Source organism: Coturnix japonica, chromosome 2 (assembly GCF_054131305.1).
Source record: "Coturnix japonica strain WE chromosome 2, WE-NBRP24, whole genome shotgun sequence".
Lineage (NCBI taxonomy): Eukaryota > Metazoa > Chordata > Aves > Galliformes > Phasianidae > Coturnix > Coturnix japonica.
In genome coordinates this window covers 92382636-92959351 of record NC_140664.1, presented here as the reverse complement: position 1 = coordinate 92959351, position 576716 = coordinate 92382636, and the positions used below count along the sequence as shown (strand labels likewise).

The following is a 576716-nucleotide window of genomic DNA, read 5'->3' as shown; positions in this document are numbered from 1 at the left end:
ATATGAGCCAGCAGTGTGCCCAGGTGACCAAGAAAGCCATCCTGGCTTGTATCAGGAATGGTGTGGTGAGCAGGGCTAGGGAAGTCATCCTGCCCCTTTATTTGGCAATGGTGAGACCTTGGCTTTAGTACTGTGTTTAGTTTGGGGCACTTCAGTACAGAAAGGACATTGAGATGCTGGAGCAGATCCAAAGATGGGCAACAGGGCTTGGAGAATCAGCCCTGTGAGGACTGAATGAAGGAACTGGGGCTGTTTAGTCTGGGGAAAAGAAGGCTGAGGGGAGGCCTTATTGCTCTCTTCCAGTATCTGAAAGGTGTTTACAGAAAGAGCGGAATTGGTCTCTTCTCACTGGTGACAGGATGCAGGGAAGTGGCCTCAAGTTGTGCCAGGGAAGGTTTAGGTTGGATATCTTGAAACACTTCTTTACAGAAAGGGTTATTACACACTGGAATAGGCTTCCCAAGTAGGTTGTTGAGTCACCATCCCATTTGGATGTGGTGTTCCAGGACATGATTTAGCAGAGGGTTGTTGGAGTTAGGGTAGTATGGTTAGGTTGTGATTGGACTTGACGGTCTTTAATGTCTTTTCCAACCTGAGCAATTCTACAGTTCTGTGATTTGGCTAATTTTAGTGCCTGTGTCTGGTTTTAAGTATGTTGTATGACCAGAGTCATAGAAAACCCTTCTTTGGTTTCCAGAATAAGTAACCAGCAAGAATGTGTCCTTTTAGGAAGAGGTAGATCTATTCATGAAAGAAGCCCTTAAACAACTAAACCTCTGATGTCTGTCTGATTTGGTGGTTAAACTTAATAAGAAAAAATCAGACACAATTTGAAGATAAGGATGTCTTTACATGCTGAAATAATTAGAAATACCATGCTCAAATTTGTGTTTATATTGTCTGTGTCTAAATAAAAATAATTTCTCCTTTTCCAGGTTGTCATGCCCCATTAATTCTGCTGTTGTTCTGGCATCGTACGCAGTACAATGTAAGTGATAACCAATTTTTCTTATATTTGTAAGTATATTTTTGGTTGTTCTGCAAGGAAAAGATTTTCTTATGTATGTGAAATGTTCAAATGCTACGAGTGATTCTTTGGAAGGTGGGGGAAAGTTACAGCCTCCAGATGTTTTACATAGAAAAAAAACCCTACTTTTTGAGTCTGTCAAAAATAATAATAATAATAATAATATTTTTTTAAAAATGATACAGTGATTAATGGTGCTCTTATTTGTGTGTGTTTGTAGAACATGTGCTGTTCACAGTGTTGTCTTTTTTTTCCTTCTTTAAAATCATAAAGCTCAGTGCTTGTTACAGTAACTACAAGACTGCCTTCCAGGGAAATAAGAAATCACCTAGAGAACAGTTAAAGGAGGAGTAAATAAGCTATTATGATTAAGAAACACATATGTTTTTACGTAATGTTTTTTTCAGGAAATACTGATTTGTTAGATATGGGAAAACTCTCAGCAGTGATTCTGCCTGCAGTAATTCCCATTCTTCTCATTTGTCTGCTTCCCATGGACAGAAGTTCTAAGGGTGACAGCAGAAAAATGTCTTCTGTAGGAGAAACAAATGCAGCTGAATCCTGTGCCTTAAAGGGATCCTAGATGGATGGCTGGTTTAAGAACAGCTGAAGAGAGACCTTTGCTTAGTTTAGCAAGAAAAAAAAAAATAGTCATCAAAATACAGCTTGAAGAATCAGTGAAGCTGCATTACAGTTTTGAGAGTAGAAAGTACAGAGTGTCAAGCTCTTAGTATCTATGAAAATCCCAAGTAGCTGCGAAAAATTCAGTTTTATGTTTATCATATTCTGTACCTTTTTTATTAAATGAGCCTTTAAGCATATTTGTTTTTAGTGAGTTTGAAACCAGAACATGTTTTCTATTGCATATAGGTTAGCATCCTAGTTTTGAAAATGCATACCCACTTCTGCATCTTTGGGACATGGTAGGAATGCTAAAGTTCTCAAAACCATTAAGATGTTTAGTGAAGTATTGGCGACGCAATTGTGCTAAGGCCAGAAAATGAAAAGGTGTGCTGAAGAATGTGAATATTTATGACAAGCTCAGGGTTAACAAGGTTTTCAAAATGTGTTATGGATAGTGTACCTGAAATGCCAAAGTAATTTTAGTTTCCCTTCAGTTTTATAAGAGCTCCCCTTTCAGTGCTTTGGATACTTTTAAATGCAGTTAGTTTTATTAAAGCAGTATGAAGGTCAGTGAACATTGTGAAAGGGTGCTGCAGTGTGTTTAAATCTTTCCCAGTAGACTCTGGAATTTCCCATTCAGCTACTTGCCTCATATTCCTATTGGTATATTTACCAGTTTAAAGAATAAAATCCTTTCTTTTCTTCTAGCTGTTGCTAAAAGTAGGTATGTTACCTACATTTATTGTTTCATTCTTAGCTGAAGCAAACATTCAATAAAGAAATACTCCCTTGAAAGAAAGCTGTCTCTGTTTTGCTACCAGGTTATTGCGATTCACACGGTGATTGAATAAAAAGTACCTTCTGAAATCTGGGCATGTATTTCTCCTTATCTCAACACGTTTGCTGGGATTCTTGTCAAGTAAAAGTGTTCTAGTTTTCTTTTGATATTTTAATCTCTGCTTGTGCTTTTAAAGTAGAGTTTAAGTTAATATATAAGTAAGTTTCCATTTCCTCAATGGCATTTAAATGCGACTGACTGTAGGTATATAAGATCTACTGAATTGCTGTTTTTTATTTCTCCATATTTAATTTTGAGTTATGAGCAGCTGATGTATTTATTCCAAAATGAAAAATACAGTAGGATGTTTGACTCCTTTTTCTTTCTGGCGTCATAATGGATAACTATGAAACCACTGTTGTGTATGCATAGTCATTTTTCTACAAATTTTCCTTTACTTTTGTTGTCTGTTTTCTCATTCCTTCTCATCACAAAGTGATGAGCTTCTTTATTCAGCACCTATTTACAGTCATCATCAAAATCAATTGTTTTTATTCATGCAATAGCTAGTTCTACTCTAATCTCTACATCTACATGGATTTTACTTATTTCAGTGCTTCATTTAGTGTCATTTTAGTCTCTTTTTAATAAGAGTCTACATTTGTATGTTTCTTCTTCAAAACTGTACTCTGCTGTAGTGGATTTTTTTTTTCCTGATTCCAGAAATATTTTCATGATGGAATATCTAGCATTCACTATTGGAATTACTTTATGAGGAATTACTGTTACTATTTAATTTCTATCCTGAACTTGTCCCATCATTTGGTAATTTTCCATTCCACTGGCAACATGAGCTGCTCATGTTATTGTCCTAAGAGCAGGCAATTCAGTTCACTTATTGTTTTATTAATGTCAAGTAGAATATTCAGCACTGAAAGAAGTTACAAATTCATTGTGAAACTAATTGATCTTTTTTAGGTATACCTACTTCTCAGGTCTTCAGAAAGTTGATACTAAGCCTACTTTCAGGCCCTAACTTCTCTGAGAAGTCTTTTGAACCAAATTCTCTGTAATATCTGACTGATTCCACATCATACTTATTAAATGAAGCATTCATGCACTAGCCTTTTGATGTTTCTATTTGTTTGTATTTATTTGGAGCCTATATGCACAAACTGGTTCTGGTGCTATTGCTTTGTACACAGGCATTAAAAGAAAACTTCTGCAATTCAGAACTTTTCTTCTGTACCTCTATGAGGCTTTTCACATAAACAGTGATGATTTTCTATTCCCCTTTTGAGTTACATGAAGCTAACAGCTGCTCTTTTTAGTATTACACTTTGTAGAGCTTCCAGACATCTTTGTGCAAATAATGAACCAGACATGATTGAACTGATAATATTTTGTTGCTGTTAGCATTCAACAGCAGTTTCTAAAAATGGAGACAAGCAAGTTGTTACCTTGGTCACATATCAGGAGTCAAAAATAACATCATTTAAGTGTAACCACAGAAAAGTTCAGCTTGGAAGAAACTTCCTCAAAGTCAGATCAAGTTGCTCAGGGCCTTTGCACTTCAGTTTTGAGTTGCCAGTGTTCAAATTTGTCTGTTGCCTGTCGTCTTTACCAGTTTTCTGATCTTCTCATCTTCTGCATCAGAATTCCATCAAAATGTCTAATTTTTTTTATTTTTTTTATTTTTTACCCTCACTTGAACTGGGCCTTTCATTGTTTTGATGCCTTCCTGTACAGAAGTTTTTCTGCTGTCAGGAAAGAGAGACAAAAATATACAGCCTCCCACATCGTTCTAACTGTGCAAATTCTTTGTAAGAAATCTGAAGAAAACATTATTTATTTAGGCTACAGTAGGGCATAGACAGTTCATATCCTGTGTAAATGTGTGTGAGCTCAAGATCTTTGAGTTGTTTTTTCAAACATTCTTAAATTCATACAGGACTGAATTGGGACTTCACCCAAGGAAAATTATTATATAGTTCCTTGGCTATTGCAATGTCCATTTACTGAGAGAAATGCCATTGAAATTGCCTTCTGTGTGAATGGTTCCATCATGTTCCCTTCTTTAAAGCTTGTCATATTAAATATAAAACTGTAAAATACAGGAAACTGGTACGAAAACAACTGTGGTTTTGTTTTTGTTTTTTTTTATTCCTTCTTGTTTTAATTTTCTTGCTTCTACCAGTTATAATGATATAAAGAGCAACAGTTATCTAGAATGGGGATATGTGTTTTAAAAAGTGAATGAAGCACACCCCATTTTAAAAATTAATTTATTTTTTTACTGCAGCTTTGTATCCATTAAATCTATATTTGCTGCTGACCTAAGTGGTCTGATCAGAAGCTATGTCAGGAGAAACTTTGAAAATATCTTAATATACTCTTGCAACCCAGTCCTTGCTGCAAAAATCCAGTTAAGAGGTAGAAGCCTTATGGATTTTACTGTTTTGATGCACCCTACTATTTTTTCTTCTTGGATAAATAAAATCATGCACAAGATCATTACTCTTTTAAAATACCTGCTGATAAGCACTTACAGTTTCTCTTTAACTGTGACAGTTCAAGTGTTGTCTGGGGAGCCAAAGAAGAAGTGAGTAGTACTCTGAGCTGCTCCCTATATTGGTATGACTTCATGTAACTAAGAGAAGTGAGAAAGTGGTCAGAGGAAACTCCATATATAGATGAGGAGGAAGAACCTATCTCATAATGAATGAAAAAAGAAAAAAATTACCTAATACAAATGAATTCAACTGGACGATCAGATTGTCTTATTCTCAGTAATCTGGTCTCTTCCTGTTGACAGAAGCATGATTCAGACTTTGTGCAACAGCGCTCTTTCACCAGAATTATATGAAAAAATATATGCTATGTTTCATAGAACAGATCTCTCGAAAAAAATTTCAATTAACTACTCTCATGTGCAGTTTTGTTTTGTTTTCTACTTTTACCAAATGTCTACTCTGTACAAATTATTAATTTGTTCCATAGTTATAGCCTTGTTCTTGATGGAAACCTTGTGTTCTGTTATATCCTGATATTCCTATAAATAAGTAAATAATCTGTTTCCTGTTATGCTTCTGAATCTTCTTTTTTTTGTGTGTTTTTTTTTGTTGTTGTTGTTCTTAGATGCACTACTTGATGAGTTTCAGTTTTAATATTACATATTCAAATATTAAAATTTAATCTGAAATAATATTTACTCTTTTGACACCTGTTTTATTACTAATTTAAAATTCAGCCTACCCTATAAAAGAAGAAAAAAAATCAAAGCGCTGCAGGAACTTCAGTATGCGAAATTAAAGTTACTCACTATTCATCATTCCATTCTCAATTTAAATACTTCTCCTGATGCTGACACTTACCTGTGTGACTGTTTTAGCTTCTGACTGCATTTGTTAAGAAACTGTTTTGTGTTGTGGAGATTCACTTTACTAGGCTGTACGTGACATAATTTTGGGATATACAAGTGGCAAATACCAGTTATAGCCTGCATTACAAATTCACTATAATTATTGTACCTGTAAGCTATTTCCAAAGTACACCTTTTTATGTTTTTTACTTTTCCCCTTGCCCAAATCTTTTGAATCTCTTTTCTATTAAATAACGGTAACAGAATTGTTCTTAAAGGTTTGTTCTTTAGTTTCATGATTTAGTTGCAGTTTTCCGTGCTGCAGAATAGATTGCAAATACAAATACTTACCCTGTGCTAATTTACACACCATACAGAGGCATTTTGGGAATCTTTAATGGTTTATTGCATATAAAAAGAAAACTTCATGCTCTCAAGCAAAATAGGAGAACCAAACAAGTTCTAATGATTTGCTTAAATATCCCATAGTTTTAGGCTTTAATGTCTTTAATTATTTCATAAAAGTACCGAAGTTAACATGAAATAAAGGTTTTAATTTGTTTGGTAAACTGAAGCTGTGGTAGATCTGCCAGGCTGACTCAAGCAGCTTCCTGCTACAAACCTTGCATCTATATAACAAGAGTAAATGTACATCTATCTCTTCTAGGATATAAGTTTATGCTGACATGTTCTTCAATAATGCGTGGGCTGGGGCTGAGATTTGTGATCATTTGTACTTTTGTGTTTTCATATATCCCAACTATATGACTAATTAAAAATATATACCATTTTGTATCATTGATTAAGGGATAAAGTTTTAAAAAATGTTTTTTTTTTTAGTTTATGTATTTATATGTTTAATTTTGGGAGCTTGTTACTGTTGTGTGTAAATCAGGAGTTATTTCTTATGCTACAATAATTACCTCATGTTCAGCAGGGATGAGATTAACAGTTGGATTCTTAGGGCAGTTCTAGTGATTCTACTCTCTAGTTGCTCTTTAAGTGACAGATCTAATTAAAGTCTTCTAATCTGTTGTGGTCAAGTAAGGATGTATCAAATGGATTTCATTTGTCTTTTGGGCCATTTTGCTTCTCTTTAATGTTTCATTACTACTCACTCGTCTGTGCCAATATGGCACGTACTGTGTGGTGGTGTTACAGATTGGGGGTGAAAAAGTGTGTCTGTACGAGGAAGTGAAGTACTGATTTATTTCAGTACCTGAGACTATAGGTAGACTAAGTATATTTTGAAAGGTTTTTCTTTGTGGATATAATACTGTTAACTGTGTTCAACACTGCTTGCCCATAAAAAATATTAATAATTCATCATTCTTGCTTTTCTCCTTACATGTGAATGGTTTATTTTACTTAGGAGAAGGAATTTCTTCTAAGTGATAACTAACTGTGAAAGTGTTGTGTTTCTTGTTTACCAACAGCACAACTTGGAGACTATGATGCTTCAATACATCATTCAGGATATCTGTCCAATTATAACTTCATACCAGAACAGAACAAAGATTTTCTTACCAAAGTAGAAGCACTACATGAACAGCACAGGTAACGTTAATTTTTAGTTTTCTCTTGCCTCATGAGCTTAAAAAATCTTCTTTTTGCACTTTTCTTCAAGTTACTTCTGTTTCATATAATATGTATTAAATGAAATACTTGCTTTCAGCACGTAGGTGTGTTGAAACTTTATAAAATGCATTTCTAACTGTCACAAGGAGTAGAACAGTTAGCATAGTACATTGTTAATGGCAACTATCTAGAGTACTGTATTATGTATGTGTGAATTTTTTGGATCAAGGGTCATTGAATGCTTCTGAAATCCTAAACCTTTTTTTTGACTGTCTATGGAAGGAGTGGTGCATTAGGGAGCCAAGCCTCAATAACAGCACTTTCTTTTCTCTCCTGAATGGGATATTAAGATTGTAATTGGTTATTCCAGTTGAAGTCTACTGCTGATTGCTCTTGCTCACCTTGCTAATTTGTGTCTTGTAAGACTGCAAATTTAGAATTAGCGGTATTACTCAGATATTCATATGCTGCATGCAAATATGTTAGCCTAATAAATTGTTTGTGTTTAAGCAACTGAAATTTGAATCTCAAGAGACTCATTCTGCCCTTATCTTTGTTGTAGCAGAGCTAGTTCACTACTCTCCTAGTTCCTTTGATTTCTGCCTTGAAATATTTCAATTTTCTTCACCCCTTAATATTCCCTTTTTTTCTTTTCTTTTTCAGTTATTTATTTATTTATTTTCTGTATTCCAGTACCCTGACCTTTCCCTCTTCTTTCTTTACTGCTGATGGATGTAGAGAGTAGCCAGAGCTTCATGTGTGGCTGCGTGGCACAATCCAGAACATGCATGGTGTTTTCTCAGTTATGGGGACAAAACAGAGATGACTACTGAACTCACACAGCAACTCTTCCTTTAGCATAGGTAGTAACCTTGTCTGCTCTTCTTTTCTAAACATTCAAGTTCAGAAACACAGCACCCGAGGCCTCTACTCTTTCATGATTAATCTGATTCCAGAAGTTTCCAGAAGGCTCAGGTGGCTTTAGAAGGGAACTTGTAGACAGGCATGAATAAATTCAGTCATCTTTAGGAAGAACTTGTCCTGGAGACCACTTAGGGAAGAATCTGGAGGGTCTTGGAGTGGGTATGCTGAGGTTGTGGCTTTACTACTATCGTAGTCAAAGATATGACTGTGTCCTGCAGAAGACAGACTAGAAGTCTGCACAGAACTGTGGTGAAGTCTATTGGAAAGACTGGATTCTTTCAGTGAAACTGATGCTTTCATTGAATATTTTTTACCAGATTAAAGCCACTGGCAGCTGTTTTGAAGTTTAAGTGCTGTATTGCGAGCCCTCTGTTCACACAGGTCATATAATAAAAGTTATTAATAACAGTATTTGAATAGACTGGGCTAGACACATAATTCTTTATTCGTTTAAAGCGTTTTTTGATGCTTAAATTTTCAGGCATATTTATTTTGGAGCTGAGGGAGAGGGAGACAGGTTATTGTGTATTCTGGCAGTATTCCTTGCATCCCTCTTGGCTAGTGAATACTGCTGTCTGAGACATTGTTTTGATGAGCTCAGTGCCAGCAACATATTTGACAGGACTGATTGTGGTATTCACTGAACCTTCTAAGAAAGAAATGTGAAAGGGTGAGTTAATAATCTTATTGTTGGAGGAAAGCAATGTTTTGAAATGAGATCGGAGGAGTTGGTAGTATTTACCATAGGTTCTGTGTAATATCTGAATGTTATTACAACTTTTTAAACCATTCTTAGGATTTCAAACCCAGCCCTGTGAAAATCTGTTCTTCTTCATTGTTCAACATCAAGGGGAAAAATAAATGATCATAATTGCTGAAATAGAATATGGATTTGAGAAACTGTATTGCATCATATTTGCTCTAGCTCTGATGAAGTATTTTTAACTTGATTTCATATTCTTTTGCCAATCTGTGAACATACTGAAGATACCTTTCAGTGGACTGTAGGAGCTGAGAAAGCAACTGCTATCATTTCAAACTAGTAAAGCTTCAGATATTTTCCTTCTGTGTTCAACTCTACGTCTATAGAGGGATTCTTTTCTTTTGCCTGTTTATTTCACTGATTAACTACCCACCAGTGGGGACCTGTAGCATTACGTTCCCCAGTATCAGAGGAGTAGGAGGTGAGGCAAACCAAAAAATCTTCAGTCTGTGCTGAGGCACTTCTTACTGGCCTTTCAAGACACCAGGGCATGTTTAATCTGATGTAGATGATATAAGCAAATTGAAAAGTAAAACTCATAGGCATACCTTCTTGTTAATTATTAGGATTTCCTTAGCTTCCTGAGCAAAATTCTTGATCAAAATTTAACAAAATGTGAAAACATACAGTTTGGAGAACATTAGGTTTTCTGTATTCAGCATTCCGTTGCATAATCAAATTGTCATTTTGTTCATTTGTTTGTCCATCCTCAATCTTTCTGACTTAGTGAAAGACACAAGGTCAACTTTTTTTTTAAAGCAAGGCAATGGTAGACACCACAGATGTAGATCTGAGTAAGTTTATCTGCAGACAGCTTTCTGTTTCCCCTTCAGTCCTTATTCCAATAATGTGACATTCTCAAGTCACACTGCTGACAATGGCTTTATTACTAAAGATAACTTGGTCTTTCTAATTCGTTTCATGAAGAATAATATTTGTTAGAATGGCATTTTTGGGGAAGATTTGTATGGTTTGGAATTTAGAAGGATGGATACTATCTTGAAGTAATAGATGGCGTCTTTCAAGGAAAAGACTCCATTTAAAGTCACAATTATTGTTTTATATGAAATGCCTTTCTATCTAGAATCCTAACATAATGTTGTTACATGTGTTTCTTACAGGTTGTTAGTTTGTCACATTTAATTAACATGATTTATTGAGTATAATTCCTTATTTTTACCTGCACTTAGTAGTAGCCATGAGACGATAGTATCTGCAGGCTTTTCTTCTTAAATGTGGATAGTAATGGTTTGATCTCTGTTCTGACAGTTTCTCTAATGCTGTAGTGCCTGATTCATTGGTCTGTGCTGCAAGACCAGGATCATTGCTGGCACAACATGTCAGTAGCCTACAGCAGATTTTGTATTAGAGTGGGCTCTTGTCTAAGCAATTTTCAGCTGATAACCTCTTGGCCGTAAAATTAGTTGGAAGCAGCTACCATTTTATCATCTTATGGGAATATTGTTCAGGCTGTATTACAGTCCTTTCAGGTGAATAATTAGTAGGCTGCATGAGAGAGTGAACTATGTAGGGGTTACTTTTGGGTTCTTTGTGTTTTAAAGCTCTTGGTAGATTCTACGTAGAAGTCCTACAAAGTTCTAAAGTTAGTTTATTCGATGGGTGAGGATTTTTGAGTTCTTTTAGAAAGCAGATGTCTGTCTCAAAAGTTTTTTAAAAAGTAGAAGATAGAACCCTTGCTAGTCTGGCACCACATTTCACACTTAACAGCAGGGGAAAAAATCAGATTTTGTTTATTGATTGTAAATATAGTTTGTTGGGTTTTATAACATTAACTAATTTAATATTCTTACCTCCTTTTCCTTTACTTCTGAGTAGTTTCCTGCTTGTAATGTTTCTTCTTAACAGCTTCCTTCCGAGATACTAAACAATATAAAATATCTTTGGATACAGCTTCTTGTTATAAAAGAAGCCCTTATAGAGGCCTTGTTCCACCAAAGACTACAAAAGGGAACTCTCCCATCCCCCAGACTGTCTTTGCTTGAAAATGCAGAAGCTCGTCAATGACCTTAGCCATTGACATAGGAGTTATTGACACTGGAATAGTATTTGTAAAGTTCCTTTTTTTATTTATACAGAAAGTATTTTAGTACTCCCACAATTATGCTCTTAAAGTGCTACTGATCAAAGAAAAAAATAGCTTAAATTAGGGAAAAAAAAACCAACAAACATCAAAGCTGCGCAGTCTGGCTTGTGTCTGTTGGACAGCATTACCCTCAGGTGACCAGCAGCATTGCTTTCCTTCATACCCTCAGTACCGACAGTCATGCCAGTATACAAAGATACCTTTTGCACTGTACATGACACTAATTGAGTTGAAACTGACATCATTTGATTGCACTAAGCCAAAACAAAAAGGTGTGTCTGTGTAATCTTTCTTCTAATTTTTGAGCACTAATGGACAAACAAAACAGCTAAGAATGATTTTTCTGAAAAGTGCTGAAAAATTGAGGCAATGACAATGTTTTATGACTTGGTCAATTTTGAGAGTCACTTAGGAGGTCCATAACAAGTAAAGTACTTTGTGGAACTCTTTAATGAAGTTTTTTACAGGTGTTGGATAGTAGGATATTTTTATATGTATATATTTTTTCCCCCTGCATTTGGAATACATTTAATGTCATGTATTTTATTTTTGTCTATGGTCTTAATCTTTTTTTTTTTTTTTTGCCCTCTTTCAGTGGCCTCAAGCAATCTGAAGCGGAGTCCTGCTACATAAATATAGCACGGACGCTTGATTTCTATGGAGTGGAATTGCACAGTGGTAGAGTATGTTTACATTGCAATATTTCACTTGGAAAATGCTATATATACATTTTTGTAGATGTGTACAACAATGAAAACAGTAACATTTGATTCTTGACTTCATCGTGTGTCACTTTGGGATATGATATTTTTTCAATAGTTTCTGAGTAACTGGAATTACAATAAATAAATAAAAAACTAGATTAATCTCAAAAGAGTACAATGCATTTTAAAATCATATTGTTTAATACTGGAGTATATTTTCTTAAGAAATTTACTAAAGTTTATGGATATCTTAATATAAGCAGCATTCATCTTCTTTCAGTGCTTACACAACATTAAAAATGTCAACCCATTTTTAATTCCTGTATCCCATGACCATAGGCTAAATTTAAGTGGTAGATGACCACTAGGGATGTATTTGAAACCCTTGAGACACAGGGTATTCATTGATAAGAAATATATCCTAGCACTTCATTGTTTGATTACAGTGTCTATAAGAGGAGTCACTGACACAGTTTTTTTCTTACATCCTTTTGCAAAATTGGTAATATGTGTTCTAATGGATTAGTGTACTATTTTGGCATAAAGCTTGTAATGTAAAAACCTAGTGAAGTGCAGTGCAGAAGATTGAGCTCCTTAATGAAGATGACTGCTGTTTTTACTAACATTCACCTGACATTTGTTAATTATCCTGATATTTGCACCAGGGGATGTTCAGGTTGGATGCTAGGAAGAATCTCTTCTCATAAAGGGTGGTGAGGCAGTGGCACAGGCTGTGCAGGGAGGTGGTGGATTCATTATCACTGGAGGTGTTCAAAAACTTTTAGATGCAGTACTATGAGATGTGGTGCAGTGGAGAAATATTGGTTGGAGATGAACAGTTGGACTAAATGGTCTTTGAGATATTTTGAAACCTTGGAGGTTCAATAATCAATTTTATAACAATGCAGTGGATAGAAAGGACCATTTTCTTTCCTCAGTAAAATTCTTTCTTTTTTTTTTTTTCTTTTTTCTTTTATTTTGGTGGTGTTTTTTTATGTATGCTATCACAGATGAGTACATTGAATTTGTAAAGATCTGTAAACTACTGACGTATAAAGATACTGTAATTGCATTCATACTTGTGGAACAGTTATATTAAAAAACAGTAGTGGCTGAGGTTTGTTTTGTTTTGTTTTAAGGGAATGTAATGAATAGAAAGGGAAGGAAAAGTCTGAAGGGATCAGAACGTATAAACTGTGCTCCTAACATCTGATAGGGGAATTAGGAGAGGCCTCTTTTACATGGCAACTGTTAAGATGCATTGTTTCAAATGCAAGGGTTGTGGATGAGCAATGTTGTGTGTTTTGTCAGTGTAAAAATTTACCCTTACATGTTAAACGAGTGTCTCATATCTGAGTTTGTCTGGTTTCATTGTCCTTTCTGTCATCTCTGTGAAATTTCTGCTTTATTGAAGAGCCCCGTACTGTCACACCTCAGATTTCCCTGCATGTGTCATTAATTCATGAGTTTGTGCCTTTTAACTATTTTTATTGCTTACTGTTTTGATAAGACCTTAAATTCCAGACTTTCACAATGAGACAAACATTCTATTCTCTTAAGATTCATGGGATGCAGTTTCTGAAATTATTTAAATTTCCTGTAGACTTTCTGAATTGTAGGTTATTGAAATAATGGGGTGTTAGTTGAGGTCAGACAGCATCAAGTACGAAGGACAGTTTAGAGCAGACTGAGACATTTTTAGCCAAACAAGATTTCAGTTCAGAGTATAACATTCTCTGGAAATACTGCCAAAACAGTCTATTTCTTATTTTCAGTGCATTCTTTTGTATCTAATGGCACAGGATGTCTGACTACTAGTCATGATCACCTACCCTACCTGACACCAAACAGTATTTTTTGTATTATCTGAATCGAATAGAGTACACATTTAGTCAAAGCTTCTCTATTCCAGACTGATAAGATGCAGATTGTTTTGCTACTGTTTCAATCTGAATTAATGCCTTTGTTGCAATTCATTTAGTTTTCAAAGCCTATGAGAAAAGTAATAGCACTGGATTTCATTGGAGTGGACATTCAGGGTGTTCTGTCCTGGTAGATACTTTGTCATTTCCTGAGTGTTGTACCTGTGCTACTGCAGCAGTCCTACAGAAAAATATTCATCATTTGGTCTCATCTGGTAGTTCATGTTGGCTGTAAACAACACTTTTCTGAAGTTTGAAAGAGTCTGCTAAAATGGTCTCTGGTTCTGAAGTCTGCAGTGAAGGTTAGAGATCTCCCCTCACCACATCTTTACTGAGACTACTACATGAAACCCCAGCTTTGGCAGGGATATTTGGCATAGCTCTTCATAGGCTTCCCTGCTTAATACTGTTCTTAAATCATCCTTCCTGTTTTGCCAAATCCCAGTGCTTTGAACAGATGTTAGCAGAGGCTAGTTACAAAACTGACACTTTGGAAGGTTTTACCTCTGTGAATCCTTGTAGTTCAGCTCTTTCTTCATGGGTAAAATAATCTTAGTCTTCATAGTTATTCAGTGTTGCAGAGAAAGCAGGTAACAGCTGGTCTGTATGCTAATAGACAGAAGAAACTGGTGCTCTTCTACTGGTGGTCCAGGGAGGAATGCTTTTGGGTAATGTTTCTTACACATTCGATGAATGTCTAGTTTCCTTAATCATAATGTTCTATTACATGAAGTCAAACATCCTGCGGAACTCAAGTGTGAACTTCCTTCTAACAGCCAAACAGAACACTTTGAGTAGTGAATTAATCAGAGTTCAGTTTTCATCAGCAGTCTTTTCTGCATTTCTCTGAGGATCAATCTGAACCTTCAGAATTGTTATATTCAAAAATGAAATGATACCAAGAAACTCAAGAGTGAATTTAATGCATCAAAACTATGTCAGGATTTCTTGTATTCTGTACAATATTTTCTTTTTACTTTAGGACACTATCTGATCTAATGAAAAATTGTTCTAGTATTAACCCATTTCTGCTCTGGAGGGGAACTTAAAGAAATTGGAGGGATGCCTGCAGAATCAATGCTATTTCTATGTGTACAAAAATTTTGTTGGCAATTGCATTTGAAATTAAAAATCAAGGAGTATTTAACAGGGTCCCTGGCATAATAATTTTTCACTTTGAGTTTATTTGCTTTTTGGGTGCTTAACTCTATAAAGAAAGAAGAAGTGCATATGTGACAGTTCTTAGTTGTGCAGTTTAATAGCACAGATGCTTTGAGAGGGAAGTAACTGCCCATCTACCTCATCTTTCTTTTGTGAGACCCTGATTCTTCACACTGGTCCAAGATCTTGTTTTCAGATTACTCTTTTAATACAGAATAACTCCCTAAATGAATAGGCAAGGAAGATTAGGTGTTTGGACTGAGGTAGAGTCAGAATATGAAGTTTGTTCTGGCACAGCTTCTAGAAAAAATAGAGTGCTTTGGCCTACCTAATTCCCATCAAGTGTTTAGCTAATTCTCAGGTTGGACATTAGGAAAAGAGTCTTCATCAGGGGGTGGTCAGGCACTGGAGCAGGCTACCCAGTGCAGTGGGCATGGCCCCAGGCTGGTGTAGTTCAAGGAGCGTTTGGACAACGCTCTCAGACATAGGGTTTGAATTTTGGGTGGTCCAGTGTGGAGCCAGGAGTTGGACTCAGTGATCCTTATGGACTCCTTCCAACTTGGAATTTTCTATGACTCTGTGATTCTTTTTCTGGTAAATAATTCAGGCTTTCAGTTTCTTTTTTTTTCTCCTAAGCTGTTTTTCCTTCAGAATATTGATCGATTTTTTTATTTTATTTTAATATTATCTTTTCTTTAAAGCAGGAACTTGGAGTAAGCTTCAAGTTCCAGTAATACAGGCATTTGCTCTGTGTTAGGTTGGTGGTATCAGGACAAAAGCAGCTAAATTAGATGTATTCCCTTGCCAAAAATCTTCAGTTTTTAACCCAGCACATTAAAATAAAGAGGTGAAATTTCTGGATTGCTGTATTATGCTGCCATAAACTGTGGCAAGCCAGAGACATCTTCAGATGGAGGCTTAACCACCTCCTGTAGCAGCAGCCTTTGGAAAAGTGGGGCAGCAGGTAGCTGGGAAGTGTTCATCATTTCAATGAATTCTACACTATTCTGAGATTTAGCTTGTTTGTACAGCTACCTACATAATAATTTTCATTTATTAAACTCTTAGAAATAGAAATGGTGTCTCTCTTGTCAGTTTTCAGTGCTGATGTACTATTTATTAAACATTCAGGTTATGCACATTCTTTGTGAACTGCTGTAGTATTTCATGGCATTGTAAACTGTATTACAAATTTGATTCAGCATAATATAGTCTTATACCTGTATCACAGTTTTATTCAACCATTTTTAAAGGATTTACTGTAGACTTTTCACTGTATTTAGATCATATGGTATGTGATCTATTCCTTTTATCTTACTAATTTGGAGAAATAGGGATTGGATATACAAGAATTACGTCTATTACAGTGAGCACAGAGTACCATCTAGAGGAGCAGCTAAGCTACTGAAGGTTTTAAGAGTACCTTTGGCCATCCTCTGCAAAATAATCCGAAGCTACATTTGAGTCAAATCTGGTGTTTTAACTAGTGAGTTCTGTACTTGTGTGGATACATATATGTTCTGCTCTGTTTAGAAACTTGTCTGTGATCTACTATAATAGGTCCATCACAGAGAAAATGTATGCCAGAATTTGTAGTTTTTGTAATGTCAGTTTGAGTTACACCCCGAACTGAACATTCAGCTCTATCCTGTTTTTTTTTAACCTCACATTTTTGCTTTATTTTTAAACTTTTGTTGTTTTTTTTTTTTTCCTTGACTATCTCAGTAATCATAAAGCTATTGTAAGTTTATGGATGCATCTTTCCAGTTGAGCATGTTAAGCTAATATGCAAGTTTCTTTCTTAATTAACAATGAATTCAGTTTTGTGTATCATATATTCATGTACGTGTGCATATTCCTTTAGCATACTGCCATATGCAGAATTGTGGCTGCCTCTTGCCCAGCCTTTGATAAAACCTCTTTGGAGATCAGCTCAAAATAAGACAAATTTTGGCCCATTTCAAAAATTTTGACCGAATTTCGATTTCAGCTTATTTACCAGTACTGAATTAGTGTAAGGCTAGGCTGGAAACTTTTGTGCCATATTGTCTTAAAGAGTATTTAATGTAGTTAAGTGAGCACTACAGCTTGTCTTAGTGACTGCAATACCTAGTAAATAGGACCAAAGAAAAGACAATTAAAATATAAAAAATAAAATAATAATAATAAAAAAAAAAAAGATGTGGTTGAATTTTAGCCACAGGAGTTATACTTTAAGGATAGAAAACTTGATAGTGAATGTATAAGTAAATTAATAGGAATCACACAAACTTATGCTTCTGCTCTTACTGTACTTTTCTGTTGCAGGATCTCCATAATTTAGATCTCATGATTGGAATTGCATCCAGTGGAATTGCTGTGTATAGAAAACTCATCTGCACAAGCTTCTATCCCTGGTAAATTCATTTATTGTTAAAGAATTATATCTGGTCTTTTAAATTATATTTCCATCTGCTTTAACATTTGTTTCAAATAAATTTGTATTTTATAATTGTGTTCTTTATGGAATATCAAATTTCCTTATGAAGTATCATAACATGAAACTTGTTAATTCTTAAGAACTTTCGAACTTCGTGAACTATGTGAAATCTTGTTCAAGTCCGTTCACATGGAAGTGTCAATGTATAAATAGGAGAACCTTGTGGTTTTAGAGATTTACTGCTGTTCTATGCAAAGATGAGTGGTGGCTTTTTTTTGCTTTTGTTTAAATCAGCCTAACTAGGAAGCTCAACAGCTAATGGTCTGATATTCGCTTCATGAAAACATAAGGTGAATGACTGGGGATACTGGACATATTGAAACTAGAATAATCTCACACATAAATTTTTAGATGTCATCAAACAAGGCTGTCTAATAGCAAGATTTAGAGTCTATGGGGGGAAGAGACTATTTCATTGTACTACACTTCTGACAACACCTGACAGTGTTTTCTATAGGAAGAAGCAGAGCACATAAGATGCCTAATGTGAATGACATCAGAGATTAGGAAAGGTCTAACTATGTGTAGTATGTATGTAGTTTATTTATATTATAGTAAGACCTGTTAAGTAAGTGACAAATGATTCAGTGGTTTGACTTTTCCTTAGGATTTTTTTATTGGATTAGAAAGAAAAGAATGTTTCCCTCTTTTTCTTCTTTAAAATAAGTGTAATTTGATTAGAAAGTTCAGTTTTATCCTGTTATACATAACTTCCTCGCATAACTTGTAACAGTTTTTCTGGAGAAAGTTTTCAGTAAAATTATGAAATTCTTGTAATTATGGCAGGATAATGTATTTCAGTGAGTTCTACTGGCTTTTTGCACCTTGATTACACAAGAAAAGTGCCTATAAGCAATCTTCCTTAAATGCACAAGTTGTTCCCTCAGATTTCTAGGAACATAACCTAACAGGTATTTCCTAGGATAAAATAATAAAATAGGTTTCTGTTTAAATTTTAGTGGTAAATGTACTGTATAGTCTCTGGATTTTGTTCTCATTGCAGTGAGTTGTCTTTCAACTCTAATATACTGTAGCTATCCCAAATGCATGTCAGTAATGCTTTCATATATCACAGTGGGGTCTTGGTTTTTTGTTTCCTCCTCTAATGCACACTACAGCATAGAAGACTTTTATCTCTCATCTGCTGCACATTTTAAAAACTTGCAACTGCAAACATGTTTTCTATCTTTTGCAAAACTTCCTGTGCCAACTTTTCTGACCTTTGGCATGAATGGGTATTAGAGTATTAGAAACAATAGTGACTACATCTTAAAATCCAGTACTATGAATTTTTTATGGAAGGGAAACAACTCTTTACTGCATATAGGGCAAGAGGAATACACAACATCCTATAGTTCAATAACTGCCTCAAACGTAACGATTCCTATTTTATTGTCTTGGCCTATAGCATCAGATGTGGATGCTGGTAGAATGGCAGTAGAGGTTGACCTTTCTTGATGATATCCTGTTACGTTTTGTTGCCCTGTGAGAGATGGCAGAAGAGGGGCAGTCTGACAAGGTGTCGACTGACATGAAAGTGTGTATGAAACAAAGGTGTGGTATTGAATTCCTCCATATGGAATTAATGGCACTCATTGACATTCATTGACACTTGCTGAATGTTTCTGGAGACCAAACAATGGATGAAAGCACAGTGAAGTGATAGATTATACATTTCAGCGGGGGTGACAGCAGTCACCTCCACTAGTACAGTTTACAAATCAGGCATTCAGACTCTTGTTCATTGCTGGCAAAAATGCATAGCTGATAGTGGTGGCTACATTGGAAAATAGTACTTTGCAGCTGTGAATTTTCTCTATCAAATAGTGTCATTGGATAAGTTAAGAGCTGTTACTTTTGAAGCAATCTACATATTTTTACTCCTGAAGAGCAAGAAGGAATAAAACACAGCTGCTGAAACATTCTGCACAAAAAACTGCTGTAACTGATATATATATTTTTTCTTTTTTAAAAAGAAAGGGAAAAAAAAAAAAAAAGAGAATTGGGGTGGGAACAAAAACATTTTTTCAGCTTAAATAACTTTCTTTCCTGAAATAGCAGTTATGGGCGCTAGTAGTTTCAATTGGCTGCTATTGCAATTGTTTCAAGCTTTCCTACTCTTTCTTTAAAATTGTATTCTCAGGTTGCAATGAATGGAAGGGCATAAGTTCACTTCATAGGGGATGACTTTAGATATCTTATTTCTGAGTAGGTTGTAGTTATTCAATCAGAAATTGTGTTCATTTCTTCCATCCTAACCTTCCCCATTTAAAAAATAAATAAATTATCAGGTGTCAGGTAAATATGTTAGATAGTATTGTGTACACTTGTAATGTATACTTTCTTTTTAGACATCAAAGTGGGGTACATTTTGGCAGTATCTGGAATTTTAATGTATGTAGGTTGTGTTGAAAGTGTGAAGGAAGCTCCTTGTGGAGCATTGTATGTCTGAGAATGCAAAAACCTGCTCAGACAACTGTAATTGTTATTTGGTCTTTTTATGTAACTGCTTGCTGTAAGTCATCTTCCTGTGAGCTGAGGAGGCTTCAGCATAAATATGATAGAACTCAAGGTGGCAGCAAACACCATCAAAGCACTCTTTCCAACACCAAAATGCTCTGCAGTATTAATAGATATCAATACAACTGTGTTGTATGGTAGTCAAAGGGAACAGAAAGTGTGTGGAAACAGAGGCAGTGATGAGAGTGCCTGCATTGGTAAAGGGAGAATTTTCAATTAAAGCAAACTTTGTAAGGAGCTGAGCACTCAGGCAGAGGCAACAGAAGTCAAGGCAGATTTTTAAAATAACTTTGGATTTAACCCAGAAATTCATGTTCTCTAGAAAATAATAATAATTATTATTATTATTGTTATTATTATTATTGTGTAATAATTTCCAGGTTCGTTTGGCAAGTAAAATATCTTAAAGGCAAAAATATACAGCGTCTTTGTTTTACATCAGCAGCAAAGGTAGTGTATTACATGCTGTTCACTGGATGTGGATTTTTTGCTTTGATATCTTGGGAGAAAATGCTAATAGAATATATGCTTCATTGCTAGCTAAAATCAAGAAACTACTGAACTGAGTCTTACATGGGCAGCATTTGACAGGAGCTTTCCTACTGAATCTTCCTAGGGCAAACCATAAGTTAAGTAATATTTTTGTTTTGAGTCAAAAAAATAGCAGCTCTTAGCAGCAGGACCTCCATGGTGCCCAGAAATGAGTGATTATTGTTCAGTGAGTAACAAGTCTGCTTTAAGCCTTGTGAATGATAGAAAGACAGGAGCCAAAAATGTGTCACTGCCACTGAGTTTCAGCTATTGAGCATTTTAAAAGTAAATGTTGAATTTTGATATTTCATGAATGCTGCATGTTCACTGGACAGATGATTGGTGAGTGGTAGGGGCAGCTGAGCCACCAGTTAAAATAACTGTACTCCATTTGCTCATATTTTCAATGTGACATCTTCAAACTCTTGTTAAATCTAAATCCTTTAGTGCCTTGATCTCTTGTTTTAGTCTGCGGCTTGTGCTGTACGTGAATATTGCCTTGACTAATAAGCGTAGTGCTGCAAATGATTTTGTGTTAATGTTATATAAAGCTGTCACATTAGCAAGTGTTGTTTGTCACTGAATTAAATAGGCTTAGTTGTGCTTTAAGAAGGAGTGGAATTGAGAATTATGCTGTATGTACAGCGAAAAGAGACTTATTGCCCTGACTTGACATGAAGTGGTTATGTGGTCATGCAGCAAATTGTTTTAAAAGAAGTGGGGAGAGGTGGAGAGAGTTTTGGTGTGTTTAGGTGCTGGCTACTTTTTGTTGTTAGCTGGAGGATGTTGTGCTTAGTCTGCAAGGTCACTCATTTGTATTTTGTATTTCTGCTGGCACCACATTAGTGTAAGAGCAGCAACTGCAGCTGTGTAAAGCGTGAACAACTCCAAACGCTGAAGTGTAAGCAAAAATAAAGAAATGTGAAAGGAAAGAAACTGGAACAGTGCTACTTCAGTCAGTAATATTAAGATAGATAGAAATAGATAGTAATAAGTTCCACCTCAGTAAGTACTACTACAAATTGATATGACTTGTGAGATAGGAATGCAAAACTTTTAGATATACAGTACAGTTCATTACCACTTGAGGCAGCAAGTCAAGTGGAGCAGATATTTCTAGAATTGACCTTACAAGAAAGGTGGCTATTATTTAAACTTTCCAGTACCTTGAACAACAGTTTGGCTGCCTAGGAATGCTGTGAAAGAAATTCTTGTTCATTGGTGATTCTGTAATTGATAGAGGAGAATATTTTGTTTTGGAAATGAGCACAGATTTGGTTTTCTGCCCCTTCTATACAACAGTAGGAATTGCTTGTTCAATTCACTTGTTTGTAACTTACATATACTATCTCCTGTTTGAACAAGCAGAGGTGCTCTGTGACAGTGCACCCTGCAAAGGAATGGATGATATGCAATTGTTCTACTTGCTTAGTGATGTAAAAATTGTGTTAAGAACTGAGGTGATCTTTGATATGCTTTGTATTTGGTGAAATCTTAAGATGCTGTGAAATGTTAGCAGAGTATTTCAAGACCTTAAGTAGCAACCTTCTAAAAGTCTTTTGTCGGGTTATAGGTGGCTTTTTCCACAAACACTGAGCAGAACTGAAATAGCTTTCCCCAGCAATCTATGTGGTACCACCCAATTAAAGGACATGAATTTTTTTTCTTCCGAATGTGTAGATTTCACTTATTGAAAAGAAGTATTGTACAAAAGAATTGAGAATTCAGACAAATCTTGTTTAGCTGTAGGAATACGTGTGGGAACCTAGAAGTTTATTTAATTTTGGAGAACTGATAAACACTTTTCATTTTAATAATATGCTTAAGCACCAATTCCAGTGTAATCCTAACCATAGAAAAAATCATTATTCATACCACATATGTATGGAAAAATATTCATTTCAGCTACATAGTTTGTTGGGTTTTTTTGTTTTTTTTTTTTTTTTTACAGTGTTAATAATATGTGGAGAAAAAAGATTAACACCCATTCTTACAGTTTTCATCCATCAAGTTTGACTGATTACAATGCTTTTGCTGTTAAGAGAAGTACATTATCTTTCAGTGTTCTAAGTCAGTTCTGTGAAATTTCTGGGCAATTTTAGATACTGTACGACCAACCTTGTCATGTCATTAAGGTCTTAAATTTTGTTCCTTCAGTCACAGTTGTCATATGATTCTTGAGTTATACAAACTTGACATGTTTAACATTTGTGCAGCTAGTAAAGGATGTCATCAAGTTTTTCCTGCAAGAATAGATTTGGTGGGAGAGAATTGCTATGTGAGCTATTTAAAGAGTAAATGAGGAAGAACCATAATCTTCAAAAGACCTTTCCTTCTTAGCTAAAATTTTTTTTAGTTTCTTGACATCTATTTGCCATTCAACATACAGGAGATGACTGCATATTATTCACTGAATGTTTAACAACTATAATCTTTTAGGTTCACTGCACAGTGTTATTTTTTTATTATTTTTTTTTCCCCTTCAAAAATTGAGTGTTTCATGGTCTGCCTTTCTCTTTTAGGGTGAACATATTAAAAATTTCCTTTAAAAGGAAAAAGTTTTTTATACAACAACGGCAAAAACATGTAAGTAGTCATTTCACTTTTTTCTTAAGTGATAGTATTCAAATTTTTGCCTTTAAAACATAAGATAACAGAGGGCTGGACCTGTAGGTGCTCTGTTATGTTAACTTCCTTTTGAAATTGTCTTTTGTTAACTTGCCTTTGCTATTGTGGTTCTTTTATGCTCACTCATTTCCCATTTTTGTTTCCTTTCCAACTTGGAGCCCTTCCACCTTCAGTCTGTTGGACTACGTCTTTCTAACTCTATCCTTTCCTCTTTATACTTGAGGGAAACACAGCTGTTCATCCTTTCTTCAGTGTTTAGTAACCTAGCTTTTTTCTTGTGAGTAGCTGCTGCTCTTTTTCTTGATGCTCCCTGTGCCCCGTGGAGTGCCTTATAGCAATGAGTCCACTAAATCTACTCAGCTTTATAGAATTTAGAGAAAAGAAGCATCAGTGTGTGATGGTCTTTAAGACTTTACTGCTGTCAAATTGAAGTTCACTTTCTGGAGACCAGTGTCACCTTTGAAAAGAGCAGCATTTTTGAAGCTTGATCATTTGAACCTTTGTTAAATGATGACATTTTGAAGTCCTTAATTTGTTTTACCTATCTCTTACATAGTTGTAGGCATGTATGAGATAACATTAATGTGTGCTGTGTTATGCTTAGATCTACAGAACTGTAGGGAAAGTGAGTCTGGTTACATGACCTTTTTCTTAGTAGATATGAAAAGCAGACCAGGTAAGCTGTTAAACCTTTAAATACAGTCATCCTTGCCCTTTCTCTCCCCTTTGCTTGAAATGTAGGGCAGCAGTCTGCATACCTGCAGTACTCTATTGATGCTGCTTTGAAAAGTCTGCTGTGGGAGTGAGGAGCATGTCGACTGCTGGTGCATTTCTCTTGAACACTGTGTTGCTTGAATGGTTTGTGACTACAGGTGGCTGATGTTGTTTTAATCTTTTGCTTGGAAGCACAGAGGAAGATAAGTGAATAAGGCTGTAAGTAAGGAAGATGGAAGTTTGTGAAGAAAGCAGAGTGGATTCTGTGTGTTAGTCGGCAAATTTTTATTAAAGATGGTAACAGAAACACTTTGCAGTCACCTAGTGTATAGTCTGTTCCCTTGATTTATTCTTCTGCTATTTTTCTTTCCTTATGTCACTGTTTTGAAGAACTACTTACTTTCTGTCTTACTCTTTCTGTTATTCATCTCCACTTCTACCATCCCACCACATCAGTCTATGAACTGCTTTTTGAAAGAAGATGGCAGTATTTCTGTTTTTACTAACAAGCTACAGAAGGACTGGAAAGCAAGACTAACGAACCACTGGATGTCTGATGTTTTAAAAGCCCATGATACTTAGACTTAATGAAGGGTATAAGATTTATAATAGGAATAGAAGCTATGCTAATTTACAGGCAAGTTTTTTATGCTTCCCAAATAGAACTTGTGTGCTTATGTAATGCTTGAAAACAGTTGTTCCTTTTCTGCATTTTAGTATGTTTTACCTCCTGCACTGTAGACATGCCCAAATTCTCTGTGATGGAATAGGCATACATCTTATGAGAGTTCTTCCTTTATGTTAAAATAATAAGATGCTCATTTTAGCTGTTGAGAATTCTTTCCTTTACCTTCATGGTGACACACTTCTCCAATCCTCACTTCTTGAAATATGACTAGAATACTATTAGAATACTGTTCTTTTGGAACTTGCCTTAAGAACGATGGTAAGTACTAAATCTTTGGATCCTACTAGAATAATTTTCAGCTCTTAAAATGGTACATAGATTTTTGTGGTATGACTTAAAAGATGGCGTGTCAGTGAGCCAGAAGACTTAGTTAACAAAAGATTTTATTAATTTAAAAGTTGAACAGATTTTTTCTAAAATTTCTTTAAGGTACTTACGCGTGTCCATATTTAAATTCTCAACCTATTTAAAAGTACTTAAGAAGACTGTGTCAGCAGGTGGCATAAATTTAATTGTCAGCAAGTTTCATTGTTTTTTTCAAATTTAAATTTTAAAAATGGAGTATCAGGTGTACTTAAGTCCTTATCTTTACACCTTTCAGTGTAATTGAGATGTTCAGATAAACAGATTTTTATGCCTATTAAAAGACCAATGCTCCAGGCCAACAGAAATATCTGAAATTTCCTTTAAATTGTTCTCTGGAGTAGTATAAAACACTTGAAGTGGTATTCAGCCAGCAGAGAGTAGGTCAGAAGTGTTGGTATTCATTAAAAGTTTAAGTGCTGTCTGCTTGTTATGTCACAAGAAATTCTGAGTTAAAATTTCACAGGACTTGAACGTATTATTTTATGTAAGCTAATTAGAAGTATCTGTGGTGAGCTGACAAAGATGAATTGGTTCCAGTACGTTGAGTGTGTGCTTCAATGAAAGGGAATGGTAGTGCCTTCTACTAGGATAGGAGCATGCTTGTAAAAGGTATTCATTAAGATTTAGTTCAAAAAGTGATAAGAGAAAACTTGCTTATCCTTTCTAAAAAGCTAGTGGTCTCAAGAAGGGCACAATCTCTGACTAGAGATACTGCTTACTTGGCTGCTAACCCTTAGATGAAGCTGAGGAGGGTCCATCCCTCTTGGTCACTCAGGGGTGCATTCCTTGCAACTGAACTCCCTGGGTTAGCCACATCTTCTCACCTAGTGGTCAACCAGTGGATCAGGCTGTGACCTAGGAATTCCCATACAGGGTGAACAAACTAACCCTACAAAAACTTGTTTGTTTGCTTGTTTTTCCATTTTTTAATAGATACAGGAAGAATATAGATTACGATCGTTTAAATGCTTAGCAATGCCAAAGGGGCAGGTCCTTTTTAGCTTCCCCTAGACATTCTCCTTGTCTTTTCCGCTATAGAGAATCTGTAAATGAAGTCATTGCACTAGCTCAAGTGCTTTGCAGAATGTGGCCATTTTTAAAATGTTGCATAGAAAGAAAAAGAACACAAGAAAACTAGCTTGATTATTCTGTCCAAAGTGGCCTGTAGTTACTTCCAAACTGATCTGTCACTGTGGACAAACAAAAGAACCCTGCAAGTAGAAGTCCAGGTGTCATCCATGTGATTTGTTGCTGGACTGTGATATGAAGTTTTGTTAGGTCTTTGAGTAATTTAATAGGTAAGCTTTGCTACTTGAATCCTTACTTTCTCAGAAGTATGAACTAGAAAGAAGGCTTTGACATAGCTGCTTGCCTAATTATATGCTGCAATGGCAAAATTCAGAAAAAAAAATAGCTGAAAAAGATGAGTGATCAAATTGTGTACTTGCTTTTTTTTTCTTTTTCTACAGAGATGCTGAGTTCTGATAGCCATTAAGCTTGCTTATCACACATACCTTTCTCCTTCTCGCTTTATACTTTGTTCTGCTTTGCTATTTGTGTTAATAACCTCAGAAACTAACCAAAGCTGTATCTTCTGCAAAACTTTCTTGAGGACAGGGACCTGAAATGGCTCTACAAGTGCTACAGTTCTTCGGGACACAAATTTGATTGGTGCAATTGCATTATGCCTATATTCCACTGAGCACTGAAGTTGCAAGTGAGAATTTCCACACACAAGCTTCAGATTCTGCTTCCTTCTGATCTCCTTATTTTTGGCTTTATGTTATAATCCAGAAAGCGGGATTGTATCTGAACAGCAGCAGCACCAGTCCACCATGGTTTCTTTCATTTTCCCTAAATGGGAAACTTAACATCTACTATCTTCTAGCTATCTAAGAGAATATCAAGCAGATGATTTTTGTATGCTGTATCTCTTGAAGGAACAAATGTATATGTATGGAGTCTTATATGAAGAGTCTGAATTCAAAGATAGATTCTTCCCTTCTACATGACAGCCTTAATACAATGTTAAAGAGTTTTGTTTGTCACAGGAGGATCAAGATCTGACAGGAAATTCAAAAATCTGTTTAGCTGTTTTGTATTATACTTGTATTTAAAATATCTTTAAAACTATAGACTTAAGCATTGCATTAAATGATCAGATAGTAATGATTAGAAATTGGTAAGTTTATTAATAATTGTTAACATTGCTTACACTTTTAAAAGGTTTGTTTTGGCATTAGAATTTCATCCACTCATCATACCATTTCATCTATCTCCAGATCAAAATCTACTATGTGATGAATTTTTATTTTCCTGAATTTGATTTGCATATTTAGGCAAAAGTAATTTCATTGTTATTAATGTCATAGCTTTAAAATCTTGTTTGCTCTGCTTGATCAGCTTGTATATGTTGAAACATACGTTTTCTTACTGTTACAGAATGAATCCAGAGAGCATATTGTTGCCTTCAACATGTTAAATTACAGAGCATGCAAAAATCTGTGGAAGTCTTGTGTAGAGCATCACACATTTTTTCAGGCAAAGAAGTCACTACCTCATGAAAAAAAAGTATTGTCGCATTATTGGACCCTAGGTTCTAGAAATCCAGCAAAGTAAGTATTGTGTGAAAGCATGTTCCCCATTGTATATGACAGAAGGAGGATTTGTGTCAGTAGCAGCTGAATTTGACGCTGTGGAGCTCAGTTCTGCTTGTGATTGTGTCATGTCAGTCTTTTTGAACCACTGACTAACTTTATTTTCCTTTTTTTTTCCCCCCCTTTTTTTTTGCACAACGATGTCGTTACAATATAATACTCATAAAAAGTTATTTGAGTCTAAGTATGTTTTACTGTTATCGTTCTAACTTGCTTTTTCAGCATAAGGTATAACAGCAATGCAAAGTTAAAATGTTACATGGTTAATGATCCAATAAGACAATTTGCTGAACAGATTTGTTTTGAACTGTTTACTCCTTATTGTTATATAAACACCGTTTAATATGTTAGGGCAATTTCTGAAGTGCGTAAAGATGTCAGTTAGTTATGTGGGGATAAAAAAAATTCCCCATCCAACCATTCAAGATTCCACTGTCGTGACACTTCTCATCTTTTATTTGCTTTGTTGGCTTCTGCTGTCATTGAGCTGGTAGTTTCACAGTGATATCTAAAATGTAGTTCAGAGCCTGTCATTTTGCTACATGAAGTTGGGATGTACCCTTTCCATATGCACCATCTGGATTGTAAGTCTTATGTCATTATCCTCTCGGAATGTGAGTCTTCAGGGAGTTCTTTAGTCGTTTGATTATCTGTGGTCTCCGTGGACTTACCAGAAAACTGCTTTTTCTGATGGCTTTTGGGAGAATATTGTATTCTTTACTTTCTCTTTTCTTTATTTTTGCATTGTTTCTTCTTCACTGTTGAATTGTTTCTTGTTTATCTTTTTCCTACTTTGACCCAGATTCAACTTCTGAATGATGTCAGGAGTTGGACTAATCCTTGTAGGTCCCTTCTTACTCATTATATACTATAATTCTATGTTATTATAATCTACATATAGCAATATATATATATAGAATATATTACTATATTCTGTAATTCTATGCCAGATTTTGGCAATTGGCTCTTCATATTCTGATGTCTCTTTCAGTACAGCAGAAATTCATACCTAAAGGTATGAATGCCTATAAATTGCTTATAAATGATGCCAGTAAGAATTGTCCAGGTACAAGAACACTGATAAAATGTTACATTTTCCATATACGTGTTTTTTTATAGTACTAGATCATAGCTGAAATGAATAAAAGCAAGTAGCTGAATGATATATGTGTTTAGAGGTGTGTATTTTGGGGATTAGATCCTTTACAGATCAATACAAACTTGTATTGAGGAAGTGACTTTCTTAACACTTCTTAGAATGCTATGTCTGGAGACCTTTCTCTCTGAAAATTGGCAAGTGGATTAAAAAATCCTATGTTTGTATACACAGTGCACGTACAGACATTGCAACACCCATATAATTTTAAGGAATAAGTTTCAAAGGATACCAGTTTAGTGTTATTCCAGTTTTGGTACCCACTGTGGGACTTGTCACGGGGATTGGAGTGACCACAGGGAAGTCTGGTAATTGCTAGTCACTATGCTAGTTTCTTTCACTATTTATGGAGAGTCTTCTCATGGCACTATATTGTGTAGCATCTTTCTTGCTGTTTATTTTGCCTGCCATGTTGTTTATCATCGTCAGGAGTTGTATTAAGGTTTTTAATTTGCTCTAGTATGTGGCCTTGGCTTATATAATAATGAAATTGACAATGGATAAACTGATGTGGTGTATGAATTCAGCATTGCAAAATGACTGTTGTGCTTTGATCTGACAGGTGGCTTAGCACTATGTGGTTGTTCCTTTACTTTCCTCCTGCTTTCCAGAGGGATGGGGGAGAGAATAAAAATAATAATAATTAAAAGAAACAAAGTAGAATTCATGGGTTGAGATAAAGCTATTTAGTAAGACAGAAATAAGGAAAAGGATAGTAGTTAAGACTATGTAATAGTTATGTATGATAGTTATATGTGAATGTATGTAACAAGTGATTCCTCACCACCTGCTGAGAAATGCTTAGTTATTCCCCCAAGAAGCAGAAGAGAGTGAGGTAAACACCCTCTTCAAAACTCCTGCATAATGTCATATAGTATGAAATATCCCTATGTCCGGTTCAAGTCAGCTGTCCTAATTCTGTTCCCTCCCAGCTCCTTGGGCCCTTCATTGAGAAAGTCTTTGGCTCTGTACAACATGGCTTAGCACCAGCTATGAGTGTGCTATTGATATCATTTTTCTCCTAGAACCAAAACAAAGCATCATGCCAAATGATCTGAAGAAAACAGTTCCGTCCCAGCTGAAATTAGGACAAGTTCCTGCTGAGGCATCAGATAGATAGTTAAAGTGGTTGTGTGCTCAGTTAAGCCATAGTGAGTTGTTACCAATTCATAAGTTTTAACAGAAAATGTCTAGAATCTAATGCCTCTATTTGAATTATGTTTTGTCAGGCACTTGGTTTGGTGCCAACAGAACATACCAAATTTCCTGTTTTCCTTTCTGTCTTTTTGAACACAATGAAGTTAAAAATAACTCTCAGAAAAAGTTATTTTTAACCAGTTTTTTTACTAGTATTGAAGTAGGGATGAACGAAACAGTTTTATTGCAACAAGTGAGAGACAGCAAATGGCTCTTTTATAGTGAGGGGGTAAACACAAGTGACTCTATAAAACGTGAATTATATAATGTACTTTAAATAGTATATTTAGCTGATTTTTTCTGTGCAATATAATTAACAAATAGATTTTTATATTTAATTCTTTTCAGGTCTGCAAACAGCCAGTACTGCAGAAAAGTCATAGGTGGGATGGTTTGGAACCCATCTATGAGGAGATCTTTATCTGTTGAGCATCTAGAGACCAAAAGCCTTCCATCTCGATCACCTCCTGTTACCCCTAATTGGTAAAACAAGTTTCATCCTGTTCTCTACCTTCCAGCCTCCTACCTTTTCTATCTTGTGTGTCTTCTAGCAGACTAGATATGCAGTATTTACATATATGCTGTTATTTTGAGAGTATATGTAGTGACATATTTAAACCATGTATCTGTTGTTTAAAGTGAGACCTGTAAACCTGACAAGAAGACTTCAGGCCATAGATTGCAGTAGAAGAAAAATCATCTGCAGAATGCTCTGCAAATGATTACGACCTACTAAATTGTCTTCATGTTCCCTTTTTTAAGGCGGAGTCCTAGACTACGTCATGAAATTCGTAAAGCACGACATTCATCTGTAGATAACCTTACAAATGAGATTTCTTATATTACCGAGACCGAAGATGTTTTTTATACGTATAAGGGCTCTCCAACATCCAAAGACAGCGATTCAGAGTTCTCTCAGAACCACAGTCCACAGAGGAGGTAAGGGCTTCTGTAAACAATTCATTGCTCATTTGTCTTTAAAAACAAAATAGCCTTAGTATAAAACAGTCATCATAATTTACATCATTGAGTTCAAACAGTTTTTTGTTTGCATAAGATTTATTTTGACAAATTGTTAAAAGTGCAAATGCTGTGATACAAAATGACAAGTTTAAAAACCAACCCTTAACCCCTAAACAAAAATTTTCAATAAAATCAGAGGTGGCAAACCTGTTCTTATCTGTAATATCCCCTTTCCCAGTAAGTTTTGCAACCCTTTCCCACCTATTATAACCTTTCTTTTCTCTTGGGGAATCTTCATTGGGCTCTTAAAAGAGTTCATTTGTTTTCTACATTATCAGTTCCAGCTGGTTTGAAAGAATTACTGTGTTAGATTAAACATGGAAACATGATGATACTAGTGGTCATCTATCTTTTTCTTACTTTGAGGAATTGTAGATTGCCACTCTTTGGGCAGTCTGTACTTGTTGCCTTCAGGTGTTTTGCTCTATTCCTTAAGGACCAACTGTCTAACCAGGGCTATTATGTTTGCTTCCATGACCTGAAGCTCTTGTCTTTGTGCACTAATTATTTCTTTGCTTATACATTATATTTATTGTGTGGCTTTCCTCTTACTTAAAGAGTTATTTCTTAATGAGTAACTTCATATTAGCATAATACTAACTTCAGAAATAATAAGGGTACCAGGTCCCTGATCAGTCAAATTTTACAAAGAAAACAGAGTACTTTGAAACTTTCATCTAGGGAGGATACTTTGTATTAAAATGCAGGTTTCTTTATATTATTACAAAAGAAAAATAGCTTTGGGTGACCTCTTCCTTGTAACTCAAAGGCATGATGTATTTTGAGAAGCAGATTGATAGGAATTGCCTGTCTCTTTGGTAGCATTCAGCTTCATTGCAGTAGCTTTAAACCCAAGGCGAAGAGTTGTCTTAAAATATGAAGAAAACAGTTTTTTTTACTATATTATAGCATTGAGGTTTTAGGGGGGCAGGGAAAAGGGGCTGAGCAAGGGGGGGTAATGAAAATTTAACGTGCTGTATGCATATTTGGAGTTTGTCACTGGGGTTATTGAAAGTATTTTTCTATTCCTGCAAGTCAGATGTGCCGTTGTGCTAGTAGTGTCACTAATGGCTGTAATAATGTGTGTTGCCTCAAGATGTTGAGTAGCCACAGATATGAAGTTGTGTCTTTCATGTGTTTTAACATTTACAGACAAATTATGCCCTTGCAGAAGTAGTTAACCAAATAAAATTAATAAGAAGTAGACCATATGAGGAGATGGTGAATGTAGAAGCTGTTGGCAGAAAAACAAGTTGTTACCCTGTGTACTGTGACTGGTAGATTGTGTCCTGACTTCATCATTCTTGTTTTTATCTTTTCTTCTGCAATTTTTCTCCTTCCTGTTTTACCTTTCCTATTCCTCCTGAGGGTGGAGTGGGAAGGTCTGTTTTTTATGGACAGTGGAAATAGGGTGTTCTGAATGTGAAAACAGCTTATTTATTTCCTGAGCACTGATTTGTTCTACTGTATCTGAGTTACATCACTCACTGTAGATATTATGGTTACACCTCAGATAAACCTAATTTTCTGTGAGTTATTCCCAAAGCATTCCTTGTCTCTTTGGTATATTTATAGTATTGGATTTCATGCATGTAATTGAAAAAATACTTACATAAATGTGCTTAATTTAAATTCACAGTATGTTTAGGATGGAGAATATCGTGTATAGAATGAATGATCATTTATTACATTAACTGGTAGATGTAAAGTGGTACTTTTAGAAGTAAAATGGTCATTAATACTTCAACAAATGAGGTAAAACATTATGGTACTGTACAAATAAAAGAATGTTTAAACTCTACACTGATGTTTTCAATAGTTAGTCTGCATTCCACTTGTTATTCTTTATGTTCTTACATTTGTCATTATTTGCCTTGCTTCTTTTGTGGGAAGATGTAAGGTAAAATTAATTTTAGGTGTAGACAAATATTTTTCTCTGAATGCTTTATTGAAATAGAATCTGGTCTACCAGCTATATCTGCTTTGTAAGAAAAGCATTTAACTTGCCTATCTTTGGTATTATGTATGGACAAACATTTGTCCTGGACTTCTGCCATACTTCAGAATAGTTTAGTTATTAACTAGCAAACAGCTTGCAGTGTACTGATTAAACTTTTAAAGCTAACTTGCCTATTCTTGTCAGACTGTTCTTTAGTAGACTTGAACTGACACAATCAAGACGTGCTTTGGAAAAATATTGAAATTGCAAATCTGTTCTCATAGAAGGGGGCCCAAACTAGATTCTCCTAGCTTTTGTATTGCCTTTAGAGGACTCTTTTTTTTTTTTTTGTTTTTCTGCCTAGCCTGCAATCTCAGGCGAAAGTGGTTGTAGTTAATACTGAGTATAAATGATGAGTGTCTTTGGTGGGAGGAAAAATCTGAAAGAACTGTGGAAAGTTACTAGCAAGCAACTGGGAGATGCTTTTAAATCCCTTTATTATTGCTTGAACTGGACCTTGAATCTTCATTATAATCATACAGCTCCTTAACCTTAATCTGTGGCTATCATGAGCATTTCAGGGACTGCGGTAATGGGAGATGGTTTCTACTTGTTTCAGTTCAGACTCTGAATAACGTCTTAGGTTTTTTTCATCAAAGCAACATCTACCCCAAGACAGAATTGCCTTCAGAATCATCTGTTTGCTTATTGGTACAAATGTATAGATGAAACTTGTCTGACGAGATTTGTTGTGTACTTAATCAATTAAGTCATGTTTGGAATCTTGGGGGATCTTGGATTTATAGAAGAATGCATAGGTTTGCTTATCTAAGCCAACCATCTCAAATCACAGCTGCATGTAAAGCCTGTCATTGAAGATGGTGCTGAAGAGGACTTCAAGAAGACTTTTGTTTAGTCCAGGGTAATCCAGCCTCCGTGAAGAATCCTTCCCTGTTGTTTCTCCTCTTGCTTGCTGTGCTGCTGTCTGTCTTATCTGACTACTGCTGCCTCTGAAAAATTACACAGCTGGAGTACACGCTGAAGACTTACCTCTAATAGGTTGCTTTGAGTGTTAAACCACTTTTATTATTTCTGTGCCTCACCAGCACCAGAGCAGGTAATCTAGTCTATCCTCTGACTCTGTTTTGCACTATTTTACAATATACTTAACTTATCCTTTTGGATGTATACACATATTGCTACTACTGTTTTGTTTCAAGACAAGTAGTGAGATAAAACGTATTATTTATTAGGGACTCTTGGTATCTGTTTTTCACTTACAGTTGGCTTTCCCCATTCTTGCCCTGGAGGTATTTTGCTTTTGTTGAAAGATCTTAATTTTCTTCATTGAAGCAGTGCTGCAACTGACTTACTAAGCATCTCATTTTAATCAGTATGTAAAATTTATTTTTGCTTTTCTAGATTACATTTCCTACCTTCAGAATTTCTTACATAGGAATATGAAAGGTTAGGACTTGCCTTTAATATAGAAAATATGTTGTTATATGGAATTAGTATTTCTAAAATCATGTCTGCTAAAAAGCTACTTTAGTTTGTAGCTTTTTCAAAGCTGTTTGTGTTATACCACAGGCCGCCTGGCATCAAATCATCCTGACCATCTGCTATCCTGATAGGCACTGTTGTGAATTGGAGAAGCTTACCTTTGAGAAAAATGTTTCAATATAATGTATTTAAATCATGGCATGTTCTAAAGGAAGGCCGATGGAGTTGTGCAGATAATTATTTTCAGATACAATTTTTCCTTTTTTTTTTTTTTTATTTTAACCTACTGTGGTACCTGAAGGTGATCACTGTTGCAGTCTTTGTTCATAAGAGTATATTCTACAGTTTCCAAATTTTGAAATATGCACACATGCACCAAATTTGGCATAAAAGAACAAATTGTTACCGATTTGTATTTCCATGACATTAACTCAGTATGTACGCTGCAGAGTGCCTCTTCTATCAGGTAATAGTAATTGGACAAGGGGTAATGGTCTTAAGTTTATTCTCAGAAGTGATGAGGCAGTGGCACAGGCTGCCTGGGGAGGGGGTAGATTCAGCATCCCTGAAGGTACGTTCAGGAAATGTGTGGATGTGGCACTGAGGGGCATGGTGGAGGTGGGTTGGCAGTTGGACTAGATGGATCTTAGTGTTTTTATCCAACCATAACGATTCTATGAGGTCAAAAGGCTACAGTAAAAATTAAGTAGCTCTATTGAAGTGTGTGACACTGTTCAAGACCAGATTAGGATATTAGTAACCTCGAAACGTAAGTTTAACTCAACTAGATTGGTAAGCTGATTACATTTTGCAATCATATGATCTAACACGCCTGATGTTGTAGCAGGTATTTGTCTTGACATAGTGCTGTCCATCCCCAGTACAAGATCCATTTCTCAGAACTGACATCTATTTTAAAAAGTAGCTGGTGTGAGGAATGTCAGCTGAGTGCGTCACATGCCCAGTAGTTCATGTGTAAGATCCTACACAGCTGGTTTGAAAACCCTTTAACATCTATTAAGAAAATTAAAATAACTAAAATAAGTTTGCTCGTGCTTTGTAAATTTACATGTTTCAATAATTCACGCTTTTAGCACTGGGTGAACGTAAAATCTCAATATTCAAGAGTTACTGTAAAAACCATAAAGAAATATAACTGAGTAGTAGTATTTTAAGGAGCTTTAAGTTTCATTTTTTTCACGTATATGGCTTTTCTTTCTCTCTCTCCTCTCCCCCCTGCCTGTAACAGCATTTTATTGGAAATTTTGGTGCTTTAGTTGTGACAGCAGTGTTGGCATTTCACTGAAATGAAAAATGAATGTAAATAGATGAATGAAAAAGAGGGGAGGAGAATACAGCTGTCAATGGCATTTATTTTATTTAATGTTTTTAACCTCAGAGAATTTCAGGCAGTGACTATGGAATAAGAAGAGTATCTTCCACTATTTCCCTCATAGCATATTTAAGTTTCTAATCCAGTTTTGTGGGCAGTCCATGTTGTTGCAAACAGCCACAGTTCCCCTTTACTTGAATGTTGCAGCTAAAGCAATCTAGTGTTTCTTTCAGAGATGGCAAGGCTCTAGAAGTAAAAGGTTACTGAAACAAATGAGTTTTCTCATAGCTGAAGATAATGTTACCTGCTTATTTGTGTTACTTGTATGAGACTAATTTTTCCCCCTGGTGAGGATCAGAGTATCTTTGACAATGTAAGTTCAGGTTGAATAGCATATGGTTTTTTAATACACCTATACACTTGCTATAGCTGAAATAGTTTGTATTGTAAATGTAGTTGCATGCTCTTCTAAAAGATTTTTTTAAATGTTTTTGGATATATCTCTCTAAGTGCTTGTTAATAAGCATGTATAAATTCAGCCACATATATGAAGTGCTAGCTTAAGGGAAAGGAACACTGAATTATTGACTTGGAAAACTGTTCCTGTATAGCTTTGTAGAGGGTCTTGTGAGTTAAACTGTTCAGTTTCTCTAGTTTACTGCATGTTTGGTTTGGAACAGCAGACTGCATAGGACCAAGTGTTTGATGAGTTCTTTAGGGTAGACTCTACATCCTAAAAGAAAAGATCAGCTGCAACTTTCTATTTAATCAGTGTTTCAGAAAGATTGTTGTAAAATATGTTTCTAAGAGATGAATTATAGTATCAGTCAGTAAGAAAAATTGACAGATGAGTCTGTCTAGGTCTTGCATTTATATTTAAAGACTTAGTGTTGATTAATCAGCAAGATAAATCTGGCTAATTATTCACAGATGATAGCATGTGATGTATGAGAGGAGTCAGAAGGCTGGAGCAGGGGGAGTCAGTCATGTTTTTGCCTTAGGCTGCCAAAAGAAGGTTATCAAGAATCAGACTCTTCTTGGAGGTGCGCAGCAAAAACATGTGAAGTGGTAAACTCAATTTACAGCAAGGGAAATGCTAAAAAGTCACAAGGAAGTTGAAATTCATGCTGAGTTTGATGAAGCTCTCAAACAGATTGACAGAAAGGTTGAGATTTTTCTCTATCCCTGGAGAAATTAAAAACTCATCAGGAAAAGGTCCTGATCATCCTTATGAATCTTTAAAGTTGGCCAGTCTTTGAACGTCCTCCCATGCTCCCTTCCAACTTAAATTACTTCAATTCTTTAATTTTGTTATAAATGCATTGTGTTCCTGCATAAACTTCTTCCTTTGTTAAACATGTTTGTCAAATCTATAAACATCTTTAATTTACGTTCTAAAACTATCTTTTGCTGGTGATATAGATGGCATAATGTGTGCAGTTCCAGAGTTAGAGGGGAAGGAAATAAATGGGTGAACTAGTATACAAAAGGAAATTCACTGTCATTATGGTATGAATTTCTGGAAGTGCATATACGTTCCTAATGTAAGTGTGATGTATCATCTGACGAAGGCATTGCATTGAAAATAGATTTCCTGAGCTTAGCCTGCATTTGTTCAATTCTTTCAGCTTACTGTTTTGATAGACAATAAGCTATAGCTCCATGGTGAGAGCTGGTAAACTTCCTATAGAAATGCATTTTTATTCTAACAAAGATATTTTTGTATACAACATTTGCAAAGCATTTCTCTTGATGGAAGTACTCTTTGGATATATCAGATTCCATTAACTACCATCTTGATATAAAATTGGAAATACTTTTAGAGAACTCAATTTATAATGCTTTTTACTTCAGTCCTTAATCACATACATTCATGCTTAATTCCTTGTTCTTAGAAAATCTCCTGCATTTCTTCAGTCTATTGTCTTTGTTGGTGTATTTCAGTCTTTCTCAAGGAAGATGTTCTTCCAATATTAGGCAGTAGATCTCAGGACATTTCAATTCTATCACTTACCATTCCCATCCTTCTCATCAGCTGCATTGAACTTAAATGTTGTTGGTTTGTTGGGGTTCTTTGGGGGGGGGGCTGTGGGTTTGTTTGGTTTGTTTGTTTGTTTTTTGTGGTTTTCTTTTTGTTGTTGTTGTTTTGAGACTTTTCTAGTCTTTTTTATTTTTATTTTTTATTTAGTTCATACTCAGACAAACCTAGAATTAAAATATTCTTCCTGGACCTTCACTTGGGATTTTACCGTATGTTATGTTATACCATATGTTTCTTAGTTTGCTCATTAATATAAACATCACTTCTCTATCCTCCCTCTGTTCCACTTCTACATTTTTATTGATGGAAGCTTGCAAAAACTACTTGTCATCAACCAGACAAGATAAAACGTGTGAAATCTGGATCCTAAGTGACTGCGAAATAAAGACCAAATATTTTGTAAAGAAACTTTGGAATGCTACAACTTTAGGAGTCATGACCTCAAGTTATTATTTTTACCTTTCGGAACCACCAGTAAGTGATTTTTGGGTTGAACACCCTGTGAGTTTCAAATTAGGGTTTTAAGACTGTTACTAATAAACTACTATGGATTTTACAGTGCTCTTCCACTCAAAAATGCAAAGAAAGAGAACGTGTTTGTCTTGCTTATGCACAAATCTCTTTTTTAAATGTCTTTATTGAAATGTACTACACTTGTAAAAAAAAAAAATAAAAATCTATGATAAAGCAAATTTTGCAGCAAACTGAGCTTTTGAAAATTACCAGAATACATGAAGCTATGTGAAGTATGGTCAGTAAAGGAACTGTAGAGGAACAGAAGGAATCTTTTTCATGGCTAATGTCAGCAGCTTATCAATATGGATGTTCAGAACTTACAGAAAATCACTGCAAAACTTGAGCATACTGTGGAAGCCACAGGTTTTTCTGTAATGGTACTCAGGTATAAAACAGAATCCATGTAGCTGCCTTAAACAGTCTTTCTGCACGCACGTTCACAGAATTTCTGAATCTTAACCATGCAACTCATGCTGTATATAAATTTGTCTAAAAGACAGCAAAAAGATGATGCTATAAATATCTTCCATTTAATTTGTTTGTGAATAATAATCCCAGTTTAAATGGGTAGTTCTCAGAAACGAGATGATAGTGGAAATTTTGCCGCATTTAGTCTCCCCACCCCTGCAGGTGTTAGAGAAAAGAAGCTTCAATAACTTGAAGAACACTACAAGGGCAAAACCTACAGATGTTTCCTTCTGTTGTTTGTAGAGAGGGAGTTTTGCTACAGTTCTATTGTTTCAGTTGTCCCTTTTCTCTTGGGATTTTACTTTAACTTATCATCAGTTCTCAGAATAGTAAATTCTCTGGTAAGGCACACATCAGAGAAGGAGGGGTCTTTCCTTGAAACTTGACAGAAGAGAGGTAGATTTTCACAGTAGAGGGTTTCATTGTAGAGATAATCACTGACAGAGCGAGCAATCTGTAGTGAATGGAAGATTGAAATGGCATCTTTTTAGATACACAGTGGAGTAAAGAAGAGAAATTACTTGCAGTTTTGAAGTGTTTGCATGCTGAGCCAATGGAAAGTTTAATTTCCTTGCAAGGAATGTCTCTTTTTCTTGATGAAAAAGTCGATTGGTTGGTCTGGTGAGTGTTCTCATTTATTGGCTTAAAATACAGTGCTTGTTGTTTGTTGTGAAATGTCGAAGATATAGTAGTAAAATGTGGAATGCAGTGTAGCCAGAAAATATGATCTTGGTACTCCTGTTCGAAGTACTTTATCACATTGGCAAATAATTATGTGTCAGGAGTAATATTTCATTGAGTTGTGACAATTAAAATTCTTCAGGCATAGCATGCTGTGCTTCTGGGGACTTTATGAAGACACAGCTCCCTTGTCACTGATGAATTCTGTAGGGGTTGAATTTGGTCATTTTCTAGATAACCTTTTTAAACTCGAAAAGGTTACAGAATGATTCAATGACTCCTTCAGACTGATACATCTGAATTAAAGTGCAGTAATTCAACAGATGAACCTTCAGCAAATATTACTGAGAATTTATATCCCACATTTAAGTCTCTGGATATATTATTGAGGTGACTGAGAATTTGCTGTTTGTTTATACACAGTATATGAATGAAAAGTGGAAATATTTTTTTCTGTCTCAAAAGGCCTCTCTCTCTTGAGGTGAGGAGGAAGAGGATTGTATTAAAATAGAGATATTATGTATAATTGCATCAGAATTTTGTGGTGTGTAGTTCTTGGTGGAAGCTTTCAAGAAGGTTAACTTACAACAACTTGAATTCTGCATAGTGATAGAGCTGTACCCCTTCTCTTGTGGCAGAACACACAAAAATGTACGGCTTCAGTGTTCTTTCCATCAGATGGAAATCAATTTGCTTAAACCAAAATAAATAAAAGCTCGTGTCATTGCACTGCCCGTCTTCCCACTTCATAAAGTCTGGATGGCTGCGGTCAAATCTTATGTAGGTGTGGAGCTTTCAAAGATTGAAATGATTTTTAACAAGCTTGGTGAAAATCATTGACTAGGCAGAAAAAACGTCAACCTTCTCTCACTGAGTAACTTCAGTATGAGCTCAGCAGTTGTCTGCACTGCCTAGATTGGCTGCTCAGACAGCATGTGTATGTGTGCATGGTGCCAAAGCATCTTTTCTATTGCTGTCAGGAGTAGAGGAACTATGATTGTTACAAAACAGGAGAGCTGGAGGTACTTGTGGGAGAATGGGAGTGAATGTCAGTGGGATCACATGTTGGGACATGGTTGTAGTAAAGATGAACTGTGGCATTCATGAAAAAATTATGTACAAATTCACAAATTCTTATGGAATTCACCATCTCTGCCTCTCAAGGAGGAATTTGTTCATGTTATAGAATCCTTATGAGGAAACAGAACTAGAATAATATTCACCTTTTTACTGTAGCTTTGGTGGAACACAGTACACGAATCAGAAACAGTAATAACAGCTGTGTGAACTCATTTTATATTCCTACATTTAATTTATGTCTTCATTGCTGGGTAATTATTGTGATTAAATGTTTAAAGGGAAAACTGTAATGGACAGTATTTAAGTCCTGTCCTTTAAGTTAAAAAATGCTTTTAAGTTTGTTGACTAACTGAGAAGAGTAAGGAAAGGAGCACAGTGGTTTTGACAGACCAAAAAAACATGCCGTAGTGGGCATAGCGAGGCTACAAAACTCAGGATAAATAATTGGAAAAGAAATACAAACTTCAGGCACGTCATTGCTTTCCTTTGCAGGAGATGCATCAGTATGTTTGTATACAGTTTTCATGAAGTAAATATACAGTATCATGACACAGCTTACTGTAAGGCAAATACTGTGCCACCTGGACAGTTCTGACCTCCAGCTGTGACCTCTTTCTGGAAAGGAGGCATCTGACAAGGGTAGTTTTGGTGAAGGGTGGCTGTGTTGGGAGTGTACCTGCAGCTCAGGACTTGTTCTGAGCAGCAAAATCCTCTTGTTTGCTGAGGTCTTTACAATAATCAGGCAGGGACAGACATGGGAGCATAGTAATTGGTTCTAAAGGGACTAGGCAGTCAATAGTAAGTCAGTAATAAGTAGAGAAGCCTCTGACTTGTGTTGATTTCTCTCTTTTGCCTGCACAATCTTGAAGGAAATTCTGTGCATATTCTAGAAGACTAGAACTAGTTCATGAGAGGATTATCAGTCATTTCTGTTTCCAGCTGCTTTTCTGTTTATCAGTTTTTCATTTAAGTCTGGTTGAACAAACCACAACAGAATTCCCAAAACTGCCAACTGTTGGTGACCATGTCTTATCAAAAAGCATCACTAAATGTCTGATATATAGAATCAGAATGGCCTGGATTGAAAAGGACCACAATGGTCATCTATTTTCAACTCCCCTGCCATTTGCAGGGTCTCCAGCCTCTCGACCAGGCAGCCCAGAGCCACATCCAGCCTGGCCTTGAATGTTTGTTTGCCACTTCTGAGAACAGAGTACTGGGCTAGGTAACCAGTCTAACACTTCTTGCACTTTATGCTATTGTTTAAGCTGTCATTTATTCTAGGACAGTAAGTTTTACAATTACCTAGGTTCCTTCATTCCTAGATGATAATGAGCAGAGAGGAGAGGAGTGTGAGATAATACTCACACTCTATAATAATGAGACATAAAGAATGTGTGTGGACATTCTTTTGATTATGCTGTTACAGTCAGCCAAGCTGATTTGTGAAAAGGCCCTGATTAACCACCGTTCTTTTCTGCATAAGTTTGTCCTGGTCTGTGTAGTCTCTGCTTTAGTTACGTTTTATGTTAAAATTCTCTGTCAGCAGCTGTTCTACTCTTGCATTGTAACTAACACTTCAAAAGCAGCCTATGCTAATTTCTCATTACCTGCGTGTAAAGAAATACGATCGATGACATCTTTGGTCATTGTGAACCACATCTAAAACTTCTTCAAATGATGTAGTGTATCTTGTTAATTAATTGCCTCTGTTAGCTCCAGAACAGTTTAAGCTGCAGTAGCAGATATGTACTATTGGTAGTTGGGTGTGTGCCAAATGTGGAAGTGACTAATTAGAGCTGCCCAGTGATTTTTTGTTGTTTCACAGGTTCCCTAATTGACTGATTTAGACTCTCTGTACAGGAATATGTATTTTTTTAATTTACTGTCAGCACTTTTTTTGGCTTTTACACAGATTTATTTTTTTTTTTCTAATTAGAATTGAGTTCCTGTTTTCTTTACGATTTAACTTCTGTTCCCTTACTGAGTTTTATTTATTTATTTTTTTTAACAGGCCATCTGAACAAGAATCACCAAAGTGAGTTGTCTTTTAACTCTCTACTATAGAATCTTTATCTTTAATATCTTAATAAAATACATAACTTGATTTGATTTTTCTAACTACTGGTCCTGTATGAGTGAAGTTACATTCCTTTATGTTATAGCTTTATTTCTTCATGCTGGAATTTACTTCTACTACTACCATCCTGTGAGAGTTTCATATTGCTTTTAGGAATGGTGAAATAGATAATTAATTGAGTATACTCTGTAGCAAGCAACTAGCAGCATGCATACTTGCAAGGACCAAATATAATTCATTGTAGTGCTGGTTGTCAGTAGCATTACAGAGCATGCTTGCAGAGTGTACTGGCCCTGATCATGATGATCTATGATGCACATGAAAGATCTCTCTACAGTGAGGTAATACAAGTGAATAGAATTGGTAGTTGAAGTACTTTCCCCTGGGGTTAGTTCTCATTTCCTCCTTTGTTGCTGTGATTTCATATACCACTTCAGCAATGCCTTTCACTGTTGACCTTGAAGTATTTTGCTAAAAGTGTTTCTCTTGCTCTAGTTTTATTCTGCCCATTCTTCTAGGCCTCCACTGAACAAATGACATGTGTAGATCATTCTCCAGTCCCATTACTATGCAAATCAAGAAGTGCTGTTTAACCTCCTGTATAAAAACGACTTGTTCTTTTATCTGAGCTACACATTTGCACATTTTACTCAGTTTAATGTAAAAAATCTGGATAACAATACCTTTCTAATATTTATTTATTATTTTAAATGAAGGAATGTATTGGGAAATAGTCCAGCGCGGAATTCTCTGACCCATACCTCACCTAAAGCGTTGACTCAGTCTCCCAATGGAGTTGGTAACATTTCTGACTCTTACCCCCTGGAAGGGGTGGATAAACACTTCCTGGAAACATATGACAGTGTTACAAAAAGTAGCTCAACAGATGATTCCAGTCTGTACTACTGTGATAAGGTATGTTCAGTTGCATTCTCTTCAAGTCAAAACTGGTACCATATGTGGTTTTGAACTGTAGATTAAGAACCCGCAAAAACTGTGGTTTTATTCTGGGGTGAGCATGTTTCATGTTTTATGCACTAACAGGAATAAAGCTTCTTGTCTTATTCATATTTCTTTAAGGCTGTGTGTATAGTACAGTAGTTAAGCCTACCATATACATTCATTTCTCATAGCCACCAGGTTTCCAGCAGCATCTGCAGGAAGTTCTTAATCAAATGGGATTCCTTGCATGTCTGTGTCTCATTTGCACTAAGATAAGGTCACTCAAGCCACTGTATGTCTTGATAGTGAGCACAGCTTCTGTCTGGGATGGAGAAAAATTGTATTTTGAATTCTGAACTGACTAGAGATCAGCTGCTCCCTGCTAGCTTTACAACGGCAGATCCTCTATCACCTTTTCTACAGCTTCTTCCAGAGCTGTGCTAAGCAGCTTCCTTACCTGGCTTCCCACTAGTTGTAGCCAAGTTTTAATCTTCCTTCCCTGGAGATTTCCTAGAGAAGATATCAGTTCACCCTTTTAGAGGAGGAACTATGGAATCTACAACCAGTAGCAAGAGGACAGTAACACTATTTGATAGAGAAAATTATCAGCTACAAAAAACTATTTTTCAACATGGCCACCGCCATTAGCTCTGCAGTTTTTGCCAGTGATGGGCAAGAGCCCACATGCTCCATTCACCGCCTCACTGTGCTCTCATTCACTGTTTTGTCTCTACAAACGTTCAGCAAGCATTGATGAATGTCAATTGCTGCCATGTTTTCCACATAGGGGAATTCAGTGACACTCCTTTGCTTCAATTGCACTCCATGTCAGATGCCATTGTGTCAGACTGCTCCTTAGCTGCCATCTGTCACACAGCAACAACATGTAATGAAATACTGGTGGGAAGGTTCAACCCATACTGCCCTACCACCATCATCCACCTTTGAAGTTGTGGGCCAACATCATAAAGCAGGAGGCATTACTTCCAGAGCGGCTCTTTTTTGCAATTTTTACAGTTTTTAAAGGATGCATTTGGGTGTATTTTTTAACCCTGGCTTTTCCCTTTTTTAAACATGAATTTGCACAGAGAATTATTGTTGAGTATGTCTAAATGTCTACACTGTATTCAAATTTTCTGCTGATTGGTTTTAGAAAAATTTGGTTTGAGTTTTTTTTTTTTGTATGTTGCAGAATGAAGTAATTGATGGAGATTTACTTTTGGTGCGTATCACACCAGATGAAGATGGGAAGTTTGGATTTAATCTAAAGGTAAGTCAGCAATCTTTTTATTATTTTAAAATGATTTATATAGATCATTTTTCATTTGTAATGTAATACTTTAGAAAATTGTATTCCACAGGAATGTCTTAGGGACTCAAAAAATTTTAGATGTGGCAGCTTAATCCTTGAATGTTAAAATCATATTTATGAAAACAGGCCTTTGCTACTTCTCTGTTTTTTAGTTGCATATACTACAGACATGACATGTTTCCAAAGCAAACTGCCTATGCTGTGTAAATATGAACTTGAAAATGTAATTTAAGATACTAATTTCTAGAAAGAGTTTCTTTATTATAAAACAAGTTAAATAGCTTGTGCTATCTCATCAAATATGTCGATGAAAACATCAAATTGGAGAAACAAAAATGGAAACAAGTATTGATTCCCCCGTAAATTTTCTAATTGCATCACCAAAACCTTCCATTTGAACAGATAAAATAGTGATATTATCAAAATCAGGGTAACGTTTGTTCATTTTGCCTTGCTATTTATTGGTGAAGCATCAATAGAGCTTTATGCAGAGGGAATAAGGGAGTGTATTTTTTTTTTTGGAACTTCAATCCTATCTGATCTCTTGCATACTCACCATAATACCATCCACCTTGTGAGTTCAAATGTTGAGTTAGGCTTGCTTGAAGGATAGGGTTTGACTAATATTTCATATGATCTGTTTGCTGCCTGTTAAAATGTATGGACAAGCAAAGCCACTGGTTTAAGTCTACTGGAAAAAACATACACCCATCCTGAAATTTGCTCATGAAAATTCATTCTTACTGGCCTTCAGTGACAGAACAAATTTTATATGAAAACAAAAGAAGGTGGTTGTTTGTTTAAAATGCTTATGGTCATTATGTATTGATGATATTTATTTACTTGACATTCTTGTAGGGTGGTATAGATCAAAAAATGCCCTTAGTGGTATCAAGAATAACTCCAGGATCACCTGTAAGTAATATCTTACTATTCTTTCCTTTACTGTTTCTTCTACCATTTTCATAAGTCTTCACTCACAGGAATTTGAAAATGCATAACCAGTGTGAAACAGTAACTGAGCTGTTCTAACAATTGATCTGATCAATGTTTCTTTTATTATTATTATTATTTTATTTTTTTTTTAAGCCATGGTTGAAAAGATTGGGAATTGTTAGCCAAAGAAGAGACAGTTGGAAAGAACATTTGTTTTCCTTCATTGTCTAAAATAGTGTGCTAGAACATGGGAAAAACAAACAGGATGATTGAAGATGCAGTACATAAGTGAGTGATATGGGTCTATGCAGCCTATGAAAAAGAAAAAATTTAAGGGACTTACAACAGAGTTTTGCAAGATTTGGGGCACTGTGAAATGGGTAGCAGAGGATTCCATTTAAAGAAGTGGGGGGTTATCAAATTAGTTAGTGAAAGGCTGAAAATGAATGAAAAGTATCAGCTCTATATGCCTGAGACAGACCTGTGAAATTCCACAACAAAGGATACACTGGTCCCTGGTCCTATTTTCCCATGCATTTTTGCATATGAAAAGATTTCTGGACTAGATGGGACATTCGTTGGAACCAGCACAGTCACTGTATTTTGATGCTGAATTGTGAACTAATAATAGCTCACAATACCTTAGTAATTTTTTCTACAAAAATTTGTGAGGACATGCTTATCTCACGTGCTTTTCTCAGTTTTTTTTCACTCTCCTTTTGACTTTATTTACTAACTCTAACTAAGCATGGAATATTATAGACTCTTGAAATTCTGTAAGTGCTTACAGACCTAGTATCTGAATGTCATTGTGTAAGTTAAGCTAAAACTGATTGTTTGAGATCTTGCACTTTGTCCTTTTTAAAATCTATGGCTTGACTTACGCAGTGTGCTGAACTCAGTCATGAACTACAATAATCACATAAATAGAAGTGTATTAGAAAATTATCAATACAACTTCAAGCCACAAAATAAAAATAAAACAGACCTAGCCAAAAGCTAGCAAAAAATAGAGGTGATTTGAGATACTGAAGTGATGCTAGAAGCAGGCTTATTCTACAGTTTGGAAACAGAAGATGCTTTTCCAGAGGCAGTGCTTTCCTTTGGCAGATTCAGATTATCTTCTGGGAGGTACAGAAGTTCTGATCTGTTTTTATCTTTTCGGATTGGAAAGGGGCTGGATGTCCAACTTACTTCATTTAGGTGTCTCCAGCTAGCAAGTATTGGCATAGATACGAGTGACTTATTAGCTCCCTAGATGAGAAAACACCAAGTGAAGAAGTTATCAAGAGTCAGGGGGATATATTGGAAACCATTATGCAATGCAGTATACTCGAGAGCAGTGCAAGAGAAATCACATCAGAAATCATGTTGCAGCAAGAAGAAAAGATATAAGTACTTATTTTTAGAGCACAACAACATTAACACTGATAATATTGCATTCTGTAAATTAAATTTCACCTGTTCTTGACTACCTAATGCCACACAGCTGATACCTGTAAGTGTAAGTAGTTGTATGGATTGTGTTTTTGATTTATTTTAGCACCACAGAACCTCAGTGATGCCTAAAAATCCATCTTTAGTGGAGAAAGGGAAATAAATGTACGTGCAAGGCAGTATATCATTTTTGGCATCCTAAAGTTTTTTTGTTTCATTCTGTTTTATTAAATTCCCTTCTACTGTAGCAGAAATCTGGATTTCTGGGGAGATTTGAAGACAGAATAGCAAAAAAAAAAAAAAAAAAAAAAAAAAAAATCCCAACCATTTATTGCATCTGGTATTTTTTTAGATAAGATTCCTATACTGTTGATTTTATTTTAATTTTTATTTTTTCCCCCCCAGAAACAGTATTGATGTCCTAAGGTGATACAGAAGTTGTTGTAGTTGTATTTAGTAGAACTTTTGATTGAAAAAATAGTATGCATGCTTCTTGGAACAATAATAAAGAGATTAGCATGAAGTGAAACACTGGGTGAGTCAATAGGAGAGAAAACCTCTGACATAATTAATTGTCTGAAAACGCTCAGTATCTGAAAAATCTACAAATTATGCTAACATGCAAAGAATTAATTCCCATTTGAGATACATCTGACTGTATAAAATGTATTAAGTAAGAAAGCTGAGGCATTAACATGTCACATGATCAACACAGCCTCCTTGAACATCGATATTAGTCTTCTCCTGTAATAAAGAATATTAGACAGCAACCAGCCAAGAAATCTAAATTATAGATAAATGTAGGAGCTCAGACACCGTTCCTTCTGTGTTCTTGTTGACTGCTTGACACTGCTAGACTGACCTAATGTGACCGGTATGACTGATACGAACTTTGTATCATTTATCCTTTCAACCACTGCTAACCATTGTATTTTAGAGTGATTAAATCAGTTGTTCATAGTTGCATTCTTCAATCTTGCCTCCATAAATCATACAAAGAATGACAGCATCTCTTTTGGGAAACTGTGAACACTAAGTTAAATCAGTGTTGAGGAGCACCATGGTTGTTTCTAATTCCCATTCTTCCTCTGTTTGCATATCTTTTTCATGCAGCATTGTCAATCTTCCTTATCCTTCATCAGTTTCTTCTTTCTTTAGAAAATGTTCAGGTTATTTTTTGTTTGTTTGGTCTTGTAGGGGGAAGTATTTATTTCATTTGTTGTTTTGTTGGTTTCTTTTTTCCCCTATTGATTTTGTCATTATTGCCTCTCTTTTCTGTCAGTTTCTGTTTTTAATTTGGTAATGATAGACTTAGTTCAGGCAAGTTATCCAGGCTTCCAGCAAGGCATAACCAGGATGAAAAGGAAACAGCTAATTAGGACATCTTTTTCAGGTTTGCTTTTTGATAGAGCTAATAACATTAGATGAATAAAGATCAGGGTACCTGTGTTAACATTAAGAAAATACTGGGAACAGCTGTAAGTGGAGAATAGCATATTGCTTTGGACTAGATCTGATTTATAAAAGATTTAAAATACAGTGTGTATTTAACTAAATTTCTTCTGTGCAGCTGAGTACTTCCTAAATAAAATAAAAATTGGAATAGCTTCCAGCTTTTGAAGCAACATAACAGCTTTAGCTCTGAAACCTTTGACTGTAGTTCTGATACAGAAGGTGAAACTTTGTCAAGAGAACTCCGAAGAATTTGCTTGCATGATGAACTTAATATTCTGATTTGTTCCTGCTTATGTGGCTGGGTGCAATGACATTAATATCTACTTTTGGTCTCGAAACAGGCTGATAAATGCATTCCAAAACTGAATGAAGGCGATCAGATAGTATTAATTAATGGCAGAGATATCTCAGAGCACACGCATGACCAGGTGGTCATGTTTATAAAAGCCAGCAGAGAATCTCACACAAGAGAGCTTGCCCTTTTGGTCAGGAGGAAAGGTAACTGAGCTTTTACTATTCATTTTCAATGTTTTTGAGATTGTTGCTCTTCTGCTTGGTGGTACATCTATTCAAGTAAACACGGATTTAGTTCACTTGGAAATAAATCTGTGCTAGAAAGCAGTTCCTCTTGCATTTAAACTAATAGCATAAATATTTTTAACTGTAGGCTCTTTTGAGTATGAATATGTCTATCAAGTTAGAGCTTGGATTTTAACTTGAAACTCAATAAAACAACAAGTGTTTCTTTTCAAAGCTTCATTTTGGAAATAGAAGGTAATTTCACAAGTCTTTAGTTGTGAGTTTTCAAATACCTATGAGCTGCTGTTCCCCAGCACAATGATTCTACAAAACAAACTTCCCACTATAGATATTTTATAATGATGATGAGCCTGACCCGTGTCGGCTACTCACTAAATTCCTGTTGACAATAAGACAGTTTCTGAAATACGTAGGTTAACAGACATTTATTTGTTAAATACAAGGAATCAGTCCTGCTCCATTTTACTTGCTCCATTTCTAAACACATGCAGATTGCAGAAGCTTTAAGGTGAAGTGAAATTATTATTTACTTTATTATTTACTTTCTCTAGGAGCAATGGTAAGACCTTAACACAAATGATTATAGAAAGGCTTGGCAAAGAGTCTCGGATTGCATTATGACATAAAAATCTGGAAAGATCATGCGCTACTAAGAAACAGGAGGCAAGAAAACTGCAAAATGTTTTATGCTTCTGTAGCATTTACTTTATTTTAAATTTCTTATGTTTCTAGGAAGATAGATGAGCTCTTTGTGTTGTTTTCCCTGAGCACAGTCCTGCTTCTGTTAGTGCAGGTCTCTCCACTGGTTCCGAGCAGTATTTAGTCTTTCCTTAACTTTTTTAATCCTCTTTCTGCTTGCAGATAAGTCTTTGCTTTGAGCTAAAGGCTTATCCTGTGGCCTCATGCCAGTCATATGTATAGACACGAGTAAGAACTCCTCATCTTTTATAGTTTGGCAGGAATGGTGCATACTGATCACTACAGGGAATTGCCACAAGAGTGGGTACCTTCAGCAGTGCAACAGCTTTCATAGACAAAACCATGGTGAAGTTTTTCAATAACACTTTTCATGTTCTTCAACATCTTAGCAAGAAACGCCATAGACAACTGTGAAAAAGTATATTGTAATTCATGTTCAAATGAAAGATCTGATTGAATAAGAAATTAGAAAATGGAATTTATTTGCTCCTCTAATGGAAAGGGATTATGTAAATGTATTTGTTTGCTTTGCTGCAAAGGGCTCCAAACTTTTTGAGCTACTCCATTAATTATCTTTCGAATTTTTTAATGTAGAACTTAATTGATTTCTACCAAGATAATGTTGTGAGTCATTACCCTATTCAGCAAACGACAGCAGCAAAAATACTTCTATGCTTGGAAACCATCAGTTTTAGTTAGCTCCTTAGGAATTTCTTTTTCCTAAAGGAAATTGTCTACAAGGACAATTTACTCTAGTCCTTTGTATAGTAATATAATATATAACTAAATGAAGTAAATCTGTTGCTAATATTTGCTTCCTTGAAGCTTTATCTTTGCGAACTTCATTGTTCTCACAAGCTGGTAAATTTTATTATGTATCGCAAGCACATTAACGCTTTATGCAACAAATTTTAATTTTTAGTACATTTTTCAGTAGTTAAACAGTTTGTGGAGCCTAGATCAGAAGATGAAGTTGATTCCCAGAATATCCCAGAAGCTCTTCTTTGTACTGAATACGCTGATACTCTGGAAGAGTCTATGGAACAGCTAAGGAAAGGGCTGGAAACCGGGACAGTAATTCATCAGTTCGAGGTGGGTAATACTCAAATCTCAAATGCTATTAGTATAGACCAATAGCTGTGACCAGCTAGTAACATCAGGGCTAAACTGATTAGAAAACTTATTCTCTCTTTCAATCTCATCTTGAGAGCAGGAATATGAGTTGCCCCTCAGTTTTGATTAACATTTTTCCAGCTCAAGTACCCAAAGCTCACTAAATTTTCTTAAATTGTTTTATTGAGTAAAATAGTAGGAGGTGGACAGAAGATAGTTTTGTGTTTTTTCCTTTTCCATGCTAGTAAGTGACATATGAAACATCACTTTTATCCTTAGATTTTTCTCATTCTCATGTTTTGCTGCTTTTCATGCAATAACATCAGCAACTTGGCTGTTCCTGCTTTTCTTCTCTAGGAGGTTAATATGGAAGTGTTGTGTTGTTAATTTCCATGTGTGGTCTTTAGTATCCAGTCTGTGATGTTTTTTTCCTGGCAATTTAAAACATGAATGGTTACTTCTTGGGCATAGTACTTTGTAAGTGAGATTCCCCTATATGCAAGATGAGACTTGACAAACTGCTGCATGGAATAATTCGTTAATGTTTGATACGTTCTTCACTATTTGCAAGGCATACTCTATAAAGCTGACCATTAAAATATTTGCAGTTTATTAAAACAGCTCTGCAGTGTTAGCATAGAATTTAGAAGCAAGAAATTAGAAAAGGTAATTCTTCTTTTTTTTTTCTAATGGGAATGTATCACCCAGCATGTTTGTGTTCATTTTTCTGTTGGAGATACAAACATTAATTTTGTGGGCTTTCTAACTTTGGAGAAATTCTGGTTATTATAACTTAATAATTTCACATTGTCAGAGTCTGGCATCGTTCTTTCAGACTCTGTAAACATATTGAACAGCAGTGGGAATTTACTCATTTTTGTTGTTTTTTTTAATGCTGCAAAATGTTATGCTGGTGGCTGAAGAGTTTTTATGTTATTTATTATGTAACACTCCTTATCTGAGTTCTCCTTTGTTTCCAAAATTTCTAAAGAGTTAAGTCTTCCCTGTCTTTTAGGAATTCTTGACTCCATGGTTTATATCAGCTTTCCAAAATCCACTAACATGTTGGAATCTTGTAATTGCGAGTCTACCAGCTACTAAAATAGGAACTCAAAGGATACAGACAAGTGCTTCAGTGTGTTAACTGTACATGAATTTAGCCAACAACTTTATCAATATTTCTTTAATAATCTCCATTGGATATTTGATTCTTTGACATTTTAATTTCCTGACAGCAGTTTTAGCAGGATGTTATTGTTGTTACAAAGTAGTGCCAGAACCCTTTTGAAGTCTAATAAATGTAGTTAGCTTAGTGATAGCTTAGTGGTCTTCCTACTTCAAATTCAGAGTCAGTTGCAGTGTCTTATCACCTTTGGTAATTATCATGCCCTCCATTCATTTTAGTAAAATAGGGAATAATTAATAAGCTATCATGTACACTTTTTTTTTTTTTCCCTTTAATATCTTTCTCTATTTTATTTCCACTTAAACAGAATTCAGGAGTTCTCTCTATAAAATAGTGTTTTAGCCAGGCAGCAACAAGAGAGCTCCAGTATTGTTGCTTTACATAAAATTGTTCTTCCTTGTTTCACACACACACACAAACACACACACACACAAAAAAAACAAAAAAAAAAAGTAGAAATCTTAACTTGTCTCTGTTAAAAAATGGAACTTAAGTCACAACTGGTGGAAGCTCTTTGGTTGCTATGTAAATTATCAAGCACTCTTCCCATACATCCTCTTTCCTTTTTTGTGCTTTGGAGTCTGAAAAATGAAATGAGCTATGGTACATACTGAGTCCTATGATTCAGTAAGTCTTTTAATAGAATAAGTTTTGTGTGCTCATCCCTTTCTCTTAACTGAAGTAGAGATGTTAACATCCTATTGGTTTCACTTAATTTTATGTACAAAACCATATTCTAAATCTTACTTAAATATGAAAGCTGTAATTACCTCTTTGACAAGTGTTCAGTGAAGCACATAAAACTCCGGCACAGCCAGGTTAATAACTCAGTTGTAAATTGCTTTCATGTATATTTAATACAGGGAAACTATAATTGTATGGTTGCATTTCTTCAGTTTTGTTTGTGGTAGTATTTCTGATATCTTTCCTCACCCCCCCCCTGTACATTTTTCTGACTTGTACCATATATTCAATACATTTGACCATAAAATTAATTTTTTGATGTATGCACATTTGCCCACATTTGCTGAAGATAAAGTCTGCAAGGTGTTAGGCCTTGGCAAAATAGAAGGGAATTATATATTAAAACACTGCGGTGTGCTGAAGATTTGCTTTTTCGTAGAATCACAGAATCACCAAGGTTGGAAAAGACCTAAAAGATCATCTAGTCCAACCGTTCACCTATTACCAATAGCTCCCACTAAACCATGCCCTCAACACAACATCCAATTGTTCCTTGAACACCCCCAGGGTCTTTCAGGTATTAACAGAGATGAATGTGGTAGTTTTAGTCTAGAGAACATTTAATTTTTGTGTTATAGTGTATTCCAAGTAATTACAGATATCAGTCTGTAATTTTTTTGTTGTTGTCTTTTATTGCTCATTTCTTCTACTTTCTTGATTATCCTTCTATGCGGTAAGAAAAAGAAAACTTCACAGGGAAGCAGCCAGTTCAAATCACGGACTCTCACATTTTCTATTTCCTTCTAGAAATTCTTCTAGAGGTGATGATGAACAAGCAATAATAGAGGCTATTTTCATGCAAAAATATAAGTAATGCTCTTAGGGGAAATTTGCAGTTAGCTAGGAAAAATTGAAGTAGCTTCTGATGTTTTTTTCCTTTGTTGTCTTCATGTGGGTCTACTTAGCATGATCGTCTTACTCCTTTGAAAAATTCTGTTTTCCAGCAACTTTATAGAAAGAAACCAGGATTGGCTGTTACATGTGCAAAAGTACCTCAGAATATGGACAAGAATCGATACAAAGATGTTCTGCCTTGTGAGTATTAAGTACATATTTTCTGTGTCTTTCATTTTATTTTCTCAATGATAGTATATATGCTTAAAACTGCTTTATTTAACTTCTTGGTAAAGCTTAATTTTTCATTCAATAACATTACATAATCATTCACTTTATTTTCTAAAGGGTGATCTATTTTGTTTTGTCTGTTGTTAGTTTGTCTGTCTGCAGTTCAACTTTTTTTTTTTCTCATTAAAAGGGAAACTTGCCTCTTAATTTCTAATTTGATTCCCTCTTCTTTTTTGTGTGTATGCAGATGATGCCACAAGGATAATATTGCAGGGCGATGAAGATTACATTAATGCAAATTATGTGAATGTAAGTCATAGGATGACCTGCACTTACTCGCTTTTTGTATTGTAATAGCAGACTAAACTTAGCCATTTTAAGGAGTAAGTTATATTTGTTTTAATTTTGGGGGATTCCTGAATGTGAAAGTTATGTAGGTACATGCCATAAAACATCAAGTGTCTCTTGTGAAACAAGTGACTGCCTTGATACACAGAAGATAGAAACATCATTATTTTCATATACTGCAAAACAAAACTGTATGGAATTTAATATTTATTTCCTTATGTGCACCTCAGAATACATGTAACATTCATTAGTACTTTTTTAATGTTTTTTTAATGAAAATTTTCCAATATTTATCTCCTGACTTTTCTGGGCTACATCAATAGAGAGCTGACAGCAGGGAAAGGGAGGTTCCGCTGCACTCAGCCCCATCTGGAGTACTGCATCTCCAGACCTGATGCCACCAGCACGAGAAAAGTGCTTTTGGAGCAGGTCCAGAGGAGGCCACACAGGACAAGGGGGAATGGCTTTAAATTAAAAGGAGAAATTTATGTTAGCTGTTAGAAAGAAATTCTTCATTCAGTGGGTGGAAAGACCCTGGCACAGCTGCCCAGATAAGCTGTGGATGCCCCATATCTGAAGACGTTCAAGGCCAGGTTGGATGGAATTCTGAGCAGTCTGGTCTGGGGGGTGGAAGCCCTTCTCATACCAGGTAATTGGAAGTAGATGGTCATTAAGGTTCCTTCCAACCTTAGTCGTTCTGTGATTCTCAATTAGGCATTAAACTAATGAAGCATGGCAGTTAAGACTCTTGTAGGTTTTTCCTAGTTGCTGAAACTGTTTTACTGTCTGAACACAGTCATGGAGATTAAAGGTATTTTAGAAACACTTAAGTTGGGTATTTTGTCAACTTTGATTTCTCAATGAATACCTCAGTAGCCTTGGAAGCATTTGAGCTATTCTTCTCAGTCTGTTGCCTTTCCAAGTCTGTTGGGTTTTTTGATAGTTTTCAATGGTATGTTTTAAAATAAACCTTTCTAAATTAGCTTGCTATCTTTAGGTATTTAGGGTATATATCTTATAAAATGTGGTATTGGTGATTTTGGTTCAGATAAAATCATAGAATCATAGAATCACAAGGTTGGAAAGGACCTACAAGATGATCTAGTCCAACCATCCTCCCATTACTGTTGCTACCACAAGCCACTAAACCATCTCTCATAGCTCCTCATCCAGATGCCTCTTGAACACCACCAGAGATATTGACTCCACCACTTCCCTGGGCAGCCATTTCAGTGCCTGACCACTCTCTGAGAGAAAAAGCTTTTCCTTATGTCTAATCTCAACCTCCTCTGGCACAACTTGTAGCCATTTCCTCAGGTCCTGTTTGTTGCCTGAGAGAAGAGGCCAAACCCCTCCTCATCACAACCTCCCTTCAGGAAGTTGTAGAGTGCAATGAGGTCTCCCCTGAGCCTCCTCTTGTCTAGACTACACAATCCCAGCTCCCTCAGCTGCTCCTCATAAGACTTGTGCTCCAGACCCCTCACCAGTCTTATTGCCCTTCTCCAGAAATGTTCCAGGGCCTCAAATTTTTGTCTTCAAATCATTTTTCTCCATTTTGAAAATGCCGAGGGTTGTCTTCTATGGCTTTAAATTATGCCTTTTTCTTCTGGAACAACTTACGGCCTACTAACTGTGCTGCAAAGGCTCCAGAAGAGAAACAGAGCTCTCCCTATCCTAGTTGTGCATAGGCTTAGGAGACAGGGAAGAGGGGAAAAAAATGTGTTTGTGTGTCAAATGTTTGTGAAAGACCTAAATCACAAACTACTGACTCCTTGTATCCAGTATCAGCCGTTACACAGCTAATGTACCTTTGGTATATTTTGCCATTATTCCTTACTAAATATTAAAGAAAACTTGGGAGGGTTTGTAGCTTCACATTTTGTAATATATTTGAAAACAGAGATATGTTTTACTTAGCTAGTTCAGGTGAAGGGATTTAATATCTATAATATAGATCTGCTTTAAAATACACATTTAAAGGTTATCACATAACAAATCCTGATTTTGATTGTCTTATTGCTCAACTTGGGTTTTTAATCTTCCTTCAAAATGTTCTTTGTTTGAATGAAATGCTGAATATTAAAAATAATAATATTGCATAGTAAGAACTAATTTTACTTAAGAAATATCTTTTTATTTATAGATGGAAATTCCTTCTGTGGGCATTGTGAATAGGTACATTGCTACTCAAGGGCCTCTTCCTCACACATGTGCACACTTCTGGCAAGTTGTCTGGGATCACAAGTTGTCGCTGATCATTATGTTAACAACACTCACTGAACGTGGGCGGGTAAGTGTGTTCAGGTTTTTTGTATTCTGAAGAAATGTTTTTCCTGTAGTTGTGGTTAAAGAACCCTAAAATAGGCCATCTTATTCTGTTGAAAAATTTCTCTGAAGACTTTCTGAATTAACTGGGGGTAGACAAAATGTGTGACTTCATTATTTTTTCTTTCATTGAAAGCAAACCAACTGTCTGATGAACAGAGTTGACTTCAATTTTACTGATCAGCCATGTACTGCATTCTGAGAATTGGATTCTATGTCGCAAACGCTTTCTCAGTTATTCAGGAAATGTCTGGAAGTTCTGAGCAAAATTTGTGGTCCAGCTTGAAAATGGAATCTATCATTTCAGTACTTACTAGTTTTAGCTAGTAAGTACTAGCTAATGCTAGCTGTCAGAATTCAACCTGCTGACATTTAGTTATGTCAAAGTTTGTGTAGGTGAGACTAGAAATGAATAGATCTGTCATGTCCTTTTATTGAAAAGGAAAGCATTGGATTCAGTTATTCAGGTCTGCTGAGGCAAGCATTATGCAATTCCAGCAGATGATATTCCATCAATTCTTCAGACCTAAAAAGTGCTAACATTGAATTGTTCTCACCTGTATTCCAAAGTTTAATTTTCTTAACAATGAAGAATCTTTTATCCTGGAGTAATTTTCCCTGAAGCAACCTCTGTCTATTGCTTATTGCTTTGCCACTACACATCCTTGTGAAAACAGCACACTGAAACTTGACTTACATACATGTGAAGAGCAAGGTCTGTTGAAGTTTTTATCACTGAGTGATTTACAACTTAGTCTACTACTTCCTTTTTTTTAAAGGAGCTTTTAAATTTTTAACACATTTTTGCATTTAGATCTTTGAACTTTGGAAATGTAGTTTTAGATGCTCTTTTGCAGAAGTAATATTTTCTTCTTTGAGACATCATAGACTGGAACATAATAAAAATTATAAGTGATAGTTTTGCTTTTATGAGGAATTGCTTCTTTAAAATGTGTGTTCTTATTTAATAAGCTTGTCATAAACCTTTTCAATTTTTAGAAGAGCTGGACTTTACAGTTCACGACCTTTTGTGTAGCCAAGAAAATTGGTAGTGTTCCATTTCATTGAGTTCAGCATGTCTTCCTTTTTTTTTTTCTACCTGTATGAGCCAGACTGCCTATCTCTCACCCTCCCTCTCAGTCATCATTGATAAAAACAAGTAAGGATTATTGGCTTTAGTTTAGAGTCCAAGACATTTCCACTGGTAAAACTGAATTAACAAGGCTGTTTGGTAGTGGCTGACTTGCCATAGATAGATGTGTTTGCCCTATTAGTGCCTAGCTTCTAATGTATTTGAGACATGCTTTATAACTTGTGAACCTTTGTGGTGAAATAGAATAGAATTTTAAAGCTATATAGTACCTTTCAGGGAATTTTAATCCAGTTACTTTATGGAACTGAAAAGCAATGAGCCTGCTTTGGCAGGGGTGTTGGACTTGATGATCTCTAGAGGTCCCTTCCAACCCCTACAATTCTGTGATTCTGTGAACTGACTGGGGGGGAAGGAGGGAAGAAAAAAAAGAAAAAAAAAAAAAGAAAAAAAAAAAAGAGGAAAGTAAGAATTTTAACTGAACTGGAAACTAGATTGACAGCATGCCCACCTGCTTGTACAGAATTGTGTCTTGAGGCTCAGTGGAGTTCTATGAAGCTTCTTGGAAAAAGATTCCTTTCTGAGCAGGACACTGGTGATATCTGTTGTCAAGCTCTTTACAAAATAGTGTAAGCAGTTTACTACTTTCAGGGCTATCCTAGTAGGTTATTCTGCAATATGCAGATCTGATACTTATTCAATATTTGTGATTGAATGTGAATTAGAAGTGTACTCATCAAACTTTGAAAGAACCTCATGCTTTGAAAAATAGTTTTCAGAAATGAAAGTGCCAGGCAGAAAGCTTTTAGCTTGCATCCAATTTGTATGAATTTTTAATTATAAATGTCTATCACATAACTTTACAGAGGATTTATCCTGTTCTGTTATGTTTGAAATTGAACATTATCACCAGCAAAGGATTACAGTTGTTCCCTGAATTTCTGAACCATAGGAGAGGACTCTGGAAACAGAAGTACTTGTTTGAGGTGTTGATGTGTGCTTAAATTTCCTTTGTCTTTACAGACAAAATGTCATCAGTATTGGCCTGATCCACCAGATGTAATGGAATATGGTGGCTTTCGTGTCAGATGCCACTCAGAAGATTGTACAATTGCATACGTTGTTAGAGAAATGGTGATTACAAATGTTGAGGTAAATGCTTTTTGTCTTAAATTATGTCCAAGCAAGTTGAATAAATATATGTGCAGATAGGTGAATGCATGCAGCGTGAATATATACATTTTTATAAAAGATGTATATATATAATATGAATCAGCGCAGTTTAATTATTTCTTTAGGGTTCTCTCCAAAACATACGTTTTGAGGAGTTGCATTGTCTTGTAATATATTAATCCATTATACTCTCCGGATACCATAATGAGTTTCATGAAGAAGCTGATGCTTTACTGCAAGCATTGTTGCAGTCACTGACTTTCATACATAGATTTTCAGAAAGATTTTTTTTCTATGTCCTTCCAAGGATGAAATGTGGGTGACTTGGTTAATGGCACACATGCCTAGAATAGCTAGCAGTGAAACAGTTTACAACAGTGTCAATTTCATAGAGTATCCAGAATCTTACCAACTCTTTTTTATCATCTCTAGAGTTTAAAAAGAAAAAATTGCTTTGCATCTCGAACCCAATGTACTCAATTAATGTATGGTACTTATTTACTTTAGCTGTTAATATTCTATGCTTATAGGAGGGTTACAAGCTAAAAGGGAAGTGAGTTACATGGAATATGAGCTTGTGTAGTGAAATTAATGTTCAGATCACATTTCTGTCTCCTACAGCATGAATATAGGGAACAAAGTTTGGATTTTGTTCAAAGGTTGTCCAGCATTTCTTATACATTTCCTTCTTTAGCTCTTTTTCAAAATTTTATGGACACAAATATTTTCTAAAAGGAGGGATGGTTTATGCTGGTTATAAGAAACCATCTGTTCAGGGAGCACTATGACTTTTCGTTCTGTTTTTCAGCCAACTGCTTTGTAAGTGATAAACTTGAATGTCAGAGCACAAGAAACTTAACCTCACTAAAGCAGAAAATATATAGGCAAACTTCTATTCACTATCATTCAAACTAGTTTTTGCCACTTAAATATGGTTATCTAACATCTAACCCTTTTTGTTAATTTTAGCTGAAGCCCCCTCAAATTCTTTTTCCCAGTTAGTAATTATAACTGTTTCATAATTTTGAGTAAATTAAACAGTGACTGTATTCAGCGTGCATCACTTCTAGCATCTAGTTACTATTGTCTGGTAGGTAAAAATGTTAGTGAGAATGGGGCAGGTGTTTTTTTTCTTACAGGTATTTTGAGATAAAGATTGTGCTTTTGTAGTCATGCTAATAAATGTGGAAGTGTTGTACAAGAAGTTGTCTCATGGTAGCTATCAGTTGAGAACATCTTTTCTACTGCAGAGGCTTATGCTTGTTGGAGAGCTTACTGCCACGAGACAAAATGGCATGATTTTTAAAATCATCTTGAAGCTAGACCTCAGTAGAAGTGTTACTGTGGGAAGAGGTTGTTTTGATTGGTTCTGGTTTTGGTTTTGTGTTTTTGTGGTTGTTTGTTTGTTTGTTTTTGCTGGTTTTTTTAAAATCTTTGTCACTAATGATAAGCTTCCATACACATTTAAAAGGAGTGGTCACATGGTCACACTCAAAGAAACATCCACCTGCCCTATGCAGTTAAAAATATGATCCTAATAACGTGAAAACCCTGTGTGAGTTTTGTGTTTCAAATTAATAAGATACAAAGGCTTTTGTTTCAAAATGTAGTTGGGGAGGGGGGGAGGAGGAAGTGAAGTATCTCCTAGTTTTACACATCATTTGAGCTGCCTTTTTAGATCTGAGTAAATCTATTCCTCTGGGGGCATCTTCTGCTTAAGAGTATACTTCGCCTTATATGTGCTCTCACTCACAAATATTGTTGCTGGATTCTGTGAAAGAATACATAAAAAGTTGTGTGAATTCAAATCAGGTTTTTATCATACCCTGATCTAACGCAAGCATCATTGCATTGGTCTTTCTGAAGACAAGTAGCTTTTCATAATAAGATGGATAAAGCTTCAAAACTCTCAGGAGATTTGATGTTGATTGGAAAAGCGTGTTTGTGAAAAATCTTTGTGTGTATGAAGTTGCATAGATTTCAAATCTGCCTTAAGGGCAAAATGGCTCGGAAGTGAAATATATGAAATCATGCCCCTGGCCTTTTGTTCACATATATTCAGAAGACTTGAACTAAAAAATGCTGAGGATTTTTCTGACCCAGTTTATCTTGGTGCGTCTTTACCTGAAATTGAAACAAATGTCTGCCAGTGTATGAATTACATAGGTAGCCCCATTTTCTTCAAGTCTGAAATCTATCCTGTTCAAGCAAAGCACAGAAAACAGTAAATTTGTGGGGTTTTTTGAGAGGGAAGGGCTTTGGGGAACCAAAACAAACATACTCAAAGAAAAAAAAAAATGTATACTGTAACTGACAAATTCATCACACAGTGCGCTATTTCATAAAACAAGATAAGCGTCTGCTTTAATCATTGAAAATAATAGGATGAAAAGCCTGAAAAAACCTTTCATTCAGTTATCTTTGGGGATAATTGCCCTGGAACATGCTGACCTCTCCAATTTCAGCCAGTTCTGAACATTTATTTTTCTAGTTTCCTCTGTCTTTAAGCAATTTCAGTTAAATTTAACTAGAACCCTGCTGTGGTACTTAGGAAGGCTATGGAGATAATTTTTGCTGGAGCATAGTATTCAAAAAGCTTGAAATAAGAAATTTTGTGAGATAGGTTTTTTTCGTTCCATCACATTTTACTTTACTTGTAGTCATTTCCAAAGTGCATTATCATTCTCCCTCATGATTTGTTTATTAACTAAAAAATAATCTTCCAACCAAAAAGAAAAGAACTAAAGATACTAAAATATTGATTTAGTTTCATCCTTTAAAGACCAGTTAAACCATTGCCATAATAACAATTGAGCACAAGAGAGAGCACTGACACCTTATCACATTGACTTATGTTGTTTATTAAGACAATTCCTTGTATCAGAAACTGTAGTGTTTGCACAAATAATGACAATGCAAATAAGATTTTAAGGGGAAAGCTGATTTTTAATTTATAAGCTATCACTTTCCATTGACATCACAGTGATGGGTGGGATGGTTTGAACAAAAAATAAATAGACTGGAGTATCAATTCAAAGAAACTGAAAGCTAGGCGTAAGTTCATTTTGCTAAGGAGGGATACTGCTGTTTCTTGCAAGTAGGTAAAATTGCAAGACATGTAATGACACATCTTTCTACTTCTGGATGACCAGCTTGCAGGCCTTCTAGTGATGGTGTTAAATTGATCTGAGATTAATTGTAGGCAGTAAATGAGCAGCATCTTCTCCTGTCAGCAGCTGAAAATATGATCTTTCTAATTTTTTTTTACAGATCTCTATTCTTAAGGGTTAGGTTTCCATGCAATTTGTCTTCTTTGCAAGTTGTGTGATGTGTGGCAGTTTAAGGGAAATGTTCAGCTTGTTCACATTAAGGACTCTTAGGCTGTTCTGCTGAAACTTCTATTTCGATACATTATAAGTAAGACCTTTTATTTTCTTTCCAATGACATTTATATAAATTTGACCATGTCATAAATGTCTGGAACCTACCACACTGCAGAAGTGCTTTAAAGACTTCTCTGGGAAGTGTCTGGACTGAATGTTTTCAGTTCTGTCAAACTGTAGGAAAAAAATAATGAATTTGTTCTGAATAGTAAAGAGCTGAAGAACAAAATGTAGATTAAAAGTTTTATGGCAGAGCTGTTCAAAATCATAATGAGATTGGAGTAGTGGTACAAATAAGTAACCACACTACCCTTCAGAAACCGAGCCTTAAGCCTCATCACATAGTTTCAGATTTCAATACATTTTTAAAGCTTACTAGCTAGAAGTATACTGTTTTCCTTCAAAGAAGGTAAGACTGTTTCAAGGTGAATGTAGTTCTACACAGTAGAACCTTTGTTAGAAGATTAAATGAAAACCTAAGCAGGAAAAAAAAAAAAAAAAAAAAAAAAGAAGAAATAAAATAGATCTAAAATGTTTACAATCTGAGATACGTTGAGTTTGGTCATTAATGTCGGCTTATATTGTCCACTTGGAATTTGCTCTAGACCTTTTAATTCTGACTGCTCAGACTTTGCCTTCAAGAAGCAAACTATGAGATGTGTGTGTCTTGATATTCCTGGATACAAACAATTTTTTGTAATTATGTTACCTGGAATAAAATAATTTCCTAAAGCTCTGCTCAGTACATAAGCAGTAGGCATTCTGTCTTCTTACTTCACTGTCTTACTAACTTGCTCCTTGGGAGTGGAACCACTTCCTCTAATGGAAGTGGAAAGCAGAAGTCAAAGGCATTTAAAACAGGTCATGTATTCCAGTAATTGTATACTTAGAAAAATAAATAAAACTCCAAGTCACTAGCATCAATAAAGTGTCATTGCACAGACCATTAGGGAGATGTCAGCTTTTATAGACTGGTGCAGTGATAAAGGGCAGTTTTATTTCAGTAAGTGTCAAATGTTAACTTTGGCTATGGACATCAGTCAAGCAGAACTAACAGTGTATCTGCTGCTAAACGTGGAAGAAATAAAGGAAAGATATGAAGGCTTAGTTTATGAAGATTAATATATCCTCATTGCAAAATGTAGCAATGCTCAGAGTCTTTAGCTTCTTGTTTGTTTTATTTTTCCCACTCTAATCATTGGCAACACCTGTAATGTAACAGTTGGGCCCAGTCTAAATGCAAAGGCAATTATGTGGTTTCATAATCAATGTTTGCAAAGAGCTAAAATGCAAGAAATTCTCTAAAACTGCTTCTAAGTATGATTGAATGGAAAAAATATATGTATATTCGTATAGCAGAATTTTCAACTAGTTGAGTTGCATTCATAAAGAAAAAATGTCCTGTGGCAGTACAGAAATCATTCATATGTTTACAATTAACATATGTAGTTTTTTAACAGAAACTACAGCAAGCAAATGTTAGAGGCAACGTTATTTTTTAACAGTCTGTAAATATACACAGAGGCGTATTTAGATATGCAGCTATACTTCAGGAGATTGAATTGGATTCCAGAATGAGAGCAAAATGGCATTCATCTGCTTTTTATGGCAGGACCTAATGCTCTGCAGGTAGTGAACAAGTGAAACACACCTTTCAGCACTGAACCAGTATGCCACCATATCATTCCTAGATGTCCTAGTTCGTATGCAGCCTCATTTCTTTGAAATGTAAAATCAAAACAATGCTTTTGAGCTGTGATTGGGAAGCCCCAATGCCAGTTATTTTGGTGTTATTCTGAATGTTTCTTCATTGGCTTTCAGCTATTTCTTGCAGCCTCTCCTAAAGTGTTGTGTAAATTCCGTAGCATTTTACCTCAGGTGAATCATTGAGATCAAGGTATTACAGGTCAAGAGTCAATAAATTTAAAAACTGAAAACCTCACAGAATTGTGAGGTTTTTATTTTGTTTGTTTTGTTTTGTTTTGACAACCTGTTTAGATCACAAGTAAAACATGATACCTCATTTATGGAGGAAGTGTTAGTCTATTGCATGCTAAGAATTACATGTTTATACGTTACTCTGAATGACAAATGTTTTCTATGTCGTAGACATCTTACGGCATCTGCAGATTGTATGAAAAGTGAGACTTGTACCTAATAAACATCAACGCAGAAATTGTAACGCCAAACACTTTTTACAAATCTTCTTACTGTATTTTAGACAGAACAGCAACACACCGTCACCCATCTTCAGTATGTTGCTTGGCCTGATCATGGTGTTCCTGATGACTCCATGGACTTCTTGGAGTTTGTGACCTGCATGAGGCCAAAGAGAATAGCGAATGAGCCAGTTCTCGTTCACTGCAGGTACTTGTGTTTTAAAATTCTACCCATACATTTGCTTTAGCCTTACAATAAACATTTGCTTTGAGAACTGTCTGCAAGGCATCCGATTCCTTGAATTAAATGGAAACACTAAGACTACAATACTTTCTCCCTGCATCCTTTTGGTGAAATTGCTTAGCTACATAATTATCATAAAGCTGATCATCTGTAATGTAAGTTGTTCTCCATTTTTATCCTCCACCGCCTCTGTAAATTCATTGTGAATGGCACTGCAAAGTTTTACTGTGGTTAAAGTACCTGTCAAAAAACAGTCAGTTACCTCTTATCTTTTTAGTCAAAAAATAAGCATGTAGATTTTCAAGTAGCTATAACTGTTAAAAAGCATTTGCTTTGGGATTTTTTTTTACCTTGTTTGTATAATTTTTTTTGTTGTTATCATTGGCAAGAAATGTCATTGAAAGCGCTTTAAATATAAGCTTTGTGCTCTATTCTAATTGTATAAAGGTCATCCTGTAATTCACAAAGCTAGTTAACGTCATAATATTATGATAAGAGTCTGGTGAACTGCAAAATCCTGATTTTATAGACTGTTTTTCTGTTGCATTTCACAGTGCTGGAATCGGTCGCACTGGTGTATTGGTCACTATGGAAACAGCCATGTGCTTAATTGAAAGAAACCAACCTGTTTATCCACTGGATATTGTAAGAAAAATGCGAGACCAGCGAGCTATGATGGTTCAAACATCAGTAAGTGATGGAGCAGGAACCCTCATTATCTGTATATATTTTGCTCATGTTCAGTTTTAAAACAGATGGGAAGTATTATGTGATCTCTAGTTGTATCTGTCTTCAGTTGCCCTTATACTTCATGCTTCCTATGTTTAGCATGACATAGTGCAGTGAAACATAATATTTTGCAAGAGGCTTTTTTACTGGAAAGGTGTGTATTTAACTGTAAATATTTCTTGCCTTGTCATTAGAAGGTGATTGATTTCTATTCCTTGCACTTAGTTAGAATGCAGAAAGTCATTTAGTCAAATCATCTGTTTATACTCCATCTAAATTCTGTGCAAGAAGATAAAACAACTTTTTGTTTTTAATTCTTTGTACAGAGCCTCATAGGTAGTTCTCAAACGGGAGGTAAAATAAAAGTGTTTGTGCTGTGGTTTGTGGAGGAAGCGTCATTTGAAAAGGAGCAGAAATTCGATAGGATTAATATGTTTCTTAAATTGTGCTGCTGCTCCAGTTTAGAGAACCAAGGGGTAAGAATAAAATTCAGGAAAAGCTGAATGATACCAATAATCTAAATATGAAAATAAGGGTTGATTTTTTTTAACAAGGAGGTGGTTTGAAAATTGGAGATCAGAGGGCATTTTTTTGTGTTAAATGTGAAAATTAACAACTTGATGTTGGAGATGAGGGATAGGAGTTTCCACTGCCTTCAGTAGAAGTCAAGTAACAGAATATCATGTGCATTATCTAAAAGAGCTAATTGCCCTATGGTAAATCAAAGTGAAGGAGTTTAGACTCATGTAGTCAACAGTAAAACCTGGCATTTCTCTTTCATCTTAAAAAGCAAAACAAAAACAAGCAAACAAAAAAAGTCACACACAAGACTTTGGTTTCCTCTTGAGCAGAGGAATCACAGCATGATTAGGGTTGGAAGGGACCTGCTGGGATACGACTGACCAGATGTGAGAAGGTCTTGTGTTAACTAAGGGTATGAAAGCATTGAAAAGCATCAGGAATTATGGTTGCTAGAGTGCTCTGTGAACAGAGATTTCTCATGCATGTTCATGGCATATTGTGGTATAAATGAGGCACATGAGCAAGCACTCATCCTCAGTTACGAGAGAGCAGAAGACCGAAAAGCTCTGTGTTAATCTAAATTTATCTATCATGAATACTCTTTCATTCCTTTGCATCCATTTCACCTAGCTCCACTGCTTATATCAAGTGTAGGGTTTCCAGACGAAGTTGTTAGGAGTTGTTCAGCTGTAGCAGCCTGACCTGAAGCATATTCAGCAGCTCTGTGGTATCTGTACATGTGCTTCAGCTATGAGAAGATAAAATACATAGCCAGATGTGTGTCATGAATTAAGATCAGATGGGACGTGCCTGGTAAGGATGGACTTAGCAGAGCTATTAACATGTCAATTTAGTGTCTTCTATTTATTGTGTTGAAGACCTATAATCTGGTCATCAGGAACAGCAAAACAAAAACTAACCTAACAAGAAAATATAATAAAGCTACAACAAAATTTGTGCAATGCTACGGCATTATTATTATTATTTTAAAGTTACTATATTCCTTTAAAGACTAATTGGAAATACTAAACAGTGCAGAAAGTGATGCTTTAGGACATGTGTAACAGAGCTAGTTATGAGCAAAGTGAACAGTAGGAATAGAGGAAATAGATGACAGCAAAGAAAACAAGTAGTCAAAGTCTGAGTCAGAGGAAGCAATAGTGAAGTGCTCATTCTTTCTTGTTCAATAACTTCATCACACAAAGGAGTTAACAGAAGTGGTGAACAGAGAGCTAAATATCACAGTTGGGTTGTTCTGGCAGCAGAAATATGCAAATGAAAATAACAAGAGAAAAGTCAAGGTAATTAAGAAATAAAGACAAAGGAACAGAGTGATACTAGAGGTGGGAGTAATTGACTGAAGGTTTGAAAGAAAAGGCAGGAAATTGAGATACAGAAAATGAATTTCTATCCCGAACTTCTCCCTTATTTCTTCTGTACTGAAGAGAAAATATTTTGAACACGTATGGACAAGAATAAGGTCTGAACTACCAATACTGAAATGCAACATAAGGTTCTTCACAGTCCATGCATCATCTTTTATTTCTGTCCTTTGAGAGATTTCAGGGGAATGCTTCCAAATCCTCCTGAAGTGTTGATGAGAGTTGACGTGGAAGGGCAGCTGGGAGAATATTTCAAAGATATGAAAAGGGATTCAGAAAACACGAAGCTGTGCTTCTCCTAATACAGTGTTGAGGCACAGCTGTTTGTTTGGAGGTTTCGCTGAATTAGTGGTCAGAAGTACTTTTGGGAGATCTCTGCTTCGATCCTCACGAGTTCTTTTTGTGTTCTCAATATTAAGCCAATTGTAAATATTTTACTGGCTATGTGGAATTTTCATTGTGCATTTTGATGTTGTCTCGTATCACTTTTCAGAAAGAGATTATCAGGCTATTTGCTTTTAACAAGTAAGAACTTTGAACCATTGCGGAAGAACCATCTTTGTAATAGTGTAATTTAGAAAACAAATACCAATCTCATTTGTTAAGACCTTGTAAAAACTAAATGAGCTCAAAATGTTGGGGACAGAAGAATTAACATGACTGCTGCTCTTCAAAAGTATTCATTCCAAGGGTTTTGATCACATCCTTCTATAAAAGGAAAAATAATGCTTGATATTAATACCCATTTGAAATAAAGCAACTCCATCTTCTGTGACAGTGCAGCAAAGGTTTATAAAAGTTTTTGTAGCAAGGCAGTATGGACTTTCACCAATATATTTTATCTGGTAACTTTTCAGTTGCATAACTTAAATGTGTCTGGTAGTGTGCAACAGTGAGATCTAGAATACTTGTAATTACCAGGTAACAGTATGAAAAAAAACAAAACAAAAACAAAACAAAAAAAAAACCTGTGGTGAGGTGTGTAAAAGTTATGAAGGACTACTTTATCAAAGTTAGAAGAAACTTTAAAGATTCATAGTTTTAAAAACAAGTAATGTTCCCTACGGTGTAAGGATATGTTCTTTCAAACTTGCAGACCTTTTTTCTCATTGTAAGATTTTTAATGATTCTTGTTTAGAGAAGAATAAGTGTTCCATTTGTGTCATATTAATACAGTCAGAAGAGCTGGATTTTCACTTTCAATTTTGTACCTATTCTCCTGTTATTGTCCAGAAGAAAATGAAGCTGTGAGACTGTTAGTCCTATTAAATACTACTGTATAATCAGGAGTTTGACTAATCCACCATAAATGTTTTTTGTTTCTTTCTTTTTCTTATACAGAGTCAATACAAATTTGTTTGTGAAGCTATTCTTCGTGTTTACAAAGAAGGATTGATTCGACCACTGGATTCTAGTTAGCACAGCAGTGAAGTATGCATTTTTTTTGCCCTAAAAAGACTGCTTTTTAAGTAAAGCAGAGGCTTATTTCTCAAAGCAACTAGAACGGACTAGAAACCCGTGAGAAGATAGATGAGCACATTTGAACTGTGGCACTTTAAATTTCTCAAGAAGATTGCTGAATCATGTACAGTATAGAGAAATCATGTAGATAAATATGAGAGCAATGGTGTGTAAATGCTTTACTTAGGCACCATAAGCAATCATGGAAACCTCAATGCATATCTTTCACTGCCTTAAACACCCTTCACTTTGGAAGTTACAATGATCCTTGTGTTTCTTTTGAAAATATAAAAGGAAAACTAACAGGACTGAAATGACTCGGTTTAAGAAGGCATTTGATATCTTTGTATTGTATGAAAGTTCATGGAAAGTGAATATTTGTAACTTTCTTACTGGGACACTAAATATTTGTAGGAATGTAACCTTGACTTCTCAATGGCTAATGAAAAGCTTCAAAGCCTAATGCATAACTACTGTACATTAACAATAGGAGAATTTAAGTATTCACTTTCCATAAGTCTAATAGTATGCCAGCTGTTGTAATACTGTATCACTGTATGTGATGTGCAAAATGATAGTGCATTTATACATTTAAACAGATGGTACAGTCTACATCTTCTGTTGATCAGTTTTACTTCTAGTTTGCCCTTTCAGCAGTGACCTACTTCTTAGTGTTAGCTGTTGTATTTCTTTTCTTCTGTTTCGGCTGTCCTCCAAGGCAGTTATTTTTCACTGCTATTTCTGTATGTGGACTGAAAACATTCTAATCTAAGGTGAGGTCTAATTCTCTTTCATCTTTGTTTCCATGTGTATTATGAGTTCTCAGATGTAAATGTGGATTAACATTGCACACAAGTACTAGATGTTTGACTTGTTGTATATGCAAAGTAGTCTAATCCAATACTGGAAGAAAAAATTACTACTGAACCCAAAAAATATGTTGCTGCTAATTCAAGGTGTGAAGCTTACAAGGACACAGGTGTTCCTAGTGTTCAGATGGTGATAAAATGTTGACTTGCTGCCCTTCAGCAAATGTTGTGTGTTTATCCAGTGGAACACAACTCTGTTGCAAGAGTTCTGTGGATTTATTGTGTTTCTTGCTTTATGGAAATGCAGCAAAATTCACATGAAGATTGACGTAGAAAGAGAGAATTAATTTGTATATTGTTAAATGATTCACCCTTAAGGTACACTGGTCTCCATTTCATTTCAAATGGGAGAATTGGACGTTCTGAACAATATAACCACATTTGTATGATGTTAATTTATTTTGCGTGTGCTTTGTGATTACCCTGCGGTAGTTCTTCATTTTTGAATATTATCTAAAAAAAAAAAAGAAAAGAAAAAAGGAAAAAAAAATTATTCTAAGGGACTGTTTGAAACTGTTATTTAAAAATTAGTCCTATGTAAGGAAAAACATTTAAGACATTAACCAAATGTTTATATGTATATAAAAGGAAAAAGATAATTTTCTTTTTGAATATATATATATAAATATATATATAATACACACATATACATCCAGATATATTTTAGAACTATGGTTTGTATTATGGATATTGTCATTTATTTTTGAAGTTTCATTATAGAAACTGACATAACTATATAATATGCATCTCTCATGTTACGGGAAGGTTGGATTGGTTTGATTTTATTTTATTATCCCCAGGAGATGACTGAAAAATGAATGTAGTACATGCTGAACTGCTAATCCTTGTCTCCTACAGACTTAGTCCTTTCTTCGAGATTACGTTATTAGTTACAAGTAGAAGAAAGAAGATTCCTAATTACCTGGTTAAGAGTTTTTTGGTTGGAAAACACAAGGTCATTGGCAACACAAAAATGTTCATGGCTTTGTAGCTTGAAGGGTGAATAGATTTGTGTTCGTTTTTATGTATTGCATTCCTGATTTTATCATTACTTAAAAGTTTTTATAGTGCATGGGGTTTTTATCCTTTTGCTAAATTGGGCATAGATTGGAAACCAAAAGATGGTAAATCTGATTAGCTCTTTCCTCACTAAACTGCATCAGGTCACTCAGACTGTGACTTCAATTGTAAAATACTTGTGGACACACATTTTGCTTGGGAAGCTTTTTCAAAAAGTACATGTGGAAAAGTGTTGTATGGGTACAAACTGTCAGCTGCTGTTTGGTACCACGCTGAGTAAGAACGCCTAGTGACATGTCTCCACTTGAGCAGTGGTCACTGAAGGGACTGTACCTACTATTTGACAGAAGCTCTCTTTTGCTGTTATGTGTGTGCCTTTCTGTTAAATTATCTTGCTTTGAAGTTATGCTGTGCCTTGATCTCAAAGTCATTGCTTGCAGTTTGTGTGACTTTGTCAAGAAGTAAAAAAGGCACAAAGGAGAAGAAAAACAAAATAAAAGCAAGAGAATAAATGGAAAATGTTTAGAGCATCTCTGCGACGTTTGTTTCTTCAATAGCAGTCCTTGATTACCATTTGTCTTCAAGGTTAGTGACCTATCTTATCACTACTTATGTTTCTTCATGTTGAATATATATTTACCAAAACATGGTAAATTTCTTCAGTATATAACTCCAGTCTCAAGATGTGTGGTATGGGTTTGACTTGCATTAGTATGTGTGTTTTTACGTGAACATCGTCATATTGTGACAAATGCTGCTCTTGTTCTGATAAAGTCAGATGGCTCCAGTAATAGCATTCTTATGCTGTTATTTGGATTTTAATAACTTGTGTAAAATTGCTGGCCACTGCTGCTCCTCTTAAAGCTATAAAAATATAATCTGTGTAATACTTGATTTTTATTTTTTTTTTTTTGTAAAACCATAGAGAAAATATTAACTAGACAGTTGTCTTGTACGTTGTGTCCATCTTTATTTCAGTCTTGTTGGGTTTTGCACATGCACCTGTTGGGTCTTTATGGGGACTATGAAGAGGTTTTTGTCTTTTCTCTGTACCATGTCGATGACTTGGCACTGAATGATTTATGCCTTAGACAAAAGCAGGATCATTGAAACGTCTTACTGCTGGCTGTTGTTTCCACAAGAATTAGGAAATTAAAAAGGAACAGAGTTGCTTGATTTTTCTTGCAGGATATAAAACTCTTAACGCCACACAATGGACAAATAACAGGAAGTGCCATGTAGTCAGGATTCTGACCCCCCTAAACGGTTTAACCTTGTATTTCGCCTCTGCTTGTGTGAGCGTGAAAATAAGCATTCCAAGTTTCTAACATTGTGGAGGATGAAGAAGGAAAACCCTGGAGGTTTTCGCCAATATGAAATACAGTGACATTATCTCCTCAGAAGTAAGCAGATTTTTACTAACTGGCTTTATGTTTGATACAGAAGTAACTAAGATGCCTAATTTAGAGCATCTTCCAGAATATTACAAGAGAACACTTCTGAGACTGAAGTGGAAGAGACAGATCTTACTGTTTATTGAAAATGAGAAAAATGGTGCCGTAAACTATGTATGGTTTTTGTGTATTGGGATGAAAGAAATATGAATCATTAAAATGCAACCAAACTTTACATAGCTGTGGTGTTCTGTGAGGAAAAAAAAGAAAAAAGGAAAAAAAAAAAATCTTTCAAAATCCAGGGTTTTTGTCTTTAAGTGTTGGTACTAAGTTATAAGCACTCACAATATACCCAGGAGATCAGCAATATCTTTTAATACATGCTTTTATTTTAAAGAGTTGGTTTTCTTTTTTCCCTTCCTTTTCTACTATGCAATACTTGGTGAAATAAAAAATGTAAAGCACAATAGCTCTAAAACGTGTACAGAACTGTGCATTTACTTTATTATGAGCATGATACTGTTTTACAATACAAGTTCTTCCTTCTAGATTGTGTTCTTCTTTTCAGACTCAATGCACAAATGGTCTACTGATTGAACATGAGGAAAATAGGCATATGTGGTTCATTTTTGGTAATTAAAATTTTAAACATAGTTATTTCACTGATAACAGCTTTATTATCATATCCTTAAATGTAGCATTTAGGAGCAAATAAACATATCTTATCCAGTCACATAAACCCTTTCTAGAGCTCACACTGGGAAGTATTTGTGTTTCAGTTGGTAAGGTGCAATTAGTCTACTTGGTTAAAAGCATTTATGAATTGAAACTGTATAGGACGTAAAGTTGTGTCACGAAACACTTTGTTCAAAGGCGGTTGAAAGCCAAGTGAATGATTAATTCATTATATAAAACATAATGTTTTGATTAAATGGATTCTCTTGCATTTAATTTCTGACACTGATAGTGTTGAGCCATCTCCGATGACTGTCTGTTTTAACAATAGCGTTATATTAACAGTTTAAATATAGCAATTTAAAGCAATGTGGCTTAGTTTTTGCTTGCTTTAACATACTTAATGTTTCCATTGTTCAGTAGCTGTACAAGCTTCAAACAATAGTATCCACAGTCACCGCAACTTAAGGCAAAAGGAAATTTCTCCTACTGCAAAGAAATAACTAATACATGGTTTTGACAGATTTATCCATTTTCCAACTCACCGAATCAGTGGAGCTCTGATTCGGTCATTGGTAAAGGGCAGCAACTGAGGACTAAGAATATCATGGAAAAAGCAAAATCTGTGGCTACCGATGCTGTTTGGTTTGGGCTACAGTTAAGATAGATACCTCTTGCTGTTGACTTCAAAATAAATAAAGAAATAAAAAATGTCACGTTCATCTGGAGAGGTGACCCTGGGAATGGGGATCAGGATGAGTGTTTTTAGACCTTTGTGATTTTGTTGCAAAATACTTAGATAAGAGTCTTTGACACTGTGCTCTTTTGAGCTTAACTGCAGTTTTTTGAGTCTTCAGTGAATTTATTTGAAATATTCAAACATTTATTTTCGTGAAACACTTCAGTTTAGTGTTAGTTGCTCACTTTCCTTCTTCTTGGCTTTTGTAATGTAATGTCATGAGTTGTCATTGCCCTACCTTATCAGATACTTTCAGATTTCCCACAGCTGTAAAGCAGGCTCTGTCATAGACAGCACCAAGGACACCGCTGTTGCTTACGAAGCAACATTATCTGTGCCTGCTGAAGGTGCTGTGTGGCACTGGGACCCACCTCGGCTCAGGTCCTCTCAGATGAATTGAACAGTGCTGTGTAACACTGATGGATATGGTAAGTGTAGTTTGAAAGACCATGTAGGAAATGTTTTCTGCTACACGTACTCTGTGTTTTTAAATAACATTAAAGGAAACTAAAATCTTTTTCTCCCAAAAATGATTTTGGCTGCTTTCGTTTAGTGTCTTTTTCTGTCCTGTACATGGATCTCGAATGGGAGTGGGTCACTAGTGAGGTTTTGCCACATGTGCTAACAGAAACACGCTTTGCTAGATCAGATAGAGCCGTTGCCTAACATCAGTTACCAACTGAAATCAGTCTGTCGTCATCTTCCTATTGGCTTTCCACTGAATGACTGTTTCCTAATAGGAAGTCTTTGTAGCTTGCTATTCAAGTATCAGGGCATCCTCTTGTATTAAAATGAATTTGATAAAAGTCCAGGCTTTTTTTCATTATAAAGGTAAGCCTATTTACTAAGATCTGCAGAAAACAATCTTATAGTAAAAAGAAAAAAAAAAAAAAAAAGCTGGAAGGGAGCATCTTTATTTCTTGTGACTTAGTTTTAGGTAGACATAAACCAGACTAGTTTTCAACTAGCAAGCAGTGTTGCTACTAAAGCATGGAAAAATCAGCACTGACCCAACTGACTGATTAATTTCTCAACTTCCTGTAGAGGGTTGGTTGCTACTCTGGTTCCTAAATCTTTGTTGTGGGATGGAAGGGGGAAGGACTTCTTTACTCCTTTCTGGGGACACATGATGAAATCTTCACTCAGCAACCTGTGCTGACCTTTGTTGTGCTGCATTATCTAACCCAAGCGGTCTTATTACATGTGATTTTACTGTAAACTTTGCAGTATCAGTCAGGTCTTTGCTCCCTCCAAGGAGGAGAGGAATTATAGAATCGCAAGGTGGGAAAGGACCTACAAGATCATCTAGTCCAATCATTCAAGTCAACCCAGTGGTGTCAGTTCTTTATGGGTTTCATTTGCCTTACTTAGGCTGTAGGTTGAGTTACTCTTTATCAGTGTCCTTTTAATTCAGAGCTTAGAATACATGAAAGAAAATCTGGAATAACTGTTGCTCCCCTAATTCTTAGTGAAAGTTACTGTATGTAGAATTTAGGTGGGGAATTAGTGCATGTGTTCAAGTATGTTTTAAATCAGGATTTTGCAAACTAAATGGCAAGTATCTCTGCTTATATTTCAGAAACCTTTGCAGTGAGTACTAAACGTAATTTATGAATGTTTTCACACTTCATTGTGTAACCTTAATATAGAGAGATGCTAGATAAATAAAGGGACAGTCCTATCAACACTACAAATCGTTGGACATTCATAATAACAAATGAGGTAATGTTTAAAAGTGACCTTCATTGCAGCTGAGAGGGAAACACATTTAATAGTACTGGAGTAAATTGTATAACATTTGAGAAAGCCAAAGCAGTTTTGGGGAATTTTTGCAAAAGATTCCACTGTTATCGTTGCAAAGTTTGTCTTTCTGTATATGTTCAGTTACTGCTTTTGTCAGAGATGTAGAAAAACCTCGGGAGATAATATCCGTTCAGTGATATGTCTGTTTTATGTATCTTTTTGGTTGGTGATGGTTTTATACCACTCTATAGTATCTTCGGAGACCTTAGGTGCCAGTGCACTACAGGAGTAAGAGGATGTATTTGATACATTGGGAGAGCAAGGAAAGAGTTTATTTTGTGTCCCAAGATGTGCTTTTCTTTTAAATCGTTTGGAATGTAAATTTATGTTGACGTTAAGAAGGTTAATTTATTGTTAAAGATATAGACACCTGCTGAGATGAATGTATCATTCTTTTATTATTATTATTTCTAGAGGAATAAAGTATTGATTAATGATTTAAGTAGTTTCCTTGGGATTTGGAATTGTTTTGGACAACAACATTACAGCCACCATTTCGTGCTCCTTGGTTAAATAAAGCATTGTGATGCTGAAATAAAGCGTTTTGGGCTGTATGGTTTTACTGTGATTTTCTTCAGGGAATCATTAAGAGCTGCATGAAAAAGTTTGTGACCTTTCTAATTCCTTTAACAAAAATCACGCATGTCTGCAGCTTGAATTTTATCTCGGCAAGCAAGCCTGTGTGGGCATTGTCTGCTCCATATAGATAGCGTGTGATTTTTCATAAAGAGCTTGCTGGGGAAGTAATACCACCAAATAAGCCTAACGTTCAGAGGGACACTCTACTTTCAGCACTTCTAATGAAGGAGAATTGCCTTGACTAATTAGAGATCACTGGGAGTCTGTACTCGTGGCATGTGAGGCAGCATGGCAATTGTTTGTAGATTTTAACTTTTGCTGCTGTGTATGAAATGTGCAGACTGCCCTTCCCTTTGGGATTTCCAGTCCCTTGCCTACTCCCAGAGCCATGTGAGTCCCTGTATGTTCTACACGTGCTGGTGCTCCAGAGTTATCGCCATGTTTTCACAACAAAGCAGAGCCCTGTGGTACTGTTTGCTTTTGAACTGTTCCCTTTTGTGTGTGTCTGTGAAACAGGAGTTTTTAGATTTCAAACTGGGAAATGCATTGAAAATTGAATCCAACACTAGCAGATGGATGGAGCGCTGACCTTAAAATTTGTTTGGGGTTCGGTTAGGAACCGGGATAGCTGTTAGGAAGCACTTCTTGCAATTAACAAGAGATGGCTCTGCCTACTAATTAGTCTTTTTATGCTTGAGGACAGTAATCTTTGAGAATGATCCTGATGAAGCTATGAATTCAATGAAATCTTGGTGAAAGAAAGCTCAAGGCCAAAAGCACCCATCTGGGCACTGAGGACATAGGATATTGACACAGGCTTGAATCTCTCATAGGTGCAGAACTTTGCTGAAAATCTATATGAAACAGCTTACAGAAAGACATAGCAATATCATCACAACTTTTAGCAGAGTAATATGGGGAAGAGTCTTTTGGTGGATATTTAAGGCAAAAGGAGTGCACTTCACCTTCACACTTCTATACAGTTCCAGAGCTGGAACCGAGGGAGAAAACAAATTGACGGGTTGGTTCTGAACAGAGCCTAGTTCTTACATGCAAAGCCTACAAGACCAGAGCATGGCTGGACCTTCTGTGGGTGCGGCTGTATGATGATTTGCAGGGAGCTTCCTGCTCTTCTTTCAGTTCCTCTCGGATATTTACTCAGAGGAAAACAAGCAATTGAGTTATAGTCCCTGTGAGAGGGGTGCCACAGCAGGTCTGAGCTCCCTTTAGGGTGGAAAGGTTTCTTCTCTCCTGTAATACCAGCGGTTCTTTTGAATCCTGGTACAAGCCAGGTTGTTTTCCTATTACTCAGCCTAATGGAATCAGCAGTGAGTACTCAAACCTGGTCAAAGCGATGGGAAAACAGCTCCTGAGCTGTGTAACCAAGAAACCTGCCTTAGCAACTCCTATTACAGAGAAGTCTTCATGACTTGCTTAAATTGCATTGCTTCCACATGCCGACTCCTTCTCTATTAAGAGGGTAGGAAGCAGATGTGTAAACATATGTGTGTGTATGCATGTATATGTATAAAAATAATAGCATATATCATTGGGTATGTAAGTGAGTAGGGAAAGTAACTCCAGATAAAGCAGAGCAGACATACATTCATTTCAACTTGAACTCCAGAAGAGATCCATAACCAAGGTAGCAATAGAAGTAATATAAGTAATGTATAAATGATGAGTGCTTTCTTCATCCATGCCACTGTAATATCTGTACTCAATTAAAAACTTGATCCAAGATACTGAACAAATCCATATATCACTTGATTTTGTTATTTATATGCATAGTGTTTGCTTTTGCAGATTCCTGTAATATATGCAGAGATTTATTGGTCCAATTAACCCTGAGCATTATTTACTTCCTTGTTTTCTGTGATGTTTGGGTTTTGTGAGGTTTTTTCCCATTACAACATGGTTATTTAGCCTAAGGTCTCTGCTAAGGCTCATCACTTAAATAAGAGAATTTCCTGGAATTTGAGGGAGTTTCGATGGCAAGAAACAGGGAAAATAAAATGCTTTTTGTAGCCATCATTGCATTCAGAATACATTTAAATAGACTGATGTATCACGTCTTGCTCCCTTAAACCACTTATTGCTTAAGTATATCTGATACAGTTACGGTGTTGGATGCAGTGCAAATAGCTACTAAACGCAACCCCACTTCCAGAGGATTTTCAAGCTGGCACAGAGCAGAAACAAAACATTGTGTTTGTGCACAATCAATCAGACAGTGGGAAATAGTGAAGCAGGTATATGATATGCTTCTCTTGATCATGCTAAGTAAGAAAATGAGAAGTTTTATTCCTTCATAAGGTCCTATCCAAAGCAATCCCCCGAACTGTTAGGAGACATGTTAGGAGCAAAAGCTGAGCCATGTGAACTGGGAGGGTTTCTGAAGTGTCCAGGTGCCAACAGAGGGAACAGTATTGTTTTGAGCCTGGCTTATCCATGCACAACAAGGAAGAAGTCTTTGTGGAAAGAGTTTTGTAACCCTGTGCAAAAATTTGTTTCTGCTGTGTTCTTCTCGCTTCATGGAAACAGGGCATTGGTGGAACTGTGCTGATGATCTATGTTTGTACCTAAAAGAAATATTTTTGCAATACAACATTCTTGTTAGCTTTCTTTTTCAGTATATGTTTATTCCCCCCTCAAAAAAGGTAGTAATAGCTGAAAATATACTAAAGTGAACACATTTTTCTATAACCCCCAGTGAATACAGTATTGTGAATATCTTCTTGCCAAGGAAAGTTTGATTTACCATAGAGTGAGATGCAGTTATTTAAATCCATTCTCCGAGGGGGTAAGGTGAGGTACAGAGTAGTTATTCTCAGCAGAGCTGGCAGATGGGGGATCTGGACTTAAAAGCTAAGTTCTGGTTCTTCACATGTAAACAGGGGTGAGGCCAGGGCTGATAATGAGCAAGAAGTAGGTTTGGGGGGACTGCGTCAGGACAGAGCAATTCACAAGACAGGGAAATTCATTCTCCCGGAATGAATGCTTTTTAGGCAAGGCTCACTCAGCATCCTCCCAACACTAGCAGTGGCCATCCCTTCTTTATCCTGGTTGTTCTCCTCCATCACTTGCAACACATGTGCCTCCCCTGCACTCGCAGCATGCAGTGCTAAATTCTGGTCCCGGTGAGTGGGCAGAAGTGGGTGAGTTGCTGTTGTGCTGGAACAGATGGTGTCTGCACTGCAGCCACCAGCTCTGTAAATGTGTTGTAGGTGGTTGCTAAAGGAAAAGGGAATAATTCAGAGTTTGGTTGAAAAGGTTGGTTGGTTTTCTTTTACGTACTGGGGTTGGGGCAATTGGAAACCTGAGGCCAGTTTGGGTTTTACAGGGACTGATGGTTGTCCACTGTAAAGCTTGGTTCTGCCGAGATGTGAGGAACTTGATGCACTGGACCAAGGAAATTAGATGGGGATGGTTAAGAGAAGAGGAACCTAACCAATGGGTTTCTGCCTTTTGATAATTTACAAGTAACTGGATTTCTGAACCACAGCTTCCACGTGTCCCCATTTTCCTCTGATATGTATATCCCTTATTGTAACCAAGGCCACCTGCTACTTGCACTGTGCCTCCTGGTACTCAGTACAACCCAGGGGGCCTTTGGGGTATGTCAACACATCTGTCCTAGTAGAGGAAAGTCACTGAAGGGTGGCTGGTTAGGTGGAGCTTTCCGTGAAGGTTTTTCTGAAGCAATCAGAAATATCACAATAATGCCTTTTGTTGCAGTATTTCATTTGTGGCAGCTGTAGTAGATTTTTTAGCTTAAGAGACTTTAATCTACGTGAGGGAAAAGCTGGCAAAACTCAGAGGAGGAGGTATTCATTTCCAACAGCTCATGAGCGTATTTGTTTTAGTACAAATATTTTATTACACAAGGTTGCAGCAGTCCCTTGAAGACCTGTGGCACCAAAAGCAGGAGCTGGATTCCTCTGCTTAACTAAACAGCGCTGGAGCTGCTGCATAAGCTTTGCTGACCTGCCAGTAACAACATACCACAGGCAACCGCCTAATGAAATCAGAAGATAATTCACATATGTTGTATAGCTCACAGTTTCATGTTTCACGCTGACTGATGTAAGGTATTTATCAGCTGATTTAATAGATCAGCTCTCTGCCTGCACCTCCCCACGCTCGGCTGCATGTGGATTGAGGCTGACAGCTCTGCCTCCATGAAAATATTCTTCGCTCAGCCCCATGACTAATGCAGATAATTATTTTTAAAGCAACTCTGGATGCCACTGCAGTACGCTTTCATGTGCACGCAGAGTGTGCATGTTCATCTGGTGTTTGTGAACAGCAGACACTGTATAAATCTTACTCTAAGCGTCCAGTTTAAAGAAATACCTTGTGGGGCCGGTGCCGCAGCAGGGAGACAGTTCGCTGCTTTATTCCTCTGGTTATCCCCAACTATGAAAGTGTAAAATAAATAAAGATGAACATCAAAGAGACTTCATTTCACAACACATTATTAAACCATCACAGTCCAGAAGACCCTTGAGGTTGGGCTGTTTGTTTCCCACAGTAACCGATTATTTCCCCTTTCTGAACCGCGCAGAGTTTGGAGAAAGTTACAATCATCTTCTAAAGAGAGTGAAGGGTCATGATGGGATGGAGAAGGGATGAAAAGTCGGAAGGCAGAGCCCCTCCCATGAGCCTCACCTGGCTTCCAAGCAGCGTGCCATAACAACAAGGAAGAAGAAGAAGGGCTTTGTCGGGATCCTGTGGCTAGAGCGACAGCTGTCCTGACTTGCACATTGGAAATAGTAGTGGCATCTGGGTAAAATTAAGAAGAAATGAAAATAAAATCCACTCTTAGATTGTTACATCCCAGAAAGGTAATGCATTGAAAGCTACATTTATTTGATGTGATTTTCAGTGAGTTGGTGGTGCTGATTGCTTGTATCCTGGCTCCTTGCTGCATTTTTACATAGAATTAGTAATTTGTTCCAGTGCTTTTCTAGGTATTGAAATCAAAACTACTTAGTCTATTGTCCTTGAACATTTTGACTATTTTTATTATTTATTTTTTAGGATGAATGTCTTGCTTGTCTCTTTCCTATTGTCCTGTGCTTTCTCCCAAGTGCTCAATCAGAGTACTAGTGGTTCTGAAGAGCAGCCTGCATGTATTTCTTTGGGCATAGCCAATTAGATAAACTTAGGCGTTTTCTGCCTTCCCAGAGTAGTCTTTATCTCACTTCTTTTCTGGAGTCATCTCAGCTCCTACAGCCATCCCTGAGCATTATTTTCCTACCCATCCATGCTCTAGCTGGATCCTTCTTGGTGAAGACTGAAGCAGAGAGACATGAGAAATGATCATTATAATCTTTCTTAACATACTGATTTATGTACTTTCCTGTTAAGATTACTGTTCTCTGGGTCTTCTTTTGTGGTTTGTGGGTTTTTTTCTGCCTTTTATTTACCTTTATATATGCATGTTTTTCATTGTGTTTATCTTGAAAAACTTAATCTATTTCCCAGTGTTCATATTTGTAAGTTTCAAGCTTTTGCAGAGCCTCTTACAGAGCCAAGTTGTGCTTCCTCCTCACTGGCGTAGCTCATGCACGTGCTGTCAATATCATTAACATAGGGAGCTACCCAGCCTTCCCAACTCCCTTTTCCCTTTAATTTTATACAATATTGTTACTATTCCAACATGATATTGAGCTTCATGTTTATAATATAACATTCTGCTGGGAATATAAAAGGCTACCAAAGTCTCCAGCTAATAGCTTAGGGGGAAAGAAAACAAAAAGAAAGGAATTGAAGCTGTCTGCCTAATGTTGTCTACCCACTGCTGGATGATCATGACCTGCAGCGCACCTCCAGTGTGCCCCCATGTTTTTTTGCTCATTTTCTGTACTAAATGGAGGTTTCTAATATGTTTATCCTTGAGTCCTGCCAGAGTAAAAGCAGAGCGTACAATACTTCATTGATGCTCCGAAGGACATAATTCTTTTTTCCTTGTTACCTCTTCCTACACAGCTATAAATTTTTCTCATAATAATTATCACGTGAGTCACATAACAAGCTCTTGGAATGGTAATTACATTGTAGTCAATGTCTTCGGTTCTTTTTCAGCTGATATGTTTATTTTCCTAGGAAAATTTTCTTCCAAGTGTTAAATTATATTTGGGAAAATGAAAATATTTGGCTAATAACTCTCTTGTTCAATGGAGATTCTTTTTTATGGTCAAATTATAGTAGGAAAGAAGTTGTTAGCTTGCTTTCCACTATCTGTGTTCAGGACCAAATTCTCTGGAGGTCAGGAAAAGCATCCGTGTGTGCCAGTGCGGCAGGGAAACTATGTGTTGGTGGTAGTTTAGGGAAGGGGGAAGTGGGACAGAACTTCCTCCCTAAGTACCCTCAAGCTCTATAGCTACTGTATAATAATAATAATTTTATATATATATATTTATATATATAAAGTTAGGGAATGAAGGACTTCCTTCAGCCAATCCTCTGAATAAGCACTGAGCGGATGGCTGGACATGTCCTTCTCATCATGTGAGACTACCAGCCAATTAACTGGCACATGGGACTTGATTTTGCAAGAGTACAGCATTAGCGTAATGGTGACTCCCAATGAATCTCCCTTAGCACCTCTGCTCCTGTTTGCTGCAGACAAAACGCTGTTGCTGGTGAGCATAGCACTAGCAATGCAGCAGGCAGAGAAACAGCAGGCAGCTGCTGCATTTGGTCCTCACTACTGCACAGCACTGAGAGTGCAATTGTGTGAAGTATCGAGGCCTCCCAGCAAAAAGAAGAAGTGCAGCTAGTGGTTCTTCATATTTTCATTATTTAACCTATTTCTCTTCACGGCATCTTGACATAAGAACTAAGAAGTCTCTGAAGAAGGTTAATGTGAATTCATGGAGCACTTTTCCTTTATCTTGTAGCCTGCAGCATACATTATTTCATCATACATATTTCACTGTGGTGTGTTATCCCCTTCCTGAAAAAGAATTAAGATAATAGCACTTGAAGAACCTAGTTACCTTGACGGAAGGATGCATCACCAGGCTCTTCTGAACAGTCTCTTAGCAGTTGGGGCCTGGTTTGCTTTCATACCGAATTTTCTTGTTTTACTGATTGTCTTACATACCAGCTTGCTTATCCTAATGAATCCGAAGAGCATAAAGATAGATTTCTACAGTGACCATCCCTCTCTTTTAAGAAGGGAGTCTGGTAGGGCATGCAGTGACTTTGGCACTCCAACACATCTTCTCTCGTCTCACTGGTAAATCAGCAAGCAGAGCAGATCTGTGCAACACCAACAAATTGAGCTCCAACTCGAGGTGCACCTGGGTAAGTCAGGAAGATTATTTTGTTTCATTGTTCAGGAAGTGCAAGTTGGCGTCATGAAAGTTGGTTACGTTTATTTCCCTTGACAGTGTTGTTGGCAAAATGAGTTTTAGCAGTTCTCATGGGAAGCTGTTCTAGCCACAAGGAGCAAGGGATTTTTATGGAAGGGAGACACATCCAACACAAATAATGCTCTTTAGTCAATCCAGATGTGACAACACTTCCTGATGTGTATTCTAGGCTTCACCAGACATCTATGACCAATGCTTAAGCAAGCAGTTTAGTCAGTAACCAGGCAGGCTAATGAGTCTTAAATTTACCTGGCAATACACTGCCTCACAAAATTCTTGTTTTTATCTCCTTGCTACAATGGGTTAGATCTGAAAGCACTGAAAAGCTTAAAAACTACAAAAACTCTTTCCTTTGAAGTAGAGATATGTTTTTAGATGCCATAGAAGGAAAATTTATGTATATTTTAACATTAGTAAGTGCACTGGACCTCAAGCTTTTTTGTCACTTACGCAAACAACAGTTTGAGAGAGAAATGCAGTGAACAAATCTAGTCTGAAACAGCAATTACAGCAAAAATGGCACTGCAGTTTCCTGAATTAACTGCCCAGCAGTGCATGGGCTGGGACACATGCTCCTGGTTTTGTATGAGTGTTGAAGTCCCCTGGGAGAAAGAGATGGCCTCTGCATTCTCCCTCCTACCCTTTTGCCTTTTCTCTCCCAGTTGGACTCCCACAAGAATGTTTCACCTAAGGCAGGTTCCAGACCTTCACCTACTGATTTGCCACCCTCTTCATCCTTCCCTTTTTCTCCCCCCACCACCCAGGAGGCAGCCCAGGTGCCAGCACAACCAGTTCCTATGAGCAGAGCAGAACAAAGCTGGGCTGGAGCAAGTTGGCTGCTCTGATCTGTTTCTGCTGCGCGTATCACATTGATACTTAAGAGGGGACATATGTTCAACCTTAAAAAGCAACTGAAATGTGACAGGTTTCCCTGCAGTTTGGATAGCAGCCAGCCCTATCTGCTGACTTCAGGAGCTGCTCATGCTCCCTTGGTGCCTGGGAGGGACCCCTGTCACCTGGACTGTCACCAGGACAGGAGCTGCACTCCCTGCTTGGTACCCTGAGGCTGTGAGGTTATTGCCAAATGGTAAGTCTCCCTTGTTGTGCCAAACTGCCTTGTCTCTTAGTTGCAGAACCTTCCTTAAAGCTGTAATCAGAAGGATGGCTGTGAGGTCATCTCTGTGTTCTTCCCAGGCTAAAAGCTAAGTTTCCAGGGAAGGAGGAGAGCCTAGAAACTTCCTGATTTAACATCTCACTTGCTTTGTTATACCCGTGGTTTATCAGTGGGTCTGGGACTCAACCCAAGAATCTCCTCCACTTGTCAGTTTGAAAGCACTGTGCTGCCTGAGCTTGCACAGCAGTGTTTCAGCAAGAGCCCAGGGAGATTCCAGCCCTGTGGCCATAAAACAGCTTGAAAAAGAGTGAAGGTTTTTACCTCAAGTCTTGAGAAGACACTTTTTTCTTTCTTTTTTTTTATTTCTTTTTTTTTGTTAGTCAAGACAATAAAAACTGAAATGTTTTGCTTTGAGAAGCTCAGCTTTTTTCTCTTACCAGAACTGACGCTACTGTACTATCCGAAGAGCAACCATCAGCATTTCTGCAGTCCCAAGGGTGCATTCCCTTTAGTCTTTACAGGTGTCACTGATAGGATTGTCGGATTGGATGCGCACAGAGGAAACCCACCCCTTCCTTGGTCATCCATGTCAAAGAACTGGTTCCACATCAGACCTCTGTCAGTTTTCAGAAGCAGTATTATAGGCTGCCTTATTTAACTAACTTGTCTGGATGAATCCTGCCAGCTGTACCAGCACAGTCTCAACTCCCTTCCCTTCCATTCAGCACATTACTGGGGGCCAATGTTTGCTCTTACCACTTCTGTGAATAAGGCAGGGAGGCATGAGCTAGTGCTGTTTCTGTGATCATTTGTTTTTCTCATCTTGACTTATGCTGTGGTAGCTGGCCTTCTGGAGCACACACAGCCTCTCATTACAGCAGCTATCAAGCATTTAGATGACTGTGAGGTCACCGCTGCTGCAGAACCCAGGTAGCCTTTGGGTTTTCTTTAACCGATGCAAGGTCCATCACTCTTTGAAATCAGTGGTGGGCAATTCGGGAGGTAACTCATCAGTATCTTTTGAGTTTTTGCATCACCTACTGCTCAGCAGCTCTTTTGCTCCTATTGCCCCTCTCATGGAACTACTGATTTTTCCCCATCTGACTTCTTAGGTCTTTCTTCTACCAGCAGATCCAAAAGCACTTCAGCACAATATATTGCTGCTCTGTGCTCTTCTGCAGATTTACAGAGAGGAATATTCAAGCAGGAGGTGTGTGATTGTGTGGGTTTTCCTGGTTACAAACTTATTCTCTCAAGCTGCCTTCATGCTGCAGCTATATGAGAGCTTTGCTATATGAAAACTGTTGCCTTTTTTAAACTAGAAATTATTATGATGAAAAGCTGAATGTTACAACAATATCATCCAGTATTTCTTGAACAGAAGCACAAATAGCCTCTTAGATGGAACGAGGATAGATACCATGTGGAAGACTTGCAAGGCTGCTGCATTGTCTTCCTGTATGTCCAGTTAAATATAGTGGAATCTATGTAAATCTTCCAGTCTTTCTTCTTAAAACAAACAAACAAATAAACAAATTGCTCTTTCCAGCTACCTAAAAGGAGGTGGTGGCCAGATGGGGGTGGGCCTCTTCTCCCAGGTAACAGCAATAGGAGGTGATGGTGATGGCCTTAAGTTGCTCCAGGGAGATTCAGGTTGGATATTAGGAACCATTACTTCTCAGAAATAAAGAGAAGTGAGGCATTGGCACAGGCTGCCCAGGGAGGTGGTGGAATCACCATCCCTGGAGGTGCTCAAGAACCATGAGGATGTGGCACTGAGGGACATGGTCAGTGGGCATGGTGGGAGTGGGCTGGCAGTTGGACTGTATGACCTTATCTTAGTGTTCTTTTCCAACCCTAATGATTCTGTAATGCTACTTTTACTCCTAGCACTGATCCAAATGACATCAAACCTCTGGATCAGCTTTTTACTAAAGCAGAGTGGGTCATTTTCTAATCAAAGCCCATCATCTTTCATGTATATGCACTTCCTGTATTTATAGCAAAGGTCACCTCAAACAGTGTATAAACAAACTCCTCCTCAAAGAAAGCTCATCCTTATGAGCCCAGAGTTACGGTTTCACAGGTTTTCTTTCTAAAGACATGGAGTAAAACTGAGAGCAGATTCCAATTTTCATACCATAATTTCTCTCAAAATAAAACTTTTTATTAAAAAACATACACTGAAAAAGCATGTTCAGTCCCATACAGTACAGTATTTTTTGAAGACTAAAAGGTTGCTCAGAAGAATTACCTACCAGGGCCATCTAGAAAGGCCACCAGTGACAACACAGAGCATAACTGTGCAACTTTTTGGCTTTCCTGGGCCACCTATGTGCAATTGCCTTGTGCAAAATATCACTAAAAGCCACATAAAAATGTTTAAAGTTCATGATCTTGTGGGGCTGCATTACTAATTGTCCAGGGATTCATGAAGCCCATGGGCTGGATGTGCCTGATGTAGAGTAAGGACTAGAGCAGATCTCAGCCTAACCACTAGTCTGCAGCATGCAGTCATAGAGGAATGGAGACAGATAGACAACTGGGAGTTTATGTTACCATGCACTGTGGGGTCCACATGTAGTACTCAGCTCTTAGGTCTGTTACATCATCTAGCACAGCTGGGGCTCCTGATCTGGGTGTATTAATGCTGTTTCTATGGAGATTATTATAATCACATTTGCTGTGAAATCTTGCAAAGAACCTGCACCAGATCACACCTATTCCAGAGCCCAATTCCTGCTCTGCAAGGAGGAGTTACCATGTTGTTTTCAATAATAAATTATGACTAAACCCAGCTTTTTTTAATGCAGCCTGGCAAGCTAAACAACTTCTTTACTTCTTTTTTTTCCTATGTGCCTTAAAGAGCTGTGTAGTTAGCATATTGCAGGTTGTGCTTTTGTATAAACAGCCTGGCATTTAGCTAAGCTTGAAGGAGAGTCCTTTATTTCTCCTATCAATTTCACTACAGCCAGATGTAGCTCATCTCCTGACTCATAAAGAAAGTAAGTGCAATAGTGTTCATGCCTGACGAAGCAAGCAGAAACCTGGAGACAGCCACAGCAGAATTAAAATACTGAGCAGCTTCTCTGGTTTATTGTGGACACTAATTCACATGCTGGACACTGTGACGACCTTTGTAGGAATACCTGCAAGTGAGATGAGCTTGCCTGCTCATTCTACAAGCAATCATGACATCGTCCAATGCTTTAGAAAAGAAATACACAAGAGGTGTTAACCTATGCAGAAGCCAGCAATCTGCCTTAATAGAGCTTTAATATATATATATATTTATCATTACTATTATTATTATTTTCTGCCAGGAAAGATTTGGGCCTCAGCAATCTGTTCTGTAAACCTGCTGCCTCCTGGGACCTCAAGAATGCAGACATTTTGTCCCACGGGTAACTTTGTCTTCAGTGACCTCCTGATGAAACATATACACTTCCTGTGCAACCTGTCTTCTCCTGATGTGAGCAAGGGACTTGCAACATTGAGCCTAACACCAGGTGGGCCCACAGGAGAGGATCCTGCTCTGAAAGGTCTTGGGGACTCCTCAGCAGAAGGAAGACTTAGCATGCTAAAGCTTGTCCTTTTGCTGCTATCATAGAGTCATAGAATTATAGAATTACTCAGGTTGGAAAAGACCTCAAAGATCATCAAGTCCAACGGCAGCCTAACCATGGTACCCTAACTCTAACAACCCTCTGCTAAATCATATCCCTGAGCACCACATCCAAATGGCTCTTAAACACATGCAGGGATGGCAACTCAACCACCTCCCTGGGGAGCCTATTCCAGTGTTTAACAATAAAAAACTATGGATAGATGCCAACTGATTGGCCCCAGACCAAGCCAGCAGCAGTCCCAGGTGAATTATTCTGATCCTGGGCCTGCAGCCTGCTCTAAAGGCTCTGGCAAGATTCTGGGTTATCTCAAGTCCTCCTGAAGAGAAACCTTTTCTCACACTCTTCTGGAGAATTGTTCACATTGACAGCATGCTATGGAAGCCCCAGGGGGAAGCCAACATTATCTGGTTTGGGCTGTACTCAGCTTGATAGATGCTTTTGTTTTCCAACTCTCAATTGTGTGAATCACTGAATGTGGGCTCCTGGATCGCAGAGTTACCCAGAGAAACGTGTCCAGATCCACTTCAGTCGATGTTTTGCATCAGAACAGCTTAGGTTTATACCTTTTTCCTCAATCCATCCATGTCTATTTGTTTTATCGAGATTGACCCTCAAGTGTTGGGTTCAAAGTTCATTTGACCAAGTTCCACACATCCTGAGGGGCACTGCATGGATGGTGAGCATGGAAGGAGGAAGTACCACTCCTCAGTGTCAATTTACCCTTACCTTACCCATACAAAGACATTTGCTCTTGAGGCTGCACCACAGAGATTCAGCTCCTGGCATTCAGGATCTGGCTGTCACTGGAGTGCAGATCATGCAGTGCATCAGGGATTGCAGGTAGAGGAAAGTAGAGCACAAAGCCCCATGAGGCACCTTGGCATCATATCAGAAATGAGCTAGCGTACTCAGAACACTTGGAAATTTATTCACTCTTTCCCCTCACTGGCACTTGGAAGGGCAAGCCCTTCATATACATGCATGCAGAAGTTTCCTGCAATCATACGCGTTGCCAGAACAAAGGTTTAGGCTTTTGTCTGCCACAGTGTGACACTATTAGAGAGACATGGATGCTATCAGAGGTTTCTTTGCTAATGGGTGGTGCTTTGCATTTTTTTCTGCACACTCACGGATACCAGGAGTTTCTAAATTGGCCCCAGTGGGACTGAATGATTCACTTACTCCACTTAAACTGGGTGCTGACTTGTCACAGGGAAGTTGTCACCCAAAAGTTTGGCCCCAGCCAAGCCTGCAAGATGCCTTCACGTCACAAGGGCTTCTTGGGTGCAGCACATCTGCATGTGCAATGTGGGGCAGCAAGTTCACAGCTTAAGTCAGTGCTCCTGATATAGTCCCTGCTGCCTGGAAGTGACTCCACTGTCCCCTTGTCCCCACGTGTGCGCAGCATGGGAGACCATGCAGCAGTCCAGCTGTGCAGAGACCCAAAGCAAGGCCAAGTTCAGCAGCTGTGAGGGTGAGATGTGCAGCCAGTGATTAGCTGGGCAGGCAGCTCTCTCAGCTCCCTCATACTCAGCATGTGGATTGCCCTTTGGTTTCCACCTCTTGTTCTCCTGCTGAGATATCTAACCTCCATGAGTGCTGCTGTACCCTTAGGGCACCTTGTGCTCCCCTTTATGTGCCCCCTGACAGCACCACTAAAGCACCTCTGTGGTAGGCAAGAGAGTGGTCCTGCTGTAGGCATCCTGGGGGCGGGGGGGCTGAGCCCTGTGCATGAGTCAAGAAGAGATTAAACAAACAGTGTGCAAAGGGAGGATAAGTGCTTTTTCAAAGAAAAGTTCAATGGTGTAGTATAATGGAAAGCAAGCAGCAATTCAGTGGTTATCACCGCACTGACCATGAGCAACTCTGGCTGCTGGTGTTCAGAAGTGAAAGATGAAAAGGTTTTTTTTCATAGGTCACAGAGTAATTGGCAAAGAAAATAGCCTTCCTGCTGTCTGCAAAGAAGTGGGAAGGTGTTAATGCCTCAGCTGCTGCTCTCCTGCCATCGAGTCCAACTGGGAGCCCCAGAGGGAAGCCAGGCAGAGAGAAAGCGGGACTTGAAAGCGTTGAGTGTGTTTGCATGGGAAAGAGAGCCAGCTCCCTGATAACTTCCTCAAGTGCTGTTCCACGCACCCTTTCCTTCCATCCTCTCACACAACATTTCCAGGATGCACCTCAAGCTGAAGTTTTGTTCTCTCACGTACAGAACTCACATGCTCCCTGAGCTAACAGGTGTTTTTAAATTATGCTTTTCTATTTGAAATTTACCTGTACTCCTTTCACAAAACATAGACGTGCAAATGCTGGAACAGAAGATAAAAGGAATCAAATGTATCAGGAATCTGCTCTGCAATTACCTTTGCTGACATAGATGAAGAGACAGATCAGCAACGTTGCAATGAGAGATGGCTGCTTTTGGTGGAAAAGTATTTTCATTCATCTGTTCAACAGAGTGGGTTCACAAAACACTAATAACAGCCATGCAGAAAATCCCTTCCTTTACTGTGTTTGTAAGTAGGTGTGTTTGTTGACCACATGTGTATGCTTCACTATTACTTTATCATCATACTGTCTTTAACCTGCGTATTAGCTCCTTGCCTCACTGTCTAATTAATGACCATCTCTAAATGTCATAAGCAAGTTAACCCTATTTTCTAGATCATTCACAAGGATGTTAAACAGGACTCACACAAGACAGGATTCATACCCATAAGCCTTTGCCACATCTCCCTTGACCTAATGATTACAACCACCAACAAACTGAACCGGCAGATGACTGAGCCTTTTCCACATCCATTACTTTCACAAGTGAAGTATGACAAAGTCAGTGACTCTCTGAGTATCTTTCCCACATCTCTGCTGCCACCATACCTGAACCCTCTCGAGGCACACAGGCCATAACAGAAAAGGAATTTCACAGCAGCGTTGTTCCTTTACAGTTCACTGAAGACAAAGCAATGACTGAACTTAAGTGCTTTGCTGGATGAGGACATAAAGTATGCTGCAGCTATTCATGTGATTTTTTTTCTTATGGTGAGCTAGATATTAGTACAATGCCATTCTATCTTTTTCTGTAATATTTTCTTTACTTTTAGAGTTTTTGTTTGTTTTTGCTTACAGATGATTGTCCAGAGATTGTCACTAAATTGTCTATTACAATGCACTGATGCCTACTCTGAACTGACATACTCGATTCAGTACCTAACAGCATTTGGAAACTGCTCAAATCACATATATTTAATCTGACAATGTGTTGTCTCGTTTTCCACCTTTCTTCAGTTCCCTCTGGAGTACACCCAGAATAGATCATTTGTCATTGCAAGTCTTGGAAAGAAAACTGGATTTCAGTTAATGGAGAATTGTACATGAACATTTGTGTATTCTGTATTTGAAAGAAAAAAATATATAATATTAGTGTAATAGTTAATTGAGAACAACACAGCTTCAGTTTTAAACCAGTATTTAAGTTCTGATGACAAACCATGGCTGCATGCCCTGCATAGATCTGTTCTCCACACCCATGAACTCTTGTCCCACCAAGAGACTTGAATATGCATATGGGAGGCTGCTGGGCCTCCCTTGTTCCTGGCTTCCTGGTTGCACAAAACACTTAAAGATTTCAGAAACACCTTAAGAAATATATATATATTTTCAACTCCTAACCCAACAGCATAGGACTTTGCCTAGATTACAAATATAAAAGAGCTGGTTAAAAAACTATGGACCTTCCTGACCCTGCATGGAAGATTTTGTAATTCTCTTGTCATATCAGTATTCCATCCTTCCTTCCTCTAGAATTCTGAAATATTTTCACAGCATCACAGAATGGTCTGGGTTGGAAGGGACCTCAAGGATCATGGATATCCAACCCCCCTGCCAGGCAGGGCCACCAACCTCCCCCTTTACTAGACCAGACTGCCCCATCCAACCTGGCCTTGAGCACCTCCAGGGAAGGTGCATCCACAACCTCTTTGGGCAGCCTGTGCCAGCACCTCACCACTCTCATAGTAAAGAACTTCCCCCTGACACTCAACCTAAATCTTCCCTCCTCCAACTTAAAACCATTTCCTCTTGTCCTGCTGTTATCCACCCTTTCACAGAGCTTACTCCCCTCCTGTTTATAGTCTTCCTTCAGGTACTGAAAGGCTACAATGAGGTCACCTCGAAGCCTTCTTTTCTCCAGGCTGAACAAGCCCAGCTCCCTCAGCCTGTCTTCATAGGGGAGGTGCTTCAGCCCCCAGTCATCTTCATGGCCCTCCTCTCTCTGTCTTTATTGTACTGAGGGCTCCATACCTGGACACAGTACTCCAGATGGCGCCTCAGAAGAGCAGACTAGAGAGGGACAATCACCTCTCCTGCTCTCCAATCACCTGCTGACCACCCCTCTCCTGATGGAGCCCAGGATCCCATTTGCTTTCTGAGCTGCAAGAGCACACTGCTGGCTTATGTTGAGTTTCTCATCCATCAGGACCCCCAGGTACTGCTCTGCAGGGCTGCTCTCAAGGACTGCTCCTTCCAGTCTGTACACATGCCTGGGATTCCTCTAGAACCAAGTGCAAAACGTTGCACTTTGCCATGTTGAACCTCATTAGGTTCACCCAGGCTCACCTTTCAAGTCTGTTGAGATCCCTCTGAATGACATCCCTTCCTTCCACTGTGTCAACAGCACCACTCAGCTTGTTGTCATCAGCAAATCTGCTAAGAGTGCAATCGATTCTGTTGTTGATGTCATTGATAAAGATGTTAAAGAGCACCGGTCCCAGAACAGACCCCTGGGGGACACCACTCGTTTTGACTAAAACTGTTTTGTTTTGTTTTGTTTTTTCCCCCAGCCCTTTGGGCCTTATATGCATTAGGGATGACTTTGTCACTACCAGCTTGATGTTGGTGCTATGCGTCATTGGCTGCAATGGGTCCTGGTGTTGAACATGCTCCTAGTACAAAGTTGTGACTATGTGGTTTGTGAAGGTGTCTTGAGAGGGCTGGGTTTCCTAAATGCACACTGATGATGTGTGGGTGGTGCAGCCCTCAGAACTGGTGTTTATGTACAGGTAAGTCCCTGTTTGCTCCTAGCCAGGAATATGAACATGTGAAACATCACAACAGTGGCAGCCCCCCCTCATACTCAGATTCTCAGAAGCAGACTGGAGGACTGCTTGTGGTTGCCCTTTGCCTATAACAAACAGATGAACAACAACAAAAATCCCCAGCAGCCCAGAGCTATGTGAAAATGTCAAGTAAATGAAGACCTCTTCTCCGAGGCAAAACAGTCTTGACTCAGGGAATTTCACTTAACTTCATTCACTGCCAGTTACCATAAACATTTAATTACTGATTTGAATACAGAGGGAGAAAAAAAAAAAAAGAAAACAAACAATAAAACAAACACTGAGGGAAATGTCTTTTCTCTCTCTTTCCCAGGCTGAAATTCAGCCCCATGCCTCTCCTCCCCTTTTCCTGGTTCCCCACTTCCCTTATGTCCACCACATGCTGCAGAATTCCTTGGGTGCAGTGACAGATGACAGGAGGCTGAGTTCAGCACATAGCAATTTATCTCTGCCAACACACTCTTACTGTTACCCAGTGTGGGTCCTCCTTGGCATGGAAATACACCTCCCAGGTGAGAGACTCCAGCCCTGTCCCCCACAATGTCCCTTTTTTGTCATCTCTTGGAAATCACAGTAATAAGCATTGCTGCCCCACCAGGCAGAACAGCTGTACCAGTGGCAGGGAGACAGTAGAGCTCGCAGCCTGTGCAAGGCCAGTGCCTGCCCAGATGGCCAAAGGAAAGCACGCTGATGTCTTCTTGAATTGAACTGTCTGTCCAAACTTGTTTTCTTCCTGTCATATCGAGAATTTTCCTCTAATAAGTTTACACCTCTTTTCCTTAAGCTACTTCAGGGTATGTACACAGCCTCGTTTGTTTTTGTCATGTTGTTGGCTGTTTTCTAATTTCTTTCAGTGTTTCTTTATCCAGGTGGAAGTGCTAGATTACTAAGACCAAGGCTCTTATTTTTATGCCTGGCTGGATATTCTTTATTCTGACAGATGCAGAAACCTCTATTTTTAAAGTATTCAAGGCCAAGCACTTCAGGTGTATGACTCCCAGCATCCTCTCTGAAGCTTACATTGAAAACTCGAGGAGCGTTTGTTATTCAACTGGAAGAGTATCTTTCTAGGGCTTAGCTTTGAAAAGAAAAGGTGTGAATGCACTCTGGTAAAAAGAAATAACTCTGCATATAGAGAAATACGTCTGAGCCACTGTGTTGCAAAAATAACTGCTACTCACCTTTTCTATTTCTCTGAAGAAACTCAAGATGGAGTAATTTGTGTAAGTTATTACAGTTTTCAAACTGAGAAGTTGCTTTGGATGCTCAAAGATGGCAAAAGATTATAACAGAAGTGACCATAATATAATAATTCAGTGACCTGTTTTGTTTGAAACAAGGAACAATTTTGTTATTAAGTAGCTAACCGATAGAACCACATTTTCTGTTGACATGTAGAAACTGATGAAGTTTTCTCATCTGTTTTCTAACATATGCACAATACTACCAACAAATCTGTGGCATTAAGTGTCTCCCAACTCTGTTGCCTGTGTTTAGATTAGTTAAAATGTTCCTCTTCAGTGACGCAGAGAAGTCTCTGCAGACTGAAAACTCTCCAGTCTAAGATCTCGACTCCCATGATCCAGAAAAATACTTCAGTAACTCCTCAGGCATTCATACTCCGCTAAAATATCCCAGCTGATTCACACAGTGCTGGAGGTCTGTTCAGCTGGTCTTGGGTGCTGTGCTCAGCACACACAGCAGTACTGGGGTTCAGCCTTTTTGTCTCACGTGCTCAGCCTTCAGCCTCTGAATGTTTCACCTTTAGCTATCAAGAGCTGGGCTTTCACTTACCTAATCTTGAGATTGTTTTCTGAAACTTACCTCCGTTGAAAAATGGCTCTTTTGTTAGGCTCTTGTTTGATCTGGTTTGTACTGCCTTGGGAGGTCCTGGGTCAGTCCCATGTTTCTACACATCGCTTTAGTGTAGGGCTTGTTGCTGAACACTAATTGCTATAGATGAATTGTTCTGGGGGAGCAGGTGGTGCCAGGGCTTGCCAAATGTAAATCTTGCATCTTACTTGGCTTGCAGTCCTTAGGATTAAATCACAGGGGAGAGTTACAGTAAAGTAATTTGGAACAGAAGTCCAGTCTGTGCCACGTGTCTGCTGTGGTACACTCCTGAGTCCCATTTCAGATGGAAAATATGTATAAAATGAAGGGGGGTCATGGGAGAAAGCAAACAATTTCTCAGCTATATATTAACCTCTGAACAGTTTACTTACACATGTAATAGCCTGGGACTTGACTGTGATGCAGTCATTGAACTCCATCTCAGGGATGAAATGAAAGCTGTTTTTTGAAAAATCCCTCTGACCCATCTGCAGGCACAGTCACTGCTGGCTTTTTTATCTTGTCTTCACATCCTGCTGAGATAGCAATGCTGAAGCCAGGATCTGTTGGAATGAAAGGATTTGCTATCTGTTTTGTCACTGTAAATGGGTTGTGCAGAGGAAACGTTTGAGGATGGTGACTCCAGAAAGTCATCCCAGCATTAGTTTCTGATGCTGGACTGCCAGACATCTCTTAAAATCAGCTCTTGCAGCCTTTGGAGATGTCACAAAGCAAGCAGACAGCAAACTCCAAACTTCCGGGAGCTTTGTTAACAACACATCCTTAGAAAATAAGGAAACTACTGTCTAAATTCTAAGGATTTTGCAGGTAGCAAATAACTCAGCAACTGTTTAGTATTATATAATAAGATGAGCTGCATGTATCTGCTGCCAGTTCTGCTCTCAGCTACACAGACCTTGGGAATAAATTAAATTTCTTTTGAAGAACATACACTCCTAAACCTTATGTGTACAGAAAAGGTTTTTAAATACAAAGTATGTATTAAGCATTAGTAGAAAGCATAGGAGGCAAAGAAGTAGCACAGCACTCACAGCATTTGAGATTTCCCTCTCCTTACAACCAATGGATGCACACGAACGAGTGTTCTTTAGCATTAGAATTAACTAATGCTGACAGCTGAAGCTAAAATAAAATTATCACCTACCACTGGAATATCTGAGATCTTAAAACATGATGTGTCTTGTCTTCTTGGGAGTCATCTCTATCTGTCAAGGGTTCTAAAGATCTGAAGTTTTTCACATAGACTTGGGCTCATCTATTGCTCCTCCTCAGCAGCTGGAATATATCATTATTTACTTGGAGATAGCCAGTTTTGCAGCCTGTACAAACTAAATGCTAACTGCTTTATTATTGGTGAATACTGGACCTTAACTTTCAAAGACTCAGCTAGTGTTGCTGGAGGGGTAGCCTAGACTGAGCAGCAGGCTCTGCTCTTATGACCTCCACATCTCTATGCATCACTGTTGCACTATGCCATGGAAATAACCTCAACAGCAGAAATACCATGCTCTTTGTCCAGACACCAGTGACTTACCAGGTGATAAATACAAGCCTGCTGTGATTCCATGTAATAATAATAATGGCATAATAATAATGGCAGCCAGCTGTATTATTCTCAGCTGTTCTAGGAGAGTGAACCAAACCAGCTGTGTAGGTGAGTGTGCAGAGCCAGCATAGGGAATTGGTTCTAGTGAATACAAGATTGATCAAACTCCCTCCAAAAACCAACTCTTTTGATGATGTGAAGCATGGATCTCCTAAAATATGAAAGAAATGATTTGTTCTACCACTGTTAATGGCTGAAGGCAAATACTCAGGAGAGTGAATTAACAAAACTACTACTACCTTCATACTGCTGCGGCTGAAGGCTCTCCTGGGAGCGCACTGAGTCATAAAAATGTTGCTCATCCTTTTCAGCCCATCCAGGAGAACAACATGTGCAGAGGTATGACACACTGCATTTCAATTGCAAGTAAGTGGGGGAGGTACAATTGTTTCAAATATTAACCTCGGTGTCAGGAACAAATTGATATGCTGATCGATGCCAGTATTTTGAATGTGAATGTTCACATAGTCAAACAGGCAGCTTAATTTTTCGATGAATTTTCATTTTCTCATTTTATTTCTCAGCTTTTAAAAATAAAATGTCATCAGTTGAGCTGAGCGAGGCACCTGGGGTGATGGAATTGGTAGCTGAGCCAAAAATTTAAAGCGGAAATCAGTTCTGTTGCACGCTCTCTCCCTCTTTTTTAAATTTAAAATGAGGATGGATGGTGATAGAACAAGGGGGAATGGTTTTAAACTGTCACAGGAGAGATTTAGGATAGATATTACAAGGAAGTTTTTCACTCAGAGGGTGGTGATGCACCGGAACAGGTTGCCCAAGGAGGTTGTAGATGCCCCATCCCTGGAGGCATTCAAGTCCAGGCTGGATGTGGCTCTGGGCAGCCTGGTCTGGTAGTTGGCAACCCTGCACGCAGTAGCAGGGTTGAAACTAGATGATCATTGTGGTCCTTTTCAACCCAGGCCATTCTATGATTCTATGAAGAGAAAGAAAGACAGCAAGAACAAGCAGTGCCATCTAGTTGAAACAGTCTGTAAACTTTGGGCAATGTTACGCTATATTGTGGCTCAAGTTAAAATTACATTTTAAATATTATTTAGAAGTGAAAATAGGAAAGGACTCAAGTTGCTTTATTGAAAAATCCGAGATATAAGTTTTTAACTCTTCTGGATTCTTTCCCTCCCTTCTCATTTTTGACAAAGGGTCTTCAGTTGATTTGCTCTTTATTCTTGGTTTGGTTTAGTGTAGATTTCTGTTTCTGGTTGATTTTATTTTATGACATCAGTGCTGCCAGTACCTAGTGACAAAGAAGGATCTATTTTCATAACTCTCAGATGAATTTTCTAGCAACTCACCTTTCTGCTGTCTAGTTAATTGAAATTTCCTCCCCTTGATTCACTGTTTTCAAGGGCAAAAGCAGAGAGCATCTTCTGGGTTTGGTTCCCAGAAAAAGGCACGGTAGTCCCAGCCTGTGAGTGTATTTCCTGAAGATGTCTCCTGATCTTTTTTCAAAGCATGGCTATGATTTTCTGTTTGGCCTAATCAGCTGTTTTCTCACTGGTTTGATTAATGCAATTTAAACTCAAATGGCAGTGTATAAGCTATAAATACGGAACTTTGACACAGTAAAATTTCCCCTCTTATCTCCATTCTTTTTGCTTCTCCTAAAGCAAAAAGAAAGAAAAAAGAAACTAAAAAAATGACTCATCAACCTCTACAAAAAAATATATATATATATATTATATAGTATCTTGTAATGCACATTAGAAAATCGAAGATCTTCCTATTTTCTTTCCATCTGAATGACCACGGCTTTTAGTCCCTTTTGTCCTTTTTGTGACAGTATCTTTCACAAAGATATATAATTCCTCAGGCAGCCAGGTCAAGCAGGGGACTTCCTTGCATAAGACCTACTTACCACCGTTGCTTGGAAATATGCTGAAATTGCAGTTATGCATCCTTTGAAATATTTTCAAGCAGTTGTGCTGTTGTTTCTCACTGTATACCTCCGCAGATTCTTGATATGCAGAAATAGATGAAATCATAGATAAAGAAATTTGAACTTTTTGCAGTCTGGTAATAGATGGCTTGGAAAAAGATGAGGCTTTTATTAATGTCTATGTGCATGGGAAATATTTATCAGCAGGGGTTTTTTAGTTACCGACACATGTAGAATTTTTTAAGCAGTTTTTTTGCCAGAGGGCATGTACAAATAGGCCCAGTACCAGGGTATTTGCATGGTATTTTCCCAACTCATCTTCTGCAAGATGGAACAAGGACTGATTCCATTGGCCTTAGACAAAATCTAGAAAACGTGCTCCAGACACACTTCACAGAATCACGGAAGATCTCAGGCATAGGCAAAAGATCAGAAGAAGACAAAACAGCTCAGAAGGTGTTTCAAAATGTCATAATGCCATAGCATTGACTCTGAGATAGAGTCAAGGCAGACATGAAAACCTCTGGAGTCCTAGCTCAGGGTTCTTCCACATCAGTCATTCTTAGTCAGCTGCTTAAATGTGCTAAAATATTCTTCTTATATTCCTAAATATCCATGTTCTGGACTGAATATATTTGTACATCTAAGCTGAAATGTATCACCTTCCAAATACCACTGGTAGATTCAAAGGAGATCTTCCTTTGAGCTTGATTCTGGAAAAAGTTCCCTAGTTTATTCAATTCTACTATAAATCAGAACTTTGAGGGTTTTTTGTTTTTGTTTGTTTTGTTTTTAATAAAAACCCTCTTATTTGGAGGGAGAATTTAGGATGTAACATAAAATTTGTGAATATGATGGATCTGACATCACCTGTTATCTCCCTCAAATTTTCAGCTGATCCTTCCCAGTGATGAGATCTATACTGTGATGTACATCATCCATAAGCATTCTCAGTTTCTAAGTGTCAGTTTTGGGCCAAGTGCTCCTTTGGTAATCCATGTTTATCTGTATTTTTGTAATTAACCCAATGTCAGGAGAGTGTTAACTTCTGCCCACAAAAAGAACTGAAAACAGCACAATACAATTACATTGTCTTTGCTATTTGACTACGTGTGTCATAAGCCACGAGGGTTACTTTGAATCTCATCCTGAAATTATAAATACTTATATAGCCAGGATAATTTATAATTTTTACCCCTGTGTACTTATCCCTATAGTGCAATGAGATGCTGTCTACTGCAACTCTAAAAGCAAGGTCATCATCAGGCCCTGAAGGTCATACTTGTTTGACTTGGGCCAACAGGGACAGCAAACCTCATAGCAAAAACACACACAACTCCTGCACTGATACAAAAACATCCCTCTGGTGACCTGAAAGGAAACTGTAGTGCTGAATTTCATCCAACATGCTCTGGTTAACAGGGGTCCGGGCAGTTCAGGAGCAATGACATCCATGTGCTTTAGAGTCACTTCTATCCCAGCAGATCTTTTAACAGCCAGTAAAACACCATGTTGCATGGCACTGCTGCAGCCTGGGAAATATTTCTGGATCTGACTTACTTCTGTACTGCCTTCACTAGATGCCCAGAAACACCTTCCCAATCCACGTGACCTGCTTTTGACCACTATGCCTTGGAAGATGCCATGCTGCTGGGAAGGCCAACGTAGTTTCCAGCTGCAGGTAAGTAGCCCTGAGCTGTGCAGGACACACTGATGCCCACCACAACTCTGAGCTGCCATTAAGTGCCGCTGATGGAGGCTCTGCAGTCCCTTGCTTTAAGCAGCTTTCACACTCACACGTCTTATTGATGGGGGGTTGTGTTTAACACCTTGTCCCAGGCAGCTGCGTGCACTTTTCTTTTTTTAACAAGTAGTAGGAAAAAAAAAAAAAAAAAAAAAAAAAGAGGAAATATTTCATAGATGTTTCACTCTATGACAGCACTTGTTATGTTGAGAAGACACTGCAAATGAGTATTGCTTTAATGTGAACTCTTAACGTTTACCCTGGGGGCAATAATTCTTGTTTTGAAGATATTTTGTGGTCTATTTTTTTTCCTTCAATATTTTTGTCTAATGAAATCTAATATATCCAGTCTTTATTTTCTTGATTGCCACTTCTCCTTCATTGCTGTCCTCCTAGGAGAGAATAAAGAGGGAACAGACTGAGATAGAGGAAAAGAGAAATAAGAAAAGTCTCTCCCAGGGATAAGTTTCACATTTTGAAATTGGTACACTTGGAAACCTTCAAAAAGAAAATGTTAAAGTATGTGATTTCCCACATCCCTTCTTCTGGCAGTCTCTAATGATGTGTTTTCAATAGCATTTTAAATTCAACCTATAGTATATAGCAAAAAGCTAATTATCATTCTGCGGTTTTAAATTGCTTCCCAGAAAGATCCAGGGGGGAATTTGAGGCATATCACGCTTGTCTTTTTAGGGTTGAGTGGAGGACAGCAACTGGATTTTGAAGCAACTCTTGCTGTTTTCAGCTGGTTTTTCATGGGGATGTTTCTAAAAAATCTGAACTATAGTAGGGGGGGGTGGGAAGTTATTCATCTTTGGTGTGTTCTGAGTCAGATGCAGATTTTTGACCCTGAATCACTCTGAGTAAGATGGTTCAGATACCTGAGTCCAGATACTTCCTTCATCCTCTCCTTTAGGAACACGGCAACCTGATGGCAGACTAAATGTCAGCAGTTTTGGCCAGTGACTTATGCTAAAGGGGACTAGTTTTTATAACTTCAGTGTTGGTTTTTTGAGTGCGCTTATTGAACAGCTGTAATAAGCTTGCATTCATAAAGACTGTAGGTGAATGCAGAGAATGCCTTCTCTTCTCATAAATAGTATTAGCTTCTGTACCACTTGTGCATGTGTGTGTGTATAAAACAAGCCAAGAAATACTGGCAATTCTTTGTATTCACTCATAGATGGCACTAGAAATTCTTGGAATTCTTTTCTTTAGAAAGTAGGCAAAATCATTTTTACTTTTCCACCAATAGGTGGAACTATCAATGTCTGTGTTTTTTACAGCCTGACAAAAGGAGTAATGCTTTCCTTGACCTAGCTCCATTTGATTTAAAAGCAAATGCAAACAAATTATCCCCTGAATTCCAGCTTCCCCACCAATACCTCACTAAGTGCAGTCCTCTCCGTTAAAACAACAGTACTGAGTTCATTTCAACTATGCAAGCTAGCAGAGGGAGAAGAAAGAATCCATATGGTCTAGAAGGCAGGAGGTTGGTATCCTCCCCTTCCCACTTGAATAAGCTGGAGGCCTGAACAATTTATCCTTAACTTCGATTTTTGTAAATTTACCCTTCCATTTGAAAGTAAACAATGAAAATGGTGCAGCACAGTGACCGTGCTGCCTGCCAGCTGCTCTCAAGTGTTCATTCCATCCTTATCAGTATTCTTGAGATAAAGCTTGAAAATTAGGGCAAATAGTCTAATTTCATCACATTTAAATTAGGTTACATTCACCTCTGATAGCTAATCTTAGCTATTGGCCTCTTTAGCCTTTCCGCATTTTTACTTCCTATACAATGAAGATGCTGCTGTTTTAATTGAAAATGATCAAGTATGCAGGGCTGATGGCCTCCTAGATTGATATTACTGGAATGATGCACTTCAGAAGCAGGTGAATGAGGCAGTGTCCAAAATGAAAGGAGGTACTGATAGCCCCTGAAAGGGTGAATGCATCTCTTATTAACGTACAGCAAGGACATCAGGATGAATGGGGCTGAGTGTGCATCCCCTTTCCTTTTGATGGGTTGAATGAATTAGGCAGGCTCAAAGGTTTATCAGTTCCCTCTCTTGGCTGAGGGAGTTTTTCCTTTGACATTGTGAAGGAAGAGACTCAAAAGTCATGAGCTGTATTTTTCTCACCTCACTTTCCTCAGTTGCCTATTAACGATGGAATGTACATCTGGGCATCCAAGAGGGAAAAAAAGGAAAACAACAGAGACTGAAATTTGAACAAGTGGGAAAACAGTCCCAATTTGTAAGTATGAGGAGAGCGGCTCAGCAAGCCAGCACACTTTCAGACTCCACAGCACTGAAAACAAACTAGTATCCAGCTATGTTCCCACCACGTAGCTTAGTGGTGCTTTAACACAGAACACAGGGGCTTTATACACAAGACAATTTATAGATTGCCTGCTGCTCTCTGCTGCATATTCTCTTCTGTCTCCCAGAGGTCGTGAATAGTACCAATGACAAGGCGTTTTTTTCCCTTGACTGCCTCACTGTGCATGCAGGGCACGCAGGGATTTCCCAAGTTGCTCTCCACTGAGGAAAGCATTGCAAACACTTACATCTGCCTTGCACAAGCCTTCTGTAGGTGATACCCAGGGGAAAGGTCTTCTAGCAGTGGGAATTTTTTGCACTTCACAGCAGACCAGTCCAGTCTGGATGACTCTTTTTGTGACTTTTCCATTTCATTTTTCATTTTTTGGTTTTAGTGTATTCTGGGGGAGAGAAGAAAATGGCCAATATATATATGTATAATAAGGCTTTTTTTTTTTTTTTTTTTTTCCCCAATATAACTTTGGCATACATAAATATCTCAGTTTTATTTTTAAATACCCCCCTTTCCAATCAATAATTTATTTATTTATTTTCCTGACAGCTTCTTTAAAACTACATTCTCTCTACCTTGGCTTTTAGCACTGTCCTTCCATCTGATAACTGTAATACTGCTCATTTTCATTGCCTTTAGCAAAAGAGATGAAAAAGAATGAAAAGACAGTGAATATCAAAGAGAAATAACTATGAGTTTGCTTGTTTCTAAGGACAGTGAGGATGTTACATAAGAAAGAATCAAAGCATCCAACAGATGACCAATTCAGTGGTATTCCGGGCTGTGACCTGCTAATTTTATTAAGTTCAGGAACCCAATATTAACTTGTTTGATGGAGTGGGGTTTTCTTTTGCTTCATTTTTCTCCAGTCTTCACTTCTCTACAGAGCTGCTCCAGATATTCACTCTTTAAAGAGTTAGAAACCTTTCATTTCCATGATGTCCACTTATGGCTATGTTATTTTCATATTAACAATACTTTTAGCTGGCTTTCTCCTCTTGTGGTCTGTTTACTTTTCAGTGTGGAATACTGAACAGATGAGTATGAATATAAAGTGGTGTCTACCCTATTATCTTAAATTAAAAACAAAACAAAACAAAAAAATTATTGTCAGATAGGAGGAAGAAAGCCCTGTTCAGAGAATGGCTATGAGTTAGATGAAGAGAAGAATATCCTGAAGCAGCAAATTGGTGTATCACAGCATGAGTTTATCCAGCTTGCTGGACTCCCTCGTGTTTGTGCTACTTAGACAGCTAATGCACCACTTGTGTGTTATCTTAATCACAGTTAAATTAACACTGTAATTTCCTTCAAAAGATCACCTGAGAAGCAGATGTGCAATGGATGCACATGGACTATGCTCACCCTGTAGAAAAATAATGTATTAATTTCAAAACTATCCCTTTTCTACTCATCCAGAAACTGCAAACTGAGCTCTGAACCCATAACAGCCAGCTACCTACTGGTCAGCAAACTCATCTGAAGGGAAAATACCCAAGCTTAGGCCTGTTACTCAGCCAACCCACTGGGCCACTCAGGCAAGGACCCAACTGCTCATCTTGCTTGTGCTCATAGACCTCACCCTGAGCACAAGTGACTTTGCGTTGCTATCCAGAAGAATGGATGGCTTTGTTGTCAAAACAGTCTCTGCTGGTGTGTCAGGCAAACAAGACTAAGTGTGTACCAGGTGGGGCCTTCAAGTGTCAGGTGCTGATAAACAGCTTCTCTTGTAAGTCAGGAGGGAAGCTGATTAAATGCCATGACCTACTGTGCATGGAGTACCCTCAGCTTCCTCCAAAGCAGAGCAGAAGTGAGAGCTGTCTCATGCTTCCTTAAGGGAATCAGCCTGCAACAGTGTGCTGGCGCTTTTTGTACATGCAAAGGAGCTGTGTGACAGCTGGGCAGCCTGGTCTAGTGGTTGGCAACCCTACCCAAAGCAGGGCTGTTGAAACTAGCTTATCTTTGAGGTCCTTTTCAACCCAGGCCGTTCAATGCTTCTATGACAACAGGTGAAGGGAAACTGCACAACAGAGGGTGTCTATGGTGATGCAGGCCTTGGGCCAAGTCCACGTTCATTCATGAGAATCAAATCCACCCAGAATCTGCAGGTTCTTCAACGGTAAAGCCAGAGAACATGTTCATGTCCCAGTTATTCAATCCTACCATCTTCACATGGAGAAGTAACTTTTTTTTTCCCGTTATACTACACAGAAAAGAGTAATGTCAAGGAAACAGCACTTTCTATCTTTTAATTTTCATTCTTTGAGCATAAATTCCAAAGCTAAATGATTCTGGGATGATGTTTGTGTTGTAAGCTATTCTGTAATGTATGTTTTGCAATTGATTCTCTAATACTTACAGAAAAGCATAGCTTTCTGCATGCAGTGTTATAGAGAAATTCAGCTTAAACTCACAGCTCCCTTAGACTTACTGCATCTAACAATTACCTGAAAGACACTGAAGGGAAAAATCTCACACTGAAAGTTCCTCAAATTAACTATTTTGTTATATTTTTTAGAATGGTTGCAGTAGTGTTTCAAAGTCTATTTTGAAGAACAGCAGTGCCTGACACGTGCTGCAACTAACAGAGGCTTCCCTAAAATTGTTCCTCAGATTTCAATTTTATATTAACTGTATCCTTTAGAGAAACAGAAGTTAATTTGCTGCTGTACTAACACTGCTTGAAGAGCTGTAGTGCAGCTGGAACAGATATGTAACCTGACCTGTGATTTTGAGTTCATAAAAGAAACTCTGAAGTTTCATAGTCCAAAGTCAAGATGAAACATTGCCCTGAGTGTATGTATTCCTGTCCTAGTAAACAGAAACTGGGACTTCTGATAGCCAAAAATATTGCTAAGGTAACAAACATTTGTGGAAGCTGCAACAAGAGAGAGTTTCAGTACAGAATAGTTAACCATGAAATTGTGATCTCAGCTGGTAAAGAAATGCTGAGATTCATTCAGCTAATTTCAAAGGCTTTTTCATGGCCATTAAAATGACAGCAAAAAGCGATCTTATCTGTATTTCCTCCTCCCCCTGAGCATGAGAGTGAGTGCTGTTACTTTCAGAGCTGATTTGTCTGTAATTACATTCATCGGTTAAAAGATAAGATAGTTTAGGGTACAAAACTGAAATAAGGAGCCAAGTCCTTTGGTGTCAGCTGCTCACAGTGATATTGCAGGGAATTTATTTGCAAAGATCAAAGCCTGGAAAACCCCGGCAGTCGATGCCAGGGAGGTGTGGTACAAGGTCTTGGCAGCAGTTCTTCTCTCACAGCTCCGTGGCCCAGCTTCTGCAGAACCACCTGGAAACATGCACGAGTCTTAATCAACTGTGCTGAGTTCTACTTTTTTTATTATTATTATTATTTCATCCTGGCTGATCTGAAAATCACAGGACTCTGTGATTAGACCTGGGGAAGCTGAATGTGTGTGTGGGTGCTCTGAACTATTCACAGTGGCCGTGGGCTGCAACACAGGAGTGGGTGAAGTTTTTGCAGCAGAGGAAAAAGCATTTCAAAAATGGCAAATAGCTTAAATAGAGACTATGCCATCTTTGAACTTCTTTTTTTTTTTTTTTGTTCCCCGAGAAATGCACTTCAGCTTTTTATTTTGTGAAATGTCTGTCTTCCAGGCTATTCTGTAAAGTGCTTTTTCATACTTGAATCACAGGATGTTAAAATTAAATATGCCGCTGCAGAAATTAAAAAGGTAAGCAAGATGGGAGAGCTGAGGAGGCACAAAAGAGCTGTGTGGTGGACAAGAGTTATCACAGAAAAGCCTCATCATCAACATGTCAAAGTGCAGCAGCAGAGGCAAGGTATGGGCTGGGGCTGACCTACATCTGCTCTGTGGAGGGGCTGTGGACAGACTGGAACTGGATGCTAGAACAGTATTAGAAGTATTTAAGACTGACAGCAATGTAAAGGTGTTTCTTGTCGTGGGTAGAAGTTGTGAGTATGGACAGCCTATTTATTTTTTTGCTGGAATATGCTGATTTAGAACCTGCTTTTCTCACTGGAGCATGAAAATTATGTTTAGTAAACACTGAATCATAGAATCATTAAGGATTAATTAATTAAAGACCACTAAGATCAGCTAGTCCAGCCATCAACCCATATGTCTGAGACTGCCCTAGACCATGCTAGTCAGTGCAACATCTGCCCTTTTCCTTGTCCTATTCACGGTTAAATTCTGCCTTCAGTGTCAGAGAAAAGCCAGGAGCTCTCCAGCTGGCAGCAAATTTCTAAACACAGGAGAGGAAGAGCACTGCTTGCAGCTTCTGAGTATATTGTGCACTGATGATGTTCTGCGACTGGTCTGTTTTAATAAATGACAACTGGAGCACAAGTAATAAAATACCTACAAAGCATGGCTTCTCTGCGATCAGAGCACTTTCCAGGTGCTCTGATAATTCAGGAGAAAAAGAAAAGCAAATCTGAAAAACAAAATGAAATACCGTGCAGAATTAGTAACATATTAGACACAAATCATCTTGGTTTGTTTCACTCTCTGTATGACGCCCTGGCAATCTCTGGAGGCCTGGTGCTTGGAAGAGCTCTTCCAATGCGCAGCTTGTGTTGGACAATATGTGAGCTTGGTGCTCAGTGGGCAGAAAGCCCTGTGTGATGATGGGAAGTGCTGGCTGAGCTCCTTTGGATACAAAACTCCTCCAGACTCATTAAGTCATGCATGCTTGTGTGAGATGCCTATTGGTTGGAAACCAGCAAGTTCTGCATGTTCCCCAGAGAGTCCCAGCTGGCTGTGGGCAAAAGGATGTCAGGATGGACCTACCCTGTGGTCTCATACTGTCTGTGAGTGGTATCCTGCATGAGCCCCATCACAGGGTTACAAAATGTCCACAAGACTCTCTGCAGCTCAGGCAGGGCCTGCAAGGAGTCAGCTGCTGTGTGTGGCACTCAGTCCTGGCTGCTGCCAGGGGCAAAGGGCTACAGGGAACAATAGGGAATGAAATATTAATTTAAATTGTCTTTGATAAATCTTTAATATGCCAAGACTGATGCACTGAAGGCTGAAGTTAGTTTCATTAGGAGACAGAATTGTAGTATTTCACAAAACGAAGCCAAAGATGAGATTTTGAAGAGCACGGCTCTGTGCTCTACTCCAGTGGCAGTGCTGTGAGTCACTATTTTCAGTGAATAATAGCCCCATGTTCCACTCTTGGGTGATTTCACAAAATTTACATTAATGTGTGAACACATCCCTGTTGTACTGGATAAGTTGCTTATCAAGGTGACATACAGCCATTGTAGCTTTGCACAAAATCTGTGACACTTGGAAGATTTTCTAATTTACCTATTTTCATTCCAAGAAAGTTAAATGTGGCAAATCAAGATGAAATACTGACCTCTCTGTGAAAATAAACATAAGTCTGTTTGAAGAATAGGGTGTTCTTCGCACATGAAGAACATGACATCCTTTCCTTAAACTACCATTTCTGCTGGCTTAAGGTTAATGTGCAGTCCAAATTAGTTCCTGCTGGCAAGAATCTTACCAATTTAAGGCATTTTCTTTTTTCATTTGGAGCCAGTAGCAAGTCATATATTTTCCTTCACACTGTAAGCTGTGTGAAAATAAGTGGCTGTACCTTTCCTGCTCTATTTCAAGAAGAGTGAAAACAGTAAGATGGAAGGATTGGTGTTCTGGTTGCAATCTTTTATTATCATTAGTGGTGCTTATTTTCTACTTGATTAGCTAGAACTGTGCAAGTTGGGAAAGCAGTTCTTGTCATAATATGTAATTTCATGAAAACTTCTTGGTTGGATTACACGTGTATTCAACATGCAAGTGAAAGCTTTGATTTTTATTTTTATTTTTTTAATATTTTATAGTCCATAAAGAAAACATTAAGGCAGACATAACAATTAACAATTAAGCTCAAATTACTTTGATAACAAGAGGACTGCACTCAGATTGCAGTCTGAAATTTCCACCATACAATAGTGTTGCTTTTCCCTGACCCGAGGGTAGAGTATTTGGCATTTTCTGTTATTAAGAAAACCCATAGGACCCTCATACTCTAAATATTCCTCAGTTTTCTTAAAAACAGAGATTAAACACGGTATCCTGTAATTTGCTTGTCTCTGAGTTGCATGCAGCTGCACATGGGCACAACTCCCTCAAGGAACTTGGAACTCCAGATGAAGTTTCCACCAACCTGTGGCTGCCAGGCATGATTGTTCGTTCCTTGTCCTGTTCTGAACTGATGCACTTCCCACTTAATTTCATCTTTTAATTTTAATATAATACCTGTTTATACATTTGCTATCTCAGAAGCTCTCAAGCAAGTTGCAGCTTTTCATAGAATCATAGAATGGCTTGGGTTGGAAGAGACCTCAAGGATCTTCAAGTTCCTTGTGAACTGCAGGCTCTTGGGAGCTGCTGCCTCCTTTATCCCATTGCTGAGACCAGAAAACTAATTCTGGCTCTTGTGATTCCACCAAGGCATTGTAATTCTGTGCAGCACTAACTGTGGCACTTGACATTCAAAACAAACATGATTTTTCTACTGGTAGTCTTTTGTTCCACAATCATTCAGGCTAAATAGTGTACACTAGTTAAAATGCACAGCACATCCAAGAGACATCAAGATCTTTGAAAATGGAAAAAAATACCTACTTTTCTTCTTAGACTGCTGATTACTTTCCATTACAATTGGGACTTCAGCTATGAAGCACAGCTAATATCAATTTGATTCCTTTTCCTATGAAGTCAGAGCTCTGTTGCAACTGGCAGCAGGGGCAGACTTAAACCTGGGGCAGTTCCTGACCATCGTTGCAGACTGTAGGGCTACTGGCTGTCAAAGCTACTAAGACACTGCTAGCAAATATGAACCGGTCACTTTATAAGGGAAGATGAAAGTCTTCAGGATCTATCTCCCTCAGCAGGCCTCAGCTAATGCTCATCATCCCTTCTCTATTCCCCCCCTGTCTGCCAGGCAGATCCTAGGAACTGCTTAATGCAAGGCTCAGCCTCCCTCCAGGACACTGTCTGTGTCACGCTGGTACCCTGGGTGCCAGGCACCTTCTTTCTCTTATGGGGACCCTGGCTACCAGCAAGCCACAGTACATGAAGTGCCCTGTATGTGTCTGTATGCCAAAACACCCTGTCAAGACCTCCTTCCACCATGGCTGTCCATGTGGTTGCCTACCATGCTACACATGATCTCTGCTTAAATGTGTCAGAAATGTGTGAGTAAATCTTCCATATTTGTTCCCTGCCTCAACCCCTTTTTGCTTTCAGGCAGCCACTGTGGGTTCTGGCTTTTTTATCCCAGCTCACCAGGATTTTGTTCGATGTTGCTATTAATTCTACTGGATTGAAAAGCGCTTCTGTGAAGGACGCTGTCTGAATGCACAATGTTGTTATTTATTAGTGCGCACGCATTTGTGCACTGATCATGAAGGACGAGGTGATTTCTGTTGAAGTTGGGAAAAGATAGCATGGTGTCATTTGTTCAGGCAGGGAGTAACCTTGAAAGCACTGTGAGAGAATGAAGTTGCCTCTCGTGATGGGGGAGGGTGCAGAGCTTTGCTGTATTGAGCAAGAGTAAGCAGCATTTGGAGAATATAACCAGAGAGAAGGCTGAATCTCTGATTTAAGGCTGTTCTGTAGTTGTACAGTGTCTTTGCTTTCAAGACATTTTCCACTGCAGTAGTTAGCATACATATACCGTTTCTATGTAAATACACTCAATATGATCGATGAAAGAGATTTGTATTTAAGTATTTATCTATTATAAATATATGTGCCCAGTATTCTGAGTATTCCATGTTTTTATACATATGTTTGTAGGTACATATAGACTATGTCACTAGTAGTTTGCAATGTATTTGTACTACATACCTGTAATAGAACAAATCTTCAGTATTTGACACAGTAACATATAAATTCTCACTATTAGGAATAGAATGAATCTCCTACCCACTTGAAGATATGGAAGTACTTAGACTCCATCTGCTTCTCTTCATAGTTTATCAAAACTTCTCTAAAGGCATATTTTTTTTCTCAAAAGGTCCTGATTTAGCTGAGCTAAGAAGTCTTGAACTGAACTAAAACAATTTCTTTTTGTGCAGTTTAATTTTTTAATTTATTATTTATTTAGTTTTTTACCTGGCCAAAACATGTGAGGTTTGTGTGGGTTTTGAATCAAGTGCAGCAAGTGCTGAATCCCTTCTGATGTCCTTTGACACAACATTTTTGTGTTTTTTGATGAAAAATTAGTAGAGAAAGTGTCTGACTTGTGAGGGGTGCAGGGAGAAGTGAAGAGGTATGTCCAGAGTCACAAATGAAATGATGGTTTTGAACAGGATTGAAATATGGGAGTTTCTGCTTCCTTCTCTCTTCTCAGCCCCAAGAGGTATTTCTGGCAGCCATCCACCCAGGCAGGAGAGAGAAGAGCAATTGCTGGTATCTGGCTGCAGAGGGGTCACTTGTAAGACAAAAATATACAAGAGTTTGCCTGGATTTTTTTCCTTCCTAATTAGGTGATTTGTGACTATATTCTTATCAGTGACCTTGTTAATGCATCTGTAACCATTCTCATTAGCTTCTGAGTTATCCTTGGGATTTGCTTAATGAGAGTATGTACTATCAGGACATCAGATGCACTGCATACTAGCCCTCTCTGGAAATATACTTTCTGTGGATACTGGCTGGGAGAAGAGAATTGGGTTATGTGAAATAAATGGATTCACTGGTCCCTGTAGGTAGTTTCTAGTTCTCCAATTCATGAATAAGTCCAAATGGAGATATGTCAGAATCTTTCTGGAGAGGCTCCATGATAGAAAAAGAAGACACTGGGCAAAGGAACAGTGAAAGAGAGAAGGATTGAGCAAAATCCGGGAGGTGTTTGCCACACACAGCGAATACTTAGCTGGTATCACCTCATGAAAGAGAGGTTATCATTTTGCTCCATGGTACAGAAGATACATGAAGCATAGAGCTGAAGATAGAGCCCAGCCACATGTATCTGGCATAACCAGATACAACACAGTGAGGCAAGGGACTAAATGGACCAGAGGATGAAAAGGAAGTTCACTGGCTGGACTATGGATGTTCACATTGTCTGTGCATTTTTAATGCCAAATATTGTATAGATATGTCTGATGTTTTGGGACAACAACATGAAAATCAAAGAAGAGTAATTCTGATGGAGCAGAGGCACCACACGCCAATTAAAGCCAGCTAAATTCAGTGCTACTTCAGCAATGTGTTCATTATTATGGCAGTAAATATTTTAAGAATTATGTTTTAGTCTATCCATTATTTAGAAATAACAACTTTCAACAACTGCCATATATATATATATATATCCCACAAAAAATGTTGCAGCAAGTAGTTGGAAAAATGAGCCATGGTGTATGATGAGCCATGGAGTATTTACTTTGATTCCTTAAAGTGGAACAGAAATTAGAATTCTAGAGGCTATTTGATGAGAACGAGAAAAACCTGAGGGAAATTGAATCACATGAAAGAGACAGTGATCCTTCTTTCACTTGATCTCTGCAGTAGTCCTCAACACTCATGTAAATAATGGGCAAAATGCTGCCAGATCAGAAAGCGTCCATTTTGTATAAATGCAAAAGATGCATAGACATGTGAAGAGCCTCTCTGCACTTCCCATGTGCTGTGCTTGTGGCCCACACTGGGACTGAAAGTTCTGGTGAACCAGTCTTGTAGCTCTAAATGGAATCTTGTGGGCACAGGACTTTCTTATGTCCCACAAAGGCTTTCAGCTTGGGTTTGCGTTGTCTTTTGTACAGTATCACTGTATTTGGGTGAGGTCTTGCTCTTGTGTTTACAGAATTCCACAGCAATATGCCCTCAGATACACAACGTACCACATTTGGCTGCTGAGATCACTATGGATGCAGTTTTTTGGCAGTGTCATCCTGCTACTCCACTGCCTTCTCCAAGACCTTCTTGTGGCCTTGCCCTAGAAACAGCGATGACAGTTTCATGGTGGGCAGCCTGGAAGCAGTGACAATGTCCCTGGATGCTAAACATATTGGCTTCTCCTGGGGAATGATTCTCAAAATGCTAAACTGCTTGACTTGTCACATCACTCACTATGCAGACAGCGTGATGACCTTTCCAGTACTGATGGCTATGCTGCTTGCTTCAAAGTTGATAAAACTCCTATCCTCCATTAGCCCCAGACTGGCAGCATTACTAATATACTTCAGCCATTGCCACTCCATTGTGTTGATCAAACACAGCCCCTAATTGTAGGAATCCTTCCTGGTGCCAAGCAGCAGGCCCTCATGCTGTGGGGTCACATGGGGAGAAGAGGGAGCTTTTCTGTGTTGGAGGACAAGGTCAAACGTGATGGGAAGGCAACTTAGTCACGAATTAATGAAAATGTGCTTGTTTGCTTGATCTGATGCCAAGTTACTCCCAGCCTGGAGCAGGAGCAAGGCCTGGAACAGGCACATGTAGCTAAAGAAAGCTCATTTGCAAGCTGAGAACTGCAGAGGAGAAAGAAAAACATTTTATCCTGAATGTCTTTCATTGTACGCCTCTTGCTGTCTTTTCTTCCACAAGGGCTTGAAAATGGCAGCCACCAGTGGAAGTAGCACACCACAGCCCTGTCCAGAGCCCTGAGAGTGGGTGAAAAAGCACTGTACTTGTATGCTGAGATCTTTCCATTCATACAGTAAAAACTGGCTTCTTCTTCTTGCTCAGTTTTTCCCAGGAGAGAGTTGAATCTTGCGTTATGAATATATTAGCTACATCCATCTCCCTCTTTGTAAGCGTCAGTTTTGTTTCTTTGTCATCAGATTTCCCCACCCTTTCCAGAACTGAGCTCTATTCTCATTTAGTAGTTAAAAAGCCTCATTCTGAAAACACTGAGGCTCTTCTTTTTTTTTTTTTTGTGCTCTCAGGAACACAACTTTTTTCAAGAGATTCATCCACATCCTGGGACTGAAGGCTGCAGGAAGAACACTCTTGCCCTGCTTTGAGGAGATGATGTTCCTAGGCCTTGAATTCAGGTGCTTGAGGGTAAGAAGACAAACTTTGCTAGCTGCTTTTCCCTCAGACTGGAGCAGGAGGAAAAGCAAATATCAAGAGCAGGACAACCTCAGAGGAACAGCTGGTTCCTCATGCCCATGGCTTGCTCAGGGTTAACGGCAAACCACAGCACAGACAGTAGGCTGGGTGTCAGCAGTTTTGCATGTTGCCTCCAGAAGGAAACATGGGAATCTGAAGATATCTCTGGAATGTACCAAATGCTATTTGTTTGTGTGCTAACAATGCGAACACCATCCATTCAACTTCTCTGTTGTTTTGAACAGGCAGCTTACAAGCTAAGATTCCACTGATGCTGATGGGGACAAGTTGCTTGTTGAGTCTTTAGACACAAAGAAAGCAGGTTCCAAAATGCTCTAGGGCCTGTATTCTGTATTGTCCTTAAATTGGATTTTAGTTGCTGCGTGTCTTTTACAGTCTGCATTAGATCCTTTTAAGGCTGTATGTCCCTGCCACTGCAGTCTGCACGTTCTCATCTTTTGTGTGCTGTAGGGAGAGGAGGAGGAGCAGCGAAGCTGCAGAAGCGATGAGAAGCACAGCAGTGTCAGTGCCAGCAGGCAGAGGGGCTGGCACACAGAGCAATTTAACTTTGCTAAGCCAAGGGCTCACTTTAGCTGCACAGAGCCAGCTATAAACTTTGCTTCCCAAAAAGTGCCTTTGCATTATGTTTTCATGCCAGCTAAATAAGGGCGTGCTGGCAGAATCATCAAAGCTAGGGAGGTTTACGCCTTTCAGCAGTATCATGCTCAGCTTTGACTGAAAATATGTGCTTTGGCTATGATCTTAAAACCATATGAATACGTGAAAAGATATTTATGTATGCGTATCTTAATATGCATTGTAGAATTACTATACAGAGACACTCAGACAGCTTTGGGGCTAAATCCCATAATAAGATATGGAACGTGGCACTCAGATAAATGGCTTAAACAAAAAACTGTGGTAATCTTGCCTACAAGGTGTTAATAAGGTTTTCCCACATCATTTCAACCTCTAAAGCCTGTGTAGGAATGGTATAACTTTATGGCATCAGTACAATACTGAGTTCAGCCAAAAGAAGACCTGGAAATGACATTGATTTAAAATGAGCTAATACTGTGGCTAGGCTTGCTTTTTAAAATAGGGCTGTACTTACTGTAGCAGGTGCAGCAGTAGTGAAGCCAAGGGGTTCAGCTTGTTTGATTTGTTCTGCTCATTTTATCTGCTGTGCAGGAGCTTATAAGGGAACTGACGCCTAAAAGATTGCAGTGATTTTTTAACATTATTGCTATTTGAAAGATTAGCTCCAATACAGTTCTGCTCACGTCCTCCTCTGTTCTTTGGGAACGGCTGCATATGCCAGCTCACTGGGGTTCTAACAGATCTGTGCATTCCTGTCTGTTTATTTCCTCTGCTCTCATTAAGTCAGCTATGTTTGACCAACAGGAAGAAAATTCATCACAATATAGCAAAACAAAACTATATTCCCAGAAAAGCAATATGTCCATGATCAGATGTGAGGGTCTTTCTCCCAAATACATAAAACTGGCATGTAATTTGCAAAGATTATTGAATCTTTACCATAATACAGAATTTATGCTTGTAAGCTTTCAAAATACTTACAAATCCTATTAGGAATGATAAGACTATAACATGCCGTATAACCACAACACTAATATTATCACTCAGAAATTCCTCTAAAGCAACAGACACATGGGGTGCTTAATTTTTTATCTTCTTTACTTGATTCCCCGTGATTTAGATAATTTTCAGTCTGACAGTGCCTTGGACTTTTTACAGCATTCCTCATTGTTGGATCCCACAGCTTTTTACTAGCAAGTCTAAATACAACTTCATGTTACATAAGAAAAGGGAAGTAAGGGAAATCATACAAGATCATGGTCATAAAGCCAAAGGGCTCATTCATTTTTGTTTTTTGGATTTCAGCTATTCTAGTCTGCACACAGTGACTCTCATGAGTGCTCTCTCCTTTTATGGTTCCCATTAATGGTATTTTTGAACCTACTCTGTCCATCTTTTGCACATTGAGATAAAGCATGTTCTGGAGAGCTTCTAGCAGATTTCTGTCTCTGCAGTCTGATTAATCAGACTTAGGGGCCTGAGATGAGAAGTTATGCAATCCAAGTTTCTGTATGGAGCTGCTGATTGGACTGTTCCACCTCCTGTGATATACGTTACAGAATGGAGTCACAGTAGTTGGGGTTTTTCTTTGCAGACTTTACCTATTTGGTAAACTGGCTAGATATGGAGTGTGGTAAACCTGAAGTTCCTGAGCACTGTGCTATTTGTGCATCTTGAAGCAGAGGCTCTGAGCCTCCATGCTCATTGTATATTGGACTTCTGACCAGCACAGATCTGTAAATATCCCCTAGGGAGTACAAGTTACAAGCTGGGGAAGTGTCTCTCTTCTGACGTTCACTGACCTGTAGGCTACCAGCAATTCCATATGGGCATGCCAAACAATGAGGCTGGTCCTCTAGTGCAAAGTAAAAGAGATGTTTAGCAGTGCCAGCTCACTGCAGCGTGGTTGTGACAGTAGTTCTTCTCACATTTTCATTGATAAAGTATTTATAAATGAAATTGGAGTCCTAGGCAGTGGAAGAACCTGCCATAAACTGCAACTGGCTTTTAAGGTGGAGATCACTGCACTGGCATGCAACAAGACACAGAACTGAGCCAAATCCAATATCAGAAACTGCTGATGGCCTAATCCAGGGCCCAAAGTAGCTGGAAGCTTTCCCTGGCCTTGCTGCCTCCAGGTCAAATGATTGCTAGAAAGAGTAGAATTAGAGTATATAGTGATTCAGGAGTCCATATTAATTGGAGCAAAACAGAAATAATCCAGAGGATGTTAAACAATATGTAGCAAGACACCACACGTGGGATGGTCAAGGCAGGTAGTCATTTCAGCTCACTATCAAAAAACAATGGATGCTGATTCATTTGCCAGGTAACAGAAACCTCTGCTGGATATGGGAGTGTAATCTCTGCCTAGTTTCATAGCTGTACCCTCTTTAATTAGCAGTGTGTGGTGGATTAACATTTTACGAATTCACACAGGAATAATTAATATGCTAATGTTGTTGGTAATAATCTTCATAAAAGCTTTTTAATAAATTTGGTGGTTTAGGCTGGCCAGAACAATTTAAAAGCTTCAAATAAACACTTGCCTCTCTTCAGGAACAGATATCTCTAATATCATTGCCACAACAAGTGGTCCTTTATTAGCACCATCTATAAAATGGGGGAAAAGATCAAATTAGTAAAGTCTCAGTAGAACAGCAGCTGTGCCTTGTTTTATAGCTGTCTTCTTGGGAGAGCTGTGCAAGGAGAAGAGAAGCAAGACCATATGAAAGATGACAGACTGGAAGTACGAGGCAGTCATCTGCAGATTCTGCAAAGTCCGAAGGCATGATGGGCAGGGGGCACTTATCTGCAGGCAGTTGATGCTTTCTGGGAATCGCTCTCACTTGAGGAGCTTGGCCTACATCAGGCAGAGTGTCCCTGGAAGGGAGATCATCTCTCCCATGCTGCACTGTCTGATTGCAACTCAAAGCCATAGCAAGGTATAAAACATCTGAAGCCTCTCATTCCTTTATTAGCCATTGTATTAGATGTTTCAGTGGGAATGAAACCTTTCTGTAATTCTCCAGTTATTAGAAGCTCAGATAAAGACACTACTCGAGGTTAAACTACAGGATCTATCAGTGTCCAAGGGAGCCAGAAGATGCAGCTGTTTGAGAAGGACAGAAAAACTCAAAGGACATATAGTTCCACTTCTACTGTAGACTCTGGAAGTCTGCAATGAGAAAAATAGATGCACCTATGAACGTGGGCTAGAGAGAAAAGGACACAAGTGAAGGAGAAAAGAAATCCATCAATATATTCCACCAGGATTAAGTTCCCAGAGCTCACCCAATAGCAAAAGGTATACATGCTAGAAAGAAACAAAATGTTTATCCTCACTATAAGCACTCACCTTGCAACATCTAATGTAATGTATTTACCCTCTGTGCAGGAAGGGGAATGATAAAAGCAATTGTGAGCTGCTGTTGAACTGTTGCTGTTCACTCCTCCAGAGGCAGAGGAGTATCTCTAGCCTAGTTTTGTAAATCAAAATCAGTCAGGCATAGCCTTGAATACATTTGCCCATGTGTCTTCGCTATTCCAGCGAAACCTCTGACCTCCATCAGGGTTGTAGAGAGAAGAGGTCTCAAGGGACAAACTGTAGTGACTACAAATGAGATGCACTTGAAATCCATAAAGGCAGAGCTTTGCACCCAGGCAAACCAGTTTGCAATTATAGGTTTTGATTCCCTACTTGATCCGGGCTTATGTGAAAAATTTACATAGCCAGGTGTTGTAAATATAAATGGGTACATGAATGCTCATTTAAGACTAAATAAACTATTGCAGATATTCCACTGGGAAAGTTAAAGTATATTTTTCAAGATCTCTAAAGCCAAGAATTCTCATCTTCTTCATTTAAGAGGTAACAGATACTTGGTTTTCCTCTGGGAGGTAGAGATATTAAATCAGAAGGGAGTTAAGGAAGAGTCCGTTTTGCAAGACTCAAGGGGATTCTGTGTATGATGCATGAAATAAACTCAATTTCAGTAATTTGTAGTGGTTTTTTTGTTGTTTGCTGGCTGCACCCCACCTTGATTGAGATACAACTGCCTTTGCAAATGGCACTTTGGGTTCTGTGCCAGTGAACAGTAAGGACAGGTCTTATTGCAGATGCAGTACAGTTTATCAAAAAGCAGAAGAGGATGTCCTAAGCCCTTTTTAAGTTGAGTTGTATAAGTAGTTGTATAAGACTGAGTGGTCTAAGGCTTCTAAATGGTTGTTTTGTGTTGTGGCTGTTAATGACATTGAAGGTCAGCAAGGAAGAACAGGCTGATGTTCTCCTTACAGCATGTCCTAAAGTCTACTTCTGTGTTAGAACAGCTAAATACAGTACCCTACCTATTTACACTTATGAGTTAGTTTCTTAAACTGAGCTCCAGTTGTCAGAACTACTATGTAAAACCAGTTGTGGTATGTATTGGGTATACTGGGGCTGCCCCATGCCAAACACATTTCCAGCCAGCTTCAGAGGACTGACACCAGAGCACATCTGAGACCATAAGCCATGTCTGTGGCTATGGGAAAGCACACTTAAGAAAAGGGACCAGTAGAGGATGAGAGGAAAAAAAGGGAGAAAGAGCAGTATGAGCATCAAAGTGAGAGAAAAAAAGGAAGGGAAAAGGTGATCAAGTTGGTGGAGCAGAGATTCTCCTACAGCCCATGGAGAGGACTACGGGGGAGCAGGTGGATATTTCCTGAAGGAATCATGGCTTGTGGGTAACTCATGCTGGAACAGCCTTATCCTGAAGGACTGTAGCATATGGAAGGACCCACACTGCAGCAGGGGAAAAGTGTGAGGATGAGAGTGGTCAAGAGGTCTCACAGATGGGCTACAGCCCCCAGTCTCTGTTGCCCTGGGCCACTAGAGGATGAGGGAAGGAAAAGGAGCTGAGAGTGAAGGAGTGAAGCTGGACCTGGGAAAAAAAAGGTGAGGTAAGGACAAAGTGTTGTATCATTATTAGTCTTAGTTTCTCATTACCCAAATCTATTTTAATAGGCAGTAAGTCCAGCTAATTTTCCCCAGGTTGAGTCTGTTTCGCCCACAATGGTAATAGATAAGTGATTTGTGTTTTTTTCTCAAACCAGGAGCTCTTTCTTCCTATTTTGTGTCCTGTTCCCATCCACTTGAGGAGTGAGAAAGCAGCTGGGTCAGCTGAGGTCAACTCACCCCAACTGTACAATTCAGAAATCAATTTCCTTTCTCTGCCACATGTCTAGTATCTTGTACTGTTTGTCTGCTTGTAGTCTATACTTTTTCTATACTGTATTTCATGTCTTTTTTTCTTATCCTTTTGCTAGTTTTTCAGTCTCTAAGCTAGAAGGAGTTAGAATTGTTCAGGACCGAGTGAGAAGACATAATCTAGGCTTCCTGAGACTAAGGAAGAATTCATGATCATGGAACACCTAAACATGGAACGCCGCCTTGCAACACTGGGGCCCGGAGTTCGAATCCCCCCTGTGGCGCAAGTGGTAGAAGTGCCGCTCTGCTACACAGAGGCTCGAATCCCGGGGGCTGGACTCGATGATCTCTAAGGTCCCTTCCAACCCGCACGAGACTATGATGATGATGATAATGAGCAGAGGCACAGATAAGGTAAGTGTATATCAGCTAGGGAAGAGGATATGTGTGTGGCTGGCACTAGAGCAAGTGCCTGCTACCAGGTGGCTTCAGAACCATGAGTCTGCTTTACAGGAGGCATAGTGGAAGCACTACCCACTATTCAAGGCTTATTGACACAGTGTCCTATTTTGTGTCTAAATGCTTGTTGTAGTGGGAAAATCTTCATGTGTTTAAAAAGAGGAAGAAGATTAATTTTGATTCAGCTCATAAGTTTATCTGCTTAGTATTACTATCAAAAACAGAGTCACCAAAAACTATTTCTAACAACAACACAGTATTAAACATTTAATACAGTAAATATTTAAAACAGTATTCACCACACTGTTTCTACTTAGAAACCTGCTCAGTTTTCGTGCAGGTTTTCCTGGGTTTATTTGTTCCACATGAGAACAATTTTGCATGTGCTACAGCTATTCCACGTTTTCCTAAAAGGTTTTCATTATTAGTAATGTTTTCCTGTAAACTATCATGTTTTTGTCTGCTAGTTTTTCCAAGTTGCTTGCCAATACAGCATTTATCAATGCAGCAAATCAAGGCCCTCCTAAGATAATTATATTAAATATACGTCAGCCCCGCTTTCCTGAGAGAACCTTTTTGAAAACAGCCTATTGCTGGAAATGTAGAAACAGGTTTTTGTGTCTAAACTGCTTGCTACTTTAACATCTCCTCCTGTTTATTTGCTTTGACAAACACTGCTGAGTGAAAGCTGGGAACCATCTCCTATGACTGAGTAGTTTATTGTGGAAGGTTGTATTAGAGTGGATAGTTGCTCTTTGATTGGCAATCGCTTGCCAGAATCAATGACTCATTATCAGTATTTATGTTTATGGTATATTTTTAAGAAGGCTTTCATCAAGTAATAGAACATCTGAATGGATTACAGTATCAGGTAAATTTTGACATGCTGAGGACAATGTCAGGATGTGTTCATCCAGGAAGCAAACAGGGAGTGGGACAAAGTTTGGATCAGTGTTTACCTCAAGGGATGATTAAATTTGTTATGGGATAAAGAGAGTTTGTATATTGAATCTTTTTCTATCTACCTAATAAATGCTCAAGGGAGTGGGGCACATCTGCCAGTGTGCAAGCAACAAATGTGATTTCCCCTCTTCCTTTGTTTCCTAGCACAAACACATTATAATTAAAAGTAAGTGGCATATAAATTGCAGAGCTGACCAGATGGCAAGGCTAGCCAGGTAACTAAGTGAATTGAACCATGCTCAGCATTGTATCCTTCCAAATTCACTTGGCAGATACTGTAAAATACCCTCTCTTATGAATAATCTGGCATTGTGAAATACTTCCACCTCTGAACTGTAAATGTGACTTTTTCTTTCAACCTATAGCTGTGGGGCTACAAAACCTGCACCAAAGTGGATGACGATGTGTCACCCAGCACAATTTTTCCCATTTTTGTTTGGGGATCTTCTGTTTAACATTAGACTTCTGTGCCACATAGCTAATGAGCTTTGCTATGGAGCTAGGATCTACAGAAGTGTAGTATAAATTGTGTGTTGGCTTTTTTCACAGGCTGGTAAATGCTTCTTGTTGCACATGTTGCCTTTCATCTTAACATCTACCTCAAATGTAAGCATCTGGATCTCTTAAACTGAAACTCAGATGAGTTGCATGCAGTAGAAGTGTAATAGATAATAAACTGAAATGTACTTGGTGACGTGACACAAAACCATAGAATTATAGTCATAGAATGGCTTGAGTTGGGAGAGACCTCAGGGATCATCAAGCTCCAACCCCAAAGTCTTGATGAAACTGATGGAACAAAGCCACTTGATGTAGGTAATCCTGATATGTACTGTTTAGCTGTGAATTCTAGCCATTGCACAAAATAGAAAATATTTGGCAAAACATTTTTATTGTTAATTATTGAAATTGATGTATTATTAATGACAAGATCATTTTGGGACACTTCTATTTACTGCCTTTTCCAGGGAGTCATCTAGCAGACAGATATCTATTAGTGGTTCTCACGTAACCCTTCCTCAGACCTTAAAGATGGGTTAAAAGGTGTTCTGAAGCTCCTGTAAACAATACTGTGTTGTGAAATGCTAAAGGCGGGAATAATTTCAGGCTGGACAGGGCTCTGAGCAATCTGACTGAGCTGTGGATGTCCCTGTTCATTGCAGAGGAGCTGGACTAGATGCCCTTCAGAAGTTCCTCCCAACTTAAAAGATTCTATGATAATGTTGTGACATAAGTGTTCCTTTTGTGCCAGTTTGGTTCACAAGCATAAAGTGTGAATCCTCATTCAATTAAAATACCTAAATAATCAATAGTAGAACTTGATGTCTCACCACACTTTAAATGCTGACAAAGAATCCAGCTGGTCTGCACAGCTCCTTATGATCCAAGGATGCTGACATTTCACATGCCTACAGATGGGAAGTGGATCAGCCAATGGATGATAATTTATTAGATCATTATTAGCTAACTGTGAATATGAGCCTTTTATCTCTCTTATCTATCTTTAACCCTTATGGGTTCACGTGTTGTTCGGGAGCTACTCCCTGTGCTGGTAAATAACTCTTCATGTATCTCATGTCACTTCCTAATAGTCTGGAAAACCTTTAAAATCACAAGAAGTGTGCCAGAATGACCACTTTAAATAAACAGCCATTTAGCTTGCTCACTAGAAGTAATTTGCATCTCAAGAAATAGAAAGTAGGTGCTCGCTTCATAGATGAGTTTTTTAAATTAAGCTCTTTATATCATTCCAGGAGTCTAAGAACCAATTTTCTCTTCCTCATTCAAAGTGTAATCAACACCTGCAGAGACACCATTGTGTTATTTGTGTTAGCAGAGATCCAAATGCACCTCCTTTAACTAATGGTCTGGAAGGTTTTATACTGGTATATCAGAATTTGCTATTAGTGGTTATAATGAAGTTAGCAAGGTAATTGATAAAAGAGTCACAGATTTTCCCAAAGCGTAGCAATCAGAAGCAGAGGACTTTCATTGCCCTTGAAGATGGGGACTTCTGTTGCGACTTGTATAAACGGTAGTACTTGATATTTAAATAGAGCACAGAAGGACTTGAAGTGTGAGATAGAAGTAATTTCAGTTTAAACTTCTGGAAATCAGAGTCCAGTCTTAGCAGATTATCTGAACTACTCCTGCAGTTAGTGAAGAATAACAGGTAGCTTCAGATAAAGGTATCTTGGCTGTATTGACCAGGGGCTGCCAAAGGCACAGGGCAGCTTATTACTCTGGAGAGGTGGCCAGAACACAGTCTATCAGCAAAACCACCCCCTTTTAAGTAGTCTTAGCTCTGTGGGTCCTTTAAGACACAGGAGATGAGAAGATGTGCTGACAGTCTTTGAAGCACAGATCCAGATGAGGCTTACTTGCCTTGGCTGGGAATGGAGTATTTTGAAAGCTCCTATTATTCTGGCTCTTGAAATAAACTGCAGAACCATTTCCCCATCCCCACCCCCACCCTGAGATTCTCTTTCCTGTGTCAACAGAAGACTTCTTTATAATAGTGCTTGAAATCCCAGGTATATCTAAAATTTGTATTCACACCTATGAAGTGGTTTAGGCTGCAAAGTGGAACTGAGCTTCAGAGTGTTTCTCATCATTCTGTTAGGAAAATTAAAAAGCTACGTTACAGTACAATGCTGAAAAAAAATGGGATACACTGAAACAAAGAATATGGGGAACAAAAAATATCTTATCTCCTTGGCTGTCTTAACACACTAGCCTCCTCTTCATGCAATGAAATGCAATCCTCAGATGTTTCCCATACCTGTAAAAGCAGAAGAGAATAACAGGTAATGCCATCGTTTAAAGAAAGTGTGAAAAAAAAGTCCCTGTTTTCCTCTCCCACATTCAAAAAGAGAAAAGAAAAAAGTGGCATTTTCCTTATTTCAGGTTATGCCTTTTCTAGCTTATCTTTTCTCAGACCAAACCACCTTAGATGATTTCTGAAAAAAAAATCTCATAGGGTCACCATGGGAACTGACAGAAGGATAAAAGAAAATACATAAAAATCAGAGAGCTGAATGAAGGAGAAAGAAATGGCTTTTCAAGATCACCCTGTGCTTGAAGGTATTTTGGTTATATCCATGCATGCACACACAGGTACACACTCAGTCCTGACTACTGAGCGTAAAGGAAACTGTTGATCACAGCCTGAACCTCTGATTAACCATCTGAGGCAAGTGATGAGTCAGCTGCAGGAGCACAGGTGAAGGTACAGAATCACAGAATCACAGAATTATCAAGGCTGGAAAAGACCCAGGAGATCATCCAGTCCAACCATTACCAATACTTCCCAGCTAAGTCATATTCATCAACACAACATCCAAACGTTTCTTAAACACTCCCATGGTCGGTGACTCCACCACCTCCCTGGGCAGTGCATTCCAATGCCTGACCACCCTTTCCGAGAAGTAATACTTCCTAATGTCCAGCCTGAATCTCCCCTGGTGCAGCTTAAAACCATTCCCTCTAGTTCTATCACTGATTACACGAGAGAAGAGGCCAACCCCCAGCTCACTACAACCTCCCTTCAGGAAGTTATAGAGAGCAATAAGGTAATTCAGATGTGCTCCCAGAAGGGGTGGAGCTTGGCTCCGCCTGTCCTACATCCCATTTAAGGGCTGACCACCATTAAGGTAGCATCTCTTTTTAGAGGTTGCTTCTTTGTGGAGTTTTTGTGATGAGCCTCAACACTGGTGAGCATCCATCTGGACTGAAGACCTCAGCTTTGGTGAGTCTTTTTTTGGATACCCTCTAGCTAGTCATTTACTTTATAATTACAGCTATACTTGTATTATTTCAACTATACAACTGAGATGTGATGTTGGTGGCAAAAGCAAACAGGAAACTTCAGAAAGTTTTGTTGTCGAGGGTACCAACATCAATGCAAATGTCAGTGGGACACTCATGGAAAGAATCAAAACAGACCTAGATCCCACTACTTGACCTCTATGACAAAGAGCAAGGCTGAGCAGGCTTATCCTAGTACACTCTCCCAGAATTAGTTGTACTTTGAAACATGGACTATGTGCTAGGTTTGCCCATGGCCTGTGCTGGTAGGGACTGCATGGCTTTTCTTTGCCCACAGGCTTTGCGAAGACTATTTCTCTGGAATGTCCTCTTTCCTTTATCCCACACATCCTCTACAGCTACCAGTGATGGAGACAGAGATGATGCTGCAGGGATTTCTGTGTCCTCCTGATGAGCAACCTCATGGTAACTAGTATCAACAGAATTGGCAAGTGCCACAGCTGCCTGTTTAGCAAACTGTAATTCTTCTGTCCTGCAACTGAGAAATCCATCAGGTGTAACCAGCAAATCATTGTAGTCCATGGCACAAATCAAGTTCTTTCTCTGTTAGCTGTGTTGCAGCTGGTTTCCTTGTCTGTTAGCTGGATACTTTGTGCATGGCAAGAATCCTGAATGCTGTACTTCTGCACCAAGAAAATCAAACTGTAGATCTGCTTGTCACAGATTTGTGGTGGACCAGGGGTCCAGACCCAGACTGGTGCTTAAAGACTTATCAGTTTCTAACCACTTGTTGTCTTTGCATTGTTTGTTTTCCTTTTGTTTTAGTTTATCTGCATGTCAAAGAAATGAAGTGGCTTGTTGCTCTGCTGCCGTTGCCAGCTGCTGAAGTGGGAGGAGGGAAGAAAAGAAAGTAGCTTAGGTGCTTGGATAGGAAAATATTGTTGGCTGTATTGGATACTGGCAGATGGTAATTTCCTTCTTTCTGTCATCATGTAACACGTTTCCAGTGAGGTGTCTTAGCCAAAAAATGAAAACAGATCATGTGCATTAAGTAACCTGAGCTTCTTTTGACCAGGCTTGAGCCTCTTTCCTTGTCTTCTATAACTATCATCATGCCTTTGTAGTCCCATAGGGACTGGGCAAGGTTTTAACCCATAGCAAGCACACATTTTCTGTGGACAGTACTGACAACTGCCTGGCAGGATTGTAGCCACATGTAGGTACCATCTGAATTTTCACAATTCCTCTGTACTTGTTCCTGTTTCTCTCTTGCTTTGGTGAAAAATGTTTTCTTGCAATATTTATGCCTCCAAGGAGGAGCATTTTTTCTGTGCCCTGTGCTGAGTCTGAAAAACAGATTCCTTAAGATTGGAAAAGATCTTCTAGATCATTTTGTCCAGCCATCAACCTGACCTACCAAGCTTTGTCACTAATCAGTCCATGACACTTAATGCCACATCTGTATGTCTCAAATATCTCCAGAGATGGGACTCCACCTTCCTGTGCAGCCTGGTCCAATGCCTGACCACCTTCTCTGTGCAGAAATTCTTCTTAATGCCCAGTCAAAATCTCCCCTGGTGTAAATGGATGCCATTTCCTCACGCCCTATTACTGGTCACCTGAGAGAAGAGACCAAAAATTACAGTGATCATAAAGTGATTGTATACAGTAGGTGGTGTTAAAACAATGTTGTATTTGCCATGTGAAGAACCATAGCAGTAAAAAGCAGGGAGTTGTCTTCTCTTGTTGATGATGATGTCATTTGTTATATGACCAGACGATACTAGTCCTGCAAAGCTTTGGCCAGAATGTACAATGGATGGCACTCTGTTTATGAGCAATTTTTGTTGTTCTTTCATTATTTAATGGGCTATTTACCAAATTCTGTACAAGCTTTGCTGTGAAAAATGAGCTATCTTTGTATTGTGGGTCTTCATGTGACATTTACGACTACAGTTCTCAGCACTTGACAGATACTATTTTCTCAGTGCTCCTTTGAGTCCAAGAGGAACTATCATCATTTCTATCAAAAGGAACATAGCAGAGGAAAATTGCAGCTGAGTACTTCATGAATGTCGGTATCCTGCTGCCAGTGCCAGCACTTTTGCCTATGCAGAGTCTCAGTGCAGCAGGAGCAATGCTTACTTCCAGCCTCCTGTGAAAACACCAGGGGTTCAAACTCAATACCTTACCAGTACCAAGCCAGCAGTTAATTGCCATCACAGAAAAGTCTGGCTTGCTTGCTTCTTCAAAACAGGCATGGAGAAAAACTGGCCCTTGAAGTGTTCCATTTGGCTATGACAGCCATGAGATGGACCAGGGAAGAGGGGCTATGTTCCCCTTTCATTGGCTGGCTTGGCTGGTTTCCCACAAGCCTTTATTTAATCAGACAATAACCAGCATTTTAAAAGCCCCAGCCCCATAGGTGGGAAATAAAACCAGAGTTTTCAGAAAGCATCAGAAACATGATGGTGACAATTAGCAAGCCGGTTAATTCCCATGAGGTAGGAAAGCATAGCAACTTTAAATTTCACCAGTAACTTTAATGTTAGTGTAGTTAAGATTTAGCACTCTACTTTGAAAACTTTAATGTGCTAGCTGCACTTTTGATTAGAAAACTAGATAGTTATATTCTTTTTTTTATTATTATTATTATTATCTAGTTCTAGGTGATGTATTGTCTTAAGTTTTTCCTATATGAATAGGAAAATGCAAGACCCTTCCTCTTCCCTTTCACCACTGTTAAGGGGCAAAACAAAGTTTTGCCTGCGTGCCTCACTCAGTTCCCTGTATTATTGCATCAGGCCTCAACACAATGCCTTCGCGCTCATGTAGGACCTGAAGCTAAGGAAATGCCTTTCTAGGAAGCTGGAGGGTCACTGCAGCTTTTAGCATGAATCACTTTGGGTTAGCTCAGCCATAGGGCAAGATGCACAGAGCAGGGATAGTGGTGTGGTAGCACCTGATCTGCAGCTGTGTTCTTGTGAAACTTGCTACACAGGATCAGCCCTTGGTGGTCACTGTGCAAACCAGGAACTATGAGAACTGAAGAGAAACCCAGCTCATAAAACACTTCACAGTAGCACTATTTGTTATTTTCCCCCTTTCCCTCAGTTCAGAGCATCTCCTTTATTCCTCATCTACAGCTGACTGGAATAAAGAAATTAATTTTGTAAACGCTTAGCCATGTCATACTTCAGCTTTGCCCTAAGTTTTCTATTTTTTTCATGGCCAGACAAAATCAAACACTTTCAATTAGCTCCAGCATTTTTTGTCATGATTGGTATGACTTCAAAACAATATTTAGTTTATTTAAAACTGTTTTGTTGGGTTTTTTTTTCCATTAAAAATGTTTTAATTTCTTTCTCTGTTTTGTCCCACTCTATTCACAGTTCTTTTCCAGTCACCCTGACAACGACAAGGCTAAATGGTGAGAATCAAAAGGCTGCTGCTCTCATACCAGGCTGTGACAGTCCCCTCAGCTACCTGGAGTGATTGCTGGCATCCTGATTAGTGCCTGATGACCAGATTGTTCTGCATCTGGAGATGGGATGAGTGTTCTTCTATAGGCGTTCTCCTTAACAAATGTAATTGTCGCTGATGATATGTTATTGCTGAAGTGATTTGACTTGTCAAGCTTTCAACTTTGAAATATTTGGATTTTTCTAGGTGAATATTGTTTGCTTTCCACTATGTGTTCCCTAACTATCTCTTTAAGCTTTCTTTATTCCACATGCAGTGGATGTATATGCCAACTTAATGCAAGAAAAAATTGTTGGCAATTTATGTTATATTTCTATATGTAGTATGGATTAATTCTCAGAGAACTGCTCTCAGCTACCTGAGATATGGTGAGTTTCTTTAACCTGTATTAGAATCATAGACTCAATTAAGATTGGAAAAGACTTCTAAGGTTAAGTCCAACCACCAACCCACCCCCACCATGCCCACTAAACCACATCCTGCAGTGCCATCTCTCCACATTTCTTGAACACTTACAGGGATGGTGACTCTACCTCCTCCCTGGGCAGCCTGTGCCTCTGCCTCACTGCTCTTTCTGAGAAGTCATTTTTCCTAATAACTAAATTCAGCCTCAACTTAAGGCTATTACCTCTCACCTTATCTATCTCTGTTACTTGGGGGGAAGAAGCCCCTAACCTTCTCTTCTCCAGTCTAAACAGTCCCAATATCTAGCTACAAGTATACACAACCTTGAATAAATGTGAAGCAGTTGTAGTTCTGCAAAACAAACCAGCTACAGAAATAGTAAATATTCATTAGCACTATATTGTTATTTTGTTTGTATCTGCTTAAAATAACAAAGCACTAAACAAGGCTCTCAGAATTGTAAACACAGCGCAGTATCAGGAAGATATACAGGATTCTCAACAAACTCCTAGATGTATGTGATAAGAAATAAGAGGCAAAGCAAACTGCAGAGAAATCATTTGGTATTTAATTTCATGTGTCTGTTTTACCCAGCTGTTTATTGTTATGAACAATAGATGCTATCAGTGTGAAAGAATGCAGCCAAACAAGCATTCAATGGCCAAACAGAAAAGATTGTCTGTTTCTAATCAGGAAACATTATAAATGTTTCTATGCTATCAAATCTTTAAGCGTCTGTTTTACACTGTATGTGTGCAAACACACATCCTGCTGTATTGCATTTCACAGCCTTTCTAAAGGGAAGCTGTATTATTCAGAACAATACTGTAGGTATGTTCAGAGATGCCATTTCTATAGGAAGATGAATTGTGTGGGATTTGCAGAGGTGTGAGTCTCTGGGTGCTCTTCTTGAGTCCCAGCCTCTTGGTGCTGGGCCTGCAAGACTGCGAGCTGTGAAGGAGGTGGCTTTGAGACAGACAGGACTGTGTGACTGTGGGCCATTCTCTAAGCAGGTCACAGGAGATCTTACCTAGAGCCTTCTGAGAGCATGGCCACCCTTCTGCAGCAGTGCTGTGGGGTGTCTGGGGACACACTCTATTTAATGACAGAATGTGGGGAGGGATGACCTCCTCTCTCCATTTCTTTCTGACTGACCCTGGGTGGCTGACATCACATTGGCAGCCCAGCATGGTGATGACTCACCGTGGCACCATGCCCATCAAGGAAAATGTGCCAGGGACACCTCAGTGGAATGTACTTGGGTCTCCTCCTTGCACATCTCATGGCTAAACTCAGCAGCACATCCTGGTTGGGCAGAGTGTTTTTATTACTGATACATTTATTTTTAGAGTTGGATCTATGTTGAAACACGAACAAACTCCAACAGCACATGATTAATATCCCAAACAGAGCAGTCTGCTATAAAATTACAGATTTTTTTTTTATTATTATTTTTTTTAAGACCCTGACTTTGTGAGCCAATGCTCCTTCAGACTGTGGAGACCCTTGCCATCCCCAGCCTCACTGAGACAAGGAAGGAGCAGAGAGCAATGAGCTCTTGAGGGAGGAAATGAATGATAAAGGACCTTAAGTAGAATTCAATGACAAAACAGAAAGGAGGGGAAGAAGGTGTTTGTGCTGTCATACTTTTGCACACAGACTTTTTCCACTGTTCTCCCAAGGGTCCTGGTAGAGCTGCCATCATAACTACTCAATTGAGTGAGGGCACGTTTTTGCACGTATACTGGAACAGCGGTCTGATATAGCGTTAGGTTTCTGTTCTATTTGAAATGTAGAACATTTTGCTAGCCTTCTCCTTGGTAATTCATTAACAAATCAGCTTGCGCTGCATTATTTGTAAAACCTCTTCCTGTTTTTTTTTGCTTCTGTTGGTACAAGTGTATGTGTTATAGCAGAACTTGGCAGCAGCCATCCCTGCTGTGCTGGGAAAGGTCCTTGGGTGCCTTCCCCCAGGGAACATCTCAGAGGAGACCCGCTCAGGTTTGTTTATTGTGTTCTTTACAACCAAATTAAAAAAAAAAAAAAAAAAAAAAGAAGAAGAACTGTGGCTATTCATACTTACAGCCCCTCATGTTGAGTTGGGTGTTAAGAAACATTTTTTTTTCTCAGGTGGTGGAGTCACCATCCCTGGAGGTGTTTGAGAAACGTGGATGCGGCACTGAAGGACACAGTTAGAGGGCATGGTGCGGATGGGTCAGTGATTGGACTTCATGATCTTAAAGATCTTTTCCAGTCTTAATGATACTGTGATTCTGCATGTTCCCAGAATACAGTTACTTTAACCCAAACTCTTTGTTGGAAAACAGCCTATAGGTGAGATGTTTGGCTTGAATTTCTAATTCCACAAAGAACATGTAAAATTCTTTGTGTTGCACATTCACCAAAGAAGCAAAATTTGAGGGCTTGACAGCTTTCTATTAGGATTTTATTTCAGTTCTCCTGCTTTGCCTCACAACTGTGAGAGTATCTTTGTTTATTTATATACTCACTTAAATATGTGCAAAACAAACAAGTATATAATTTCTGACATATCAGTTCTCTCTTTTTTTCTGTGAAAACTCTAAACACAAGCTGACACAGCATTAATAAGCTACCTCCAGTGTAATTAATATGAAGAACAGGCATGTTTCCCTAAGGAGTACCAAAGCCATTCAATTTCTCTTTATTACAGCAGGTTACCAGTAAACAAATCTCTGTGTGTTTTGCTCTATGTGACCAGCGCACTGTTATTGCAGAAGCAGGATTCGGTCTCACAAAGAATTGCTGCCATAGCTACCAGGCTACGGGTTCTCCCAGTTAGGACCATGGTCTCTCTTTTGCCTATTCAGGGGGGAGATAATGTATGAGGGCGTAAAGGAACAAAGTCTCAATATCTCTAATTAATGTGACTAAAATATTTGACATCATGTTAGTATGATAAATCATTTTAAGAAATAAGGGCAATATTAAGATGCTTTACTCTATGCTTGGCAATAGCATATAGGTTTGGCACCCATGAGTACCTAAGCTAACCTTGCTATTCAGCAAGGCCATAGAATCATAGAATGACTTGATTTGGAAGGTACCTTAAAGATCACCCAGTTCCTATCACCCTGCCACAGGCAGGGTTGCCACCCACTAGATCAGGCTGCCCAGGGCTCTATCCAAGCTGGTCTTGAGTGTCTCCAAAGTTGGGGCATCCACAAAAGAGATGAGGAGATCTACCTGCACCTTGCTGTCCTGATGTAGACCTCTGTTAGCAGCCTGAGGAGCTGCTCTGCCTGCCTAAGGAGTTAAGAGAAAATTTAATGGAAAAGGAGTGGTGCTTATCTGGACACAGAATGATGGTGCTGCTTATAAACCCTGAAGCAGACAGAGAAAGTTCAACAGTAATATGTTAAAGGAAAAATTAAATGCAGGCTGCCTAGACAGATATATTTTTTTAATATCGAAACATCACTTTTATCAAAAATATTGATCTGTCTGCCAGGCACCCTAGAGATATTCAAAATGCAATTGTAAATATATTATACTGAGATAGTGTCTGGTATTTCCAAAACGCCATGCAGAATGTAGAGCGAGTGTCTTACTGGGTTTCTGAGAGTGTGGTGTCTGTGGCTAAAAGATGCTCAGAACTCTGAAGTGCTGTTCTACACTAAGGACAACTACTCTTGGCTTGACTGGGCAGGTAACTGGTTTAGCAAAAGTAATTTCATACTAGAAAATCATCAAGGTGATCTGCTCTAACACTCTAGCAGTTGGTGATCTTCATCCAGGTATTTGATTCAGGCTCTGCTGTGTTGGTATTGCTGACATTAGTAATTAATGAGTATAATTTTAATCCTGCACTATGCTTCTTTTCAGAAGTCTCAAAGTGGCTATGAGTTGCTGGTTACTCATAGGCTTAATTCTGTATTTGCTGAAACCATTTGTAATCGGGAAATATCTCCCCTAGCAGTATTCGTGTCTCACAAATGAAGCAGAGCTGTGACACCATGAGCAAGCACCATGTTTCTGCTTGTTGCTGCATGCTGCAATCCCTGCTAGCTTACCTCATGTCTAACAATCTACCAGGAAAACAGTCACAAGCTGGAAGGCTGCAAAACAGCTTGTAGCAGATGGCTAAATTTCTATCTTACCAACCTGTCACACACTTGCAGGTGTATTTCTGTTATGTATTCCATCCACTGTCTCAGACATGATTCATTAAGGTTAACGATTCTTCTGTCTGCATGCATCAGTCATTTGAAGCTGCATACTTCAGCCGCAGTGTATTTAAGGACTTGTCATTAATTAAATGCAGTTTGTACAGAGATTTGTAAATGTGAAGTGCTATCTGAGGACTAAGTATTAATAATTGTCATATCCTCAAGAAAATTACAGAAGTACATCCACATTTTCCTCCGTCTGCCGGCCTGGGAGGAATGCAATTTCTCTATCAAATGTTGTCTGCAGGGAGATGGGTGCAAATCCTCCAGAGCAATTTGTTTCAGACACCCGTGTTTAGTATTAGAAGCATGCTGCACAACAGAAGTCTGAGTGTTATGTAATCCTCTTCTCCTTCTGATGAGTCCTTATGTGTGTATGTGTGTGCATATGCTCAACAACAACATGCATGACCATAGGAGGTGGGGCTTTCCTCTCAACTTTTTGGAAATATCAAGTACACGTCTTCATGGGCTTTGTGCTTTCTGTGCTGTCTTTGGGATATGGATGCAGTGTTGCTATATGTTGTGCATTAAGGGCCAAGATGGCGCAATCCTGCTGCTCCTGCTATCCACCTACAAATAAGCAACCAGTCCAAATGTTACAGCTCACTCTTACTGGATGTTGCATCCACTTCCACTTGCCCACTAGAGAAACAAAAACTTCAAGAAGTGTGAAACAGAGAACTTCTTCCTCAAGGATGAAGTAGCATTGGAGAGGAGAGCACATCAAGTGCTTATTGTTAGACAATTTACGTGCCTAAGATCCCAACGCATGCTGGTGAGGATTTGCTGACATATAGAGTCCATTGTCTTTAATGTCATTTGAGGAGAAGCATCACACTGCATTCCAAACTGATTTCTGCCCAGATCTTGTCTCACCAGACATGACTGCAAGGTTGGACAAGTCAGAGCTCCATAGATGACTGACTTCTGCAGAAGGTAAGTAGAGAACATATTTTCCTTTCTAACAGTGCAACAATTACATACTTTCAACAGCTAAACTTTTTTTGAAGAATAGTACTTAAACTAGGGGGGCTCTTAAATTTGGCATGGGCTGGCAGAATAGGCTAATTTCTGCTCGTGTTTCTGACCGTAGCGTCCATCAGCTAATTTCTGCTCATGTTTCTGGCCAGTGTACACCAGAGCAGGAACGCTCTCAGCAGACTTAGTCAAGGGAAGCCTTTAACACATAGAAGCCCTTGATGTAAGATAATTTTGCAAAAGAATAACCAGCAGCAAAAGTGAAGAAAATGAGGTGTTCTCACCAGGTGTTGTAGTGATGCTTTTTTATTTTCTCTTTTTTCTCCCCTACCATCCTCATTGTTCCTCATCACATGAGGATATGATCTGATGGGATGAATGGAGTGAAGTTTCCTCTCAGCTTCAAGACAACTTGAGGGAGCTTTGCCTCTATTTCCATGACCAGAATCACCCCTGTACCACACTGCTGATCAATACCAGCCATCAAAGTCTTGCTTGAACAAACATACACAGTAGACTGGTAAATCATCATCCATTAGTAAGCACAAGGTGATTAGCTGATTTAAATAAATAAATAAATATGACATGACAAATTAATACAATTTACAGCATGTATAAAAACATTTTGATCATAAGATTATTAAATATTAAACTGTGGCATTTGCTGTGTCTGCACACATCAGTTATGTGCCTATGTTGCAGCTAGGAAATAGCAGATTCCACTTTTAGGCATGGAAAATTTTGCCTTCCTTTCATGAGTGTGCCATGAAGTATAGAATTTCTTTGATTACATTTCCTGCACTACTAGGACTTCAACAAGGACTTTTATCATTCAACTTCAATATCGGTATCTTCTTTGTTTACAGAAATATCACTCCCTAGTTAATTCGGTCAAAGCCATAGTCCTGAAAATCTGATTATCCTCACACCATTAAAATAAAAAAGCAAATTGTTATTTTGGGTAGCCCATTAGAAACCCGTTCTTAATGAGTAAAATATTGCTAGTGGGTTTTCTGCTGATTTTTGTACGTGAATTTCATTCTTGCACTGTTGAAGCAGTACATCAGCAGAATATACAAACTTTTAATGAAAACGTAAGGATCCCATACATCTTGCAAAACAATCTTCATGTACATTTGGCTCTACATTGTTGCAGGTAAAGCCTACACCTGAGAGGGAACAGATGAGGAAACAGCACAGAATTACAATCGCTACCACGGAGAAAGTACTTAAGCTAGAGACTGAGTGAAAGAGGTTTGACAGAAAGGAAAAATGAAATGTAGATCTCACATCAGGAAAGAAGAAATACACAGTAAACAACTTCTTGAGGATGCCAAAATGAAATAAGCAATTTTTAATATGGTTTGTTTGTACATTTTTCATCTTTTTATTACAATTTCAGCTATGATTTAGCTTCCAGGCCATTCCCTCCATAAAATCCAGACAAACTGCTTCATGCTGCTATTTATAATAAATGACTGGAAGGGGGAGGGGAAAAAAAAGGACTTCAGAAAGTGAACAAGTTAGTATAGTTAAAAAATATTTTTGTGAGGATGAGATTTGTTTCGCTTGTCACTACTCACCATTTCTTAAGACCCAAGGATTTAACACTTATTCACATGGAACTTTTTACCTTTCAGCAGTACATTTATTTTCACAATAGATATGACTGTTTGCAGGAGCAGGCATAGAACGGATACTATAAACCAAAATTCTTCAGAAACAGAAAATAAATTAATCTAAGTGCTCAAACGGAAATGGAAAGGTAACCCCAACTTTTGTAAATACGTGCTACGATACCAAAATGAATTTGCATTTGGGGATAAGACTTTTTTTTGCTTCCATTCCCCTGCACCTTATAACGCATATTTTTTTGGTGAAATATTTTCAGACCTTGTCATTTGCCTTTGGTTTGTGTACTGACTGAATTGGCACTGACCATGAATTGGTGATGAATCCCATCCAGCCTTCACCTGACTCCCATACGCTGCCCTGTTCTTGTCTGTCACCCAGGGCTGTTTGTTCTCAGCTGCCATCCACCTCCTGATGCTCCTCTAAAGCATTGGCATTTTTCTTATCTCTGTGACATTGTTCCTGTCCTGGGCTTTTGTTCCTCCAGCTCATTTCCCCCAGCACCTCTTCTACTTGTCAAAATCTTTCCTCCATCTTCCACCCAGTGACTCCTGATCTTCCTGTCCTGCCAGTCTCAGCTTCTCCTCCCACCCTTGTGCCTAGTCCGGCAAGGCTGTCCCATAGTTTTTGTCTTGATCAAATTCTGTAAGTCCAGCCCTTGTCCCACCCCTGCTTAAAGCAAAGCTTTGGACAAGGTCATGTGGAATGTATGGAAAACTTGGAGTTCATCTGGAGCCATAGAGGAAATAATGAAAAGTGGGCTTTCATAATGGCACTTGCGGAAAAGCTATTTTTTAAACCAGAGATGAACTAATATTCATACATTTGTAAATTATTTTCTGTAAATATTTTACCATTTTTTTTTCTAACTGTATGTTTGTCCACTGATTACACACAAGTGAATGTTTTTGAAAGAATTTGATGTACAAGCTGAGGTCATGTGTGAATATATGCATGCACTTATGTTAGTCCTCATATACTCTTTTAAAGAATGATTCTGTGATTTAGATGTAAATTTTTATGATTCATAAACTGGCTCTTTCATTTATCCATGTAGTTCCATTCTGCACCCTTAAGCTATCACAGATATTGTATATATGATGGCATGTAATTGCTTTCAGCCACCAGAACTGCTGATTGAAAATTAAAATGCTCCCATCCATTTCTTTCAAGAGATATGCACAACGAAGATTAATATATTCATTCTTATTACTTACGTGAGAAAAAAAGACCTCAGTAGTGTGATATAATAATTAAATTAATAGAAATCCTACCTGAAGCTAGTTGGGGTGTTAATGGATATTCCACTTTAGCCTTGAAAGTCTTAGTATTTGAACTTAATCTTCATTATTTGGTTAATGAACTAAAGGAAAAAAAAGATCAAGATCAACACAGCCTGTGTACAAAGGTGTACAGAAGTCCATTGAGGGAAGGTAAATCCATTAAGCAAGAGGGAAAGTACCTTGCAAGGCCACCATGTTGGTGAAACCCTTTCCTCCATTTTCCTGGGAAAGGAATAGCAGAGACAGACTGAGGAATCCCACAACATACTGCATTAGAAGAAGAGTTGAAGGGTGTTTTCTTGTTAGCACATCTCACTGCCATATGTTAATGCGTGTTGAGTTGAGCAGATATTAAGGCTGGTTACACAATACTTAAACCTGTCTCCTGTCTTCAAATCTGGCCATGGAATGGCAGGAAAATCTGGCTGAGCTCCATGCTCTTTCATGGCACTCCATCTTCACAGTCCTGAAGGGCAGAATTTGTTCCGTTTTCTTTCTCTGCTGAGCCACATGGGAGAAGCTGATTGGAGGCCTGTAAAATAAATGCATCAGGGAAATTCTCTTTGCAGCTATGACCTGCTGAAAATCTGGGGACTTCCTCAGTATCTAGATGTGGTGTTGTCACTTTGGGCTTATCAGATTGAGTTAAGAAAGGAAAGAAACTTGGTCTGTAGCCACATATTTAACCCTGGGTACAGTATGCCTTTGACCTCTAACGATAGTCAACAGAAGATGGGTTGATTTTGATTTTAATAGGCCTGGGGAAATTGAATGTTGCATCTTAAGCTGCTAATGAATTCATTTACACCTGAATTGAAATAAAGCAAAGATAACATGGCAGGTTCTCCCTGGCAGATGGCAAAACAAGAGCTGGGTTTGATGTGTTGTGTATGTAAAAATTGTATATGCAACCCATACTGTGGAATGAAATTCATTTCCAAATGTTGCATGCTCCAGGTATTTCACCACTTGAATACCTTACATTCTACAAGACAATGATGTCCTGTCTCCATGTGCCCATCAGGAATATTGGTGCACAAATAGGAATGATGGAAGAGCACCCAGTTACATCAGATTAGTTACTACAGTCTTATACAAGCTGAGTTCATACCAGAAATGCAATTCTCATAATTGAAATCAATTAACATGCATGATTAACATGCTTTCTTTGGTGCACTAGTTTTGCCTGCTGGCCACAGAGAAAGAAAATCAGGAAAGGAAACCCCCTCAGAGTTACAAAATCAGAACAGAGAACAATGCAAAAAAATAATGTTTCCAGATCTTTATAGTATGCTGCTAGCTCTGGCATTGGTACCCAGTCATGCAGAAGCAAAGGCAGGTAAGATAACTTGAGTAAAAGATAGAAGTGGTTTTAGTAGCTTTGTCTGTGTAAGGTGTAATGATACAAAGATGGTGACAGATATTCAAAAGGTTATTTATGAGGAAAAACTCACCATTATGGATGCCTTCACTAAGAAATGCTGAGGCAATCTCCACTAGGGAGCAGTCTCCAAGAGATACAGCCTTAGTGCTGGTCAGCCCTTAAATGAGTCAAGCTCCACCCCTTCAGTCTGCTGGGAAACACTGAGGCAACCTCCACCAAGGAGCAATCTCTAAGAGAAGCTGCCTTAGTGGTGGTCAGCCCTTAAATGATGTCTAGAGGAGATGGAGTCAATCTCCACCCCTTCCGGGAGCACAGCTAAATTACTCTCACCTGTGCTCCCACAGCTGACCAGACACTTGCCTCAGCTGATTAATCAGAGGTTCAGGCTGTGATTACCGATTTCCCATACAGTCTGGAATTGCAACAAGCCTTGCAAAGAGAGCACATTTGTATTTGCAAATGTTAAATATTTTAGAATTCAGCGCGTCTCTCTTCTCTATACATGCATGCATCACAGCTGTGAAAAAGTGATGTTAGTCATAAGTTCAAACCTCATGCCCAGTATTTCCCAACTGGCAAGTTTTTAATTACATTAACATTCACATTTACTTGCTTCCTTATTCCCCAAATGAAGATTAATTTTCTCTATGACAGAGTTCTGAATGTCACAGGATTTCTGCAGTCATCATTCACGGTTTACCAGGGAGTAAATAGTGAGAGCTATTCCAGCTGTTTTGAGGAAGTTTGAAGGTTGATGACAAACAATTGCATGATCTTTCAGGATCTATTGAGATTAAATATGCAATTCTCAGCCACTGTCTTTATATGGATAACCCTTTGCTTACATTTTGAAGTAACAATGTGATTTCCAGAATCTGAAAGGTTTGTTTTTGTTCCTGTGTAGTGTCTTCAGTGAGTAGAATGGCTCGTTTCATACTGGAAGATAGAGAAGGTAAATTTCTGTAAAGTGAAAAAAGAACAGCAGGATAAGTTCTGAGTAAGAGTTATGCTCTGTGGTATAATTTGGACAGAGGGGATTCATAATTTACATTAGCAATAAGATAAAGGACTTTAAATGCTGTAGCTACTTTATTAATGCAGCTATTAATTAATTTTTTATTATGCGTATGTTGAAAGATGGATTATATCACAAATATCCTTTCCTAAAGACTGTGCAGTAATTGGATGATGAACGAGGCAGTGGTTGCAACAGCAGGTAGGAATAAGAAAAATGTTGTTGTGCAGAAGGAAATAATGAATGCCTTGGATTGAGAAACAGCATCAGAGGCTGTGTATCGCTGCTGCGGTTTTCAAGCTTTCCATGCAACTGCAGCTGCTCTCCTGTTTCTCCTTGTTTGTTGTAGAAAATACATTGCAAGCCAACTCAGGGAGCTCATGAAGTCTTAATGGCAGCAGAGCAGCGAGGTAATAGAAACTTTGGTTAATACAATGTGCACTGATGCACAATGAGAGTATGAACTGATGTTTCAGCCACTGATGGTGGCATCCCAAATACCAAATCTTTTCATCACAAGAGCCAAAGGGGCTGTCTTCTCCTGAAGTCTGGGATGTGCTGCCAGTGATGAGTCCAAACTTAGTGTCTGTGGCTCTGGGGTCTCTTATCTGTTCCTATGGGACTATCTTGCCTTGTGAGGCAGTGACTCATGGCTGTGTGATTATTCTGTGTGACCCTTTGCCAAAATTAAACTCCCACTGGTGCTTTGTCCTCTGGTGTAGATGCAAGGCAGGGACACAAAGCAGGGAAGATAGAAAACACAGCACTGAGGACATGGAGAGATATGGCCCAGGTCTGTTTTGCAGGAGAAGGTCAGAAACTAGACATGTATTTGGGAAGGAGACAGCTTAATTTATTTCTTATAATAATTTAGCATCACACTTCCCTTCCTGTACTTGAAGGGAGCTTATGAACAGGAGGGAGACCAACTTCTTACATGGTCTGATTGTGACAGAACATGGGGCAATGACTTTAAACTAAAAGAGGGGAGATTTATGTCAGATGCTAGATGGATGTTCTTTCCTTGGAGAGTGGTGAGGTGCTGGCACAGCTGCCCAGAGAAGCTGTGGTGCCCCATCCCTGGAGGTGCTCAAGGCCCAGTTGGATGGGGCACTGGGCAGCTGAGCTGGTGGGAGGCAGCCCTGACCATGGCAAGGGGTTGAACTGGATAGGCTTTAAGATCCCTTCTAAAATAAGCTACTCTGTGATATTTTCCCCCAAAAAAACTATGATTTTATATTTTTATGATTCTATGTTGATTCTAAGTGTAGCCTGAATTTTAGCTCTTGTTCTTCCTGTGGTGAAACTTTAACAGGCAAGATCACAAGATGGCTGAGTTTCAGATAACCAGCCAGTCAACTCTCATTTATTTATAGCAGTCAGGTTCAGCGCATACCTGCTACTGTTGCATCTCTGCTATTTCACTAAAACCACTTCTGCCCTTTCAGAGCCCTCTACAAAGTGCAGAAGCTCTCGCCGCTCGAAGGAGATTTGTGCTGCTCCTGCAGCGTCCCCCACTCCGCGTTATCAGTTTGAGAGCTTTCAGGAAGATGTGATTCTCTTTGGAGCACTGTCCTTCAGCTGCCCCTCAGCAAGCAGCCTGGCTGCTGCTCTGCACCCATCAGCAGTTGCGCCAGTCTGTGCTTTGCTGCCTTCTGACCTGCAGTGAGGCAGGCACAGGGACCTGAAACCACAGAACAGGAAATACCGCATCTAATTCAGCAGCAACACAATATTCAGTCAGCTTAAACTGACATAGGAATGGCACCCTCCATGTCAACACGAGGCTGCTGTGACTCCAAAGGCACTTGGCTTAAGCAGGCCATTTAAGCTGTGACCTTGTTTGCAGAGTGTCACATCCTAACAGTATAAACTTCATTTTTTCACTTGCCCATTCCTGGTAGTGTGCTGGTTTATGACTATTTCCCCAATTATCTTCCACCAAGTACATTCTGTTTCATACCTAACCAAAATATCAGTACTCTTTTTGCTGTCACAGCGCTGCTGTCCCTGTTGCTGCTGAGCACATTGATACTAATGGGGCTCACCACAGACCTGTCTGAAATGCAGCAATTCCCATGCACAGAGAGGCTGCTAGGAGTGCCTTGATCAGAGCTGGTGATCAAAGCCTGCTGCTGTACCAAGATTGCTCTGTGCTGGAGGCAATCTCAGCTGCTGGCAGAAGATCACTTTGTGCTGCTTGCAGGGGTGGGAAGAAAGGGATTTCTAGGGAAGATGTGTATTTTGAATGGCTGGACAGAACCAAGAGAGACTGTAGAAGGTCTGTAAAAATAACATATTTATCAAGAAATTCAGAAGTAATAGGTGATTTACAAGAACAATGAAGCAGTTTTAGGAGCCTCTGTTTTCAGTTCAACTGTATCTGTAATAAATCTGTTGAGGTGCTGTCTCGCTCCAATTTGTAGGAGGGAGGCAAGGTTCTTTGATATGTGTATACCCGGCGTGAGATTAAGAAGCAACGGTTCAAATGTTGGTCCAACCAGTTTATTAAAGTCCTGGGCGTTTTTAGGGAGACGGGGAAGGGAAGGTAGGCGATAGGGAAAGTAGGAAATATAAGCAAGGAGTCTTTGCAGATAGCAAAAGAGATATAGTCACCACCGTGGGTCCAGCGAGGTACACAATAGGTCCGTTGATCTCAGGAACTCGTCTGATCACCGCGGGGGATGGGAGACAGCCAGGGAGCTCCGCAGCAAGCCGGTCCCGGGGTTCTTCCGACAAAGTTTTCCCCTCAGGGAATTCTCCGTCAAAGGTGTCTTCGGGAGTTTGTCTCCCAAAGTCCCCAGTTTAGCGAGGGCCTTTTATCCCCCATTTCGGTGAGGTTGTTTTTCTCCTTCTTTGAAGTTTGACTCAGCATTTTTGGGAACGTATCTCGGGCAAACACTGAACTTCCAAACAAGCAGGTAAACACACTTTGTAGTAGGGATTTAAACCAGCTTTTGTGACATTCCTGGCCCACAGATAAGCCAGCAAGGAGGGGGGGGGGGGCTCTGTTGCCAGACACAAGCATTATCGCCTTCTGCAGTGGTCAGCTCCTTCGAGCAGCACCCCTGAAGAAGACTGCTTGTCTTGCTTCTGCTTATCTTTGCAATCATAAGCAGAGTTGCTGTGGCACAACAACACCCACCATTCACCCTCCTAGATAGTTAGCAGTCGCCAGTCAGAGTCTTATCATCAGGAAGGCCTCATGAAGCAAACTTTGAGACAACAAAAGAAAACCAGTTCTGTCTTTCACACCACCCCGTGGCTCAAAGGTTGCTTAAAATTGATGTGCAAATGACCATTCACGGTGGTGAGGAAAGAAAAAAAAAGTAAGCATAAGGGAAAAGAGGGATAGGTGATATGGGGGAATTAAATGTTAACAATCATCATCATTCAATCAAAACCTTGATTGATAACCATAATTATTTTCCATCAATATATATTCACTCATAACAAACCACTATATTAGATCTCTCTACAATACAAACTACTCAGAAAAGTTATTTAGAGCTACAGTTACTTATTTCTATTGTTTGTTACAAAAATCATCTAAGGGTAGTAATTCTTGATGCAGTACAGAGTGAGATGCACCCGTATCTACCAGAAAACAAACATCTTTACACTGCTATGTGCATGTTGCATTCAGTCCACTGGGGCAAAACTCATCCTGGGATCTTCAGATCATGCTCTAGTACAGCTGCCACCGTTCCTCCCAATTCCACCACCACAATTCCCCCTCCACACAATTTCCAAGCTCCATCAACAAATTTGTCCAAGTCCCTTACTTCTGTTCCCAAACTTTCTCACTTTCCAAACTCTCATCATTACATCCACTATTTGTACCCTCAGTTACACTTCCACATACCATCATTAACAGTTACACTTTCTTATACCATCAAAGCAGTTTGTCCCATTCCCTTCAGAACCCACAGATCAAACAACACAGCTCTTCAGTTTCCACAACACCCTTAGTACCACATAACTTTCCTTTAGCAATCCATACTTATATATATACCATAAACATTTAAAAATCGCAAAGACAGTGACAATAACTAATAGTATCAAATAAACAAGTAAAACAAATAAATAGGGGTATTTGTGTCAGGAGAACTTTCCACTTGATTATTTCCAAAGCAGTTCAATTGCTGAGAGATATAAATACTAGTTTGGCAAGTTAGAGTACTGTTATAGTCTACCGAACTTTTCACAGGACAGTGTGTGGGATACCCCACAGTATAAACCATAAGAGGGATAATCCCAGAAACATACACATCTCTTATCAAAACTTAGACATTTTCCAACAACCATGTTTTGTATGGAACTCCTGGTCTGATGTGACACTGAAAAACATCAGTGCAAAGGGTTTTAAAATAGATTTCATTTTTGACCACATCTAACAGATATTAGATAGGTCCCTTGGCTCATTTCCCAATTTGTTAGGAACTTGGAAACACTATGGAGGAGTTACATGCAAATCATAATCAGTTTGACAAAAAAGGGGTAAAAGAAGAGATCAGAAGGAATGGTTATCACTGTGCAGAAAGTACCAGAAAGTCAGAATGACCTGGAAAAACTCTGAACCAAATTGTGAAGTTTTAACAGATCCAAGGACTGATAGCAATCACAATCCACAACAACAAACAAAAGCATAATACTATTGCAACCAAAATATGTAATAAGAGAGGTAAATTCAGAATTCTAGCACAATCACATCTTCAACTTTTCTGTCACAAAACACAAATGGTTAAAGTCAGCTATGAGCCATTCTGTTCAGTGAAGGTCCCACGGGGATCTTCTGTAAAATAAAACAAGACAACAACTTGCCCTTTTGGGGCTTTGTTAATACAATTAAAAAAAATTAGAGAACAATCCATCGAGGAGTATATTTTACATTCCTTTTTCGGGGTGTCCTTAGCCTTCTAAGGATATTTGTTAAGGGATTTCATTAAGGTTAGGGAAACACCTCGTTAGCTGAGTCAGTGGACACAGGCTGGCCAGAGAGATAAGTGTTTCCCTAGCTTATCAGCAACTGGATCGTGACTCACAGGGGCAATTGGCAGGAGTGGGGAGGCCTTGGGACAGAAGGTGTTAAATCGAGGATCTCCTTTTGTTGTGAGCTTTCTAATAAACATCCACCCTTCACTGCCTTCCCCCCCCCCCACTTCCCACTCATCTGGGGGAGGGGGTGAAAGCATCAGCTTTCCTTGAGCTTTTGTTCTGGCCACAAGTTAACTAATTTCTCTAACCTGACTGTGGGTAATCCATTCATCAGGTCTCGTGGAACACCCTTTTGCCAGCCCAGTGTCCAGAGACGATTACGTTTATGATCAATATTTCGCCTACCCGTTCTTACTGGCAGTGAGACCCTTCCAGTTCCACTGAGCTTTGGACTAGGTGGCCTAGGAGCAAGGGTAGTTGCTGCGAACCTTACTTCCTCTGGTTCAGATATACTGGAAGAAGCCACAGGCCCATATTTCCTTTCATAATTAATCAACTCTTGGGCAACCTCCCCCCATGTCCATACTTTATATCCCGACTGCAAATGGCCTGAGGTGCCAGTTCCTTCTAATGCTGCAAGGGTTCTTTGTCCCTGAGGCATAGCTTGTATTTTTCCTTGTAGCTGTATACCTATAGGTTTCAGTGATTCTGGAAGCCCCCTGATTAAAGGAGTCATTCGTTCAGGATCAACAGGCATCATCATAGGTGATTCATGATGTGTCTGCAGCTTTCTATCATACATCATTTGCAGACAAGCAGCTTTTTGAACACTTTCCACTAATTGATCAGCTGTCCCATTAATAGCAAGAGGGTCTCCCCTTTCTAAAGGGTTAAGACCACCTGCCCAATAGGCAGCCCTTTGTGTTAGGGACCAGGGAGCACGGTTATTACCAGTAGTTAAAAATACTCCAGGCCCCCAATAACCTTCAGCTTCCTTTTCAGTTAACAGTATTTGGTCTCCACCAGTTAAGCTGACTCTCCATACATATTCTGTTTCCGATTCCTTTGGAGAGCGGCTAAAATCCTTTTTCAGTTTTGCTAATTCAGTGGCAGAAAAGGGAATTTCTTTAACATTCATTTGAGGGTCCAGATCCTCACTGTTATCAAACGTATATTCAGTTTTTATCAAAGGACGCAATTGGGTTGGCGAGTCCTCTAATTTGCCAAGCCCTTCCTTTATTCCTTGTAGTTCCTTCTGAGGAAAAGTTTTTTCTTGAGGCAAATTATGGACAACAGTATTGCTAGTATTCTTATATGTTAATAGTTCCTTAAAAGCCATTTGCAACAAAACTGTATTATGTTGCTCTCTTTGTAATTGTTCCTCAAGGTTCACTATTTGATTCTGCAGAGTTTTTACCAATTCTTGCATTACTTTAACTGATTCTTGTAATGCTTGTATGGTTTGGGTTTCTGCCGAATGCTTTTCATCTCGGAACTCCACGGCAGCTTTTAAAGCAGCACCGAGTACCGCACAAATAAACGATTTTCCTTTGCCGGCTCGAGTATGAGCCTCATATTGTAAAACACGAATGCGGTCGGAAACACTCTGCAAGTTATGCCAGTTTTGTCGTGCCCAATCCACCCCTGATAAAGAGGGCCGAGCACCATGCTTTTCTAAAAGGTCAAATAGCACATTTTCACTATTCACAGTGGCAATACTTCCACTCATTTCTCAATACCCTAAAAGATCTACACTAAGGGAAGAGAAGGCACACTTAACTCCTTACCCCTCCCAAGGGAGACACGCACCTATCAAACAAATGCAAATGCTACAATCATTCCTCCTTTTCACAACAGACCAAGAAGCCCAATCAACACTTACAAAGAAAGTGTAAACACCTAAATCGCTCCTGGCTACCCTGTCAGGCCAGGAAAACTTCAAGCTTAAAGCCACACAAGTTACAAAACACTTCTAGGTTTCTCAGAGAGGAATAAACTTCTTGGAGAGGCACAAACGTCAAAAAATTACTTCCTCACTTCCCCAAGAGGCGCACACACAAAACTTTCAAATTCCAAAATACGTTACAAGTTACTTAAACCATAAAAATGCGAAATAGTCTTCCCGAGGAGGCACACACGTATAAAACAAGAGCAAATAGTCAAAATTAATTCATACGTCCCCGAGAGGTAAACGCATAAGCAGTAAAATTTCAGAATATGGAGCGGTCTTCCTGGAGAGGTGCTCACATCTAAGTTACCAAAATTGTCGCTCCTTGCAACTCCAGGAGGTACATACAGAAAAATTTTGGAGTTTTTGGAAGGACAACACTCTCACGGCGGGCATCCTGCCGACTACGCCAATAAAAATGTCTCGCTCCAATTTGTAGGAGGGAGGCAAGGTTCTTTGATATGTGTATACCCGGCGTGAGATTAAGAAGCAACGGTTCAAATGTTGGTCCAACCAGTTTATTAAAGTCCTGGGCGTTTTTAGGGAGACGGGGAAGGGAAGGTAGGCGATAGGGAAAGTAGGAAATATAAGCAAGGAGTCTTTGCAGATAGCAAAAGAGATATAGTCACCACCGTGGGTCCAGCGAGGTACACAATAGGTCCGTTGATCTCAGGAACTCGTCTGATCACCGCGGGGGATGGGAGACAGCCAGGGAGCTCCGCAGCAAGCCGGTCCCGGGGTTCTTCCGACAAAGTTTTCCCCTCAGGGAATTCTCCGTCAAAGGTGTCTTCGGGAGTTTGTCTCCCAAAGTCCCCAGTTTAGCGAGGGCCTTTTATCCCCCATTTCGGTGAGGTTGTTTTTCTCCTTCTTTGAAGTTTGACTCAGCATTTTTGGGAACGTATCTCGGGCAAACACTGAACTTCCAAACAAGCAGGTAAACACACTTTGTAGTAGGGATTTAAACCAGCTTTTGTGACATTCCTGGCCCACAGATAAGCCAGCAAGGAGGGGGGGGGGGGCTCTGTTGCCAGACACAAGCATTATCGCCTTCTGCAGTGGTCAGCTCCTTCGAGCAGCACCCCTGAAGAAGACTGCTTGTCTTGCTTCTGCTTATCTTTGCAATCATAAGCAGAGTTGCTGTGGCACAACAACACCCACCATTCACCCTCCTAGATAGTTAGCAGTCGCCAGTCAGAGTCTTATCATCAGGAAGGCCTCATGAAGCAAACTTTGAGACAACAAAAGAAAACCAGTTCTGTCTTTCACAGGTGCTGACTGACAGGCTGACCTGCAGTATGACTTACTGGCATGGCATGAATGTTTGATCTGGACCTACCTCACCTGTTCTTCAAAATGATCACACACATGCTGACTTGCTGGAAGCATGTGGCAGGCAGTGCATAGTGGTGGGACACAGCATCCTTATATCTCAGGATACTCCTTCAGCCTGAACCACCAACCTGGCACCATTTGTCCTTGTGTAGCAGCAACCAGAACAGTCTGTTTGAGACAGATCTGTCCTGGATCTATTACAGTTTCTCACAAATGTGCTCATCTCATCCCCCAAGCCTGCTTAGAGGAAATAAATTTACCTAAAGTGTATAATAAGGATTTCCAAAATGAAGATAGATTCTAAAATGCTCAGTGTCACAAATTGGGAAAGATGGATGGAGTCTCTTTTTCAGGACATTTGAGATTCAAATGGATGCCTGTTGAGGCCTGCAGAAGTAGCAAAGTAAGCTGAAACCCGCGGAAATAGATTAGAAGCTATTTAGGTACTCCTTGATGTATGATCAGTTTCTTTAAACTCCCAGTACTTCCAAAAAATCTTGCCCACTCCTAATATCTACAAATGCTTCTATAAAAGAAAATATAGCTCTGAGGCAAAGGAGGGTATTTTTTTTCTGTAAACAGATTCCTTCTGTTATGGATTCCTTCTGTTAAAGCTCAGCGAGTTTTAAAATCAGACCCATTGCTGGTAAATAGTTGAGCTCCAGCCCTCAGAATAGTGAAATATTTCTGATATCTTCCCAACCAACTCTGTTTACAAGTGCAATCATATTATTTATTGTTTTACTGTCTACTTTTTAAACAAAAAGAATAGAACAGTTTTTCCTTTGCAGAAGGCCCACTGCAGTGTTGCAAGTGATAATTACACAAAGGGGACCTTGATAACAAATGCAAGTATAAAGCCACTTAAAGTGATTTTTGTTCCACTTGGCTGTATCGGCTTGTTTGATTTTCTTTATTGGTTTACAACATGAAGTTTCATTTCTCTCTCCTTCTTCGGTAAGTGCAGCATCAAAGGTTCTCCTCCCTTTCCATTACCTTATTAGCATCCTACAAGCTCTGCCCCTAAAGTAATGTCTGGTAACAGATAGTAGCAGTGAGCAGTTACTAATCATTCTAATTGTGATCTCGAAAACTGACTGCTGAGCCAAGCCACGCGGCCTGAAGCTACAGACAGGCAGATTTTTTTACCTCCAACATTTGGAGAGCATTGAGGAGCACAAGTGCTGCAATGGTGCTGCAGGGAGCAGTAGTAGTGAGCCGGTTCTGGTGAAGCCCTTTCTTCTCAGACACCAGTCAAAGCCAGACTATTGAAATTGCTATATGTTGAATCTTACTTTTAGTTACGTGTTCATAGCAAGGTCAGAGGTTTGTTTCTCTTCTTTTAGTGTGTATTTCTAAGTTCAGTACACATGTGTTGCTGTAAAGTCTAACTTCTTTCAAAAGGGGATTGGTGCTTCTTCCCACCGTCAGGGTTATATCTGCATTTTGTGGTGCTGAGGCTTTGTGCCACCGAAGTGCATAATCTGACTGCTAAGGATTGCAGCCTGCTGGAAAAGGCAGCCTGCAGTGTAGGTGGAAAGGGACATGGGGAGGAGAGTTTGGAAACAGACACAGTGAGAAGTTTCATTCCAAGATCTCACTTACCTCAGAAAGCGATGCCATACTCCACAGCTCAAGAAGAATCTATGCAGAACAGAGGAGACACAAAATCCATTGTCAGTAAAGAGTTACCCTTAGAGCTGTATTTTAAATTGATTTCTGAGATAATTGCAAAACGAGGAGTGTCTATTTTTAATATTCTTCCTCCCACCAAAGAAATCCCTTAAGAATGGGAAGTAGCACCTGTTTATAGGCAAAATTAGTGTTGATTGCAGTGATGCTGCATGCCAAACTGCTACACGATGCCTACTCAGGTCTCACGAATTGACAGCTACTTGTAGCTCAGAGACCTCTGAAGATCTCTGATGTGCCACCCAGCATTACAGCAGGAGTACCTAAGGGCCCTTACATTTCTTGCTGCAAGGGAGATAAAGCAGTCAATTATTCTCTACTATCTAGGACTTATGTCAGACAAAATTATGGGATTTTTATTTTGAAGACTTTTTTCTGGGTCAATCAAACTCTGTTATGCTGTATTGGAAGCCAGCATGTGTAAGTGCAAACAAGATTTGGGTAAAGCAGTGCAAATGGGCATGTACAAGCAAAACTGAAAGGTCAGTGGGGCACACAGAAGCAAGATGAAATACATTCAGCTGTCATTTCTAGGAATCCACTGGTTTTCCAGAACTCAGAAAAGAGAATGTCCTGCCATCCACCTCTGTGTGTCACATCATATTGAGGACTAAAATCCAGCACTGGATCCTTCTGATTTCTACATGACACACGTTGCTTTGTCAGACTTTAACAAGACAACTTCCATGACTTACTTCACTGTGCTTCTAATGCTATCACAGACTCACATGTCCTCCATGTAGGCTGTGTAGGTTTGCTGGTGCTACTAGTGAGCTCTGGCCAGCAAACCTATGTCTGGGGAAAGCAACACGGGATAGGACAGGCCATCTGGCCAAGCAGCAGCACTGTGCTGCTCTGGGAAGGACCCTACAGCCCTGCAGCAATGTATGCTCATCCTCAAGTTACACTGCTCATTTATTCTGTGTTCAGCTATGAAGTTATCCACCATTATCCACAACTAGCTGAGAATTACCAGATAACCTCTGACTGCAGCTTGCATAGCAACAGAGTGGGAGGCAGGATGCTGCTGCAGGAAGGGAGAGGCTCTTGGAGCATCCAAGTGCAGGTGGTGAATCTGACAACACATTCATCATGCCCCTTGACCTCAGCACATTACGATTCCCCCAGGCCAGGCTGCACAGGTCTTGGTTGCCCTGGTCACATTCTGCTGGTGAGTAGGGTCTGTGGGGTTTCAGATCAATCTGCTTCTCGCCAGCGGGGAGGCCACAAATGTTCTCAGCATGAAGCTGCTTCTCTGGTAGCTCTGTTTTCTGTCTCTTAGTCAGCAGCACTGAAAATGCTGCAGCTTTTCTCACAGAGGCTTGAAAGGAAGGCTGGCAATCTGAGATTCATGGCTGCAAGCTGCTGTAGCACAAACTCCTCTTTGCTACCTTCTGTAGAAGAGAGCTGATGGGATCTGGGTTTTGGCCTGATTGCTGCACCGGGGACAGGCAGATATTGGCAACATCTCCTTTTCTTCTGCAATACATTCGTCAGCATCAAAGAGCCTACTGTGACCTCTGCATGAAGCAGGTCAGATCTCTTCCTCCAAGCTGCAAGCCCTGGAGACACTCATTTGATGGTTCTGGGTAAATCTCAAAATGCTGAAAGCATTAGAGGGAAAATGCAGCCCGTAGTTCTTGTCATGTAAGTCAATCTGTAGCTGAATTACTTTCTCCTCTATTGAACAACACAATTTCTTACAGCATGATATCTTCACCTGGTGTGTGGGCAGAGGGCAGCTTAGATGAACTGTTCTCTTGTTCCTGGAAGCAGGTGGGCAGTGGCTGCTCATCTCCAGCTGCTATGGTGCAGAGGAAGAGTCCTTCCACCACCTGCCAAGCATTTGCGAGTACAACTCCCTTGAAGGAAAGACCAGTGGCCTCTCACTGCAAGAAAGGCATTGAGGCCTTGGAGCATATTCAGAGAAGGGCAACAAAGCTGTGAGGGATCAGGAGCACAAATCTTACAGAAAGTGTCTGGGAGAACTGTGGTTGTTCAGTCTTGAGTAGAGGACACTCGGACCTTATAGCCCCCTGAAATGAGGTAGGGGTCATCCTCTTCTTTCAGGTTAGAGATAGTATGAGAGGTAATGGCTTTCAGTTGTGCCAGAAGAAGTTCAGGTCAGGTATTAAGAAGCATTTTTTCTCGGAAAATGTGGTGATGCAGAGGCACGGGCTGCTCAGGGAGGTTGTAAAGACACTGTTCCTAAAGGTGTTTAAGGAAAGTGTTGATGTGGCACTGAGGGACACGGTTAGTGGACGTGCTGGGCATGGGTTGGTGGTTGGACTAGATGATCTTAGTAGTCTTTTCCAGCCGTAATATTTCTATGACTCTATAATATATGTAATGGTCCTGCAAGCCCAGATCTCCTCTGGAACAACTGGCCCCTTCCCAGCTGCTGGATGTCACCAGGCTTCTGTGCACAGCCTGGCTGAGAGGAGCCCCTGGTGGCATGAAGTAATGCTCAGTGCACGAGCAGTTCCTCATGCCAAACAGGGTGGAAGTAAGCACTTTCAGGAGGCGAACTGCACTTTCAGTAGTGTGGGTTTGGGTGCAGCTGCAGTCTAAGTGCTGAAGCCTACGTCTGCTGTCATGTGTTGAAGAGAAAGAAAAACCATTCCTTGATCCTTTTCGGATAAGTGTGCATCAAAGCGGACTTTTGAGTGAAATGTATCAACAAATGTAAGCAGCAACCTGTGTGCCCAGGAACTAAAATGTGTCATTTGTGCCTACCTTAAAACAAGCAAATACTCTCCCCAGTACTTGCTATATGCACATAATCAGATATTCCTCATTTTCTGTTGTGAGATTTCCCTGGATTAATTTTCTCTTTGCTGCTGAAACCTATTAAAAGCAAATGATGGTGCAAGCAACTAGAACTTATAGGTGTAATGTTCGGTTGTTTTCATAATCAAAAGAAAATAAAGTCCGATGGATCCCTTAATAGAAAAATGAAAATCTGAGCACTATCTCCAGCAATATTTGCTTAATGAATTTAAGATGGCATTGGTGGCAACATTTCTCACTGCTGATACTTTATAATATAATGGGAACCGTATTATGCACACAGTAATTCTGGCTTGTGGTTTTTAATACATTTTTACCATAGAAATGTAAATGTGATGGCTTTAAATGCGTGCACTTTTCATTTATGTGTAGAAAAGTGGAAAGAAGAAATAGGAAAAGGCTTGGAAAAAGGAAAAAGAAAAGTAACATTGTTAGAAATAAAAAGGAGACTGAAGAAGCCCTTTATGACGTGAAACATTTTGGTTGTCCTTCATTTTCACCCACCACACATAGCTCTGTGTAAGCAACAGAGATTCTGAAATCTCATTACAAATACACGTCAGTGAGAACATGTTCAGCTTTTTGGAAGGTTTCTACAGATTTTTCCACAGCAATATTGTCCACTGTTCGTATTCCTGCAGAGCTGGGGTCCTTGTGTGAGTGTACACACTCATGGACATTTACATGCATGAGGTAGCTGCTGTTAATTTATTCCTTTGGCCTGATGGAAAAAGGAAACATAAGAAAAAATGGCTGCTGGAATTTCTTAATAAGGTTCAAAGGGATTTTAGTTATAAGCGATACTTCGTATTTCAAAAAAAAGCTATAGCAAAAGTTGCTGAGTTTCAGTAGCTCCTTTGTCATTATTAAGAAATTTGCCACAGGGGGTATATATGCAGAAGTGGAAAATTCATAGTACATTGCCCTCTCTGCTGGAACTGTTGTCTTTCATTATATAAACAATAGAAATGAACTGCTGAAAGATTGCACGGGTAGGGGAAGCCATCTTTTTCTTTCAGTGTAATCCATTCTTCTTTAGCTCCTGTTATATATGAGAAAGATCTAGGTTAAAATCCTTCCTGAATCTTTTCCCAGAAATGCCAGAGACACAGACAGTGAGAAGTTGCTTTTCTCATGTCTTGGTCACTCCGGCATGGAACAAAGCACAGGTCTGCTGCAATTTATACTCTGTAGCACTCCTTGCTAATTAATCCTGACCCCAAACAAAGCTAAGGAGAGAGAGAGAGAGAAGCGATGAGTTAAAATAATAAAACTAGCGTTATGCAAATAGAAAAGAACATTCCCCAGTGATTGCCAGGAACGGTGTACATCTCTTCTTTTTCTCCTCCTTGTGTCCTCTTTTGTTTCTCTGTTTTATTCATTTTCTTTTAATTCATTTCTTTAAAATTTATCTCCAGAAACCCCGGCATGAGCAGCAGAGCACAGATGCGACTGTTGAAGCACACTGGTTGCATGCATGAGGTACAGCTGCCCATATGGGAATGTTTCATCATGCAGTGCTATATGATGGCACATGCCCATCTCCAGACAGGAAACTCCTCGCCAGCAGGGTGTTGTGACACAAATACAAGTGCTGTTACAACCAACCTCGACTATATGCCTGGAGGAGTTGGTCTCAATGATCTTTATGAGTCCCTTCCAACTTGGACTGTTCTGTGATATCTGTGAGTCATCACTGGGACGTGGAAATGAAAGGCCTGCTTTATTACTTTTATTACCTTTATTAATTATTACTATCATTTTTCTCCATTTCAGACCCAAGCAGCAATGCAGGTCAAATCACAGAGGATCATGCAGAAGCCCAGGAAAATGAATCGGCATCGTCAGGCCCCAAGGAGACTCCTCAGAACTCCGTGCTTGGGATAATCTGACCACCCCTCTATACTCCACGCTTAGGAATTTAAGGGAATTGAGGTAGGTGATGAACACATAAGCAATAAAATAGAAATGAAAAAGCTTTCTACACTAAGATTGATGGGATTTTGGCATCATTCCATTTCCCCTTACAAACCTACCCCTACTATCACATCTATAACTCTGCAATATATCTCACCTGGACAAAAAAGCAGTGATACTCTGTGTGAATGAGGCACCACCATTTTAAAGATGAAAGAAGTACAGATACCAGAGTTTTAAGCATAGGTGCCTTGTGATTTGATTTCTGCTCATTATCAAAGCACATGATCAAGAAAAAGCCCCAGTCAGTCTTCACACAGCTCACCCAGGCTACATACAAACAGGAAACTCCTTCTCACAGAGGACTGAATTCAGAAGGCATGTCCTTGGCACGTGTGCATACAGCATGTACTGCATGGGGTCCTGAACACAGTTGCTGACACTGCAGCATAGTAATTAACAAGGAATTTGAACAGGTCTCTGTTGCATAGCCTGCTCAGTCTTGATGTGTTACATCCATAAGAGCTGATGGAAAAGCAGGCTAACAGCAAAGTAAAGATGCATGTGGGCCGAACATCCTTGCCTTGAAGTTTCTGAGATCTCAGCATATGCAGTTTTCTCTTGTCTTGCAGAGAATAGGCAAAAGTCTCCAGAATCAGAATCATAGAATCATTCAGGTTGAAAAAGACCACTAAGACCATCCAGTCCAACTATGTTAAGATGCCAGGTGCACTCAAGAGTGAGAATGAATGCAAAGTAACTGTTTTGTGCAAATCTTGGTGCAATCTAAATACCTAAGACAAATTACACCTTTCTTCTCACTGCAGTTTTGCCATGTGAAAACAAAACAGCACAAAACTCTGTGGTGAGCAGGTGATCTAGAATCACAGAATCGTAGAACCATTAAGGTTGGAAAGGCCACTGAGATCACCTAGTAAAACCACCAACCCAACCCCACCATGACAGCTACCCTACATCCCTCAGTGCCACATCCGCACATTCTCTGAATGCCTCCAAGGCTGGTGATCCCACCCCCTCCCTGGGCAGCCTGTTCCAATGCCTTGTCACTCTTTCAGAGAATAAATATCCAATCTGAAACTCCTTTGGCACAACTTGAGGCCATTCCTTCTTGTCTTATATTTCCACTGTAGTCGTTGCACAGGTGAAGAAGGGGTGTCATTGGATTCTGAACATGGACAGGTGGTCCCCCTGCTTCACAGAAGGAGGCTGCTGGAGACACAGGCTGCCCATATCTTTGTGTTTTAGCTGTTCCCTAGCACCTGCTATGCGCCACCACGCTGCTCAATCTGCGTAATGGAGACTGGCTTCTTCCCTGCTATCACACTGAAATGGCTAATACTTACTTTTGCTTTAGAAAGATAGTCTCTCACAAAACCAGAGAGAGAGATTCTAAATTATTTAACAACTCTATGCAAATAGTAACTAATTTTTTGTGAGGCCCTGGCAAGGTGGGTAATTATATGTTATCCTTTCTGGCAGGCAGAGACATCAGGTTTGAATCACTGGCTCCAGACCAGGAGAGAACTTTGAAATAAATTTTTGAGGGTTCAGGTGAAATGCTGGATAAAGTCCTAGTTTGATCAGAATGCAGCTTTTCATTTTCCATTTTTGTCTCATCAAGAAACCTGGCTTGGAGGAACATCCCTTGGCTGAGCTGCTACAATATGTTCATAAATTATTCACTTGAACCTTTCACAGTCAAAAATGACACTGAGAGTACCATGGAAATACGTTTTTGAAGGTAGATGAGTCACCTGGTTTTCACTGCAAGTAATGATAAAAGATGATCTTGTTACTCACCTAAATTTTATCCTGGATGTCTAAAATGCCGTTACTGCATCCTCTGCGTGCAACCTGGCTGGAATTATCCAGCCAGAGCTAGGTGTGGGGTCATGTCCTAGATGAGGCAGCCACTGCTATGGCATATCAGAGCTGCATAGAGCTGGAACAACTGCACCCATGTTAGGTGCAGCCCCTTAGCAATCTGGAACTGGCTTGTGGTCTGAAACAGGTTTTGTATCTCTTCCAAAATCTGCCACCTACAACAACTCTATTATCTTGCAGATGACTCACTGAACTCTTGTGGCAGTGAGCTCCACATCCTAATTAGAACAACAACCTGAGCTATTTCTTTGCATAGGTTTCCTGCTCTATCTGAACCTTCTCTCTGTTTTTCATTCTCTTACTTCCCTCTGACCTGTCCCTCCCTGCTTGTGCCCTTGCTGACCTTCCCTGCTTCTTGAGTTTTCTCTTCACTCTGGACTCTGCCACATGTGCAAAGATAAGGTGACCAGAACAGCACACCGTGGCCCAGCAGCAGTGACACAGGAGATACACAGTAGTATGTTGACAAAAATCACTGTTTCTTTTCCATCATGGTACCTTGCTAAACTGCTGACCTTTAGATCATAGGTGGGCTCTCACTGGAGGTGTCAAACTGTACTCACTGATGATGGCAATTAGCCTTGCCCCTCGAGTTCCCTGGGATAGCTACATTCATTCCTGACTAAATCCTACTTACATACTTAATTGCCACTACAGGCGCAATCTTTACCGTCAAAAATAGACCAAAAGTCTATATAAAAAAATAAGTATCCTGTAACTTGTCCTGCACTGCACAAAGCCTTGGTCCTGGAAACATCTGCAGCCTGATCCTTGCAAGAACTCCAGCACTGTAAGAGTCCTAAATGTTTCTAAAAACACTTTTTCTACTTCTAGTCAGGAACTATTTTTATGTTATTTATATGTTTGTCTTTGGAAGGGAAAAAAAGTCTTTTAAAACAACTTAAGCAATGTACAATCAAACTTACAGCAGATCTTTGCCTCATTCTATGACATGGTGTTTAAAGATCTCTTTATTCTGACTTATAGAGATGATGGTAGGAGGAATGGGAAAGTGGAACAATTTGAGAAAAGTCTCTCAGGAGTCTACTATGACAAACAAAAATCATGCTGAGAATTGGAATATTCTACTTCTTTTCTGTTACGCTGTTTGCTAAACAGCCCCACAGTTATGCTATAGTTCCGCTTGTTTATTTTAAATAGGGTTTTTAGAATTCAATTCGTGTAGTGATATTCACAAGTGTGTACAAGCAGGTATGGCATGTATTTCTTTAAACTTTTCTTCCATGTTAAAATACATAGAAAACTGCCATCTGCTCACTGCTCAGAGGCAGAACCATGGTTTTTGGTACTGACAAGGGTATGGTTAATACATGCAGAAAGTGCCCAGTGGGATGTCCTCTTCCTTTAAAATCATAGAATCATTAAGGTTGGAAAGACCACCAAAATCACCTAGTCCAACTACCGACTCATCCCCACCATGTCCACTACCCTACATCCCTTAGTACCACATCCGTACATGCCCTGAATGCCTCCAGAGACAGCAACTCAACCACCTCCCTTGGCAGCCTCTTCCAATGAGGAATTTGGAGATTCTTCATTCTAGATCTCTGAAATGGGGGATGGAATCTTCAACTCCAGTATGGCAAGGCCATAAGGATGCAAATACAAATGATGTTGAAGATGATGGCTTTATCAAGCAAATCAGAGCCATTCTTTATTTGTTTTCATTTCCCACTGTCAAAACAGCACCTAGGGTCTGTCTGTGAAATAACTGTCAACCAGTCCATACAGTAAAATATTAATTTTCAGATTCAACAGATCATGTAGGTTCATTATAGTAAGCTTTAGAAGCATGTATGTTCCATCAAAGGCAGAACATCAGTAGAGGGCTCACATAGGATAACTAAAACACATTTATCTGGTTTTGCTGAAACCACGTCAGCAGACTTGCTGATTAAATAAGCTCTTTGCTCCTGCTGGCTGGATTCAGGGCTTACCACAGGTTCTATTTACCTCTGAATTGCTTGACAACCACAAATCAGACTCAGGGAGAGGCACATTTTTGGATGACAGGTCAGTGTCTGAATGTCAGAAGCTCAGTTTATCTCACTCCATTCTTAATGCTAAAACTGAAAATAAAAGTCCAGCTGATAGATTTGCAACAGCATGAGGACTTAGCTAAGATGAGTAAGAGAACATTAACCAATGAATCAAGGCCAAAGACTGATAGCTCTCAGAATGTTTGTCCCTAATACTGCAAGATGGTTTTCGTTGTTGTTCTTTTTCAGTAATGGGTTTACCACGGCTTGTTTTCCATAAAGACTGTTTCATTTATGCTTTCAATGTCTAGGCAGGCACAGGATCTCTCTCTCTGGATATGCATCCCAGGGCTACATGTGTAGTTAGGAGCATCAGCAGTGAGAACAGATTGTTTGGTCCTTATTATCAGCAACTTTCAGCCTGGCCACTGAGCAAATGGAAAGCAGCGTATAGCCATGCTGTGAATAGTGAGGAGCAGCAATGAGTAAAAAATGCTAAGCATTGTTAAAAAGATAGAAATTCCTTTTTAAAGCACATGTGTGAAAAGATTGGTATATTCTTCAGGTTTGATAGGCTTAGTTTTGTGCAGTGGTACACCAGCAAATTGCAGCGCTCTTGTAGTTTTAGCCATTTACACAGACACAGCTTTGATCAGGAGAGAAAACTAAGGAGATTTATTTTGTTTTAAAAATTAGGAGTTTGAAATTTTCCATTCTGAACCAAGGGAAAAGAAAAGCAGCTTGCTTAGAAAAAAAGAGAACATAGATAACAGTAAGAATGTCTCCAGCTGAGAACAATATCCTGAAAATTACTCTGTGGAGAAAAATCAGCTGAGTGTAATAGAAACACAAATAAGTCAGCCTGCGCTTCTCGTGGCTCAGGCAGCTCCCTGGACAACCCAATTTCTAAGTATCTTTCTCTCAACAGTGGTGATCCTGTTTTATGTATTTAGCTAAGTATTCATCAGTCTGAAAACAGAGTTAAAGACCTACATCTCAGAGGAATGCTTTAATCATTGAGCACTTCTTGGTATGAATCTCAGTCTCCTTCACATCCCAGAATCAATTTTGGGATTGGTAAAACTTCTGGATTAATGTATTGAGTTAAATGAACCTGTTTCACCGACCTAAAGCTTTTATCTTCAGATAGACTTACAGTGTGTACAATGACAATAACGTAAAGATGGTAGTAAATGTCCAAAACGTTAATTACAGGAAAACCTCACACATATGGAAGCCTTCAATCTGCTGGGAAACACTGAGCCAAACTCCACCAAGAAGCAGTCTCTAAGAGAAGCTGCCTTAATGGTGGTCAGCCCTTAAATGAGGTCTAGAGGAGGTGGAGTCAAGCTCCACCCCTTCCGGGAGCACAGCTGAATTACTCTCACCTGTGCTCCCACAGCTGACCCAACACTTGCCTCAGCTGATTAATCAGAGGTTCAGGCTGTGATTACCAATTTCCCATACACAGAGTAATTCCATACCACCACTGTTTTTTATATGCTGCACGAGAATGCCATCTATTTTGGTGATCTATTTTGGTAGACGTATTTGGGTTAGACCAAAAAAGACCAAGAAAGGTTTTTCTCACTGCTTTTTCTGGTTTTGTTTAGATGCTGCACTCAGGAGTTGTTGAGAATTTTCTTTTTCTATGTTTCCCCTCCAGAGAGATTTGTTTTTCCCAACTCTGAGCTTCTGCTGAAAGGAGATGAGTAACAAAGCCTGGAAAATACTGAAATGGTGTCCCTAAAAAAGAATGGATCTAAATATCCGCAGAGCTCTTATAAGAACTATCAAGTGCCCTAGTGAGTCTACCTGCCTCGAGACTGAGTAGCTAAAGGACTGCTAGAAATAGTAAGCTCAGTCACTAATGGCTCTACAGTCTCATGAGATCTGATTTAGAGTGGTTTTGTAACGTCTTCCACAGATGATTTCCAGCTTTTTCAAAAATATGTAGTTTTATCTCCTGTTTATACTCCTAATGTGTTCCAAAGAAGGCTCCAAGACTGGCAGGATAGGCTAGCATGGCAAGTAGCTCATGGTAGAGAGAATAGGATACATGAGAAGGAAGGGAGGAAAATAACTGGAAAAGAGTAGAATTATTTGAGAAATAGAAGTGTGAGTAGCCTGTGAAGAATAGAAAAAGCAATGAAGATCCCTAGAAACATAGATGTGAAAGCTTCAGAGTAAGGGCAAAAAATCCCTTTTGTTTAAAGTGGATAACATGTTTGATGAGGGCATTTCATGATATCTCTGCAAATTCTCTGGATCAGGAACAGAAGGAAGATCAAGTTGCTCATATCTAACACAAATGTAGATCTGAAGTGAAGAAAGAACAGCCACTTGGCCGTGCAGACAGATTGCTGGTTAGGCACCAGCGTAAGTGAAAATGAATTGTTTACCATCTAGGGAAGAGTAGAAAGTAAGATTGTTTCATATGTAAAAGTCAGAGCTCAGTTCATCACAACTGCAGCTGTGGCAAGTGATGCAGAAATAGAATATGCTTGTAAAAAAATATAAAATCTATTAACGATTATCAACGGTTTCAAAGCTTTCTCTCTCCTTCTCTTTCATGAATGCTTCTTAATTAGGTTACTTTCAAATCTGGTTACTAGTTAATGAGAGCCTTCAAAAGAAAGCAGTGCTAAATTGACAAAGATTGTAAAATAATGCCTAATTCTTCTTCTTTTTAATTCTTTGCGACAAACAAACTGGCATTTTCCCTACTTCTATAACTTGTTTTAGAGAAGCATGTTGCCTCAGAATTAGTATGTACAGACATGCAAGAAGACAGAGTTTGGTATAAGTGCACCCGCACTCAGTTCAATTTTCATTCTCAGTCAGTCAGCACAGATACAATAGTGCAGAAAAATAAGCAAATCCTCCTTTAGCCAGAGCTCATTATAGAGCAGTAAGTATTTATCACTCATCTCTCTAAGCTCACTTTCCCAATAATGCAAATGCAGAGCTACCTACAAACCTGCTGCGCATTTCTGTGAAAAATGATGTGTACAGTGCTCTTGTTGCCTGTGTAAGTATTACTTAAGCTTCTTTAAGCAGGTACACATTGGATCTTCATTGACTAAAGTGCACAGAGCAGGGAATGGAAGATTTTTCCCATGAGCTCAGAGGGTTGTCATCGGTGGTGCTGAGTCCAGTTGGAGACCTGGTGTTCCCCAGGGGTGGGTGCTGGATCTAGTCTTGTTCAACATCTTCATCAATGACCTGGATGAAGGGATAGAGTTCACCTTCAGCAAAGTTGCAGGTAATACAAAGCTGGGGGGAATGGCTGATAAACCAGAAGGCTGTGCTACCATACAGCAAGACCTGGATTGGCTGGAGGATTGGGCGGGGAGGAATCTGATGAGATCCAAAAAGGATGAGTGTAGAATCCTACAACTGGGGAGGAATATCCACATATATCAGTACATGTTAGGGGCTGACCTGCTGAAGAGGAGCTCTATGGAGAAGGACCTGGGTGTCTGGGCCACAAGCAGGCAGTGTGCCCTTGTCACAAAAAAAGGCCAATGGTACCCTGAGGTGCATTAAAAAGAGCAAGGTCAGAAGGTCAAGGGAAGTGATCCTCTCCTCTGCCTAGGAGAGGGCACATCTGGAGTACTGTGTCCAATTCAAAAAAGACAGGGATCTCGTAGAAAGAGTTCAGTGGAGGGTAACAAAGATAATAAAGGGCCCGGAGCATCTCTTGTATGAGAAAAGGCTGAGAGACCTGGGGCTCTTCAGGCTGGAGAGGAGAAGGCTGAGAGGCGATCTCATTGTTATATAAAAATATCTGAAGTGCAGGAGTCAAGCTGATGAGGGCAGATTCTTTTCAGAGGTGAGAAACAGTAGAACATGGAGCAACAAGCAGACCCTGGAACACAAGAAATTCCATGTAACTTTTTCACAGTCAGAGTGTCAGAGCACTGGAACAGGCTACTCAGAGAGGTGGTGGAGTCTTCTTCTGTGGAGATTTTCAGGACCCATCTGGACACCTACCTATGCAACCTGCTGCAAAGTACCTGTTTCAGCACTGGTGTTGGTCTCAATGATCTCTAGAGGATCTTCCAGACCCTACCATTCTGTGATTCTGTGAAGACATTTTGATTGAAGGAATTCCATGAGGTATAACACCAAAGAGTACAGAAGAAGCTGTTGCTGTTACAGGGAAAATATCTTAAAGCATGTGACTTTGCCAGAACTGGAGGGAAGACAAGGTTTAAAAGAAAAAAAAAAAAAGTAAGGTGCATGGAGGCAGGTAATTATCAGGCAGGCAGTGACAATATATAGAGCAGCAGGGAAGAGAGGAGGCATCTGAAAGAGTTAGAAAAGCACTGAACAAACTTGATCTAGATGTTGAGGAGAAGGTAGGGACAAAGCCTAATTGAATGCTTTGAAGATACACTGAGAGTCAGAAAAGAGGAAACTGATTCACAGACCCAAAATGACATAAGTAATGAGATGGAGGAGTCCAAACAAAATAACCAGAGAAAGAAATAAATCCTTGATGCAGCTCATTTGTCTGATGGATGAAGGGGAAGAAAAGGAAAATAGGGGAAATACAGATTACAAAAACTGCATGTTTTCTCGTGTTTCTCTGGGTGTTTCTCTTTTCTTTCTTCTTCCTGAAAAATCTCACTAGCCTTGCATGGCAGTTGCAGCTCTGACCAGAGAGGTGATGGATGGCCCGTCCCTGGAGATATTCAAGGTCAGGCTAGACAGGGCTTTGAGCACCCTGGTCTGTTGTATATGTCTCTCCCTGTTCATTGCAGGAGAACTGGACTAGATGTCCATTATGTGCCCCTTCCAACACAAATGATTCTATGATTCTCAAGGGTTCAGTGTTCTCATGCTGAACTTAAGTTGGCAAAGCCCCAAGGATCCTGACCCTGCAGAAAGCCCAGCTCCCTGGCACCATGTGGGAATCTGGTGCTGCCCTGTGATAATGTTTCTACTACATGTGAGTTGTGTGGGCTTCTTTAGATAGGTCCTAAGTGCAGTCAGTGTAGAAATCTGGGATAGTTTTGATCAGAAGTTAAGCACACAAAAAGGGACGAGCAAATACCTCATCTGTACTTTTATGACTTTGACATTACTGCCATTGAAATAATTTGGATAAAACTGAAAAGTGCCATGGAGTGCAAATGTCTTCCCTGACTGGTGGGATGCAGTGATTTGGATTCTTTGTGGAACTCCAGAGTTTGGCTCATTAGCTTGGCTTGCAGGAGCAGGGCACAGAGGATGAGAGAAGGTATGACAGCAAAACGCAGTAAGAAAAGACAACACAGCATGCTGTTTCATAGTGGGATTGCTAGTTGTAAGGCAAGTCAGACATCACCTGTCAGCTTCAAGCTTCTCTATGCTTTTCAACATATATATGTACACAGAGGCATATAGGAATTCTTCAAATGCTTAGTTATAACTCAATAATTTATGAGAAAGTTTCTTCACTGATACTTTGCGTGTTTCATTCCCAAGACAAGAGAAAAGAGGTGGAAACAACTGTTCTCAATACAAATCAGATCAGCCCCTTCAGTTTCTTTGTCATGGTAATTAGTAATTACAGGAAAAAAAAAATCTTAATTTAAAATGAAGATTTCTCTGAGTACCTTCTCTACACATGATCTGTCAGCAGCCCACCTCTGGGTGACATGTACATTGGAGGTTAGAACAGGTCACAAAGACTCCTAGAAGCCACTTTTACCCAGAGTGTGAGAAACAAGCGCTGGGGCTGGAGAAGCACTGAGACCTGGGACAGTGAACATGGAGACCAAGCAGTAGGCAGCAATTGGATGAAGGGTCTCCTCCAGGTCCTTCTTGGGAAGAGCAAGTTTACAAGGTTCACCACGGTCTTCAGTGGTTCCTGCACTGCCCCAGCCCACAGTAAGTTTTATGGGCTGCCATGGGAAGTTGGATCCCAGCAGTATGAGTGAGCTGCTCTGACAGGTGTCTGGGCTACAGTGGCAGGCACAGAACCATGGAATGATGGGATGGACAGATTAGGTTTGAATAAAGTCTATATGAGCTCAGGATCTTATAATTTTCAGAGCAGAACCAACAAGGTTTAAAATGGTCCTGGGAAAAGGGGAAAGTATTTATTTTTAGGAAAATCTTCTGCTTACACTGATGAAAGCAGTCGTAATTTAATTCAAGGACAGCCATGTGTCTTTGTTTTCTTTTGACAGATATAGGAGCTTGCTCCCTGGTCTTGACAAGATATGTGTATTTACTTATGCCCAGCTTATGCTGTTGTGCTCCTGTTTCTACTAGGCTGTTGTAGAAAAGGAAACAGAAAATAAGCAGTGACATGAAAGATAATCCCAGCTGGCTCTGGGTGCCTGACTGTATAAGGGTGTACTAAAATAAAGACACAGACTCTTGGAAAATGTGAAATGGGAAATCCTATACACACTGTGTGCAGCAGGAAGAAATCTTCTAAGAGGTAATAAATGAATAAGATTTGTAGTCACCAACCTAAAACAAACAAGCTTCACTGCTAACTAGAGGACACATGAACTCAAATGCAGTCACAGTTTCAATTATACAGTCTTATAGAACATTGTGTTTGTCCGTAAAGCTTCTAAATGTAAAGATAGAAAGCACCAACTGTGTATATTCAGTCAGAAGTACCCTGCAAACATGCCATACCAACGGGAGTCATTATTGTCTGGATCAGACCAGTCACATATTACTTCTCCTGAGAGCCAGGGTAGTACTCTACACAGATAATGTGAGACAAGCTAAAAGTGGTCTGACATTATGCAGACTTTCTAAATGTCCAGCAAACAATTAGTTGTTGTTTACTGTGTTGTTTTTTTTTCCCTCAGCCCTAATGGAGTTGAGTTAAACTAGAGCTGCATTGGTATTACCACTAACCCTTCTCAATCTGGTTTTACTTTATGAGATTTTTGAGGAGTTGCTTTGGCACTCCGAGTCATTCTTTACCATAGAGAATAAAACCTGTTAGAGGATTGCACGCTTACTACACAGTGAATGTGCTATGTTTGTCCAGTATCTTATATCAGACCTAAAACACCGATTTGTGGTGAGTGAGCTCATACAGGAACATCTGAGTGTGCCCCAGACATGAAAAAAGGCTACCACATTAAAAAAATAGCTGTGATGTTGGTTTTGGTTTTGGTCATTTGAGCCCCAGGTGAGAGCCTCACTTCGTGTGGGCTTTGACCATGTATCTGTATGAGGGTTTATAATATTCCTAAGGTGTAAGTAATTGCACACAATATGTTATTGCTTTTATAGACTCTAACACTGTGCAAAATCACATTCACACTTCATTTACCATATCCCTTAGCTCCAGAGAAATCAGGGCCATTTGTTCCGAACCACATGAACATAAGTAAGAAGACATGGAGGGCAGGAGCCGACTAGTATTTTAAAAGAAGTTTACAGATCAATAAATACAGGTATATCTGCTACAGCTGTATCCGGAGGCTGCATAGAAAGAGGTAAGTGTACATTTGCGCATCATAAAGCCTCCTGAAGTTCTTCAGGAAACGTGATTTAAATTGTTTCTTGTGCCTTCACTAAGACTGGGGGTAATGAATGACAAAGGAAAGCCATTGCCTTTCCTTTCTCAGAGACAACTTACACTCACCAACAGTTGACTCTGCTGATGCCAGGGAGTGGCATCTAAATAAATATCTTTATTTATCAATAAAGATAATTGTGTTTAACTCAGGAGACAAGAAGTATAGGTAAGGAGTATAGTAAGAGAGCTTTCTTCGAAACCTGGCACTTTAGCATGAGAAATCATTCTAAATTGCAACTGAAAGACAAAAATTTGAATTCTTTACTCTATTTAAAATTTCTGGGAATTGTTGACTCAGTAATCCTCTCACTTGAGTCATATTTGATTGTTTCATTTTAATGAAGAAAAATCTATGTTTTTCTTTAGCTTTTTCATTAACTGATATATCACACTAAATGCAGCATTATTCCAGTGGAACATTTAGTGAAAACCTATTCTGTCTAAACTTTCTGACCTGTTGCAAATAGGACTTCATTAAGAGCTCACCATGTTTCTGAAGGCTCATCTCTTCTTATGTACATAATAGAGTTAAGTTTACGTCTTTGTAGATGGTCTGCAGTCAGACATGATTCCTGTATTTGTTACATCGAAGTTTGGAGTGGCAAATTATTTCTCTCCTGGAGCACAGCCCAGGAGAGATAAAACAGGCTTATTGCTATGCTCTCCGCCCTCTTAAACTTCCATCAGTATTAATTTGCATCTCCTTTGGTCCCTCTTGCTTCCATTTTTTGCTTTAATGAGCACGGGGAAAACTGCTGCATTATGAAATAAAAGCAAGATTCAGGTAAGAGATGTCAGCTGAGAGTAGCTATATGAACATGTGTAGAACAAGTTCTTAAGCTCTAATGAACTTTGCAGCACTGTTGGTGGGTCTACAAGGTAGCTTTGGGACTGTCATACCATAATGCATGAATAAATGCTCAGAAACACCCACAGATGCATTCCTGGTACATAGCTTGCCAAGGTTGGTTGTCTCCTGGAAGGATGGCACTAACTAGATGCATCCAACAACATCTCAGTGAAGGTGTTTGAGTAATTGGCTGTATTTCACATTTAAAAAGCACCTGATTGACTTAAGATGCAATTTCTCACAAGGTTTCAAAATAGCTTATTTTGCTTTAAAAAGTGTAGTATATATATTTCTTTTTTTTCCTTCTACAAATATATTTTTACAAATATATTTGCATGTGCATATACATAAAAGCTAAACTTAGAGCAGCAGAACCTAACGCTTGTGAGGCCCCATCTGGAGTACTGTGCCCAGCCCTGGGGTCCCCAGTGCAGGTGGGATGCAGAGCTGATGAGGCATGCCCAGAGAAGGGCCATGAAGATGTTCAGAGAGCTAGAATACCTCTTCATGGAGAAACACTGAGGGAGTTGGGCTTGTGTAGCTTGGATGAGAGAAGGCTCCAAGGGTATTAAATTGCTGCCTTCCAGTACTTGAGGTGAGCTTATAAACAGGAATGGGAACAACTTTTTACTCAGTCTGACAGTTATAGGACAAGGGAGAACAGCTTTAAGCTAAAAGAGGGGAAATTTATGTTAGATGTTTAGAAGAAAATTTTAACTCTGAGAGTGATAAAGCACTGGCACAGGATGCCTAGAAGAGGCTGTGAATGTCCCAGATTTGGAGGCATTCAGGTTGGATGAGGCCCTGGGCAGCCTGATCTAGTTGGAACTGGATGATCTTTAAGGCCCTCTTCAACCTAAGCCATTCTATGATTCTGTGATTCTACCTTTCATTCATTTTATTCAAGATTTGTGCATCACTTGGGATTTCTTTGAGCTTACTCCAGGGCACACAGTTCCCAGACTTCTTTACAAGGGCTTCTCAAAGGCAGCAGTCCCTCCATTTATTGGATTGAATGAGGCCTCAGTGACTCAATACCAGCTGCATAGGAGGCAGTTACCTGGTGTGCGGGTGTGACACCTTTTGTGATGTTCCTGCTGGCCTACCTGCCTTCCAGTCACAGCTCCAAGGAGGAGAGCAGCAGGGAATCTGCTTGTGCTACACAATTTAAGGGCACCCAAAATGTCAGTAGGCACTGCAAATGACTGAATCCCAGTGTACCTCTTGTCTCTGAAGGAAATGATGGGAGGAGAGAATCATGCGATACTAACATGGAAATCCAGGCTTCTAACTGCTACTGTCCACAGTGCTGCTTCTGTAGCTTTGCAGTTGCTCTATAATCGCTGCTGCTCAGTGGCTTTGCTTTTTCTTTGGATTACTCTGCTTTTAGAGCTGCTTGTTGGGAGCTGTAGCCTCACTGTTTCCTGACTGAAGAGAGCTTATGTGAGGCTGGACTGAGTGAGGCTGCCCGTGGGAATCACTGCCTGGTGTCCTTGGTTGCCTTCCAACCTGGTTCCTCTCTGTGCTGCAGACACCAAGACCCAGGTGCAGGGGGTGGGATGATGTGCAGTGCATCCCTGCCATGCACACAGAGTAGCATTTAGTATATTAACAGAGACAAGAAGCTCTGTTTCTACAGCTCACTGGCTGCAGACTGATTTTAACCAGTGCTCCCATCCTGATGGTGCAACCCCGTGCTGTCAGTGCTCCTTTCCAAACAGGAAAATGCTTCCCAGCCTCCCCAGATGGGGATTTTTCTGTTCTCTAAAACACAAGGCTTAAATTCCTCCCCAGACTACATTTCACTTGTGTGAGAATTTCTGAGAGACCTCTCCTACGTTTCATGAACAGGGGGGCAGGGGGGGAAGGATAATTATTAGAAGTAAAATACGTTATTAAATGGGAGATGGCATGTGTCAGGCTTATTGATGAGAACTCTCATAAAATGTAATATTACTTCATTCCTACCTTAATTGAAGATATTTTCAGCCTAAGCGATGTGTAACTGCTCGATGATTTAGCTCTCTTTTATGAATAATTATATTACATGTATTCTCTCTGTATATTTCCATTGATACATAGCATTAGCCTCCCTCATAATAGCCTGCAAAGGGCCAGGGAGATCTTACTTTATCAGATCCCTTTGAAAACAGTTTATTTGGCTTTCTTAAAGTCAATAGTTAAATTAATAAACATAATGAAAAACCTTTCAAATGAGGGGAACACTCCCTCTGCTTATGATCATATTCCCTGGACACCCACTTGCTAAAGATTTGACAGGAATAACATGAAGCTACAGCATTCACTATGCAGTTCATTTTTTATCAAACAAGACAGAAAGAATGAAGCCTTGTCTCTGTTCGAAAGCTATATCGTGTTTCTGCCATTTCCTTAGGCATTCTTACAGAAACCTTTCCGTTCTCCTTTTCTCATCTTCCACAGGCTAATGCAGTAGAAATAGCTGTTCTGTGATTAACAAAATGATGGTGATTTTTTGCATGAAACATAGATAAAGTGTCTTCTTTACCCACGTTCTCATGTAATAACCAGTTCTGAACCGTGATGAAAACAGAAATAATCACAAACAATTCAGCAAAAAAAAAAAAAAAAAGAAAGAAATCTTCACAAGCCATATTTAATATTAAACGCTACAAGGAAAACTTCCCAGGCAACAGGCCAAGCTGAGATTAACAGGATCTTTTTAAAGAGGCATTTATAATGTGATTTTTTAAACACCAAACAGTAAAAAACACTTTGACCAATCTTTCCTTTATGGCCGCAATCTGCATCTAGACCCAATGAAATAAAAGTCAGGAAGGCTGCCAGGAGCCAGGCCAGGGGTATGCTAATGTCCTGTTCTGCAGTACACTGATAGCAGCCAGAGAGCTGAGTTTAAAAGCACCACTTCAAGGCTTTTCTAGGAAATAATTGAACACTTAATGATTTTAAAGTTCCATGACAGCTCTAATGCCAATTTGTTGTTTAATTCAATATATTTAGCTAATGATCAACATATACGTCTGGAAGGTGCTTCTCTGTATATGTGTATTTGTGGCGCTGCTGCAGAGATGGCTGGAATAAGAGATGTGGTGGGACAGAGGGCTTGCCCCAGGATGGTGGGGTGGGCTGGATAGGTGGGCTTCTCTAATAAGGTGAGAAGTGCCCCTTTAGGTAGCAAAGTTAGTTTGACCTGTATTATTTGGTATAAGTGGTTTTGCTTCCAAGTGAACCAAGTACACATCATTAAAGCACAGCAGCAGACCCAGATTTGCCTACGACCAAGGAGCAGCTTCTACTAAGGCATTGTACAGTGACTTTGGTGCCTTTGCATAATGTAAGCTGGCTGTTGCCTCTCAGTGGAGTGTTCTCCAACAGATAAATTGAGATCCATAGTGACATACACAGACTGCTCTTGCAAATTGTCTTCCACACAGCCCTGAGGTCACTTCCCCTCTCCCACCCACTGCATCTGCTTACCAAGATGAATGGATCTGCAGGAACAGTGTCTCTGTGGGTGAACACAGCAGGTGTAATGCAGCTTGGCTCTGAAGCCAAGTGAGAAATAGTAATTTGAGGAAGGAGATAAACTGGATAAGAGGAAGCAACCAATCCCAATCTCAGAGTGCTGAATATCCCCGTCAAAATTGCATTTCTCAGTGTACAGATGTTATTGGTGAGGAGGTACAAAAGTTAGGAGGATTCTCAAGGGAGAAGTGAGGAAAATGTGACTGGAGCCTTCATGGTCAGCAAAGATGTGAGACAGAGTCTAGGAAATGGTAATTCCCAGTTTTTCACAGAGTACTAGATCAAAATAAGTAGTTCTGTTCCTTACCATCTGTGATTCAAGGGTGGCTTTCATTGCTGTGGGGCAAACAGGCATGTGTACCTCCATTACACAAGGTGAAGGTCACTATGTGCTCCTCTTACTTCTGTTCACTTCTCATGCCCTGAGAGAGCTCTATTTGCACCAGTTCTGTATAGCCACACTACGTTTGTCATGACCTTGTACCTTTGTTCATCATCTCTTCTGGTTTCAGGGCTGTCTCTGGCTTCTCCTGCACTCCTTGAGATAGGCTGAATGGTTACCACCTAAATGTTTATAAAGTCAATGGGGAACCAATCCTTGCCTTGTGGATAAATAGGAACTTTCAGCCTCTGGGTCTCTGAAATAAAGCACATAGCCTCAAAAGGCTGTCAGTCCTGTTGGAGGAAAAAATCTCCACAGAACCTCAATGAAGAAAAATGTTTGATAGCCTTGCAGCATGAAGAGGGGAAAGAGAAATTTCAGCCAGCCTGGTCTTGTAGAGGGATTAATTCTTCTTTATAAATTAGCCCCTTTGTACCTATGAAATATGTTTGATAACATTCCAAACTATGGCAGTTATTTGTGCCAACTGGGAAGTCAAAGAGCAGAGGAATGTCTGATATTTAAATATTTTACCAGCCTTTCTTCTAAGTTAATGTTTTATTAGCAGCAAATATACCTCTCTGTAAGAGTCTGAATCTGTTTCTTACTGTGGCAAAAGCCAGACCACAGGTAGCCCTACATAGAAGTTGTACAGCCAGTAGGTCTGTAGAATGGATGGTTTTGCAGCACTGTATTTAAAAGTCATTCAATCCTACTTCTCACAATATGGCTATTGGAGGAACAAGTATGCCCATGATGTGTCCTCTGCTATTCACTAGCAAATGTTTTATCACTAGGGGTTACTGGCCTCTCATTCTGCAAAGAGCATAAGAGCGGAGTTAAGGCAAGAGGAACATCACTGGGTCTCTGATGAAATCAGCCATTGAAAAGGTGGAGTGAGCAGGAAGTTCCTTGATCACAGCACACGTGGGTGAGTGCCATCATTTTTCTTTTTTGGTTCAGAACTCTGAGGCTGGAACAAAATTTCCAGTTAGTGTATTGGGTGGACTTTTTTGTATCCAGAGAGGTGAAACATGGTAGTGTCACCTCCCTCATTGTCTATATACCAACAAAGCTGTAGTACATGCAACTTCAGGAGTCTTTGCTTTGTACAGTCTAGAGCATCTCCACAGCTGGAAAAGCAGAACGTGCTTGGTAAACCAGGCACTCTTAATATGTTTTCACCTTGGGATCTCTCAATCTCTTTGTTCTCTCTCTCTCTTTTTTTTTTTTTTCCCTTTTTTTTCCCTTCCATTTAATGGAAAGTGAGACCCTGAGTGAATAACAGGATCTTGCAAGGTGATTTGCTGGGCGTATAGAGCACAACAGCCAAAATAAGACACAATGAGTAGGCTCTGGTCTGTGCTGCAGACTGACCTGGCAGTAAGCAACCATCTTCAGTGTTGAAATGTACATAGATAATTAATATAAAATTATTATTATGTCGCTATATTCAAGTTAAAATATGGTCCCCATCAAAGCATGCTTTCAAACACCCTGCCCCATTGGGCATTGCTTGAAGATGCTCAGGGAAGACACACACATACACTACTCCAGAACTGTCTGAAAGAAGATGGAGTGTTAACTTCAGTGAATGATTTACTAAAGTAAAACTTGTGGGGGATCGTGTATTTATCTTTGTATCTAATAAGCCTGCTATACTCAGTCTTGCTAGCTGGTCAGCATATAGTGGAAGTCTTGCTCTACCAAAAATATTAACTCTGGTAGTGACTCAAACAACCCTGACTAGTTCCTTCTTCCATTCTTTCCTACTGCCTGTCCTACTAAATTAATTAAAAAATTGGGGAGCCCTCCAGTGGCTAAAATTATAGTGCCTAAATTCACCAGTGTCTTAAAGAGGAACCTAAATATTCCATGGTACCTTAAGACTTTGCCAAAGTTCTTAAAATTTTAGGACAGAATTTTACAAAATGTTACCTTTTTACAGAAGAGACAATTTTTAAAAGGTGGGTCTGAAAACACCCCTAAATCAACATTAAAAATTACACATTAAAAATCAACTTCTAGTTCTTAGATATCTACTTAGATATGAAATCTCTGGGAATTCTGGCAAGTTCTGCATTTGGTAATAGAATTGTTCTTCCACTCTACAGACTGACAGTATTTTGCTACAAAAAGGCAGGGGGAGGGGCAAAATCATACTTTCCATTCTCTGACAAACTGTATATTGATTCCTTTGCAAACTATACTGTAGTTTTATCAAGAAATGATAATAATAAATGCATCTGTTCAAAGGAGGGGGAAAAATATACAAACCTAAACAGAAACTTAATTTTGAGTCCCAGAGCTGTAGCTTGTTAATTAAAGTAATTAAAAAGTGTAGAGAGACTGCTCTGGATTCTCCTGATCTCACTTCTAAAACACTCATTGATTTCCATGAGAGAAGATTTGGACTACAATTCTGCAGGGAGGTGTTTAAAAGAAAAATACAGTTTTTTGTCCTTACAATGTTGATCACATCCTACTACATGCTTCATTTTTCTGTATAATTGGTCATGGAATGAAACATGGAGGGAAAATAAATATTATTTCTATAAATTAGGGCTTTCAGGGCCATTTTATCTGCGCATAATTCCAGCAGTCCAGGAAGCTAATGCAAAGCTTGTTTAAGACACTAGCCTTTGGCTTGTACTCTTGGAGAAAGATAAGTGGATCAAACTTAGAAAAACGCTAAATCCGCCTTTGAGCCATGAGCATCCTTGCATAGGAAGTGACTGCAGGGCTGCTGGCATTGGCGGAGTAACCCAGGCCAGCACCTATGGCTCATCGCCATGATGCAGAGCCAGTTGAGTCAACAGCCCAGGAAGCACCTCCTGCCCTCTAATTAGCCATGAAATGGTGTTGCTACCTCGAAAGACCTGACAGCATTATTCTTTTTCTCCTCTAATACATTGCAATGAGTTACTGCTGCCTCTGTGTGATGCTCCTACCAATGGTCACATCACTATATAGGCAGCTGGATACAACGTCCTGTCTCCCAGAACCTGAGTGGTGAGATGTGTGTCATAGTCCTGCCAATACAACTAATTCAGAGGCTGCTTACCTCAGGGCATCCGTCACCCAGCCTGGCAGTGCTGGGCTGCAGGGACAGATAGCAGCTCAAAGAGAGTCTGGATAACAGCTTAAACTTGCTCCTGAGCATGATGGCCGACATCCCCATTGCTGCACCCCCCCTGGCTGCCATTACTGCAGAGGTCCAGTAGCTCATCCCTGAAGAAAAGGAGGTGCTCAGCACAGCCATTGATCAGCTGCAAAAGCACAGAAATAGCTCGGGGTGCCTACAGGTTGCAAGTGATCTGTGTCAAGAGCTGTCAAAAGCTATGGTTGCCACAGGGATAATTGGTTTGTGCCAGCTGTAGTTGATGGATACCAAGCTGATGAAAGGAGACAGGATAACATGCCTTCTGTTGTTTAATTAAGGATCTTCTAAATCTGCATAAACTGAAAGCTCTGGATGCTGAAAACCACCCACATGTACCCCAATATTTGTAGCAATGAGTCGTCAATGATGGGGAAAGAGGGTTCTTCTAAAAGGATATGTGCCTAAGTGAAGCCCTCTGTGGAGGAAAGGGGCATGTGGCAATGCTCTCACCCTTTTCTTCCTGCCCAGCAGCTGCCTGCAGATTAATGTTTGCGAGAACCCTTTCTTATAACAGGGGCTACAATCTTTACTTAATACCCTGAGGGAGGGACACCGGGTGTTATTCTGCACAGCACAAGTGATTGAAATACGACGGAAAACTGTTAACGCGATCCCAAAAGTACTGGCTCACAGCCAAGTATCTTCTCTACAGTCGTTTCAAAGACAGTGATTAATAGCATGTCAGGGAGTTGCTTTGTATACTGAACACTACTTGGAGGACTGTAAATAGATAAAACCAAACGATCAACAACCTTATATTGAAATAAGAACAGGTACCCAAAGGGTGCTGGGAATCTCAGTTGTTGAATTCTACTTTTATTGCTGCTAATGGTTGGTATCAAGAGGGGATGAATAGCTGCCAAATTAAATTTGAAGCTAATCTCATAGTAGGAAGCAAAGACTCTATCATGCAGGCAGAAACCTTATTTGGAGGATATAGTAATAAAATTCAACCTGGGCCATACAAGCTAATACAATGAGAATAAATGAACAAACATGTAGCTGTTTAATGGAGGTGTGTGAATAACATCAGTGTTTAAAAACTGCTGGGGAATGAGGTGGGGCAAGGGAAGAAAATTGGTTGTCAGCTTGTAGCATGACCTGGCAATGGAGCTGAGCAGTTTGTGAGAGAAGGCTCATGGCTGTGTGTCTGTGCAATGTGAAAGGGGTGACATTCATGTCACAGGATGGATGCACTTGTGAAAGAAAAAAAAAAATACAAAAACCTTTCTATGCCAGCAGATTTGAAACTTGTGAAGAAGAGGATGGTGATCTCAGGTGAAGTGTTTATTCAAAGTTGATGGCTTCCACACCAGGAATCACCATAAAAATCAGGAGTCTCCAGCCTGGAAATGGATCTGTCCAAGAAGAACCAGCAGCATCAAGCAGTGTGGGAAGGAAGGTGGGGAGTGACTGCTGGTTGTCTCATGAAAGCCTTTTTTCCTATGCAATGGCACCAGGTCAGAGTTAATCAAAGGAAATGATTCCTTGCAGAGATGGGGAAAAACAATCAATCACACTAGTTTGAAAGCAACTAAGTAAATTTACAAACATCTACTCAGGCTTTTAAGTGCCAGAATAACCCTTCTGGATCAAGAAACTTTCAAAGGCTAGAAGAATATTCTGGGAAAATATGCCTAATCTATTCTCTACTCTTGTTCCTTGTGGCTGCTATGACCAGAGACCAGAGACTTGCTACTGGCCCAAACTGACCCACAGCCTGACTCAGAATGGCTACTCCGATGTTCCTGTCACAGGTTTTCCTGACCATTTCTTCTTGCACAGGTTGTACCAGGCTGCTCTTGGTACCTCACTTCTCCCTTCTTTTATTGAGACAGCTCATCTCAATCAAACTACGTGCTCTTGTGCTTCCAATGATTATCTCTTTCAGTAGTCGTTGTTTTCCAGTCTGGCTGGTGTTACACTTGCTGTGGTTCACAAAACTGCACCGGGACAAAGCCTTGGCTGGGGCAAAAACTGCCACATACAGACTATTTTCCAAGTTTCTCCATACAGCTGAGATGTGATGTGATGAGTTTCCCAAACACTCCACCAGTTTAAGTTAATGGTTCTTGCAGAAACATTTGTTGTACCACGCAAAAAGCCCAACCCCAAAGCAAACATGTTCTGTTTGACTACCCATTACATAAGAATGGGGTACAGTGCAATGCTTTCTATCCTCTTCCAGGTTTGCTCAGTTTGGGTCAGCATACTTAGCAGACAGAAATACACTGGCAGCTCCCCAGCGTAAGTACTACATGCTCAGCTTCTCCTTTTCTGCCCTGAGACAAACTTCAGATGCTTTTGAAGATTGTAAAAATAATCAATAATAGATTAAACTGCACGTTTTCTTCTGGCACCGTGACTGCTTACATGTAATAAGTGTTTACGAAATACGGCATCCTAAAATTACAGAAATGCTTTGATAAACCTGAACCTGGACTCTTTTGCATCTACAAGACCTTTGATACTGATTTATTATGCTAAGGAGATAAATTTAAATCATTGGCATACTTTTTGCTTTTAGCAGTTGGCAAGCCTGCATTGTGCTTGGAATCAGGGGGCTAGTCCCCTGGACACTACTTTTTTCTTAATGATGTGCTTTTTTTGATGCAGATGAGTTGGTAAGGCATGAGGATTACATTTAAATTCAGCTGTATTTATAGTTTAAACATGTGGGAAATTAGATGAGGGGAGGGAGAGGAGAGAGCTTATGTTAATCCAAACAAATGTGAGAGCTCATAACATTTTCAAATACTGTATTTGAAATCACATTACATTCTGTTGGCAACCTGATGCATCTGTGAAATAGGCTGCTAAAATATGATCACCTGTTATTCAACCACTCCTGGGCTTTTAATGACAGCACAGGACACAGCCACAGGAATGCCTAAATCATGTGTTGCATATGCAAAGCACAACAGAATTTATTAAACGACTAATCATCAAAGTGTGACTTTTAGCTCTCCCAGGTAGACAAATGAAGACAAAAAGGCAGAAACAAGAAGCCTGTGGCCTCACAGCAAGCCTGCTAGAACCAGAATGGAAATGCAGGAATCTGGCATAACTTCTGGTCTGACTGCCCTGCTGGGGATGCACTCAGACTCTACCTGGAGACAGAGTACCAGAATATCCCCAGTTGGAAAGGGATGCCCCAGCTGCCCCTCCCCTGGCACAGCTCCATGCCGTTCCCTTGGGCCCTGTTGCTGGCACACAGAGCAGAGCTCAGCGCTGCCCTCGGCTCCTTGTGAGGAGATGCAGCCGCCATCAGGCCTCCCCTCAGCTCCTCTGCTCTGTGCTGAGCAAACCAGGGAACCTCAGCTGCTCATCATACATGTCCCCTTCTAGTCTTTGGGGTTGCTTTGCTTTGCAATCATCCTCTCCATCAATGCATGTTAAACTGATTGTCTTTATCCACTCCTTTCGATCCCCCACTACTTAACTCCTCTAGAACAGGCCCGCTGGCCTATGTTTGCAGTGCTGGAAAAGGTGTAATAACAATATTTCCAATATTCAATATTTTTGTTCAGACCATCTTGAGAAAACATTTTTTTAATGAAACACATTTACTACTCCTCGTTTCTGTGTGATCTGTCTGATTTCCTAACTCTTCAAAATGACAAAAAACATTTGTCTGCTCAGAGATGCTGGCCCTAAGCCCATCACGCCCACGGGCTGTGGTTGTATGATAAGAAATGTTTGCCTAATTCTCCATACTCTGGAATTATAACCTTAGTATAATGAAGAGAAAAAGCCCGTTACATAAGCAATTCCAACAGAACATGGAATTAAAGGACGAATCCAATCTAGGCAACTCAGGGGAGCAGCATACATGTATTTACTTTCAGAGATTACCTCTTGGAGAGTGCAAAGATACTACAGTGAGAGTCGCTGTTCTAAAATCAAAATACAGATGGTTGTAGTCACAGTGAGTCTGCTCCCAAGTTTACCAGAAATGCTTCTGCCTCTGCTTTCTGCAGCTTGTTCTCATGCAAGACTGGCAGGTAACCAGTACAGCATGGGTTAAAATAATAATAATTAATAACAATAATAATAATAATAGACCACAGAATCCAACTTTGCAAGCTGTCAGTCTGTTCAGGTGGATGTTAACTGGCCTCAGCTCTTGATTTCAGTGCTTTGCTAGGCTGCTGGGCTAGTCAGAAGAAGGCATGCAATGCACTCAGTGCTTTCAACAAGACTCTGCTTATGCCAGTTTTCTTCTGCTGTGGATGGGATGAGACACAGATGGTATTTCTTGGTGAGTTGTGGGTATTTCTGCAAATCACTTAAATGACCTTGCAGCAATTCCGACAGATAACATTATATATTCTCCCCCTTCCTTTATAAATCACATCTTTATGTCTTTTAGGCTTAGGAATACAATTGTCCCATTACATGGCTCAGTACAACAAAATGTTTCTTTCTTACTGCGGTGACTTAACACCGTGCAAATATTTCTTTGTACTTCCTGATACCATAAGCTACTCACAAACAGTAGATGAACTGTTTATGTTTATGTAGCTTTCGCTTTCCCCAGAATTGACACAACAGTTTCATTTGCAATACACCAGCATCTGTTGAGTCTGTACTCTACAGGGTCTTCACATCCTACTTCTAAGCAGAGACCTATATGTGAAACAAGTTCATGAGAAGTCTGACGCTGGTCATATGGACTGCTCTTGGCCTACCCACACACACTATTTTCTATCCCATGGTTAGCATGCCTGTGCTGGAAGCATGAACAAAGCAAGTTAGGCAAATTCAGACAACCTGCAGAGCTGTAGGATGTACACTGTACAAGAGAGAGTTAGATTTCACTGCAGGACAGTCAAGTCACCAAGCTACTGGACCACCAAGATGGTGGCCAAGTGCTGCCTCAGGGGAAGAGGAACCCCATGCAGCATATCATGGCATCCCATCTCAGCGTAGAGGTGAGCCCTTGAGGAGGAAAGGCAAGCTAATGAGGTAAGCAGATTCAGTTTAGCCATTCTTGTGTGTGCCACCAAGCATTCAAGCAGTGCAAGTGTAGGCGCTTGTGCTCTTCAGTGCTCACCTCCCACAGCAGCCGGTCTGAAAGCTCCTTTCCCTGGCACTTCTCTTTACTTGTGAAAGGCTTCTTCCACAAATACCTAACAAGAATATGCACAGAACAAACCTCAGGTTACAGGCAAGAAATGATAGCATTTTTTTTCCCTCTGTTTCTTTCATCTCTTAAACTAGCTGAAATGAATTAGCTATGCTGCTGCCTTGAACCACTGATCACCTTCAGCAACGTTCCCACTTTTTCACACCAAGTTTGCAGGTCAAAGTCCTATTCTTTGTCAGATCAGCTGACGTAGTTTGAAAAACAGCCAAGATTTGGGACATAATGGTTTCTTTTTTATATTTGGAATAGAAGAAAGAAATGTAAAAGAAAAAAAAAAGCATCACTTTTGAAATACAGGTGAATATGCTTTCAAGGCCTGTTCCTTCAAGGCCAGGTTGGATGGGGCCCTGGGCAACCTGATCTAGTGAATGTGTATGTTTGGTGGCCCTGCCAGGCAGGGGGGTTGGAATTTCATGATCCTTGAGGTCCCTTCCAACCCGGGTCATTCTGTGATTCTGTGATTTTGTGAATCAAAGCAATTTTTTATGTCTTTCTGGCAACATGTAATTACTTACATAGATTTGACTTTCATATCACATAAATATTGGGGAAAAAGAATGATGCCTTAAGTTTTCATTAGTAATGGAAGAAAAGTATTCAGAAGGAGCATTTGCATCCAGAAGTCACTTTGCCATGAGAATTATGTAACTGCTACCGAGAAAACCCCCACCAACCATAGAACATATTTTGAAGACTGGAATTGGCTAAGAGAAACTCCTTACTCAATGAACATATATTCGCAGCAATATTCGAAACCTTTTAAAATCAATGGGTATGTCTTGATAAAAATTAAGAAAGGGTTGCTTTTAAAACTAAACCAACCAACCAAACAAATTAAAACTACAGGGCTGTTACTGGGAAATCTTCCTCTCCATTATAAAAAATAATAATTGCAGCTTTTTTGTAGATTCTTCTTCATCCACTTTTGTAATGACCATAGGTGCTTAGTTCACCCCTTGAAAGTCCAGACAAAATTTGTTAGCAGGTGCTCCATTTCTACGGTAAGAACTATAGCAGCTCTGGAGCAGGGAACAGAAAAGTAATTGATTCTCACCCACTGCTGTAAATTCATTGTTTCTCTCTTGTCAGTCACTGTCAGGGGTAGAGTAGGAGAATGACTGAGAAGCAGATGGCTACATCTAATAAATTTTGCAGGCTCATTTTGAAACCAGCAAGGCAGTCAGCAGAAACTCTTCTGCCTGTACTCCTGTCACCGGCAGCACTGAAATTATGCTCTGTGTGCTGCTGGTTGGTAGGCTGGTCAGGTAGTATCAGCCTCTGCCAAAATGCCCAAAATACCAGAGCAAGTTTCTTCCTCCTTAGTACATGTCCCTTGGGGTTGGGAGCAGAGGAGAAACCTGGTGAACAAGAAGAAATAAATTGAATGATACATGCCTCCTTGAGGCCACTTTGATGCTTTCTAGCACAACTGTGTGCAGGATAACCAAGGACTCTTTAATATTCATCATTAGCAAGAACCAATTGCTGGATCACTCCCTCAGCAGGACTCACTCTTCTTCTTGCTTTCTGACAGCTCAGGAAGCTACTCTCAGTGCAGGGTTGGGTAGGCCCCAGTAATACGTTGCATATGCCTTCAACAGTTCTTTAAAACAATGGTACTTCACTGTATGTATATATGCAGGTACACATGCCGTTATGGGTTGTTACGTGTACATTGTTATTAGGCAGGCACATTTGCAACCATGCCAAATACTTGCTCTCCGAAGAGAGTGCAGGGAGTCAGTTTCTGTTGTCAGTAGAATCCAGGAAAGAAAAGAAAATTTGTCTTCAAGGATTCCTGTAAGTGAAATATTTAATATTTTCTGGAGGTAAGTTAGTTTTCTCACATTGCTTCCATTTTACCAAGAAAGTAGTTGTGTATGCCTATTCTGAGTATATAAAAATGATGGAGAATAATTATGTAGTTATTAGAAGCAAGGAAAAATTGTTACATTTTACTTACTTTTAGCCTGAGAATAACTTTGGAAATAGTCCTTCAAATATTAAGAAAATAATTGTTCACTGAGTTTTGATAGAAGATCCTTACAGGTACCGTGTGTCAGAGCATGTCGGAACAGCCTCCCTTTTCAGTCTGCAGGCAGAGGACTCAAATGCTGCTGGATTTTTGTTTGTTTGTTTTTAAATATAATTCGCAGTTGAGCAGGTGAAAGAGTATTATGCTTGGTTTTTGTCAGGAGTGCTCTGTGTTGCAGGCCAGTGCCCATGGAGTTCTGCAGTGCATTTATCAGCATAGTGAGGCAGCTGCCTGACAGACCTTCGTAGTAATCCAGGGAAAGAAGGAAAAAACAGAAGATATACAAATTTTCATAACAAAATCACATCAAGATGGCTTCTTTTCCAGATATGTAAAAACTCTGAATGATTTTAAATCAATAACTTCCCAACTAAACCTGAACATTTGTTGGCTTGCTTCTCTAGGATAAAAGCAAAGCATTTGGTTGAACTTTCTTGAAAAGCTATTTTTGGAATGTACAACTAACCATAGCTTGCTAATTCTACATTTCAAAACGCAACTAAACGTTTTGTATGTTGTTCTAATATCTTCAAATCATTTCCAGGTTGCAGAATGCTGAATAGGTAGATAAATAAATAAATAATAGAGAAGCCTCTGCTGTAAAATCAGTCTTTGAAGAGAACATATATTGCATACCTGATAAAAGAGCACTCTGCTCAAACGCAGAAGTCCCAGTGCACAGAGACACACAAACATTTGATACAACTGTGGATCTCCCACTTGTTTAAAGAAGCCAAGCCATAGTGCTAGACATAATGGCCATAAACATAATTAGTGCAAACGATGCGTTGTTGCAGGAGGTTAGGTCTTCTAGGAGCATTTCTTCAGTGCTGATCTCTGCTTTTCCAGGCTGCTTCCAGCTGGGAAGGCATTCAGTTTCTATGAAACGTGTCCTTCACACCTTCTCATTTACTTGTGTGTATTCCTGTTAAACACCACAGGCAGCTGGTACTTTCCACTTTTTAAATGGTACAAAATAGGTGATGATTTTAAAAAAGAAAAGAAGATCACTTTGTTTTTGCAGCTACAATTACGTTAGTATTAGAGGTGTTATTTTGTGATATTGAACAGCTGATAGCTGTCTCTCCACATATGCTTTCCTCAGACTGAGGAAAATAATCTGTAACTTTTAAGACCAAGTGTCTGATACATTCTATTGTGTTCCAGGTGTGAGCACTTCCTTCCATAACTCCCCTTTTCTCACCAACAGCTTTTCGCCATTGATGTGAAAATAATGTAGGATACAAATAGTAATGTCCATGAAATAGTGGTAGGTTTCAGTCTCTGCTGTGTTTGTTGTGTTTGCTTACTGCAATAAATTACTTTCCTTTCTTTTTGTGGGGAGTCAAACAATATGTGCTACTATACAATTTGCTTTTCTTCAGTATCTGTCTTGCAGATTGAGAGTGCACATAACATTGGTTGTGGAACAAACCTTTGGAGACTGCATCATTTCTAGCACTACACAAAATAGAAGGTATGGGGTTTTGCCACTTCTTTTGAGTGTTTCTCCTTCACCATGTGTTCTGCCAATGAAAACAGAGTATGGCAAGAAAACACACTTGAAATCCTTCTTCCAGTTTCAATAGTTTGTGTCCACTATTATAATTTAAGACCAGGCAGAATGTGCAATTACTTCTGAAGGCAATCCTTACCCTAAGAAAATTGTGATGATCCTACTTGTGCATGTGGGTAATTCTACCCATGCAGGTGATGCTATTGAAACCTGGGAAGCTCCGAGCCTGATGCAGTTCTTAGCAGCTGGAAATGTGGTTTTTGGACTTGGGCCCTTTAATATTATTTGAAACATGCTGTGGTTCATTTGCACATGGTGTGTAACATATTACTCTGAACAGACTCCTACTGGCCTTGGGGAGTCTGTTCACAGTGCAAGGACCCATTCAGCAGTCAAAATCTGGCCTTGGGCACTGTGTGTGCTATTACAGCAGAAATTCATTTTGAGCTGTGCTTGGGGAAAGGCTGCACACCTCTCCTGGTGACAGCCATCAGTGTGCATGATGCTGCTACCCAGATCATCTCCATGCAGCAGCTCTTCCATATGAGCTATTCAAGCTGCCAGAAGCACATGCAGCATGTTTCTCACAAGCTGCAGTGCAAACCTCTCCCATCACTAGAGGCTTCAGGCTCCTGGGTCCTGCTGGCTGTGCTGCCCTGTCCCATTTGTGAGCCTTGATGAAGTTGCTCCTGAGCTTTGCATGCATTTAGGGCCCTGGAGTGAGATATCAGGGAGAGAAGCTGAGGGCTTTGGTACAAATAAGATCTTCCAAACTAAATTTAGGGGAAACTCCACAAAACTCTATTGATTTTTTTTCTTCTCCGTACTTAACTCAATATCTCTTTGCTCTAGAAGGATAGCAAATTGATAGGACTGTGTATCCCCCTTACCGCAATGTCATTTCAAGAGAGCAACTGTCTCCTTTTAGAAGGATGTGGACTGACCTCAACTGTTTTGTCTGCTAGAGGAATTTTCAGTGAAATGTTAAGTGCAGAGTGGAAAGAGTGTTCATATGGCTGACTAGCTGCGAAACCCAGAACACGTAGCACCCACATCACTCTGTTGGTCTGATCAGGCTTCTCTGCTTCGCTTCTCCCCTCCAGCAAGGCAGAGCTGGCTGCCATAAACATCCCCTCCTGCTGCTAGGAGGAGCAGGTGAAAGATGAGGGAGAGCATGACAATGAGGGCAGCAGGGACTCAGGAGGGAGAAGCAAGCAGAGTGAATCTTGAATGACTCACACTGGCACTTCAATGATTGCCCTTTATCATGGCCACTGGTTTCTGCTCTACATTTACAGTGTTTGAGGTGTAGGAGGACACGGTCCTCAAGATAAGTAAACAAACATCAGCTTTAGGGCAACACCCCTTCATATTTCATTCCATGGAAAGTGTCCTTCTATTAACGCTCCTAGAAAAGACCAATTGTAGAATAGTCTGTCCTCACTTCCACATCTTCCATCTGTTAGGCCCAACTCCTCACACACGCTCATGCTATCCCATTGATTTCTGGTGCTAACTTTCTCTTGCTCACCATGTGAGTCCCATGGCAGGTGTCTGGGACCAAGCCTCAGCTCTGCCTTGTGATGCGCAGGTGCACAGACGCTTGTACGCAGGACAAAGCAGGCAAAGCAGAATATTTCACAGCTGCCCCACATACAGTTATGGGCATAACCAGCCTGATGCTTAGTATTACTCTAACACAGAGTCATGGCACAGATTCTTATGGCAAGAGCCAAATGAGACCTACATTCCTCTTGCATGTGCCTGAGACCACAGTGTGTGAAGATCATGGCTTTAGTGTAGATATAACCATGAAGAGGAGATTCATACCTTGGCCATTGGTTCCACTGTTACTTTAGAGTCTGCACATTTGCAGAAGGAAGCAGCAAAATGGTGTCATTATAATTCATTGTGAGGATTGGAATCTGTGTTTTTTCCTCTTTTTCCTTTTTTTTTTTTCCCTTTCTTTCCCTCAAGTCAAGAAAGTAAATATAGAAAGAACTCTAGAAGAAATGTAGAGAATTATGTTTCTATAAAAGAATTTCCAGAAAGTAACAAGTGTCTAATATTACTGATGCAACATGAATATAATAGGTGAATCTCAGCAGTATATCACAATCATGATACTTATGCCTTAGGGGATTAAGACGTGATGTAAACTTGAGCACTTTAGAGACCTCTGATCTGTATTCTGTTACAGAGGTCTGAAAGCAGGATCTCATTAAAATGAGGGGGAAAAAAATGAAACAACACCTGAGTCTTTGAAAAGCTGCTGCTTTCTGGGGGAAAAAAGAAAAAAGAAAAGAAAAAAGGTATGCTCTTGTCAAATTTCAGATGTAATCATGAGCCTGCAGCGTGAGATCTTGACAGTGTGCTATTGTGATAAAATTTATAGGAAAACTGTCTGGACTCTTTACATTTTTAGCAGAGGTTCAAGCGAAGGAAAATATTAATCGGAATGGTTACAACCAGATGAAATGGCACATTTCTTTTTAGGACAATTATCCAACTGCTTCCAACAGAACATAGAGGGAGGAAATCACTGTGAGGGAAACCAGGTAGTGGAGCAGTTTGCTCTGGGCTGTTGAACTGTCTCCACCCTTGCAGTTTTTCAAGACCTAGCTGGATAAAACATGAGTGCCCTGATCAGATAGACCTCAGAGCCAACCCTGCTTACAGCAGAAGGTGAGACTGTCAACCTCCTGAGGAGCCTTCCAACCCAAATGTTCTATGTCCACTTTTGGAACTGCATCTTAGCAGTGGCTGATAGTCCTGCTTTGTTGTGATATACACATTCTATTTATATACATACATATTACGCATAGAAAGGGGGTTACCTTTTATATGGCAAAAATGAAATCTGAACATTTACATGAAAATAGAAGGTACAGGAGTGTCAGCTGCACTCTTCTAAGCCTTCTGGCTAGGGCGGTGGCTCTAAGGGTGGGACACCCAACCCCAGGTCCTTGGTGCATGACTCAGAGTAGAAGTTTGCACCCTATACTGCTCCAAATGGGTTTCAAATGGCAAGCTGTCTGGACCAGGGTTTGAATCAGCTTTCTAATTACCCTTGATATGCATGTGGTCACTATCACGTCTGTGTCTCAGCAAGGCATTGTGGATTGAGGACCAAGTTCCAAGTATTGAATTCAGCAGCAGTCACAGGTGGTACAGGGACAACTGCAGCTTAGCCCAGCACCAGAGGCTGCTGAGTCTGTTTTGGTCCCTTTCTGCTTACAGGATATCTTTGAGATTCTGTAATGGCCAGAGAAAGGTCACATTGCAACTTTACTCCTTCCTATTACAAACCTGGCATGGTGCAGCTGGGGTAGATAAGAAGCATAGGAGTAAGAGGAGATATTAGTGGCCAAATTGGCTCCTTAGCCACCTCAAAGTCAGCACAGAGGGCTGAAGAGAACCCCTAAGCAGGCCAGGGTTTCTGGTGCTGCTCTGAGCTCCCCCATCACGCCATCAGAGGTTGGCTGAGACGCACAGAGCCAAAAACTCCCGACTGTTAATCCTGCCTCTGAATCAGTCTCCAGAGGCCTCAAGCAAAGCATTTCACCTCTCTGTTGCAACTTCTCCATCTGTAAAATTGGGATAATGACATTTTACTAACTTGTAGGAGTACTGTGAACTTTAATTAAGGCAGGGTTTGTAAAATGCTTTAATAAGGGAAAGCACTAAGAACAAGTAGATTATTTGGTTAAGCTGGCTATTGTGGTGCTCCCAGACCTGCCCAAATAACTCAGGATACGTGTGTACAAACTGCAGATTGTTATCCTGCAAGCCTTCAAAGATAAGCATTTCAGGTCTTGAGACTTGGGCAGATAGGATTCGGTTTGGGAGCTCCCATTCCCAAGCACAGAAGTGTGCGGCACCTCCACTTGATACCAACCTGTTTTCCTTAATTTTGCAGATAGCAAACAACAATGATTTACCAAGAGATGTCTTTAAAAAAGTTACAATTCTAAATGGTGGAACAGCCTGCAATACCAAGGACTGAATGCAGGGCAGCCTTTCTCATGCCTTTTTTTCCTGAGCGTAGTTGAAACTGCACACATAAGGTAGATACATATCTGTGACGTGTCCTGCCAGCCCATCCTGGTGGGATGAGGGGCTGGATGGGACCAGTACTTCAGCTCTTACAGCCAAAGGTGAATCAGGACTGACTACATTGTATCTTTGGTCCTTCAGAACACCAAAGGCAGACAGCCACAGGGATGCGGTGGGGAAGATGTGCCCCCCTGCAAGGACCCTTCCCAGTACCCCTTCTTTTCAGGGTGGACAAAGGTGTAAATGCCACTGCATCCTTATCTGGGGACCACAGCTCTTCCCCGCTCCCTCTTGGCACCCCAAGAGTATTAGGAAGGAGCAGCTCCTCCAGTTAAGTCAGCTAGAACAGCAGTTAGGCCTATAACTCCATATTTCAATCTAAGGAAGATTTAATCAGTCTGGCTTTTAATGCCAGCCTGTTGCTCTCTGATCAAGGATTATTTAAGCTATTATTGAAATACTGTGCTTAGATTTCTATTATGGTGAGTATTTACAGGAACAATGCTCCTCTTGAGCTGAGCAAATAATGTGGAGCTGCTTGTTTTAGACAGAATTCCACATATTCACTTTGTGTTACTTTCACACTGCTGGTCAGGAACAATGATATTTGTCCTGTGCTAGAAATAATTACTGGGAGTCATATTTTGGTGACATTTCAAGCAAGCTTCTGTGATGGAAATTGGCTTGCAGCACTTCCAATTTCTTCAGGAAACCAACATCTGTCTGGTTTAGGGGTTTTGCGCTATAACTAGCGCCAAGCTTCCTAACTGAATTTCCATTCTTTAAATTTTAACCATGTTTTCAAATTTCAGACATCTAAATCAGTTTTTCTTTCATCAGATATAAAAGATTATTGTCTGGAAAGATGAAAAGCCACTGAGCTAGCTACATCCACGCTGCTTGTTTGTTGCTTATGCTACAGACACCTTAGCTTCCAGGTATTCTCAAGATTAAGCAACATTTTCTTTTAGATTTCAAGAAAGACAATTCAGAACAGCTGATATGGAGTCAGAACTAAACTATGACCGCAGACCAAGAGTAAGGAATTTAAATGTTTGCTTCTACTGCTCAGTTCGGATGCCTGATGTGGTTTACACTGGCATGCAGGTAAAGAAAAATTGAGCTTCTGAAATGGGCTACTATTCAGGAACAGCAAATCAGTCAGTGTTACAGATAATATTGATTTTAGAGCAAATACTCTTTTTTTTTGAAGAACTCCTGACAAACACCCTGCTCCCTTTTTTCACTTATTGTTCTTAATGAGGGTTTCAGAAAGATACTTTCAAGATACATGAAGTACGAGAGAACTCCAATTACTGCCCCACTTAACAGAATATTTTTAATTGCTGGGTTTGTGATGCATTTGAAAACCACTGTGTGGTAAATCCAATAATCCAAATTATTATTTCTTAATCCAATTAGGCATTTAATTAAACTGTACGAAGTCCAGCAGCTCTGTGAGATTTTATATCTGCTTTTGGGCTTGTTTTATTTTAGAGTTTTTGTTTGCCATCAGAGGACAGAGCTGTAACACAGCAAAACAAAGGCACCCACCGTGCTGCCATACTGAGCAGGGGGCTCTCAAACGTTCCTATCACATTTCCCTCAACAGCCAAATCTGACAGAATTGTATATTCTATCATGAGCAATGGAATTCTGTCCATTCCTTCACCACCATCATGCTCACTGCTGCGTATTTACTTCAGTTTCCCTGCGACCTTCAGCTTACCTCCAAATTTGTCCAGAACGCTGCCATGAATTTTGGGTCCAAACTGGTACGAAAGTTTGGTTATATAAAGTAGCAAAGCCCAGGAAAAAGACTGAGAGTAGGGGATGCATGTGAAGTCAGTGAATTCCACCAAAATAACCATGTAACCATAGAATAACCCCAGTTGGAAGGGACCCACAAGGATCTTTGAGTCCAGCTCCTTGTTCCACACAGCAGCACCCAGTGTTCAAGCCCTATGCCTGAGAGTGTTGTCCAAATGCTCCTTGAACTCCATCAGCTTGGGGTCATGCCTGCTGCCCTGGGGAGCCTACTCCATGCCCATTACCCTCTGGTGAAGAACTTTTTCCTGACACCTGGACCTGATCATCCCCTGTCACAGCTCCATGCCATTCCCTCAAGCCCTGTCACTATCACCTGAGAGAAGAGATCAGCACAGCCACTCCGCCCCCTGTGAGGAGCTGCAGCCTCCATGAGGCCTCTGATCTGCACTGAGTAAACCAAGAGACTTCAGCTGCTCGTTACACATTTTGCCCTCCCGACCATCTTTGTAATCCTCTTTTGGATTTTCTCTGACAGTATTGTGACCTTCTTATATTGTGCCCAAACCTGCACACAGTGCTTCAGGTGAGGTTACACAGCACAAAGCAGAGCAGGACAACTCCTTCCCTCACTCAGCTGGCAGTGCTGGGTCAGTGTGCCAGGGTGCACTGCTGACTCAGATTCAGCCTGCCATCAATCATAACCCCCCAACACAAGCAAACTGAAGTATGCATGAGCTGTAGTTGCTTTGCTCTTGATGGAAGACCCCAGCTATCCAGACATACCCTTTACTCTCCAATATGTCTTGCTACATCTTCTCTAGTTCTTGTGGGAGAGAAGAAAGGATGATAATGACAGCTCCCTTGCGCCTACACTTGGAAACTCTTCCACCCTTCCTCCTTGTGCTGCAGGTGAGTGACCCACACAATGCTTCCTCTTCCTATGCAAAGCCAGAGACAGGCAGAGGATCAACCTGCCCAAGCAGAGCTCTGATGAATTTGCACATCCTGAAGTGTCACTTTCTACATTAGCACAAGCTTCAAGCCAGCAAACAACTTCACTAACAGCTCTGAAAGTGCATCCTTTCCTTTTACCTGCGCATAAAAAATGCTCTTTCTGAAGCAACTAAAATTGCCTGCTTATTCTGCTAGGCAAGCAATATGACTGCAACTGTGATTTCTCCTCCTGAAGATGGGACATTAGACCTTGCCCATCTCTGGGCAGAAGGTGGACATGAGAGTGAATAGTAAAGCAGTCCTGTATTTCTCAAGCTTTATTCTTTATTCTTCAGAGGTTTACTCTTTTGTCAGGTTCACTTTATTATTTCTTTCATTTTCACTCATCTCCAAATGTCTCCATCAAATCTCTGCCATTCAGGAAGACAAGAATAGGCCCTTTCAAGCTGTGACACTGCTTATCAGACAGCCCTGCTGCCTGATGAATGGAGGTCCAAGTTTCACACTGGCCATGGAGTTCTCATCAGATGCTGACTGCGATTTGCGAAATTACACATTAGCTGATATCTGAGACATACAATCACACTATTAATTATACCTACCTAGAGGATGCAGTTAAAAGATTCAAGCCAAAATGCCAAATATAGACCATTGTCCTTGTTAGCATGAGCAGTAACTCTGCCCTGCACCAGCCTTTGCAATGTGCTTTAGCTGGGACTAGACTCCAAGTCCACTCACAGACACCAGCAGCCTAGCAACTCATCTGTAAGGACATAGCCCCTCTGTATAGAACTCAGTGCTTGTGTCACACAGATGGCAAACAGCAACTATACTCTGCAGCAAGGTTACTTGTGATCTGGACTGCAGCTGCCTCCCTGCTTGCCCTTTCCCCAATGCCAGCAGCAGAACCAGTCCATAAGCTGTGCATATCAGAGTGGGAGTTGTCTGTGGGTAGCCCTCAGCTCTCCCAGTTGGCTGGGCAGAGCTCCAATATGGGATGACTGCCAAGCTTTTTGCTTGAGGACAGGCCTGGAGGGTTTTAGGTTATGTGTGAGATTTTTTTGGTCTGACTTTACCAGAGCAGGCCATATGACTCTAGGTTCCCTTTCTTAGTTTTGCATAAGCAATTCTGTAGGCTGCAAATATGTGCCTCCAGGCACTTTGGGAACAGCATAACACCTCAGATGAACATTTTATCTTGGATAGCAGGGAGTCACTGCAAGATGGAGATGGTCCTTGCTATGTAGCTAGATAAGAAAGTTTTCAAGAGAGTCTCATGTCAGTTCTAGATTGTACCTGGCTATGTTCCCAACTGAGTTTTCTGAAGCCTCTAAGGTAAGATTTTTCTATTTAACATGTTTGAAAAATTCAGAATTTCCATGTGAATGAAGAACTTAATTCTTTACGAGTTGTCCAAAGAAAGAGCAAAGTGCATGTTTAGTTCCAGGGTTCAAGGGACAGGCGGTGTGTGAGAAAGGCCACATCATGACATCCAATGCACACGGGATCTGGCACTACAAAACAGAATGCACAGTCCCATTTTTTTCTATCAACACTGGAAATTGAAATACAACCTTTTTATCCTGCAGGTCTTTCACAGAAAGCATATGATTGGAAAAGAGGACTTGGCACATTCATCCATCTAAAGAGCTTGTGCATGGACAAGCAAACACTCATCTCTTTCCCACCTCCATTTATTTTTGCTTTTAATCTAAGATTCAACTCTTCCCCCACAGCAAAGGAGCTCTTGGTAACATCCTGTCTGGGAGCCCAGTAGCTCAAAACATTAGCTTGCATCATTATGCAAATACATGCCTGCTGTTCCCACACTCTGGGCAGGTAGCAATCTCAGCTTCCCAGCCCATCCCACAGCTGTTTCCAGCCACTGCCATCAGTTAAAACTGGACTGCCACAATCACATTTGTCCCGACTTCAGTTCTAGCTTCTTTTTCTGTAGTTTCTGTGGCTAAGTATTCTTGAGGATCTCATGCTCTCTGTTCCTGAGTCTCTCTACTCCATCTTCCAAATGCAATATATGTAATATTGCATTTATATTTGCAATATTAATTGTTGAAAATATACAACATCAGCTGCAAACATTTAAAACAGCTGATGAATGCGATGTTGTTGTCATAATGCTTTTATCTCAATGTCTACATGGAAACCTAATACAGTAACATTCTGTTTACCTTTTCTGGATAACTATAGGCCAGCTCAGCAGTTTCAAAAGACTGAAAAAAAATAAACAGAAAATGATGTTTTTTGAGGTTTTTTTCTTCGTTATTTTTTTTTTCACTTATTATTTCACTTCTGAGCAAAGTCTAAGAAAACTTTAGAACTCCTGACAAAAAGCAAGCAGTCCTTTTGTCTTTGGTCAAGAAGCACCAGAGGCACACTGAAATCCCTTGTCCACTCAGGTCAAATAAACTACTCTGGCCCCAGTTCTTTATGAAACAAGATCCCAGCCTGAACACACTGAAGGCTGGGCTACACAGAGTTTTAGGCTGCCACCCCTAATTGGTGGCTTGATTGTCCTGGGCTGTTTTGCACACTGAGTGCCCAAAGAGTAGCATGGTCCCATACACCTGCAGGGGACATATCTAATGGAGTTGAGATGCCCCTTTTCTCTCTACCTTTCCTCCAAAGACCCCCTCACCTCCTCAGATGGCAGAATGGAGCAGGCAGCAATCCCACTCCAGCTCCTTTTCCAGTGAGGGATCCAGAAAACTCTCCTGCCTATCACCAAACCTCTGCATTGCTCCATGCAGAGCAACCCTCATGGAAAAATGTGTACAGCCCAGTGGATTTTCCAGTTTCATTTTGCTCATCTGTGATGGCAAGAATACTTAAATGCCTAAACAGAGAATACTTACGGTTGCCTGCCTGTTAACACAATTTTTTATGCCTGTCTCCAAAGATGTAAACATGGGAATCAAACATCTGCTGTGCTTTCGGCAGGAGAAGGGATTACAAGGTGGTACAACATTTTTTTTTTTACTGTCTTGTTTTTTTTCCCTTAATTGCTAAGAGGTTTAGCACAGTAATACAATATAAAAGAACTTACGTTTAAATAGGCTTACCATTATTTTCACTATATATTAATAATTTGTATGACACATCTTACTCTTTCAGAGTTGCCAGGGTAAAAAATCCTGTCTAGCCCAGCAAGCTTCACCCTGCATGGCTTCACACCAGGGAACAAGAAAGGAATTCTCTTTGAGCCTCCAAAGGCTTCACCTAAAGCCACTTAATGACCTTCCCTAGCCTGCCACTGGTCCCACCCATCAGGGTTTAAGACAGATGTTTTCTGCACTGCAGCTGTGAGGTGAGTTCATGTGCTCAAGTCTGCAAAGGAGTGAGGCCACTGTGTCTGAAGTACATCTGTTCCCAGTCAACTGTGTTCAGCTGTGGCTGAGGGCACGCAGAGCACTGTGGAGAAGGTGCCCATTAGGGCTAATGGTCTAATAAAAAACAAAGGCGTGTAAGTGGATTTGTTCATTTCAGGCAGAATTCTCCTTAGTAGTCACATTTGTTTTTAAAGTGCCTTAATTTTAAGACAGATTTCTTGTGCGCTCTAATTTAGACTGTATTTAAGGGAAATTAAGTAAACAAACTAGTTGCTTCTGTCTCCTCAGCAATGTTTTATAATACTGTCAAAGCTATCAAGCTTTCTTACAAAAATACCATTAAAACATTTTAGTACAATTAAGTACTGGGATTAATCCTTCTTTATTTTATTCTTTATTTTATTTTATTTTATTTTATTTTATTATTTTATTTATTTATTTATTTTTAACTTGTCCTGATGAAGACACGGTACCCAGCACTTTGCTCTTACCTTATTATGCAACCCTGCCCTCTGAGCAGAGCCAGTCTTTAATCAAATGCCTTTCCATGTTTTTTAGAGAAAATATGTCTTTCTGTATCACTGACTTTTAAAAGATGAGAAAAATAACTTAATTTTGCTGTGTGTTTGGGACTCGCTGCCGTTGTTTAATATTCATAGGATATAAATTTCCTTCCAGTGATGTAAAGGAGGATTTTGTGATCCTCCTTCTCTGTGCTGCAGCCAGTCTCTATTGCTGTAATTCTGAGTTTTGGCAAGGGCTTCTGCAAACCTGACAGAAGTTTTGCCCCATGATTCCTGCCACAGAAGAACATGAGAGCAACAAGGCACAGGACAATACATGTAGCACAATGTGGGGCAGTAAGAACAGGAAGATGTTGAGCACAAAGCAATGTCTTTTTGCATGACATGTACAAATTAATTTGCGATGGGGGAGGAGAAGAATTTAGGAAAGATTTCTTTCAGCAAGAGCTGTACTTTTAATTAAATCTTTATATATATCGTGGTAGGAAAAGAGCACGTCAGAAAGCCAAACTGATCAAGTACCTCTTAAGCCATTTAACATCATGAAAATATTTTCCCCCTCTAAGTCATAGAATCATAGAATGGCTTGGTTTGGAAGGGACCTCAAGGATCATCAAATACCAGCCTCCCCACCACAGGCAGGGTTGCTAGCCCCAAGACCAAGTACCAGATCAGATTGCCCAGGTCCCCATCCAACCTGGCCTTAAACACTTCCAGATTGCATCCTTTCTGGTACCAGCTAAATGGAGCCAAGGAGAAAAACAACTCTTCAGTTTCTGACTTAAATGCCTTTTAATTATATAAACCTAATGGGGTGTACACTTATTAAAACTTGCCCCCTTGTTTCATTTCTAGGATGATGTTTAGTGCACGTTAAAGGTTTCCAGCAACTGATTCATTACCCCATCATACCAGAGTAGCATGCAGCACTGCTGTGTCAGCCCAGGGACCCTTGTTTCAAGGAAAGGTTTTTTTGCTCTTGCATCTTTACAAACATCCCTGGATATACTACAAGTGGCCCTATATATGTAGACACACTTATCCTGGAATTGGTTGCTTTTTTATTCACTGAGGTAATACCTGCTGAAATCCATGTCTACTCTAACACCATGTATTGTATGCATACTGCAACATTTTTCTGTTTCAAATGGAGACATACTAAATTTAATTCCACATGTGGCTCTCCTGTATCACTTGGTGTTGATGTATTACTAAGGAAAGCCCTGACTACCCGCGACTGCATTGCACATCCTGCACGAATACATCTACTAGCCCCAATAACATGGCCACGTGATTTGCATAATAACTTTCTGCCTATCTAAATTCACATTTCTATTTCAATTGTGCATGAGATTCCTAGTGTTTTTCTCTGCTGTTAAACAGATGCTGCATTTCAGACTCGGTGAAATAGTTCTTTCTATTTGTTGTGGTATTTTTTTCCTTCACAGAACTGCTTTGGGATCTCTTTAGCTGAAAGATAGCATATAAATGCAAATCACCCTTGGCCACATAGCTCAGAATTACTTTTGCATTTTATTCTTGATCTGCTTCTGTATAGAGAGTGCTCCTGAAAGACGGTGAAATTACATTTACTCATACGGCTGACCTGCTTTGGGGAAAACAAACACACGATAGCCTTGTGCTACATGAATGTTGCCATCTAATGAATGATCCTGCTGAAAAGTATCTCCTTTAAGCAATTACTATTTCATTTCATTTCTAGCTTTAGAAAGCAAACAAAACATAAAAATCCATGTATGTATATGTATGCCACACCTTCTCAAGCTTCTTTTTTCCCCGAGTGTTATTCACATAGATACGTATATTTGCAGCAATAATTGCTCTTTGTTTGAATCCTTTTGAGCAAGTCTCCTTTAGTAATGGCCATCACGAAACATATTCTGGCAGAATATGCAAAATTCTGCAAAAGATAAGTCTGTTGATGCTACTCAGGAAAGACATAACGTTTACTCAAGAACAGAAACTCTACCTGCATGTAAATTAAATGTAGAGCACTACTTTGCAGATAGTTAAAGTCAATCAGGCCAGGAGCAATCCACCAATGTGACTGTAGCAATGAAAGGTAAAGCGAGTAAGAGGACTCTGGTATACAGACAGCTCACATGTACCCAGTGAAGGAAAATTCCCTCTGTGGGACTGTCAGTGGTTTGTTCACCATCCACGAGAACTGGCTGCTTCCATTATGAAACTATGGAAAAGCAGACGGAGTTCAGAAGAAGTGTAGATGTGAGGGACATGGGTAGTGGGCACGGTGGCGATGGGTCAATGGCTGGACTAGATAGATGATCTTAGTGGTATTTTCCAACCTTAGCTATTCTATGACTTCCATGGGAGACTGGAGTATTCACTGGGAGGCAGATGTTGCAGTGAAGAGCTATTTCAGTGAAGATCTAAAAGCAGTGCATGTAACTATGGCATAGCTAAGGACCACAGAAGGAACTGTAGTTTCTTCATGTGCCTCTGATGGGGAAGAAAGCAAGCAGCAGTTGTGCTGAGAAGCACCACAGGACAGATTTACCACCAAAACCAGATCACTTCAGGGCTTGTCCAGCTGAAAATGAGGAGATAATGTAAAGAGGTAAAGTGCAAACCAGCATGTAAATATCCATTTTATCACCTCTCATCTTGTGATAAATGTGTCATGGCTTCCTCCATACCCACAGCTGCTCAGGGCCCTTGTTTCATAGCTAAAGAAAACTCTCCTGGCAGCATGATACAAAACAGTGGTGGACTGTTTGACTCCAGAAACTTTATTTCCTCCCAACAACTCTTCAGGTGGTTCAGGACTGGACCTCCTGTACTGCAGGAACACAGGGAGGGATCAGGTGGTGATTTGTTGGCACCATTTGGAGTTGACACAAAGAGATGAGCTGAAGCACTTTAGAAGGCTTCACAGCCAGCCAACAGAAGGATGCTAGTGACAGCCAGCCTGGGAGCAAGGCAAAGGGGAACAAACCCAGATCTGGACTCTTTAGCAGGGTCTGTTGTGGCAGGGAAAGGGTAAATGGTTTCAAACTGAAAGAAGGGAGACTTGGTGTTCAAGACCAGGTTGGACAGGGCCCTGGGCAACCTGATCTAGTAAATGTGTATGTTTGGTGGCCCTGCTAGGCAGGGGGGTTGGATCTACATGATCCTTGAGGTCCCTTCCAACCCAGGTCATTCTGTGATTCTGTGGACTGGATATAAGGAAGCAGTTATTCACAATTAAGGATAGTGAAGCGCTAGAACAGGTTGCCCAGAGAAGTGGTGGATGCTCATCCCTGGAGATGTGCAAGGTCAGGCTGGATGTGGCTCTGAACACCCTGAGTGTCCCTGTTCATCAGAGTGGATTTGCACTACATCTAGTAGGGTCCCTTCCAAATCAAGTGATTTTATGATTCTATGGAAAAGATCTCCAGAACTTCAGAAGCATCCAATACCTTCTGTCCACACTCCCTAGATGGCGTAGCTGGCCATGGGTGACACTGATTGTCACAGAATCACACAGAATCACAGAATGACCCGGGTTGGAAGGGACATCAAGGATCATGTAGTTCCAACCCCCTGCCTAGCAGGGCCACCAAACATACACCTTTACTAGATCAGGTTGCCCAGAGCCCCGTCCAACCTGGTCTTGAACACCATTGTCCCAGCAATGCCACTGCGTCATGCATGGCGCCTCGGCAGATGCGCTCCCCCCAGAGCCAACCTATGTAAATACTGATCTTATTGACTCTGATACCAATGGACGCGACGTGACGCTGGAATAAACCCACAAGTGTGCCTCGCAGAAACAAGAGGGAACAAAACACCTGCAAGCTCTGGACACAACGCTTCCTCCGCGGGACCTCATCCTGCTGGTTGTCTCCTTAACAACGGCGATCTCAGAGAGACGCCTCTCCCCTCCCCACCTGAGGATGCTCGCACACAAACCCCACACGGCGGTGGCCGGGCTGCCTCGTTCCGGCCTCCACGCCCCGCGTTGCCCTGCCACAGGTGTTGCCTCTGCGCTCGCCCGCCTCAGCGGCTCCCCCTGCCCGCGGCCCGCGGCACAAGAGGCGGCGGCGCGTCCCGCCCCCCGTTCCGCTGTGGGGCGGCGCTGCGGAGGGCGGAGCGGGCGGCGGGGGCGGGCCGGCCGGCGCCCGGCGCGGGCTGGCTCCCGGCGGGCGGCGCTGCTGCGTTGCTCCGGGAGGCGCCCGGGGCCGGGCGCGGAGCTGCGGGCTCGGGGGTGTGAGCGGCCGGGCAGGGCGCCCCCAGGATGCTGCGGTTCTTGCGCAGGACCTTTGGCCGGCGGTCGATGCAGCGCTACGGGCGAGGAGCGGGGCGCGGGGCCGGGCGAGGCGGGCTCGGAGGCGAGGGCGACGAGCGGGACGGTGGGCTGCGAGGAGCCGCCGCGGCCGCCGTCGTCTCCGGGGGTTTCCCCTCTTCGCCGCACCCCGGCGGGGTCGCGCACGGCGCCGGAGCTCCCGTCCACATCCCCGCCGCCGGCGGCAGCAAACCGGTGCTGCAGTGCCGCGTCCTCCTCCTGGACGGCACCGAAGTCAGCGTGGAGCTGCCGGTGAGTAACGCGGTTCGCTCCGACCCCTCCGCATCTCTCCTGTACCCGCTGGCGTCGCTTCCTCGCTCCCCTCTCTCCGCCCGCATACACCTGCCGCCAGGTGCGCCTCCCGCCATGGCCGCGGCTCCTTCCTTCCCCGGAGCGAGCGCGGAGAGCGGCACCTGCGCCTCCGCCCCCCGGAGCCACTCGGGGGGAGCTCGCTGCTGTAGCTACTCGGCGGGCTCGTCGCTCCCAACCTGTGGAGCCGGTGCCGGGGCTGCCGTCGGGCCGTCGGTGCGGGGCCGCCTCCGAACTTTCCGCTCTCCCGCCTCTGCCGCGTTCCCGTGTGTTGCTTCTGGGGGCGTTTCGGCGTCGCCGGAGCCCGGTGGGCGCCCTCCCTGCACGCCGCGGTGAAGCTGTTCGGGTAGTCGTTGCCGGGGCCGCTGAGTGCCCGGCGCCCGTCTTTTCCTGCTGCCCCTCCCCCGTGAGAACCGAGGTTTCCTGCGAAGCGGTGTTACAGTTTCTCGTATCGGGAAAACATTGAAACTTGTTTCGAAACTAAAGAATCGGCGGCCATTAAGCCTGACCTACAAAAAGCAGGTGGGAGAACTTGGTTGCGGCGTTAACAACCTGATCTATCTCACGCTGCTTTTAGAATCATACAATGTCCCGAATTGGAAGGGACCCATAAGGATCGTTTTACTCTCTGTTGGTGTGAAAGATGTGATGGTTTGTTTTTCTTTCTTTTTTAGGATACTTCTTGAATTTTGTTGGGTGCCCTCCATGCTAATAATCACCTGTGTATGTTGGCATGATTTAACTAGAATACGGAAATTGGGGGTCCAACTGTTTTCTGCTTAAAAGAAACTGAAGTGATGGGCTATTGCTCCAATAGGGGAGTGTGGAATGGGGCCACCTAGAGATGCTGCCTCACACTCAGCCCCTTCCCTCGCAGAGCAGTTCACACACCTCTAGGCACTGGCAATGCTAATGGCTTTCCTCTCTTCACATCTCCTTCTCAACTTGCTGCAGTCCTCCTAACATCTCAGCACGAGGCTTGTCTTAAAAGAACTCAAATGTTATCTGCATGCTGAGGATATGCTTATAGACGTCTATGTAGATAAGCTCAATAAATATTTCATGTAAGGTTATACTCCTTGCAACTTATCAGAGTCCAGCTATTGCTATAGAACCTGTTTAAGATAGTCTGCAGGTTTGAAACAGCAGGTAATGGTAAACCTTGAATAGTCCTTGAGTATTTGGAGCATGTGGAAGTGTACCAGCTTGGTCCAGTAAAGAAGCTGTAGAGTATACTTGCTTGTGCTGTGATGTCCAAGCCAAGCTTGGATATCAGTGGTGATACAAGATGCACGCTTGGTGGTTGTAGTTCCTTTATCCAGTGAGAGGATGAGAAGTCAGAGCGTTCTTTGGTACCATTTCTAGGCTGCTGGAGGATGTTGGGGTGCGAAACAGCTATCAGTGCCTTGGGGATTAAAAAGGGTGCTGTCGAATTGCATCTCTGCTCCTCATGCTGCTTCCCTTTCTTTCACAGAAAGTAACACCCACACAGAGAGGCAGAAAAACTGAAAGAGGCGTTGCACCATTTATAGAATTTGATCAGGAATGTTTCCCTGAGCTTTGGAACACCGGTTTTGATGGGATTAGGGCCTGAGACAGAACGCACTTTAATACTCAGAAGCTGTTGTACTGTACTTGTTAAGCAGAATGAACTGGGCAGTATTTTCTCTATAGCATTAGAAGCGAGGAAATCAGCGTATGGTTGATTCTCAACATTTCAGCTTAGTTTTTCTTTGGCAAAGGAATGAGTGTGGTCCCTGCTCTAGCAGCGAGACAGCTTACCCTGGAAGTCTAGTATGTGGGTAATTGCTGAGGACTTTGTGCTGCTGATCACGCTCGCAAGCACTTATTTCAGGAGATACTGGCATCTGGAAAATGTGCTCCTTCTACTGCCTGTGAACATTAAAACCCAGCTGTCTTTCCAGGGGTAAAAGGAACACGTTGGCATTAGGGCACAATAATTTCATAACTAATGCTTCTCAAACTGCTACCTGAAACTTAATTGGAATTGATTTCAAGGCTTGTTAGATATTAATTAAAAAGACTGCAGGGTCTGTGTGTTTGTGTGGAGGAATGGCAGAGAGGCATGGCTGCTTGAAAACTTCAGCTGCGTGTGCAGGAAGAAAAAGTTCAGTTGTTTTGCTTGGTTGGTTTGTTTAATATACATTAAAGCTAAAACCCCGACTCCTTTGTGTAGGTGAAGTGTATCAGGTTCTGCCCCGGTGTTTTCTCTTATGTGGGGGCTGGTGGTATTGCTGGAAAAACAAATGGCACGTCAGTAGGCCGATACCATCTTTGAGGTTAATATCAGCATTTATGCAATAGTACCTATGTTAGAAATGGTAGAGTTGGTAAGTTTTAGTAATGTTCCCACCTGAATTCTTCATCAGCTTGTTCTTCTGGAGGCTGTGTGGAAGTATTGTGACCAGAGTCACCTTTCTTGTTTATCTGCATTTCCCCTACCGCTTCCTCAAGGAATATTTGCACTTTACTCTTCCTTACAGAACGTGCACAGGGCCTCCCCTGCCCTCAAGTTCCCCATCTGCCTTTCACTTGTAGGTGCTCCCTGGCTTTCCTGTACTTGTTTCCTCCTCATACGGTGTCAACATAAAATTATTCTGAGCTGTGGAGAACCCTGGGTAATGATTTCTGTACTCAGCTTCTTGCACGGAGTTTCAAGGATTGCTTAATAGTGGTGGCTTTTTGGTTGCTCTTAAGGCAAGACTTAAAGTACTTTAAAAGTATTCTTTCTGAACAGAATGATGCACTGGATGGATTTTTAAATCCACAAGCTCCTCAGGGCCCTGTGCTGAATCTGAGATTGGCTCTGGGAGTGGCTGTTTGCCACCTCCCATGTTAAGGGTGTTAAGGAGGTATCATCGCTTCTAGTTGACCCAATGCCACGCTTGTGCACACCTAAATCTGGTTGTAAGGATTGATGCAAGAAAAAAGGAGTATACTTAGAAGTAAACGTGCAGGGAAAAACACAATAGGAAGCTGTTGTGTGTTTGGATCTTGCATCTCAGCTGTGGGTAGATGGAAGGCCACTTGCTCACTGCTGTCAACACAGTCCTCCCTTCGTTTTCTAGAGAACTCATGAGTTTAATGAAAGAAACTAGTTATAGGTGATGCTGTGTTCTTACATAAAGAATACAGGCAAGGAGCACTGACTTTTACACAGCAATGATGATGCCTGCTAGTTAATACATAAATGCGAAGGTTTGTAGATAGCTTTAAGGTGAGGCCCAAAAAATCCCAAATTTTTGTTGATGTGGATGTAGACATTTCTAAAAACAGAGTATCCAATTTTTAATTCAGTGCATCTTATGAAAGCTTAAAGAAAGACTCAGGAGAAGATGTCTTCTCCGTGAGAAGGTACGGAGCAGCAGCCATTGATGTTCCTTTTTTAGTGCCACTGAAAATGGTGTTTTGTGATAAGGTTTGGGGAAAATGGGGGCTGTACGAAACAAATGTTTGTTTGTTTATTTGTTTAACGTAAGTGGGATGAGAGAGGAAACAAATAGTAAGCTTACTCTACTGTGGAAATCCCCATCTTGCAAAGCAGACATAGGAAACCATATGTTTTCAGTGCCACGGAGACACAGCAGTCGAAGCACTGTCTGTCACAATACTCATTGCTGTGGCAAATTTCTGTGCTGCCATGGACATCATTACGAAGACCGATGTGATATACTAGGTAGAAGGTGACATTTAATCATTAAGTTAGTGAACAAGTTTTACATATAACTCTTGTTATCTATGGGTTGTTTTCAGGTGGAGAGCTTTCATATTGTTTCTTTGCCTTCCTTTTGGTGTATCTGTTTTAATAATTGTTTCGGCTGCTATGGAAACACTTCAGGACAGGGATAGTAAATGTTCTTCTGTAGCCCTTTTTAATCTGCGTAATCTTCTGTCTGTTGTATCCTCCCCTTGTTTGACTCGCATGAGCATAACAAAACCTATTTGCTGGCCTCTGTGCTTAAATAGAATGTAAATGTTAAATTAACTCTTGAGTAGTCATCTCAAATTCTTAAAGTTAGAAGTATGTTAGACTAAAATAAAGTGATAAATATTTGTAGAGGGGTACCACTCAACCTTTTGCTTACACAGGAGGTGATTTCCTAATGACATTTCAGGAGTAAAAGCTGCAGACACTGAATTTAAGGCTTTCTCAGGTGTCTCCTAACTGAAGGTTTATTCTCCCCTCAAATATGTATTTTATATTGGGTGTGGAACAGATATTTGAGAATTAATTCTTTAAAGCTTTTCTAACGCACAAAACTGGTAATATAGTTCTTTATTTAGAAAGTACCTTTTAAGAATCTAAAATCAGAGTGCTTCAAATGCTGAAAGCGTATTTTCAGGCTTGCAAGGGGCCGCCTTGTGCTTGTGAGCATGAACTACTGTGGCTACCACCTCCTGTAATCCCCTTCATAAACTGAAACTCTCTTTGTAGAAGTGCTTGGGCATCTTCCTTCCATCGCTTTTGTTGAAATGCTTTTTCATTACCACGAAGCTCTGATGAAGTAACTGTAGCCAGAGCCTGATGTGTTATCTTCTGGCAGTAGCCTTTAATTACCTTGTGTGTGTATCACATGCTTCGATGCACTGCTGTGTCTGCTGAAAGTGTGTGGAAAAATATTCATAGTAGACATTTATACTAACAGCCAGGGACCTGTACAGCCCCAGAGGAACAGGAATGAGAGGAGGATGTACACGTGGGACTGCAGCTGTGCCTCAGACTTGCATCATGAGTAGGTTCTAGACAGAGAAGAGGGAATTTCAGGCTCTTGGCATGTTCACCAATCATCCTTAATAAATCTACAACCGATAAAACACACTTGAACGGTATGTAGTGAAACAGGGATGTGGTGAGCAGTGTTTTATTTTGGCACATGTTAGATAAATTTTGCTTGTGAGTGCCATTAGTTATTTATGGAAGGAGCACGGAATAGGAGCACGGAAAGAGTTGTCAACTGGTGAGGGGAAGGGGTCAATGATGAGAACAGTATACTGCAAGAACATGAGCAGCTGGCACTGGTTCTTTGATGGAGAACTTATGTTTTTGAAGAGATGGAGAGCAGATGAGGTTGTTTTATGTACTATTTTGGAAGTGGAACAATGGAAACTGATACAATGAAATACAACTATGCTGAAGTGAAAGATGCCATGTCTGTGCATCCAGCCCCCTTGCTGGTTAACATGTAAATGCTTTGTAGCAGCAGTGTGAAAACTGGGCTTCACTGGTGAAAAACTGAAGGCCACTAAGGATTTGGATAAAGAAGATCAATAAGAAGGAAACTTTCCAAGTGGTTACAAGATACATGTTTATTTGCAAATAGAGTACATCTGTTTTTAGCTTGTGGTTGTGTTCTAGGTAGGATTGATGAATAGCAAATCAGTAGCTTAATGCTCCTCCTAGTAGGGGTACAGAAGAGGAAAAACAATATCTGATCAGGCACATAAAGAAAAAAGAAGTTCCTATGATGGAAGAAAAAGGAGCAAAGTGACCTTGGAAGCTCAGATAGTGCAGAAGAGCGGGAGAGTAGTTCTGTTGGGATCACAGAATGTGGTACAGGAAGAAACAGGCTTCGAATGTGAGAAGAACAGATACAGAGCTTGAGAAAGTAGTATAAAATTGACAGTAAGATAGACAATATAGAGTAAAAACAAGAATACACTGTCACTCCAGATATGCCTGAGAAGCAACAGCTCTTCAGCTATCAGAAGGAAGATAACCTGCAGTAGGAACTGCAGTGCTTTCTCTTGTGGGCTCATCAGGATGAGAGTAATTTTATGTTCTGGGATACAGAAAGATTAAGGAGTGCAGACATGGAGACAGTATTATGGAGCCAGGATAGTGAAAGGAGAATAGTTTTTGAGTATGGAAATCAAAAGACAAGGGACAGAAATTACTTGTGCTCTCTACTGTTGCTGTTCTTCCTTGCGCTTCTACTTGCAGCCTCAATGTAAGTCGCTCTTTTCCTGTAACTTTGGAAAGCTGATACCATTTAGTGTCTCTCTTCTAAGCATAGATTTCAGAGCTTCTCTTTTTAAATTCCCAACTTGTTTCCACTCATCCTTCTCTTTCTCCATCTCCTCCCTGAGCAATTCTCTATACTTCCCTGTGGACATCATCTGTGTTACTAATGTGATTCTCTGAGAATTTCCTTCATAATAAGAACTCTTTTTGTTTTTCTCCTCACTCTTTTCCCAGTCTATAAAGCAGTTGTCTTTGCATCCCCTCAGCAGCTACAAAAGCTGTGGAAGTTTGCTGTGGAGGACCTCTTCTGAAACGCACTTGAAAGAGCTCTAGAGGTCTGCTTTCCTTCTGCCCATTTAAATTTTCTGTGGTTCTCTACAGTTGTCAGAACTTTGGAACTCCTTTCTGTGCAGTTCTTCCCCACTAAAAGGTGTTTTCACAGCTATCAATAGTTAGGCCAGAATGGTGAAGTCAACAGCTGTTGACTGTACATACAGTGTTGCTGGGTTAGTGTTTTATGTTACTTGAGAAACTGATTATTTTCTTTAATATGTTTTCCAATAGAGGCTACATTGTTTTTTCTTTCCATGTTGCATTAGAAATAAAAGGGTTGGAGGGTAATGATGTGCTTAGGGTGACCATCTGCTCTTTATTTGACTTGCTATTTCTGTTTATTTCTGTTTATTTCTCTGTATCAGTTTAAATATGTCCAGAACCATTAGCTATATTATGATGGATTATTTTGAAATATTTGTTGAAACGCCAGGTTCAGACTCCAGCTATGAAGCATGAAGAATATTAAGAGTTAATTCATCTTGGCTGTAAATATTTTTGTTTTATTCAGTTTGAGAGCAATGTATTCCCTTGTTGTTAAGGAACCACAGATAGTTAATTCAAAAATACCTAATGTCTCAATAAGTAGTGTTCTAAGAAATGTGTTAACTTGAGACCTTGCTGTATTCTGTGATATTAATACATGTGGTGCAACTTATATGACAAACAGATGCTGGAAATCCTAACAGAGTATCCTATCTTTTGCTTGTGAAATATCAGGTATCTCTGTATAAACACATGGAGAGTCTAAGCCCTTTATTTTGAGGAATCTGGACTCGTATCAACATAGCAGCTTCAAATATACAATTAGAAAAGCATTGTGTTATGACTTGAGGCTTGTGACCTGTAGTTCAATAGGTATTATTTTAAAGGTTAACTCATCCAAGGATAAATCCAGTTGTGACTGTTTGAAAACAATGCTTTTTATTTTCATTTTATTTTCCTTGTACTATTAAATATTGTATGTTTTATTTCCTGCAGTATTTTTTGTATATTATATATGCATATTGCAAAATGTGCACTTGGGAGATTTCTCTAGCTTAGCAGGCTTAGCTTCCCATTTTTTCAGCTGAAAGTTTCTTACTTGGCACATTTCAGTACCTGGAGTGTTGTATGTTACACATTAGACTGTAAGCAGTTTATTTGTTGCGTTAAGCTTCAAAATTATCCTATGCTACAGACGAATGTATAATATTGACAGACAAAAAAAAAGCCTGTTAACTGCATCACACTTTTCTGGTTGGTGTTAAGTCTGAACAAAATTGCTTAATGTCCAAATGTTACCTGCTCTCAGTTTGCAAGTGAAAATTTTCCACGTTCGTGAAGAAAATGAACAGTTCTGTTTGTTCTTCTTCTTTTTCTCCCTTGTTACCCATCCGTTATCAGTCAAGGTTGTTTTCTGTCATTTACATTTCTTACGTACCTTGTTAGTCATTCCAGTAACTGTGATATATGATTCAAAATTGAGGGCCTGCATTTATGTAAAAAGACCAAAACCAAGAGCTTCTATTTTTACAAGCAGAACTGAGAATGCCAGTACTGTGTACAATCATCGTGTTGTAACAAAGATCACTATTCAGTGGAGATGCAAATCCACAGCATGTAGGTTTTGTATGCAGGCTACTTACTGAGTAGCAGTTCCTGAATAATGAACCTTCCATGAGTGCTTTGCTTTGAGAGATGATGATGAATGATGAGTGTGTTATCTCTTTGAATTAAGCAGAATAATTAAAGAGCAATATTCTTTAAAATAGGTCGTACTGCTAGGATAGGCAGTGCCCTGGAAGCATGCTATCCAATAGACAAGGTCCACTTATTTTCTGTCACACTGTGATCTTTGGGTTCTTGCCTATATCTGTGTGAGTTAAAGCCTTCTTGTAACAATAGGGTGGGAAGAGCTGATTTAATAGACCAGTAATAGAACTTGTTTGCTGTGCAACAGACCTCTTCTTCCTGCTATTTTGTGTGTTGGGCACGGCCTATTTGTTTTCCTTTCCCTGCTATTCACCTTGCAACCCTCTCTTTGTTGTTGTTTTGCATCCCCTTTTTTCAGGGTGGAGTCTTCCCAGACTTGTTGCCCAGCTGCTGCTGAGTCTGGAGATACTACCTGTGCTTGGCAGGGCTTGGAACACCTGGTTGCAGGTGCCTTGTGCAACTGGGTCTGTGTTCCCTAGAGTTCTGCTCTTGACTTCCAGTTAATTTAAGGTGTTAATGTTCTTGGGGTTCCTTTTTTTTAATAGGGACAACTGCTTACTAAAAGGCTGGCTTCTAAAAGGAATCAGCAGTGAAGTCAATCAGTGTCCACTGCAGTGAGATGCTTCTGCTTTGATGGCTTAATTGTTGCAAAGAGCGACCACTTAAAGGAGATTTCTCTTCTTGAGTTAAGGGTTTTTGATAGTTCACAGGTAGCCTTACATCTTAGGAGTGAAGTATATAAGGAAATAACTTGTGCAACAAATATTTTTAATAGTTTTTTTCTTTTACATTCACAGTTAGAAACAAGCGGAGATTACTCACTGTCTTTGCTTCTTTTTCCTCTTGAATTCTCTGAGCAACCAACATTGCTTAAAATGGCTTTTTTTTCCCCCATGTAGTATCTAGATGCAAGATTTCCCATCATAAATATATCCCATAGTAAGGCCTTTCTGATGAGAATTCATTTGTGGCTTTAAAAAGTGAAGATGATTAGAAAATATAGAGAGGAATGAGAGAAGTTTGAGCAGTTGTCTGTATTTTAGCAAAAATAGGTTGAGGCTGATTACTGTGCTTCTCAGTTGGGAGTGGGAATAGAAAAATTCAATGCTGTGAAATGAGAACAAGCGTTTTTTGTTTGCTGCTATTGAAATTTGCCAACAGATGTTCTCGTTTTACAGTTTGTGCTCGGATTTTGATGTATTTTCACATTAAGCACCCACCGTATTTTGGTTTGTAACTTCATCATAAAGTGTATTTTAAAAAGTAGTTGTGCTAATTTGGTAAAGATATCACTTCTTTAAGAATATGGTTATGGCCAGAAAGGGGAGACCTTGATTTATATCCCTGCATTTTATAGTGTTAGATGCTGATGAATTTAAGCTTATTTTTGCCGAGATAACATATCGTCTGGTATTTCCATCATGATCAGTATGAAGTATAGACGTGAACTTGAAAGACGTGGGGTTTTTAGCAAATATAAAACATTGAGTGGTATCTTGAAGGCATAGCCCTCGAGATGAACTTTCTTTTGCTTTCAGGCAACAAGGCAAGCAGATGGCTAGCTTGAGAGAAAGGTAGGGTGATACTGAGCTGAAGAATACCAATTCCTATTCCTTGTGTATGGGTTAACCTCATTAGCAGGCTGCTGCAGCCAGGGCTGGTGTAGCTCTTCCTCCTGGGAGCTTCCAGCAGTAGGAAACCTGGTGCAGGCAGCTCATCCCTGCAGAGCAGCTCCAGGCACTGCCGCCCCCACTCCTCCAGCGGCTCCTCCAGCTGTAAAGTCCCAGTACCCACAGGAAAACTTATCACCCACTTCTCCTCACAGCAGTTCAGTTCTTGCTGCCACAACGCTTCTGTCATTGTATTTCTTTCACCAGCCTTTTTTATTAAAAAACAAAACAACAACAACAATGCAACCTTTCTTTCCCCTCTTGCACACTTCAGTTTTAAGCAGTGTAGTGGCAGGCTTTCCTTAAGTGTTAAAGCATGGAATTTTGAGCACTTCAGCTGGTGACTGCATTTCTTATGAGCCTCAGAAGAAGTGCAGATTTCTTGTACTAGTCTGTAAAGCATGACAATAGACTTCATTGTGGAGCTGATGCTAGTGAGGTGGAGAGCAGAACCGGTTCCCCTCTGTGGTTTTGTGCCTAAAGTGAAAGCACTGATTGAAGACAAATGGCCAGACAGATGTCCCACTGCAATCCAGGAGAAGACTGTTGTGATACAAAATGTCCCTGAAGGCAAAATGAGAAATCGGTGCAGTTTCAAAGTAACCAGGTGAGACTGCTTTGTTTGCTTCCAAAAGCATCAGCCTGCTTTGCTTGAGAATCGTAGAATCAGAATTACCTAGGTTGGAAAAGACCTTGAAGATCATCAAGTCCAACCGCAGCCTAACCAGTACCCTAACTCTAAAAACCCTACGCTAAATCATATCCCTGAGTACCACATCCAAATGGCTCTTAAACACAACCAGGGATGGCGATTCAACCACCTCCCTGGGGAGCCTATTCCAGTACCTAACTACCCTTTCTGTAAAGAAGTTCTTCCTAACATCCAACCTAAACTTGCCCTGGTGCAACTTGAGGCCATTTCCCCTCGTCCTGTCACTTGTCACTAGTGAGAAGAGACTTTCCCCACTCTCACTGTAAGAACTTTTCAGGTACTGGAAGAGGGCATTAAGTTCTCCCCTCAGCCTCCTTTTGAGAAGTTCGTTCTGTAAACATCCCAACTTGGATAACAGAAACAGGAGCAGAGATGAACCAGGGTGGAAGGCTGGGTGCAGGGCTGATGAGGAAATGTGTGCTGTGGAGTATACTTCTATTTCTGTCCTATGCACAGACATAACCTGCAGTGCTAATAAACTTGGAGTGGTTCTATAGCTGAAGGGTAAGTTACAAATCTGGAAACGGGCACCACAGTTACTGCTGGGAGGCAAGCATGCAGCTTTGGTTTCAGATCTAAATGAATTTATGATGTTATTTGAAACGACATTTGTATCTTAAAAAGCTCTTTTGAGTCTGTTGGTTCCTGGCGACATAAAAAAAGCAGGCTTGTTGTTTAAGGTAGCTAGGATTTATGGCACCTATTATTTTTGTATTCTTTGTGCTTGAGAGCAGGTACGTAGGGAGATAGTTCCCTTATGGCTTAACTAAGTGAATGCTTAGTTACATATAGTACCAGGATCACATTGCTCTTGCTTCTGTTTCTGCAAGCAGTTTTTAAAAGGGAACTATGCTAGAATGAAAGGCTTGCAGAAAATCACTGGTAGGATTACTCTTACTTACTTGTGTCTTTTTTTTTCTTCCTCTTTCTTCTGTGAAGGCCTGTCAGTTTTATTGCTGCTTCCGATAGTGCCACCTCATTTGCTAAATGAGGAAATTTTACTTCTGCTAAGCGTCTAGCAGAGGTTCCAGCTATCTTTGTTCTCATTTGTTCCTACTTGTAACATCTTCTGTTCTGGTTGTTACGATTGCATTAAATGGAAGTTAACTGACTGTTCTTCCTTGGTGTCATTTAGAATATTGCTCTTTAAATTATATGGGATAGTTAGTCATATGGATGACTGTAAAGGTGTGAGTCCTGAACTGTAGATTTATTTCAGGTCAGAGTAGGCCATTGTGAACACTTAATCTGTTCTCTTTCCCTGACCAGTCTCTAGAACTGCTTTCAAAAAATGTTTCAATTCCATCACTTTTTAGTGACGTCTCTCCTTGGGTTTAAGTAGTTCATCTACTTTTAAGAGTCTGTAATGAGAAGCAGTTACTGCTCCAGATTGTGTGGGAATTCTTAAGAATAATAGCAAGCTTTTTAATATATCTGATATTTTTATGATCCTTGTTATCCCCTCGCTTAGTCTGGGCAGGCTTGTGATGAAGAGACCTGTGACTAAGGGAAAAATACTCTGTCGGAAGGCTTGGGAAATGTCCTTGCAACTCACCTCTTAATCCTACCTTTATTCTAAATAGATAAAAAGAAATTTATTTCCTGCGGCCTTTCAAACTCAGAGTTACTCTCTGTATCTCATTTGTGACTGTGCTGATGTGCTGAAATGCTCGGACATTTGAGCTGAGTGCAGTAATGTTATTATAATGGCTGGTGAATGTTACATGAAATGGCATTACTTCATTCCTAATGTTGCCTTCTTATGCATTCAGGGCTCATGTTTACTTCCTTGGCTGCAGTGTTATACTGAGAGCTCATGTTCATTTGCTTTTCTTTTACACCAGAGTTCTTACAGCGCTGCTTAAATCCTGGGCACTATCTTCAGTCTAATGAGCGTGACCAAAACTCTTGTTTGCATGCATGACCTGCGGCTTCACTGATTCATGCTACAGTGTGTTGATGCAGTCCTGCATCCCCCAAAGATGTGAATCAGACTGCGACCAGTGAGACCCATTGGCTCTTGCTACTGTGCTGGTTTGGAAAGTTGAGCAGCAGTGATTTGCTAACACTTCCACAGGGGAAACTGATTCTTGTGAGCAGAACAGAACACTTCAGGATTGCGCTGTGCACAGTGCTGCTGACTAGTTGCTTTCCACTTTGCCCTTTCTCACTGTTTAATTTTTTTCTTTGTCTACACATGTCTATTTCAGGAATGCTTACCTCTATTTTTGCCCAGGTCTCTCCTAGGCAATACGAGCAGCTCTTGCTTTCTTTTTCCATCCTTGTGCAGTAGTCAGGCCCCTGTCCTTTCAGCTGTTTGCGTGGCTGTCCTGAAAGCCAGCTCAGGGATGAGGTCCAGGTATGTTTCACTCTGAAGATGCTTTTGCAGCATTGAATGTCAGAAATACTTTCTGTTAGAGGTATGGTACAAGAAAGGGACCAAGCAAGCAGAAAAATCTGACAGAGGGCATGGGAGCTCTTTAAGGCCGAAGTGCCGTGAAAGCCTGTGTTGTTGAACTGGGGCTTGCGGGTATAAGTAATCACCTTAGGAATGGCTGATTCATTTACTCAGTGCTCTCATAGTTTGATTGTGGGAACGTTCCTTACCTGCACCAGTAAAGTCAGCCAGCTTAGCGTGAAGTGAGCAAGAGATATTTAACTGCTGCACCGTGGGACTCAGTGATGGGAATAGTAGCAAGTAGCTCAAGCTAGATTTCAAAGAGCTGATCAGTGCCCAAGTCAGATGCCGTGTGGAAACCTATTATTCTGAGGTTCTTTATTGTTGTTATTTAATAAATGTGCAGTCATACAGAGGAAGAAATTACTAATTTTATGAGATTTAATTTTCTTCAAACCATTGAGTGGTTTAAATCATGTCATCTAATTCATTCCTGACTGGACCCAACTGTCTAGTTTCTTTTTATTTTTTGGAACCTAATAGAGAGCCAGAACTGATGAGAATAATAAGACTGATGCTGAAGTTAGAAAGATTCTAAGAATTGTAGAGTGAGTCATTTTTTTCTGGGTTCAACCGGTGGAGTCTCAAATAGAACCAGAGCTGAAAGTACTTCTGGATGGTCATTTCTTAGTGTGGATATCCTGTGATGGAGTACCTTTTCCGTACTCATTATCCCTTCGACACTGGTTGCAAGTGAAGTAAAAGACAACTATGCTGCTGAGGGAACACAATACTGCTTTAAGCAATGATTGGATGCCAAACCGATCAGTGATCCACAAAATTAAGCTATCAGTTTTTTGTATGTAGATATTCCAGAAGTGAATCTTGTTGCCAGTACAAACAGTTGTTCTTGATCGTAAGGGAAGAGGAAATATACCAAATTTGAACTGAAATAATTAATTTCTGAATTATTTTTTTTAGCTTCTCATTTGAACATCAGACTGTGCCTGAGTTTGACTTCATGATTAATTTTCCCAACTAAAAAAAATATATTTTAAAAAAGGATATTTGGTTTAAGGACGTGACATGAAACAGCACTTCTTAAGTAGTAGATGGAAGATTGTCTTGAAGGCACTAAAGGACAGTTCTGAATCACGTTAAATAGAATTCCAGTGAAAAATATGCTTTTTACCTTCCAATCCACAAGTTACATTAGAAAGACAGGTTTCAACTAGAATGACAACCATTCTAAACATCTGAATAAACATGCTCTTTGTTTTGTTTTGGATTTTTCTGAGAGAAAAAAACAAGGGAACAATTTAGCTTCAGTATTTCCTTTCTTACAACCAACTAGTTGCATTCTTCTTGAGCTTTTGGAATGAGCCCAGTTTCGAAAATGCTTGAGAAAACAGAGTTCCTGGGCCATCTGGTGCTTCTTTGTGTATGTGTGTCTGCATGCATCTGAAGTCAGGGACATTACTGTGCTGGAACCCTCTGAGTGTGATGCCATGCAGCTACAAGGTGAGGAAGTGAATTGGAGCTCAGGGTCTGGGAAGTCAAAGGTGAACTTGTATTGACTAGTGAGGCAGAAGCTGCTACTGTCAGCCATCCTAGGTAAAGATTCCCAATTTAAGATTCAATTTATTTTTCAGTTTCATTTATTTTTAGCAGTAGGCGTTTGTTGCTTCTCCTGTGGTGTTCCCAAAGCTTCCTTGGAGATGTTTGACTGTCTGTGTTGTAAGGTGACAATGCTGGTAATCTCCTCCTGGACAGAAGGATTTGAGACTTTGATAAACAGCTGTAAAAAAGATTACCAGAGATTGCTTAAGATGTCATTGCCTTCAGCTATCTTGCTCTGTGAGTAAACTGACAGAAGGATGTATGTGTCAGTATTTTAGCCTGTCAGCTGGAGAACCTGATATGAGTTTAAACCACAAAATCCTGCACTGCACTGTCAGAGATGAAAATATGTTTTGTGCAGTGGAGTGAAGGATGGTATTCGGCAGAGCCGTAGCAGTGTGGGCTGTGCACAGAGTACTGCTCTGTTCAAGAGCTCCCTCAAGATTTGTCAACCTGAGTGTCCACCTTAATGGAAAGTCGACCCTTGTGGCATGCTTCATCAGTGTGGAAGGAACATCCTTTGCTCTTGTGTTCCCATGAGCTTGCTGTTTCAGTTGCTAGCTGTCATGGGAGTTGAGCACTGTTCTGGTTTTCTAAAGAGCTGTGAACAGTGGTTGCTTGTCCTGACAACTTCTTGATATAGTTTTGGGATGGTTATTCTACATCCACAGAGTTATCCACCAGGGATTTTTTCATTTATTTATTTATTTTTTGTCTAGAAGGCCTCTGCAAACTGCTACAAATGTATTTCAGAAGCAAATTTTGAGTTTTATACTAGCCAGAATGGGACCTCAACCTATATGAGAAATGAGCTCTTCGTTGGGCTGATAGACTGCAAAAATATAAGACATATAAGTCACATAAAGCTCCCTGACCAGCATGAGATTGAGGAAATTAGTTTAGCTGTAGTGCCTTCCTATCTGGACTTTGTTCTTGAAGCAGGATTTCACCTTGCACAAATAATGGAAGTTGACTAAAGGTATTGCAGTGTTACAGTACAAAGTTCCTTTTGCTTTAATTTCTTTATTGTATGAGATTGAAGTGATTGTCTTGTGGGAAATCTTCTAGGGTGGAAAAGATGAACTTTCCTTGTGGAACACCCTGTGTGAATCTCCCTGTAAGACAAGATTAAAAGCTTACAGCTTTTTATGTGAGCCTGTCCACAAAGAATTTGGTAAAGAACAGTGCTAAAGTACAGAGGAGGAAGATAATTAACACGATATGGTTCCACCTATGCTACAATCTATTTATATAGGTTATAGGCATTCTGAGTATGTATTGGTGACTTGATAAAGTTGTACACCCGAAGTCACAGAAAGCCAAACATTTGTGGCAAACTTCTTGAGTTTGTGGATGAAATTCTGTTGGGCATTCCCCTGCCCAAATGCTTAGTACTCTGTAGGTTCTACTGCATGTAGTACATTGTAGGGTGGAGAGGTGGGGAAAGGGAGGTTCTTCAAAATTAAGTCCTCTGTTTGCTTTGCAGCTTGTTAAATGCTTCTGCTAATCTGAGGGTGGAGAAATAAAGTCCATCTGCTTTTAACTAAGTGTATGCATGCGTTAATACATTTGACATACAAATTACTAGTTAATTCAATCAGGGTAAAACAAATAGGAAGTTTAAATGCAATATTCATATCTTATGTATCGCATAAAATACTTTCATATAGTTTATTTACTAGTCTCAGTGAAGTATAATCTTAGTATATGCTTTGTAATAGCCTTCTGTCTGAAGGTAGGGAAGTGATTTATCTCAATGTGCTTTTTGTTAGAACTGTACAGGCCTGAAGAGTTGCTAAAATCCTGTAGCTAAGCTCCTTTCTTTCCTCTAAAAAAAAAAAAAGTAGTTTTCTCTACTTACTGTCAGTGCTGCTTATATGCATTTGCATTCAAATATGAAACCTTATTGTCCTCGGTTGGGTGTCTCTCTAACAAGCAGCTAAACACTGATACCTGAGATTAATCCTCTTGTAAAATCCATGCTAGAAGTGGTGTGTGCTAGGCCCCAAGTGTAGAAGTCTTATAGCGCTTCCTGTGCTGTGTTTAGTGGGTTGCTGCAGAGTAGAAAGCACTAAAATTCATGTTGATTCCAGTGTTTTAATCAAATCATATTTAAATGCTTTTTTGAGGATGGTCTGATGGAAAGAATGGAAATGCTGCAGAACTGGATGATGTTAATTCAAGTTTACACCAAATCAGAGGAGATTACTTTTATATCTCTTTTCTTCTGTCACTAGGAGAGTGGTTAGGCCCTGGAACAGGCTGCCCAGTGAGGTTGTGGATGCCCCGTCCTTGGAGGTGTTCAAGACCAGGTTGGACGGGGCCCTGGGCAACCTGATCTAGTAAATGTGTATGTTTGGTGGCCCTGCCAGGCAGGGGGGTTGGAACTACATGATCCTTGAGGTCCCTTCCAACCTGGGTCATTCTGTGATTCTGTCCTCAAACTGATTAATTTTCAAATTCAACCTGAGCATTCAAGTTAAACTTTCATCTCTTTTGATACTTTTAGTGTGAAATTTACATCTTAAATGATGATTGTGGTGTCACCACAATTTCATATTTGCTGTCAGCATTAGATGTATAACCTGAACAGTTAAGTATCTGTATATGAGAGTAACAGGTTGAACAGAACTTAAACGATATACTCTCTTTTCATTCTTTCTCTTTCTGTGTCTTCATATCAAGACAGAACATCCTGATGTTCCATCTTGAGATGTAAAGCTCTAAGTATCTCCCACGTGCTCACCTACACAACATCCATCATGCTGATGGAAGAACCAGCTATTTTACTCTAATAATTATTTTGATTCAGCTTCAACTGTACTGGCTGGTATACTCAAGACAGTGTTAATGTGGCCAGTGCTCTGTCCCAGGATGGCTCTAACAAAGCTATCCTGTTTTCACCAGTGATTGTCCTACTTGCAGCACAGTTCTATGCTCCTTATTTCATCCTCTGAATTTGAAATGCTCTCTGTGGTCTGGTATACCAAGCTCATAGCATTTTGTTTTCCAGCCTTGTGCACAGAATGTTGTAAACTTGCTTTGGTGGGCACTTGACAAATAAAGTGTGGTTCAGTCTGTCAAGTGGCAGAAACCTTTATGGAGCTTTGAAATTTGGTACTTTGGCATGCAGAGTTCATTGGATGCTGGAGAGAGATTTGGTTAAACTCTTCTTCGGCCTTCTGGTGAATAAGACAATCTGGAATCTCAGTTCATTTTTTTTTTTTCTTTCTTTCTTTTTTTTTTTTTTTTTTTTTTTTTCTCTTTTGAGGCAACAAAATCAAGAAAAAGCATTCAGGTGGGTTCAACTGGTTTTTATAACCTTAGTGATATTTGGATTTAGTTAAATGGAATGTTAAGCATTAACACATGAAAAGATTAATGGCAAAATACTGAGGTTAGAAACAGAACAGCTTATAGAGATTCATGTAAAGCACTGTGATGTTTTGCATTTTTCTAAACAAAGATGAACTTCTATTTTTATTGAATGTAGAGATTGCGTTAACCTACCGGAAGCCCGCACAACTTACTGTGATCTGTTTATTGTAGTAAGAAATAACACTACAGACTGTAGCATTGCTTACTAGTGTTCCTGATAGAAAATTGATATGCCTTCAATTTGCCGTATGATTTCAGGAAAAAAAAGATTTAAAAATCTTAAGATCTTCATATGTAGAATTTCCCCACTCTAAGGAGTTTGTAAGTGTTTGATAACATGGACAGAAATATATGTAAATGTAAGATGTTGGAAGTTTGTAAAGGCTTTTCCTTTTAATAGATAAACATTTGAATGAAATTACTGCTTTCCTCAGTGATCTCATGTTCACAGAATGCAGTAACTTGATGTTTTTACTTCAAAAGCATCCAAGTGCACCTGTTATTCAAAAAACCTTAGTTATGTATGCTTTGTGACTATCTAATGATCTGTTTTGAGTTGCCATGACTCATTTGGCGGTGATGACAAACCAAACTCATGACACTTATTGATGTTTGGCTTTTACGTTCTCTTCATGAAGGTGGTTCTCTTCATGTGTATTTTTAATGACTGCTTCCCGATTTCCTATCGTATGTTGGTGCATTCTATGCTTGCTTTGGGCAAAGGAAGTTCCAAGTAGAGCTCTGGGACCTAAAGATACACAGCGTGATTAAAAACGTATTTCTAAAACAGTAGATGAATAAACTGGCAGCGATACCTAGCACGGTGCTGGGAAAACTGACCTAAAAGCAAACCTGAGCTTGAGAAGGTAAGAAATGATGAGCTTTTTGATTAACAGGAAGTGTTGCCACTTGTTTTTCCAGTGTAGATAATGTACTTGTTTAGTCTGAAGAGAGTTGTGGAAGAAGAAGGGAAAGGTTTGTGGTCAAAGACATACCTGAATTCATGAAAGAAATGTGGGCAGTCTGATTAGGATAATCTCCTATGGTCAAATAATAGCCAAATGATTTCTATTTGCCTTTGTTATAGAGATTGTGTCATAGCCAGAGGATATTTTCTTTATTTGAGTGAAGTTCAGCTGTCTTGCTTGCATTTGTAGCATGAGGTGGTTTGCTTATTTACTGATGTTAAATTTTATTCTGCCATTACTTTTAAAATCAAGGTTGATAGAGGTTTTCTGGAAACCAACAAGAGTAGAACCTTTGCTTTGGAAGGTGTAGCGTAAAGGTTGGAAACCTGGTGTTAATTTAAAATGTCACATGAATGAAAGAGCAGTAAAATGAAGGGAAGGACAAAGGCAATAAGAGTGTGACTTTGGTAGCTGCATGTAGCATGTACACACCTTTAATAGCTCCACGTCACAAGCTCTCTGTTGACAGCAAGCACCTTGCTGAACTTCTGCCAGGGTCACAGAATGAAGCATGACTCCGGCTTCATAGTTAATCACACTGATTTTTGCATTCTGCTAATAACAAATCCAGCAAAGATCTGAATCTGTAACATATTTAAGTGCTGTTGTTTTTTTTCTGTTTTGTTTTTTTTTTTTTCTCCCTTCCTTGTGCTCTGTGTCTTCTACAATTATTGTGAGATCTGGTAGCAAAGTTGTTGGGTTTTTTTACAACTATGGCGTGGAATTTAAAAGTTGGGCAAAGATAATGTCATGTTATTTTGTGAACAAACTGAGATGACTGTGCTGTTTGTCCTCTGAAATGAAACATTCTGCCTGCCCGAAGTGAGCAAGAAGGAAAGTATTTATTAGAGTGCAATATATGAATAAGATCACGACTTCAACAAATACAGTTCTCCTACAGTGATTTGAAAAGCAGTCGTAGCTTATCCACAAAACACCATGCATTAAGTGCTGTTATTTATATTGTTCATTTAGCATGAGAGCCAATTTTCAGATAAAGGAAGTTGATGGGAACAGATTGAGGTCAACAGAGTTTGTTTTATTCCTGTTGTTTAAGGGATTATGTTCTTTTAGTTCATGTTGTAAAGCTTTTGCTGGGAAAATGCATTAAAGACGAAACGAATAAACATGATCAGATCTATTCAGAATCTAAAACATCCTTTTTGTCTGCATTAGTTATGTATTAAATTTGAATGCTTGCTTATTTTGCACAGATTTTCCAAAGTAATACGTATACACAGTAATTAAAACATAGCAAATTTAAAAGGCGCTATTAAAACTAAGAATGCCAGGTTTGAGGAAACCATGTGTATGCTGTTGCTGGAGAAATTTGTCATTTGAATTGAGAATGAAGCCTCTATTGAAAGCTACTGAACTAGGAAAGAACCAATCCAGCTGTAGTATAAATGGGTCTTAGAAATAGCTGTAAGAGCAGCATTCATTAATATGGCAAACTTCAAATAAATGCTTGTGACTCTGTAAGTATATTTAACTGTTGCACGATGGTTTTATTTTTTCTGGGAGTGTGGACGTAGGAGGCAGGGGAGGAAAGGTACGTTAGGGAAAGTTGTAGTGTGTCCCCTTAATTGAAGAAATCTAAGCTGATCCGCTGGCCTGCTTTTGGTCTTGATATTAATGAGTGGGTTTTGAAGTGCTCTTTAAATAGAGGCTGGTGGTGAAAGTGTGTCATTGCTAATGTGTCATGTCCTAATGTCATTAGGTATTTTTATCTTCATGGATCCATTTTTGTTGATGTACACTTTGGGTTTGGGCATACTGAGATTATGTTCTTTTTGCCCAGTAGCATCATGTTTGTAGCCCATATGCTGCTGCCCCACCTTCCTTGAAATCACATTTCAGACACTATTCCGTTCTCATTACTGATCCCAAGAGGAATATGACTCCACAACACTGTGCTTAAAACTCAGGAAGACACAGCTAAGATTTCTGGACAAAACCAGAGTGAAATTGGTATTTCAGGGTTTATTGTGGTATTAACAGGCTGGGACCTGCTTATTCTAGTGCTCACCCTTGTCAGGAGGCAAGCAGGCAGTGCAAACAATAGTACTGCAATAGGCCTTTCACCTGTGCTGTGCAAACAAAGGCCTGGTGGACTATCTTGGCAGATGATATTCAACCATGATGAATTTCTCTTTGTAGTTCAGATTGGTGTAGATCTGTTTGTCCATACAGGAAATATGCTTTGTGCTTAAAGCAAATATTAAGCTTCAGTCTTTGTTGTCTCAATCTTCTTTCTGCCTGCCTACTCAGTAAGTTTATTAGGCGAAGAAGAGAAGGATTTAAGAAAGTAAGGAGCCAGTGCCCATGTAGCAGTCTACAGACTGATCCTCAGATTTTTCATCTTCTGTTTTGGAAACAAGGTTATTAAGAGAATAGACCAAGACACCTGCATCATGCAGCAGAAACCTTTTGCAGATCTGCATTACTGCAGGCGTCTGAGCTCATCCCTTTTATGTCATTATTTGAAATTTTCTAAGAGGGATGTCCTATGCTAGCTCCTATTCCCACACTGAGTAACGTATGTTTTATCATTATTGCAGCCTGCAAAGTAAGCTGTTTTTGAGCTTTGCAAATGTGCTGCCATTGGTTACTCATTGAAAGACTGTCTAAATAGCTTGAAAAGCAACTGTCTGCTGTAGCTGCTGGAGTTGAGGTGCTGCTGCAATACTTCTATCTCTTTTCCTTCCCTCTCCAAGTTACTTAGAATGTTGGTTTTGCACAAGAAAGTCAGTTGTGCTCATATTCTTGTCTCAGTCACTTCTTGGCCTATGATATCTTTAGCTTTGTTAGATTTGTTGGTAGGAAGAAATGTGAACAAACAAGGAGATTGCTAACATAGGTGTGCTTTTGCATTTCTAAAAGGAGGCCTGGCAGCCTCTGTCTGCGTTCGAAATGAGTAGGTGTGCAATGGAGGTCTGCAGGGCAACTGCTGCATGCTGAGCATTTATTTCCCCGGTGTAATTCAGCAGCTGCTCAAATTTGGGAGCTCAGTTCTTTTGCTCATAATTAGGTATCTAAAGGTAGCTGGGACTCAACAGATTCTTATATTGCAAATGTTGAGATTTACTATTTGTTGCCACAAGTGGGATGTGAGTAGGCAGAATGTGAGGGAACAGCTCTTACACAACCTGTGGTTGTATGGACTGTGTGTGAGTTTTACTTGGCTTGCATTCCTCCCCTGCCCCCCACCCTTTTTTTCAGCAAAGTTGTTTCAGAGATATGAATGTTAGCAGGGCAGGTAAGACAGTGGAGACGGAGCTAACTTCATTGATGTACACGCATCTGGGCTGATGCACAACTGAAGCTCCAGAATGCACACTTTGCACAGATGAGCAGGCTCCATGGACACTGCTGGCTGGGTGCTGTCTTAAAAAGTGTCAGATGCTTGCCTGGAAGAAGTGGAATCCAGGCAGAGAGAAATGGTTTCTTGATGGAAACTCAGATATTGAAGACAGGTAATGGTGGGGATCTTCTTTCTTGCCTATAAAATGACATCATATTTTGCTTTTTTCCAAAACTGAGTGAGAGAATTTTTATGCTAATTTTATTTCATGACCAAATCCTGGTATATGCAGATTCTCATGGAGAGGTTTAGAAAGAAATCACAGCACTGCCCACACAGAATTGATTTATCAACATAAACCTTGGGTGTTTGTCACAAATGGTGTCTTTGACAAGAAATGAGCAGAAGCACCAAGTTTGTGATGCTGAGATGTGATTTCAGATCCTATGCTCATACTTAAAGGATATATTGTAATGTGCTTCAAGATAAGCTGAATATTTCTAGTTCTGGACTCTGACAAATTTCCAGCAAGCTTGATGTGTGCCTGTGTTCTGATATACCTGGAAGGTAATAGTACAAACACTTCTATCTTTTCTTCAGTATCTGTCTCTATAAATAAAACATTGCTGTAACCTTCCCAAAAGGGTGGTTTTGCTTTGTTTTTGAGTTAATTTCTTAATCTTGTTATATGTAATATCAGGATATATGTCTTGTTCAGTAAATGAATGAAAAAGTAGAAGAATAAATGTTCTGTTGGGGAGATCATCTGTTTTCTTGGAAGAGTTACCTAAATTAATTTCTTTCCTCCTCTCAAAAAAGGCGAAATTAATGAATGCTTTCATGCCAACCTTTAGGTATGGAATCTTAATTTCAGCTTAAATTAGACTGGAATGTTGTTTGTTCTTGTGCACTCGCTTGTGTGTGTGCGTATGCGCATGTGTGTGATTTCAAGACAGACGTTTATGTTACAGCTCTTACTACTGACATCTGTTTTGATTCCTATATGTTCTCTTTTCTATTCCTGAATGACATCTGCTGGAGAGAGTTGCTTAGTTTTTAAATGCAATTTTGATTAAAACTCATTTTGGTGAATTTATTGTCTTCCTCAAAGATACTAAGAAGTGGTGCTACTGGAATAGAGGGCACTTAATATTTATTTGGAAGATAAAGAGTTACATTTTGTGGTTGCTTTTTTAATACAGTCCTCCCCCCCCCCCAACAGTATTTGGTTGAAAGGCAGTTGAGTAACTTTTTTTTTGCTTTTACGTATGAAAGAATTATCGAGATAATCAGAGAGCCACAGGAATGATGACATACCTAGCAGAGTTGAATCTTTTTTTACTACAGTAAATGGGAAACATATGGAATGCTTTGCAACCAGTGAAGGTGCTAAAATCTCAAACAGTAGTAGTTAAGTTGCAGTAAACTAGAGCATTCTAAGCATAGAGAAACTGACCTGAGTACTTGTAATAGAGCAGGAGTGCTTCCAGTGAAAGCTGAACCCACGTTCCAGGATTATCTGATGTGAACAGTCAAGAAACATTCCTCATACACTGAAGGAAATACAAACTCAGTGCTATGAAACAATCTGTAACAAAGCAGGATTCTACCAGTCAAAGCTTGCTCATAACAGAGAGCAGTACACAGAAGAAACTAATGTAGAAAGAATCATTACAAACCTGCATTTCTTCATCTGAGTTTTGGATGTTGAAACAGCAGAGTGATAACTGAGAATCTGCTTCCGTACTTGGAACCAGATAGATATGCTCAGTGACCCAGAATAAAGAACATTCTTACTAGCGGTAATATTGAGAGCAAATACAGCTTTTTATAAACTGTGTTTCCGCTGACATTATCTGAACTCTCTGCAGACTTAATTGAAAGCAGCACGGACCTCTGCCTGTGCTGTGCATTGTTTACATCTCAAAGCACTGCAGACAGCTGCTTAACAAATTGGGAAAATAAGGGACTGAAGCAATAGTGAAAGACAGGGTTTAAAATTGGAAGTCTGCCTCCCAGTGTCGTTATTTCTGTAAGCTGTTGCCTTTATTTATTCCTCTATTTGAACCTGAGGCATAGCTGAAGGTTAAGCTGCTTGAAGGCTGGTGTTGCGTGCCCAAATTTCACTTAATTTCAGATAGGCATATGCTATACTTCATGCTGCTTTGTAAATACCAACCTCTGTGCGTGTGTGTTTCTTCTTAATCTTGAGAACATTTGTTTTGTTGTGTTTGATCTTGGCATGCATGTGTATTAGCTCTCTGGTAGAGATGAGTCACTGAGACAGTGTACAAGTGCGGTGCTGTTTATCAAGTAGTAATTTCAGACTTCATTTGAATATATTTCATTTAGCTTGAAGGTGTGTGTGCCTTGAAGAACAGGCTTGACAAGATCTTGAGGTTGTAGCAGGACATTACAAATGTGATATGTAAGGAGTTTATTGCTCTCAAGAGTAGTATTGAGAGCTGTTGAAATGATGTGGAGAACAGAAGAAAGATTTGGTAGATAGTGAAAAACACAGAAGAGAATATTGAAAGGGCAAGGTATAAAATAAGATAGTAGGGAAACAGATTGCTCAAGTCAACCCTGTAAAGAAGTTCTATTTCCATTAAAGTTGAGCTGCTAAAAAGAATGACAGAGAACAAAAATTGTGAAATTGAGATTAAGAAAAAAACAAGAAGAAGAGCATTTCAGACTTTGTCTTTTAAACAGTGCCTAAATACTCTATGGCATTTGTCATTGTTATGTACACACAGACAAAATTTCAGTGGTTTGAACTGTGGTCTGTCAGGACCTTCTTTTAATGTTGTTACTCCAAACTCTCCTGCAAAAGCACAGTAAGGATTAATACCCTCTCTCAAGTTCGTCCCACAGTATTAGTATTTGAGACAGAATCTAGAAAACGTTTAATCTATCTTATTTTTGTCATGAGTCATAGATAAACTCATCCTTGATTATTTGGTGAGAAGTCTTACCTTCTTGTTCCTGTTACCTAAAGACAGTTTCTATGTCGTGCACTTGTTGAAGAACAACCCCAGGCACCAGGATATGCAGGGGGCAACCCAGCTGGAAAACAGTTTGGCAGAATAGTGTCCTGCATGTCCTGATGAGTGCTGATCTGAACATACATCAGCAGTATGCACTGATATGCTAGGCTGCATTAGGAAAAATACTGCCAGCATGTTGAAGGAGATGATCCTTCCCCTTTACAAAGCATTGATATGACCACACCTGAAGTGCTGTTCTGGGCCCCTCCAGTATAAAACACAGTACTACTGGAAAGTCCAATGGAGGACCACAAAGCTGATGAAGGGACTGAAGCACTTCTCCTACAAGGAAGGGCTGAGGCAGCTGTAACTGTTCCGTCTGGAGAAGGCTCAGAGCTGAAGGGTGTGTCTCATCAACTTCTGCAAATATCTGTAGGGCAGGCGTAGACCAAGTTGGAAGAAGGTTCTTTTCAGTGGTGCCCAGTGAGAGGGAAGGAGGCAGTAGGCACAAACTGAAATGTAATAGATTCTATCTGTAGCAAATGAAATAGTTGGTGATGGATTTTGTTTGTTGGTTATTTTTTGTTGTTGTTTTGTGGGTCTTTTCATTATTTTTTTTTTAATATGAGGATGGCAGAGAACTGAAGCAGGGTGCCTGGAAAGTTAATGGGAGTCACCATCCTTGAAGATGCTCAAAAGCTGTCTGGACGTGGTCTCAGGCAACCTCCACTGGGTGGACATGCTTGAGTGGGGGGGCTAGACTATATGACTTTCAGTGATGTTTCTTACCTCGACCATTCAGATTCTGTTCTTAACGTGATCATCTTTTAAATAACCAAATTCTTGAGCATATCCAGGACTTAAAACTGCAAAGATATTTTTTGCCATAGAAATGCAAGTGATTGGTGTTTATTTCCCTATGATAGTAGGTTGTAGTCGAGTCTTTTTGGACCACTTGACAATCATACTCTTGCAAATCATCAAAGTCAGGAGATCCCGTAAAATCCTTTGGTCCTTTTGTCTTACTGTTCTTACTCATAAAGCTTTCTTCTATTCCAAGTCATCTCAGCTTCAAGATTAAATGTTCTTGTTCTATTTGGAACATGTGCACTGATAAATGTCCTCTTGATAATGTGTATTTTGTACCATGGTTTGGCTGTGGGTTCTTAGGTGGTGAGCAGGATGATCTTTGGGCTTTTTTCTCTTTGCACATTTGTGACAAACATTTGAACAACTGTCATACTGTTCCTTATGAGCCTTATAATCCTTATTTGCTAAAACTATTATTCTTGCTGTCTCCTGTTTCTTGGGTACTTTGTCTTTATTTGTCGGTAGTTTAAAACTTGGAGTTCCAAGCTGAATATTGGATTCCAACTGTGATGCATTATTAGCGCCAAGTTACAGTAATTGCTTTCCAAACCTCACTGCATGTCTAGGATAACATTCTTCCTAGGAATGGAACTTGCTTCTGTTGGCAACAGTCTAGTTTTGGCTGTGTGTAATTTTCAATGCACTGTAAACTCCTCATTCTCCTCTATAATAGTGCTTCATTGGTTTATCTCCTTTGTATAGTATTTTGTGTTTTGTTTTTTATTATATAGTGAGTGCATTTATTTAAAACTCTTTTGGCTGTTACTTGCTTTATATTAAAAAGTCAGTCATAGTAGTGCATTTTTTAATTGTGGATTCAGTTTATTTTGGACAGTTTCACTGAAGTAATTTGGAATATGAGCTATATTGATGCCATCTATAAATATTTAAACTGTACCCATTCTGTCATGAAAACCACTAATTAAGCTGTTGGAAAGTATCAGGTCCAGGAAATAACTTTAAATGCCCTTCTGCTGGTTATTTAGCAGTTCACTGCGGGGTTGTTGATGATTGCTATCTTCCTATTGCAATTTTTCTACCAGATGAGTCCCCGCATTGTTCTGTTTTAGATCATAATTCTCCAGCCTGTTTATAAGAGTACTTAAGGAAATTGTGCTGGGGCAATATTAAGACTGAACCTTTAGCTTTCCTTTCAATCTCTGCGTCAACTGATCTGTTGGTAAAGAAAGAACAATCTTTGAGATAACATTCATCTTGGTTCTTCTCTCAGCTGTACCTTCTGCATCATGATCATTTGGAGTCTAAATGGGAAACTTAGATCCCTGTGGAAATGTTGAAGGTAATCTTTCCAGTGAAAGTGCATGAAATGATCTTGTCTAGGGGGTGACATCAATTATATACTCCCCCTCCCAAGGAAAAACCAAATACTTTAAAGTGAAAGTCAAACTACGAAGAGCTTACAGGAATAACCTAAGTGTGAAAAGAAGATGGCCCTCTCCTATAGTTCTATTCTGATAGATACCAGAAGTCTGAAGAGTTGCATTTTAAGTACTAGGCTGGAAGCAGCAGTAGATCAGTAAGTAATAGCTTGTAAATTCTGTTGTCTTCCTTCTGTTTCCTAGGCAAATAGAAGCCCCTGTAAGTTAAACAGAGAATTTAAAAAATAAACTAAAATTATTTTTCTAGGACCTTTGATCATACGGAGCATGGTGTCTGAGCTTTGGTTAGGGTACTATTTGTTGGTTTGGGTGTTTTGTGTGTGTGTGTGGATTTGTTGGCTAATAATTAATTTGGCATAAGATCCAGTTTTGTGGAAGGGATTATTCTTCTTTTAGAGTGCTTCGTTTTGTATTTTGAGAGCTTTTCCTCTTGTCATTAAACTCAGTGATAGTGCCAGTATGTTATTAGTAAGAGAACTGATGTTGTGGAATACCTTAAGTTACACAGCTGAGTGTTAAATGTTATTCCCCTTTAAAAGACACTAATGTTTTTCAGCATAAGAAAACTGTTTAAGTTTTTCTTTTAATGGAATCAGACATATCCCAAAATTATGTAGATAAGTAGGTTTGTAATGCAGTTTAAATACCAGAGAATTTGTGAGATATCCCGTGTGAGCGTATCACAGTCATAGATAGGCGTTGAAAGGGAAAAAGGAGTTTGTACTTTCGCTTAGGCGGCTCCTTGTTTGTACAGAGCTTGAATATGAAAGCAGGAACATGCTTATTGAGTCTGAGGCAGAATCAGAAAGAACAAAATTGATTTTGTGGGTTAGATATTAGGCGGAAGGTTTTCACTCAGAGGGTGATGACGCACTGGAACAGGTTGCCCAAGGAGGTTGTGAGTGCCCCATTTCTGGAGGCATTCAAGGCCAGGCTGGATGTGGCTCTGGGCAGCCTGGTTTGGTGGCTGGCGACCCTGCATATAGCAGGGGGGTTGAAACTAAGTGAGCATTGTGGTCCTTTTCAACCCAGGCCATTCTATGATTCTATAATAATGCTAAACAAGGAGGAAATCTTAGGTAATACTATTTGCAAGCAACTAGAGGTCTTCTGTCTATCCTCTTTACAGAAGCTTTCAGCTATACAGATATCTTGCTGGAGTGCCATAAAGCTTTGGCAGATAGTGTCGTGGATGAAAAATTCTGAACAGCCAAAGGTAATGTTCTTTTTGGCATGTTTCAAGCGTTTGAGTGCAATGGAGGAGGAAGCCGTTGGATTAAAATAAAATGCATTGAAAGCAGAAGAGCAGTCCATTCAATTTTCCATGAAAATCAGGACTTTAATCAGAAATGCCACTTAGCAAGAGTTTTTTGTTTGTTTGTTTTAATGAATATAAACACAGAAAAGGAGCATGTGATAGGTAGATAGGCGAGCAAGCAACAGAAGTCTGTAAGAACTTGTCAGGAATTTGAGGATGGAAACAGCCAGAGTTGAGCCTAATGAGGGTTAACGGTAAGGGCTTCTACAAGGATCTGGACAGGCTGGATTGATGAGTCCAATAGCATAGCCTTCAACAAGGCTAAATGCTGGGTCCTGCACATAACAACCCTATGCAGAGGAATAGGCTTGGGGAAAAATGTCTGGGAAGTTGCCCAACCAAAAACTATCTGGCTGACCATCTGTTGTTGAACATGAACCAGTAGCAACATGCCCAGGTGACCAAGGAGGCCAATGGTATCCTGACTTGAAACAGAAAGTGTGCCCAGCCCAGACTAGGGAAAGAGCTGCCTCCTCATATGTGGCTCTGTGATACTGCATCTCAAACGTTGTGCTCAGTTTTTGGACCTCTTGCTACAGGGAGTATATTAAATTGCTTGAATGTGAGGAAAGAATGCTGGGGAAGGGACTAGAAAATAAGAGCTATGAGGAGTGGCTGAGGAAACTGAGGTTATTTATTCTGGAGGAGACCGAGAAATAACCTCATTGTTCTCTACAACTACCTGATAAGTAGTTTGTAAGAAGTTTGCAGTGAAGAGAATAGAGTCTCTTTTCTTAGGTGATAGGAGATAATGAAATGACCTCAGGTTGCACTAGGGAAGGTTTATATTGGACATCAGGAAGGACTTCCTTACAGCAAGGGTAAGCAAGCAAATCTTTTAATTTTCAACATATTCAAGGTGAAAATCAACTAATCTACACTATTTTTCAAATCATAACAGAGTTCAAGATGAAACTTAAGCTATTACAAGCTCAAGTTATGGCAGATAATTTCATTCATTTAGCTAAACACTGTCCTGTGAACAGTGGAAAATAAGCAGCCTTGTTGTCCATGTTGATGAAAATGAAGTTTAAGAATTTTTTAAAAAATCATCAATTTTTTTTTTTGTATTTTTTGTAACTTTGTTTTCATTCTACATAAATACATCACCTGTGAATTTTCAAATGGAATGTACAAAGTTGCAGTCGGACATTAAACTCAAAGAAAAACTTTGACTGCATCTTTTTACCTCAGGAAAATATCTCCTGCTTCACTCCTTATTCATGTAATTGCTTTTTGGCAGCACATACATTTGTGAACAACTGTTTTCATGGATGAAATAAAGGAAGAGTAAAATTAGATTAAAAATATCTGATGAATACCTTGATAACTAACTAGGAATTGCAACCACTTCCATCTCAAACCAGGTACTGATACATTTGTTTCAAAGAATGAAGTCAAATATCCCACTAATTTCATGGCCTTATCCTCTTCTTTTAATAAAAATATTGAAATAGTTTTGTTACTTATGAACATTAACTATATTATATATTCTACAATGTGGGCTGAAATGACTCTTCTTCAGCCAATGCTGCACAAGCGAGCGAAAAGGCTGGACATTCATGTGATAGGCAGTATGGGAAAGAATGGCATATGCAGTGCCTTTTTTGCCGTGGTCCTTGGTAAGCAATAGTTCATTCTCACCTTTGAGTGTGCTCAGAAGGAGATAGGTAGGCCATGTTTGGGAACAATGGTTAGGGGCTACTTATAGCAACTAGGTGCATTGAGATTCGTTGTACTAGATGAATTTCGTCTTGGAAAGCTGAAAGTATTGGCTGTTGCAACTGCAAGAATATTGTGAATTCTGGATTTTGGATCAGGTGACCTCCAGAAGTTCCTTCCAACCTCAGATCATTTCTGAGGAAAAAAATAATGGAAAAATGCTGATACTGCACCCAGCTTCGAGAAAGCTGGGAAAAACTCCAGAAATTATAGGCCTATCAGCTTCATTTCAGATCCTGGAAAGATCATGGCCCATCTCCAGTTGGAATCTATTTTCTAGTAAGTGGTCAAGAAATGAATTCTTAAAATTCAATTTATTTAACAAGGATATGCTTACCCTTCTAAGGCAAAATGACTGGATATATGACTGACAAGTGCAGTAAATGTACTGCTTGGCTTCACTAAGGCTTTGGATGCTGTCTACTATTGCATTCTCATTTAGGAGTTGAGGAAACATGGGATGAATGAATAATCAATTATTCAGTTATAAATCAGCTAGACCACTTGGCTGAAAGGGTAATCAGAGGTTCAATATCCAACTGACAGTGCATTTTGGTTTGTTTTTCCTTTATTTTGCTTGTGAGTGTGTGTACAGATGTGTAGCCTCTGTGAACTGCAGATACTCAGTTAATGTACCTCTAGTGCACAGGGGTAGAAGTATGGAGAGAAAAACCATAATGTCCCTTTGAACAAGAATGCTTTGTTCAACACTAGCATCAGTCATCTTTTGGGCTTTACCCTAGGGGAGAACAATAATCCTTCTGGCCCCAGCACTGCTATCTGTTTTTTCTTCCTATCAACTGGAGGCTAAACACAGTTCTGTTACACTTGGATTGTTGGTGGTTGTTGTTGCTTGTTTGTTTGTTTTTTCCTTTGTTTGTTTTCTTTAAGATCTTTCTCATAATGATGAGAAATATCCTCCCGGTCATGGAATTATAACAGTCCTTGTTGGGAATCTTTAGTAGTCTTACATTATTGCTTCAGATCAACCTCTGGTCTGAAATGGGTTTGAGAAAACAGGATGTTAATTGTGCTTGGGTATCTTCACATGTGCACCCATGTGCACATTTCACTACATTGACAAACTGAGAATTCCTCAGAAACAGTTTCTTTATAAACTCCTTGTATTCCAACAAATCAGTTCTCCTGCAAGGGTGTTTTCTGTTGCCAACGGATGGCAGTTCAAGTTCAGCAAAACAGGAAGCAAGAAACTTAAAAGCAGTAGAGAGCTTGTGAATTCTTAGGGTATGTTTAATAATCCCTGACTGTGGCTTCAAAAGCTAGTAAAGCCTATCTGTATTCACACCAAATGACAGTTTTTAGGTTTTGAGGATTAAAATTGGCTTGCTGCAGCAGCACAGTTCAAACCTCTTCTCAATATGCTTAATATTGAATAGTCTTCTATAGTTATCATTATACAACTGATCATCTCTGTAACTTCATCTCAACTGCTGCTTAATTATTGTCTTTCAGAAATATTGTATTCCATATCTCTATACTTACTGGAAGTGAAAGTAATTTAAGAATATTTTTTCTGTCACAGGCTTGTGTTGAGAACCTGCAGAACAAAACATGAGCAAACTGAATTTGAGTTTGTGTTTAAAAGCTGTGGCAGAGATAGTGGGTGATGTGAGAACTGTGCTTCCTTTCTGTAAATTCAAGGCACTGGCTCTTTGGAGTTTGTTACACCATTTTCTGGGACTGTTTGTCTGTGCAATGTGTTGCTTGGGAAGTCCTTAGAGCATGGGCTGTTGATTCAGGATATTCTGCCAACTGATTGCCAAATACAATCTGTTCTCCAGTGCAATTATTTATACATGCACAAGTTTTGTTGTTTTTTCTTTTTTTTTTTTTTTTTGGGGGGGGGGGGGGGGGGGGGGATCAGTCTTAAAAAATTCCGTAAATAGTTTATCTGCTTTTTTTTTTTTTAACACCTTCTACCCTCCCCACCTCTTGGTCCTCCAAACTTAGATTTATGTCTGTTTTTATCATTAAAGAAGTTCTTGAGTTGCTTGTCCTTGTAATATCTGTGTTTGGGTAAAACCTTTCTAGTTTTGCCACCATGCAATACCTGTACTGTGAACATCAGAATCATGTCAACAGTGTGCAGCCTGGCACTATTTAGGGATGAGCATTATAGAATTGAGCAGCAAGGTGAATTCACAACTCTAAACATATCTTTGTAGGACTCAGTAAAGTGTGTATACTGTGTCAAATGGAGAAGGGTGTGTGTTTATATTAATATTAGCAACCTCTATTGGTCTCACACTAGTAGAAGACATCTGGCTGTTTTTATATTGTTCTCCACAGTCTCTTCCCCAGACCGCATTCCCCTTGTATATGCCTCCTATATGTGAAAATTTATGCCTCCTACCACGGTTGTTATTCCTGTTTCCTCAATTTCTTTGCTGTCTTCTTTTGACTCCTAAATGTCTCATGTAGTTTGAAGCTTTCAATTTGTTCAGCTTAAGTTTTTCCCTTTACAGCAGTGATTTCTTGACTCTTTAATTTCTGAATCAGTAGTGTATGAAAAGTTAGGACTGGCATTATTTGCTTTCTTTGCTAGGCAGTTATCTGCCTGTCTTGTTTAACATAAAGGGAGTACTTTCATCTGCCTTATTACCATAACATTGCATGAACAAAAAATTACTTGGGTTTTCTAGCCTCCAAGCTATCTGAAAGTATCTAGTAAGATTCAATCAGTTTACCAACACGCTGATAAAAAGAATGAGAACAATGGCAGAGCTGCTACAAACTTGCAAAGTGCAAGGTTTTGAACTTGGGTTGAGGTAATCCCAGATATGTATACAAACTAGGAGAAGAACATCTTGAGAGTAGCTCTTCTAAGGAAGATTTAGGGGTCCAGGTTGATGAAGAACTGAACATGAGCCAGTAGCACATGTTAGCAGCCTAAAAGGCCAATGGTATTGTGCGTTCCATCAGAAGAGAGGTGGCCAACAGGGACAAGGGGTGATTGTCCCCCTCTACTCTGCCTTCACCAAGCCCCAGTTGGTCTACTGTGTCCAAGTCTGGGGCCCTCAACAAAGGAAAGACGTGGAGCTTTTGGAGGGGATCCAGAGGATGGCCACGAAGATGATCCAAGGGGTTAAGTATTTCTCCTATGGAGACAGATTGGCTGAAGGAACTGGGCTTGTTCAGCCTGTAGAAGAGAAGACTCCAGGAAGACTTCCATTGCAGCCTTCCAGTGTTTAAAGGGAATTCATAAAAAATGAGTTGTAATCAACTTTTTACATAGGTAGATAGTGATAGGGCAAGGGGGAATGGTTTTAAACTTAAGAAAGGGAGATTTAGATTAAATGTCAGGGGGAAGTTCTTTATTATGAGAGTAGTGAGATGCTGGCACAGGCTGCACAGAGAGCTTGTGGATGCCCCATCCCAGGCTGGGTTGGATGGGGCTCTGTGCATTCTGATCTAGTACTTGGTCTAGGGGCTGGCAACCTTGCCTAATGGCAGGGAGTTTGAAACTTGATGATCAGATCTTTGAGGTCACTTCCAACATAAGCCATTTTATGATGATTATCTTTGTGTTGCACCATATTTCTGCAATTTAATATTTACTGTAGTTTAGTCTTTATCTTTAAAATTCAAAACAATCAGATGCTTTAATGGTAATAAAGGTGGAAGATGACTGGAACATAATGTAAGAAAATGATATGTTTGTAAATGTTGCATTGTAAAGAAAACTGCATTAATTCAGTATGAGTTGCACAAAAAGTCAGGAAAGGCTCATTGCAAGTAAACTGTCAATACGATGCCTGTTTACTAGTGGAGAGTAAATTTGGGAGTGGGGAAAATTGGGAGGGCTTTATGACTTGCAAGAATTGGTAAGTAATAAATCTAAGCCTACATTTATATTTAAAGTAGCAATGCTTTAAAAATACCTTTGAAGTTCTAAATATATGTGTAATACTGTCATTTGCATACTTTATGGCTCCATAGTTAGAGGGGTGGAGGGTTCACTGTGAATGAGAGGATAACCCAGACTAAGGAAGGATGATTTCAAACGCATGAGGACATTTTGGAGTTCCTGAGAGTTGTGAAAATGAGGCTGGAAATTGTTTCGTCTTGTTTGTAGGCATGTGTGCACTCTGAATTGACTCTGTGGCCCATTAGGTCTTATTACTTTTACGTGGAATACTTAAGCAGTTGAGAGCTCTCATATTGGAATAACCAATATTCTGGTGGCTTGATTGTGTCTATGGCAGAAAATGTATTATTAAAAAATATAAATCCTATAGTTATTGATTAATAGAACAGTCATTTCTTCCCCTGAATGTTTGAGGTGGAGAGATTTTCTCCTTCAGCAGAAAAATGCACTGTTCACTCAGGGAGTGAAAGAGGATTTTATCACTTGCCAAGGACACAAGTTCAGTGCTCAGTATTGTAAGTAGAGAGTATTGCATTTCAGTAATGAGCATGGCAAATCTAAGATAACCTTATTTTAGGCTAGGGCAGAAAGAAAGCCTTAGGTGGCTCTGCTCCATTTTCCCTCAAACGCTGGCTATTTTGAATCTAATACTCAAGGCCTAGTAATCTGTATACGCTGTATGAGAAGCTTAGGTGCCTGGATCAAGACTGTGGAGTCTGACGGAGGGTAGGCATTCAAGAGTTAGACATCAAAAAGATCAAGTACTATGCATCCAAACCTGTTTGTGAGTCAAAGCCACTCAGTCTGCTGCTTTTCTTTTTCAGCATTAGTTTCAAATGTAATCATGATATATGAATTGTTCCCACTGTGAGGTGAGAGTTCAACAGTGATTTTGTCTGGAATTAAAACGAAGTCCTCTTTCCCCTTCTCCTTCAAATAAGAGTATGTGCAAATTCCCTGCTTTGTGTAGGGCTGTGCTTAATGACTTACAAGTCTGCTGAGTTGTTGGTGTCATTTAAAAGTTATTAGGCAACAAAACTGTTACTATGGTCAGAGCTTGGGTTAGATCAGTTTGCTCTAGAAAAAGAACCCGAGTCTCCCCTTGTCTTGGTTGGCCATGTCTGCAAGTCTAGAAAATAGAAACTCTTGTTTCTATTAGTGAAGTAATTTGCAATTGGAATTAAGACAATTAAAATCTGGTCCTGCCCTTTTCTGATGATCAGAACACTTTGTATTAATGCTGGTTAAGGTTTGATTGAATATGTAGTTGAAATACTGCTAGGGAATACTATGCTCTTGTGTTTACATTAGTTATGAAATAGCTACCCTGAGACAGAGCCTCTTACTGATGTTTTTTTATCTGCTTTATATACAGAGATGTTTGTTACTATCTACATGGAGGCTGTATTACAACTGCTAAGAACAGCCTTTGTTGGAGTCGCCATAGTGATTTCTTTTTCAACTAGATCATTATCCTTCCAACTAAAAGCCTGCTTTTAAGTGGCTTTTTATTACAGTGGCTTTTGGAAATGAACATGCACAGCATGGTTGATATCTTCATATTGTGAGAAGGGAACTGCTGTACTTCTTGCCATATTTTCCTGGAACTGAAATAAAACAATTAGTAATTTCTTTTAAACAACTGAGGTGGTTGCGGTTCAGCAATGTGCAATTCTGAACTGGGCAGGGTGTTTGATGTCATCTGTCTTGAGGTCTAGGCTCTGAGAAAAAGGTTTGCACAAAAGTTGTAAACATAACAAAACTTGTTGTTGAGATCAAATGCGTAGGTGGAAAGAGCCAGCCACAAGGAATGCCTTGTTAACATACAACAGGAAACTCGGAGCATTGCCAGCTTCAGGCTCTACTGACTCTGTCCATATACTGTTACACTAGTAATGTTTTCCTGTGTTTGTGTGGCATTCTGAATTAACCATAAGTTCCTATTAAGGTTTTGATGATGCATCCAAATATAAGTCATTATACGTGTAAAATAAGTTAGCTGAAAAGCTGATAGGTCTGGTGTTTGAGTTTCATTTCCACTACGGTGTTTTGGATTTTGTTTTATTTCCCTTGACGTGTAAATATTCAGAATGCACTTAATGGCTTGGAGGCAGGCTGGGCAGCCAAACCTAAAAGAGAAAAATAAAACTCGAATTTCTGGCAGGTTACAAAACACTGCAGCCTGATGCAAATGGATTTTCAAATCAAGCCATTAGTGTGGTGGCCTTCCAGCTGTTCCTGATTTATTTATATTCTGTGGAATGGATGGATGTACAGCACACATTTTGATTAGAATATTTTCTTTTTCATCTGTATTTTTGTATGTAAAAAATAAATAAGTAAATCCGCAGGTAATCTTTAGAAGTATATCCAAAGGAAGTGCTGACCATACCATACCTTGTTCAAAATGGCAACAAAAATCATAGTTTTCAGGGAACTTGATAGGGGAGAAAAGCTGACATTTGTGTAGGTTTGTAATTCCTCTTTTCTGTATTTCATTCATGTCACTCTTCCAGAATCTAGTTGATACTCTTTTTTTCTGCATACTAATAGTGGGGTTAGAGATGTTGTTAACAGTCACTGCTTTTATGTGCTTAGCTTGTTACTTAATTGGGAGATCTGTTAGCTGAGATGAAATACAAGAAACAATTTTAACTGTAACTCGGATCTTTCTGTTCCTCGTGTGTACACTCTTAGGACTTCTTTTTATAAGTTTAAGCATAGTGTATTATTGGAATTATAGTTGATTTTTGTTTGTTTTTAAACCACCTTGGCTGTTCCTATTGCAAATTCCGTCTGTGTCAGAAATAAACTTATTACTGATCTTCCTAAATTGTATATTCCTGGTTAATTATGTTTGTGTTAAAGAACTGTGTCTTTCCAGCTACCTGCTAAATGGAACAACTTTTAGTGGCAAACTTCTCTGGTCTTCCTCTGTTCTTTGAACTGCTGGTTATTGACCAGTTATAAGTAAGTCAGTTTTTCTTACTGACTTCTCCCAGTCTCTAGATTTCTGATCCTCTTCAGAGGCAAACAATCCGAGCTGATTCTTTGACAAGGTCCTATGACTTAATATATGAAATAACAAGGAGTGAAGAGTGCTGTTTGAAGTCTGCTGGCTACCTGAATAAACAGGTAGATTCTAAAAGCGTTTGTGTTTTAGATCTATTGAGCTTCTGAAGAAAGGCCAACTTACAGCTTAATCCTGAAGCTCTACAATCCTTTTGTGGTCACTGCTTCAATGTTTTGTGGCTCTGAACTTCATCAACTGTGTGTAGCTGTCAGGATGATCAATGATTACTATGATTCAAATGGAAGCTTCAGCACTTTGTAAGATTTTGTACAGGGTAAGTTAATAGGAAATTAATGTTAGCGTGTGTGTAGAATTAAATCCTGCTGTGAAAAATGACACAAATATGATGTACTTAATTAAAAAAAGATAAACACAATAGTAAGAATTGAATTAACTTTATGGTCATAAATAGCAAACATTATTATGCAGGAGGAGAGGTGTGATGAAGAGAGCAAAGCAAAAGGCTTTAATGCAGAGAATTTCTGGACTACTTCTGAAGCTGATTGCAGAAACTTACTAAGGAAAGTAAATGTTGTGGTGTTTCTAAAAAAAAAATACATGATGTGATGTTTATAAAAGAATAAATGAATGCTCATCTTCTTGCTTTTACAGGTCAGTAATTTTGTGGAAAATTGAGGAGTATTGGGCAGTGTTCTGTACCTTAAAAACAATGAGCAGGAAAGCATTGTGTAAGATGGATGTTCTTAGAGCAGCTATTGCCTCCCAGCTGCAACGCATCTTATGCACCTTTCATATAGGGCATCAATAATTACATTTTACAGGGATCTTTCACAGTGAGACAGGTGCCTGAATACTTGGCAGTGACTGGACCAACCTAAATAATCTGTGAATATTCAATCCTTTCTAGATCTTTCAAACTGCATCTCCAAAATTCCTCTTCCTCATTTGTTGCTGATATGCAACTCAAATGCTGCAATACAAAATAGCAGCCTTCAGAATTGTAACAGTTTGCTAAATCAGAAAAGGTAGATCCTGTCAGTCATATTTCACGTTTGCAGAACAGAAGTGAAAACCTATGGGGTAGGCTCAGCAGTACATATAACTTAATATCCCTTTTCCATTTGTTTTGATGCTGCCTCTTCATTTTAACAGAGAGAACCTCCAGAGATCTTATTGTGACCATCTATTCTTAAAGGGAGGGATGAAAAGGAGGGAGATCAAGTTTTTACATGGGCAAATACTGATAGCACAGTGGGGGATTATTTAAAACTAAATGAGGGAAGATTTAGATTAAATGTTACTGGGAAGTCTTTTACTGAGTGGGCAGTGGGGCACAGCCACAGCCTCCATCCCTGGAGATACTCAAGGCCAGGCTGGATGGGGCCCCGGGCAGCCTGAGCTGGTGGGTGACAACCCTGCCCGTGTCATGGTGTTGGAACTAGATAATCTTAAAGGTCCTTTCCAACCCTGAGCCATTCTATGGTTTGTGGCTGCTTCATTGCCCCATTACCCAGCTCTCAAGAAACAGCTCTTGACATGACAGACCTTCTGCTGTCATGTACAGTGTGAACTGTGTGTGAGTGTTTAGAAGATCCTGAAAACACTGTTATCCTAAATCAGTAGTGATGTTGTACTCACACAATTTCCACATGTATTCATTTCCTTAGGACAGAACAAGGTGCCTGGCTCTCCTGACAAACCTGTTGGCTAAGAATTGGAAGCTGGTGATCTGAGCTATCTCTAGGCCAGAGAAAGGTTACCTGTCCTATAGAGCCTTAAAAGTAAACTGTTTTAAATGTCCTACTTCGAAACAAAGCCTGAAAGAATTAAGCCAGGAAAGGCATCTGTGTGGAAAATACTGTTTGTACAATTGCATCTTGTTTAAAAACCACTTTTATTAATAGAACATTCAAATGCTGATACAGAAGAAAGGGAAGATATCTTTGAAACTTTGGTGCTGCTATTAGCATGAGAAAGCGGAGATTCATCTCTTCTAGTAGCCATTGCCTCTTTGTCCTTGTTCTCTTCTAGGTCAACTTAGCTTACATGGGTGTTGTGTTACTTCTCAAATGCAGTTTAAAGTCATTATCTAGAATCTTAGCTAGCTTCATCAAAACGGCTCTTGTGCGCCATCATGACCTGTGCAGGAGTGTGAAAAGCAATTCACACAAGAGAAGTGTAACGCTGTGTTTAATGCTATCTTCCCTTAGAAGTGGCTGCTATTTGAACACCTTTAGCTTTAATCACATTTTTCTTCGAGAGATCCAGAATGGAGAACTGTATCACTGTAGCAAAATGTATTTAAGAAACTCTCAGCATCAGTTTCTGTTTTCTGCTTTCTGGTTACTTGGTCTTTCTGCACGTGTTTTCTTCAGCCCAATGTGTCTGTAGTATTTCAAGTGGGTCAAGAGAGGGAGCTGGCAGTATGGGGGTGAAAATCTCTTTCCCAGCAAGTAATCATTCTTACTGTGCCCCCCAGTGTAGAAATGCGATGAGGAAACCTACCTGTATCTGAGATAGCAATGATAAAGGCTGGCCAGCAGGAGTCTGTAGTCACTTCCAGAACATGAAGTCAGCTTTACCTTTTTTGTTGTATGGCCTCTTGTACATTTTAGCTATTGCCTGAGGATCCCACTTAAAGTGTTGACAGTGCTTTTCTCTTTGAAGAGGTATGTGTTGCCTGTAGTGCATATAGGTAGGTGATAGGGACAATGAACAGAAATTCTCACCTTCACCGGAGTCCAATAAAAAGAAAGTCAGCCCAGATATTGGGGTTGCCAATAGTAATTGCACTTATGATATCTGCTGGCTTGTCATGTGATTTTTGGAGAGAGTTAAGGCTCTTCAGACTGCATGCCCTTCAGATGACCTCTGACTGCACAGAAATGTAAAACTGCCCTGTATGACGGTTTTTATGTCTGATGGCTTAAGACTGTCCCAGGTGTGAGCACCTAGACAGCCAGTCACTCACTCCTCTGATGGAGATGGGAGCTTGGGGTCAGTACAAAAACCTCTTTGCCAATCTTTCCTCTACACACTTCTCCCCTGCTCCAACAAGCATCTTATCCACATGCTGCAGTCCCTCAGGAATACCCAGCTGTTCCAGCACAGGATATTTGCTCCAGTGGATGGATAATTTCCTCCTTTGATGCTGTTTCTCCCTCCTCTTATGCTCCACACCTGGCATGTTCTGCTCTTCCTTAAATACATTTTCCCAGAGGAAAAATGCATGTGGTTGATGGGCTCAGTTGTGATCTGCAGTGAGTCCACTCCAGGGACAGCTCAAACCAACTGTGTGTCTAGCACAGGACAGCCCCTGTCCTCTCCCCACACAGGCTGTCCCTGTGGTGGGCTGACTACCAAAACCTTTGTCACCTACACCCAATGCACAATTTTCCCTTGGGGAAGCTGAGCAAATGGTGAAGTTCTTCCTTCCAGATAAGATCCTGAGATATGAGTTTGATGTTCCTTCTCATCAGCAAAATGGACTTCTAAGGCCATAGGTATGCTATAACTAGTTTTTGAATGGCTATGCTTTAAAACCCAGGTGGTGAAAATGCGTGTTTTGAAAACAAACACAGCTTTCAGAAAAAAAAAATACAGCATCAGGCAGGCTATTTAATAAAGCTGACCTACATGCTGTCGTACTTTGCCCACTTAGAGAAGAGGTGGGATGTGTCTGAGAACTGGAAAATCAAATTAAAGGAAAGCAGGGATATGTGATCTGGCAAAGGGAAGGGAAACCCTATAGTTGGCTTTCAGACCTTGTCTGACCTTCTTGAATCTGTATTATGTTTCAAGTGTTGTTGTGTGACATCTTTCCAGCAAGTTACTTGGCATGGCTTTGGACTCCCTCGTGACTGTTATGTGCATAAGGTAATTTCTCCTCTGTCTTTTTATTGTGGATTCACTCCAGTGCTATGCTGACATTCCAATCTCTGATTCATCTAATCGAGTTTGTTCTTTATGAATAATTCAAAATCCTTTCCTTATTCCTATTGTGGAGTTGGAAAAGAGTGGTTTTTTTTTTCCCCCCCATCTTTGTGTTTTGAGTTTCCTGGGTTTGTTTTTCACTGTTTTTGGTTTGTTTTTTTTTTAAACTTTATGGTCAATTTGCAATTACACAGCAGGTTGAAAGCTTTGATCGAATCTCTCCTGTCTGCCTATGCCATTTTAACATGGTCAAAAAGTGTCTTGATATGACCAGAAGTCCAGTGCCCTTTAGCTTTTTCTGATACCTTGCTACATATCAATCATGCGAGTTTAATTATTGTTCAGCTTCTCCTTTATGACACTTCCACATCCTTCCTACCTTGAAGCTTTGCTGCCACAAGCAGAGCTGCCATTTGTATATTGTAGTTGTTAATCTATATTTCCATCATCTTCAGCAGGGATTGAACACCAACTCTTCTCACCAATAACTTGTGCAGAGATGTGCGTTTGAGTGCTGCTGAGGAACACTGGAATGCAACAGTAGTGAGGTTTACTGTGCCCAATGTTAGGGGTTTTTTTCTTAGTATCTGTCTGAGAGTTTGAATAGGCATCTTTGCCATAGAAACTCAGCCCACTTGCACTGTTACATGCTAATCTAGCAGGGTGAATGTTCTTCAATGGTAGTGTGCTGTCTCTTTAGTTGAGGTCCTTTCCTGATAACCTAAAGGAAATGGCTTGGTTGGTGGTTGTTGGTTGGTTGTTCATAAGCAGTTTTTTTTGGGGGGGTCATTGACAAATAGAACTAGGAGCAAATCCTTTGCTATGAGGGTGGTGAGACACTGGAACAGGTTGCCCAGTGAGGCTGTGGATGCCACCTCTCTGGAATCATTTAAGGCCAGCCAGAAACTATAAAACGAATATAAAGACATTTTTATATTTTTATGAATCTGTTCAAATAGGACCCTTGGGAGAACAGTAGGGCAGATACCAAGGTCATGGTTAGTTTGCAGAGAGCAGCATGCCCTTTGCAGGGTGTGCCATCTCTGGATGGCAGTCAGGAACTGAAGCTTGAAAAGGTGTTAATCTGACATTGCTACTTGCATCAGTCTTGGTGGCACAGTGTGCTGGTGTTTAGTGCAGCTTTTCCAAGTCCATCTGTGGCCTCAAATGTCTACTTGGCTGCAGCTGTAAGATACCATAGCAGTTTTGCTGCATGATATGTGGCTCTTTTTATTTGAAAGCTAGCTCTGACATGGCTGCAGGAGTCACAATCTAAACGGTATCTTAACTGTTGTCACATGCCCCCAAGTGACAAAGCTGAAAGAGTGCAGAGGGTGGTGCCTGGGAAAACTGAGGGCTTGACTATTGAGAGCAAATTAAAGGAGAGATAATGAGCACTTGAATCACAGAATGGTTTGGGTTGGAAGGAACCTTTAAGATCACCTGGTCCCTACCCCCCTGCTATCAGCAAGGGCGCCTCCCTCTTGGACCAAGTTGCTCAGAGCCCCATCCAGCCTGGCCTTCAATGCTTCCAGGGAGGGGGCATCCACAGCCTCACTGGGCAACCTGTTCCAGTGTCTCACCACCCCTCACAGTAAAGAATTTCTTCCTAATAACTTGTCTAAATCTACCCTTTGCCGATTTAATGCCATTTCCCTTGTCCTGTCACTTACCTGCCCTTATAAGTAGTCCCTCCCCAGCTTTCCTGTGGGCCCCCTTCAGGTACTAGCAGGTCGCCATAAGGTCCACCCAGAGCCTTCTTTTCTCTGGGCTGAACAGCCCCAGCTCTCAGTCTGTCCTTGTATGGGAGGTGCTCCAGCCTCTTGATTATCTTTGTGGCTCTCCTCTGGACCCAATCCAGTAGCTCCACGTCCTTCTTGTGGTGTGGTCCAGTGCAAGGTTAGTAGGAAACCTAACTGGCTTCATGTACGTTTTGCCTATAACATGTTAAAAATACGGGGAACCGCCTTGCCAGCAGCTTTTAGAAGACAAAGCAAATTCCTACTGTTAAGCACTATGATCAGCTTGAAAAATGAATTGTTAACAAATCATGTGTAAGAGTAGTAAGCAGAACATAAGGAGCTGTTCTAGCTCCTTAGATGCCAAGGAGAGGTGCTGATTTCTCCAGAGCTGTTTAATGCTTGCGGAGCAGGGAATTGCTAGTTACAAATACTCCTTCACTAACTTACCAGAAGCTAAAATCTGGTATTTGCGACCCTGAGCTTGTAGCAGACTACTTCTTTTTTTCTTTGAAGAGTTTTATTTACTTTCCAGGTATTTATTTATTTTTTCTTAGCATGCAAGCTATCTCTTGTACTTTTGCCCCATTTGACATGTTGTCTTCCCAAGCACCACTTTAGCTATTTCTGAAGTCTGGTAATACTTAGATTGTAACCATAGAATCGTAGAGTGGTCTGTGGGGAAGGGACCTGTAAGATCCATGGAGGTTCTGACCCCCTGCTATGGGCAGGGACACTTCCTTCTAGACCACATTCCTCAAAGCCCCATCCCGCCTGGCCTTCAGTGCTTCCTGAGAGGGGACATCCACAACCTGTTTGTGGGTTTTCTGCTGGAAACTCTTCCCTGGAACAAACTGAAATAGCATCATCCTTTAGTTTTGTCCTCCTCCCTTTTCATCTCAGGACCCACTGCCATAACACCTCCCAGAAGCATTCACTTGTGCTACAACAGAGAATGATTTGAGTTTTTCAGTAATGCTGCAGTCTGAACTCTCCAGTGTGACTCAACAGTTCTCTTATTCAGTCAGTTAGTACACATGTAACGCACTATACTTGGTTTCTACATACTACTATTTGATCCTTTTCAGAGCACTTCAGCTTTCCAACTTTGCTGTCTGTGCTCTGTGAGACCTGATCAGTGTCATTCTTTCAACACATCTGTAATAGACTGGGGAATTTTTCTGGCTTCTGTATCCCCTTTTAATGCCTTCTGGCAGAAACTTTCAAACAATTCTGGTGTAGCTAAAATCAACAATGAACAGCATTTTTGGACTAAAACAGTTGATGCAAAATGTCCCTGGCGGATGAATTTGCCCTTCCCTTCTTGCCTACCAAAAGCATGTTAAAACTTCTTACAAGTCTGGAAGAGTTCTGGTTGGAGAAGTTTATCTTTGTTTTGTCAGGTTTTAGGTGACAAGAATTCCCTTACATTCCCTGAGACTGGGGGGCTCTGGTAACTAAGAGTTTAGGCTTACTTTAACTGTAGGCTGTGCAGCTGTCCCTGTGTTTCTACAAGGGTTCTCATGCTCATGCCAATGTCCTTGCAAGAGGACCCAGCATTAAGTTTTCATTAAACAGAAGAATTTTCTCTGATCCTGTGATTCATAATCCCAAGGAAAATATGAGGGGAAGGTTATTTGAGTTGGGCTTCCAGAAACAACTTTCAGGTTGTAAATGGCTCACCTGGATGGCTGATGCCAGAAACTATTTCCCCTTCCCCTTCTTTTTAGCTCTCAGTAGTGCTCTCCATTATGGAGCTTCCCAACTGGAAGTATAATTCAATCTCTGTGCTTCCTCAAGGACAAAGAAGTAAAAGGGGTTGCAAAGTGACTGCATTGTGGTAGTTCAGTTTCACTTGGTGCTGTTGTTTTAATTTGGCTTGTAAGCTTGACATTTGAAAGGCCCCGGTGTTTGTCTATGAGGTTTGATGGTGCTTGCACAGGTTCTTTTGGGATCCAAGGAATGCTCCAGCAGACACTGGCAGTGATTTAGCTGTAAAAATAAATAAATGTTTTTGCAATTTTCATTAGTAATATATTTTTTTCCAAATTAAAGTAGTTTTCATAACAAAATAATAACTGTAAGGAATTGTCTGTGTATGTTGTTTTTGTACCACTTTTGTACCTTTTTTTGAGATGTAGGCTATGCAGATCTTCTGACAGTTCTGAACCGTTTATCTAGCAAAGTAGGGCTATAAAATATTCTTACCCTAAGTGGGTTTTTTTAACATATGTTTTCAAAAAATATTCACAAATTGAAGCTCTGTAGAGAAAGTGTGATTTGTTGAATTCCAGCTGATCGTATGTTCAATGAAGAGTTTGTTTGACGTTGCTTCTATATTCTTGATACCATATTTTGATTGAGATAGCATTTGTTTGGTGGGTTTTTTGTTTTGTTTTTTTAGCTTCTGTTACGTAGAAGGAAGGGAGGAAAAAAAAAAGACTCAATGCTTATACATGTTGGCTTATGTAATTCCCGAGGAAAACCCCTTCTATTTTGCCTTTGCCATCCATTTGATTCATTTCATAGGTACCAATTTATCAACCTGCGGTCTAACTGGTTATAAGTCAGTGTGGAAGGCAGAAGGAAGGAGAGCAGGTCATCCTTTACTGTTAGCAGAGGAGAAGTTTCCTTTATTGTTCCCGAGTGTAACATCTCCAAGCCCGTTTCTTTGTCAGCAGTTTGGTGGCTGCAGTAGCCTTATTATCTGTGTGGTATTCAACTACTGAGAAATCTCATTTAGTGACAAGTGAAATGTTATAACCTCCTGTAAACTATGGATGTGGATTGCTCCAAAAGTAATGCTTCCTATTGATTTTCATGGAAACTTGAACGGATGCAAAGAGTCCCATAATGCTATTAGATAACTTCTCAGCTACAAAACAATGTTTTTCTATAGTGGCCACCAACAGCTACACCTTTTTGCTAGAGCCGAACAAGAGCCTGCATGCTACACTCAAAAATCCATACCAGTGGAGGTGACCTACTGCCGCTGTCACCGCTGCTGAAATGAACACCACCTACCACCTCACTGTATTCATATCCACTGGTTGATCTCATTAAATGTTCAGCAAGAATCAGTGAATGTCAGTGGAAACATCTTTGCTTCATACATGCTTCCATGTCAGACGCCATTTTGACAGACTGCCCCTCTGCTGCCATCTGTTGCGTGGCAACAAAATTTATTGGAATATTGTTGGGAAAGTTCAACCTCTACTGCCATATCATCATCATCTGCCTCTGGTGTTGTAGGGCAAAATAAGAACATAGGAGACATTACTTTTGGAGCAGTTATTGCATGTGGTACTTCATTTTATAGTCTAGCTGGGCTGAGGAAAGCTGTTCTCCATGTGGTGACATATGTTGAACATTAACTATGCTTTGGGTACAGAAGGTGGAGTGTGCACTCTCTGGTTTTTATTGAGTGTGTGACATTAGAAGATAAACATGTAGGTACTTAAAGCCATAAAACAAGCAGCCAGGAATAATCATAGGGCATCAAATCAGTGTTTCCTGGTTCTCTGAGCTCCTTGTTTCTTGCCTTTTTTATTGCTTTGGCAGGTTTTCTTGTCCCTGTCATTGGAGCAGAATCATTTTTAATTCTTTTGTGCTTTGGCTTGGCTTCTTTTGACTGGATAGTGAGTTTACTATCTGTGAGAAAACATGTTCTGGATACATTTTTTTACTAATTTTTGTTTAAGTTTATAGCTATTATTGAACGTAAGAAATCTGTGACTTCTTAATGTAATGTACTGCTTTAAGATGTGGCATTTGATTATGATTTAGCAGAGGGTTTTTAGAGTTAGGGTACTATGGTTAGGCTGCAGTTGGACTTGATGATCTTCAAGGTCTTTTCCAACCTGGGTAATTCTATGATTCTATGATGTTATCTTCTCATCTGCTTTAAGCAGTTTGTTGAAGTTTGACTGTCTGGTTTTGACCTATTGCTCCCCCACTCTAAAATAACAAAGCAGGATCATCTGATGGTTCAACACTTGTCTGAGTTTTTGTGAAGCTTATTTTAATGGCACTTCTAATGCTGTTTCTGCAAGTAGTTATAGATTTTAGACAGTTTGGATGACTGGACAGGAGTTCACATTATGATTAATACTGGTACTGTACAGTAAGCCAAATTGAACTGCAAGTTATTTAGCTCTCATTCAGCTGAAATCAGTGAATTCTGTTAGTATTTGGGAGAAGTGGGAATGCTTAATAAACTAGAGCTTTAAAATTTGAGAAAAATATTCTTCAAAGTTATAGGATAACAGGCAGATAACTTTTTTCAGACCTGTGTACTGTGCCATTCCTGTATGAACTACAGCTGTAGCTTCTTTTTTCTTGAGATTTATGGTAGCATCAGATATCCTGAGTAACATGAAATGGTTTGCAGAAAAATTGGTTTGTTTCTCCCCTCCTACCCACCTGTAATCTCCCTGCTGGAACATTGGGTACTTAAATTCTTGGTTTAACCTCTGAACAACTACGCGGGCAAGTTGCAGCCCAGCTTTAAGGTCGGCTGACTTTCCTACCAGTGCTCATAGCCTGTGATTTGGGTTAGTTTAATTTCTATGCCTGTGTGTTCCAAGTGTTGTGCCAAATGATAATCAGAGCTACTTACTTGGCTCCACTTGAAGGTTGTAAATGTGATTGCAATTAACAACTTTATAGAAAGATTCTTATCAAATACCATTAATTTTCTTCATGGTGCTCTTTAAGTATTCAAGCTGTCCTGAATGTATTTTGTGGCTTAAGTAGTGTTGTGTGATGCTGCACAACTGCAGTTGATATGTGATAACAGCAGGCAGATTTCAGGCAGTGTGTTAAGCAAGCATTTGCTGTGGAATTTGGCATCCCGGACATTTAAAGTGTTGGCTCTGTGACTTGGAGTGCTTACAGGACTTTCATTTCTTTCCTATGCTTTGAGTAACTGTGAACACTGAAGGTTTTCTCTGAGAATGAAGTCTGCTGCTGTTGGAATAGATGCAGATGGAGTGTGTCGCTTGTATTCCTGAAGAAAATCTTTGAGAAAATGAAATGTTAAAATGTTAATATAATTCTTTAGAACACATAGTGAGACACTATTTCCTCGTGTACAACTTTTCTCCCCTTAACTGAACCAGAAAAACAAAAACAACCCAAACCCATATGCAGTATCCCCCCATACATACAGATACAAAAACAAAACAAACACCTTTTTTTTTTTTCTTTATTCTGTTCCAGAAACATGCAAAGGGACAGGAGTTATTTGACCAGATTGTGTATCATTTGGATCTTGTGGAAACTGATTACTTTGGCTTACAGTTCATGGATGCTTCCCAGGTTACAGTAAGTATAACTTCAGTTAAAATCTATGTTCTTTGGTAGTTTGTGTTGCCTGTTACAAATGTGTTATTAGTGCTATTTCACAGATGTGTAAGCAGTAAGGGCTATACTGCTGAAACAACTGGTATCGTGTTTGGTTCCAGCAAATAAATTTAAATCCTTAAAATAAGGCATGTCATTTTGTGGCATGTGCATGACTTGTATGTGCTAACTATGAATAAGCAATAATTCCTGGTAAAAGAAAATATGCTGTGGTTAGTAGTCTCATGGTATTAAAAATGGGTTAAATTTCTCACAGTCAGAAAGATTATCGGTGGAAAGGTGATACAAGAGTGAAATGGCAAAAGGGGCAAGCAGGAAAAGAATGTTCATCTGTCTCGAAAGACCTAGTCTCATGGGGAAAAACTCTACAAGAGAGGGATCTCCAACTAGATATCCTCCCCCAGTAGCAGTCACCCTTTAAATGGGGTCTAAGAGAGGTGCATCCAGGCTCCCATTGCTTTCACCTGTGCCCCCAGGGCTGACATGGTTCTTTCCCAGGTGATCAATTAGTGGTTCAGACCGTGACTCAACAATTCCTGTGTACAAGGTTCTGTAGATTTAGTTTCATTTGCAATAGGAGAGAATAATTTTCCTTCTCTCCCATATCTAGTGACCTCCAGCATCTGCAGTTAAAGGGAGGAGAGGGAGAATAGGCAGAATGGAAAGTATAGTACTTATAATGGAGAGAGGGATGGTTAAAGAGCTTAAACCTTGTTGTTAAACTGTATTGCTATAATTGTTTTCTGTTTTCTCACCTCACATGTGGAGTTACTGTGTATGATTACAACCTGAGTTGCGAATAGGGAGTATATATAGTTGTGAAACAAGAGTGTGCTTTTAAACTATCTGATTTTTACATAAATATTTTTTTTTCTATAAAGCAAGACAATAAAAACATATTCTGTGATGTTAGAACAATATAATTGAATCATGTTGCAGAAATAGTGATGTCTTGTGAAAAACACTGTTGTCATCTCACAGCTCTTAGCTTTATTCTCTAACTTGAGTCAATGTGATTAGATCAGATCAGTGTTTTACCAACAGCTTTGTGATCTGTGTGTTAGCCAGTGGCTTTGAGTTACAAATAGCAAATCTGTCCAAATATTGTAATGCTATTGAGAAAGGGGATCTGTGTTTTTGGGAAGAAAAATGCAAGTGAATATGTTGATAGTTTAATATGTGTTCATGAAAAAAAACATATATTACATGAAACGTTTACCCTTTTATGATGGAGATGATCATTAGGATGCAGCTAAAAGAGCAGTGTCTACACATTATAATCAAAAGGAATGTTATTGTGATTGATTGTTAAAGCTCTGAATTGAGAACTTCATAGCAGAGAACAGTAACAAGGAGTTCAGTAACGTTTCAGAAGAAGAAAAAGAGAAAGGGGGAGCTGAATATCCTTTCCTACCAAGAAAGAGGACAGACCAGAACCTGAAGGCTTGATTTAGGAACTGGAGAATGCTTATGACCTTGAATATTAGCAAAAGGGAAGGATTTTTTTTAACATCATGAGTGGAAAGGAGGATGAAGCAGAAATGTGAGCAAATCTGATTTCCATAAATAGCTGTATCCCTGATGTTCAGAGCAAAATATGTCTTTGTTCTTGTGTTTTAGTCCTTAGCTTTCTAAGGACTTTTAACTTTCCTTAGCTATTCCTTTCCTCAGTTGTACAGGTGGAGGCAAAAGTGTAAAAGTAATTCAGAATATACGTAATTATAGAGGGTCAGGAGCTACGAACAGCTTTTGGAGAGCATGAAAAATGCTGTTTGGAAGGCTTTAGTAGTAGAGTTATAGTTTTCTGGATCAGGGTGGGTATTAAGGCCAACTTCTTCACCTCCACAGGTGCGAGGCCAAAAGCTCTCATTTGTTTTGGGGCTGCCTGGCTGAAGCTGGACAGAGAGTAGAACTTAAAGGGATTCAAGACATAAGGTTTTATCATCCCTAGCACACTGTGCAAGGAGATTCTATGCCTTTCATGGTCGATTTTGAACTTATGACCTGCTCACTTCATTTGCATAGCAATTAATGCAGAGCCTCCCTGTGCGTATTCCAGCCCTGCCACACAGTGGCAGTTGCGGGACTGAGAGATTGAAGTTGTGTAAACTTGAGGTTCTAATTCTCTGCCTTTTATTACATATTCTTGAGAGCCAAACATCTTTAAGCCACTATTATAAATCAGAAAATACGAAATAGTCTTTGAGCAGTGGAAATTGCTTCTGTGTTCCAAGGCCATGTTGTGGAAAGTTTTTATTCATAAGTGAGAAGATTTAAAGCACGACATAGATGTATTGTCTGATAATATCCACTGCCTTGACTTATTTAGAGTTTATAGCCTGTAGTGAAGAATAAAAATGCATCTTACTGTAGTTGTATTATGATATCTTTGAACCAACTTGTTCCTACCAAACTCAGTAACAAAACTCCTGACCTTCAGTATTCTGCATCTGTTCTAGTGATCAGAAATGTGTGACTCGCTGTGCCCAAGATCCTCTAGGACAGTGATCTCCAAATTGAGTTGCATAGGGACTGTGCAAGATGATCCATTGGACTGAGGGAAAGAAAATTAAAATATATATATATATATATGTGTGTGTGTGTGTATGTAGTGAAGTTTTATTAATATTTAGTATAGTGGAGTACTCACTCAGACTATCATGTCACATACTCATACTGTAGGCAAGATGTCCTGAGGGAAGATAGGACATTCCACAACAAATTGTTGTGCAGCTATTGAACAATACTGGACCTTGAAGGGTGCAGTAGTAGAGTAGTAGTTACTGGCCTCCAACTAGACTTCATACAACAGACCACCACCACCTGATCACTGATCACCACCCTGCAGGACTTACCAGTCAGTCAGTTTTCAATCCCACCTCACAGTACACTTTTCTGTTGTTCCTGTTTGTGGAAGAGAGATAAGAAAATGAAAAAGCGAGGGAAGGAAATAGAAGGTCAAAGAAACTGTGATTATCGATAGGCTCTCTCTCTCTTTCTTGTTCAACTAATTGTAATAGCAGTTATACAGGGAGGCAGTGCTCGGGGTGGTTGATGAGTCTCACTCAAACATAGGAGGTCTCTGAAATGGTTTAGAGGAAATGGAAAGTTTGGTGGTTTTGGTTACTTTTATTGTGGTGTGCGTGTGTTACAGCAAAGCAGGAAGACTTGAAATCTTTCGTCAAAGCTGGAAATAGTGAAATGCAATAGTGAAATCTTTTGAGACTACACTCCACAAGTTGAGTTGCCATGTAGAAGTAGTGTTTTTGTTCATTTGTTTGCCGGTTTTGGGGTGGCATTCTTTAGTTTATTTGGTTTTGTTTTCTTTTGGAGGAGCTGGTCTGTGTGAAGCATTCCGTGGTAATTTGGGGTTCCTGACAATTTGTTTTAAATTGCTAGTAGGTAATGATCACTCATTTTTGTTCTCTATCTCTTACTCCATATTATCTTAAGAAAAAAGCTGTGTGTTTTGCTCCTGCTTATGTGCTGTAATATATGCTAAGATTCTAGCAGGACACAGATCTCTCCTTTTGTGGTGGCATTGTCCTAGTTGTCTGTCCTGTGGTAGCAAAACACGAATGCCCTCCCAGTCTCCCTTGTTTTACAGGAATTCCAAACAAAAAGATTGCCGATGTTGATTAGCATGAAATTTCCTTTTGTTTGCTTCGTGATTGTTCCTGTTTATGAGAATGCTTATAGAGTAATTGAGGAGGAAAAAAATAATTGATACATATTTGCTTTTTGCTTGCTTTTTCCAAATGAGCTGCTATAATCTTTCAGGTGTGAAACATTAGTTTGGAATGCATGGAAACAAAAACATTAATACATTTTTTTGTTTGTTTTTTAATAAAAATAGAAAAGTCTCCGTGAACATCTAACTCCTTTATGCTATCACTAATGTCTCAAAGGCTCCTAATCCTTAAAGAAGGGCCCTATGGTGTAGCCTTTCATAGTTGGATACATATATTGCACTCTGCAGACAGCTGTGCCACACTTAGTGTATGTGCATGTGCAATGAATGCATCAGGCACATTGGGAAGCACTGGATTTATGAACTGGATGACTTTATGGTGCTTGTGACTATGATGAGGGCCAGAGTTTCCTGAAGAGATAAGAGGACTGTCAGTGAATTGTCCTGATAGGCTGCACTTTTGTCTGACTTATTAATATTGACCAGTTCCTGAATAGGGTTTTATTTACAATGAAAACTGAGAAAACAGTGGGAGAAAACAGAGAAGAATGGTTTTTGTAGTATTCCAAGTAAGAAAATAGAAGGAATGTAAAATGGCAAGAACTATGTAGTCTTAGCCATCAACAATATATTGAGATCTTACTGACCTGGACATGGAGATCTTCACCTGTATGGAAGGTGCCCTAGTTTTCTGAAAGGGTCAGGATCATGGTTTTCCAACACTGCAGTGTAAAGCAATCTGGACAACCAAAAATAATATAATATAATAATACCTTTCTTTACACACTATAAGCTAGTTTCATGGATGTTGCAGTACTGATTGGCTCAGAGCCCTGCTATATCTGAATTTTCTTTTAAGGGTTTATTGTCATTCAAATCGGGAGGTTTTTATCCAACTGCTCGCTTTTGATAGTACTACTATTACTTTTTCTTAATTGTGTGAAGGATGTGGAAAAAAGAATGTCTCAAACTAGTCAATTAACCTCATATTGTGTTATCTGGGAGTCTTTTTCCTTTATGTACTGTAATACTGTAACTGAGCACTTGCTAAGCAGAAAAAGAAGACGGGGAAAAGCATTACCATTTGATACACTGATATCAAGAGAAAGGGGTTGGTAAATGCCTTAGTAATGCAAAAGATTTCTTTTTCTGCTTCTGGCAGAAACATCTGATTTCCCCTTAAATAAGATTCCTTAAATAAACTATCAAATTAATCTGTGACACTGCATCCCCTCCCTGAATCTCTTATTTCTCTGGACTATGAGCTCTTTAGGATTGTGGTTGTGGCAAGCATGTGTATGGATTGCAGCCCAGAGCAACAAATATAAAGCACAGCTGGAGAGTCCCGAGAGCTGTGCAGGTAACAATCTCATGTATGCTCAATGCGTTGACAACTAATAGTGGTGGTGATATGAATGCCAGCTCAGTAACTGTTCAAAGGCAGCTTGGCTGACTTTATAGAAATGCTGGACATCTAACAAATAACTGCTACTAGCTGCAGCTGTCCAAGCTTGTACTGCAGCCTGTGAACATTTTATGACAGACTCTGAAACCTTAAGAATTCCAATGTTTAGTTTTCCAGCAGCCTTCACTATTTTCAGTAGGGCTGGAGTTCTCTTCCCTAGTACAGACTTGAGAAGCAGCCATGCAGGACAGGCGGCCATGACTGCCTATTAGCGATGCTTCTCCGCCTCTCATTAGGTGTGTAGAAGTCAAGTGTTCAGTCTGTCGAAGACAAAATAGATTTTGCTGTTTTCGCTTGTGTATGATTGCAACAGAAGCTGAAGTGGCTTCCTTTGTTTTCCCTCAGATTTAGTCAGGTTTGTTGCCTGTTTGTTACAAATTGCCTTTTACAAAAATAAAATCTTACTTGGGCTAAAGCAGATTAGTTCTCGTGTGTGTATATGAATTAGGATAGGATAATGATCTTGAAGGATGCTCCTGTGACTCTCCATTATTCATGTTTAGTTTATTTGGATTGTAGATAAACCATGTCATGTATCAGGATACTTCTGAGATGGCTCTGTACAGTTTCAGACTAGGATATGCTTGGTTTTCATGAATGCCACTGCTTGGTTATATTGAATTCCAACATTCCAGAAATAATACTGTGCTTGGGATTTTTCTTTTTTAGTTCTTTCAGCCTCATTATTCACTGTGATAATTAAAACATTACTATGGCAGGTTTTGGAATTCACATGAGATTATTTTTGTTTAGTTTCAGTACATTTTAAAATAAATGAATAAATCCTCAAGTAATGCATACGCAGTGTTGACCCTAAACGTGTTTTGAAATAGGCATGTGCAAGATCTCTATGGCAGCCTTTTCTAATTAGAGGATTACAGGTTAGCCTGTAGCTTAGTCTAACTGATCTGGCAGTTCATTTGAACTAAAAGTTACCATGTGTGTTCTGCACAACCACAGCCACCTTCAACACACAAACATGTTCTCATCCTGTAGTTCTGTGGCCAGGAAAATGCCTTCTGACTTCAGAAAAGCTCTGAGAAAATGCTTGCTTTGCATCTGAGCCTCAACTCGCTGTGCTTAGAAAACAGGACTCCTGGAACAGGAAGTAATCTCCTCACATTTTTTCTGCTCTAGCCAGGCATGAAATATAGACATCAGTATTGCCTTTGAGATAAACATAATCATTAGATTTGTGAGTTTTTTCTGACAGTGATATAGTACAGCGCTTTTTCATACTGGTATTGCAGATTCCCGAGGTACTATGGACTATTTCTAAGGACTTCACAGACGTGAACTAAGAGGAAAAAAGCTAGACTACTGGCAGCAAGTCTGAATTAACTATACAAGAGTCATCCTCTCTGTGGGAACATTTTTAGGAGCTTGCATTGAGAGAGATGGAAAATGTTCTGGCAATCTGCAAGAATTTTTCTTACATCACAGGCATCCTTCCAAACATACCTTGTATTTAAATATTTTCTTAGTTTATCTTACCTCTGTAATGTTATTACTAACAGCAGCTGTTGCACCATTTTTGTTTTTTAATTCACAGGAAAGTTGCCACAGTTTGTGGTATTCATGGTCCAGAAAGATGGCAGATTGTTTTCATCCAGTATCATAATCTGTACACATTGGACCATTCCTAATTCCTCTCAAAAACTTTCTTTCAATCCAAGATTTTTCCATAGAGAACATAACAGTATAGAAAAGTCTTGCATGCCTTTGCAGTTTATGGAACCTTGCAAGTATTTAAGTTTAAAACAGAAAAAAACAAACAAAAAATTTCTTTAGAGAAACAGCCCCTGTGCCAGTTCATCAGTTTACCAAACTGGGAATGTTAGGAGGAGGTAGGGACGGTTTAATAAGGGCAGTTTCAGTACTTGTTAAACAATAGCCTAGAAAAACCTGCAATTGTTTTCCCATACCGGTAGAAGATCTTGTGGTGAAATAACTCTTACTGAATTTTTTGTACTTCAGCTGTATTCACTGAAATGGGGAATTGTAATACAATGAGACACAAATAACTCTCCTTCCCCTCTCAGATTTCTTTTGCAGTAGGAACAAAGACCATATTTGTACTGAAACTGTACATATCAAGTGACAGAGGATACCAGGAGGAGGAAACCAGGCCTGTTAACTACAGAATAGTGCTCTCTCTCTATTTCCAGCTCTGAGATGCTCCCTCAACTCTCCCACTGTCAAGCTTACTAGCAGAGTGTGTGGTATGAAGCATTGCCTTTAGGAGTGGAATATAGTTATGGAGCACATAGGTCAACCAGGCATGTGGAAGTTCAAGCAGTGAAAAAGGGATGTATTGAAGGGTACTAAGGGATTTGGTAGAATTCATTGTAAGGGCTGCTGTCATCTTGGGGAGGTTGTGATACTGAGTGAAGTCTCCTGAGCACTAGAAAAAGGCAAGCATTTGGCCCATATCCAGCACGGGCAAATAAAGAGGATTCAAAAACAAAACAGCTGATATAATGCTTTCCTCATTGTAGGGGAAGTCTAGGAACCATGCGCCATGATCCGTCTGCCAGATCATGTGAAGGAAAAGGTGGCATATAGGAACATGTAGCCATGTTTCAGAAACCTCTGAGGACAGAGATTCCATAGCTTCTCTGGACAACTTTTCTGTATAATCACCCTTGTTACGGAAAACCTTTTCCTTTAACTCCCTGTGATGTATCCATCTGCAAATGCAGGCCTAGTGTTGATTGTTCTTCTGCCAATTCATCCCCAAGAAGACTCAGTCTTCTCCTTCTCTACACTTTCCCAATAGGCAACTGTAGCCTTCTCTCCTTATTGCAAACCAAAGGAGTTACCTCTGCCCTCCCATCCACCATTGTATGCCATGTACCACTATCTACCACAATCTACTGGGGGGCCACTGGAGTCCTCTGAGCCTGAAAGTGGGGTGTTAGGGAAAGACCAGTATCAGGGGCCCCCTTGATCTCTTCTCTAGAGTCGAGAATAAGCCACACCACTTTTGCAGCATCTCAGCTCCTCATTTGGAGGAAAAGTTCTCCTGTCTGGTTGGAAGAATCACTAGTAGCTTCTGACTAATAGTCTTCAGGCAGGTTTCCAAGGAAAAGCTCTTTCCCTTTTAAGAGATCCACTAGAATGTGCACAGCCTCAAGGCAGTTGCTAGTTAGGCTGTGCTTAACATCAGCATTCAATTGCATAAACACAGGTCCAGGTGGTTATAGGATAGAGGCCACCTTCCAGTGTTGTTGTGGGTGTTGGATATGTGGAGGCAGGACAGCTGACCCTCAAAGATCCAAGATGATGGGAGAGACATTTGCATGTGTTTGGTCCAAGCAGCTGCTCAGAACCAGCCTAATTAGATCCAATTGCTCAGGATGTTCTTTCTTCCTAGTATGCTCAGTGTCAGAGAGCATAAAAGCTTATCCTCCATTGGGCCTGCTGCAGAGAGGGTTTGTTTCTGTAGGACCTGGAGGGTTGTGGGGGCTGAAGGCCCCTTTCCTGGGGATGATTCCTCTATGCCATTTTGCTAAGCAGAAAGGCTACCCTGCATTCATAGAATCACAGAATCACAAGGTTGGAAGGGACCTACAAGATCATCCAGACCAACTGTCCTCCCATTACCATAAGACACTAAACCACCACTCGTAGCTCCTCATCCAGACGCCTCTTGTACGCTGCCAGGGACAGCAACTCCACCACCTCCCTGGGCAGCCGTTCCAGTGTCTGACCACTCTCTGAGAAAATTTTTTTCTTATGTCTAACCTAAACCTCTTCTGGTACAACTTGCAGCCACTTCCTCAATGTGCCCTGGATTCTATCAACCCTTCCACCATGTGCCCTGGATTCTATCAGCCCCTTATTTCAGTAGTCTTGTGCTGTAGGCTTGGTACTCACTGGGGAGCGTATGAAGTGCTTTGAATCTGCTGACTCAGTGTCTCCAGTGCTGCCTAGGCTACGCTTCTCTTCCAGGGACTTCTCTTCTCCGTCATGCACCGCTATGCGTTCCTTTTCCCTTTGCAGCCACAGGGCTTTTTCTGCAGATCTGCTTGTCAGTCAATCCCAATGTTGCATGCACACCCAGCCTTCTCCGCTGTGGGTACTGGCTGCTGTAATAATCTGCTTTGGTCTCACAGAATCCTTGTTAAAATAATTTCTTTACCCACTTGAGGTCCCCAATTTTAAAACTGTACACTGCCTGCATAGCATCTCTGATTTGGACTCATCAGTAGCCCTACTGAGAGGTGCATTCAGCCACATCACTAAGGTTACTAGCAAATATATTAAGCTCTATTGACAGTGATGTTCATTAAATCTTGAATTCAGAAAGTTGTACTTCAGCAATTTATTTGAAAACTGTTTTGCTCTGTGTCTACATTTTCAATTGCAGCATAACTTTCTAGGATGGGTCAGAGAAGTTCATATGGATTTATAAGGAATGACCTTTTCACTGAAATAAAGAGCTTGAAACTCTTAGGAACAGGCAATGTTTCTAACTACGTGCTTTTGTAGTCTGTGGTTCTCTGTGCAATTCCACTTCTGGTCCATTTCTGTCACCACCACAATATTTATAAGTTGACTTTCAGAAGAAAAGAAAAAAAAGTTAATTCTCTTTTGTTCCTTTTTATGCTAGTGACGTATAGACAAGGTCCCAAACCACAGTTCATTGGGTAGGGTTTTCATTGGTCTTTTTTTTCCCCTTTTTTTTTTTTTTGTGTTGTGTTAGGGAGGAAGATTATTCCTTCCTCTTGTACATTAGAATTTTATCTTCTCTTCTTTAAAAAGCCACGTGGCTAATGGCAGACAAATAGGTTTTAGAGGCATAAGAAATCAGATATCAGAAAGGATAATTAAATTCTGATTTAAAATTGCCAGCTTTTATACAGAATGCCTTCTTATCTGAAGATGAGCGTTTAACAGTTTCGGTTTCTGCTCCTCGGCTATTCCTTCAATAACTGCTTGAGAAAGCATTTAAGCATACTTTTAGACAGCAAATAAGGCTTCCAGTGAGAATGAGCTTTCTGCTTCTGAGAGTTAAGTATATAAATAAGCGTAAGGAAAAGCAGTCTATTTAAGATATTCTTCATGCATTTTAAATTAGCAAAGCAAGCCAGCCAAAAAGGGTCAAACCCAATTTTTTTCCTTTACAGGTCACCTTTGAGGGCTGTATAGATCAAGACCAGGACTTTTCATTCTTTAATGAAGCAAGTGGGGAGCCAGTGGAATTTGAAAGCACAGGTGTGTGATGGGTTTGTGTCAACTTGTGGTACTCCCCCTTCTAGTCATCTTTTAGCAGTCATCGTGGTCCTCATGCAGACTGCTTCAGTAACTACAGATTATCTGCTATATCTTGACACAAATACATCTTTGCCTTCCCGTATGACAATTAGATTCTGAGAAAATATTGATTGCTACCACTGAAGAAGTGTTAAGATATTTCTGTTTTCATCTTCAGTTAGATGAAATGTGTGATTAACAGGATAATGTGCTAAGGCTCTGCTTCCAGTCTTTTAATAAACAGGTGTTTTTGTTTTTGTAAAGTTTTTGTTTTGTTTCAGTGTGGAAGTGAATGGTATTTATCTTCCATTTTGTGGCTGCCTGACAGACATTACAAATCCTTTCTTAAAAATTCAACCTGTGAATCCCAACCAGTGACTGCTGTTTTACGTTAATTAATGCAAGAGGAAACGTTATTCATTTGACAATAAGGAAAAAAACAAGAATTATACTGAGATTAAACAGTTGTAAAGGGAGGCTAATTCATCAACTGAAGTTCTAGTTTACCCACCAAAATGAAAAGTTGCAGAATCTTGTTTACCTGCAGCCAGACTGGTTTTTGATTTTGTGGCTTTTTTTTCCTTTACTGTGGGTAAGATAGCTTAGAAGCTGTATTTCTGTTGTAAAACAGTCTTAAAACAATTAAACTCTTCTTCTTTTTCTGCACTGTTACTTTTGAGTTTAGTCTGGATATGGGAATGTAGCACTGTACCGTTGAAATGTACACTGTGACATCCAAAGTTTGGACTCTTCAAGTCTGCATCCTGGAATAATGTGCAGTTGTTTAACTAGAGCAGTTGCTTAGATCAAGGTATAATCTTAGGTTCTGTGAGAATGGAAGCTCCTTCCATTTTCATTCGTTTTCCACTTGATCACCCTTTTCACTTCCAGGCTCAGAAGTCAGCAAGCAGCAGGTAGCCAAGTCCAAACCTGTTTGGCTGTAGTTAGAATGCCACACGGTCTTCAGCTCATTGTTTGGAGGTTTTCTTCTGGTTCATTAAGAAGTGTTTTTGAGAAAACTTGCTACACCTTCAAAAGTATTCAAGACTTCAGACCTCTCAACTGTACTCTTTGTAGCCTCACAGGACAGTACTTGCTTTTCTCAACACACATACTGTGTTCCCGCTTACAACTATCTAGGCAGTTTATGTGAAAGGAAATAATAGGACAACACTGCTTGAGCTCAGAGGACACTTGGAAAGTTGGTAGGATTTCCAGTGTGAAGAAATTCTCTGCATCTGAAACACTGGAATTTGGTCTGATTTTGACAGAAGTAGCACAAAATATTTGACTTAAACTGGCATTAATTCACAAATCTGTGTGGATGCTGCTGGGTCTCGGAGCTCTAGGCCACAAGTACTGCCAGTCTATGTCCTACCACTGTAATTTTACTTTGAGACCTGTGTGGTGGCCCTTTTACAGCCATGGTGTGCCATTTGGAATGTCAAGTCTTCTGAAGAGAAGACTTAGATGTGGAAGTTTGGTGGCCCGGCCAGGCAGGGGGGTTGGAGCTTCATGATCCTTGAGGTCCCTTCCAACATGGGTCATTCTGCAATTCTGTGAAGAGATCAGCTTAATGTGTGTTGTGTTTTATCGCCTGGATTAGCTGTCTGGCTGCTTGAGTATGGAAAATAGTCTCCTGCAGATTACTTCCTAGCTAGGTTATGTCTCATTTAATGGTGTGAATGAGTAATTTCTAGAGCTGTGTTAGTTATTTCTCAACCTTTAAAGTATTTGCATGTATGATTCAAAACTTGTTGTTACTTGAGTTTTAGTGGCCTTAGAGCACCACATCCCAAGAGTGAGACTGTTATATTAACTGCTATTTCACTGAAAACTATGAAAAGACATCAGGATTTTTGTTGGTAGGACAGATGTTTTTCAAGTTTGTTTTATTAATGTTGAAGCTAAAGTTTTCTTCTAATGGAATCAGGATTTATTGGCTTTGTGACTAATTCATTTGTAGCCGAAGTGAATAGCGAGGTGAGACAATTTTGCTGTTAGGTTATTTGAAATACAAGAATTTAATCTACCCTGGAGGTGTTTTTTTTCTGTTGTTGTTGTTGTTGTTGTTGTTTAGCATTGATCATTTTTCCTTATCAGAAATTTGCAATTTTGTGAAACTTATGTGAACTGCTGTAATTTCTGGTGTAGTTCTTCATGACAGAATAAAGTAGAGACAAAATAAATCCCTTGCAACCCTAAGGAATATCTGGTCACGATTTCTAAGATTGCAAGGATGAAATTCTTTGACAGCCTCACTTAAGGAGGTTTAGCAGGTCTCATGTAAATAAAAGCACCTTTAGAATAACTGTTCAATTTCTATTTTTCTCTCCTTCTTTTTTCTTAACATTTTCTTAACTTAGAGATCTTAAATTTGCAAACCTTTGAGCTACACTCACCTACTTTGCTAAATGAATATTTGCCTTGGCTTTAGTACATAATAAATACATACCAACACTGTCATCACAGAATTATAAAATCCTTAGCAATGGAAGGAACCTTTAAAGGTCATCTGATCCAGCTCCCCTGCAATAAACAGGAACATCACAGTTAGATGAGAAGAGCACTTCACATAAGTCTGGATAGTCTTTTATTACCTTATGGTAGGAAAACGTAGGTGGCGTTGCTTCAGCTCAAACTGTAGCTTTAGGACTTTGTGCAGCCACAGATAAAGACTGAAATTACATTTATATTTTATGGCTACTTGTTGTAAGTGCAGCTTATGCTGATAAGAGTGCATGAATTTTTCTGGGAAGCATACTTTTTTGTCATCTTAGTTGCATCTGTTTAAGAAGGATACATACATCATTTTTTCCTAAGTGTTTTAATGAGTTTTAAGTTGGAAGTTCATCCTTCTCTTGAAAATCTTGACTATGTAGCAGTGGAAGGCCAAACAGTACAGGGTCTGAAGGGTTTACATGAGATAAAGGAGTTGATGAAGAATGAAAGCCAGGAATTTGGGCTGGGGACGCCTCAGAGTGATATTTGAACCTGAGGATGAAAGCAAGTTTTCCTTGCCACGTGGCTGTCTTAAGGTTTGGGATTTTAAATTTTCCCTTCTGAAAGAGTGAAACGTCCCTGGCAGTACTGATGCCTGTAACAGTCAGGCTTCCTTTCTTGGAGAAAGGTTCTTGATGACTGGTAAATGTGCAGATAAACACTTTGGCAATTGTGAAAAGCTGAGCAAATAAGTATGGCAGTTTTACATTTTAAGAGATATTTTGCTCTTAATGAGTTTAATGTGATAACTAAATCTTGATATGGAGCTGCATTTAAATCTGGATTTATTTTTTTTTTCTTTTTCAGCATTGGTTGGACCATTCTAAATTCATTAAGAAACAGATAAAAAGTAAGTACCATGTCTCTGCCTATTTTGTTATTACCTTAAAAGTTTGGAGTATTTTAACATAACTGTGTAAATATGACCTTTTCCAGATTGAATATTTCTTAGAAAATAGATTTGATTTAATGGCTAATTGGCTGCTGGGATCACAGATGTCAAAATGCAAGTGCACTTATAAGGAACAGACCAGTCTTCTGTACCCTCATTAAGTATGTCCTGTTTGTTTGAGGCAGAGTAGGTTGCCAGGTAATTTCAGTCTGATCTGTGAAAGCAGGTTGCCTGGACACAGACCTCAGTTTCTGTTGCTGCTTGTGATCCATAACAGGCTTTGTCATTTATTTGTTTTTCCTTCCAAGAAGTAAATGGGAAAAATATTTTATTCTGTAGATCTCACCATCTTTTTTGTACATTTTATTAAAACTAGCAGAAATACATGGTGTTTCTTCAAAGGGAGTTTTGAGCGGAGGGGTTGAGTTTGGGTTTCATCATTGAGTTTTCTGTGGATATTTGCTAAGGTGGGTGAGTTGCTCCTGCAGCTCTAACAATTTGGTTGCAGGCTCGGGCACAGTACAGGACAGTACTAACCTGTTTTGTTAATGCACTCTTGTAGACAACAGGCATGTAGGCATGTAGACAACTGATAATACTGCTTCCATAGAATTAAAATATGGCATTTTTCAAAAAAGTTGTTCACCCATTTACAAAACCCCACAGTCTTGATTGCCTCAGTAATGCTATACCTTTCTCTCTAACAAGCATCAGAATAAGCAAAACATTTCTGAAATGGATGAAGCTCTTCTTCAGAGGCCTTTAAAAGACTGTTTGCCTTCACTCCACACTGTGGGGTGTCAGTCTGCTTGAATATATTGTAAAGATACTTGCTATGGATAATTTTTTTTGGTTGCCCTTTTCTTGCCCATTCATAGCACTACAATCAGCTTTCCCTTAAGTGGCAAAGTGATTTCCAGGTGCACTTTCTGTAACTTCTTTGCATTTTTCCTGATCTTTCTTTAAATATGGAGAATCTACAATTCTGTAACACCTCTACGCAGTTAAGGTGCAGTTTTGTCCATACTTAATCTTGTAAGTCCCTGTATTAAAGGCAGATTATCTAAACCTTGGTCCGAGGAACCCGTGAAGAGTAAAGCAACTTGATGAGTGTTGTAAACATCTGTCTCAGGACAGGAAACATTATCTTTCATTCAGAAGGTGCCTTGGGAAGAGTTCCCCTTTCAGGACAGATGTTGCTTAGTGCTCTTTTTTGACAGTGGGCAGGTAAGAGTCATTATCTTACTGATGCAGATCTACCAGTGGTGCCCAGTCATTAGCCCAGCATACTATAACCTATGTCTTCTTGGAGTGATCCTTGGAGGCAAAATCAAAGCTTTAATAATTAGAGTTTTGACACCAGGCCTTTCACAAAAATAAATCATTAATTGGCACATATATGCCATGTTGATGTAATGCTACAGAAAACTGTAAAAAAGGTGAAAAATAGTCATGTTAATAGCATTTAAGATACTTGCAGATTGTTGCCCTACAAGATGAGGCTTAGGCAGATAAGAATGCATTGGCCAGTCTTATATTAGTAGAGTAACATTTTATTACTTGCATTTACACAGAAAATCAGACCTAGTGTCTGCCTTCTGGCACTAGAAAATGACGATGCATACATCTTCATGTAATTTCTTAGCTTTCTGTGTTTCTTAGGTTTCCCTGTGTTTCAGAGTCACCTTCAGCACTATTCACCTCATTTCTTTTACTTTTTCTCATTCAATTGTATCCATTTAATATAAGCTGATTTACTGGATTTGTTTGTACCTTGTAGCAAGAAGCATTGCTCTCTCTCCCTCTCATTCCCTTTTACTTCCCTCACCCCTCAGCAGCAGGAAGTATACCTGAAATTTACCTCTGAGCAAGAACGTGTTTCCCAAATGTAGTGTATTTTGATTCAGTAATGATTAAGGTATCTTAAGGTGTGGCAGACATCTAAATTTTTGTAATAATGATTGTATGCCTTTTAAAATTTAATCACATGAAATACTTTGTTTTCTTTGAAAAATTTAAAAGCATCCTTCATTTTGGGTTTCTTCGGTTGTGGGGTGGTGGTGGTGGTTCTTCAGCATAAGCAAAAACTCAGTAGTGTCAATTGTTGTTCTTTTTTTCTCCATTTAAAATTTCTGCATATGCAGTTGGACCTCCGTACACGTTGCATTTTCGAATTAAATACTATTCATCAGAACCGAACAACCTTCATGAGGAGTTTACAAGGTAGGTTCCATGCGTGGTTCAATGAGTGACTGGCAGAAGGGTAAATTAGATATCTAAAATACATGGGAGTCCTTTAAGACAGAGATTTGAGCTTTCTTACCAAGTGTGATCATTTTGTCTGATTGCCTAGCTGTTTTTCTGCTATCAGGGAGATGTCTTCTTTTTTTTTACTTGCTGCCAAAATACATCTGAGGACCCCTTCAAGTATCTTAGCCTGTAGAAGATGTAGTAGCAAGTCTGATGATATTAAAGAAAAATGAAATAGATTACTTTGGTTGGCTGGATCTTTTCCACTTTCCTACAAGTTCTCTGTGGTGCAGAAGGTACATAAAGTCTACCTTGTGCAAAGACTTATTAAAATACCTGGATATCTTTTGTTTCAATCTGATGGGCTGCTTTCTAGGTCATGAGTGCTATCCTTTGTTTGGCTTATAGTATCCTGGGATGTCCTAGAGGATGCTCTGAAAATTGGGAAAGGCACAGCTGGAGGAGAGGGTTTTGTAGCTGATTTCTTTATGTCTTCATTGTATGGTAATCATCTACCTTAATGTTCCTTTATAATCTTTTCTTCTTCTTTTTTTTTCTTTTCTCACAATGGGGGCACTTTCTATAGCTTCTAATTTTCTTGGCAAAAATCACCATCATCCCATTCATACTAAGATGTTTGACGATTGGTGATTGTTTTAGTTCACATGCCTGTGATGTTTACGTGAAACTCAGGTCTACAGGCCCATGTTTATTGTCTACTTTTCTGTCTGCTCTGTTGACCGTGGTTTTTTTCCACAGTCTCAGACAAGAAGATCAAAGAGCTAATCATCACCACCTTATTATGAGACTGCAATGGAGGCCTTAATATCCATTATCAATTTAGTGCAGCAGTGCTAACCCAATATAAGGGCGTATTCATATACGATACATAATTAACTTATAGTACTCCCTGCCAGTTACATAATTGAGTATAAGATCTTTGTTCAAAAACCAAGATGACTTTTGGGCCTCTCTAATGAGAAAATGCAGTTAAATTAGTAGGAATAATATGTATTTTCTGAAAATTGATATGTCTTCATATATCAGGGTACATCTGACAAGTATTAAATTTCCCCTGTGGTCAAATTATCCCATTACTGTCTACCACAAGATTTCTTTCATAATCCTCTGAAGCATATGATCGTAGTCACTGTGAGATGTGGGTTTCTGAGCTATGTGATCACTGCTGTGATCAAGTAAGACATTTCCTCTGAAGGTATCAACCTCTGCTGCTCCGTAATCTAATTATTGCTGAAAGTTGTAGCATTTCTGAAGACTGTTTTAATTAGATCACCACTTGAATTAGCTAAATTTTCAGCGCCATGATTATTTTTTTTTTAAATTATAAATTTGACAGAAAGCCACAGCGAAACTGTAGAAGAAAAATGAAAATGAGTTGAAAATTGATTTTACTGTTCATCTATATTGGGAAAAAGTATTTTTGGGTGCTGCTGTTTTTTTTTTATTTTTAAGAATATTTATGTTGTTTGGATCATGTTTTCCATGTACATTGTGGAGTAAAAAAGTAAAGATTAACAACTCTATACTCAGAGTTATTCCAAGCCAGAGTAAGAGGAGGAATAAAAATGATCATTACCAGTAAGCCATGAAATGTAATGGTTGAGAAGGGAGAGGAGTTGTTGGAGGTTCCTTGTGCAGACCGGTTTTTCAGTAGGCTCCAGTTCCTAGTGAAGCTGTAAACATCATATTCTCATAATTAGTACAGCAATGGGGAAGTGTTGAAACCCTTCACCCACTCTGTGTCCTTTTCTGATTTGATAACTGAAGCCCAGTGCATTTTGAAAGACATCTGCTGTCACTTTTATGGGATCTTGATTAATTTGAGGTAAAAAACCAACAGAGGAACATGTGCTTTGTGGAGAATTTTTAAGGTATTTTGCTGATTTGGAATATCAACAGTTGAGATGCAAATGCTTGTTCATTTGCATGCAGAGAAGAAGCAAAAGTAAGCCATCTCCAGGAGTGCAGAGCTGCAGTGCTGTACAGGCATGTTGGCACTGAGAGAACTACTGCCCAGATGTTTATTGCAAAATTAAATGAGTTGATAGGACTGCGAATCATCAGGGAAAAACAATAAGAACAAGAAACATACTTGTCTGTCTTTAATCTATGCGTGCACATCTCCAGATTTGATTGGCAAGTCAGATATTAGCCAAGAATGTGAATTAGAGACGTGACATGGAACTAATGTGGATAAATCTCGCTTCACTGTACATCAAGAAGTATTTTTAACCTTACTTTTCAGTTCTGTCCTTCTTCCTGATTCCAACTATGCCTTTTTCATTGCGTTCACAGCACGCCTCCTGTGATGCAAAGCACATTGTCTTTCTAGCATCTTTTGTGAAGATAGGTTTGCATCTGCTTGGTTGACTGTCAGCAGCGCTTCATGCTCTCTTCTCTTGATTAACTCATCATGGCAAGCTCCACCCATCAGTTTCCAGATCGGTGCAGAGCCTGCTTGTGCCATCCTGTTCTGTACAGAGTTCTTGCATGGCCTGGAGCACTTCAGCATGCCTCATACCTCAGCTTTGAGTGGCTGTGAAACATGAAGCACGCCTAGAGCTGAAGATTAACAGGAGCTTAAAATACTGCTGTTTGCAGGCTGTAAATACCTACTTGGACATCTAATAAATAAACGTGTGGGCACTGTGGAATTCAAGTTTCTCTTGTTGAGAACTTTTATAATATTTAAAGTGAAAATGCAGTCTGAACTTTTCCTTTTGCACTGTGTCTCTTACTGAGGAGATAGCTCTGAAAGTCTCACCTTTGTTTGCTTCCCACAGTTTAGTGTTTGCCTGAATTGGGCAGGACCTAGTTCAGGAGAGTGTTGTTGTCAATAACTTTTAGCTCTGTTGTGTGCTCAGAGTGGGACAGAGTGTTTCATTGCTACCTAAACAGAGTTGCCTAGAACAGTGTACTGGGTGCAAGTAGTAGGTGAAGAATGCTCCCTCCTTCCTGATAATGGGAAAAGTTGGGGGAACTTTGAAAGTGGTAAGGTATGTCTAAGTGACCCCAAAGACCCTTTTCGTGTAAGAGAAAGTAAATTGAAGTGTCATAACTATTTGGGATGTTCTTCCTGACTTTGGTGCTGGAAGGGCTGCACTATGATTTTACTTTTGACTTTCTGTGTTTTTATTTGTCAGGTACCTGTTTGTATTACAGCTCCGACAAGACATTCTTTCAGGGAAGTAAGTACCTCACTGCTCTTGCAGCTGTTATTTAAAATATTTATCTCTTGGTGATTTGAATTTTTTCTTTAGCTGTTTGATCGTTCTCATTCTTCATGGTATTCTTGCACAGGTTGTAAACAAGGTGTGGAGCTTTATATGCATTTATTCCTTTAGAATACGGAAGCATGTGACATGTGCATTATGACTGTATAACTGAAAAATAAAATGGGTGAAAACCTTCTAGGGATTGACCAGCTAACAGAAATATATAAAGAGGACAAAGCCTGTCCCGACTTCTGTGTCTTTAGCTTGCCATATTTTTCAGTCTGACAAGTAACGAGGAAGAAAAGATGAAGTGCAACAGTCCTTGTGCAAGAGAAGTCTTAAAAAAAAATTTTGTATGCTTACAGTCACCCTGGCCAATTAATTCATATCTGATCTATATTGTTTCTAATTAAAAATAATGAAAACAACATGGTTGCCTTTTGTTAGTTCTAACTTGTTTGATGATTGATCATATAATGTGTTTCATCCTACCGAGAATGTACTAAATGAGAGAATAATCCTATGCAAGTAAAATTTGTCTTAGATTATTTATATCACTAATAGTTTGTGGTTTAAGTGATCTAGTGGAAGTTAACACATTCAGTTCGTCTCTCAGAATACCATTTAGTAGCAAGAAGTCACTGAGAATAAAAATACACTATTTTTATAGCTTGTTATTTTTTCTGTTTCTTTTGTCTTTAAGACTGAAATGCCCTTATGAAACGGCTGTTGAACTAGCAGCTCTGTGTCTTCAAGGTATGTGGTCTTTTCTAAGTGATTTGTCTTAACATATTTTAAAACACACACCTACTGGTTTTCGTTTCAGTCTTTGTTACTAATGAGTTTTCATTGACAGTGTTTTGATGTCATTCCTTTACTTGAGGAGAAGAATTTAAGGGAGATCCCTTTTGTGCATGCCTTCAGTTCATAACCTTTGAGCCCTATTAGCCCAGGTTGGCATATCCTGGGGAAGCAGCCTCAATAGCATGAGCAAAGGTTTCATGGAAACTTGGTGAGCAGGGAGTTAGAAACCCAAATTGTTTTCTAGTGATGGAGAAGGTGTGGTGTGTGTGCACAGTGTTGTTACCTGTTCAGCCTGAAGAGAAGCTGGCCTGTCAGCATACACTTCAGGTATGCTGATCTGTGTGGGTGTAGACTTGAACACGAGCTTCCTATTGCTTGACCAGTACTTAAGAGAAGTCCTCTGCAGTATGTGGAACAGGAGATCGTTATAGCATAAGGGAGGGAATGGCATACACTGAGGAAGAGAGAGTATTATGGAAGGGTAAGAACTGAAATTACTTCTGTGACAGAAGCAAGGGCTACAAGACTCTTTTCCTGCAATAGTGAAACACATTTTTACAAATACTCTCTCCATTTCTGGTTATTTGTTATGCAGATAGAGTGGAGACTTGTGTAATGAAGCTCAGAATTCATTTTTTTCAAAATGAAAAGTGTTGTGATCTGGATCATTCTAGGCTTATAAGCAGTAAAATGAATTGAAGTAAAAAATACCATTCTTGTTCTGCTGGTGGCTGGCAATGATATATGGAGTTCTGAGGCAGAGCCTCTTGGTTTCAAACAGCAATGAAGATAACTCACTGGTTCTAGACAGACTTGACAGTTAAAAGTGGGAGTTCATTTCCAGACAGCAACAGGTGTAAATCTTACAGCAGTGGATTATGCCTTAGTTTCCATTTTCACCTGTCTGGGACAGCTCTGATTGTTAGTTGCACATGCCCACTACTGTGGGCAAACTCCATGTGTGTTTTTAAGATGGAGAAAATCTGACAGCCCATATTTGATTCACTGCTTCCATTTTCACAGTAACAACAACAGTAACCTCACCCCTGGTCTAAGCAAGGAGAACCAAGCAAAGAATAAATAGCTTGATGCCTCAACATTTTGGATAGTAATTTAACACCTGTGATTGCTATGTGAATGTAATAAAGAGCCATTAATCATCCATTTGTAGAATATAGGTATTTATAGTGTTTCCAATTAGGCATTGAAACTTCTTGAAACTGTCTGAGGGATCATACCCATATTTTGTTGATGTTTTTATCCTTTTCTGCTCTTTGTTTTCCACTATTTCAATGTCATTGCAATACATTTCTCCAAAAATATTCTAGCTATTGCAACAAATTTGTTATCTCTGCTGGCATATGCTATAATTAGCACTTCTGTGTTACATTTATTACATTTTTATCGATATTGGAAACTTTTAATTAAGCCAAATAGCTTAAAGAAATGTGAAGTGATTATTCTGTCCTCATAGGTTGCCCTTACCATGAAAAATCTAATCTCCTTAGTGTGGCTTTCCTTAAATTGGGGAAAAAGCTAAAAAGCTATTTAGAAATAGGAGCTCTAAACTCTCTGAAAGAAAGGCTTTTTCTCATTATAGGACAGCTTTGAACTTCATTATGTTTTCCTCATAGAGGTTAGCTCTGTCTTTGTTTCAAACAACAGCTTCATAGGCTGGTGTTTCATATGAGCTGTCTTTCAAACATAAATTGTTTGGTTGCCTGTCCTGTGAAGGAATTCTCCAGAAGACAATGTCAATTTGCAGTATGGCATAATTTGTAAAGCATATTCATACTCACATGCTTCACTTAATGCTTATCCACATAGCAATTATAATCAAAGAAACTTGAATCATCATTGGTAAAATAAGTTTCTAGCTACCTCATTAGTCATGAATGGTTTTTGTACTTAACCACATCTACCTCCAGTTTTCAATTTAAAATTGAAAGACCGGCATAAAATCTCTTCATGAAGCACTGCAGACTTCTTTTTCTTTCTGTGCTAAAGAATCAGCGATGTATTTACAGACATACAGCTTCTTGTGCTTTTCAAAGACTGCTGGAAAACTTCCTTTAAAAGTGGCCCTTCGTCTGTGCAGTTATTTATTTAAGAACAGGGATAATGAATATAAGCACGCAATATAACTGCCTTCCATAACTCCCCCAGAGGAGGGGACTTGCTAAAGCTGTCACAAAGTAGCTCTCTCTGCTCTGCCTGTATTTTGAAAAATAATTGTGCTGTTGAGCCAGGCATTCAAGGAAATTAATTCCTACAGGAAAGACATTGAGAGCATCCTCATACTGACCCCATGCTTCCCCCTTCTTCTTCTGCCTTTCCCCACTGCAGGGAGCCAATACAACTCTTTGAGTCTTCAAAAAGCGTAAGTTGGAAGGGGCCTCTGAGATCATCTGGTCTATCCCTTGAGATCATCTTGGTACAAGCAGGGTTGGACAAGATTGTCTAGCACTTTGCTGAGCTGAACCTTAAAAGTTGCAGGTGCTGGAGAATGTACCCCATCTGTGGGGAGGCTGTTCCAAAAATTGACTGTTCTCACAATAAAAAAAAGTCACTCTTGCACCCAATTGGAATTTCCTGTGGCATACTACTTGTACCTGTTACCCCTTGCCTTTTCCATCTTGCTTCTTATAAAAAGGGAGTCTCTGTCTTCTAACTATTCTTTAAATACTGGAACATAGTGATAAGGTCTTCCATGAGCTGCCTTATTTTCCAGATTGAGCAAACCCAGTTCCCCCAGCCTTTGCTCATATGGAAGCCTTTCTGGTTCTTTGATTATCTTAGTTATTGTTCTTTGGATCTTCTCCAGCCTATGTGTATCTTTTTTGTATAGTGGGGACAAAAATAGAGCACAGTATTCTAGGTGTGGCCTGATAAATGCTGAGTAAGCCTCAATAATCACTTCCTTATCTTTGCTGGTGATGCTTTTGCTGATGCAACCCAGGATTTTGTTGACTTTCTTTACCATGTCAGCATACTGTTCACTCATTGAATTTATCATCCACCAGGACCTCCAGAGCCAGACAGGCTTTTGCTAGCTAGTTTTTTTTGTTGTTGTTGTTTTCCCTGAAGTCCTCCTTACCGATGTATTTACTGTAGTTCCCCTCTTAATTGTGTAGGACAGTAGTTAACAGTCATTTTCCTCTGTCTTTTTCCTTGTAGTAGTAACAGTAAAGAGACACTGATTTACAAAGCACTGGTTTGTAATCACAACGTGTGCCAGGTGACATGGGATTTACAGGCTGAGGGAGCTGGGTTTGCCTAGAGAGGCAAAGGCCATGGGGTTGACCTCACTGCAGCCTCTCAGTACTTAAAGGGAGCCTCTAACAGGAGGGGAGTCAACTCTGTTAAAGGATAGATAATAGCAGGACAAGGGGAAATGGTTTCAAGTTGTAGGAGGGAAGACTGAAGTTGGATTACAGGGGGAAGTTCTTTACTGTGAGAGTGGTGAGGTGCTGGAACAGGCTGCCCAGAGAGGTTCTGGATTCCCCATCCCTAGAGGTGTTCAATGCCAGCCTGGGCTAGCATTAAACATAGAGGTTGGTGGCCCTGCCTGTGGTAGAGGAGTTGGAGCCTCATGATCCTTGAGGTCCCTTCCAACCCAGGCCATGTTGTGATTCAGTGATTCCATGCTGAAAAATGAATTTGCCACTGTTGTTAGTGTCTCAGACCTGAAGCAGTGACGTTACAGCCTCTTTACGTACCTTCATGTTCTAGGAGCAAAACTTACCTCAACACTTGCATCTCCTGCTGAGCTCAGTAGAGTTTACAGGTGTTAGCTCCTAGAAAAAAAATTGTAGCAGTTCCTAAATAAGTTAACAGGAAGTGATACTTCAGTTATGTTGATGCTTCATCATTTCTTTCCTTAAAAATGGCTTAATCTGAATGTTACACCGTCATGATGATTTAAAGCAAAAGACAAAACATTTATTGCTGATTTCTCAAGACCAGATATTATCTTACTGCTTGGACTCCTACAGTAATCTAACAAAGCAAGCTATAGAATGTCTTGGAATTAAACATATGATCTCATTACAGTGAGAAAAGACTTCAAAGTAACCTCCTCTGAAATAGTAGTGTACTGATATTTTGATTTTAAGAGAAACTTAATTTCCTTTCAGTACTTCAAAATCTAGAGAAGTGTCTGCAGCTCTAAAATGTTAGAATGTGTTTTGATTTTTGAGATGTTTTTTTGTTTGCTTGTTTTTAATTTACAACGTCAGCAGAAGTATATCCTTGTACAGCTTACCGTGATCTTTGTTTTTAACTTCCCATCTGATTGATTTCAGCTGAACTGGGAGAGTGTGAACACCCGGAGCACACGCCAGAACTTGTGTCTGAATTCCGGTTTGCACCAAACCAAACTGAAGCAATGGAATTCGACATCTTCCAGAAATGGAAAGAGTGCAGGTAGGATACCTGTGTGGGAGTGGCATCTAGGAATAGGTTGTTTTCTTCCAAAGTCAACTATGTCAATAAGTAACCCCCTTAGCAAACATAAAGCAGCAACTGTGCTTGAGAACTGAAACTGCATGCTAGACAGCTTAGAGGAGGTTGGTGGAGTTAGGTTTTCTTGTTTGTCTTTTCATCGTTCTGTAACAGTCTGTGCAGTCTGATTCTCTTTCTTTTTTTAATGGGGTACTGTCAGTAACAATTCTCTTTCATGCACGCACTCTCGAAGTTTTGTGTTCAGGGCAGTAGCGAGAGCTTTTTCTTTCTTTTAATGAATATGTTACATCTTGGTAATCCTTAGCTGAATTCTCGTGCTTATTGGCAATTGTAAACCTTTTTAAGTATTTATCACTCTGATTTATTTTCACTTAGAGGGATCAGGGTAAAAGCATAAGCTAACCTTGAAATTCCTGTAGTGTTATTGAGTGTTCAAAGACAAGGGGGTAGGGTAAATAAATTAATTTCTAAAACAGGCAAAAAATTTTGTACCATAATCTAAAATAATTTTTATGTTCTTAGGGGAAAGAGCCCAGCACAGGCTGAACTGTGTTACTTGAACAAAGCCAAATGGCTAGAAATGTACGGTGTAGATATGCATGTAGTTAAGGTAAGGTACATGTTGTACTGTGTTTCATTAAGATGGGGTCCAAAAATTAAAGGGAGATGCGGTTTCAGGCAAAACATAGTAAACTCTGGGAATGTAACTTAATGTACTGCCAATTAACACAAACTTTTAATTATCACTTTAGTTACTGAGGAGAAAAAAAGAAGACAGTGAAACAAACATTGACAGAAACACGATCACCTTTCTCCCCTATTCCCTAGGCTATAGCATATCCTTCAGTCTAGCATATCTTCTCCCCTCTTCCTAGTGTCTACTCCCTTTGTTTTCCCTGCAGGTTATGCTTAGTCCCTCCCAAAGCAGGTCACAACCTGTAGTTGGGGTCATCTGCATAACAGTTTCCTTATGCTGCTTCCTGCTTCTTCCTCATTCTCCTCAACTGATGTGTGCTTGTTACTGCTCATTTTCTGCTGTGTGGGTTCCCTACAGGCTTACTTTCCCTCAAGGCCATCCCTTGGAGGGGGTTGGACTAGATGATCTCCAGGCATCTCTTCCAACCTCTACTATTCTGTGACTGTGTGTGACTCTGTCCTGGGATGGGTTCTCTGTGAGCTGCAGTCCACCAGGACTGTTTCTCATCCATTGTGGAGTATCCATGGGCCATGGTACTTCAAGGTTATCCCTGCGCTTGTGTGGCCACTGTCCCTTGGAGTTGTCCCTGTCATGGTGTGAGATGTCCACAGGTCGTGATCTGTCAGAAGTTTCTCCTCCTGTGTGGTCAGGCTCTTCCAAAGAGTGTATCTCATGTCAAGTCCCTTTCCACATGACTTATCCAGTGTCCATGATTTTTTTTTCCCACTGTGTCTACTTCTCCTGGCAGCTATTGCTTGCTCTTAAACAAGTGTGAGTGTTTAAGAGTTCCTTATGTGTCATGTTTGAGCTCCTCAGGTATCAAAGCTGCCTGAGACAGCATATGGCCTCCTCCCACAAAGGGTGCTCTGCAGCCCTCAGCTGCAGAACCCTTTGATTTCCATCCACCACAGATGCATATCCTTCTCCTCTGTAACGATAAAAAATGCAAACCTTATTGTATAGATTAAAACCAATGGATTTTGATACAGCATGTATAAGATTTATTCTACTAATTGCATACTGATTATTGATTCTGTGTTTGCTTGTAGGGAAGAGATGGTTGTGAATATGCTCTTGGACTGACACCAACAGGCATATTGATCTTTGAAGGAGCAAATAAAATAGGCTTATTCTTTTGGTAATCTGCTTTTCTTTTATATATATGCATACATATATATATATATTTCTCTTTAAATGCTGAAATCTTTCTGTTTTACAGTGTTTTTTAATGCAGATTACATCTACCAGTTTGTAATAGATTCCAAAAGTTAATTGGCTTGGTTGGAAGTACCACTGGCAAATGGGAAATATTTATTGAAATATTGCTACATTTCCAGGGAATCATAGTAAAAGTATAATTTCTGAGGTATTTGGGGATTGTAAATCCCTCATCTAGTTTGGAGAATTGTCCTGAATACAAAATACAGTTTTTCCATTAATTTTCTGTTTGCTTCCTATGTGTTTAGGCCTAAAATCACAAAAATGGACTTTAAAAAGAGCAAACTGACACTAGTGGTTGTAGAAGATGATGAACAGGTAACTTTCTGCCCTTTCTTTGGCCTGATCCAAACACGTGCAGAGTGTGTTTCAACTGATAAGAACACGAGAAGCTCAGCACAGTGTTGGATTGGGCTGTATTTTTTGCCACAGACAGTAACTAATATCATGCATGCCAACTTCCAAAGCTTTTGTTTCTGCATTTAGGGCAGAGAGCAAGAGCACACATTTGTTTTCCGGTTAGACAGTGCCAAAACGTGCAAACATTTGTGGAAATGTGCAGTGGAGCATCATGCTTTCTTCAGACTGCGAGCCCCAGCAAACAGTAAATCTAGTAGATCTGACTTCATAAGGCTGGGATCACGCTTCAGATTCAGGTATTTAGTGAAGTAACAACAAGATATTAGTTTTACAAAGGAGGAGGTACAGCATTCAGCAAATGACAGCAGTTAACTTTATTTTTGTATTTTAAGTGGACGGACAGAGTATCAAGCAACACATGGGACACGATTACGCAGAACTAGTACGTTTGAAAGACGGCCCAGCAAGCGATATCCTTCTCGAAGGCATTCGACGTTTAAAGGCAAGTGTACCTATGGTCACTGAACTGTTCATGCAGTAGTTGCTGTGTGGTACAAAATGAGCTGATGTTCCCTTAGGATGCCTTTGGATTCCTATGCATTCCTGGAATATGAACCTCAGTTCCATTAGAAGTCTTTGTGGTATTACAGCGGCTCTTTTTTTTCTACCCTCTCATTTACACAGAGGGGAAAAGGACAGCGAGTAGGCATGCCCTCTAGAGGCTGTAAGCCCCCGCTTCCCTTCTTAATCTCCCTCTTACGGACATACACTAAATTTATGAGATATTTACTTTAATGTATCAAATAATACTTATCACATAAGTATGGGAGGTTTCTTAAGTGAAAGTTGAGATTAACATTCTGTAACTGTGTGATCTGTCAGGCCTTGCATTCAGTGCTTCCATACAGTGACTTGTGTCTGTGAGTTGGGGTGAAAGAGTGTGGTTTATGATTGTTTTAGTTCTCTGTGCATAGCAGCTGAGCAAAATTCCTGCCATACCCAGATGATCTCCATTCTGAGATCCTGACAGAATGTTTACTTCATGCAAAAACTCATTTTAGATTCTTCTGTCACACATCTTTTCCTAGTAGTAGCCCACAAGCATTGGATTCTGTCCTAGCTCAGTCCCTCTGGTTATACTTTTACAGTGTCTGATTAAGTCTGTAATCTACTTTCTGCATTAAGCGCTGTCTTGGATTCTCAGATATTTCGATTAGCAGATTTTCCGTGCACTTTCTGAAAATATGGTGTGTCAGGAAAAAGAAGGATTCATTTAAGCTGTGGTGTAACATCCCAATGATGATAACTGTAAAATGTCTCATGGTGGTTTTTGTTGTGTTTTTTCTTTTTAAGCAAACAATCCTGTGAAAGCAGCACAACTGTGGTAAGTGATTCTCAAGTTCTCTCTACCTATCAGTAGCTGTTGTGAGGCAAAAGGGATCCTAAAGAACATTTCTTTGCCAGTATTTGTTGACACTCATTCTCTGGTATAGGCCAAATTGCTTGGGAATCTGTCATTATGCTGCACCACATTCTTCTTGGGGACAGACTGTGAGACTTTAAATGAAATACTTTCATTCTTAAGGTGTTTTTATTTGAGTTCAAAGTAAATCATATTCCCTTCTTGCTCATTGCTGTTATTCTAATTTATCTAAGCATTGTTTGTTCCTGGTGTTGTGGTTTATATCTTGAATAAACTACTGATGTCCTAATTTTACTTCACTGTAACACTTCCTTGAAGAGTAGAACAGATCTTCCATTGGACATTTATAGAACCAGGCCTATAATGTTTTAAGTACTAATGAAAATGAGATTTTCTGTGTACCTTTGGGATTTGTCAGTATTTATTACATAAAAGCTGTTTGTTTTTTTCTCCCTCAGTGCTAAAAATACTCCTGAAGTCCACAACTACCAGGTAAGCATAAATATTGTTGAGGAACGTATTTACTTTTCAAATACTATTACTTAATGGCAAGTAATTTTTCTGGTCTATAGTTATGACAATTACCAACTGGAGCAGGTTCATAAATTTGCAGCATTAGATTGGGAGTTCCAGGTAAAGTGAAGGGACTTTTCTGTCTTGCTTCCCTTGTCTTCTTGGATGCTCTGCATGCTGAATGCACTCAATTTGCCATCCTCTTTCGCTTCCCTTCCTGTGAGATCACAGGTTAAAGACTACAAGACTGTGCATATGGTGCATTCTTGGAAACTGCTTTGTGAGCAACACTTTTGTGTAGAACAGCATCCAACACTGGAGGAGCTCTCACAAGTTCAAAGTTGTGATTATCTCCCTCATAACAACACTTAATGAGTTCATTGCTGGTCAGATGTTTGTGGTGGTGTTTTTCTGTGTCTGGTTTTTTTTGGTTTTTTTGGGTTTTTTTTTTTGTCACTGATTGTTCATATGTGTTTGTCTTCTTTTTAAAACAACCTCCTTTATAACCTTTGATGGAAAAACCTTACCCAGTAGTGCCATGCTACTGAGAAAGCAAGTCATGCTTTCACTCAGAGTGTGTGCATGAGAATGGAATGCTTGTTTTTATTAAAAACCTCACCAGTGATTTTATTTCATTCTTTATCTTCAAGACTTCACGGGTGTGAGAGAGAAATGCTGTCACCAACGATGGGTGACCTTCTGAAGGCATCTACTGTGATAACCTTTCTCACTCTCCACCTTTGATTAAAGCTGAGCATTCTGATGTGTTTTCTATGAGGAGCACTGGATGTGCCAGGTTGTCGCTCACACAGAAAAGCAATTTTCTTTGCATTTGTCCACAAGTATGTCCTAATAAGCAAGCTTATCATTAAGAGGTCTTGTATGTGTGCTAAATGGCATGGAACAAGGTCTGAAACAGTGGATTTTTTAGGGCTCACAGGTAGCATGTTCCTCAGGGCTCCAGAAAAAAAAAAAAATAGGAAGTTGAAATTATCAAGGAGTTTTTATATAATTTTACTAACCAGGTTTAATGTTTTCACTTGCAGCCGCAGTATCATCCTAATATACATCCTGCTCAGCCACACTGGCATCCACATACACCTGTGAATGTAAGGTAAGCAGCCTTCATGGAAAAGATTACTTCTTTGCTAATCTGTTAGTATGAAGCTTTGGTGGATATACCAACTTCAAATTTTTTAGAACTATATCACAAAAATATTCCTGTTGTGCTTCCTTGTGGCAAACTACTGATAGAAAAAATGAAGTGAAAATAAATTTTGGAAGAAATTGAATCTAGCCTTGAACCATCATGGTGGAATGCACAGGTGGAGGCACACACCTGATGGTGGATTTGTGTCTGTGCATGTACATGTGTTAAAAATCAGCTGCTATTTTGACCTATTAAAGAGTAACCTTTCTAGATTGTTCAGGATGTTGGGCAAATACTTACCATCTTGAATGAAAAAATACCAACACCCTAATCTTTACTCCTGTTGATTTTACCTTTTGATTTCTATACGCTTGCATCAGATAGCTAGACTTTGTGCTTGGTGTGGGTGGGCTCTGGAAATGACGCTGAGCTTAAAATTGATGAAAAGACGATTTAGCTTGAGTTTGAACCTGAGAATGCAGGAAAAAGGCAGGTATTTCTTAGGCAGAGAAGCAGGCATGCTCATTGTCATCCCAGAATTCCTGGTACAAAGCAGTAAAGCAGACATTAAAATTATGCCAGAAACAGAAGACTGTTTAAATTGAATAATTAACTCTGCCTGTACTTTGTATTCAAGATCCTTCCTGGCTTTAGGGTTTTCATGTCCAGGCTTTTGTTTGTGATTTTAAATATTCAGTATCCAATTTTCCATTACCAAAGAGGAAGTATTGATAAAAGCTAATAATTTTATAAGTCATTTGAGGTTTTGCTGATTTTTTTATTTTATTTTATTTTATTTTAATCCTGAAGATTTCATCACTTTCAATGCATTTTAAAGCCAAATAGTTAACCTTGGAGCAGAGCAATATTGAAATAAGCACAATAATGTATTATAAAGTGTGTAGACAATTCCCCCCCCCCCCCCCTCCACACCCTCTGCTGCCTTGGCAAAGATTAAGGCCAGTGAAATATTAGCAATGACATTTTTATATCTAGGCTTGTAATTCTAGAAGGATACTTAAATGCTCTCCTGTAAACTCATTAGAAAAGGTGCTTAGAGTTTTTGTTCCAATCTGGTATAAATGTTTAAATGTGTGGTTAAACTAGAAGCTTCAAGTTATTTTAATTTAGAGTCAGAGTAGTGGAGCTGGACATTTAACATCTTGGTTAGCCTTATTTGAGAGTGCTTAATTCATTTGACTGTGAATCTGAGATCAAAACACAGATGCATGAGATTTTTTCTATTGGCCATGCAAGTCTAGCATGGGCTATAGGTTGAAACAAAACTAAACACGCAATACTGCTTCAATATATTTCTTTATAGTTATTTATTATCTAAAACATTTTGCAAATATTTCTACAAAATATTTGTCAAATAATATGTGGAACTGTCTGTTTTCATAGCAAAGACCTTTAAATGAAATTAGCTTGCATTTAACAAAATGTTCCATTCTGTGAGAAAATTCATTCCAACTAACAGTTGTGGTTTTAGAATTTTAGAATATCTTGTTTTGTTTTTCAAAATGATTTAGAAGGAACTGTAGAACTGGTTGAGGTTAATATCTCTAAGTACCAGTAAGTCATGAACCAACAAGGAAAAAAAATTCTGCTCAAACTTTTGCAAGTTTCAGCATGTAGTCCTACCGAGACACCTGTACTACTTGTAGGTTCTAGGTATCCATCTTAACAGATTGGACTATATTGTGCTGGCTGCTTTGGTGTAACCAACTGCACCAGTGGTGAGTGACTGGATATATTTATGGAAGAGCAACTTTCATACTTAATAGGATCATCTTTCTTAATTTTTTGTAGTCCTTATGATATTTTTCCATGAGTTCAACTTTTTGTGTGATTTATTTTACTTGTTTGTTGTACTCATGTATGTTTTCCTATGGCCGCACCATCTCTCTGGGATTCAGGAGCATTGGTGCACAATGCTTGAAAACAGAGATTTTAAATGGCTTAGCTCTAATTCAAGGCCCTTTGAAGTGAATTAAATATTCCCAATTACATCAATAGATTCTTATGAGACCTGTCACCATTTTCTCCTCTTTGTGGTAGCTGTCCATCACAATGTGTGCATGCTTAGCATTTGCTGGATGAACTCATGTTGCTGTGTAGCACTCATAAGTTTACTTCCATCTCTCACTAACCAATACCTGTGCAAATGGTACAGGCCATCCTATCATGATGACAGGCCATATTGGAAGCCCCCCACAAGTGGAGAGGACAGCAGTTTACGGTATATTCAAGAACAGAACCAGAAGAATTTAGGAGAAGTCCAAAGTATGGTGTACCAAGATAAACTCATGACGACTCTCTGAAAAAGTCATCTTCATTTCACCTGCCATCTTAGATGATCATTGCATTCCATGGTCCTTGTCTGTCTGCAGTATGTTCAAAGTGTATTGTGCGTAAAGTGTGTGTCTTTTAACGTACATTTTTTTATGTACATCCATCCTTGTTTAGTGTTCATGGACATTCTTGGGAAAAGTATTTTCCATGTCTTTGTAAAAAGAAAAAAATCTTGAAAAAGCCTTTGTGAAAGCTGGTAAGAATTTTCAGTGTGCCAGGAACAGAAATGTTTCTGGGGATTTACGTTTCACGTTACATTTTGAATCTGTGATCCTCTGCCTGCTGTTGAAGGTCAGCCATTCCAGCCTTAGTGATTTTCATTATCGTGTTTCTTTTGACTCAGATTAATAGATGAAGTTGGAGAAATTTTGTCTTTTAGTTGATGTGCAAATAGGAGACTGGAGGGAGGAAAAAAAAAAAAAAAAAAAGAGAAATCAGATTTCACGCTGGCAATTAAAGTGACTTAAGGCACGCCACCAAAGGGAGCCTGCTGAGGTAGTCATAGGTTTGGGTGTCTTTTGCTTTCAATTTTTGTATTCTGCAGCAGAGTTAGAGGTGCTTGCCTAACTTTGGAAACAAAGAACACTGGGAAAGAACACTATAATAAAGTTTATAGAGTATGCGTTTCACTTTTTTGACTAAGTGATTATATAAATAGCATCCCCAAAACCATACCTGCTGCTATACGTGCAAGAATGTTAAAAATGAATCCTTGCTGAAAGGGTGCTGCTGTCTTGTTGTTTTTAATGTGACTACAAAAATGAACAGCGCAATTGCATAAAGCTACCTTCTGATAGCTCTTCACTGCGTGGATTCAAGACCACAGCTTATCACATAGAATCATGGAATCGCAGGGGTTGGAAGGGACCTCTGGAGGCCATCTAGTTCAGCCCTCTGCTAAAGCCTATTCCCTACAGTAGGTTGCACAGGACAAGAGGAGGATGATCCAGTAAAATAGCTCTATTTTTTTAAGGTAGACATTTGAAAAGTTGCGTATATATTTTACAGACCTGGTTCTTTAAATAGACTGGCTGGCATTTTGATCACTTGCCGATTTTTTTTTTTTTTTAAACTGGGAATCATAGTGCCATCTTCACTCACGTGTTTAATCTGGCTTTACGTCAGTGGTCTTTCTGAAGTTGTCAGAATGAATAAATCTTTATTTGGGATATTTAAAAGTGAAGTAATTTTTAAACTTGATTTTGATGAAATATACATTTATAAACAGCTATAACCATGATTTTTTTTTTCAGAGCAAATTTGATAGTGTATATCTTTTTGTAAAGTATATTTGTTTACAAATGCTGTCTTTTAATATTGGTTTTGATCTTTCCTGTATGTGCTAAGTACAAATAAAATTCTCAGTCTTTTTCTTTTGGTTATGATGCATTATTTATTTTTGAAAGCTTTATGGGGAGGGTTCGTAGGTGTGATACTGATCTGTACCTGTGTTGCCCTGGGATCACTAATGCTGCACTCTAGTGTCTGTGTTGCTACAGATAATGTCTGTGCTGCTAATGTCCATGGGGTGAGAGGGGGGAAACAGTAAAGTAATTGTGCACTGGAATGTGACAGTGCCAGAGTAAGTCTCAGATCATAGAGGCTGCCTTCAGTTTCCTGAGGCTGGTCTTCCTCTTTTTCATCAGTGTTTTATTTGAGAAAGGAAGAAATAGAAACTTCTTGCTGGAGCGGTTGGAACAAGAGCCTAGTTTACCTGCACTGAATGCCCCCTGGAGAAGGAGGTTTTTCTGGTTTTAGGGTGGTTTGGGGTTTTTTGTTTGTTTGTTTGTTTGTTTTCTTTTTTGTTATTTTTAATAAACGTTAGTTAGGTGGAACATTGATTGCTTCGCAATCCACGCACCTACCTTCATAACACATTGTTGGTTTTGTGTCATAAATTCTGTGCATGTTGTTGTCAGCATTCCTCTTCGTCATGTGTTTTTATTTGTAGTTTGGTTTATTGCCGAGGTGTACTGATCTTCCTGATGGATCTCAAGAAAAAACAGCACAGATCCTAACCAGTCTTTGGGAGTTAAAAGGCCTCACACAGGAGGTCTGAGGTCTGCACATGGATGAAGAACATCCTGTGAGACTTCTGTGCTCTGTGCATGGTGCATGTCGTGCTGGTCATATTGCCTCTCTGAAGAAGGAGCTCACACACTCAGCAGTCTCCTTACACTTTCCCATTCCACATCCTCCTTGCTGCCTGCAGAATTTTGTACCAACCATGTCACCGAGCATTCAGATAGGTAAGAACAGATGAATTTCTCTTTCCTTCCTTGTGGTCACAGCTGGCTTCTTGCCACAAATGTGTGGGGATGTGGCTGGGAAGAGATGATGTTTCTCTCTGTCTTTGCTGGCCTTGATCTGACTAGTGCACCACCTGAACAAGGATGGATGTGGGTAGCCCTGCAGTGAACAGATAAAAGACCAGGGCTGTTCTGATGATATAAATCAATGGTACATCTTAGATTCATGCTACTACAGGAAGCCAGTGGTAGTTTATAGATGCACAAACCCAATATAGAAACTTGATAGCCCTAGTAGGTGAGTGTTTTCTCCTTGTGCTGAATTATCATAGCTAGTCTCTTCTTAGGAGGAAATGCCACACACATACATAAAAAGAGCATGTCGTGTTCGTTGCAGGTACAGATAAATCAACAAATTTTGTATGCATTGTAAATGTACTGGGAAGTTGCTTTTAAAGGAACAAAAAAAACCTTGTGCATGGCCTGAAGGAAGTATCGCTTTGTGAATCCAAATGAAGCATGTTCTCAGGAGCACCCTCTGAACTGTTTGTACAAACTTTCCCCACCCAGTCCAGTTAATTGTGCAAGTCCAAAATCTTCTTTTTTACAAGTCCACTGTGCACTTAAAAACTCTTCTGTAATCAGATCACAGGTGATAAATGCTACCCTTGGGTAATCTAAGGAGGGGAAATTCTTTGAGTACAGTGCAAGGCACTGGAGAAATTGGACTGATCTGAAGTGCAGTGTATATCAGGCTGCGTTCTTCCACATTCTGAAGAGTTGCTTGGTGCACCAAAGCTGAGTACCCTCTGGTCCACACCTGCGTGTTTCTCCTGCATCTTCTACAGCTGTAAACCGGTCCTTTCCCAGTATGTCTCATATTCTGTTTTAACCTGAGGTTGCTTTTGGCTGGTTACAGCTCCATAACCTGCATGCTCTGCCTTAGGAGCTATGGGCGGGGGTTGAAAAGGTGGCAACTCCACATCTGTCACTTGGGCTGAAATACATCACTCTTCAGCCCCAGCCAGACCCTATCGTGTAAATTAATGATTCATGTTGACTACTAAAATATGATACTGAAATACAATACTGAAAGTGTTGTCACTTTCAGTAAATTGTTTTAGTGTGGGCTTTTCCTTTACATTTTCATTTTCAGCTATTTTTCTTTAGCTGATGTGAGTCACAGGCAAACAGAACAAACGGATTGGGCTTAGTAATGTATTTCCAAAGCTGGCAATCTGAAGTTTGCACTTTTAAGGACAAGAATCAACACATCCTTCTAGAACGTTTTGCCAGTGAACCCAGATGCAAATCAACCAGAAGAGGGATTTCTTTCTCCTTCTGTGGACTAAACCAAAGTATGTATTGTGGGTCTGTGATGTAAAATGCCTTTTTTTCCTTTATTCTGGATGAGCGTGGCAGAAAATCTCTCTTCTACCTGAGAGAAACTTAAAGCCTGCAAGTAATTTTGAAAGTGGAGCTTCCACTGCTGACATGGAGTCAGGGTACTTCTAGGACAGGCAAAAATTGAAGCTCACTTGCTTCTGATTTGTCAAAGCTGACAAGATGGAGATCTGAAAGAATAGAGAAGACTGCTCAGATTTTCCACCAGTCGCTGGTTGGTGTACCCAGCAGGTGGGCTACAACTACCTAGCTGGAAGGACTGAAGATATATCCACTGAACCTGACACATCGTATCTTTGTAAAGACTGCTGATAAGCACTTCTGCCTTTCTCTGGCAAAACAGAACTGAGAAAAACAGTCTTGTGGGAGTGCTGTCCTTGCAGGCCTAGCCAGGCATTGCTAAGACTTCAAATCAGAGCTGCACGGGACATTGCTAAGACTTCAAAACAGAGCTGCTGCAGACCAATGAGCATTAGTGAACATAAAGAGGGATTGTACTTCTTGAAATTATTCTCAGACTCCTTGAAATGGGACAGATCCACCAGGATTCTGGCTGCTTGTGTTAAAACTGAGCAGGCCAAGGATCTTCTCTGAGAGCCATCTTGAAACAGCGTTCTACCAGTTAAGTCTGCATCTCAGCTGCACTTGTGCTGCAACATTGAGGACGGAGATTTTGAACCTTTAAGAAATGAATGCTTTTTCCTACTTTATGGTCAATTTGCAAAAGCCTGTGAAAGCACCGTGTTACATCTGATGTTCATAAGTGCTGAAGGGCCTGCAGAAAAATCAGTCCTTTATTCAACAGGCACGAATATTCAGCTTTTGGACCAAAACAACGCCAGTTAAAGTAGATAAGTGAAAGCATAATGTAAATGGTAGTTGTGGAACACGCCTATCTACCTGTTTGTCTCCTGTCATTGCAAAGCACCGTGTGCTAATGAGGATATGTTCAGCCTCCATTGTTCTCTTCATTTTTCATGTGTTCTTGTACCAGGAAAGGACTGGCCAAATAGGCCTCCTTTCTGACTGTGTTCTGTTTGTCTTATTGCCACTGAGTTTCAAAAACAGATAAAAGCTGGATTCAGCTGGAGTTCCTCTATTCAGTGAGTCACTTCCAGTAATAAAGCTTCTGCAGGTAACATTCTAATCTCAACTACTTACCTAGGACTGCTTCATGACTGTCCTTTACAGCAAGACAACTTATTTGTAAGCAATTGGTTTCATGAGTGTTAATCTGAATTTAGTTGTAAAGTTCTCAAACCAGGCCTCCTTGTGCACTGACTACCACTTGTGTTAGTAGGTGAATACAGAAAACATGTCTTCTGTGATTGTGTTCATACTGCTTTTAATTTCAGCAGATTGTAACCTTCAGTTTTGAACTGGAGAAAAAGAGGGGTTTTTTTTATAATTTTTAATGCAGCTTTTTAAAATCCAACTTTACTAAAGATTATGGCTTTTGTTTGTGTGACTTTTTTATGTAGAGTCCTAGTGGATTTGGTAATAAAGAAGATAGGAGGTAGGAAGTTCCACCAGCCTAATATCTTACCCCAACTGTTACTTCTTGGCTTTGAGCTTCCAGATCAATGGCTTTCTCTTGACTGTGGGATTCCTTTTGCTTTGGTAGCATCTTATCTTCGTGACTTGTTGCATATTAATTTCGTCTCTTTGACAAGAAGCATTCATTATGGCTGCCACAGTCATCAAACCTTCCGAAAACTGAGTAACCTTTCAATTTAAAAACAAGACAAGAGCTGAGCAGTTGGAGAACCAGTGGAAATGCCCCAACAGATCTGTTTTCTCTTGCTATCACAATCACATTTCCAATTTTATTTTCTTATGCTGCTTCCAGTCTTCTAAGATTGTAACGTGCTTCTGTTTTTCCTCCTCCTTAATTATTTTTTGTTTGTTTGTTTTTTAGTAGCAGTCATCTTACCTTCAACTTTAAAGTGTTAAACAGCAAAACCTGTGCCTCAGTATCAAAAACTGAATGAAAGCATGAACAAGCATTTCAAGTAGGGAAAAAAAATATGGAAAACCTGTGATTCCTGGCTTAACAGTGTCATATGATAAAGGATTATATACATATATATATTTAAAGTGTATTTTTAAATAAGACAAAACATCCTTCCTGCCTCCTGAAGAAAATGGAAGAAGCAGCTACAGCTAATTAGTAGTAGGAAATTCTGATCTACTGCAATTTGTAATCCAGGTAACGAGATACTTATTTATATGTATGTTATTTTCCCCACTAAATCCACTGTGCCAGGGGTGGTTCAGGTTGGATATTAGGAACAATTTCTTCTCATAACGAGCAGTGAGGCAATGGCACAGGCTGCCCAGGGAGGGGATGGAGTCATCATCACTGGTGGTGTTCAAGAAGTGTGTGGATGTGGCACTGAGGGACGGTTCATGCGCATGGTGGGGACGGGTTGGTGGTTGGGCTGGATGATCGTCTTGGTGTTTTCCAGCCTTAATGATTCTATAGTTTTTAGAACTTTGGGGAAGTAGAAATAGAAAAAGTTGCTGCTTCTGAGCCTAGAAGGGCTCTGTTGTCAGTCATTTTCATATTCTACTGTTGTATTTAATATATTTCTGTCTTATTTTCAATTTCTGACTTTAAAGAATAGTCTGAAATCTGCTTTTAAGATGAAATGAAAAGTTTCTTGCTGGAATTCTGATGAGTTGCTTGAGTGTTGCATGAAAACATAGATAGGACATCTCACAAGACTGAGAATTACCTTGCTGTACGTGCTGAGTGATTGGTTTTGTGTTACTTTTACCTCTTGAAGAAAGTTTTTACTTGCAGTAAACTATACCTGTTTACTGGCTATACTGATAACATATATAAAAGAATGGCAAAAGTCTATAACCTGAGCTTTTTCTTGTGGCAGTGGTGTCAGGTACATTCTTGCTAGACTTTGATGTTATGGCGCATTCAAGTGACCCTATTTTTCTTTGTGGGGCATTGGAGACATATGGAATCAGATTGCTTAGGAAGCATTACACTAATAGAGTTTGGTTAATTTATTTTAAAAGAGTTTTTTTGAAAGCCTTCCATCTTTGCAGGAACAGAAACAGCAGATTCTAAAGCCTTGCTGTGGTGGTTGGGGCCAAGCACAGTGAGCAGTAGGTAGCTTACAGGTTGCTGTTCCTTTCCTCCCTTTCCTCTCCATCTTCTCATGCTGCTGCTTCCTGATACACACAAAATGCCCAATTTTCTTCCCTTTTCTACTCTCAGTTATTTTTACTCAAATTTCCAGATTTTCAGATGTTTTGGGTCTTGTGTAGAGCTACTGATAGCATTTCCTAGACATTGCAAGCTGCTTCTCACCAAAAGGTCCCAAATTCCTTCAATGTTCTGTGAACTTTGGCCGTTTCTCATGTTACTCTCCCTGCAGAAGGCAAAATGAGAAAAGCAGGAGTGTGCCTACCTTGGAAGACCTGAGTTACTTCATGGGTTAAACAGCGGGAAGTGGGTCAGCAACCTGAGATCAGCTACAGACTGTCTTAGCAGCCAGAGCTGCTCCTTGCCTTTGCTCCCAGAGCACCCTGGGTTACCAGCTGGTTTCCCAAGTGCGGGCTGAGATGGGAGGGCAAGCACTGGCTCAGGGTGGGTTTTCATCTGTCTTAGAAAACTCTGTGTCTTCTTTTTGGAGTTTCCCTCATCTGCAAGGACAGCCGTGACAGTGATGTTTTTTTATTTATTTTTTGACAGGTGATTATATATCATTAGCTATCATTATCATTAATTAAAACCGTTTGTAAATGAAGAAATGTGAGTTCAGTTCCCCAGTGGGGATAGCTTGCATGACAGTTTTGCAAGGCAGTATTTTTTTAATGATCTTTATACAGATAAGGTGAAGTCTGTGAGGATAATGGCTGTGCCGAGCTGAGATTTGTTCCTTGGTGTTGTATTAGAACATGCATTGCCGCAGGCTCTGCACATTAATTGGAAGCTGGATCCTACTGCTTTAAAGCTTAGCTCAGCTTCTCCTAACACAAGAAACTGGTGTCTCTCCTACAGGAGAAACTCTCTCTGCTCTCAGTGTTGTTTCTGAACATCTGCTTCCCTGTGGCCATTTCCTCCTCCTTTCCTTTCTGGCTGGCTGGTTTGGCTGGGAGAAAGCTGCTGGCTGCCCACTCTGCTTCTAGGGTGGAAGAAATACATTGCCTTCTGAGGTGTCCCTACAAGTGGATAAGGACTGTGCAATGCATCTCCCCAGTTCTCCTGTCATCTGCTGGTGTCAGGGCACAGCACTGAAGTATAACAGTGATGTCAGCTTTAGGTACATTTTAGGAAACCAAGAGGCCTTGGTTTTGTGGTGCAGGGGAAAAAAATCACATAGGTATGCTTGTAGGGATTATAGAATCATAGTGTGGCTTGGGTTGGAAGGATCTTAAAGATCATCCATTTTCTAGCCCCTGCTATGAACAGAGTTGCCACCTACTAGACCAAGATGCCCAGGTCCCCATCCAACCTGGCCTTCCTTCTTTACTTAGGAACACTTGTTGCTGTTATATGTCTCGGTCCTTGCCTGCAAAAATGAAACTGCACTCCTTTTCTTTCATAAGCAGTCCTTTCTTCATGGTCTGACTTCCCTTCATGTGTAACACTGAAACCTCTCAAAGCCTTTTGCTTCAGCACGCTGGTTCTAGCCATTAAATGATACTTGCACAGGGCACCACATTCTGATTCCCACATTTCATTGCTGCCTACAGAGAAATTTCCAGTATGCTATTTTATTTCTATACCCTCTGTGCCACTTTATGTGCTACTGTGACACAAGGGGTGAATGAGAGTCTGAATAAGCTGAAAGCAAGTTTTACTAAAAAGCAACTTGTTTTGTTTTGAACTTCTTTTGAAACATGGGCAGGGAATAAGCCCAAAGTCTTCCTTTCTTTTTTCTCCTCCAAATGCAGAGACTAACCTAAAACATGAGTGCTTGGCTTGACACAGCTGTGAAATCTCATTCCCTAGCTGCCATGCTGAAGCTTAATGTGCAATCACTGCTTTCGTTACGCTTCTGAGAGTCTCTGCTTCACGCATACATGCTAAGGTGTGCAATAATAATCCCCCCAACTGCCATTTGGGAGTGCATCTAAAGCCTGTCTGGATGTTGAAGGTATGGCTGTGCTATGGTGATGGGCAAAATGTCTCCTTTTAGGGGGGAAATGCATAGGGCAGCGTCCCAACGCATTCTGTTTGAAACCTGCAGTGTGTATTTTAGTGCTGCCCAACCTACAGAAATCACCACCAGGCTCACTCCAAGCTGCTGACAGGTCAGGATGCAGAGGGGTTGTGCAGATGTTGAGGATCTTGAAATGCTAGAAAACTGCAGTGGTTTTGTGCAGAAGTTTTCAAAGCAAGGGACAGAGTTGAGTAGGCACAACCATATCCAGAAGCCTGGGATTTTTTAAACCAGGGTTCAGCTCCTGCAGGGCAAGTCTAAAGTAAACACATAGGCGTCTGAAGGGCACAAAAGTTTGAGGTTGCTTTCTTCTCTGGCCCCACCAGCCTGTGGGAGAGAGCACTACTACTGGAGCATGGAGACTCTCAAGGTCAGGCTGGATGGGCTCTGAGTGCCCTGATCTGCTGTAGGTGTCCCTGTTCATTGCAGGGAGTTGGATTAGGTGGCCCATCAACGGTCCTTTCCAACAGAAAGTTTAAGATGCAGATCAAGAGGAACGAATGCTCCTAGTTCTGAGTAACCTGCTTCACAACTTGGGAGGTAGGGATGCCTGGCTGCTTTAGGAAAGGGTGGTGCTCCTGAGGATGAGAAGTTGAATGTGAGTCAAGAGCGGCATGCTATAGGAGAAAGCAAATGTCGTGTTATAGTATATACACAGGAACTGGTCCCATGGGGCATGGGAAGCATGTAATGCCTCTTTAAGGCCTCAGCAGGAATGCACAACATCTCAGAGGCAGAGCAGGGGGTGAGTGTGCAGAACAGGGTGCAAGAACGATTAGAGCTGTAGAAAATGTGATGACTGAGGGGCCACTGAGAGTTCAGAGTGCTTCAAACTCTGGAGGAAGATGTGGAAATTGTTTCCACAAACATGGGCTTCTGTAGCAAGAAATAACTTGCTCGCTGATGGATGGGAGGAGAAATAACAGGCTTAAACTGCAGTAAAGGTAACTTAGGTTAAATGGAAAAAGTAAGTGAAGGCATGGGCTGACACTGAAATCGACTCTACAGAGAGGTCATGAAGTCTGCTAGGGAAGGTTTGTAAGGTTCAGCTCAGGCAGTCAGCTGGGGTAATGTAGGCCTGGGGGGTCCTTTCGTGAGAGGAGAGGTGAAGAATCCAGTCTTCTGAATTCTTTCTCAGTACCTTTCTATTCCCCATTTTTACCTGATCCCCTTACATGGTTGTCTGTGTGAGCTGTACAATAGAGGCATGGTTCGGTAATGCAGCAGATAGCTGGAGCACATCTGAAAATACCTTCTAAAGCAAAGAGTGAGAACTGTAAAATCGGGATAGGGGGCTAGTAACGAAAATAAAATCCAAACAATGGAAAAACTAATGAGAAGGTATATACCAATTGCCCTGTTTCTTCTTGGTCAGAAGAAAGTAAGTGTGGAAGTTTGAGGCTAACAGCATTACCAGGTGTCTGTGAATTTTGACTCTTTTTAAAGGTTTAGCCTGGGGCTGCAGAAGTGCTTTGCCCATGTGCAGGATGGAGAGGGAAGAAACGTTTTCTTACTTTAGAGAACTGTCTGTAGAGCACTGCCTTTTTCTTTGAAAGGCAAGAGTTGGTTATGTGGGGAGCAGCTGGAGTTTGATCAGAAAACTCAACAGGTAAATAAAGCAGGAAACCTGCACAACAGCCTATTGCCTATCAAAAGGAAAAGCAGATGTGAAACATCGGTATGTACCAGGAGGACCAAAAGACAATTACAGGAGAAAGGATGGTAACCAGTATCTGCCCACATTTGCACGTAGTTTGAGAGCATAACTTGATGTCTGAGGAGCAAGTATGAAAACCTGGAGAGCGTATGATATGGTCTGAAAGCTGACTCACAGAAATTACTGATTTTCTTGTATCAGTGGATGGAGAACGATGTGTGAGCATATTACATATTCAGGTAAGTCAGATAGAAACAAACAATAAAAAGGAATGTTAATGGCAGAAAGATGCCTTGTGGGAAAAGTGTCAGGATATTAGATGTAAGATAGTGGGAGAACACTGAAATTAGTGATAATAGATGTGACATCACTGCTAAATGATGCCACGATGATGCCAGTTAGATACCATCTTGCAGCAACTACACTACAATGCCTAATGTGCTCCTAAATTCAACAGTATAGAGTACACAGAATAGGGATTTGGACTACTCAATATATTTTTGGGGGGTACTGCCAAGCTTCTCAAGCACACTGGATCTGAGGCTGCTGCAAGCACTGTTCTTGATGGCTCACCAACCTAGAGTGTGTTTGTACAGAACTCTTAGGTGGGAAGGAGGGCGTGGATGTGAAGTCTTCCTCGCCCAAACCCACATCCATCAGAAATGCAAGAGATAATTTAGTGCCAGGGTAAGCTTGTGCCCATATCTGCCAGTTGCTGCCAGCCCCAGAAGAGAGCAGATGACTGCATCCTCTTAACTGGGCCAGCTTTTTCAGTAGGGGGTTGCCCATCATACTGAGCTGCGCGGGTTTGGTTTTCAGTGCACACCTGAACAGCAGCTTTGTTGGGCTCTTTACTTCTTTGAAGTAAAGGTCACCCTGCATTTTACATGGCGAGAGCTCTCCTGTCTGGAGAGTCAAGAGATATATCTAGGGAACTTGGTGCAAATTCATAATCGTGCCAGAGCTGTTTGGTTCATTCAGTTGCCCATGTCATTCCCATTTCAGCATGGGAGCTACTTCATGCCCAAAGCAATATGAGGAGTCAATGTAAAGATTCAGCGTGATCTTATTTGTTTTGAAAAGACTGGTAAATAATCTGCTACACAAACCTGTCAGCCAGTGAAATGAAAGCAACCCCTGAATGCATGGGGTTTTGTGTCCTGAAAAATGTTGAGTCGTAGACTAGAATAAGCAAAATGTGCTGAGACTCCAGCCCCAAACTGTTAGTATTTTCATTCTGTGAACAAAACCAGCTCTTCTCTCTGTCAAAAAAAAAGCGTCACTTCGATCCAAAGAGCTTGAAGGGGAGCTGTTACTATTAGCATTCAATCTCATTAGCCTGTACCATTTTTCCCCAGTAGGCGCTTGCTTAATTTGGTTATAACAGTGAAGATATAGTACAGTTTCAAAAGACTGTCCTGGATTATCTGAGCTCACCAAAGCTTTTCCCTGTGTTTGTGACCCCTATTTGTGTTGTTCCCTTGAGGCAAATGGAGCATCAGAAGTGCCTTTATTGGCAGTCCTTGCTACAAGCTGGGAACCTGCCAAGGCGAATACACAAAGCCTTCCACTCTCCGCCTCCTGCTTGCAAAAAAGTAACCTGCATGAAAGCATTATTCAATTGCTACCCAGTCAGAAACCTCATGCTGTCAGTTGTTGCTAAGAAAGCAGTCGTTACTAATTGATGCACTGAGTTGCACGCTTCAGCATATCCTTGGAAATGATGCAGATGTGTGTGTGTCCAGATGACTTGTTAATTTTGCTTTGAATCAGTAAGTAGTCTGCAGAGAACATATGTAGCGAGTAGCTAGGTATCATTCATTCTTTGCTCCTTTAATTATTCTGTTTGTCTTCATGCCATGTTGTCAGGTTTTCAGCTACTGTTGGTAACAGAAGCAAACTGAATACTCGTGTGGGTGGAGAGAGAATTTTGTTAGCATTTTCCAAATAGACAGGGGCTTCTTCTGCTTTTTTTTTGGGGGGGGGGGGGGGAGGTGCAGGGGAATGAGTTGATTTACTGCAACTGTTGTCTAATGCAATACTGCAGAATTAGTTAAAACATTATAAATATTTTAAACAGCCCATTGAGGAGAGTACATCCAATTCATTTGCAGTGTCTGTGTGCTATCCTGTGTGCTGTTACCTGTAAAACCTTTTCTTTCCAATGGGGTCTTTCTCCATTTTTTCCTAAGTCCTGTATTTTGCATGGAGCCTTTTCACCATTATTCTGTAGCCCTAAACAGTCACAGGGATATAAAGTCCATTAAAAGACTGTTCTTTGCTTTCCTCTTCTGATAGTAACTTTAAAGGAGTTATTGTTTGTTGCCTGACCTTTTTCCTATTGGAGGTGAAATTGCAAATTCCTGCAGAACAAATTTTGATGTTTTTGTGAGTCATCTTCCATAGTTCAGTTGGAATTTAACTCGGTGTAAGACTCCAGCAGAGCCTGTGTAGTGTGCAAAATCAAAAAGAATTCTGACACTGAAGTCATGTCCAACGAGCAGAGGAGTCCTTTTTCCTCACCCTGTGACACTCCTGTTAACAGAAAAGTATAGAAGTCATTAAAAAATTCATTTGCCAAAAAAAAGAACATTTTTTTTCCCCAGATGAAATTTGCACTCTCTTCTCTCCAAGAGCACAATGTATCCTTCTGTTTCCCACTCTAACTAGAGCCAAATTTATTTTGTAGCTATCCTTTGAACAACAGCGACCTGCACCAGTTCAACATTGAGGAGAATGGCGGAGCACCGTACACTGCAAAGATGCCTGCGAGGCACCACCACCACCACCGCCATCACCACCACCATGCCAACTACGGCGCCCTTGCTCCCGACAGCAAAGACATTGTTTCTGGAGTTCCCAACCCAAACAGTAAGTCTACTGCTGTCAGTGTCATGTCAGTAGCTGTGCTGATTACAGCTTTGTCTCTGGCAAGGAGGCGAAGGAAAGAATAACATCACATGTGTCATTTTTCCTCCGTGAAGAATATACTTCCTGTTATTATTTTCTAGCTTGGTACTATGTGCAAACGAGACAAGATGTACAGTTTCTTGGCTTTGCTATGGGACTGTGGGATTTGGTGCTAGATTGGTGTTCTGCAGCTGAACAAATATCCAATTAGTCACAGATACTGAGTCTCTAGCTACTTGGCACAGGCTATTTTTTCATTGTTACTGTTTATCTCCATAATATAACGAACCTATCCTCATCTGCCATTCTTTTGCTGATCTGCCCAGCTGGCCTTCAGCCCTTGTTGTTTGGATCTGGTTCTTGCTTTCATGCCTGGGCACAAGCAGCAGAAATTTTGGAGCACTGGGAAAACACCGTTGTGCTCTCTGTTTTGGTAGTGGGGTCCACAGCCGTGGAGGAGTAGCTGAAAAAATATTGCACTGAGGCTGAGTCCAGTCCAGTGCAATAGGCTCTCTTGGCTCTTCAAGAAAACTTCTGCAAATGCCATAGATTTTAATAACAGTGGCAAAGATGCATTCCCATTCACAGGCTCACCCAAATGCCAGGGAGAAAGAACAAAAGCTCAGAAATACCTGAGAACCTATGTAAAAAAGAACTATGTAAACCACTGGCAAAAAGACAGAGAGAGATGTCTATCAGAAGCACTCTTTTCATGCCTAGGCGTTTATTGTCTTCTGCATCACTGGTGCTCTTCCTCCTTAAGACAAGTGATGTCTTTCTCTGTGGTGCCTAAGAAGGGCTCACTTTGCTGTACTGGCTTTGGTCCCAGTGGTTGGCATCACTTGGCTGGCAGTAATGTGGATGATTCCCCCTCAGCTCCAGCTGCCACCACTGGAGTACGCACACTTGCTCTGTGGAGAAATTCTGGGCATGTAGAAAGCAAAGAGGAGAGAAAGTTGCTTCTTTCTGATATAGCCTTGGGGAGTTCAGACATACATCTCGGCTGCTGTACGTGTACAGGCTTGTAAAAGGTGCATAGCTTGGCCAGATGTTTGTAGGTTTGCACAAAAACTGGAAGAAAAACATCCCTGCCATTGAGCAATCCTGTTTCTTGTGCTCCAAATTTATAGTCTCAGCACCCTGCAGTGCGTGAGATGCTGGAACTGAATAAGGATTTCAGAAGATGAACAAAACAAGGTGTGACCTTTCCTTATTTCAGAGGTGTTATGAGTTTTTCTTTTGCCCATATTTTGGCTTTGTGCATCATTCTGAGAGGTATCTGCTAGGGAAACTTTCAGCCTGTAGCCAGGATGTCAGCATGGACAGTGCTGGGTGCTCTTGGCTCCTGGCTTTCCTCCCTTAGCAGCTATGTACAGGGAACTGTCAATGCAGAAGTTTTATTCAAACTTTGTGTCAGAAACCTGGAAACCTTTTCTTTAGTTTTCATTACCAAGGAGAGGGAGGTGACAATTTTAAGCATGAGAAACAAAAGGAAGGCATTGCAAGTGTTTGAAGAACAAGTCCTAAGCAGCAATATGAATTGCGTGCTGGAGCTTTAGAAGAATCCACTCCCTTAGCAGCAATCTGCAGTAGCTCTTCTGTACTCCTCTATGCTTAGGCACTAAATGCTTCACATTAGAGGATCAGCAGAAGGCAAAATGCTGCTGTGGCATTGCTGGGGTGGGGCTGGGGTGGGACTTTCCCCCGGGAAAGGGGTGCTGCCTGCTTGATGAAGTGGGGCTGAAGGCTGCAATGCAGCCTGTCAGCCTGGTGCTGCAGGAGCCAGACGCCTTCCTGTGGCTCTGTGCCAGCCTCTATTTTTTGTTTCCTAAATTAGAAGTGAAGCATGCCAGTGGAAATGCAGCCAGTGCCAGCAGCAGTGCTGCTGAGGGCCTTGGCCCTGAGGACACTGTAGGCCTCTGTCCCTGAGGCTTCCCTACAGCCCAGGCTCCCACACCTCCCCCAGACCATCACCCTGTGCCTCAGCAGTGCTACAGCAGGGCCAGACTCCAATTCCTACAGCCCTGCTCTATTAGGAAGGGTAATAATTGTGATCATGTTTCCTGCACCCAGGATGCTACTCTGGCACAGAGGCCCTGCAAGCTCTGCCCAACAGCTGCCGTACTCCCAAAGCAGCCCAAATTTTGGTCTCCCTGAGGAAGCACAAAGGAACATGAGTGCCATCTGCAGAGGGACTGTGGTGCCAGTTTCTAAGTTGGCTGTCCTGACTGCCAGCCAGCCACCTCAAAGCAGACTATGTCACAGTCCCCCAGAGCCCTGTGTCCGTACATTCAGCCTGTCACACAAAGCTGATTCCCCCCAAAAGGTAGCAGGTGTGCTCAGGCTGCTGCTTGCACTGTTGGAGTGGTAATGGTGTAGATGGGATGAAACCCTGGATCAAAGCTATGCCTATGTGCATTGGGGTGGCAGCTCTGTTTGGAGGTGAACCTCCAGCACCTTGGCTGTCAGCCACCTCTCTGGGACTGCATGTATGGCACTGTGGGACCAGAAACACCCAAGCTGAGAGAGACGATGCTTTAAGGGATCCAGATAAGGACCAGGACATGGGAGCTTGTGTCTGGCTGAAGGCCATATGAAAGGTTCCCCAATGGGAAAGTGTTTCTAGGAAGTGTGTGGTCACTGCCTAAGGGCACTCTTGGGAAGAGAGTGCTTGTGATCAAAATACCTCAAGTAGACATGCTCAGAAGGCCAGAAGATCCACTTGTGGAATATGCTAGCCAAATGGAAACCTCCCTGTGAGGTTGACAGTGGCGAGGCTATGCATGTCAGCTTGGCTACTTGATGGTTTTCCATTTTGTTAGTTGTTCCAGTTCCTATAGGACAGACCCATCTCTGAGTTTAGAGGTGATTTTAATCATATGCAAACTAGAACTTGAAGTGACTCACCCATCAGTACATAGCATGTGATAGAGGGAGGGGAAAAGGTGCCTGGATTTTCTCCTTATAGATATGCTGTGATAAATTACAACATTTCAGTGCCTGCTCACAGGGCATAGAAAGGAGTGGTGCAAATGCCACTGTGCCTAGCCAAGGTTCCCTTTAAAATGCTGCTGCATGTTTCACGGTGAGTACATAGCCTGGGACTTTGTTACAGAAAACAAACCCAGGCTAGATCTGCCTGATTTTTCACATTCCAAGTTGTTTGTCTGCTTTGATTACTGGAAGAAGTAAAATTGGCTGAAATAAATCTGGCGTGTGTTTGTGAAGGCAGTTCAGCAGAAGATGTTTTCCTGCATTCTGCCTAATTATGGTATTTGCAGTGCTGCCCTTCACCTTAAAGCCAGAACACACAGATTCTATCTTCTCATGCAGCAGATCTTTCCCCATCTATTCTCTCAGTCACTGTTACCAGAGACCACTGTGCTCAGCAGCAGCCAGCCTTGCCGTGGCAACACTGCTCACTGAGCCTAACTGGGACGGCAGTATTGTACATGGATTACCACGTGCACGTGAGCAAACCCACCCACAGCAGCTGGGGCTGTCATAGAAAACAGCTGCCAACAAGCTCATTGTGTTAGCCCCTGGAATTTTTATGGCAGAAAATGACAAATGGGAAGAAGGGGCTCAGCTTGCCTCTCAGGCTGAGCTTGCAAGTTATCACCTAAAAAAAAAATGAAGACATCCTTTATTCCTCACCTGCTTGATGCAAAAGTCCTTGTGCAAGGAATGGTGTAATACAAGCTGAATTCCAGGCTGGGACGTTGCTTTGTGTGAAAAGACAGTCCTGCCAGATCCTTTCTTGAAATGAAAGCCTGGTTTGCCAAGACCAAATGCTGACTCAGTAGATGTATGCCAATTTTTTGCCTTTTATTGATATATATATATATATAATATATAACTTTAATCTGCAAGGCTGAGTCAAAAGGCTAAGAAAAAGAAAAGAAAAACCATCTAAGAAGTCAGTTTTAAATCACAGCAAAAGTAAATATTTCAAATAATGCACTTTTCCCCTCTGCGTTCCTTCTTGACAGGCGATAGAATGTCCATGTATCTTTAAAAAGAATTATCACTTAGTCTTATCTGATGGCTGGGGTGATTCTTTCAGTGGTAGTCAGGCAGATTCACAGTTTCATATCAGTGGAAGCAACCACAATGTCAGAAATCCTGAACTCTGGCATCATCAGCTTTGGATGAGAGACTACCAATAGGAGGTCAGTGCTGATGTCGTAATCCCTTCTAGGCCACTGTTACCACTGACTATGTTTCACCAGTACCAAGACAGCATTTTGCTTATATCCCTCTAAACTGGCATTAGCAAAGCCCTTAATGTATATTTAAATAGCTGTAGAATTAGATCTTGAGTGAGCAATATTTAATATTCTTAGGACAGCTTAAGAAACTGATCCAAACGGAACTGCAGGCAGTGCAAAGTTTTTTATTGATTTCACTGGGCTTTGAATTGGACTCCAGAGACTACTGAATTGTTCCCAGCTATTATTACCTAGAATCTATGGCAAAAAGAAATACAGGAAGAGGTGAGGATTCATTAAATCATCGTGTAATGAAGCTCTCATTGTTCTCAGAATACTTGCAGATATGTGTATCCCACACCATCCCTAAGATGTTGATGGAGTCCTTTCAGGAGTGTCTCAAAAATATTTTGCTTTGTCTTTCTCTGTCAGTGTTCAAAATCTTGTCTTTTGTCTTTGCTCAAAATCTCTGTTGACAAAGCACAGCAAATTCCTGACAACAGTCTTAAAGAGACTGACATATAAATAAAGATATCTGAGAGGAGCCAAAAGCTATACTCTGATCTCTCTACATATCGCATGCTCTGAGAGAGGAGCCTTGGCCGCATAAATAAGTTCTCTGGTGCCAGTGGGGGTTGACATCATAGTGTCAACTCTGTTGAATGTAAGCGGGTGGCTGGAAGAAGAACCTAGCCCTTAAGCTGGCAAAAGCCCTGCCAAAGTGTAGGGGTGGGAGAGAATGAGCTGGGGAGGTGGGGGGAGGGAAAGGGATTGTTTGTTAAAGAGGAAAAGGAAAAATGACCCAACAGGCTTAATGACTCAGCAGGCACTGAAGCAAACTACCAGAGATGTTGTAGAGTCTTCTCTGGAGATATTCAAGATCCACCCAGTCACTTACCTATGCAACCTGCTGTAGGAAAACTGCTTTACGAGGGAGTTGGACAAGGTGATCTCCAGAGGTCCCTTCCAAACTTACAACCCCTACAATTCTGTGATTCTATGACATTTATGAAAGGATTAGATGGTCTTACAGGGAAGATGATGTGCTGACCTCCATCTTTTCAAACAAAGTTCAGTGACTTGCTCTGCTGTTCTTCTGTATCCTCCCTTCAGACTGTGTTTTCTTTCTTTCTCTCTTGGGCATCTCTTTAGAATTGAGCTCAGGACTTCCCCTTCTTTATGATGAAACCTCTCATCTGAAGAAAATAGAAACGGAGAGTGTGAAGGTAGTTGGACCATGGCCAGCCCTGCACGTCAGCATGAACAAGGTATAGAGTGTACATACATATTTTTACATATATATGACAGAGAGCCCCTTGTCACTTCATATGCAGAAACTGCTGCTTTTCACCTTCAGTTCCAATCAACATTCATCTGTAACTGTTTTGCTTTTAATCATCTCTCACCATCTTGTGGGACGGGGGTTTCGTTTTTTGATGTAGAATTTCCTTCCTCACCATTTAGAGAGTTTCAGAAGCTGCTGTAACAATGTCATGATGTAGTTTTAATTTGGTTGTGAAGCGTTAGTCATCTAGGCAGCTTTGAGCTGTAAAAAAATAACAACACTTCAAGTGATTAAAAAAACAACAACTAGAAGAAGGTTTTCTCTCTACATGAAGTATTTGTGTTAACTCCCTTGGCAATTGATATTAGTGGGTGTTTGATCAATGGACTTTTGCAGGGGTGGCAAAACAGCTGTGTCTCATTACTTCTACCAGAGACTGCCAAATCAGGGGCTTCTGGTATCCATGTGAGGCAAAATCCACTTGACCCTGTTCCGTAGTATGCCTTGAGGTGAGTCTGGATAGAGCTACAGAGCACCTCTGGTTTGTAATAAGTCCTCTGGGATTAGTCCTGAGCTGAGACCAGTGGAGTCAATGAAACATTGCTACTGGATTGCAATGAGGTGGGTCTGGCCCACCAGTGATAATACAGATGTTAAAAAAATAATGTTTTTGGAATGTTTCTGTCAGTTCAGGTGAGAACTCTATTTTATCTTGGTTTCACAGATAGCCTTTAATTATTAATGTTATTTCAACAAACGTTAAGGAAGCTAAAATCAGATATTGGATTATCTTTTCTACATTCTAGGTAACTGAAGTCAATATGTTGAGGAAGCTGTATTGATCCTTTTCTGGTCTCTATGCCAAGGACACTTATTAGGTTGTGTCATTCCTGATGTACTGGGTTTTCCCTCATCAAGAGCTGTCTGAAGAGTCATGAGGCAATGACCTGCGTCATTAGGCATTGTTTTGAAGTCACTGGCTTAGTTTGCCAAATGAAAATTCTTCATCTCCTGGGTTCATCCAGTGAATACCCAACATCGCATGAGAGGAGCACTGTAGTTCAGTTGTATTTCTTGATACTCTTGTCTAGACTCCAGCTCAGAAACCTTAGGTGCAACGCCCAAAGCATGCTTGAAAAGATAGTCCTACATTATTCATCTTACTGACAGCTCAGTCTGGTATCTACAAAGGGCTAAAGCAAAGCAGCTGGAGGACTCTCTCCTTGCTGACCGTAATGTGGAAGTGGTTAAACTAGTTTGGCTTGTGTTGTGCAAAAGAGCCAAGCAGCTGATCTGAATGGTAGGTACCCCTGTGATCTCAAAATGAGTGGATTAATGACCTTTTTACTTTCATTAAAAGAGAACTTAAAACAGTTCAGTCCTATATTCCACCATACCATGCAATTTGCCTGCAACTTCTGCATGGAAAAGCCTGACTTCTGATCCTCTCACTCATTTTTTGTTTCTGAAGCTCTGTGAGGGGAGAATTCAGCTCTTCTATAACTAATGCTTTTTTGGGGGTTTTCCTGACAGCTCTAGAATCTTGTCCACAGTCAGGTGGATTATTTACTTAAGTACTAATGAACAAAACTCAGTAGCACAGCAAGTCAATGCTCCCAATAAATGCAGCTGCACAGCAAATGCAGCCAGTGTCTGCTGTGTTGAGACTTCCATCAGTCAAAGCTTAGCTGATGAAAATGTCTTGTGCTGAGCACCACAAACTGCTAATTGCTTCTGCTTCTGGCAGAAGCTCTGCAGAAGGCCAGGCAACAGGCACAGGCAGTCTAATGAAAACCCTCTGCTGCCAGTCTGAGAGGATTTGATTTTAGGAGCTGGGCAGCGATCCTATGAACAACAGTTACCATGTATGTGAGTGCATAGGCTTGGCCCTCAAAATTTATGAAAATTACAGTTCTGAGCCATCTGACAGTTGTATGTGCCCTTGAAATACGCCCCGCTGGAAAGTGCCTCATCAACCAAGCCCTCTTATTACAAGAAGTGGGTTGTTGTGACCATTTTGAATTCTTTTGGCCCCTCCCTTGTGGTTCCTTCTTGAGGCATGATTTTCTGACTTAGATAATAAGAGAAATAAATGTATACCCAGAGCTTGTAAAGCTAAAACAAACAAACTCAGTTTTGAGCTTGGAGCAGAACATGGAACAACTTCAGATGGCAGTGAAAGGAGGACTGGCTGTAAATGTTGGGCTAACCCCAGGTTGAAATGCCACTGAGCACAAAAGCAGCAGGGCAAGTTAGACAGGACTGAATAGCATTGAACTCTGACAAGTTTTTTCCACTGAGTGTTTGGCCTTCTTAAACCTCCTTTGGTTTCAGCTGTTGACTACCTACTGGGTCCAGCAGCAAACAGGTTTTAATGGGTGCTCAGTGTGTCTAGCTTCTGAGAAAAAAAGTGAAGCTGCAACATTTCTCCTGCAGCACACCATTGCTTTCTATTCCGCTAAGTGCCTTTTATTCCCTGGTTTTGTGTCCTCTTAAAAAATTATACTTAATCAAAACCAGTAAAGCACTTGTGAAGCTTCGCTCGCTCTATTTCTGAGAACAAAGCAATGGTTTTCACATCTATTGTGGAGTCCCAACTTTCATTTGCTCTCTTCCCATTGCTAATTATTATTTTTTCAAGCAAAGTGCTTTGGGGATGGAATTTGTCAGGTCTAATAATCAACCCAGAGGAGAATTAACGAGAATTTGGGTAAATTAGATTCAGCAGTTAATTAATTTGATTGTTGGCTACAGCAAACTCTGTCTCATGGGAATGATGAATGGATGTGTCCAATCTCTTTTCCAGAGCTGTTTGGTACAGCAGACATGTCTGTCCACCTACTAAATGACAAAAGTCAATTTCAACATGTGTTTCATGCCCTTTTGTGCTGGTGCATTTCTTAATCTCCGGGAGACACAGGGCCAAATGCTGCAGCTGAGAATGTATCTCTAATTTTCTTTTCTACAAGCCTTTCCTTGAAATACATTTTTTCCTATCCTTTCTGGTCTATGTGTTTGCACGTGTATACACATGTATATATGATATAAAATCAAGAATGTATAGTTACAATGTCTGAAATCTGTGGAGTCTGATCATTACTAGTCTGGGTATAATTATTCCAGGAGAAAAAAGAATAATGGTACAGTTCAAATTGTTTCTACCCCTTTTGCTGGTGTTATGCTCACCATCCTCTGGTGCTCCTGGGTCCTAAGGTTGGTGGCTCCAGTCTGATGGGGGGCAGAAGGGATGCTGTGGTGAGTATTTCAGCAGCAGGGGTGTGATTTCCATGATGATGGCATCTTCGTCATACTAGGATCTGTCTGGGGCCTTTTTTTGCTAACATGCTTTTACACCTTGGTCTTTCTTCATTGATCTGCGTCTTCACTTCCCATCTGAATTTATTATACTCAATGGCATTTACATGTTCTAGCTACTATGCCTTTGTTGCCTTCATAGCCCCTACAAAACCAGTTTCATTCAGCTCCAGGTCTGCATTTGTTTATAATCATGGGGTCTCCAGCACCAGCCTCTGCCTCCACTGTTACCATCCCAGACCTGTGCTTCTCACCACGTCCTCATGCCTTTTCCTCACAAGGCCTCTGTTGCCATACCAGTCCTGTGTTGCTTCATACAATATCGTACTGTCAGTCATATCTCTTTCTATAAAGAATTAACTGTTTGTGTTACTTTTATCTATATAAAATGATTGCTGCTATAGCGAGACCTAGGAAAACAAAGCTGCAGGCAGACCAAGAGAGGTCTGTACTAAGGAAGTCTGACATCTGTACAAAGGAAGTCTGACAGGCCTTAATGTGGAGGCTCTGCAAAGCTCATGGCCTGCTCGGTCTTTGGTTTCTTGCACTGACTAGAGGACATACTCTGTGAAATACAGATAGCATAGCCCAGTAATGCTGTCATGAAGCTTGGCACTGATGGAAGCAGGGTCTAGTAATATTAAGCAATATTTTATAAAACAGGATATAGGCAAGAGTTTTATTGAGAGTTGTGTCTTTCATTAGACCAACTGATAGCTGACATGGAGAAAGTCTTGTGTATCTGACAGCTTAATAAGAATTTGTTGTGCTTGTTTCTTTTTCCAAATATATTGTTCTAATAAAAGATGCAGCTTCTGCTTGCAATCTTCTTTTCCAATAAGAATAACACATAATCATAAAGGTGTTACCATTATGATGTCTGTTCATAATTATTAGTTGTGAAGGAGATGAAAGTGACTGCATTTTCATACATGTTAGCAGGTATAGGTGCATCCCAGGAAACCAAGGGTTTTGATTGTACGTAGCTAATGTGCACTCAGAATCTGCATATCAGTGCTGTTATCATTAAAATCTTGCCTCCTACCTACTGTGATTGCTAACAGTGAAGAGCATGCCCTAAACAAAACATTCATTTGATTCCTCAGAAGTCTTCAGGCAAAAATGTGCATTAAACTTACTGTTTGGCTGAAAGATTACTGATAAACTATCAGAGGCAAAAGATAACTAATCTTAATATCAGTAAGAAGTTTGAAGTGGAACAGAGAATGAACCTTTCAGAACAGAGGGAATGGAAATGTCAGGTGTAGAAATTGTATTGCTGCGATTCATTTTTGTATTCTGTACTTGTACTTAATATTCAGTTAGCTTTGCAAACCAAAGCTTGTGTCATCATTATCTAACACTGTACAGATCTGCCTTCAGTTCCAGTGTCGGTGAATGTAATTGAATTTAAAGTAAATATTTGAGAAGAGAAAAGCAAATCTAAGTCTTCATTTACAAAGAGAAAAATGCATCTAGTTTGTATGTATATACATACATATATGAGCTTATTCACCCCATTTCTATCAAAATCCATTTAAATGCAATCCTCCCTCTCTGGAAAAATAAGGTTCTGCATCAGTGGTGCAAGGGATATGAGTGCATTGCTATCTTTTAGCAACAGAAGTGGATATGGAAAACTGGAGTGCCATCAGCTATCTTCACTTAAAGTCAACTTTTTTCTTTTTTCTCATTTACAGACCATTTAGGATGAATTTAGATTGCAATTTTAAGCAAGAAGATTATTTATTTCAAATGCCATTTTGACTCTCAGACAGTCACTTAAAACTACCATCTCAGACTTTCCAAAAGTCTGATAATAAGAAAAGATAAAATTGGCGGTTTCATTAACGTTGTGCCATATTTAGACTTCTAATGACTTCCACGCGGAATGCTCTTAGTTTATAAATGAAAATAAAATTGTAATAACTTATAACCTGGGTGCAGCATCTAAATACCCAGCTGCTGTCTGCATGCTTCACTCATCACTGCAAGCAATAAGGCTTCTGGAAACATAAGATTTTTTTATTCCACAATAAAATAAAGTATATTACAGCTCTCCTTGCAGTAATAGTATATAAAGACTCCATAATGCAGTCAGGCTTGTTTTTGAACTAGGAAAATGAACTGTAGAAGTTACTGTATGGTTTTGTGTAGTCGTTATTTTTTTTCTTTCTTGGTGACAGTTATACTTAAGGAGATTAATTAGGAGATTAACAGGGTTATATGTAAAGATTGGTGACATTAAAGAACAATGGGAGCTTATATAGCTGCTTCAAAGTGATAATAGTCTGAAATAACAAGTTGCTACTTTGTTCTGTGATTGGAGTTCACATTTCATCTGGAACTTGGGTGCCACTGCAAATGTATGTCTAATAGGCTCAGATAATCAGCTGTGTGAGAGCTGAGTTCAGGGCTGACTCAGGGTGTGCTGCGCTGTGGCACAAGCTCTGTTGTTGCCAAGGCAGGCTGGCAGAGTTGTTTCAGATGCGTTTTCAGATATGTTCAGAAGGTAGAGGAGTCTGGGTCAGGTTGAGTAGCCTTGGACCCCGTCGGTGTCAGTGTGTAGTCGACATTAACTCTGGTGGGAAGCAGAGGCTTTGGGCTGCTGGCTCAGCACTTGGGGAGCAGGATGAGCTCGAGCAGCAGCAGTGTCTGCTCATTGCCTGTGAGCAGTCTGCAGAGCTGCTGCTGCTGATGAATGAAAGCATAGTGAGTTTTGCTTGCTTAAGGGATGACCCAAACAAAAAATGGTGCAGAACTCAGTGGCCATTTTCAGCCAAGGCAGCAGCATTTGGATCCCTCTGGTAATGAGGATCGTAGTATGTGACTGGCATGTCAAGGACCACACTGGGGATGTATCTTGATATCAAATTCTAAGTGCAGCAGGTGCCTTATACCTACTGGGGATTCCCAGCTGCAGGGCAGCCTTGAGGGCTCTTGGTCAGTGTGGGGAAACATGGCAGGAGAAGAATGTAAGGACTGGAAAATATCCCTGTGTGGACAGAGCAGGCTATGAAGCAAGCCTAATGTGTCCTAATAAACATTGGTTGTCATTATTTAGCGAGTGAAATGCAATTACTTAATCTTGCTTCACTGAAATGCTATTTAATTATAATCCAGTGTTAAAACAAAGGTGGGGTTTTGCATGGCCTTTAGAAATGTCATTGCTTAGTGTGTTATTCTTTTTGCTGTTAGAAATCAATACTATTAAAAGTTGATGACAGTGGCAGCTCTTTTGAAGAGTACAGCAGTGCACTCAGGTTAACAAGGCTGTTGCTCAAGAAAAAGTTGTACTTTCTCCGTGGTTGGTTGGTCCTTTTTGTTTTGATTATCTGCACTTCTTAATCTTCATGAGTACCCCAGAAAAAAAAAGCAAACACTTATGGCAAATGAATATTTCTTTTTCAGATGCTTGCCAGAACTAAAGTTACAGTCAAGACTAAACAGCCACAGTTGTAAGTTGTTCCAGCCAGAAGCCGTCACTTCTCATTTTTAATACTTTCTTTTCCCCTTAGGAGGAAAGTGAGGAGAATGAAATGTCTGAAACTATCTTCCATTCAAAGTAGTAAATGTGACTTGGCAAATAAGCCTGTAATAATTATTCGAAATTTGACAGAGAAAGAAAAATCTCGGGATGGGCAGTCCTGTAGCAGTAAGTTGTTTGAGATCATAGCTGGCAGCTTGGACATTTTGGGTGCAGGAAACTGCTGGACCAGCTTTGAGAACGCACGATAAATATCTTGCAATCTCAATAGAACTCTGCAGATGTCTGGTTCTTCCCCCGGTAGCATTTGCAGAATAGTCTCAGTCAACGAAGTTGTATTTGTGATTTGCTGCACTTGCAGAAAGCTCCCCCTGGATCTTGAAGTTCCTTTCTGTCTATGATTGATCTTGGAACCTGAGAGAAGAGTCACTGAGGTTTTAGTTATCAGCCAGTGGATAACCATGAGGGTGGAAGGAAGGATAAATCATTGAATGGCTTAGGTTGGAAGGGACCTCAAGGATCTTCAAGCTCCAACCTCTTTGCCACAGGCAAGGCTGCCAACCTTCATATCTAATTCTAGGTAATAATAATAAAGAAAACAGATTTTGAAAGCTAAGGGCTAATCATATGGTGATTTAATAAATAAATGAGTAAAAATTGGCTGGTTCTCTCTTGAATTTTGCTTTGCCAGTGGTGAACCTCAAGGATATGCTGGGCCAGGTTTCCTGATGCTTTCCTTGTGTGTGTTCCAGCTGGACAGGAGGTTACAGGGAACACAGTGAGGTCTGAACAACAGCATTATGCTTCCTTATATCCGGGTGTGTGCAGCCACTCACTCTCCACAGCAACATGAGAGGAAAATGAAAGCATAATGGGGGCTATTATTCATCTGTAGTTCAGATCTCATTTCCAGAGAGAACAGGGAAGTTATCAGCAGCATAACAGCCAGTTCTTCCTTAAAATGTGAGAAATTGCACTGTGTTTTGGTTGTGTTTGCATTTACAAGCCTGGTCTCTTCCATACCCTGTTTGTTGATACATCAGTATTACACTGTCCTTTTATTTTTTCTGCATGGGAAGTTTATTCATGCTGGCGTTTTTGCTGGATGTTGTTTGTTCAAGGCACAAAACCTTTAGGTCATGTTTGAACAGGTCACTAAGCTAGCTGTCCCGAGGCTGTAGATTTGTGATCCAGAACACTGAGTAGGTAAGGGGTTGACAGTAGGTAAGCGGAAACAGCAGCAGCAATGTTTAAACTCTCTCTCTGTGATAAAAGAGATTTTGCTTGGCTTGCAATTATGTGGAGATCCCTTCAAATCCCTCTGGTTAAATTTCCAAAGCTCCATTACATTCATAAAGTAGTATAAGAAACCAGTGTTTGCTGCACTTGAATGCTGCGCAACTTTCCCACTTAGGCCTGCCCGTGATGTTCTGGAGGTAACGTGCTTACTCAGTGTGATCACAGGTTTGGCAATCACTCCAGAGCCTGGCTGGGCTTTTTCTGTCTTTCTTAGCACTGTGAGGTAGTTTGTTCCTCTATTAGTCAGGCTTTCCCGATGGCTTTTTAAAATTATTTTTATTATTTTTTCCATTAATACTATCAAGTCATTTAATGTTTTGGAATATTTTATTGTAAGACATATTTATTCAGTTATTAACATGTAGGTTTTATCCTGCACTGGTGAATTGGGTCGTTGTACCTGGAAGTCTTACCTCTGACCATCTTGTTGATATATCTTTCTAATATAAGTCACTGTGCTTGTCTTTTCTATTAAATACAGGTTGAAGAGAAAAAGGTACCTGAAAAGACTCTTCATCCCCCTGTGTCACCTTCCTCTGTCCCTGATCATATGAAGTGCAACATCCTTAAAGCTCAAGTAGAAGCTGCTTTCAGAGTAGGCACCCAGGTAATCTATGCTTGAGTGTATTTCGGAATTACTTCCTTTATTATGATATTACGTCCTAATTTAGGTATAGCTTTCAGAAATTTTCCAAAGCCATGGAATTCCCGAGGAACCACCTTATTTTATCAGGTATATCCATACTGACTAGCTGTCTCTGGCTGCTCTGCAGTTTGTTCAGGTGTGTCACTGTGATTGATATAGTGGAAATGGGAAATTTGTCCTTACTGACACAAATAATACAGCCAAGAATGTCTCAGGAAATCTCTGTTTTGATTCTGTCACACCAGCTGTTGCTTACTTCGCAGCTGAGAAGCATTAAACTGTGGAGTTTTCTGAGGCTGCCCAGCACTCAATGGAAACTATGCCTAAAGATGTTGTAAAATAACATTATGCAACTGAACATAGCCTTTTTTAGGGGATTAACTTCAGATGTCTAATGTGGAATGTTAGCTAGTCTATGGTTTTCTTGTTAGCATACCTTGTACTAAGTTTCAAGCTACTATTTGCACTGCTTGGTCAGTGTTGACATCAGATACAACACATTTCAAAGACACCACAAGTTTTGCAGCAATGCCGTGCCAATGAAACTTACTCTTAGATGGCAGGACTGTAACAAGGTAGTTTCCCAGTGAGAGGTAGATCGATGTGAAACCTAAAATACATGATTCTTTGCAAGTGTAATTAGTGGACAAAAGGTAGTGCTATTTGTGACAAAAATAAAGCCAAATTGAATGCTTTAGGAACAAAAGTAGAGGCAGAATGATTTTTATAACTTATCACATGTTCCTGTGTTATCCTTGTGCATACTATTCTCTTTGAATACAAATTATGTTGGTGCTTCCATCACTTAGTGTCTTTTCACAATAACACAGCAGGTCAGCTTGCCCTGGAAAGATTTTGTTAACAATCATCTTTGTGTGTTTGTTGTTCTCTGGCAGATCTTTCATCTAAGAACTAGATTACCTCTGGTCTAGCTAGACCTGAGGAATTATCCTTGTCTTTTTTATTCTGACTGCCCTAGATTTCACAAACAGAAGCAATAAATCTGACAGCATGCAGGGGAAGGAGGTTGGGTTTTTTTCTTTTATTTGTTTTGCTTGAAGCAGTTCTCACCTCTTTCTGAAATCTGTGCTATATCAACTGTGTTTTATACAGTCTTTTTCTTGTCTGATTGCCCTTGGTTTTGCCCTCTGTTTTTCCTCTGTGACTCTTTTCTACAGGATGCCATGGAGTGTTTCTCACGTTTGTATTTTCCCCAGAATATACTTAATGATCATGTTTGACTGGATGGTTAAAGACTAGAAGCAGTGTGTGCCGCTGCATTCAGAGTACAGCATTACTAAGGCAAGACAGGAAATGTGCTAAACATATGCATCTCTCAGTTCACCTGCCCTGACTTAATTTTTCACCCTGAGGTTTTCTGAAGGAGAACATCCTGCGTTGCTTTTTCATCGTGCCATAACTCTGTTCTTTAGCTGCTGCTGTCTGGCAAATAAGGTTCAGAACAACCTGAGCATCTCTTTTTTTCTTCTTCATACCCATGTTGTTCTGCAAAGGCTTTAGCAGTCAGGTTGGATTAAATACATGTCATAGGCTTGGCCCCTTATGATTTCACATTGAAGGAATGGAAGGAAGACTGCTGCGGGACAGCACATGTTGTGGAAATGTAACGGCATGCAGCTCAGTCTGAAATTCCTGTAGCTTTTAGTGCTAAAGAACTATGGCTTAAGAGGGGCAGCCAGAAAACTAGGATGTCACCTGTACTTGGAAATCCTCCTCCAGCTCCCTTCTTAGCCACAGGAATGCCTGTGATACTGAGATGAGTTCTTCCTGCACGTGGGAATTATTACCCTTCCCAAATACATTCCAAAAAGAAGTAGATCAAGATGAGGCAATGGTCAGCCAATGCAATAAGAAGCTGTGGCTAGACAAGTGCTGGAAAGGGCAGAGAAAAGGTGAAGGAGGTAGTAGGAAATGCATTGTCTGTCACCTAGAAAATGGGAGGATGGAGAAGACTCCCTGGAGTCCCTGTAAACCACCTTACCAACTTGCCATAAAAACACTCAGTAATCTCCTGTACTCCCTGCTGCATGAAAATCTTGCTGAATACAAGTAGGTAAACCATTTCCCTGTGGTAATTAAGTCACCTGCAGGGAAAAGGGAGCCAGGATGGCACTACACTGCCCAGAGACACTTAAAGCATCCTTTTCAGGGGGCAGATAAGAAATAATTTCTTCATGGCAGACAACCACTGAATTCCATGTATTCCTTCAGGGCAGTGATCAGGCTCCTCTTTGACCATATCTGACATCTCCTGCTGTCCAGTATATCTGGAGGACTAACCCTGCTGTCCTCTGCCTGGCACTGTCTTTTGACTCCAGTAAATCCTTGTGAAGCCTTCCAGACTTATTCTTTTAAAAGCATACCCTCCAATTTCTCATCTCTTGTCTTCTGTACTGACATATTTCAATTTACAAGGCAGCCTGGGTAAGAAGTACATCTATGTTCTGTAAAGAAAAGTCCGTCTCAGTTGCTATAAAGGAACACAGGCTGATTTTCCTCATGTACTCCATAGATCTTCATTTATTATATGGTGTCACAAGAAGCTGAGGATTTTCTCCCCTTGACCTTGTAAAATGAAGGAGTAAGAACCAGACTATGTCTTATGCTCATACTATTTGAAATAAAATGTTCTCTTAAAAGCTGGATAGAGTATCTACTAATCTATTTTTTTAGATGCCTGTGGCCTAAACCACCAATCATGAAATTTCACAGGACATTGTCATTCCATAGTTAGGTGTAAAGGTGAGAAAAATATTGGTGCACTGTGGGATCAGATCCAAAATTAACAGCCTGTTGCTTGATATATTTGTACCAGCTCTCTCTTCAAAGCAGTGAGGATGTTTTCAATACCATATGCTACTAACATCAGGATGTGACAATCTTATAAAGGCATCTCCTGCATGTAGTAGAAGCTCTTTGTCATTAATGCTGGCAATTGAGTAAATGTTTGTGAGTGAGGAATAGAATCTAGGGCAGGAAATTATATATAATTTTCTTTCTTTTTGGCAACTGGACACTAACTTGAGAGAGTTTTAGAAAGGAATAATTCCAATACTTAGGATTTCAAATATAAAACCAGGGAAAATAATGTGGTACATTTGAAAATATGTCCTGCAAGATGGTCTCTGCACTGGCTCATTTCTGAATCATGCTGAAGAGCTGTTTATTGCTTTCCTAAGGGACAATATACCATCTCCTGTGACTATAGTCCTGACTTAGAGACTGAACATTTCTAAGTTTATGGTGCCATTTGCTGAGCCCTGCGTGTGGTTGAGAGTTATAGAGCAGCAGGAGACTAACAAGAGTGACTGTTTGTGTGGTGAAGATGGAAATATTTATGTGCCATTCTGCAACTTGGAGGAATCAAAGTACAGCATGTATGAGGATACTTGAAACCCAATCCAGGAGCACAATGGAACAGATGCCACAGGTGAGAAATGTGAGGAACTCACATGTTATTGTGAGAATCTGCAGTTTGCCCTGCCGTGGGTATCTGTAGGTCTAGAACAAAACCACAGTATTTCACAACACTCCCTTCAAACTGTGCCACAGGGATCTGCCACCTTCCAGCTGACAGACTGCATATCACAGTTCCCACATAATTAAGCTCCAGGGGAGCACTAAACACTGCAAAGCAACTGACATTTTTCTTTTTTTTTCCCCATTTATTCCAGACTCTTCATTTGAGAGAGAGAGGTATAAGGCAGCAATGAGGAGCTGCCAGAATACAAAAGACCAACTCTGCCTGGCATTTAGAACCCCTTCACAGCTTGCATGAGTCAGTGCTGATATGCTGTGATTGACTGGACAACTTGTTAGTATCACAAAGAGTCAGTTTTGCAAAGTAGTCCATGGCCCAAATGATGGGCACAAGATAGTAGGAGGTTTTGGTTGCTGTTTATATCCACTTGGGTGTGGAAAAATCCTACTTATCCTTGGCATTAAGTGCAGGCTCCTAAGCAGATGTACAACCGCTTCAGCAGGGCTCCTTCCTTTGTCTCAGAACTTGTGTTTTGTACCAGACATCTTCTGCAAGCGGTGTTTGTGTTCCCAACCTGTTGCAACTGTATGTTGCTTGTTAAGAGAAAAGTGATGGGAAAAGGCATTCCCCTCCCCTCTGGTTCTTTCCTGGAGGTTTTTGCCTTCTCTTCCCAGGCACAGCCCTGCCAGACAATGCTCTCTTCTCCACTTCTGCTTTATCAGCCCTAAGGGAGACTCTTGGTCAGGGTCTGCTTAGACAAGTCTGAGTACTTCAGCAATTGGTTCTCCTGCCTTGATTCTTAGTAAGTAAAGGCACATTCACTCATCTGGCCCCTTTCTCACACTGTCTTTCTTCCCAAAGCCTATACACATGTAAATTTTTGTACCATCATCAATAGCCATCTCTCTTTTCCCTCTCTGTCCAAGAAGCAGGTACAGGTGATGATTATGCAGTTTTGCTTCAGGTTTTTCAAACACATGAAGAAGTGCATGTTGCTTGTGCTGTCTTAAGCTGCACCCAGAAAGATTAAAGTGTAAGGACTTGTTGACCTGAATGTCCAGGTGTATTTGCCATTGCATATAGAAATAATTCGCTGTCTTTATATAAACTGAGCCTTTGGAGCTTTATCCACAGAAGGATAAAAAGCTCCAAACCCTGGATTCAAACCCTAATCAGGTCATGAATAAAAATAGATTAGGTGAGGGGAAGACACTCGAGGATTTAAATCTTATGCAGTCTCTCTTATAACAGGACTTAAGGAAATCCTTCTGGATTCCCTTAGGAGCTCTCAGCTTTCACTTGATGTTGACTTAAGTACCTTGAAACCATCAGCTTTTCCAACTTTTTAACCTCTTTCCTTCACAAAGGAGATATTTCTTGCTTTCTTCTCCTCCCTCCCTTCACCCATCCTTACTGTCAGCAAAAAGCAACCCCACAATTTGACTGTCTTTGCGCAGAGATCCGGGCTGGAATTACACATGTACAGCAGGTTGTGCCTGAGATATTCAGGCTGTGGGGGAAGCCTGCACAGCTCCCAGTGCACACAGTGCCTTGCTGCAGCCCTTGCTGTTAGTCACCCACTTGGATGAGCAATAAACTCTCCAGAAGTTTTCAGGCTAAGGAAAGAGAAGTGATTGGGCTGGGACTCTCATATCCAACAACAGTGGGCGCAGCGTCACGTTGCTTGTAATTGTTCATAACAGTGGAATTCAAAATTGGCTCTTCTGCCTTCCATATCTGAAAGGAAACAGGTTTGCTCAACTTTCAAAGAGAGACTACAGGAAACAAAGTGTGTCAGGTATAAAAATGCGAGATTCTGGATTTTTGTGGGCCAGGATAATCAATATATATTGCAACTCATTGGAAGTGTGTCATCAATGACACCTCAAAGATAGGGAAGGAGCTGAGGAAATGATCTTTTGCTGAGGTACAGGAGGGGAGGGAGGATTTAGAAAAACAGAATGTGGGAAAAAGAGAAATCTGTAAGTTGTTCACTGAGATACTGGAAGGAAGCATGGCAGTGGTGTCACAAGACTGTGATAACACGTTGTCAATGTGTCAGCTATGTCTCCTCGCTGTAAGTGCCAGTATGTGATGAGATGAATGGTGCTAATTGCAGTGAGGTCTTGGAGGCCAACCATGGCCCAGGAGATGTGTGGTACTCGGCCCTGCTCAGGGGGAAGGAATGGCAGACCATTCCTGTGAGACCTAATCATCATGTTTTTCTGCCTGAAATCACAAGTTTGACATATTAAATCACCAAGTTAGGTTCACCTTGGCAGGATGTTTTTTTCCAGTGATGTGTTGCTTATCCTGTATTATCTAATGAGATCAGCCAAAATCAGGGAGGTTGACAAATAACAAAAATGTTGATGAAGAGCTGAAAAACCTGTTATGCATCAGGCCTCCTAGGCATCCTTACACAGCCAGAAAGGGCAATCAATGTCAAGTATTTCCAGACCACTGTGCTGAGAGCCACTGCTTCTTCATCTTTGAAGATCTCCAAACATGCGAGAGCTGTGTTGTTACTTCCTGTATCTGAGAACTTTGTGAAATTGCTATGTGTATCATAAGAGCTTTTCAGATATTTTTCTTACTTAAACAAGAACCTGACTCTGACTCTTGGCTGCAGTGATCAGATTCTTTATGAAGCCTTTGATTCAAGTGATTCCTGTTGTGGATCAGATGGGCTTAGATCCATAGCAATTCACCTTGTGATGGAGAAAAGATACCCAAGATGCTTTTGCTGTTACTCAAATTATTTTCTCCTCTTTTCATACTGAATTTTCATAGCAGTTACCTATGAAAAGAGTCTGTACAATGGTATTTCTCTTGTGTGTATGTCTCTTGTGAGACAATATTGCTTTACTTTTGTTTCTAGCACTATTGAGAAAGTTAATGGCATATGAAAGTGGAACATTAAGATTTTTTTATTTCTGTATTTTTGCCATGGGCCCAGTGCAGATAAGAAAGGAGAAAAAAGAAAATGATTTTATGTGAATTGAATGGTATGGGTCAACCTTCAGTTTTGTCGGCTTTGTAGTCTGGTAGCTAGAACAGACAGCTTGTTTCTTTTTGGATAACTGTCAAGTAAATCTTATTCTATATAAATGATTATTGTGAGTGTATGTATGTGGTGTGTGCAGTCATAACACTCAGATTATGGGACACATCTTTACAATAAGGTTGAGGATGTCTTTGCACAATTATTGAGTATTTATTAATATACTTAATTAGAGGGAAAAACAAAACAAGCTGTTAGCCGATGGCTTGCCCACTTCCTTCTGGAAACAAACCAAGAAGAAAAGCCCAACAAGCAAGCAAGTAAAGCAAAGGAAACATAGGTACTGATGGCTGGGGACCTGTGCAGAAATGATCCCAGATGTAACGTTCTCCTGTGTCCGTTCATCTATAGGCAAGGAGGAGAGGTGTAGAGCTGGGGAGAATTTTCTCATCCTTACTGAGTGCACACCTGCATCACCTGATGCTCAGTAGACTCCTCCATTTCTTCATGTGCTCCCTTTCTCCCCCCAGTTTAAAGTGGGATGACTTGCTTAATAATCTACAGTATTTATTTGTAGATATCTGAATATCTTCTGTTCTTGGAGGCATGAGTAATAATGGAGAAAATTAATACAAAGGACATGTCTCATGCTGCTTAGGAGTATACTACTTCTTAAGAAGTAGGCTTAACCTACTTTTGCAGAGAAATCAAAAGAAGATGGTAATGTAGCCGCAGAACACATAAGAAACCAAGGGCCATTTGTTAGGGAATAATACAATGAAGCCCTCTCAACTGGCTAATGAGATCTTATGGTGTTTAAGTAGGCGGAATTTTAATCATTTCAATTTTGGTCGCAGCCCTTGCCTTGCATCCTCCACCCCCATGTTCTCTTTTTATTGTTGCATCCAAGCGCATCTCAAAATGCAGCTCAGTTAATTTGGTGAAAATTGGAATAAAATAAAAATTATAGTTTTAAAAGGTAGCCAGTTTGACACAGAATGAACAGCTAGCTTGTCAGGCTTAACAATAAAATGTTGCTAAGACATCTGTGTGAAAGAAGATGCTGTGTATTAAGTTTCTGATGGGTGGATTCATGTTTATAGCTTTCAGAAACCCAACAGCTTTATAAAAAGCATTATAATTTCTGCAGAACAAAGAAAAATTACTTCACTGCTCTTCTGTGTCGACAAAGAGTGATGTTCAATGCTGTCTTTCAATTCCTAAAAAAAAACTAAACTAACAACAACAAACAAACAACAGCAACAAAAAACATGTTATTTCCTTTTAAGAAAGCACTAGATTGTGACTAAGTACTTGGCTATACAGAGCTACTAGGAGATCAGCAGGAAAAAAAAAAACCACCAGAGTTTCTAGAACTGAGTTGAGTTGGTGATGATTACATATTTCTCAAAAACTATCACTGCTGGTTCTGAAATTATTCATGATATGATGCAAATTCACTGAAAACTTCAGCTGTAAAACATTTGGTGGCTGTGTTACAATGCTGGCGAATGTGTGACTGTGTCCTCCCTTTATCTCATTCCTTAATATTTAGAGTATTTGCAGGGGATGTAGGGAACTTCTAGCCGTGCTCCTGAGTACACTGAAGAGAGTAGCTTCCTCTGTGAAAACTAGTCCCTCAGGAGAGGGACAGACCTGCTGATGATATCAGTGGTGGTTTCAGTATAAAGATAAGATGTGCAAGGTTGAGGAGAGCCTTATGTCAAAATACTGCCTCACTCATTACCTCAGGTATTTGCCTGCACTGGAGCAGGCCAGAAATTAATTCACTTTCTACAAGGCTTCCAGGTTTAATGTACCTTATAGGTAATTGCGTGTACAAGCTTGCATTGCCTATTCCCACCATGGTTGGTGCTGATAAATAGTGGCTATGGGGGTTGTTCACTCTGGCACAAGGGGGAAACTAACCTAAAAGTATCATGACTTGGGTGTTTTCCCCAAGCGCTGAGCATCACTACTGATATTTTTTAGTTTACTACTAAGGTGTAAAAGAAACTCAGGCCTTGAATTCCTTTTTTTCTTTTTTTCTTATGAGCACCCTCAAATGGAATGTATCGATATGTGTTGAATTGAACATCTTGTCAAAATTACAATGTTTTTATATGCCTATAAAATCCTTTGATTTGATTTGAAGGGACCTGTCTCATTCTTATTGAGCAGAATGAGACTGACACATTTAATGCAATTTGATCTCCACCAGTGCCCTCAGATTATTATGGTTCAGATGCTGAGCACTGAAGAATCACTCTGTTGTAGACCTGCATCATCTCCATCTATCCATTCAGCAGAATGGAAATGTCACAGCCTGACAAGTCCATTACTGATTCAGAGATACTCTTGTGTCTTCAGCCGGTATTCTCTATAGAAGGGTGCAGTGTTGCCCTGAAATGGGTATTTACACATGCTTTGTGGAACCCTGCATCTCATTTGAAGAGTGTAATCTACTAACACCTGCCTGAACTGGGCATTTCCTGGGTAATCAAGCAATTTCCATGTAAGTCATTTTGCAGTGTTAGTATTTTCTGCTCTGTAGACAAATGATATAGGAGACACAAGACGCTGTAATTTAGCAGAGAGCGGTAATGGGTGAGATTTTCTGTGAACTGCATGTGCAGAGCGATTATTTGCAGGGGATCTCATTTTTTCACTATATTTTTCTAATGGCTGAATGAAAAGCTGTCGAGTTGACGTGGTTTTGATTAGACTGTGTAAATATTTATTTTACTCCAATTGAAAGAACAACTCAAATATCAGCATGTTTGCCTGGACTGATTCTTATTATTTCTACTTTCTTGGAGAATCATAAATATCGGTGTTCCTTTGCTTCCACATCTTTATCCCTACCCAATCTCTTCCTATCACTGTTGCTCTCTGTATTGTACATTGTAGCTCATCACAGTGAATCTCAGTGTTCAATGATGATTTAAAAACATCTATGCTTTTTATTCAGGGCAGGGGAAGCATTCTGGTCATTGCAGTTTTATGAGGTACTTACAAGAATACTTTAAAGTAAACATACATAATTCTAAATACGTGGATGTTGCACTAAACTTTAACTCCTTCTTTTAACAGGCTGTGAAAGAAGAGACATCTTTTGTAAATCCCAGTAAGACCTCCAGCCTGCAGGACCCTAATGTAAGGTCTGTTGCTTCTTGTCCGTAGGGAAATCAAATAAATATATGATTTAGTGAGCCATTTTCCAAACTTTATCTCAAGAAGTCCATTTGCTCATACCCAAGTTGCTGTGTAAAGTTCATAAGTCCATCAAGCAGTGACCCAAGGAGAAGATGTCCTGGGTAATCAAGCAGTGTCTAACAGAAAGGGCCTTATCTTGCTCATATGAATCAGACAGAGCTCAAGAATCAATAAAATCCCAATTCTAAAAGTCAAGATGAGTATCAATATTTAAACAATCGATAAAAGCAAGGTTAATAAAAATGAAGTCTAGTGAGAAACTTGGGAAAGCTTATGCAACAGTGTCAATGTTTATAGGTTTTGGATTAGAAAAGTGTGAAGCATTCAAGATGGAATATCTTTGTGCTCATTTTTCTTTCTGATTTCTGCAGGTATTCTAGTTCAAAAAAAAAGAAATATAGGTATACAGCCTTCAAAAAAGAGACACATTTCCTTATCTTACCAGGCAGGAGTGACTACTTTGGATTGTACTTTTGTTCTGTTAGTAGGGGATATCTGTCTTTCTTCTTTGGATGGAGGGTGCTTAATAATTTTATTTAAATATTATTTGAATAGCACAGTATGCTGTCTTTCAGCAGATGATTAGACTGCAGTTACAGCATAGGTATTTGGAAATTGCCCCAACTTAAATGTATGACAGTGCCATCACTTTGGACATCGTTAGTGTCAGCTATGGATATCTATCATTTCAGTCATCACTGTTTATCAGCTGATTATGCTGATGCACATGCTGTATATATATATACTTATGTATATGTACTATATATCTAAAAGTACTAGTTATCTCTTTTTTTAAAAGTATAAGCTCCTACTGTTGACTCTTACAACTTAAAGAAGGCATTGTAGTGTCTTATAGGATAGGCTGGTTAATGAATGATGTTTGACAAAATAAGTTATTTTGAACTCAGAAGAAAACATCTATAATGATGAAAATGTGCCACCCTTTTTTTCAAGTGTGTATCCTTCCTAGAAGGTGATAAATTAGCATGTCTTCCAAAAACATTTCATTCAAAATTTGCTTTCTGATCAGTTTCTACTAGCAGAGGTCTGGATAGGGAGCTAGGAGATATGGTTTAGGGGTTTTTTTGTAGGTATGGAAAAGGGAGGATGGTTGAACTAGATGATCTTATAGGTCCTTTCCAATCTTGTGATTCTGTTTCTGTGATTCTATGAGGTGCTACGTTTGTGTAGTGAAAACAGCTACAGAGAGAAGGATGGTGAAAGTGGTTGGTGGTGCTGAGGCAGGAGGATGCACAAGGAAGAATGATTTTGCTTTCTGTGGCAGTCCCTGGATTGTCTGCAGTAGAGCTATGATTCCCAGTCCTCCACATCTCTCATCTCAGGACATCCTGCAGAGCTGTTCCTTCTAAACAGGCAGGCAGTGATTTTTCTAATTGTCCAAGGGTCTGCAAAGTCTAGTTGGTACTTCAGATCTCTCATTTTCCTCTACCATTACCATTTTTAGTCCAATGCAACATTTTCTTATGACCCATGAGAAAATTATTTGTGTATGTTACTCAGTGACTTGTTGCTTTGTTTAATAGAAATGAATTTCACTCACTGTCTTTGCCATGAACACCCTTTGCTGAATTGTTGTCACTTCCAGAAGGAGTTTGGGAGGACCTGGTTTGAAAGACAACTAAAGACTTGTTTTCCTTACTGACCTTCTTTGACTTTCTGATTAACATCTGTAGGAAGACCTTTCTATTTCCCATTTTGTGACAGATTCTCTTCATCATGCTGAGTTGTAAATGAGTTATGTGCTGTGTGAGGTGATACACTATTCAGTGTAAGGAAGGTTGGCAACCTGGCTGCAAAGCTCATTTTGCTTTTTTCTTTTGCATATATCCAAGTTTATGAACTCATAACAACTATTCCAAAGACCTCAGTATGCAGCAGTCTGGTGCAGATGTGCCTAATATTTGTATCTAGTTTATGTCAAGCATCATTTCCTCCACAGTCAGTTGTGACAAATGAAATTGTATTGTTTTCTTGCTTTGTGCCTCTGTTCTGGAGGTGCAAGTATACGAGTAATCAGTGCTCAGAAATAGACTCATTTTAACAGCCTGCATTCATAATCTGAAGAATAATGCAAACCAAATACACTGCTTAACCAATTCTCTTTCTCATTCAATTGGCTCCCTGTTCTGCAAGGACATACACATGCCTCCACACAGCCAGTGTGTGTGACCTATTTGCCACCTAGGTAACCTCTATTTTGAAGACCTGGATAGACAAAAACAAGACTTTGCTTTGCTAAGAATTGCATGCAAACAGAGTCAAGGGTTAGTTAATACTAGCTAGACAAGTTACCTAGGAGTTTTTCTGTGCTTTAGTTGAGAAATATACAAATATCCTTTGTAAAACAGCCCTCCTCAGGAAATGTATTTTCTATTCTTGCAAGTATTCTTGAGGACATTCTTGTGTATGTCTGTCCCTATAGACAACATCTGTGAAAATGATTGAGGAAGAATGTTGAATTCTTCATACAGACAGGGAAACAGAATGTGAAGAAGAAGGGCAGCAGTGTTTGTTTGATTAAAAAATGATGCTCTGTGCTACCACCTTGTTCTCTCATCCATTGCCAGTCCGAAGATTACACTTGTAATGATTTAACTGCTTAGATATGGCCTGCAATCCCCCTGAGCAATTATTTTAGCATCTGCCATGGCAAACTCAATTTGACTAACAATTGCTATAGCTCTTCATAGAATTAGTTCTGGTTCATCTAGCAATTACTCATATATATGGGTGGAATAACCATTTTTTCTACAAGCAGGTCTCCAGTCATTTTGTTGGGCTTTGCCTCAGAATTCTATAAAATGTTGTGCTTATGCTAAGCCATCATGGTTCTGTTAGCTTTTTAACCTTTGTTCTGTGTCCATTGGCAAACTGCACATCCTTCCATACTTAGGTCATCACCTATGGGCAGAAAAAAGAAACTCCCCTGATGATGAAATTGCAGTGTTTTTTCCACATTCAGGAGGACAAGGCTTATGAAGTTCGTTCTGTCAGTAGATACACAGGCTGGAAGTAGAACATTTATCTCCCAGTTTTCCTCGTAGTACCTAACATGTAGACATCAGATTAAGCTTCATGAAGATGTGGGCCCACAGGATGGTACAGTCCCTTCTCCTTCCTACTTCTGGAAACTACTTGTCCTTATGGCTCTCCCTCCTCTGGAAATTATTTTTTTCCTTCCCCTAAACTCTTTTAGTTGCTGGTTCTCATTCAGCAAGGGAAAAGCTGGTGACTCAGTCAACCCAATACATGCTGCAGTGTCCCAGCTTATGCCCTCTTTATTCTGCAATTAAAGCTAAAGTAGTGCACTATGAATTGAAACATAGTCATGCATCTCCTTTGCTGACTCTGCTGATTTTTGCTTTGCTGATTACCCATAGCAAGGCAGCAGATCTGGACAGCAGCAGTGCTTCAGCTGGATCCATCCAGGCTGCACATGACAGAACCCTCAGCAGAACAAAGTCAAATGAGAATGATGAATGCGAGAGGAATTTCAAAAGCAGACTAAATTGGGGAGCCCTGAGTTATCTTGATAAGACACAGAAATACTGCTAAGAAGAGTTAGAATTGCCCTTACTATAGGTCTGTTGCAACAGGCTTGAGAGTACATAGTTTTATCAACACCCAAATAATATAACACCTGACCCCAAGTGGCTCAGCTACAGCTGGAACATAAGAAATTTGGACAAGGCAGAGCATAATGCCATATTATATAAAAGAAGAAATACCTGGAAAAACAGGTTATTTATTTATGCACTTGCATTTTTTATTTTATATACTGCCTATATTAATTCAGGAAGAAATACAGCTAGCTTGCAATTTCCACCTTAAATAGCAATGAAGGCTTTCTTATGGCAGGTAGCAAAAACAGGCTTGTGTGAACACTGGTCTAGTATGGAGTTAGCAGTGCCAGTCATTTTGCAGTGCTTTGTTTGTTGTTTTTGTGTTGTTGTTTTTTTAATAGTGCTTCTTTTGGGATGTCCTGTATATGAGGGCGAAGTACAATCTCAATTTACTTCAAGTATCGAGCAAATTTGTTGGGAGGATGCAAATTAATGCCTCCAGCCCATGTTCTCTGGCTGCATTTACTCTATAGAATCAGGAAGGCTAAGAAGACGCTGTGGTAGCTCACAGCTTCAGTAGCAATGAATTTTATATGCTCTTAGAAATTCAGCAATTTGGAAAAGTCGTTGCAAGAACAACACCCTATGGGAAGGGCCCAGAGTGCAACTCCTCAGGTGAAGGGAAGCAAGGATCTTGGAAGTCCCTTTTATGTACCAACAAGAGGAATTTGTCTTCCATGAAAGCTAGAAAAGCCTTTCTGACAGAACATTTTCCTCAGTGTCATGAGAGGAGGATCTGTTGTGATATTGATTGGGCCAGTAGGGATTTTGAGGAAGTATCAAAGATATTGCCTTTCTGTTGGAAAGTTCCCTGCACTCAGCCATCTAACTCAATGTCCAGATTGAAAGAGAAGTGCTCAGAGAGAATTTCCTGATATCTAATGTAATTCAGGTCAGAGATTACTGCTGGTTCTTCTGTGTAGTTTTGCTAAGTCTCTTATCACCTTCCTCCAGTTGGGTTTTATTATTTGATTCTTTTAGCCTTGACTGATCAGGGTTCAGGCTGTCTGACAGAAAATTTGTATGTAAATATAAACATGTAAATATTGTAGAAAATAAATATAAAAATTGTTGTCACTTGCTTGCTATCTCTGGTCACACTTTCCTCTTGATCAGAGCCTGTCCCATCTTGTGCGGTTTCTCATCTGTGACATTATGAAGGGAATGTGAATCATGTAGTCACCTCTTCACCTTTTTATAAACCTCACCTACTTCATAGTAAAAGGACAGGCTGCTAGACAGATAACCTCCTGAACTTTCTTCTGATAAATTTTCCACTTAATTGCCTGCCTACTTCATCTGCTAAATGCAATAAACATATGACTATCCACAGAACCTCATCAAGAGAATTCCTTTTGTGATTCCTCTTTGTTTTGCCGGACAGAAGAACAATCCACACAACTTCCTCAATGTCTGTGCATGAACCTCTCCCGAAAACTCTTCCAGGTATATATTTTCTCTCTGGCTGTGACCACCTGGATACACCTATAGTGTGTATGTGTCAGTGCATGTGCGCACATTTGTGTGCACTGAGATCAGCTATATTTAATTTAAAGGTCAACGTATCTCTTGTTTTGTTCTCTTCTTCAAATGGCTAAATATGATTCCTGGTATCACTCTTGTGCTCTTTCAGGAATTTCAACATGTGGAGAATTAGGCTGAATTAGTACAGATGTTAGGAATTGCTGATACTTTGGAACAGATCAAAATACCAACTACTCTCATCATGCAAAGCCTGTTTGCCAAGCCTAACTTTCATCTTGGGACAAGCCAGTGAAAATGTTAGCAAGGATGCCTGAAGTTGAGCAAAGCTTGATAAGCAATTGAAGTAAAATGTGTAAGACATAAATCCTGGTGGCAAGATTTGCTGATAATGTGGTTTTCCTTCGTGGTTACTTGTAGTACAGGAAAGTTTAGACATGTTATGTCTCTGTTTCTGGTGATATGGTTGAAGGTCTTAAAGAGCTGCTCAAAACAGCTCAAAACAGGACCATCACCAACACAAAATCAGGCCAGCTGTGGTTTTGTTTTGCTGGATTTTGAAATCCTTTAAGGCTGAAGATTACGCAGCCTCTCATGCAAATTACTGATCACACATTTAAATGCAAGTTCATGTATTTCTGAGGTAGGTGCCCAAGTTGTCAGCAAAGAGCCTTCTTCATCTGAAGACTTCTCATTTTCTGATCAGCTTCAACCGTTGTTGTCACTGTTGTGATCTGCTACTGTGTGCCATGTGGTACTTTTATGGACTGCAGTGTTTGTTTTCCCTTATAACATGCTTTTGGATTGCTACCAGCTCTGGCACGCTTTACATCCCACATGATTCAGGATTTGTCTGTGGATTTCTTTCTGTTTAGGCCAACTGCTGCATCACTCTTTGTTGATCCTTGTTAACCAAATTATCTCATCTTTCATAGGATAGCACAGGATTGTGGGAGTAGGTATAAGCACCAGCTGGTGCTTTGTGCATTCATTTATTCCAATTTTCTTTGTAAATCTTTCCATCCAAAACCAAATTACGCTGTTACGTTAAGACTAATTACATTAGAAGCTGCTCAACATGTAATATAAAATTAAATGTTATCTCACAGCTTGATGGTACTGCACACCAGAAAAGAAGGGTGGAAAATATTAAATTAAATCAAGCTGTTACAAGCTACAAATGAATGAGGAGAAGTAGTCTTAAGCACTCTTCAGTGCAGGATAAGTTTTGCTCATGCAAATTGTCAGAATGAGATTTCTCTGCCACAGCTTGTGCTTCTGATGTGCACTAGGCTATGAGATTTGATGTTTTCCAGCATGATGTGGATACGTCCTACACTTTTTCTTACTGGAAAGATGATAGTTCTTACATAAAACTTACATGTATCATCAGACTCAATATGTCACACCAGGTATTTGGGGCCTTCTTGTGCTTTTCCCTTTCTACTTTTCCCTTTCTATTCAAGACTTCAAGACCCAAGTATCGAATTTTATTTAGGATTTTCAGAGACAAGCTGTGGTCCACAAAGCTCTGTTGGTCACTGTATCTAATAACAGATCTTACAAAACTATCAAATGACTTCAGATCTGTAAGTCCAGGGATTTGACCATGAATAGTTTCTAAAAAGGTAGTTTCTAATCATCGCAGAGCTGAAATTCTCATCCACTGAGAGCTGTGGAAGATGATGTCCGTGTTGGCATTTGGAAGCTAAGAATATGCAAATCTCCTGGAACATTATGGGCAACTTCTGTCCTCATTCAAGGAATTCATTTCCCTGAACAAATTGATGTGTACAAAAGAACACTTAGGCCAAAACGAGAGATGTTAAAAAATTGTGTGTTTGGTCTTCCCTGACATGGACTTCAGTGAATCCAAGCAGGTTTTGTTTTCATAGAATCACAACAGACTTAATTCAATGGGGCAGAGTTAAATATATACGTATTTTTAATTATAAATAAATATCTCCTTCTAAATGTATTATGAAATATTTTTTGAAAACGAAACATGTTATATATATGTGTTGACTTTGTCATAAAAAAATCAATTGTTTTAAAAAGTTGATTTTTCATCCATCTTAAAAAAAAAAAAAGAAAAAAAGTCACTTTCTAACTGATAAATTTCAACCAGCTTTACCAAACCCAAACTAAATAGCTAAATGCACATCACCTTGGCCTCACTCCAGTGGGCATCTTAATGGATCAGCTACTCTGATGTTTTACAAGACAGAACAAGGAACCTCAACCAGTGATTTCTGCATCAGTTTCATAATTCAAATTGAACTCTTTCAAACCATTTCCATGCCAGTCTGCATTAATGACTGCAGACAGGGCACCTACATACGTAATTCAACTTCACTGCTGATGTTAAAGACCTCTGTGTCTTGATGCTCGGGCTCTCAGTGCAGAGGTAGCTACTGCTGCATGCTGACATCAGTCCTGTTAGTGTCATTCTCAGCAGGAGGTGATATGTTTCTATGTGAGGTGCCAAGTCGTTAGTAACTCCATCTTAGTTCAATGCCTTCATTTTTATGCTTGGGTAGTTATATACTGTTACAAGAGAAAAGGGTACTTACCAATTAATGACACTGAAATGGAACTTTATAAAGGAATTATAATATGCTGCACTTTTTTTTTTTTTCTTTGAAGTCTTTGACAGCTTGAACTCCAGTGTTTCAGGTTTTGTTCTGGCTTTCAGAATTTACTACACATGGGGCCATACACTACAAGTGGTCATATTGCACATGACTATTTTAAAGTGTCAAAATTACAGCAAGTTTTCTCTTCAAGAAGCTTACTTTTTCATTTAAGGCAATAGATCCTGGCTGTAGAATTCAGAAGATAACAATAGAAACCATTCTGCTTTAAAGTTGCTTCTTTTTCAAGAATACCAGTGGGATAAATAAGGTTCCAAGATGATCAAGCTCAGCACTTCTTGCATCTGGTGTCTGAAGTCAGGGTAGCAATGGTTTAGAACTGAGGAAGTGCACTTGGGGAGAGCATACAATGGAGATGAAAAAGGAGTTGTCAGGGATATTTTAGGCTGGTGTTGGAAGGACTACACTAGCAAGGTTTTAATGAGGGTGAGAATCAATCTCTGCAGTGGGTAGAAGCAGTCTAACATTACATCTTGTGCACATGGTAGAATAGGTTCATCCAGCCTCCTTGGATGGAGGCATTGCCACTGCTTTTTGTTCCAAGGTCACATCAGCTTATGGACCAGCTAACCTGCAGCTGCTGGAAACATGCCATTAAGTGGTTCTTATGTCTCTCCCAGAGGTGTGATAAATACTATCAGCAGGTAGTCCCTGCATCCAGCCTCAAACAGAAAATGATGTCAAAATTTTACAGTAGAGAGGTTTTTACAGGTTTTTCTATGGTTTTTGCAAGATAAGTGAGTGGGATACTTCACTGGCGTGATACAAAAGACAAGTTTCTCTGAGCAGATGCGTTCACTTGAAAAGAGGGTGTGTCCTGTGGTGCTGCACCTTGGCTTTTTCATTAATTGTTCACTCAAACATGTGCAGCATTCAAAGGGAGATAAGAAGATTTTGGATTAGAGAATAGGTCACTTGGTTCTTGATCACCTTTAATCACAGCTGAGTGAAATTTTTCATGGGAATCTTTTTATAAAGGAAAATCAGATTTAAAATGTCCAGACTTTTCATGTGTTAACATCAGTTTCCTTTCTGTTTCTTCGTAGTGATTATAAACTGCTTTAGATACAAAATGGCACAATATTTTTTTAAAGAAAAAAACCGCAACAATTTGAGGGCTAAGATAACTGCTTCAAAAGTCCCATCTCCTCCCCTTTTCAAAGACTGTAAACCAAAGGAATCAAAGGAGGCTTTGTAAAATGAACCTTTCTGAAGGAACTGAAATGATCATTTCAATTTGTCATTTCTATTAAAATATCTGATATACTTTAATCACAGATTATAATTCTGTCTTCAGAAATTCGGAGTGGCAACGAACTAGAAATAGATTTGTTACTGTGCCATTTCCTGAGTCCCTTGATAGTATGAATGCATTGCTCATAATTTTTAAGCACATTTTTCAATGTAGTTGTTACCACTGTTTTTGCTCCTGCTTCCTTGAGTTGATGGGAGAGGTTTAAAATTTGAAACTATCATCATAGAAAGGTATTGGAGGATTGTAGGAACTGGTCACTCAGGGCAAGTATTTTATCTGATATGTTTCTGAACTTGTGAGCTGAAAATAATGGAATTATACACATTCACACTTCTTGAGGATTTGACCGTCAGATTTAGTCATTAAAAAGGTCTTCACATATTTATCCTACTTATGTCAGAACATGAAATGAAAATCACTTTGGATAACTGTAACTTACTTTTTTTTTTTTTTCTTCAGTTGTCAAAAGCTGCTTTTGGTTTAGCACAAGCTGTCTAAAGAGCAGCCTAACTGGAGCAATCATCCATTCTGAAGGCTTGACTTGAAAATGTTGTTAGGAGCTTCCATCATGATGTTGATTCACAGATTTCCAGATCAGATGTACTCACTTTGAGATTTTTAAGAAAAGGTGGTTTGGACTCTTTTCTCTTCTTGACTGCCAGCCTAGCAATCTCAAAAACCCACTATATAAGACTGATTTGCAAGGGGACTCAAAAAAACAACCCAAATGCATAATTTTAGAGACAAGGTTGAATCACTTCTGCCAGCTGTGGTATGTCCCTCAGTGCAAGAGTCGTCCCATTGGCAATCAATAGGGCTACTTAGGTGCTTAATATAGGATCTGACTTCAGATTTGATCATGGGAAACAGCCCACATGTTATTTGTTAATCAGGACTTTGAATTAACTCCTTCAAAATTTGGCATATTTATTGTGTTAAGATATCATTTCTCATACACATGCAGTATATTTAATCATAATACATTGCTTCAAATAAAAGTAGTATTTAAAATCATTTATTTCTCTTCATGTCACTTCAGTTCATGACTGAAAATGTTTCTTTCCAAGGTCATGAAAATCTTATATCTGAGTCTTAGTCAACTCTAAGAATAAATGGTTGAGGAGCAGATCCTTTTACATGGGTCTCCCCATTCCAGTTTCTGATCTTTGCTGGAGCTCTGCAGTTGTGTTTCACATCTCAGTTTTGCATTTATTTCTAATAAGTATATATTTTTGGATCAAATCCATTAGTTCATTTCCCTTGAACTGTTCTTTCCAATGCAGTTTCTACCCCCAAATTAAACATTATGCTTCTATTTTAAGCAGAACAGGTTTTGCAATCCATAAAATTAATTTTTGCTAAAAGCTTTTTGGGTAAAAATATTTCTGACATGATCAAATAGCTGGGCCATTATTAAAATGTTGTCTTTTGGAAGCAGCAACACTTCCACATGGGCTCTTACATAGGTTCTGTATTTTTAATCAGCCTCTGCTTTTATAAAAGGCATGCAGTGCACAGGAGAGTGGATTCACATGTCCTTTTCTGTTCATGCACACTGGCCTGTGGGCTATAAATGGAACAAAAGGATGAACTTCAATGAGCACTTGCCAATTTGCAAGATAAACATGTGTTGATGAGTTAGAACTTTGTTAACATGCCTGAAGTAGTTTAAATAAAGACTGTGTCACATATATTTTTCTTGTTATTTTTAGAAGTCCAGCTCCAGTGCGACCTGAAACTACGCCATCATCTGGCCCTACAGAAAAGCAGGAAATTAAAGTTTCTCGTGTGAGGAAGTTAACAAGACAGTACAGCTTGTGAGTAACATATAACACTATCTTTGTGTTTTTGCCTGCTTCAGCTGTAAAAGGAGATGCTAATTACTGCTCTAGCTATGCCTTCTGAAAGGCATGAGTGCAATTACATGATAATGATCTTAGGCTGATACCATTCCTTTCATCTCTGAGAATCTTAAAGCTTTTAATACTTAGTGAATTTGCCATCTCTCTGCAGTTACTAAACTGATGTGCAGCCCCTTTGCTTTTTTTTTTTCTTTTTTTTTTTTGGAGTGTATTGATCAGAAATTAAAAATCTCTCTTCCACATGAAATGTCAAAGACCTGGTATGAGTCGGAGAAGGCTGCTCTGTCTGCTTCATTACAATCGCATCTGCAAAATGAGAGAAACAGTCCTTAGCTGCTGGGTGTTCAAGCTGTGCTCAGCCATTCCCTCTTAGAAAGGGTGAGCTCTCTCTCTCTCTATGTGATTTTGTCACACACAGAAATTACTGAGCACACTACAGCTATAGCAGCTAAGTTACATCTCTTGTTCCAGGCAGGAATTATCTGTGCCTACAGAGATTTGGCATCACATTTACACCCAGTTCTTCTAATTTTAGAGTCTAGGGATAAACATGGAAATTAGTGTGTTGATTTGTCCTTCACATGAACCATCAAAACCATCAGAAGGTTCAGGCCATCAGAAACTCATCACTAAAACTGAAAAATTATTTAGGAGAAGAAACAGAAGAATGAATCAAATTGAAGGTAGGAAGTAAGGAAGCATCTAGCCAAATCTTTATTTGTTCAAGAGACCAAAGCTAAACATATGGGAATGCAGCCACAGCTTGGTAAGTAGACCATGACACAGGCTCTTTTGCTACTCATCAGGCAGTACAGTTTGAAATGGGAATTAACCACTCAAGCTGGGAGTCTTGTCTGCTAATTCTGAGGGTAACGCATGACAGATAATTTGACAGCATTTCCTAGGAGTGGTTTCTTAAGGCCTGAAAACCTGTTGACTCACTATGCCCAGCAGATCTTAAACACCAGTAGGCTTTTTCTTGGATGATATACCATTTCAACTACCTCTTCCTTTCTACAAGCCAGGAGAAGGAAGTCCCCTAAATACTTCAAGATGCTTCTGATTTATCATACTTTTATGTAATGCAGGGATTTCTACATAGTCAGTAAGGGATAAGGCTGTGACACTGAGAGGATCGATTATGTTATGCTGCGCACATGGCAAATAATGAACAGAGCATAATAGCTGATGCTCCTCTTTGAGCATGTGTCACAGGTTACCTAGATTTACCTATGCCTGTGACAGGGGGAAGCCACCCCGTGGCTTCACAAAACTATGACAGCATGCTAATGTGCAAGAGTAGAAAACAATGTCCTATTGCAGACATAGTCACAGGTTTTGTATGCATACTTGGAAGATTCTTTGATTTGAGCTTTAACCTACAGGAATCGTTAAACTTGGTTCTTCAATACTACTAGATGTCCACAAATAAATAAATAAATAAAATAAATAGAAAGAATGAAAAAAGAGAGCAGGATTATGCCACCTAGACAGTTTTAAGTTACAGTATACTTAAGTGACAGTTTGTATGCCAAAACAGAAGATTTTCCATGGGACCTACAAAGTATAGTAGTAAAATAAGCTAGTTTTGACAACAGCAAGAGAGTCAGAAGTCAGTTATTAACTATCTGAGAAAAAAATGATTTGCCCTAGAGTAGGGTGGGTCTGGAAAAGCTGTATTTACCTGTAAATAGAAAGTGACCGCTAAAGAAGGATAAATGTTGGTAATTGGACACAGAATAATGAAAATGGATATCTCAGGATATGCAATGAAGAAGACTAATGCTCAGACTTTTAGCCAGCATGATGATAGCTTGATAGCTGGTAAGACTAAAGCCTAACACTTTAGTTTGCAGATCTGAAGAAGCCATTCCGAACTGGCAAGTTCTTGATAATTTTCCACTTCCTTATATGCAACAGAACAGCTTTACCCAGCAAGGAAGGAGAGGGTGCCAATGCGTTCATACTGAGAGTGGGGAGCAAGAGCTGAGAAAATGTCAGCTACATGTTTCTGAAAGAGAGATTAACTAGGTCAACAACCAAAATTTGGCTTGCTCAGTTAAGAAAATGCATACTTAGTAGGGCCAACAGATTTTGCAGTCTTTTTCCAGAATGTAAACAACATATTATATGTACTCTGGAGATAAATTCTAGCCTTTCCGAGAAGAAACAAAAAGTGAACCATGAAAAAGATAATATTAATGGCCATACCTTTATACCATAATAAAACCATCATTTTGTTGTCAGCCAAACAATCCACCACAGGGCTAGATACCCTGTATGTAAAGTAGTTTTGAAGTGTTGTTTTGCACAGTCATGCTGACTTCAGATAGCGCTAAACCAAGTACAGTTGTGTTCTGCAAATGTCTGTCAAACTGGCATGGCAGGGTTCTGTGCACTGAGACTACCTAAAGTGTTAGTTAAAGTTTGCGCCATCTTCTGAGCAGAAGTCATTTTTCCCCATGCTTTAAACTGTCAAACTGTAATCTTTCCTTTTCACACATCATTCCCACTACTAAAGGTTCTGTAGGCCAGATTGCAACTGCTTATTTCTGTGCAATTCCAATTTGCAATTGGAAAAATTCTGACCCAGGGCTGACTGATTCCAAAGATTTGTAGCCAATGGGTCTCTACAGAAGTAAATGAAAGTAATATATTCTCTACTGTCTCTTATGTAGTGGTGATAGGTTAGTTGAGATGGAAAGAGCTCAGCTTGCTGTCCTAGAGTCCAAGGGAAGTATGCAATGTGGTTTTAAGAAAAATCTTTTCTCTGTAAACTGAATAAATGGGACGGAAAAAAAAAAAAAACAAAAAACAAAAAACAAAAAACCAAAACATATCCTCACAAGAATTTGTCTACCTTTCTGGAGTTGATCAAAATCCTTTTAAAGCCACTTTGAAAATAATATTATGAACTAACTCTGTAATGAGTGCCAAATTCCCCTTAGACTTAACCAACAAAGCAATTGGTCTGATGGATGGATCTAACCAGATCTGTTATTATCAATAAAGCCAGCCTCTGTAGAAGAGAATATCAACATTAAAGTAAAGTAATATCAAATAAGTTCATGTATTCACATAAACATGCTCCATAGAAACACTGCTTACACATCAGACCCATTAGATTTCCATTTGTAGATGAGAGTTGACCAGCCAGTTGATTTTCAAGGAATCTTTAAAGCTTAAAAAATTTAATTCAGTTGCAAATTTAGCTGTAAATACTGCATTACAGATGGAAGAGTAAACAGAACTTCCAGATCATCTTCCAGAACAAGTACGGTTAAAAGTCAATTCATATTTTCTAATGAGAAGATCTGTCTGTTTTTCCCAACTGCAGTGATGAAGATGACCTTCCTCCAGCACTGGCAGCAGCAGCAGCATCAACGTCTGTGTCTTCAGCATCTCCTGGGTCACAGAAAATGTGCACCCCACAGACATCAGAAGGACAAACACAGCTTTCGCCTGGTGGCAAGGTAAGGTGCAAAGAGATGAACTTATGTCAACTGGAGAGTATTTAGGAAGGCTGGGAGGAAGTTGCAAGTAATACTTGTCTTAGATGAAGTAATTCTACATTTCAGAGTAGTTTTCAATGCGTAGTAGTAGTAGCAACATGTTTAACCTATGTTGTAAGTGCAACTGTCAGAAAATATTCAGAGCCCGCTTCAAGACCCAACTGAAATCAATAATAGGTTTTCAGCAGCTTTGGAGGTCAATAGATGAGGATTAAATTAACGTTTAACTTGATCTTGCATGCTTTTGTTGTCTGTCTCTCCTGAGTAGCCATATTTAAAAAATGAAAATGTGTGTAATTTGAAATCCATTTGGCAATTTATGCTTTAAAGAACTAAAAACAAAAGAAAACAAAGCAGTCCCACCATAGGACTATAGAAACTAAATGCTTTTTCAAAGCTGAGTTTCTCCTTCATTTTAGAGTTCCACAGATGCTGGAAGTACTTTTGCTCTGGAGCCAGGTGACCTTCTGATGGATTTCACAGAGGCCACACCTATGGTAAATAATTATAGTTTGCGGCCAGAAAAAATGTGAAAGTTTTCAATAATTTGTCTGCAGCTGGAATGAATGGGATGTTATGTAGTGTGTTGGATAATGCACGGGAATTAAGTAAGTTTGCTTGATTTTCAGTGGTCCTGAGCACCTGTCAAACTCAGCTCAGCATCTCAGAAAATCAACCCACATCAAGAAGGCTGAGATTTTGAATGGGGTTCTTTATTGTTGGATGACTTTTCATTTCTCTCTTCTACCTGAATGTCTTTACACCTTGCTGCACTGGTTTCACCAGCTTCTTTTGACCCTTTAATGTACATCCCTGCTATAATCATAGATTTGCTTTTGGTAGTTTTCTGGAAAGTTTATTCTTCTCAACATGAGTTTCCTTCAGCCCTTATCCAACAGCCAACTCAAAGACATGTACATGCACTTCTGTATTTCATTAACACAGTGCTGTGCTTCAGTTTCAGGCAAAATAGTCTGTAACATGTTGAATATTAACTTATTTTTCTAGAAGTATGTGATCTGTGGTTTTACTTAAAAGCAAAGGAGATATGCTGCCCCACTGAAATCAAAATGGTTCTCGATTTCAGTGATCTCGGTCTTTCACCTCAGATTTCCAGCAGATTACTTGAAGGATCACAAAAAGATCCTCAACTTTCTCCAAATCATCCTGCTTGCAAACAGCTCTAATGCCAGGTAGTTATTCTGCTGTCAAAAGCCATTTTTGTTGACTTCCAGAAACTATGTGTAAAGCATATGAAAAGCACAGCAGTACATCTACACAGCAGTACACATTAAAATACCACTCTGGATGTTGCTTTCACTACATGGATAGATCCTAGTTTACAATATCACAGAGGTATTGTGGGGACATGCATTTTGCTGCAGAGATATTGTGGTACCAGTCTGTAAATAACTGCATGTGTCCTATTACTGCTGGATGAGAGATGTGGTTACCCCTGCATGCCTGATGAAGGCTCACCCTTCCTAGGTTCTTCACTTGCAGAAGGGATGGGAATACCCGGCTGTGGCTTTTTGGCTTTGGAGGCATGTGGCCTTCTCTGCTGAGCCCGTTTTGGGATGAGCTCCATTTGTGTGGGTGCCTAGTCTCTAGATCCTTGTTGTTAATTGAAACGCTAGACCACATTTATTAGGAATTCAACTAGTATTCTTGGCATACTCTCTGCAAGTCCTGAGTCAGCACTGAGCTATGGTGTGGGCATGGGGTGTGCTATTCCTAGGGACCTGATGCTGTGGATAGAAAGATAAATTTGATGCAAGGGAGCTAAGAAGATGCTGAAATTGTTAGCGGTATATAGCATTTTAGGAATGGATGCTCACCCTAAAGGGACACAGCTCTAGAAAGCTCGTCTGTCTCATGCAGTTTTGAGCCTATGTGATTGTATATTCACAAAGACCTCGAGGGCATGTTATGCACCTTCTGCAACTTCAGCAGGGTCAGTAAGCAAGTTTTATGTTTTTCACCTACCGTAAAAATCCTGTTCATGATCTCTGCCCTTCAGCCTGGCATAGCTGAACAATCTTTGCATAATGCAGGTGTTAAGTCTCTTAACAGCAGCAAATGAAACTTAAGGGTCTTTCTAGCCCCCTGGGACTCCTCAGTGAGAGAACTGTTCCAGTTCCACTAGCAAAGACAGCAGTGCTTACCTCTCCTCCATCTGCCGTGTAGGAGAGATGTATGTTTTTTCAGCTGAACATACCACTACAATTTGAGGTGTCTACTGAAATGGGAATGATAACCTAGAACCTTCCTGAAGTGCTGGAACACAAAACCGTCCCATTCCAGGAAGTGACAGGAGAGGTACTGAGGGTGAAACACCTCTCTCTGTACATTTCTGGGGGGAAGAGTAAATCAGAACAAAGCAAAGGAAAGAGAGAAAAAGCCATAAGGTTTGACATCTTTGCCTGTAGTTTAGGTTGACAAGACACAGGCAGACTGAGACAGGTTACATTGTACTTCTCACTATTAAAGATGGTAGCGGCTAAACTGCAAGTAATGATTCTCTGGAGATTGCAAATATAATTCTCATTTAAAATATTATACTATAGCATACTTTAGTAACCCAAATTTTGAAACTGAGTCATGGAGACTTTAGCAATTGACCTGCTCTAGATAACATGGGTTTGTGTTTTGTTTCCATTTAAGAGAAATTCACATTATATTATAGTATTTCCAGCCAAGGAAATAGCTTTTCTTCTCTAAACACTTCACCCTTTCACCCTTTCCTCTATCCTACCCCCACCATCCTCTGACACAATTTCTCATACTTCATGTTCATAAACTAACCTTCCATGACTCTCTTGGTTTTAATATTTTGGAGAGCATGTACTGCACAGCATCAATCAGCCCTTCTTGTTTTGTTTAATGTCTATAAAGGTCAGTCTGTTCTCTAAAGAGTAGTTACTGTGTACAGACCTTTCCCTGCAGTTTCACTGACTATAGATTTCTGTCAACTGAGGTTTGAATGAAAAGTTTGCTCATAAGGGAGTGAATCTCCAAACAAAAGAAAGCTGAAGGAAAATACATAACTTTGGATGTTTGACAATTTTGTTGTGGCAACATGTGCTGTCATTTGAGGGTCAGACTGTGTTCAGCTCAGAATTGTGTTAGTGGCAGTACAGTGGTAACATGCTGGTTTTACACACTGTAGTCTGACCCTTGGGAAGTTGCTGTTAATTGTACCGGTGTTTGTTTCCTACTCAGAGACATGTACAGGGCCTAAAGGGGTCACTTGTGCTGCCTAATTTGCCTGAGGTAATAGAGCTGTAAGTTCAGGTTCCTACATAGGGTTTCCTGCAGAAGGACATTCAAACAGCTGACATCTCTTTGGTGTCTGGACTAAAGTTCTTAAGTTGGACACTTAAAATCAACCTTTTTTGGGGAGTTGTTTTTTTTTGGTCATTGATGTGTGCTGCCAAACTTCCTACATGTACCAAAGGGCTGTTGTTAATTTGAAGCAGTTTCAGACATACTTCCTACTCTCTGTAACACTGCTGGCATAGAGTGATTAATAGTCACTGACTCAGGTGTACAGTCTTTGTTGTTCAGTGTCTGATCATTGATGCTTCTTGATGGCCTTGGGTTTTATCCATGATTTGCTGCTGTTGCCCATAAAGTGGAAGCTTTAAAACGTGCTGAGGATCAGAGCTAAAGTGGAGCTCACAAAATCAAATTAACTTATAAAAATGGAAGGATTAGTGAATAGATTGGATTAATGGTATTCAGCCAGCGTACCACGCAGGGATCAGAGCAGCCAAATTTGTCTACTCTGTCAGCCTGGAGGAATTACTGTGATATGCATGAGAACCAACTGAGCTCTAGTGGTCACTTAGTCATCAATACTTGGACTGCCAATAACAGCAGGGCAACAGCAAGGCAGAAAATCATTTTGTAGGAGAAATAGTGTATACTTAGTAATGCAGATTGCCTAGAAGTGAAAAGTATCCTTCTGTGCTCTGCATGCCCCAAAGCATGAGCTTCATGTATATCTTTTTCATTATTCAAGTAAATCCTATAGTTAACTGATTACAACACACCGCATGCTGTCCTTAAAAACATTACAGCACGAGCAGGACAACATTTCTATCTTTCTGTACCACTTCATTGAGACTTCAAACACTGCCTGGCTTATATGCTATCAGGATGCAATGCCTCCTGCATTCTGTATGTAAAAAATGAACTGGATTTTTTTCTTTTTCTTTAATAGAGCATTGTACATGAAGAATTGTAGTATCAGATTATGAGCATCCTTACTGAAGCTTATTAAAACTAGTCACTTTCGTAGGCTCTTTCTGCCATCAAGATACATCTCTCTCTCTCTCTTATGTTTCTGGCTTTCATGGAATTGGAAATCAAAGCTTAAGCTGACAGCTATTCTGTTCCAGCTTACAGCAAGCATGATCTGTGACACGGGTATGAATGCAGAGCTTTCTTGTTTGATTATAGAAAGCTCAGTCCCAAGCTCCCGAATGAGTGTAGCAGCTGCTCCATCATGCTGTCAAATACCTTTCCAACCAAAACAGAAAGGCTGTATGTTCCAACGTCAGTTTAATCCTATGGAATAGAACAAAATAAGTAAGAATGTACAGTTTTATATATAAAATGGAACTATATGTAACCTCTAGTTAAGTTTTATAATGTGAGGTGCATGGGCTAGGACTAAACATGATCACATCTCAGAAGATATTGGAGAGCATTTATTTACAGCTGGCTGCCTCCTTCCAAGCTTTACATGTTATTTCATGCTGGATCCATTGGAGAAATTTCTAGAGCTTCACCTGCCATCTATTGGCGGAGGAAAGTAAATAGTAAAGCATTTGCTTTTTCAAAACATGAGATACAACATTTAAGAGGCATAAATTATGAGCATGATACTTTCAAAATGAGAAATACACGGCCTTCAATGTAAAACTAGATATTTTATTTAAGGCAGATTGGAAACAAATATTTCAGTACTACTGTAAGTGCTTGAAGTGATCACAGTGAGTCTGAAACAATGCAGAATTTGATGCATTAGCACCTATGATTTTGGAAATAAAATTAAGGCATCCAAGTCAAAAGGCAGTCATCCGTTGGCGAGACTGTGAGGAGTATCAGTAACGTGATAGAGGCATCAAGACTTCCTTGTAAATTCTCAACAGATAGTTGCAGTGAGTAAATGGCAGTGAGTAGCGGAGGAGAGGTAAATAATCTCACTCCATGCCCCATTAAAAGTAGTTATTTTGATAAAGGAATGCTGATTACAGTTTTAGTTGCCAAATTTTTGTGCAAGGTTGCTATAAGCCAAATGACAAGGGAGTGCTAAATTGTTTCAGTTTATCTTGCCTTCATTTTAAGCTTTTTTCACTTTGGTTTTCAGTGAGAGACAGGTAAACAGATCAAATTTTAATAGCTCCATAACCAGTCCTTGTGGCACTGATTTCCAAATGAAAGTATAACGTAGTTCAAGACTAATATTTGATAAGAGCATTAGATAGCACAAATCTACTCTGCTTGGCTGCAAATACAGATCCAATATCTCTGCGTGCACAAGAGATCTCTAAAACCTCTTAGAGACAAGTTTATAAATGCTTTACTTATTGTGAACTACACAGTGAAGGTAAACTAGGTCTTCCCAAAATAGTTGGGCTGTGTGGTATATTTCAGGATTAGCAGCTTTTTACTTATACATCTTCATTAAATATACATGCACATATATTTCTTATTAAAAGATGATCTGGAAGCCATAAATATGACCTGCATTCAAAAGAAGTTAAAAAACGCTTTTTGTTCTGAGCCAGCCTCTGAATTACAGTATTTGCATTTTCAAATTGGATAGCTTACATGCAAAGGTTAATTATTAGCAAAACAATTTGCTCAAAGGAGAGGCCTGTCTGTTGCATGTACACCTACATATACAAATAGGAACACAAAGTAAGTGACAAGTTAAATGTACTTTTATTCCCAGTTTCAAGTTCGTGCCCTTTAAGTTCGTATTAAACTAAGAAACAGCAAAGAGCAGCAATTGCTAAAGCAAACAACCTTTATACAAAAGGCTTGTAGCAGTAGGCAATAAATCTAGTTCCATAGGAACCCAGGGAATGATTTAGATTGAAATATTGATATTGCAGAGGATCTTTTTTTTCCGCTGGAGAAAAGGGCATTGCATGTTCAACTAGCTAAGATTGAAAGGGGCACGTAGTAGTGCTCAGGCAATTTGGGTATGAGACATTTGAAAGGGGGTTGCAGAGGGGAGGTGCTCAGTGCTGCATACAGTGCCGGGCTGCTGGGAGCACAGCATCCAATTCAAGCAAATTACCTGAGCATCTTCTGGGTTACATAAAGCGTGTTAATAACTAGAGAGGAGACTTGGCGCTTTTAAAAACAGCCGTGGCACTCAAGCAGCCAAAATAATGAGTGAGCCTTTCATACCCCACAATAGCTGCTTCTGATAATGTACACACACAGAGCACTATAAACGCTGATATGTAGCTCTGCACGTAGCTTGAGCATGTGGTTTTACCAGTGTATGCTACCCTTATAAGCAGTGTATTGAATTATTAGCGTGAAATGTACCTGGGTGTCTGGGAACGCAGTCAGACTGTGAGGCTGCCTGCTGCATCTTATTTTGACATTCTCTGAAAAATATAAAATGCTTTGGCTGCTACTCAGCTGTTTGGGGATTTGTTCCCATTTGCCCATTATAGAGGGACACACAGAGTTAGTCAAGGAGCAAAAGGAGAAAATGTTCAAAGATGAACTGTGATAGTTTAGATTTACCTTTTATCTTGCCTTTGATTTAAGGGATTTAAATTCATAGGCTCAATGAATGTTTATTTTCCCTTTATCTGCATGCCATATAGAACAACTTGATGTGCTCTGTAAATGCGTGACAGATGATTTAACACTTCCCCTATTTCTTAAACTAATCGAAAGTGATTTCTGCAAAAAAAGGAAAATATCCAGAAGGTAAAATCCACTGCTGACTATGCACCAGTGGACACTGTGATAAATTGGATGGGATGTGTACATGAGCAAGAAAAGATACCAAGAAGAGGGGAAGGTGTTAAGTGGAAAAAAAATAAATGCAGGTGTGTGATGCTGCAATGTGCCTACTCTGTAATTCACTGCTTTTAAATACTGAATGACTCATTGGCTGGCTTTTAATAAAACTTGTGATGACGATAAAGATGCAATGTCAGAAGGTAGTTTGGATCAAGAGGGCACAAGCTTTTTTCCTGGAGAGGTGATAAAACCTGCCACATACAGTTATTTTTAGTCATTTCCGTACATCTTAAGGTGCCTTTCTAAGTGTCCTCAAGCATTCAGTGTGCCTTCCCCATATCAGCAGACATCATTAAATGAACAAAAGCTTGCCCGTAAATCTGGTTTCTGCCATATCACACAAGGAGAGCTGGTCCTGGAGCTTAGAAATTGGGCTGGCCTCCATAACAGGCCTGGCACATGGTCAAGCTCATTTGAGAAGCCGGTTACACCAGAGGGCATCTACATCAGAAGACTGGTGGCTCTTCTACCACCCATGGGCCCACAGAGGAGCGTTGTCAGGAGAATGCTCAGTGACACCCTGTTGCCCTATAACTGAAGTCTGTGAGGCTGTTGCCCTGTGACATGTTGTTTGCTGTGCTCATTCAGTTTAATAACAGCTTATGAAAAGCCACCTACGAAACTGAAGGAGTGAGGTAGTGTCACAGCTGCACACATAGTTCTTTCTGTAGGTGGCTGCTGAGGGGTTTTATGTCTCCTGCCTCCTTTGTGTGGCTGTGACAGGAGCTGGATCGGCTCATTGATCCCACTGAACACTAACCCCCAATACAAAGTGATTCATCTTAGGTCAAATTCTCCATGAAACCACAGAGTTTCTCCTGAGGACCAAGGGAGTGATAAAGTACATTTGTAAGCAGTGTACCTTCTGGAGCAGTACTTCAAATGGGACTGCTGTGGCAGATGAAATAATTTTGCAATGAGGTCTGATGAAATTATGAGGACTCTAGGATACAGACATCTGCAGTAGGTGACTGGAGACCAACAGACAGAAACAGTACTGGAGAGGTTGCTCCCAGACAATGCATAGCACATGAACCTGCTGGACACCATAGGTGGGGCAGTGAAAGACTGTGCTTCTATTTAAGTATAATTGCTGTAATGAACATTTTTAGTCCAAAGCTTTCCTAAATATCTTTAGCCACCATTTTGGCTTCCTTAACCTCAAGTTAAGTGGAGTTGGACCAGTAATGTTTTTTTCCAATGTCAACCAACCTGCAATTCTATGCAAACCTGAGGATTATAAAGGTTATTGTAGCTTAACAAAAAAATAAAATAAAAATGCTACCTACAGCCTCTTTCTCCTGCCTATCAAAAACATGACAATTCCAAAACAGCAGCTTTCTTTTTTTTTGCTTGAAATGAGCATCAGTGAGGGGATGAGGTAAATACAAAGCAAATAGATTTTAGATTGGCTAACATATAGAGGGCAAATCTTGATCGAATCTTGTAGAACCTGCATAATCTTGCAAATAATGTTGTTGGTTTATTTTATTTTAAATTATTGCTTTATTTTTCAAGCGAACACGTTTCATATCCTTAGCAGCAGTAAGCAGCTGTAACATCTTCCTAAGAAGAATAAAAGCAAACAATAGACATGCTGGGCTTTTCAGAGGTAGAGCAATAACTTTTGGATGTACTGACTGAGTCTCCTTTTCCTTTACAGTAATCCATGAAGCAGAAAAAAGTTCCACCTCTGTTTTAAAGCCTACTTGAAAGTAGATATATCTTTGTGCACTTACTCTCAGTGACACAAATACAGATACGTTGCTTCAGTCTTTTGATAAAGACATATTAATCACTTTTTCTTTGGCCTGAGAAGTACTTCATTCTTTTTTGTCTCAGCAACTGTGAAATTTGTAATCTCTCTTCTTTGGTAAGAGTAGGGACAATTGCATTTAGACTCCAGTGAGTAACTATTGTGTATTTGTTTCCTTTCCAATGCACTAATGAAGTGGTATACGTGTAATTCTAATTCACATTTTTCCAGTGTGATAGCAAGTATGATGCTAACTGCTTGGCTGTTCTGTGGAATTTCAATTGAAAGCCTTCAAGCGGCAACTGAAAATGCAAACATCTGCTTTGCGAGCTGGTTTTTGACTATCTAGAGGGCGTCTCAACTAGTAAAGATAGCAAAAAGAAGAAGTAAACTTTCTTCTTATTTACCACTCAGCTGAATAATCAGAATTGGTAGGAAGTTGTTTCTCCTTCTATTTTGAGTTAAAGTAAAATGTAGTTTTCTACATTTTCTTTTCAAAGAAACAGCCTGATTCAAATCTCAGAGAATAGTGAGAAGGTAGAGAAATTACAGGCCAGTTTTGAATGCTTTCATTCCAGCAGTTTTTAACTGTTTCGGTTTCAGGTCTTGTTTGTTAACCAGTTTCAATGAACTTAGGTTTCCAAACAAGAAGTCATTTGTAAATTAGATACTGATACCTCCTCTTACAATATAAAAGAAATATAATTTAATTTAATCAAATCAGCCTGATTCTTTCTTGTAACACATTCAATTTGAATGAAAAGGCATTTACTCATCAGAATTCCTACATGGATCCATGCAACAGCAGTCTCATCTGATGAACCATTAGCAGTACCCATGTGATCAACAACTTTCTGTCATCTATTGTACTGATTTGTCCTCTGCTTTCCACTGTTATTCACAACAGTGAAAAAGCTCCTGCTGAGACATATTGTCTATTTAAATGTGCTATAGTCTATCTACTAGTAAAAAGGGAAGGGAAGGGAAGGGAAGGGAAGGGAAGGGAAGGGAAGGGAAGGGAAGGGAAGGGAAGGGAAGGGAAGGGAAGGGAAGGGAAGGGAAGGGAAGGGAAGGGAAGGGAAGGGAAGGGAAGGGAAGGGAAGGGAAGGGAAGGGAAGGGAAGGGAAGGGAAGGGAAGGGAAGGGAAGGGAAGGGAAGGGAAGGGAAGGGAAGGGAAGGGAAGGGAAGGGAAGGGAAGGGAAGGGAAGGGAAGGGAAGGGAAAGGAAGGGAAGGGAAGGGAAGGGAAGGGAAGGGAAGGGAAGGGAAGGGAAGGGAAGGGAAGGGAAGGGAAGGGAAGGGAAGGGAAGGGAAGGGAAGGGAAGGGAAGGGAAGGGAAGGGAAGGGAAGGGAAGGGAAGGGAAGGGAAGGGAAAAGGAGGTCTGGTCATTGGCTTGTGAGATTTTCATCAGGAAGTGCTTTGCCTTTGTACAGGGCCTACTACAACAGTCTTATAACTCAGAGGAATAGCAATAACAGAAATACATGGTCAGATAAAGTGATAAATTTCAGCTTTCATAAATCTCAGTTTTTTTTCTGGTAATTGCACAGTTTCTGTGCCTCAACCCAAATACCATAAATCATAATGGAAAATTATTAATTAATCATAGAAGAAAGAAGAGTTGGTTAATTACAGACTGTCAACTGTTGCGATAAGTGGATTGAAAACCACTCAACACACAAGAAAGTGTTATCTTCAGTTCTGTCATGGTTCATCTTTACTTGTATCACTCTCTGAAAAACAAAGTGCTAAATTGTTTTGGGCTAAGGAAAAAAAATTGAATGGAGGTAGATGTCCTCTACAACATAGCAGCTTAAGCCTGCTGACAAGAAAGCAGTTCTAGCGTGCTGATTAGAGTTATTGCCTGGAAATTGGACAGAGAACCATTGCTATGGAAAAGCCATATCTATAGCTGTTGTATGGCTTGACATTCATCTCACATTCAGCAACACAAGACCAAAACCTCCCTCTTGGAGGAGCAGCTCATGATGTCAGGAAGGTGAACCTCCACAAAACACATTTAACAAGTTAGTCATTTGCTGTTTCTTTGCCAGAAAAATAAATGGCTAGAGTCTTGCAAGCTCTCTGATGCACTGAAACATCCCCTGGTCACTTTTAGCACTGTGCCAGGTATTACCAAGATTGCATAAAAGAAAGGAGCTGCCTGTGCTATCTGGCATGCATACCAAGGCATGAGCATGTGTCCTGCAGTGAACCTTGTTGGCAGTGCTGGAAATGGGAAATTGTGTGCCAAGTACAGTGGGCTTCTGACCACCTAAATTTGTGCACTCATCTCATGCTGCATTCAAATCAAGCAAACTGTCAGAATCAATAATCGTGAAGCTCAGGAACACACATCCAGACAGAGCCTGTGTGTTTGCATCAGTGACTGAGCTGCCCAGACTTCAGACAAAGCTCAGTCTCTCCAAAATGTCTGTGATTTCCCTCACCAATAGCATGGACGCTTTGGCAGCGCAAATAAAGGCTTTCTTTCACATCTGCAGTGTGGCTGAAGTGGGCACACTCCCACACCAAGAACAGCCAGTTCCTGAGCTCGTGGATGTAACACTCCTAAAGCAGCAGGCAAAGAACTAATGCATAAATAAATACTAACGCCCGCCTGTCCATGAAAGTAGAGTGTATCAGCTTTTAGACTTTAGACAGCTATCCCAGTGCTCCTACAGAGAAAGAGTGGTCACTATAGTGAGACATTAGTATTAGACACCTAATTACTCCCCAGTTATGCAGTTAACAGGGCCAGTTTCTGCTCCTCTTACAATTTACAAAGGCTTCAAGGATTTTTCTGAATTGAATGAGTTAACCGTAATGTCCAAGGGACCATAACATCAGCAGAGGTTGCCAGACAACAGTGTGTTTTGGCCTCCATCACATGGTGCTGAGAGAGGCTCTGGGAGGCAGTAGAGCTGGAAATGTGTCTGGCAGGAAATCAACAGCGCCCAGTCTGGCTCACCTGTAAGCTCCCACTGGGATGGGCAGGAAGCCCCTGACTGGGAATCAGGATCTGCTGTGATGTTTTCTCACAGTGTGTTTCTTCCCCTGAATTAGTGCCACAAGCAATGCTCCGGGGGCAGCACTGTTGTTAGTTAGCCTCTCTCTCATTTCCTTCTTCCTTTACTGTCCAGAGCAGCATTATAATCTTCAGTTGCCTTCAAAGAGATATCTTTAATGAAGGATTCTCTGGATCCTCAGCCCAGTAAACAAATTATGGGAAAGCAGAGCTCTGCTCAAATTGGTGAAGTATCCTTCTGGCATTCAAAGTGCTGTCATTTCTGGACCAAACAGAAGAACTCTACTTTTCCTCTTGATACATGGGAGAAATTTCTGCTGTAATTAAGAGTGTGCTAATAGCCCTAATCGATTGGGATTATCCCTTGGCTAGGACTAATCTCATTAGCTATGGGAGATGCCTGAGAACAGTGGCTCTTAAGGTAGCATCCCAATCTGTTTTTGAAAAGATGGAAATAAATACGCTGAGAAAAGGAATAACACATTTACTTTGATGCCAGATTGCTGTAATGACAAATACAGAGGGCTGTAATGTGTTTTGTGTCACTGAATTCACAAAGTATTATGATGTATTTGATTTCAGAAATATATATGTTTAGTGAGTTTGAATGCTTGCCCCAAGATTTTACTTTCAGACAAGGCAGAACCGTTCCTTTATTTCAACACTCTGTGGCTGGCAATATGGATGATTCCATAGCCATGACCATGAGGTTATGAATAAATAGGTTTTTATATGTAGCAAATATCACAAATATATATATATATATATATATATATATATATATATATATATATATATATATGAGATATGGAATTGCACAGTCTTAAATCAAACAAGGCATTGTAGCTTGTAGAATTCTAACTCCTAATCAAGTTGATCTCAAAGTTAGGATCAAACAGTTTTGTATCCACAACATTTAAAGAAGCAGTGCTTTGTTCCTAGGATTCATTTTGGAAAGGGTGACATTCTACTATGGCAATGTCTTGTTATCATGTGGAGGCCCAATTCAGGGCAGACTGTTACAGTTGTGAGACTGACAACAGCAACACACTGCAGCAGTCAGCATCTCTGTGTATCTGGGTAGATCCCAATTCATGAGGGGGGCAACGTTTCCAGGCATGTGCACAGGTCAAGGCTGCAGTAGTCACTGGTGTAGGTCACGCACTGAGGTTGAAAAGAAGCTCAAGTGTCCTTCTGGATAGATGTATACTAAAAAGTGGTCCAGCTTGTCATTTTATCACTTGTTCTGTAGCTCCACTGATGTTAACCTACCTACGCTATTCTTTTCCTTTAGAATAATGAATTGTACAAACTCTTGGGGATTTTTTGCAGAGCTTAATAGACCATAAAAGTAGGACAGAAAATTAATGCAAAATATTCCTCACTGTACTGACATTCAAGGAGACCACGGTTGGCTGAGATTCTGGACACTTAAAGACTTTCAGCTAGATTTTGCTGTTAAACAAGTAGAGATTGATTATAATTGAAAGATAAACTATTTGTGTTGGGCAAGAGTCAGGCAGTGCACTGTTTGCATCAAACTGTCACAGCTTTTCAGCTGATGAATATGATGCCAGTGCTTCTGAAAATGTGCATTCATGTTATGTGGTTAATAGACAGCCTTTGTTGATACGTACCTGGGTTTGAAATCTCCATTGAAATGATTGAAATGTCACTGGATGATGAGCTGTCGATGCCTATTCCTAGAAATAATCAGGTGAGGCTAATGGTGTGTTTCCACCTGATATATAAAATGCATATATAGTAGTCTGTCTGCTGGCAGTCAAACTGGGAAGTATATGGCTTACTTGGGGCAATCTAATCACAGTACTCATTTCCTCCTCTTCGTGTTATCCATCTTTAGTGACTTTCTTCTATGACAAAAGCCTTTATCTGTAGAAGATGCCACTTGATTTTGTTGGCTGCACTTGCAAACTAGGCATCTGGACCACCATTGATTTCATTGGTAAAGATCAGGGGGCAAAAAAGATATCTTTGCATTAGCTGTCCTAGCAATGCAACTTACTTTGCAGCAAAGCTGAAGAAAAGCCACTTCCAGTGAATGTACCTACTGCTTTTTGATTGCTTCATTTCTGTGTTTTAAACAAAGACCAAACAAATGCTGGAATCTTTAAACTGCATTTTAGCCAGTACATCAAGACTGTGACATCACTTTGCTTCACCATGTTTTCCTGAGCAGAGGCTGACTAGGCTGACAGCCCATGACGAGGTTATGTTCTGCTTAAGCTTGTTTACCTTCACAGCATCAGTAAAAGGAATCCTGAGGACTGTGACAGTGTGGGCACCGTCATGCTTTCATCACATCTGAATTGTCCTTACTCTGTATTCTTTTCAAGAATTAAATGTCTTCTCCAACACAGTCTCAAGGCAAAGCTACACTGTAAAGCTGATTCAGGATTTTATCTTTATTACAATGTTTTCAGTAGAGCTGCTTGTAAATAGTATATGGCTTATACTGTAACCATAAACTACTATGTGTTAAGATCTGCAAAATGCTATGGCTTCAGCAAAGCCAAGCTCCAGCAGAGGCTGAGCCACATACATCACTTCCATGAACTCTCTTAAGCATCCATTTGGGAGCCAGAGATCACTGGAGCACAGCCAAGGAGCCACTTCCTGGCAGCACCAGGAAGGAAGGGTTGAGTAAAGTGACTCTAAGAAGGAGGAAAGTATCTGATGGAAAGTATTAGTCCTGTTGTACAAGTTAAGGTGAGACATCAAGAACATAGCATCTGCTGCCAGCCATATTCCAGGATGGGTGAATTCAGCCCAGGACAAGGCTCAGAAAAGGGCTGGTGTGCACCAGTGTGCAGAACAGAATGTTCATCATACAAAGAGCACCCAAGAGAGCTTGGCTTAGAGAGGGCACCAGGGATTGAACACAGTTCTTGAGGTAGTACATTCTCAGTTTACCAATAGGACATTTCTGGGACGCGTGAGGAGGGAGCTTGGTACTACAGTTGTGCATTCGTGTGGAAAACCAGGCCAAACAGTTGGAAGAGTCAAACAGCTGCATTCAGTTTGGCTGTTTTTTAGATGCCAGTGGTTGTTGTCTGAAGCAAATCCTCAAACTCCAGTCCTGTCAGTTATTTGCAAGATGAGCAAGGGAGACCCAAAGACCAGATGGAGCTGGGAGTGAGACGTCACAGTGTTATCTGCTCAGAAGGAACAGCAGTAGGCAGTGATTACAAACACATGGTGTTTCCCTGGCTGAGCACAGAAATCCATCCTCTTCAGAAACTTCATATTTGGTGCCTTAGGGTGTTTTCAATGTCACATTTCTGCACAACTGCCCCTCTTCAGTGTATGTGAATTGAATCTGTCTGCTGACACAGACACCTGGATATCAGTTCAACAAGCAGAAGAAATCCTACCTTCCTTGTAAAGGAGGTGTTCTGGGATGCAGTACTTGTGGGACTCACACCAAGTTTGGCTTATCAGAGCACTTAGTTCACACAGCCTTTTCCAAGACTGATTGTGCAATGGTATTGCTGATTAAGATCTCTGTTCCGTGACAAGCTTACTGGACTGCACTCATTTGGTCTGATTTTTGCTCTGTGCACTCAGGCATCGATTAATGTCTACCTATCATACTATTTCTATTGCCACATAAAGTGAGTGAACTGGGGTTGGTACCACTTGAGCAACCACTGGAACCAGGAACTACTTCCACTCAAAATACTTTGTTTGGCTATAAGGGTATCACATGGTTAAAGACACCAAAAACTTTTGTTTTCATATTTTCCACCTCATTATTCATTTTTGCCACTGAGCCAAGATATGGCAGTAGACAGGAGCTATACTGAATGGCTATAAGGTCCAGAATTGTATCACTTTTTAGAAAGCAGGTATACTTGTGCTTAAAGTATGTCACTCTTCAGGACTGGGAAATGCTAATGCAATGTACTCCTGTAGTTTCAAGTGCTGACTTTCTTTAGTTTGAAAAGTAGAAACAAAACTCTGTGCTGGATGGATGTGACAGTGTTTATCTTATAGCATGTATTTTTAAATAAAGCACGGCATAATATTCCTCTGGCTGTATGCATGCACTGAGAGCGGTATTTATGACACCCTTTCAGGTGTCAGCAGCTCTGCTTCTGCTCTGAGGCACAGGAAGCTGTTGAAGTGTTTGGCCAACAGTTTGCGTTGTGTTTGGCCAGTGTACAAAGCGACAGTGCAAATGCCTTGATGGCACACAGCCTCTCCAGTGTGTTGTAAGGCCTCTGGTCAAGGTACATGGGATAGGCATAAAGCCAAGGGGAGTGAAGAACAGTGGTTGCATGTCAACAGCACAACGCGGTATCAGCCCCTGGTAGAAAGTGTGTGTTGTGGCAGGGCGGTGGGTATCCTGGGTACTCTAAATGTAGGAGGACCTACCCAAATTAAGCACACCATTCCCTAAAGCGTGGAAAGAATTCTTCTTTTTTGTAGCAGAAAAGACATTTTTAATATTCCCCTCTGATAGAAATACCAAAAATAGCTAATTTGATACCAATTAACACATTCCATCTACTGAGTCACTTTCCACCAGTCTCCTGCTGTTTTCATTTCAGGTGGGAATTCTCTCTTTGTCTCTCTGCACTTCTGTTTGCTTTTATGAGAACATACATTCATTTTCTTTTCCTTCTAACTCATTTAAAAGGTGTTTCAGGAAAGTACAAGTGTTTTTACTGAGATTTTAAACTCAGTCCAGAGGAACGTTTCGCACAAATGCACAGAGAAGGAGAATGTTCTTATCATGTTGTCCCCTTTCTTCCTCCAGCCTCCTTCATTCTAATTTGCAGTACAAATTTCAAGGAAAAATAATACTGTTGATTCTTTCTAGTTGTGATAGATATCTCCACAATACGTCAGCTCAATGGACAGCTAATAGTGTAACAAGAATCTTTGATTACTAGAAGCAAATTATCCATATATAATTTTCACATAGTTTTTCCTTTTCCTCCCTTCCTCCCTCCCTCCCTCCCTCCCTCCCTCCCTCCCTCCCTCCCTCCCTCCCTCCCTCCCTCCCTTCCTTCCTTCCTTCCTTCCTTCCTTCCTTCCTTCCTTCCTTCCTTCCTTCCTTCCTTCCTTCCTTCCTTCCTTCCTTCCTTCCTTCCTTCCTTCCTTCCTTCCTTCCTTCCTTCCTTCCTTCCTTCCTTCCTTCCTTCCTTCCTTCCTTCCTTCCTTCCTTCCTTCCTTCCTTCCTTCCTTCCTTCCTTCCTTCCTTCCTTCCTTCCTTCCTTCCTTCCTTCCTTCCTTCCTTCCTTCCTTCCTTCCTTCTCTCTCTCTCTCTCTCTCTTTCTCTCTTTCTCTCTTTCTCTCTTTCTCTCTTTCTCTCTTTCTCTCTCTTTCCTTCTCTCTTTTTTTCTTTCTCTCTCTCTCTCTCTCTTTTTTTTTTTTTTAAAAAAGAGACAAGAGTTCTTTTAAGCTTAGTAAATTCTCAACCTGCCAAGCTAAACATTCTAGACAAGGAGCTACTTGTCCAAAGCAGTTCTGGTATGGTGGTACACCCTGAGCATTCAAGCAAGAGGCACCTGGGGCTCTGAAATGAGCCTTCAGCATGTACAGGGCTGCTGGGGCATGTAGAACCTTCCTTCCCTTTCTGTGCCATGCCCCTGTGACATGACAGGTACTTCCAAGGCCTTATTTAAAGGTTGTTTTGTGTTTGTGACTTTGTAAGACTGTTTTCCCTCTAGTGGGGAAAGCAGGTGTGGTTAAGATCTCGTTTCACACTTAAAAGTCTATCTGTGCTGTCAGTAAGAACAGAGCTCTGTCCTCTTGTTGCTCATGATATTTCTGCAGCCCCTGTGATACCAGGTGGTCCTTCCTTCTCCCTTGTCCCTTTTCATTTGCAATCCCAGGTGAAGCCTGGAAGCTCCTGAAGGTCTCCAGGAATGGAATAATGGCAGATGTGCTGTAGATGGTGGAGGTGGCTCTGCTCCCCTTTCCTTCTCAGTCCCCAGGTGGTGACATTTGGTCAGGAAGCTGTTCTGCTTTCTGAGCTACTTAGAATTTTGGTGCTACACAATAAATTCATCCCCAAGGCAGGGAAAACCCCAGGATCCCATTGGCCTTCTTGGCCTGAAGGACTCATTGCTGGGTCATGGCCAACCTATTATCCACCAGAAAACCCAGGTCCTCATCCACAGAGCTCCTTTCAGCAGGTCAGTCCCCAGGTGCAAGCGCTCTTGAATACAGTGAATTTTTCTGCACTTGGGTGGATTAGGATGTGATATCCATGTCCTTCAAAAGAACCAGACTATGAATAGATAAGGGCCTCTCGCAGCACTAGTGCTCTTATCAAATCTCAGGGCAGACGAACTAACAAACTGCTCAAACTGTGCCATCTGAGCAGCAGAAGGAAACAAGATGAAAAAAGAAAAACTAAATCCTAAAGGCTGAGCAGGATGGCTTCTTTTTCTCACTCTTAAATTGAACACAGTTATGCTTTATTTTTTCCCCTCTGTCCCTTAATTTCTGCTTTCAGCTTCATTAAAATGCCGGAAATTGGTGGGTTTGGAACCTACAGAGCCTTTCATTTGTCAGGATTGTCTTATTACTGAGATTAAATAAGGACAACTCCTCTAGAGAGGAATTCCTGCTGATAACTAAGCCAGATTATCTGTTGTTTTGTGGGTTTTTTTTGCTGGCCGCTGCCTATGGCACAGTTCACAGCTCTGATTTTACAAGGCGCTCCGCACTGCTGTGTGCCCCAGCATCCTGCCAGGGCTGGCTGTCCCCATATACTTCTGCTCCCAAACCTCAGTGGGCTGCTGAAAATTGTTCTGTGTCATTTTTCTTTTCTATATTCAGTAACTGCTCTTCATTTCCCTAATGAGCCCAACCTGCAAAATGAGAAAGATGTTGACTGTAGCACATCAGACTCAACCTGCCTGTCTATCTATGAGCAAACAACTTTCCATCCCTGGATAAAGGATAAAAGACTGCATCTATAGTGGAACATGCCTGTGCCTTGTCCTGTACTGTTTGTACCTGCAAGGAACTGTTGTGTCAATGCCAAGAGTAGGTTTAACCTGCAATATGCACTTTACTAAGACAAGATTATACATCTATTTTAAAAAGTGTGAGATTTTCTTGAATGTATTTGCACAGGAAATTGCAATTTAAAACATTTTTCCTTTGCACAGTCGTTTGTTTACTTGCACCTCTGTGACTGATTTATAGCCACCTGTGTGCTGTTAAAAAGGTATGTATTTTTGCCATCTATAATCCTTGTGCGTATGAAGCCTGACAATTAAGGCCAGGACTAATTCTGTGTATTTGCAGAAGCAGCCCTACAGATGGCTCTTAATTTCCCTTGGCATCCTGATAAGCCAAATATGTTTCTGTTATTTTATTTGCAAAATAAACACTATGCATTTACTTAATTATATTTGATGTCGTAATTTCAGGTTTTGCTTTGGCTTGCAAGGTCTTAGGGCCTTCAGGCTAGCTGTCGTGATTATCCAACAGCAGTTCTATAGCTGGAGGTAGTGAATTATGCTTGAAAACATGCACACCAAATGCACAGCATTTTCTATAATAAAGTGAAAAACACACCTGTAAACTGAAAAATGTGTTTTTTTTTCCAAAGTGGAAAGCATGAAGTGCCATTCAAAGCATTTGATATTTTGTCTTCCCATTGAATGAATGAGTAATGTCTGCATTCCAGAGGGGAAAACCATGAGAAACACCACATGCAGTGGAGCAGGGTGGAAGTTGTTGCCACTTTGAATATTTCCTTAATTTCCATTAACATTTGAAGTAGTCTTAAGGGCAGAAGCAACTTCCAGCAGGCCATGGGGCAAGTGACAGTATGCTCGGGGCTGAGCCCTGGCCATTCTTAGCCCTCTCTGCCCAGAGACCCAGGGACGTGCCCATCTCTGACTGTGACCCAAAGTCCTGTGATAAAAAACCCCAAAGCTCATCCCAGATTCGCAGCCCATCACTGTACACAGGCAGACAGCCAGGTCCCAGCAGATGCCTGAAGCAAACCACTGTCCACAGGGCTTGTTTTACAGAGAGTTGTCTCTTGATCCCGTCTCAGTGATTGTCTGTCTTGGGCAGCAACTGTGTAACTGAAAATTTGGAGGTGCAAACTATCTAAATAAGCATAATTAAAGTTCTTCAGATGAAGCTTCTACAGTGGGAAAAAATAAAAGGGTTCCTGCACTTTATATTGCATGTTTTACAATGCGGTAAGGAAGCAGGTAATGGTCTGGTGATTGTTTACAGGATTGGAAGGTACTTCGTGTGCACAACAAATTTAATTGTGTCTCTCAGGTTTTCATATTTATACTTTGACTGTTCCACATCAGGTTTCTATATGCATTTCTGGAGGGGTCTTTTCTGGTCTGGTCCAAGCGCTGCTGAACCGCTCTGATTTGTTGGATATGTCACTGTAGTTGCGATGCTTTGCTGCTTTTCTTTTTATTTTCTTTTTTTCTTTTCCATTTTTATGCTCTGAAAGTAACATCTTTTTCTTTATCTTTTTTAAAGATAAAGACATTCCCTGCTGATACATCTAATCCTTTTTTCGATCCTTTTACAACAGTACCACAGTTTTCTGTAAGTAGAATGCGCAACTGAAAAGCTGTGTATTTAACACAATTCCAAGGAATAATTTAACAGTATTAGAAACATATGCATTGAGCAGTCCACAAAAACAAAAAAAAAAGATAAATTCCAAGCAGACTTCAGTGTGCAAATCTGTTAAATATTCCCATGATGCAAATGATGAACGTGCCTGCATTCAGATGTTGATGCATACTAGACAGAGGACTAAGGGTCAAATGATGGAGCTCACTGAGCTGCTCAGCTCAGGGCTGCTGAGGGCTCATGCAAAGCTCAACAGCATCTTTCCAAGGGAGCAGGGATGGCTTAGTCCTCTCTCTAGTGACTGCATGGCCTGCTGCCTGCAACTGCCTGCTGTGCCATCACAAAAAGAAGCCGGATTTTCACTGAATTTGCATCTGAATTTTAAGGAAGAATTACAGTTAGCATGTTGATGACTACAGTGGTATCCTTGTTTAAACTCCTGTGTTTACTCAATAACCCAAATCAAATATTAGACTTAATTCTTAATAAACTTTCAGAGATGTTGGGATTTAGAGCTTTCAGTAAAGTAAACTGCACGTGAGTATGAGCAATTATTAGACAACTCAGAAAGTAGTCCAATCCAAGCCCTGCTTTAAGGGCAGAACATTATTATGTGACAAAATAATCTACTCAGACAATTCAGAGAATTTTAAAAGATTTTTGGGGACTTGATATAGTGGACTATGGGATGTGGAACTCTGATTATAACCCTTCCCATCCTTTCCAGTTTGAGAAGTGGTTCTGGTTTGTAAGAAACGTTCCCTGCCTCTAATTATAAACCACAGGAATTGGCTTCTGTTTTGTCAAATTACATTGACAGAATCAAGCATTTCAGAATTCAACCACAACTTTTACTGGTAGCAGCAGTCTGTATCCTGCACAGAATCAGTCACGGGGCCATGTGCAGTGACTGGCTACACTTAAAGATTTAAAGAAAGAGGCTTTTCTTTCATGATAAACCTGATCATGGGACTGGATCTAAATGCTGTTTTTCCCCAGCAAAGCATGTGGAAGGCAGAGATAGTCCTGCAGGTGGATCTCATTCCAAGTATCCTCCAGACATAGTCCCTGACAGCTACCAGCATTTACGACTCCTGTTCCTTGTTTTGTTTTCCTTTTCCCTGCTTCCCCTTCACTTTTTCTTATTTATTCATTTATTTTGCTTGGAACAGAACATTGAAATGTTATTGAGGGCATGGCTTCTAATTTTGTGGTGTGTATGCAAAGATGTTGAGGGAAAAACAGAGATTTTGGTTTCCTATAGTCTTTAAAAAGAAGGTTCATGGCAGGAACCCCTCTGAAGCTCAGAGGAGAAACAGCAGGCTTAATGGCCGTGCTGTCAGTGGGTGGAAGTCACATAGACTTAAGTTAATGGAACTGTATTTGTTTAGACCAGCAAAGTATTTTTTTCAAACATACATATATATGTAAATGCATACATATATAAAAAAAGATGCATTGGATATATACAGTAAAACCATTATCTTAAGCAAACACACTTTAGGACTCAGGACAAATCTTTAGCGAGTGTGATTCGCCATAGCACTGCTGGTTTCAGTAGGGGTGGGAGAACTTACATCAGCTTCACAGGTGGTGCTGCTCATGTTTATTCCTTAGACTATGGAGCACCAAATCAATGTCACTGTAGCATGTAAGGCTGAGCTCTAAAAGCTAAATGGGAGAGGAGTCAGAAGAGGCTGTTTTAGCCAGTATTTACACATAAGATTGACCAGGATCGAAGAAGGTTCCATGTTCAGTTGGTTCTATGCTTTCCATTTTCTTAATTTCATGGAATTAATGTAATTCCTGTTGCTTCAGAGCTTCTCTTGGAGCACATCAGATGCTTTTAGTTGAAACATGCTAAAAATGACAGAAAGCAAATGAACCTAACACAGCCATGCTTTCCTTGGCCCAAATAATTGTCCCATTGGTTGAATTAGTTTGGTTTTTTTTAGCATTAATGCCATGTGGCTTGCAGATTTTGAGGAAAAAATAATTAAGAAAGAAAATTCGCTATTCGCATAGCTGGATAAATATCATATGCTCCCTTATGATGGTGACTTTGCTTCCTCCCTGCTACAAAGACTGAACAGAAGTTGCCATGATAGAAATCCAGCATTAGTGCATTCCAAGGGTCCCAATGTACTGGCAACCTGCAGTTGCTCCATGACCTTCCCATGACCTACACCGTAGTGCTACCCATTGTAGTTTGGTACGAGAAAGAATCCCTGCCAAAAGGTTGTGAGAGCTAACAGCAGAGTTGGCCACTCCTTGAACACACAGCTTGCATTGCAAGCTGCAGCCTCTACTCTTTATTAGCTGCTGGTATTGAGGGTTTGGCAATGAACAGATGGAAATGAGCAAGAGCAGTAGAAGCTAATCTACACTTTTTTTCTTTCCGTGTCTGTGTACATCTTTTGTAGGCAGAGTTCACAGACAGCAAATTGCAGTGCTGTGTGGTACAGTCGTCTCCCAAGCTTTCACCGGTACCGAAATCTCCTGTCCTGAGAGCCCTGGCAGAACCTGTGCCGACTCCAACGGTGCAGACAATATACACGTCACATAAACCGATATCGCTGGCGGACAGGTACTGTGCACATCTTTCACACTCTGTACTTAAGGGAATTGGCCAGTTATCTCTTTTTCTGTCTTAATTGCAGTGGGGAAAATTCACCTTCTTTCCAGAGTGCCTTTTTACCCTCAGTACCAAAAGATTTTCAGATGCTTCTTGATACTCAGAACAGGTGGGTTTTGTAAGGAAGTGACTAGACTTCACATCTGCTCTGAGGCAAGAGAAACAAAAAACAAAACAAAAACACAAAAACTTAATTAACTGCTGCAGCCAGCAGTGTACCATTTATATAGTCAATGACCTGGAGAGAAAAGGTTGTGCAGATTTTCCTCAGGCAAGTCATTTTCCCCAAACCACGGTTTTCCTTTAATAATTGCTATTCCAATTTGTTTTTTGAAATTAAATGTCTATGGGGGGAAGCTGAAATTAAGAAATATCTGCCCTTCTAAATGAAAAACAGACACTGGTATTCTTGTTTTCTTTCTTTGTCCTATTGGTTGTTGTTTTTGTTTTTGTGGGTGTTTTTTTCTGTAATGTCAGCCTACAGTGATGTTTCTTGTAGTTTTTCAGAAAAACAAGCCATTCCATCTTTCCACTGCAATCAGTTTCTATTCCTCCATCCTACCAGTTTTCCTCATTGGCTTCTTATTTCAGAGTTTAATCAAAGCTAAATTTCCCAGGCTGATGATTTACTGAATACAAATGTAGGAGTGGACATACTCGGTACTTCTGGAACACAAAAGGTCCAAAGCTTATGTCAAATAGAAAAACATTTCCTTTGGCATTATGATACATTAGATGTTTCACTTTTGGATTTCTAGTCAGTTCCAGCTTTCACTTGTTAAATATTTTTGCACAAGTGTAATTGTGAAGCTGCAGAGCTAAACTAAAAAAGGGGAGATATTTAGGTTAGACATTAGGAGGAAATCCTTTACTCAGAGGGCAGTGAGGCACTGGCACAGTTTGCCCAGAGAAGCTGTGGTGCCCCATCCCTGGAGGTGCTCAAGGCCAGGTTGGCTGAGGCCCTGGGCAGCCTGATCTGGTGAAGTGCAGCCCTGCCCATGGAACTGGGTGATCTTAAGGTACTTTCCAACCTAAGACATTCCATGATTGTATGACTGTGATTCTTGATTCTATGAAGTCAGCTTCCATAGGATGTCCCCAGATCAAATGAGAGATTCCACTCCTGCTGTCCATAATGGACACAAGTTCTCAAAATGTCTCCGTAATGTTCTCCGCATTACCTACTGAACTCTCAGAACAACACAGTACACTGTTGTTCTTCCCAATTTTTGCTATTTATTGCTATTTATTAGAAATGGGACCAGCAACTCAGGTCACTCCTAGTGTGAGATTCAGTGTGTGTGACCAAGGACATCCAGGCTCTGCTTCCCCTACCCTGGTGTGAGAAAATGAAGCAGGCTGCAGTAAATTCAGCATTGGTGGATGTCCATCTAGCTCACGCCGTGCTGAGGAGCAGAAGGCCGTAACACCGTTCTTTTGAGTGCTGGCATTTACTGTAGCTGTTTTGTTTTATTCTTAGAGTCCCCATTCAGCTCCCTTTGAAATCACTGCCTTTAGCAGAAGTGAAGTTAAAACATAAACAGTTTAGCCATATGGGTTTTTCTGTGTCCTTTTCCTTGCTTCTGTTTGCTCTTCAGAAATATCAAGCGGTACTTGCTTTAGAATCAGCCATCAGTTACCAGCCTTTTCACTGAATCGAGTCTGACCTTTTCCCCCCTCTTTTGGTATTTCAAAAATGTTAATTATTTTAAATTGAAATCTGAGACTTATTGTGGTTCCCATAATTGGCTGTTTGTGCATTAATTACACAGCGCTGAGACTCTGAGGCGTGAACTTGAGAGAGAGAAAATGATGAAAAGACTCTTGATGACAGAATTATGAAATTCTCGCTTCCGTCTGATGGAGAATGGATTGGGGCCTTTCATGTGCCTTCTGTCTGTTTACATTCCTCTGCTTCTGTGTACTCAACATAATGCATCGGGAAAACGTGTGATATTCCTGACTCGCCTGGATTCACTACGGTTGGTTAAAATTCAGTCTTGGACAGACTTTAACTTGAAGGAGTTCCTTTATTCGTTTGCTGCTGGGAAATAAACCTTCAATCCTTTATCTCTCCTGAGATTTTATACTATTAACACAGTTAATTTCAGGTTTGGTTTTGGTAAATCTAGGGCAAAACGGATCAGCAAGGAGCAAACTGATCTCTATTGGGAAACACTGTTCTGTACATATGTTAATAAGTGCACAGAAATTAATGTTATGCAGAATATTTTGATAGTAACATAGAAAATATGTCATTTTGTACAACTGAAAATTGCAATGAGCAACTGCTATTTGTTAAAGAACCGTTTTTAAAGCAGAAGAATGATTATTACATCCTAACCCCAGGACTGTTAGTCTCCACAGAAAAACGAGTGGCTGTCTTACTAAATTCCTAACCTTAACCTTTACTCAGAGATACAAATAGCTGCAGGGGGAGGACGCCCCTCCACACAGGTATGCGCACCCAACACTCCCCATAGCCTGCCTTCTCAACCTCAACCTGAAATTAAATCTTACATTAATGATTTTAAAAAAACAAACACAAAAACAGTTGTTTAAGGCAATTTGCTACTGATTCTCTACCTTGATACTGACTTTTTCTAACTTGGTGGGAAGTTCCAGCTTCCCCAGCTTGCCCGCACATAGATGGCTCCAGCTACAGAGCCTGGGCAGCACGAGTACAGCTGGCACAGCCAAGGCGCTTCCCCTCTCCAATCCACCTTCCTCCTGCATTGATTTATTGATCACATTAAAAATAATACAGACTGTGGCACAGGGTTGGGTGGGTGTTCTTATCAGCAGGACCGCAGCCTCGAGGAGTGTGTTGTGGTATACAGGTAACACAACCAACAGTTTCTTAAATTTTAAAGAGCAGTTCTCCATTTCCCCCTGTCCAGAAGTGCAGGGTTGCCTACAAAGCTACCAACAACTGACTGTCAGCTACAAGATACTATTCCAACAGGAAAGCTTTTGTGCGTTTTGTATGGCTGAAGATGTATATTTTTCTGTTACTCTGTACACTGTGTTCTCTGGTTTGTACTAAGATAAAAGATTGTCCTTAATTTGATACTGATTACGATGGCTTTATCTCAGCTTAACCCGTTTGTTTGTGTGGAGGCTGGGAAGTGATTGCTGTGAGACTGAGTTTCCTTTAGTTAGCTTGTGCTCTTCTGCTTTCTCCTCTTTGAGAGGAGAAATCTTGAGAGCCTTGCAGGACTGTGGATTGCAATGTTAGAGGTATAAAATGACTTGTCTATCTTAGATTTACTGGGACAAGAAACTAGCATGAGGCTTCCCAGTTAAAATCCAGCACCCCAAACCTTTCCGGTTACCATGAAATGGGGCCGAATAAACAATACAACTGTGAGGTAGAAACCCGCAATGCAAAATGCAATGATGTAGCTCAACACGAGGAATGGGCACGAGGAGTCATAGAAACACACCTGGACTGCAGATTTCAGAGCACTCCGATGACATTGCTGGGTAATCAGACACAACCCGTACGTTGTCCATCTTCTGGTTATGGTGCCAAGGCATTCCTATTCCTTACGTTTTCACGTACCTCTCCATCAGTCTGAGGTCATTAAAAATGACTTAGGAACATTAAATTGCTGTGAAGAGACCAGGAAGGAACATGCAACACACATCAAAGTCTGTATCTTCTGTTTCCCATTACTCCTTGCTTACCACTTCCCAAAAGGTCCTGATGGAGGGAGGAGCAGCAGCACCTTTGTCTGCACCCAAATAGGACTGAGCATTGGAAAGAACAAATAAACAGAAACTCTGATTAGAGATGCTGTTTCAGGAAGGTAAAGTAGGTTTGCAAATGGCACAGCACTGACACTAACTGGACCTGGTCTGCTGCCTGCATTTAGGCAGTGCCCACTTGCGTGTGAACTGGTGGCTGTTTCACGAAGTCATCACTGAGGGAAAACAAAGGAAATCAAATCTGAGTGCACGCTTTGGTTGTACTGATTGCCTTGGAATGGACATTGAGAACCCTGCAATGTGCCTTCAGGTCTGGGGGCAAACATCCAGTTCCCTGCATTAGGGCAGTCTGGTCACATATGCAAAAGCCTTTACCAAAATGGAATGCCTGACTCAGACCGGCCCTTCTGATTTTCTTGCTCATCAACAAGCTATTAGTTTATGCTTTTAAGTGCAGCCTTTTACTCCCATTGTCTAAAAAATCCTTAGGCTAAACAAAAAATGTGAACCAAGGTGACTTTACAGTGGCCGTGTTCCCACAGCTGGGGCTGCTCTGGTGTAGCTGAGCTCCTTGGTCACCCCAGATGGAGAGGGAAAGGCTTGTGTGCTCACTCAGTTCCAGTGGGGCATTTCCCACCAAAAACCCCCACGTACGTTGCCTTGTCTTGTTTTTAGTGTCTTATCTACTGGCTGCCACTGTTTCCTATTCTGCAGTCTAATGGAGCTTTATTTAACGCATTAGACTGATACTGAACTAAACTTTTAGCTGCAGAAGGTCATCATGTTGTTCTTTCTTCCTACGTATTTTCTTCAGCCACGCCTAAGCATTTCGGTTTCCACATCCTTTGAATATCAAACACTCCTGCCTCGCCTCCAGTTGGAAATGATAACTTTAGGACACCTGTGATCTAAACTACAGCAAACAAGACAACGTCAACATAAACGTATGCTGGGGGCATATAGTCTAGGTTTGCCCCTAGGCTTTAACTTTACAGGTGTGAAAGGATACTCTGCCCGAAGGAATGTCTATATAATAGCGCAGAAGTATCTGAGCTAGCTTTAATGAGCTTGCATATGTAGTTGTGGCAGCATGAAGCCCAGCACAGGCTATCATTATCATGTACATTGACACATGTAAAGGTAACACATTTAAACAGCAGCCTTCTGAAGCATGGTCTCCAGAGCTAGTGACAGAACAGGGCATCTGGAAGGAGTCTGTCCTCCAGCCCTCCAGGAGCAGGGTTCATCTCACCTAATGCTATATGTCCAGCATATACCATCTCTCACCTGCAGAGAGATACAAGGGACTGCCTTCCAGAGGTGCCTCTGACTTCAGTGTCTACCTTTAAATTGCTTACAGTTAAGTGAGATGAATCCTGCCCTCTGTCTCTCTGGCTAGGCCTACATTGCAAGCCCTTGCCAACAAGGCTACACCATCCAGGGGTCCTCTGAGATTCAATTTGTGACCAGCATAGCTCTGCAAGCAAGACCTAGCTCATTAGATGTAAACACACCACCGAACGCCCTGTTCTCAGAACAGCTTTCATCCCTCAAGGGGGGAGCAAAGAGCTGGGACAGCCGCCACTGGCTGCAGATGAGAGGCATCAGCTGGTGTTATGAAACTAGGACAGCTGGGGATGCCTCCTCTATGGCCACACTGGCAAAGCCTCTGGGGCTCCTGGCTTCCAGCAGAGTGCAACAGGGTGCCCTGACCTGGTGGGCAGAGCTTGGCTTTCAGGTGTGAAGTTGCCAAGTGGCAGAATGCAAGGTTGTCGTGCTTCGGAGATTCAAGCAAAACTTAGCAGCCAATTCAGCAGCTATGCAAGGAGTTAAATATTTTCTCATGTTGCAATCTCTTATAGAAGCCAACCAATCATGGCTCATTTTTTATGTGGTTCGGGTGTTTTCTCTATTTTGTTTTAAAGGAGATAACTGGGTTTTCCTAGGAAATACTATTTTGTTTGAGATCCCCGGTCTCAATCGGATCCCACACTGTGTGCAGATCTCTCACATTCAAATGTACTCAGCCCCTGGAAGTGCAATGTTTGAAAATTAACTCCTGGGAAGTTTCAGCTTGTGGCTTCACATCTCTCTTGCAAAAGGACCCGATGTGCTCACGAAACAGAGCTGGCAATGCAGGGAAATGTTTCATTGGAGGCAGCACCATGTTTTGTTTGAACTGTTTATGAATATCCTTTGTTTTTCTTTTCTTTTTTCTTCTGTTTATTCTTCTGAATACATTTCTGGTTCATTGGCTACAAAAACCTACTCGTAATTATGCAACAGAATATTGTTTTCTCCTTTTCCTTTCTTTTTTCTTTTCTTTATTATTATTATTTTTTTTTAATTTTAATGTCCTGATGTTTAAGGAGTTTGCAATAAATATACTGGTGCTGATCTGTAATTGCATGTAAGATCAGCCTCACAACTGTGTTTTGTAAAGTTAAGCGCCGTAAAAGAACCCACGGGGAGGAGAAGGAAGAGAGGGAATGAGGGGAGGAGAAGGCTTCTCTGGCAGCTGCAGCTTGGGCTGGTGGGCAGCAGCTTTAAGGAAAGATTGCTCACCTGGTTTTGTTCCATCTGGGTAGCAGCATGTATCACCAGACAGTGTGTGATGGCGTTTTGTTGAAAACGTGCCTGGAGAGAAACTTTTACGGCTCAGCTGTTTACCTGTTCCTGTATTCATGCCTGCAATAAATAAGATGAAAAATACATCATGGAGTCTGAGCAATTTGTAGTCAGATCAGTGACTTCGGAGGCACGGGACCTCCTTATCGTGTATATAAACTTCCACAAACACATACGTAAGAGAAACACGCGGCTGAGTTGTACGTGCCAGTCATCTGTGGGCCCTCAGCAGGGAATAGTCTGCCGAACTTCGTAGCAAGGGAACCTTGGTCAGACCAAGTTAGAGCAGCATGAACCATGGCTGCTGGTGTCTGAGCCGGGGCCCAAATGTGGCAAAAGGTTTTGCTGGGCAGCAGGGCTGGGGAGAAGGTATACAGTGCACTCGGGGCTGAGACCCCAACTTTCTGAGCTTCTCTGTGGAGGAAAATGTGGTAAATACATAAATATGTTGAAAATATTCTAAAATATCATTGTAAGTAGGTTTTGTTTAAATGCAATTAGAGCATTTCACTTAGATTTTGCCCTTGGTCTTACCAGCCTTTCAGTGTCTAATGAGAAGCTGTTTCAGAACGAAACATTTCCACTTTCTTTTGTTCAAAGATCCCTAAATTAGGACATTTTCACTCTTACTTTCCCAATGCATTTATGAAATGAAATTCCAGTAACATTCACCCCATTTTTGAGGCTGCCAAAACTCTGTACTGGGAAGGAATATGATCTCATCACAATTTCTCCAGCTGGGTATTCATCTATTTTTAATCTCTATACAGGGAAATGCAACAGATCAATGTTCTTCCATCAGCACTCAATTTATACCAGGAAAATTGATTATCCAGCAAGCAAACCTAGTTAATTAATTCCCTTTAAGATCTGTCTTTGTAGAAAAAAAATAGTGTTCTGGGGTGCAGGGGATGAGCAGCTGTGCACTGAAAGGTCGCCAGACACACCTGTGTAACTTGGCTGGGACTGTGAAGCACAAGATATAGAGATATAAATCTGAAACATTTCTTGCTTTATTATCGAGTGACTGATCTATGGGAATGGACGTGAGGTCATTAAGATCAAGTCTCTTTCTCAGGGGGCATGCTTTCTAGAGCAGAAAAGAGATGCTGCACAGGAACTATTAACTTAGAGGGAAGATGAAGCCATAGCTGGCAGCCCAACCATGCTGCACAAAGCCTGCTGTGAGTCAGGGAAGTGCTGGTTCAGATGCACATTGGTGAAGCAAGCCACAGCCCTTGTGAGATGCCACAGCCATGCTCTTGCCAACCTCAGTGAAGCCACTAGGTGGCCAGCACAGGGATCCACACGTGCCTATGTTCAATTTGCCCTAAAGGAGAACCCTACAGCAACCCCAGAGCTGGCTGTAACCGTACCTACTGGAAGAGACCATATAATTGCAGAATATCCTGAGTTGGAAAGGACCCATATGGATCACCGAGTCCAACTCCTGGCTGCATACAGCACCACACAAAAATCAGACCATATGGCTAAGAGTGTTGTCCAGGTACCTCTTGAGTACCAGCAAGGCTGGTGCCATGACTTCTACTCTGTGGAGCCTGCTCTAGTGCCCAACCACCCCCTGGTGAAGAACTTCTTCCAGATATCCAAAATGAGATGCCAGGGGATGAGGGAATTAATAGAAGATAAGCCATCGCCCTCCTCCAGCCACCCAGAGCAGATTAATGAGAGCATCCCAGCCACTGTTGGAAGATGAGGAGAGCAGCCTTGCCATTTTTGTGAGAAGCTAGGCATGACATCTACAGAGCTGAGGCATCAGACACCTTTGGCAGCTCCGACCATCACAGCTTTTTCCTTTGCACTGTCAGCAACACATACAGCATATGGGGTGGCTTTGCTCCAGGCTCTAGGGCCTGTGATGGTCAGCGGAAGAGGAGGGGAAAGCAACAAGAAGAAAGGGAGCAGCAAGCCACCCACACTGTCTGCTGCTGGTGCCCCGACAGCCAAGCACAACCTAAAGAAACATTTTCCTTTTTAGTTTATTATAAAACAACACATATAAAACTGCATTGTTGTGTACGCAATTGATACTAGTTCTGTATAGTTATATGTTTTTAGTGCATGTGAAATATAGTGCCAGTGACCACACATCAGAGTATCTGGCACTGCATCTCACAGGAGGGATATGTAAAAGCCACATGGATTTCTTTTTCGCAAGTCAGCCTCTTCTCCCAGATGATGGTGATAGGACAAGAGAATATGGCCTCAAGCTGCACCAGGGGATTGGGTGTTAGAAACAATTTCTCAGAAAAAATAGGAAGATATCAGAACAGGCTGCCCAAGGAGGTGGTGGAGTCACTGTCCCTGGAGGTGTTCCAGAAAGGTGTTCTCAGTGTGACACTGAGAGACATGGTCAGTGGGCATGATGGGGATTGGTTGGCAGTTGGAGTAAGTGATCTTAGTGGTCTTTTCCAACTGTAATTATTCTATCATTCAGCGTCTCAATTCTCCATAAAGCCAAACTGCCAGCTTATTAATCCCTATCAGGTGCTCCAAACTAAGTATTCTCTTCCCACAGCTACACAGCTGGAATTAATCTTGCAACATATAGCATGAAATAAACGACGAGGGCAGCACAAGCTGGGTGCTCTTCTTTTTTAATAGGAGCATAGCCTCTCACCTGCCAAACCCGAACTACTGTTGTGGCAACAAAATGAATAATGAAGATCTAGCTTTGCCCACCTGGTCTCACAGGAGAAATACCATTAAACCACAGTGAAGCTGTATTAATTGCTTTTTCTCCTTTGTGTGTGTGTGTGTGCTAGGAAACACAGACAAACCAACAAAAAACCCACAAAAATTGGGCCTGTCAAGCAGCAGCTAGCAAACCATGGTTGCTAAATGCCTTTGTGGAAGGAGGGAAACCATCTTCTGGCAGACAGAATGGTATTTCTCAGCAATGCACTTTTATCCACTTGCAAGATATCCAGCTCCCATCCTTCCCCACCAACCCAACTTTGGTTTCCCAGTATGGAGAACACTGCTGGTGCTCACACTGGTGGTGTGAAACAAATGTACAATCTTCCCTATGCCTGCGCAGCTCAGCTTACTTAATGCTGAAAGATGTGGGTGAGCTGCTGCCCTGCTGCATCTGATGGGTCCCAGCATAAAACCATGTGTGGTCAGCAGTGAATTCAGTTAAAAAGAGTGTGCCTTGGTAGATCTCAACAGCCTTGTCTCCCAGTTGTATGCATTACATATGAATGTAGCAGCAAAAACTCCAGGCTCCTATTTCTACGGACAACTTAATCCTGAAAGAAACTCTCCTGCAACACTGAAATGGTCCGGGCAATCTTCACGTGCCTGAGACTTCTCTCCTTAGATCATCCCAGGGCAGTTCCTGTCTCCCCTGGCAGCTCCTGGCCATCCTGTTCTGGCACTGCAACCTTTGTGGGGAGAGCTGGCACAGCTCCTTTGGCACATCTTGTCCTAAAGTCCAATTAGTGTTGTTTATGCTCAGATAGTAACTGAAAGGATAAAAAAAGCGATGCTTCAGTTGGTCGACAAGAATGAGGAGATAAATGTAATTAAAATAAATGCAATACATAGTGAGATGCTACCATTTAATTAAAAGTATATGAATTATGCACATCTGTCTCTTACAGCCTGTAAATGTGGGCTCAAGCAGTTACTGATACACTCATGCTAGCACCCCAAGAAACACGGCTGCTTAATGTCCCACTCACATCCTGTACAATTCCCTAGGGGTAAACATGAGCATACATGGGGTGTGTCTGGACTTATCGTTGCTTTTCCACATGCGCAGGCAGCCAGGTGCAAACCTCATCCCACCCTGGGAAGATGAAGAGCACCTTTTGGGTAACTCATACAATGTCATGCCCCTTAGTGGCACAGAATGGCCCAAAGGGAAGCAGTGAGGAAGGGACCAGGCCACTGAACCCCTCCAGGAGGACAGCAGGAAACTCACAGATCTGATTTATCAGTAAGAGTCTCAAAGGAGGAAAGACCTCAGCACCCACAGCTCCTCAGAGCCAGTACTGCCCCATGTTCTTGTGGGATGCCTCAGGACTAGGCTAAGCTGCCAACAATCTGACCACAGGCCCTTTCATTAGTATGGAAGAGCATCCTCCTATAAACAGTTTGCTGTCCTTAGGAGTAAACAGGAAGTCTTTCCCATCAAAGCAGACAGATGCTCTTTGCAGAGCTGCCATGCCCATCACAGCAGATTGCATGCACGGCTGTGCCATCTATCTTCTTCTAAAGGCTGCTTCCCTCTCAGGCTCATCTACCAAATGCAGTGAGCAAGCTGCTGGGAGAGAAAACAGATCCCATTATTGTTTGCAGAAAATGTAAACTGTCCATTATGAAATTAAAACAGGAAATGAAGCATCTGGGGGGGGGGGGGGGGCAGAGAGGCAGATTCCTCCCCCTAATCACTTAATAGAGATCTATACATAGAGTTAGAGCTTGCAGTTAATCACATCTTGTTATTGGCCAGATGTGCAAACTTATGAAACATTAACCCAAATGTTCCTCTCTGGCTAATTTACTGTTGATAATTTCCTCATTTCTATGCCGTATGGAAAAGAGAATGGACAAGATCTTTCTCTTTTCTTAGTGTGCTATCACAAGTTTTGCCTGTTTCTTCTAGTTAAGCTTTGGCCTGGGTTCAGCAAGGCACTTAACGCTGCGCCACGTGACTGTCTCTCAGGCCTGGCCCAAAATAGATGGGGAAATTCAAACAATGCCCAACTGCGTGCAGTGCCAGGACTCCACATCATGAGATTTCTGACCAGGTGCATTTGACCACAACATAGTGGTCTAACTCTTGTTTTCTGGGAGTTCTACTGCACAGAGCCCAGACAGCACCAGCAAGGAAAGGATAAGCAGGTTGTGTTGATGTAAGTGCTTGGGATGCTTCTGAAAGCACAGGCTTGCAGTTATCATAGGGTAAGTCATAAAGTAGGCTGAAATTCACAGTAGCAGCAGTCCTACTAAACAAGCTTTCCTAGCCTTTGGGCTCATGAGAGGCAGGGAGAGGGGTCTTAAGGAGAGACTCTAAGCCCCTTTCCTTTGAGTTGAGGGTACACCCTGTAGTTGTCAGACTTCTTGAGCTAAAGAGAGGAGTGAAAAAAATGACAAACCCTGTCATTCACAGCTGAGAGAGCTTTTGCTTATCATGATAAAGAAAACTCAGGGCTTGGTGCTAACCAGGGAGGGCACAATGTAGTGTAATCAGTGCAAGTACAAAAAGGTTTAAAGGGGAAAACTAGTAGGAGTCCTAAAACTCTAGGAACCAGAAGGGCAGAATTAGGATAACTGCTCCCACATGAATGAGCACTCATGTACACACCTGGAAGAAACCTAAACAATACCCCAAAGGAGTAAATAGCTCAGTGTATTTGCTTTGGTGACTTTCCAAGCTTGCTGGAAAATGCTTTATTCAAAGTCATACCTGTATTCCTTAATCTATTGACATCGTTTTTTTTCTGTATTGTTGTACTGACTGTTTTGATTTGTAAATCACAGAGGTGGTTCACTGCAATTGTTAAACTTCACTGAAGTTTTATGCACAATGGCTGCGTCTCAAGCCTAATGAATGAGCAAATAGATCAAGATCTCCTGAAGGCAGAGCTATCTGATCCACATGCAAAACAGTAAGGTGAAGCTGATCACCAGTCCTTCTGAGGGGGTTTACAGTTTGCTGTTTTTCAGAGCTACCATGGTCTGCAAGTACAAAGACAAAGGCAGAAATGCACCGGGCAGAAAAGCAGCCAGGGGACCTCAGGCACAAACAATCATAACTTCTACCTTCAGCATAGGCTCAGAAGAAAAGTTGGGAGAGTTATGGAGGTCAGGGAGGGATGGAAAAGTACTTAAGAGAAACTGTCACCCCATTTGACTTATGCTGTGACCATGGAAACTACATTTTGCATACCGCTTCTAGTGGGTGAGAGAAAAGAGCCCTGAGAATGTCTTCTATTCCTTAGCTTATGAAAACACACACAAGACCATAGCCTATAAATGTTCCATGCTCCTGTGCGCATTGGGCTTCAAACCTTTTGAAGGGCAGATAAGACATGAAAATCATCCAGATGAATAAAAGCATATTTCCTTCCCATATTATCATGCTAGTAAATATGATGTTTATCTGCATCTTTGGCACCAAATATATATACATATATACATAAAATAAAATAGCTCACACAGAAGTAGAAACATCTATGGCCTCTTTTGCTACCAGACCCCAACTTTGTAGCTAGTAAGAATCTGGAATCTTTAAAAATAATAACAAGTCATAAGCCACAATTTGTGACTCAACATAACTCTGGCTGTAGTCAAGGCAAAAAGGAGCGCAGCAGGATGAAAGGAAGCAGTGCACGTGTGTACACAAGAGCTGCTAAAATAAATTACTAGAATGTTTCTAAATGCACACTAAGGCTGTGTGGCATTGGCAGCTCTCTCAGTGAACCAGAAGCATAAGAGCTGGAAGCGATCCTGCAGCAGAGGATAGTACTATGTGTGGTTTACTCTGATCTTGGACAGAGATGCCATTGGAAAGACAGGTTCTTGCCTTTCTGTGGCACAGTGCTCCTGCTGTATGCTTTGTACTGCTGCTAGGGCTTTGTCTTTGTATAATTGTGACAAGGCATTGATCTCCTGGAAAATTAATGCAGTAACAAAACAACTACTTTGTTCATTCACCTTGCAACACCTGAAAATGCAAATGTTGGTTGAAAGAAGGCATTGAATGCAGGGTTGGTAAGCAAAAAGGGACTGTCCCTCATGAAAATTAGATTGGCTTCAATGAAACCATCCTCCACAGTGCATGGAGAAGGTTCATCTTCTCCTGGGGATAATGTCTATCAAAGAGACTTGTGGTACTATTGAGAACTGGAAATGGAAGTCACAGCTTGAAACAGTGACTGAGCACCTGGAAGGAAGACAGGGCCAACCTAGGGGAGCTCGGGTGCATTCAATGAACCTGAATGACTGGAAGGGGAGGAGCCAGGATCCATCCCTTCCCAGACCTCATTTAAGAGTTGGCAGTGGAACTGAGGGTGTTTCTTTAGAGATCTTTGTGTGTTTGAGGTCATGCAAGGGTAGGTTGGGTCTTTATCTCTGTGCCCACTGTTGTCATGTTTGAGCAGCTCCTCGCATGTTGTGATCTGGGGTTGTGCTGCTTTGCTGTTGTTATCGTGCATTCTATTGTGTTATAGGTGTTAAAGAAAAAAAAATTTAGTACTGAATTTTCCAGTGCTTGGCTTCTAATGTTTTATATGACTTTAATACGACATAGCCATAATCATATTGGTTGGGAAGGTTATCCAGAACTCATGGATCTGAGTTGATTAAAGAATCAATATCTTTAGATCAGTGGTTTCTGATCTCTTATTATTTTGTGGGTTTCTTCCATCCCACTTATCAAATAGCAGTCAGAGCATTCAGGGATGCTTTGGAGAGGATACTTGTCTTTGAACCAGTATGTTCACTGCCACGTGAAAGAAAGGGGAAAATGCACATGGGGTACTGACAAGGAAGGTTTGCTATTCAGATTGTTGTTGTTTCCCTTAGATTTATTGTAATGTCCTGAGCCATTATAAATGTCACTGGAAACACCAAGACCAGGAAAGGAGTCAGTGAGAAGGCAATATCTTGCTGTACCTTGGTCAGAGCTTTGCTACTCTGGAGACTGCAGTGATTGTGATGATGGGCTTTCCTTCTTAAAATTTAGTGCAATTTGAAACTGTCAGTTTGAGGAAAGATGTCTCCTAATGTTATTCGGGTTTCTTTTGCACTGCTTTGTCTGCCCTGTCAGGTAATGGGTTAGGAAGAAGTTATGACACTGTCAGTCAAATCTTACTGCTGTACTGCTTACAGCACATCTTTTGTAACCTCCTTTAACAAAGAAATGGAAATGAGTAAATGTTCTCAATTGCTGAAAAGATAATCAGTTTGCTGGAACTGGTCAGATAAACACAGGGCATCCTGCAGTTTGTCCCGGCCAAAAGGAAAAATAACCTGCCTTTGTATAGTGGAAAGACTGCTCTCAGCTGTTGCATGATCTAAAGTCAGGCAAGATCAAAACATAGAGGCAATGGTAAGCTGAAAGGAACTGTCACGAGGCTGAAGGGCACAGCAGGTGACTGAAAACATGCATCTTGAGTGCACAGTGTTATGGCACCAGGCAACAAACAGGACCTGAGGAAATGGCTGCAAATTGTACCAGAGGAGTTATTTTCATCCCCACTTTTTTTTTTTTTTTTTTTTTTTTTTTTTTCCTTCAGTACACTTGGAAAGATTTGTAATAAAATGAAAATGAGTTGGGAGAGGTGGATGGAAGGAAAGTCATTTAAAAGTAAAAAAATCTTTTGTTAGGGCACTCAGACACAGCTGAGCTATCCAAACCTTCTACACTCAAAGGATTTAATTCTGTTATACTCAGCATTTGCTGAGTAGATCATATGCACCATCTCATTTTGCACTTGTAAAGAAAACAAGGATTTTAGGACATTCTTAGTTTCTGAAACAAACATTACAAGTAGCTCTGCGTTTCTGGCGTTGGCCATATAGAAACCATTATAATCGTGACAAATGGGGAAAGTGAATTGGTGTAGAGGCTGACACCAGAGGGAGTGACTCACAGTAATTGTATGCAAAAATACCATATCACAGTAACAAAATCAGATGAGTAATCTGGTAGCTAGCCTTGAGGCAGCTGTCTGGCTGATCTCGGAGATCTAACTGCAGCAAAATGTCAATGTTTTAATACGTCTGACATTTCTTTAGCTTCAAGAGGCAATAGTGAATCCTCCTTGGCTACTCAATAAGAGATGATTGTATCAGGAAAAGCAGGTGACACTTCTTATCTGAAGAGATAATACTGGAAATAATATTTTTTTATTGAATTTGAAAGTAACCAGCATCAAATAAAAACCTGACTAATTAACTAAAGCCATCAAGCAATCCTTAAATTGATTTTTAGATTGAAACAGATTTGATGCCTAGGACCCATCTAAGCAGCTCAGGCAGATCCTGCCTTTTCTGCATCTCCAGAAAGGTTACATTCAAGGAAAGGTTGTATGCAATGCACAAAGCAGAATGAGGCAGCACTCAGGGCTTAGTAAGCTTACGACATCTCACAGGAGCATGTAGGCCAGGTGACTGCTGCCATAAACTGGCACGGCTCTGTTCTGCTCACAGCCTGCACCATCCCTTCTAGGAAATGAGGCAAATAGAGGATGGTAAAAATAAGTGTGTCATCACATTTCTGAAGGGCAAAATGAGGAGATGGAGCTGCCTTGAAATTACTTTTAGTTTTATAGGTGATGATGATGCAGGTGTTCCTTCCCTTTAAAAAGGCAGATGCTCCTCTGTACTCATGTGTACCTTTAGGACAATATATATACATAATGTTTTTTAGAGAGCTCCGGGGAGCAGCCCAACTCTTGGAAGAGCTCTGGCAGGCAGCAGCCTCATTATGCAGCACAGGCCAACACTGCAGATCTTCCTGCTCTGATAGGACGGTTGTCCTTTAATCAGCACAAATTTAGCGCGACTACCCCAAGTCAGCAATATTAGTTGACTGAGGGGAGTATGGAAAAACCATGCTAGGCAGATTAGTGGTTGTGTGGGACCATTCTGCTACAGCAAGAGCTGCTTGGTTATTCTGCTGCTGCGCAGTTTAGGTAACGGAGTATTTGATCACTTTGGCCATTATGAGAGGACAAGATGATGCTTGACTCTGCGCTGCTCAAGACAAAATGAAGAACATGGGACATCTCCAAATCTGTTTCTAGGTTTCTGCAATCTGACAAAAGGCACTTTGCCCAAGGGGACCAACCGAGTCCCAGGGCCAAAGCAGTGTTGCTGAATCAGCACGTGGCTGTACTGTAACTGAAAGGTAGCACCTAGCACCGTCATGATGTATCAGAGGCATTACCACGTGTGCCTGCATCTGTCAGTTTAGTCAGCATCAGCTGGGCAAGGATGACTGGTAATTTCTCCTCTGGCTCAAACTTCCTGAGAAATATGAAGAAATAGGAGCTTGATGAGCAAATGACTCCATAACCTCTTCAGATCTAGTAACAACAACAACATCTATCCTTGGCAACACCACGGCTGCCCCACAGAACTGCTTCACAGTTTGAGAGAAATGCTGCTTCATGCTGGCAAAACTCTGTCAGATGGTGATATTTTCCCTGCCTGGGGTTAGATTTCTTAGCTGGCAGACTGCACCATGTGGGAGGATCAGGCAGGCTTCACGCCTGTCCCATATGCTGCTCTTCCTCTGTAACCACACAGGTCTGCAAGTCTGGCTGAAATGAAGTGAACAACAACCCTTATCCCGCTGAGAGCTATTTATTTTCAGGTAGATGCCACGCTTATTTGTGAAGGTTTCCTGGTACTGTCAATCTTCAAGGTCTTCTCTGGTCCTGTGCATTTTCCTCTTGCTCTCTCTATATGTCAACATCACCCTTGTGACACAAATTCATCCAGACTGTAGGCAGCTCTTCACTTTTTGCTTGGGACTCCTCTTTGAAGTGCATTGTTTACTTCAGCTTCTTTTGAGACACCAAGAAATTTCTGAGAACAAATATTTGCCTGTCTTCTTATTGCTTGCGGTCAGGAATTCAAATATGTGCAAAGCCAAGAAAGTAGTCTTTATACAAAAGTAGAAATACAAGCGTGCAGTTTACTCCAAATGGAAATGTGAGCAGCGAGATAGACTAAATTAATCTTTTTCTCAAAGATAACTTTTAATGAAGTTGGGGTTCTCTGCAAGTGAAAATGTTTTTGCTGTTCTTCTAAAAATTTCAAACAGAAGAATAAATTACATTCTGTATTACTTTTTCTTTAATGTGATTGAATGGGGAATGTTTTTAATTAAGACAAAAATCTCTATGTTAATGGTCTTGATTAAAGGGGCTTTTAAATAGCTTATCTGCCTGGCTACTTTCCTTCCTAAAGCTCTGAAGAGGAAGATGTCTTTCATGTTGAATTTAAATGCTTATTATCCCTTTGAACTCTGCCAGTCCACTCATTTGAAATGTTATTCTTCTCTTCTAGCCTGTGGTATTGGTTCACCAAGAGGTTTTAGTAATGCCACTCTCTGGGGAACACTGCTGGCTTAACTGAACCCTGAACAAGCAGGTGGGGGTAATATTTCAAAGACTTCTGAGATCTGCTGTCTCATTTCTGTGCCAGCCCTGTAGTAGGGACTCATGACATCTGTATGGTTCTATCACCAGAAACAATGGAGCCTTGGTCTTGTCTGTGGGACTTGTGTTAAAATAACCACCAATAGATTATAAATAGTGATCTTCGTTCGAGGCATATTCCCCCCCGTGGTAACCAGGGAACAGTAATCTGGGGGAAGGGAGATGCGATGGGCAGGCTCACAGAAAATCACTGCTAGATATGAATATGAATCAATAGAAAGGTTAGTTATGAAGCCTCCCAGTATTTCTTTTTTTAATGATTAATATCACAAATATTTTCTTAACATCACTTTCTACTTTCAGTGTTAAAGAATGATGCAGTCCTCTGTGGCTGAAACACTGCCCTCACATCCGACAGTGGAAACTGCTGGGGCAGATCCATAAACAGGAGCTGACATGAATAAATGGCATTCCATGAGCTGCTGCTTGTCAAGGCTATGCATAGTGAGGGGAAGAACTTCTACCTCCAGTAATCCCAGTAGCAAGGAAAGGGTGGGCCATGTGATGGAGGCCCAGCCAGTTCTGAAGAGCAATTCTGGTTTAAGAAGGATTTACAGGGAGCATCAGACTCTGCTGAAGCCCTCTGCAAGTCTCCTGTCAAACCTGCCCGCATGAGGAAGACTGGAAGGAGAGAAGCACAAGGAGATGATGCCTCTGATGGCAGAGAGGACAACAGTGAAGGAAAGGGGGGAGATGATTTGAAGGTCAACTGTTCAAAGAACAAGGAAGCACTGTAAAAGTTTGGTTTTGTAATTCTGCCTACACACCTGTGCCTTGTTAAGCCAACAGTTGTCGACTCAGCCTGTATTGTCCCTGTGTCTCTTGGGCCTGTGGCCAGCTGTATCCCTAAATGTTTCATTTGCAATCCTTCAAATAGTATTCCTTTTCAAGATGGAGCAGGATGTATGGGGCAAAAACAACAATGCAGTGCTGTGGAAGAGCTCCCCCGTTCCTCTGAAGATGAAATATCAGCATTGCATCTCAAGCCTACGTAGGTCTCCTGCAAAATGCTACTGGGTCCTTCCATTAGCACAATTAGAAGTATAAAGCAGAATTAGCTTCTACTAAGAACTACGCTTTTGCTTAGCCATAGTTCTGAAGATCTTTGTGTGCCAAGTTGTTCAAAGTGGCTTAATATGGTTTTGACAGTTGCCCCAAAAGTAGAACTCAAAGAAAAAAGACAAGATAAAAATAAACACCGATCAACTCTTTCATTCATTGCAAGCTGTCAAAGGGGACAGGTTCAGTGGAAAAATGAATGTGTGACTGTGTCATTAGAAGTTGAGTCACCATAGATGCGCAGGTAGTTGGGCGGAGTGGCTGGGGTGACTTGCCAACCTCAGCTTCATCATGGCCTGGCTGTCAGGGAAAAGCTTCTCAGAAGCAGGGATTTCTTGTCTTCTGAATCCATTTTTCAGACTGGCAATGAAGAGCCAGAATTCTCTGTGAATAAAGCGAAGTGGAGCATCACAACTCAATTTTCTAGTGATAACTGTTTGGATAAGAGCAACTGGTATGTACAAATATAGTAAGAACAGTCCAATGTGATGAGTTTGAGGAAAACACTAGGATCAACCAAAAACTCTGGTTTCCTAAAGAAAACTTTAAAAGACACTCTTTTCTTGATGTTTGCTGGAAAATACTGTCGATATTGTTACTTGTCTACAAATAAGAGTTTTGATGAGTTTGAGGTTTCTTTCACACTGTGTGGTTGGGCAGTGCAACAGGCTCCCCAGAACACGTGCTTTGGCACTAAGCTTGCTGGTGTTCAAGAAGCATCTGGACAACACTCTCAGACATATGGTCTGATTTTTATGTGGTCCTGTGTGGAGTCAGGAGTTGCACTTGATGATCCTTGTGCATCCCTGCTAACTCAGGATATCCTGTGACTTGCTATGGGTGGAGAAAGTTGTGCTGCTTTGCAAGCATGACTGCCATGCCACTCCTGCTCCATCCTAGAGGGAATATAATGTCAGTCCTTGCTTAACACTTACGGTATTGCTTGCAGCCTACACAATTTAAGTCATTGCACCTCCTCAGACAGTCATACGCACTGTTCTCTCGGGATTTCTCTCTTTGGCATGTGGCTGGCATTCAAGAGGACTAATGGGATAAGCAAACTCATCTCTCCTGGGGATGTCTAGAAGAAAACCGACTAGACAGATTTACAGTGTCTACAGATGGCAGGTGGCAGCAGACACCAGCTTCACTGCTTCTTCTGTGCTTGGATTCAGGTTTATGCCTTCCTGCAATAGGTGGAAGAAGGACTTTGTCCCAGCAATGCCTGGGGGTCAGGGAGGCTGCAGGATGCTGGCAGGGGAACATTGCTGCTGCTAGTGAGAAGTAGTGAGAAAACCTTAGCCTTTTTGCCACCTGCTGTTGCATTCAGTGGGGTGTTGGCATATGCAAATAATTTCAAGGGCACTGGGAGAGCTATGCACACATGCAGGGAAACAGGATGTCAGAGAGGAAGAATTTGTTTGTTTTTTTTCTCTTTTTTTTTCTACCAGATTGACGTCTGGATTTTTTCCCACTGTTTCTCTTTTCCACCGATGAACGCTGGTTTCAGTAAATGCTGTAAAGACTATTTTCCCATCTCAAATCAGCATAGCAACGGCATCGGAACAAAACTCAAAGCATCAAGTTAGCAACACGCTGAAAGGGCTGCATCATATGCTGCCATTTGTTTGAAGTATAAGGGAAGGGATTCTGCACAGAGTGCACCTTAGGCTGTTGGCAACCTTTGCTCTGTGCACATGTTGGCTGCCAAATGAAGACAAGCCAGTTAAATACCTGTTCTTTAATTAGGTTTATCCCTGTAAACATCTGTACGAAAGACACTGAAGTAACCTGAGGTTATGTTATGTAGCTGCAAAATAGAAACAAGAAGACATAGGCTTATTATTTCACTACAAGAAAGACACTGAGGCCTGGGACCGTGTCCAGAGAAGAGCAGTAATGCTGTGAAGAATCTGGAAAACAAGTTTTATGGAGAGTGGCTGAGGGGCTGGGATTGTTTAGCCAAGAGAAGAGGAGGTTCATGGAGACCTTATCGCTCTTTATAGGGACCAGAGAGGAGGTTGTAGCAAGATGGGGCTGGCCTCTTCTCCCAGATAACCATGACGGAAAGAGAGAAAATGACCTCAAGTTGCACCAGGGGAGGTTTAGCTTGGGTAGTAACAAAAATTTCTTCTCAGAAAGAGCAGTGAGACATTGGGATGGGCTGCCCAGGGAAGTGGTGGAGTCACTGTCCCTGAAGGTGTTCAAGAAATGTGTGAGCGTGGCACCAAGGGACACAGTTAGCACGCATGGTGGGGGTGGGTTGGTGGTTGGACTGGATGATATCAGAGGTCATTTCCAGCCTTAAAGACTCTGTGATTCTATTATTTATTACTGGTGTTGCATAAAGACCTTAACAAGAAAATACCAGCCACTTATCTTTTTCTGGTTAGTAGAAGCAAGAGGAGCAACTGGCACTTACAGATCCTTTCCAAAGGACACAAATTATCCTCTAACAACCCTCAAATGTAATGTTTTTGCCCACGCACTGACTAGTATATGTATTTTATAAAACAGTCCTGTACCTTGCAATCTCTGGGGAAATAAACCACTATGACCTCTTTGGCACTGTGAGAAGTGCAACTGCAACTGGCTAGTTTAAACTAATAACAACTCAAATATTAAAAACTTCTTCTTTTTTTTTTTTTTTTTTTTTTTTACACCGTTTGCAAACATTTCAAGCCCTCCAAGGCTGTATTGGTAGCAGACCTTTGGGACAGGTCACAGCAGGGCATATGGCTTTATGCTGGGTTCACTCCTGCATTCAAGGTTCCAGGTCTCCCACACACCTCATGGATGTCAGCACAGCCTGCAGTGAGGCTTCCGATAGGCTCCACTCTCCTCCTGAGGATACTTTTTCCATATCAAAGGTCTTGGCTGCAACTGATTTCCCTTCGTTTTAAATGGCAACAAAAGTGCAGGTCATTCTGAAGTCAGCAATCACTCTATACCCGTTTCTCTGACTTCTATACGAGCACAGCTAATGGGCACAGATGTGCCTTTCAATAACGGCCGGGCAGGGTTCCCCCAGCTCTGTGGAGACGAAGGCGGGCTCGAGCTGAAGGCAGCGCTCATCCTGCGGTGCCATGGCGCCTCTCTGCGGCCCGATGCCGCTACTGCCCGCGGCCCTCAGAGGGCGAATTGAGGCAGCTTGCTCGGGGAAGCCCCAAGCAGGGCGAATTGAGGCCATGAGCACCCCGATGTTTCCGAGGCCGGGCCCCGGCATCCCTGCGAGGGAGAGAAAGCTGCCTTCCATCTCTGGATGGAGTCTCGGGACAAAATGGGGACCTCTGAATATATATTCACAGAATCACAGAATTGTAGGGGTTGGAAGGGACCTCTAGAGATCAGCGAGTCCAACCCCCAATATATTGTTAATTCTTATTTCTGAGTTCCTAACTAATTAGGATGAGATGACATTGTCACACATGGAATTAATTGAGTTCTGCCAATACTGCTTAAACTCTTTAAAACATTCCTACCTAAATGAGCTCTTTGCTAAATACAAGCTGAATTTTCAGCTCTCCGGGCCAACTTTTGCACAATAAGTAAATGGTATTTATGCATGGGGAGGCCTCAGTGCAATAACCTCTATTGCGAGTTCTAATAAAAGGCTGCTCTGTTTTGGCTCCTTATTAGAATAACACTATAAATAGCCCCTTTGTAGCAAGGACTTTATAAAAATGGGGAATTTTTTGCTCCAACACCTCCTGGTGCACATTGTGCCACCATCTGGCAGATCTGGCTTCTAGGGCAGCTCAACCTCCTAGCGCTTCATTCATGCTGAGGTGGCATGGAGTGCCAGAGATGTAAAAAAACCCCACAATTTCAGAGAAAAGAAATGACTGCCTGGTGTAAACAAGCACACACACACACACACACACACACACAGAGCTGTGCCATTTCCATATGCTTTGGGAAGGCTCCATAGTGCTTGCTGAAGCAAAACTCATGCTGATTTAGTGTCTAAAACTGCAGGACTTACTCTTCAGATTGAGGCATGTTATGCTTTCAAAACAGAACTCAGAGACACTGCTTTTTTCCTATGTTACATTAGTTTTATAAAAAGAGTGCTGTTGTGAGCAGTATGGACTGCAGAGGCATGAGGGCCCTTGGATCGAGACCAGATACGTAATTCCATGTAGGTGGGAAAAAGAAGGTTTATCAGTGCTAAGCAAAAGATGATCTAATGATCTGAAGTAGTTTTTATTTGGATGGTAACATACTGAGAGCCGGTATTTTCTTACCTTTTTCCAAAAGACAAGAAACAGTACCATCCCTCCAAAAGCCCTACATATCCCTTGCTTAGCAGCTTTCAGAAATGCCACGTTGAACAAGCCTGCAATAAGGGTCTGAAGAAACTGAGTACGGATTACAGATTCCAGTTGAGATTATTGCAGAGCTATTGCAAGAATGCTGCTGTCTAGTGAGTTGTTCTATAGTACTGAGTTTTTGATACGTCGACTTGATGGAAATAGACAGGAGTACTAAGGTTTAAGGAGCTCTTCTTGAAGCACAGATAGGCTGAGGAAGAAGCTGTAAGAACTTGACCAGACTCTGGTTTGGGGAGCACAGTGGAAACAGTAATAAACTGCCATGAGCTGAGTAAGGAAGCTGAGCCTTTTAAAAGAGGACAGTTAAATGGAGAAAATCCACTAGATTATGTATAGAAGCAGGAAAGCAATAGTTGCTTCTTCTGGTGCAGGATCTAGTGTTACCTGGCCAATGAAGCAGAGGGGAGATGTGTTTGAGGTGAGTGGTTCCACACAGAGAACACACATTAGAGGTTTCATTAGCCTCACACTCTGACAGCATTGCTAGCCTTTCTACAGCCCTCTCCCCATGTCAGATTGTGCTATTACATAACAAGGGTATTTTACCTCCCAGCCTGCTCAGTGCAGAGCTACAGCCACTCCTGAGCAACAAGAAACTGGAGACTGAACTTAGATTTATTTTTGCATCTGTTATCTAAACCATAACTCAGGCATGTTCAGTCTGTGGCCCATGGGTCACATGCAGCCTGGCATAGCTCACAACGTGGCCCACCCCTTGCCCTGCCTATCACCACAGCAGCTCTGCTCTGCCAAATGGTGTGGCCTGACCCCTCAGCATCACCTGAACATCATCTGTGTGCTATTAAACCTGACTGAGCTGAAACCAGAGCACGGAGAGCTCTGCATGGAGAGCACCTTACCACCAATATTTCATTACATGTTGTTGCTGTGTGTGACAGACGGCAGCAGAGGGGCAGTCTAACAAAATGGCGTCTGACATGGCAGAACAGATGGAGCAAAGGTGTACCACTGAATCTTTCCAAGTGGAAAAAATTGCACCCACAGAGATTTATCGACACCTGCTGAAGGTTTTAGAGACCAACAGTGAGGCAAAGGGTGGTGTGTTTCAGCAGTAGTAACAGTGATAGTGGGCCATCTCTGCTAGAACCGATTTTTAGCAGCACATCATTCAGGCTCTTGTTCAGTGCTGGTAAAAATGCATAGTTAATGGTGGTGACTATGTTGAAAGAAATAATGTTTTATAGCTGAGAATTTGCTCTATTAAATGGTATTTTCGTGCTCTTTGTATTTACTATCATTTCTATGGAAATAAATAGGACACGTTACTTTCACTGCAACCTATGTATATGCAGTCCAAAGACAATTCCTCTTCACTCACTGTGGCCCAGGCAAGGCAAAAGATTGGATACTCATACCATAACTTATTCCTGAAGCTTTCATTTCTAGCCTCCAGGGATGAGTGAGATAAATCCCAGCCTCTAGTTCTGGGAATGGACTGCTAGACTGAGCACCAGCAAACCAGGAACTGTCCAGAATAGTGTGAAGAAATGATGGAGGCATTTTGGCTTCTGGATTTCCCTGAAGCATGAGATAATAGCTTAAGAAGCACTGGAAATCAACAGACCTCTGTCTCCCACTGCCGCCATTGGAAAAGGCTCCCTAGGGCAGAGGTCATGGCCCCAAGCTTCTGTAGTTTAAGGAGTGTTTGGACAATGCTCTCAAATGTAGGGTTTGATTTTGGGTGGTCATGTTAGAACCAGGAGTTTGACTTGACGATACCTGTGTGTCTCTTCCAATTGAGGATATTCTATGGGTCTGTGGCTCCATGCTGAAGGACCACAGTGCCTTCTAGCATGCAGTTCATATATAATGTGGCATCTGTATGTTCTATCCAGGAAAGGTGTCACCAGGTTGTTCAAGCTGCAAAGTACAGCACTTGAAAAGTTTGAACATTCAAGGATTGACACTGCTCATGAAACTAGTTTCATAGAATCATAGAATGGCTTAGGTTGGAAGGAACCTTAAAGATTATGTAGTTCCAACTCTGCTGCAATGGACAGGGTTGCCACCCAACAAGCCAGGGTGCCCAGGGCCCCATCCTACCTAGCCTTAAATGCTTCTAGAGTTGGGTTATCCTCAGCTTCTCTTGGAATCCTGTTCCAGTATCCCATCACACTGAGTAAAGAATTTCTTACAGCCATCTGACATACATCTCCCCCCTTTTAGTTTAAAGCCATTCCCACTTATCCTTTCACAATCAGACCATATAAAAAGTCAGTCTTCCTTCTGTTTAGGAGTACTGGATGGTCACAATGAAGGCTCCCCAGAGCCTTCTCTTCTCCTGGCTGAACAAGGGTCCTCATTAATGCTCTAGCAATCAAGCTACGGCATTGCTTCCTACAAGCAAGCCATTTTGGTAACACGGACAATGCTTAGGTGAGGTTTTAGCAAATAAAAGAAAAAAAAAAGATGTCAAAAATTGTTTTATTTTTTAATTTAAAGGAATTAACAGGAAGGAGGCAAAAGCAATAGGGTCAGTAGCAGTATCTTCGGCTTTGTAAATGAGCACAGCTCCAGTCCGATCGCTGACAGTATCTCAGCTGTCAGATTTAAAATGATAGCTCTCATGTAGGTGCATGCCATGCAGATAAACATCCCACATGTTTACCATCGCTGTGAAGCATCACACAGTGCTCCCAAGCCTGTTTCCACTGAGGAGAAGATGCACACAGCTGACAGCTGTTCCAGCGCTGAGCAAATGCTTATTCACAGCCAGTATGGCACTTGGGTGGCTATTTCCAAAAGGAGATGGGGGGGGCCTTCATCAGAGCTGATTATTGCTGGAAAGAATAAGCCTGATTTGTAAGGGTTTTTCTATTGCTGTCGCTTGTTTTCCACTGGCCCTGCAAAGTTTGCCAAACTGCATCGGAAGGGGAAGAAAAGACTCGTTATTTTGTATGTGAGCACGGCGCTGCTCTCCCACAGCTTCTTACTCAGGTTGCCACGGAACACGTTGAATTTGCACGTGATTAAAATTACTCTTGCACCTTTTTTACCCCTGAGTGAATGCGGCTCTGTCTCGAGTGAGCAGTGGGACCACTACAGCAGTGAGAGCCTCTGCTGAGCCCAGGGGAACGGAGTCACCCCAAAAGCAGCCCCATCTGAGAGTAACAACCGTCAGCGATCAGAAACGAAAGGCGTCACTGTCATTGTCAGGGTACAATGACAACGTTGTTGTTCAGCCGCTCCGCCGCCACCCCCCGAAGTTTGGCCGAGTAGAGGAAGTGTCACCACGCAAAACCCAACCAAAAAGCGAGGAGTTACGGCCAGAAGGCGCAACCAAACCCTGAAGCAATCGAAGCTGCTGTGTAAGCTCTACCCGCGGGCAGCACGCAGCAGGAGCACACGGGGGACGCCCCGTCGGGTGGGAGCACGCACACCCGCACAGCATGCGAGCACAAAAGAGCGGCTGGCAGCGAGTGGCTGCTTTACCTGCCATGAAAGTAACGCGGTCCCGTCTCAGTACTCCTCCAACCCCACACAACCCCGGCGTACAGCTCAGCCTGCAGCAGGCGGGCGGGACGGTCCCGACAGCTTTTGGGGTGCCGCCACGTGGGGCCGTCCCACGCTCCCCTCCCACGCCCCCGTCCCACGTTCCCTCCCCGCTCCCCCGCCGGCCCCGGGGCGGTCTCTCCTCTCCTCTCCGCTCCTCTCCGCTCCTTCCCCGCCGCCCCCGCTCTGCCGGCGGCGCAGCAGCCCGGGGCGGGCGGGCGCCAGGCGCTCTCGGCTCCGCCGCCTCCCCACCCCGCCGCCGCCGCCGCCATGGCGGTGCGGAGCTCCGGCGCTCGGCGGCTGCTGCTGCTGCTGCTCCTGGCCGGCTCCGCCGCCAGCCCGGCGGAGGAGGGCGGCGGGCGGCGGGAGGCGGGCGGCGGGGAGCAGGGCGAGGAGGCGGCGATGCCGCACCACGACTCCTCGTACGGCACCTTCGCCAGCGAGTTCTACGACCTGCGCTACCTCTCCGAGGAGGGTGCGGAAGGGAGGGAGGGAGGACGGGCGGGCGGGCGGGCGGCGGGGACAGCGCGGGGCCGTGGCGAGCGGGAGGCGGCGGCGTTCAGGACGAAGGCCAGCGCCCGCCGCCATCTTCTGCCCGCAGCCAACGCCGTGCGGGCCGCCGGGTGCCGCGCCGGGCTCGGGGGGCTGCCCGCATCGGGGCTGAGGGCCCGAAGGAAGCGAGGGGAGACGGAGCACGAGCTCAGGGCCCGGCTGAGGGCGGCGGGAGGCGGCGGCCGGTGCCCGGAGTGCGGTGCTCTGTCGGCACGGGAGAGTGATGGAGGGGTTTATCGTGTTGTTGAAGTGCCGTGAGATGGTGTGAGTGGCAAGAAATACAGCCGCGTTTTGCTTTTTTTCGAAACAGATGTTGGATAGAGTGGGAAAAAATGAAACGGAGAGAAGGTGGGATGTGCTGCAGTCAGTCTGGTACTGATGCTCCACTCTGAACTGCTGTGAAACGTTGCTGGCTTTGTATGCTTAAACCAGCTGACTGCTTTACCTAGCCCATGGTGTGGCTAATGGAAGCTGTAATTTGCGGGTTATGGCATATTTCCTCTCCTTTGGCACCATCAGAAGCCTAGAAAGTGAATCAGGGCTCACAGGGCATTCAGGGCACGTGTTCCTGTTTGTTCGGAGATGCTGCAGCCTGCAACTTTCAGAGCTTTTTCTGGCTATGCAACATAGTGCTTTGTTTTTAAGCTGGCTGACTAAAATCACATTAAAATACCAATGTTTATAGAATAAAAACTGAACCTCTGCAAGCCAAAATCGATCTGCAGAGTAGATGTTTCACAGTAAAACCTATGTTGTACATTGCTGGCATGATGGAATGAACACAGAACTTTCCCACTTGCACGTTAGATGAACTAGAACCGAAGGTGGCTATTTGTAAAACAAATCTCTGTAATAAGATGAGAGTGTTGGCCTCAAGTTGCACCAGGGATGGTTCAGGTTGGGTATTCAGAAAGATTTCTTCTCAGAAGAAGTGGTGAGGCATTGCAACAGGCTGCCCAGCGAGGTGGTGGAGTCAACATCCCTGGAAGTATTAAAGAAATATGTGGATGTTGCACTGATAGACATGGTCAGTGGGCATGGTGGGGATGGACTGACAGACAGTTGGACTAGATAATCCTAGTAGTCTTTTCCAACCTTAATGATTCAGTGATTCTAAGAGAGGAAAGGTCTGCTTGCAGATGTTCATGCCATGTCTTCACTGTATTACAGAACAGCAAATAAGCTATTGCCTGGAGTCATAGATCTTCCTTATCTGTCTTCTCTGTGCCTTACCTGACAAGTGATTGCAGGTCATTGCTGCAGGCATTGCCTGTTTTGATGCTCTTCCCTTCCGACTCAGTGCATGTTTGCTGTACCTCTTAAAGGAGAAAGTATCCATTCAGTATTCATTCCTAAAGCTGAGGAGTCAGAATTCTCTGCCTTGGATTCCAAGGGATCCAGACTTGCACAGAGAGCCAGCTGAGTGGAGATCCTCAAGCCTTAGCTGAATAGCCTGCTTCATGTTGGTGCTGCCAGAGCTTACATAGTCAGTGGAAGGCTTCCTGCCCTTATTGTAGCAAAGTTGTGTTCCATTGTTGTTGTGCACCTGAAGAATGTTGCAAACCTGAGGAAATGGGTTTTTTTCATTTCTCTGTATTATTTTAGTATCTCAATCCTGGACCCACTGATAGAGGGACTGTGTCTGTGGCAAGGTAGCAACTCACTTATCACCAGTCAAAGTAAACACTATTGGAACTCCTTATCTTCTGCATTACTGCTTTTTTTCTCCTTGTATCTGTTTGGTTATGCTTTGTTCTCATTCTGCAGGCTACCCTTTCCCCACTGCACCTCCTGTGGATCCATTTGCAAAAATCAGAGTGGATGATTGTGGAAGAACAAAGGGATGCTTCAGGTCAGTCTGAGATAAAAACACAGGTACCTTACATTTGCAAATGCTGATTGATTGCACTTAAGTGTTTGATTGATGTTCCATATGTTTTTATTATCTGGGAACCTATTCTGTAGTGCAGGACTGTTTTATTCAAGTAAATTAGATTATTTAAGGGCATCATAGTTGTGGGCAAGATTAACTTATGATCCTTACATTTTCCTAAAGCAGTTCCTTACAAAACAGGGACTCAGCATTTCAACACAGTAATGCTGTGCGTATGTAATTGCTTGTCATTATGATTAAATATTCTATGTTCTTATTTTTAAAAAGTGATATTTGCAAGCAATTAGTAGTACTTTAATAGAGCATCATTTACGTTTCACATTCTCTTAGTTTTTCTTGCAGAAGCATAACCTCTGTAGTAAGAAGTTGAAAGGCAAAGTTTGCGTGTTTTTCCATTTCCATTTAGGTATGGCAAACCTGGCTGTAACGCAGAGACTTGTGACTACTTCCTCAGTTACCGTAGAATAGGAGCTGATGTTGAATTTGAGTTGAGTGCCGATACTGACGGCTGGGTGGCAGTGGGATTTTCCTCAGACAAGAAAATGGTAAGGTTCTTAAAGTTCTTCGTGTTGATAGTGTGAACACTTTAGCATGCTGCAATATTAATACTTTATATTTTCTCTGTCAAAAGCAGAGCATATATGTAAAAACTGACTTGTTGAAAGCAAAGTATCCGATAGCCACTGGGTCTTCTGTCTCCTCAAAACTGCTTTTCCCTTCTCTGCTAAACAGTGTTTTGGTTTATCTTTGAGTGTCTGAATATTACTAACTTTTTGTCTTTTTATTATAACATCCTGTTGAGCTTCTCACGTTGACATTACTTGGACAAAAGGCACTTCAGGACAAAAGTATCATGTTGCTTTATGCTTCAGTAAATCATCTGTCTTTCAGAGATACAAATATGGCTTTCACTTTAAACTGTGAAAATTCTCTTGTTTCCCAGCCACGAGGATGTGTGCTGTAGCCTATGGGCTTTCCTGAGCAGGTAGAGTTCTGCTTGTGCTTGGTGGCTGGAAGGTTGGCACGGTACGATAGATAGATAGCTATGCCTTAAAGCAAATGTTACCTTTCAGCCCAGGTGGACCAAACAGCACATGAAATCACAGTTTCCAGTAATAAGAATGAAAGCGGAAAGATTTTCATTATAAATTTGTCGCATCAGAGAAGCCTTCCTCTTTTGTTCCCCTGCTGACCTCATCCCTTGTCATAACTTGAGGGTGTTTTGGTATCTGGGATACTTTAATGGTAAAATGACTTTGCATCAAAAGAGCTCTGCTGTGAGAAAGGGGCTGTACCATGGAGGCCCTGATGAAAACATTGTGGCCTGGATAGAAAAAAACTTCAAGGGAAAAAAAGTGTTTTTGGGTTGTCAGATTTTTTTTTAACTCCTGTGACCTATTTCTTTGTCTCAGATAACATTATAGTTTTCATTATAGTTTTAACATTATAGTAGCAATGATGGGCTCTAGACCGAAGTTGGAAAGGTAGCCTGCAATAATACTGGGTACAGAAACTCTTGAAATGTGTTTTAACTGTTTTTTTTCCCCTATTCCCTCACTTTTGACACATCTTTACCAGGCTTTCATGGACATAGTCCCAGAGAGATACACCGTGCCCTTTTTGAATCCTTTCCCCATAACAGCAGACTGATGGATGGTCACGCTAGCAAGCACTGCTTGCGGAATCAGTGTGACCTATCAGAAAGATTTGTGTTGGAAGAGTAGGGCCCATGTCTAACATAGTAGTGATACCTGCAGCAGTGGCATTCAGCAAAATGCCACGCATCAAACTTGCAGTGTTTTAATGGTTCATGACAGCAAGACAGTGCTCCTAAAATTAATACCTGAGTGATGCAATGCTCTGCAACTTTAACAGTTACCTTGAATAAACTATTCTAACAACTATTTTAATGTTTCTGTGAGCGACTTAAACAAACAATTGCCTCACACTTCTTTCTATTCCTTGTTTCTTTGATTGGTAGTTTGTACTATAGGAAGAGGCGCAAGTTGATTAATGTTTTCTGGTATTCTACAATATTCTGTATTGTTACTGTTGGCTGATCATTTCTCATTTTCTCTTAAGATAAATGAGAAGTTATATTATCGTAAGTGAACGTGAGATTAGAAAAGACAGTCTGTAGTTTATGATAATAGTTATACAGATTTAGTAGATTAATCTTCTCTAACTTATTAAGTTATATTGCAATTCTACTGCAATACAGTAGATTTTGCAAGCATCAAGGAATCAAGACTGCCAATTTTACTGAAGCGAGATCCCAGAAGTTCACACATTATGAAAGAAAACAGCCTTCTGCTGGTCCATTGTGTGATGTCAGGGTGATATCATGCCTTATAACTGTGTTGTGTATGTTAGGTTGTTTTGGATCTTAGAAAGATCCAAACAAGAACGCAGAGATGGTAAGAGTAAGTAAACGACAGTATTTAGTCCATGCTGTTCAATCTGCATAAAGAAACATTCCTAGGGAAAAGAATATGTGTGTATTTGTAACTTAGAAAAAGGGAATTAGAGACCCAAGTCTTGGTTGTTTTTTAATAGTTGAAATTGTATAAATAAATGAGGAAATGCTTTATGACACTTGTTTTCCTTTTGCAAAAATGTTTTTGCCGTGTAGGGAGGAGATGATGTCATGGCTTGTGTTCATGATGATAATGGAAGAGTCCGAATACAGCACTTTTACAATGTTGGTCAGTGGGCTAAAGAAATCCAGAGAAATCCTGCTAGAGATGAAGAGGGGGTTTTTGAAAACAATCGTGTAACATGTCGATTCAAGCGTCCTGTATATGTTCCTCGAGAGGAAACTATCGTAGACCTGCACTTGAGTTGGTACTATCTGTTTGCCTGGGGTCCAGCAATTCAGGGTAAGTTGATATCTGTGGTACTGACAACTTAGGTATCAAGGTTGATAAAAATCGTTCAATGACATTATTACTCACTGACATTGTAACGCTGCATGCTCCTCTATGTATGAAAATTAAGTCTTTCTACCTATTTGTTTGATAAATCTTTAGAAGTCAAATGCAGCTGATGTTATTTCTTTCTGCCCTTGCCTATTAAAGGTTCTATAACTCGTCACGATATAGACTCACCACCTGTCTCAGAGCGTGTGGTCAGTATTTACAAGTATGAAGATATTTTCATGCCATCAGCTGCCTATCAGACCTTTTCTTCTCCATTCTGCTTGCTCCTCATTGTTGCACTGACCTTCTATTTATTGATGGGAACCCCCTGACCTCTGGAAAGTAACAAGAATTTGCCAGTGAAAGCTTCTCAGGATGGATGGATATATGATGGATGGATGATGCGTATTTCTATTGGAATTTATATCACACCGCCATCGTCATCTAGCTGCTTTTGAACATAGCTTCTCAGAAGAATGAAATCACCATCTTTTGAGTGGCTGAGTGGTGACAAATCATTTAAGAATAACCAGTGAACAAATAGGAGACGATGTTCAGTGTTGTGACTACTTGCTTAACAAAGACTTTTGTAAAATCAGTGTGTGTGCGTGCGTGTGTATGTGTGTTTGGGAGGGGTGCCTGTATGTGTGGTTAGGAAAATTTAGCGATGCACATCTTATCAAATAGCAAAAAAATGCCTTCCAAATTGCTCCCAGAAAGCAAATTTGGGAAAACATTATAAAACCGTTTGGTACTTCTGGTGCAAAGTCCAAGTGTGGTTTCTGAACTTAGGATCAGGATGCTTACACTGCAGTATAAAAGCTACCCTTCCTGAATGGACAGTTGGATGTTTTCTTAAAATGAATATTTATCAAAGTTTATTTGCTCTGGTACTTTCCAAAACAATCCTTGAATAATAAAGCAAGAACAGGATTTTTTTTTTAATGGAAAGAAATGATCAATGTCTTTACAACAGTAGCGTTTCAACAGCCTTCCTGAAAGAAACGCCTGCTTGTTTTTTGAGTGAGATATTGCATTATGCAAACAAAGGGAAAGGAGAATGCAATCATTTGAATTCTCCATGCATAGGAAAAGCAAGTGTAAGCCACAGAGAACACTGAAGTTTCTAACAAGCCATAGAACATCCTCCCAATCAATGAAGTATGATTTTCTTTCTATTTAAAAGCAGTTATGTTGCTGATGTGTAAATATGTTTTTAAATAGTTGTGGAGCAGTACCAAGAAATCTGTTTTACTGTGTTATATTCTTGTATATCCTGTTCATGTTAAAGGTGAATATGAGCAGCAGATGTTCGCTTACAAAGGAACGGAGATATAATTGAGATAAGAATTAATAAAAAGATCAGCACCTTTTATTTCACGAAATTGCTGCTGAAACATAGTTACAGTGGAAAAGATGGGCTAAAAAGGGAATGCACTTCCATTTTTTATCACCAATAAATGATACGAAGATGAATGCTAAATATTATAAAACTGTAAAGTGTCAAAATACATTTGAGCCATGGAATGTTCTGAAAACACTGAATTTGTGTGGAGAATTTATGTAATTCGTGTGACATGTATAGGTGTAGCAGTTGAATGTGCTTAGGTACAGTTGTTCATTCGTTTCCCAACTTGCATTATTGCACCAGAATTCTCTAACATGATGCACTTAAGGGCTCTGTAATGTAGGATCTGGTAAAACATGTGATAGATGCTCTTTGTTTTTTCATTCCTGTATAGATTGTAAAAAAAAAGTAACAAGCTTTGCTGGGTTTGCATCGTTCTTCATGGAATGAAGTTAATAGTTTTATTTTAGGTTCTACATTCTTGAAAGCAATTCTGTAAGTAAAGAATAGTGAAATAGGCTTGAAAAGGAATCACAACTCCATCACAAATCCTTTATTACCTTTATTATCTTTATAGAAAAAGATTTCCCAGTAACATACAACATTTTCTTTGATGTCTTTAAGGATTTGTTTGCTTAACATTGCTGGACTAAAATAGGGAAGAGAAGAATGCAAATTGAAGTGAACTTTCAAGGTGCATATAGTAGCTTCTTTTGTGTAAATTACCTTCCACAAGTGGAATAACCAACTCACAATCTGATGAAATTATGTAGTGGAAGCCACCTGATAAGGAAGGTCAGTTTTGGACCTTCGTGATTGTAAAACTGAGGTCTAAGGTTAGCAGAAGCAGAGAGCTGAAGTCTCGGATAATGAGTTTTATAGTAAGCAGCCAGGTGAAGTGAGGAAGTTATTAGGGCCAATTCCTTCTCTCCAGTGTTGAAGTCTAGGCTGTTTTGGGAGCTGAGATACTAAAGCCCCTTTTGTGAAATCACAGCTGCTCAAAGTGGCCTCAGGGTTACTTTAGTTTATGGCTTTTTAATTTACTGGTTTAGATTCAAGCATTTCCCCACTTGCCCACTAAAAGGGTAATCTAATAACAGAAGCATACTGAAGTACGCTAGAAACCCATTTGGGCTCCTTTAATACAGCACTGCACTTAAGATAGCCTGGCTAGATCTAGGCAGAGACATATGTTAAATATGGCAATAATAACACCAAGGTAAATATACAACACACGTAGAGCTGCTTTGCACTGTAAAGCACTCTGCAGGGAGTTAGAGCTTTGTAAAGGTTGAAAGTTCAAGCTCTAAAGCAATACTGAGGTCAGAGCTGAAGCACAGCCACTTATGGGAATGCCCCGTGCAAAGCATAAACTGCTCCAGGCCACAGATGTACCCGTGCTCTAAATTGGGGTAGAAATACAGCTCCTTTTTTTTGTTGTTGTCTTTTTCTCTTTTTGAAATATTAGCACTCCTAATTAGCGCTTCTAAATGACCTCGATCCATGAGCTTCAAAATATCTAATTAGAACTAATTAAGCATTTCTAATTAATTGGGAGGAAATAAAGGTCCACAACAAGCAGCAAAACAATCTATTACTTGGCATTTAAATCTATGGCTGAGCTATGTTATTACTTTTTGTACGCTACTTCTCAGGTATCAGAAAAGCTGCTGTGTGTTCCCTAAATGTTTGGTAGAGTGTTTAAGGAGAACTGGAAATCATAGTATCATCATAGTCTCATAGTCTCATGCGGGTTGGAAGGGACCTTAGAGATCATCGAGTCCAACCCCTGGGATTCGAGCCCCTGTGTAGCAGAGCGGCACTTCTACCACTTGCGCCACAGGGGGGATTCGAACCCGGGCCTCCAGTGTTGCAACGTGGCATTCCTACCACTGCGTCACCGGGGCACACAATGAAGATAAATTAGATTCAGGAGGTAGGATAAGTGGTGGGGTTTTTGTTGTTTTTTTCTTTGGAGTAGAAAGTTTGTTGTATCGTGGCACTTTGTCTGAGAGTTGTAGGAAAAGCAGGATTGTGTGCTTTCCAGATTCAGGAAAACAAGGAAGGTACGAGCACTTGGATATAGGTGGCTGAGAGTAAATACGAGAACAAAAAGGCTGTAAGAGAAATGAAAAGGCTTTAATTCATTGGTGCTTAGCTTTATATAGTAACTAATAATTATTAATATTCGAGTGAGCATGGAAAGTGTTTTGTTTTTCATGTTTTCTTTCCTAATACTTTCCTAATGCTTAAAAGCAGGATTGATCCCTGCTGTATGGTTACTACAAAGTAGCTCTCTGCAAACTAATTGAAAACGGGATCATTTGTAGATTCTTTATGGTGACTACCAGTAAGCAGCTATTAAATAACACATTTCCAAAGCGCTTTTATTTTGAGAGTGAGAATAACTTGCTGCAGGGTAAGATTTTACAGAAGCAGAAGCTTTAGAAAGGTCACGTTTACAGCATGGTGGCCTTTGGAAATTTGATTTTGGTTGCTAATTACAAATATTATTAATATGAAAGATAAGACCATAAAGACCATAAGGCATTAATTAGCAGTCTTAAATATATTCTTTCCATGCAGAACCATATTCAGCTCTGTCCATAGCTCGTTATGTTAACCATAACGCCTTCTCACTCAGTCCACCTTATCTATGACCCATATACTTAAAGTTCATAAGCTATTTGAAGGAGCAGTCAGCTTCTTTGAGATGGTGCCTATCACAAAGGGACCTTGTGTTTTGACTGTATTGTCTGATAGGTAAACCATTATAAATACCAAGTTTGACCAGAAATTATAACATAAAGAATAGCATAGGAGAAAGAAAAATAATCAGAGAATAAAGACTTCTATAAAGTTTTTCTTCAGTGGAATCAAATAACTTTATGTATAGTTGAGACACTTGTCGATGCTATCTATGTTTTCCTCAGATAAAAGCTTAGCTGATTTTAGAATGTTGTTGGGTACAGGGTGATGCTTTCATCTACAGTTGTAACATTATAAGAGAATTATTCTGTTTCTGGAAGAGTATATTTTGATTAGATATTTTTAAAGCCCTCTGAGGCTTTATTAATGGGTGTCTTTATTAATGGACGTTGCAATGCTTGGCTAGCAGGAAAATAAGTACTTGTAGCCACCCTAATTGAAGAGAACTCCCCAAATGTCTTAACAGTTCTGAAAGAGTTTTTTGGCACTGACTTTTCCAGTCTTCACCGCAAGGATTAGAGAGTAACTGGAGCAATGCATGCAACAGCAAACTGCCCGGGTAGTAGCTTTGAAGCTTGACTGGGTTGCCATGAGGCTGGACCAGAAGAAAATCTCTCCTTGTGCTCAACAGCTACTGTGAAACGGTGTTAAAACTGTGTTAATGTCTTCTCTGAAAAGTATTGTGGTCTTCGTCACTAGCCTATGTCCTGTACCTGTGTCCACGTGTGATGATCCTGAGAGGTCTCAGCCCAGCTGTAAAGGGGTGTTATTAGGTAAGGAGGACTGAAAGACAGCTGTCTTCACGATCAGCCAGGTCACAGTTAGAACTCTGTATTGTGGATGATACTCCACTTCTTTCTAAGTACTGTTGTGAGTTGCGGGGGAAAGGAAGAGGCATTCTTTCTTTTTCAGTCTTTGTTACCCTTACTTTTCCTGTCCTTCTACTGAATCAGACATTTAAAAAGAGGTAAATTATCCTCCTTTTAGAGCGTACACCCTGTGGTCTTCGATTTCGTCTGGGCACATTGGCTGTTGACACTGCACTGCACTCTAGAGGCAGAACTTGAGCTCGTATACAAACCTGCTGATTTTACTGCAAAGTAAATTAACATTGTGACCCCTTGACATACTGGTGCGATGCATACAGATATGCTGTTTTTAAACCTCTTCTCCACATGGTTTCTCCAACACAAAGTAGTCAGTAACAGCTTTAGGAGAAGGAAACTTCAGGACAGATGAATAGATGGTTTGTAAGTAAGGCTGGAAGATGAAGAAGGGCTCATGGTTTTGTCTTACTTCCTATTTTTGCATGACTTTACATGTGGCAAAGATGTATGTAAATCACATGGAAATTTTACTTGATATGCAAAGAAGCATATCAAGGTTTCTGTAGCATTGTGTTAGGGCTTAATATCATTCTTCCACAGCCTGCCCAGCACAGATAGGGGTCTAACTGGAAGCCTGTTGGCAATTAAAAGAAAATCTCAATTTTCTGAGTATAAAAATTAATCTGTATGTTCATTTACTTATTTATTTAGCACATGCCAGCTCTTCACCTAATTTTTGCTAACTATTCTGTGCAGTTCATATATCTGAGTGTCTTATTTTTTGCAGATGCAATAAGATCTAGATAAACCTTCTTTTTCTGCGCTATTATTTATATAGACCCAATCATTACAGAATTACCTGTTAGCCGTAATCTTCTGAGTTGTTTCTAAATGCTGCTTAATGCAAATTCATGTTTACATTTGTAAGGAAGGAAGGAACTGGATTTTTCAAACATGCCAAGCAGCTGCAAATCACTTACGGCTTCTTTGCCTACTCACGGCAAAGTGATTGCAGCGTGATACCTAATTTAGTCTCAGAGCTCTCTCTTAAGCTTCACATCAGTCAGTTCAACTTTGTAAGTTGCCAATAGTAGAAGACTAAACAGGGGGAAAACTCGCCTAGATTCTATGCAAAGGAACAAAAACATCACTGATTTTTCACAAGAGCGATCAACCAGATTAATGAAACATATTCTTCCCAGAGTCAATATTTAGGCATACTGAATGTGTTGAAGGGCTGTGAAAAAATCATGTAAGATGGTTTAAAAACACAAGGTTAGACTGTATTTTGGGAATAAAACCAACCGAACAAAAACCTAAAACAAAGTGGAAAAGCTTCCATGTTCTTTTACTCCCAGCTCACATTTTTGGATGGTGATACAGAAGAATATAAATGAATACGGTGATGTTGCCTTCTACAGGATCATATTCGATCTTTCAGTATGTTAACTTCTTCACAGTATCACAGTCTCGTGCAGGTTGGAAGGGACCTTAGAGATCATCAAGTCCAACCCCCGGGATTCGAGCCTCCTGTGTAGCAGAGCGGCACTTCTACCACTTGCGCCACAGGGGGATTCGAACCCGGGCCTCCAGTGTTGCAAAGCGGCATTCTTGTTGCCTTCTTTGGTGGAAGAAAATCTCACATTATTATTGTCCTGGGTTTTTTTTTTTCCCAAACAAGATGAAAAAAAGATGTTAAAGAATCAAGGAAATATTTCAATGTAGACTGTCAGGATAACTGGAAACAATGAATGTCATACTTAAAACACAGGAGGCAAAAACCGTATTGTTTAGGTGACATCAGATGCTGGGTATGTCTTGGCATTTCTGATGGATATATTCTGAGATCTGGTTTGCTTTAACTTCCTAGCAGTTAAGTAGACTGTCATAAATACATTAACGCTCGCCACTTGGATTTGTGTTACATCGATTGTAATGGTTGAAGCTGAAATGTCATCTGCGCCTTTTTGATTTCATTCAGCATTCTCAAGATGAAAATTAGGTCTAATACACAGAAGCACTTCGTAAGTACAGCGCTAAGTGGTGTTCTGGTTTTTTTTTGGTGTTCTTTTTTCTTTTACTAGACTCAGTTCTGTATGCCAATACCCAGCATCCATTTGAAGACAGCGAACATTTCAGCTTATTTATATTCATGCACCAGTCTTTCTGAAAGAAGAAAGTAACAGTGGATGAATACATAATGGAGTGATAGTGACCTATGGGATTATTTTACAATCAATGCATGCCCTAGAGGATTGCTTTGTAACATCTGTTTTATACTAAACATCGGTGTTAAAGTGAGCCTTGTTAGCTATTTGACGGTGACATACAATATTTATAAACCTGTTATAATAAATGATTTTTTAGTCTAATAAGTGTGTGGTTTGGCTTTTATAAAAGGTTAAAAGAAATGGAAGAAGAAAGGTCTACGCCTTGCGTTGTATTAATTTCTTCCTCTGCCGTGGGTTTCAATTTATTACCCTGAGTAATTCCATTTCAATCAGTGAGCCTGGTCATGGTAACAACATAACAGACATGGGAGACTACTTCTGCTTTTCTTTTCCACTATCAGAATCACCGTAAGTAGAAGAAATCAGCTGTAATTTTAACAAATCAACCCAACTGACATTCAGTGTAACTAAATAGAATGTAGAAGTTTCCGTGGTGACCTCTCGTGTTTGTAATGGATTTGATGCAAGTATAATCAAGATACCAATATTTCAGACCTGGGTGTCTGATCTTCATCGCTGCTTTTCTGCATGGCCAAATTTAGATTTATTTTCCACATGCGCAGGTCGGGGCTGACACCTGCTGGCTTTGTTGCTGAGTGATTTCATAGTTTTGTGCATTTATTACAGGGATGAATCGTGATTAATTTGCTGTGGCCCATGTTGTCTGTCTCCTCTGCTTCCCAGCCACCTCAGTATGCAGTATTTTGGTACCACATCTGAGACTGCCTGGCAATTGCAGCTGTGTTGACTGCACGCCAAGCGAATGAGAACTATGGATTTCTTCAAAGGGCAACCAGCTTCAGTTCAACACACACAGTCACTAATGATGCAGCAGACAGTAATTACAAGTTTATTTATGAGATAATCTTTCGTATAACTGTCTACATAGGAGAGCATCAAGGACTGTCAATGTTTGCCACATACATACTTTTAGGCACACATGGCCAAAAAGCACTCTCTTTCCATTCTCTTCACCCTTGAAGAATTACTAATAGCAAAATACATCCAAAGGCTGCACACAGAGAATTTCTGGTAATATGGGTCCCTGAGGTACACTATGCACCTATGGCCATAAAAGTCCTTAAAGCACAAAGTGCCAGGATAATCTATACCTAAGTTGCCATCTAATCTAAAACTGCATTGCACTTCAGTGTTCAATGAAATCACTGCTTTGGCAGCAATCTGCTTGAAATCTGTTCCGGAATCAAGTTTTCAGACCTTCAGTAGTATCTCGTGAAGACCCTCCCTGAGCTGTCACCTCAGAGACCACTTTGTTTGTTCACATCCCTGCTTTTCAGTGTCCATGTTGTGGTAACACAAGACAGCAAATGCCATTTCCTCACACTTTTTATTCTCAATAATCCTTCTCCCCCATCCAAATCTCAGTTGCTAATTGAATTTTAATGCAATAGATGTATAATAAACCATTAGAATCTCCTTTTTGACACACTTCTCTAGGAAGTGAAGAGGCTCAGGTAGTGATGCATATTTGTTAGCTATTATTTCAGAGCTCTTCCAGAAGGTATCTGATCAAAGAAAAGTAATTGACAGTATCATTTCAAGGTGCACTAAGAGCTTCTCTCTCACATGGACAGCTGCTTGTACTACATCACCATGATCAAACAAAGTGCCTGTAGGTCTCTAAATGCCTCTGCTGAATGAAGTTAAAGCATTTGAACCTGCACAGGGTCTTTTTGGCTAACAAGAATGTGGTGCTACGTGAGCCAAAAGGGACATCTCTAAGCAGTAATGGATATGTAACCGGTAACAAAGCCTTTGTGGCATGGAAGAGTAGGAACTGCAAGCCAAAAACTCCAGGAAACAGGCAGGCCTTGAAGTTACATTAAGTGTGGGAAAAGCCCCGTTTTTCCTCCCCTGGCTGATGACACAGGTAGGTTTCTGCAATAGTCTGCTGTCATGTTGGATATTAGTAACAACTTATCAGAAAAAGAGGTGAGGCACTTGGTGGGAAGGCAGGGCCAATCCAGAGGAGCTCAGGTGCTTGCAATGCATCTGAGTGACTGGAAGGGGTGAAACTCTAACAGGCAGAAAGCTGGACAGCATCCAGCTGCTTCAAATGTAGTGGATCCCTGCCCTGAAAAATACTCCTTCAGATCGATCACAGCATTAGAGGCATTCAGACTGCCTTTACAACGCTGGCAGGCACCTCCTGTATGTACAACTGATGCAGGGAGATAATTCTTCCTTATATTGTTCACAAATAAATAAAATGATGCACAGCACAGTATCACAAATGTCAGGTCTAAATATCCCACCAGAACTACTACTTCTAGTGAGATTAAGATTCAGTAAAAGTACGGATGTTTCCCTGTGAAACAACCTGCTGTTAGGGTGTGCTCAAGCAAGAACAGTTCTCCAGTCGCTCTGACCTGTCTTGCTGTCCACCTTTGCAATGACGCTGCACTGTGGAGCATTAGCTGCGCCCAAAGAGTGCAATGCTGGGAATGGGAAACTTAATGGTGCTACCAAGGGGCTGCAGGGCATAGGCCGAGGACAAGCTGCCGACCCAGGTGTGCTGGGCTGCACTTCGCTCCTCCATCTGACCCTTCAGTAACAGCAGCGGCGGAGCCGGGCAAGTTCGGCTCTCGCTCAGCGATTTCCCAATAGCGAAGGCAGAGACGCGGTGCTCCCGCCCTCCCCTCCGTCAGGCCGCGTTTCGGAGGGGCGCGGCCGCGGGCTCCGCCGGAGGAAAACTACATTTCCCGGCACCCTTCCCCGCCGCCAACTCCCTTCCCCGCCCGGGCCCGGAGCCGCGCGGCGGCACTAGAGGCCCCGCCGCCTCGCCGCGCCCTCGCCTCCCGCGGCGGCCTCGCCCCCTGGCACCGGCGGCCGGAGCGGAGCCTTGGGGCGGGCGCCATGGCTGACGGCGGAGAGTCCGCGGCGGTCCCTGCGGCGGAGGGGCGGCGGCCGGGCGGCTCCCCCGGCGGGGCGGAGGGCGCGCCTGCGGCCGTACCGCGGTTGCCGCTGGGCGGCCCGGCCGGAGCGGCGGGGATGTCGCTGCCGCGGCTGGAGAAGCCGATCAAGCAGGCCTTCTACAACACGGGCGCGCTGCTGTTCGCGGGGCTGTGCTGCGGGGCCGCCGTGCTGGTCTACTTTATCCTGGAGGCCTTCCTGCGGCCGCTGCTGTGGGCCGTGCTGTGCGGCACCTTCCTGCACCCCTTCAAGAGCTCGCTGACGGCGCTGGGCCGCCGCTGGTTGTGCCGCCTGCAGCGCTCCCGCACGCCCGTGCTGCTGGCCGCGCTGCTGCTGCCCCTCTGCTTCGCCAACTACGGCGTGGAGGCGCTGGGCGAGCAGGTGCTGCGGAGGCGGCGGCTCCTGCTGCTGCTGGGCGCCGGAGGGCCGCTGCTCTACGGGCTGTACTGCCTGGGCAGCTCGCTGGGCGTGCAGGTGCTGCTGGCACAGGCCGCCCGCTTCATCTGCCAGGGGCTGGACTACTTCAGCAGCCAGTGGGTGAGTGCGGGGCCGGAGGGAGGAAGGGGCGGCAGAGGGGCTGGGCGAGGCCCGGCGCCATCTCACTTGTTGCGCGGACCGTAAGGCGGACGGTGGGAGCGCTACGAGGCTGTGTGCTCCCGGGTGTCCCGCAGGGTGGTTTGAGATGTTATACGCCCTGTGTGTTTCTGCTGTAGAATGGATGGGCTGGAGGGTGTGTGAAAATGATAGAGATGTGAGTGGCTTTCTGCTCCGAAGGGTCGTCGTGTGCTGGGAAGCTTTGGGGAGATGCGTTTAGTTCTCACATACTTGAACGGTTAAGACTGAGTAGGTAGGACAGCTTGGCGTTCTCTTTTTACAAGCAGACAAGTTATCAGCGTTTCTATTTACCTGCAGCAAAGCTGTTGGGGGGCACAAGCGTGACTCGTCGGTACTGACTGGAAGTTTGGGTTAGTTGCTGTGCCATTACCTTGCTAAGCTTCAGACTTCCCTGTGGATTGCCGAACGTCTAATGTAGATGTGTTGTTGCTAGGCTGCGTGGCTTGGCTAAGTCCAGTCCCTTATTTGGGCTTGGTTAATCACTCTGGTGTGTAGAAGGCTACCAGGAGATGTTAAGTAACTGTGGCTGAAGTGCACTACCCCATGGCTGTACTTGCTCACCGCAGGTTTGTTCAGCTGTGTCTGATTCTTCTGCTTTGTAATGGTGTTTCTAAAGCGACCTTTCTGTTCAACGAAATACCGTAAGATTCTAATTGGGAAGAAGAAAGAAAGTTCCCAGAACTTTCAGCCTCAGGTTCCTTGGGAGGATAATAAGCCTCTCATCCCAAGCCTTGGGATGCGGGGCTAATGTCAGAATAGCTAAGGATGGTCTTCCTTAAGCAAACCTGTAGCCGGCTAAGTGAGCTTGTGCTAGGACTCAAGGTGATGGCTTGAAGTTGCGCTAGAGGAGGTTCAAGTTGGGCAAGTAGGAAACATTCATTTGCTGAAAGAGTGGTGAGGCATTGGGATAAGCTGCCCGGGGAGGTGCTGGAGTCACTGTTTATGGAGGTGTGACGCTGCCCAATTATCTTCTTGAGACACTACAAGAAAGAACCTCGGCACTCCCTTCTGTGATTTTCCTCTGCTCAGCCAGGCATCTTCTATACATTTGTTAGTAGACTCTCCAGTTAGGAGACTGCTGGGCCTGTTACTTAGAGGATGTGTTCATACCTGTTTATATGCTATACCAATGTCAGTGTAGTTGTTCTCCAAGTTCTCGTGTTTAAAGGCTAATCTTGGACTGTTGTGTCCGCTGTAGTTTTGTAAGAGGGATCTTGTGTCCAGCTCTATATAAAGGTAGAGGACTTTTTTCTGCTTTATGTCAGCAATTCAAGTTACTTTATGGTGATGTTCTGCAGTTGCAGCACCATACAGGTGGTTCTGTTTGTTTATTTATTTATTCTCTAGGAGTCAAATGCTGATGTTTATTTAGGAAAAGGTTTGTTTTCTGTAAACGTCCCAGCAGATGAAATGAATTACACGGACATTCTACACCTACTCTGCAGTTCATCTCCTGAGTAAATTCAATCCGATGTGGTAATAAAAGGCAGGATTCTCCAGAGTGAATTTGGTTACGGGGCTGTCAAGATCTTTCACCTATGGCTGATCTTTCATCCGTGTTTTGTTGTAAGTTATTGATGAGATTCAGAAACATGTCTATAGCATGAACTGTAGGTCTCTGAAACTGTCAGCTGAGCTGTATCTGAATGTATGAGGTATGGCTCGTTTTATGCTGGTAGCATGCAGTAACAGGACTGAATTGGTCCTTTCTTAGCTGCAGCATTGGGCAAATCTGGAAATACAGTTTTCTGTGACCAGTACATTGGATGGAGTATTGCCTAAAAAGGTGCTCTATGTCTTAGCCTGTCAACTGTATAATTCTCCTTTTCAGGGAGCTATCAAAGACATCCACCAGGGCTAACACCATTGTGCTGGCACTAGGTGTCAGCAGTCCTTAAGGCATCCCTTGCAGTCTGAAATACTCAAATGTGCTACCTGACAAATGTTTGGAGATGCAGGCATCTATAACGTTCTGCTTCTGTAGTGCTGTTGGGGATCACTCGTGGAGAAGAGAAAGCGTCTATATTTACCAAGTCTATATTACCAAGTCACAACTTGGTAGAGCTGATTTTGTAGAAACCACGTGTTGTATTTAAAACAGGATGGAGAGAGGCAGGAAAAGACTAGGTTGTTTGTAGTGTTTTCCACCTTTTCCCTTCCACACCCACCTCAGCTCTGGGAGAACCCTCCAGGACTCACCTGTTCCGAAAAGGCATATTAGTCTGTTTAGATTTACGTGCATGAAGTGCAACTCCAGGATTAAACATGATGTGAGTCTTGAGCCTCATGATGAATGCCGTGTAAAGATGGATATTTTTTGCTATTATTTGAACATGATATTGTTTGTTTTTTTCCACTTCTGAAAGGAGTGTTGGTATAGAACTGACCTCTAAAACTTGAGCTGTGCTCTGTGGAATAAAATAAGAGGAAGAAGTTAAGGTAAATTAAAGATCCATCTCTGGTTAAAGTGGCATCATGAAACACTCTCTGTCTGGAGAAGAAGTTCAATTCCTGAATAGCTTTCATTTAAACAAAGATTCTCGTAAGTAATTTTCCCATTGAAATAGGAAACTTGAACTGTAGGAGGGAAGTGTTAGCACCCATCGCTGCAGGTTTCTGTATCTGAGTCTAATGGATTTCCTTACATTCACGGCACAGGAAATGTTGCAGAAGACTCAGAAAATGCTTTTAACTCGTGCGTGACGGTATTGATTTTGAAGGTCAGTTCCTGCCTGACTTAGAATTCCAATTGTAAGTTCCTAATTGAGTGGCTTCAGAGAGCTGGAATCTTGCTGAGCACCAGGCTTCTGCTTCATCTGGTTTAGCAGTCATGGCATGTTAAAATCTAAGGCATTTAAATGGTTATATGTTGTAACTGGGGGTTCTAGAAGCAGAACTGCTGCAGGTTTCTATTCCCATGAGGGTAGTACAAGGAATAATTCAGGTGTACAATCGCTTGCACTTTATTTGAAGAAATCACAATGTCACTTACTTGCTTAGGTAGTATTTAAAATATCCATTGTTATCGTAGAATGGTTTGGTTTGAAAGGGACATTAAACATCATCCAATGCACCTTTGAGTCCCCTAGCCTGAGAAGTTTGTATGTGAGTGCAAACACTGCTGTTAAATCTTATTCTAAGGCTCTGAAATAACACAGAACTGACCTGTGCGTTTGACGTTGTTGAAGTATTCAGAGTTTTGTTTCTTCAGAACAATGAATAGGGAATCATGTCATAAAAACTGATGGTCGGGGTTGTGTGCTGCAGAAGTTTGGAGCTCATTTTCACTCCTGTCAATTGGAATTCTCAGTAACGAAGGTTTCCTTAGCAAAAGGGAGGATGAGTTTGCTCTTAAGTGGTTGGTAGCGTTCCCTGTGTAGGAATTTGGTTTGGTTATGTTTTGTGGTCTTTGTGTCTGCTGGACAAAAACTCCCTCTAAACTGAAGGTCTGTTTTGCTTTCTTCTGCTTAACTCTGCATGTTGTAAGTTCTTGTGTACTGTGGAAGAAACAGAAGAGCATTATAAAATTAATTTTGATTCTGAAAACTGGGATAAAAATGATGGGTCTGCAATTCCTCGCTTACCTTGTTATCTATTTTCTCGTTTAGAAAAACATTTTCGATTAGATAAAGGAAACATGTTTGTCATGGCAAAGAGTTGGCGTTTAGTCGTGAGTGTAAGGCCTTTCGTGGATTCAGTTCTTAAGAACGTACTTTTTTGCTCAGCTTTTGCCATTGCTCGTTCCTTTGCTAGTGAGAAGGGAGAGGTTAGAAATCGTGTCTCAAGATCTCTTCGTCAGCTGGCATCATCTGGCGTAACACTGCTTTAAAGCTTGCGAAACAAGCATGGAGCGCCTGAGAAGGCTCCATACGTGTGGGATGGCTGCTGCTGATTGCCAGATCCTAAACTGATGAAATACCCATTTCTTATAGGGAGTTGTATGAGACCTAGGTATGTATACGCTTGAGACAGCTTGCTTGGAAACATCCCCCTGTCCTGTTGATCTGTGATTTGATTTTGAAAGCAAGTGATAATCGTATGATGTGTAGGAGAGGTGATACTCTCCTACATCGCCATCAGTAGGAGAGAAGGGAAGCACTGCTTTTGCTAACAGTGAAGTATTAAGTGAACTCAGTAGTAAAGCCTTAAAGATTAACCTGCTGCTGTCAAGAATACGCTGTGGAAATAAAAAGTGGAGTTCATTGTAAAGAGTTGAGGAGTAAGAGTGAGCTCATACAGGGGAGTTGTTAATATATGTAAGTATTAATTGAGATTGAATAAGCATTTAAAATGTAGAGTAGATGGTGAAAGGCATCTGTGACTGACTTCTGTTTAATAAATGGTTAACAGCAGCTGATGTGTTTTGCAGTATCTGTATAGTGTGTGTTACCTGGTTAACTGTACCTGCATAAATCACATCTGTGTGCATTGCGGGTTAGCATGGCTTGTGTATCCACTGCTAAACTTAATTTCAGTGAAAGGACAGTATCCTTTATTCTTCATTTCCATGGAGACAGTTGTTGCAGTGGCCATGTAATAATAAAGAGGCCGTTATTATTCTTATAGCCAAAATGTTTAGAGACCATTCAGGGAAGGAAAAGGGGGAAAATTATGTAACAGTCACTTAAAGGGTTAAATAAACAGAAAATTCCAGAAATCAGAAACAAACTGTTGCCAAGTTAGGAAGGGATAAAACCCTGGTCTTTGTCAATGTAAGTTAATTCGCTCTGTCAGCTGCTTTCAGCCGTGAATTGTTAGAAGGTGTCTACCCCGGATCCCATTCAGTGCATCCCTTGCAGCATAGGGAAGCACTACTGAGTTTTGAGAGGTGCTTTGCTGTAAGGTGAACTGGTGGTGAGATGATCACTGTATCATTGAGGTGAAACCTCTTGAACCAGCCAGAAGGCCACACGGTTCGTTTACAGGCGTTGGGGGGTTGTTACTGTTTGATTTCGAAAACATAATGACTCATTTATTCAAAACTAATCTCTTTCTCTCTAATCGATAGAAATTAAGGATGCTTCTACTTGGGTCATTTGCTGAGCTTTTAGAAATGTGCATTGATGAACAGAACAGGAGTAAATATTCAACAGCAAAACCCACATGCACTTAGTTCAGCTACGTGCATGGCTAAAGGCAATGGAGCATGTTTTAGTTTGCTGGCTGTTAACCAGAGCCTCCCACTCTTGGTTTATTTTTCATTGGAAAGTCTAATTGATTGAACTTACAGTGTCCATTGCAGGTAATTTCTTACCGAAAGTTAAAAATGGTCTCCAATGAAATATGCATCACACAGATGTATGGCTGATGTTAAGGAAAAGGGCATTACAGAATCACACAGAATCACAGAATGACCCGGGTTGGAAGGGACCTCAAGGATCATGTAGTTCCAACCCCCCTGCCTAGCAGGGCCACCAAACATACACATTTACTAGATCAGGTTGCCCAGGGCCCCGTCCAACCTGGCCTTGAACACCTCCAAGGACGGGGCATCCACAACCTCCCTGGGCAGCCTGTTCCAGGGCCTAACCACTCTCCTAGTGAAGAACTTTTCCCTAACATCCAACCTAAATCTTCCCTCTTTTAACTTAAAACCATTTCCCCTTGTCCTGTTATTGTCAGCCCTTTTGAAGAGAAGGCGTTGTCTTGGAACTGAGTTCTCTCTTGCAGTTGTGCTGTAATATGACTTCTGGATGAATTTGATTAGTAACCTATATTGCCTTTATCACGCTGCTGTGGGCCAATGCTGATTTCTTATTTATTTTAAATCTTAGTGCCTAGGACTTGTAATAAGTTTTAGGCTTTAGTCTTTGCTGGCTGGAGCTGTCCCCTTCACTGGGGCTCTGCGTCTTCCGTGCCATAAAGCAGAATAGAGGTGAATGCTCTTTCACTGTGTTCTGCTGTTCTGCCTAATTGCTTGTTCTCTATCTTTGCCAGTGCATTCTTAGCTTTGGCAGTGAAGCCTGATTCAGCAAATGCAGTTAATAGCAGCTCTGTTCAAGCTTTGTTGGGATTTATGAATTTATGAATGGGAATTCAAAGGTTTTCTCAACTGGTTGTGGATAGGGAGTCAGAATGTTGAATTTGGGGCAGAAATACCTCATACATATGAGATGTATTCTTATTAAATAGATTGAGGCTTTATAGGTTTTAATCATTCGTATTTCACCTCTTCTACTGTGTATCATCTATTTCCTGCAAAATTTTATGGTTTCTGCTTTCTTCTTTTTTACATTTTCAAGCTTAAAGTCTTTGTTTCAAGATTAATTATAGAATTCTCTCTTGTCATTAACCTGATAAAGAGATTTATACCTGCTTTTTACAAGCAGCATAACCAGAATGATGGTACTTGATTTGTTACCGCAGAAGCATTTTATGGCTTCAGTTGAATGAGTTTTGATAAAATTCCATGTGACAAGTTATTTTAAAGTCATGACTTTTGTGCGTGAAAGCTGCTGGGGAGCAGCATTGTTGTTTTTATTGTCCTTCTTAATGATGGTCTTTGGTATAAAGCCCCATTATTTCATTATTTCTTTGAGCTGGAGCACAGAAACAGGCAAGTTGTGCTATGGTGGACTGGCTGGTGCTCCGCTGGCTCTTTGTCCCCTAAAGCCCTACCGGTGCTGCTGCTGGCCCTATGTCATTTAGACACAGATCTTTCCCTGGTAGTTCCAGAGTAGGTGCTTGGACTCTGCTGGGTAACCTCCTAAAGGGTTTCTGTGAAGCAAAGAGTGTCTTCCTCCTCACATTCAGATTTTACTGATGTCAGGCCAAAGGCATGTGTGGCCTTATCTCCTTACACTTCACACCGGCTTTGCACTCCTCTTGCATGCAGGCCGAAGTTCTGTGCTTGATCCTTCTTTAAGAAGCCCGTGTTCCGGAATTGGAACCTGACATCAAACTTTTCACTAGACCAACTAGGGGTGTGTGTGCATGCGGTTAAAACTGTACTCTGCATGTGTACATAACTATGTGTCTTTTTTCTTGCAGATATGGACATTGGTAGTTGGTTACCTGTTGATGGTTTCATTCAAGTGGAATGTAAGCACCGAGCGCTACCTGAAAGCAGTTTCTGTCCCTGTGTGGATCATGCTGCTCTTTCACTTAGGTGAGTAACAAGTTATATTTCTAGTGTGTCTGTATGTAGAATACATTTAATAGTAGTACTAGGAGCAAGAAAGCCCATCTGTGTCAGCAGTCATTAAGCAAGTCTATTTCAACGGTAGCAAATAAATTTATCAGTAGTCTGTGTAATCTGTAATGCAAATATAAGATTATAGTAGAAAGTATGACTATAGTAATTGGTTTTACATATTTAATATCGGATTACATTATCACATGATTTTATGGTGACAGTGTTATGCAAATAATAAAAGACTATAATGGTGAAGGATTTCAGAACATATTCCATGATTTACTTTGCTTCACCAGCAACTTTCAGGTATTGTGATGAGCACATAGGTGTGCTTTGCTGAAGTCTGTTGCTGCAGATAGTGATTTTGCATTACTTTATGTTTTGTAGTCACGTATTTTCTGGAAATACTACGTGAAATGTTGAAACCCAGGAAGGCACTGCTTGATAACCATTCTAGAGATCTAAAATAAATCCATATTTAAAAAAATTTTTTTTTTTAGGAAAGGGAATTTAGCTTGCCTCTGATTTCTAAAAAGCTTTTACCTCATGTGTATCTTAATGTAACTTTATTAGCATAGTTTAGGGTCATCAGTGACATTAGAAATGGTGATAGCTTGGCTTATTAATAGAAAAACTTGCTCACCTGCTTTTCCTATTCCTCCATGGGAATGCAGGAATCATATTAGTTTTATGACACTTAGTTTCTGCCTAGATTTTTCTTTGGTAGTGGAGCGCTTACCTTGATTTTCTTAAGTACAGTGATTATTAATACTCTTAATTTTTGTGGTTGTCTAAAATATCATATTTTTCAGCTTCTGTGGCAGGTTCCTGGAGAATTCCTGTGTTCCTGGTTATAGTTGTTCTGATGACTGTAGGCATGTTGCATGAACAGCAGAATGGAGAGGAGTCTTCTGGTAAGAAATGGATCTCTGTTTCTTTCGTAATAGAGGCAGAGGATCTGTGAAGTCAAGAATCGGGATTGTATTGCTGTGAATTCAGTATCATGTGAATTGGAAGAATTTACTGGAAGATTTTAGTACTTTGAAATAAAAGTGGTTTATGTGTGCTGAAGTGAATCTCCAGTTCTCTACAGAAAATCTTTGAAGTGCATAGTTTCCTTTTTGTCGCAAAGCAGTGACTCATTATCAAGCACCTGTAACTACAGTTTAGAATATATTTCTATAATGAAACGTTTGAGAATCCTGTATGTAGCCTCAAGAATAAAGAAAGCCCAGGAAATAGGAAATCAAAGGCTAATTTAGAAAGGAAGGATCAGTATGGACTTAGTAGCTCCTGTAATGTTGTGTGTGAGTATATGGGAAATCGGTAATCACAGCCTGAACCTCTGATTAATCAGCTGAGGCAAGTGTCTGGTCAGCTGTGGGAGCACAGGTGAGAGTAATTTAGCTGTGCTCCTGGAAGGGGTGGAGCTTGACTCCGCCTCCTCTAGACCTCATTTAAGGGCTGACCACCACTAAGGCAACATGTCTTGGAGATTGCTTCTTGGTGGAGATTGCTGCAGTGTTTCCTAGCAGACTGAAGGCTTCTATACAGGTGAGTTTTTCCTGTAAATAACCTTTCAGATATTTATTACCACCTCTCTTGTACCATTGTCATCTTTACATTATTGTTGCTGTACAGTGTGAGAAATTGAGACAACTCCATCCAGCAAGCTTACCCTTTCTAATCGTTTCTGGTTAATGTATGTTTTACTGTTTGTGTTTAAACTTAAAATGATTTTCTCCAGTTGCAAATCAATTTTGGATATAAATAAATGTCATCTGTTCCTATCTAGTAATAGTTATATGGCTACTTTAGGAAATTTCTTTCCTGTTTTGCTGCTGCTGTTTTCCTGAACCTCGTCATCATCTTGGTTAGTAAAATTGACTATCTGCTGATTTTTAGATTAACTGAACTGTCAGTAACTTCAAATGACTTTGTCAGTATCAGCTCACTAGCAAGGGAAGTGTAAATAATTGTTTTTGTGTCTTGCTTCCAGTTGTATTGTAGTACTAAAATTAATAGTGCTCATTTGTGTTTGATAACATTGACTATAGATAAGACATGTTAAAAACTACCAGTATCTATCCATATAATTTGTTTTACTTGACAACTTTAGTGGATATCAAGAAACGCATAAAGCATATTAAGACGTTTTTGTTTTGTTTTTAAATTACATACATATATATTTTACAGGGGCAGAGCTTCCTGGTCAGATGATTTCCATTGCTGCTTCAACAATTGCCATGGCAATTTCCGTGACAGAAGATGAATCCAGTAATGAACGTTCCTCACAACCCTCAGGTGACTGAATTCTCTGTAAGACATTTAAATTTGCTCTGACGGCATGAAATTGGAGGGAATAAAGAACAAATTTCAAAATAGGCCCTCTGTTTTTCATTCTTAACCAAATAGCACATTTGTACTTTATCAAAGTGATTTATCTGTTTTGAAGAAAATGCTAAGAAGGAAATATATAAAAACCAGCTTTCAGATTATAGTATGTGTCTGTCTGTGCATCTAGAAAAACCTAGCAGATGTTATTTTCAAAGTGAGGGCATTTTTTCCTCATCTTTATTATTTTATTTACTTTGTTTACTGTTCTCTTTGATTTCTTGTCTGCTACAAGATATAACTGGAGCAGGTAAAGACAGACAGGAATAAAATTTCTTTACAAAAGTGACAAAAAAACTTTGCTTTCTTTTTTGACTGGCATGATGAATGTGTCTTTCCTTTAGTGAGTTTACTTGATAATGTAGCTGGAGTCGTGATATTTCACTTGCCACAACAGAAGCCTATATAAGAAATGGCTTCAAAATCTTGCCAAGAGGATGTTCAGATATCCATCACTGTATTTGAGCTTTACCATCATTTTTCTGAGTAGGCCTTTGTGGAATGGTGTGGGATACTTGAAAAATAAGCTATTATAGAGACCTGACAATTGGAAGGTTTCATCAATTTCCTGTGAAACAGGTCATTCAGCTTGACAGAATACAAACTTCCAAAGCATCTACTTGAAATTGACTGTGACTGAGTGGTCTACTTGAAGACAGGATGTTCTTTGTATCTTCTGTAATGAGGGAATTGTGAAGAGGAGGAAACACTGAGTGTGCAAGAGAGAATCCCTTGAGCACGCTGTGTTAAAAGTGTCTAAAGAGTGGCTGTTGGGAAACTATAAAGTTACTTCAGCAGTTGGATAAAAAAACAGTTGATCTCTTCAAAAATGTTTTGTTGAAACAAACACTTGCAGATTTTAATGTCAGTGTAAACTGTACTTGAAAACAAACTTGTTTTTTTAAATATGAAAAGGATGACTGTAGACAACTTACTCTTCTATCATCCTCATTTCTACATTGTGCAAGACTATCATGAAAATAAATACAGAACACCATGGGCATATCCTGAAATTTCAGAATGGAGCATTGTGTGGCAGCTTTCTTTTATTGCTCTTTCTTATATTTAATTCTGGAAGGCACTTTTTGCCTGGACTTTGAACATATGGTTAAGAGGCAGTCTCCCGCAGTTCTGTACTGTAAATGGTTATGGTTTTCTTCGTTGTTTTTGTTTTTCTTTTTTTAACTTACACATTAGTTTTAATTTCTTGGAATGGGTCCAGAGGATGGCCACTAAGATGATCAGAGAGCTGGAGCACCTCTCCTGGGAAGAAAGGTTGTGGGAAGTGGTCTTATTTAGCCTGCAGAAGCGAAGGTTCCATGGAGACCTCATTGTGGCTTTCCAGTACTTGAAGGGAGCACATAGACAGGAGGAGGAACGGCTGTTTGACTGGGTGGATGGTGATGGGACAAGGGGGAATGGTTTTAAACTACGACGAGGTGGTTTAGGTTAGAGATTAGGAGGAAGCATTTCCACCCAGAGGGTGGTGATGCACTGGAACAGGTTTCCCAAAGAGGTTGTAGATGCTCACATCTCTGGAGTTATTCAAGGCCAAGCTGGATGTGGCTCTGGGCAGCCTGATCTGCTGGTTGACGACCCTGCACATAGCAGGGGGTTGAAACTGGATGATCAGTGTGGTCCTTTTTAACCCAGGCCTTTCTGTGAATCTATGATATAGTCACCTGAATGGCTGTTCTGACGCTAAGAAGTCTGTGTGTTTGGCATGGGAAGAATACTATGAGGTTGTTGGCAGTGTTAGTACAGTTTTGCTTAAAGCATTTAGAACTGGAAAAGTTATTGTATCTTAGGATTTCCTATTTTGTAGCTTTTTTTTTTTTCTTCTCCCTGCCTTCTTTCTTTTCCTGTCATCTTATTCCTACCTGTGTTTTGCATTCTGTGTAGTCTGCTTATGTTAGTAGAGTAAGTGATGTGTTCATAGACTAAGTGATAAACTGTAAGAGGGCAATTTAGTTTAATTCGTACCATTCAACATTATTGTTGCTGTTATTTAGTTTTCTTTATAGAAAAAATACATTCCAGCACACTTTTCCTTGCTGGAAGGGGTAATATTCTTTTCTTCTTTCATAAAAGTGACAGTACTAAGTGCTTTTGGGGCAGAAAGTACCACATAACTTTCATCTTGAGGCAAGGGCTTCTCTGAATTAAATTCCTTTGTTTTTATTTTGGCTTTTAGAATTGTCTTCCCTTTGAGTTTCTGCTTGTTGTCAAGTTACTTCTTACTTTTATTATGACAATTCTGGAGAAAAAGAAAAAAAAAAAGGTGTTGACTCAAGTTGTATAGATGGGGAGAATTCTCGATTGTGAATGCACTGCTTTCTTTAGTGCATTATAAGCTTGATCCATTTGTTCTTTTTTTCCCTTCTTTAAATTTCATGGTATAGGGTGAAGATAGGCCTCTATTTCTGTATGTGGTGAGGTACTGGAACAGGCTGCCCAAGGACATTGTGGATGCCCCATCCCTGGATGTGTTCAAGGCCAGGTTGGACGGGGCCCTGGGCAACCTGATCTAGTAAACATGGAAGTTTGGTGGCCCTGCCAGGCAGGGGGGTTGGAGCTTCATGATCCTTGAGGTCCCTTCCAACCCGGGTCATTCTGTCTGTCATTCTTATAACAGTAACACATTGCCTGTCTTTTTAGGAGAGCTCCTGTTTACAGGTGAATTCCTTTCTCCTTGTGATGAATTATACCTTGGGTCTTTTTATCCAAAGTGTAGTTGATATATGAGAGAGCTGGCCTTCACCTGTTAGAAACATGAGCTGATTTGCTAAGACGTGCTCCACCTGAGCCACCTGCTGTGTTTGGCTGCTTGCTGGGCTCCTTCTTTCAGACTGCCTCCTATAACCCCTTTAGGAATATACACCAGATAAGTTACCTTCAACCAGCTGATGTTTCTGTTATCTTCCAGTGTCTGTCAGTTAGTTGAATCAGTACATCTGTTCTGTGGTATTAGCAAGTGTGCAAAGTGCTTATAAGCTTTAAAAGTAGTTCCCCTTTCTTGTAGGAAGACCAGTGCAGATTTCTAAAACCACAGAAGAGCATTTATCAAGTGTGCAGGGTGTGAATTGCATGTGTGAAGTGTATGGGGTTTTTCTTTTGTTGTTGGTTGTTTAATTTTAAATGTGTGCAGCATATTGTAATACAGTTTCTAAAGCAGTTTTTCTTCGTGGGGGGAAGTGATTGCTGTTGATGTGAAACAAATCCAGTTTTCTTTGCTTATCTGCTGTGTGTATGACACAGCAAATTACCTTTTTTTTCATTAGCATGGGGTAGCTGTTCAGGTTTTCTTGTATCCCCATTCTTCCTTCATGGCAGTAAATGTTTTTTATATAATGTTGTATGGGAAACTTGCCCATTTTGCCTGAAGTGTCCAAGCATGGAGGTGCAGTAAAAGCTGATACTGGTGTTCTCAGGAAGAGGTTGTTCCATTTACAAGAACTTTAATTTGGGTATAGTATTTTTACCTGAAGTTACTATTTGTTGTTTATTCTTAAACATCTTCGTTCTTAACCTTTCACCTCACCTTTATTTTCAAATTGAACTTCATCTTTACCTGGTTTATAAATGAATGACAGCGTTTGTTATCTACTAACCTGTGCTTGCATTAGACAAATCAGGATCACAGCGAGTGCTGTGTTTATAATGTGAGCATTCAAAAAAGTGTACTAAGATATAAGCATCCTCTTTGACTTAATGCGCTTTTCTGTTTAAATGAGTTCTGAGAAAATATGAGTTTCTTTTTGAGTACTTCAAAATATTTAAGGCAAAAAATTCTGCTTTCCAGGGGTTTCTAGAGTTTAGTGGTTATTTGCTAAAGTACATTTAGCTCTCAATTTACGCATGGCAATAAGAGTGCTCTTAGAGGCTCATAGTCTCGTGCAGATTGGAAGGGACCTTAGAGATCATCAAGTCCAACCCCCCGGGATTCGAGCCTCCTGTGTAGCAGAGCGGCACTTCTACCACTTGCGCCACAGGGGGGATTTGAACCCAGGGCCTCCAGTGTTGCAACACGGCATTCCTACAACTTGTGCCACCGGGGCACACATCTCTTCTCTGTTCCTCCCCATTCTGCCTGGCATGGTGTTGCGTGATGGGGGAGAGCTTATTGAAGCCCCATTCTGGCTTTTCAAGGCACAGATCACTGTCAAGGCTGTCCCTGTCACTTAGTGAAATTACAAAGAATTGAAAAAGGCAACAACAGGATAAGTTGGCTGTAGGGAGCAATATTCTGTTCTGCAGTCAAGATTAATGTGATAACTTCCACTTTTTTGCTTTTGTTTGTTTTAGGTGCGACAGAAGGTGCTCCACCTCCACAAGCTTCATCTTTCCCCTCCTCTGCATCCTCTTCTGGGAACAGACAAAGACCTGAGATTGGTTCTTTTCTTAAAAAAAAGAAAACAAGTGACGTTTACTTCGTTACACTTGTGTGGGCAATTGTTATTGTCCAGATCTGGCTAAATTTGTGGATTGTGCAGCTATTGCCAGTGCCTTTTGCAGGTAATAATACAAATACTATACGTGTTTTTTAAAATGATGACTTTGGATAGCTGTTGACTTTGTGTAAGGTGAAGTAAAAGAAAAGGTCTATAGGTTTATAGAGTATTTTTAAGTTTAAAGCCTTTTAATGACTTTCTATTTTCAAGTGTTCAGAGTTCAAAAACATCAGTGTTTTCTATGAACTGTAGTTTCAAATAGGATTAAATGTGGGCTGTCTTGTTACTGAGTAGTGGACAACTATCATTGTAGAATTGCTTTGTCTGTTGACTGTCGTTACTATGTACATTACCTGGAATAATTTAGTGCCACTCCTTAGATTGTAAGAATGCTTTCAGTGTGGAGTACTTTTTGTTTTTCTTCCTCTTGATGTCTTGTCTTTCATGTTTCTGTACATATTGATAGAAAACATTTTCACTGTTATTCACCGTTGGAGTACAACTCACACATCTGTTTTAATTTCCACTAAAAATATGTTGCTAGGTTCTGTGAACGAATCACAAGATAAATTTGATTCTAATTCTAGCTCTCAGGCTAATTGGCTTTGTCACTTGATGTCTGTGCATCTGTTCTGCTACATATCAAGAAAGAACTGAATATTTGATAGCTGTCTGAGGAAGCAATTTAAAAGCTGAATGCCACTCTAGTAGTCTTTCTTGGAGGGGTAGATAGGGAAGATAGGAACTGTAGAAATAGGTCTGGCTTGCTGTAAACAAAGCGAGTTGCCAGATTTCTTCTGGCTTTTCTCTAAGCACTAACTTCCACCATTTTTTTAAATGTATCTAATACTGTTTACCCCTTTTCCAAGTTTTGTGGGTGGGCTCCAACAAGCAGCAAAAGTATCCTAAAGCTGCTTACTCTTTCCCTGTTCTTCAGTGTGGGCTTATCCGTAGGCTGTGTTGCCCCTGGGGAGGCATGCACTTTAGCACTGAGGTTCCTCTGGGTGCACGTGCTCCCTTATGGGACTCTTCTGCTCCTCTGGCCTTTTTGTTTCTTCCTCCTCTCTGTTTGGTCACTGCCTCCCTGTTCTCTTCTATTTTCTTCCCCCTCTCCCTCTCTAGCATTTTCTGCTCTTTCTTAAAAACACTTTCATGGAGGCAGCATGAGTGGCTGATGGGCTCAGCTGTGTTCTGTTGTGGGCCCATTGAGGAGCTGGCTGGAACCATCTCAGACTTTCCTGGTTTCTTTCCTTGGAGGCCACTCTGCTACCTGGGACACAATGACATTATAGGCTTTCCAGACTCCTGAAAACATCAAGAATGATGTAATCGTTGGAAATAACTGCTTGGGTGGGAGGGAAGAATGGACACAGTAATTCTGCAGTTAGGATGAAAACAGTGGTTGGTTGTCCCTAAGTTTAAATCAGCTACCTGAGCAGTAAGCTCAAACCAAAATGGAAATGTTGAGAATGTTTGTGACCTGCTGTCTTAGGAGGAATACCGGGACAGTAAGTGCTTTTTCTTAGCCATGGACAATGAATGTAAATCAATCACAACAAAAATGGTATGGGAAGGCAGTATAGTGATGTTCAGTGATGTTGACCTGGTATTGTCTTGCTTTAAGATCTTTCACTTGTTTGTTCTGTCAAATATATATTTCACTCCTGACTCTTTATCCTGATATAACTTCAGCCATGTAATTGACTATTGAATGACTTGATATCACGTTTGCAGAGAGCGTACAGTCAGTTACTTTAGAAGATGCTGTTTAAATGTTTGTGTTTAAATAATAGCAAAAGTTTAGAATTCCATTTCAAATGTGTTGGTCGCTTCTTGTGAAATGCAAACTCTCCCTGTTTTGCTGTCAGTGCATTTACCATCAGTGGCATTCTGCCATATAAATCTTCAACCTACAAGTTAGGTGCTGTAGGCTGGCGTTGACACTTCTTTCCTGTTTGTTTACCTGATGTCTCTATAAGAAAGCTTACTAGATTATTTAAAAGACTAAATCCTGTGTTTGCCACATGATGGTGCCAGAGGCAAGCAAACCGAATCTCAGTGAATTGTTGAGCGAGCTCTTTATATACCCGAGTTGCTTTAAAACAATAGGCTTTTGTGGAACCTTGATAAATGCACCGTGGGTTTTAAAAGTTTGCCTTTGAGACCATGGAAGTAAATTTGGGTATCTCCAAGTAGAAGCATAATGAGCATTTTGCAGGACGGGAGGATTGTTATAGTATGGGAGTCTGGCAGTAAGTGACGTATCTCATTTGGAGGGGGAAAAAAAACCTTTTTAAAACTGTATTTGAATCTAGTAATGGGGAGTTCAGTATCAAGTATTTCAGTAAATATGATATATGGGATCGTGTAAAGTTTTTAGTGAGTCTCATGCTTTCACTGAAACTCTAATAATATCAGTTGTAGTACAAAGGCCGAATAAAAAAGAATTCGGCCAAAATATCAGGATGTTAAGAGTTGTTCGTCATGTTGGAGTGGGTCCAGAGGAGCGCCATGAATATGATCAGAGGGCTGGAGCACCTCTCCTAAAAGGACAGGCTGAGAGAGCTCGGGTTTTTCAGCCTGGAGAAGAGAAGGCTGTGATGGGACCTTATAGCAGCCTGCCAGTACCTGTTGGGGACCTATGAGAAAGCTCAGGAGGGACTTTTTATAAGGGCAGGTAGTGACAGGACAAGGAAAAATGGCTTTAAGCTGGCAGAGAATAGATTTAGACAAGTTATTAGGAAAAAATCCCTAACTGTGAGGATGATGAGACACTGGAAGAGGTTGCCTGGAGAGGTTGTAAATGCCCCCTCTCTGGAAGCATCGAAGGCCAGGTTGGATGGGGCATTGAGCAACCTGGTCTAGACGGAGGTGTCCCTGCCTGCGGGAGAGGGGCTGGAACTACACAATCTTAGAGGTCCCTTTCAAACCAAACCATTCTGTGATCTATTTCTTTTATCTGGTTTTGAGGAGCAGCATAGATTTTTCTGAAGCTTTTTGTGATGATATTCAAGCCCAAGATACAGAGCTGATCTTAAGATGATGTTTTAAATGTTTAATAGCAAAAGCTGTCAGTAGTTGTATTTCAGTTGAAGGTTTATATACTCGCTTTGTGATCTGCTCTCAGTCCCTTGATAAAAGATGTAGATTTAGGAGAATAGAAGGCCTAAAACTCAAGGAATGAGTGAAGAACTTCTTTTACGTGTAACGTACTAATAAGTTCTGAGTGTGATATTTGTGCTGTGTGCGTGAACATATGATAAACCCACTGTACTGGAATCGCGGATTGGCACCTTCTTATCTTAGGCCTTGCTGAAATCTTAGATACCTCAGAAGTGCCCATGCACTGCGCTCTTTTCTTGTGCGGTTTGAATTCAGTGTCTGTAAAGTGAATGAGGAGATCAGTAGCAAAATCACCTCAAAATTCTGAAGGTGATTTCTAATGAGAAATAAAACTTTCTTTTTTTTCGTAGGTCTTCCATACTGGCATAGTTTTGTGGTGCTCCTCTGAAAATCACTAATCCTTTCATTTCCTTCTTGTGGTTGCAGTTTGGGCACTAAAGAAACTTGTGGTTCATTTTGGAGTTTTGAGTTTCATGGCAAATCGTTGCAAAAGTTGGTGGCAACTTGCTGAAAACTTTGTGAAAGAACGTCAGGAAGCTCTTGCTCCGCGTCCCATCAGAGGGCTTGGAAGAGTCATGCTGAAGCTTGACAGTAAGGTATTTCTGCTTACTTTATTAAGCAACTGAAACAGTCTGTTTTGTTCTGTGTTAACTGTTTTCTGAGGTGCCTTAACTCCAAAATAAGTGTCTGTCACTAATAGAAATGTCTGTCATGTAAAAGTGTATCTGTCTTACAGTGCAATTTAGATCTCATCTCTTCTGTCACTGCTCACACTGAAGTACACTTTTAACTTTCATTCAATGTATGCAGAACCTTACAGAAGTCACTTATAAATTTGAGTTATTTTTAGAGGATTCCTTATCTGAGTCCTGCAAACATCTTAAAGTTCAGTCTTCTTATTTGGTTGCAAAGATTTTGAAGTTAAACGTAATGAGCTCGGATGTGAAAGATGAAATGTTACTTCTTCTGTTGTGCAGACTTAAGGGTCTGAGCTAGCTTGAATGCATTTGTACATACAATATGGACAAGTAGTTGTTGAACAAGGTGGCATGGTAAAGAATAGAAGCTTTCTTTTCTAGAAGATGAAATATGATGGAAAGACCTGTAGAGTAAGACTTCTGTGATCCTCTCACTTCCTTCATCCCCTTCAAAATTGCACCTCCATGTGCATTGCGAATTGCGGGCTCAGAAAGCTCCATAAAATTTATGAAGGCTTTTCCTTTCAGAACTGTGAGTTTTCACTGGATCTGATGAATGATTTTGTTTGTAATAGCTTTGCCAGTTTTTAAGAATGTACTTTCTGTACCAGTTCTGTTGAATTATTCTTGCTTTAGAAAAAAGCTGTTACCTCAGATTTTCAGTAATGTCAGGTCTGCACCATGTAAGTAAATTTGTTAAAGCATTTGCACCTGGGCAGATAACTGCAGATAATACCTCTGAATTCCTACAATAAAAGGAGGTATTGGAGCTCAGACATAGTGTGTAAATGGATGCCAGAAGGTCAACAGAAGATTTAATGAGTGTAGGAAATAAGTAACAGTTCTACTGAGTTAATTGAGGAATAAATTGAAAAAGAAAAGCCTTTTCAGAATGTAGCTATGAACAAGTTGCTGGGGTTTTCAGAAGACAGTGGGGAAATGTGTTAAGGAGGAAAAAAGTTTACAGTGTACAAAGATTTTTAGTAAAAGCTTCTGTTTTGAAAGTTAGCAGACTGTCTGGACAGAATAGTGTATGTGTTGTATTTCTTGTGTTGTTTAGTGTTCTCGTATCACAGAACTACATGATAAAGGATGTTTCCTAATTCTATTAAGCCTCTTTTTCCCTGAAAAAGGTAGGGTTTTTGTCCTAATGTGCACCAGAACCTCCCACTCTTCAGCTTAAATGTATTAAAGGTCAGTTTATACTCATATTGTTCTTGTCTAAGCAAGCGAACAGTTTGGGCAAAATACATTTCTTCATCTTCCCTCCCCTGTTTTTTATCTAACAGTCATACTCCTGTGTCTGTGCTGTGTGTTAAAACCATCCAAGCTCTTTTAGCCATTAGAAGAAATGTTTTTGATATTCTGCATGATTGTATTATCCTGTTTGTGCCTGCAGTAATTCACTTGTTTCATGGATTACTGGAGTTGTGTGGGCCTCCACTGTCTGTCACACTAATGCTTTCATGATCTTTTGAGTTCTACTGGATATGGTTATGTTGTGCCATGTAGGGTCAAGAATGCATCTTATCCCAATTATTTGGGAAGCAATGCTAATAAGGTCATATCCATTTTTTAACTAAAATAACTCTTTTTAATAATAACTAAAAAAAAGACATGCTGTTCTTTGCTCATTAGCTCCTGGTTATCTTATTGGAAGTGCAGACAAATTTGAACTGAAGAGATCTTATCAAAGATAAATTGGGCGTTGCTTTTCATTTTCATTCTAAATAATAGGTCAGGATGTGCTCATACATACAGGTCTGGTTTACATATGGGCTATAGAAACAGCTGTATTCATTACTGTATTCATCATTACTGTATTCATTAGTCTATAGTTGTAGATTTGGCCCCTGGAGCTGATGGACTCAGCGATTCAAACACATCTGTCATCTGTCTGTTCGCTTTACAACTTAGAATTGTGCATGTTCTCATCAACAATCATAGAACTACTCAGGTTGAAATAGACCTCGAAGATCATCAAGTCCAACCACAGCCTAACCATAGTACCCAAACTCTAACAACCCTCTGCTAAATCGTATCTCTGAGCACCACATCCAAATGGCTCTTAAACACATCCAGGGGCAGTGACTCAACCACCTCCCTGGGGAGCCTATTGCAGTGTTTAACTACGCTTTCTGTAAAGAAGTGTTTCCTAACATCCAACCTAAACTTACCTTGGCACAGCTTGAGGCCATTTCCCCTCGTCCTGTCACTTGTCACCAGTGAGAAGAGACCTGCCCCACTCTCACTGTAAGCACCTTTCAGATACTTGAAGAAAGCGATAAGGTTTCCCCTCAGCCTCCTTTTCCCCAGACTAAACAGCCCCAGCTCCCTCAGCCTCTCCTCGTAGGACTGATTCTCCAAGCCCTTCACAAGCCTTGTTGCCCTTCTCTGGACCTGCTCCAGTACTTCCATGTCTTTTTTTTTTTTTTTTTTTTTTTTTTGTACTGAGATGCCCAAAACTGAACACAGTGCTCAAGGTGAGGCCTCACCAATGTCGAGTACAGGGGCAGGATGACTTCCCTAGTCCTGCTCACCACACCATTCCTGATACAAGCCAGGATGCCAATGGCCCTCTTGGCTGCCTGGGCACACTGCTGGCTCATATTCAGCTGACTGTCCATCAGCACACCAAGGTCCCTTTCCATCAGGCCACTTTCCAGACACACCTCCTCAAGCCTGTAGGGTTGCCTGGGGTTGTTGTGACCAAAATGCAGGACCTGACACTTGATGCTATTGAAACTCGTGCCGTTCTCCTTGGCCCATTGATCAGGTCTATCCAGATCCCTCTGTAGTGCCCTTCTCCCCTCAGGCAGATCAACACTCCCTCCCAACTTGGTGTCATCTGTGAACTTACTGAGGGTGCACTCAATCCCCTCATCCAGATCATCAATGAAGATGTTAAACAGAATAGGCCCTAGCACTGAGCCCTGGGGGATGCTGCTTGTGACCAGCTGCCAACTGGATTCCACTCCATTGACCACAAAGAGTCAAGAGCTAATAGCTTGCTGCAGTCTGATAAAATTAAAAAGACACCCAACAAACAACACCTTTTGTCTTTTAACTTGGTGACTGTAGCTTTGCTTCAGTGAATTCTCCAGGTAGTTTGGTGTAATCAGAGGATCTGCGCACACTACTCTATTCTTGATATATTGTGTGCATCCTTTCTGATAGACTTCAGCAAGTCACATGGTTATTGCATAGTGCTTTAGATAGACTGTACTAGAATTTTATAATAGGGGGTCTGCAACAGGGTGTTTGGACTTTGAATGAAAAGCTATTCTAGGGATTAGTTTCATATGTCTAAGAGTGCATAAATGCTTTTCCATTAATTAACTGGAAAAGCTGCTGTAGCCTTATTTCTTTTGAATTAGCAGAATGTCAGTTTAATAGCTTAATCTATTTTTAAATGTATAATGATCCTATTTATAGAACAACTTAAATATCGATATTGGTAAGATAATAAGCAAGTAGAGTCCCCAGATTTTCTCTTAAATGTTAATTAATAAAATGATTGTTATTTTTAGCATGTGATGTTATTTCTTGGTTATTGTGTTTATCATTGAATTACAGGAGGCAGGAATTATGTAAAAGTGCCAGAATTTCACATTCTGCTAAAAGCTCAGGCTGACACTGGGACTCTAACCTTTGTTATACATTATGCCATAGGCGAAGAAGGAAAATAGAAGGAAATTGTACAATGTCAGTTTGAAGCTTTGCCGTCCCTTTTTCCACTACTGTTCTGCTTTCCACAAGCATGCTAACGTCATACAACTACACAGAAAAACTGCGTGCTTTGTGATGTCTTCTATGTTCAGATTTCCTGGTGTTTATGTTTCCTTGTAAATCTTGCTTCTGATAAAAAAATTAATCAACACTGAGTGGTGTTTTCTTTTTGTTCTTTTCTTTTTTTAATTAGAAATGTTAAGTTTTGTTTTCATTGGGATCTGAGTTCGGGCACTTGTTGAAATCTCACCCTAGATTAATTAAGAGTTTAATAGGCTTTCTTGTGTTCAAGGAGGACCAAACTTAACTTATTTCATCTTAACTTCTCACACAGAAGAGTAACAGCATTAAAGCTTTTCCCTGTTGTTATGCTGCTGACTGCTAATAGCAAGAGTTAAGAGCATAGCCCTATAGAAGCTGGACCTTCAGCAAGTGTACTTAAGTCCTTTATGTGAGCATTAGTAAAAGATAAAAACTAATTAGAATAACACAGTTATACAGGAGAGAAAATGGTCTGTGTTTTTGTGTGTATGTCAGATTTCTTTCCATGTTGAGACATTAAATGTGAATGTTGTAATAATATGAATGTGGAACTAAAAAATATTTCTGAACATTCCTATTATGTCTGCTGTTATAACAAATAAAACTGCCAGGATGGGAATATAAATGCAATCATTAAGTATTTCATGTTAAATTTTGTTGTTTCAGTAATGTGTCCTTGTTGGGGTGCAAATCCTATACTGGAATGTGAAATGTTAGCGCTTAGAAAAAAGACCTGGTTAAGCTGATTGCTCTGTTAATGTCCTTGTTTGTTTTTACTTGTTATATCTCCCTTTGTTTAAAAAAAATCATGTTAAATGCAAGAACCTATATTTTACTGTTGAAGTTTTTACGCTCTTTTCTTCCTATTACAAGTTAATTTTGTGTCTGAAACAATTTCATTTCCATTCTGTGGGTGACTGCCTGCCTCTCATTGCTTTCCCTTCCCTCTATTACTGTATTTTTCAATAATTTTCCACTGTGTTCTTGTCTTTTTTTCCCCTTTTCTTCCATCTCCCTCTGCCACTGACAAGCTGTGGCACTGGCTTAATAAGAAGGTAAATAAACAGCAAAATTGTGATTCCAACTAATTGATTCTGCGGTGTTGGGGAGGTTTTTCGCAGCATGAACACTCCTTAACATGCTTTGCTTCTTAGTTTTCTCTCCCGATTGTTTCTTTTCCAGCTCTTGACATAAGCTACGGAAGGTCATATAATTCTACCTGATCTCTTGTCTAAAATAAATGCATATAGTTACATGTTTTGTACAGCGGGATATTGCATTAGCTTTTCAAGTGGTAGTTTGATTTAGTAGCACTTGTATTTCAAAATGGTTGATCTCCTCCTACTCTTCACTTGTGTGCTTGATAAAATGAGTTAGTTCCCTGACTAGACATCTGTTATCTGCTCAGGGGAAGCATCAGTTATATGAATTAATGTGGGAGTGGTGAGGGTTAGGGCTTGAAGTGCAGTCTTGAATCTAGGAACATGGATGCTTGCACACAGTGCATTTCGTGGTTTTGGTCTGTGCTATTAATGTCTCACTTTGAAGTGTCCAATTGGCCTGTATATTCAGTGATAGTGTAGAACAAGTGAAATGAGAGTACTGAAAATGAAAACTGTTGAATCCAATGACACTCTGAAGAGAAGTGATTGCTAGGTAGAAAAAAAAAACCACATCAAAACACAACCCGCAAATATTGGTATAGCTAAAATAATAGTGTGTATCTGGGTTTTAAGAGTATGTCATGTGTTTTATATGAAATGTACTCCTCAGTCAGTGTGGTTCATCTTAATCAGTCCTAGTGGACTGTAGCTGTTCAGGGAGCCATCAACCCAAGAGAAGTTGAAACTGAGTTAGTCTGTGTTTGGCCTCAGGTGTGACTGAAGTCTGAAAAACTCAATGTAGTGATATATCTGAAACCTGGGCAGCACCATTGTTGGATGTGTATATCTGAAGAACCCTAGAGTTTTGGCGAGGAAAATTTAGGATGTGATAAAACGTATGAAAACTTGAGAGGGAGAGGAAAAAAATTAAGTACTATATGTAGAAATGGGTTGTGCTCTCAGCAGCAACTTTTGTCCTTACTTATCACTTCAGAACTACAGGGCTAATCAAAGTGCTTTCTTGGTTTATAAACAGCTTTCATCTTTGATCAACCACCTATCAATGCTATTCAATAGCAACTGAAGTAGAAGCCATAGGTCTGCCTTAGATGTTGGGAAGGACAGCTGAAATACCTTTGTTGTGAGCGATGCTGAAAACAAATAGAGCAGAATAGTAGAGCGCGTAGGCCATGAAAGGCACTTGCACAACCCTACACAAGGTTCTTTTAAACAATTAAAGGAGTGTGGGTAGCTGATGCTGCTGGATGACAGATGAGGAGTGATGCTGCAAGTAATTACAATGAATTCAGTATGTTTAATTGCAAGTATTTAATCATTGAGCTAGGATTTGTGTTCATAAATAAGAGGATAGACTTGCTTGTTTTATGATTCAGTTAGAATTGTCCCCAAAAAGGGCAAACTTCAGATTTTCTTCTGCCTTTGAATATCATTTGACTGCTTTAAAGTTGTGCTTTTATTTCCTGGTTTTGCAATGTTTCCACTCTCCAGGAGTGGATCAGGATTTACCTGATCAGTAAACAGGTTCAACCATAACCCTTCATAACAATTTGGTTAAGTGATTGGTTTGTTTTCACACTTGAGGTGAGCTGCTAAGTTCAGTGAGTCACCAGTGAAAGCTCAGTCTCAACTGCTTTTGTCTCTGGATTGTACTCGCTTTGACTCAGCCATATGGATCAATTTTTTAAAGACAGTGATATGCTGTAAAAAAAATAATTCAGTTGCTTTCACTTTGAACTCTGGGTTATTGGTGCGTTTTTTGGGTTTTTTTTTTTGTATTAGAGAAGTGAATTATTGGTCAAAAACCTATGGATACAGCTTCTTAGAAGAGGATTAAGTAGATCCTAGGAGGTGATTTTGAAACTATTGTTTGGCTTCCTATTTTTATAGAAAGAAAACCTGAAAGTCTTGTTGCATATAGTGTTGACTTCTGTGCATTATGAGCAAGTAATAATAGCATTATAGTCAAGGTAAAGAAAAAAAGCAAAACAAGAACTATAGCAGGTTCTTGGGGGCTTTTTTTTTCCTCCTTAAATTTAAAAGTTATGCTCTATCAAAGGCAAAGAATGGAGGAGACTTGTAATACAGGACACTGCGGTCGCTTACAAAGTTAGTTCCTCTGGGCCTTTCTCTTTTCTGCTACTCTGCAGGGAAGTATGTTTGGGAATCCTATGTAAGTTCCTGATAATCCACTGAGAATCACAGAGATGACAGAGGCTGAAGTGATGACTGGCTGGAGCTGCTGGTGATAAACCTCAGCTTTTTTTTTCTTCCTCTTCTAACAGCTGTTAAAGAGCTGCTTGAATTTTTCTTTAGCAAACAAGAACAATGTGTAATTGTGTTTAATGTAGCAGATACGGCCCAAAGTGGAAAATAGGTTCTACTGGGTTAGCGTGATTTGTTCTGTGACATTGTACCTGGCAGGAATCTTTAGAGTTATCAAATGTTGTTGATGTTGATGTGGGCTTATCTAGATTTTTCTCCAGTACTGTCTTAGCCATTTATGTGATTCATTTCAGCATAGTGTAAGTTGTGTTACGATTACAAGCTTCCCCTTATTCTCACCAAATTATATTAATAGGATGATAACAAACATTAATGGAACTAAGGGAAAAATGTTATCAAGTCTGTTGTCTAAACAGGTATGAAAAAAAAGCCCTGATAGTGGGTGAAATATTATTTAGAAAGAAATTGCCCCTGTTGGTAATTTCATGTGCATCTAATGAAAATGGAACAGGTATCCAGGTGTGCATCCCTGTGTGTGAAATACAGTTCATAAAATGGTTTAAAAAAATGTTCTGGTGTCTGTGTGGTTTGAGGGCACAAAAATATGAATTCATAAGTGATGGATCTTACTGCACAACCTGTTTAGATAGCATGATTCCTGAATGCTAAACATGATGAGAAGTCTTCTTGCAGCTCAGTTTAACGGGATTTGTATTGTAGTCTGAAAGTTGTAAGGAGGGAGTACTTAAAGTTATTTGAGAGGCATTTTGAAAGAGTGCAACTTAGTTTAGAAATTTATTTCTACCTTGAGATAAATTCTTTAAAAAATTTTTCTTTGAAAGTTGATGCCTTTTCCTTTAAAACCTTGAAAACTGAAGATAGCTTTTTGTGGTCAGTCTATCCCAACCTTTTAACCTTTCAGTTTGGTTTTAAAAGTGTGACCTTCTGTAGCTTAGGAGCCTGGCTTTCCTTAGCTTTGCATAATTTTGGATGTTGTGGCAGCATCAGCTTCTTGTTATTAACTAATTTTTAGATGAAGAAGCTCAGAACTGAATTTAGTACTTTATGACCTGGCTGCTGACTAGCGCTTAGTCAGTGTGTTTGTATTTGTGTGCATGTCTACGATTTACAGAAGAGATGTAAAGGGATGGCCTGATGTAGTGGTAAGTACAAGTACACAGGGATTTAGCGTTCTAACTTACATGCAGTACTAAGCTAGTACCAATGAATTATTTAACGTGAGTGTGCCAGGGTGAGTGCTTCTTACTGAAGTATTGTGGGTAAATTTAGATGAAGGGAAGGAATCTTAACAGCAAACAAATTAAAAGAGGCAGACTAAATATAACCCTAAGTAAATGTACTGCATCTGCTTTTATTATGAGGATACTGAATCCAATTCAATATCTCTTCTGATTTGTTTGTACCAGTTGTATAATGTTGATCTTCTTAAGGCTGTGGTGAGAGATGTGGTTGAGGTACCCATAAGAATACTGCACTTGGCTGCTGTGTAGATTGCACAGGCTACCTGCCCAAGAAAATAAACACAAAGTGGGCTTGTATGGCTGAGGTTGCTGCCTGTGCTAGTGCAGCATCAGCACTGCCATTACTTTGCTAATTAGATTAAAGGCAATTGAGGCTTCACATGTGTTGCAGCTGTATTTCAAAGGCCTTATAGCCAGATTCCAACCTGCAGTGAGAAGCATCAAGAAAAGATCCTTGCTGGTGACGTTCAGAGAGTCCTCATCATGATTTTTAGCTTTTTCTTCTTCCAGTAGTTGCTATGGTGGTAGAGCACCTAAAACATGCAGCCTCTGCTGCTGGTTGAGATTCTTCCCGTTGGGTATTCTCACACAGCTATTGATGGTAGCAGTGAGACAGGTTCTACTTCTAAATATAAGACTAAGTAGTGAGTCGATTTTGTCTCTTACTGAGAAAGTAAATAAGAATTAGTTCTTACTTTCACTAAGAAATAGCAAGGGAAGCTCTATTGTCTTCTTCCATAGCTTCAGTTTAAAACCCATGCCATAAATTTTCCCTTCTCTGGCTGTCCATTGTTTTTCAGGGACAGTTTCTGGCTTCAAAATGGGCTTCTTTTTGCTTCTCCTGCTTAATTCTTAGCTGAATGTGGAGTGTGGAAGGGCACAGCAAATCCTGTTTTCTGTCTTGCTTCCAAGGAGTTAACAGCCCCAAGTAGAGATTAGTCAGAATGCTTCTGAAAGCTGCTCTATTGCTATAGGCAGGTAACCTCCCCCCAGCATAAGGCATTTCTGATAGCAGAGATATTTCAGTCATAGGGGAAAATGTTAGAAACATCCAAGGTTTTGCAAATTTCTTCCAATTCTACAGAATTCCTTTCTGCAGGTCATGTAGATCTTGCCATAGAAACTTTCTGGCTCAGCATTAGATTTTGTTAAAAGGATTTTGCTTTCTTGCAGCTTTTTTTTCTTCTCAGTATTTAAAACAGCAGTTCTAAAATGCTGAACATAATCTTTATTGTGATTCAGATCAAACAAGGAATTGGTTGTAAAAACATTCTTCTTTTTTTCTCTCAAAGCCTTATGTGTATTAACTGCTTAAATGTTACAGAATGAGCTATTCCTTTTCAAGCAGGAGATATAATTTCTGTGTTAAGCTGTTCAATAATCAGACATGCAGCAGTCCATAGTACTTACTTATTGGTTGTTGGTTTCCTATGTAGCAGTGGGGCAAATAGTGAGGAAAGAGGTGGTTTACAATTGTAAACCATCAGTAAGCTCAGTAGTTTGGGAGGACTTCAATGCAAAGAGTTATCATCCTAATCTCTGGCTATGTAACATGTACTCACTTAGAAATACTTTCTTCTCCTGCATATTGTCATTAACCTTAGTTCTCCTAAAGCTCAAGTTTTGCAATTGTATTTTTTTTAATGGCAGATGGAATAAAAACAAAACTTGGCACTTTATCTATATGGAAGCTAGACAAATGTGCTTGGTCATACCTGCATGAGCTTTCTCAACTTTTAGCGTAGGCAGTCTTCTGATGTATGAGAAAGCTCAGCTTGCACTGTGAATGGTCATGTAGTTGAGCAGTTTTCATGTTTTTAATAACATCAGCAAAATTTCTCTAATCTTAAGTGGTACCATTGTTTCCTGTGGACATACACAGAATGTGCCTTTCCATAAACCAACAGAACAACAAACACACCTGTTCCCTGTATGAGTAGTTTTAGCTGATTCATGTATAATACTGAAAATCCTTTCCAGATTCAAATTAGGTGAAAATATGCAGTGCAGAACAATTGGCCAGAAATTCGGTCATTTAGAAAGCCTTCAGCTTCAGTTCAGAGGGTGATGAGCAACTCTGCATATAACCAAATGTTTAAGGCTATCTTGGTAGCCATTTAGATGGCTACTAGCTATTCGAGTCCCAAAGTCATGGTCATACTTAACAGCATGCCCTGATAACTTCCAATAGAAGTTAATAGTCCAAATAGAATCTTGTAAGTTTCCAGGTTGGTGAAAGACAGGAAACAAAGTCAGTTTCTAGGCTGGTAGTTGAAATGAATGCTAGCCTCTCTAGGTCTGCTAAGTAAATGTTGAATTATTATTTGCTTTGCAGAGAGCTTGCTGTGTCTTGTGGTAACGTGTAAATGTTTGCAAAACCACATGTCATACCATCATGCTAACATTGCTTGTTAATTGTCCATCTCAAAGCTTGGGCATTAGTGCTGTTTGATTAGAGCCTAATTTTGCACTCCAGTTGTAAGCAGAGATAACAGTGCCGTCAGTTAGCATCTAACATTGCTTTCATTAGAGATCGATTTATATGTCATGATTTTTTCTTTTTTTTTCCTACGCAGATGATCGTGTGGTTGGAGAAAATGCTAGATAAAATAATCAGCATTTTCATAATATTTTTGCTAGTGATAGGAACCCTTCTGCTAGCCCTGCTCCTCACTGCAAAGGTACAGTGCGCTGAAGAATGTTGTCACAGAACTCATGTTTAAAAGCTGAATGAAAGTTACTGATACTTAATGCAAAATTGTGCTGCTTAAAGAACCTTTTGAAGTATTTAGGAACTAAATGTTCTGTAGTCGAATTTATTACCATCCTGAGATTTTTGAGGATAAATGTGTATGTATTCATTTGTATGTTTGTACACAACGTTACCAATCTATAGACATTTGGGGATTTGAAATTTATTCTAGTAGTGCAGTTGATACCTTATGTATTAATGTAACAGTTCTGTTTTGCATCTGGTTACAGCTTTCATGTCAGTAGTGAAGTTTCTTGGAATTTTCTATTTTTTCTTTAATTCAACTTGCATCAAAACTGTTTGCGAAATGCTTAAGGTGTATTTGTCTATTTGCTTGTGATATCGCCTGTAATAACCTCATAGTATCCCCATTCAGAGTTTAAATGTGCTGAGATTCAGATGCTCATTGCAATTGATTTTTGAATCGTAGTTGATTTTCTGTATTTTCGCCAGAAGAGGTCACCCATATTTTTTGTTTTGTTCTGTTTTGCTTTTTCCTTTATTTCCTCCTCCCCCCCCCTTTTTTTTTATGGAGCTGTATTCTTATTTGGCACAGCCAGTGGAGACTGAATGGGTTGTGAATAGAGCTGTGGAACAAACAGCAGATTGATTCTGATGTCAGTCTCATTCCTCCAAAATGTAAACTTACATAATATTGAGTATTTAAAATTGAAGGCTTTAAAAGTTGTGCAAACGTTCCAGCCTAAAGCTTTCTTACAGTCAGAAAAGAAACGCTTAAGGTTTTTATATATAGTGTCTTACGTTCTTATTGAAGAATTAATTTGGTGAGGCACTTCTTAGTGTGTTTCATCATATTAGAATTGAGCATTCATTAATTTTTACGGTTCTTTGATCCACACCTTGGAAAGTCATATCTGAAACTTAAATGTTTCGTGTTTTAGTACTTCTTTGACAGCACAGCTCTAGTTAGATATTATTTCACTATAATTTCCCCAGCTATTATTTTTTTCCCAATTCATGAGATGAGGTTTAAGTTCTCATTTGCCATTGTTAATTAAACAGTGCATGACCAAAACTGTCAGAACAGTCTATCGTTTTATTACATTGATTTCTTTTCTGGGTTAATGCTACTTTGCTGTTCACAGTGGGTCTTCTGAGTTGTAAGAATTGTTCTTTCAATCTGTCAAAAAACTGGGCACCAGCCCAGCTTCACCCAGTCCAAAAGAAAGTCTCTCAATGTAGGTAGAGTTCTGTTTTGCATTACATGACATTTCTTCTCTCTGTGTTTAATTTAGGTACATCAAGAGAGCGTTCATATGATTCAAGTCACGAGCAGCTTGATCAATGAGACGGTAGCCAGTCACCCAGAATGGGCAAAGTAAGAATGCTGAAGTTAAGCGAAATAGTATAGGGTGGATGAACAAGCTTCCAGGTGCTCTTACAGATAGTTTGGTTGCTCTGTTCTTTGGTTTTTTTTTGGGGGGGAGGGTTTCTTTCTTTCTTTCTTTCTTTTTTTTTTTTTGTTGTTGTCTTTTTGGGGCTTGTTTTTTGTTTTGGCTTTAGAATTCCCTGGGTGAACAGAAATGGGAGTGACTGTTGCAGGCGGGTGTAAAAGCTGATGTGTCGAGGAGTAGCAGTGTTTATCCATTATATTCTGCAGGAGCGGCATGTGGTATCTCATGTGAAAACTGTGAGCTTTGGAGAAAGGACAGCTGCATAAGCTTCTGTAGTTACAATTTTGGAGGAAAAAAACTTAGATAATGCAGAGAGTAGTGGTCAATATTTCTTCTGCTTTTACTTGGAAAAGAAAAGTAATGATGAAGAATACACTAAAAGACTGTGAGCTGAAAGCTGAATTATATTTTCCGTATAGAGAGCGGACTACAGAATGCCTTTGACAGAGCTGAATTTGAAATAAATGTTTCTGGATCAAGCCAAAAGAGTTCAGGGATAGAAAGAATGATGGATGGTTAAAGTTTGGTATGAATCATTTAGTAAAGGGTATTCCTATTTAGAGCAGATATTTGTACACTGGGAAGACTCTAGATACAACATACGTAATGATTACAACTAAAACAAGGTAAATATTATGGAAGGGAGAATATTACAAAATAGATGAACATAGATGAATAATAAGAGTGCAGTGGTGAGCAAACTGATTGTGTTAACAACACAGTGGGAAGAGGTAATAAAGGAAGATTATTCAGATTTGCTTTTGTTCTGCTTCAGCTAAACAGACCTTGAGTGAAAGTAAGTCAGAGTGTTTCATGGGGAAAAAAAATTGTCTCCTAGATGAGAATTGTTGACATTTGTCAAGGGCACCTTCTCAAGAGAAGTGACAGTGGTTTAATAAGATTGAAAGAAACTATGTACTGTATTATAGGAGCAAAGGGAGCTTTCAGAAATAGAACTAAAATGGTATTGTTGATAAATGCTGTAACAATGTGTTTGAGCAAAACTGAAGTAATTTTGGTCAAGAGAGACCACTTAAATGCATTTGTTTATTCCTTTGTGACGTCTGTTGTATCATTCAGCCTTCCTATTTGGCCATGGGATGAAAATCAGTAGGAGTAATGAAAATGGAAGTTTGAACGTCCTGAGTTTATTCACGAACTGAGAATTCTGGAGTATTTGCTGAGTAATTAGCAGAATTTTATTTAGGATGTTTACTTGCAGTTTTTGCCTCCAAATTTGAAGCATTCAAAACACCATATTTTAATTCATTAGGAATAAGTATACCTTCTGTCAAATCTAACATGCTTAGATTTCAGAGCTTGATACTTAGTACTTAGGTTATGTTTAGAAATCAGTTACTGAAATGTCTTCAAATTCCATGAAAATTTCAGAAGAGTTACACGCACAGGAAGGCTCCCATATTGAGTTAAGAAATGCAGCAGTTTTTAATTCCCAACTGTTTTTTGTTCTTTTATAAATTTATTTTATTTTGTTTATTTATTTTTATTTGAAGGGCTTTAACTTTATTTATTGAATGAAGATGTAGAAAAAAAAAAAAAGATCAGGGAATGTATGTCCTGTATTCACAGTTGTTGAAATGTTGGCAGCTCAAAAGGTCTGCTATTTGAAAGTGACATGAATCATGTCATGATTTGTGATGAGACATGAAAGCGACATGGAGATATTTGTCAGCAGATGACTTGGTAGAGCCATAGAAATAAGTGGTGCTCTGGCCTATTAATTCATCCTGTTGCTTACGCAGAGAAGCCACATTATCTAACAATTTGCATTCAGCTCGTAATTGAGAAAGATGTCTTTGTAACTAGAAAAGACTGCTTCATGTCATATTTTCAGAAAACTACAGCAGTAGAGAAAGAAGAAGGATGTAATATGAATAAGGCTCTCTTGAAAATGTTCAGTTAGCAGTTGAACTAAGGTTTCAGGTACTGTAGTGAATTACAAGTGCAATGCCATATGCTGTGTTGAATTGTGCTCTGCTTAACATAAAATTCTCTTTGACATATAGGAACAAAGTACTCTAGCTGTAATATGTTCATTTATTCTTAGCTATTTTTTGTTGTTTCTTTATGTTTGTTGGTAGTATGTTTCAGGTGTAATGGAATGGGTAAAATATGTAGTAGATAACTTTGTTTTCTTCTTTTAAAAAAAAATAAAATAATGAAATACAACAGCTGGCTTCCAGAAGCCCAGGTGTTTCAGAAGGCGCTCAACTCAGCAGCAAATAACGTGTACCAATATGGCCGAGAATGGATTACACACAAGGTGAGAAACAGTTCCCTTGTATTTTTTTTTTTCCAATAATATTTTGGATGTAAGTAAAAATGAAATATAAATGTTTTTCTCAGTGACCGTATTTTTCATGTGATTAACTGTTTTCTTAGCAGATCTGTTCTCTCCAATTTCAGTCTGTGAGTGAAGGAGAGGGTGGGAGTGATTTCAATAGATTTTCTGCTTAGAGGAATATCTGTTTATAAGAGCTGAAAAATCTATCATCATTTTAGTAAGACTGCCAGTGAAAATACATCAAATAAAGATGACTAATTTTTTCATTTGATTTTAATGGTCCAGTTTTAGAAAATGTGCTTTTGTTTTTTTTTTTTAACCACCTGAATTCTAATTTCTACATGGACCACAAGTGGTAAATTTATATGTTATGAATTTATTTATAAATTAACATCTTTCAGGAGGACTTGCCAAGATAGCAAGCATCTCACATAATTTGAAATATTTACTCAGAATAAGATCAGGGATGTTGGATTAAGCGTTTCAGAGACAGCATTATTTTTTCAGTGGAGAAAGAAGCCTTCAGCTTAGTATAACAGAATGTTTTATCAGATAAAAAAAAATCTTTGTGTTGAACCGTATCAATTCGAAGAGTATATTTCATACTGATACATAGGTCTTCTAGTTATTTGGGTTTGGATTATGCCTTTACTGATAATTCTGTGCGATTTGTCTACCTTTGAGTTTGTCAGTAGATATCAGCTACGTTCTGTCCTGTGTAATAAGAGCTGTATATGTTTCAGCTTCATAAAATTTTAGGAGAGAAAGTGAACAACACCGCTGTGATTGAAAAACAAGTGCTGGAGCTTTGGGACAGGCTTTATCATTCCTGGTTTGTGAAGGTGGGTAGCTTGTTTAAAATATATAAACTATCACTTACTGTTTTCAGATAATTATGCTAAATATATGTTTGTAAGATTAGCAAGAAGCTTGAACTGCTGAGTAAATGCCGTAATGATACAAAATTGATTTTACAAAGAAACAAAGCAAAATCCCAAGTGCATAAGGTTTAGCATGTCCAGAATTCTGTTCTCCAGTGTGCTTTTATGTCTGCAATTTAATGAATTCTTTGTTCATTGTTTATATTTAGTCTCTCCTAGTTCAGAGCTTTCTTTTGAATTCTTGTTAAATTGAGGGGTTGGGAAAAAGCTGGTATTCTGTGTGATTTGTGTAACTTCTCTTGACATGAATTTGTTATGAAAAAAGTAATTCTATAAATGCTTTTTTTTTTTTTGTGAATTCCAATAATGGGTTCTGCACGCTGAATCTTGAAAAGTTTATAAAAAATAAATCTTTGTGCTGTCAATGCTGTTTGCCTGTAAATGAAGAAGAAAGCAATTAGTTAGCTGTGACGCGACTGAAATAGCGAAATGAAAGAGAAAACTATGCCTACAAAAGAACTGGAAGTAGAAAGCTGCTCTTTCATTCCCAGTCTCTTCCCTACTTAATGTAGGGAAGAATGGGCAGATGCTGGCAGAAGCAGCAAAATCATACAGCAAAGGAGGTGGCTGGTGTGAAAGGACACGAGCCAGTAGTGTGTGCTCACAGTCTGGAAAGCCAGCTGTCACTTGGGCTGTGTCAAAAGAGTGGTGGCCAGCAGGGCAAGGGCCATGACTGTCCCCTTCTGCTCTGCCTTTGTGATACCTTACCTGGAATACTGTGTCTAGGCCTCCATACAAGAAGCATGTAGAGCTGTTGGCATGGGTTCTGAGAGGGGTTACAGAGATGACTGGAGGGCTGGAGTACCTCTTCTGTGAAAAGTGGTTGAAAGAACTGGGCTTGTTTAGCTTCAAAAAGAGAAGGCTTCAGGGAGATCTCATTGTGGTATTCCACTGCTTGATGGGAGCCTATAAACAGGAGAGGGGCTGATTTTATTGATGATGAGGCACCAGCACAGTTGCCCAGAGAAGCTGTGGATGCCCGTCCGTATGTGGATAGCATTCAAGGCCAGGATAGATGGGGCCCTTGACAACCTGATCTAGTGGGATTGCAACCAAATAGGCTTTAAAGTCTCTTCCTGCCTAAGCTGTTCCATGTTACAAGAGATTTTGCTGGAAGAAAGCATATAGAAGTAGTCAGTGTTGTATATTTGGCCTAGTGCTATTGCTTTTGGTGTTGTTACCAGTGGGCCAGCACTGTGTAGGTCAGTTGGGCATGTGCTACAGAGTTACGTTGATGCTTCAGTGTGTTGAATCTCTGAATTGCATTATATTATTTCGTTCCTGTGGATTGTTATTTGAGGGGACACTGTGAGGTTTTGATCTTGTAGATGCTGTAGTAGAGTGGCAAGTTGCTTCCCTAGCATTCAAAAGATCAGAAAGACCTGCAAGAGCGCATTGATGCTTGCTACTTATAGCCTTAGGTTTTTTACTCTTGAGTTACTAGTTGCTTGTTAGAGACCCTAAGTTAGCAGGGGCATGATGGGCTGACACTCATCTGTGGGCTATGGGTAACTGCCCCAGAGTTGATTTGTAGTCTTGTCCCTTCTTTCATGTCCCACGTCCATTTACAAGTAAAACTTGGGTAATTTCCACCTGGCTATTTCCTCCTGTAATACTGCAGTTACCTTGTGGAACCTTTCAGAATAACTGAAAACTACTAAACCATATGATATTCCAGCATGCAAGACATCTGTACCACATCTTATGGTCTCTCAGTGAATCTTTCAAGCTCTCCAGTTGTACAAGCATAGTTATGCTTTATTTTAAGGCCTGCATAGTGTTGTTCTAGGCTGTAAGGTAATATTTTCACATGAAAGCTATAGAATTGTGGAGGAATTGCCAACAAAATGTGGATTCAGTCATTAACTTCCACTTTGAGAAAAGATCAGCAGATAGCAAATGGTGTATATTTTAAAAAGTTCTAGTGATGCTGTAAAAGATTAATTGCTATTGAGCATATGTACTCAATGAAATAGAATAATGGAATAATAAATCACTTGGAAGATGATGGCAACACTGCAATTAAAGTGTCATCTTCAAGGAGAACCTCTCCTTTTAGCCCATTCAGTTGTGAGGTTTTTTGTTTGGTTCTGCTGCTCACAAGCTACTTGATAATTCAGGTGTAGCTACCTAAGCAACTATTTACTGTGTTTATGACTATTATGGTCAGTTCCTGTTATCTCGTTGTTTTAGAGTTACAAAGCTGTGTAGTCAAAAGAAATCCTACAGGCTTCTGGTTTAGTTTTTAGCTTTTGAATGAGTGAATGTTGCCAATGGAAAACACTGATTGTGAGATAAATATTTCTTTTTGTGGCTTCTTTTTTTATTTTTTGGATTGCACTGGATGAAGTTATGTTGCTGTCAGCAAATTATGTAGGCAGTAATTGCAATTGCTGCCTTCCTGTTCTGTGCTTTCCTAAAGAGCAAAATAGATACCATCATCTTTGTCAAGCTGTCACTCTAATGTTTAACTGAGATGCATTAGTACAATATATAACTGTAATTACATCAGATAATTAACTATAGCTTTTTGTCAGCTTTTAGTTTTCCAGTTGTACAGAAAAATACTTCCTTGCTTCCAGTTATTTTTGAAGATGCCAGTTAAAGCAGACCTGTTTAGGCACATGTAGGACAGATTCTAAGAAGACCTTAATCTTTGACTTTTCATGTTTGTTTTGGTTATTCAAATATATGGCATCTTTATATCTTTGTCTCTCTCTTTAAGAATGTAACGCATTCTGGAAGACACAAAGGACACAAATGGCACATAAACCGTCAGAACAGCTGGCTTGGTGATATTCTGGACTGGCAAGATGTTGCTTCATTTGTTCATGATAATATTGAAACATTTCTTTCGGTATGTATTGTTTGCTCTTTTTTTTTTTTTTACCAAATTAGTCTCATTTTAATTTCTAGTGATCTTGCTAAGGATATGGCATGCAGGTATATGGAAACACTGTGGTATTTGTAATTGCATGTATAATAATTTTAAGTCTCCTTTGGATGTATTCATATTACAAAGAGAACCAGTTGAGATGAGAAATCTGTGGATTTCAGCATTTTCATTGATATCTCCTTCTCTGGAGTTTTTCAGTACCTGCCCAGACATCTTCCTGCTCCACCTACTGTAGGGATCTTGCTTTCAAGCATAGGGGTTGGACTTGGAAGGGGCATCTGGAGATCAGCTCCTATGATTTTGTGGTTCTGTGATATGAGCTTCAAACTTTTTCCTGACTGAGACTGTTGTAGGATTGCCTGTGTCATCTGCAAGCTGGTTTAAATTCTTTATATTCTGTAGTTTACTTTTCTGTTTTTTGGAGGTCATTATAAATTAAATATGTTGACCAGGAGGTTGTGACATGCACACACATATATGTAAAATGCGTATGTAGATACGTGTGTTGAATAGACTTTTTTTTTCCCTTGAAATTATGATTCATTTGGTTGATAGCAACTTTATTACTCTTTTATGAAAGTTCTGTGGAGAATGAAATTAATATTTTACACTGTATGAGTCTCTGAATTAATGCACTGGACCTTTTCACCTTATGAAGAGGAAAAGCATTGAAAGCAAAAAGAATGGAAGCAACTACATTTGTCTCACAAATGATGTTGAGTCTGAAGCATGTAACATGCAGTCAGTCCCTGGCACAGTTCATCTTTGACCTGAACTATTGTCATTATCAAGAAATATCTGAAGATTAATATTTTTACATTTTGAAAGAGTGTTAATTATACCTAACTTGAATCTTTTGTGGATGCAGTTTAAGCTATTCTTTGCCTTGAGGCAATTCTTAGTCTTGGCTGGAGGTTGTCTGTGCCTTGTTTTCCTTCAACTACTGTTTAAATGGTTACAGTTTCTATTATTTAAAAAAATAAAAAGTGAGTCAAGAAGTTGAGAGGAACTTTCTACTGTAATGAAACCTTTTCAGCTAATACAGATAATGTGCTTAATTCTTTCTCAAAGTTGACTGTGTGATTGAGGGGACACTGCAAAAATGTGTAGCAAATTATCATTTAAAATCAGTTTTGCTTCTAGGTAAGAAAGAGTCAATGAAACAGAACTACACAATAGGTGCTAGCTATTTCCTTTACTTCATTGCTACATTGATGCATGCACATGGTTTCTGAGCACAATAGTCTAAGTAGGCTAAAACAATGGAGAAATAGTGGAAAGGGAATAAATATTTAAGTTTGAGGTAGATCAATATTAAAAATGTTAACCTATCTAGTATGCTTTACGTTGTCTTGAAATTTGGTTTTAGAAGTACAGGAAAAATGCCAGCAGTTGGCTTGCTTTCCTGTTTATGTCTGTGAACTCATTATTTGCCATCTCTGGGGAATCACCTGTCCTTTTTCTCCATACATGTAGATCTTTCATGACAAACTGTAAACCGATAGGCATTAGTATATAATGCTAGATCCTAATTTCACTCCTTATTGGGTAGCATTTTTTTATTTTTTTTTTTTATAGCTTATAAACAATCCACTGCATAAATATTAATCCCGTTGTTTCAAATGAAAATCAATAAAGATCTGATGTATATTTGTCCAGGCCATCAAGGCTTGGCTATGATAAAAAAAAATAATCACAGTTCTAACTTAGGTCTGGTACTTGTTAGCAAGTTGCTTCACTTATCCTTAGATACAACAGAAGCTTACTACTTCCCAGATTTATGCTTTGTGAGAGAGTGACAGTCTTTCTCTTGGCACTTTGAAAAGGACAGATGAGTTTATAGAACAGCATGCTCAACTGGAAAGGATCAATAGTTTAAATGATGTGGGTTTTTTTTGGAGGACAGTTTGGAGGGGATTACTTTTGTTTGGTGTTTTTTTTTGGGGGGGGGGGTCTTACACTATTGTAGATTTTGTTGTTTAGTAGGGTTTTTTGTTTGTTTCCTTTGGTTTTGGCTATGCTTTGCAGGCTGGAGGGGTTTTTAAATGACTTGGCTATAATTGAAACTGTAGGACGTTTCTGCTTTTGGACGTTTAAAATCAATGTTTACCTGTAATTCTTAAGCATGCAGCAAGATGTAAATTCCTAAAACTGCTTCAACAAACATTGTTTCTAAACACTGCGTATTGAAAGAGGTAACTGTAAAGAACATGCAGCTATAGTGAAACTTCCTTCACTTTTAAAATGAATAATTTTATACTACTTGCATGTAATAAGTACCTATACATAAATGGTGGTTACAATTTGCCAGAGAATAATTCTTGCTAGTCCCACCATTTTCTGAAATATTTCAGAATACTCTGCAGGTCACTCTATGTTCTTTTAAAACACAGCTGTTAGACCATGTCATCTTGCAATTATAAGCACATAAACTCTTTCCTATTTGAGGAAATAATAGCAAGCGTTCTTCTTGAGAAAGAGGAGTATCTGCTTTTCACTTCCATATTGGAGGAAACTTTGACATTATAGTTGAAAGCATATAATTAAATCACTGGTATACCTGTGCAGAGGAATTAGTGGCATTCATTTTTTCTGTAACAATATACACCAATTCAGGAGTTGAATTATCATTATCAGATAAAGAACAGAAGAGTTCTATACTTCCCTCAAAATGTGCCATTTGTTATAGTAACTCTAGTAGCTTTAGTTTGATGTAGGTAGATCTTATCATTTTGAAGCAATTTGCCATATAAACATGTAAATTGCCTCAAGATTTAATATAAAGATAAGCTTTTCTAAATAATCATTTTCCTTTTTTAATAGCTTTGGTGTTAGCAGCCTTGATGCATTTCCTCTTTGAATTTTTCCAGCATTCAGTAGAAGCTGTAGTGTTACTGAACTGTTTTTCCAGTGATGTATTTCCAGGGTGAATTTTTCTCAGGCTAGGGAGTGAACTGGGTCAAATTTTTGACCTCATGCTGTATCCTGAGGTGGTTTTTCTGGTGAATGAAATATGTAAGTGTACCTGGGCTATTAGTTTTCACTTTTTGGAAATTAAACCTTCTTAATTCCTTTCTCAGTTGCCTGTTTTTCCATTTGTACCTCTTACTCCATTTCTGTAATATTTGAAACCTTGAAAAAGAAAATTGCTGCTGACCAAATCTGTGAATGATCACTTAAGACTCCCTTGATGTTCTATGAGAAATTGCTCATGTCTCCTTAAATTGATCTTCGTACTTCTTCCACAAGAGCATTCATCATTCTACCAGCAGTTGTTTTCTCATTCAAAGATTTCTCATACAGGAAGACAGGAGACCTTCCACTAAGAAATACACAGTAAGCTTTAGCTCAGGTTTCTCTATTTGTTCCTTTAGCAGCGACTGATAAATGTATATTCCAAATCAAGCTGGACTGATACCCAACTTTGGATGCTTAGTTTTGAACTATAATGTTCTCTCATAATGTTCTGAACTATAATGGTCTCTCGTAATGTTATTTTCTGTCCCTGGGAATTTCTTCAAGTAATTACATAAGCATATGGCTAACAGTCTATTCTCCATAATGATTCCACTCCCATGCATTCCTTTTAGTAAGGGAGGTCTAGGAATCAAACATCACTGTCAGCTAAATGCAAGAATTTGCCTTGTGATTTTGTGACAGTTAGTTGAGTATTTGAGTGTTTTTTGATGTCGTATTCAGTGATGTCTAGTGTCTGCAATGTCTGTTTTCTCCTGAGACATCTTGAAATAGGTAATTGTGAGTTTATGTTAGGAGGAACTTACTCTGCAGCTGAATACTAGTCCCAGAAAGTGCCCTTGCTTTCATAAGTGATGCTGAAGATCACTGAGAGGTACTATTTGTGCATACTTCAAATGCTTGTGATATCTTAGCTCAGCAGTTCTGATGAGTGACTCCATGTAACAAGGAAGTTCTCATAGGAGAAATGTTCTCAGAATTGATTGAACCACCTGATAGCTGCACTTGAACCAACTGCAGTTGTTTACTCCACGTTATCAACTCCTTAGCCTAAAATTTGTAGGGAAACCGTTACCCAGCTACAGCCTATGCTGAGGAACTTAATATCTTGAAAGAAATTCTCCAGCCTCCTCCAGATACCTGGTTCCTGAAGTGTTATTGCCTTAATTAGCTTGTTGCATCTGCATCCAGACATAAACTAATTTGGCTATACTGGGTATTTTTTATTTAAAGGCGCGTCTGAAAACTACTCTGTGCTATCTGTAATTAATAAGCAGTCAGTTTCCCAAGCCACTGCAGGGCTTAATAGGTTGTCCTGCATTGATTAGTTTCCTGTAACTACTTGACTAGTTTTTGCATCCTTGTGCAAAATCATCTCCTTTAGTCTACAGGCATAAGGAATATTATGCAACTTAGTTACGTGCAACATTTAAAACAAACATATTAAAGTAGTAATTGTGTCACTTGATTTGAAGCTGCCTTCAGCTTCCTTTCTACTTTGTGATGTTCTTTGTGCTTTAGCATTTCTGCTTTTTTAAGAGATGAGTTTTCACTCCTGAAATGAGATCTGCTTTTGATTGGTGCTGACAGAGATCACAGTAAACACTGTCACGTCGTCTAGATTTTGTGCAGTTTTACATGATGAAGTTACTTAGAGCGCTGAAAGAAGAATTACCAAAAACTTTGTAAATATCTACGTAGCAGCTTGTCTTTGTTACCTGTTGCAATTTAGGGGAAAGGGAAGATTATTGATTTATAATAATTATTATTATTATTATTTATTATTAATTAATTATTAATAATTATTAGTTATTAATTATTTTAATTATTTTTATTTTAAAATATTTTAATTATTTTAAATTTTTTTTAAATTAAATTAAATTAAATTTTTAAATTTAATTTAAATTTTAATTATTTTAAATTAAATTAATTTTAATTATTTTAAATATTTAAATTATTTTAATTATTATTATTTAATTTTAATAATAATAATAATTAAAATAATTATTAATTAATTATTATTATTATTATTATTATATCTTTATTTTATTTTTTAAATGTATGATTTTATTTTTTGAGCATGTACCTTGATGGAGAATGACTCTGAATGCAGTTCTGTGTTTTAACTAATACAATCTGGTGATTGACTTTTGCATTTGTTCCTCCTCCTTTTCTAGATCCTAGAGTCTCTGTGGATAGTGATGAGTCGGAATGTGAGCCTCTTGTTCACTACAGTTACAACTTTGGTGACAATCCTTTTCCATAGTGGGACAGCTCTTCTTAATTTTGTGCTTTCAGTGGTAAGTAGTATGCTGCATGTTCACATGATTGGTTTTACAGGAGGAATTTAATTGCGCGTTCTGTAACATTGAAAATCAAACATAAGCATGAAAACATTCTCTAACATTACCAACTTGAGTTGTTGCAACTTTCAGATCAGTCATTCAGGGGGTATCCTAGGCAAAGGAGCCCAAAATCCACGCTGTAATTTCCATGTTGAGGAGCTGAGAGTCTTCCCATCATCCTATTCATTGAAAACTCCTTGTTTCTGGCCATGTAGATACTGAGCTGTAACTTGTGATACCCAAAATAACTGCTGAAATCTTACGGCATATTCTTGTAAGCATACCCTTAAACAAACTAATGCCTTTAGAAGAGTGGAAAAAATGTGCTGACTGGAATTTTGCTGAAAGCTTATGAACATCTTGATCTCAGACAGTGTGTGATATTAACAACTCTGACATAGGACTTCTTCCTGTTTTAACTAAATGCATACGAATCTTGGAGGCTTCGCTGAAATCAGTGTCTTAGTTACTAGTTCAACACTGAAAAACATTTGTTAGAGAAATAGATGTTTTGCCAGTTTAACTTTACTACCCTCATTGATGCTTGTTCAGGGGAAGAAGTCTTTCTAAACAAAGCTGTAAAATCGAAGTAATGTTTAACGGTATTTCAAGGCAGTTGTGTGAGTTCTCTTCAATATTTAAGAAAGAACAAATAGCAGCAAGTCTTAATTTAATGACTGTCTGAAACTGAAGAAAATCACTGCAATTGAGTTTTGTTGTCTTTTAATTACCTTTTCTTTAGTTATTGAGGAAAACAGCAAGATTCCATGGCACAGTTTCATTTCTTCCTTAGTTTACAGCTTCACCTGTGATGACACATTGGAAACAGTATCTGAGACAAAGGACAGATTCAAATTGCAGATTGTCTTAATGCACTCAGTGCTCAGAAACAAAATTTAACTTTAGCTGTCCGGTGGCTTATATGAGATTCATTACATGCTGCTCTTTGATGCCATGGTCCTGTCTTTTTGTTTGTCATCAGTGTCTTGCCACTTGCTGGGGTGCTGTACAGTCAACTTAGCAGAGCTAGCTGAGATACTTGGTGCCTGGAGCTCTTTTAAAGACTGGATACCCTAAAGGCTACTCAGTTTCCTCTGCTTGTGTTTTGGGCTGAATCTAAGTAACGGTCCTTTTTGGATCTCTGACATTTACTAGACAACATAATCTGTAAAATAAGCTTCATTTTATGAGCTTATTCAGAAATAAACATGCCATCCCCTATGTATGGACTAGTCTTAACATGTGACTCCACTGATTCCTCACTTAACTCATGAGGTTTCTAATTCATAAATTTTCAGCTTCATACATTACAACTTAAAACTCAGATTTACTGTAGCTAGTGACACATGTCTGTGGACAATATAGTTAACTAGCCAGCACTGTGTGGTCATCCTTCCTCCCCTGTCATGGTGCAGGTGTCCCCTCTGTCACACCATGTAGTATGAAGGCCTTGGCAGTCCAGCTGCTGTTGATTCTGCTTCAGCAACTTTTTGTCTCAGTTGATGTATTGTACCTTCTGGTTTGGAAGTTCGGTCCATTACCATGGTTTAGCTGTTTCTGAGGAAACTGCCAGACAGCAGTGTGTGAGGATTATGGCTGAGGAGGCAGCAAGCTGCAGGTGATAATAGTGACTGTTAGCCCTTCTTGGCCATCAACCCTGCCACTGTGTGACTTGACTTTGACCCCCAGCATACATCAGGTCTTAGCATGAGCTGTGTGTTAGCCAAACTCTCAGCCAGAGTTGATAACAGCGTACTTAAACTTTTTGTATAGAGCTAGCCCCACCCAAATATGTTAGTCCTACACTCTTGGATTTTTTTATTATTATTTTTTATTATCCTAACTGTACAGAATGTGTCAGGGTATAAAGGGGTCATTGAATCACAGAACATCCTGAGTTGGAAGGGACTCACAAGGATCATCAAATCCAACTCCTAACTCCACACAGGACCACCCAAAAAACAAACCTTGTGCCTGAGAGTGCTGTCAAAATGTTACTTGACCTCCAGCAGATTGGGACCATGACCACTGCCCTGGAAAACCTGTTTTAGTGTATGGCCACCCTCTGGTGAATCTTTTCCTAACCCCCAGCCTGACCCACCTGTGACACAGCTCCATGCTGTCCTCTCAAGTCCTGTTGCTGTCACTGGAGAAAAGAGATCATTTGTGGCCCTCTGCTTTGTGAAAATTTAGCTAACAAGGTTTTTCAGCCTTTAATGTACTTATTAGTGTAACTTAAACTGTTTTGCAGTCTCTGAATTGAGAATATGTCTTCTTTCAAAACATTCAGTACAGAGCAGCTTCTATGTGTAGCTTATCCATCTACAGTCCAATGGGAGGATATTCGGGTTCTTAACAGACATTTGAAAACTGAGCATTCTTTACAGGAACGTCACTTATATTTCACTTCTGTTTTGAGTTCAAGTTCCTATCTGCACACATGAGCATATCATCACAGAATGATCTGGATTGGAAGGGACCTTTAAGACCCTCTAGTTCCAACCCCCCGTTCTATAAGCAGGGACATGTCCCCCTAGATCAGGCAGAGGATATCCGCAGTGCGTCTGAGCAACCTGTTCCAATGTCTCACCACCCACACAGTAAATAGTTTTGTCCTAGAATCTAGTCTAAATTTACCCTCTCCAATAGCTTGCATTGAGGGCCCAGAACTGGATGCAGTTCTCCAGGTGGGGCCTCACAAAAGCAGAGGGGCCAAATCCCCTTCTTGTGATGCAGTCCAGGGTATGGTTAGCTTGCTGGGCTGCAAGCACACGCTAACAGCTCATACTGAGTCTTTCATCAGCCAGTACTCCTAAATCTTCCTCAGGGCTGCTCTCAAAGCTATTCGCTGTTCAGCTTGTGTTTGTGTTTGGTATTGCACCTTGCACCTGGCCTTGTTGAACTTCATGAAACTTGCCTGGGCCCACCTCTCAAATCTGTCTGGGTCCCTCTGTATGTGTCCCTTCCCTCCAGCATGTCAACCGCACCACTCAGGTTGGTGTCATCTGCGAACTTGCTGAGGGTATACTTGATCCCACTGTCTATGTTGCCTACAAAAATGTTATACTAGTCCCATCACTGATCTCTAAGGGATGCCACTCATCACTAGTCTCTACCTCGACACTGAGCTGTTGACTGCAACTCTCTGGGTGTGACATCCATCCAGTTCCTTAATCAGTGAGTGGTCCATCCATCAAATCCATTTTTCTCCAATTTCGTGACCAGAATGTCTTGCAGGACAGTGTCAAACGCTTTGTGAAAGTCCAGTTAGATGATGTTGGTTGTTTTACCTTTATCCACTGACTCTGTAACTCCATTGTAAAAGGCCACAAAGTCTGTCAGGCAATATTTGCCATGGGTGAAACCGTGTTGGTTACTACCAATTGCAGATGGTAGTACTCCCCCCACCAGGGGTTGGAAGGGTTCTTAAGAGATCAAGTCCAACCCCCCTGCTAAAGCAGGCACCCTACAATAGGTTGTGCCGGTAGATACCTTGAATATCTCCATAGAAGGAGGCTACGATTCTGGGTAACCTGTTCCAATGTTCTGTTACCCTTAGTGTAAAGAAGTTCTTCTGCATGTTAATACGAACTTCCTATATTCAAGTTATATTCAAGTAGAATGGGTGAGGATCCCTTTCCCCAGCAACTTCATGAACCTCATGAAGGTTTAAAGCCTTCATGACTAAATTGGAAAGCTTCTTATCAAGGATGGCCTTCCCCATCTATGAAAGAAGAACCTTATCTGCTCCAAGAAGACCATATTTCTTAAAGCTGGCTCCACGGTGTAATTAGCCAAAGCCCTGGTGTGTGTGTGTGTGTGTATAATGTATATGCATGTGGTTGGGTGTACAAAAACTGTTAAAGATTGGAAGAGGACTCCATTGGGCAGATAGGTATCTGCATTCCTGCAGGGAATACATGAATTTCTGATGCTTCTTAATAATAACAAAAAAAGAAGCCTTTGGACAGAAAACTGAGTGTGAAAGACAATTACAGAAATACTTCCCGAGTCTCTGGAGACAGCACAGAAGCAATTACGCTGTGTGTTTCTTGATAAATGTGGGAATGTTCAATTACCATTTTCAGCATATGCTGTTCGCCAATACATTCTCATTGAATTCATTTTATTCACCCTCAGATCATAGTATTTGAAGTTTCAGAACTTGAGGGCTGTAAGATAAAAAGCAAGAATGTGTGATCTGTCAGTTATCAATGGAAAGAGCTTATTATCTTCTGCGACTTCTTTCTCGGAGTCATCAGCAAGATCTTGAATTTCTGGTTAGAAAATTTAGGCAATATCTAAAATATTAGGTACCCTGTCAAAGAGATCTGAAAATATTCAAATGCCTGTAGAGATAGAGGAGGGACATAGAATTTTGCTGCTGAATGTACTATTGAAACTGTTTTAAGAAAAGTCAGCAAGTTGCTTATGTCAAATAAGCATATATATATACTGTGGCTGCTCCTTCTTGTTTCTGCATTTCTATGCTAAAGCAAATACATTAATTTCCCAAAACGTAACTGCTCTAAAATTAATTTTGTTTTGCATGGTGCTTTTACATGCATCTTGTCTTAACAAGACTTGAATTAGGTTTCCTATCTTTTTAGTTTTTAGTCTGCTTTAATACTATTTTATTCCCCTGCTATTCATCCCAGATGCCTTCTTTGGTGTCTGCAGTTGAAGTGGGTGTGTCTATATTGGCGATTCATTGCTCCTTAAGGATGCAGGTTTCTTATGTGGACACTAAGAATAACTTTTCCTGTCAGTACTGGTGCTGTGCTTGTTGACACTTTAACTGATCGCCAGCTCTGGTTCATTGCCTGCATTAAATCAGGTTTTCTTCTCATATCACAGATAATCAAGCTTTGATTGTTGCTGTTAATTTCCTCGCTCCCTCACTGCACTAAGCCATTCAAGGGATAGTGCTCTAAGAATTTAACTGTATGTGTACTAATAAAAGAAGATTTAATTGAGCCATTTATCAGCTTACTTTTTGTGAGTGTCAAGACGAGGGGAAATTGTTCATATAGAAATACGCAGCTTTTTCTACTGAAAGTTTCACTGCAAAGAGGATTTGTAGTCAGGTCCCACCTAAAGGAAGACGAAACAACGTCTGGAGACCTACTTCAGGATGGGGAATTTTGTAACTATATAAGAAAACACTGTAGTAGTTCAGGAGAAATGGCAGGTCTTACCAAGGAGAAAAACAATGTTTACATCACTACAGAGGATGCTAAAACATGATTCAGGTTTTAGGTTTTACTTGAAAGCTGATGTTGTTACTGATGAGTGGTTATTTCCCACTAAATCAAAGCCTGATTTAGTTTGTTTTTTATGATCTCAAAATGAATGTTAACAGTATGCTGATCAAGCGGGCTGAAATGGTGACTTGCTTTCATTGATAGATTGATTTATCACTCAAGGCCAAAGTTAAAAACTTGGGAAGATGAAGTCTGTACGTGATGTTTTGGAAAGGGGTCATATTGGGTGAACAATTCAATGCAGCTTCCAAGTTAAAGGCTGTGGTGAGAAAAAACAGTAACATTTAACTGAGTAGAAATGAACTAGGAACAGAGATGATAAATGGACAGATTTGTTGAGGCTAGAAACTTAACACTGCATGTTATAGCATTTGCATTTTATTTTTACTGAATGTGTTCAAAGAGAATGCGGAAAAAAGGCATGAGGTGTCTGCAGACTGAGTAAAATGCTTGAAAGTTAAGAGAATTCTGTAGGGCAGACAATTTGGTTTATGAGAAGATTAAGATGTTATTTATTCCAACATACCAGTAGGCTGAAAATAAGAAAAGTGAGGGGTTTTGTTGTTTTTTTGTTTGTTTTATTTTTTTAAATCTTGAGAAAACAGACAAAAGAAGTAAGGCTTGAAGATAAAGCAAATATGAGACATACTTTACCAATGACATATAGTAGAATGAATTTACTTTGCTTGAGATTTTCTATTTCAAGCTGGTTATATTTTTGTTTTCTTCAGCTGAAGAAGTTGCTGAGCCCACTGACCGGAAAATAAATAAAACATAGTGAACTGCAAGATACCAAGGACTAATATGATCTCATGGGGTAGTTTGGTCTTTAACTTGGAACAGTACAACTGCCATGGCTTCTGCCGAAATTAATTTTCAAACTCATAGGAGGGGATACTCAGTCAGCCCAACAAAAACTTAAGATTTTCTATTTATGGGTTTTTGGTTAGTTTATATCCAGTAACCAGCCATACAGTAACTCCCCAAGCAACTCAGTTTATTTGGTTTTGTTTGTTAGTTTGATACTGTTTAGTAACATTCTGATGTGCTAAATAGGTTTTTTCTGGAAAAACAATCTAGATAGTTGATCAACATAGATCAACATCTAGTTGTTTGATCTAGACTTTGACTTTGTGAAGAGGCTGAAAAGGGCTAAAAGATGTTCACTGTTTAGTTAAGTCCTTTGTAGAGCAGGGATGGGAATTACTCTTCTAGATCTTTGTGTTCCAAGCTTGTGGAATAGTAGTTCGTACCTTCTCAGTCAAGTTCAGTGATCTGATGAATATCTGCATATTGTAATTCTATAACTATTTATTGTCTTTCAGTTAACAACTCCTATTTGTTTTGCAGGTGATTTTCCTGACCACACTGTTCTACCTATTGAGTTCTAGTGATGAGTACTACAAGCCAGTGAAATGGGTGATAAGCCTGACTCCTTTATCTCAGCCAGGTCCTTCTTCAAATATAGTTGGCCAATCTGTGGAGGAAGCAATAAGGTATGTTACTGATCTGTTGCCCTTTCTGGATAATTCTTTAAGAAAAAAAAAAAAAACCAACAAATGTGTTCAACTGCAAATACTTAGTTCTTACATCAGCTCATTTTTCGAAGGCATGAGTTACTGATCTCCTTTATTTTCAAGAATCTAGAATTAATGGATTTTTCCCACCTTGATTGTTAAGAGCCATTTCATTGGATTTACTTGAAACAAAAATGTAGAGGTTGATACTGTAGTGAATGCTAGTATTTTATAAAGCAAACTAATCCACTCATCAAAGGCCAGACTCATCAGTGAACATAGTGTCAGCAACCATGTTGGTATTAACAGCTAGTGCAGATTCATACAGTAAAACAGTTGAAATAGAGGACTTGGCATCAGTGCTCATTTTGGAATGAGTGACTTGGGACTATTTTTAGTCTGATCTTGAGGACTAAGTATCCATTTGCAGCTGGAGTGTGTTAGATTGGCTCCTGGTGTGCATTTTCCATTTCTTTTGTGTCTGAGAGAAACCTGCTTCATAATCTCCTCTCAAGACTTCTCCACCTTGTCTACGAGACTACAAGAAAGCGGAAAAGTGGGGAGCGTTATCCTTATCTCACTTGAAACACTAATCTGCTGTACCTGTGGAGCGCTTAGTTACTCTTCTTGCATTACTACCATTTGAAATAACTATAAACTACTGTGGAAAAAAAAAACATAAATACATAAATATATATGTGTGTGTGTATATATATATATATATATATATATATATATATATATATGTTCTTCAGGGAGATTTTACAAGAAAGCAATTTTGAAGTTGATACAGTAGTGTTTTCTATTCATCAGAGATGAGTGAAATTGCCAGTCTTCGCCTATTAACAGCATGAAACCTCCACAATTAGTAGCATAAATACTTTATGTCAATCCATGTATTATATCATAGCTCCATTTTTCAAAACATTGGTGGATGGGACAAAGCCAACAGTCTCTGTTTTAAGATTTATGCAACTATATCTTATAGTGTTGTATATAGAAAACATGAATAGACTTTAAATAGTTGATACGTTAAACTCTCTGTGTCAAGTTGTGCCAGGGTAAGTTTGGGTTGGGTATCAGGAAAAGCTTCACAGGAAGGGTGGTTGAGCACTGGAATAAGCTCCTCAGGGAGGTGGTTGAGTCACCATCCCTAGATGTGTTTAAAAACTGTGTGGATGTGATGCTCAGGGACATTATTTAGCAGAGGGTTGTTAGGGTAGTTTGGTTAGGTTGTGGTTGGACTTGATGATCTTTAAGGTCTTTTCCAACCTTCCTATGATTCTTCCAATCCTATGATTCTATGTACCACACAAGTAAGTGTTGTTTTTTGTTACTGGAATTAAGCTATTTCTGGGTATGCTGTGCAATTAGACATTTAGATCATATAAGATGCTGAACAGTGATAGTGCTGTAGCAGTTTGAAGTGAAGGAGCAGTCCAGGTGTGGGGGCTGCTCCAAAAGTAACACCTTCTGTTTTATGATGTTGGCCCACAATGTCTGATGTTGGTGGTATGACAATAGAGGTTGAACCTTCCCACCAGTATTTTGTTATATTTTGTTGCTGTGTGACAGACGGTATCAGAGGGGCAGTCTGGCAGAATGGTGTCTGACATGGAAGTATACATGAAGCAAAGATGCGTCATTGAATTCCTCCATGTATAAAATATTGTGCCCATTGACATTCATCAACTCTTGCTGAGCGCTGATGGAAACCGTACAGTGAATGTGAGCACAGTGAGGTGGTAGAGTGTTTCAGCAGTGGTGACTGCTGAAAGACAAACCATATTCCAGATGGACATGCAGATTTTTATGAGTATGGCATGCATGCAGACTCTTGTTTGTCACTCAGAAGGATGCTCTGTGACAGTGCTGAAAAATAGTGCTTTGTAACTAAGAATTTGCTCCAGCAAATACTGTTAGTGTGCTCTTTGTTGTAGTTTCAGTGGAAATAAATAGGAGGCATTACTTTTGGAGATACATCCATGGAAAGAGACAAGTCACAGTTCTGCCAAAAAATTATTAGCCGTACTCTTGAGAAACTGCTGTTGAGTTTTCAGTGGTCATGTGGTTAACATCTCAGTTCTTCTGGAAGGTGTCGGCAGATTTATGAACTGAAGCTTTGTCTCACAAAATTGTTCCCTTTACTGCATCTCTGGGTGGATGGGAACAGTGTCAAAAAATAGATGATAACTTCCCTAGGCAAGGGTATTCTGCAAAGAAGATTGTGTTAAAGGGGATTTAAGGTTATGGGCCTGTTATACAGATGGCCGAGGATATACGCCAGTGCTAAGAACTGGTGAAAAGAAAGAAAATAATGTTAAAGAAGCAGAAGAAAAAAAAAAGGAACAGGAAAGAGTGTACATCAGTAATTGATAATGTGATGGGGAAAAGGTGAGGTATGTAGAATATGGGATATGAAACTACTTATCATGTGTTTTTTGTTTTTTAAAAATGAGAGGGTGCTAAGTCTGTGTGTTCATTAACATAGCTTGAATCAGTCGCTCATATTTTTTCATTTGGAGTGGGCTGTGCTTGATACTTTTATATATTTGAAGAGCTTCTGAGAATTTTGGTTTTTCATCTCTTTTGCTTATTTTTACCAAATTATTTTTCCTAATTCTTCTAGATTAGCTTGTATTCTACTCGGTACTTAATGTGTTATGTTCAATATGTAGATGAAGGTTATACCCAGCAATTTTCTGTGTTGATGCATGCAGAATTTACAATTACAGAGTCAGATTCATCCTCCAAAACTCTGAAGTCCTTTTTCAGGACTGATTTGTTTGCCATGTGAAAAACGGCTGCCACTGGTGGTCTTTTCTTTTGTTAGAATGTAGCCACTATCCTTTCTTAGTTTTGAAGACTAGTTGTTGGTAGAGGTGTAGGATCCTAGTCGTGGCTTATTCAACTCATGTAGAAAAGGCATGCAAATGTCTATGTAATGCTTGGTGGTTGGATGGGAGCAAGGGGCTGCATTTGTATTATGATTTACCAAACAATTAAAACTTTGTAGTTGCTTTCATCGTTAGGCTCTGATAATATTGCACAAATTCAAATACAGTTTCAAAATACTTGTTTGTTTGACTAAAAATATAGGAAGATGAGATCAAAAATCAGCTCTTGTGAGGCCCCATCTGGAGTACTGTGTCCAGGTGTGGAGCCCTCAGTACAAAAAAGACATGGAGATTTTGGAAAGGGTCCAGAGGAGGGCCACAAAGATGATCAGGGGGCTGGAGCACCTCCCCTATGTTGGAAATATCCTCAATAATTTTTGGTCAGGACGGTATCTCTGATAAAAAGCAGTTTTTATTCGCGATTGCAATGGCGGGCGCCCTGATGGCAGAAGCGCACCTATAGACATGATGTTACAGTTTTTATACCTTTTCTCCCATATGTTTTCCCCTCCCCTCTCCCCTTTGGTTGGGTATTACAGGTTACAATTTTACCCGAGGTTTGCATTTGTTAATTACATTCTGAAATTTGTTAGTTCACTTGGTATCTTGTCAGTCGCCATCCTGCTGTTTCTGTCTCCAAGATGTCTCGGTACTCTTATCGTATTGATATGTTGATTCCCTTCAAAGCTTCTTCCATTCTGTCCCAGACGCCTTTGTTAAACAAAGAGCCGGGGGGAGGTGAGGGTGCTGGTGATTCCAGTCCTTCCCGATATCTCTTCAGGCACATCCTTAGGTATGTCACGACTTGTATATTTTTACAATGCGTACAACAAAACACTAAAACATACATTGTTGCTAGTTTATACAGGCATATTGTTAGTTCTATTTCAGACAGCTGGACAGACAGGAGCTGCAGTCTTTGTACCTAATAACTTCTACCTAATAACTACAAACTGCTTCACTTATATAATGAGACCTTGAAATAAAATATTCTTATCTTATTCTAAATGCAGAAACAACATTTGATTCCCTCACCTATGAGGACAGGCTGAGGGAGTTGGGTTTGTTCAGCCTGGAGAAGAGAAGGTTGCGGGGTGACCTCATTGCAGCCTTTCAGTACCTGAAGGGAACTTACTCCCAGGAGGGGAGTAAACTCTTCGAAAGGGCTGATAATAGCAGGACTAGGGGAAATGGTTTTAAGTTGAAGGAGGGAAGATTTAGGTTGGATGTTAGGGGGAAGTTCTTTACTAGAAGAGTAGTTAGGTCCTGGAACAGGCTGCCCAGTGAGGTTGTGGATGCCCCGTCCTTGGAGGTGTTCAAGACCAGGTTGGACGGGGCCCTGGGCAACCTGATCTAGTAAATGTGTATGTTTGGTGGCCCTGCCAGGCAGGGGGGTTGGAACTACATGATCCTTGAGGTCCCTTCCAACCTGGGTAATTCTGTGATTCTGTGAACTCTTCAGCTCCATCACTGTCCAGCAGGGCATAGCATATGCACCAAGGTAGAAGTGCATGTAGCTGTTTTACCGTGGGGGAGCAGGGATACTCCTGGAAATTCTTTTGCTTTATGTCCTTCCCTGTCTGTCTCCAATCTAAGGTTAGAGAAGAGGTGGGCAATCAGGAAATAATTTCTACAGCTTGAGGCATTACTCAGCTTTGAGCTGTTACTTAACAAGCACCTGGTCAAACCAAGATCTTTTTCGTGGCAGTTTGTCTCTTCAGAGTTGCATTGTGATTTCATCATTCTGTTAAGTACCTGTAGATTTTAGAAATACTTTTGTAATTGTTTTGACGATGAATTTGCAAAAACAGTGATAACTGTCCATTCACACAGATTGAACTGAGTAGCATTTCAATAAGAGCAGCTTTCCTGCCTGTTTTCAGTCAGACAATGAATCTGACTGTTTCTGTCACAATGCCTCAAGCAGTAAATTCCTGCTTTAGTAGAAGTGGTAGAAGGACAAAAAGATGCAGCTCTAGGAGTTTTGCAGAAGTTGTGAAGTTAGAGGAAGTCTGGGAGATAAAATGCTCTTTCTTCTTCCAGTAGGAAATCTATTTATCCCAGACAGAAGGGAGGCAAAATGCCAGGAGCACATGTCAGGTGATGGGTGCAACCAGGGATTTGCCAAGCATAGGTCATATCAAGGCCTAGCCTAAAAAGTTGACTTAACTGTCTGGGTGGGATGAGGAGAGATCACAGAATCACAGAATTGTAGGGGTTGGAAGGGACCTCCAGATATTGAGTCCAACCCCCCTGCCAGAGCAGGTTCCCTACACCACGTTGCACAGATAGGTGTCCAGGCGGGTCCTGAATATCTCCAGAGAAGGAGACTCCACAACCCCCCTGGGCAGCCTGTTCCAGTGCTCCGTCACCCTCACTGTAAAGAAGTTCTTAAAGAAGAAGTGAATGTAATTTACTGACTTAATGGCTAGCGATGCAGTTTACAACAGTGTCTAGCATGAGGTATGGACAGAGGGGGACTACAAGGTGAGACAAACACTGCCTCATAATCAGCAGGATAAAGTCTACCTGCAGGTCAGTTGCTGCTAGTGATATGCCTCAGGTCAGTGGTAGGGCCACATTTTGCAAGGCTACGGGCTTTCCTTCCAATATGAGGGAGGCAGGATAACTGCCGTTCTAAGAATAACAGAAGCACTTTTGGAGAGACTCTTAGAGGTCTCTAATCCAGGCTCCTGCTCAAAGCAACCCCAGTTGAAGCAGATTGCTTGAGGTCTTGTTCAGTACAGTTGGAACACCTTCAAGGACAGATACTCTACAGCCTCTCTGGGTATTTATTGTGTATTTGAGCAACCTCATGGTTACGTTTTTTTCCTTTTATTTAGCTTGGAATCTTCATCTGCCATACCAGCATGGGCCTGGTACCGCTCATCCTTATACCAGAGAGCACCTCTGAGAAGACTTGAGCTTCATCTTCTCTGCATGCTTCCAGTAGTCAGCTTTAGTCAGCAATCAGGTCCTCTCCTAAGCCTCATCATCATGCTGCCCGAAAGTGTTCCTTCAGCATGCCCGGTATGCCACGTACCCCAGCCTTTCACCACCTGGAAGGTCCTCACACCACATGCATCAATATATTTCCTGTACTGAGGAGACCAAAAGGAGATGCAGGAGTCCAGGTGCAGTTATGAAAGTACCAAATAAGAGAGGAGAGCACATTTTCTGTTCTGTTTATCATTACCTGGTCTTGGAAAGAACTCCTAATGAATCATCTTGAACACATCTTAATGCTGCACTCTAGCACTTCCTCCTAGCAGACTTGAAGTCCTCTGCTTCTCCAGAGAAACAGTTTTCGCTTAGTTTTTATATGGATCTGCTGCTGTTCTTTATGTGCCTGCACAGGAAGTGTTGCCATGTTCTCAAGCACCCACTGAATAGCCTTGTAATCATCAGGCTGAGACACCCCCAACTCCAGGACCCAAGGCCTTCTGTGGGGCCCTCCTGTCTCCCAAGTGCAGCTGCCAAAAGCAAGCCAGATTCACATTTGTCTGCCTTCTTGGGAATCCATGCAGAAGAGATGCTGCCTCTTCATGAGAGACGGGTGTGGAAGGAGGCTGTCCTGCAGGCAAGCCTGCAAGGTGTGAATGGATGGCCCAGATAATTGGTCTGGAGGCTACACTCAGATGGTGTAGTGGTGGGCAGCTGAACCTTTTAATGATGCTGCTGTGAGCACACCAAATGGAGCCCTGGCGTGCTGATATTGCGTCAGGTCAGTTGATTTGGAGGTGGATTCACCCCTATTGCGTTTTTATCTGGAGCTCAATTCACTTCCATTGGTTCTTCATCTGGAGGTGGATACACCTCCATGGGCTCCACAGCAGTGGTCACAACACTGGCTGTTTATTGAAGGCCTCAAACTCACTTCTTCTTCTTTGTGATAGTGACCTCCATGCATGGCAAGATGAAACAGTGTTGGGAGTGATTTTTTGTGGTTTGAAAGATGCCCTTTGTGTGGAAGGAGGAAGAGGGTTAGAAACTCTGAGTGTCCCTTTCCTGGGAATGGTTTCTCTATGCAATTTTGTTTTACAGAGGCACAAGCTTCTCTTTGGGCTCAAGGACTGCCTTTGTGTCCTGTCTTTTTCTTCAAGCACCCGCTGGGTAGCCTTCTTGTCTTCAGGCTGAGACACCCCTGCATCTAGGAGCCAGGGCTTATAGTGTCCTCTGAGGGAGGCCTCCTGTCACTGTTGGAGCTGCCAAAAGCAAGCCAAATTCACATTTGTCTGCTTTCTTGGGAATCCATGCAGAAGAGATGCTGCCTCTTCATGAGAGATGTGTGTGGGAGGAGGCTGTCCTGCAGGCAAGCCTGCAAGGTGTGAATGGATAGCCCAGATAATTGGTCTGGAGGCTACACTCAGATGGTGTAGTGGTGGGCAGCTGAACCTTTAAATGATGCTGTTGTGAGCACACCAAATGGAGCCCTGGCATGCTGGTGTTGCATCAGGTCAGCTGATTTGGGGGTGGATTCACCCGTATTGCTTTTTTATCTGGAGCTCAATTCACTTCCATTGGTTCTTCATCTGGAGGTGGATACACCTCCATGGTCTCCACAGCAGTGGTCACAACACTGGCTGTTTGTTTAAGACCTCAGACTCTCTTCCTCATCTTTTTCCTCCACATAGTCCTCTTCAGACTCTTTGGTTCCATAGGTCATTTCTCCTTGTTCTCACATAAAAGTTAGCAGCCACTGCTCCAAGTCCTTTTGGTTTCAGCCATCACTAGCTACTGCCTGAGGCCTGCAAGCTCGTGAATGTTGGTCCAACTGTAGAGATGAAGGTGAGAAGACCCAAAAACAGAAGTTGTTTGGTGGAGGTCTTTGTGATAGTGACCTCCATGCATGGCAGGATACAACTGTGTTGGGAGTGGTGTTTTGTGGTTTGAAAGATGCCCTTTTTGTGGAAGGAGGAAGAGGGTTAGAAAGCCTGAGTGTCCCTTTCCTGGGGTTAGTTTCTCTATTCCATTTTGCTTTCCAGAGTCAAAAGCTACTCTTTGGGCTCAAGGAGTGCCTTTGTGTCCTGTCTTTTTCTTCAAGCACCCACTGGGTAGCCTTCTTGTCTTCAGGCTGAGACACCCCTGCATCTAGGAGCCAGGGCTTACAGTGTCCTCTGAGGGAGGCCTCCTGTCACACTGTTGGAGCTGCTAAAAGCAAGCCAGATTCACATTTGTCTGCTTTCTTGGGTATCCATGCAGAAGAGATGCTGCCTCTTCATGAGAGATGTGTGCGGAAGGAGGCTGTCCTGCAGGCAAGCCTGCAAGGTGTGAATGGATGGCCCAGATAATTGGTCTGGAGGCTACACTCAGATGGTGTAGTGGTGGGCAGCTGAACCTTTTAATGATGCTGTTGTGAGCACACCAAATGGAGCCCTGGCGTGCTGGTATTGTGTCAGGTCAGCTGTTTTGGAGGTGGATTCACCCCTATTGCTTTTTTATCTGGAGCTCAATTCGCTTCCATTGGTTCTTCATCTGGAGGTGGATACACCTCCATGGGCTCAACAGCAGTGGTCACAACACTGGCTGTTTATTGACGGCTTTGTGCACTCTTTCTCCTCCTCCTCCATTGTGGGCGTCCTCCCTCTTTTTGGTTCAAGGAACCACTTCTCCTCATTCCCACGTGAAAGTGGGGGGTGGCTGCCATAAGCCCTTTTCATTCCAGTTATCATTGGCAATTGCCAGCGGCTCTGGAAGCTCAGTGAGCGGTGGGACAGGCACAGGGTTTTTATAGGATCTGGAACAAAGGGTGGGGTAGCGATGACTACTGTGACATTAGGAAGACTCTGTGATGTCCACTGTGATGGTGGGAGTGGTCCTGGCTGGCCTGAAAGATGCCCTTTGTGTGAGGAGGAATTTGGTTGGAGGGGCTGAGGGCCTTTTTCCCAGGACGGCAGCTCCATGCCATTTGGCTTGCCGAAGAAAAAGGCCGCCCCATCAGGCACAGGAACAGCCCTGGAGTCAGGAGTTAGGCAACATGATTTGCTTTATAAATGTGAGAACCAATAAGGCCAGTTTATTGGATTTAGAGATTTTTGTTTCCAATATTTGACAGTGAAGTGTGTGGAGGCTTAGAGGAAATGGCCTGCACATAACAGATGGCAAGACTTACTTTCCTCAAAAAGCTTCTATAAAATGAAGTTAGTTTGTAAGTCACCCACCTCACCATGTAAACAGGAAAATTATGTCCTTCAGACTTCAGCCCTGAATGAGGGAGGTGTTGCTTCTGTCTGGGTTTTTATTTTTTTATTTTTTTCTGAATGGATGAAGTAGTAACTCTCCAATTCACAGGTCTCCTAAGTAGTAGCATGCACACCTTTGCCTGAACCATTTTCCTTTCCCTGAGCAGCATGTCGTTCTCTTCCTGAATGCACCATACCCTTCTTCCCTGAAGCTCCCATTCTGCTTGCTCTGGTGGAGATATTGCACATTACTAAGTTGCATGTTGTCACGGCCTCAGTGCAATTTAGTGTGTGCGATACTTTCACATGAGTGCATGCACACGGGTATGGCTGTGGCTTAAAGTTACTGCAGCTTTCAATTTTGGTGGGGCCTAAATTACATCGTAAAGCAATCTAAAACCCAGATCAGTATTTTGAGTGACATCTTGAAATACTTGTTTGTAGAATTTTGGTTTGTACTACTAGGAAGATGAGCACTGTTTTCAGTTTGAGAAGGGTTATCATTATTTGCTTCATTTTCTTCATTTGTCGTGTGTATGCTTCAAATTTGATCAGATTTTTCATTAACTATATAAATTTTCTTAAAATCTCAGACATTCCTAAAATAAAGGAAGTATTTCGGTCCAGAAGTAATCACATTCTTAATTGAAATTTGCCAAAAAGCCAAATGGAGATTTGATATGAAGAGTACCTGTGTATCTGGATAGCCAAAGTAGAGTCTTAATGGTTTTTAAGCTTCTATTTCTTAACATCTAAAGTGATCAGAAGTCAGGAAAAAGTAACTGTTTAAAAAGCACCTGGCTTATTTATTGCGGCATCAAAGCAGTAATGATGAAGAAAATGAAATGGTGATACAATTCCCACAGAAAACAATAATCTTCCAGCATGTTATGCTAATGCTTAGAAAAGCTAAAATGTGTTTATTTTACTGCAACGTTAATAATGTCTTTCAGAGTGATTTTTCAAAGCCAACTGTTAACTGGTTATGTTTTGACTGAATTTCTGCATGCGTTCTGTGTTCCTTAGTAACAGGAGTATCTCTTGCACAAATCTGTTTTGTCATTAAAAGGATCTTACTGAAATAAGCTCTACTTACGGTGTATGTCGAGGGATGGGAACAGATCTAAAAGTGAATCTGCTTTAATGAAATAATTTCCCAATCTAAAACTGGGCATAAGAGATTTCTCAAAAAACTAATGGAGGAAAGGAAACTTTCAATTGAGTTACTGGAGAATAAAATAAAATAATAAAAAAAGGTATGATCTATAAATCCAGAAGAGGTGCTGTTTTGTTTCTGTGTGTTTGTAGAGCCAAGCTGGCAGTAATTGTAATCTGATTATCCCAGTGGGATAGATAGCAGTTTTTATCTGCTGAGAGTTTTGACTCACTCGTACCACAATATTGAGTGCTCTGAAATATGGTCCTATAAGCAAAGAATAAAAATAAATGACACGTCTTTTCTTGTATTTCCTTTTTATATAGTCCAAATATTTGTTCTAATTAAGTACAGCTGTCTGTTTGTTATTTTATGTCCACATGTGTGGGAATACAAGAAAAGCTGTTCAGAGCAGCAGCTGTGGAGCAAGATAAACAGCATGGGAACCAAGGACACCTCTGCAAGGAGAAGAAGAGTCTCACAGCTCTGATTGGTTATGTGCCTGCATGGACAGTTGAAAAGTGTTTTGTAGAATGCTTTGTTGACATGTAAGATGTTTGGGAAAGTTGTAAGGGCGGATGGGAAAGTTAGAAAATAACAACTTGTGAAGGTATATAAGGGATGTGAGAACTTGTAATAAACGATTTGGATCGTTCACATCTGAGTCCGTGCCGAGTCGCTGCAAATGGCGCCCACAACGTGGAGCAAATCAACCCGCGGCTGAGCGAGCCCGGTCCGGCAGCGTCGCCCGACTGAACTTCGGAGAGACTGTTTCGCGCGCACCCGCACCGTTCTGCAGGACAGAAGGTGAGCAGTCGGGAACTATGGGGAGCTCACTAACGAAGGAGCAGAAAGTAAATCTCGAAGTATTGCGGTCAGTGTTACCGTATCAGGATAAGACTGTGTCTACTAAAGCATTAGCTACTCTTCTTAAATGGATAAACAAAAATGTCCCTGAATTTCCAAAAACTGAGTTCTCTCTCGATGGAGAACTTTGGGACAAAATCGGCTCAAAACTCTACGAGGCTTCTCTCGCTAAAGACAGAAAGGCTGCTAAGCTGTTGCCCGTTTGGAGCCGGATAATGGAAGGGATTAAGCAATCACGACGGGAAAGAATTTATTCCGACCATTCCCTGCCGCCCTCCGTCCCAACCCCGCCGCTGCCTCTCGCTGCGGGAAGCGGCCCGTGCCCGGATCCGACTGGCGGCTCCGGCTCCGACCCCTCCCCGATTCGGGGAGACGAGGGGCCGCGGCCGCCCCCCTTCGCGCTCCCGCCGTTCGCTCCTCCCCCGACGCTCGCCGCGTTGCCGCCCTCTACGGCGCCCTCGCCCTTCGCTCCGCCTACGACGCTCGTCGCGCCGCTTCTGCCCTCCTCCCCCCCCACGTCATGCGCTGCTGCCTCTGTGCAGCCGGCGTGTAACGTGGTTAAAGACCCGGACGGATCGAAACCAGGGGATCGTTGTGACCCCGGTCCAGAAGATCCAGAAGGAGAATCGGACGCATTTCCTCCTGATGATACTTTGAAGGAAGCAGGAATGACAAATTTCCCTACAGCATACTGTGATGTCTTAGAGCAATGCAAAAAAGAAACAGTATTAAGAAGTGATGCTGACACGTTGCAGACCTTTCCTAATCAGGTCCCCCGTTTGGAATCTCTGCCTTATGAGGCAGTGAAGGAGCTAAGGGAGTCAGTGAGAACATTCGGAGTTCAGTCAGCCTTTACATACAATCTTTTGGTTACAAACAGCGACACTTACGCTATGACCCCTCACGATTGGAAAACTGTGTTAAGAATGATCCTCTCTCCTATGCAATACACCGTGTTTATGACTGAATATCAGCTACATAATTTGACTGATAGCTCTTTGCCTCCGACTCGGACAAATCCCTGTGGCACAGCACCTCTTCAACTGTGTCAGACAGATGTCACTCACGTTCCTGAATTTGGCCGTCTAAAATATGCACATGTAACAATAGATACTCATTCTTCTTACGTATTTTCCACAGCACATACAGGTGAATGCAGTCTCAAGATTTAGAGTTTAAGGCATTAGCTAGGATGTTGTGTGCTTCTTCTATTTTAGTAATAGATCAGATGTGTATTAAACAGGATTTGATCTAATCAATGCTAGAATCTACAGGAATAGCTCTTTTAATGTTTTAGTACTGTTTGGTTATGATGTTATTAGCCTATTAATTAGCTTTTCTTAATTTGCAAAGACAAAACCTGGAAAGGAATCCCAGGCAAAGAGATGACCCTGTATCATAGAACGGATACCTCTTTTACATCCAATTAATTGGGATCTGAAAATATAACCATGCATCATTTTAGACAAAAGTGCACGCTAATAGAACTAAATTTGATGGTTTATTCTGTTTTCCAAGCAGGTGTTCCACTTGGACTCTATATCACGCACTGGCCATGCGGATGTGGTGTACAACTGGAAGAAATCCTTCAGACCCTGAATGCAGGAGAGAATCTGTGATGGGTGAGAGAGGAAAGGTGCACCTTGAAGCAGGGGACGCCCTGCTGGCACTACCTGTCACATCCACCACCAACATGGCTTGCTGTTTCTCAAGGGTCAATAAGTAATAATGCCCTTAGTGATACTCTAGTACATTTGTCCTCTAAAATTGGTTCTATTTGACATGCTATTCTATTAAATTGTGCGATCATTAATCAATTATTAGCCCAGATAACTCAGTTGGTAGAGCATGGTTATGAACATCTTAAAAGCATTTACTGCACAAATTTTAGTGGTCATTAAAAATCAATATATCAGAGTATATAAAAATTGAAGCCTTTTTCTGATCAGTTACGGATTAACACAATGGGACCCTCATGGATTTATTTTCAGGTTGCAGAAACTTAGGTTGCAGTACAAACATGTTTGTTCTTTTTAGTGGGTTTAACAGTAATGTTGTTATGTTGTATTTGACTTGTCTCTTTTTTCACTTTTAGAGTATTGTCAATCAAGGCCTTGATTGAGTTGTAATGATTATGTTATTAATATAAATAGCGTTATTATTTTATAGTATGGTAGTAGCTTGTCAATAAACAAAAAAGGGGGAATTGTGGGAATACAAGAAAAGCTGTTCAGAGCAGCAGCTGTGGAGCAAGATAAACAGCATGGGAACCAAGGACACCTCTGCAAGGAGAAGAAGAGTCTCACAGCTCTGATTGGTTATGTGCCTGCATGGACAGTTGAAAAGTGTTTTGTAGAATGCTTTGTTGACATGTAAGATGTTTGGGAAAGTTGTAAGGGCAGATGGGAAAGTTAGAAAATAACAACTTGTGAAGGTATATAAGGGATGTGAGAACTTGTAATAAACGATTTGGATCGTTCACATCTGAGTCCGTGCCGAGTCGCTGCAGAATACTTCATTTTGTGGCCAGCAAGTTGGATAAAAGTATACCAGGAATTAATAGCATTGCAAGGCTTTTTATTTTCTTTTCAGTAGTGTGATGTAATAGGCGGGCTACAATATAGGAATATAAAGATACCAAGGCTCATGACCAGTAGTAAATGCAAAGCGCTCAGTTATTTTCATGCAGAAAACTGTGTAAACGTGTAGGAAAGACAAAGCTTAAGCAGCCTGTTTCACATCTGGGCCCTTGGTTTTATTTCAGTGAGAGTGAGCAGGTATAGGAATATAAGAAGGTAAAGAAAATGAATTGAGAGGTAGAAATGAAAAAGGACAAAGAAAAAGTAGCTCATAAATAGAACTGTACTGTTTCTCATAGATAAAAGATTACTTTTTTTTCTAGAGAATGTGCTCTGATTTCTGAACAACTTCATTCAAGGAATTTGTCCCAGGAACCCGCTGTGTAGTAAAAAAACAGTCTGTCTGGTGTGCTGTTTTTTTGTTTGTTTTCTCCTGTAGATGACATGAGTGATAAATATGATGAATGTTTGTCCTTCTCATAGGACAATCCTAAGGTATACGTTTTGAGTTGTGTGATTTATGGCACTAATGGCTTCGCGGTTTATCAAAGCGCCTTACAGTTAAAGATACACATAAAGATACCTTAATCGTTCCCAGAATCGTACTACCAAATAACATTTGAGTTTCTGTGATTGTTTTAGAGGTGTGTTTGATGCTTCCCTCAAAATGGCGGGGTTCTATGGACTCTACACTTGGCTGACTCACACTATATTTGGGATTAACATTGTCTTCATACCATCTGGTAAGAATTGGAACAATTGTAATCTATTTATGCGTAGCATTATATAATTTTATTGTACAAGAGCAGTAGGATTAAATGTTGCTGACAGGATTAGTCCTGAAGTTATTTTTATTGAGCGTTATATCAGAAACTGGCAACTATCAGAATTGGAGTTGTGTATGCAACCTTAATGTTATCGATTTGTGCAAATGCCTTAATATAGTTTCTGACTGCAGGATTGCGTTGGGTTTTTATTTATTGCTTTTTTTAATCATGACAGTCAAGTCAGTGGGCTCAGTATATGGTAGGAAATCACTGAGTAGCTGTTCCAAAGTTTTATCATTGTTCTCCATTCAGTACGTAACTTTTATTTCTTGTTGCTTATTCAAACAGATGTAGGAAGTACCGTGACAAGTTTAATGCTTTTGTGTGATATGTAAGGATTCTGTAGAGATTCTGATCGTTGATTGACTCCCCCACGTGCATTTTAAACTACCGTAGATCAAATTAATCAGTCACTGATTGCTGTCTTATCTCTTAACTGTGCTTTTTTCTGTCTTCACAGCATTTTACTGTTTCTTTTGCTGGTTGTAATTTTTTTCCTTACTCTTCAGTCCAAATCTTTCCATAGTTTGCAGGTGATGGGGGTGATGCCTAAATGCAGGATGTCATGGTGTCATGGAAATGCTCAATAGAGGCACGCTTTCTATTTTCAGTGCAGTTTCCTGACAGCATTACCAGCCCCTGATTTTCTGTTACTCCTCAAATTTTAGCTATGGAAATGGCTGAAAATCTTCTCTGTTCCCTTTTTCCCTCTAATCCCCTTAAAAACCCCCCTCAAAACAACAAACCAATTGTACCTTCATGTACAAGGCAACAAAAAGGGGGACCCTTTTGACCGAAAACAAAACAACAAACACAGCCAATAGCTGTATCACAAATTCCATCTCCCCTAAAGATGTTGGTTGTTGTTGCACATACTTACATAATCGTCACTTTTGTTTTAGTTACTTGCAAAGTCTTGTTTTGTAGTCTGGCTAATGAGGCTAAAAAGGAAGAAAAAATTAAACTTTTTTTCTCTACGGTACTCTTTCATATTGGATTAACTTAGAGTGACAGCAGTACTAAGTTGTTTGAGATTCCAAGGAGCATTTGTTTAAGCAGAAGGCAGTCTGTCTGGTAGAGACTTGTATGCATGCACAAATAAATGCAGACATAAATATGGGAAGTCAGGGGTTTTATGCTTGCTTGGTTTCTCACAGTACAACCTACATTGTAATGGTTGCCTCTGGTAAGCTAAAGTGCTTCACTGAGAACTTCTGTTTTTATACTTTCTTGTGCACATTTATTATTTCTGTGGTTACATAAAAGCTTGAAATGTGAATGATTGGTATAACTTTAATTTTTTCTTAATTGGAAGTAACTGTGACTGACAGCTGGTAAGGCTTTTCTGCATGGGAATAGTTACATTTTCTTAAATGCAGTTCTCTTTTTCCTTAATCACTGTTATAAAACAACAAGAGCCTTATGTGCTGTCTTTTCAGTATCTTATTTACAACAACTGATAGAAGTGAAACTACTGGTATGGCAAAAGTCAGAATTTTTTGTGAAATATGTTTCTCTGGTCTTCTTCTCACCCCTGCTTCTGTGTGCTTTAGCATTAGCAGCAATCCTTGGAGCGGTTCCGTTTCTGGGGACGTACTGGGCAGCCATCCCTGCAGTCCTAGACTTGTGGCTTGTGCAAGGAGAGGGATGCAAAGCCATTTTGCTCTTGGTTTTTCACCTGCTGCCAACCTATTTTGTAGATACAGCCATTTATTCAGATATATCAGGGTAAGTATACTGACAACTTTTCAAGTTTACTTACTGTAAAAATGTTTAACAGTGATACCTTTAAACTTACTTCTATGAAGCTGCAGGGCAGTGCCTTGAAGCACAGAAGGACATACAGTGGTACTATCTCACAGTAGAACTGTCCTAAGTGCCATTACTGTCGCAGGCCTCTTTTCTGTTAAATTTGTCATTTCAGATGTCTTGAGCTTGTTCTCATTCAGCAAAATCAACTGCTTTGGCTGGTAAAGCCATTCCAAGTAAACACGCTCTTTGTTGAAGGATTATTTTGAGGCCAGCTTTCATGTTGTGCCACTATACCACTGTGTAAAGATTTGTTGATACGGTTATGTGCTGGAAAACATTTGCATTAGTTTGTGTTGTAGTAAATTAATGCAGAATAAGAACATTAGATGTTTGAGTTCAGCACTGTTTGATTTTATTTTCTTTTGACCTGTGACTTTAACTGTGGTTAAACTAAACAGAGAACCTCATGATAAAGATCAATGGTAAGAATCTTTCATAGACTGTAGCAATGATTATTTTTCAGGAGTTAAAGCTAACAGGTGAAGTATAATCAAATTACATTTGTTTTCACCAGCAAATCGCAGATAAATTTAAGGCCAGTAGTTATTTAACTAGCCAATAATTCTTCTACTTATTGAAATAAATTTTTGACTGTAGGGTTGCAGGCTCTGTTCACCATTCAGAAAATATATGTGGCAAGAATAGATTTTCTAACAGTGGAGAAAAATTGTATTTTTACCATTGCATAAATCCACTGTCTTGCAAATTGGGTTAATTCTATTTGAAATCACTATAATTACGTTATGCAAGGTTTTCCAACTGCATTAAATATATATTGCAGTCCTACTTCATCAGGTGATATGTGGTCTGAATTGGCAAACTAGCCAGAAAAAAACTTGAAAGTGATGCATGTTTTTAAAGATTTATAAGCTAATCGTGTGTCTCCTTTTGGAGAAGTATAAAACCTTAAGGCTGATCCTGTCTTCTCAAAAAGTGATCCACTTGACCCTTCCAGAATGTTAAATATGATCTAAGTAAGACATGATGAATAAGTGCGTATGATGTAATAAGTCACTTTTTAAGACCTGATAGCGACCTTTTAGTATCTAAAGGGGGGCCTATAAGAAAGAAAGGGGTAGATTGTTAAGGAGGATCTGTTGTGGTAAGATAATGGGAAATGGTTTCAAATCAAAACAGAGGAGATTTAGACTGGTTATAAAGAAGTTTTTTTACAATAAGGGTAGTGAAGCACTGGGACAGGTTTCCCAAGGAGGTATGGATGCCTGGTCCATAGAGACATGCAAGGTCACGCTGGACGGAGCTCTGAGCAACTTGATCTAGCTGTATGTGTGTCCCTGCTCATTGCAGGCAAGTTGGGCTAGATGACCTTTAAAGGTCCCTCCAGGCTCAGATTCTATGATTTCATGATCTTATCCTGCATGCAGTTGTAATGCATATTAGGATTGCCAGTGTGGGAGCTGGGTAGAAGTCAAGACTGTTAGAAACCTGGCAGAAACTGCTGAAGTTCTGAAATGACTGGTTAGTATTTTCAATGCATTGCACTCAGAATTTAGGGCAGCTTTCTAAAAAATGGGTGTTCAGTTTCAACTATAGGCTTTCTCATATAATTTCATAAACATGAATGCTCTGAATGCTGCTGTTTGCAAGCAATGAAAAGTTGAAGATGAGCCAGCAGTATGTGCTTGCAGCTTTGAAAGCCAACTGTGTTCTGGACTGCATCACAAGAAGGATGACCAGCAGGGTGAGGGAGATGATTGACCCACTCTGCCCTCATGAGCCCCATCTGGAGAACTGTATCCAGGTGTTTGACCCCCAGTACAGAAAGGATCTGGAACTATTGGAGAGGGTCCAGAGGAGGGCCACAAAGATTGTCAGAGAGTTGGAGCACCTCTCCTATGAGGAAAAGACTGAGAGGGCTGGGCTTGTTCAGCCTAAGAAAAGGCTTCGGGGAGACTAAACTGTGGCTTTTTAGTAATTGAAGGGAGCTTATAAACAGGTGGGAGACTGACTTTTTACATGGGTAGACAGTGATGGGACAAGAGGAAGTGGTTTTCAACTAGGAAGGGGGAAATACAGATTAGATATTAAGGCGAAAATTTTCACTCAGAGGTTGGTGAGATGCTGAAACAGGTTGAACAGAGAAGCTGTGAGTGCCCCATCCTCAAAGATGTTTGAGGCCAGGTTGGATGAGGCCCTGGGCAACCAGGTCCAGTGCCTGATCTTGTGGGTAGCAACCCTGCTTATGATGGTAGTTTGGAAACAGATGATTGTTAAGATCCCTTCCAACCCAAACCATTCTGTGATTCATAAATGATGTATCCTACCTTTTGTTCAGAAGGCTAAATATTCTGATCATTGTGTAAATTAACGTCTCTCCTGAGGAATGCTCTTAGTAAATACTGCTAGCTCTCTTGAAATGAAAGAGTTCTTGACCAGGAAGCATGAATAGTCTTCATAAGGAATCATCTTTCCATTTTCAGAATGGAAATATTTTTAGTGTTAACTCCTTCAGATCCCTGGAGGTGTTCAAAATCAGACTGGGTGGTGCCAGGGTAGCATGATCTAGTAGTGGAAGGTGTCTCTGCCCATGGGAGATGGGATGGAACTAGACTGTCTTTGAAGGTCACTTCTAGCCCTAGTTATTCCGTATGTTTCCAGCAGTTCTCTAGAAATCAGCTATAATGACTACTATTACTATTATGTGCTATAAAATATTGTTTGATATGTTGTGTAAATGTTGTACAAGATGCAACTTAAGACATTTCTGCAGTCATTCAAACAGCAGTTTAGTCTGAATATGGGTATCTATCACTTTATAAGCTTAACGAGACTGTGTGATTAATCTGCATTTCATAATCAGTGGTATTGTTGTTTGTTGTTCTTGCTTTAACTTTATTCTGCTTGTGCTGTAATTCCAGGGGTGGTCATCCTTACCTGACGGGTCTTGCAGTAGCTGGAGGAGCATATTACCTGGGACTGGAAGGAGCCATCATAGGACCAATTCTACTTTGTATACTTGTGGTTGCCTCCAACATATATAGTGCCATGTTGGTTAGTCCAACAAATTCAGTGCCCACTCCATCACAAGCAACGTGTCCACTACAGATTTACCGGTAAGCATTGATAATGTCTCACGTTACATATTGCAGTTTTCAAGTGGATCTGTGTACACCCACATAGGTGTAGAGAATGTAAGTATGAGTCTGTGGTTGTGTGTGCATCTGCACACCTACACATGTATGGAAATGTTCAGAGAATATTCGGCTTTTATTCTAGAAAAATATTTACTGTAAAATAAGTAAACTTGAAATGTTTGTTTAGTATCTCTTAGCTTCTTACAGGAGGCTTCTTTAGAGAATTCATTAATAACAGCTTTGTATCTTATATTACATGTGCTGCCGCTGTGCTAGAAGATAACTGATCATCCCTGTTTCCCTGTTTATAACTATTATTCATGGACACCAGATAACGTTTATTGGTCTGAAAAAGAGGCTTGTCTGCAGATACTGCACTTTGCGTGACTGTACAATACTACAAAGCATGCCATTATTCCATTAAAAGTATGGTCTTGACTAATCTCTTTATTGAAGTTACCAAATGTGGAATATAGAAATGTATTTTTAAACTGTACAGTTAAGGGATGGGATGAATAAATTCCTAATTGAATATTTAATTAGTGTTGGAAATCATGTTGTAAAATTATTAACGACGGTAGGCATTGTAATGTCTCTTCTGTCTTGTTTAATTACATAGGTTAGCTCATTATACGTATATCTTAGAGATTATATGCTTGTGAGCAATAATCCTTTTCTTCATTCACATGAATAATGTTGTCATCTTTCATATGGGTAATTTAGGAAAAAAAACCACTTATGAACCTGTCTGTAGTCTCTGACTTGTGGTTGTTATGTTCCTAGGCTTTCCTGCATACACTATACATAGAGCTTCTGGCATTATACACAGAATGTTTTTTCTTGTTTAATTCATAGGGCATGAGACATTTGAAGTCACTCAACAGATTTTGTCTTTTTGCAGGTCAGCTAGAGAAAGTCCTGAGGAGTCAAAAATGGCTGCTGAATGATGAAGGAGCTATGCTGCACCTGTTCAAGATGAAAGAATCACGTGGTCTTTCTCAAGTTCCCAACAGCCATGGCCTACTGTCCCTCTGCAGCTCTGCTAGGGGCAGTTCACAGGGATGCATAGTTTGAGTGTTAGGAGACACCACTCCTCAAGCATCTGCTGGCCTTTTATTACTGTGCACTTTGCCTCTTTGAGAGAGAACATCAACTTCCCATGGCTTTGCTAACTAGCACACAGTTCCACAGCCACCTTTGTAGACTCTTCTGTCTTCTTAAAAAGAATGGCTGAGTGGACAGATATATCCACTGGAGTTGTTATCTGCTGAAATGACTTACTTAGCTTTCATTTATTGGGTTATTTGTCTTTCTAATTTGTAGTATTTTTAAAGAAAGCTAAGTCCAAAATATTTATTCTCTGTTAATCTGATGGCAACAGAGATGTAAACCACTCATTGTGAAATGAAGATTAAATACAATTGTTTGCTGCTCCTTTGAAGGTCAGAGGTTTTTTTATCCCTTTATAAACACTGAAATTTAATGTTGTTGAAGACAACTTCTTCTAGCATTTTCCTAAAATTAATTGATATACAAATTGAGGAATGTGAGTTTTTGTCATTTAGAATGTGTTTAAATAGTTTAAATCTTACCCTTGTTTCTGGTGAAATCTGATGATATTCTGATGTCTAGTCACTGTCCGGTGAAGTCACAGTATCAACTAATTTTGCTTAAAGGCCTTAAATACTTTAAACCTAAGGTAATGTACAGTTATCACATCTACTTCCAATAATAAGAAGAACTTGAGTAGGATTGTTTTATGTCAGTTTTCAAATGCTGTGACCAAATAGCATTTATTTTTCAAACAAATATGAGTTTATTTCAAAAGAGAAAAGGGAAAGAGTAGAGATTTTGTTTTGTTGTAGAGTTGGGTTTTTTTTGGTTGCTGCTTTTATTTTTCTCTTTGTCAGCCTCTGGCCAAATATCGTAGTGATTTATGCAGAGTTTTTAAATTCCTGAAATGGTGTATTGCCTCGGTCACAGAAACAAACTACTTCAGTGTTTTTCTTTCATATGTAATTCTGCCGAAACTGCAAGTTTGGTGACACTTAAGACCTTCTGTATTGTTGGCTGAAATATTTTGACACAATGGATCTTTATACCTTTGCAAAGGCGAAGTGTTTTTTTGGTCAAAGCTTCCACTAATACACTGGGGCCCTTCATACAAAGTAGCAGTTCCACATGCTTAACCAAAGAACCACTTTTCAGTTTCTGATAACTTACCTTGAATTTATTTCGGATTGACAAGGTTTATGCAGAATTCAGGCATGCCTTGCGTATACTGTTTACCGTAATGCAACCGTCGATGCACAACTTAATTCTCTAACTTAACTGCTGTGGTTTTAGTGATGAAATGTTACTCCAGAATGTGGGGCTTCACATATACTGGTGTGGGGCTTGCAGGTTTTCAGGTATGTGTTTGGAGGACAGGCTCAGGCTTGATTTAGTGGTTTGACTGGTGATTTGGTTGTTCTTCGAAGTACAGAAACATCCTATTTGATATTTGAAATTCTGAGAGACCTGCAGAGCAATTCCAACTAACTTAACGTGAAGAGTGTATTGCTTGAATTACATAACCATCCCATGTTTTAATTTCCTCAGGTTTGTGAATCACTTCATCTTTAATAAGACCCATTTTTGTAATTGTTGCTGGATAAGCAGGAAAATGACAACCTGAGGCTGCCCCTAAATATTCCTGCAGCATTTTAACCAATTTAAATGAGACCACCATGATACCTGGGAAACTTCTTTATTCTTCTTGTTGTTATTCTAAAGAATTTTGCACTGAAATACTTCCTTTACATTCTAACTTCATCTAGTCAGCATTTAAAAATTACTAGCAAGAAAGATGCATATTTAATGTATTTCTGGTTTTCTGTTGCTCCTCTTTGCTCACTGGTCACGACGTTTAAATTGCCAACATTTTTTATCCCAGTTATCTCTTTGAATCTTTTTGAATCCTAAGGTAACACAGTCATTTTAGAGAGTCATCACAAGGCATCCTTTGGTCTGCTTGTTCTTATGTTTTCCTCTTCTCCCTCCCTGCTTGTGTGACTGCCTTAGAGCAAAGAAGAGTCTCCATTACCAAGATTAAAACTGTATTTCAGACAGTTATCTTCAATAACAGCAAATTAGTGAAATCAGCTGGGAACGTGCATTGCAGTTTTGAAATGTTCCTTTCCCAGTTTGAAGAGAAATCATTTTGTAAGGAGAATTAAATTCTCACGTAGTCTCTTAGCTTGTCCTCCTTTGAAATATATCTTCCTACTTGATGCTTCCTGTTTCAAATTCAGCAAGGACTTGCCAAGGAGAACTTTCTGTAGTATAGCCTTTCTCAGGAAATATAGCTTAAGGGCGTCGTGCTATGTGCCATGTCTGATTTAGAAATAAGTTGCGTGGCTCAGTGATACAGCAACGGTGTGCTGCCAAAAAGAAGAGCAAATGGAAAAACACATTCTCCAATGAAACCTTCTTAGGATATGAAATATTCACTGAATTCTGCCATAATTAAATATGTATATATATATATGTATGTTAAAATGCATACCTTAGCGGTGACAGTCTCTTAATGCTTGTAGGTGAGAAGCTGATGGTCTTTAGCTTTACTGTGAGCAGCCATTTCAGACGCAGGTACTTATATGTCTTTGGTATACTTAGTATTCAACTCAGAACAAAGACAATGATTTAGAGTTCAGAAGGGAATGCTTGTAGTAATAAATCTAGGTGGTACTGTGTCATGGTATTGCAAAGTACAATGGTAATGTTTATTATTGCTCTCTCCTAGCTAATCAGGCTCATTGCAAGTAAGCATCGTGTCAAGGGGTTAGTGATAATTGCTTAACTGCTTTTGCACAGAGCCAAAGTTAGCCCTTTTTCTTCTTCCTTTACCTCAACTGAACGTTACTGTACTGCAGCAGCACTTGCAGAAGTTCATGTGTGTCCATTTACAGCCCAGCTTGTTAGCTTCAGGTCACTGTAGGTACTGGCTTAATTGAGCACAACACAGCAAGTTGCAAAGGATGAGAATCCAGCACATGCTCGTTTTGCCAGCTGTACTACAAGACAGTGACTTTCAGCGCTGTGCACTGATGGCTGCGCGCTGTGACCAGTTGGGAGCAGTAATGGCTTATTTTGAAACACTGTTTAAAAAAAAAAAGTGACACAAAAAATAAAGTTTATTATTCTAGTCATACAATATGCAATACATACATACAGTATACCCGTTTTAGAAATTAAATTGATAGCCATCTGTCTAATAATTGAGATAAGCCTGATCTTTGTATGCACACTAATATACAGGTTTGTTTCAGCTGAGGTACCTTGTAGCTTTACTGATTTCAAGGAATGTTTGGATTTGTTTCAAGACTTTGGGGAGGAAGACGTACTGTCATGTGTTCTGTCAGTGGTTATTGAATTAGGAAATCCAAAATTGGAATAAAACACCAAAAAGAGCATTGATTGTGAAGGGAAGATGGGGTGCTGTTTCCAGTATTAAACTTAGTGGGTATCAGTGTAACTTCCGAAATTGGTGTTTGGCTGTAATGTTCAGTGTTTTTTAGAAAGCCTGAAAATACAAAAGCTCAGCACCCCTTTAAAACATTAGCAGAACTGAATTACTAATGCCAAATGCTAGTGGCAGAAATCTGTACAGGGTGTTGCCTTCCCTGTGGACCTGTGTATAAGATGGGACAAATACATTCTACAGAGATGCCATGGTTTTGCATTGGCAGTAGAATATGCTTCCACGACTGCTTTTATTCAGACATTGTGTTTCTGTTGTATCAGCTTAATTTTCTCAATATATGTAGTGCTACCTTTATGTAAATCACTGCTGGAAACAGCCAGGCTTTCTTCAGAAGGTGCTGAAAGCTGTTGGAATTGGAGTTAGCCTTCGGTAGTTTTCGTAATGGAGGTAGCATTCTAGAAACACAGCTGTTTTCTTTGCCAATTAAATACTCTTCGTTGAAACCTGGAGTCTCTTAACCACGTATGCAGATCATCTTTATAAGTTCTGTTTGGGCTTGTATTTCCAAGGTTGTAGTACTATTTATGTCTCACCCTTTTTGGTGATGCATGATTTGGCAAATTCATTCCCTTCTTATTTCTAGTTTACACTACTACAAAACTAAATTTACCTAATAACAAACCTCACGGAAGTTTGATCTTTAACCTGTAGCTGTTTATCTGTCCTTTTTATTAAAAGCCCATGGTGGTTTATTGTCAAAATCTCCAAAATGGCTTTTAAATGAGAAAATTGGAAATTAAAATAAATAAATGGAAATTGGAATGTGGAAAATGAGCTTGATATTTTGAAACCAGAAGCAGTGCCAGAATTGTTGATCGTATTCCAGGATTCCATGAGAGCTTTGAAAATATATATGTTTATATGCACCATTATATAAATACAAGCAATGTTTCTCGTATTCAGACTTCAACAGAAATTTATTTTTTTGTTTTTTTTTAAGATACCTGTGAACAAAATAGTGCCTGTCTGTAGTGGAAATGAGCACCATTTTCTAGAATTAATGTTTACTTAAAGGAAGTTGGAGGGGAGCCAAGCAGATATTGGTGGGATGACTAGAACTGTTTTGTTGCAGTTAATGTGAAGATGGGAAAGACTGCTCTTCCATCTGGTAAGCCATTGCTAAGAAATCACTGGCCCTGGAAGAATTTGTGCTCATGCTGTTTTGGGGTAGATTCCCTGAAAGGCGTGCTTTGCATATCCACATACTGAAATAGTATGTCCAATTCAGGAAGGAATTGCTGGTTGGCAAGTAAGTGCATCATGGCATGGCCTGGGTTGAAAAGGACCACAACGATCATCTTGTTTCAACTCGCTGCAGGGTTGCCAACCACCAGACCAGGCTGCCCAGAGCCACATCCAGCCTGGCCTCAAATGCCTCCAGGGATGGGGCATCCACGGCCTCCTTGGGCAATATGTTCCAGTGTGTCACCACCCTCTGAGTGAAAATACCTTTATTGCGCTCTGCATATAGACAGGCTCAAACAAATGTAATTGGTGTTTTATTGAATTGAAGGGGTTTTTTTTAACTAGGTTGAGTCAGAAGCAGGGCATATTTACTTGCAGCAGGATGCATTTGCTAGCTAGTGAATGCAGCTTGAGTGCTCAAGCATCCACATACATATCTGAAAGATTTTCAGCATGGTGATTTTAGAGTAAAAATAAGGATTTATTTTCCTGCCCTCGCTTTTTTGTCTCTCAGCTTTAAATGAGAAACCTAATTCGTAGTTATTTCTCATGGTTTGCTGTGGATTAAGTGTAAGAGGCATCACAAAGCTAAAAAGTAGTCATGGAACAGAATTTCATTAAGCTTAAGAACTGTCATCCAGACCGTGCTCTTGGAAAAACATCATCCAAACTTTTGGCTTCCTTTCTGCCAATTGTAGCCGCAGGCTGACGCTCTGTGAGGAAGTATCAGTAAAAAATACCAACAACTTTGTGTTGTTTGTAACTGTCTGGCTGGGTAGTTCAGTGTATTTAGTTTCCACTGTTGTCGCTGGTATGTTCTGCAAGCAGACAAGTTGTTCTGATTGTTACCTTTAAAATTAAAGACTATGTTTCAGTGATGGCTGGACATAAGCTTTCTTTACTTATACAAAATGCTTACCTATACATTAGTTAACTAGTATCTGATGTTTTGGTCAGAAGAGTAGGGAAGTTTTGTTTTTTCTCTTTGGTAAATTTCACCAAACCAAATCCAAAGAAACTTGTGACCTTGTGTGCAAAGACTGGCTAGATCCTACTGCAATCTAGAAGCAGATCTGTTGCGTTACAGAGCGCAGGTTGTTCTAACGTGTGCATTTCTAAGCGGAATTTGTGGGGGATTTGGAGCAATAACTTCTGTCGACTCAAATTTGTCTGTAAGTGTACGTGTGACACAATTTCAGAATGGAACTATGTTCACGACTAATGTTACCATAGTTGGTTTTGGTACAGTGCCTGTTTTTGCATGTGTAGTATTAGAAAAGTAATCTCTTTGTCCACTGGTGGCGGAACAGAGAATGTGGTTTAAGGTTGAGAAGTATTCGTATAGACTGCAGAGGTATTTATTTCATTAATTTTGATTGTATGCACCAGTCCTCCTCCTAATAAAGGGTTTTTTGTTTTTGTAGCGGGTATAAGAGGCTTTTAACTTAATACTGTGTTCACACTGCAGTCCTTTGTAAGCACAAAATGTTTAATATATTTTGAAATAAAATACTACTGAAGACAAATGAGTTGGATTTTGATGATGGGGTCTCTGGTCCACAAAAGTCTAGTGAAATCTGAGGCTTGCTTCAGATGAAGTGCAGATATGGCAGTGGATCACTGAGCACCACTTCCTTCACTTCCACACTTCCATTTCTTCTCCACTTTTCCCACTGTGAGGCGTGTGCCTCTGCGGTAACTCTGGTTGGCTTGGCTGCCTGCAATGGCGTGACCATGTGCCCAGACCCTTTGAAAGCTTGCATTCGGCAGCTGATGGTAATTCAAGTTACTTTCATTATGGCCTACTCTGTGAAATGGAAATGATTGTTGGTGTCTAAGCATGATTTTAAAATAGAATGATTTTAGCTCATTCTATTGACTGTAAAGCAAAAGTGATCAAATCCTTTTCACATGACTGCTTGCTTTGTTTAGAAAGAGGTATGGCTGATGTTCCACTCTCAGCCCTATCACTGTTTTGTGGCCAGACTTGTTGCCCTCAAGTAACTCATATAGCACAGCCCATTTTAGCTAGTGTCTCTTTAAAGAGAGATGAATGATATTTAATTCTCTGAAGGAATCAAACATTATTTCAGCAAGTGTGGGCAGGGTATTTTGGGCAATTTTTGCTAGCAATGTAATAATGATTTTTTTTAATGTTCCTTTATTAAGTTTGAAAACAAGGGCTTCCAAGATGCTTGGAATTCTTTAAGTTGGAACCAAGACAAATGTATGTGCAAACCTGTAGCCCACCATGCAAAGCTAATGCACTTCTGAAAGAAATCCTTTGTTTTCACTCTTTTTTTCCTCTATTTTTTTAAATAGTTTTAGTGCACAGATTGAGAGCAAATGACCAATTTTTCTCATGCTCAGAACCCACAGCAAAATAGTTCAGCACCAGTCAAGGGACCTATTTGCTCAGTCTCAGCTATTCCCTCATTGTGCATCAGGAGCTGTAAGTGCAATATAACTCGCTAACAGTATGGTGTGGGAGGCTAGACAATATGAAAGTATGGTCAGGTAGATAGAAAAGCTGAAACAGTGCTGAAATAAATATGTTATTGATGTATTTTGAGCTTGACCAGAGAAATCATTTAAAATGTAATGGTTTCATTCTAAGAAGCTCTCATTGTTTTCAAACTACAGATGCATTCCTTGCAGAGTTCAATTGCATTGTTAATGCCAGTAAAGATTCTTTGGTAAAGCTATTTATACTGTACTTAATTTGGCCTGCACTGGTTGCCTTTATTTTTTTAATCGGTCTTTTAACTTCAGAACAGAGTCAGCTTTGCCTACACAGTGTTTGTTACAACTCCCCTTACACACTTGAGGAAGACACGCATTGAATATCCGTGAGCCTCAGAGGGCTTTACCACCTCCATTGTCTCCATTGTTGCAGTTTGGTTAGCATTGAATAGCTATATTCATTGAATATTGAATAGCATAATAGCATCCCCATTAGTTGCTGGGGAAAAAGGAATAAGAGCTTCTCTGTCCAAGAGTTTAAACTGATAGCTTTTAATTGAAAAGTGGCAGGAAATCAGTGGCAAGCAGCTGGTTGCTACTAGCAAAGATGAATCTGTTTTCCCTTAGAGATTCATAGAATGGTTTGAGATGGAGGGGACCCTTAAAGGTCTTCTAGTCCAACTCTCCTGCAATGAACAGGGACACCTACAGCAGATAGGTTAATGGGAACTAAAGCTGGATGAGTTGCTTTTACCACACAGTTGGTTTCTAACCTATGCCCCAAAGCTCTTTTGAAGTTGACTAATGGCATACAAATTATATCTTCCTGCTGAGTGAGGCCAAACCATGCAATTGCTTTACTAAACAAGCTTTACTGAATGTTGGTAAATTTTTCCAAAGATTACTTTCAACTGTTTTCACCCTTGCCTCTTTAGAAGACTTCAGTGATACACACAGTGCAGTTACATTTTGTTTTTCAATTGAACAGCACTGAAAGCTAATAGTTGGTGAGATTATTTTTCCATCTTGAGAACTTTAAAGTCCCTTGTTCACAATGTGATTGCAGTCTTTTGGCTTTACCGCTCGTAAAAATAGCAATTATCATTCTGAGAAAAAAATACCCCAGAGACTCAAGTATTTATGTCTGGTTGAAATAAATCCAAGCACTCAGTGAATGATAATAAAGAAGAGTGTACGAAGAATGAAAGCAGTTCGAAAAACCACTGGTGACTGAAATATGTAACGCAATACTAACATCCCTTATAAAAAGAATTGAACTTGCATATTAAATATGAAGTTTATTCTTCTCTTTGATTGAAGGATGTTTAATTCCTTTGACCTAGCTTTGTGTCAGAAGTTAACAGCTCTCTGCCTCCATCCAAATCAGAACGAACTCCGTGTAAACCACATTTCTACATAAATTCACAAGGAAGTTCATGCTGCATGTCACAGCAACTGGTTCTTTGTTTCTTTGCACGAGATGACCTTTGAAAATGTAACACTGCCATTATTTGCATGGTGAGGGCCTCAAATATTTGAGGATGCAGTTCCCTGAAGTTCTGAATATGTATCTGAATATGTATGGTTGATTTGCATCTTTCCAATGAAGTTGTCTAACAAGTTTTAGGAAGACTCCCGTTTTGCTTTGGCTGCACTGACTTAAGGCTTTTGTTTCATTATCTTTTCTTTTACTTTCTATCTTTTATCTATCTCTATCTACTTATCTTTTACTTACTATCTTTTACTTTCTTTATAGAGTACTACCTATAGATACCTCCTGCCACTGCTGTATGATTGCTGTCATTGCTGTGGTTTATTCTTCTCCCATTTTTCCATACATCCCAACCAGGAGCCACCTGTTTGCTATGAAGACGATTTATTTCTTTGAGGAGATTTATATTAAATAAATGTTTTTCTCGAGGGTGAAATAGCTTGAATTTTCTCTTCAGATTATTACCAATTATTGCAAATTGATGAGGTCTTGTATGTTTTTCTAGCCGTATTTATCTGAGGAATGGTGAACCTGATGCTTATGGATTCCTAATAAAGCTACAGAGATAGCAGTGAATTTTACCTCTCTGCTTGCCATCTCCCCTGACACGCAGGCAGCAAAAAATCCTGCCTTCAAAGCATTTCTGCTCTCTTGTGAGAGGAAGTGAGTGTCCTGTAGTAACTGAAACTTCCAGTATATTTAACTTGGGGGTCAGAATGAGCTGTCTTGTATTTATAAAGTAGCTAAATGGAAATTTCTCTTAGTACCATCACAAGAATATTGGGGTTGCCTGTGCAGTTTCAAATGCCATTGCATTCTTCATCTCTTAGGAACAAATATTTGAAGAAAGGATGCTTAAGTTCTTCCAGATGGGAAAAAACCAAAATAGGCATGGCCACAGGGAAAAGTTGCATTTTTCTTCCAGGACAAATCAGCTTATTTCTACAGTTATATTCTATCTCTTCTAGTGGACTGATTGTAAATGATTGTATTAAATGAAATACAAGCAAGATATTATTGGCTAAACTAAAATGACCATTTGATTAAAGGGTATTCCTCTTGTCTGAACTGTCATGCACGTGAGAAGTCTTGTCTCAGGAAACACTTCCATTTTGATTGACTGTAAAGATTTTTGCTGACCTGATAGACTCTGGTAAGAGCTGACAAAAACACCACATCAAAATAACATCAAGATTAAGAAGTTGTTAATACAATTGAGAGTCAAGTGTCTGTAGAAATTGTGAGAATGCTCACAAAGCATTGCAGTATGTTCCTTTGAAAATGGATCTTGGTCTATCAGAACGTTTGAAGGCAAAATAAAATAGCTCTGTTATCTCTTCCAAATGCAAGGTGATATACATTCAGGTTTCTGTATGTGAATGAGGATTATATTTGGAGACCACTGCCTCTTTGTTTAAGGGTTTGTGGTTCAGGTGGTGTTGGATGATGTGATCTTTGAATGCGTAGAGATGAGAGTATTGGGTGTGTGTCTCTGACACTAACAGGAGAATTGAGAAAATTGAGCTAGACCTGAGGATTATGCATTGAAAAGGAAGTTTGTTTCTTAGGTAGAAAAGGTTCTGAAGCAAAGGAAATGAATGATTCAGGCTTGACAAATTTTCCTTCTAACGTGTGATTAAAAAACACTATCTTTGGAGATTAGCAAAAATGAAAAAGGGGGAGGGAAGCTGTTGGTAGTAGCCTGATAATATTCTAAGGGGAAACGAATTAAATGTAAAAAACAAAGAGTCTTCTAATAGTATAAAAATGGCAATATCAGAGGGGTGGACTTTATTTCTAAATAAATTTGGACTGTAATTATGGCACATATTTTAACAGTAATTAACAAATGCAAAAGTCACACTGACGAAGATATCCATTGTCACAGAGGAACTAAAATCTGTGTCCTAGGCAACTGGGTTTCTGAATGAAAATTACATACAGCTTCTCTGACATAGGATGGAAAAGAGAAGCCAGAGCAATCACTTTAGCACAAAATTCTGTCAATGCTCCAGTGCGGGGAATATTTGCTGAAAACTGTGATTTTGTTCAGTTAAACCTCCTCATATACTTAAAAGCATCTGTAGTTGCCTGCAAACCTTAAAAACTGCCCACTGTCTCAGGAACTGTGAGATCAGCACCTTTAATTTCATGACAGCTCCTTGCATGGTACTACTGGTCTTTGTCCTTTATTGTATCTTTTTATTGTAACATAAAAATGGTGGTTGCAAAAAGGCCTTTTACTGAGGATTTAGGAGTGGAAATGGGTTCATGAGTCATGCTGAAGCAAGATATATTTTTCAGCTTTGTGTGGCTTTACTTTGATGTTAGCTTGTTGACTTTTATGTTTTCCAAATAAGTATCTGTGATGTCGAGTGAAAAACATTCTGCTTTTTTTGTCTTGTTTTTAAGAAAGTGATGCCATGCCCTGATCTTCCTTAACAGGAACATTTGTCACTTGCAGTTCTGGAAACTGCTGTCAAGTTTTCTGGCATGCTTAGGAGCTCCCTCATTTCCTCCCAGAGTCACTATATTTTCTGGAATGACATGTAGTGTCCACCTCTCCTCCAGGTATAAAATGCCCATTAGTGAAGGAGTAGTCTAATCTAGTGCCATAAGGTGAACAGGAACGACCTCGTAGCTTTGCCAACATTATCTATTAATTTATTAATTTACCTAATGTGTGAGAAAGTCCTACTGGAACTGACTTTTGGCTTTGCTTTTTCTCCCTGTGAAATCTAGTTCAGAAGAACAGGGTAAACTGTTACTGGCTGATTTATCCTTATCACAATTAAGTAATACAGAGGTGCTGGTGCTGCTTTGCAGAAGAGGCTGACTCTTTTCATGAACTCTTTGCTTGTATTTGGACCAAGACTTATTATAATTTTTGTCTTTAAAACAATTGTTTCTCTCATAATCCCTAAAGGCTGAGAAACCCAGCAACACACCAGCTGAAGGGACCAGGGCAGGCTGGCAAGGACCTCCCATCAGGTTCTGCCACCTGAATTAACTGGGCAGGGCCAGCAAATGAGAGGCCAAGGCAATGCTATGTGTTGCAGGAGGGCTGAGGCCATCAGTGGAGAGACAGCAAGGGCCTGCCTTGCCTTCTCCGCCCTGACCACCATGTTTTTTCCTTGGCCTTGTTGCTGTGGGCCCTGAGGGGAGAGCAACATCTGGAAGCAGACAATTGCCATCCCGGATCTGGGCTGGTGTTGTTTTGTGGCACAGTGGACACCCTCATAACACCTCCAGGACAGTGTAATGTTCACGATGGCTGTGAATTATTGAACATCTGTTGTTGCCTGCTGCAGTTTGTATTTGTCTTTTCCTTCTTAAAACATCATCACGACTTTGCTAGTGGTTCTGATGGTGCTGCCACAGAGGGGTTTCCTCAGAGTCATAACAGATTCTTGAAATTCTGGGTTCTCATTCCAACCCATTGATTGTTTTAACTATCTTTTATTTTTCATTTCTTTCTTTCTTTGCAGGTGACCCTTTTCTTTGCTGACATGCATAAGATACTGACAGGCCAGGGAGGTTGTTAACTGTGCATTGGTCTTGATTCGAACAGAGACACAGAACAGAGGTGTGGACTAAAGGTCAGATCTGGAAGGGGAATTAGGATTTTTATGCCTGGTTTCACTGTTGAGATAATTTTAAGAGGCATCTAAGATTTGTATGAGTTGATGGTTTTAATACTTATGTATTTCTCCAAATTTGTTCTTAGATGAGCCTAGAAGCCAAATGGCGTGGCAGACACATGCAGCTCAGTAACAAGCAGATGTGCACCTGAGCTTTTCCAAGTCTGTAACTCAGTATTGTTCCTTGGATTCTCTCTGTAAAGTGTATGTACTTGAAGCAGGATTACTCTGTGTGTCTGTGTAAAGGAAACAGTTGATCACAGATTAAACTTCTGATTAACCATCTGTGGCAAGTGACGAGTCAGCTGTGGGAGCACAGGTGAAGGTAATTTAGCTGTGTTCCTGGAAGGGGTGGAGCCTCCCCTAGATTTAAGGGCTGACCACCACTAAGGCAGGATCTCTTTCTGGAGACTGCTCCTTTGTGGAGTTCTGGTGGCAAGCCTCAATGTTATCCATCTTGACTGAAAGCCTCAGAGTTGGTGAGTCTTTTCCTTAAATATCCTCTGGCTATCTATTTACAATTATACTTGTATTTTTCTAACTATATGTAACTATACTCGTATTATTCCAGTTATACGGTCTGTATTTGGGCGATTGGCCCAAGAGAGCCATTTTAGTGGGAAGGGCAGCCAATATCAGTTATATGTTTGTTTTCTTTTTCTCTTGTATGCTATCCCATTGGTTTAAATATTTATCTAGGATGCAAGTTCAGTTTACTCTCCTTTTGTGTGGAAGGAAGATCCTGCTCTGGTGGCAGTTTAAAGTAAAGAAAGTGCTACATACTGCTGCTTGCTCTTACTGATTTACTACAGGTGGGTTCATTTGAAAAAGGAAGCTGCATTCCCTTTGATGGAGGATGGAGGAAGCAGTGAGTAGGAAAGAAATCTACCTTGTTGAGGTAGAAAAGAGCTGAATCCGCTCAGGTACAAGGCTCAAATACTCTCTTAATTGTCTGATTTGTAAGAAAAGGGTAATTTCCTGCTGGCCTCTGTCAGAAACCTGATTCTAGGACAGAGTGCTTTTAGTTTTAAGCCAAATGGTATTTCCCTAGTACCACCAAGCAAACTTCCTTAAGCATTTGGGAAAATGGATGTAAAACACATATTTACCAGAGCTATCCTATGGGTAGTGCTCAGAGAATACCTGCCTGCCTACTGGAAGAGAATGAGAGGGAAGAAAACAAGGGTATGCAACTAATTTTTGTAGGAGCTTTCAGTTTAACTTGCCATCAGAGGGCTGGAGAGAGTTGAGGTTTTTCAGCCTGGAGAAGGCTCTGTGGAGATCCTGTAAAGGCACTTCAGTACTTATTGGGGGGCTAGAGGAAAGCCAGAGAGGGACTCTTCATCGGGGCTGTAGTGATAGAACTGAATATGTGACAGAGTATGCATATCAAACCAGTAATTTGCACTTGTATACTCCTCATCAGTTAACTGAAATGTTGGCTAAGAATTTTCATTTCTCTTAGGAAAAAGCAAAATCAGTTAAGAAATCTATGGGAGAATTTCCTATGAGAGGTTTGGGGTTGTTCCTTTTAGGAAGATAGAGTTGGTAAGCTCTCAGTTCAGAGGAAAATGAAAACCAACTGAAAAAACCCAGCAAACAGAATGCATTGCTGGCATGTTTTAGGGCTTACTAGATTAAAATACAAATTCTGGGTTATCTTCAGCAATAGACAAAAATGGAATGTGGAAGTATGTTGCTTTGTAGTATTCTCGTTTCAGGAAGTAGAAAGTTAAAATAGACATTTTTTTTCTTCTCTGAAAAATCCTTTCTGGTAAGGAAGATTGTAAGGATTATTCTGGGACTGTTGCACTTTGTGTGTCTTTATGATGGTTCTGTCAGACAAATGTTTTTGTAAGCCAAGGGAACAGTAGCGATGCCAGTCCAGGCAGTTTTAGTGAATACCACTGTAGTGGCTGCTGACTGCAGGAGAGGTGACCTGAATATAATTTTGTCTTTAAACAACAGCCTAAAGCAAACTCTGCAGCAGTTTCAGGACTCTAAATTTTCTATATTCATCTTGGTAATTCTGACTGTGTAATCAAATGAAGGAGGAGTTAAATTTGGTATTCTGGAATGTAGTGATTGATAAGAAGGAATGCCTTCCTATTAAGAACCTAAAAAGTCATCAAAGACTACCTTTCTTTTCAAACCAGACTGGAATAGTAGCTTTAAAAAAAAGTATTGGGGAAGACTGTACTAAAATAAAATAGATTAGACATTAAATATGAATAGTTAAGTGAGATATTTGAAAGCAAATGTAGGACTGGGATATGATTAGTGTGAAGGTTAGTTCAAACAAGTGTAATTTTGCATCAACAGTGCATATTTGAGAAATATGAGCAGACTTCAATAAATTAAAACATGTACAGGTGATGTCATAAGAGTTCTCATAAGAATTTTGTTTAACATGCACTACCAGCCAGTATAATCATGTGCTTATAACCTTAACCAATGGCTACTTTTGGTATGCAGTTGCAGTATGTTTTTCCTGAACAGAACAGTGCTGCCAGGGAAACCAACATCTTGGAATAAAAAAAGCACTATATTACCAAATAAACAGACTTTGAATGTTTTCAAATTGAAGTATTTTAATGTAAAGACATTGCTACAAGTCCCTTCTTTAGCTTGAAATTAGATGATTTGGAAGAAATAATGAATTCAAGTATACTATTGTAGTAGTTTAAACAAGCTAGGAGTTTCCAGCTCTCCTATATATTTAATATTCTTCTTTATTCTAAAAGCTTTTGTGTGGTAGGGGTCTGCTGATGACTTTGGAAAATAAAGGTATTTATTTATTTAGAGAAGTAAACTTTGTGAAACTGTTCTCTGCATCATTGGAACAAATAGTGACTCTAAGAAAAAGCTCTGATTTGAACTGAGTTTATCTAATTACTCACTGTGGTGAGACAAACTGTATTATCTTTCTAAAGTGTACCATAAATCCCTTGGGAGAAATGTATTGTATCTGCATATATTACAGTTATATTTCACTGACACTTGATAAACAGTAATAATCTCATGATCTTCAGTGTGAGCAAACAGTTTCATCCTGGGAGCAGTGTACTCAATCAGGTACAATTACTGGTTAACTCCTAGACCAACAGTACAGGAGAAACAACTTCTTCCAGTGGATTATTTCAGTATTTACTATGCAGTCTGGTCAACAGAATAACACTGTTGTGAAGCAAGGTTGTTATTTCTCAGGGAGGGTATCTGTATTGATTTGCTTGATCTTACTAGAAATTCAGAACTTGGAAGATTTGTCTGATGCATAATTAACATTTAAAAGTAAAGGTCACTCGAAGGCTTTACTTCAGCATCTAACAGAGCTGGCATGAGTTTGATTCATTTTTTATTTCTGGACTTTGTAAGAATATTGTTATGAAAATCTAAACTATGACTTTCACACAAAATGGGACAGACAACTGTTAGAGTTTTCATTGGATTTTCAGATGTTTCTGTAACCTTTATACGGCTCTCTCTTCTACCATCTTATTTGTCTTTGGCCAAAAAATAATGGAAGAGACTCAAAGGACAGCAGACATGAACTAATTGGTAGCTGATACAGTATAGGAAGAAGTCTTTTTGAGTGGTCTGCTGCTATTAACCTTTGGATGGCTTTGCTGAGGGGGAGTGGAAGGTTTGTAGATATTTGCCTTTTTCCTCGATCTCTGACTCCAGTTAACGAGCAGTTGTCTGATGGTCACACTGTCAAAACTGAGGACTGAGGCATAGGACTGAGTTATGACATTTCTGCATGCCTCTCTGTGTACTCTTAGCCCAGGGCAAATGCAAGGGATGTTGATTTAATAAAGGCTGCTTTAGCAGAGTGGCCTTAACCTTGCACCCTGCTATTAGAGCATGCCCACCAGCTATTTTTTAGTGCTCGTCTAACCTGTGGTAACTTGGTTGCATGCCTGAGCCCTAAGGTGTCACCTCTGGAAAAGACAGGGACATTTTTTGCATGCATGATAAAGCACAACAGTATAAATATCGTATGTTGTAACTCTCCATCAAAACCTTTGTTTTGGCAGCAGAAAAGAGGAAAAGTTAAGAAACAGCCAGATTTACTTTGTTCTAAAAGTCATTGTCACTTTTCTAAATCGCACTTGCAGTGTTCCCTGTGAAGCCAGAAGGCAATGCTGCTTAGAAACTGTGTAGTAGGAGAAAGCTGACATGGAGTTGTTACCATATAAGTGTATGATCACCTTGGGACTTCAGTAATGCTTGCAGGAAGGATGGAATTCAGCCTGTATTTTAACAAAGGGGTGCTCTGAGGTGAGAACCAACCTGGCGTATGTTATTTGTTTTGGTTTCTAGTTGCCATCTTTCACTACAGCTAAAGACCTAAGGACAACAAGGATCAGATGATTTATGTATTCTTTGCAGTGAAATGAATCAGAAAACTTTGTTTAATATCAAGTACAGTTATCCAAAATAGTCATCTTTCTTGGATGAGCAAAAAGCTGGGGGGCAATGTCCAACGAGTTTTGTAGGTATGGTGTTTTTGTCTCCACAAGCATTGTGGGGAGTAAAATCATGGCTTTATTTGTAGCTGAAAAAAATATAAAGTGGTAATTACATCTGTGTGTTGATCAAACATCTGCACGTTTCTCCATTTTGGTGAATAAAGCTGGTGCATGCAGCTGCTTATTTGTAATCTTTTCTCTGAATCAGTGTAATGAGGGGTCTGGATGTTTCACAGTGTGCTAATGCAGGTTGCCACTGTGGAACTAACTGGGTGATGTGCTGCCTGACCAACTGTTCACCGATGACTACTTCAGCCCTGCTGTTTCACTATAGGGACCCTGACATTCTCTTAGCATATTCACTGTGTAATCTGAGTCTGTATTTAAAAGAGTTTTGACATGAAGTAGTAAAAATCAGTGTGTTTACAGGAAAATATTTTGTTCCTAGCTTTGAGTTGTTGAAGTTGCATCTCCATAGTGACATTTGTGTTGAGATTTTCAGTGTTGACGCTTCGAGAACATTTCATGGCTGATTAATAAATACCCCCTCACTAGATATTATATAGTAGGGATGGTGAAGAATGGATAAAATGATAAAATTTCCCCTGCTCCATATTCTCTTGCTTTATTTCCCTCCCCGCTGTATATTTTGAAAACTATTACTACACATATAACTCTCAAACATCTTTCCTCTACCCTTGGCTGCTTTGATTTCCATTAACACAACCTGCTGAGCCCAAAGCTGCCTGTCATCTTGTAGTGATATAAGTGATCCTTTCATAGTAATTTATCAGCGTTGTGTTATGACAGAACCTACAAATTACTATATTTCCAAATGAGGGTCAGCAGCTTTGAGGAGAGGGAGGAATCCAAGGTGCAGTCAGCAAATTAAAGAAGTTTTTGAGTAGTGATGAAATACTAATTATTGCCTGGTGCTAAGAGATACTGTGCTGGTTAGCAGCTATGTAAATGCTATATGTACTGCTGTTCCAGTTCAAGGATTAAGGGAGATAGAGCTGGTCTTGATTTCTTAAAACACATCATGCTCATGAGGGAAACAAAGCTAACAAAAGCCCGTGAAGTGCAGTAGCTTTTAAGGTGCACAAATGGACTTCTCTCAGCTTCTCTCCTGTTCTTTAATATTGTGCCATCCGGTTTCTGAGACAAAATTTGTACAGGTGCTTTATATCCTTTGTAATATATATGTATTTTTATGTAGGTGATATGCAGATACACGAGTGAAGTGAAATTCAGTTTTGTGAAGAGCAAGTTTCAGGATGGTGAATGTAAACTTCCAGGTTTCTGAATTTCTTAGGGAAGCGGGGAGGACAGGAGGTGATCAACTCTGTTCAACATCAGTTCAACAGCTCTGTGTTTTAAAGAGAGGGAAAGAAGAAATGTCGAAGAACTTCAAATAAAAGTAGAGTTGAGCATGAATCATTTACAGACTGCATCTGGGGTAGTTGTAAATGCCCATCTTGTTAGAAAAGCACCTGCTTCATATCTTAGGCAACAGCATAAACTGACAATTACCTAGAAAAAACACCTTAGTGAAAAAAAAGCTTGTATTTTGTGGCTCTCTGTTTTATGTGGTAGGTTAAAAGGCTTTCTTAGTTACAGGCTACAGGAGATAGTATTGTCAGAAATGCTTGGCTGCATTCAGATCAGCTGCTAGGGCCAGTACTGAGCCCCAAGCAAAAAATGTCATAAACTCTGGTATTTCAGTAAGGGAAGTATCCAGCTACCTTGCTGCTGGGGAGAGAAAGGCAGGTACTGTAGACCCATCAAAAAGCGACTGTATTCTGCAACTCAGAATGTATAGGATGTGCTAATGGAGGAGGGAGTAGGTGGGAGTTTGAGATAGTCCTTGCCTCCAAGATTGTAGCTGCAGCAGAGAGCAGTCAGTGCCTGAGCCTTCCTCTTCTGAGCAAGAGGAGGGCTTGGGTGCCTTGAGGAATGCTGTGAAATGTCACTTGATATACCTATACAAAGGCAGCAGCAGCTCAGAATGGGTGAGGCCTTGGACAGTTTGTGAACTGCTCTTCGAGTTCACAGAAACAGATTGAGTCTGTGACCTTATAATGAAAAAAATCCGGTAGGTACAAAATCTCTGTAATAGAGTTGACACATATACAGATAGCCATGGGAACAGAATAGAACAGATCCAAGCTAAAAAACACTCAATAAAGAAAAACCCAACCAAAGCAATTGTGTTTCTTCTGTTACTAAGGAGGGTAATGGTTACCCATTCTTGTGGTTGTTATGTTGCAGTGGTTGTTCCTTTGAAAACATCAGCAGCTGGGAAAAATAATAGTAATAACAAAGAATAAAAATAATAATAAAAAATTGGAAGTATATTTTAAGTGGCCTAGGAAGCCTGGGTTATGGCAGTTGGAAATGGAATCCAACTTTGTGGTGTGTGGGATGGAAAACCATTCGCCATTATTTGGTGAGCATGGCCACAGCGCTGGTATCCCAAGATTCTTCCAATCCAAATTTAATTTCCACTTCTGCCATTTCCTTGGTATGTGATGCTGGTGAAATAATGTTCTGTGTAAGGTTTGTTTGTTTTCATCTCCAAAATGAGAATGATACTTAGCTACCTTGGGAATGGCCTGTGGCCTACTGATGAAAAAGAATCCAGATGTGAGGGTGGAAAAGTGCTCTGAAAGTAATGCTTCCTATTTTATTATGTTGGCCCACAACATCAGAGATGGATGTTGGTGATATGCTGAACCTTCCTGCGAGTATTCTATTATATTCTGTTATCATGTGACAGATGGCAGCACAGGGGCAGTCTGTCAAAATAGCATTTGATGTGAGGTGCATATGAAATAAAAATGTGCCATTTAATTCTTCTATGTAGAAATAATTGTTCCTGCTGATACTCATCAATGCTTGTTGAATGTTTTTGGTGACCAGCCAATGGATGTGAGCACACTGAGGCACTGGATGGTGTGTTTCAGCAGTGGCAATTGCGGCAGTAGGTCACCTCCTCTGGTGTAAATGTTTACAAGTGAGGTATGAAAGCTCATCTTCATGGCTGGTGAAGAGCTAAAGCGGCTATGTTGAAAAACAGGGTTCTGTTGCTGAGAATTTGCTCTATCAAACAGTGTTATTGTGCTCTTTGTGTCTGTTGTGGTTTCCATGGAAGTAAACAGGAGGCATTACTTTTGAAGCAACCTACATATATCTGGGGAATATGTTTTATATAGCGGTTGCTTCCAGGTCACTTCAGAGAGGATCTTCAAGCACTGTCCCGTGGATTCCTTTCCTGAACAGTGATGATAATGGGAATTAACATACAACACTGAAATGAATATAATACAGGAACTGTAATGATCAGTCCTCAAATAATAAGCGTATTTCAATCTGTACATGGCTCACATGCTTCTTTGTATTCCATGTAGGCTTCTCTGCAACAATAGCATTACTCCTCTCTGTGTACACGTTCATGAGATCTGGCTGTTGCTTGTTTGGGACCTTTCTAAGTCTTAGGGCTGTCTTATCTTTTCAGCTTGGATTGTTACTTGATTCCCCAGACCATCTTGGAGATACCCCAACAGGGTGGTTCAGTTTGTTTCTGTAGCTGCCCCTCCCTCTCCAAGTCATATTTGGTGTTACTTGACTTGGTGGCAGCTTAGAGGACTCCAAATTGCAGTGAGTTGCCTTTGTCTTGCTGGTTTCTGTCGTGACTATCTGTAGAGCCCTGACATTTTGCAACCCAGACTGTCTTATTTTTTGCTGAATGAAATGGCATCCACTCATGAGGCAGATTCTGTTACTCCTATTCAGGCTTGTGTTGTGCTCTGTCAGAGGCTTCTCTTTCAGCTGAGAGACTTTAATTGCTTACGTCACTGGTTCTGTCACTGCATTGGTTGTGTGTTTGTCCACTTGAGCTATCCAGTGGTTTCCTGGCTAACGTATTCATCTGCTGCTACAAAACCATCCCACTGAGATACTCTTAATGTCTTACCATTGCCGTCGCAGTCTTGGCAGTAAAAAAAAAAACCCAAAACATTCAAATGTATGCACATACATGAGAATAGTGCTGATTTTTTTTATGATGGTCAAATTTAAATACAAACAAAAAACCCACAACCAAGAAGAGCAAAACAGAAAACCATTTTTTTTCCATGCCCTTTTGCTGCTTGGTTCCCTAATACAGCCCGTGCTTATTGTCTCAAAACTTCTTGTCACTTATAATAACTAGAAAGAAAATGCCGATGTTGTCTGGAAGCTTGGTTTAATGTTCTTTGCGATTCACTAATAAGTGTATGAGCTGCTACTTGTCTCTGCAAACATCCTGGTGTGACTTGCCATTGATTTTTGCTCAACTTGAAGAAGTTGGCTGCTTGTCTGTTTGGTTTCTGTTACTTTTCAGTTTTTGGTTCCTACTGTGAGCTAACAAGAAGTTTGACTGTCTTTTCCAAATAAATCTTCCCCGAGAATCATTATGTAAAGCTTCCAGAAACTCTAAATAATTTCTGCTCCTTGTCACCTTTACCAAATTCACCTTTTTGTTTTGTTGCATAATGGGTGACTCGGAAGCTGTTTATACGTTTCTTGGCACATTAGTTGGTTCGCTGGCTTAGGGAAGGGTTTTATTTAGACAAAAATTGTTAGGATGATCAGGGACTATTAGTTGTGATTTGCCTCTGAGAAGTTCAGCTTGGAAGTTGTGTTATTCTCCTTGGTGAGCAAGTCCTTTTCTTTTTTAAAAAGAAAATTGCTCACATACTCTTCCGTAAGCCTTGACTGCCATGAAAATAATGCCCTGTGACACTACTGGCCTCTTCCCAAGGTCATAATTAGATATAAATAATTCTCTCATGTATTTAGAGCTATGTATTTGTATTAAAGGGATTGTTTTTAAGATGCAGATTTTACGTGTGAGACATCAATTGTCTGAAAGTTTCTATCGATACTTTTGTTGAAATTAACTATGTGACTATTAAGAAGCGTGTGCATGAGTTATATATATATTTTTCACAAATAAGTATGTGTTATATGGCCATCTTTTTCTATAACGTGCTTTGATTTTAGAGTATTCCCACTAACACTATATGATCATGATGGAAATGAGGTCTTTCAAGGCTAGTTCCACTGAATTGATTCAGTCAGAAAGTTTCAAGACTCCCTTCTCTCTGTCCTTGATGGAAAGAAGATACTGAGCTAAAATCAATACTGTTTACTTCCTCAATTATTGCGTGTAAATTTAAGTTTGAGCTTTCGTAGTTAAATTACAACAACTCTTAGTGATCTGCTCTCCAGTCAGTCATTGAAATATGTTCATTTTTCTCATGTCCTTACATTTATTTGAAGAAGGGAAGTGAGAGAATGAACTCAACTTTACTTCTAAATCATGTTTGCCTGAGAGCAGCTATTTATGTATTTGACATGTTGCAACATTTCTAAGCAAATTGTACCTCTAGGTTGAAGTAGAACTTCTGTTTTCAAGCTTAAATGATAAAAGACAAACTAAATGCAAAACAACAACCATATATTCCTGGAGTCCTTTAAAATACTTCAGACCGCATAAAGATCACTGATAAGATGGCAGATAGTCAAACTCATAGTTAGGGATGATGAAAAATAATTGGGTAAAAAAGTGACAGTTCTTGAAAATTTCCTTTACATTCTGCAGATTTTTTGTGTTTTTATTTATTTACTTATTTTCCATTACATCTTACTTTCTGGAGAGAAGGATGAATATATTTGCAGTGCTGAGATCTGTCTCCTGAGGATTCTATGAGAAGAAATGAAGATATGGATCAGATTATTTGCAGTGATTTTACAGGAGAAAAGAACCTGCTGTACTCATGCATATCTTTACCAGGCAATGTATTTTTCTGATTGTCATATCATACTATCGTGAAATATTTGGGGTTGAAAGGGATCTTAAAGATCATCTAGTTCCAAACCCCTGCCATGTCCAGGGACACCAGGTTACTCAAAGCCCTACCCAACCCAGCCTTGAACTGCTAGGTAGGTGGCAACCAGAGGTTCTCTGTGCAGCATGTCCCTGTGTCTCAGTTGAAGCACAAACTGTTGATTTTGAGCTGATTTGCAGTGACTTTGGGACAAAAAACAGTTACTTCTTGAAGAATATTGAAACTGTGCAGTTGAAAACTGTAAACATAAAAAGGAAGCTTGCTTACCCTTATTCAGTCATGGACTTGAATAATCATAGCCGGTGGTTGTAGGCAATTGAGGAACTTTTTCCTGGTATAACTGTCCTAGGCTTCTCTCTCTTGAGCTAACAAAATGATGGTAACAAAAAGGGGTCTCTCGCTGATATGTGAGAACCTGTAGAGGGCATGTCTCATCCTTGGCTCAGAGTGCCAGGGTTTCTGGTAACTGGCATGTTTGCAAGCACTGTATCATAAACAGTCAGTTCTCTTCCTAGAAGGGTGTAGTGTGGTGACCAGAGCTGCGTCTACACACAGAACACTTGGCATGTTTGTTATAAAAGGAATATAATAAAACTCATAAAAGTTTCTTTTCTGTTCCAAGTACTCCTGGAGTGTTTCTGTAAAACATCTTACTTGGCAGAGTAGGAAAATCAGTGAGATGCTATTGGAGAATGAGATGCAAGCCCCTATTCATGTAAATTCCAAGAAAATGCCTTTATAGACGTTCTCACAGCAGAAGTCTCTCTATGACTGTAATGCAAACTGGATAAGAGAATGTGGCTTCCTCATTATGATGGAAGCAGTTATTTGGGAAGACAGTTTCAAACTTATTTCTCAAAAGTGTTCTGTTCCATCCAGCATTATGATTACTGAGCCCCATAGACAAGTAGAAATTATACCAAATCCTATGGGCAGGTACAAATGAAGCCAGGACATCCCAGAGTGAAGTCTTAATGGGGAACTTTCAACTGAAAGCAAGGCATTCTAACACATCATTATTGTCATGACATTATCTTTGTAACTGCTCTTTTGATTCTTAGAGGCTAACTAGCATGTTTCAGTGACATTTTTTTCCTCTGTGTTTTCTCTTCTCTAAATTCCCATGAGGAAATATTTGTCCTGTTTGGCAGAAGGTTGAATTGCCTTGGGTTCTCCTGCCTTATGAAGAGCTGTGTTGTGGTCCTTTTCCAGTCACTGAGTTATAGGTAGTGAGCTAATGAGATTCTTTGCTCTTAACTTCTGACTTTGAAGGGAAGAGGTAGCTAATGACATAATAAATGTCTTTCACACGACTGCTACATGCACTTCTATGAAACAAACAAACAAAAAAATGTACAAAAGGGGAACCCAAACAACAAGTCATTTTATAATCTTTCCTAAACTGCAGGATTCAGCCATGTTCTGTGTACTCAGGAGAGATGCAGGGCGTAGACATCTAGGGAAGTAAAGATCCATTTCAGATTTTGCACAAGAATTAACGTAGCCGCGAGTAAAGAATCCAAGAGAGTGGGCTGAAAGAAAATTGAATATCAACCCTCTCTGGAGTTGTATGGTTGTTATGCAGTAGCAGCAATTCCTGGTCTGCAGCCAAGAAGACCAGTGCAAGCTGTGAGTGCCTGTAGCAAAAAGGTGGTGAGAAACTAATGCCTATGTACGTTCTTCTTTTGTTGGTTATGGAATGAAATCTTGGTCGAGCTTTTAAAAACTGAATTAGAGTTGCTCAGCTTGAGGACTTAATATATTGTAACTGGCATACAGGTTTTTAGCTGCAAACTGGTTGCTACTATAGTAAAGTCAGAAGTTTTAACTACATGTAAGACATGAGAATTAAGTCTGTGAGCAAAATATGTACTCTTATCCTGATGAAAGTGGTTGCTCTTTGGGCTAATCCAAGTTCATTGTCTTGGTTTTGTGACTTGTAAGGTAGATGGGAGTTCACTGGCGTATCGAAGATTACTCAGATGATTGTTATGGCATAAGTGGTTCTCCTGTGTACACTTCAAGAATGGTGTTGAAAACATAAAGAGATGCAAAGCAAGACCAAGAAACAGTAACATGTGTCTTCCAATGGGAGACTTCCAGAACTCAATTTGCTTAGCTTTACTGCAGAGTGGTAACCAGGTGGGTGATGTTCACAAGTTGATCTTATAAGTAGAAAATGATGCATTCTGAAAAGGCCCTTTAATCTTGCACGGGGAAGCATAACAAGAAGCAAAGGCTGGAACTGAAAGCCAGATAAACTCATGAGAGAAACAGTGCACGTGTTTTAAACATGGAGAGTGATTAGCTATTGGGTTAAGCTGACAGGTTCTTGAAGTTTGCAGGTAAAGACTGTGATGCCTTGCTGGAGGATGTGCCATAGCAAAATGTAAGTTGTCAAGATGAAGCAGGCTTGACAGGTTTCTATGGCATAGCAGACTGAAGTAAATGATCTGGTAATCATTTGTGGTTTTATAAAACAGAACTCTACAGACGTAACAGATCTCTTCATCCATAATTACATACGTATGCAGTAATTTTAAAATAGTAAGTATTAATCTATGTCACTAGATTATAGTTCCACAAAAATAAACATTTTTGCTGAGCCTTGTTTTTGTAAAATACAGAATAGCAAACAGGCATGCAACTTCCATTGATTTCATTGGCCTATGGATTAAAAAGACTTTGCTTTTGGGTATAAAGGTAATTGCCAAAATGGAAACAGTATTGCTCAAAACCCATGTTTCCACCAACTGCATTTGTTTTCACTGATATTTTTGCCACAATTTTGCTTTCCCACAATCACCACAGGTGAAATCATACATTTGAACCTGAAAAAAAGGGCATCCTCCCAGGGACCTTTCCAGGCCAATGTGTTTGTTTTGGATTGTTTGTGCTTTTCTTTCAGTAGTGAGACATGATCTGAAAGTTTATCAAGCAAAAGATTTAGTCACATCAGCCTTGTAGTTTTGTAATTCTTTGGAGGGAAATCTTCCTCCTGTTCAGTTCTACATTTAATTGATGTAGCAGTGATTTTACTGTTTCTTTCTATAAATCTAATAAAAGGCTCGGGATGAGGTGATCAGAGCTCATTTGCAAGTCTTTTGGCTTCAGCAGCCCCCACGTATTGAGGGCTGTATGAGTACCCAGATTGCTGGCTGAAGTGCACTCTCCAGAGCTACTGTGGTCTTTGCTCTGTCTATATTTTAGGACATGCCATGAGCACTGAAATATTTTAATGTCTTGAATGGTGCTGACCACATGTATGGAGTAGATGTTTTTGTTTTTTTTTCTCACAGATATAAATGAGGTGTTTGCATAGAGGTTGCTTAGAATGGTCAGAATCTTTGAGAAATGATTGTATGTCACCCAAAATATACAAAGTTGGGTGCATCTCAAACAAACACTTCAACATGCTGAGGCTGGCATTCTGACTTCTCACATCAGCCTACTTATCTCCTTAATAATAGAAAAATAATGAATTATCTCTCCATTAGTAGCAGCTTGCATGGCTTCTGCAATATAAGACATAAGTAAATGGGCAGAGAGAGAGGGAGAACTGAATGACAGTAAACAGAAATTGAAGATCTGATTCTTCTATTCTGATGTGAATCTGCGCGCACATACAGTTTAGTACAGTTGAAAGCTTCTGTGGAAAAAAAGAAAAACATTTTGCAATTGAAAAAGCAAATAATACTAGAACATGGAGGAGAGCCAGAGGTGAGAATAAAACATATTTTTCACTGCTAGTGCAGGACATTTTGGGAGTAGAAAGAGCGCCAGGGTGGGTTTTGGCTTTGCAAACTGGCATAGAAATGTCTGTCAGCTCATAATGAACCTGCTTTTTGCCTCGCTTTCCACCTGAGTTGTCACTGCTTGTGTTTCCCTTTTTCCTTCCTCGCTGAACTTCTTACTTGATCAAAGCTCCTATTTTATTTTTAAACTTTTTGTTCCTGTAAATGACTGGATGCTCTCCAGCAAAGCGCTGCTAAAGCCAGAGGGGACTGGAAGCAAAGAGCAAGAACAGTTCTGAGGACAAATAACAGACAGTTGGAGGACGCTCTTTTAGAGCTGCAAGAAGCAACTCCCCTTCCTCTCCCTGTATATTATAGCTGTTTCCAGTCCTTTCAGAAGAGCAGGGAATTTCATCCTACATCCTAATGCAGGAAGAGATGTCAAGGAGGCAGGGAAAGACCTTGGCAGTGCAAATAATTTCAGTGTTTTTAAAGGATGTGAATTCTTATTTTTGGAAAGTTAAAATAGACCGCTCAATCTGATGTAGGCAGCTGTGTGTAAGATTTAGGCAGGAATGGAAGTTCTGAATGCAAAAACACTAGGACTCAGCCAAAGGGCACTGTCACCTGAACAGTTTATGCCTAAACAACAAAGGATGGTGTCTCAGTATTTAGCTGGCAAGAAATAACAGGCAATGTAGCTTTTTGGCTCTGTGTGACAGGATGCAGAGAATGATGACCCCTCTGACCAATTCAGGCCCCTTCTTTGCTTTTTCCTCAGGTGTGGAATGTACCAGGCAGACCGAGCACTGAGCGAAGCCACCGGGTGCTTGAGTTATCTTTACATTGCTGATGCTGTCCTCGCGTGACCAATCTCTCTGTTTCTTCCTCTGTGAGAAGTGGCATTGATTCCCTTCAAAAGAACCGTGGAAAAAAGATGAATGCAATAATATTGTTGCTAGCGATGGTGGCAGACAACTGAAAGAGCTTGTTAACACTGAAGCAGCAGAAAGGTATTCCCCTCTATGAAAGAGAAAATTCCTCTTCAGGCTTATTTAAACCACTTTATTTTAGCAACTTTGCCTAATTGGTCACGTTCTCACTATATATTGTAATCCATGTTTCTTAGGCTTGTCTGCCTGTTGACCTCCTGCAGTATCTCCATTTTAAGAATCTGATTTTTAGCATTAGTGCCGTTGTACTGGCAATAGAGGGAGAGATATATGTTCTATGCTGGTTGGTAGCCAGTTCCTTTCCATCATAATAGTGAGATTCAAAGTGTGCTCCAGCTTTTGGATGCTCCAGCTCCATTCCTGTATCATCTTTGTAAAGAGACCTGAAGACCTTCTCTCAAAGGGAGTCATGTTAAGATAGTCCAGATGTGAAGAAGTTCATATATTTATAAGAATGTTTAGATTTATCACACTGTTTAACTAACTAGTCCTAATTTAAAGAGACATTGTCAGCTTAAATCTCACCCATTGTTAACACCACAGTTAGCCCTGGTCTTGCTTCATCCTGCTGCAAGGTGAGCACAGTGCTGTGGGCCAGACCTGTGCAGGGTTCTCCTGAGCAGATGTGCTGAGGGATGGGTCACAGCAGGTACCACTAGCACCAGGGAGATCCAGGTGCAACAGAAAGCCTTGGAGGTTTCAGTGACTGCCTCGGCCACCACCTAGTGATGCGACCCTTCTACCAACATATGACCTGAAGGTCTCCTACTGTAACAGATTGTCCCATGACTTTTAGGTGAGTAAAACTTTAAGGGCCACAGCACCCAGTTTCAAAGTACTGAAAGATTTGGTAACCATATTAGAGCTGTACTGCCATTGCAGTTCTTGGTATCCTGGTGCCATTACTAGCTGTTTGATTTCTTCATGTCATTAGTCTGCCTTCACCTTTGAATAATACTCTAGAGAAATCAGTCACTGATCCCTCTTGACTTGAGAGAGGGCTAACCTTAAAATGTAAGTTTTTCTGTCAGCTTCACAAACCTTCTGTGGCACTGCAAACACAGAAGGGACCCAGGGCCCTGCCAAGGGCTATTTTGGCCAAAAAAATTCAATCCTCTTTGTCGCTGCTCAAATGGATGTGTAACTCCTGGCTTCAGCATGCCAGGTATTTGAGCTGTGTTGTTAAGTTCCGTGAATTATTTTCAAGCTATGCTGCCATTCTTTGGCAAATTGAGCATATCTAGTCTCTTCACAGCAGGATTAGTCAGTATGTCACAGAGTGGCCATAAAACAGCAAAGAAGCGCTTCCTGAAGGGAGAGATTTGGAGCTACTGAGCTTCTCTGTAGCTCGAACACCTCAGGCTGCTGTTACCTTGACAACTGTAGGCAGAACATGATTTGTCCTGGCTCGGATCTGAATCTTATTGTAATTCCTGGCATAGACTGGGCTATCAAATCCACATCAGTAAAACACCTGTTTTTCACTGAGAGTTAGAAAAATGAATGTTCTGGGTTTTCTCTCAACAGACAAAAGATACTTTTGTGCCCAGAGTTCAGTTCTCAGCTCTGACGCAGGCTTTGTGTGTGACCTTGGGCAGATGCTTAGCTATAACTCTTTGCATGTGAAATACTGACAATGATCCTGTTTCTTGTCTGAGAAGTACTATGAAGTTGAAAAGGCTGTAGCTATTCGGTGACACCACCGCACTGATATCTAAATTTATGTTAAAAATCTGTATATACAAATAGTAGCATTCAGCTCCTACTGTAGATGTTTCAGTTCATTGCATCCATGGTGTTTCTCAAGGAAGTAGCTGTTCTTCCAGGGGGAAAATGACACATATTCACACCTGAAATGTGTATGCAAATAACCCTCAGAAGGTCACCTTTTAGTTAACCTGGATTGCTGATGTTGAAAATTAGTGACAGATGGGAACATGCCAGTGTTACATTATGGGGACGCAGGTCTGTCCTCTCAGGGAATAAGTAGAGCAGAAGAAGGACTCTTAAGGGCCATCCTTCCAGTTCTGATTTGCAGATCAGAGATGTTTCCTCAAAAGCCTTGTGGCAGATTACATTTTAAATTCAATTTTATTCTTTTCTTTCCAAAATGAGAAGCCTCTGTGACCCATTTGCTGATAAGACAGCTGATGGATGGCCTTTGGTGCAGTGCTTAGCAAGTTTCATGCCAAATTCTAATGGCCCTGTGAGAAACCCATAGCTGATAGTGAGACTTAAAAATGTCAGAAGGCTGTACTGGAGCCAGAGCATATGAGCTCCCTATCAATGTCAAGGATAAATGTTTGAGGAGGCCAGGTACGTTGGCTCCTTAGTAGACCCTCAAGAATTTCTTAAGGATACATTCCTTGTTGGTCTTCCCCATTTTATGTTCAGGTCTGCTTGCAGACTTTTTCCCCTCCATTTGAAAGCAATCTTTTTTGTTCCTAGTAAGCAGCCTGCTATACACTGGAAGAGACTGGAGATGTCTCAAGTTCACAGTAAAACCTAGTTCAGAAATGCGTCTTTTTTCTTATGGAAAAGCTCTCATTAAAAAGAGAGATGGCATTTAAATATTGCTGTGGCTGCTACCCTAGGCATCCTGTGCCAGTTTCTAAATAAGTGATTTACAAAGGAGGAAATCTACTGTTATTTTCCCATGTCTCCCTTAGGTGCAGACAGAGTAAAATTGAGCAACTACTCCAAAAGGCATTTTTTTCCCCTCTGTAACTGCAGATTCTTTTAATGTTAATTTCTGTATTGTTTACCTTCAGGGAAATACATAAGAGTGAAAGGACTCAGTGCTGGCATTTTCCTTAAAGTCATCTTTTATAATGGTTACTTGCATTTATCACCCTCCTTCCTCTTCAGATTTGCTGTTTAAATTATACTGTTGCATACTTACATTCACAACCTCTCTCTGCTAATGAAGGAGAAGAAAAGCCATCAGATTGTTCCAGAGAGGATGAGCATGAATTCTAATTTAATTCTAGCATATCTGGCTTCCTAGGTGATAGCTCATTTTTATCATTACAGAGTGACCTCTCCCCTCTGAATGCAAGTATTAGTAGAATCAGAGTTATTCCGCCAATGTCTGAGAGCTCCCTGTGCTTGCTTTGCAGCAATGTGGAGAAAGTTTCTAACAAGAGAATTAAAGCTGGACAAGTCAAATATGTATTTCAAATTCTGTCATTTAGCAGATGCAGAAGTAGCCTAAGTGTTAACACATTAACATCTCATCTCTGAAAGCCTCACTGACTTCAGGGTGTCAGTAACATACAAATCACAAAACCTTGTTGTGAGGGAAAGCAAGGATTATTCTGAGCAAGGTTTTGTCTGTGCTGTGATTTCTTGAAGTTGCTGCAGAAACTGAGCTCAGAATGAGATACTTTTCCCCCTCACCCTGTAAAAGTTATTTCCCATGTTCAGCAGGAGCTTCTAAAAACTGTTTTACCATCTTTGTCTTCTAAGTAAAATTTTGGGATTCAAAGCTCAAGTGGACAGAAAACCATCTATCAAAAAATGACTTCAATGTATATTAAACACTGTGGCATCCCCAAACTGCTGTTGAGTTGTCCCAGTCAGTGCATGGCTGTTGAGTGTGATGGTACACATTTCTGTATTATCAGAAACACGTAGTTAATCCCAATTGATGTTTCTCATGAGTGACAAAGTCTTCAAATTAGTTTTTCTTTCCTCTCTCTGACTTTTGTGATGTAGCTGTTTTTTGTCCAAACATATCACATTCAAATAAGTGTTTTAAATAAACAAATACAGAAATAAGTTCATCGTGCTACCGCTATCATATCAGCAAAGTAATGTTCTACATTTGTACTTTCTCACTACCTTCAGTACTCCCCAGCATGGTTCCACACCCCTTCTAGTAAAAGCATCAGTGGTTTGGACTTGGCATATGTATTGGATCCCTCTAATCCTAATCTTTGCAAAGCCTTAAGCAGCATTTCTGCATGCTTGCTGTGAATTACTAGTGTGACAAATGGAGAAACTCACTAGGTTAGGTAGCGTCCATAGGCTACATAGGGTCCATGTACTGGGAGAAAGCCGGAGTCAGGCTATTTCTCATGTCCTTCAGTGATAACAATTCTCCCTCGCTTTCTGTTAAGGCTGACATTTAACACCATCTAGCAAGGTAGATTGTTTTACTTCCTGTGGTTTTCCTGGTCACATATAGCTTTTTTGGTATCATGCCCTGGACATTTTGCACATATCCTGTTGTTGAGGAGTGATTTTCCCACTGTTGCCTTCACTGTTTGTTGGATTTGGCGAAAGGCCCTGGCAGTACTTTATTTTAACTGAGATTTTTTCCACCTTGTACACAAAACCTCAGAAACATAGTACAGACTTGATGACTTGCCTGTCTCAGGCATTTAATGAATTCTCCCTCATTTCACGTGTACTTTTTCACTGTATCTGTTCTCTGAATAACCAACCCATTTAATAGATTTTTTTTTTCCTCTTGTTTCACACCAAACCTTTCTGCTTTTGTTTTGAGTTTTCTCATTTATACCTTCAAATGATAGCTGGATATTTGTAAGAAATTCAGTTAGTTCTCCTTTTTTATTTCTGTGTGCTTTTATTCTTCTTAGTGATCCCACTGCAACCCATGTTGCCAGAAGCCATGTAGATATAAAGGTTCGCGTTCCAGTTTGATGCCAGAGTGTAATCTGGTAGATCATCATAACCTCCTTGAAAGATGAAAGTCAGCTGTCTGTGTGATAAGCAGGTCAGGGTGTCTGTACGCTACATCTTCTGAGGCTGCTGATTGCAAAAAGGAAATAATCTGTGAGATGATGCCCATCTGTTTTAATTTTGGCAAGCAGTGTCCTTTGTATTCTTAAGGGTAGCCAGAAGCCAGGCAGTGACTCTTAAGTCATGGGCTAGGGCAGGGACTATTGAACGATTCATTTGTGTTGATTTAAATGAGCCAGTACAGTGAAAAGTGAGGAATTAACTCTCATTTGTCTAATAAACACTGATCGATGTGAAGTCCCCTTCCCTATGTCATTGTCATTTCTCACAATTGGCTGTGCTGCTTCTTGTCTTGGACAGCTTCTTGATCAACGATCAGATATCTTGCTTTTTATTTTTCATCCTCCTTACATATACATAAAATGCAATACATTATGTGTATCTATATATATTTAACTAACGGAGGGATGACACCACCAAAGAATATTTCTGGCTTGAATTACTGAATACAGATTGGCTGATGAAATCAGAACTAAAGATAATACACTGGAGGTAGCCATGAAGTATACATGCTAATTGAATAGTCTGCTTGGAATCCTTTTATGAAGTGATTTGAATAGAGGATTGAGACATGTCAGGTAGCAGATTAGACCATGCACTTGGAATAACTATGAGCAAGTGATAAAATGAGAAAACCACCCCTAGTACAAAAATGTCCTAGTATGAAGGTCTGCAATGAGGAAGTTCTTTCTTAGAAGGTGTAAGATGAAAAGAATATAAAAATATAGTAATGGGCCAGCAGTCTCATGTCCCACCTTAGCAAGGAACAATATCATCTTAACCATTGAATGCTTTAATCAAGAACCAAAATGGTGATTTTTGACATAAGATGAACAAGAAAAAAATTCAAATGTTTCAGGCAGGGAAGCAAGAGGAAAAGAAACCTCATGCTGAAAGTCATTAAGAGCTGAAAGTTATTAATCACAGGCATAACTAACCTTATTACAGGAAAATTGTGTTGTCTTCCTGGTGCAGGCATTGATTCCAACCTAGGAAAGAAATGTGAAGGCAGGCTTAGTGGTAAAAACAAAAATACTCACTTGTTCCTGAAAATTGTAGCTGTGCCATTTACTTCGTTAGGAAGGATAATGAGACTGTTTAGGGAAGTACAGCCAACCCGTGTAAGGAATGTATTTTGTTGAATTTTAATTAAAGAAAGAGACTAATTTCTGCTGAATGCTGTCCAAATAGTGAATTATTATTATTATTACCATTTTTAAATAGGAATTTCAGGGACAAAAAGCAAAAAACCTAGATATTTATCTTTAGCCATGTAGAGGTCACTCCAAATTTTAGTGTGTCAATGTTCAGGTTAACTGTTCAGTTACCAGAATGTCTTGCCTACTGTTACTAGTGGGAGCTCTTCATTCTCTTTGGGTAGGCTGTTTGGTTGGCACGTTAGCTAAGGGTCTCTTACTGTTCATGAGCTGAAGATCTTGCTTGAAACCAGAGAGGTGGTTTAGTCTGTGGCACAGACAAGCTGGGCTTGTCTAGATTTGAGAGAGAATTACTAGCTCAGGCTAGTAAACCCTGCTGATACAACGACTGACATCACAGTGCCTGCACAGTGTTTTTCTGTGCCTTGTGTTACCCAGGATCTGCAGGTGTTTTTACTGTCTTTGATTTCCATATACAGCTTCCTTAACAGGACTTGATCACACATGACCTGAACTGAAGAAATGCAAAGCTATAAACATTTATCCATCTCAGTTCTTAGTGAAAAAAAGGGAAGTTTAGTTCACCAGCAACTTGTCTTGAGACTTGGTTGTGAATATGAGCAAGAGCAAGTGAGATTCCTAGATGAACACAGACTGAAGGAGCAGCCTTAGAAACAGAGTTGGTGGACCATGTTCCCTTCAGAATTCTGGTAGTTGGGTACACTCCTGTTAAAACTTTATTTCATTCAGAAAATGAGCTTGGTACAACTCTGTCATTTCTAAAACATACTTAAGAGGAAGGCTCTCCTCTCTTGCCTCATGCTGAAGTGTGGCATGAAGTTCCTTTCCAAGCGTGTAGACATGTTATACACAGTGTCCTTGACTGTCTTCTGCGATGTGTGTAAGGTCGACCACCAACAGAATAAACACTGTATAGGACTGAGGGAGAGGTCTTGGAGGGCACGTGGCTCCTTTGTTGCCTGTGCTAGTGAGTTCCTTCAAAGGATACCAGGAAGCAGGAGGGAAGGATATGCATCCTGGTCTCATTCTGGTGTGTTGTGGGTATAAGCAGAGGATGCATGCAGCTGTGGGATTCAGAACTGCTGGAAATACCAAAGGAGTGCACCTCTTCCACAACTTAGGGGCACTCAGTTAAATGTCAGTGACAGTTCTGCATACCTGAAAGCCTGGGACCCTAAAGAAGGTGTTCTTTGTGGTTGACAAGCTAAAGTGAAGGAGCTTTTATTAAAACAGAGGATGGCATGAGGGGTCTGGGGTTACTTTGAAGACCTGAAGTTGCTGCCTTTAGTGGAATTATTAAGAACTGGCATCACTAAGGCCCTGCAGACAAGGGCCTTATTGCTCAGCGTCAGTGCTATGATTGAATCTTCTGAGATAGGGAGTACTTAAAAATGTGGCTCCTCTGAGTGGAGGGACAGACCTACCTGCAATTAGACTCTTTCAAGCCTGGTTAGTTAATAGGATATAATTAGGACAGAAGAACTGTTAATGCTGGCCTAGCAGCAACTTGCAGATGTTGAGGAAAAGGATGGGGTCAGTCCTGTTGCTGAAGTATCTGATTTATTATCTGGCCTTGCCAAGTTTTTGTTGTTAGTTCTTTTCTTTCAGTAAAGAAGCTGTTTGTTTAACCCTGGGATTTCTTGCATGCAGGTGGGCGTACTGCTTATCATGAATGCTCACATGGTGTAATTTAATTTCTGATTGAGGACTGCATTTTTTAAAAGAACATTAGAAGCCAAACTGCCTAGGAGACAGAAGAGTACATGACAGATAAGAAAGTTGATAAACAATCACCATACTTGAGTAAATCTGCAAATTAGGTTGGTTAATAAACCACACAAAGAAGTGAAGCTGTGTTTTTCAGCTTGAAAATTGGCCAGGATCAGTCAGTTAAGTGCTAGAGAAGCATGAATTATGAGGGTCAATTCCTCTTCAAAAGCAAGTGCAGTCCATCAGAACTAGGAGTTCAAGCATCATTCCATGTGAGTAGCTCCCTATTGATGTTGTAGTTTCAGGGACTTGGAGTTGTGTTTGAACTTTGCTCTCCCCAGACTGGATCTGTTAGCACTGATGTCCCCTGAGTGTAATAAGGGTTCAGAAAGTGTGCATTCATCCTTCCAACTTCCAGGAGCTTAATCAGATTAAATAGATTTCAGCTAATGCTTGCTTACAGAGAATCGTTCACAAGAAGCAGATTTGACCACATCCTTTTTAAAGCAGTGGGAGTAGTGTGACAGTCAACCTATACACATCTTTTGTATTACAGCCTAATTGGTTCGAACACATACTGAGAGCGTGTGTGACCAGGATAAATTCCTTCCTCAGCCTGAAGGGGTTTCAACTGTTCTTTCCAACCAAGCATACCCAAGGAAGTGCTGAGTGGAAGCTGTTTTTCCAGCCTGAATCATGCTGCTTTCTTAGTGTACGACGAAGAATGCAAGAATCTTTGATTAAAAAGAGATAGAGCACAAGGGGAGCCTTTCTGTAGTGATCGAGACCTTCAGCTGGCAAAAAGAAGCTGTGCTTTGGATTATTCCTGTTTGTTTCAGTGACTCTTACAGGAGGAAGAAACAAAACTCAGCAAGACTTAACAGACTAATTATTCTCCTCTGCACTGTGGCCCAGAGTGCCTGGATGGAAACTTTCCCCCATTTAACCATGCTTAGAAAGTGATTAAGTTTTCCCTTGAGGAAGAAAAAAATATTAATAATTTGAATCCCTTCAGGCTCAGCTCAGTTCAGCATTCACCTCAGCTCTCCAATTTGCTGGTTTAGTGTTTTACGTAGGAGGCAATTTAAAGGTAGCTCACTGCAACACCTTCTTTCTCCTTTCACAAAAGACAGTCATTCTAGCTCTATTTTCTTTTTTATTTTCTTTTTGTCTTAGTGAGTAGGCATATCTCATTTGCAGGAGAGAAGTTAGGACTCCAGATTGAGAGAAAAGACGTTTGCTCACACGTGTTACCCTATTGCCTCATTTTATACTAATATATTCATTGAATTATATTAACTAGTTATTATTATTAAAATATTAATTTTATTTGTTCAACTTTATTTTCATTTTCCAATGGAATGAGAATTCAGAATCATTGTTTTTTCACCATTATCTGTAAACTAACTCTGTTTAGCTTTTTTAGTACAAACTGTAGGATCAGTGGAAGGGGGCTGGTAAGTATAGAAAGCATTTGGGGATGGTTATATGACTGGTTTTTGGTTCTGTGGTGGGTTAGCCTTGGCTAGCAGCTGAATGTCTGCCCCACTGCTCCCTTCTCCTAAGTGGGACGAAGGAGAAGATAGGATGGGAAATGTCGTGCGCTAGAGTAAGGATCGCAGGATTACTTCTGTAAGTAAAGTGCTCAACTTGACCAAAAAATATATATATTTATATTCCTAATTAAAATAGAACTGGGTAGAGAGTAACAAAACCAAACATTAAATTAGAACTTCTTGCAGAAGACCCTGTCATGGCCCTTAGTGTACCACAAGTCATTAATTTTCCTAACCAGTCTCACCTGGGGACTCCACCAAGGAGCTTCACCCAATGTACCCAAGCTGAGTCACCCCTCTTCTGAGCTATGTTGCAGGTACAGCTGGTTTATTTTTGTCTCATCTTTGGCTGGGCTGTCAGGTGGTCTACTTGATTTGCTCCCTGGCTGTGTTGGAGCCTGTTTGGTGCAACCTGTTGTTAGCACCTGGCTCAGCCTTCTGTGGTGAGATGCTCTGGGTCTGCTGCCTTGCTCGGCATGGTTGCTGCCTGTACCAGAGTCACCCTTGGCTTACCTCACATGACAGCATTAGGCTCCTACTGCTACCTGACATTGTATTGGTGAGTTTTTGCTTCCTCTCTTCTAATAGTGATGTCAAGTGATGTTACTGTGTGCAAAATTATCTCCGTGTTTTGACTAGAAATCAAATCACATATGGTAGTGGGAGTGAATTTTCATGTGACTGTAATCATAGGTTTGCTAATTCTTTAGTGAGCTGGTCCATGGCTGATTAATACTTGACTGTGAAGAGGACAGGCCTAGGGAAGGTTGTCAGAAGTCATGTTGAGCGGTGTTGTGATCTGGGATTGCTCTGAGTCCCTTCTCAAATTGCATCCTGCTTGCACCTCTGCTTTGGAAGCTAATCTTTTTGCTCGCAGTTATCAGATCTAGCCCTCAGACTGCCAGCGTATATGACTTTTCTGTCTTAAGTTATGGATCCTTTTCATGAACACCAGTCCTCAGCCATCATTCCAAGAATCTGGTTATGACCAGTTGAGGTACTGTTGCCGTGTCATAACCAGTGACTGAAAACTCTCTAGCATTGGGTTAATTCAGGTCCAGCAGCAATTCCTCAAAAATTTCTCTTAAAAAATCTGCCTCATCTACAGGGAAAATAGGCTGTGCTTCGTACCACCTGTGCTATACCTGATTTGGAACATCTTTGTTTTGTTCTCCTCCTCTCTAACTAAAATTGCTGCTTCACATGGAGGCCCCAAAAAGCATGCAAATGACCGAAGAACCTGTGTTTGCTCAAAAGTGTTTTTGAAAATTTCACCGATAATTTCCAGCTGTTCTAGCTGCCCCACCTGTATCTGAGCTGTGTAAATTCCCCACTCCATTTAACCTGATTTGTTGCTCTCTGCTCTTTTTCAGTCATCATCCACATCTGCTACTGAGCCAAATTCAGTTTTATTTAACCTTCCATAGCCAGGGAGGATTCCTGCTGCCGACATCTGTTATTTTTAGTGTAAGATTTTTCTACAGTCTGTTAAATATTTCAATATTTACATCTCTCCCATAATAAGAAAATATGCCCACATCACAATTCCTATCTTCTTCTCCATGTGTCTAGAAAGGACTCCTAGTTCCTATGTGCCAGAGCCAAGCAGTATCTGGCAAATTAGTCTTTGCTTCTTAGGCCTGTGGAGATTTTGCATTTTTCCATTATGATAGCTTTTGTTTTAAGAAATATGCTGGTTGAATATTTTTTTCTCTCTGTCTATGAAGGATCTAAAGGTGAACAGTTTAAGCTTGCATATCTCATTTTTAATTGGTCACGTGCTTAACTTTTGCTCAACCTTGGAATCTTAAAACAGGTAGAGACAGATGGATCCCACCCAAAATTATTTGAAGTGTAACTGAGAAGCAGAACAAAGCATGAATACTGTGAGAAAAAAGACATGCCACCCCTTTGTCTGTTCATTTGCCAAGCTGGGGAAAGATGATTTTCAAAGTTAAACACATAAGTTGGAGTCATCGGTTACATCTCTTATAGCAAATGGTAATAAAAGACAGCTTCCATTGTGTGATTCATCTCCTTCAAAGATATGCTTCTGTTCCTGCTCTCTCCTTTAGTGGCCGTGCTAAACTTTGTTTAGCGGTTTGGTACCTCTGACATCTACACTCAAATATGCAGCATAATTCCCAGAAATCTGTTTTTGTTTTGTGCAGTAGCGTGGGGAATGCTTTACCTCCCCATCCTTACTTGATTCTAGTACTTCTATCGAGGAAAAAGCTGGGAAGCGCTGAGAGCAGTGTCTCTACTTCTAACACTAAATTTTTCAGAAGCAGTGGACTGGTTAATTGTTTTTGTTTGCCATGTTCCACTGTTCATTTTTGAAGCTGTTTAATAAAATGGTGGTAGGAGATTGAATTGCATTTCCTCATACCTCATCCCCCAACTGTTCGGATTTATGAAAGGATATTGATGTTGTGTATTGGGGAATCAGTTGGCCAGTTTCAGAAGCTATTTCAACAATGTAGCTCTTTGCAGTTATTGTCAGAATTGTTACAACAAATAGACATTTCCAATGTAAACCTGCTGCTTAAATGCTGTAAAGTTTTAGGGCTTCTGGAGCTGTTAAGTATTCTGTCAACTTTGCTGCAGCATCAAGAGATATGCAGAATACAGGAGGAAACTAGTTTTAAAAACCATAATCTCTAAATAAGTTTTATCGGACCAAAGATGAATACTTGAATGGATGTAGCTTGATTTTTATTATGCAATTACTTTGGTATGCTAGAACCTAATGAGACTCTTTTTCTGCAATAATCCCTGCTTATCAACCTCTCCAACAGGAGAGACTCTTATCGTAAAAAACTTCTTCCTTATGCCCAAATGAAATCACTCTTCCTTTAGTTTGAAACCATTTCTCCTGTCACAGCAGACTGAGCTAAAGGGTCTGGACCCTTCTTTCTTACAGCCCCTCTTTAGACACTGAGAGGCCACTCTCAGGTGTCTCCCTTGAGCCTTCTCTTCTCCAGGCTGAACAGGTAGTGACTATGAGAACTATTTGTATAGGCAGTGCTTGCTGGTCACTATTACAGAAAGGAAGATTTGGGAGGGCAAAGCCCTTTTCACACTTCTGTGTTTAGCTATTTAAACACAGCACTATCAGAACAAAAGCTATGCTGCATCAGTATAGTGAATATTCAGTCGTTAGGGGCTGTGGCTGGTATGGGTGGTTTTGTTTTCTTGAAGTCTTATTGCACCTAGTGGTGAAGCAAAAATAGACAAGGAGTGGGGAATCTGTGAGATAAACATTCTTCACCAGTCTGTTCTAACTGATTCTTATAACTGGGAAGCATTTGTTTCTAGCGTGACAGCTTCACAACATTATGCTTAGTGTGACGGTTCCACAACATTATGCCTGATTGATTCTACAAGATATCTTTCTCACCTATCAAAGATACAGCTATAATAGTTGCGCTGTCCGGCTGCACGCTGTTTGAAGTAGCAATTACAAATTGGTTGAGGAGCCTGTAAGCAAAACTGTTGTGTATACTCATTGTGTTGTAGAACTATGCCAGTGGGTGGTATAAAAGCTTAAACTGCAACTTCTTAAACGGTCTGTGAGTGATGGGAAAAGAACAGAGCTATAATCGTTTTTTTTTTCAAGGTGTTGCCTCTAAAACACACCATGTTTATAGACTGCTTCTCCTGTTGGTCTCTTGACTGGGACTTCAAACTTTCCCAATTGGAAAGATTCAGTTCCCAGTCCTGGGACAACTTTTTTGAAGATCAGAATGGAATGGAGAACTGGTTGCTCTTGGGACTTTTCACATCTATCTGGTATGAATTTTAGATAATTCATTTTTTTTTTTTTTTTCTCACTTCAAGCTTGCCAAAATCTATAGCCACTTCTCTAGGTTTGTGATTATTATTATTTTATATATATATATGTTCACAAAATTTAAATTCATGTTTTTCAGCCCTCTCTACATTAAGTGAGAAGTAATTCCCATGTAGTTGCCGGAGTACAGAAGCTAACAGGGAGTGTATCTTAAAAAATACCTGAAAAACATCATGAACGTTTGATCCCTGACTTCTTTAGCTGAAGAATGGGAATGGTACAGATGAAAGATAAAATACTTTAAGTGGAGAAAATGTAGCAGAAGTTGTCTGGAGCCTGCTTAGCCTCATTAAAAGATTGTGGCGGAATTAAAAATGTTTTGTTCTCCAAGTTCTCCGGTAACATGAAGTATCTGGCTTTGCTTCTCTGAAATCCAAGATAGTTCATCTTTGATTTATTTGTTCACTCTAAGTTAAAGGTTGGCTCAGGAAGGAGATTGTGCTGTTAAAGGAAATCTAGTGATATGAACAGTGAATATGCTATGGAGGAACAATGGACAATAAATACTTCGAAGGAATTATACACAGTAATGATGTAGCACATTCTTTGCATCTGTTACTGGTTTTGAAATGTTTTGAAACTTTTTGAAATTTTTTTTAACAAATTATTGTTAAAGCAAAGTACAAGTAAACTAGGTGGGGTTTTTGTTTTTGTTTCCTTGCAATGCACAGAATCATTTAGGTTGGAAAAACAACTAAGTTCATCTAGTTCAACCATCAACCCATGTTTGTGACTACTCAGACCCTGTCCCTCAGTGACACATCTACCCTTTTCTTGAACACCTTCAGAGATGGTAAATCCACCACCTCCCTGGGCAGCCTGTTCCAATGCATTATCATTCTTTCAGAGAAGAAAATGGTCCTAATATCTAACCTAAACCTCTACTGGCATAAGTTTTTACCTTTGAAACAAGAATATCATTGGACTTGTGCTCCAGTGAATAAGAGTATGCAGTCCAGTGACAGGAATGAAATGGCAGTTTCCTTAATTGGTCAAACTTCTATATAAAAGTACCAGTAATTGCTTAAGTGTTTTCAGATAAAAATACTTATTTTTCCTCATTCTCCTGGCCTGTGGGACTCTGATGTACTTCATACGCATGCATGTATATATAAGGTCTGACTAAAATAATTTACAGTGTGATAAATTAAGTAGAACTTGCTTTGAGCGAGTGGCTTCTGTCATCATAGTGGAATCTTTAGAGCAAAGTTGGAAAAAGTGCCTTGGAAACCTCTGAGATGCTCTGAAGTGGCAGCATTTGCAAGAAGAAATCTTTTAAGGCTATTTATCTGTGGGTAGTGTCATCACTGATGTTACCTTGAAAGTAACATGATTCAGTGATTCTTCTTAGAGGTTTTATGGTGTGGGCTTTTGTTGTTGTTTTCTTTTTTCTTTATTATTATTATTATTATTTTTCTCCTTTTGCTGTAAAGAGGCACTTGGAAATAGCTCACATGTATGTGCCTTTTAGTTGCCTGGGTGAGATAGAGTGAATCCCTCTTTCTGCCTCAGGAAGAGCTGAATTACTCCCCAGGTGCAGTTACTTGTTGCTAAGGAAGTTCACCGTTACCTCCTGGTAAGGATGGAATCAGAAATAGCTGAAAGGAATATAGTTCCCTGCTTGTAAGACATTCACAGCTGTGATATGAACAGTCACAATTTCTAATTTGAAACAACCTGGCTTCTAGATCGTAGATTGGGCTAATTTATATCACAGTGCTGCCTCTGAGTAATGCCATTCATCACTCCTTGATGAACATTAAAAGTCTGCTTCTAACCTCCCTGAAATGCCAGGAATGAAAAATATGTTGCAATGAAATCCTCCTGCTTTTGGCAGCAGGGACCAAAGCCAACCTGTTCCATTAATAAAGCTTGGGTTACAAAACTGGACATCATATAGGCAGAGTAGGAAATGAATTTCAGCTTGCTAATACAAAGCAGTCCTTGAAGTACAATGTCACAACACTTGTGCACTGCCAAACAACACCCCATCCTCCTGCTAACATTCAGTCAGAGGTTTGCTTTAAGGACAAAGTGAGGATGCTGATCCATTGGATTATTCATTTAGCTTTGTGACTTTTGGGTGTGTGGGAAGGGTTGAGACTACTTGAGCAGGGACTTCTTTCCACATTTTTCTATGAGTGAAGGTTATATAAGAAAAAGGTATTTTTTTGACATTAAAAATTCCCATCAGACTTGGGTTAGCAGTTCAGCAGTTGCCACCCAGGGTAAGCTGTGTGCAGGGCTGAGGATGGGCAAGATCCTCTGAGGGATGAAGTGCAGCGAAGGGACATGGAGGTTGCAAGTTGTACTTCAGCAAGTGAGTGATAGTTACAGACAATATGAAATACTCAGGGGCTATTACTGACATGGTTTTAGTTGGATTTAACTTTGTGCCTGTTTTTGTGTGTTGTTTTCATTTTCACCATTTCAACTATATTGTCAGAAGCTGTTAGCACTAATAGTGGGACCCAAACTGGTTGGCTTGTAGATGGAGGTCTATGGCCAGCCAAGTAGATACCATGTAAATTGAGGTTTGTTTCTAGGTAGCAGCAAATAACCATCAGGTAGGCTGCATGGGAAATCCGCAGTATGTGTGTAGTGTTTGTGACTGAATGGGGATCAGAATGGATTTTGCTTTCTCAGCTGATCTCTTCTTCCTTTTTCTTCTCTTGTTTTAAAACACTTCAGATTATGGTGGGAAAGGATTTACAGTCAGCTTCTGTTTTAGTCAATTTGCTATGGGATATTTCATGCACAAGAGATTGCATTCACGCACAGCTGAGGCTGTATTGAAGCAGGGTTCCTGCTGTCAGTCTTTACTCTGGATTTGTTATTATGTTTCCCTCAGTTTTTGACATGCTTTCCACTCCGCTTATTTTGATAATCTCCAGTGAAATCCATTGGTTTAAGGAGGTGGCTTTCTTAATGTCTTGCTCATCATCTGTTGTTTTATTTTCCATTTAGAATGGCTTTTATTTGTGATGCAATAATTTCTCCAGATATCTGCTTCTTTAATTATAGTGAAATATGGAATTCCTCCACAATTGTATCTTCAAATTAGGGATTACTTAATGCCTTTAGCCATCTTGGTTTTAATCATGTGAAGGTGTACAAGGTAAGACCAGAGGATGTCAGTGGTCCCTTTCTGACTTCAAAATCTCTGCCAGTCTGTTTTTCAATCACTTATAGAGAGTTGCTGCTGATGGTCACTGTGTTTTTGTGTACTGGACACTGGCACAACTTTGAAACACTGTAAAGTGAAGGAGGGGGAGGCTTGCAAATTTAAAACTGTGCAGCTGCTATTGAACCTCTTGGCTTTTAGAATGTGTTAATTGAGCATTAAATGTTAGATAGCTGCACGTGACTAGAAAGAGATCTGATTAACGTCTTCTCAAATGATCGTTCTCAAAGTGAATTGTCTGTTAAATGAGCAATAATTTTTTCTCTCCAAATACATTCAGGAACAAACAGATTATAGTCCTTTGGTAGCTTTTTCCTTGTCTGTACTGCCATGATGTATGGTAGAAATATTTTTTTCCTAGGAATGCTTCCTCTGAGGTTTAGCTTTGAAGTGACATTCCATTTCCTCAGTTTGTTTAAGCCTAAATCCCCCAATCACAATGTGTATTCAAGGTGTCCATCCTGCCTCCTTGCAATTGTGTAATGTTGTCAGTGACACAGAGGCAACTGCTTATGCTAACATGAATTACTTAGCTATTCGCTGACTTGCGAGGATATTACACTTAGTCCATCACTGGCAAGACTCATAGACTCTAAGTTAGAAGCTGTTGATGTACAAGATATTTCACTGTTTGCTTTATTTTTGCATGTCACTGACCTCATGTGATGATTGAGTAGTTTTAGAGGAGAAATGTGAACTTCTCTTTCTCAATTCTCCATTAGGTTCCTTTGAATGCTTCACTGTACAGAAGTTAAGCTCTTGAAAGAGTTTAAGCTCTTGAAAGAGTAATTACCCTAAGTAGTAAATCTCACCTAAACTGAATTTGATCCTCTTTTTTTTTTTTTTTTTTTTTTTTTTTTTCTTCCCTGTATTGAGCTGATTAATTATTGTTTTCCCACAGGCATAAACTAAATCACTTCATTTCCTCTCCATCTGCGATAATAATGACGGTCCTGAGATCTTTGCTGCTTCAATTATAGTGAAATGTGTAATCCCTTGCCAGCCAACCAAGTCCCACCTCTTGCAGCAGTCAGAAACTGCCTGCTTGTTTGCTGCATTGGATGAAGTGGACGATCACACGTTTGGCAGGCCAAGCCTGGGCCATAAGTTTGCAGGAAGACTTGGATTTTAGAGTGTGTGCACTGAGGTGGGTGCTTTCTATAAGCTGTGCCTTTGTGCTAGAAAGGTGGCAGCAACCACTTCCTGCTTTTTTGTTGTTGTATGTGCAAGTTTGCTGCACTTTGCAGGCAAGATGCCAGTATAAATCTTCCAGTTGAAGTAGGTTGCAAATAACAACACTCATCTTGGAATATGTACCAAATTGCTTTATTCTAGTCCTTAATCTACATAATTAGTGTGGAAATTAGAGTAATAAATATACTCAAGTGTTTGGAAATGACTTTCTTCCTGATGATTTTTTCACAGGATGGAAATTAGGATTAATTCTAGAGGTGGAGAACTGACCTTAAAAGGCCCACTTTAACTAACATTTAAGGCACAGTTCTTTTCAGTTACAGAGAAGCATCTTCTGAAATCTAATTAAAACTAAGCTTGACCTTTGTTAGAGTTTAGTTTTTTGCCCCCCCTTCTTCCCAGTTTTTCTTCATTTACACAGTTATCTTAAAAGCAGAACACTGTCACTTCTGTAGAGGTCAGTGGTGAAGTTCAAAGGACAAAATTGGTGCTCAAGATGTGTATTAGTATTTACCGTTCCTTTTCTCCATTTTTAGTATTCACTGTTTCAACTGCCTAAAGAGCTAGAAGAGTGTGTGTACTGGAAAGTACAAAGTATATCCAATGAATTACTTTTCTGTTACATGAAAGTTGTAGGAAGCCCTACCTAGGCAGCTTAGTTTTTTTGAGTGCTTTGAGACATCTTTTGTTGAGTCAAATAAGGTATCACAATTAGCCTTTGAATGACTGAGTTTCTAGAAGCTTGTTCATCATGCTGCAGTTAAAATCAAATGCAAGTCTTTTCTTGACACGGTTTAATGAGGATCTAAGCAATAAAATACTAAGACTTAGGATGCAGCTTAATCTTTTACTTCAGGAAGGTTCTGAAAACCTCTTTTAAGAGTTCATACTGTAAAATGTTTACCTAGAGTTGGGCAGGATTCAACATAAAAATGTAAAATTTAAATCTGTATCCAATTTAGTCCTGTTATATCTCAGTTTGGCCACATTTAGTGCTTTTAGGTACCTACAGTGCAGTGAAGCTTTGTCTCATATCTTAAATAATGACGGTTTGTCTCCCCTCAAAGCCAAATAATGGCCCCCGAGTGCTGTTGCTGTACAAGCAAATTGAGACTAGCTGAAATTTAGAAGGTTCACTTTCAAATCCTATATCTGAAAATCAGAACTGTACTGTTTATGTTGGCCTGCTTTGGGTTGTTCTGGCTGAACAAAATGGTGTTGTTGCTGCAGTGTGTTTCTTTCATTGCCTGAGAATGTTCTTTCCCTACTTTTATCCCTAAAAAGTCTTCTTTAATTGCTGTATAAGCAGCAGCAGCTGCTGGAAGAACTATGAGCTGTTTCTGTGCAAGTTCTTTAAGTCCTCTTGCTGCAGGAAGCAGTGGTCTGCAGTCTGTGCTTCCTGCTCGGCTCCTCCAGTTGGGGACTCCGCTCTTCAGCTATTCCCAGTGCAAGCAGGCAGAAATCAGGAAGTTTTGCTAAAGCTGATGCGATGCCCTTTGCTTGGGATTTTATGTTGGAGTTGGACCATTTGGTACGACGAGTTTATGCACATCTTTTAATGGTTTACTACCATTAACACTTTGGTTATCAGCTTTGGTTATCAGCTTTAGTTATGGCCTGATATTTGTTATGTTATGATGTTACAAACTCTAACAGAGTTGGTTTCTACCCCTTATCTTTTATTTCTGGCTGTTGCTCACTTAAATTTTAATTATGTGTATGTTGTATGTATGTATCTGCCTGTGTGTGTACATTCACATATGCATAAATATAGAAGTATCTATATAATTCTGTGCAGACACACGGTCACAGGATTGTACTGGTTGAAATGAACCTCTGTAGACTGAGTCTGTCCCCCTACTAAAGCAAGTTCCCCACAGTAGGTTAAGCAGGAAAGAGTCGAGGCAGGTCTTGAAGATCTCCAGAGAAGGAGACTCCACCACCTCTCTGGGCAGCTTATTCCAGGGCTCTATCACTCTCAAAGAAGTTTTTTTCTCATTTTTATATGGAACTTTCTGCATTCCAGTCTGTGCCTGTTGCCCCTTGGGTACTGCTGTGTCAGTGGGTACTGCTGAAGGAACCTGACCCCACCCACTTGAATGGGGATGCACTTGGGTCGAGGCAATCCCAGATACGAGTACAAACTGGGGGAAGAATTCATTGAGAGCAAGGCCTGCAGAGAAGGACTCAGGGCATCCTAACGAAGAAGGAAAATGTTAGGTAATCTTTAATATAAGAGAGTTTTTTTGTTTGTTTGTTTGTTTTTGCCATCTCCTATTTTTTATTCAGCCTTTCACTTTTTTCTTTAAGTAGCTAAGTAACTCCATATACATGTGCATACAATAGCTCTTTCGGTATGCAGGTGTTAAAAATTGTAGTCACCCTTAAGACTACTGGGGGCAAAAATATTGCCTAGCAGGCAAATGTTGTGCATCCCATTCAGTAAATACTCAGACAACGTGTAGATGCCAATTAAACTGATGGCTTCTGCCTGCTATTGCTGACAATACATAACTGTAATTACCCTAGCAAATAATCCTGATAATATGTGCACTAAAAATAAACAATAGTCTTCCTCTGCTGCTGCTCTCTTCTTTGTCCTTAAGGAGTTTTGTTGTCCCCTTGCCATTTCACTGGGTTGTCCTCAATGTGGCATGTGTTCTGGGGGAGCCTTGGAATCCAGGAGCTGCTCATGCCCAAATATTTGAGATTTTGACCATCTTGAGAAGAGCTGGTAATAGCGTGAGACTTGGCACTGAGCTTACACAGCAAAGCTGTGTTGTCCATTTTTAAAAGTATCAACTGAGGCATCAGAAACGCATCTATCAGTGTGGGGAGGGATCAGGCTGGAATGCTGGATTGAGATGCTCAGTGTGATGGCAGTATTTGTAGCTGCTGAGGAACAAGGACATATTTAGTGATTCTAAGTTATCCCAAGCCTACTCAAATCAAAAGAAAATGCTCTTTCTTCTTCTTCTTCTTTTTTTTTTTTTTCTTTTTTTCTTTTTTTCTTTTTTCTTTTGTAGCTTTAAACTCTGGTACTGCAGTCTCTGAGCATGTGAATAGGAGGGATACGATGCACATTATGAATCATAGACTCATTAAGGTTTGAAAAGACCTCTAAGATCACCATGTTCAACTGCCAAGCCACCCTTACATACTCACTAACCATGTCCTTCAGTGCCACATCCACTCAGTTTTTGAACTCCTCCAAGAGATGGTGATTCCATCCCTTCCCTGGGCAGCCTTTTCCAGTGCCTCATTGCTCTTTCTGAGAATAAATGGTTTCTAGTATCCATCCTGAACTTCCTCTGGTGCAACTTAAGGCTACTACCTCTCATCATAATTGCATGAATAATAATCTCACAGATCAGCATTAGTAAGACTTCTGTATAGTGTGATGACCTGTTTGGGTCTCTGAGCCCAAAGAAAAATGTGGAGAGTCCAGAGTATAACCAGCAAAGAATACTTGAGAGGTTTTGCTCAGTTTAGAGTGGAGAAGACTGGTATGTGAAAAGAAGATAGCCTTTTCTTTCCTTCTATGTCTGTGGTGGACAGAGAGAGAAACAAAGGGATCTCACTGTGGCATGAGATGTTTCTCTAGGTTTAGGTGAAAAAAAAAAAAATACTGAGAAAGATAGCCCGATGCTAGATTAATGTCCTAGGGAAGCCATGAGTCTTTTATTGGAGACTGATGAGAACAGGTGAGACAAATCTGTCGCGAGTGGTTTATATCTAGCTGGTCTTCCCCGAGGCAAGGGGATAGGAGGCTTGGGTGAGTTCCCAGACTATTTTTCTCTGGCTATTCAACAAGTCCTGTGCTGTTATAATGCCTACTGGGAGCTCACCAGCTGACAAGCTGCCAGACCAGCAAAAGCAAAGTGGGTTAGAGGATTGATGTATTCATCGCCTGTGGGAGAGTAGAGAGCAAGGAGCTCTGACACTGCTGCTATGCAACACTGTCTGTGCATCCTTGTTTGTGAGATTCACGGAACCACAGCGGCATTATGTTTGGGGCAGTTGCTGAGCAGTCCTCAACACACACAGTGAAGGATAAGGAAGGGTGATAAGCAGCAAATAAGCAATCATTTATCTTCTGCTTCTTCCTGTCTGCCCACTGGCAAATAGGCATCGTTAAGTAGTCAGATGTACACAAAGCTAGTTGTTATAATGCTTGCCAATTTTGATACATAACTTGTCCCCGTTTGGTAGAGTTTCCTATTGGGAAAGGTTGAAAGCTGGAAAAAATAAAGTGGAAACAAAACTCATCAACAAACTAAAAAGCTGATTCCTTTGTATTTGCTAGTGAAAGCCTCTGTTAAATATATTACTCAGATGAATTTCTACACTTTCCTCCATAAGGTGGGAAGTTGGCAGACAGTAAGACTGCTTGTCATACAGTTTTTCTCCTCATGTTCTGCTTGATATTTAGCCCACCTAAAAAACCTTCTCTGGTTGATTTTTATCATTTGATGGGGGAAGATGGAGGGTCACAGAGAAATGAGAGGAAGGTGTGAGGACAGACCAGAAGAGCTGCTTACTTGAATCTTATTTATGTGCAGAAATGGATGTAAGAAACTGTTTAATGGTTGAAATTGTACCAGTGTTGAAGGAACTGTGAACATGCTAGCAGACTCCTCTTGCCTTCTTTAACAACTTTCTTGTGGTATTTGGTCAGGTAGAAAATACTCCTTACCTTAAGTATGCTGTGCATTATCATCGGTATGATATGATTGTCAGTGTATTCTAAAGCAGTTTATCTGTGATGCAAGCTGTCTTTTTGAGGCTGGCATGAAGAATATTGCTGTCTCTGGAAATGATAGAGTTGATTGTAATTACACCGGAAATCTCAGTTAACACAGCATCTGAAAAACTGAGTTACAACACACTGGGTTAAAACTCAGAAGACTTTAATAATATCAAGTTCTCCCTACTTGCCTTTTAATTTTGAACACTGAGACATAGCTGGGTCGTGTTTTTGTGCCTTTATTTTACCAGCATGAAGGCCAGTAATCTTTGATTGCTTTAAGGAGGAGGCAATAAAAATTTCTCTTGCGAATGTGTGAATATAGAAGTCGTAATTTTGAGCAAGCTAAACCTAGCACCATTGAGAAGGTGTTGGTTGGAGTCACGCACATGCCTATCTGCATACGCATCACAAGATGCAAGCAGAGTGCTGATCTGGTGCGTGTGCAGTAATACAGTTCCAATCTGGAGTGTTCCTGCAGTGTCCCAGGAGCAATATGAATTTGGATCTAACAGTCTCTGCCTGATTGCTAGATGTGATCAAAAGCCAGACTGCTGCTGTATGTGTGCTGATTAAAGAATAGCTTAGTAACTTTGGTAAGTCAAGTCACAGGTGTTCCTGTTGTTCTACCTCATCTGTGCCATTCACAAGCCTCTAAGGCAGCTCTATGGCTTATCTTGAGTTCTCCTAAGCTTGTTCAGCAGGAGTATGAGGTTCAGAAAGTTGGGAAGGAATTGCTACCCTGGGAATGTGGGTCATGCCACTACCGCAGTGATTTTAAGTGAAGTTGAGATTCTCACTGAAATCTGAAGTTGTAAAAAGGTAATTAATACTGTATTCAGAAAGCTGTTTTGTGAGCAAGTTATGGCATCAAATCATGCATGCCTTACTAAAGGCTGAGAAATGCTTACAGCTCCCTTCCACTGACCTGATAGGCAGTGCCACCTGGCCCTCCAGCCTTTGGAGAATGCAGAATGAGGACAGAAGGAAATGCTTTTTCTAGTTTAATTTAAAAAACAAAACAAAAACTTTATAGGAAATAATTTATTATCTGTAACTTGTTATTCTGGAGTAAATATGTGGAGTTATTTGTTTGTTTTTGAAATAAGAATAAGCGAGGATGTAGACTTTAAGATTTGTTTTTACACTTTCCTGTCCATTTGTCTTTCCATCTCTTAAAAAATGTTCTTCTAGATTTGTTCTGAATTCTAACTTCTACTGCTCTGGGCAAAGATTCATGGGCAGTACATTCATTCTGTTTTATTTATTTATTTAAAGCTACAGTAAATCAATAAAAGGCCTCATCATTAATACAGTCTAGCAAACATAGTTAGAAGAAATAGAGCCAGCTAGTTGAGGTCTCTGAATACTAAACAGGAATTAGAAACAGTGCTGACAGCAGGAGTAAATAAGTGCTCATCCCCCTGTACTCAGCACTGGTGAAGCTGCACCTCAAGTACTGTGTTCAGTTTTGGGTCCTTCACTGGATACTGAGGCCCTGGAGTGAGTTCAGAGAAAGTCAACAAAGCTGTGACAGGTCTGGAGCACAGGCCTTATGAGGAGCTGCTGAGGGATCGAGATTGTTCAGTCTGGAGAAGAGGAGGCTCAGAGGAGTTTTTATGGCTCTCTACAGCAACCTGGAGGGAGGTTGTGGTGAGGTTGACTCAGGTTGTTCTCCCATGTAACTAGCAATAGGACTAGAGGGAATGGCTTCAAGTTGCACCATACACTCAGGCTGTATGTTAGTAAATACTTCTCTGAGAGAGTGGTCAGGTGCTGGAATGAGCTGCTCAGAGAGGTGGTGGAGTCACCATACCTGGAGATGTTCAAGGAGCATTTAGAAGTTTTACTGAGGGATATGCTTAGTGGGTGATACTTATACTGGTGATAGGTGAATGGTTTTGCTGGATGATCTTGGAGGTCTTTTACAAACTTGGTAATTCTATGATTCTACTGACTAGTAGGAGAAAGGAGGAGAAAGTTGTACATTCATGTCTTTCTCTTAATCGATGGAGCTCAGAGAAAATCTGAGAGCACTTTCAAAGATAGGCAGCCAATATCTATAAATTGGGTTTAAATATTTATCAGTCTGAGCGTTGGATGGCATATGTGTGTATATATGCATGTAAGGACATTAAGGGAGAAGTAATATGGAACAAAACATTATTCCCATGGAGAATGTTGGTAGCTCCTTACCATTTCTTTGTCTACTGCCAACTCCATTCTTCTGCTCGTCGGTGTCTTTGCACAGGTGGTGGGTGGTTGCTTTGAAGCGAGTTAGAGTCATAAGGATGAATATCCTTAGAGATCTGTCTAAACACTGTGGTACTGTGCAGTGCCTGTACTCAGGTGCTTCCTGGGTAAGTTTATATATTCACACAGCTCATCAGAATTCTCTGCAGATAATGCATCAGGTCTTGGAAGCAATATGATGTTGTTAGCACAGCATTGCTCTGAGCTAATATCCTTGCCTCTCAGCAGAGCTAATTGCCTTTGATAAAGCAGTGAACTGATTAGTTTTTGTGGTCTCTGGTGCCTTAGCAACTCTCTGAGTTGCTATTAATGCAGATGTCTGTGCTTCTAGTATACCGTAATTAACACAACAGCATCATCTACACAGGTCATTTATAATAATACCTAGCATTCAGTGAATTTATTCAGTTGAGAATCGCAGGATTGGTACAGGGAGATATTTATGGCTGCCTTTTAAAGTATTTTATTTTGTACCCACCAGTATTTCCTAAAGATGGCTGGTGTTCTGGGGCACTGTAGGTCCACAATTCAAAATGTCTGGCTGACCCTCCTGAGTGTACTGATTGTAGACTAAAAGGTATTTATCTTTGTCCATGGATCTGTTTAAATGTGCAGAAGCCCCTTGTGCTTAAGAGGTCAAAATGATTCTGGAGTTGCTGATTAGTTTAATAACAGAAGTTAATGTACCTTCAGTTCTAGGATTTTCTACAAAAGAGGTTGTTGTTAGAAGCAAATACCTGGTCACACAGTGGTTCTTGTGGCAATCCCACAGCAGAAAAAAACGAGTGCTTTCTTTTATTAGACCTTTTTATCTAAAAGATTGGTGTACCCAGTCTATTTGTTGCTGTCTCATCTTGCACTGTCTCACCTGCCCTGACAGCTAGAGATACTCGATTATATATACTTTGTAGTTACTTGTTTTTTGTTGGTTTTTTTTGCTTGCTGCAGTTTGGGAAGGATGCTCTATCACCTTCTCTCATATCTTGTACTGTTCTTCTATGAGAAAAGCTTCTGTCTTACTCTGGAAACCTCACTTATTGACTTCTACTGTTATAGCTTGGCCATAGTGGATTAATGCATTGGGAGTGTGTTAGGGAGAGGCAAGTTATGGCATCTGTGTGGAGGCTATCCTTTTCCCACATCTCATGGCACATTAAGCACATTTGAAAGCCTCTGATCCAGGATCTTCTGCATTTAACAGAGGCGTATGGACATGTTATAGGCTGCACTGTCAAAGGCTTAGGGTTGCAAAATTCGAAGGATAGTGAAAATAAATGGATATTAATGTTCTGGCAATTTTTGAAAAGGGATGATAAAAATGTTGCAACTTCTAATTATCCCTCAGACCTTTTGCTTGAAATTAGCAACTAGCATTCTGCAGTCAAAGGTGACACTATGCAGTTATATATTTCCTTTACTGCTGATATCAAACATGCAGGCATGGTGTACAGGCAAGAGATAAGTACTTATTTACACTAGGATGATTTTCCAGGAGATGTCTGAGTTTTGTCATTGAGTATTTGAGGGTGCTGAGTACTCATGGAAAAAGCAGCAGTGTTTTTTTCCATCCTGGGCAGCATCCTGGGTAGTTAGTAACAGTACAAGGGAGAAACTGCCTCAAGCTAAAAGAGGAGAGATTTAGATTGGATTTTAGGAGGGAGTTCTTTACTCAGAGAGCAGTGAGGTGCTGGCACAGCTGCCTAGAGAAGCTGAGGATGCCCCATTCCTGGGGGCACTCAAGGCCAGGTTGGATGGGGTCCTGGGCAGCTGAGCTGGTTTGGGGCAGCCCTGCCCACAGTGATGGGCTGGGACTGGGTAGGCCTTTTACTATCCCTACCAACTTAAGTCATTCTGTGATTGTATGTTATGACTATAATGTAAGTGGTTGCAGATCATTTGTCTTTACTGAATAGGGCTTTTCATATTCTTGTAAAGATCTTGCCTGTCTTTCTTTATATGATACTAGTCAGAGTTCTCATACATTTCTATGAAATGTCTGACTTGCTGTCTGCAGTGATTGTGATTTCCGTAGCTTCTTCATAATGCTTTCTTTTGATGGGAATGGCTTCAGAACCATTTGATTTTGCTTGTCCCTTAGTCTTCTGTGGGATGAGTGAACAGTCCCCCTTTTCCAATCCATTTGTCAGTTGTAAAAATATTTAGTCACACACAGTTCACTGGTTATTTATTTATTTTACTCACTAAACAGGCAAGTCCCAGTCTTTGACCAGTACAATAACACGTTCTGCTAACAGGGTATGTGAGGACAGTATTTGCTGCCTCTTTGCCTAGTGCTTCAGTATAATTTTTTTTTTATGCTTTGATATCATGTTTAGTGATGTATTGGGAAGTGTCTTGTATGTACAGAACCAAACTCTTTGCCCTGTCTTTCACTGCTATTACTTGCCATAACTACATGTGGAAACATTATTGCTCCCTGCAATACTGGCTTCTTCATCAAAGAAAACTTGGTCATTTTTCTTGTGTCTTAGAAAGCTATCCTATCATAGCTATACAACTTATGATAATGTATGTTACGATAGCCCTTTACAGCCTGATGTTCTTGATGTTTTAGTATGCACTGCTACAAAATAGAGTAGCATGGGAAAAAGGACTCTGTAGAGCTGGAGTCTGTAATGGGGCACTTCCAAAGGCAGAAAGTTAATCAACAAAGAGATGATATAATGCCAGCATAGTACGTCTTATCTAAACTTGTTTGATCAAAATTTTATTCTCTTTAGGACTGATACTTTTCTAAGCCCTTCAGCTTTAATTGGCAATTACTCTTTGCATTACGAACTCAGCTGTAAAAATCACTATACCTGTTTTATGCTGACCTCTAAAGTATCTTTCTTTTTCATTATTTAAAAGTACTATTTGGGGCTGAAGAAATGAGCAGCAGATGAAATAATAATGTGTTTGAATACCTGTAATTTTAAAATATATCTGCATTTGTTTTAAATGACAAAGCTTCAGGGTGCTGCATCTTTCTTTTACCTGTCAAATTCGGACACATTCTTACTCAGCCGAGGTGCAAATTCTGGCAGAGGAAACAGACTGTTAGTCAAGAGTTGTTTAATTTAGGAGCTGAGAAAGGCAGACAGGTGTTGAGGAGCATTTAAGTCAGACGTAAGCATTAATAAAACAAAGATGCTTCTCAGCCTGGTAAGAAAGAGGACAGGCATGGATAGCTGAGCTTGGGGAGGAACAGATGGAGATTATGGAGGTAAAATGTCAGAGCACAAAAGGTAAAGTGAGTGTGTCAGACTAGAAGCTAAGAGAAAATGATTGCCATTGTCTGCACATCTGTTTGAGAATCTAGAAAGCAAGATGAGCTGAACTCCATTGCTGGCATTACTGAGGCATGGCAGAATTACAGGAGTTGACAGATACTTGGGATTTCTGGCTGCAACATGAGGCTAGATCTGGGGGAAGCTGTTCTGTATTTCTATAGAACCAAAGATGTGTTTTACTACAGCGTCACATGGTTGTTCTGCCTTGTAATGGACACGTTCAAAGAAACAGAGTTGAGTTTATAGAATTAACCTTAGTTTTTTGCAGCTCTGGAATACTGTAGTCCTGCCTTAATGTTCAGTTAATACAGGACTGTTACTTTTAATGGAATTGTGATAAATATTTTCAGTGGAAGGCTATTTGAGAAAGCTTGAGAAAGAATGCAAGATTTTCTGCTCTCTTGTGGATAATCTGTTCTGTCACGTGATCAGGTTGCTGACAGTTTTCTTAATCAGCATTTCATTTTCATAGAACTATAGAATCACCAACATTGGAAAAGACCTCCAAGATCAGCCAGTCCAACTGTCCACATATCACCTATATTTCCCCACTAAACCATGTCCTTCAGCATGTCTAAATTGATAGAGAATTACTTTGCCTCTGCTGTGGATTTAATAAAGATGTTTTTATTTCAAGACTTCTGTCATCCTCACAGGACAACATTTTTCTTTTACAGGAAGAATTTGGAAAAAAAATAATAATAATTCATAGCGAAAGATACCCTGGGGCATGTGATACTAATAGAGCGGTTAATGGGAGTTGCTGTCTTTTTACAAATAGATTTGTATTTTTATTTTTCCCAGGGTCATTGTTTACTCTTTAGTTCCATATTAAAGTATAATAGGAAAAGAGTTATTTATTTCCTGGTTGCATGGGGCAGTGTGTAAGTGTTGTTTATCTTTTTCAAACTAGGTTGAAAATCTGTGCTGTGAGAAATGCATTAAATGGGGAAAATAAGCTTATCCTTCCAGATGCTTGTGAAAACTTTATGTACTGGGAAGAATACTTTATAATGAGGTGGCTGGTTTCTTAGTATGAATTAATATCAGGTCTTTAGTACTAAAAACATAAGTCTGCAGTCCCAAAATAATGCTTGGCTAAAAGTGTAGGTAAGACTGTTCATTCATGCCAGCAGCAGCCTAAAATATCCTCTTAAGCATGTAAATAGTCTCTAAATGGAGACTGTACTCTGTAGAAAAACACTGCTATATAATATCACTCTTTTTTTTTTTTTTTTTTTTTCAAATCTCCAGTTGGAAGTTAGTTGAAGTAGTTCAGCTTAATGGATGGATTGTTTGGTGGACAAGGAATTAATAGAATTACAGCACTTAAAGAGTAGCAGTCAATTGTTCAAATCAAGGTAGGAGATCAGTAATTAGGAGTATTTCTCAAGGGGTCCATACTGGGACCAGTGCTTTTTAATATCTTCTTGTGGACAGTGGGATTGAGTGCCCCCTCAAGTTTGCATGGGACACCAAGCTGAATGGTGTAGTCCTTTCAGAGGGAAGGGATGCCATCCAAAGGGACCTGTGTACAGGTGCAGACTAGGAATAAATGGGTTGAGAGCAGCCCTATGGAGGACTTAATTACAAGTGGATGAAACACTTGACATGAAGACAGCAACATGCACTTACAACTCAAAAAAAGTCAGATGTATCCTGGGCTGCATCAATATAAGTGTGATCAGCAGGGCAGGGGAGGTCATTGTCATGCTCTACTCAGTCTTTATGGGAACCCTCTGTGCAGTAGTATGTTCAGCTCTGGGACCCTTATTATAAGAAATGTGGACTCACACTCTCTGCCCAGAGCCACATCAAGCCTGGCCCTGAATGCCTTCAGGGAAAGGGGGTCCACAACCTCCTTGGGCAACCTGCTCCAGTGCATCATCACCCTGTGTGAAAAACTTCCTCTTAATATCTAACTTAAACCTCCCTGTCTTAGTTTTAAGCCATTCCCCCTTGTCCTATCACTGTCCACCCTTGTGAACAGCTATTTCCCCTTCTGTTTATTTGCTCCCTTCAATTATTGGAAGGCCACAATGAGGTCTCCCTGGAGCCTTCCCTTCTCCAACCTAAACAATCCCAGTTTCCTCAACCTTTCCTCACAGGAGAGGTGCTCCAGCCTTCTGATCAGCTTAGTGGCCCTCCTCTGGACCTGCTCCAAGAGCTCCATGTCCTTCCTGTGCTGGGGGCCTCAGGCCTGTTGTAATTAATATTTTTATTTAGTGATGATGGTTATGAAACCCCATTCAGTTTTAGAGAAAACACTTTTGGTGCTAACACAGTTCTCCTGTCTTCATAGCTATGAAAAATCCTTTGTGTTATATGGGAAGGAGGAGGTAGGGGGGTGGGGAGTAACTATTTTTTCGATGCATACCCACATACTTCAACATCCATTTTGAGTTATGTTAATTTGCTGGAATGTAATTATGATAAATGTCTGAGACTTGGGATACCTGTCTAACTGTGCTTCTCTGGTATATGCCTATCAGTAGGTTACCCTCATGACTATTAGTAATACATCACAAGTAGAGCAAAGCTTAGTGTGTATATATATATATATATAGTCTGTGTAGATGAAGACTTGTGTGAATTGCAGTACTTGGTATTTAAATAACTATGTGTTTGTGTTTGCTGACTTGTGTTGCCACAGTCATGGCCTTGGGGTTTTAATGAGAGTTAGATGTGCAGTTAGGTAGTGGGTTCTTGTGGAGTATTGTCTTCAGTGCACATTTCTCCATGTTTCTGGAGAGTGAAAAAAAAACCAGCTTGATCAGCAGCTCAGCAGCCTCTGAGAGACACTGGCTGTTAACCAAGTCAGCAACAGAAAGCTCTGCCTGTGTAAGACATGCATGTTGCTCTCCAGAGAATATGACTCAAAATGGTTTCAGGGAAAAAAAAAGATGCTGAAGATTTATTTTTGTTGTTGTTTCTCTTTTCCTGGAGAAGGAAACCCTAAAGCATGTTCACTGCTGGTATAGAAATTTCTCTCAGCTATTTTGCTGTAAATTAACTGTGATCTTATTAGACATGAAAAAGCACATTTAATCAGTTGATCCAAAATGTGACCTCACTGGTGTTTTCGTAGAGGGAACGGAAGATAGAAGATTTTTGTCCAAATTCCTTATTTAAAAACAGCTTCAGGAGCTGGTATCTGCAGAGGCATTCTGATGATTTTTTTGATTGTTGCTTTGATTTTTGGAGTCTTTGCCTTTCTTTTGGTGTTTAACTCACCAGCTGCCAATATTTAACATGCTATTTTAGATGCTGCATATTTATTCTGCATTCCATAAGTGTAACAAATTATGTTCTTATTGTGTATTTGGAGTGTGTGTTTCCTTGGTTGTGAATCTTTGTGCCAGTGTTTGTTTATAAAAAGCCTTCTCTGCTCAAAGTAACCAGCTCTCTAAGCATGTGAATGACAGTGTGAACACTGTACAGTGCCAGAGCTTGTGTTTAATTCTGTCTTCGGGCATGAGTCATTCATAGCTGCCACAGTTCACTGGCTTCTCTTGATTTGTTGGTGTGCAAGCTGTTTGAGGCTATTCATCACATTAAGATGGCTTAAGTAAATATTTTTAAATATCTAGGTTATAGGTTTTTCTAGAGGAATGAGGTTGGCTCCTTTTTGCATCTCATCCTCGTTTGTTTATTTTCAATGGTGGTTGAGGTCTTCACTATCACCATCATGTGTGGTTGCATGAGGAATGGCTGAGTTGATGTTGATGCAATTGGGAGATGAATACACGTGTGCCTGAGTAGTGCTTTTAGTAGACTTTTAACACTTCTAGCTGACACGTGATTAAAAAAAAACTTCCAGGCTCCTGGAGATTGTTAGTTACTTCCTGTGCTGTTGTAGGTTTGTTAGGGTGTAGTCTTTGCTTTCCGGAGGTATTCACCTATTATTTTCTGAAAGGTAAAGTAATGAACTTTGCACTTTGATTGTTCCTGATTGTCAGTTTATGTAAAAAATGTTCTGGGATTGGTAATATGTCCAGAATTGCTACACTAGTCAGTCTAAATGGTGCTTCTGTTTTAGTGGTGGATTGTTAAAAGATCTCTTTCATTCTTTCTCCTGTTTGATACCTCAGCAATCTGGAGGATTCCATGGGGTTCTGTTTTAACTGGTAAACACAGATTATGTGCTTATAGCAACAAACAAACAGTACTACTAACAGCTCGTCTAAAGCTGTACCCTTGACCTAATCTAGGTGTGTGTTTCAAAATGATAAGCGCAAGTTATCTTCACTGAAGCTCATGAAGGTTTCTCAGAAACATGAGTGTTAGCTTCTCACAGCCCATGTTCTCATCATTCTTCTTAACAGATAGAAAACATACTGTATGTTAGCCTGTTCTTGCATCAAGTAAGCTGTTCTAGCTAAAAATTACCTTTAAAATAAAAGTTGGTGCAGAACTGATGCAGAATTCTAGCATGGAAGTTTCATCTTGAACAGCTGGACAAAGACACAAGTAACTGAAAATGGGATTTTGTTATGGAAACGCCTGGTAACTTTCATATTTGGCAACACCGGCATTCACATACCTATTGTAACAGCAGTATTGTCAAGTGCTCTCTGATTTATTATGTGCCATTTGGATGATGACCTGTTCAGCCAAATGCTTTGATAAATCACTCTTGAGTAACTGACATCCATGGCCAGTACAGTGACATTTTTGAACAATTCTGAACAACAGGTTTATGGTGAAAAAGGGTTGGTGATTATATGGGTAATAGTACAGAAAAAGTACATATTGATGGATTGAAACTACATTTCAGAGAGTGCCCTTGGGCTCAGCTCTCCAACATATTTTATTTGCTTTGACCTTTGCACAGATCTTGGAAATGTTGACTGACCACCTCGTGCTGACAATGTCATTAGAAGTTCTGGAGGAGACTTTTGTGCAAATGCAGATGTATTTTTACAATATTCAGAATGCCTTAAATGCTGCAGGCTTTCATGAAATATCAGCGTGGTGACCTTTGCTTTGAGAGCTAAGGAAATCTCATTATAGAAACCGTAGTGTAACTTTGGTTTGACTCAGTGTTGTTTTTCTTTCTAAATAAAAATGCTGAAAATGTAATTCAACCCTTAAGGCTAAGGTATTTTATCCTATGGTTTTATGATAGTTTTCTTATTGCTATATTAACTGTGTTTCAGAGAATAGTAGAAGAGATTGTAATGGCTTTTTGAAAGAGGGCTAAAAATACTTGCAGTTCTGTAGGCATTCCGTGTTCCCTCTGCTGTGGGTAATGTGCTAACCTAACAGAGATGTTGAACCAGAAAGCATAATTGGTCACCTTTTTTGCCTACAAAAATCTCCTTGGAAAGAAAAGAATGAGACCCCTTGTTCTGATATTATGCCCCTGATCACAGCTGTGCAAGCCTCTGAGGAGAACTTCTGTAGTTGTAATGGTGTTGTTTGTATGAGGCATAATATTGATCTCCTATATGGATATTTGACCAGCTCTTTATCTTTTTCAACACTATCCCCAGCCACATAAAAATCCCTAAAGTTTTCAGGTACTGGTTTTGTTTTGGAATAAGAGAAAGGATATCTGATTGTGGAGCTGAGATCTGTGCCCAGCAGAGTTTTGGAACTACTTATTCTTTTACAGCCATTCAGATACCTGTGGTATGGAAGTCAGGACTGTGGGCTGTGTTGCTCGTAGCTTCAGAAAGTATAGTTGGCCTAAGTTTCTATTGCTTCCATTGCAGGCTTCATGATCTGATAAGGTCCCCTGTGATGTTCTCAGGAGTCTGTTCATTGTCCCTGATTCTGTTTGACTTTGCATGCTGCTGGGGAAGAAAATAGATTTTGTACTTTTTGTTATCCATTTTTCTGCCAGCAAATCTCTTTTCCTTGAAAGCATACCTGCACACAAGTAGGGAAAGTTCTACCTTGTGCCTACTGCAAGGCTGCTTCTGCTTTTTGAAACTTGCTGATGTGATTTTTATACTCTGAAATAACAAATGCAGCTACAGCACAAATAGACCTATATTTTGGCAATACTGTTGCTTCCCAACATTTTTTCATAGCTCATTATGCAAGCAAAGGGATGACTTGCTTCTTGCTATAAACACTTGTGCTTAACTAATATATACAGCTCTGTCATGACTGCAAAAATGTCTGTCATGTTGGAAGGGAAGTAGGAAACTCACCTAGGAGAGCTGTAGGGGTTATTTTGGAGGTGAATCAAGTGAATGACTTTTCAAGTTAAGATCCTTTTAAATGGATCTGAGGCATGCGGCAAAAAGACCTGGACACTAACATCTTGATATGATACTTAGGCATTTGCTGTTATTCCCATCTTTGTGTTCTGTTTAGATGATTTCCATATCGTTGGAAGGACACCGTGGAAAGCAGTCATGCCTTGTAGAGATCTCTGGGAGCTGAGCAAAATTCTCTTGCCTTGGAGATTATCTGTTATGTTATCCTGCTCTCAGAGATACTTCTGGATTGCTCTTGTGTCCTGGGGCTAAGTTCCATTTTGAAATAAATGGGTCCAATTTAACTGTGTTGTAAAACTGCATTCTGTTTTTTTCTTGTTTCTCTGCAACTGTCAAGATAGTTGTTGCTGTTGAGAGAGCTACAGAAATTTGCAGCTCTGAAAGGGAATGTATTTGTCTTCTCATCATCCGCTATAGGAGGGAGAAATTACCTGATGATCTGCTGCAGGAGTATAGAAGATAAATAATTGGATATTTGCACATGCCCTCCTCCCCCATTTTTAGTTTATTTTTGGCAAATCAAACCATATGAAAGTCAAACAGATCTAATAGCTACCTTCATACCTTTAGGATCTGATTAAACTGAAATATTTATTTTAGTGGCTATCAGTAAGAGGAATCTTTTGGAAGATATTTAATGTGTATTGATAAATCAGTTTATAACATAATTTCCCTTGAACCATTGGTTCTCAGTTGTTGAGATCTGGCTGGAAATGTTGTTTGTTTGTTTGTTTTGTTTTGTTTTGTTTTGTTTTGTTTTCTCTGTCAGAAAAGACCCAACAGGTAGATCTTGCTCTGAGACTGACAGACAGGTGAGTGGACTTTTGGCCTTTGGGTGAATTGGCTAAAACAACAACAACAAAATGTGGTATGCTGTGGGACCCACCATGTCAGGCAAGGTGAATGAGCTGGGAACACTTCAGGAGGGAAACTGATCACAGGCTGTCCAGATAATCCTGGGCTGCTATGAGAAGGGACTTGGCATGAGCTCCAAATGACTAAAAACAAAAAAGAAAAGAGAGGAATATGAAAGGAATGTATTTTCTTTCTTGACCTAGGTATCTTCTTTTCTTAACTGAAGAGCAGTCTTAGTTATGAAACGTTGAGTAGAGCCTGTCTGAATAAATATTTAGTACATAACTCCAGAGGGTTTAATTGCAGCATGAAATACATTTATAATCATAATGTATATATAAGCTACTAGGTGGCAATGGTAGCACTTGTCTTGAAGGGTCTTTATTTGACTGGGTTGAAGCTCTTAGAATTTCATCTGAGAAATAGATGCTCCATGAGTATTTCCATAAGTCGGAGCTTCACAGTCAATTATGCACTGCTGCTTTTATGCTGAAAGATTTGTTCAGAAAATTCTAGTTCATTTAAATGTTGTCAACAATAAAATGTTTTTGTGAAGGAGTTTTGTCAGAAAAGTTTATTCATTCCTTCCAAATTCCTTGTCAAAATAAGCTCTCTAAAAGGTAAGTTGTGGTGTTTTTTGTTTTGTTTTGTTTTCCAGAAGTTTCTTCTTTTTATAATACTGGAACAGGAATCTGAAAGGTGGATTTTATTTCTGTCCCCGCCACTTTTTCTCTGTGGTCTTGGAAAAGCCATGAATTCCATGTTCAGAACTTTTCATTAAAATAAAGACATAATTATTTTGATAGTTAATTGGGAAATAGAGATTTGTTGTTCAGTGCTTTAATTCCAGTTGCACTGAATGATGACTCTAGATGTCATTTGTGGAGTAATTAGGGCATAGATAAATTTCCTGGATGCTTAGAAGAAATATATAGGTTCATTTCTGTACTTATTTCCCTAGTATGAAATGTGAGCAAATGGGGCTTTGAAGTTAAAATTAGTAATCTGAGAAATTCTAGAATCTGGAAAGAGAGGCTGAAGTTGGTAACAGAAAACAAACATTGAGAAAACTGTTATTGTCAAAGATGTGAAATGATTAATCTGTTACACTTACAAACATATTACTATAAAATATTAGAACAAAAAGAAATTATTTGCATACAGCTTAAACTGTCTAATATTTTGTTCTAATGACATTTCTCAGGGTCTTTCATTGAGTGATGTTGTGTGAAGGCAAACTGAAGACTTCATTCATCACAGAACTTTTCTGTTTCAGGAAATTCTAGGGCTAGGAGAGTAGAGCTGGCTTGTATTCCCTCAGTTTTCTTGCTTGTGGAAAAGGATAAATAGCCACAGATCTTCTGAGGAGATAGCTAGGCTCAAGCATCAAGCAAACTTGATTTTATTAATGACCTCCATTTCCAGATCACCATCTGTTACCTTACTGCTGACAAAATGGTGCGGTACTGGTCTGCCTGAATGTAAGGATGGAGGGCATGGAGAGTTGTGTTACAGCATGTAAAGTCTAGTAGCACTGACACTGAGTGATCCACTGGGTGTATTCCTTAACAGTGCTGTATAGCTTTAATGTTGTGTTCTCTGCTGTCAGTATCAATCCTGGATCAGCCTATAAAAGGTTCAGTAAGATATACAGAAATCTCTGTGGTGGTCTAGTTTCAGAATGGTTAACCCCTTTGTCAGTGAAACTGATGGGTGGTAGAAGTAAAAAAGCAAATGTTAATTTAGAGAATGACACAAAAAGTGTAGTTTGTTTCTTCAGCTCTGAAAATGGAGTGGAAAAGTTAGAATTTTCACAATCCAAACACTAACAAGAACTGCACATTCTGTAAATAGTATTCATCATTATGTATTCTGAATATGACTAAATGCCTTTCCTCTGACTAGAGACTTATTTGATTAATTTTTTCTAGGTGTATTTGCTAGGGTTAGGAAACAGGTCTATCAGGCCAGAATGAGTGTTTTGTAGCCTGTGTACGATTCTGTGGTGGTGGGAGTGTCAGCCACCTGGGACATTCTTGAGGCAAAACTTTTATTTGTCTGTTTAGTCTAATAGCTTGTGTATTTGCTTTGCATAGGTCTGAGGAGCTAGATCAATTTGTTGCAATGAAAATGTAAGGTGTGGAAATCTCTCCAGTACCTTATGTTGTGTTGACTGACAGTGAATGGAGCTTCTTGGCTGTGGCCTCATCATTCCTGTTTTACAGCATAGTCATTGAGTAGTCCTACCAGAGTTATTAGTGACTTCCAACATTTGGTGTAGTTAAGAAACTATTCCTTGCTAATTTTGATTTCTTACAAGGCGCTCTTCACGTTCTTTTTCAGTAATTTTATTTTCTGCTTACTTTTGTTCTGTCACGTTTTGTGGCTCATTCTGTCCTCTCATTTTGAAAAAAACTTATTTTTTATGTTGTACCTTAATCTGAAATTATGGCGTGCAAAAAGGATATTGTGTGGAGTGCATGAAAGGTTCACAGATGCCTTTGTCATAAACAGTTCCCATGCATGTTTTGAGCAAAGACCTGTCTCATTTATTGTTACAGTCATGGGCAGTAAGGTTTGTTGCAGTCCTGGGCCTCTCAGAATCACGGGAGACAGATTTTTGTCATCTTTCCAGCAGACACTTTGTCTTATTATTGCTTTTGATTTAGGTAGCTAAGTGTCAGCGCTCAGCATGCCTCCTGGGTGCAGCATTTCTGTGCCGGCTCTGGAATGAACAGTTGTTGCTGTTGTGGTTGGTTACAAAATGAGCTTATTATAATAAAATGGCTCAGCACAGTTATGTTCACAGCATACAATAAAAGAGGAGTCCCTGGGAGCTGGGAAAGCAGAGAGAATTTGAAAGCAGAGGATTGAAAAGTATATCAGATGAGTTCTGTGTAAGGCTTAGACATCAAGTTGTGATACATTATATTTGCTTTTCACTCTTTTGTTTTGTTGGCCCTAGAGGGCTAAAAGTACAACTTGGTTAGAAACTGAAGTATTTTGTGCTTTAACAGGTCAATAGTGGCTGCAGAATAACACAGTCCGGGTCACATATGTGAAGAAACATCCTATGTGTCCAAATTGTGACTCTCAGAGAACCTTCCAAATTTTATCTGCAATGAGGAAATCTGCATTCCTAAATTGTATCACTGACAGGCATAAACATTGCTGGATGCCTATCTTGACTGCTTAGCATCTTAAGGTAGTCCTGAGGAAATCAGCTATCAAGCTGGAGTGGCTTTGGTTGTGATTCTAACAGTGTGGCAACTAGTCAATTTTTGCTGTGCTTTTATTTACTTTTTATTTGGCTTTTTGTAATATTAGCTGTTTCAGTCACATTTACAAAAAACAAACAAAAAAGCCCAAACAAAAAACAAACAAACAAAAAACCACCATCATCTTCAGTGTTTCAAGAGTATGTGTGTGCTAACTAACTTCAGAGTGGTATGCAACTGTCTATCTTAGACTAATTCCTTCCCACGCTGCTACTATCTCCTTGAGAAGTGAAGAAACTGATGGATTCTTCCAGTATCTTTGTCAAAACAAACAAACAAAAAAAAGCCACCTGCCATTGAGGGCAAACATCCTTGCAACTGCTCTTCCAGGTCTATGCAGTCTGTGAGAGAAGGGAGGTGGGTGGAGGAGCTTAAAAACCTTTTCAGGCTTTGAACTTTATATTGGGCAAGGAGGCTAGGGTTGGCTGTGTGTAGTTTCTTTATGATCTGCTATTTGTGAATGCAGTGTAGAATAAAGCCTGCATCATTATTCTTTGACATGGAATCAAGGAAACAGCTTTTATCAGACCTTACATCTGTTGGTGCCCCAGGATATACAGACAGTAACTAATGCCAGGAAGCCTCAAATGTGACAAAAATACTAACTGAATTTTTTATCCAATGTGTTTGTTTGACACTCTGTTAGGAATATCAATTAGCAGGTTGACTATGTTGTAGCTAAATGAAGAAAAAGTTTTAGTAAGCAAACATCTGTAACCCTCTTTTCTTCTTTGAATGTGTTTGCCCTGAAGTAAGGTGGTATATCTGTTCAGTATGCAGTGTTTTAGATTGTTATGGCTTGTCTTTAGAGCATGAGATGGATCTTTCTTCCAAAGCAGTGAATGGAAGGAAATACTCTGGGCCTTCAGCATGCAGCTGTCATGTACCTCTTGGCTTCTGGTTGTTTCTGAAGTTGCTCTGAACTTAGGGATGCAGTCTTCTTCACAAAAAGTGAAACCCATTGTTGCAAATGTCTTCCCGCATAGGAGTCACTAAATCACAGAATGCCTTTGGTTGGAGGGAATCTTAAAGATCATCTAGTCCCAACCCCCTGATGTGGACAGGATTGCCTCTCACTAAGATCAAGCTGCCCAGGGTGTCATCCTAACTGGCCTTGAATGCCTCTAGAGATAGGACATCCATAGTTTCTTTGGACATCCTGTACCCAGTGCCTCACCACCCTCCTAGAAATAAATAAATAAATTCTTTCTAAGATCTAAGCTAAATCTCCCCTCTTTTAGTTTAAAGCCATTCCGACTCATCACTATCAGACTGTGTAAAAAGTCAGTCTTCCTCCTGCTTGTAAGCACCCTTCAAGTACTGGGAGACTGCAATTTTGTCTCCCCAGAGTGTTTTCTTCTCCAAGCTCAATAAGTCCAACTCAGAGAATTACAGAATCGTAGAGGTTGAAAGGGACACCTAGAGAACAGAGTCCAACCCTCCAAACTCTCCAGCCTTTCTTCAAAGGAGAGATGCTTCAGCCCTTTGATCATCTTTGTGGTCCTCTCAGCCCACTCCAACAGTTCCACATCCTTAATGCTCTCAGGGCCCCAGGTCTGAACAGGCACATTACTCCAGGTGGGGCTTCACAAGAGTAGAGCTGATGGGCACAGTCACCTCCCTTGGTCTGCTGGCTACCCCTCTTTTGACCTTTTGATGCAGCCCAGGACACTGCTGACCTTTTGGGTTGCAAAAGCACACTGCTGGCTCATGCCCAGCTTTTTGTTCATCAAGACCCTAATTCCTTCTCTGCAGGACTACTCCCATTGAGTTCTTCTTCCAGTCTGTACTTGTACCTAAGATTGTTTTGACCCAAGTGCAACACCTTGCACTTGGTCTTATTAAACCTCATTAATTTCTTCTGTGCCCACTTTTTGAGCTTGTCTGGGTCTCTTTGGATGGTCTTCCTTCCTTCAATTGCATTTACTGCACCACTCAGTCTGGTGTCCTCAGCAATTCTGCTGAGGATACACTCAATCCCACTGTCTAAATCGTTAATGAAAATTACTAATAACACTGGTCCCAAGACAGACTACTGGAGGACGCCACTCGTGACCAGCCTCTAGACATAGAGACACTGACAACAACACTGACTATAGCTATCCAACCAGTTCTTTATACGCCTAATAGACCAGCCTTCAAATCAATATCTCTCCATTGTAGAGATAGGGATATGGTGTGGGACCATGTCAAAGGCCTTGCACAAGTCCATGCTGACACTCCGTCATAGAAGGCCACTAGCTCAGTTAGGCATTATCTACACTTGGTGAACCGTGATGGCTGTCTTGTATCACCTCCTCATCCGTATGGCTTAACATCTCTTCCAGGAGGACTGACTCCATGATCTTCCTAGGCACAGATGTGATGCTCACTGGCTTGTAGTTCCCTGAGTCTTCCTTTCTTTCATTCTTTGAACATAAGAGTGATGTTTCCTTTTTTCCACTCACCAGGGACTTTATCTGACAACCACACTGTGGGTTTTTTCACTAGCTCAGCAGCACAGGCTGCTGCTGCTCTTAATCTCTTAAACTATCTCCTCTGCACTGCCAAGCACCAGGTCTAAATGCTTCACCTCTGGTGGGCCTGTTCCAATAACCACACCAGAAAATTATTGTCAATAGACTCCAGGAGTCTCCTGCATTTTTTGCAGCTTCCTGTCTTCTTTTTGCAGCCAATATCTGGGTGGTTGAGATCTCTCATCAGGATAAGAGCCTGTGAGTGTGACACCTCTTGCAGCTGGAGTAGGAAGGCCTCATCAACAGGTTCCCCTTGATCAGGTGACCTGTAGTACGTCCCAACCAGCAGCTGCCCTTTATCAGTCTTGTCGCTAATTTTAACTCTCAAGCTTTCAACCTGTTAATGTCTCAGAGGCAGTTCTTCATAGTCTACCCACTTCTTAATGTAACGGATAATTCCCTCACTCTCTTAACTTTTTTTCTTCTCTTGCAAATTCATGTATGCTATTCGCTTTCTTTACTACCATGAATAGATGGTGTTTGGAGCAGTTAAAAAAGAACTTCAGTCTGTGCATCTGTCATATATACAGTGGCTATTTTCCGTGCAATCATACTTGAGGATGGCTCTCTGCCTACACTCCAGCATGGCAGCTGATGACTACAGGACCTACAGAAGTCTAGAGGATGGTAGTGGTGTTCTCTGAAACTCGTTCTCTAGGCATCATTATACTTACATGGAAAAAAATAGCAAACTTTGATTTCTTCTTTCATCACACTGCTGGAATTGGCTGTTCAAAAAGGTGTGGAAATACTACTGATGACTGAGTTGAAAGTATACAAAGAAAATGAAGTTAGGAGGGTATATATTGAGACAGATAGACCAATGGGCATTGGGCTTGCAACTTCTTTTTCTGAAACAAATAAAATTAACTCCCAAATCCCATTCGTTGTCTTACATTTATTGCAGTTGGTAGACAGGCATGAAAATTTAATTTCAATTTTCTTTCAACGGTATAAGAAAATACCTCAGAAGCTCCTCAGATCCATTAGCCAAGCGCCATTTTAATACTTATCTTTTGCCCCTCTATTTCAAGATTCCCATATTCGCTTTGCCCTGTGAAATTAACAAACAAACCCTCTTGTATAAATTGAAGGCTATATTGGGGTTGGCAGTATAAATACGTCTTGTGGCCTTTAGAGAGAACTTTCCAAAGTGAGTTTCTCCTTTAGAAAAACATTTGAAATTTTAAATACTGCAGTCAAAACTCCTGATTTTGAGCTAAATATTGTTAGGTAAAGACAGAAACCAATCAACTATGTAGTTTATAGATATTTGTTTTAAAGCACATCCTTAGAGTTGTAGTTTGATCTTGACTATTTTTTTCTCCAAATAGGGACTGGAAACTGATTAATTATCAATGTAAGAGAACACAGGAAAGTATCAGTCCTTTTCCAGTAAATAAGGAAAATTCATTTCCTTCACCTGAGAGAGAGAAGGAAAGATTCTGCAAAGCTTACCCTAGAGTTTAAATAAGTGTTTGCAAGAGTAAGACAGATGTTCCAACAGCTAGCTGTAAAGACTTGGGGATTTCACAGTTCACACTCATCTGTGATGAAAGAACTAATCTGTCTGGGAGTTTTATGAAAAGGAGACATCTTTAATAGAGCTTGTATACACCCTCCGCTTGATCATTTGTCATGTCTGGCCATAAAAATGACAGGTAGTTGTCTCTTCTTCGTGGAGAGTTAAGCTGAACTATCCTATTTGTTCTTTCAGAAGACAGAGACTTGACCACCTCCTCTCTCCTTAATCCTCCTCCTATAATGTGGAGTTAAGTCCTTTTTTTTTTTTTCTCTCTCTGTCTAAATATTCTCATTCTGTTGTGCACAAAGCCATCTACCTTCTTTCCTATCCCTATCCTAGACTGCTGGAAATGAAGACAAGTCTACTATTTTCTCCATGGTTTTGAGCTGTTTTTTTTTCCCATGTGTCTCCCTATTTCATGCTTCTTGCACTTGGGATAAGTAAGTACAAGGGAAATAGGTAGAGTACAGCTATGATACATGCTCATTTGTTACCTCTGAAAAATCAGGTTTAGAAAAGCAATGACGGGCAACTTTCAGAATGTCCATCTGCTTCTGTTGCACATAGCCTTTTCCCTTCAACTAGGAATGAGCCACAGCCATACCCAAGTGTCTTAGCAAAGTTAGCTTCCTTAGCCTTAAAACATAGGCGCAGCCACATGCTTAAAAGAAATAATAATAATAATAATAATAATAATAATAATAATAATAATAATAATAATAATAATAATAATAGCAGTGAAGTGAAAGCAGAAAACACTACAAGGTAAACACACATCTGCAAAATAACATGGCTGTTACTTGCCAAATAATTGCCTTGCAGTACATGTGGTGAGCCAGTTGTTCACGGATTGTTCCTTTCTGCCGGGACAATGCACGTGCTTTGTTCCTGGCTACCAGACTTTTCAAAGGTACCATTTTTTTAGAAGTATAACCTGTAGTTCATATGCTGCACTTCTGAAGAATTTCTGATCTTCTGCACAGGTACAGGCTAACTGTGCAGTGCATGTACTGTGGCTTTTGGTTGCGTGATGAGAATGGAGATATGTGATCTGTCGCCCTTAAATATCTGAACGCTTAACCTTGGAGCAGTTTTTCATTTTCTTTACAGGACAATTAGAAAATTCTGGAGTGACTTTCCAGAACAAAACAAACGATTGAGATGGTTTTATTTGGGAGATGCTGGACATGGTGCTTAGAGATACTGCTGAATGCTGAAATCAGCTGTGCAAGCATATAGGCTTAATAAATGTGTTGTTGCTTTTCCTGTTAAGTTATAATAAATGAGAAAATCACTAACTTGCTATTAGTTTATAAGTAACGTATATAGGTGGTAGTATATACATCTTTAAGTACCCTATCTCCATTGCTTGAGAATCAAAATGGCTTGAGGAGGAAATGAGCATTCAGAAGTTTCACAGCATATTTTTAGGATGCAGTAATTTAAAACCAGATAAAATCATTGACTTGTGCAGGGAGACAAATAGACTGAAGAAAAATGTTTAGACAAAGCAGGAAAAAAAGCTGTGCTAGTCAATTTTCGGTCATCTGTTTTAATATATCTATATAGCTGTATATTCTGTTCCCCGGTTTTGCAGGGTCCTTTTATTATAGTAAAACTTCTCTTATGTGAGCAGAAAAAATCTTGAATTAATGACCATTTAAACATAAAATTAAATTAAGATTCTTGTTCTCGGGGAAAATAAATTGTCTGGCATCTGTCATTGGAGGAGGAAAAGCAAAGTATTATGTTAATGGAACGGAGTAAATCTCTGTTACTTGGACCCTTTTACAAACCTTTTTTATTGATACTTATTTAATTGAACAAATTCTCTAGGTAGTTTTCTGGCATGTATGTACATAAATCATGCACTTTAAGGTAAAGATACTTTAATTGCATGTTATCAAAACATAGCTTAGAAAGCTATAGCATAGAAAAACTATGGCCAGATATGAAGTCTTTGCCTACTGCTAAAATAAAATAGAGCAAGTGATGGGGAAAAAAGATTAAATTTGCTTAGAGCCAAAGCAATCATTCAGTGTTCCTTCTCTAGTGGCTGGACTAATCTGCTTTTGCTAAAATCATATTTTAATGTTGTATCTCAACAAGCCTAGTGAAACTAAAAATTCAGTTTAGATACCTGTTCAGTGTTTACTCGATTTACTCATTCTATGTCAGTCTAGAGAGTGAAGAACCACTGCTGACAGATTCGAGTATCTGATTTTACTCAGGACTGGAACCCCAGGAGAACAAATGATGCACTATTCTTGTTTGTTTTTTTTTTAGAAAACATGCAAACCAAACACTCAGAAAATGCCATCAATTTTAATTGCTGTTCTCAGCTTTCTCAGGATGGGGGGTGACTAAAGGCTGTTTATGGACCTGACAGTTCACAACCTGGTTTCAGTCTGCAGACAGTCCCCTCATCACTCAGCACAGCACAATCCACAATGGCATGTCCGCTCAGTATCAGATCTCATATCTTTTACTTAGTTATTTTCTGATTATCTTTTTTTTTTTTTTTTTTTTTTTGTTCAACTGTCTTCAGAGAGAACTTTAAAAGGAGGACACTTCATGGCTCATTTCTGCTAGTTTGCATCTCAGTCGAAGGTTCTATTATGCTTAACAACCACCTATGTCTTTAACCTATCTAGCATTCTCAATTAGATTGCTTTAGAGAGGTTAGGTTAAGTACAATATCTGTCATAATACTTTGACAATTGTACTTGGTTCAGACCAAACTCAGCACAACACCAAGGAGAATGGAAAGTTATTGACTCTCCCTTTAGTAAGTGTCTTTTATGTTCTAGGCTGTCATATATGTATAGGGACAACAGTAGCTAAAATTGTACAGATGTGTTTGGAATGTTTACATAGAATCCCTGAAAAATTATGTTGCAAGTGTTCTTTGGAGTGTGCCCTGTTCTGTTTGCTGCTCTGACCTGGACTATCTTTGAAGAAATTTTCCAAGGATGGTTGATCCCATGGTTGATTTATTTGCAGTAGTGTAAATGTGTTTCATTATGTTGGCTGTAGGTGTCAAGATGTTGGTAGAGGCAGTGTAAAGGCTGCAAGGGTGGCCTCTGTGTGAAGGTGTCAGCGTCTGCCTTGTGCCAGACACAACTGGCTTCTCCCTCCACAGGAAACCCTGTGTATGTTGCTGCTGAGCACAACAGCTAATGCTGCATACTCTTGGAAAGCACATGAGAAGGAGTGGAAAAGGAGACAGGCAGGGGAGGAGACGCACAAAAAACAATAGAACAAACAGAAGAAGAAACAGCAAGATCAGAGAAAGGAGGTAGAGGTGTTGCATGCCAGAACAGCAGCCCATGGAAGAGCTCAGGCAGTGAAGCATTACCTGTGTGAACCAAGACACTGCAGTTTTCTGACTGTAGCAAGAGTCTTCTGTAACACAGACAGTAGTTTTCCATATATCAGAATAAGTTATTCTTTAGTTAATCATATTGAGAGGCATGACTTCTATGTCTGAAGATCAGTGTTCGGGGGACAAGCTCAGAAAGGCAACGTGGTGCATCTGTCTGTGAGGTGCCTGGTCTTGGACTGTGCTGGGCCCCCACTCTGCTGCTCCTCAGGTATCCCTGCAGATCTCGTCTGGGCCTCTTCTTATGGGTCAGGTATCAAATACCTGCCCCTGACTCTTCCATGTTCCTGTGGACCTGATCACTGCCCTCACTGCCACAGGTTTGTTTCCTTTCATGGGTGGTTTGAAGCTGCCTTGTGAATTTGCTTCTTATTGGACTGAGATGGGAATGGGAACATGACAGCCAGCCCGGCTTACACAGCCAAAAGGAAAGAAAGATTTTTAGTAAATGTTATTTGACCATATGCCATAGAGTGCTGCAAGAAACTGTGGTTTAAGCAATAGTGTCCTTTATGGAAATAGCATGATAACAAAGCATATCAAGAGACTGTCCCTTTTAAGGCACTGTATTTTTGCATTTTCGGTAAGCAGTGATGATGACTTCTCTTTATGGATGAAACAATGAACTAAGCAAGGGGGGAAATTCTGAACAGACATGCAGGTTGTCATGATGATGATGATTATTATTATTATTTTATGGTAGCCTATCTTAAAAGCTTACACTTGTATTCTAAGGAGCAGTCCCAATCAGTGCTGACCCACTGAAATCCATCTTCAAGTTCCTGTTGGTGATTCATTTGTTATCATAGAATGGCTTAGGTTGGAAGGGATTTTAACATCATCTAGTTCCAGCCCTCCTGTCATGGACAGGTTGCCACCCTGTATTGCCACCCTGGCTTTGTTCTTCCACTTCCAATAGGAATGTAGGAGGAGCAGCAGAAAAAGAGATCTATCCAGGTTTTCTTAGTGACAAGCTATTATACAAGTCATATTCTGGCACTGGTCCACTCTCACACTGGTATCTAATTAGCTGGAGGCTAGTCCATGGCTGAGAGTGAACAGATGAGGTTAGCAGGTTTCTCAGAATACAGTTTGACCCTACTGTGCTGGTTGAGATTCATAAAGTCTAGGTCCAAAGCGGGTATGCCCTGCATGCTGCAGGGAATTTTTACTGAAGGTGGCAGCACTTTCTTGTACTATCCCATTGGCAGTGGTTTGGGGTTTGTTTTCGTTGTTTGGTTTTTTGTTTTGTTTTGTTTTGTTTTGTTTTTGATTGTTTGTTTTTAAGAAAAAAAGGGATTAAAAATGTTTCTCAAAATGTGAACAAAACTGTAGTTTTGTTGTTGTTGTTTTTAATTTTAAAAATTCAGCATTGGACTTGCCTTTTCCATGAGAATTACTTCAGCTTATTGTATGACACAACTGTTGGTTTCTTTCTACAAAACTGTCCCTCACCTGAAGCGTACAGTTCTAACTGTTTTGTTCAATGATGCCTTCGATTTTTTGTGGTTGTTACTTTTTTCTTGAGATATTTCCCCATTTTGTTCCAAGTATTTTTTTTTTAAGTGTATGTACACCAATTCTTCAAGTGATTCCACAGGTACAGGAGATTAAGTGGCTTTTCTTAGCATCAAGATACATTCAATACATGTCTTTTTCTGACATTGCTTTTCCTTTAGATGTGAAGATTTCAGTTTTCACTTGCTTCTTAAAAATGTCTGTTTCTTAGACGTAGTAGGAGGCTCTTTAAAACCATCTTCACACCCATACTTTTCTGCTTGATAGATTTAAGGCATTATTATGTTACTTCTTTTTACAGCTGGAAAGCTGTAGTTAAAAATGATAATGAACTCTCTCACTGATGAAAGTCAGGTCTCCTATATTAATTACATGTTGTATTTTTAAGGTGAGCATACAGTACGGTTCAATATTAGTTGATCCTTGCCTGGATATAGCATTAAATGGATATAAGAGAAGCATGTATACATGGCCTCTTCCTCTGATGCAGTTTCCTAGTGATTGAGGCATCTTCTGGAGAAGCAAAGCCACTGCTGCCATTTTCTTTTATCTCTGCTAGAATTAAGCAGTTCTTGCTCCTTTTTTTCTTTTGAATGGGAACAGACTTAATATTGATTTATTTTTTTTCTCTCAAGATACGAGTAGTCAATTTCCATTGGCTTCTCAGTAGTTGCAGTGCTGGGGCAATGTATTTTTTTTTTTTTTTTTTTTGTGAGGCTGAACTCTTCTCTGCATAACACCAGTAACAAAAAGTCCTATTTCTCTTTGCCTGAAAGAGAAGCAAATTTGTCAGGTATTGTGACTTTCTCCTTCAAAGTAGTGCAGTTGAGAACATCTGTAATTTCTTTCAGTTTAGGGAAGATGAGCGTTATGTCAAACCTGACTAAAACCTGTCAGACATATCATTTGGCTCTCCAAATGGATTTGCAAATACTGTTATGTGTTTTCACAGGAAAGCAGGTCTTAGGTATTCCTCAAAATAGTAGGAAGCCATTTACCCTTTGAAATCTAATGTTGGCCTTCCATAGTAAAGAGCTATTAGAAAGAGCTCTATAGTGTTGTGTGTGATGCAGTTGATAATGATTTCATTTCTGGCTTTATGTATTTCCTGTGTTAAAGTCTAACAAGGTAAAACATAGAAAACTAAACACAAATATAATGAAAAGCTGAAACGAGCAAAATAGATTACTTTCTCCTATAGCTCAAGAAGTGTGTTTTTTCTATTTTTTTTTTTTCTTTATTTTTTCTTCTTGTTTTAATATATCAGCATTACTGGTCAGTTTTCTATCACATATATTACAAGAACAGCCCAAGGACATATTTTCTGTTGTTGTGTTCTGCAACCCCACTGACATTAGTGAAAACGTATACGGATTCATCTGAGAATGAATCAGACAAAGATAAGAAGTAGAATTCTCCCAATACACATTTATTCAGATAATTTACTCTGTGTAAAAGACCACATATTCAATTTCTCTGGCAGCCTGAAAGGCCTGCCAAATATCTCTGTATAAATCCTAACAGTCTAATATATTTTCACAGTATTTATTGAGAAAATGAGAGAAGGTGTTTCATCTTGTAAATAGAGTATATGAATGAGCTCCTGGGAGCAATGAATATTCTCGAAGAAAAGATGTGACAGAAGTTTTCATCTATTTCCATTCAGGCATTACCATCTTAATTGTACAGTGTTGTTTTTTGATGATGATTGAGACAGTGTTCTGAGCCACAATAATCTCCAGAACAAAACATGGAAGTTCCATCACCAGTCATAGTTGGTCAGTTGGTTTTGAAGTATTCAACAGCAGATGAGAACTGATGAAACATGGCTCCCTGAGCGTGATATTTCATTTCACTTGGCCAGTGAAATGGAATATTAAATGACCGGTCTTGTAAAAGACATGTGGACTTGCTGGGCTGATGTGAATGGGATGAGCTTCAACAAGGCCAAGTGCTGGGTCCTGCACTTTGGCCACAATAACCCCATGCAGCGCTATAGGCTTGGGGCTGAGTGGCTGGATGACTGTGAAGAGGAAATGAACCTGGGTGTGTTGGTTGATGCTCAGCTGAACATGAGCATCCTGGCCTGTATAAGAAATAGTGTATCCAGCAGGAGCAAAGAGGTTATCATCCCTCTATACTCAGCACTGGTGAGGCTGCATCTCAAGTATTGTGTTCAGTTTTGGGTTCCTCACTACAAGGAAGACATTTAGGTTCTGGAACATGTCCAGAGAAGGGCAATAAAACTGGTGAGGGGTCTGGAGCACAAGTCTTATGAGGAACGGCTCAGGGATCTGGGATTGTTTAGCCTGGAGAAGAGGAGGCTCAGGGGTGACCACATCACACTCCCTTCCTGAAAGGAGGTTGTGATGAGGAGGGCCTTGGCCTCTTCTCCAGGCAACAAACAGGACCCAAGGAAACAGCCACAAGTTGTATCAGAAGAGGTTTAGACTGCACATAAGAAAGAACTTTTTCTCCCAGAGAGTGGTCAGGTGCTGGAACGGCTGCCCAGGGAGGTGGTGGAGTCACTGTCCCTGGGCAGTGTTCAAGAGCTGTCTGGATGAGGAGCTACGAGAGATGGTTTGTTGTAGCTTCAGTAATGGGAGGACGGTTGGACTAGATGATCTTGTAGGTCCTTTCCAACCTTATGATTCTATGACTTTTTAAGTTCAGATGAACCCAATATAATTTTTAACCTGTGCTCGTTTTTAATTCTTCTTCTGTGTCTAAGAACCTTAAGGAAGTTCGGTGACTGATTCATGAAAGGCATCTACTTTCTCATAAGGCCAGGCCTTGCCTAGCTTGTAACCTTTGTCAAAATTCTGACATTTGACTGCATTTTGGCAACTACAGATGTTATTTTCTGTTTGTGACCCTCTTGCTTTTGTGTGCCAAAGGGATGCTGTCTTGGTTTTTAATCTGGGCATCTATGTGATACAGTGGGATCTTGCTCCATTCTACTATCATCCTTTCAACAGACTCTTCTAGCACTGAGGGTCTTAACCTGTGCATTTGATCTAATTTCTAATTTGTTTATTTTCATTCTTTCTCCTTAGAGTGAAGTTGCTCCATCTCCTTTCTATGTGCTCCTCATGCTTATTGAGCTCACCAGGGCTTTTGCACAGCAGGTACGTTCCTCATATCTGCCCCATTCTTCCAGGTGAATTTTTTTTATGGGAGCTTTTTTGCTACCTTTAACTTGCTTCTCTAGCTGTTTCCATCTAAACTACAAATTAAGAAAGGGAAGGACAACAATGATGATTAAGGGACTGGAGCACCTCTCCTGTTGGGAGAGGCTGATGAATTTTGGACTGTTCACCCTGGATGAGAGAAGGCTGAGGAGGGTCTATCAAGGGTTTCTTGATAGAAAATGATTACTGAAGACACAATCAAGCCTATTCTAGAACCAAGGTGAAACCTGAAAATAGTCCTCTCCAAGTGCCCAGCAATGTCTTTTATCCTGGTTGTGGTACCAGTATGCCTTTATGGGAGTCTTTGCCTGGTAGAACACGCTCAATGTAGAAATATTTCTTGAATTTAGCCTGGCTATATGATGGAATATCTTGGGTGGTACATCGCATGAGCTGGCTATTGTGAAGCCTGTAAAGTACTCTCTGCTACTCTATACTGCATCTTAGTAATACTTTCCAGATGCTGAGAATCCTTTTTTTGATTTAGAAGGAATGTGTAGTTGATACTGGTAAGAAGAGCTGGTGGAACATTTCTATTATATCCTGTGGTTCAATGCATAAAGTATTGATATTGGCACATTATGCTGTATTTTTTTTCCCTCCTGTTGTTAGGATTCCTACTTCTGTAACCAATGGTTTTTATGTTTGCATGTGCTTGGCATTTGGACAGTGATGGTGGACCACATGTCTAGACTCCTTCCAACAAGTCCATATATTTTTCTGATTTCTTGTCATTTAGTTAAAAATGCAGAGTGTACACAAAAATATAAGGATTAATTTACTCTTCCTTGCTGGGTGTTGTACAGTTGTGTTCTTATATTTGATGCTCTGGACTGATTCCAATGTGAAGAGTAAGAAGGATAAAGCTTATGCTATATGAGCCATGGAGCTCCATGTCCTTCCTGTCCCAGGGGTCCCAGCCCTGGACGCAGTACTCCAGATGGGGCCTCACAAGAGCAAGTTGGTATAAATACCAGAGAAATATGTTGAAAAACCTATGTGACATGCTTTTATGAACTTGTGCCTATCATATTAAAAGTCTGCCTGTACACTCATGTGAGGGGGAGGACACCTTGGCCTTTTTAGTGCTCTGTGGTAATTATAAGGTAGTTATGAAAATGGATGTGCTGGCTTCATGCTTTTCACTGAACTGAGAAAATCCTGCTTGGACCAATTATAGTAGCCTCTGGGCACCTTTGCACTAAGGACTCTTCATCTGCAGTTACCATGCTTTGTTATCTCAATGTATAAAACCAGACTGGGCAAAAACTTCCAGAGCACCTTGGGTAGTGACTGTCCATCAGGTCTCAAGTACTCAGAAGCACTGATCATCTTCTCAGTAGTGACAAGGGCGTCAGGTTCTGGAAATAACTTTTGTTCCTGGATGAAGCCCCAGTTCAAATAAATTTGAGAACTTCTGATCTAGAAGCATTTGCTGGATTTCCATATAAAGCATTGGGTTTTTTATAATTATTATTTTTTCAAGCTTTGTGGCTTTTTAGCAGCCTTATGTCTCAAGTTTTCTAACTAGAAGTACTGAAACTTTTTCTTCCCTGATGTCTACAGTGATTTTCTTTTTTTTTTTTTTTTTTTTATTTCCTGGTTTTAGGCTATCTCTGCTTGTTACTTTTTACTGCATTTATACATTATCTCCTTCAATTTTCTTCTATCTCTTTGAAGCATACTGAATTTTAATGAGTATGCAAATTACCATTAGCCTTCCCCATCCACTTGCTGGCCTGCCGCAGCTCTCCTTATGCCCTCTCGACATTTTAAGCTTTCTATCCAGATGGTGCCGGCTACTAAAGAGAATTGCTCTCCCATGCAATTTTCATGGGGAGGAAAATATTCTCTCTAGCTGCTGTGGGAAGGGTTAGGAAGAAGGAAATATTTTGGTATAAGGTTGAATCAAATGTTAATAAAAATAATATTCTTAATGTGATTTAAATACCTTTGAGGAGAAACCCAGAAAACAGTTTTATGGAAAGAAAAACAGCTTTTGGGTTTGTTTGGTTTTTGCTGTTCCCTAAACAGCAGGCTTCCTGGGCCGTCAAGGTGTTCAGGGTTATCAGCACAGTGGGAACCTGGATTGCAGCTTTGAAGGCTGCTGTCAGAATGCAGATTTCCCCCAGATCTTAAGTCAGCTTTACTTATTGTAAATGTGTAGCAACATTTTTTTATTGTTTATTTATTTATTTATTTGGTCCCTGTTGAAATCAGTGGTAGCATTAGGGCTCAACACTAAATTGTTCATAGATCAGTAGCAGTGTAACTACAGCAGAATAGTGTTCAACCTGCAGCATATACATAGTTTTATAGTGACTGGAGAAGGGGGAGATGATTTAAAACTAAAAGAGAGGAAATTTATGTGAAATATTAGGAAAGAATTCTATACTCAGAGAGTGGTGAGGCACTGGAACAGACTGCCCAGAGAAGTTGTGGATGCCTGATCCCTGTAGGCATTAAGACCAGCTTGGATGAGGCCCTAGTCAATGTGGTCTGGTGGGGGGCAGCCCTGCCCACAGCAGTGGGGTTGGAATTAGATGATCATTAATGTCCCTTTCAACCTAAGCCATTTTGTGAATACCACAGTTGTCTCCCACATATGTGGCCAGTGCTGCTGAAAATAACTAAGGGTTGTACACCACAATTTGTGTATGCTAAACTTCCAAGGAGTGTCCCCTTCTTTCCTGTAGCCCCCCTTTAGATACTGAAAGGCTGCTATCAGGTCACCTTGGAGCCTTCTCCAGGCTGAACAGTCTCAATCCTCTCAGCCTGTCCTTGTAGGAGAGGTGTTCCATCCTTTGGATCATTTTTGTGGCCCTCCTCTGTACACATTCCAACAGCTTCATGTCTCTCCTGTACTGATGACTCTACATCTGAATGCAGTGCTCCAGGTGAGGCCTCATCAGCGCAGTGTACGGGGCCAGGATCTTGACCTGCTGTCCTTGCAGAAATTTTACTACTCCTCAGTTGTTTTACTTCTTTCTTTACACATGCAGCAATGCACTTTTATCCCTTTTCTCCTTTACTTCCTCCTGTATTGTCAATTTTTTTCTCATGTTGTTTCCCCCCCCCCCGCCCCCCCAGCATTATTTGAGAGTTAGGAGCTGCAGGATAAGGCTTAAATCAAGCATAAAACCTCACACTTTGGACAGCTGCCAGGGTTGGGCACACATGAATAAGATCATGAAATTTGGCAAGCACTGGCTTCATTGACGGTATCAGCATTTTGACCCTCTGTTGCAGCTTCGTTATAAGCATTAAATAAAATTACAAGGATTACTATACCAGACTGTTAGATGACAGCCATTTACCGGACTTCTGAAAATATCTAACCACATAAGATTTTTGTGCTTTATGGAACAATTTCTTTTCAGTGTATTTTTAAAAGTGAATTTAAAGTTGCCTGTAGAAAATACTGACTTATTGTCAGAGTTGTAGAGGGGGAAAAAAAGAAAAAGCATGTGTGTAGACACAGCTAATTAAGGCCACAAGTCCAAAGACAAATTTGGTGTCATTCATTTCTACTAAATGTCTATATAGATTGGACATTTTAATGTGTTATTTTCATGCTGTGAATTGAATTGTTTTGCTTGCCTTGCTTCAGGTGCCAGAGACTAGTCTTTACTGCCATTATTGAGTATTGTTTTTGTAGGCTAACATAAAACCTTAAAGCAAAATTAAAACACCAGTGAAAGTGCATTGTATATCTGAATGCTAAGCCTCTTTAGGAGATACTAAAGTTGGAAGAGTTTTTATAAAATAAAATTACTACTAGTTAACTGACAAAACCTTTGCTGATGTGTTACTGCTCTGGTTTTGTTTTTAATGCAATAAATTGTTTGGATTCTTCATCAGTAAACATGGAAACTGCCTAGTAATGGTAGACAGGTCTGCACATTACAAGGAAAAACACACTGAAGATGAATATCTTCCATATGTAGGTCATTACTTTGCTGGAGGAGAATTAAGCTTTCAAATCACTGTGCTCCAGGGGTGTTATATTTAAGTGTAAATAAGTATACATCAAAACACAGATCGTCTTTGTTTATTGTAGCACTTGGTGGAAGATGCAAAGGTATGATGATATGTCAGGCTCTCTGTTCACTTGTGGAGCCCTTGTCCTTCTGTGCTTTATTTACATTATATTTAACAAAATGCAGAGGACAATTGCTCCGTTTGGAAAGTAGAGGTTTATTGGCAGCATCTAGTAACCTTTTTAATGTTGCAAAGAATCTGGCCACAGTAAAAAGATCCCTGTTTTGTAATGCTTGCTCTTGATAGAGGAGTATTACGGAGACTTCTCTCTTCAGACAGTTTTCAAGTCCTATTTGCAAAATGGGGCTGTCTCTGCAGATGGCTAAGGAGAGTACATAGCTTTCCATGCAGTACAAGACTTAGCACTTTGCTTGCCAGCATCTCACTAAAGGTACAACCTAACAGTGATCACCAGCTTCTGCGTGATTGCTGGCCATGCAGGAGAGCTAATTCCATCAGTTGAGTTGTATTCTCCTGCTGTTCCCTGAGGTGAAAAGGAGAACTGTGATTACTTTGGTGCTGCCTTTCATCATCATCATCTGGCTTCACTTGCACTGCTGTATACCACATGCAGGCTCCTGCAGAGCCAGGCATAAGCCTAGCAAGAGCATTACAGTGCTTGTAAATCTTCAGTTTGTTCCCACTTTGCATGGCAGACCCATGGCAGCTTTGTTGCTGCTGAAGCTGAGCAATCATGTGTTCAGACTTGAACATGTCTGCGCAGCACAGAGCATATTGCTCTGTTGTGACTGGTTTGCAAAAACTGATGTGCATTTGAACAAGGTCAGTTTCTTTGTTAAATTCCCCGGCAAGAATTCTCCTTCATGAGGTGACTCGTTGCAGTAAGTTGCAAAACTCTGAAGATAAACAGTTTGATACCAATGAGATGCCCTCAGTGTGCAAGTACTTTGTGTAAATAAATGCTTGTGGATGTGTTCAGTCTTTTGTTTGCTTAAACTAAATATAGAACACACGGTGAGTTATGTCAATTCTTCATGATTTGGGAAATAAGTCTTTGAATGTTCTTCCCTTGTAACTGAGCTGACTGATAGCACAGGCTGTTATCTGCAATGAATAAATGAAGTGTTAAGTATGTGAAATTTGTGCCAGATTCATTCAGAATGAAAATGTCAGAGGGTACCACATGATTACCTCTGGCACAAAGCCAACATTGTAGGCAGTGAAGCAAGCAAGCAGCATGTGGATCATGTTGAATATGAAACATGTACCAATATCAATTTACTTTATAATTTGGTTGGATAATGGGTAATAACTACGTTAAGTGACAAAGTGAAGGAATTCACAAACAATGATTCCTTCTTCCACAGGAGGAAAAAAGGAAAAGGCAGATGAACTGTAAACACGGGTACCCTAAGTCTTAAAAGCTAAAGAAAAATGCAAACAGCTGGTGGGTGGCATGACAACAGCTTGAGGTGAGTAGCAAATGAAACTGCTGGGACAATCAGCTTAGGCAGAGAAGCACAGGCTGTAAAAATTTTGGGAGCCCTGAAGACATTCCCAATGTCAAATTCAACTTCTAGTGAGTTTTAATATCCCCACTGCCTCTGAAATTGAGTTTTGTGAGTTTGCCACTTTCTCAAATCCCTACACCGCTTTTGCAAAGTAGCAACTTTTCAATAATTAAGGCAGTAGTCAGCTTTTCTTTATGAACTGTTTTTTTTTTTTCTTTCTTTCATATATTTTCCTTGGAAATGGTTCTGTTAGCTTCAGCTGTAAATCTCAATTTCACGACAATGGAAATAATTTTAGGAAACAAATGGCAGTCTGAAAGATATGACGTTGGCCATTCAGAAAAGAAATGTGGCTAGAGTTCACATATCACAAAACTTAGAAAATGCAGAAATGGAATAAACAAAGTTGTATGATATTAAACCTATGTCTTTATTTTTGTTCTTATGTGCATATGCAGAATTAAGTGTAGATCTATAGCAGTGATTAAATGAGAAGTTGTTTTACGTTTTGGATACGAACCTTCTAAATATTATGAAACCTTAATGTTTAAATGTCTGCTGTTCTCTGAAATAGCCAGGCTTAATTGTATCTGCGGCTTGGTAGATTTTGGCATCTTAAAATGGTTTGGGCAGATGCTTCACTCACAAGGGAGATTAATCTGTTGGTCATGAACAATAAAAGGATTGATGTTGTGGTCAAGTAACCAGAAATGGAAAGAAGGTCACTTTCTATTTTGCTTGTCGTTTGTTACCCTCTCTTCTTGTGGAAGTGTTCCTGCATGCCCTTGTTGCTGTCATCAGCGAGCTCCTTCCTTGAAATTGCCTGAGAAAACGCTGTGTGTCTTGTAAGGCCTTCCTTGGAAGCAGATAATGATAGATAAAGAAAAATGCAGATGTAAATGCAAGAGTCAGTGAAAAAAAAAAAAAAAGACAGTGATCTCTTGGAAAGAGTCCAGCGGAGGGCCACTAAGATGGAGAAGGGCCCGGAGCATCTCCCCTATGACGAGAGACTTAGGGAACTGGGTCTGTTTAGCCTTGAGAAAAGAAGGCTGAGAGGGGACTTGATCCATGTTTATAAATACCTGAGGTGTTGTAGCCATAGTGGTGAGGCTGGTCTCTTTTAAGTAGTGCGTGGGGATAGGTCTAGGGGTAATGGGATGAAAGTACAGCATAGGAAGTTCCACACGAATGTGCGCAAGAACTTCTTTAGATGTGAGTGTGACGGAGCACTGGAACAGGCTGCCCAGGGAGGTGGTGGAGTCTCCTTCTCTGGAGATATTCATGACCCGCCAGGACGCCTACCTGTGTGACATGGTTTAGGGAGCCTGCTTTGGCAGGGGGGTTGGACTCGATGATCTCTGGAGGCCCCTTCCAACCCCTACAATTCTGTGATTCAGTGAAATAATGGCGGTCTTACCTAAAATCTGAAAACCAAAATTTCTTCCCTCCTAATGGCTGTTAAATGATTCTTGAAATCAAGAAATAGTGTGGTTAACAGGAACCCATGTCACTTTCTAGATTACTTCCTTCATTATGCTATAACAGAATGGTGGCACATGTGAAGGACTGTATAGAGAAGGAAGAAAGGAGTGTTACTTTGGCTTACAGATCAACACTTTTTACTTCTCTCTCCAGTTACTGTCTTTGGCCTAGCTGGCGGTTTTTAGTTGCTACAGAATTTTTGATGAATGGGAGGAAAGTCAGCTGCAATGACATTGGTTTACCCCGCCTTAAGTCAGATTAATGTATTTGTGTTACTTTTTTTCTGTGCTGATGTCAGTGCCAGCTCTGCAGAAAAGGGGGTCCTGGCCATGCCTTCACCATGAACCCAGGTTACAAAGCCCAAAAATAATGTCTAATGAACATAGTCAAGCTTAAAGCTGGCTTCTGCGATTGTTAGTCTCAGCTTGCCATCTACCAGTGTCCCAAAGCTGATGCATTAGTTTCACCAAAAGAAGGGCACATATACCACAAGTTTGGTTTGTTTTTTAATTTTTATAATTTTTATAAAATTTTATAAATTTTATAGATTTTTATAAAATTTTATAAATTTTTATAAATTTTTATAAATTTTTATAAAATTTTTATTAAAACATATACATCGATGAAATATCAATGTATATGTTTTAATAATATGCATTTTCTGATCTACATTAACTATATTTAACTATTTAACTATATTTTCAGTGTGGACAAAGATGATTCTTCTTCACTCCATGTGGTCCCGGCATCTAAAAGCCTGGACTAACATGGCATATGTAGAAATGCCGGTGGCTACCAGGATATGGGTCTAGCTGTCTCTGTCTCCTGGCTGCTCGGATAGATGTCTTCATGGTCTTGCTGTACTCCAAACGCTGCCTTAAGTAAGCAGCTTCTTTTGAAATCCATCAGATGTAGCCTGCTGTAGCGGCTGTTTCCCAAAGAAGTCTCTGCTGCATCGCATCTCTGTGGCCTCCTCGTGCTTCTGCTATCAACAGCCCCTGCCTACTCAAAGGACAGAAATGTGTCCAAGTCCTCTTGCTGTACCCTGAGCCTGAGCTCAATCCAGAGGACTCTGCAAGAGGTGGTTGTCAGCTGGAGCTTGCAGAAGCAGACAGAGGGCCTCAAATCACGCCGCACTGTTGACAGTCGAGGCATAGCTACCCAGGCTTCTCTCACCAGTTCCTGGAACAAGGTTGCAGTTTTCTCCATATCCTGGAGAGTCTGTGGGAGGCTGAGCATCTTCTCTCTCCCCAGGTGGTCCTCAGGGTGGTGAAGGAAGGACAGTGTAGTCTCACATCAGCTGCTCCCTTGTGCATATTCAGTTCAGCACTCTGGCTACCGCACTGTTGGTTTGTTGTGGAGAAAACATTTGGGAGCAATTCCGACTGCCTGCTGAGTGGTGTCTTCTCCACGTCCAGAGTGCTGGTCTGTAGGACAAGTGGGCGTCTCTCAATTCCTATTGATTAGCAGGCCTGTGAGTTGATCTTGCAGCTCCTGCAACTCCTGCAGTGCCTGCTCATAGCTGTCTGGATCTTGCACCAGGTGCTGGAGGAGGTTGAGCGGTTGGGACGCTCGGAATTCCTGTGGCAAGATAATCTCCGCAGGCACGTCCTCATTTCCTATGAGGAAATGGTTCAGGCGTTTTTCCTCCACACAGCAGCGCAGGTAGCGCAAGATGTCATCCATCCGCTGCAGGAAATAGCTCCCATGCCAGCTTTCCAAAGGGATGGCAGTCAGGAGGTGCATGATCACTGTCCTCAGTTGGTAGGGAGAAAAATTCTGGCCCGCCAGGATGTGGGCACCCACTTGCACATATCTGAGGTTGTTGAAAGTGTTCCCCTGGTCATGGGTGGCTATGTGCTGGAAAAACTTTTCCTCAGCCACCGCACAACTCTGTGGCCAGGTTGTGCTGGGGGTAAAAGCAGCCTCTGTCTCCTGGCTGCTCAGAAAGATGTCCGTATTTTCTTGCTGGACGCCAAATACGGTCTCAGCAACAAAGTCTGTTTTGTGGATGTCTGTCAGATGAATCCTGCAGGAGCGCCTGGAGAACCCCACGCTCATACTGCATGTCTCTGCCTCAGGCATGCATTTCCAGGCATTTGTGATCAGCACCTGGAACCATTGGGCAGTCTTCTCCGCGTCTAGGTAGGCGTCCTTGCAGAAGTCACGTAGCAGGCTGGGCTGCTGATTTCCCAGCTCTTCCTCGGAGGTGTGGAGGAAGCACCGCATACCCATCTCCTGCTCCCTCCCGCACGTGCATTCCAGATCTACACGGATGCGGGAGTTCCTTGCTGGCAGCTCCCCTGCGGCACCCAGATCGAGGTGGAAAACGTGCCCACGGGGGGCCGACAGGGGCACAAGCAGGCGGAACATGGGTTCACTCTCAGGGGGACACCAGCCTTCATAGGCACTGCCCACCCCGATGGGGTGCTCTGGCACCGGAAAGAAAGTATCTGATACGAGATACTGACATAAGCTGATGAGGCGACCAAAGAGGAGGAGTACCTGCTCACAGTTATCTCGATGAATTTGCTCTGGCCAGAGCACATGAGCACGGAGAAGATTACTCCCCTCCTCGTCCGCTTGCTCCTGCTCACGGATGGAGCTCTCCTCATCACCGATGTCTTCAGTTCTCTGGAACTTTTTACAGATCTTCCACATGAACCAGAGAAAAAGGAAGAGAATGCAAAGAACACTGCAAACCTTCCAGTAAGGCAACACGGAGAAGAGCAAGGCTTGAATATCCACCCTGCTCTTCTCCAGGTTGCTCTGTTCTAATTGCGGAAGCGAAAGCGGAAGCTTTTCCATCCGCTTTCGCAGAAACACCTGACGCATGCGTTCCAGAAGGCTGCAAACCTTCCAGTAAGGCAACACAGAGGACAAGGCTCGAATGCCTATCCAGCTCTGCCCCAGGTTGTCTACGTGCTGCCACTGCAGTGTCATCTGCTCTTGCAGAAACACCTCACGCTCACGCATGCGTTCAAGCGTTTCCGCATCCAACTCATCACCAACGAAAGCCACTGTCCACGCCAACAAGGCGAAGAAAAACGCCAAAGCCATGATCTGGAAGAGATGAGAGAAGGGAGGTCAGTGAGAGGGGCTAGGTGGGAGCTCGAGCACGGCTACGGGAGCGTGGCCAGGAGCCACACACAGCCCCTGGGCTCAGGTAGGAGCGGGGCCGAGGGAGCTGGGAGGCAGCGGGGGCTGAGGCCAGCGCTGCTGCCGACTGCCCACAGAGCCGCTCACAGGCTCCCCTGAGCGCTCGCTGCCGGCACTGCAGGCTCCCAAACCCCTCGCGGGCCGCAGTTCGCGCCCGGCCCAGCACAGCCTTCCCCCTGCTGCTGCACTCACCGCTGGCCCAGGCCAAAGTGGAGCAGCGCTGCCCGCTGCTGGCCTCGATGCCAGCCCCGCATTGTGACGCGCTGTGCCCTCACAGACGCCCCATCCCCACCCTTCGGCCCCACCCTTCGGCCCCCCTCAGCTGCCCTGGGCCTCCATGGCCGCGGCATCGGCCCTGTTCTGAGGCACGTGGCCGGACTGGATTGCCTTTGTTTCCCTCGGGTTTTACTGCAGAGAAAGCAGTTGGCTTCATATCTTGTACTACTCTAAGGGGCGATTACAGATTAAACACATCTTGTTCTTAACCTGATTTTTTGGGTTGCATTTGCTTCAATTTCTTCAGTTTTTGTTGATGCAATATTCTTTTTATTATTTTCCGCAGATGTAGCTCTTCTAAGCCTGTTCAGGTCCACTTTAAATCTCAGTCTTTGTCCACTCTTGGCTTCTTGACTCAAGAGAGGGATCTCTGAGACGAGTGTGTTTCAGCCTATCTGCAGTGCAGTAAATAAAGTGGGCCTGTCCATCTTGAGCCTTGTCTATGTTAGAAATTTCTGAGTTCCCAGGGTCTCCCTTAGGTTTGCCTGCAGTTAGATTAGTTTTCACCAATTCTTTTTTAAATCTCCTTTAAGGGATCACGACAGACTAAATAGCACACATTATGGGCAACTCTTAATGAGTATTACTGGATATGCCAGGATCTGAATCAGAACCGTAGTCTCTTGTTTATATGAATCTTTATTCAATGTAGTTTTAAAATTTTCTTACATAGCGTTAATTGGAGTAAATAATTCTGATCTTAATAAGCAAGTTCCTGAGATGTATATTGCTGACAAGAACTGTAAGGCTTTTGATACTGTCCCCCGTGACATCCTTATAACAAAGCTGAGGAAGTATGGGATAGATGAGTGGACAGTGAAGTGGGTCGAGAATTGGCTGACTGGCAGAGTGCAGAGGGTTGTCATTGGCGGTGCGGTGTCTGGCTGGAGGCCTGTAACTAGCGGCGTCCCCCAGGGGTCTGTACTGGGTCCGGTCTTGTTCAACATCATCATCAACGACCTTGATGAGGGGATAGTGACCACCCTCAGCAAGTTTGCTGATGACACGAAGTTGGGAGGATTGGCTGACACGCCTGAAGGCTGTGCTGCCATTCAGCAAGACCTGGACAGGCTGGAGAGCTGGGCAGTAAGAAACCGGATGAGGTTTAACAAAAGCAAGTGTAGAGTCTTGCACCTGGGTAGAAATAATTGCATGCACCAGTACAGGCAGGAGGAAGACCTGCTGGAGAGGAGCTCTGCAGAGAGGAACATGGGTGTCCTGGTGGACGACAGATTGACCGTGAGCCAGCAGTGTGCCCTTGTAGCCAAAAAAGCCAATGGCATACTGGGGTGTATTAAAAAGAGCGTGTCCAGCAGGTCGAAGGAGGTGATCCTCCCCCTCTACTCTGCCCTGGTGAGGCCTCATCTGGAATATTGTGTCCAGTTCTGGGCTCCCCAGTACAAAAAAGACAGGGATCTCTTGGAAAGAGTCCAGCGGAGGGCCACTAAGATGGTGAAGGGCCTGGAGCATCTCCCCTATGAGGAGAGACTTAGGGAATTGGGTCTGTTTAGCCTTGAGAAAAGAAGGCTGAGAGGGGACTTGATCCAGGTTTATAAATACCTGAGGTGTGGGAGCCATAGTGGTGAGGCTGGTCTCTTTTCAGTAGTGCGTGGGGATAGGACTAGGGGTAATGGGATGAAAGTACAGCATAGGAAGTTCTGTACTAATGTGCACAAGAACTTCTTTACATGTGAGTGTGACAGAGCACTGGAACAGGCTGCCCAGGGAGGTGGTGGAGTCTCCTTCTCTGGAGATATTCAAGACCCGCCAGGACGCCTACCTGTGTGACGTGGTGTAGGGAGCCTGCTTTGGCAGGGGGGTTGGACTCGTTGATCTCTGGAGGCCCCTTCCAACCCCTACAATTCTGTGATTCTGTGATTCTGTGTGTGAAGCCCTGAATAATCTTCTTACTCTTGACACTTACTGTTGAGTAGGGAGAATTGTGGTCTAAGTCTGTCTGAGGGACAGAGAAATTGTCCATCTGCCATCTGGGGAGTTTTTGATAAAAACACAGATATGTTATCAAATGGGAGGTAATGTTCCTGTTTACTAATAAGGAGGTGAGAGAAATGTGTCTGGTTTATCTGTAGGATTAAACTTGCTCTGACTGTGTTAAGGAGTTCTGGCCTGTGCAAAATGAGAGAAAGGGGAGAGATCCATACATTGCAGTAGGGGTGTCGAATGCCATTTTACATGTGACACTGCCACTGACTATGTGAGGAAGTTGAGTAACTGGGGAGTATCTGACAAGTGACATGAAGCCAGTATACAAGTAGCTCTTGAACTTTGGAGGTTTTCTTACTTGGAAGCAGCAGAGGGTGCAGATGGAGAACCTCAGTCCATCTTCAGAGAAGAAATGTTATCCCATGAAGATTACAGATGCTTTAGAAACTATGCATTCCTCAGTGACAAGTGCACAGCCCTTTTGAAATGTCCCTCTTCCATTCTGAACAATGCTGAGTGGACCTTGGGGCACTACTGGTTACCCCTACTGCTCTGAGGAATGGACTGTATTTTCAGCTGTTCACGAAGAACCTATATGTCTCAGCTTGCCTGCCTTGCCTGGAACATGAGTTTTGCTTTTCTGAGTTCCTGTTTTCTCCTTCCTTCTCAGCTTCCCATTGCTGTTCTGTTTTGTTTACGTTTATCCCTTGGATTCATTCTCTTTGTACACTGAGAAATATTGCTGATAAGCCCTACCCTATCAGTATTTCTAAGTTTCAAATTTATGGACCAGAGGAAGCTTGAGGTAGCATTTTTCAGTTGAAACCCCTAGGAACTGAACTTGATTGTCCTACGTAATAGACAATGCTTGACAGAAATACTGTAGGTAGCATTTCTATTTGTTGTATATTTGTGTACAATTTATTTTTTGAGTGCATCTTGGTGCTGTGCTGTTGTATATATTAAGTGGTAGAGATCTCAATACTGCTACTGAAGAATGAACTGTAGGATAGGTCTATTTGCATATGGCATGGTGTGTATCAGTAGATGATGGATGGCAGTACATGGAGTATGGCATGGTAGAAATGGGATGTGACGTGCATTTTTTTTTTTTTAATAAATATATAGCATTTTCTGACCATGTTTCTTTTCAGTTTGTGTTGGAAAATGGGTTTTAAGATAAGTAGCAAAAAGGAGCAATTAGTTGTATAAAGTCCTGTTACAGCATCTTTATACATCCTAAGCTATTTTTTGTAAAGGCTTTCCTTAACACAAAGTTTCATTTTCAGTAATTTATGTGTTTTTCTTTTAAAAGAATAGTGAAAATGTTGTTTGCCCTGATGTTAGTGATACTCAGTTCCCCCTTAGATATTACTTAATGATTTAATTTTAATTTGGAGATAAACAATTCCAGAAAAAAACAATTGTTTGGCCTTTGAAGCTGTCTAGATATTCAAAGGATGATAACATGGTAAGCTTTATCCTAATTATAACCAAAGGGAAAATCAATGAGTGGCTGTGGCGCATCTTCATTTGGTAGGGAATATTGCTGAGATATGCAAACAAATGTTTAACTAACATGACCTGAAACCATGCACATGGGAATGTGGTTCTAAAAAACATACAGAGGAAGTGAAGGGTAAGTTTCTGGACCATATGTATTGGTAGTCATCTGTGTTCCATCTGATATAATACTAAGTGTATCAGCAAAGTAATAATAAAAAATTACATATCGATGGACGGAGAAAAGGAAGCAATGGAGTTATTAGAAAAGGTTAAACCATAAATATCACTGCTGCTGTGTTGCTTTCTTAGCAGAAAGAATCAAAGCATTACATTCAAAATGTGTATGCGTGTACATGAATGTTGCGAACATTGCTGTTTTGGACCCCACTCCCCAAGTCCTTCAGTTTAAAGCCTGCCTCTCTAAGTTGGGCAGACTACTGCCAGAGGTTGTCCTGCCTCTTACAGGGAAGGAAAGGAATCCTTCCACAGGCTCTTGTTTAGGCAAGGCAGCTGACTTTTATTCCTTGCAGTAGTTAGTCTAGCTCAAGCATAGGCTTACTGTGGTAACAGCATTTGGAAAGAAGTTCTTTTTAAGGCTACCAGTCATTGCAGGGAGGTAGAGTGCAGTGACTTCATACTGGAAGCATCCTCTAGAGCTGTGAAGGGCAGGTGTCTTCTGAATTTTCTAGGACTCCTTCTGAAGTGTCTTATGGGTTGTTGTGCGTGTTGCTGCTTTCTGTAGCTCACATCTCCTATGTCCAGATTGGTGTATATTCCTGGACACAGTGGTGCAGAGGTCAGTTTCTGAGGCCAAGTAGCATTGCTGGCAACTGAAATTGGATTTTCTGGGCATGTGTTTTTGTATCCATGGATCTTCATAATGCTTTTGCACAGACAGGTCTTCACTTATCAGACATCCCTCAAAAGCAAGCACAATCCTTATCATCCATCACTGGGAAAATCTTTTTGAGAATATTTCTTATATAGTTTTGAAAATATGACCAGGTTGAAAATGAGCAGTACAAAAATCTGTGACATTTGTAATTCGTTTGAAAGCTGACCTTTTAAGGGGAGCTAGGATAAAGGTTTTATTTCTCTAATCTCTGTATCTGTGATTCCGTTCACCATAGGGTCTAACTGCTCAAGAGCTGAATTTAAACCACCCTTTGCTCAGACAAAAATAAATAGAGCAGGTAAGAGACAAAACAATGGCAAATAATGGGAGTACTTGTTTTGAGGAAAAACTTTGCAGAAGCATCGAGGCTGACAGACAGCAAGAGTAAGGTTGGGGGAAGGGATTTTTTTTATGTGATAGAGAGCCTTTTGAAGTCTTTGCTAATGAATCTGCTTTACTGCAGAAATGGCTACAAAGAACAATGTAGGAGAAAATGCACAATATCTTCTCACATGTGCTTCATAAGAACTGCAATACCACACCTCAGTTTTTGTATCAAACACGACTATTCCCTGAGGCATTAGACCAGGAAGTACAGTACCCTTTTTTCTGGAAGGAATGGATTATATTATAAGCAGCAGTGCTGTGACTTGTTGAAGAATGCAACAGAACTGCAGGGGTTGGAAGGGCCCTCAAGAGATCATTAAGTCCCATCCCCTTGTTAAAGCAGGTACTATGCAATGAGTCACTCAGGTTGGCATCCAGATGGGTCTTGAATATCTCCATAGAAGGAAACTCCACAACCTTTCTGTGCAACCTGTTCCAGTGCTCCATCACCCTTATTATAAAAAAAGTTCTTCCACATGTTAATATAGAACTTCCTATGTTCAAGTTTTAGGCCATTACGTCTTATCATATCACTGCACACCATCAAGAAGAGCCTGACCTCATCCATTTGCCACCCAACGCCCTTTAGGTATTTATAAACATTTATCAGATCCCCTCTCAGCTGTCTTTCCCCCAGGCTGAGCAGACAAGCTTCTCAGCCTTTCCTGATATGGGAGATGCTCCAGGCCCTTAATCATTTTCATGGCCCTCCACTGGACTCCTTCTAGGAGATCTGTCCTTTTTATTTTTCTTTCTTCCTTCAAACAGGCATCCAGCAATTCTTGGGAAAGATGCTTCTGTAGGATTTTTTGTTGCAGCTAGAGGTTGCCTTCTCATGTAATACACTCACACTGATGAATTCACCATCCTTACTTGATATTGCAGTGGTTTGATATAGTTGCTTAAAGCCCAGTGTTGGCCGAGCAGAGCCTTAGGTGCAGCTGTGGGAGTGCTTGAGGAATTAAGGCACTTTGGCTTTCTTTGTGTAGTATTATATTTGAGAAAAAACAGGAATAACTTGAAAAGAAATGTTTTTTCACCTTGCCAGGGTTATGAAATGAAAAATGTACATATGTTTCATCTTTCTGTAAGATTAAGGGAGGCAGAGACAGAGGGAGAGGTTACCATACTATAAATTTTCTCTGCACAGCAGAAAGAGCGCAGCTGGAATAGATGCCAGAACAGATTCTCTTTATACTGTTCAGCAGTACAGTGCAAAGTGCAGAAGGAGGATGTTAGTTTTTATGTTCAAAGCAAGCATTGCTTTCACCTTATGCAGAAATCCTTTTGTCCACTTACAAATTTATATACAAACGTATTGTTTTTATGTTAATATCCGCCTAAACTTTAGATTATTTTGGTAGTGGGTTTGTGGAATGTTGAAAATGGAAACAGCAAAATGCTTTCTCGTATGGAAGATTGCCTTAGAAATCAAGAAACTGCTACATACTGTGAATACGAATGAAAGGTCTGAGTGTTTCTCACTTTCTGATGGATATGTCTAGGTTGCTCAGGTTTTAAAGGGCTAGCATTACTAGAGTAATGATTTTGGTGTTAGGCATGCAGCTGCCATTCCAGAATGCCTGTTGGAAGCTATCTGGTTTGGATCCAAATCAAGCCCTATCTGAAGATGGTATATGATTCATATATGATATATGATACATACATGGTTATCTCAGTGGATTACTTGGTAGCGCCCCCTCTTCTCGAGTCTTTGGGGTCACAGTTTGGCAGCATCATTTTCAGTGGCAGAGTGACATAAATAGTGCCACACCTCATTGCAAGCTGCTCTTACTCTTGTGTCTGCAAGCATATTTTCATCTACAGCCATGTTGTAAACCTGCCTTTGTTGCTCTTTAAAAGAAAAATAATAAAAAAATCTTTCTAAAATAGAGACATTTTGAAGCCAGATCAGCTTGTGGCAGAACTGCATGACTTTATGCAGATATAGCCAACCTGTAGGGAGGACTGGCACAGGGAACCTGGCAATACCTGGAGCCAGGACTGCTGGGAAAAGCTTTGCAATGGAAAATTGCAGCTCTTGCTGTGGGCTAAGGAAGCACTATTTTATATAAGGAATCTGCAGCAAAACGGGGCTAAGAACTCTTCTGTGACAGATAATAGAATAGAGCTTTGTTAAAATAGCTTTATTTCAGCGGACCTGAAGGATGTACTAATTCATGATCCAAAAGAAGCTGTTTTACAGCCATAAGCTATAAGATAGATATATCCATACTTGCACTTTCACCAAGGTGAGAGGAAATCCTTCCTAGCAACTCACACTTCTAGCAATGCTTCTTTCAAAATATGGGAATGCTTGCTGTTACACTGTTCTCCTTACCTGCTAGAAAGCACTTTCCAAAACAAAAATTAAGATTTTATTTAAAAAAACAAACAAACAAAAAACAACACAAAAAACCCCACCACTGTTCAGGTGTCCAAGCCCATTCAAAGACTGAGAGAGTTAAGATCTGGGCTAAATTTGAAGTGTTGTGGTAGTTTTCAAACAAGTCCTTATGCAGTAAAGCCTTTTCTGCCTTTTGTGCCTCTGAACAATTCTCCTTCAATTGTGTTTAAAAAAGATAAACTCTCAAGGAAATGATATATAATTTTTGTCAGCTATATAAATACAGATAAATTCTCCATAATCACGGTCCGTGGATCAGTACTTCTAATTTATATATGTTACAGCTATATAAAAACTACAAAGCACCACAAGGTTTAGGTAGCATTAGGTCTGAATTAGGCCCAAGTGGAAACATTCCCCTTGAGAACGGGCAGTTGCACTGTTCTGTAACCACTGAACAGTCTCTAACTGCAAGAAATGCTGCCTTGCTAGCAGTGTTGATGAAACATCTGCTTACTATTAAAGCATATAAAAATATAAACAAGAAAGATCTCTTCTGATTGAGTGATTATAGAAACAAAACAGAAATGAGTGCATATGTTCCCCATGTTGGGGAACTCAGTCTGCTGGTGTTAAGTGATGTTAGACTAGCAGGACAGATGCTAGAGAGAGGGGTGGGGATGGTGTGGGGGCATATTTCAGGAGCTTTGCTCTGCAGCAGCTTGAGCCTGTACTGGACAAGGAAGGGTACCTTGAAGGCTGGATGCAGCATGGGTGCAGCTGCTTGTGCCTGCTTCCTGAGCCTGCTGTGCTGTGCTGACAAGTTTGCTCACACAGGGCACTTCAACCCAGCTGCCTCATAATCCCTACTAGTTCTTACTTGTTCAGGCATCTTCTCCTCTGGAGAAAGTGCAAACTGTCAGGTCTTCAGTACAGGCTAAAAATAGCTGTTTGGAAAGAACAGTAATTTCCAGTTTCACATGAAATGAAGTGCCTCCACTTTAAGATGGGTACTGTTTAGTACTTGGGCTATGTGGAACAGGATACTAAACAAAATGGGATGCTTACAGTTACTAACAACCCTGGACTTTGCCTCTTAGCTTCCCTCTATTGTATGGCCTGCGTAAAAGGAAGAGAAAGCTCAGGATCTGAATCATGAACAGCTGCAACAGGGGAGTTTGTTTTTATTAAGAACTTTTCAGTCCTGGTTTAAAAGCCAAGAGAGCCTGTGCCTATTAACTTTTGGTTTCATGTCCTCTTTTCTTCAATATCCATTGTTTGCATGTTTTATTAAGCAAGCATCTAGAGTGGGGTGAATTTCTAAGGAACAAATTCCATAATGTGTGGCAATAGTCTCAGTAAAATCTTTAAATACCTTTCTTTTAGCCGTGGATCTTGTGAACTGTGTTCTTGGAGTAAGCATATGAAGCTGAGTGATGGTCAGAGAGGAAGAGGTCATAAGGAGAGCTGAGTTCTTTACCATTAGTGACCTGAAAAGCTTGCAGGACAGGCCAAAATAATTGACTGTTCCTGTCACTGATCAGAAATGCTGCTGTGTGCTGCAATAGCAGGGAGGCCTGCCTAAAACTAAGTTACGAGAAATAAAGAAGATAAGCTACTGGGTTGCACATATGAAGCAAATATTTCAATAATGCCTATATTATGAGAGTATTTTAAAGCCTTTCTAGACATGAAAGTTAGTGGTTTTGTTTTTTTTTTGTTTTGTTGTTGTTTTGTTTTTTCCAAGGCTATTGCTGTCAATGATCAAGCTTATCTTCGTTACCTATTTTTATACATCCTAGAAAGCAGACAAGTTGGTTGATGAAAATGAACGGGTGGTATGTTGTAATATGTACACCTGTAACAATAAGAGCATTATCTGAGTAGCGTAAGAGGAGATCACTGAGCTTAACTTACTCTGTTTAAACCATTTTTAACATTAACATCTTAACATTTGTTAATTAACATTAACATCTTAACATTTGTGTTAAGAGCTAGGTGTCGCTTCTGCCAAATAGAACCATAGAGTCATTAAAGTTGGAAAAGACCACTAAGATCACCTAGTCCAACCACCAGCCCACCCCCACCATGCCTACTGACCATGTCCCTCAGTGCCACACTCGCATATTTCCTGAATACCTCCAGGGACAGTGACTCCACAACCTCCTTGGACAGCCTGTTCCAATGCATGACAGTTTGGAGAGAAAAACTGTTCTAAGATCCAACCTGAACCTCCCCTGGCACGTGCAACTTAAGACCATTAAAGCCTTTGTATATTTCAATAGGAAGCTTACCTTTAGTACAGTGACTACGATATTTGTAACATCTGAGATGAGTTCAGCAGACTTGTGAAAAGCATGTGACATCTTCAGATAAGATTGGAGAATAAGAATGGAAGACAATGCATGATATATAAAACCTTTGTGGAAAAGGGCAGCTTCTCCATTCTCTGCATTCATATGAAATGCAATTTATTTTACATTCACCCAAATCTTCATTAGCTATCTCCACAACCAAGAAGAAGTTGTGAAGTGTAGTTCACTACACTTCTGTTGTGAAGTGTAGTTGGTCTGACTGCCATCATGGCAGAATGTAGCTGTATCCCTTCCATTTGTTTTGCATCTAGATTTCCTTTTTCGAAATGAGAAGTGTAAGGATGGTGCTTACGGGTATTAGATTTTATTGACTGGTTCTGCAAGAAAAGAATAATTGTTTGAATTCATTTTAGGGCAAGTTTATCTTACGTGCTTTTAAAAAGAATTTGAAATGCTACAACCGAGGCAGCACAAACATTTTGTTTTCCAGGTCTGAATTTTGCTCAGTGAATGAGCCCAAATGTAGAATTTCCCTGAGCTGCTCATCTAGATTTTAGGAATTTTTAAAAGAAGGAAGTCTTTAATTTTTTTCTTTTCTTTTGAAGGGGGTGGGGAGGGGGGATTATACTTCCAGTCCCTTTGTTCTCTATTTGATAGCTTTTTGGAGAGGGAAAAAAGAAAAACCCCCAAAAAAACAAAAACAAAACAAGCTAGCAATAATCTGTAGAATGCCTTGTGATCTTCCTTTTTTTTCCATTGCCAAGTTCATAGTGGACAGCTAGGTTTAGATATTGAGCTGATCCCTTCGTACTCCATTGATGGAAAATAGCTTTTGTTCTGGCTAAGTTTAACCCTGATGTTTTTTCATGAGAGGGGAGGAATAATTACCGTGCCTTGCTCCTTCTCATCAGCATGTTGGCCCACTGCCTGGCTTTTTAGTACCAGGTGTTACAGGCAGCAGTAACTTGTTTTGTTTTTCGCTACCTTGTCCTTCAGCAACCAGAGTTTTCGTAGTCGTTTCACCTTGTTTGCTAATGGCCCTACTTTCTAACACCCAGCTATCTTACTTCCACCATGCTGTTGTGTGCTGATACTTTACCATTAATCATTTTCACTCCTTCAACTACTTGAGTATTCACAAGATGTCTCAAAGTTTGTTTTATGTTGCTCTGTTTTCTTTCTGCTGTTTTTCCTCTGATTCTTCAAGGACTCCTATACAAATACATGCAGATGGCTATCAAGTGAGTTGCAATCAAATGGTGAGCTTATGCTTTGACCGAGAGAATACATAAACATATTCTTTTTCCTTGTAGGCCAGCTTAAAATGTTATTTTTATCAGGTGACCTTTCCCCACTTCTGTGGAGTATTAATGCAGTCAGGGTACAGTGGTGGCTACTTTCTGTAGGCAGTTATGAATGCTTTTGCATTCAGGAATGATAAAATTTAATGGGCTGATGCTGTTATAAAATCACGATGAAGGATTACACCAAGTAGAACAGTTCATTCATTTGACCTCATAGAAAATACCGGTGTGGTCTATGTTTTGGCTAAATCTACCTGATCCATACTGGTGGAATCAGTACAAATTTGGCTGGAGCTGCAGCCTTTGGGGAGCAGCCCACGTTGGGGTGGGAGGGCTGGGAGAGCTGTGACTGTGGGAAGCAGACACAGGATCAGTTCAGGAAGGAGGGGTCCCACGTGGAGCAACCATGAAGGAGCAGCAGAGACAAAGTGCTATGGACTGACCGCAGCCCCTATTTTCTGTTCCCTTGTGGTGCCCAGTGAGGGAGGAGGAAGGAGGAGGCGAATGAGGAGGAAGGTATTTTTGGTTAGCTTTTGGTTCTCACTCCTCCAGTCTGTTATCAGTAGGCAGTAAATTATATTAATCTCCTTTATGCTGAGGCTATTTTGCTGTGATGGTAATTGGCAAGTGATCTCTCTGTCTTTATTTCTACCCTTGAGCATTGTGTTTTCTAGACCTCCTGTTCTTTCAAGGAGGGGGGAGTGAGAGAGCGGTGAGGTGGAGCTGTGCTTTGTTGCCTATCCATTGTTAAACAAGCCAGCTCTCTGAGAGCTGAAACATATTAGATTTGTTCTAATTGCTTTACCGGAAATGAGTTGACAGCCTCTCTTGTCCATCTGTTAGCTGGCTGGAAAATGGGCACCAGTATCTGTATAGCAGTCAGGCAGCCAACAACCCCTTTTATCTGTGTAAGAGAGGTAGAAGATAGATGTAGGCACATCTTAGCAGGATTTCAGTGTCGGTCTTTGAAGGAAAAGCTCTGTGGATGTGAAGTTGAGCTCTACTGTCCTGGCAAAGCTGTGCTGCCATGGCACAGATGATCAGAGAGGTTTCCTTTTGGCTCACGGTGAGCACAGTAAAATAGTTTAGCTTGGGGAAACTGCTGCCTGTGGTGACCCTGCCCAGACTGAGTTATGTCTGGTTGTAAAATAGTGATTTATTATTTGAGTTATGGGGCCTTTTGGGAAGGAGCGAAAATTGCAATAGGATGTGGGGTAGAAAGCCACAGTGGAGCCCACAGGAAAACAGTGGAGACAACACCTCAACACTTACTACCAGGCCACAGGCTTCCTGTTTATGTTATATTAAAGGAGCTGGAAAAAGCCTATCTGCCCACATGCATGGGTTCTGGCAGGCTGCTGACGTCTGCTCGCCAGCCCAGGACTCTTCATTGCACTGCAGCCCTTCAGGCTGGTGCTGAGACACTGTTCTTTTATTCTTCTTGGTCCTTCAAGTCCCAAAATATCAATACTTTTGAGATACTATAAGCAAAAAAATATTTGAGCAGATTGCTAGCAGGTACTGCTTTGGCCTTCTACACCATGCTAGACTGCTAAAGCAAATGTTGAGAAAAGACTTCTCTTTGTAAAAAGAGTCTGAGAATGCTGTCTGTCTTCAGTATTTGGTTTTTCTTTTTTCTTTTGCACTTCTTTTGGCAAACGTAAACCACAGAAATGCTGATGTATTTCTTCTGACTTGTGGTATGATATAGAAGTATATCAAAGGGCTCTGTTCCAGGAGAAAGGAATCACTGGCTCACATCCTAACAGCTAGATGTTTTATGGCTTTAGGCCGTTAATGACATGATTCAGACCCCTTCATTCAACACTGCATCTCACAACTCCCTTTGGCTGAGGTTTAGCCAGGCCATGCTCCTTCACCTGTGACACTGTTCCAAGTTAGACTGTGATCACGATCTATTGCATAGCTGGCTGTGAGGCCCAAACCAGAAAAGCTGTGATGACCTATTACCCTGAAAGAGCCATATTTCTTTTAGATTGGTTGTCTGCTGTTCTGCTGAGGCGCCTGTTCGCAGCCTGGCTCTTAAAATTCACGACTAGCATTGTCAACCTGTTCTGTCCATGCTGTCACTGTGACTAACTCTACCCACATGTAGCATCTTTATCCTGTACAGGGCAAGGGGAGATGCCTTGCTTCTTATGTTACCAGTCAGTGGGGGGCCCTGCAGACCTGCTGCATGGATATCATCTACAAATTTTGGTTACTGATGTTTCCCTGCCTGAGCCTGGCTCTCTTAGCTCTTTAATACTCCGTAGCTCTTTTATACTTCCCAAGTTTGCACATTCCTTTCTATATTGGTGCCTCTGTGCCTTATTTGTTCAGTGGAGTAGCTAATTAAAAAGCAGAATCTCAATATAATTGGTATTTTTTCTTCTTTCCTTCCTGTATTTTGCTTCAGAACTTTGTTTGTAGCCTGGAGCTCAACAGTGGGGAGCTTTCTGTATGTGTTTGTTGCTGAGCAGAGATGGGAAGGGCCCAGAGCACCTTTGTAACACTGATGAGACCAGAGATGGAGGGAAGGAAATATTCTTCAAGCCCTTGTGAATGAGTGCAAGGCCAAGAAACAGCATGTCAGACTACTGTGCTTGATTCAGTTATATTTATGCTGTCGAGGTTGTGGCCTTCTATTCATTCTTGATGTGGAAGGCCAGTAGTGCTGTCCTGTGTGTGCTCAGAATAAGCCATTGAAATGGCTTAATATGCCTATAACACTAGAACCAAGAGGTTTTTGGTTCCCTACAGTTTTTTGTTCTGTGCCCAGCATGGTAAAGTCAGCATAGATATGAGCTTTATTTCCCTTGCTTGTAGTATTTAGGGAATCTCTCCTCTACTCAGGTGTGTATTTTTATGAAATCTATAGAAACCTCAGAGGCCTGTACCATGCTGAAAGCACAGGTTCTGAAGAGAAACAGAGCAAACAAAGCTTGCATCAGCCGAATTTTCATGGCAAATCAGATTGAACAAAAGAAAAATAGCAGCTCTTGTTTTTTTATTTTTTATTATTATTTTTTTTTCCCTGTCCTGCTTCTTTGCAACACTGTTAGAATTGTTTAAGGGTTTTCATCCACCAGCTGTTTCCTTATTGGAGGTTGGGTACTGTGCCTCTTCAGGCTATGAGGGATGGCTTGTTCTGAAGCTCAAGAAATCTGTGATTGAGTGGAGAGGTGCCCCCTAGCAAGGGTCTCCTTTTTTACTCATCAGCAAGTAAAAGCACATGCAGTGCAGCTGAGATAACCTGAAGTATTGCCTTCAGAGTCATTCATCTCTTTAGTGCCTGGAGCTGAACCTGAACAGCAAACTGCAACTGTCTCAATGGAGAATGAGGGATATGGCTCCCGCTGGTAGTGAAGTGCTAGTTCAATAGCCACTCACAGTTATAAGAGGCTGAAGTTAGACACGTTGACAAGAGATGCTGGGGATGAGGATGCCTAACCTAGAAGATATTATTGATTTATCATATGTTGTCTTTCCCGAGTTCATTTTCCTTCTCCCTCAACTTTTTTTCTTTCACCTAAAGCATTTTTTTATTTTATTTTTATTTTTGTTCTTGCTTCCTCCCTTGATTAAGACGGTGGAATTGAAGTAATGTTGCTCATAAAGGTTCTTAATGAAAGTAGATAGGTCTCCCTATGGGACTCAAACCATCACTGTTCAAAGTATCTAAGGAATCCTTAGACAGCTGAACTCCAGTGCCTCATACTGCTGACAGCTCCTGGTGGAGATTTATGTTTTTGTTCAAGTGCAGTTCACCACAAGATCAGTGTTTTGAAAGGCAGTGAGAATCTGCTCTCAAATAACTTTTTTATTTAAGAGCTTTCTGATTAAAAATGATGTCCTCAGATTTGTTTGTGTGTGGTGAAGTTGCGTGATGGGTACCTCCCTCCACCTCATTAACAGCTGCTCAGAGGAATTTGTGGGGAAAGAAGAAGGGCGATTAAAGAAACTGGGAGAAGGAAGCAGCAGGACGTAAAATATCTTTACCGAGAGATATTAGCAATGGAGAAGTGGATTAGCCCTATTCATTTTAACAGGAGAGAGGGTTATTGCCTTTCTCCTTCCCTTGCAGCTCTTCAGTGCCCAGGTGAAAATGCTGGAGTGAACTGGAGCTGAGCATGAAGATCCCAAATGGGGAAGTATACCTTTGTTAGATGGAGGGTGATGGAGGGAGGCTTCTGTTGCCAATTTCACCATCTCCGCCATGCATTTCATTGACTTCAGTAGACATCTGCAGAACTCCGGACTGAATTCTATTGTATGTATTTAAGCAGCGCTTTGGAATTTTTAAATTTTTTTTTCCTTTTGTTTTTCCCTCCCTTCCCAGAAGTTTTTTCTGTCATGTTTCCATACAGTTCTTGTTGCAGCACAACTTTCAAACCAACACTAGTGGATCCTGAGCAAGTGCTGCAGTAGAATCTTTGGAGATAACCCAACAGCAGAGGCTATTTGTCATCATTTGCCTGTTTTGTTCTGTGGCATATTAAGTGCCAACAGGTGCCATTAAGATGCTTCTCTCTCTTACAGTGCCATTTTAATAGCTGCAGGATGATCTCTGCTGCCCTTGCACAGCCAAGCCAGCTGGCTGCATGTATCCCAAGGCTGTGACTCCACCAGCAACTTTTTAAATTAAAACTCAAAAACTGGTGTAAGTTCACAGAAGAGAAAAGCATTGAGTGTGGGGGCTGCTATTGAGAGGCAAGGCAAGAGCACAGATTTTTCAGCCAACTCTGGAAGGCCTTTTGTTCGTCTGCCAGTGTATTGTTCCAGCCTGAGAATGGGCACCCTGCCATTCTCACAGATGGGCAGAAGAGCAGGCTGGAAGGAGATGGGCATTGCGTGTCAAATGTTTCTGTTAGTGGACTGCAACCTGGGATCTTCAGATAACAGCGCTTACAACAAGGGCCTGCAGTTATGGGCTAGTTATGGTGTAGATTAACATGTTATGAAAAACGGAGACAAATGTTTATTCTCATATGGTTAAGTACCCAGATACAGTAACTCCTGACAGACAGCCAGGCTGCGGGAGACTGAAACTGTACACCAAAAGATCTGGGGTTACTGAATTACTTTAGAAAATGTCTTCAATATGAATCTTTCCTCTGTGCAGACCCTTCCTCCTTGAGTGCCCCCACAGGGATAAGCTCAAAGGCAAGCAGCACTTAGAAGGCGGTTTAGTTGGGAATTGCATTTTTTGAGATATTTTATGTGGAGGGCCCGCAGCATTTTGGTGAAATAAAATGCCAAGTTAATAAAAATGTTAAGAAAATGAATCTGCTGTGATTGAAAAAGCTGGGCTATATTTTTTGTAAGTGCACTAAGATCCAGAAAATGAGTTTTTTGGAATAGATATTCCTGCCCATAATGAGGTTTGGGATGGACGTGTCAAGATGTGCAGATCACTCTTTTAGCTTTTCACCCTGCTGTTCCTGTGCAAACACTGTCAACTCATGTCCTGGAAGAGATGCATTACATTTTCTTCAGTCCAGACTGCATTGCTCATATCCCATTATGATAGTGGATTACAGGTACCTCCAATAAACTCTTTGTCTCTCTCAGTACAAAAGCAATCTTTGGGGCAGGAGGGGAAAGTGACCTGTTCTGTTCACATCCAAGTTCACTCTGCTGTGTTTGATCCAGCTCTCTGTGCCATGTATGGCACCAGAACTGTTTGGGTGATGCTGTTTTTTTTGAGCTAACAAGAACAAAGACCTATCTGTAACTTGCCCATTCTGAGCTGATAGCAAGCTTCTTTGTTGAGTTTTGTAGAAAAAGTAGAGATCATACATCTTAGTTGGGCATTAACGCTGATGCCTATTTTTCTCTGAAATTCTTATTACTGATGTGCACTGCCTTGTAGGCTTGGAGGACTTGGGGTAACTCTTGTTGCACTGTTAAAGAAATACCTGAGCTTTTCTTTTTAATGATTAGATCAGCCTTTGTGATGTCACTGCACTTACCCTCCGTGGTAGCATTTACTAATTTGTACAGCAGTAAGAGCAGTTCATAGTGTGCTGTGACTTGGAGCACTGTATAGGCTGACCTGAATGAACTAGCTCTGGAGTCAGGACAGCACCTTGCATGGATCACGAATCTGCCCTCAGGATACACCAGCTCAGGGACCTTTGCATTGAGGACATACTGTGTAATGGGAATGCATCAAATAGATTGGCCTTCTCTCCTCTGCCTTCATTAATGCCAAACAGGGGAGTTTTAGGGTTATATAGAAAACATGAAAGCATCCTGAGATGCTCTGGTCTCCAAGAAGCTACACAAGAAGCAGCAGCAGTAAGATCTGAGATATCTTACGTTTTGGGAATCTGAAGAGATGGGCAGAATTAGCTTAATTAATTATTTAGGGACCTTGAGGACCAAAGCTCTTATCTTGATTATTTGAAGCATCTGCCTATTGGGAATGGGGAGATTGATTGGTTTGATTCTTGTTGCCATCACTTCCCTGGTGACTGTGCTATGTGTATTTCAGCCTGTTGGGTGCCTGTATATAGGACACTGAGAAACATTAACTCCTACCTTGCATGAGTTACAGTTGGTGATCCTCTCTGCCCAGATATTTCTTGGAAAACTGACAGAATGAAGCACTTGTACTGCCCAGCAGCACCACAGATGTGTAATTCTGAAGTGTGTTTCTTTTTACTGCAGCTGTGGGCAGTCAAGAAGTTTTTAAAGGGAAAATGGAGATGTACCCTTCAAACATTAGATTTTGTGCCTCCATGGGACTGACTCGATGATGGAATTCCTCATGTTTCAGTGCTGCTGGTTAAATATGAATCCTGGAGGTATGGTCCTGACAGAACCGCACTACAGTTATGAGGCTGACATTCAGCTCTTGTTGAGGTGTTTCCTGAGGATACATGCTTGCCTTTAAGTGCCAGGATCCCTCTGATAATTACCTAATATATACCTGTGAAAGAATGAAATCTCCAAATTTCTTTCCTCCATTTTGCCTCTTAAAATGACGTCTTTAAAATAAAGGAGTTTAATGACATTTTGAGGCAATTACCAGTTCAGAAATTGAACAGCTAGAGGTGATCCTTTTCAACTTATGTATAAAATAGATCAGTTATATCCAAGATATCACAGGCTCTGCTGAACAGCAGTTATTTCCCAGAGATGGTCCAAGACACCCCATGGGAGTGTGGTTTCTGGGCAGGTTCTTGTGGGACCCAGCATTTTTACCTCTCTGAGCCTGCATTAACCCTACAATTCCCTTTTCTCAGTCTTGCTGGCCTGCTTCTAGGCACAGTGCTCCCCATTTATCACTTAAGAGTGCAAATGGATTCTTAATACCTCCCTGTTCTTTTGGAGAGTGTGCCAGCTCTTGAGTTCAGCAAAGCATGGAAGAAGAGACAAAAAGAGCGAAGGTTCCTAACCCAAGCATTTTGTACTTGAGCTACAGCAAGAACTGTGTAGTTGTACACAGAACAATAAGTTGCTTCAATCTCCCTTTCACTGAGGACTATTAATTAACATTAGGCACAAGTTCTAAATAATCCAGGCTCTGTGGGGGTGTGGAGTTTCTCTTCTGGACTGCATGTTTCTGTGGTGCTAGCTTCTTTCTTTGTCACCTACCATTGCTACTCCATTTTCCACTATGTTGCACCAATTCCCATCTTCTCTTTAAAGTATTGGCCTTCTCTTCCTCATCTCCCTTCCTTCCAGCTCTTTTAAGCTCTGTGGTCTTCAAGCCTGACACTTGAGTCTTTGTTCTGCTTCTGTGGAAATTGGATTCTTTCTGCACCCTCCAGAGAAGTTAGGGGAAAACAACTTTATCAAGGACACTGTGACTCTTTTGTTCCCTGAAGTTGAATTGGTTCAGTTATTGATAATCATTAACTATCAGCTTCTTTTAAGATAGATCTTCCAACACTTTTTCTCCCATCTCAAAAGTACACAGAGTAGCGGGCAGAACACAGTAAAAGTTATAAGAATAGAGATGGTTCATAAAATCAAATTGAAATTCATAAATCATGCTTAGGCAGATTGCCCACATTGTCTTTTACTCATTCATTATGGAAAAAATGGGCGTATTTATATGCACAGTGTCTCTCTGTAAGTAACGCGTTTCCCTCATAATGAACTGTTAATTAAAATTGGTTATATTTCAGGTATTACTATTCTGATAAAGTTAATAGTCCAAAAAATATAAATTATCATTTACAGTTGACTGATCTTGAGGCAGCTTTAAAAGGATACTTTTAATCATTTCTTGTAATTGTTACACTGCAGTATTCCCTAGAGCTATGTGGTTATGTCTGTGGAAATATGTATATATATATATATATTCTTATTGCTGATAGTTAGAAAAAAAGAAAATTCCATATGCTTGTTATGTCTTCTAGCTCAAGACCAAATTGTACAGAAATAAAACCCCAGGAGAGCTGAATTATAATTTGAAATGTTATGCAGATAGAAGAAGCACAGTTAGAAATGGAGGAAATACAAACATGCTAAAACAGTGAAAGCACTTTAGAAATACAACCAATTGTAATTGAAGTGAAAGTTGTAGAAGAAGAAAATAAACACAACAAATCAGAACAATGCTAAGAGTAATTAATAACACATATTATGATCATTTTTTATAAGAAGTGCTTTCAAAAGCTCAAGGTCCATAGGAAGCCAGAAATAGTCTTTTAGATGTGTCAGAGGCAGCAGATGACTGCAGTTTATGCAAATGTATTTTCCCTGTTACCAGGAGTTAAGGTTCTGATGGAATAAGGGGTATTTTTCCTGTAACTTCTCTGGGCGAGTCCTTTGAATCCCAGCAGAGAGGAAGGGACAGCTGTTTGAGCTGTACCACACCAGGTCTTCATTAGATTCCATTCATTTTGTTCAGCACTGCCTGTAACCCAAACTGTACTGGGAGGAAGGCTTGTAGTTTGAGCAGGTTGTCCTATGCTAGGAAGAATACATTTTGTTAGATAGGAATGCAGCAGAATGGGGATGCCCACTCTTCCAATTTTGCAGTACTTGCAGGCCTTGAAAATATAAAGTGTATTTGGAATTCACAGAGTTGCATTTGCAAAGTGCGTAACACTGACAGCAGTGGGATCTAGTGGATCGATAAAGAGGTGATAGAAACCTTGTCTCAGACCAAAACCTGATGACAATAATACAGGTATAAGACCTGGGAGAGAGAAGACTGGACTAAAGCTATTTTAAATTTCCCTATTGTTTTTATTTTTTCAGATAAATAAAATAACTGCACAGGTAAAAATGGGCATGGAGACTTAGAGGGCAGTGGAAGATAAATTCTTGAGGAATCTGAAAAAATAAATCAGTAATACAGGATTTTCTGCTTGAAATATTCCTTTTATGGAAAAAGACTCTTGTATTATTTATGCTGCCATTATACCTTTCTTGTACTAATCTGGAACTCCTGTGTGTTTTGTGTTATCAATGGTTTGCTAGCCAAGTCTGAAGGTGCAGTCACCTGGATTATTTGTTTTTAAGGAGAGCTATAGAGATTTGAAGAAAATTTGTGGAAATTATCCTCATCCTTCTCTGTGTACATCTCTGCGTATAGTTACTGAAAGCAAATGTAGCTTGTTCTCCTTCCTCTCTATCTCTGTTCTCTGCTTCTTCTGAGCACCCCTAAGTTCACCCTTCCCTTCACACTTCACACTTATCCCACTGTAACTGAACTTCATGGGATAGACTTCACATTATATATGTTCATTTTGTAGTGTCTTAAGAGAGCAGATAGACCTGTAGTGTTATTTCTGCACATGAGCCTGACTGTAATGGTCTAGCTGTGGCCACCTGGGAAGGCTGCCTCTGAAGGCAAACTCCCTGCTCAGGTCAGTCAGCTGAGCTGTGGCCACACCAGCCTCATCAAGCTCATGTCCTTTCACTCTCACTTGGTCCGCATTTTGTTTAATTGTTTCAGAATTTCTTTTCAGAAAAGAATTGTTGTTACTGCAGTGGCCTGGGAAATGGGAAGCCCTTTGCCTTTGACAACAAAACAGAAAAAAGATGCTTCTCCTTGCCTTTTCCTTCCCTATTAGTTATACTGTTGATGAAGACAAAGACAAGAGCTTCCTGGGATACACGTGCTTTCCTCCCCCCTCCCCCCTCCCCTCCCCTTCTTTCTTTCCTTCTTTCTTTCTTTCTTTCTTTCTTTTTTTTTTTTTAATAAGAATATACTACAAGAGTTTGAAGAAGAAATTAAGTAGAGGAACTTAGTGCCTTAAAATATTCCAGCTCATGTTTATTCAGTCAAAATCAAACTGCCTATGTGAGCTTAAATCATCTTCAGTCGTCATGTTTTCTTTTCAAATTCCCTGCTCCACAGGAGGCTATTTCTGTAGCACAAATGCAACTGAGAAATCAAGGGTTATAGTGGAAGTGCCTTCTGAGCCTTTGCTTATCATCAGTCTGCGGCATGGAGCGCAACCTACTTCAGCCTCAGCATTCCCCTTCTTTGAAGTAAGGAAGAAAGGGCAGGTAGTCCTGTGGATGCTGGGCATCTGTTCACCAGCAGAATGTGGAAAAGTTATCATCAGGAGTTGTGCTGAGGTTACTCTGAGTCTGATTGCCTATGAAGTGAGGTGTCTGAATAGGGATGGCATCACACGTATCACTAGGCAATATCTTTTCATGTGACAAGTTGTAAGGGACTCTGATCTCATTCATATGTGCTTCTGGAGTAGAAAGAGGAGAAGGAAGCAGCTTTCTTATGAAGGATTCTCGGCAAATTGGTGTAGGCTTAACACCAGTAGACTGTGTAGGCATGTCTTAATTGTATAAAATTAAATTGTATAGAATATTTTAATTTAAAAGAAACTATACTAGTTGCTTCCTTCTCTGTATCACCAACTGTATTCAGCTTCCTGAAGTCAGCAATAGGTGATCAGATCTATTTTTTGCTGATTGTCCTTTTCTCATCTCCAGCAGACACCTGTTCTTGAAACTTCCCTGCTTTGCCCGTGTGTACTGGCAACCCTGACCTGAAAATGGAAAGACAAGAGGTCCCGTGAGTATGTGTGTGTACTCACACACAATTTGTGCTCAGAATGTTGTGCATGTGCGTATGTGGGACAGGCAATTTCTGAATCTGGAGTTGCAGACCCCACTGTGAGTTCTGTTCAGGTTGATACTCACTCCTAAGCTTTGGAATTTTAAAGAAATATGCAAGAAGGACTTAATGACACTCCTAGATTCTGGTGTTTTACCTTGTTTCTTAGATATTTTTAACTTGTGATGCTTATTGCAAAGTAAAATCTTGTCTTTCATGCTTTGTTTTGTTTTCTCAACTTTTGGTAGCAAAAAATAGCTGTGATTTTTACTTTGATTTTCATGTAATTTTCCTGTAGTCATCTTCTGTTCTGCTTTCTCTTCTCCTCCTATAACTTACTTATTACGCAGTTTTTACCTGCTAGGAATGCCAAGCCAGGAATGTTGTTAGCCTTTGTTGCCTCAGCAATTAAAAACCATTAGGTCATGCTCCAGATTTAGTCCCCTGGGGGGTCTCCTCTGCACCGCTACTGAGTTGTTTCCAAATGTAGTGGATAATCATCCTGTGCTGAGAGACGGATTCACCGTGACAGCCTCATGCTTACTTCTTAATAATGAGTAGATTTTAAATAATTTATGGACAAAACCACACACTCTGAAATTGCTAGCTGTACCTGTCTCCTTGATGTCTTAATGAACTTTTGATTAGCTGCAGACTTATTAAATGTGAGCCAGGGGATGTCAGAGCCAAAAATCAGGAGGGAGAAAAACACTGCATCTCTGAATAAAACATTTGGCTCTTCTACTTTTCCCAGCGTTTGCAGGAAACAGAGCCAGTGTGTGCCCTGAGCAGACCCTTGTTTGGATTGCATGCAAGGCTTGGGTGTGCATAACTTTTCCACTAAATTCATACCCTGTGCATGTAGCTGTGGTAGTGGAAGCAACAGAATTGAGTTTTGAGGATTGTTTGCACAAACATTGTTTGTTCCATCTGACAGTCACGAATTCTAAATCCCGTTGTTCCTTCCTGAAAATTCAGGCTCATGCATATATAGATGTTTCTTTATAAATTTAGTTCTGAAAAAGCACTCTGGGTTGAGTTTTCCCTGGTATGTAAAACTCTAGCATTAAATTAAGTCTGTCATTCAATCTCCCTGTTATGAGAAAGTCCTGGGATTTGCTCTATCAACTCTGTGTGTACACATGAGACTAAGAGTATCATTTCTTCATGGTGTCCTCTGTGCTTCTGGTGAATGATGTCCTCTAAGGCTTTTTGTGAGTAGATTACTAGTTACCCTTTGTGTTTGCCACTTTGACTTTTCACTGTTACACACTCAGGAAGGAGAATTTGATCTGATTGTAGGAAAGTCCTAATGGAACCTGTTGGCTAAAATGATGAAACCAAGAATGATTTTCCAGAGGTGGCAAGTCATAAAAAGATGAAAGATGAAAGTTATATATAGTGTACATAACTTGTCTTGACAGTGTACAAAGAATATGGCAACAAACTTGTATGCAAATGTCCAGCTGTGTCCAAAAATGAGAAATTGGATGTAAAATCGACAGAACCATCTCAGTAAATCTTCTTTTTCTTTTTAGAAATCATCAAGTAGAAACATGATGAGCCAGCCTTTTCCTCCCAAGGCTGCTCTGTAGTGTTAAGGAAATGTTGACATTTCAAGACATGTTTTATTACTCTGGGATGATCTAAACTGATTACTTTTCAGAAACTCATTTTTCCAGAACTTTTCTATTGAAAAAAACAGCAAATCTAAAATTAAGTCTCATGTCCTCTGTAGCAGCTGGAATATGACTACTTAAGAAACCTGCTGTCAATGAACGTGTAAGGCAAGAAGCTGCTCCCATTGCAGGCTTTTTAACAGTGGGTGCTGAAGATTCCTGAGCTGTGTATCAGGGAGGTCTCCCAGAGGTGAATGAAAACTGGTCTTGGATAGCACTGAAAGTTCAATCAGACCCACAGAGTCCTGGGGCATCCCAAGCATTATCAGAACAAAGGAAAATAGTTGTGTTTCAAAAGTGTTTTGAAAGGCCAGCTTTCCTTTCAGAGCTCCTCATTTTCCGGTGCATTTTACCATACAACTTTTCCTTATGATTAAGAATGGTACTTTTCCACAAAATACTTCCTTGTCATTTAAGACAACCTTTCTTTTTCCTTTAGGGAAAAGTGATCGTCACCCAATGTGTTACATTTGGTTTAGTTTTGATACCTAGATTGGGACAGTCAAGAACTTTCATATCATGCTTCAGGTACCTTGTGGGCAAGGAGAGCTGCAAGCAGACAGAAGTATTACAGACTGCGTGAGACCACCTCAAATTCTTTGTGGAGTCAAGGGTAGTAGTATTAGGCTCTCTTTATCTCCATAGCTGACTAGGTCACTTAAAGGATATGTTCCATGTCTTATCCCCTTAAGTCTAACTACTATACTCATAAAATCATCCCAAGTGGGGATAGGGACCCATAAGGGTCCTTGCTCCATCTCCTTGCTCCACACAGGACTATTTCATAATCAGACCATACTGTGTCAGTGAATCATGTTCTAAGTCTGCTGTCCACACAGGACCCTGATGCATTTCTCATTAGTCCTTAGGACAGAGAAGTGTGCTGGTAATTCCTTAAATGTTTGCTGTCATCTGTGATCTGCATAGTTTGTTGTCCTAAATTAGGACATTGGTATAACAATATCAATTATCCTTGATATTGTTAGTGGAATTCTCAGAGAAAAGAGAAATGAAGGTGACTAAAAAGAAAAGATAGTTTGTGTAAAATGTTTGCAGTGAAAAGCCTTGTTCTTGCTCACGCAGATGAAGAGACACTAACTTAATTTGTGTTAATCAATTAAACTCAGAGTAGGAACTGATGTGAATATTTGTAGTTGTTTGTGTTGTCTAGCTCACCGTAAATGTCACTTCTCCGTTAATCTTTTTCCTTACAGATAACTTCTCCCCCCATTTTTTACTTAACAAGTTGTTTGAGAAGCACGCAGCTTACGGAAAGCAATGGCTCTTTCATCATTGTGCAGTTCAGATCTCTTCTGCCCAGAGATCTCAGGTTTGCTTTGTATTGATTTTTGCATCTGAAGTGCAGTTTAGTAGTACAAAAATGAATGGA

At 40.1% G+C, this 576716-nt stretch overlaps 7 protein-coding genes and 2 long non-coding RNA genes across 51 annotated transcripts in view; 5 read left to right on the top strand and 4 right to left on the bottom strand.

Moving 5' to 3' along the window:
- The window catches only part of PTPN3 (protein tyrosine phosphatase non-receptor type 3), a 149799-nt gene extending 78600 nt beyond the window's left edge, over nucleotides 1–71199 (top strand). For 8 of the 19 annotated variants that reach the window (XM_015854307.3, XM_015854304.3, XM_085538091.1 and 5 more), the window contains 21 exons: nucleotides 936–988; nucleotides 7227–7347; nucleotides 11755–11842; nucleotides 17254–17342; nucleotides 22999–23062; nucleotides 27315–27487; nucleotides 30231–30365; nucleotides 30645–30821; nucleotides 42481–42504; nucleotides 43263–43461; nucleotides 44681–44758; nucleotides 45659–45715; nucleotides 48970–49126; nucleotides 50802–50959; nucleotides 53855–53945; nucleotides 54223–54284; nucleotides 56467–56613; nucleotides 58762–58890; nucleotides 64516–64661; nucleotides 65252–65387; nucleotides 68672–71199. In XM_015854307.3, coding sequence (XP_015709793.2) covers nucleotides 936–988; nucleotides 7227–7347; nucleotides 11755–11842; nucleotides 17254–17342; nucleotides 22999–23062; nucleotides 27315–27487; nucleotides 30231–30365; nucleotides 30645–30821; nucleotides 42481–42504; nucleotides 43263–43461; nucleotides 44681–44758; nucleotides 45659–45715; nucleotides 48970–49126; nucleotides 50802–50959; nucleotides 53855–53945; nucleotides 54223–54284; nucleotides 56467–56613; nucleotides 58762–58890; nucleotides 64516–64661; nucleotides 65252–65387; nucleotides 68672–68749 — 2362 coding nt within the window. In that variant the 3' untranslated portion in view covers nucleotides 68750–71199. Of the gene's footprint in view, nucleotides 1–935; nucleotides 989–7226; nucleotides 7348–11754; nucleotides 11843–17253; nucleotides 17343–22998; nucleotides 23063–27314; nucleotides 27488–30230; nucleotides 30366–30644; nucleotides 30822–39060; nucleotides 39327–42480; nucleotides 42505–43262; nucleotides 43462–44680; nucleotides 44759–45658; nucleotides 45716–48969; nucleotides 49127–50801; nucleotides 50960–53854; nucleotides 53946–54222; nucleotides 54285–56466; nucleotides 56614–58761; nucleotides 58891–64515; nucleotides 64662–65251; nucleotides 65388–68671 lie in introns of those variants that run through there. The other 11 variants (XM_085538089.1, XM_085538085.1, XM_085538087.1 and 8 more) reach the window with 5 other exon arrangements.
- Nucleotides 71200–136867: 65668 nt separating this feature from the next.
- On the bottom strand, nucleotides 136868–178162 carry LOC116652890 (uncharacterized). The gene is made up of 4 exons (XR_004306083.2): nucleotides 178027–178162; nucleotides 148806–148844; nucleotides 138813–138927; nucleotides 136868–137115 (listed from the first exon to the last, which is right to left on the bottom strand). It is a non-coding gene; the product is annotated as an uncharacterized LOC116652890 (long non-coding RNA).
- On the bottom strand, nucleotides 141472–147129 carry LOC146762052 (uncharacterized). Its single transcript, XM_085538076.1, has one exon. The coding sequence runs from the start codon at nucleotides 145647–145649 to the stop codon at nucleotides 144177–144179; it is 1473 nt and encodes a 490-aa protein (XP_085394202.1). The 5' UTR covers nucleotides 145650–147129; the 3' UTR covers nucleotides 141472–144176.
- On the top strand, nucleotides 170391–192159 carry LOC107309469 (uncharacterized). 9 transcript variants are annotated; one of them, XR_014942891.1, is made up of 8 exons: nucleotides 170391–170469; nucleotides 170605–170738; nucleotides 174213–174372; nucleotides 175159–175217; nucleotides 181540–181631; nucleotides 183871–183982; nucleotides 188318–188405; nucleotides 191583–192159. XR_014942891.1 is itself a non-coding variant. In XM_085538077.1 (6 exons), the coding sequence occupies exons 3-6, from the start codon at nucleotides 174271–174273 to the stop codon at nucleotides 191712–191714; spliced, it is 381 nt and encodes a 126-aa protein (XP_085394203.1). In that variant the 5' UTR covers nucleotides 170391–170469; nucleotides 170605–170738; nucleotides 174213–174270; the 3' UTR covers nucleotides 191715–192159. The 9 variants fall into 9 exon arrangements, 2 of the variants coding, with proteins under 2 accessions (XP_085394203.1, XP_085394204.1); XR_014942890.1 differs by lacking the exon at nucleotides 191583–192159 and adding an exon at nucleotides 190040–190711; XR_014942889.1 differs by lacking the exon at nucleotides 183871–183982.
- A 4238-nt stretch (nucleotides 192160–196397) lies between these two features.
- EPB41L4B (erythrocyte membrane protein band 4.1 like 4B) lies at nucleotides 196398–358819 on the top strand. Of its 10 annotated transcripts, none has more exons than XM_015854292.3 (25): nucleotides 196398–196879; nucleotides 245110–245214; nucleotides 258978–259020; nucleotides 261207–261285; nucleotides 264477–264521; nucleotides 265252–265304; nucleotides 269657–269777; nucleotides 270339–270426; nucleotides 271563–271651; nucleotides 271980–272049; nucleotides 272218–272387; nucleotides 272484–272593; nucleotides 273445–273475; nucleotides 273973–274006; nucleotides 275074–275141; nucleotides 290721–290902; nucleotides 296305–296420; nucleotides 305020–305145; nucleotides 314784–314851; nucleotides 325654–325758; nucleotides 329141–329276; nucleotides 329735–329812; nucleotides 349663–349731; nucleotides 352185–352348; nucleotides 354169–358819. In XM_015854292.3, the coding sequence occupies exons 1-25, from the start codon at nucleotides 196580–196582 to the stop codon at nucleotides 354236–354238; spliced, it is 2520 nt and encodes an 839-aa protein (XP_015709778.1). In that variant the 5' UTR covers nucleotides 196398–196579; the 3' UTR covers nucleotides 354239–358819. The 10 variants fall into 10 exon arrangements, 6 of the variants coding, with proteins under 6 accessions (XP_015709778.1, XP_015709779.1, XP_015709780.1 ...); XM_085538075.1 differs by lacking the exon at nucleotides 196398–196879 and adding an exon at nucleotides 196978–197458; XM_015854295.3 differs by lacking the exon at nucleotides 196398–196879 and adding an exon at nucleotides 255542–255629.
- On the bottom strand, nucleotides 358223–378932 carry LOC146762051 (uncharacterized). Its single transcript, XR_014942895.1, has 2 exons — nucleotides 378786–378932; nucleotides 358223–358795 (listed from the first exon to the last, which is right to left on the bottom strand). It is a non-coding gene; the product is annotated as an uncharacterized LOC146762051 (long non-coding RNA).
- A 9-nt stretch (nucleotides 378933–378941) lies between these two features.
- FRRS1L (ferric chelate reductase 1 like) lies at nucleotides 378942–391465 on the top strand. The gene is made up of 5 exons (XM_015854298.3): nucleotides 378942–379320; nucleotides 381165–381249; nucleotides 381698–381836; nucleotides 383924–384170; nucleotides 384369–391465. The coding sequence occupies exons 1-5, from the start codon at nucleotides 379116–379118 to the stop codon at nucleotides 384539–384541; spliced, it is 849 nt and encodes a 282-aa protein (XP_015709784.1). The 5' UTR covers nucleotides 378942–379115; the 3' UTR covers nucleotides 384542–391465.
- Nucleotides 391466–394038: 2573 nt separating this feature from the next.
- On the top strand, nucleotides 394039–470116 carry TMEM245 (transmembrane protein 245). 8 transcript variants are annotated; one of them, XM_015854299.2, is made up of 18 exons: nucleotides 394039–394795; nucleotides 401864–401981; nucleotides 402821–402922; nucleotides 404205–404312; nucleotides 408708–408917; nucleotides 412403–412572; nucleotides 417477–417500; nucleotides 423631–423735; nucleotides 425063–425145; nucleotides 427415–427505; nucleotides 428270–428368; nucleotides 431193–431324; nucleotides 436517–436639; nucleotides 443299–443444; nucleotides 457789–457889; nucleotides 459527–459701; nucleotides 462665–462859; nucleotides 463782–470116. In XM_015854299.2, exons 1-18 carry the CDS (start codon nucleotides 394202–394204, stop codon nucleotides 463825–463827), a joined length of 2622 nt encoding a protein of 873 aa, XP_015709785.2. In that variant the 5' UTR covers nucleotides 394039–394201; the 3' UTR covers nucleotides 463828–470116. The 8 variants fall into 8 exon arrangements, 7 of the variants coding, with proteins under 7 accessions (XP_015709785.2, XP_085394199.1, XP_015709788.2 ...); XM_015854300.2 differs by lacking the exon at nucleotides 417477–417500 and having other exon boundaries at nucleotides 394057–394795; XM_015854302.2 differs by lacking the exons at nucleotides 457789–457889; nucleotides 459527–459701; nucleotides 462665–462859; nucleotides 463782–470116 and adding an exon at nucleotides 456089–457048 and having other exon boundaries at nucleotides 394054–394795.
- Nucleotides 470117–549128: 79012 nt separating this feature from the next.
- LOC107309463 (inositol 1,4,5-trisphosphate receptor-interacting protein-like 1) lies at nucleotides 549129–551598 on the bottom strand. Its single transcript, XM_085540888.1, has one exon. It carries the CDS (start codon nucleotides 551522–551524, stop codon nucleotides 549914–549916), a length of 1611 nt encoding a protein of 536 aa, XP_085397014.1. The 5' UTR covers nucleotides 551525–551598; the 3' UTR covers nucleotides 549129–549913.
- Between the last annotated feature and the right edge of the window lie 25118 nt (nucleotides 551599–576716).

Excerpts from the sequence above, each read along its gene's own strand:
- TMEM245 (XM_015854299.2), top strand. The coding sequence starts at position 394,202 with ATGGCTGACGGCGGAGAGTCCGCGGCGGTCCCTGCGGCGGAGGGGCGG. Across the intron at positions 402,923-404,204 it reads GAATGGAGAGGAGTCTTCTG|GGGCAGAGCTTCCTGGTCAG; the intron begins GTAAGAAATGGA and ends TATATTTTACAG. Across the intron at positions 431,325-436,516 it reads ATATTGAAACATTTCTTTCG|ATCCTAGAGTCTCTGTGGAT; the intron begins GTATGTATTGTT and ends CTCCTTTTCTAG.
- EPB41L4B (XM_015854292.3), top strand. The coding sequence starts at position 196,580 with ATGCTGCGGTTCTTGCGCAGGACCTTTGGCCGGCGGTCGATGCAGCGC. Across the intron at positions 273,476-273,972 it reads GTGAAAGCAGCACAACTGTG|TGCTAAAAATACTCCTGAAG; the intron begins GTAAGTGATTCT and ends TTTCTCCCTCAG. Across the intron at positions 349,732-352,184 it reads CAACAGTACCACAGTTTTCT|GCAGAGTTCACAGACAGCAA; the intron begins GTAAGTAGAATG and ends CATCTTTTGTAG.
- LOC146762052 (XM_085538076.1), bottom strand. The coding sequence starts at position 145,649 with ATGAGTGGAAGTATTGCCACTGTGAATAGTGAAAATGTGCTATTTGAC.
- FRRS1L (XM_015854298.3), top strand. The coding sequence starts at position 379,116 with ATGGCGGTGCGGAGCTCCGGCGCTCGGCGGCTGCTGCTGCTGCTGCTC. Across the intron at positions 381,250-381,697 it reads AGAACAAAGGGATGCTTCAG|GTATGGCAAACCTGGCTGTA; the intron begins GTCAGTCTGAGA and ends ATTTCCATTTAG. Across the intron at positions 384,171-384,368 it reads CTGGGGTCCAGCAATTCAGG|GTTCTATAACTCGTCACGAT; the intron begins GTAAGTTGATAT and ends TGCCTATTAAAG.
- LOC107309463 (XM_085540888.1), bottom strand. The coding sequence starts at position 551,524 with ATGGCTTTGGCGTTTTTCTTCGCCTTGTTGGCGTGGACAGTGGCTTTC.
- LOC107309469 (XM_085538077.1), top strand. The coding sequence starts at position 174,271 with ATGGCTTCCACACCAGGAATCACCATAAAAATCAGGAGTCTCCAGCCT. Across the intron at positions 174,373-175,158 it reads CAAGCAGTGTGGGAAGGAAG|GTTTGCTCAGTTTGGGTCAG; the intron begins GTGGGGAGTGAC and ends ATCCTCTTCCAG. Across the intron at positions 175,218-188,317 it reads TACACTGGCAGCTCCCCAGC|TTCTTGTGGGAGAGAAGAAA; the intron begins GTAAGTACTACA and ends CATCTTCTCTAG.